This window comes from Odontesthes bonariensis, chromosome 18 (genome assembly GCF_027942865.1).
Source record: "Odontesthes bonariensis isolate fOdoBon6 chromosome 18, fOdoBon6.hap1, whole genome shotgun sequence".
Taxonomy (NCBI): Eukaryota; Metazoa; Chordata; class Actinopteri; order Atheriniformes; family Atherinopsidae; genus Odontesthes; species Odontesthes bonariensis.
In genome coordinates this window covers 25664449-26223481 of record NC_134523.1, presented here as the reverse complement: position 1 = coordinate 26223481, position 559033 = coordinate 25664449, and the positions used below count along the sequence as shown (strand labels likewise).

The window sequence follows — 559033 nt, the reverse complement described above, 5'->3', positions numbered from 1 at the left end:
GACTGCCTGATCAAGTAACCAGTGTGTTCTGGATTTTGTTTTTCTCACATTCGTTTCCTCTGATGATGGTTAAAGAAACTTTGATGGACTGACAGATTCAGGAAGTTTGTTTTCAGCTGCAGGACAGAAGGTGCCTCCTGGGGTCCGTTTCACAAAGCAGGTTCAACAAACTCTGAGTCTATTCCTGAACTCTGAGTTCATCTACTCTGAGATAGAAAACTCTGAGTTTTCGGTTCCAGAAACGACGCTGATTTGAGTGAGTTTAATCAACTCTGAATAGTTTCACCTTGAGTTTTGCGTGTGCGCCACAACTTTAAAAAGCCAGCATCAATGGAGCCCCGATTCAACGAGTCACCATGGCAACGGGAAGAGGAGGGGCTACGTTTTTCACCAACCTCGAATTGGAAATCTTAAAGGAGAATTCCGGCCATTTTACAAACATATCCCATCTGTTGGAGACCCAGGGAAGTTGGCCAAAGGGAAAACTGCGAGAAATGTTCATGCCCGCTGCGCAAAGTTGTCCAATTGCGCTGATTTCCATGAAAGCGGGCTCTATCGGGCAAGCGTTTAACCTTTTCTGAGGCTCTTAACGTGTATCAAAATACTTTTGACCGAATTGGCCGTGGTGTCAGCAGCAATACAATTCAACCCAGGGGCTAACCATACCATTAGCTAGCACAGACATTATACATGATGCATCTTGTGCCAACAACTCTTCATCTTTATATTCTGGTTCAAAAAGATAACCCCGACCATCAAACTCGTCAAACTCTTCCATTCCAACATCAGAATCTGACGAACCCATCTCAAAATTGCAAACAATAAAATCCCGAAGGTTCTTATCTCCCGCAGCTGAATAATGGGCGAAGGTGCGCTCCTTCCAGCAGTCATGTGACACGTCATGACATCAAGGCGAAAATGTGTGTTGAAACGAGTCAGCTGTTCGATAGGAAACAAAAACAAACATGGCAATGTGTAGTTCGGTTCCCAAGGGTCGTTTTTGGTGGACAAAAAGACAATTTTGGAAAACTATAGTTTATGACTTCGGCGATCAATTTGTGCGCACGCCTGTGGAACACGTAAGCTGAGAGAGGTATGTGCGCTGTTTTTGAAATCTCCAAATGTATCATGTCTGTGCTAGCTAATGGTATGGTTAGCCCCTGGGTTGAATTGTATTGCTACTGACACCACGGCCAATTCGGTCAAAAGTATTTTGATACACGTTAAGAGCCTCAGGAAAGGTTAAACGCTTGCCCGAAAGAGCCCGCTTTCATGGAAATCAGCGCAATTGGACAACTTTGCGCAGCGGGCATGAAAATTCCTCGCGGTTTTCCCTTTGGCCAACTTCCCTGGGTCTCCAACAGATGGGATATGTTTGTAAAATGGCCGGAATTCTCCTTTAATGCGCTCATACGCGAGTTTCAACACGTTTTTAGAAATAAGTGCACCGCTGCAGCAGCAAAAGCGTGAGTTTAAATGTAGTCCTTTGCAATCACAATAATATTACAGGGGAAAAATGCTTGAATGGTAGCCCATTCATTTATTTAATTTAAGTGCAATCCCGCGGGGAGAAGCGCATTTGGCAGCAGTTTAAGATGAAATATAAAAACATTGGGCCTCATGCAAGAACCGTTCGTACGCACAGATTTGTTCTTAAATCGTCCGTACGAGTGATTTAAGAGAATTTGCGCATTCACCAATCTTTTCGTATTTTACGTTTTCTTTCAGGTATGAACAGAATTTACGAGTGATCCAGACCTGTCGTTAGCCTGGGAATTCCCATGCTGCTTTGCGCGTGATTTCATTCACACTGCAAAGGCAGCCTGGAAACCACCGCCCTTATTTTTGTCTGAGTTAGGGAACCAATCACAGAAGGGGGGGGGGGGGGGGGCAGCAAGACGATGACGACGTCTATGCGTTACACCAAAGCTTGTAGAGTGTTAATCCAACATGGCAGCGGACACAACGTTACCGTTCGATGCAGCCTTAGAAAGTGTTTTAAGTAGCTTAGAACGCAAGTTTACTTTTATTTCACTTTTTTTTCTTCTTCTTCCTCATCGAATTTCTGTCACTCTACATACGTCATCTGGTATAAGTGATACAATTGGCTATGAATCGCGCGCAAAGCAGCATGGGAAGAACCAGACGCCATTTGATAGACATTCGTAGCGCCCAATAAACGGCTCTTGGCATTCGTAAACCACGCCTTAAATACGAGAAATTGCACACCTAGTTCTCAGACCACCATCTCATCAAGATGTGGACGCGTCAGTCAGGCTAACCTGTCGTAGGAGTTTCATAAAATAGTCCGCCGTTATTCCAATCAAGTTTGCTTGACTAATGGATTGTATATTTAATTACTTTGAAGAAAACATAAATAAATATACATTATACTCCATAATTATGCTGACATTATTCTGTTTGACTTAAATTGTGCACTAATTGAAGGTTCATTTGAATCTGTAACGGGAAGCGCAGCGGCTGTCTTGCTACTTTTGGACGCCTTAGTGCGTCAGGCTCTTGGAAGAGCCTGTTTGGAGACAGACGAATGGCTGACATCGCGATTAAGATTCCCAAGGACTGTGCTGCTGCAAATATGCAGCTTGCTAGAGCCACAACTCCAGAGAAAAACCCGCCGATCAAACCCAATTCCACCACACGCCCAGGTCCTCACCACCCTTGGATTTTTGGCCAGTGGAACCTTTCAGAGGGAGATTGGAGACAGATCGGGGGTGTCCCAGTCCTCTGTGAGTCGTGCGCTCCCCTTGGTCATCAAAACTCTCATCAGTTTATCACCCATGGTACATCAAATTCCCATACACCGCTGTCCAACAAGTACAAATTAAGAGGGACTGTCATGCCTTGGCTGGACTGCCAATCATAATTGGAGCACGAGACGCATCAAAGCACCCGTGCTGTCGTGGAGCGCACTGAGCTGAAGGCCAGGTGGGTGTGTCTCCATACCTCGTTCATGGCAATATTGCGCCATGAACGAGGGTCTCCACCTGAACCAGCCCAGGCAGACCAGAAGGTGTGGTGGCAGAAGACCCCCCTCATGGACCCCCCATCAGAGTACCATCATGATGAGGCAACAACTGATTGCACAGCTTTAGTTGCAGTCATCGAGCGCCTGCCCATGGCGAGACGTTTTTTTTTTAAGCTATTTTTATATCAAACCATTTATTTTTTTATTTCGGTGACATAGTATTAACAGCACTCCTAATTGCTTCCCATTTCTTCGCTTTAGCAGGTCCCGTAATTCCACTGCTGACACTGCTAAAAATGACAGATTTTACTTTTTTGGATCTCTGAAAGCAGAACTTCAATCTCAGAGCCCGTAAAGTTGCTCTTTTTGCGCCTTGATGCCATTCTCATGACTCAACACTCAACACTTCCTGGCACAGGAGCGAGGAAGCACAGCCTTATATGGTATAATTTTGGGCGTGGAGTATGCAAATCTACCATCCTCGTGCACGTGAACTTAGATACGCACAGGTGTGATTCATCATTTACGCAGGTCGTTTACACACTTTTTCCGAAGTTAAAGGAACAGTTCACTATTTAAGACCTTGAGTCCCAGTTCCAGCTTGTTTATCAAGAATAAGAAATGAGGAGACCATTTTCACAACAATAGCTCATTTCTATCCATTTTGGCTGTTTTCGCTGGTCCATCCTGCTACTACAGACATGGTTCCATTGGGCACTCTGTTCAATGTCCTTAAAACAATACTAATGTTAATTTTAAAGAAAAGGTCAACTCACCGGGTGGTTAGTGGTATTAAAAAAAAAAAATGTCGCCGCATTTTATGGTTTTCCATCCGTGTTCTTTGCTGTTCAGGAACTATTTTCCATGCTAAATCATGACGCACGTAAAAGTCCGCTCTATTGTCCCTTCCCAGTCACGTGACTTTCGTAAAGCAACCGCCATTTTGGACGTATAGAAGACAACGATTTGCGAGTAACGATAGTAACAGTAACGATACAGACAGACTGAAAATTGAATAAAAGAAGAAAGAACAAGATGCAGAAAAAAACTCCACTATCCAGCGAGGTCGGGCCTTTAGTGGGTCAGCAGAGGGAGAGGTATTTGGAGAAGCTGAAAATTGGAGGTTTAGAAAAAGATGTGTACTTGCTTCCACCAGGGCTGTTTACAGACGTCCGACAGCATGCCACCGCCTCGTCTTTACCCGACTTCGGCCCCCACGACCTTTATATTTATGTTGTAAAAAACCCATCGCCATACACGGGAAAGGATCTAAAGGCATACAAGAGTTTGGATGCCTACAAATATTTTGTGTCGGGCAATGTGACCTGCCTTTTACCAGTGGATCGTCCCTGGAGCCGGTGGGCGCCATATTTTTACAGCTAAGGTTTGTTTACATTTTTCATTTAACGTTGTTCACCAGGATAAACGACATGTAAACCCGTTGACACAGTGTTATAATCTTGCTATTACGAGATTTACAATGACCAAGTCGTAGTGCTTTACTAAAGGCGCTGTGTTATGTTTTATCTAGTAGAAAGGCAACCCTGAAATGGCACGGGGGAACACTAGTGTGCCGTGAGAGATCATCTGGTGTGCCGTGGAAAATCCCTCTCAGGCTTTATCTTTATTTTGCATGTATATGTATATGTTATATATCTTTATTCGACACTTACCTCCAACAAAGTGGTCACTACACAACCGCTGGTATACTGAAGGTTGCCAGTCTTTCCTATTGATCGCCGCGACTCATCTTCTCCGTCGCTCAAGGTCAGTGGGGATCCGGTAAAAAGACAAATCTTTCCTCGTCTGCTGACTGTTGGTACACCCAGGCGCGCAACAATATGCCGGCATGATGTAAACCTTACTGATCGAATCGATATTTTTCTTTGAATGTTCCTCACTCCTCCGTTGTTGGCTGTCGTAGACTACTTGTTTTCACGTCCAAAATGGCTGACGCTTTTGTTGTGACGTCACGTGGGATGGGTCAATATTTGAGTCTGAGGCTCTAGCCCTGGCGCAGTGATCTGACAGTGAAAGTGAAAGTGAAAAGGCTTCCAAACGGAATACAATTGGATTACAAAATGCTAAATAAAGCAAGAAATAACTTTTATTTCGCAACGCAATTTTTTTTGGGACACACAGGAACATCCACGAACCACCCGGTGAGTTGACCTTTTCTTTAAAATTAACATTAGTATTGTTTTAAGGACATTGAACAGAGTGCCCAATGGAACCCTGTCTGTAGCAGCAGGATGGACCAGCGAAAACAGCCAAAATGGATAGAAATGAGCTATTGTTGTGAAAATGGTCTCCTCATTTCTTATTCTTGATAAACAAGCTGGAACTGGGACTCAAGGTCTTAAATAGTGAACTGCTCCTTTAAGAGCGTTTGTTGAATCTGACGTGGCGTGTTCGTACGAGACCTTCTTACGAAAAAATTGAGAAATTTAGAATAAAAATACGAAAATGTTCTTGCATAAGGCCCATTGTTCAAACAGGTGAGACCTCGCCATGGAGGTACCTAATTTTTATCATGTTTTACATTGTAAGGTAAACATTAAGTTGCTATTTGACTGTGCAGTTATTTTATCCCCAACATAATGCTGTTTTCACACACATAAATGTCTTCTCATCTATATCATGTTCTGTTAAATAATTAAGCCTGTTTAAACTAACACAGACTTCTACTGAGCCAACAGAAAGAAGGCAGATGCCCGTAAAACGGGTGGTGGCCCAGCACCGCCACCTCTAACGGAAGGCCAGTGGCTGAGGGAATCCCTGGAGGGAGTCCACCCTCAAGACACAAGTCTCTTTATAAAATATAATAGGCCTATATATGTCTTTTTTAAGCCTATTCATAAAAATATTTATTTGTCTATTATGTCTTTTTTTTCTTTTGTCCCAACAAAATTCTGATGGTGCCGCTCAAAAAGATAATTGTCTGTAAATGCTAAAACATCTATGCGCAGTCTGATAACCATCTCCCGACGAATATTTAATTCTCTGTGCAGTAATGCTGCACCTTCATCCACGGGATCGGTGTCAAAAGGACGAACCATTTTTCATAAAAAAAGTCACCTCCTACTGTCTTCATCTCAGCAGAGCAAAGTCTCACAGACTCATTTCCATCAATCTTCCCTGTTCAGATTTTCCTGGAGGCCAGACTGAGAGACAAAATGGAAAAAGCTGAGGACAAGTTTTGGATCGGACTGACAGACTCAGAGGAAGAAGGCAGATGGTTGTGGGTGGACCACTCTCCTCTGGACAGGTGGTTCGATTGTTGTGAAAACATTTTAGTCCATTTCCAGAATCAAAGTCACCAGTTTTTATTGATCCTTTTCTTCTGTTCTTTATCTCTTAGTTGAGTTTTTGGAGCCCCAAGGAGCCGGACAACTGGAGAGGAAAGAATTCTGCAGGAGAGAACTGTGGGAGGATGGGGGAGAGAGGGGGAGCTGGTGATCTGAAGTGCTGGTTTGATACGTCCTGTGACAAACCTCACAAAAGTATTTGTGAGAAAACAGCACAAACTAGATTGGGTTCTGCTGTATGATGATGAATATATAAATAAAAATATGAATTTCCTAGAAAAGTTCAGAGTATTAAACAAACTCGGCACAGAATCCAGAAGGTGCAGCGATGTGATTTTTGGAAAAACATTTAAAGTTTCCTTCCAAACATGTTGAAAGAATCCTGAAACTTTCTGCTTTGATCATATTTTGTGTTTGATCTGTTTTTACTCATTCATCTCATTATTCTGTGCTACAACAGCAGGGTCACCTGTGAAATATATTAAACTGTTTTTGATCATAAACGCTTTTTGTTGTTCCTTCTTTTGAGTTTCAAACATTACAGTTGGGGGACAATTTCCTGGTTGTTTGAGAAGTTGCAGATTCCTGATGTAAAATAACACAAATTGTAGAGAATAAGTGGATAAAAAGAAGAAAAAAGATGTATTAAACTGATATTAAAGGGACACTGTGTAATTTCTTCCCCCATCTAGTGGTGCAATTTTATTTTGCAAAGTCAAATGAATTTGCTCTCTAGCGCCTCGCGTTTTCAAATGTGCGTTGCAACTTGTTGAACTACTTGTCAAGATTCTCTTTTTCGCTTTTTTGGCAACGAGGATCCCTTCTCCTGTGGCGTGGCATAACTATGGTCTTCCATTGCGAACAAAAGTGCAGGCCATTCAGGCTGGTGAATACCAGAGAATGTCTAATGACGTAGACTGGCGTAGGGTATTCACTGGGTCTGGTCCTTTATTTTATTTTTATTTTCTTTAGCACAAGTTTCTTGTGTTTATATTGAATAAATATATTATATAATATATTATCCAAATTCAATTCAAGGTAAACACAAGAAACTTGTGCTAAAGGAAAAAAAATGGACCAGACTCAGTGAATAATTCCCTATAATCCCTATAATATAGATCAGTGAGCAGTGCTGACCAACATGTCATCGGGGTCAACAGGTGGGAACCTCCTTTCATCAGTGTTTCATCTAGTTGGGCCCATGACACCTCCAGGAGGCTAGAGAGTGATCACTGGCGTCCCAGAGTCACCCCCTTAATGCCAGCCAACACTGCTCCTCACACCACAACAACCATCTTTTACAGCCACAAGCTACCTCAGCCTCTCACCAACTGTACACGTTTGCATGTCGGAATGCCGTTTGCCGCCCCTTTCGCACACCACCTGTGAAAGTGCATGTGGGTGACAGGAGAAGAGGCCGTGAAGATGTTAGCCAACTCGCCTGTAATATAATTTGGTGACCTGAACCACAAATAGTTTTTTTGCACAACTACAACTGACAGAAACCACAGCTCAACATGAACATTTTGTAAAGCAACGCAAACAGAGGCGGCTGGGACCACATCCAACTTTTACCGGCACTTAGAGAGGAAGCATAGAGAAAGGTAAGCCAAGTGTAAGTGAGATTTAGTGAATACTAGCTAAACACGTTTGCTAACTATGTGATGTATGGTTATAAGCATACATCACATACTTTAAGAGTGCTAATTTTGGTGTTAAATACACAAACAAATATATAACTTTATATAGTCAAACACTAAAGCTTATGTGTGTAAGTGTTGTAAGTCTCTGGCTCGCTCATATTTCAATGTGATGGTAAGAAAATTGACTGAATTTGGCCATATTGCACTATGTCAATCAAATCGTTGTGTAACTATTTGAAAGCAATTTGAAAAAGATTCAGTACAGTACAGAGCATGTGAACGGAGCGGACGGTGGAGCGGAGCGGTGACATATGGTGAGAGTGGAGAGCGGTTTTCAATTCAAAAGCCGGAGCGAGGATTTCGCTCCGCTCCAGTTCGCTCCGATGCGCTCACAACGTCAATTAAAAATGTCGGATTATAAAATTTGTAAAATAACATTTTTGATTTAATGTAATCTAGTGTAATAAATTAATAATTAAATAGGAAACATGGGGCAACATGAATGGAGCGAGATGTTACGTTCACAGCTGGGGTCAAGCAGCCATGCGGGCCTTGTCACCCGTAGTAAATGAGGAAGTGAGCAATTCAAGTCGAGGGCGCAACGGTGTGTTCTATGTGTGGCGGAGCTAGCATTAGTTGCAGAGAGAGTGCGGATAATAAACAGGGAAACGCCCGAACTGTAGGGCCTACAAATGCTATCGAGCGTGGATTGTGTATTTCGTCTGGAGTTTTGGGACACGGGAACGCTCGGAACAGGTCAGGTACCGTGAAGACATGTTCCCCTTTATGATTGTCTGAATTAAGCTGACTGCTAAGGTGCTAGTTCTAACCGTGACCCTCGTCTCCTCTGCTTTGCTTCCGTTTCTGCTGATGCTCTCGTGGCCACACACACACACACACACACACACACACACACACACACACACACACACACACACGCATGCCTCTCCCTCCTCCTGCCTAGCCCAGCCTGGGCTCTGTCTTTGCTGTGTCGTGTGATGCATATTTAAGCTGAGTAATCTGGTGGCCTTCGTCCTGACGTGGTAGTTTTCTACCTGGCGCCCAACATTTTCTAAACATTATATTTTGTACGTCAGAGTGGCGATAATTTAACAGCCAGTTAAATAAGACAATACACCAGTCACATCATTAAATCAAACGCCGTGTGTCCCAGGGCCCTGTCATAATTACATGAAGTAAAAATGTCAGAAAATTCCTTCTCCTGAAAATTTGAGCGAGCGTGGAGCGATTTCGCCTGAGCAGCAGGAAAATTAAGGTGAGCGTGGAGCAAGTTTTGAGCAGAGTGTCCTGGCGCAACTTTGAGCGGGGAGCGAATGAGCGAACATCCTCCTGAGCGGGGAGCGGGAATTGCGCTCCGCTCCGTTCACATGCTCTGGTACAGTACAGTGTTAAACAAAGAAGGTTAAGTTGATTTCAGCTCCTTAGTGTTTGCATTTGTTTGCTTGTTTCCTTCGGAGCTAATTGATAACGTGGACATGAAATTTCTTGCGTGTAAACGTTTCCGACTCCCCACTCTGACTGTATACGTGTCCCATACTTTGTGTTTTACAGAGTGAATTGAATGAAAGGGAATTAAATGCTATATCTTGTATATAACCTAACTGAAGAATGATGTATTTACAGTATGTGCAGGTGGGGCCTGACCAGGGGCGTCGAGAGACCTGGTCATTCGGGGCTTCAGCCCCGAATCTCTCTGGACTGACATAGAGACCAATAAAAGAAGCGGGAGAGTATTTATTTTATGTTTGCATCGGTAAAGTTTAATGTTCCTGTTGCATTTGAATGCACCACACAGTTTGTATGACCCCACGTGGAGTGCCTCAACAGCCAATCAGGGGCTACGCAGGCCACGTTCAGCCTCTCAGCTCGAAGGTGAACTGCAGGTGAACTGCAGACGGGCGATTTTTACGTTATTTTCTGACCTTAACCAGAGAAGTAAAGCGCAGCTACTTGTGAAAAGGACAGAAAAAGGAGAAAAATCCCGAGTTACACTGAAAGAAAGTCAGAGCACATATCGATTGGAAGTCCGGAGACAAGTACGTCGGTAAGACGAGTCAGTTATCAAAATAAAGGCTTGTTAACGCTTACCGTCGTCCATGCTAATGCTAGATCTGTGTCTAACAGGCTAACACTCACCTGCCACCTGTAGAGCCGCTGCAAGCTCTGTGGCTAACAGGCTAACCACTCACCTGTCATCTGTAGAGCCGCTGCAAGCTCCGATATCGGCGTACTTTGAAATACAGAGAGCAACGGTGAGAAACTTTTAGCTGCTCTGAGCAGGGCCGGTTCTTCCTACAGGCCACCAAGGCGGCTGCCTGGGGCGCCAAATTGGCAGGGGGCGCCCCCTTTTTTTAAAATTTATTTATTTTATTTTATTTTTTATTTTTTGGGGGGCTTTTTATGCCTTTCATACGGTGGCCGACACATGCAAACGAAAATGCCCCAACCCATATTTTGAATGAAAATGTAATATTATATTACCAGGGCTCTCAAGTCTCACGCAATGAGCGTGAGACACACGCATTTCAACAAGTTCACACGCTCACACGCCACACATGCCATTTCTCACGCTGAGAAATGATCAACTTCGTCGCACAGAAATTCTAATGGCCGATACTATAAACGAGTCAATGGCAGGTTACTGTGCGCTCGTACAGCTCAGAACTATAGTTCTGGTACAGCTGTCTTGATTTAGCAACCCATCGGAAAATCACAAAATAGAATTTCTCAGCCAATCAGAAAACAGAATTTCTTGTTGCCGGGTGAGGTGTGAAATAGCTTTCAGCTGCAAGCACGCGTCCCATGAATGCACAGCGGACATAGCTTATTATGCTCTGAATGCGTGCAGAAGTTGTAGACGAGCTGGAGGTGGAAGAGAACCGTCAGGATCATCAGCAGGTCATATCTTCATTATTTCAATCTTTTATTAGTTACTATAGTTTTCCTACTCTTTGTAAAAGACCAATACATGCCGATTAAAGTGTTCGTTGGAGTAGTAGGCCTAAATATTCAGCACACACCCTTTGACATGAGCAACTTAATGAAAAATGAAAAATATGTAGGAGTGTAATTAAGCTTCCGTGGTTAATTTTTTTCAAAGGTGACTGGTATGAGCAGAATCCCAATAAGACTATCTACAATTGCCAAACTGGTATTAGTTCTGCCGCACTGAAATGCTGATGCAGAGAGGGTTTTTTCCATGGTCGGGCTCAATAAAACCAAGACCAGGAACACTTTGTTTCTGAATGGAACTCTGTCATCCATCATGACTGTGAAAATGGCTGACATTGAGCCACAGTGCTTTAAATGGGAGCCCCCAGTATCAGTCATCAAGCATCAAAATCTGCCACAAACACTTACAACACTCATAAACAAACACACACAGAGAGGGACTGCTCAAGGGGCCCATTTGGGGTTATTTTTTATTCAAGACTTTGCATACCTAAAACAATTTATTTTAAAATATAGCAGAATTTAGTGTAAAAGTGAAGATTTGTGATTTTGGTATAAATAAAACAATTTCTTTGTTCTTTAAGTAGCTAGTTTATGGCGATGGGATACTGCAAGGGACCCCCCCCCAAAAAAAACCCCGAAAGAAACCCCCCCACGCACATGGCCCGGCCCCTGCCCCGCCCGAATCTCACTCCAAGCAAACTTGAAAACTTGAGAGCCCTGATATTACATAAAATATGTGCATGGGTGTCGTCATGACGATGCAGTTGCAAGTCACAGCCACACTGGAACTAGATCACGCTAACGGTCGTAGAAGGTCAACTAGCGACATGAAAAGGACCAAACTGTCTGGTGTGCACAGGGGCGAAAACAAAAAAAAGATGAGGAGGAGAAGAAAGCCCAGTATAGAGGTATGTATTTTCATCTCAGACATTACTTCTAAAATTTAATCAAAATTGTGTTTTCTGTCACTCTTCATGGTTGACGTTTCATTGTAGAAGCTAGCTATCACTGCATAACGTTACTCCGCTAGCATTAGCTATTTCTAGAAAGCTTGTGGGCTATCGATTAGCCTGCTAGCTTAATCCACAAGCTGTCTTTCACAGGCAACAAAATTGTATTTTAAAGGAAACTAAAAACCTAGAGTTAGTCTTGTAAGCCAAACTACTTTAAGAAATAGCCTAGCTAGTTTTCTTTTGTTTTATCATTTAACATTTGTCGAGCCTTCCAGCTAGGTAAACATTCAAAGTAATCAGGTGTGATATTTTGGAGCTTGTGTGTATTGAGTCTTTTATTTTATGCCGATACATATAGACATATATTTAAGGGGAAGTTGTTTTGTTTTCCTAATGCTAATTTAAAAGGAAAAAGAAAGCAATTTGATATGTCATGATGAATGTAAAAGAATATTTCGCTATAATCGTCCTGTTGATTAAAAGCCAAAAAGGCGAACCTTACTTCGCTACAAAACAAAGCTAATTCGCTTTAGAATCTGATGGATAAGGGATACAGCTAAAAGAAACTCGCCTAACACATCAGAAATGTCCAGCCTGACACTATCCAGTAGAGGATATGAATATGCACAGCGTTGTCTATGCACACCGCAAAGACATAGATAGTATAGCCTACTACTAAATTAAAGGCATAATATCAGTTTCTTAATTGTGTAGCAGCTGGTCTTGAAGTGTGTTAAATTTTCATTTTAACACCCCCTTTTTTAATTTTTTTTTCCCGTGGGACAAACCCCCGGACCCCCGTTAAAAATTATTTTCATGTCTGGGCTACAGCCCCGAATGTTTGCTCAAGCTACAGACGCCCCTGGGCCTGACACTTGTCATTACACCTCATTTGCCTTCAAACGTGATTAGAGGTGTTTTCACCCAGGACAGGTGAGGGCTCGATATCCCAAACTTTGTATTGTACATCGCTTCTTTCCTTCAGGGAACGGAGGTTATGAACATAGGATTTTGTCTATTGATACGAGACAAAATCTACTGCTCATTGTAAGTAAAACCGATTTGTTCATTTCTTTGATCATGTGATGAGTGTGTTCATGTAAAAGTACCCAGTCTCCACTCACAGTCCAGTTTATATCTGGTTTATTGATTCGCAGTAACAAGATTAAACAAACTTAACATCAGCAGTTTACTTTGATGCGAACAAGCTGCAGGAAACTGAAACTTCTTAAGCCAACATCTGAATGATCCTCAGATATTTAAACGTTTAAAAGCTGCAAAAGTAATGAGAAGGATAAGAAGATGTCATCATGTCTGCTACTGGCATGGCACAGCTGGAGGAGGGCTGAAAAAAGCTTTCAACCAGAAGGTTGGTAGTTGGATCCACATGGTAAAGTGACCCTAAAGCAGGACCTGAACCCCAGCTGCCCCTGATATGTTCATTGGTGTGTGAGTGTGGAGAAAAACAGAGCTGCATACTGTATGTAGAGCGCATATATATGATAAGAAGCACTAAATGAGCGTTTATGAATGATAAAACACATTTAAAGCTCTTTGTAGAACCTAGTCAAGGTTAGAAAGGTGACATATACTGAAAATACTTTTGAAACTGGCCTAACGATGGGTATCAATATGTGTTTTAACTTTAGTTTTTTAGCACAATGATTTATTTTATTCTTTTTATTCTGTACTATTTTGCAGCAGACATTCGATCCTGTTGTATTGTACTGATGCTTTCAGTGCTCTGAGAAAACAAATCTGAATCAAAACATTATTCCCAGCAGAGTATTTTGCTTTTTTTTAATATTTGGAACTTTAAATGTCTGTACTGAGATTATTTGAAAGACTTCACACACATGAATTCCTACCAGATCCTGCTTCTTTCTCACAAATACTTTTGTGAGGCACAGCGCAGAATTTATCAAACCAGCACTTCAGGTTATCAGCTCCTGCTCGGTTCCCCATCCTCACATAGTCCTGTCCATCAGGACTTTCTGCACGACTGTTGTCGGGCTGGCCAGGAGCCCAAAACGTTAACCTAACACATGAAGAACAAAGAGCAGGTTGAATAGAAACGGGTGACTTTGATTCTGGAAATGGACTAAAATGTTTTCACAACAATCGAACCTTGTGTCCAGAGGTGAGCGGTCCACCCACAACCATCTGCCTTCTTCCTCTGAGTCTGTCAGTCCGATCCAGAACATGTCCTCATTCTCCTCCATTTTGTCTCTTACTCTAATCTCCAGGAATCTCTGAACAGGGAAAGTTGATGAAAATGAGTCTGTGAGACTTTTCTCTGCTGAGATGAAGAAATGTGAGGATATGATAAAATGAGAGGGAACTTGAACCTGCAGCAGTGTTTCATACCTGCTCCTCCCTGCTGTTTATCTTCACCAGGTCTCCTCCTTTACGTCGACATTCATCTCTGCTCTTTGTCCAGGAATTTTTCATGGTGCTGAAATAATAGCACTTTCCTCCATGTCACTCCCAGACTGCTTCAGCAGTCAGAGTTGAAAATCATTGAAAGAAAGAAAAAGGTTAAATCCGAAGTTAGTTCAGGTTAATTTAAAAGAAATAAACAAAAAATAGACTTTGTAATTAAAAAAGAAAGATGCAGCAGCCTGATTTATAAATATAAACATTAAGCTTGAAAGAATGGCTCAACAATTATAACGTCTGTTTTTTCCTTTGTAAATTCTAACATTCTTTCATTTTACATGACATGTAGCTGTTTCAGGATGATGTTTACATGTAGTTACACTGTAGTATGGCTGGGCGGTAAAACTATAACGCTTTCTTGAGGAATAACTTTTCCTCAAAAGCGATATGAAACATGGCCGATGTTCTTTTTCATAGATTACATTCGTCCATTTTTCTTTATAATTTTTTTTTGGGGCTTTTGTGCCTTTAATGAATAAGATCGTTCAGAGAAACAGGAAGCAGGGGGCAGAGAGAGGGGGAACAACACGCAGCAAAGGGCTGTCCGATGTGGGACTCGAACCGGGGCCAGCTGCAGCGAGGACTATAGCCTCTTGTACATGGGGCGCCTGCTACCCACTACACCACGGACCACCCCACATTTGTCCACCTTTTGACAGACAACACGAACAGCCAATGACAACAAGAGTTGCGCGTGCTGAACCAATCACGTGGCTGGAATAGAGCCATGCCAGCAGCTAGTCGTGGCGTGTTTGTTTGTGCTGCTGTAGCAGTATAAAGAAAGAAAATGGCTGTGTTCGAAACCGCATACTTCTCCTGCTACTTCCACTACTCATACTAACTTTTTGAGTTAGTATGCGAGTTTTAGTATGCAAAATTCCCGGATGCACACTAGATTCGCCGAAATGTTGAGTATGCATCATGAGTTTACTACTCGTACTCAAACTACCCAAGATGCAACATAACGTGACGTCGCCAATCTTCATTTCCTGTCAAAACGGCAGTTTCAAGCTAGCTACAACGAGGGTAGGTTCACTTCCTGTTTTCAAAACAAAAGCACCAATCGTATCGTAATGGCTTTCCCGATGATAAAAGGCAACAGGTATTTTATTTTGTGAAAATAACCGGAAGTGCGTTGCTCACTGCGGCTAGCTTTAGTAGCTCCGAATTCGTGGAAACAAAATTGTAAATAGCCGATATTTTGTCAGATTTTCAACACGTTGGGGATCTAAACGACTACTTTCTCGCCTGAAAATGTTTCAAATGTTGCTAAAGTTTACAGAGTTTAGAGCTTAAGCGAAATCAGCTTCAGGCCGGCTGATTTCTGCTCGGGCAGGAGCAAAATGCATTGTGGGTAAACGCTCTGCATACTGTCTGATCGATGAGTATGCAGTATGGAAGTATGTAGTTTGCAAGTATGTAGTATGTAGTATGCAGTTTCGAACTATGAGTGCTCCCTCTGAAGAAACGACGGAAGACGCAGCCCAAGACGTAAGGGATGACATCGTTGATGACATTGTTGATAAGAAGGGCCCGAAAGGTTCGGTGGTGTGGAGGTATTTTGGTTTTTTTAAAGTCCGACACCAAACAGAGTAGCGTGCACTGCTAATTATGTCGAGCACATGTTCCAACAAAGACGGGGAATACCACTAATCTGTTCCATCACCTGAAGCAGCGCCACCCGTCTGAGCACGGAGAATGCTAACTGTTACCAACACAGCCCGGAACAGGTGCTAATCTTCCCCTGATAACAGCGCCTGTGCAGCAGCAGACCACAGAGTCTGCTTCATCCAGCGCCGTGTGACACAAAGTCTGAGAGATGTCTGTTACAGATGCAGCTTATTGTGCTGCTAAAGACATGCTGCCAATAAGCAGAGTGGAAAATAAGGGGTTCAAGTGGATGCTGAAAGTTATGGACCCGATATATATCAATATCGACTGATATAAAAAAAAAAAAAAAAAAAATCAACATTTGACTTTTGCCCATATCGCCCAGCCCTCGCTGTGGAAGTTGTGAGGCTGCACAGTTTTGTTTTACCGGAACCTTTCATCAATAAAAAAAGAAGTTTATATCAGTAGGTTCGGGTTACGTTAACCTGGGTGAGTGAATCTACATCAACACATTGAAAACAGATCAGCATCTGTCATCTGCTGAATTTAACTGAAGCAGGTTGTAAACAATCCAGATTTCACCCAAAAAGAGTCACAAGTTGACGTGACGGCACTGAATGAGACTTTTAGACTGAACCTTGTGGAAAGTCTCACCTGAGAAATTCTTCCTCAGAGCTTCATTTTCCTCTTTCAGGGTTTGAAAGGTGTGATGGCTCTCCGAGAAAACAAAAGCTGATAAAGAAAAGACAGCAGTTAGCTCAGGTCACAGACTGATGGTGTACACACAACTTTCATCACAGCGTGGGGCAACAAAAATGAAACATTTGGTCTTTATGCCAGATTTCAAGTGATTTATTATGTATCCGTCCATTCATCCATTCTCTGCCACTTATCTGGTTCCAGTTTTTGGGGGCAACAGTCTAAGCATAGATCTACTAGAGTTACTCAAGCCACCTTAACTGGTTCCTTTTGATGCAGAGGAACAGCAACTCTACTCTGAACCCCTCCCAGTGGACTGAGCTCCTCACCTTTTCCCTACGGCTACCTTTACACGGAAACGATCTGAAACCAAAACGCAAAAGTGGCGTTTCGTTTTCACTTTTAAATCTGCATTTAGACGACCATTTTAGGGTGAAAATCTGCGTGCATACGGAAACGCAAAAGTGTGTGACGTTTCATATTTATCGATGCAGTAAACCCGCCAGATGGCTAGGTGTGAGAAGAGAAGTCTTTCTACTTCTCTACTCATTTCTATGTGATGAGAAACGCAGTTTTGCGTTTTCATCCTTTACACGGTGGCGCGACAGTGGAGCGTTTTCAAGAATTCCACTCTGAAGGGCGGTTTCACTTTTTGCGTTTTCATGCCCCCAAAACGCCATTACCATCTAAACGATAAAGTGCATCCGCAAAAAGGTTTTGCGTTTTTAACCCGTTTTCGTTTCCGTGTAAACTACCCCTAAAACTGAGCCCATACAGCCTTGAGAGAGCTACTTGTTGCACAGGTGGCGTCCTATCATGATACCACGCTGGAATTCATATTCAATGAATAATATAGTGCAGCTCCTAGGATCTCTGAGGCACTCAAACCCTACCACCACAACACGATTGCAGTCCATAGAGAAGTTCTTAGGTGTTCACTGAAAAGAACACGAGTTGCTAAAAAGTTAAATTAAATCTAAAATCACAAGAAACGTTATGTTCTGTTGTGTTTATCATCAGATAAACGTGTTCACTTGTATGCTCTCCTCCTCTCTACATTTGTTTTTATTCCTAGAAACATTTTCCTGCTAATTTAATTCACAGTAAATCAGCCTCTTGTTCATTTGTAAAAATGAAGCAGTACGAACTCACAGAAACGGTAAATGACGAATAGAGCAGCTGCCAGCAGGAGACAGAGAACCAGCAGAGCCACTCTCTCTGATGCCAGCTTCAATCCTCTGTTTGGTTTTTCCTGTTGAGAGGCAGCCGCTTCACCTGAGAAGCGTTTAGAGGAGAATCACGCCAAAAATCAAGGGTTAATCTTTCTTAAAGGTCCTATGGTATGACATTTTCACTTTTTAAGGTTGTTTCACATTAATATGAGTTCCTCTAGCCTGCCTGCAGTCCCCCAGGGGCTAAAAATGGCGATAGACCTAAACCATGCACTGGAAATTATTCTCCGCCTTTGGTAATGTGACCATGCAGATGGCCTGATCGGGAAAGCCGCCGCTTATGACGTGGAGGTTCTTTCCACCCAGACCCCATATATGGCTATGCCAAAACTGCCTTTCCATTCGCCCCCTTACTTGGGGAAGGATCTCATTCCCGAGTAAGTAATTTAACGCTCTATTATTGTGTTGCTTTCCTGCATGTACAGTATAGTTACATAGCTTGTTACCACAGGAAAGGGTTTGTATCGTTAGCAGCTAACTTTAGCTAACGGTTAGCTATGCAACTAATAGCATCTGCAAGCTCTTATCTCTGTCAACTGGGCTGTTGGAGGTGTTTGCATGCCCATGAGATGGTTAGCTCGCTCATTTTAGACCAAAACCCCCTACTTCAAGCTTCCTGAAGAAGAATGAATCCGCAAATTCAGTGCATTTCATCAGGATAATGATTCATTCATGGTTCCAGAGTCAAAACGGTCAGTCTGTCTTTGTCGTTAGCTCTGCAGCTAATAGCTCGGTCACTGTCGCTAATGTAACGGTAAATAACATGAGGTATGCGAGTGGACACCTCATTTACTGTAACGCGAGTGTTGTGTACTTATTTGTTGTTTTGATAGCCGTCCTGCTGTTGGTGTTATGGCGAGCACAATATCTGCCTTTCCCCTGATTGAAATGACTCGCGCTACGTGCATCTTTGCAAACCAGAGCAATCAGCTGAGAAACTCAAAATCCTCACTCCTGCTTTCCCCTTCACGTACGCCTTTTTTGCTGTGTCTTGTGTAGCACTTGCTTGATGTTTGACTGTGTTAGGAGAGTTGTTCAGTAACTACTTCGTCATATTGTCAAAGTAAGCTCATTTCAACAGGTTTCGCTAGTTTTACGGCATAGGGCTGCCGTGCCATCTACGTGCCATAGCGATTCACAAAACATTTGCGCAAGGTACCATGGGTGTAAGTAAGGCCACACCCCCACTAAACAGCTCATTCTGAGGATCCAAAGGAAAGCTCATTTTTGGGGCTGGCTGTAATTCTGCACCAAGGCAGAATTTTGGGGAAAAAAACTCAGATACAGTATTAGAGGACCACTAAAGCCTATAAAAATACATAAAAGCCTCCATTTATTTTCATGCCATAGGACCTTTAAATCTAACGTTATGGTTAAAACTAGCAAAGAAACAGGGATGTTGTCACTGTGGGACTCAGTTTATTTTACAACCACCCACTTCCACCTGCAGAAATGTTAAAACCAGCTGCTCCCACAAGGCTTTGCACATATGTGAAGTTAAATATCCCACGAAGACAGGCTCTGACCCAATTTAACCCCTGATCACAATTAGATTAAATTAAACAATTACACAAAACACTGCATTTCTGTTCTGATGACCGAAACTTTTGAATTGAGTCATTCACAGCAAACTTTGAGATGTCTGTTAAACTTCAACGAACCACTCTGCAGTTCACCAGCCTATGTGTGTCACCATGGAAACCTCTTTGAAGCAGAGAACTCATTGCTCTCTGCATGCTTTTGGCTCCACTCCACCTTAAATCCTCCTGTTTCACATTTATAAGCAGGACACAACATCTTATGAACCACGACACACTGTCGTGCAGTTGTGTGCAGACAGAAGAACATCGAAGTGTTTATCACTGTGCAGAATCTGGTTCCACTTTTAACTGATATCATATCTTTTCATGCTGATAACTGTGAAACAGGATGTTTGTTTGGCACTATCTGCATGATATTGCATCAAAGTTTGTTGCTTCCTCATTTTACCTCTTTGCCTCTTTTTGAAAACAAACTTTACGTTTATTTTCCTTCATTCTTAATTTGCTAAAACATAATATGTTATTGTTCCATTTGCCAAACTTAAATCTAATAACGTAATGATGTATTATGACAGTAAATGGACTTAAATTTCAAACATTGTTTCTCAGGTCCTGTTTGCCCATTTAAGGTGTCATTTTCTGTCGTGTGTGGTTGTTGTTTGTGTGATGAAGACCACTCAGATCTGAGTGCAGGTTGCTCTTCATCTTCCTGCTGATTTCCCACCTCTGACAGAGTCTGATAATGTGGTTTCCTTTTATTTATTGTGAGCTTTGACGTTAGCTGTAATGTAATATCCTCATTTGTAAGTTGCTTTGGATAAAAGCGTCTGCTAAATCAAATCCAATCAAATCAAATTTATTTATATAGCACATTTCATGTACTAACAGTTCAACGTGCTTTACATAAAATAAAAGCATTGCAGCAGGGAGTGTAAGAAGCATTAAAAATACATAAAATAATATAAAGAGAAACAAATAAAATCATTTAGATGAATTTAAAAACAAGCAACAGTCCAGATAAGTTCAAAGATAGCGTGCAGATTTCATGCATAGACACATGAGAACAGAAATGTTTTTAACCTGGATTTAAAAATGTCTCCATTTGGTGAAAGTTTAATCTCCACTGGCAGTTTGTTCCACTTGTTTGCAGCATAACAGCTAAATGCTGCTTCTCCATGTTTAGTCTGGACTCTGGACTGGACCAGCTGACCTGAGTCCTTGGATCAAAGAGCTCTGCTGGGTTTATATTCTCTGAACATATCACATATGTATTTTGGGCCTAAACCGTTCTGGGATTTGTAAACCATCAGCAGGCTTTTAAAATCTATTCTGTGACTGACTGGAAGCCAGTGTAAAGATTTCAAAACTGGTGTGATGTGTTCAGATCTCTTAGTCCGGGTTAAATGCATAAACATTAACGTTCGTACCTTCGGTGTATCTCTGTGGACGGATCATCATGCAGACACCTCAGAGTTAGTCCAACTTGATCTGAAACACAAACATATTTAAACCTTGCGGTATCAACTGAACCCTTATCAAAAGCTTTTCAATTTTGTTTAAATTTCTGCTGAATAATGGTGAAAATTTATGACAGAAAAATGTCAAATACTACACACAGGGGGGGAAACTGGCAGACTTTTACTGAGGGAATATAAGGTTTAAAGATCCTCTGTTTGGCAAATTTATAGAGAAAACAAAGGCAACTTCTTTGCTGTTAAAAGCTACGTGTTCCTTATTTTTTTTTACCACTTCACTTCCTTTCTAACCTTTTTTGGGCAATATTCGAGCTGTGTCAGACAACACCGGAGGTGGATATTAATAGGCTCCCACAAAACACTCAAACTTAAGTCAAAACTAATGGAATACTTGCTGTTTTATACATTTTTAGATTAATAAAGTAGCCGAGAATGAAAACCTTGGATGTGCAATTTCTAAGGCTGAGATATGTTTTAACAGTCATCTTTCGTCTTAAATTAAACCCTTTGAAATGTGACATTTTTTGTTTCTAAGTGATCAATTAAAAAAGTTTAATGTGAGACGCGACAGATGAACAGGGCGGGAAACCAAACTGATAGATATCACCGTAAAACTTCCAGCCGATTACTCACATTTTAAAACATATTCTGTTGTTTTAAAGTGTTCCGAAAGTCTGTTTAAAATACAACTGAAGTATTTTCTGATTAAATGTGCACTAATTGGCATAAAGTGACAAAGTGTAGTAAAATAAACACCTACTGGTGAACTTTAGAGGTTTTGCATCAGACTGAAGACATGTTGTAGAATCAGAATAAAATACCAGAAACAAAATGCTTTTGTCTTTAGTGTCTAATTGAACTCTGCAGGAACTTATGATGATGTCTCAGATGTTCTTTGAGTATTTTGCAGACAGAAAAGCATCAAGACTCACCACGAACGTGTCCTCGCTGCTCTTCAGACGCGTCAGGAAGAAATTCTGTGCGACGCCTTCGTGTTTCACAGTTTTGTGTTGAATGAACTTCCTGAAAAACTGATTATTTATAATCTTTGTCAGTGAGGTCACAGTTTATATTTTTGAAAACGAAGGCATTTAAACTTAGGAGGGTCTAAGGTGAAGAAAGTTGCAATTCAGTTTGTTCAAGAGGGGGAGAAAGTTAATAAGACGATAAGGAGGCACGGCAGCTTGGAGGATGCTTGTGATTGGGAGATGCAGGTAGATTTAGGAAATAAACTTGTTGTTCCCCAGGAGATAGCCTCTACAAATCTAAGGCCTGATATAGTCTTGTGGTCCAGGAGTAGAATGAGAGTCTATTTCATAGAGCTGACTGTTCCCTGGTAGGAATTAGTAGCAGAAGCATATGAAAGGAAAAAGCTTAGGTATGTGGAGTTGGGGGCAGAAGCAGAGCAGCGAGGATGGAAGCTTAGAATCTGTCCAGTGGAAGTAGGATGTAGAGGATTTGTTGAAAAGCCTGTTGTCTCAGTGGAGGGTGCGGCCCATGTGAGCCTTTTGAAACCAGACGGCCATTTTAGGTGAGTTGGCTTTGAGTGAGTTGTATGGCTTTGTTTCTGCTGGCATTTTTAGTGATTATAGGACTGTTTAGATGAGTTTGTCTACTGAATCTGCTAGTGTGTCTTGTCCTGCCTCCACCTCTGGACCCTCTATATTTTCATTACCCCCTACCCGAACCAGGGTTTGAATCCCATTCCTACTTATCTTTACCTCTTTTATTTCTCTCCCTACCAGAACCAGGGTTTGCATCCCCACCCCGCTGTGACTGTTGTGCAGTTGGTGAGAGGCTGAGGTAGCTTATGGCTGTAAATATGGTTGTTGTGGTGTGAGGAGCAGTGATGGGTGGCATTAGGGGGGTGACTCTGGGACACCAGTTATCACCGTCTAGCCTCCTGGAGGTGGTGTGGGCCCAACTAGATGAAACACCGATGAAAGGAGGTTCCCATCTGATGACCCCAATGACATGTTGGTCAGCACTGCTCACTGATCTATATTATAGGGAGTATAGGGAATTATTCACTGAGTCTGGTCCATTTTTTTTCCTTTAGCACAAGTTTCTTGTGTTTACCTTGAATTGAATTTGGATAATATATAATATATTTATATGTATATTTGATACTTTTTTTCATTTACATCCTTCTTAATATCAGTTTAATACTTCCTTTTCCCTCTTTTTATCCAATTTTTCTCTACAATTTGTGTTATTTTACATCAGGAATCTGCAACTCCTCAAACTACCAGGAAATAGTCCCCCAACTGTAATGTTTGAAACTCAAAAGAAGGAACAACAAAAAGCGTTTATGATCAAAAACAGTTTAATATATTTCACAGGTGACCCTGCTGTTGTAGCACAGAATAATGAGATGAATGAGAAAACAGATCAAACACAAAATATGATCAAAGCAGAAAGTTTCAGGATTCTTTCTACATGTTTGGAAGGAAACTTTAAATGTTTTTCCAAAAATCGCATCGCTGCACCTTCTGGATTCTGTGCTGAGTTTGTTTAATACTCTGAACTTTTCTAGGAAATTCATATTTTTATTTATATATTCATCATCATACAGCAGAACCCAATCTAGTTTGTGCTGTTTTCTCACAAATACTTTTGTGAGGTTTGTCACAGGACGTATCAAACCAGCACTTCAGATCACCAGCTCCCCCTCTCTCCCCCATCCTCACACAGTTCTCTCCTGCAGAATTCTTTTCTCTCCAGTTGTCCGGCTCCTTGGGGCTCCAAAAAGTCAAACTAAGAGATAAAGAACAGAAGAAAAGGATCAATAAAAACTGGTGACTTTGATTCTGGAAATGGACTAAAATGTTTTCACAACAATTCGAACCATGTGTCCAGAGGTGAGCGGTCCACCCACAACCATCTGCCTTCTTCCTCTGAGTCTGTCAGTCCGATCCAAAACTTGTCCTCAGCTTCTTCCATTTTGTCTCTTAGTCTGGCCTCCAGGAAAATCTGAACAGGGAAGATTGATGGAAATGAGTCTGTGAGACTTTTCTCTGCTGAGATGGAGAAACATGAGGATGTGATAAAATGAGAGGGAACTTGAACCTGCAGCAGTGTTTCATACCTGCTCCTCCCTGCTTTTTATCTTCACCAGCTCTCCTCCTTTACGTCCACATTCATCTCTGCTCTTTGTCCAGGAATATTTCATGGTGCTGAAATAATAGCACTTTTCTACATAGTGCTCCCAGCCGACCTCACACTTCAGAACTGGCTCATCTTCGAACAGATAACAGCAAAGACTTCACTGAGTCAGGTGGAAGAAATCAGAGTTCATGTTTGTGTGATTCGGAGGCAGCAGGAGGCGCCTTCTGTCCTGCAGCTGAAAACAAACTTCCTGAATCTGTCAGTCCATCAAAGTTTCTTTAACCATCATCAGAGGAAACGAATGTGAGAAAAACAAAATCCAGAACTCACTGGTTACTTGATCAGGCAGTCGACACACAGGATGTGGATGAGTGGTCTTTTCTGTTTTGAGAGATGATGAAAAGTTCGGACTTCTGTCTTATTTTGCCTTTACTGGACATGTTATCATTACTGGACATTGGACAATGATAACAGCTGCACAACCTTCCACTGTTGTATAAAACCTGTTAAAACATCTGCTTGTCCTTTGGTTTTAAACCTTCACTGTGAACACTTCAGCTGCTCATTCTGTAAATGACCTTTAATATGATTATTGTTTCTAAGTACATAGTGTTTTCATTCAGTTTACTCATATTCTTTGAAGCCGGGTTATTATGTCATTATATGCATTCAACGCCAAAACGGACCTTTTATTTTGAAAGTGCCTCTGTTCGAAAACATACTGAGTCGGTGTGAATTGAGAAAGTGTGCCTGGGTGCCGTCTGGTAAAATACAAGATCAATATTGACACATTCGTTTCCTTTTGTGGCAATGTGGATGAAACAGAATGTCATTTATTTTGGGATTGCACCTACTCTCATGTCTTTTGGATTGACCAAAATAACTAAATTTACTTCTATTACAAACTGAATATTCAGCATGTTTTATTTGGTCTGACGCAAAATGAGGAAAGAAATCCAGGAAAATTTTATATTATCAACCTTCTATTGATACTTGCTGAATTTCACATTCATTTTACTAAATTTACAGAGTCCTGCCTCCAAACTTTATTGTATTTAAAGCACTCTTTTCATCCTTTTATGATCTTTGAAAAATTGTATAAATTCTAAAGCCAGCAAAACAAGAAGGTTATGTGAAGAATATAATTTAATTTGAATCCTATACCTCGAGCTCTTTTATTTCATTTATTTATTTTTCTTTTGCTTATTTTATTAATGGATCTCTAGTTTAAAGCAATACTATGTAACATTTCTACCTTAAAATAACAGCTTGAAAAAAATTGTGCGGCTAGAATGAGTTTTAATATTACGATTGGCCTGTCTCCTATGCCCTTCGGGGGTCTGAGTTGGAAAAAACTGCGCTATGTAACTTTGCTGGAGCGGCCCGGGAGCTGAGTGGAAGTACTTCAACTTGCTTTCTGGCACACCTACCGCAAAAACAAATAGACCCCTCTCACGCTCCCAGGTACATTTGATTACTCTTACCTTCTCGGTCGACATAGCTTGCACCTTCTGACTCCTCGCCGGTTCGTCAACAAACGTGAAACGTGAAAGCGAAAGGGTGTTGTATTTACGACAGTGTAACCGTACATTACCTCCAAGCCTGTAGGGGGAGCTCCAGAGTGGACTTTTTGAGAAGTTACATTGTATCGCTTTAAAATTGTGATCGCGAACTCTGAAAACAATAATAATGTCGCCTCTAAATGATCAAAGGGCTATGATTCAAAAAGCTTTGTCTAAAAAAGGATAGAAATGTTTTTTGTTTGTTCTCTGTTTTTTTTTAGCTCTTGTTCATGAGTGAATAAGGTTCACTAAAATAAAACTATGAACCATCAGTCAAGGCCTATGACCATCATTCAGCCGGGGATGCTATACATTCATCTTGCAGTAACTTTAAACACCAGGGAATGTTTAATTAGAAACTCTTTCCAGCAGTGTGGTTGCTGTCCGCTCTAAATTCTGTGACATCGACAGATCTTAATGAGCTGTGGAAGTTGTGCAGAGGCTGCACAGTTTTGTTTTAACAGAACCTTTCATCAATAAAATAATCTGGATCGACTTTTTGCGTCAGAACCTGAGCAGAAATAACATAAATCTCTTGCACTGTTTAAGATCCTTCACAGAAAGAGTGACATGAGATGTGTGTTTGAGTTAAACACCTGAAACAGTCCAAGTCTGTCTGAACTTCTCCGTCTTTTTCTGTACAGTTTGAGATCTTGAGAACATGCTTACCTTTTAAACCTTTCTTCAACGTTTCATGCTGAATTTCAACCTCTTTGAGCTTTTTCTTGGTTTCCATGTTGTGAAATACTGATTTTAAAGAAAAACAAAAGGGCAAATGGGTCATATTTTTCTTTTGAAATTAATTTCATTCTCAGTTCTGTTGTAACATCGATGATTTAAAAAAAGGATCTGCTCCATTTTGTTTTTTCTAATGTCTATTATTGAATTTATTAGAGTCAGAGTTGACTAACCCTAACCCAAAAAACTCACCGCTGAGTCCCAGAGCGATGACAGCAGCTACCAGGAGGACGCTCAGAACCAGCAGCGCCGCTCGCTCTGTGGTGATCTTCGACTTTCCGTTCGACCCGACTTGTTGTTTTCTCCCGTTAGCAGAGGCTGACGTGTGAAAAAGACGCAGAATTTAATTGATTACACTCTATTTATTCATATCGTTGCTTAATATATTTGCACATGTACCAAACACATTCTGCTGGTTGTAGGGAGCTCATTTTCTGCAAATAGCAACACATAAAGTTCAAATTAGGTGTTACTAATGCATCTACAAGAACAGGAAACCTGCAGCTTCTCATAGTGTTAAGGAGGATTATTATCTGTATGTATAAAACACTTCTGCAAAGTCTCTTATTTCCACATTTTCCCCTGCAACGCCCATCTTTTGCTCATCCCTGCCTCATTCTTGTCCTTATTTCTGTTTTTTTTCCTTTTTTGTGCAGTTAACTATTCAGAAAAAGAGACGTAGGAAAGAGGAAGCTGACAGTAAATTAACTGGTTAAGTCTATTTATCGTGTACATCAAGTTTCAACTTATTGTGATTGAGGAATATGAATAAAAACGGATTCTGCTGCTGGTTTTTAGTGACCACAGGTTTTTTTGGCTGGTTATTAACCTACTTGGCTGTTCTGAGTTCAAAATATTGACTTCGGAGTACGTGGCTGATGAGGACAACGTACCTGAAACCATAACACAAAGTGGTTAGTTTTAAAATGGGATTTTAAACCCAAACTAGATAGATAGATAGATCAGCTCACCGTTGGCCCTCGGTCTTGTGAACTTCACATCAGCGTACGTTACATCAGCTTCGGGCATTTTGCTGCCGTGTGACCATCTGTGAGTCCGAAGCAGAACAGCCTCTGCTTTAAAAGAAGAAGAAGAAAACTGAAGACAGGGAGGGGTTTATTCAGCCACTTGTTCAGCTTTTTTTTGGTAGTTAGTCATCTGAGTGAAGAGTTCTCTTCCTCTGGCTAAGATATGCAATAGATATTCTGTATGAGGGAAGTGACAATTCAAGAAGAAGCCGATCTTGTTTCTAATCTTAGGTTTGAGTATTTCAGAGGAAGTCTCTGAGTAATGATGAGATGCGTTTGTGTTGCGATGTTTGTCACATTTTTTATCTTCACGGACTGAATTTCTACCCACAATGACAGAAAAATACAAATTGAAAAGTACGTATAAATGAACTTAAATGTAAATGTTAGATGATACAGTTTGATACTCTAAAGCACAGCAGTGCAGTCATATGAAAGTGCCACCTTCATCATCTTATTATATTAGAAAGAATCCTGAACACGAGGACCAGTTTCATTCAGAAATGGTAAATAATTTTGACAGTTTTTTTTAACCCTGTATGTTTCTATTGATTTGGGGATATTTTTCTGTATTATTCAGTATAAATGTGTTGAACTTCATTTTGTCCCCTACTCAAGATGTAAAGGAAATGATCCAAAGAGGCTTCTTGTAGTTATTTTTTTCTATATATATATATATATATATATATATATATATATCAACAACATCTCAAGCAGCATCACACTGAACACAGGGGCCCCCCAAGGCTGTGTGCTCGGCCCCCTGCTCTTCACCCTGCTGACACACGACTGCTCAACATCCCTCAGCACCAATCACATAGTGAAGTTTGCGGACGATACAACTCTGGTGGGTCTCACCACCAAGGGCGACGAGACTCACTACAGGAAGGAGGTCGACCTTCTGACCACGTGGTGCAGAAACAGCAATCTCCTACTGAATGTCAGCAAGACCAAGGAGATTGTTGTCAACTTCAAGAGAGACCACACCCATCACCTGCCACTGACCATCGATGGTGCTGCTGTGGAGAGAGTGAGCAGCACCAGATTCCTGGGGGTGCACATCAGTGAGGACCTCTCCTGGAACACCAACACTGTTCGGGGGCTTCCCGCCCTCCAGGAGAAGGTTCAGGAGCCTCCGCTCCCGCACCACCAGGCTCACTAACAGCTTTTTCCACCAGGCTGTTAGAATGCTGAACTCTCTACCCCGCCCCCCCCCCCCCCCCCCCACCACACACACACACACACACACACACACTCACACACACACACACACATAGACACAAACACACTCACACTTTGGACTCCGGCCTCTATTTATGGCTGTCTGTCTTTGCACTTGGTCTTTGTCTTGTCATTTGCACTTTTATTGTCACCGTTACTTTCATTTTCTTTTATTTTAGTATGGCAAGTTTAAGCCTGTCCTCATTTGCCGTCTCCTGTGCACTTTAATGTTTACTGTTATGTGTTACTTGTTGGTAAATGTCTTGTCCTGTCTTCACCGTGGGATAGTTAGGAACGCAATTTCCATCTCTCTGTATGTCTTGTATATATGTAGAAATTGACAATAAACCTGACTTTGACTTTGACTTTGACTTTGACTTTGATATCACTATCAATCTTCTCCACAACGTTAAGAATAATCAATGTTATGATATAATCCCTAAAGGCAGCTGCAGCTCTGGACATGCTGTGTCTTTCTGTACGTCTTTTTGTCGATGAAAAGATGGATTTTAACAAAATTTCGGAAGCATTTCTGGTGCTGTGCTGCCGGAAACTCAGGCAATTTGTTACATCTGTTATGATGCGTAACCACAGCAACAGGAAAGTTTTTTGCACGTGGTTCTGAGAAAGTTCACCTGTGTGCTGACGCTGTGTGTGACATCATCAGCAAAGTTGTTGCCAAGCTACAAAACACCCAAACCCACTGATGGCGACCGCTGAAGATTTCTACCACACTTCTCTTTCTCTTACTCTTCAACTTTCTACATGCTTGTCGTCTAAATTAAAATTCGATTTTGTCATCTATCCATAACAATATCATATCTTTGATATAATTAATGCTGCAGTATATAATCTCCTCCAATGAATAATGTTCCTTCTTTGGTTTGGAACACTCCCAAAGTGTGAAAAAAAATATTATATTGATATATATTGAAAAAATATTATTATATAAAAACCTCTTAACCGATTAAGGAGGATTGAAATAAAAAAAGAAAGAATTAAAAATGTAATTTAAAAAAATTATTTAAAAAAAATAAATAAATAAATAATGTTCTGTAATGCTGCCACTTTCGGAAGTTATGAAACCTTTTCGCATGAAAAAAATTTCATCCAATCAACTACCATATTTTGGTGATTGATTAGATTAGTAACCAATAGGATGCTGTATTTGCTCTGACATGGGCGGGGCTTAAGTGTTATATCAAAAAGTAGGCGGTAACGCTTCCCTTCCTGACCAACTTGGCAGTTGTGTTAGCAGGACGATACCGAAAGACTTTTGTAAAGTTTCTCCTCTGGAGTCTCTCCCCGGTCCTCACATGGCCCCCAGCGCACAGCTAAAGGAGGCCATAGCCGATGTGCAAGAGGGCATCCGTGCCATCCTGCTCGGACCTCCTGGAGCCGGGAAGGGGACTCAGGTGAGACACAGGGACATGGGACGAGCTAACGGAGCTAGCCTAGCTGTTAGCCGTTAGCTTTCAGAAACAGATGTGTTCGACGCGTGGTCGGTATGAGTGAAAGCTAATACTAGAGTTAGCCAACCTGTCACTATCTAATCCCTGCTGATACAGTCTGCTTATGTCTTGTTTTACTGACTCAGCCGGGCTGCATTTTTTACTCTGTCAGTGCTACGGTGGAGTTACTTTAATAACCTTTAATAATAAGGGTAGTTTTATTTAACATGCAATACTAAAAATAAATTGGTAGTAATTCTGTAATTCTTAAAATTAGTTGGCACTTTATTCCGTGCACTTTAAAAAAAGCACTTTAGGATAAATGCGCTTTAATATAGTACCAGATGCACTTTAATAAATGTATATTTGTATAGGAGGGTAAAACATTATTTGCCAATCAGATGCATTTTAATGTCTGAAACTACTGTGCGACAAAATTGTGTTATGGTTTTTTTGGTATGGTGTTCGTACCATAACAGGTAATTTGTTGTATATCTTGTGATGTGGTTAAGTGATATGGAATGTTGTACGCTTTGTTTTCTTGTTTCCTGTTTTTGTCTTGTCTTGATTTTAGTGTGAACAGTAGGACTGCAGATGGAAATTAGCCTTGGAGCTAAATCTGGCATATTTACATTGTATGTTTATTAATATGCAGAGTCCTGTCACAAATAAACAAACAACTAACCTAAAAATGACCTAAACTGATTTAAAATATCACCATCAAGGTGACATTTGAACGCTTCTTAATAACTTTAGCAGTCATATTGTTTTTATTTTTATTTTTTACTATGCCAGTTGTATATAGTGAAACAACAGGTTGGTCCTATGGTTGTATTTTTTTCTGCTGTTGTACATTTTTATATATTAATAAAGATTAATTGTAATTGATTAGTTTTGTTTACATTGTGGTTCACAGGGTTCAGAGTACATTTCTAATCAGACAAATATGTTTTAAAGGCATAAAGTATAAGAGTTTCATGCATTTTTGTGTATTCTGTTTGTGCAACATTTCAAAATGAATTTGATTATGCTTATTCTACCAGAGGATATTATCCTTGTGCTCTGTTAAGGTGCGCCTCACCTTCCTTCATATGGTGGTGATGTTCTGGGTTGTTTTATTCACCTGTTACAGAGCAGTTTGAACAGTTAATGCATATATTAAAGGACTCCTGAATGAATGCAGTTAATTTCACATTATATTTATTTATTTAGGCAGAAATATGTTTTTTTTTTTTTTTGGATTTAGTAGTATTTATAATTATGTAAACATTTTTGTTTAGCCATTGATACATTTTTGTGTTTATTTTGTCTTATTGATTTTGCTCCGTTTTGAGTAGCTTGTAGCTTTTAGCTCGACACTCAAACTCAGAGCGCTCTGACCGCTCTTTCCTGCAGGTTAGATATTCAAAAGTGCTTTGTACAAAGGGAACAGTGAGTCCAAAGTTATCAACTTGTGTCCAGTTTCAGGGTTATCGTTCACATTTGTGTTGAAACATTGTTATAACTTTAGTGTGCTGAGGGTGAACTTCCACTTCTGGATTTGTGAAAGGACTTAATCACGTTTCAGTGGGTGTAACCGTGTTTAAAACACTGTTCAAACACGCTGCTTTTGACTCAGAAACAACACGTATGACAGCTGAGTCGGCACAGGGCTGCCTTAGCATGCACAACTCTGAATTTGCAGTTTAAGATTCAGTTCTTGCCAAATTTCTGCCACATAATTGAACTATTTTGCTGATGTCGTGATGTAACCGCAGGTGCAGCTGATTGTTTTAAGGTTTATTTACGAATATTTTTGAACATCTTCTTCTGGTGTCTCCCTGCAGGCCCCTCAGCTGGCAGAGAAGTACTGCGTTTGCCACCTGGCCACCGGAGACATGCTGAGGGCCATGGTGGCCTCGGGCTCCGAGCTCGGCAAGAAGCTGAAGGAGACGATGGACTCTGGCAAGCTGGTAACGATCCACTCAAGGGTGTAACTTTGGCTTTGACATTGGTGGGGACAGGGACCTAATCCCCCCACCCCCACCCCCCAAAACTGCCACAAATGATATACCTTCAGTCGGTGTACAACCGAATCAATCAATGACACACATTGATAGTTTACATGTCTGTTTACTTCTGCCATGAAACGGGTCTCCATGAAACAAAACATTACAATAACAGAAAAAATGTAGGCCTACTTTATTTTCAACTATACAGCATTAAGCAGTTAGTCTAAGTGATTTATATTTAAACAATGTTGGATCTGTCACCTGGACAATAAAATGGGCCATGAATGCCATTTCATTGAAAAATGTTAGCTAAGGATAGCTTTTTTTTGTTTGTCATTATGCTAAGGTGCCCGCCGACGTTTTACAAAGGCGCCCTCGTGATAAATCTGTCTCGTGTTATATTGACGAGGAGTTATTGTGTCACTGTCACAAACATTCTATCATTTGCAGGACATAATGCAACATTAACATATTGACAGCCATTGGATATTCAACTGCACAACAGTCTCTGCAGTTAGTTGTGCCATCGTAGACAACTTGATTCATAGATAACGAGTTTGCCCTGCTAACGGGCTGTGTTCCAAACGTCATTTCATTAGCGAGTGATAGTGTGACTTACAGATTTCTTTGAAAAGTAGCTCCGTATGTCCACTTTTTTTCTTTTGCCTGCCATCTCACTTGGCAGTCATGTGCCCGTGTCACCCACGTTGCACCAAAGATTCTGGAACGTTAGCCTGCCAGAGTAATTTAATAACGTACCGTGTGGTAACACCACTGATTAGCGCAGTGATAGAACCTACCGAAAAGACCTCAGCTTATTTTTTTTTTGGCGCTCCTGCCTCCTAGCAACCATACACAACCTAGAGTCTCACGTGAAAGAAGGGGAAGGCACAGCCAATCAGATTGGTCGTCAGCCTTTGGCAAAGGACTTTTGGTTAACCCTTTCTTCGCCGCAATGCGAATGAGACGGGAGACCGTTTTTTTCCCCCCAGCCCCAGTGATCAAATTGGTGCGGACAAAACGATAATCGCTGGATATTGGTGGGGACGCGTCCCTTATATCCATGCCGAAATTACGCCCATGGATCCACTTCCTTGTGATGTCTTTCTCTGTCTGTCCCATTTGAAATTCTGTTGACTTTACAGCCTCATGTTTTCGTCACTCCTTCGAGTTTCCTCTAGTTTGTCTTAGAAAACTTGGAGAGAACTGTGGAGCTGCTGATGTGTGGAGTGAACCAATGGGAGGAAACATGAAGGTTAAGGCTCAGATTGGGGTTCCTTTACCGTAATAAGGCTTCAGTCACACACTCTGACCGTACTCCCTCTGTTGGATTATGGTGATGTCGTCTATAAAATGGCTTCCAAAATGCCCTCCACCACTCCACCATCTGTTTGGCCTCTGGTGCACCTTTTTCCACCCATCATTGTGATCTGGATACTCTGATAGGCTGGCCCTCCCTCCACACCAGGCTGGTGATGATTGGTTCCTATTTATGTACAAGACTCTTCTAGGGAAAACACCTCAACACCTCTCCAACCTCTTGCACCTTTCCCGTAATAACTACCACCTGAGGTCCTTTAATGTCATTACTCTAATCTATTCCAAGATTGGAACTCCCTTCAAAATTCCCTTAAACCTGCAGCTTTCCCATCGCTCCACATGTTTAAATAGAAACTACAACATTCCCGAGTTGACTGTTGTACGTGTGGAGTCCCCTTCTGCTCTCTCTCCATTTATTCTAGTAGTTATTTTAATGCTGTTTTTAACTTCATTGATTCATGTGGACTGTTTCTTTTTATGTTTTTCTTTTTCTTTTTCTTTTTTTTTTTTTTTTTTTTTGGTCTGCTGGGGCCTCTTTGCCAGGTCATCTTTGTAAATGAGAAGCTGTTCTCATTTGATTTTACCTGGTAAAAAAAAGGGCAAAATTAATCAAATAAATCAGTTCTGTTTAGGAAGCTTTCTAACAGCTGTCTGAACTCTTCAAATGTTCAGGAAAGGAGCTCCAAAGCTTCTTTAAAGGGATAGTTCGCCTCCTGACATGAAGCTGTATGACATCCTATATTAGCAACATCATTTATGAACATTTTCTTACCCCCTGCTGCGTCCTGTGAGCAGAGTTCCAGCCTCGTTTTGGTGTTGACAAAGGTAGTCTGGCTACTTGGCTGGGGTTTAAAAAATAAAGCGTTTTGCTTCTTAAAACAAAATGCGTTCAAAAGAGTAATACATTTGCATCACAAAATCGTTCTCCAGGAAAAAGTCAGACCTCACAATCTCTTGGCACTATTTTCTCTCCCTTCGTATCACTGCGCGATGTCATACAGCTTTATGTCAAAAGAGGCAAACTATCCCTTTAATTATACACCGGACCGTCCTTTATGAGAGAAAGAACATGGATTTTTTTTTGTCTGTTTTCTGTATAAAATCTTAATTTACTAAAGGAAAGTCGGTGTGTATTAACACTTAAATCATTGTCATTGGCTGTGCTCTGGCAGGATGTTGTGGTGCAAGTAAATTCTTCTCATTTCTTCCTGTAGGTCAGTGATGAGATGGTTGTGGAGCTCATAGAGAAGAACTTGGACACGCCGTCCTGCAAGAACGGATTCCTGTTGGATGGATTCCCCCGAACAGTCAAACAAGCAGAGATGGTTCGGATTTAATTTTCTCATTCTTATTTCTCGATGTTGAAATGCACTTTGAAGGGAACGAGTTTAGCTGAAGAGTTTGACCTGTGTTCTATTAGTGAATCAAAGTGTTTTGGACGTTTCATTCACATCCAAATTGTGTTTTTAGTCAAACCTGCCTGAAAACTTTGAAAAAAGCTTTACAAAGTGAAGATTTTTAAAAACTCAGCTCAGTGTGTCCGTGTGCACACAACAAACACAAGTTTGGGCGTCTCTGCCTTCTTCGTGCATGCAAAATATAGCTCCATGTTATAAACGTATGTGAAACCATAACAACAAAGGCGCTTTCATCACCTTATGCTGTCACAATAAGTTGAGCAGCTGCTCTACTTTCTGTCCTAACAAAAATCATGTTTTTCATGTTTAAGCTCTGAAGTTAGGGCCTAAGTTTACATATTAACAGACGAACCGAATCAGCTTTTATAATAAATATAATATCTTGCCAAAGATATGAGCTACACAAACATGACCGGCATCTGAGCTTGGTATTTAAAGACTCGTTTATTCTACTTCAGTCACAATACATATAGGAGGTACGACAGCACCCCTAGTGGTGTGGTGGACACGACATGAAGTACCAATACATCACAACTCCTCCCCTCTTATTCACTTACCCAGATTCCCAAAAATGTATTTAAAGAAGTATTGGCTCAGGAACCTAATTCATAGACAGTAACATTAAACCTGTACTAACCGAACAGTTATTGAACATGACATCCTAACTCAAGGGTTAGGGTAGACTGCCTCAACCCTTTGAGTGTGTCGGGGGGATTATTGTGCCCCCTTCTTGAGACAACACTCAGTAACTAAACGTTTCAGAGACCATACCCAGTTGTTTAAAGGTTCAGTCTGTCGGGTGGTTTGCAAATCCGTCTTGGATATCGGTTCAGTGTCGGCTGGGGTGTTGCGGGGTTGGTATGCGTGTCTGACTGACCTGAAGGTGGTGAGCTTGTTACCGTCACAGGGCTCACCGTCTCCGACGTATCACCGGTGTCAGTCATGGCTGTTGGAACGACTGCAGTGGGTGTTGGTTGTTTCTCTGCGGCTGGCTGCACGATGCTGGGGTGACAGGCCACCATCTGGTCTGCATGTCGATTCCAGTGCTGATTTGATGCAACTTCAACCTGGTACGACCTTGGCCCTGCTTGTGATGCAACCGTACCAGTCATCCACTTTTCCTCCCCCTTCCAATAGTCCCTGACAAGCACTGGGTCTCCCACTTCAAAAGTTCTCGCTTTAGCGTGTGTGCCACGGTGTCACTGTTGGTCTTCTTGTGCTCGATCCACCACTGCTGACACGCTCGGTTTCAGCAGGTCTAGGCGGGTGCGCAGTCCGCGGCGGAGGAACAGCATAGCAGGTGACTCCTTTGTAGTGGCGTGGGGGGTGTTCCTGTAGTGTAGCAGGAAAGCATCGAGTCGCCGCTGGACTGAAGCTATACCCCTGGACGACTTCAGAGAATGTTTAAATGTCTGCATGAAACGCTCTCCCAGGCCGTTTGTTGCCAGGTGAAAAGGAGCGGAGCGTTTGTGCGTAATGCCATTGGATGATAGAAAGTGGGCAAACTCCTCAGAAGTGAATTGAGGCCCATTATTACTCACTAAGACCTCTGGTACTCCAGAGGCCTCTTAAAACTTCAATCGTTTTTGCAGATGAGGTTGAATTCATTAATCTGACTTGGGGCCACTTGGAATGAGCATCCACAATGACGAAGAACATGCGCCCCTCAAAGGGTCCGGCGAAATCGATGTGGTTGCTGCCACGGACCTGTTGGCCTGGATCCTTGGCTGATGGAAAACGACCGGTTGACGCCATCTCGATCACCTGTGAGAGTGTGGCGTCTGCTTTGGTTTCTCTTTTCACCTCACTGCAAAGGATTGGAAAACTCTCAATGTGTTTTATCAGAAATGCGTCAACTGTTCCTTGTTTTTCTTTGTATTGCACTGGCAAAGGCAGACGCGAGAGATGGTCAGCGGCACATCTATACCTTATTGTATAATCGTGCGCTGCCAATATGAGTGCCCAACGCTGTAGTCTTGCTGCCGCCATGGACGGTGTCGCTTTGCTAGGGCTCAAGATCGTTGTCAAAGGCCGGTGATCAGTTAGTAGGGTGAAATGACGGCCATATAGGTATGAATGAAAACGTCTGACCCCAAATATTATTCCTGATGCCTCTCGCTCAATTTGAGCATAATTCTGCTCTGCCTTGCTAAGCGTCCGTGAAGCAAAGGCTATGGGTCGTTCTTCCCCATTTGGTAGTCGATGCGAGATGACTGCCCCCACCCCATAGGGCGAGGCATCGCAGGCGAGTATAACTGGCAGTCTGGGATTGTAATGCGTCGGTACGCTTTTGCTGGAAAGCTGTTCCTTCGCTTTTTGGAAAGCTTCGTCACATTTCCCGGACCATTCCCACTTCACCCCCTTATGTAGCAACGCATTCAAAGGGTGTAACAGGGTCGACATGTTCGGGACGAAGCGTGCGTAATAGTTGATGAGCCCAAGGAAAGAGCGCAACTGGGTCGTATTGGTTGGCATGGGGGCCTCCACGATGGCTTAGATCTTGTCATCAGACTTGTGGAGCCCTACAGAATCACTCATGTGCCCCAAGTACTCCAGTGAGCTCCTGAAGAACTCACATTTCTCTTTTTGGACTTTGAGCCCATATTTGTCAAGACGTCTCAGTACGGCTTCGAGATTTCTCAGGTGGTGCGCATCATCTTGGCCTGTGATGAGGATGTCATCAAGAAAACAATGTACATTAGGCAGCCCTTGGAGCACTTGGTCCATAATTCTCTGGAATATGGAGGGTGCGGAGGTAATTCCAAATGGTAACCGATTGTAGCAGAACATGCCCTTGTGGGTGGTGATAGTAAGGTATTTCCTAGAATCTGTCTTAACCGGTAAATGAAGGTAGGCCTGTGAAAGGTCCAGTTTGCTGAAACGATGTCCTCCAGACAAAGACGCATACAAATCCTCAATATGAGGTATTGGGTAGTGTTCAGTGCACAGGGCTGGATTTACAGTCACCTTAAAATCTCCACATATCCTCACACTACTGTTTTTCTTCATGACAGGGACTATGGGGGTTGCCCATTCGCTGAACTGAACCGGGGAGATAACCCCTTGCTGGAGGAGGCACTCTATTTCAGCTTCGACTTTGGGTCTCAGCGCATACGGTACCACCCGAGCTTGGCAGAACTTTGGCTGCTGGTCTGGCCTCAGCGTCAGTGAAGTTTCAAATCCTTTCAGTGTCCCCAATTCCTCGCTAAACACTTCAGTGTGGCGGTTTAGGACACTCTCAAGAGTTTCACCACTTGCCCCATTTCCTGTTCGCACTGTCTTGATTTCACGCCAGTCTATATTAATGTTCCTTAGCCATTCACAGCCGAACAGTGGTGGGGCCTCTCCTTTTACCACATATAAAGGCACCCTAACCTTCTGCTTGTTCAACTTAACCCACACCTTCAGCCTTCCCTCGGGCTGTAGTAACTCCCCTGTGTATGTTTTCAGAACAAAATCTGTCTTGCGTAAGCGTAACTGTGCAAATTTGTCCTTGTACAGCTCACTGCAGATCAAGGATACAGCGGCCCCCGTATCTAGCTCCATATCCACTGACTGCCTTCAATTTTTGGCTTAATCATAATTACTGATGAAGCTGCATGTCCTGTCTTCACTGCCTTCACTTGTTGTTCTGTGTTCAATGCAGACACCTTGTGCAGAGTGAAATCAGAGTCTGAACCTGCTGATGACTCCTTCACATCTGATGAATTTGCAGCTGCCACTTTATAAATTTTGTATTTTTTTTGTTTGATTTGACTGTCTTGTTTCACTCCTTTTGCTTCTACACACACGAGCTATGTGGCCCTTTTTATTACAATTGTGGCATTGCTGCTCCCTGAAATAGCAGTCACATTCATGGTGATTCTTGCCACATCGAAAACATTTGTCGCCCCCCTGTGGTGAAGACGCGGACACATCATGCACTTTCAATGAGCTTTTCAAATGTAGTGATCCCCTTGCCACCGCTTCCATTGCCAATGCCATCTCGACTGCTTTCTTAAAATCAAGTTTTTTCTCCGTCAGGACATTCCTTTGAATAGCCTCATTATTGAGCCCACAAACGAGTCTATCGCGCAGGGCATCTTGCAAATGTGCTCCAAAATCACAATGCTCTGATAACTTTTTCAACATGGCCACATATTGTGCTATGGACTCACCCTTTTCCTGATTGCGTTTGTGAAATTGGGATCTCTCCGCAATTACAATGGGCTTGGGGGAGAAATGACCATCCAGGGTGTCCACTAAATCTTTGTACGTTTTACTGCCAGGTTTATCCGGGGCTAATAAGCTGCGCAGTAGACCATATGTAGATGCCCCCATGACACTTAAGAATACTGCCGCCTTCTTTGCAGCGGGAACATCATTGGCTTCAATAAAATGTTCAAACCTCTCGACATAAGTCGACCATTGTTCCGATGATTCGTCGTAAGCATCAATGTGTCCCAAAAGCGTGGTCATTCTCACTGGCACTGCCCGTGCCTGTGCTTCTCGAGGGGGTTCGGCTTGTTCCACGATCCGGTTCTCCTGGGATTCTCCTCCCTCCCTTGTTAATGTCGAGTCTTCTCCATCAGAAGATGACATCAGTGGGTTACTTTTCTCATCGCCAATTTATAATATCTTGCCAAAGATATGAGCTACACAAACATGACCGGCATCTGAGCTTGGTATTTAAACACTCGTTTATTCTACTTCAGTCACAATACATATAGGAGGTACAAGGGCACCCCTAGTGGTGTGGTGGACACGACATGAAGTACCAATACATCACAATAAACATTGTCAGAAATCCTAAAAACATCTTTTTAAAAAAGTATTAAAGTAGGGCTGGGCAACGATTAAAATTTTTAATCTAATTAATCACATGATTTCCCTGATTGATCGCATTTGTACGCAAAATCCAAAAATGAATTCAAAAGGAGCGTATAGCTTTTAGCATTTAGTTTTATTTTAAATGTGCTGCCATATGAATGAAAGTGCCATAACATTTGTTGTGCAAACACACTTTTAACATCAGCATCTTTCTGTAGTTTTTATGTAGAAGCCTCGCTCCACTGTCTGTTTCCTTGAATGACTTGCTGCTATCAGTTGTGTGTTTTGCCTTTAAGGGATATTTTAGACTGGAACTACTATGGCGAGAAGACGATTGAACTTGGCTGTAAATGCAGGAGTGTTTTTTTTTTTTTTGTTTGTTTTTTTATTTATTTTGAAATACGTGCTTTTATGTTGAAACAAGTAAAACAGGAAGTAGCGCCGGTTAGCTCCGTGACCTACACACACAGACCGAGGAGCACCTGTAGCAGTGATGTTACCTGCTAGTTTCTTTATTTTGTTAATCCATGCTTCGTGGTGTTTGCTGTAACTGTGTGAATGCGATGCATTCAACAGACTTTTACAATAATAAAACCTGCGTTAATGCGCGATAAAATATTTATCGGCATTAAATAATTATCAAGTAAACGCGAAAATAGTGAGTTAACTCGCCCAGCCCTATATAAAAGTAAAGTTCACTTCGAATTAATTCAACATTTCAAAACTAGTTGTAATCAAACCCACTTAAAGCCGTCTGTTATGATGGTCTTTAGTAAACGAAGCCTTTGTTTTGCGCTGGTCAAAAGGCGTGGATCATGTTTCATGTGCCGTCTCTCTGCGTCCTCCAGCTGGACGGCTTATTGGACAAGAGACAGGAGAAGCTGGACTCTGTGATCGAGTTCGCAGTCGCTGATTCTCTGCTCGTCCGCAGGATCTGTGGCAGGTAAGAGCTTCTTTTCCTTTAACTTGGAGGTTCCTCTTTCTGTCTGCATCTTAAATCCATGTAGGCAGGTAGATTGATTCATATTTATGTGGACGGAGAAGTCTGGAACAGGGAGATAATATTGGAGAGAAGTGGAGCGTGAGATTAACCGAGAGAAGGCGTCCTGGAGGGGTTTGAGCATCCTGCAGGAGCAGGAAGGTCATTAAGGATCGAATCCTTAAAGGGATACTTCGCCTCTTTTGACATGAAGCTGTATGACATCCCATATTAGCAACATCATTTATGAACATTAACAGTAACGGGCGCGGCAGGCGGCAGCAGGCAGTGATACGAACGGAGAGAAAATGGGGCAAAGAGATTGTGAGGTCTGACTTTTCCTGGAGAACGATTTTTGTGATGCAAATGTATTACTCTTTTGAACACATATTGTTTTGAGAAGCAAAATGCTTTAATTTTTAAACCCCAGCCAACTAGCCGGGCTACTTTCATCAACACCAAAACGAGGCTGGAACTCGGCTCACAGGACGCAGCAGGGGGTAAGAAAATGTTCATAAATGATGTTGCTAATATAGGATGTCATACAGCTTCATGTCAAAAGAGGCGAACTATCCCTTTAATGAAGACGCCATGTTCACCTCTGAGGCGTTCTGATTATCTTCTTCTGATTCTGGCATCAGAAGAAGAATTTCTGTGTGGAAGGCTGCATAGATGAGAGCTGCACAGCTAAATTATCTCCTTAAATCAAAGTTTTCTGGGCTTCTGCTCTCGGCCCACAGAAACCTGAATAGTTGATGCCCTATTCTGTCATTCAGCTTTCCGCTCAGGATCCGCTGAGACGTGCGTGATAAGATCAGCTCGTGCTGCAAAAAGAAAACTTCCGGGAACACAATTATCGTGGCTGCAGATATCTGCATTTTTATTCGCAGGCATGCATCTCCAGCCATTCTAATCACCGATAGGGCAGATGTTTAGGATTATTATATTTCAGCTACGCCTGCGTTGCATTCGATCAGATGCAAACTGGTTTCCTCTTGTTCTGACGTGTTTACTCAGTCTGCAGATGTTTTACAAGTTGTTTCTGTTTCTAGTTTCTTGATGCTTTTCTGCAGCAAAACGAATATTAAATCATTCGATATGACGAGAATGTGTTGAGTTCGGTTTGTAGGGTCATCTTTTTATCTGCGGGGGTCTTTCTCTGAGGAGTCTGCTGCCTTATAAGGCCAAAGTAGGCGAGTAGTCTGTGAGAAACGGCTGCTGTCAGACCCTCATCCGTCCTCCTCCTCTTCCACTCAGGCTGTTATTTCCTTCCCCTCCTCCTCCATCTCTCACCATGTTGCCTCTGTCTCCCCAGACTAATCCATCAGCCCAGTGGCCGCTCCTACCACGAGGAGTTCAACCCCCCGAAAGAGCCCATGAAGGATGACGTAAGCATATCTGGTCTACTTTGACTTCTTTTTTTTTTTTTTTTTTTCGGTCAAACCGCCACCCAACTGGAACCACTTCCATCCAGCTCACGACTGATGTGGTTTCATTGGAAAACCCACAGGCTGCTGGCCCAGTTTCAGTTTGACAACGCTGATGTCATGTGATGAGACGGGCGCAAATTACCGAAGTAGAATGGTGATAACTTTGTCGAGCTGCTTTTTCAACCACCGTCCGTTCCCCTCTGAAGCTGGATGACAGTCTCTGAGTTTTAGGTCGCAGACTAAAGACTCCAGATCTCGCAGGGTCGCTATTTAAAAGACCACAACCAGATTTATCTGAGATTATTTCCCATAATGCACCTGACTCTTAACGGCGGTGAAGTCGGCACAGCTGCATTTCAAAAGTGCAGAGTTCTGTACTTAAAAAGACAGCAAAAAAGAGAAAATGTCACCCCTTTTTTCCTTCTTTTCCATTCTGTTGTGGTACAGAATAAATTAAATTGGCAAAAAACGCTCGGCTCAGTCGCACCGAACAAAAGGACGAGCGACTAACTGCATCATGGAAATGGCACGAACGTCTCTGCGACGTTAAAAATGCAGCCGTGGCTAAAAGCTGCTTCCACCAGGTGCATGATGGGAAATAATCTAGTTGTAGTCTTACACAGTGGGGTCACATGGCACTGAAAGGATCAGATTAAAGGCTAAATTACTATCAGACGGAGTTATTTAATTGCATGTAGGCACCTTAATCTGACAAGAAATTGGATCGGATTAAAGGGGTAGTTCGCCATTTTGCACATTAAGTTAAGTTTAATGCCGTTTTATGATTGTTTGCTTGAGTGGTCATTGACAAAGGTGGGGGGGCTGCAGCAGTGAATACCTAAATGCTCCGTTCAGCACCAAATGTCCAAATTGTGATCAGGGTTGAAAGTCACTCTAAACCTGCTTGTAGACGCTGAAGCACGTGGTGAATTGGACTTTGCGTTCTGCGCATGCTCCAGATTTTTTTTCCCGGGGTCGTGACCCGGAAGTCAAAGGAGACGATATTACTGTTGTTAAAGGGGAACTCCGGGGCATTTGAAGCACAATCCCATTGCTAGAGGTTGTCAAGTACTGATAGTAGGACACAGACTGGTGCAAATCAGCGCTCCCTGTGCGGCGTTTGCGCAGCCTGTCATGCTAGCCAAATACGTGGTGGCCAATGTTGGGCAAGAGCTAAACCTTCCACGTAAAACAACAACTTGCACACAGCAGAAACGTCACACCACTTTATAAACCATCCGACAATAAAGTCACAAGCCTTACCATCAAAACCATATGCATGGTTCTCACATTACTGGCATGGGGACGTTACAAAACAACTTTATAAACAGCATGTAACTCACCGGTGCTGGGGGTAGAGAGTTCAGCATTCTAACAGCCTGGTGGAAAAAGCTGTTAGTGAGCCTGGTGGTGCGGGAGCGGAGGCTCCCGAACCTTCTTAAATTTCCATGGGAAGTTAAAGGCCTACAGAAAGCTGACACTACACCCAATACATAATGATAATAGATGCACAGAGGAACAATAATGATCATTGGACTACACCAAAACATTTCATAAACGCATGAAATTTGCGATTTTGAATTTGCCGCTTGGAAATCCTTCCTGGAATTCCAGACTGGGGGCGGGGCTTCCGTGTGACGTCACAGGTGCCATGGGTTTTCCTGGCTGCCGCTATTAGTATGCTTGTTGAGTGGTGAAGGCAATAAAACGTTGGGTTCAGTGCAGTTTTTATTGCGAGTAGATGTACGAAGTGCTGTGGATGCGTGTGTTGCCCTCAGCAACAGCAGCTCACACCACCGGTTGCCCTGAAATCAGCGATCATCAAGAGCCCCGACGTGTGTCCACGTCCGGGCTCTTGATGATCGCTCTGCCGAGATTTCCACTCTCCACCTGGCGGAGAGTGTGTCCGCTCTCCGCCAGGTGGATTCCCCCTGAGCGTCCGCATCGCAGGGAGCTGAACACGGCGGGATGGCTCCGGCTGATTTCACCAGAGAGGAGGCAGGCGGACAGGGAGACACAGACACAAGACCGCAGGTCTCTCTGCTTCCTCTGTCCCCGGTGGCGTGAGCTGCTGCTACTCGCAATAAAAATTGCACTGAACCCAACGTTTTATATTTCCAAGCGACGTCCCGCGGCACACATCAAAATTTGCCGTGAAGAAGCTGTCCAGGTCTGGCAAACTGCTGGCTTCGCTACTAGAACTACTGGGGGTTGTTCCAGCAGCTGGCACTCGCGACGTCACGCACCTGTCGTTCCAGTTTGCCAAATTCGAGTCAAATGTGGTGATAGTTTATTGGGCCTAATCAGGACTATCCAGGGGCCTAAAATTATTTTAAAATCATAAAAAAAATTCCATGGTATATAAGGAATCGATCTGCTATTTCAGTTTTGTGCAAAAAATCACCTTTCTGTAGGCCTTTAAGCTTGGGAATTTTTGGATATATTCTAAATTGGAAACTTTCCATGGGAATTATGGGAACTAATGGGAATTTAGGAGAACTAACTGGGAATATATTATATCCAAGCATGAATATAAGCAGAAGTCATAAGAAAACATCCATACAAAATGTTTTCAACAGATATTTCAACAGATTTATTTGTAAGTAGAGTAGAACACGTTCTAATTACTTGTTTCATGGATGAACAAAAACAGGAGTTTAGGGCAAGGCAGGAATTTCACGCCCACTTTGGCCTTGTGCCCTTGAAAATTATATCTGCCATAAGGCCACAGTGGCCTTGATGCCCTCTCTGACTAAGTTTTGCGGTTTAGCAGTCTGCCTCTTTTCTGACACGGCTTCAATGATCAATGAGCAAATGGTGGAGAAAAAAAAAAGAAAATCAGCGGTGCGCTTGATTCGAGCCTGGATTTACACCGCTCGGACGGTCTATGATGACAGTTGACATCAGTCTATCTCCGCCCACCCCCTCACGCGTCCGTGTGCGTAGCCAGCTGATTCTCCGCTCAAGAAAAGGCTGAGGTGAGGTAAGGTTTTGTGATGATCCTGTTTGCCTTAAGTTTTTCATTTGTCCAGCTTTAAGTGTAATTTTATGGATAACATTACTATTTCTTGCTCGGATGGTAATACATAATTATAATATTTTGAAGTGTTTTTGTTACTACTTGGATAAGTTACATTGCAGTTGTGTTCTTTTATTTTTTATGGTGCTAGGCAGTTAGCTAACAACTAGGCAGTTAGCGCTGTGTTGTTAGCTGTCAAAGACCTCTGTGCAGACTAGGTTCGTTTGCTGCTCGTTTATATCCAGGGCTCTAAAGTAACACCCGCCAACCCGCCAAATGCGGGTGAAAGTTACTTTTGGCGTGTATTAAAAAAAAACTCACTAGCCGGCTTTGCCGATGATAAATGAGGAACTTTACCATCTATTTCGCGGGACGCGCGAGCGCAGTTTCTATGGGAACGCATCCGCCGAGGCTGCCGTACTAGGGGAGTGGGTCACTCTTGGTTTGGAAGTACGATAGACGCCGATATTCAGCCGATTTCTCCTACTTGTCGAGAATTACTACTTTGTGCATGCGCCGAGCCGATTTTCTAAGTTTCGTTTTCACGCCCATAATGTTTTGCTACCCTGCGTCTGATTATTTTCTCTTTTGGAAGAAATGCAAAGTAATAAAACACTTATCAGTTGCAGTTAGCTTACCATGCACAAATGGGGTGTCATTCACCATTTGATTTTTGTATTTGGGACACTTCTGTCTTTATTTAGGTGACTCTGCTCCATCATTGTGAATGAATGCATTGCGTTATTGGTACAAATACAGACGCAAACACTAACAAAATGTGGCGATGGTTGGGACAGCCGGCCGTGAAGAGAAAAGATATGCCTGCCAAAGGAGGGGAGGGGGATGATATTTTGAATATATTGAATCTGGCATGGTGACAGTTTGCGCACACGCCGGCCACACTTTGTGAGAGAAGGGAAAAATGGAACTGATTTAGATGGATCCGAAGACAGTTCAGAGAGCTCGGACGATGTTTAAGCATTTCACAGTATCCATAATTCCATAATTAGTCTCTGCACATAGTTTTGTGTTTAATTTTGTGCATTATCTGCACTAAAACATGGTTAGAAAGTTGTTAAATATTTCCATTTTTGTAGATTCAGGGTTCACATGAATATAGGTCAGTTTTAAAGTTATTTTTTTTATGTACAAAAAATGTGACCCTGAATAGTCAATAATGTGTGAGGGTTGAGGAGTAATGAAATGTTAGAATAAGTTTTGTATGTACATAAGTTTAATTATTGTAATTATTTTAATTGGATATACATTCCCAATTTCACTGTAAAATGAATTTAAAGCTTTAGTTAATAAATTGATCAAATGAATTCAGTGGGTCTCATCTGTCTGTGGCTAGTGGATATAAATTATATCGCCCCATTTTCAAAACGCAATCAAAATACCCATTCACATGTCTTGTGGCATGCCTAAACTGTCCACAAAAAAAATACATTACACCCACTGGCCAGAACTAGCTTAGTTAGCTTAGCATAGCAACTGCCATTCACTCACATTGTAAGTGACGTCCTTTCAACATAGGCCCACTACCACAGTCTCACAGTGAGCCAAACATGTCTGTGCTATAAGAATCCTGTGTAGTTTTAATAAAAAAATTGTTTAATTGCAATTTGGTGTCCATTAAATGCTTAATAAGTATATATAAAAGTATTGTAAATGCATATACAATCGTAGTCACTTCATATCATATGTTAAATCATTGTTTTAATTTATGGCCTTGGTGCCCTGGCTTTTGGCCTTTGTGCCCTTAAAAAATTGACAACTCAAAAGGCCAAGTGGCCTTGCCCCTAAAATGACGAAATTCCAGGCCTGGTGTTGGGTTCAATATTACCCATCCCCTAACCCCACTCATTCAAAAATATTCCTGTTGTTGTCGCCGTCAGAAAGAAACAAACAACGCGATGGAGAATGCTCCGTTGGGCATTGAGTTGTGCAACAAGCAGCTCATCACAGACAAAATGTAGAGGGACGTAGCTTCATCTGGCTCTGCGTTCTCCATCTTTCTCCAATGCCTGAGTTTGTTGTTGTTGTTGGTGGTGAAGAGGTCAACAGGAAGTGGCTCTATTAGCAACAGTTGGAATGGGTACAGCACAACCTATCATACCGGGGTATGACACGCTTTGTGCCTCTGATCCCATTCATTCATCGCCACATATCCAAGGAGAATTACCCTTGCTCAACTCTTATTGTAATTTAGCCAATTATCTGATCCTTTCAGAGCCATGTGACCCCACTGAGTGTCAGTATGTCTGACTTAAGCCTCAACACAGCAAAATTGCTTTCTGCGCCCTCTAGTGGTGAAAAAACTTGTCAAGCTGGGACTACCTCTGATTTTAGCTTCTTTTTTTTTTTTAGTTTTTACCAAGCAAAGGAAAATCTATTGTTTAATTTTCTCAATTTCAGCTCCTTTTATTATTTAATATTTTGTTTTACATTAGATTTTGAATCCCTAATTGCAAAGAAACAACTGGAAACAAACATCTTCTCACAGCGACACACAAAGACCGTTTAGATAAAACCGTGAGCATCCAGCAGAGGTGACATCACCTGCTCCTGTTGTGTTTTCTCACCTGTTTTCTCTCCGGTTTCTCTCAGGTTACAGGTGAGCCGCTGATCCGCCGCAGTGACGACAACGAGACGACGCTACGCTCCCGCCTGGACGCCTACCACCGGCAGACGGTCCCTCTGGTGCAGTACTACAGCGCCAGGGGCCTGCACACGGCCATCGATGCTGCCCAGAGCCCCAATGTCGTCTTCGCCTCCATTGTGGCCGCCTTCTCCGTCGCCACGGACGTCCCCGCTCGCGCCACCGCCTGTAAAGACTCTTTCTTCCTTCTTGTTTCTCCTTCGGTGGTAGAGATTATGCAAGAGACGGCGTGTCGGTGGCAACAAAATGCAACGCTGAAACCTTAGTGAGGCATCAGCTGTTAGAGCAGCGCGGCGTCTGGATATAAACGGGCCTTTTTTTTGCTTTAATTTGACTAAATTGAGTGTCGGAGACCCGATCGATCAGAACCGAGCTTCAGCTTCTGCTGAGTTATGCTCAACAGAAGCTGCTAAAAACGTTCCGACTCTTGTTGCATATTGTTGGCCTCAGCTGGAAACGTTTGCTCTTGTTTAATCGATGATTTTTCCTCTTTTGTCTTCGTCCGTGTCAATTCTTTCACATGCACTGGAAAAAATGTCCCTCCAAAAATAAGTAAGAAAAACAACAAATACAAGACGTTTTTGCTTGAAATAAGCAAAAAAAGCTGCCAATGGAACTAGTGAAAATTGGCTTGTCAAGATTTCTTGAAATAAGATGTGATATTTAGGACTTTGGAGATAAAAGTGATCTTGAAATTAGCTTAAAAACCTCTTCAAATGTAAAAAGAAAAAAAAAAGCTTGTTTCATATGATATGTGACTCAAAACAATTTGTTTTCAAGACTTTTTCATTTAACAAGATATTCCAGATGTATTGTATTAAAACAAGTCCCTATATCTGGCTGAAATAGTACTTGTTAGGCAGTTGTGTCTTATATTAAGTGGAATGAGATATTTTGACTAGAAATGAGACAAATATACTTGGTAAGATTTTGATTTTTTTTCCCAGTTTGCTTTGGACCTCCTTTGTCCAATCCAGCTTCTTCTCCCTCCTCCCCCCGAGCGTGGAGTGCATCAGAAGCATCTGGTGGCACTTTGAGCCCATTTAAACCCGGTATTACCAGATAAGATAAACTTTTATTGTTAATTTTAGACAGAACCGACAGGATTAAATGTCTGTTCACCCCAGAACGGACCTGTCGGGAGCTTCAAATGAGGCGTCGGATGCTGCGTCTCACTAGAACTCTCTGTCTCTGTTTGGTTGAAAAAATGAAGAAGCACCTCCCTGTGGTGTAAACCATAAAAGGGAACGGGAGGGAAACAAAGAAGAACAGGCTTTAAACGGCTGTAGTTTGTGATGTGTTATTACCGCGTTATTTATGATATTAATCATCATTAATGGTGTTGATTTTATCTGCAGCACGAGTTGTTTTCACACAAATCGACCAGAGAATATCTGCTGAGTAGGATATGAATTACATGAAGTCACAGTTGTTTGGGTTTAAAAAGTAAAAATGTCACCAGGAAAAGAAAACTGGTGATAAAGTTGCAGTTTTCCCCTCTTTTTTTCCCCCGTTAGGATTCCAATAAGGAAGTTTGAAGTTATTTAAAACAGGGATGATGTTTATCAGTGATGGTTGTAGCTAAAGGCTAATTCTCATCTTTAGGTGAACAGATCATGATGAATGGCAGCTTTGTTTCTGAGCGTTTGGCATCATGTTCCTGGTTTGAGATGCTCGTCCAAAGTCATTTTCACCTGCTCTGGTTGACCCGTTTCAGTTATTTTTCATACATTCCAGCAGTGGATGTGGGGCTGGACCATGAAAAGTGTCCTCAACCTAAACAGAGTCGATGTATTTAAGTGTTTACCCCAGTTCAGCAGGTTGTGTTTCCACAAGAAATGACAGTGATGGCACCTTTTGGGTTTCTGTCTGATGCTCTTTGAGCTGAATTTAGAATTTATTGGAGCTTTACATGCTCTGCTGTCGGGGAAAGTGGAAACAAATTTAACAGTTTGATGCAGAAGTGATGCGGTGTAAAAAATCCACAGTCTAGTTCTCCTTTGAACCACTGTGATGAATGAGTTTTTCTTGTGGGCACTTGAGTAGCTTTAGTTCTCCTTTCAGGAAACCCTCTGATTTCTTTATTTAAGCTCTCTGACCGCTGTCTAATGCAGTTTAGACACTAAATATTCCTTTGATATCAGAGAGCTGGCTGACTGAAGTCCAAACAAAGTCCCGCTTGTTGGATTTCGACATTTTTCCTCTCGCATATACCCCATAATTTCAGGGCCGATAGTGTGAGCGTTCAGCAGCTAAAGAGACAGATGGAGATAAAAAAAAAAAAAAAGGTAAATGATTGATTGTTGGTCCTGAAATTGTCAGGCAGCCTCCAAATGGCATCAGTGTTGCTCTCTAACTGTTGGTTGTATCAGTAGTTGCACAAAAAATGGGAAACAAACGTTTTTGACGCTGTCTGCCAGCATTTTGTCGGCTTGTTTCTGCTGCCCCCCGGTGGTGAAAACGTATATTAACGTTATTGCATGTTCAAATTCCAGCAGTTACGTTTGTTCTTTAACATCCAGCCTCTGTTCAGCAGTTACCACAAGAATTAATGTATTTTAGAGCCCTTTATTCCTTAGTGAAGAGTTTGTTTCTTAAATTCAGGCTGAACGTGTGGCAATCGTATTTAACAGAGCGAAATCTTTAAGTTTCGATATGGTTTCTGTTCAGTTCTCTCAGCAAAAGAAACTTGCATCGGAGTCTGTGTGACGTCAGACGGCTCAAAGAGACGAGCTGAAGGACGTCGGCCCCTCAGATCCTCTGAGAAAAGGCTTAATTCACCTTATCAGGAGCATTGTCTGAAACACAATGCCTGCACTTTGAATAGATGTTTCCAAACGAGGCGGTTCATCAAACCCTCGGCTCTCACGGTGTTTTTGTTCCAAACGGATCGCTGATTGATTTTTGGCCCTCGCAGTGGGAGTGGTGAGAAAAGCCAACGCTTCCTGTCTGTTGGTCTTGTGTGTTATCGGGCTTTGGGGATTCGTCTGCTCCTCTTTGACCCGTCGGGCTCCTCCTGCTCTGTTTGTGTTGCATATCGACTGTAACTCGCTCTGTAAAGACTGTTAAGATATTTATTTTCTCAGGCTGATTCTAATCTTCAGCACAATGTGACAGTTTCACTTGACTTACCCGGTTTGAGAGCTGTGGAAGTAAACATTTGGTTTAACCTGTCTGAGGGCCTTTCAGTCAGTGCTGTTTGCTTTAAAGGATAAGACCGTTTTTTTGACATTGGGCCCTTGATTTCACATTATTACATGATGTTCTACTCACCCCTGCTTGTTGTTGAACATTTGGAGCTGTTCCGAAGATATTCGAGAGGCGTCTGGCTGCTCTCTTGAGATATTCGGCCATGAAACGGTTTCCTATGGGCAAGCTTATACAGGCACAAACTATGCTGTTTATAATTTATTAATTACTGTACACTAGCACTGATAACGTGGAGGTGCGTCGCTTACTTAAAAAAATCCAGGTTACTAATTTTGAATTTTAGCCGAATGAATAAATAGGCAGCAGGTCTGTGGGCTGTCTGTGGTAGTAGCAGGAGGAGGACGTCAGTAACACCCACTTTACGACAAAAAAAAATCAAAATTACAGTAACCCGGATTTAAGTAAGCGACGCACCTCCACGTTATCAGTGCTAATGTACAGTAATTAATAAATTATAAACAGCATAGTTTGTGCCTGTATAAGCTTGCCCATAGGAAACCGTTTCATGGCCAAATATCTCAAGAGAGCAGCCAGACGCCTCTCGAATATCTTCGGAACAGCTCCAAATGTTCAACAACAAGCAGGGGTGAGTAGAACATCATGCTATAATGTGAAATCAAGGGCCCAATGTCAAAAAAACGGTCTTATCCTTTAAGTCCGCCTGACACCTGGATGCACTTTAAACTGGACACTGATGGAACTTTCTGTATGCTGCACATGACAGTTGCAGCATTTTAATGACCTGAAATGTATTTCTTCCCCTTGTCTTGCAGCTGGTTGAGTCCTGAGCTGCTCCGCTCCCACTGAGACGAAGGACCGGAGCTGGCAGAGCGCTCAGGTGGGCGGACGGACGGAGGGACGGGAGGGGGCAGACAGCAGGGGAATTCCTTAGACTTCATAAGTTATAGTTGTGGCGCTGTTGGACTCCGTCTTGTCAGCACATTTTTATTCCCAGTAGAGTCGATCAGGAATAACTGAAGCCATCTGATTGTTGTATTCCTCATGTTTCCCCTTCAATAAACCTCTAGCTTTTCTACAATCATCACATTTTTGGCTTCTTTTCTTCACCCGACTGTGAAATCCACACGTTTCAGTCGGAATATGTCGATGAATATCAGCCGAAGGCGTGATTTCATGTAGACGTTGGTTTATATTCGACAGGATATTACAAAACCCTCCACTGAGGCAGCTTTAGAGACGACAGCCAATGATGCAAAACAACTTGTTACTGACTGAATCCAGAATATAAATGCAAACCACCAGCTGCCCCCCCCCCCCCCCCCCCCCCCAGAACAAACGGGCAGCTTTTTTTTTATCCGTTGCTACTGACCACTTTCTCCTGAAGGGTTTTTCCACTTCTCATAATACTCTTAGACTTGACAATTTTTGTGTTTTGTGTAAATAAAACTATTTACAACCCATCTAATTATAAAAAAAGAGAAAAAAACAACTGACGTATGGTTTATTTTACACTTCGGAGTACAAATCGGGTCATATTTATGGAGACATTTCAACCTCTCAGAACACCTGAAATGCAGAAATACTTGTTTTAATCAACGGATGTTTGCTCTGGGTGGAATGCTCTCTTCGGGTCGGGAATGAGATCCTTCCCCAAGTGGAGGAGTTCAAGTATCTCAGGGTCTTGTTCACGAGTGAGGGACGAATGGAACAGGAGATTGACAGACGGATTGGTGCGGCGTCTGCAGTGATGCGGGCTCTGCACCAGCCCGTCGTGGTGAAGAAGGAGCTGAGCCAGAAGGCGAAGCTCTCGATTTACCGGTCAATCTATGTTCCTACCCTCACCTATGGTCACGAGCTGTGGGTAGTGACCGAAAGAACGAGATCGCAAATACAAGCGGCCGAAATGAGTTTCCTCCGCAGGGTGTCTGGGCTCTCCCTTAGAGATAGGGTGAGAAGCTCGGTCATCCGGGAGGGGCTCCTCCGCATCGAGAGGAGTTAGATGAGGTGGCTCGGGCATCTGGTTAGGATGCCTCCTGGACGCCTCCCCGGTTAGGTGTTCCGGGCCCGTCCCACTGGGAGGAGGCCCCGGGGAAGACCCAGGACACGTTGGAGAGACTATGTCTCTCGGCTGGCCTGGGAACGCCTCGGGGTCCCCCCAGAAGAGCTGGAGGAAGTGGCCGGGGACAGGGACGTCTGGGTCTCTTTGCTCAAGCTGCTGCCCCCGCGACCCGATCCCCGGACCAGCGGAAGATAATGGATGGATGGATGGATGGATGTTTGCTTTTGGTATGAATCCAAACAGTGTTTCCCACCCTTTTTATTTCCTGGAAGCTTTTTCACTCTGACCTGGAAAAATAAAAAAGAAGCTCCACCTACCTTGAGCTTGCACACCTCTGTCCAAAGAAGAAGCTTTTTGTTTTATTGTTACTGAACTGGATAATAACCCGAAACCTGTGTTCTGTCAGTCAGTGTCCAGCAGAAACGTCTCTGACACCGAATCACAAAGTGACTCTTCACCGCAGGAGGATTCAGAATCCTCAGGGCTTGGAATAGAAGTCGAACTCTGCAGATTAATTTGAGAAGTCGGAATAATGTGCAAAAAGCTGTGGTTTACCCCAATCTATCCTAACCAACTCTAACCTACCTTAACCTTAACCAACTCCAACCTACCCTAACTCTAACCAACTCCAACCTACCCTAACTTTAACCAAATCTAACCTATCCTAACTTTAACCTACCCTAACTTTAACCAAATCTAACCTACCCAAACCAACTCTAACCTACCCTAACTTTAACCTACCCAAACCAACTCTAACCAACCCTAACCAACTCTAACCTACCCTAACTTTAACCAACTCTAACATACCCTAACTTTCACCTACCCTAACCAACTTTAACCTACCCTAACTCTAACCTACCCTAACTTACCCTAACTTTAACCAACTCTAACATACCCTCTTTAAAGGGGAAGTGCTGTATTTTCAACATTAAGCCTCTTTTCTGAGTCGTCTGCAATGCTTTAGAATCCCCCTCACCGCTTTTTTGATGTTTACTGCAGTCTCCGGTATTTGCCCAATTTTGATTCTTCTCAACCTGCTTCAGAATGGCAAGTCATGCGCATGTCTAGAAAGGTCCGTAAAAGTACAATAAACGTCCGTTTTCAAAATAATCAACTCACCGGAGTGGTTACTGGTGTCCACTGGTAATCCATATCAAATTTCGTGGCGAAAAGTTGCTTCTTTCGTGTTTTATTTGGCAGCTCGTTCATGCTCGCACTATTTTCTTAGCGGTGGCAGAGTAATATCAACGAACATCCAGCACAAAATGTCAAAACATGACAGAAGCAACTTTTCGCCACGAAATTTGATATGGATTACCAGTGCACACCAGTAACCACTCCGGTGAGTTGATTATATTGAGAACGGACGTTTATGGTGCTTTTACGGACCTTTCTAGACATGCGCATGACTTGCCATTCTGAAGCAGGTTGAGAAGAATCAAAATTAGGCAAATACCAGAGACAGCAGTAAACATCAAAAAAGCGGTGAGGAGGGTTCTAAAACATTGCAGACGACTCAGAAAAGAGGCTTAATGTTGAAAATACCGCAGTTCTCCTTTAACCCATCCTAACTTTAACCTACCCTAACCAACTAACCTACCCTAATCCTAACCAACTTTAACCTACCCTAACCAACTCTAAACTACCCTAACCAACTCTAACATACCCTAACCCTAACCTACCCTAACTTTAACCTACCCTAACCAACTCTAACCTACCCTAACTTTAACCAAATCTAACCTATCCTAACTTTAACCTACCCTAACCCTAACTTACCCTAACTTTAACCAACTTTAACCTACCCTAACTCTAACCAACTCTAACCTACCTTAACTTTAACCAACTCTAACCTATCCTAACTTTAACCAACCCTAACCTACCCTAACCCTAACTTTAACCAACTCTAACCTACCCTAACTTTAACCAACTCTTAACATACCCTCTTTAAACTACCCTAACCCTAACCAACTTTAACCTACCTTGACCCTAACCAACTCTAACCTATCCTAACCCTAACCAACTCTAACCTACCCTAACTTTAACCAAATCTAACCTACCCTAACTCTAACCTACCCCAACTTTAACCTATCCTAACTCTACCCTAACCTTAACTTAACCCAACCCTAACTTTAACCTATCCAAACTTTAACCTACCCTAACTCTACCCTAGCCCTAACTTTAACCAATCCTAACTTTGACCTACCCTAACTTTAACCAACCATAACTTTAACCTACCCTAACTTTAACCAACCCTAACTCTAACCTACCCTAACTTTAACCAACCCTAACTTTAACCAACCCTAACTTTAACCTACCCTAACTCTACCCCAGCTCTAACTTTAACCAACCCTAACGTTAACCTACCCTAACTTTAACCTACCCTAACTCTACCCCAGCTCTAACTTTAACATACCCTCTTTAAACTACCCTAACCCTAACAAACTTTAACCTACCCTGACCCTAACCAACTCTAACCTATCCTAACCCTAACCAACTCTAACCTACCCTAACTTTAACCAACTTCAACCTACCCTAACTCTAACCTACCCTAACTTTAACCTATCCTAACTCTACCCTAACCTTAACTTAACCCAACCCTATCTTTAACCTATCCTAACTTTAACCTATCCTAACTTTAACCTACCCTAACTCTACCCTAGCCCTAACTTTAACCAACCCTAACTTTAACCTACCCTAACTTTAACCAACCATAACTTTAACCTACCCTAACTTTAACCAACCCTAACTTTAACCTACCCTAACTTTAACCTACCCTAACTTTAACCAACCCTAACTTTAACCTACCCTAACTTTAACCAACCCTAACTCTAACCAACCCTAACTTTAACCAACCCTAACTTTAACCTACCCTAACTCTACCCCAGCTCTAACTTTAACCAACCCTAACTTGAACCTACCCTAACTCTAACCTACCCTAACTCTAACCTACCCTAACTTTAACCTACCCTAACTTTAACCTACCCTAACTTTAACCTACCCTACCCTAACTCTAACCTACCCTAACTTTAACCTACCCTAACTTTAACCAACCCTAACGTTAACCTACTCTAACTCTAACCTACCCTAACTTTAACCAAATCTAACCTATCCTAACTTTAACCAACTTTAACCTACCCTAACTCTACCCTAGCCCTAACTTTAACCAACCCTAACTTTAACCAACTCTTAACATACCCTCTTTAACCTACCCTAACCCTAACTAACTTTAACCTATCCTAACCCTAACCAACTCTAACCTACCCTAACTTTAACCAAATCTAACCTACCCTAACTCTAACCTAACCTTAACTTTAACCAACCCTAACTTTAACCTACACTAACTCTAACCTAGCCCTAACTTTAACCAACCCTAACTTTAACCTACCCTAACTCTACGCTAACCTTAACTTTTACCAACCCTAACTTTAACCTACCCTAACTTAACCAACCCTAACTTTAACCTACCCTAACCAACTCTAACCTACCCTAACTTTAACCTACCCTAACCAACTCTAACCTACCCTAACTTTAACCAAATCTAACCTATCCTAACTTTAACCTACTTTAACCTACCCTAACTAACTTTAACCTACCCTAACTTTAACCAACTATAACCTACCCTAACTTTAACCAACTCTTAACATACCCTCTTTAAACTACCCTAACCCTAACCAACTTTAACCTAACCTGACCCTAACCAACTCTAACCTATCCTAACCCTAACCAACTCTAACCTACCCTAACTTTAAACAAATCTAACCTACCCTAACTCTAACCTACCCTAACTTTAACCTATCCTAACTCTACCCTAACCTTAACTTAACCCAACCCTAACTTTAACCTATCCTAACTTTAACCTACCCTAACTCTACCCTAGCCCTAACTTTAACCAACCCTAACTTTAACCTACCCTAACTTTAACCAACCATAACTTTAACCAACCCTAACTTTAACCAACCCTAACTTTAACCTACCCTAACTTTAACCTACCCTAACTTTAACCAACCATAACTTTAACCTACCCTAACTTTAACCAACCCTAACTTTAACCTACCCTAACTTTAACCAACCCTAACTTTAACCTACCCTAACTTTAACCAACCCTAACTTTAACCTACCCTAACTTTAACCAAGCCTAACTCTAACCTACCCTAACTCTAACCTACCCTAACTTTAACCTACCCTAACTCTACCCCAGCTCTAACTTAACCCAACCCTAACTTTAACCTACCCTAACTTTAACCTACCCTAACTCTACCCTAGCCCTAACTTTAACCAACCCTAACTTTAACCTACCCTAACTCTACCCCAGCTCTAACTTTAACCTACCCTAACTCTACCCTAAACCTAACTTTAACCAACCCTAACTTGAACCTACCCTAACTTGAACCTACCCTAACTTGAACCTACCCTAACTTGAACCTACCCTAACTTTAACCTACCCTAACTCTAACCTACCCTAACTTTAACCAACCCTAACTTTAACCAACCCTAACTTTAACCTACCCTAACCAACTCTAACCTACCCTAACTTTCACCTACCCTAACCAACTTTAACCTACCCTAACTTTAACCAAATCTAACCTACCCTAACTTTAACCAACTCTAACCTACCCTAACTTTCACCCACCCTAACCAACTTTAACCTACCCTAACTCTAACCAACTCTAACCTACCCTAACTTACCCTAACTTTAACCAACTCTAACCTATCCTAACTTTAACCTACCCTAACCAACTCTAACCTACCCTAACTTCAACCAACTCTAACATACCTTCTTTAACCCACCCTAACTTTAACCTACCCTAACCAACTCTAACCTACCCTAATCCTAACCAACTTTAACCTACCGTAACCAACTCTAACCTACCCTAACTTTAACCAACTCTAACCTACCCTGACCCTAACCAACTAACCTATCCTAACCCAAACCAACTCTAACCTACCCTAACTTTAACCAAATCTAACCTATCCTAACTTTAACCTACTTTAACCTACCCTAACCCTAACTTACCCTAACTTTAACCAACTCTAACGTACCCTAACTTTCACCTACCCTAACCAACTTTAACCTACCCTAACTCTAACCAACTCTAACCTACCCTAACCCTAACTTACCCTAACTTTAACCAATTCTAACCTACCCTAACCCTAACTTACCCTAACTTTAACCAACTCTCACCTATCCTAACTTTAACCTACCCTAATCCTAACCAACTTTAACCTACCCTAACCTACCCTGACCCTAACCAACTCTAACCTATCCTAACCCTAACCAACTCTAACCTATCCTAACTTTAACCTACCCTAACCCTAACCAACTTTAACCTACCCTAACCTACCCTGACCCTAACCAACTCTAACCTATCCTAACCCTAACCAACTCTAACGTACCCTAACTTTAACCTACCCTAACCCTAACTTTAACCAACCCTAACTTTAACCTACCCTAACTTTAACATACCCTAACTTTAACCAACCCTAACTTTAACCTACCCTAACTCTAACCAACCCCAACTTTAAACTACCCTAACTTTAACCAACCCTAACTTTAACCTACCCTAACTCTAACCTAGCCTAACTTTAACCAACTATAACCTATCCTAACTTTAACCAACTCTAACCAACCCTCACATTTACCAACTCTAACCTACCCTAACTTTAACCAACTATAACCTATCCTAACTTTAACCAACTCTAACCAACCCTCACTTTAACCAACTCTAACCTACCCTAACTTTAACCTACCCAAACCAACTCTAACCTACCCTAACCAACTCTAACCTACCCTAACTTTAACCAACTCTAACATACCCTAACTTTCACCTACCCTAACCAACTTTAACCTACCCTAACTCTAACCTACCCTAACTTACCCTAACTTTAACCAACTCTAACATACCCTCTTTAAAGGGGAAGTGCTGTATTTTCAACATTAAGCCTCTTTTCTGAGTCGTCTGCAATGCTTTAGAATCCCCCTCACCGCTTTTTTGATGTTTACTGCAGTCTCCGGTATTTGCCCAATTTTGATTCTTCTCAACCTGCTTCAGAATGGCAAGTCATGCGCATGTCTAGAAAGGTCCGTAAAAGTACAATAAACGTCCGTTTTCAAAATAATCAACTCACCGGAGTGGTTACTGGTGTCCACTGGTAATCCATATCAAATTTCGTGGCGAAAAGTTGCTTCTGTCGTGTTTTATTTGGCAGCTTGTTCATGCTCGCACTATTTTCTTAGCGGTGGCGGAGTAATATCAACGAACATCCAGTACAAAATGTCAAATAAAACACGACAGAAGCAACTTTTCGCCACGAAATTTGATATGGATTACCAGTGCACACCAGTAACCACTCCGGTGAGTTGATTATATTGAAAACGGACGTTTATGGTGCTTTTACGGACCTTTCTAGACATGCGCATGACTTGCCATTCTGAAGCAGGTTGAGAAGAATCAAAATTAGGCAAATACCAGAGACAGCAGTAAACATAAAAAAAGCGGTGAGGAGGGTTCTAAAACATTGCAGACGACTCAGAAAAGAGGCTTAATGTTGAAAATACCGCAGTTCTCCTTTAACCCACCCTAATTTTAACCTACCCTAACCAACTAACCTACCCTAATCCTAACCAACTTTAACCTACCCTAACCAACTCTAACCTACCCTAACCAACTCTAACATACCCTAACCCTAACCTACCCTAACCCTAACCAACTCTAACCTACCCTAACTTTAACCAAATCTAACCTATCCTAGCTTTAACCTACTTTAACCTACCCTAACCCTAACTTACCCTAACTTAAACAACTCTAACCTATCCTAACTTTAACCAACCCTAACCTACCCTAACCCTAACTTTAACCAACTCTAACCTACCCTAACTTTAACCAACTCTTAACAAACCCTCTTTAACCTACCCTAACCAACTTTAACCTACCCTGACCCTAACCAACTCTAACCTATCCTAACCCTAACCAACTCTAACCTACCCTAACTTTAACCAAATCTAACCTACCCTAACTCTAACCTAACCTTAACTTTAACCAACCCTAACTTTAACCTACACTAACTCTAACCTAGCCCTAACTTTAACCAACCCTAACTTTAACCTACCCTAACTCTACCCTAACTTAACCAACCCTAACTTTAACCTACCCTAACCAACTCTAACCTACCCTAACTTCAACCAACTCTAACATACCCTCTTTAACCCACCCTAACTTTAACCTACCCTAACCAACTCTAACCTACCCTAACTTTAACCAACTCTAACCTACCCTGACCCTAACCAACTAACCTATCCTAACCCAAACCAACTCTAACCTGCCCTAACCAACTCTAACCTACCCTAACTTTAACCAAATCTAACCTATCCTAACTTTAACCTACTTTAACCTACCCTAACCCTAACTTACCCTAACTTTAACCAACTTTAACCTACCCCAACTCTAACCAACTCTAACCTACCCTAACTTACCCTAACTTTAACCAACTCTAACCTATCCTAACTTTAACCTACCCTAACCAACTCTAACCTACCCTAACTTCAACCAACTCTAACATACCCTCTTTAACCCACCCTAACTTTAACCTACCCTAACCAACTCTAACCTACCCTAATCCTAACCAACTTTAACCTACCCTAACCAACTCTAACCTACCCTAACTTTAACCAACTCTAACCTACCCTGACCCTAACCAACTAACCTATCCTAACCCAAACCAACTCTAACCTACCCTAACTTTAACCAAATCTAACCTATCCTAACTTTAACCTACTTTAACCTACCCTAACCCTAACTTACCCTAACTTTAACCAACTCTAACGTACCCTAACTTTAACCTACCCTAACCCTAACTTACCCTAACTTTAACCAAATCTAACCTATCCTAACTTTAACCTACTTTAACCTACCCTAACTTACCCTAACTTTAACCAACTCTAACGTACCCTAACTTTCACCTACCCTAACCAACTTTAACCTACCCTAACTCTAACCAACTCTAACCTACCCTAACCCTAACTTACCCTAACTTTAACCAATTCTAACCTACCTTAACCCTAACTTACCCTAACTTTAACCAACTCTAACCTATCCTAACTTTAACCTACCCTAACCCTAACCAACTTTAACCTACCCTAACCTACCCTGACCCTAACCAACTCTAACCTATCCTAACCCTAACCAACTCTAACCTATCCTAACTTTAACCTACCCTAACCCTAACCAACTTTAACCTACCCTAACCTACCCTGACCCTAACCAACTCTAACCTATCCTAACCCTAACCAACTCTAACCTACCCTAACTTTAACCTACCCTAACCCTAACTTTAACCAACCCTAACTTTAACCTACCCTAACTTTAACATACCCTAACTCTAACCAACCCCAACTTTAACCTACCCTAACTTTAACCTACCCTAACTTTAACCTACCCTAACTCTAACCTAGCCTAACTTTAACCAACCCTAACTCTAACCTAGCCTAACTTTAACCAACCCTAACTTTAACCTACCTTAACTTTAACCAACCCTAACTTTAACCTACCCTAACTCTAACCAACCCCAACTTTAACCTACCCTAACTTTAACCTACCCTAACTTTAACCTACCCTAACTCTAACCTAGCCTAACTTTAACCAACCCTAACTCTAACCTAGCCTAACTTTAACCAACCCTAACTTTAACCTACCTTAACTTTAACCAACCCTAACTTTAACCTACCCTAACTTTAACCTACCCTAACCCTAACTCTCCACTCTCACCTGTTCTTTGTCAGTCTGTCTCAGCTGCAGTCACTCACTCATCATGAGTTCATGTGCATCCGTGTTTGTATCAGTCAGATCCTCACCGTGACCTTCTCAGTGACTCAGTTCCTCTCTCGTCCGGTAATCTCACCGTCTATTTGTTCTTTTGGTTCATGGTTTCCCGGCTCAGCCGCGCTTTTGGTTTCTTTGAGATAAAGATTATAGTCGATCATTCGTCAGCCTCTAAGCTGCTGTTTCCCTCACGTGGGTCCTTCATAACCTTGCACCACCGACATGGTGAGAAATTCGGTGTATTTTTACCCATTTTGGAGCATCTTTTCCTGACAAAAATCGAGGTTAAATGTTCCAAACTGATCAGACCCTGCAGACCAAGAACAGATCTATCCAGGAGCGACGTTCTAGTCCTAATTCTTCTCTTTGTTTCTGTAAACCTGCTCGATAATTCAACTGTAAATCTGACGTGACTTCCTCAGAAAGTTGAAGTGAGCAGCACGTCCTTCATTTTCAGCCACAGATAAAGAAAACTCGCTTCTTTTATGAAGGCTGAGATGAGGTTTGATCCTTTCTTTGAGCATTTGACATCTTTTTTTGGCGCGTCTCCTCTCTTATCATGTGTGAAATGGGTGCGCTGACGCAGTTAGAACATGTTTGGACACGCACAGCGTCATAGATAACCGACTGATGCTATCAGGCCTCTAACTGGTTGCTCCTCTGTGGATGTATCTGTTAAACAAAGCAGCTGATGGGTTCAGTGAAAATCAAACCAACTGATGATTCACTGATTCACAGTCGGCACACAGAATGAGTTACTTCCTGTTGAGGTCACATGGTCACTGAGATTTTACTGTGTAATTGTGTTTTCATAAGTTTTATCTTCATAGCTGGAATGGATTAGATCAGGGGTCTTCAACGTTTTACAGGCCAGGGACCCCCAAACTGATGGAGAGTTGGAGCAGGGACCCCCTACTATTTATATGGCATACAATTGTGTTTTATATTTAACGGGGCCTAGTGCCGTGTATAAACATAGGTCCTCTGTTATTGTACATTCAATACTAAGCTATTCAAATAATACACAGGTTAATATATTCATGTTTCATTTTAAACATGTGCAAGGTACAGGGTGGCCGTGCCACTGCCTTTTATAAACAAACATCTTGCATACAACACTGAGCTATTCAAATACTCCAGGGGGTTAACCCCCTGGAGTCTAAGGCCTTTTCAGAGACTTTGAGGCAGTTGTCACCACCTTGACATTTTCAAGTATTTCAACTAACTGTAAACATCTATGCAAAAGTGACACATATGGTTGTATTCTGAAAAGCCTAACAAAAAACAATATGAGAGTGAAGTGAATGTAATACAAACAAGTTTTATTTAAATTGAGGGGAAACACACACTGTACAAAAAAACAAGTTTTAGAGGTCTTCAAACAGTGCAAGAAAACACACTATAAATATATCTAGCCAAGACTTTTGAAGGTTGAACCTTGTAAACAAAAGTGTTGGCTGCATAAAAGTAAAAAGTGCAGTCAGAAATGTTTTTTTGTTTTCACACAAACTGTAAAAAAGTAATTCTGACTCCAGGCATTGTCTCTGAGAGTTGAATACAAATTAGATGGGTGTGTAACACCCCTGATTCCCCCCCACCCCCCACTCTCCATGTGATAATTGTCTGTCACTGGCAGGACATTGCTGCCTCCCCCCACATGCTGGCTGAATGGGGCGTGTTCTCACCTGTGAATAGCCACTCAATCACCTGCTACTTTACATGTGAATAGCGATAGGTGTGGCCTAGGAAGCTGCTGCAGTCAGAGAGTACAGAAAATCCAAAGATTTCTGTTCACTCTCTTTAAAAAGGGCCACCTATATAATTTATTTTAATATATAAAACTAGAAGTTTCAAGGTTTTTAATGGTGTCACTTATATGTTTCAATGACAAAAACTCACAGAGTTACAGATGTGTTTTTGGAGATGTGTAAAAAAATCCCGCCGGCGGGATTTAGACTCCAGAGTGTTTGCATGTAGATGGGACAATGAATCCTCAAACCATCTGTGGATGGCACATGTTTGCACACAATTTGTGAGAAAAAACTGTTTGGAAAAAAAAATAAATAAAAAATAAATAAATTTTTTTAAATGTTTATTTTTTAAAAAAAAAATCGTCTAATCAACCAAAGATTTCGCGACCCCCCTGCAGTACCTCCGCGGACCCCCTGTTGAAGACCTCTGTAATGATTAGATAATGAGGGGAAGCTGTGAGATGTTTTGGGAAGACCAGTTGTTGCTGCGACTTCTCAGGAAACTCGTTCTGAGAAGCGTTTCCTGCTTTTCACCGTGGGAAAAAGCTCGAGTGAGCGGCCTGACGGCACTTCCTCGTAGCTTTTAGGTTGTAAAAATCTGTGTGTTTAGGCTTCGTTCGGCCTGCGTGATGTTTGCACAGCAGAAGGTTTTCAGGGCTGTTTCAAACCTTCAGCTCGACCTGCTCGATGTGACGTTTTATTTCTCTTTTCTGACCAAAACCACTGATCAGTCGCCACTGAGTTTTTAACCAAACTGACAATTAAAAATAAATTCATACTACATGCTTTAATGAATAAAATATTCCAAAAAGTAAAAGATTCAAGCTCTAATTACCGTGTAAAATGTGACAAATGAATATTTCTGCTTTGTCTATTTAACTGTTTTAATCCCCTGATTTATTTAAGCTTAATTTGACTTTAAAAATGTATTTTTAATTTATTGAATTTCTCTGATTAAATTTTTTTGTATTAACATATTTCACTGAACTAATTTAACTGAATTATTATGTTATTTTATCATATCTGGATGTATTTATTTAGCTGTTATTCCTCTGTTCCTCCTGATTTATTTTTCTGGAGGCTTTTATCCTTCAGTTTGATCATCAGGCTGCTGAGATCCTGTGTTAAAGGTGAAAAATAATGACCTGATATCGTCTCTTTCGAAGTTCTTCTTCTACACTTTGTTGGAATTTATCACGATGAGAAAAAAACCTGTTCAGATAAACTTAAAACTGATGATGATACTAAAGTATTTACATTAGCTGAGTTGTTAAACGTGATAATTAAAGTTATAAGTACTTTTAAATGATTAACTTTCAGTAAAATGATCTGATTTTTAGCAAAATGTTTGTTGAAAATGTAAAAAAAAAAATAGTAATGAAATTTCAGATTTCTCCCTAAAAGAGAAGAAGTTGCATATTTTGATCAATAATATAAACCTCAAATCGGTTTTTGTTTAGCTGGAAAATCTTCTTTAGTATTTTAAATCGACTTTCTTTTTAGTTTGTCTCGATTAAACTTGTGTGAAAGTCTAAATCTCCATAATACTCTAAATTCAACTCCTTCAGAGATAAAAAAAAAAATCAAGCACTTGGTTTGGCCATTAAGGCAATTTACAAGGGAAAAGATCAATTAAGTGAATTTCTTTGTGTTTTTAAAGTGGTTCTGTTTATGTTAAATATTTAGAAACATAAAAAGAAAATTGAGAAATCAACTCAAAACCAAACTTTTTGGACATTTTTATTATTAATTTCACGGATTATTTCTTCAACCGAAGTCAGAGGATGAATAATTTATGTAAACATACATATAGATTTATAATTCTTGGTAGTTATATCTTTGGTAGGTTTCAGATGGATGGATCTTTATCATAAAAATGCCTTTAATGACGTTTTTTCATTATTTAATATTTAATTCAAATCCAGAACAATCAGCTGTCGGATAAAATAGTTCCTATAAATAAAATAATCGCTGCCATAATTACACATTTACCGTACACGAGCCCCTGCAGGGGGGTGACGCCACGGGGTGGGGTTTCCGTAAGGGTTACGGCGTTACGTCACCAGTTAGGGCTTTCCTCTTTGACGTCAGAGGGCGTCGGAGCGGCAGCCAGAGCGCCAGAGGAGACGCGGAGCGAGCTGCGAAGATTATCGCAGAGTTTAATCGGTGCGCTCCCGGAGCGCAGGAAGACCAGAAGGCCAGGAAACCCCCCCGAGCCCGAGAGGACAGAGCCGGCCACCGAGGACCGCCAGCTTCCAGGCAGGAGAGGCGGAGCTGGAAGGGAGCCGCGGCATCTCTCCCAGCCTCTGCGGTGGAACAGATCCGGTCCTGAGCGGGTAAGTGGCCGGGCTGAACCCAGTGGTGCATGAGCGGTTCGGATTAAAACGCTCCTCTCCGTGTCAGAATTACCTGGGTAAACGAGGCAAGGCCTTTGGGAGCGGAGCTGGTATGTTTTCAGGATAATTAGATGCATGACAGTCACAAGTCAGCTGAAATGAAACCACCCAGATATCATTAGAGAGAAGAGCAGGCTGCTCCCAACAGGCAGGATTCATTGTGCATCTGAGAACAATCCTAAACTGTAAAAAACCAGAATGTCCTCAGTTCCATCCAGGAGGTGTGAGAGTTAAAATCCAGCCCCAGCTTTCCCTCTTAAACACTTTCCACTCAGTACACGGTGTCTTCTCCAAGACAGATTACACATGGATCCGAAAAGACAGCTGGCAACCGATCAGATATCAGTTAAAAGATCAGTGAAAAAAGGCTCTGAAACCCTCCTCACAGGGAGATTTTAGGGGTGTCATGTGGGGTGTGGTGACATTATGCCATCATCACGTAACCTGTTGGCTTCCATCATGTAAATGTGCCTGCTGTAAAGATCATTTAGATGTGCAACACTAAAACTGTCCAAATAACAGCAGCTTCAACAGATTTATGTGAGCCAGCGCTGGTTTAGGAACAGGTTGTAGCTCCGTAGATATGATATCAGACGAGTTAAAAAGTGGGTTTTTTAGTGGATTGTTTTGGGTGCTGCAGATGTGACGAACCATCACCTGTCATATAGTTGTGCAGATATGATGAGTTGTTCTTCTAAAGTTTTCTGACTCTTTCTGTAAAACTTCAAATGAGCCTCTGAAACATTTTATTTCTTCGTCTTTTATCTAAAAAGAAACCCTGAAAACCATTTTGAGAGTTTAAACTTTCATGTAAAGCATCGACTTTGTGCGTCCCATCGGGCCTGAGAGGTGAAAGCAACTCGTGTGCTGCATCAGGTCGTTATGGGTTAACGTGATTAGAGCCAGTTGGATGGGAGAGAACATCATGAGCTGACAGAAAAACTGTTTTGATTCCTTGGAAATGAGCTGTGTTTTGATGCAGGCTGAAGTTCACTGACGCCGTAAGAACCAATGAGTTGGCTCCTTTTCTCAAAACAAACAGAAATGAACTGAGTCTTCTTTTCTTTATCGCGATTTGATGCCAACTGTAGTACCTGATCGACAATATATGCTTGGTTGGTGCTTTTGTTTTTTTTTAGTCCAGAGCCTTATAGTTTTATTCCTTCTGATTTTATGTCAGCATATTAGAAGAAGAGCAAACCAAACTAAGTAGCCAAAAGTCCTCAGCCTAAACCTAAACCTCAGCTGTTTAGGTTGTTTGTCCATCCACTGAAATACAAAAAACAACCTGGAAAAACCCCACGAAACCTGCCGCTGTGTCAGAAATGTGGCGTCGGATAACTTCCAGATCTACAGCAGCGTCTTACCTCTAGTTTTTCCTTTTTATTTTCACTCCTTGGTTAGGTTTAGGAAAGAGGATAGTGGACCTGAGCGCTCGTCTCAGTTTGTATGTTCTCCCCGTGTATGCGTCGGTTCTCGCCCAATGACAGCTGGGAAAGGCTCCAGCCCCCCCCGCGACCCTAAAATTGGGTTAAGTGCGTATAGAAAATGGATGGATGGATGTTTAGGTTTGGGAACAGGAGCAACTTGGTAAGGTTTAGGAATTAAAACCACTCGGTTAGTATTTGGAAAAGATCCGGACATCCCTGTGTGATGACATGTAATGGAGCAGACAGCTCCTAGAAGTCGTATATATTTTAAAACGGGTTTCTTGCTGACAACGTTACTCGATGCACCCAAAACCACGGCTAGCAGTCATAAGATTGTTATAAACTTCTTCAAAAAAACCTGCTTGTTGGCTTAATGATGAAATAACTTCATCATAAAACATAATTCAATATACTAGAAATTCCAGATAGACGATGGAAAATGTCTGATGATATTTCTGAATGATCTCACCTGGTTTTTAACATCGTTGGCCTGTCTCTGATCTTCTTATTTTAGGACATTACTTGTAGTTTTACTGGACTTTGTGCGTAAAAATGGTCACGAAAAGGCTGCTTTGCGATCAACAGAAATGGCTCCTACTTTAAACGCTCTGTTCACTGTCGGGAACAGAACCCGGATCAATTTATCCGAATGTTTGAGAACAGATTTACTGACATATTTGGCACCGTCCAAGCCAACTGTGTCAATTAGCTGCTGTCGCATTTCTACGTGAGTAATTCCACAGCCTGACGCACACTGTGGTTATAATACTGATGGTTATATTTATGTTCTGTGTGTAGATTTAAGAAATAAACCCATAGATTCAGAGCTTTGCATTTGGATACATGAGACTTTGCTGCCTTTTGGACTTGTGGAACCTCCTGAATCCATTGTCTTCTTCTGCTGTTGGCTGTTAACCGCTCCGAATACTTGATAACTTCCATCTTTTTCGGGGATTGGTCCTTGACTGCCTTATCATCTATGTTTAGGAGCTTGGTTCTGTCAAAGGAAACTGACCCATGTTGCTGCTGATGTTTTTGCTCCTTGCTCGGTTAGGTTTAGGCAGGAAGTCCGTTTTGGGTCAGGAAAATAAGAAAAAAAAAACAGCTAATTCCTTACAAAGCGTCACATTGACTTGTTTCCATGGTTTCTGGAAACACGGAACATTACATTCTTGACATTGTCCTGTTGTGTTTCCCCTGAATACGACGTTTTGTCCACTAGAGGTTTAAAAAAAGACGTATTTACACACCAACTGAAGTTTTTGGAACAGGTTCAATGTTCTCTCGTGCTTTTTTAAGACATGTTTGACCACTCTGAGCCACCATACACACAAACATCATCATCCAAACTGGCATCTGATGAATTGTTTCAGAAAAAAAGCACGAGTTATTATGGTTTCACCTCATTTTCCCGCCATGGTTCATCCCTCAGACCATAAGACTGTTTAACTCCTTTGGCCTTAGATGGGCTCGAATTAAATTTACTGCTGGGAGAACAACTTATATTTCATGTGCAGTAGCCTTGGTGCAATATTTTAATCAATTAACCAATCAAACTTGATTTGTATAGAACTTTTCATACAAAATATGAAGCACAAAGTGCTCACCCACCCAAGTCCCCAAACCCAGCATACATGTCGACATATAAACACTAATAGTAACTTCAGAACTGAATAAAAGACCATAAAGTGCCTTAAAAACCAGTAAAAGAATCTTAAAATCATTCCGGAAACACATGTAACACACAGTAACATGAGCTCTCTTTCTGGTCTTCGTCAGCAGACGAGCAGCTGAGTTCTGCAGCAGCTGTAATGGATCGATGTTTCTTTTTTTGGAGGCCCAGAAAGAAGATCATTACAGTTATCAATTCAGGAAGAAATTGGAGCATGAATCAGTGTCTCTGCATCGGCCGGAGAGACGAACGGTCGCACTCCGGCGCCATTCTTCAGGCTAGAGAATGTTTCTGATGTAGGATGTAAAACCTAAACCGGAATCAAATATAACTCCGAGGTTCCTCTTTTGATGGGTTTATCGATAGCGACTTCAGTTTTGAATAGAGTTCCTCGCTGTACCTCGAGAAACTCGTTCATGAAGTAACCAGAACATCATGAATGGGGAGAAACCCGGACTGATTACAGCTGTTTTAATCCGTCCAAGAAGGTGAAAGATGTTTGATCCGTCCTTTGCACTGGAAAAAACAAAAGTCTTACCAAGTATATTTGTCTCATTTCTAGTCAAAATATCTCATTACACTTGATATAAGACACAATTGCCTAACAAGTACCATTTCAGCCAGATATAAGGACTTGTTTGAAGACAATACATCTGGAATATCTTGTTAAGTGAAAAAGTCTTGAAAACAAATTGTTTTGAGTCGGATTTCACATGAAACAAGCTTTTTTTTTTTTACATTTGAAGAGGTTTTTAAGCTAATTTCAAGATCACTTTTATCTCAAAAGTCCCAAATATCACATCTTATTTCAAGAAATCTTGACAAGCCGATTTTCACTAGTTCCATTGGCAGATTTTTTTTTTGCTTATTTCAAGCAAAAACGTCTTGTATTTGTTGTTTTTCTTACTTATTTTTGGAGGGGCATTTTTTCCAGTGTGTTGAAGCTTAGGACCAGGACCAGGTAGCTCAGATGCCTTTTTATATTCCATCCCCACTCACATAGCAAGCATCTCAACAAAAGTTGCTTCAGGACAGTAAAGGCTCTGTGGTCCTGGTGGCTCCTCATAACTGTTAATAACAGTTTAATCTATTTAAGATGACAAAGCAGTCTCTCTGACTTGTTTCTCATTTTCTTAAAAGGCCAACTCAGCCAGATTACAGATCCAGTTCCATTTTATAAGGGATATGTGGCAGAGCGGTCAGATTTCTGTCCTCTCGGTCTGTTCGAGCTGTTTCAGAGCCACCATGACCTCATCCAGAGCAGGTTTTAGGTTCCCTTGTCATTACGAGGCTCGGGTTACAGTTGTGTCGCTGCATTGTGCCGCTGTTTCCCCTCTGCAACCTGAATCCTCGCCGTCAGTTCACTACGGTTCCCGCTTACCTCACATGTCCCCGCACAGGCCTCGGCTTGTGTGTGAAGAGGAGGTTCGCTCTGAGCCACTGTAGCGCCCGCAGGCACGACATTAAACATTCAACAACTCAGCAGTACTGCTTCTGAACGCTCCTCTAATTATAGAAGCTCCCAGCTAGAATCTCTCTGCCTCCACCTTGCAGTGCATCGCTCTGGACTCTGAATCTTTCTGTGTGTGGGAGAGGGTGTTAATGAGAAACAGTGGGAGACTGAGAGAAAACTCAAACCTCCATTTGTGTACCCATCTGCCTCCCACTGCACATCACCCTGGAGGCTCTCGTGTTTAATTCTCTTTATAGATATAGATGGATATGTGCTTTATTCTCACTGCACATAAAACATATATTCAACCAAACTTTGTTTGTCATTCCCATTATAAAGAGAAATGGATCCATTAGTCATGGAGAAACGGGGTTTGTGGCTTTACTGAAGGTGAGCCCTCACTCGTGAGTCATTTCTTAGAAATTACAGCGTTCACTCCTCATTGGAGCTGATAATTAGCCTTCCCGAGTGTCAGCTCACATGAAGATGATATCTACAAATGTCAGTTGGAGGTGAACTAATCTGCTGCCTTCAGATATTTTACAAAATACAAAAATACTCTAAAATGTGCATTATTTTCTGCTTTTTTTGTCTTTATTGCGGTAAATGTGATATTCCGGTGTTTAGTAATGTTGTTTGTACAAACCCTAACCATCGATATGTGGCTGCTGAAGTGAACATTAACTCACTCTGATCGAATAGTTCCTTCATTTCCTTTATTTAATTCATTTTGGCAGATTTCTTGTGTTGTAGCTCATCTTAGAGACAATATTCAAACATGAGAAACTTCTATAAAAAGCATCAAAGTTAATGGTGATATGTTCCAATTTTCTAGTAATTCTTCTGGTTTTTGCTGTGTTTTGGTGTCCACCAACTCCTGATCAAGTTATTTAGCTATCACATCATAGCTTAGCGCATCGCATCGCATCGCATTGCATCGTAGCGTAGCGTAGCGCAGCGCATCGTATTGCATTGTATCGCATTGTATCGCATCGCATCGCATGGTAGCGCATCGCATCGCATCATATCGTAGCGTAGCGTAGCGCATCGTATTGCATTGTATCGCAACGCATCTCATCGTAGCGTAGTGTAGCGCAGTGCAATGCATTGCATCGCATCACTTCACATCGTAGCATAGCGTAGTGCAGCGCATCGAATCATATCGCATCGCATCGTACCGTATCACATCATATCGGATCGCGTCATATCGGATCGCGTCATATCGTATCGTATTGCATCGCATCGTATTGCATCGCATCACATCATAGCACATCGTAGCACATCGTAGCGCATCGTAGCGCATCGCATCATATCATAGCGCATCATATCGTAGCGCATCATATCGTAGCGCATCATATCGTAGCGCATCGTATCATAGCGTATCGTATCGTATCGTAGCACATCGTATCGTAGCGCATCGTATCGTAGCGCATCGTATCATAGCGCATCGTATCATAGCGTATCGTAGCGCATCGTAGCGCATCGTATCGTAGCGCATCGTTTCGTAGCGCATCGTACCATAGCACATCATATCGTAGCGCATCATATTGCATCGTATCATAGCGCATCATATCGTAGCGCATCGTACCATATCGTATCGTAGTGCATCGTACCACATCGTAGTGCATCGTACCACATCGTAGCGCATCGTATCGCATCGTATCGTATCCCAGCGCATCGTATCGCATCGTATCGCATCGTATCGCATCGTATTCCAGCGCATCGTAGCACATCATATCGTAGCGCATCATATTGCATTATACTCGGGTCAGGTTACTTTATTTGTACTGGTAGGTAGATTAGTTTTGCTGCCAAACAGATAACATCCACACAACAACAGAGAATCTACTGGAACTTCTGATGAAACTACCCAATGAATGATGAAAAGGTTAAAACTATAAAAACAGTAAAAGGATTAAAGTGCTCTGGTTCCACAAATCAGGACATCGGCCAATAACATAAAATACATAATCTCTTAAATTACGAACCGAATTAAACCCGATTACAGACATAAAAAATAAATAGATGAATAAAATGTGTGTGTGAGCTACAGCTTGTTCGGTTCAGTGAAAGCAGCAGGACTAAAGCCATTTTTGTTGTGCTTTGGTTCAATTTTAAACATCATTAATGCTTAAAATTACTGAACAAAGGAGGAGAGTCATCATCGTACTGCACCCAATCATCTCGTACCATCTGATACTGTATCATCATCTCATTTTCTGTATCATATCGTGTCGTGTAGTAGGCTCACAAGCTACCTAATAATAACATTTTGGTGCTACACAGATCACATAATGTGAGAATTTGCAGCATTCTGTTTGACATGTTACTGCTCAATGAAATCAATCAAGTAAAAAAATGCTAAAACATCCTTTTATGTGAAGGGAGTCACTGAACTGGAAGATATTTAAAAAAAAACCCCAACATTTTTCACATGAAAGTTGATCGTGGTAGCTTTAAATAATCTTTTTAACAGCTTCCTGTAATGACTGAAAATGATGTTTGCAGCACGGGAACTTTACTTGTTGCTATTGGTAACCAAAGCAAAATACAAACTAGGCTAATGCCAAAACTAAACTGACAATAGCAGTTTATTTCAACTCTCCTTATGACATATCAGGGAAATATTCACAAATATTTAGTTTTTTGTCACATTTAATCAGCAGCAGAATGAATGAACGGGTGGATGGAAATGTGAAGCAGCTGATGGAACATTAGGAAAGTGGAGATATGGAAATTGGCCGGCGGCATCGACTCTTTCCAGAGAAAAGTGAGGTGTAAACGCCAAGAACTTCACCCACTTGCTTTGAATATTTAATTCCTGTCAAACACTCTTTGCTTGCCCTTCAGGTTGTTCAAGGAAGTTTTGCTGAATGCTTGGATAATTTTCAGCGAATAGGTTTGTCGGTATTTGCTCAGGCTGTGTAACGCATGCAAATCATATTAGGCTCGTCCTTCCACAGAAAAGCCAGCATCATATCTGGTAATGAGGAGGAGTTTCCATGGAATCTCTCTTCCATTACCGCTGATGGCCCTTATTGCCTCAGCCCCTACGTGTTTGTGCCAAACCACACAAAACAGTGCACACTGCCCTCGATAACTCCCTCCCCCCTCGCTGCTTCTTTCCACATTTTCAGTTTTGAAACGTTTTCCAGTTACTTTTTTGATCACTGTTTTGATTTTCTACCGAACAAAAAAAAAAAAACAAACCCCAGAAATTAAAGTTTTTTTCCAGACAAACTTGTAGCTCAGAAGAAGCCAACTTTGTGTGTCACGATGACAGAAATATGTAAAAGTGGTAATTATCCTGTCATCTGTTGGCTATAAAGTGAATGATCCTGTTAATCTCTGAGGAAAAAGGGAAACGATTTAGTGAAGGAGTTTAGTGAAAAGTAGAAATATTGTTCTGATGATATAAGAGCCTTAAAAACCAGTAAAAGAATCTTAAAATCCATCCAGAAACACACACAAAGCCAGAGCAGAGATTAAAAACCTATATGGTAATATGAGCTCTCTTTCTGGACGGCTGAGTTTTGTAACAGCTGCAGTGGAAGAGCAGAAAGAAGGTTTACAATAATCAATTCTGCTTGTGATAAAAGCACCGATCAGCTGCTGTTTGCTGATACAAGTTAAGTTAAGATTTTATTCAGGTAGTTTTTAGGCTGGGATGTTTCAGAGTTGGGGTTCTGCTTCGGGTCTGATGCTGAAACAGGGCGCGGCCTGTCTGAATTAGTAATTAGAATAACCTTTGCATGACTGTGCGTTGATGGGAGGCTGCGGTGAAGAACACCGTGAATCAACGCTCGTGTGTCGCTGTAACTCAGTAAATCAGCTGTGACATGTGTAACTCAGGCTGTCGCTCCCTGTTCTCTGGAATAAGTTTTTTCTTCCAGTTTTTCCCTCTGTGGGAACCAGATGTTTTCATAAAGAAACTTCCTCGAAGGTGAGGATGTTTTGCTTGGCTCAGCTTCTGTGTGTGCTTTAGATTTGTGTCGTCCCGTAAAACAATGATTACCTCAGAGCTGGATGGGGCCGGACAACAGAACAATGGCTGCTTGAGCTCCATTTGGAAAGTGCATCTGAGACAATAAATCCCCATAATAATGCTTCAGTAGTTATTAGCCACACCGGTCGTGCACATATGGATGGCGTCAGAAGCTCCTTCTTCTGTGTTATTCTGCTTAAGTAGCATGCTCAGACACATTTGTGGGAAACTGCAGTTTGAATTCTGCGGCAGGAGTAGATTTATGAGTCTCTATAGGATGTTTTAGGCTTGCTTTAATCCTGACAACTGCTGTTTGTGGCAGAGTTTAATTCAATCTCAAGTGTTGCTGTGGTTCTTCGTAAATGAACCCACAACATGAGTACACAGTTTTGTACTTTTAAAACATACACATGAGACAGTTTATGTAGGCCTTTTAACTTCAATAAACGCATTAAGCTATTTACAAGCCGGGTGTTGCTGTAATTGTCCCTGCAGGGTGGGAGGGGGCTTTGGAGGCAGAACTGAAGCACAGCAGAGAGGGACCTGCCAGTTCTGCCTTAATGATCATTATGATCGTTTTCTTCCCCTGTGTGGCCTGTTGCCCTGTGAATGATTTATCTAAATACAACAAACAAACACGACTGAATCGTTTCCATCAGTTGTTGCATCTTGCTGCACTTTGCTGCTCCTCGTGTGTCCGGCTGTGGGCTGCATCTTCCTGCAGTGACAATGAGGGCAGGCTGACTTAAAGGGACTGTTCGCCTCTTTTGACAGGAATCGCTTGGCCCTATTTTCTCGGGACTGCTCGGCCTGCACTTCAGTCTGCACGGTCTACACAGCATGCAGTGATACGAAGGGAGAGAAAATAGGGCCAAGCGATTGTGAGGTCTGACTTTTTCCTGGAGAACGATTTTGTGATGCAAATGTATTACACTTTTGAACGCATATTGCTTTGAGAAGCAAAACGCTTTATTTTTTAAACCCCAGCCAACTAGCCGGACTACCTTCATCAACGCCAAAACTCACCTGGAACTCTGCTCACAGGACGCAGCAGGGGGTAAGAAAATGTTCATAAATGATGTTGCTAATATGGGATGTCATACAGCTTCATGTCAAAAGAGGCGAACTATCCCTTTAAGGAGGAAATGCAAACGATATTTAACCCTGATGATATTTTGGACCGGTTAGATTTTTCCCCACCTTTCTTTTCAGAAGGAAACAGAGCTGAGAGAAAGCTCCTCCCCTCGGCCCCCTTTTCTTTTTCTGGTCAGTGAGTAGGAGTCACGTAGCCTTCTAAATAACCTCAAATCCCCCAGTTGAAGCTCTAAATGACTTTTGCTCCTTTATCCCCCAAAGAAAAGGAACGCTTTAAGTGTGAAAACACGCAGTGCAGAGATTTACCTCCGACCAGAACCGTTCGGCTGGAAGTCTCACAGCAGGGTTGTGTTGTCACAGTGATCTCCACAAAGTGCCGGGTTAAGCCACGGTCTATTTCCTAAAGTGAGTGGATGAACAGAGAGGAGGAAAGCTGAAGGACAAACACATGCAGCAGCCCATTATCACCTAAGAGGTTATCCTGCTGCTCGGCCTTCCTTCCAATCACCCAACTGTATCCCCCCAAAATCTCAGCCGTGACCCGGTTTTAATTACATTTGTTAACTCAAAGCATTGAATGTTTAGTTTTTTGTTATTTTATGCTCTGACTTTTCTCTTTTAGGCTATTTTGTGCCGACTTTTTCTCTTGATTTGAGGATATCCTGCTGACCTCAGTTATAATCACGGATGGATCCGCTTAAAGAGGCACCGTTAACCTCATCCTGCTCACCTTTTCCCCACATTTCTGGTGGCCCTTTGGCCCACCATGCTGCTGACCCATCTGTCTAACCAAGACAGAAAGATGCCTGAGTTTCTGAGCATTAAATATCTGCAAAATGTGTTTCCTTTAGGTGTTTAACTTCGAGATCAAATGAGTTACATTTGTAAATCAGTTTAAAGTTTAAAAATCTGCTCTTTGTTTCACAGGTTCTTTCATTTTAACATCACCCCAGAACATATTGTGCATTTCATCCAGTTATTTTATGAAAGTAAATGTTTCAGTTGGGCCACTTCTGCTCCGTAGAAACACAAGTATCTTCACAACGGGGTCAGCGAGTCTGTTAGCTAATTGACTCTCATTAGTCCTTCCCTCAGACATCCACATAATACATTATTATCAGCTTGTGGAGCAGAGGACCACCTGTTCTGTCCTGAGACGGCCGGCCCCCCAGCTCTCAGAGCTAGCTGGGAGTTTAGTCGATATCTCTGCAAAGAGGATGAAAGTCTGAGCCGAGCCGCCTGCTGGACTCCATGTCGACACAATATCATCAGTCAGTTTAGATGGCAGGCTTTTAGCTGAGGCTCTTATCCACAGTGATGATATGTGACTGCATTAGCAGAGTTCACAGCGAAAATGAGGCAGCAAGTACAGATTTATGGAAGCCGCTTATTTATTGTATGTGCATGTTTACAGTCTGTACGGATGTGTGGACCTGCAGCCGTATTCTGGGTGTATACATTGTGTTTTACATCTGGGTTTTTCTGTAGTTGCAGCATTGGGGTTGGACAGGAAATGTAGGAGAGAGAACAGTGGAACTATTTGCATTCGGTGGTCGCGTTGCAGCCATGATGTCACCCGACGGGACTTTTTCTATGCAAACTGAGCAACTGAAACTGATTTTCAATTACATCTGAGGCACGCAGCACGGAGAAAAACAGAGTTTTGAGCCAGAGTGGGCTGCCAGGTTTCGTAGGAATCGGCAAAGGAAATAAACATCAGTGAAGTTCTTTGGAAAAACACATCTGACAAACAAATGTTGTGCTTTAGCTCCACATCTGTTGGTTCATGCTGATACTACAGATTCATGTTTTACATATAAAACATATTATCTAATTAACTGAAATCCTAATTATAGCTTTAATTAGCTCCATATTAATCAGCTGCACAATTAAAATGCCGCTTTAATTGTTTTTTAAATGAGTACATTCATCGGATTCCTCTTTTACCTTTTTGTGCACCTCTCCGGCAGGTTTAATCAAACTCAACTTTGGTGGTTTTTGTTTAAACTTGCTCGCTTGTTCTGGAGAAATGAACATGACAGATGAGAAGAGATCGTGACTGGCGTGTTTCGCTACGCTGAACAGCCAATCACAGCGAGATCTCTCACCGACAGACGCTATGCCAATTTTTCAAGTTGAATCAGTTAGAAAATAGTAGAGAAACAGATGTTCACTGGCTCCAGATGTGTGTGATGTCAGCTGATGTATAATTGGCCCCACCATTAGCCCCTCAGGTTAGTACAGTGATGGTGCATCTTTTCGGTTAGCCGGTGCTTCAGAGGCCATTTTTGTCCTTAAAGTGCCTTGAGTTGATTTGTTGCGAACTGCTGCTATATAGATAAAGTGGATTGAATTGAATCTGGATGGTTAAACTGTCACCACACCTTGGCTGTGTTCGAAACCGCATAAGACATACTACATACTGCATACTTCCACACTGCATACTCATCGATCAGACAGTATGCAGAGCGTTTACCCACAATGCATTTCGCTCCTGCCCGAGCCGAAATCAGCCGGCCTGAAGCTGATTTCGCTTAAGCTCTAAACTCTGTAAACTTTAGCAACATTTGAAACATTTTCAGGTGAGAAAGTAGTCGTTTAGATCCCCAACGTGTTGAAAACCTGACAAAATACCGGCTATTTACAATTTGGTTCCCACGAATTCGGCGCTACTAAAGCTAGCCGCAGTGAGCAACGCACTTCCGGTTATTTTCACAAAATAAAATACCCGTTGCCTTTTATCACAGGGAAAGCCATTACAATACAATTGGTGCTTTTGTTTTGAAAACAGGAAGTGAACCTACCCCTCGTTGTAGTTAGCTTGAAACTGCCGTTTTGACAGGAAATGACGATCGGCGACGTCACGTTACTTTGCATCTTGGGTAGTTTGAGTATGAGTAGTAACCTCATGATGCATACCCTACATTTTGGAGAATCTAGTATGCATCCGGGAACTTCTCGCTTACTCAAACTTGCATACTAACTCAAAAAGTTAGAATGAGTAGTAGGAGAAGTAGGAGAAGTATACTGTTTCAAACACAGCGAGTCGGTGTCATGGGGGGCTCCGAGCCTCATTGATAAGGCGAGTGGCGGATGGGAAGAAACTGTTCTTGTGGCGTGAGGTTTTGGTCCTGATGGACCGCAGCCTCCTGCCAGAGGGGAGTGTCTCAAAGAGTTTGTGACCGGGGTGCGAGGGATCAGCCACAATCTTCCCTCAGAGTCCTGGAGGCGTGCAGCTTCTGGAGAGATGGAAGCTCTGCAGTCTGCCCTCGTCCTTGGCAGCTGATGGAAGAGGTGAGGATGGACTCAGTGATGGGGGAGTAGAAGTGCACCATCATTGTCCTTGGCAGGTTGAAGAGAAGTGACACCTTACCTTTGGAAAATGAGGGCTTCGGGCTAAGTTGTTTGGATGTGGGAGGGATTGGGACTGGGCTTTTATTTGGCCTCTCACCTGAGTCCACTGGGCTGTTAAACCGCCGCTATCTTTGACTTCAGTCTTTGTCCATTCGCTCAATCATCTCTGAGTTAAACTAAGTTTTCCTACAAAACTACAACAATCTGCTCGATATAGTTGGAAATGGGGCAGAATGAATTTAATTATCACCAGGATTTGGGAGGTTTTTCCTCCCTTGCTTTGTTAAAAGTTGTGGGAATCGTGTGTTTCTCCAGCAGTTGTATTGGTGTGTGCATTGCAGTGTGAGTTCAGAGCGGACGTGTCGGAGCTGGCAGTGAATAATCTTGTTGCGTAACAGCAAGCGGCTCAGCTCACCTGTAGCACACAGCTGATTATTCTGTTCATTATGGGCTCTAATGTGGAGGAAGCTGACAGACGAGCCCACTGAAAATGAATCATTTCAGTCTCATAAACTCTCATTACGCGTTCATTTATCCTGTTTATGTCGTTTTACAGTTTGAGTGGTTTCTTTCATTCCTGGAGTTCACTGTGGAGGATCTTTAGTAAACTTTTATTGTAACTTTTTAGCTGAGGAAAAACAGCAATTCTTCACATTTTATTATTCCGCTCCGTTTCCTTGTGCTGTGTTTATGAGTGAGTGTAGCCGTAAGATGGATGTGGAGCGTGTGTGGCCAGCTGCAGCATGTGGGTTGGCTGTGCCCTGCAGCAAAGAGAGTGGAGGATCCCAAAGTGCTGAGGCTTAGATTCATGGTCTAAAACAGAACAGCCTGTCTGAGGAAAGCTGAGGACAGATTACCTGCAGAATACGCCCGTCTCTCTGAGTCGGGAAACCTGAAGACGCGGGATTAAAAGCCTCTCTATTGTGTTGAATTAAATCAAGCAAAAACAAGCGATAAAATGGTCTGAAATCTACAGGAAATATCATAAAAGGAAAGCCTTTGAGGTAAATCAAGGGGTCCTAAACAACTCCATCCTCTCCTTAACTCTGGTGTTTCCTTTGGAGATTAACTTCAAAGTAAACCTGCCTGTTTGGAGGAGGTGTCGATAAGAAGAATTAAAGAAGCGTCGGTTTGTGAAAATATTGGACGGTGCTCGTGGAGATTTAACAGAAACGCCCACATGGTCTTAAAAATATCTCAAATATCTTGAACAACCGTCTTTAAAAAATCTGGAACATGAGTTTGTATATACGGCACGAAATGCTTTCCTTAAACATTCAGATGAAATGTGATTTATTCCAACATTCACAGTTTTATTCAGCGTCCAAAACAATTTCTGCAGCCGGAATTTCAGCAAGAAGGAACAAGTAGCAACAAGGAGACGTGCCATTAATTTTCTGTAATTTATTCAGTCCTCCAGATGTGTGACGCCACTTCATGTGGCTGAAATGCAGCATTACTGTCTCAGGCTCGTTGAATTGTAAAGATTCTGCATCCAGTGTCCAGCGTTCTGAGAACTGAGCATCTCAGTTTGGCTGCTGCAAAAAGAGTTAAGATCCAGGAGAAAATTCTGATGTTGTTGTTGTAGCAGTCTAATCAATAAAGAATCGATTTTTAGATTCAAATCAATCTTTATCGTATCAATAAAGAATCGATTTTTAGATTCAAATCAATCTTTATCAAATCAAGAAAGAATCGTTTTTTAGATTTTAATCAATCTTTATCTAATCAATTCAATATAAACACAAGACACTTGTGCTAAAGAAAAATAAAAAATAAAGGACCAGACTCAGTGAATAATTACCTATACTCCCTATGATATAGATCAGTGAGCAGTGCTGACCAACATGTCATTGGGGTCATCAGGTGGGAACCTCCTTTCATCAGGGTTTCGTCTAGTTGGGCCCACGACACCTCCAGAAGGCTAGACAATGACCACTGGCGTCCCAGGTTCGGGTAGGGGGAGAAATAAAAGAATCAATAAAGAATCGATTTTTAGATTCGAATCAATCTTTATGGAATCAATAAAGAATCGATTTTTAGATTCTAATCAATCTTTATCGAATCAATAATCGATTTTAGAATTGAATCAATCTTTTTATCGAATCAATAAAGAATTGATTTTAGATTTGAATCAATCTTTATCGAATCAATAAAGAATAGATTTTAGATTCGAATCAATCCTTATCGAATAGATTTTTAGATTTGAATCAATCTTTATTGAATCAATAAAGAATAGATTTTTAGATTTGAATCAATCTTTATCGAATCAATAAAGAATAGATTTTTAGATTTGAATCAATCTTTATCGAATTAATCTTTATCGAATCAATAAAGAATAGATTTTTAGATTTGAATCAATCTTTATCGAATTAATCTTTATCGAATCAATAAAGAATCGATTTTTAGATTTGAATCAATCTTTATCGAATCTATAAAGAATCGGTTCTCAGAGCACCAGTCGGATCCGCTCTGTGTTAGTCCAGACTGACGAGTGTAAGTGGATGTTTTTTGGGGCAACTTGACCGCATGTGTTTGAAGCTTTGATGTAGAAAACAAGTCAGAGATTATAACAGGTGTGGAGGACTGAGTCTGCAGGGCTGCGCATGAAAGCAGCATGTTAAGTGTGTGCTGACTCGAGCAGCATTAGAGTAGGAGGATAAGTGTCGAACAAAGTCTGTGTGTGAGTGTGTTGACAACAAATCGTGTTCTCAGGCTGCTCAGGTCCATCTGCCAAACAAGGAAATGTAGCACAGTCTGCATGCTCCAGAGCACACTCATTTATTCATCCGGTTTATCAGTTATCAAACAACACGTCGCAGCAAACCGGTCAAATCACTAGAAATTCTTCACCTGAAACGGATCACTTAAGACTTAGTAAAGCTATGATAAAATATGAGAAATAAATGTGCAGTAGCAGACCATAAACGGTCCTGACTGACTGACCTGATGAATCTACAACCACAGGCCCAGCCAGGTTATTTCAGTGATGACCAGAGCGGTCGACCCGGAGCTGCAGGGATCAGCGCCGCAGATCAGTAGTCTGAAATGTACCGATGACTCAGATGCAGATAGTTAACTTTCTGCTGACTAAACTGTTGTTGTGAAATGCTCCTTTAACGCAGCTGCAGTCACCTGCAGTCTGAGCGTTGGAAGGCGCCCCTACTGATGGCTCCGTCCCAACTCAACAGAAGGTAACGGTTTTGTGTAGCTGCCGTTTCGTTCACGTATTATGAAATATCTGCTTGTTGAGGCTGAAATATGTGACAAATAACCCCAGCACCAGAAACATGCTTTATATGTGCGTCAAACGACAGATTCTGGTAAAAAAAATAACTCCAAGGTTCCTCACTGTAGCACTCGAAGCAAAGGAAATACCATCTGGAGTAATTGTATAGCTAGACTGCTTCTCCCTGAAGCAGACAGTTCTGAGTCATCCAGGTGTTTATGTCTTTAAGACATGCTTGTAGTCTGACCAACCTATTGGGTTCACCTGGTTTTATAGATAAGTACAACTGGGTATCATCAGCATAGCAATGGACATTTATGCCATGCTGTCTAATAACGTTACCTAATGGAAGCATGTTTAAAGTAAAAATTATCGGTCTAAGCACAGAACCCTGAGGAACTCCATGACTTACTTACGCTGGTATGTGAGGAAGATTCTTCATTTATAAGAACAAACTGGAATATTTCACATAAATATGACTTAAACCAGCCTAACACAGTTCCTATAATCCCAATAACATGTTCAAGTCTTTTTAATAAGATACTGTGATTGACCGTATCAAATGTTGCACTGATATCCAACAGAACGAGCACAGACACAAGTCCGCTATCAGAGGCTCAGAGGAGATCATTGGTAACTTTCAGCAATGCTGTTTCTGTGCTATGATGCACTCTGAATCATGACTGAAACTCTTCAAACAGATTATTTCTGTGGAAATGATCACAAAGTTGAGCTGCAACTATTTTCTCAGGAACTTTAGACATAAAAAAAGGGAGATTGGAGACATGTCGATAATTAGCTAACACTTCTGAATCAAGAGTAGGTTTTTTTTAAGTAAAGGTTTAATTACAGCTGAGGTACAACGGAGACAGATTGATCAAATCTAATCCAAACTTGGATTGGGATTGGGTCTAAAATACTAAAAGATGATGGTTTAGAAGAGACTGTTGCTGTTAGCTCAGAGAGATCAACTGGGCAGAGACAGTCTAAATCTAAAGCTGCTGTACGTGATGCTACATAAGTGATAATCGTGGGAAGGATTCCATGAATCTTCTCTCTGATATTAATCAACTTTCAAAGAAATTGAAACCAAGGCTCGGCTTGTTCTCGTTTTTCTTTCAATGCCAGAAAACGTCTTGTTGCTTGTCCTTGATTATGGAGACACTGTTTCCACGAATGCTTCTGCCAGCTGTTGGATGCTTTTCATCACCGGGCTTTAAGATTCATAACAGGATATAAATCAATCCTGCTCTTAGCGCCGTACCTGTCAACTTTCAAACAGCTTTTTAAGACACTCGGAAACTCTTGTCGTTTGTCGTTGCTTTCAGTGCTTTGGTGTTTTGTTCCAGTTGTGTTTTAGGTCCTTTAAAAAAAAAAAAAAAAACGAGTCTCAGTGAGGCTAACCTGTATAAATAATAGATAATAACCTGAAACTGTTGTGATGTTCAGCTGAAATATTTAAGATGTGCTCTTTGAAAGAATCAGGAGAACAGTGAATGTTTTTATTAATGGTTTCACGCGTTAGTTGCTGTTCAAATAAAATCAAAAAGTAAACTAAATAAACTTCATCTTTTGCCAGTGACTATGCTGCTATGTGCTTTCTTTTTCCCATGACGGCAAGATCTAAGCGACGTCTCCTATCACTGACAGACGTTTGGCGCTCTGCCCTCAGTCTGACTGATAAGAGGCGTTTAAGATTTTAAAGACCTGATCAGGTCAAAGATTGACTCTGAAGTGTGACATTACACCCGTTTTTATTGTTTCTCATGAGTCGCTAAAAGCAAACAAAAGCAGGCTGTCAGCATGTGTGCTGACATCTTAAGATGTTTCTTAGGGTTTTATCACAGAGCTGACACATGATGAAAGCCTTAATGAAAACTGGGAATAGGTGCAAACATGAGAAGTAAATTTAAATACAGTAAATAAGGCAGAAACAGAGCTTTAAAGTGAACATCTGCTCTGAGCTCCTTTGTCCTCCAACTCAGCCTGAACCCGCTCAGACGAGCTTTCTGTCCTTTCTTTAAGGAGTCTTCAGGAATAGTTCTCCAGGCTTCTTGAAGGACATCCCAAAGCTCTTCTTTGGATGTGGGCTGCCTTTTGTTCCGTTCTCTGCCAACATGATCCCACCCTGCTTCAGTAATGTTGAGCTCCGGGCTCTGGGGAGGATTCATCCCTCCATCAGACCTGCTGCCACTGATTTTCAGCCCACTTCTTGTGTCCTTTGGCACAGCTCAGCCTTTTCTCCCTGTTTCCCTTCCTTAAGAACGGCTTCTTGACAGCCACCCTTCCATGGAGCCCATTTCTGATGAGGCTTGGGCCAACAGCAGATGGATCAGCTGAAGGTCCAGATGCATCTCTCAGCTCCTGTGTCAGGTCTTTGCTGGATTTTTTCCTCTTTCTTAAGGACATCACTTTCAGATCCTGTTCATCTGCTGTAGATAGTTCTTTAGGCCTGACACTTCTTCTTCTGTCCTCCACTTGTCCAGTTTCCTCAAATGTTTTAAGGACGCACTGCACACCATGCTGAGATATGCCAAGTTTTCAGCTAACAGCTCTTTGGGAATCACCTTGTTGCTGCAGAAATCCTGTTTTCTGTCTGTCAGACTGTGTTATCTTTGCTGTTTTTCACAGATGCAACTAAAGAAATGGGAACAAATGATGTGTCTCTGTGACAGGCTGCTGGGAACAAAGTGCCTAAAGATCCAGTTTAAAATGGCTTCTTTGCTGAGTTGTCTGTTCTGTGTGGACACAACACTGGTTGATCCCTTGAGTTAGGAGCCTTTTTCCTGCTTGAATGGTTCATAGGTCAGAGTTAAGTGGTTTAACAAAGAAAAAAGGACTGAAAATGAGTGAAAAAGTGTTCAAAGAAAGACTTTGAAAGACCTTCAGAAAGCTGGAGAACTGTTGATCAGGACTATTTAAAAGGATTATAAAGAACAACTCTTTTGTACATTACTTCCTGTGAGTAAGAACATGTGTAACGTTTTGATGAGTCCTCTCATCTTGGTTGTATTTGTGTGTATTCCTCCACTTTCTGCACTCTTTTTGGCTGTCTGGTAGGGTTTTATCTCCAGCTCATATCTGAGAGCTGGTTATACTGAACAAGCTGGCATAGAGTTTCTTTTTTACTTCCTTGTGTCCTTTTCCATGTTAAGCATCACGATGACTGGCAGTAGATGGACTTTAAAGAAACAGTCCGCTCATTGTAATCCAATCATAACCACATCAAATAGCTTAAAATCAGATTAGACCAGTTCATACATTATATATACTGTATACTTTGATAAAATTCTTCGCCCTGAGCGTGCAGTAGGCGATGGTGGAGAGAAATAACTCCCTTTTAACAGGTAAAAACCTCCCGCAGAAGCAGAACCAGGAAGAGCGGCCGTCTGCTTTGATCAGTTGAGGGTTGCACTGGAAAAAATCTAAATCTTACCAAGTATATTTGTCTCAATGAGTATCTCATTACACTTGATATAAGACACAACTGCCTAACAAGTACTATTTCAGCCAGATATAGGGACTTGTTTTAATACAATACATCTTGAATATCTTTTTAAGTGAAAAAGTCTTGAAAACAAATAGTTTTGAGTCATATTTCACATGAAACAAGCTTTTTTTTTTTCATTTGAAGAGGTTTTTAAGCTAATTTCAAGATCACTTTTATCTCAAAAGTCCCAAATATCACATTTTATTTCAAGAAATCTTGACAAGCCGATTTTCACAAGTTCCATTGGCAGATTTTTTTTCTTATTTCAAGCAAAAACGTCTTGTATTTGTTGTTTTTCTTACTTATTTTTGGAGGGGCATTTTTTCCAGTGTGAGAGGACGGGAAAGAGAGAATAACAAGTAAAACAAGTGTTTCATCATAAGAACGAGGCTGCAAAGTTGACATTTAGGGTCAGAGATATTCGCTCGACTGTCAAACCAAACAAAATGAGTTCAACTTGCATCCCAACCACTAAACTTTTAAAGTAACTTTACTTAAAACCTCTTGGTTAAGGCTACACATTATGATGTGTAACGGTTAGTCATCACAAGCCATGTGATTATGGTTATTATTGTGGTTAGAGAGCAAAGTTCCAGCTTCACGTTTTCAGTTCCCACAAAGAGTAGAAAACCATCCGAGTCTGTTTTAACTGTGAAAAGCTGTAGCTTTGCTTAGTTTCAGCGGATTGTTTCAGTCGGAGGTCGTATGTTATCGTTCTTCTAATATTATAATCTGTGAAGACATTTGCTATTTTCATGATTGCGCCCACTTTTTCTACTTTGAGGGGTATTTCTTTGGATTTCTGTGAACACTTTATTTCCCACGTGTACGCAATTAATTTTGACCTGAATATTTGGTGTATGAGTTAATCCACCAGCAGCATTGGACTGATGAATGCACTGTAGCTCAGAGATGCAGAGTGGCCATCCGGGATTGATTTATTCTTGTGTTTTTGAATATTGCAAAACTAAAATAAAGTATCGACACTGAGGCTCAGCTTAAGTCTTAATGCTAGATACTGTAAAATCCTATTGGATTAAAGATAAATGCAGCAGAAATAGAAATATCATCCTCGTTATTCCAAATATTCTTCTTTCTTGTCATCTTTTAACTAACACAACGACAGTTGAATCAGAAATTTGAGTGTTTTATGATAAAAGCTACCAAGCCACACCAAGATATTCTCATATTTGTGTTCTTGAACCAATTAATCAAACCACAAAAGACCTCCAAAATCAATAGAGTTCACATCTGGTTCATGTGTTCCTCCAGTGAGGTCACTATCAGTCAGTAAACAATAAAAACATCTCATGTGCTTCCAATCTGCCTCATGCGTTCCTGTTTAAGTTCATAATGTGACCACTAGAGGGCGCAGAGGTGTCCACATGTCATGTAAAGTTGGTTCAGAGCTGAATGAAAATAGCAAAAGATGATTGAAATTACAATGAGAACCACTAAAACTGGATCTCCAGCTTTCCTGGTCCCGTCTGAAAGCTTCCCAAACGCCTCTGTGTGTGATTTACAGGCCTGTAATCTGTGGCTGGGTCTTTATGACCTGGAAAGTGTGGACTCAGACTTTCAGCTCAGACGTGAGGAAACGCTCGTCAGAGGCTACTTATCCTGTCTGCTTCTCCCTGATTGGTCGGCTTATCTTTTTCCTTGTGTGTGCGTCACAAGCACAAACCCCCCCCACCTCACGCTCCTCACAGAGAGGCTCAGATCTCAATCACATGAATGGGCTGACGCTCGCCGTGTGCGTGTTTGTGTGTGTGTTTGTGTGTGTTTGGTAATAATCAGATTTGTGAACCTTAAGTCAATCAGAGCGGCCGGCCAGTCGTCTGCTGCTCAAACACAGAAAACATCTGCAGTGAATCCATTTATTTCATTATGGAATGATGCTAATATAAATGTAAGAAATTGTAGAACATTTTTGGTTTTCAAAAGGATGGTTTCTAATGCAATTTTTGAGGGCTCCAAGTATTTATAATTTGTGAAGGATTTTGTGTTTATTTATATTTATTTTTTTTTTTTTTTATTGATGTTTGTTTCAGACAGATGCAAAAAACTAACTGTTACATTATTACAGTTACATGGTAAGAATAGCAAACAATGTATTCTTTTTCAGTTTCTGCCCAGTCTTTTTTTTTTCTTTACAAACAAACATAAATAAAACAAAAAACCAAAACTACAGTCCAGCAACAACATACACATCAAGCCAGACTTACAACACAAAACCTAGATCAACAAAACAAAAACACAACACCCTAGGAAGTCTACATAGCATACATGTCCTGTACCTGAAAAGAAAAAAATATATATATATACTGTATATATATATATATATATATATATATATATATACATATATATGCAGAGGTAGGTAGTGTCATCCTTACATATCCAGTGGTTGGGCAGGAATGGGCCCCGTACTTCATTAAATAGAGCTTCCCTCCCCAGCCACTCTATAGGTGACACGCTCATAGCTTGCCATTGAGCTTAGAACCTCTATCCACTCCTTAAAAGTGGACAAGATGGGAGATTTCCAGTGGCGTAAAGTTATCCTGCACCCTGTTATCATAGCTAAACGACACCATGATTTTCGGCGTTTTGACATTTGAATATTATTTGGAAGCAGTCCCAAAAGACACAACGAAGGGTTTTTGGTCAAGTGCGTACCAAACATCTTATTCAAGAACAAAATGATGGCATTCCACATGTCACTAGTTTTGTCACACTTATATAACATGTGCACCAGAGTTCCCACCTTTCTATTACATCTCCAACATATATCACTATTTCTAAGTTTCAGTCTTGCCAATTTGGAGGGAGTCCAGTAGGATCTATTTAATATCTTATAATAGCTGTGATTGTGTTTCACGTGAGTAACAGTACCATGATGCACATAGATTTTTTTCACAGTCATTTTCTGGAATCTCCTGAGCCAGGTCCCCATCCCAACATAGTTTTAAACCATACAGTTTTGGCACTTGTGTACTTCTGATGAATTCATAGAATTTTGATGCTCCTCTGTTTTTATCTCCTATTTTATGTGAAATTTCCTGAATTCCAGTTATACCGTGCTGAATATGTGGATTTTGTGTTTATTATTCTTCTATTTTTTTACTTTATTGGATGCAATTCTGTTTTTTTGTCTTTTCTCTTTTTACTATTATTTTTCTTCTTACTTTAGTATTTGTAAAAATATAGGTTGATGGGTAGCTTCATTTTGTTCAACAGGACAGGCCTTATTAAATATAAGCATTACGCTTCAGCCTGTAGGCCTTTTCAGTCACTTAAAAAAAATGCTATGATTGTACTGAACACATTTGTTGTTTACTGTGTGACTGAATAAAACAAACAAACAAAAAGTGAGTGAGCGTGACGACTCACGGCTCCGGCTCTGAGCTGACAGAAACGTGGTCAAACCTGCTGTTTCTGGAGTTTTATGGATTCTTAGCTGCAATTCGCCTTTAAAACAAAAACACAACCTGGCAACTTAAGCGTCTCCCACGCTGCTCACACACTCTGTAATTGTTGTGAGGTTGTAATTAGCATGTGTGTACGTAATTATTACTTTTCACTCGTGTGTGTGTGTGTGTGTGTGTGTGTGTGTGTGTGTGTGTGTTCATTCAGAGATGCTCAGAGAGGGTCGGTTACATGTTTGCATGTCAGTGTGTGTTTTTTAGCATGTTTGTGCGTGTTTTTATTGTATTTCTGCGGCGTATATTTCTGTGTTTGTAAGAATGATTTAATTATATGTGTGTTTGTGTGTTTTAATGTGTGTAATTACATGTGTATCAACGGGTCTGTGAATGTGTAATTACTGAGTTTTACGTGTGTGTGTTTATTCAAGGATGTGTGTGTGTTTATTTGTGTGTGACGGTATGTAATCACCTGTGTGTGTGTGTGTGTGTGTGTGTGTGTGTGTGTGTGTGTGTGTGTGTGTGTGTGTGCTTCAATGTAATTATCACTTCTAACGTGTGTGAGCAGCTAAACTGTGTGTTCATGTGCAGCTTTTAAGGCCTTTTTGTGTTTTTGTGTATTTTTATCCAGATGCTTGTTTTTGTTTGTGTAACAAGTGTTCAGGTGTCTCTTTGTGCCAATTTTATCCTTCTCTGTGTGTGTGTGTGTGTGTGTGTGTTTTCATATTTGGGTTTAAACCTTTTTGTGTGTGACTCTGTTTTTTATTAATTTTTATTTTATTTTGTGAGTATTTTTTGCATCATTTACGTTAGTCTGATTTTTTTCAGTTTAAGCTCGACTGTGTGTGTGTGCATGTGCATCGGTACCAGAGTCACAGAGTGGGTCGCTGTTTTCCTCGCTCATAGTGAGCATCGCCATGGTAACGGCACTAGCAGCGCAGTGTGAAGTGGAGGACGAGCTTGTGGTGCTCAGTGTGATGGAGAAACAGACAGAGACTGGTTTCACAATAGGACGCGATTGGTCAGACTCGGCGATGATGTCATGTGTTTAACCGGGCGGTTTTTAACGCGTCCCGTCACGCCGCGTTTTGTTCCGTTTGACCCTGTAATTACGGCCGGTTAACACGTGTGAGTCTTGTGTTTGGATGTCGTCGGCGCAGAAAGATTATCAGTTCAGATCCAAGCCCAGGAGGAGCCAAGCAGAGGCGGGGGGGGGGGAGGAGGAGGGGTGTGTCATGCCGAGCATGCTCTTTGTGTTAACTTCCTGCTCTCTGCTTCCCGACAGAGACGAGCGTTCAGAGGAGCCGGCGTTCAGCGGCGAGGAAGAGAAGCAGCTCTGAGCACAGATGAGGACAGCTGGATCCAAACCTGAGGACAGCTGGATCCAAACCTGAGGACAGCTGGATCCAAACCTGAGGATCAGACATTCAGACTGAGCACAACTCTGTAGATTTCCTTTTTTTTCTCACCCAACTCTCTGTTTTTTTTAGGGGAGGGATTCATTGATACAGACTTTAAGGTTTCTGTCTAACAGTGTTTGAACTCGACGTTTGCCTCAGAGATGAAAGCTTCGTACTTTTCTTCTGCTCTGTGGACATTTTGAGAGAAACTCTGTGAGCCGAAGGGGATTTTTCTCCCCCACGCGTCACCGCTTTCATTTTCAGTTTGTCTTATCTCTCTCTGCCTTTTTCCTGATAGTGTTTGTGTTCTCATAAAAGGAAGAGAAGGAAGGAACTGTTTCTCAAGCGTCTCTAAAGAATTTGCATTCTCGTTTCACAAGGGGGACAACGCCTCCCTTGTGAGTCTTGCAGATTGTTGCTTTACTGGGAGACGATCAGCTGCCTCTGTGGGCGTTTTTCTGGGGAAATGGGATCAGAAAAGGACTCGGAGTCGCCTCACTCATCAGTGAGTGGCGTCCCCAACCCTAAGTGCCGTGCGGCGGGCAAACGCCAGGGCCGCATCTCCTTCCACAGCCTCTTCCACAGTAAACGGGGCTCTCAGGGTACCAGGGGCCCCAAAGGAGGAGCCACCACCCCTGTAACGCATCATCACGCCACACAGCAGCTTCTCCCTTCTGCCTTGAGTTCAGCGCCCACCGCAGCCTCCGGTACGCCCACAACCGCCGCCGCCACCTGCCAGGATGCAGCCTCCGGCACCCCGTCGAAGCCCCTGTCCTCCAGCCAGCCGTCCCTCGGAGGGGCCACAGCCTCTGGGGAGCCCGGCCTCCTGGAGTGCCCCCTGTGCCTGGTGCGCCAGCCCGCCAACCAGCTCCCCGAGCTGCTGGGCTGCAGCCACCGCTCCTGCCTCTGCTGCCTGCGCCAGTACCTCCGCATCGAGATCACCGAGAGCCGAGTCCAGCTGAGCTGCCCCGAGTGCGCCGAGAGGCTGGCCCCGCGACAGGTGGCCGACATCTTGGATGACGCGGCCCTGCTGGAGAAGTACGAGGAGTTCCTGCTGAGGAGGTGCCTCGCCTCCGACCCGGACTGCAGATGGTGCCCGGCCCCAGACTGCGGGTAAGAGTCAAATGTTTTAGCTCCGCCGTGTCCTTCTGCAAAGGCCGAACTGTTTGGTTTAGTCACCAGGGTGCTGTTATCAGGGGTTATTCCATCGAAGAAGCTAAAACCAATTTGATTCTTTCCAGTGTATTTTCACAGTCGTGACGAGGAGAGGAGACGAAGCACCTTTAACAAAAGATGGTCAGCTTATTGTGTCTGTCGAGTTGGAGTCATGGTTCATAAAAGTCATATTCATTATGACTTCACTGGAAAAAATCTAAGTCTTACCAAGTATATTTGTCTCATTTCTAGTCAAAATATCTCATTACACTTAATATCAGACACAACTGCCTAACAAGTACCATTTCAGCCAGATATAGGGACTTGTTTGAAGACCATACATCTGGAATATCTTGTTTAATGAAAAAGTCTTGAAAACAAATTGTTTTGAGTCACATATCATATGAAACAAGCTTTTTTTGACATTTGAAGAGGTTTTTAAGCTAATTTCAAGATCACTTTTATCTCAAAACTCCCAAATATCACATTTTATTCCAAGAAATCTTGACAAGCCGATTTTCACTAGTTCCATTGGCAGATTGTTTTTGCTTATTTCAAGCAAAAACATATTGTATTTGTTGTTTTTCTTACTTATTTTTGGAGGGGCATTATTTCCAGTGCATTATGAAGAATTAACAGGAAGCTGCTGATCTATCAGCCTCGTTTGAGACTCAGTTCACAAATATCAAACAGCTTTGAAGCTCTTATCTCGCTTGCCTTAGAGGAAACTCACCCTGCACTGCTAAAAGCAAAAAAAAAAAAAGCTGTGAGAACAGAAAGTTTAACAACTGTGAAAGAGCCACAAAGTGAAAATGCAGCAGGGCCCCGAGGCTTCTCGGTGACGGATGTGTGAGAGATTTCAGACGGTGTTAACCATGAGACTCTGTGGCCTGATCAGATAACAGAGACAGACTGAGAGTAAGGAAGACGAACCGAAGAGCTGTAACTGGGTTAGAGGGCTGTGTGTGTCGGGCCTGTGGTCGGAGAGAGGCTGAGCAGTTTCAGGAACACATGAGAGGCGTTTGCTTCACGGCGGAAATCAGGAGTGATTCATTCTGTTTGTGTTCCTGCGTGTGTTTTTTTGGGAAAGAGGACTGCAGATGTTCAGTAAATATCACCCTGCTCTGGTTTTTGGAGAGTAAGGCCGGAACAGTCGCAGGGGAAAGCCACAGCATCTGTGTTGGAGCGTGAATCTGACTCCTCTGCAGCCTGAGAAGACCAACTGGCCCAATTGAAAGCTTTTAAAGGGAGGCAAGCAGGTTTGCAAACACAAACGTTGATTTAGAAGCATTTAAACTGAACCATTTGAGCTCCTTAAAGGGATAGTTCGCCTATTTTGACATGAAGCTGTATGACACACTAGAAAAAATGCCCCTCCAAATAGAAGTAAAAAAAACAACAAATACGAGACGTTTTTGCTTGAAATAAGCAAAATAATCTGCCAATGGAACTAGTGAAAATCGGCTTGTCAAGATTTCTTGAAATAAGATGTGATATTTAGGACTTCTGAGTTAAAAGTGATCTTGAAATTAGCTTAAAAACCTCTTCAAATGTCAAAAAAAGCTTGTTTCATATGAAATCCGACTCAAATCAATTTGTTTTCAAGACTTTTTCACTTAACAAGATATTCCAGATGTATTGTATTAAAACAAGTCCCTATATCTGGCTGAAATAGTACTTGTTAGGCAGTTGTGTCTGATATCAAGTGTAATGAGATACTCAATGAGACAAATATACTTGGTAAGATTTATATTTTTTTCCAGTGCATCCCATGTTAGCATTTTCTTACCCCCTGCTGCGTCCTGTGAGCCGAGTTCCAGCCTCGTTTTGGCGTTGATGAAGGTAGTCCGGGTAGTTGGCTGGGGGTTAAAAAATAAAGCGTTTTGCTTCTCAAAACAATATGCGTTCAAAAGAGTAATACAATTGCATCACAAAATCGTTCTCCAGGAAAAAGTCAGACCTCACAATCGCTTGGGACTATTTTCTCTCCCTTCGTATCACTGCCTGCTGCCGACAGCCGCGCCTGTTACGGTGTTTGGTGTTTGCTGCTCGGTCTGCACTTCGGTCTGCACGGTCTACACAGCAGGCAGTGATACGAAGGGAGAGAAAATGGGGCCAAGCGATTGTGAGGTCTGACTTTTTCCTGGAGAACGGTTTTGTGATGCAAATGTATTACTCTTTTGAACGCATATTGTTTTGAGAAGCAAAACGCTTTATTTTTTAAACCCCAGCCAACTAGCCGGAACTATTTTCGTTAACACCAAAACGAGGCTGGAACTCGGCTCACAGGACGCAGCAGGGGGTAAGAAAATGTTCATAAATGATGCTAATATGGGATGTCATACAGCTTCCTGTCAAAAGAGGCGAACTATCCCTTTAAACACAGGTGGGACTGTTGGAAAGAGGTCAGATCGGGAATAATAAGATTTCATCTTCTGGGGAGCCTGAACCCTGTCAGCTGGCTGTCAGCTGGCTGTCAGCTGGCTGTCAGCTGGCTCTCAGCTGCTTCCTACATGAGGCCTGTGTTAGTGGTTACAGCTGAGATTACTGTGATTGGACTGCTGCCAAGCATTTTATGATATGGGGACCACAAAGGGCACAACCAGCAGCCACAGAAATCTACACTGGAAAATATCAAAGTCTTACCAAGTATATTTGTCTCATTATACTTAATATCAGACACAACTGCCTAACATGTACCATTTCAGCCAGACATAGGGACCTTCTTTGAAGACAATACATCTGGAATATCTTGTTTAATAAAAAAGTCTTGAAAACAAATTGTTTTGAGTCACATATCATATGAAACAAGCTTTTTTTTGACATTTGAAGAGGTTTTTAAGCTAATTTCAAGATCACTTTTATCTCAAAACTCCCAAATATCACATTTTATTCCAAGAAATCTTGACAAGCCGATTTTCACTAGTTCCATTGGCAGATTTTTTTGCTTATTTCAAGCAAAAACGTCTCGTATTTGTTGTTTTTATTACTTATTTTTGGAATTTTTTCCCAGTGTAAAGCACAACCTTTAAAGCCTCAACTGATCATTATATTCCAAAGAAAAATGTATTTCTTAATCAGTAAAACTCTCAGCCTCAACAATAGTTTCCTCACCACATTCCTGCTGATAGCATCACGTCAAAGGAGCCAGCAGTCGTGTCTAATCTTTCGAGTCCAGTTGGCATGTAAACATCCTGGATATGGTGATTCCAAACCATAGCTTTGCACTATAGGAGCTTCCATGTTGTGTCAACAGGTCTCTGCTGCCAAACAGAGCTCTGCAGGGAAGTGCATGCAGCTGTTTAACTGTGTGTACACCCAGCCAGCTGTAAAGGAGCATCAAACAGACGAGGAAAATAAGGATTTACTCTCTGAATGTGGAAAGTCCCGAGTGAACCTGCTGTGTTCATGTTAGAGGAGAAAACTGAGTTTCCTAAACCAAATCTGCACTTCAGGACGTAGAAATGTGAGCCGCAGACAGCGACTCAATAAGGCATCACGTTTTGGTCTGACTGTGTTTTCCAGCTAATCGCTCACAGGCCCCTGTTCGACATCATCTATTTTTGCCTTCAGCCTGCTCAGACATCTCTTGCTCGGTCCCTGAGCACCTTTTTGTGTTTTCTGAGCGTTTCATTCTCATTTTACACTGTACACAGAGCGGTAAAACGCAGTCTTTGAAGCATGATCAGACCTCCGCACTGGAAAAAAAACGCCGCTCCAAAAATAAGTAAAAAAACAACAAATACGAGACGTTTTTGCTTGAAATAAGCAAAAAAATCTGCCAATGGAACTAGTGAAAATCGGCTTTTCAAGATTTCTTGAAATAAGATGTGATATTTAGGACTTTTGAGATAAAAGTGATCTTGAAATTAGCTTAAAAACCTCTTCAAATGTAAAAATAAAAGCTTGTTTGTTTAATATGATATGTGACTCAAAACAAGATGTTTTCAAGACTTTTTCACTTAACAAGATATTCCAGATGTATTGTCTTCAAACAAGTCCCTATATCTGGCTGAAATGGTACTTGTTAGGCAGTTGTGTCTTATATTAAGTGTAATGAGATCCTCAATGAGAAAAATATACTTGGTAAGACTGATTTTTTTCCAGTGTGCTGTCACATTCATGGTTCCCTGTTTGTCTGGTGTGACTCATCCACAATTAGGGCTGAAAACAAACCTTTGATCAATACTGTAAATGTTATCTCAGGGGGAGCAAGTTAACGAGCCTCTTGGCTCCCTGCTTGCACAGAACACTCTGGTGTGATTTTAACCGGTATAAAAGTTGTTTTTCCTCATGCAAATGAACCGACTTGTGCTTGTTACGTGGGGAACATTTCAACCAGGCTTCATGGAAAACAGAACGACTTTCTCAAGAACTCGTTAGTAGAGATAAGGCAGATGAAAGATGTCAGTGCAACTTCCTGCTGAGAACAAAACAAAACCACAGAAGGAGAGGCCGACCGCTGCTGACCCTGATACGTAGCAGGACAATCCTCCGTCTGACGCCAGCGGTGACTCAGCCTCAGGTTGACTAAGTCCCGATTGTTATTCAGTGCAAACATCCGGTGCTGCATGCAGAGGAACACACAGACTCACAAACCTCTTGGGGTTAAAACAGTTTAAAAAGCTGTGAGCTTCTTCAGGGAAACTGAAAAAACGGAGAGTTTAGAGCAGAAAAAAGGACTCTTTGTGCACGTGGGAAAGTTATGTGAATGTGACCTGGTTTTTTGAGAGCTAACCAGTAAGCATGAGCAGACAGTGTGAATGTACAACTGGATCTATTTCATAATATGGCTCCAGGATACAGACACATAACCTTTTCCTATCATTTTCACTGTTTGACACTTGTGGGCTGTTTTTCAAGTACACTGGAAAAAATGCCCCTCCAAAAATAAGTAAAAAAACCAACAAATACAAGACGTTTTTGCTTGAAATAAGCAAAATAATCTGCCAATGGAACTAGTGAAAATCGGCTTGTCAAGATTTCTTGGAATAAAATGTGATATTTGGGACTTTTGAGATGAAAGTGATCTTGAAATTAGTTTAAAAACCTCTTCAAATGTAAAAAAAAAGCTAGTTTCATATGATATGTGACTCAAAACAATTTGTTTTCAAGACTTTTTCATTTAACAAGATATTCCAGATGTGTTGTCTTCAAACAAGTCCCTATATCTGGCTGAAATGGTACTTGTTAGGCAGTTGTCTTATATTACGTATAATGAGATATTTTAACTAGAAATGAGACAAATATACTTGGTAAGACTTTGATTTTTTCCAGTGTAAGTCAATGTTCTCATTGTTCACTGAAAACTGGGATCAGAAGAGGCTGCATTCTGTTGGCTGTGATCGTGTGTATCCGTGGTTACCAAAGAGTCACTCCCAAAACTCCTACCATTCATTTCCATGACTTGTCCCAGCAAGTCTGTCTCAGCTGGATTCCAGGTGTAATATGGTCATGCATTCATCAACGTGACTCTTCAAAGAAGCAATGAAATTTAATTAAATCCATGAAGCGCGGCCCCAGAACAGCTGGTTCTAAGAGCATCTGCAAACAAAAGTTCTGCTCCAAAAATAAGTAAGAAAAACAACAAATACAAGATGTTTTTGCTTGAAATAAGCAAAACAAATCTGCCAATGGAACTAGTGAAAATCGGCTTGTCAAGATTTCTTGAAATAAGATGTGATATTTAGGACTTTTGAGTTAAAAGTGATCTTGAAATTAGCTTAAAAACGTTTTCAAATGAAAAAAAAAAGCTTGTTTCATATGAAATCCGGCTCAAAACAATTTGTTTTCAAGACTTTTTCACTTAACAAGATATTCAAGATGTATTGTATTAAAACAAGTCCCTATATCTGGCTGAAATACTCAATGAGACAAATATACTTGGTAAGATTTAGATTTTTTCCAGTGTGATTATAGGAGGCAGCGTGTTAGTGCTGTGTTTGCAGCTTGTTGATGACAGCGAAGGTAACGGAAGAAAATGCCTCATCTAAATGCTTTTTTAAGATGAACAAACAATCCTTGGCTCTGCTCACAAACACGTCGTCACCTTGAGGTGGAAACCGAAAACCTCACAATATGATAAGCATCAGAGACGCGCCAACAACGTGAACGCACTTTAAAGCTTTTGTTTGGGTGTCACATCTTGTTATGGATCTAAAACAGAGATGGTTACTTCTGCTGTTTTTCAGTTTCTGACCTTTTTTTAGAATGAATTTATCATTTCATGAAAGATCCCAGCTGAAGGGATTCACCTCTGACCTGCTCCGCTCATCCAGCCGATGAGGTTCTGACCCGTGTGGTTGTCAGACGTGAGGATTCAGCGAGAACAAAGACTGACCCTCAGCCGTCTGCTCTGGTTGTCAGTTGCCAAGGCAACTATCAATAGCACAAAGGGAGCGTTGCCAGGGTAACAGGAGTTGGGACTTAATTACACTGATCAATACGTACTTGCTGGACTCGGCGTGCATGTGTGCGCCGTCGTTGTGAATTTTGAGCGGTTGTGGTCGGCAGAGGCAGGATGTACATTTGTGTTTCTCACGTTTCTGAGCGAGTCGGACGGATGTGTGTTGAGTTTATCCTGGTGTTAAACACAGCCTGCTGTTAGTGCGCATCTGTGTGTGCAGCGTTGCATTTAAAGGCTCAGCAGGGCTCCCAGGTGGCTCTTGGTGGAGATGAGCGCTAACAGGACTGTCTGTGCACGCTTCCTCTCAAAACACAGCACGTCGGCACTCATAAAACTCCCCCGCCTCTCCTTCCTCTTCTTCTCTTTCTCTGTTTTGTTGTCTTTTACAGTTATTCATCAGCTCTTGATCTTAAACACCCCTTAAGCTTCTCTTGGTCTTTTTTTCCTGTCCCTTCTTGTAAAAATCTGTTTAAATTTCACTCTACACTGGAAAAAATGCCCCTCCAAAAATACGTAAAAAAACAACAAATACCAGACGTTTTTGCTTGAAAAAAGCAAAATAAATCTGCCAATGGAACTAGTGAAAATCGGCTTGTCAAGATTGCTTGAAATAAGATGTGATATTTAGGACTTTTGAGATAAAAGTGATCTTGAAATTAGCTTAAAAACCTCTTCAAATGTCAAAAAAAGCTTGTTTCATATGAAATCCGACTCAAAACAATTTGTTTTCAAGACTTTTTCATTAAACAAGATATTCCAGATGTGTTGTATTAAAACAAGTCCCTATATGTGGCTGAAATGGTACTTGTTAGGCAGTTGTGTCTTATATTAAGTGTAATGAGATATATACTTGAAAAATATACTTGGTAAGATTTTGATTTTTTTTCCAGTGTAAGCTTTGATATCCATCAGCCGTGACACAGTGTTGACATGAAGAGCCTGTTGTAGCAGCCTGTGCTTTATACTGCGAGCAGTCCTGAGGAAATGAAGCAGTTTATTGTGGAGGAGTCCATCAATTTTACTTTAATCCAAACTGAATTGTCTTAACAGCTACTAGATTATTGGTGCTGTTACTTTAGTGTAGCCATTAATCATGCGAAAAGATTCGATTCGAATGGCTTTAGTGATCTTTTTCTGTAAAGTGCCATGAAAACTATTTGTCAGTCTGCCACAAGAGGATGGATTTTAATCACCTTCCTTATCCTTCTGTTTTTTGTTTCATGGCGCTGATGTAAAAGTTTTAGGTAGGTGGACTTCACCTTTACAGCAGTTATTTATTTAAAAAGGAATAGAAATAGTTAACAAGTTGTCTCTCTTGTGAAGAGTCATTGGACACTGATGTTGCAGATAAAAGTGCAAAAATGTTATCTCTGTGGGTTTTATTATCTCGCTTACAGTAAATCGAAAGCTTGCGCACTTATTCAAGCATTGAGTGAGATTTGAAACCTGGAAAATATGGCAGATGGCCGGTACGTTTTAGCCTGGCGACGCCATCCTACGTACATCCGCCCAAAGATTTTGGCTCCGCACATAGTCTGGCCCAATCCCCCTGCCTCGGTTCGCTCAGTGTTTTGCCAATCAGCAAACAGTTGAGAGTGGTGACGCAGAACTCATGCGCGGAGTCCATTGTAGTCCATGTAATTGTAGTTCAACCGCAGCGGAAATAAACATGGCGACGGAAGAAGAGACGCTAGAAGCTATCCATGAAGTTGTCTCAACTCTGGAGAGCATTACACAATTAAAACGAGAGCAAGAGGAGAATGCCTCGTCAATTTTGTTAGTGGCAAGGATGTCGTAGCTCTCCTTCCAACTGGCTTTGGGAAAAGTTTGATTTAGTGTTGCAACCCGGTATAATGAAAGCGGATGTGGGAACAGTGATTCACGAGCAAGCATGAACCTCGGCGCATAACCTACGTCATTTCTAAACATTACTGATTGGTTAAGGGAACTCCAACAAATTTAAGTTGCTGAGTAAGGTCCCACCCTCCATGGGAACGGATTCCTCTTGGGTTTTTCCAGACTGTTTGACGGAGTCAACAGTCGGCTTTCGCCCAGGCTAGGTATGTTTTGAGCTGGAGAGGAATGTCACATCTTGTCTCATCTTGTTCCTCTCATTGTGAAAGCCAACTAGGTCAACGCGCATTAAAGTGCACTTTACTCAAACAAATAGTTTTAATTAATAAAAGGCTTTAAAGTTATCCAAAATTAATCATTTTGATGCAGCAGTAAGTAATTATATTAATCCATAAGTAGGCTATACAGAAAGATTTATTAGACCCCTAAAAAGAGACACAGGAAGCTTAAAGTGCATTGAAATTACACATAAAAAGATATCTAGTACTATTTTTTCCACATTGCTATGAGATTGTTTATGTCGGAGAGACATTTTTACCAGATTTATGATGTGTATCTCATGTCCTAAATAGCCTGAAAGACAGCTGAAGTCAAACAAATATGAGGCCTCCTCTTGATTTAGCTGTGTGCTAATGTTAGCCGTGTTCAGCTAAATACTAACGTTAGCTCTGCGCTTTTGTTAGCTGTGTGCTAATGTTACCCGTGTTCAGCTAAATGCTAATGTTAGATGAATGTTTCTCAGCCCTGAAAAGTAAGATCCAGTCTTCAGGTTGATGGGATTGTGTAATAAGGTTTGTTACGTTTGAAACTGACCATTTGAATTTGTTAAAACTACCTTTGGTGACCTTCAGTACTTCCACCGTTATTACTTTGGTCTTTCGTGACACCACAAATTAAGCAGCAATTAATTTAATGATAAGCATCAATATATCCAGTTGAGGCTTTTTTGTGCAGACACTTTGTGCATTTCTATCAGAGCCAACGCTCTTATTAGGGCTCAGGGTTAGGATTTTGTCATCCAGGAGGACACCCGCCGCACGTTAGCTTCACAACCCTGAACAACTGAGCTGTGAACATTAAGGAGTAGAGCCTGAGAGAAGATGCTTGATATTTTATCATGAGCTTTGTTAGTGCAAACTTGTAACTTCCCCTCCACACTTTCTCATTACACAAGTGATAATAGACAAGTTCAGACAAAACTCCATCTTCCTCGTTGATCATACCAATTATTTCTTCACCCTTAACAGTCACATTAAGCTGACAGGATGCCTTTCTTTTACCTTCTTTACTTCCAGTTAGTGGTGTATATCTCTCCCATATAAGACGATTCAGTACGCCCCAGGTCAATGTTTTCCTAAATAGAATAACTTAGTGCAGTTTGATACAGTTTTTGGTGTTTCTTTAATGTAGATATTCAAATTCCACTGTGAATTAAATCAAATATTCTCTACGTATGTGGCATTGGCTCGCTGCCTTCAAATAGGTTTATTTGTTAAGAGACTAACAAGTATTTTTGATGCTTAATAGCACAAGAAAAATGCATTTGATGTTGATTGATTTTGTTCCTTACTTTGACAAGTCTGGCGACTTTATTCTAATTTGGTGAATTTGTTCCATGTGATGTGACAGTGTCGTATGAAAGCAATAACCATTTTAACTCAAAATAGGAAGAGTGTGTCATATAAACTAAAAGATTTAAGTTAGCAGTGTGTTATTTTTATTAGGTTTACTGTAACTAAGCTATTTTCTTCGAGCTTGTGGCTTTACACTGTGTCTCTGCTCTCATATTTGCTAAATCGTGGTCCGGGGAAGACGCCTGTCAGTGTGTGTTTGAGGAGGTGTTAACGAGGAAAACAATTACAAGTTTGTCATGTTATCACTTTCTCCACGCTGCTTTTACTTGAATAGGATGACTTAAAAACACAACTAAAGTTCAGAAAAGTGGCAGCAGCTTTGTTTTGCCAGAGTAGAAAAAAGCTGAAGTCCCTGACTGCTTTTATTTGGCTGCTTTCCACTCCTACGGCATGTTTTCACCCACTTAGCTGTGTCACAGTTTTTCCTGATGCCTTCCTTTGTGAAAGCTCCTGTGATTGACACTCTGCTCTCTCGGTCTCTCATCCACTTGTTCATTTCCTTATTTGTCCTCATCATTCCAACCACCGTGTTCTGGTGCATATAACGTTTTCATTAAATCAAGTTAAGTGTCGAAACGTATGTAAACATATTCTTAAAGAGAACTGATGACTCACCCAGCTCTCTGGGGCTTTTTTAACCAATGAAATGTTGGATTAAATGTTGAATTTCAGTAGAGCTGACCTGAAACATCGGGCTTTTCCACAGAGGGGCTGTCCAAAGAGTTTCATTGGAAACACTTTGCTGAGGGGGGAATACAACTTGAAATGGAATTTAATATCCAGAATTACTATAAAGAAGTCTTATAAAAAGTCGAGACAACTTTAAATAGGTTAAAAGATTTCCTGAAACGTGTAAATGTGAATAGTTGAAGAGTTTGTACAGTTCCAAGCAGCTTTAAAGTGAATATCTGCTCTGAGCTCCTTTATCCTCCAACACAGCCTGAACCCTCTCAGACGAGCTTTCTGTCATTTGTGAGATAAGACGTATTCCGTTTGACTCATGCCACTAATCCTACAATCCGGTCTCTTTCTCCTCAGCGTTTAATTGATTCCACGATTGATCTGATCTCCTCTCCTCATAGTCTGCGGCTGAGGTGTTTGGCTGCCATTAGCAGATGTCGGCGCAGATTCTCAGTCATCCAAGTCATTGTAATCCTAAGAGCTTGAATAAGGTCAACTGGAAGAAAGAGGGGAAATATCTTTAAGAACCAAGAAGAAGTCCAGTTGTCCTTATTCACACTGGAAAAAAGTATATTTGTCTCATTGAGTATCTCATTACACTTAATATAAGACACAACTGCCTAACAAGTACCATTTCAGCCAGATATAGGGACTTGTTGGAAGACAATACATCTTGAATATCTTGTTAAGTGAAAAAGTCTTGAAAACATCTTGTTTTGAGTCATATTTCACATGAAACAAGCTTTTTTTTTTTTACATTTGAAGAGGTTTTTAAGCTAATTTCAAGATCACTTTTATCTCAAAAGTCCTAAATATCACATCTTATTTCAAGAAATCTTGACAAGATGATTTTCACTAGTTCCATTGGCAGATTTTTTTGCTTATTTCAAGCAAAAATGTCTTGTATTTGTTGTTTTTTTACTTATTTTTGGAGGGGCATTTTTTCCAGTGCAAGTTCTTAGGATTGACATATTAGGCTGAAAACGTCTTTTTTTTTAAGAAGAAATGCTTTGTGTGATGCTATATTCTCAGGTTTTCTGTTCCCTCAAAGATCTGAAATCTGTGGATTTATACTGTGGAACAAAGTTGGAAGCATGGATGTGAAGACTCTTGAGTTCTTCTGATTCTCAGATTGTGTAGAATCAGGTTAATGCTGCGATGTTGTGGGGGAGAGCTCACAGCAATCGATCTGGTTTGCTCAGGCGTCTCTCTGTTGGTGTAACTGTGACTGTCTGCCCGTCGCTGCTTTGAAAATGTTTGGTGTTTTTCCTCCCAGGTTTGCCGTCATCGCCTCAGGCTGTGCCAGCTGTCCCCGGCTGGTCTGCCGCAGAGAAGGCTGCGGAGCTGAGTTTTGCTACCACTGTAAACAAGCATGGCACCCCAACCAGACCTGCGACTCGGCGCGCCAGCAGAGGGCGCAGTCCCTGCACACCCACAGCAACCACTCGCCCAGCTACACACAGGAGCAAGGCCCCGGTGAGTGGCCCCTCGGCCTCGCTGCTGGGAGGGATTTATCGAAAGTAACCACAGTCTGTCACTGACGTCTCGCTATGCTTATGAGTGCGCTCAGAAACAAACATAAAGCAGCATATCCGGCATGAAAGTGTTTCACACCTCTCAGAGCGTGTGTCAGAAACCCGTCAAGCGTCTGATGCAGCAGCAGCTCCTCGGCGTTCCCAGCACCGAGGGAAGTGCTCTGCTTCAGTCAAGCACGAGGAGCTATTTATATCGCAGTCTGTCCTCTCCATAGCTTCAAGACTGCAGCATCCTGTCAGCTTTTTCAGTGTCAACAAAACATGAAGTTCACGAAGTGGCTTCTTTCAATTCAATTCAGTTTTATTTATATAGCGCCAAACACAACAAATGTCATCTCAAGGCACTTAAATAATAAAGTCCAATTCAAGCCAATTGGAATTCAATTCATCGTTGTCATAAATAATCCAATTCATTCAAATAGAGCCAATTCAAAAACAATTTCCTAGCTAAAGAAACCAACAGATTGCACCGAAACTTGTCTTCAGTCCAATCTCCCGTCCTGAAGTCGCCTGAGGCGACAGTGGAGAGAAACTTAAAGCCACTTCTTAAAGTGGCTTCTTTCCTCTTTTTTATTCCCCATTCGAAGGTATTGTGTTATTACAACACTTTTTTAGTACTTTTTAGTTTCATTTTACGTATTGTGAGGAAATGACGTCCTGCCCTGGTGTGAAAGGAGACTCATACTTTTTTCTTAACGCTAACTATTTGATGCTATTTATACGCACTGCCATGAGGACACGGTGCAACATAACCTACAAAAATGATGGTATGGATGCGTTTGAGTTGTTTGTAACATGAAAGCACGCTCTTTTTTTGCATTATTTGACTTTGGAAATGTTGCATATCAGTTTCACAGATTCAGGCCTGCAACAAATTTGGGTAATTTTGGCTCACATTGAGGTAGAAAAGTAACGATGGAATGTGTAACAGGTGATGGATGAGTCTCTGAGGAGCAAAGATGTTCAGAGGATCTCCAGTTTGTCCACAAATGTGTTTAAAACAATGTTCCTCAGAGAAAGATTGGAAGGGATTTGCATATTTCTTCCTCTACAGAGCAGAATATCATTAAAGCATTCAGGGAATCTGGAGGAGTTTCAGTGTAAAGGACGAGAGAAGGAAACGTTACAGAGTGGGAGAAGGAAACGTCACAGAGTGGGAGAAGGAAACGTCACAGAGTGGGAGAAGGAAACGTCACAGAGTGGGAGAAGGAAACGTCACAGCGGGAGAAGGAAACGTCACAGAGTGGGAGAAGGAAACGTCACAGAGTGGGAGAAGGAAACGTTACAGAAACGTCACAGAGTGGGAGAAGGAAACGTCACAGAGTGGGAGAAGGAAACGTTACAGAAACGTCACAGAGTGGGAGAAGGAAACGTCACAGAGTGGGAGAAGGAAACGTTACAGAAACGTCACAGAGTGGGAGAAGGAAACGTCACAGAGGGAGAAGGAAACGTTACAGAAACGTCACAGAGTGGGAGAAGGAAACGTTACAGAAACGTCACAGAGCGGGAGAAGGAAACGTCACAGAGTGGTAGAAGGAAACGTCACAGAGTGGGAGAAGGAAACGTCACAGAGTGGGAGAAGGACACGTCACAGAGTGGGAGAAGGAAACGTCACAGAGTGGGAGAAGGAAACGTCACAGAGTGGGAGAAGGAAACATTACAGTGGGAGAAGGAAACGTTACAGAGTGGGAGAAGGAAACGTCACAGAGTGGGAGAAGGAAACGTCACAGAGTGGGAGAAGGAAACGTCACAGAGTGGGAGAAGGAAACGTCACAGAGTGGGAGAAGGAAACGTCACAGAGTGGGAGAAGGAAACGTCACAGAGTGGGAGAAGGAAACGTCACAGAGTGGGAGAAGGAAACGTCACAGAGTGGGAGAAGGAAACGTTACAGAGTGGGAGAAGGAAACATTACAGAGTGGGAGAAGGAACGTGTTGCAGGTCTGAGATAAAAAAAAAAAACGGATGTTTATTAACTAATCAGATTGAGTTGACGGGAAAAACCTTAAAATATCTTTAGTTTATTTTGTCTGCAATTAAATAAAAGTCAAAGTAAATTACTACATTTTTCAGATTTTAGGGCTTAGATCATCTTCAGTCCAAAGTACACTTTTGTGTTCCTAAAATATTGGATCAGCTGGTGAGAAAGTATCTTATCTGAGCTTATCTGGATGCCTGTTTTTAATCCTGATTTGATTAAAAATCCATCAAGTAAACCCCCCCCCAGATGCCCTCGTTTCTTCACTTCCAGTCTGCCTCTCTGTGCCAAGACAGCGATCTGTATGTCTGTCACTGCCGCTCAGCCAACAGCATCCAAACAGAGAAGAAGAAGAAGAAGAAGAAGAAGAAGAAGAATATGAGGGACGGAGGTCTGTAGAGATAGGGGGAGGAATGGAAAACAAATCAAGAGCGAGGGTGAAATCACGTCAGCAGACTACAGAGCAAAGAGGTAAAATGCCAAAATGGCCTTTGAAGAGCAGAGAGTGTTCCCAGTGAGCAGAGTTCAAACACACTGAATTTACTTAAAATGCATTAGAGGACAAAGTGCTGCGATTGTCCAATCCATTACTCTAATGAGCTTTGATCTCTCTGCCAACGGGAGAGAAGAACAGCCCAACAGGACGATTATCGGGTTGTGCTTTCAAGTCATAAGTTGTTCTTCTGAATGTTGGAAAAACCCTAAGAAATAAGTTTAAATTGTTTGGTTGTTTCCAGCAGAAACAGACCAAGCAGAGAGCTCAGAGTTTCATGTTATTTAAGGTGAATGAGATGCAAAGGTTTGGGTTTGGGTGACAAAAAGGCCTAAAACACACGACTTTAATCAGGATTACTTCTTATTTCTGATTTTTTTTTTTTTTTGTGTTTCAAACGAACAAGAAAGGAATAAGGGAACCCAGTAGGGTCATTTTTAATCACCAAGTTTTCACAGAAGCCAAAAAACTCTCAGTTCTTGTCTTTTATTCGTGCTCTTTAGAGTTTTTTTTGGTTAATTTTGTGGTGTTTTCTGTAGCGTAATCCTGTTGTAGAAGCCGTGATCTTTATCTTTTTTACACATGATCTTTGCTTCTAGTATTTGCTCTATATTTGAATCCTTATTTCCCTTGAAAGGTGAAATACGCCCCATGTCACAGGCTGCAACACAACCCCAAAGTATGATAGCTCCACCTCCGTGCTGGACAGTTACAGACTTGTTTCTGAGCTGCGTCGGGTTTGTTTAGGTGTTCATTTGCAAACTTCCTTTGCTGTTTTTTTTTTTGTGGTGAAGATGCAGAAAAGGTTCTTGTGATGATTTCTTTCCATGAAGGTTGCATTTGTGCACAGTGGAACAGAAAACTACCAACCCCCACTCAGCCATCGTGCAGGTCTTTTACAGTAAAACAGGGTTTTCTTGGTCTTTTCTAAACCAGGGTTCAGTTATGGGGCAGCTTTTATTCCACATTCACATGCTTCCACAGGCCCGGATCATAAAAAGCAATAAAATGTGCTGCCACAGTTATGTGTTATGACTCAGATCTGCGTCACCAGATCGCCTGGAGATTTTAATTATTTGCGAACAATCATTAAGTAGCTGAAGCAAAAAGAAACGAATAAAAGAAACTGGAAGATCCTGAATTTGCTTTAGTGAAACAAAGACGGAGCAAAGGTCATTGTCAGTTAAACTGTTAAAAATCTGAGCTCAACTTCACTCTGATGTTAAAAACTACGAACCGAGTAGAAGAAGTCAGGCTTTCGTTTGGATCCTTTTTTTAATGTTTAATGTCAGATAGCTTCTGTCTGAGATGGCAGCCTGTCCACAAGGCGAGCTGATCTATTATTATATTATATTATATATTATTACGGTCTGACACCTCGTATATCTCGTCTTTTCTTGCACCCGTATGTCTTGGTTCTGTTTAAGTGTCTAAATTATTTTCACCTTTTGTCACTTTTGATGTTAGAAATTGACACGAAACACTTTTAGTTTTGAGTATTTTACTCTAGAATAATCCAAACATAACCACTGCTAACAGACACAACATCACCTGTTTAGAGTCATTCATTCATGGACACCAACCCCAAGTGCTGCGACTACTTTTATATTCTTTATGTAAACACACCAGAACTACAGTCTCACCATTTATCACCTTTTAAAACAACTCCAATACAACCTCCGACACTTTTTAGAGCTGCTGCTGCTTTGTGTATATATATATTTATATTAGGGCTGGGCAACGATTAAAATCTTTAATCTAATTAATCACATGATTTCCCTGATTAATCACATTTGTACGCAAAATCCAAAAATGAATCCAAAAGTAGTGTACAGCTTTTAGCATTTAGTTTTATTTTAAATGTGCTGCCATATGAATGAAAGTGCCATAACATTTGTTGTGCAAACACACTTTTAACATCAGCATCTTTCTGTAGTTTTTATGTAGAAGCCTCGCTCCACTGTCTGTTTCCTTGAATGACTTGCTGCTATCAGTTGTGTGTTTTGCCTTTAAGTGATATTTTAGACTGGAACTACTACGCTGAGAAGACAATTCAACTTGGCAGTGTTTACAGATGACTTTGGTTCTGTCGACTCCGCCGTCTGGAAGAACTTTGAAATGAAAATGGCCGATTAAAAGTTCCGTACCCTTCTCCGTGTTTGGTGGATCCGCCGATTACTTTCCTTTCCGGTTCCACAGCAGACAGCAACAGACTTTTACAAAATAAAAGCCTGTGAGCATCAGACTTTTACAAAATAAAAGCCTGTGAGCATCAGACTTTTACAAAATAAAAGCCTGTGAGCAACAGACTTTTTTTTACACAATAATAAAATAAATAATAAAACAGGGGTGGTCTGTGGCGTAGTGGGCTGAGCAGGCGCCCCATGTACAGAGGCTATAGTCCTCGCTGCAGCTGGCCCCGGTTCGAGTCCCACATCGGACGGCCCTGTGCTGCGTGTCGTTCCCCCTCTCTCTGCCCCCTGCTTCCTGTCTCTGAACTTTCCTATCCATTAAAGGCACAAAAGCCCCAAAAAATAATAATAATAAAAAAAACACTGCGTTAATGTGCGATAAAGTATTTATCGGCGTTAAATAATTAACGAGTTAACTCATTCAGCCCTAATTTATATATATATATATATATATATATATATATATATATTTATGTGTGTGTATATCTATCTATTTGAATGAGACGCTTGCTGTCCTGATAAAAGACTCGACAAACATTTAAAGAAATCTATCAACCTCTTTATTTCCCTAAAATGCTGAATGTTCCTCTACCAATTTATTGATAATCGCTACATAATCTGTTTTCTTTCTGTCTCCAGCTGATGACATCAAGCCCTGCCCTCGCTGCGGCGCCTACATCATCAAGATGAACGACGGGAGCTGTAATCACATGACCTGCGCCGTCTGCGGCTGCGAGTTCTGCTGGCTCTGCATGAAGGAGATCTCCGACCTGCACTACCTCAGGTATTCCCCTCCTCCAGCAGCGGATCCTTCAGATGTGCAACTTTAAAGGTTTTTCTTCCCTCATTGTCCGACCGTGTTTCCGTCCATCAGTCCGTCCGGCTGCACCTTCTGGGGGAAGAAGCCTTGGAGCAGGAAGAAGAAGATCTTATGGCAGCTGGGAACTCTGATAGGAGCTCCGGTCGGCATCACCCTCATCGCAGGCATCGCCGTTCCCGCCATGGTCATCGGCATACCGGTTTACGTCGGTCGCAAGGTCAGAATCAGAATCAGAATCAAGTTCATTGCCAACTAGGCTTGCACTGACAAGGAATTTGACAACTTTTAAACCTTTTAGACATTTTAAAGCTTCACGGTAAAACATGTGAGCATATCACAGCCAAAGCGGAGCTTGGCTTTAACTAAGGTTTGTTTTGGTAACATTTGCACAGATGCATCAGAGTACACAATGCAGACACTGACACGTGGGGGGTTGCAAGGATTATCTTCTCGGGTCTTAATCCGACTGAAGTGACACATTCGGGGAACCAAAGACGTTCATTTTAACATGTAAACGAGAGATCGTTGGCATTAAAATTAGCTTAAAACAAAAAGAAAGTAAGAGAAATACGTCTGAGGAGGTATAATAAGTGTATTTACCCACTTTCACCTCTGATATAACTGGAGAAAAACTGATTAATGGACATGGGAGGCAAGTTCGTGTTTAAAGGAAATAACTTTAGCAGTTTGATTTTTCTTGGTCCAGTAAGTAGAAAACGTATAAAACACATCGTGAAACAGTGAAGCTTCATGATGTGTTTTATAACAAGCGTGACACACCATTGTGCAACACTTTTTTCATCTTTAATGTCAGTTGGCGACACATTTAGCAGAAAGCAGAAGCAGAAAACCACAGAGCTGAGCTAACGCCGTCATGCTGTTTCAATCCTCCTCTTACGATCATCTGGAACTCACAACACTGTTTTTTTTAGTTTCAAGTTGCCTTTTTTTTAACTTATTGCTGAAAATTTTCAGGAATTGACAAGTTCTCTTAGTTCCTCTGAGTTTCCACTGACACTGACGTAAAGATGGAAGTCTGTGATGCTTAATTTAAAGTTTTATTAGTTAGTTTAATAGTTTTGTTTAATATTATTGGATTTAGATCAAATTTAGTTCCCTTTGCTGTTTGTTTCTCAACTTTTTGTGCCATAATTTGGTCTAAAATCTACTTGGTGCCAAAAACTCGCGGCCGCGATTTGCCTTTAAAAAGCTGTAAACTTTATAAACGTGATAACGTCGCTGTTGTGTCATGTTTCTGCCGTGGTTTTACCGTCAGAGGAAGATAGAAGTGCTGCTTGTGGAAGGGAAAGTGTTTGGCTGGAGCTTTGTGGTGCATCTGTGGTCCTACAGATATACATACATAATGTCTTGTTTTTGTCTCTGCTTTCTGTTTGTTCCTTATGTAAAGCGTCTTTAAGCATTTGGAAAAGCGCTATATAAAACTTATGTATTATTATTATTATTATTATTATTACAGCACCCTCTGGTGGATAAGAGTCAAACTGCATGTGTTCAGTGGAGATGTGCTTTTTTTTTTTATCTCTATTGTTCCTCCAAGCCGACAGACTTCACTGTAGTCTTGAGTAATAGTTTTCAGGTCATTAGAACTGTCCAGCCACTGTTTTGGACTGGATTGCCACTTATTTTTGCACATTTTTCGATAAATCGCTGCCCCGTTTCCCATTTTACGAACAAATGTGGAGAAATGTGAAATCAAGACTTTTACACAGAACTGTAAGTGTGAGCCGGCGAAGGAGTTTAACCATTCTTTCCTAAGCTGGAGGGGAGTTAGTTAGACCTGAGGATCCTGTGAGATCTTCCCTGTTCCCATCACACCTGTTGGTGCGTGGATGCTCACACTGGAAAAAATGCCCCTCCAAAAATAAGTAAAAAAAACAACAAATACAAGACGTTTTTGCTTGAAATAAGCAAAAAAATCTGCCAATAGAACTACTGAAAATCGGCTTGTCAAGATTTCTTGAAATAAAATGTGATATTTGGGACTTTTGAGTTAAAAACCTCTTCAAATGAAAAAAAAAAGCTTGTTTCATGTGAAATATGACTCAAAACTATTTGTTTTCAAGACTTTTTCATTTAACAAGATATTCCAGATGTATTGTATTAAAACAAGTCCCTATATCTGGCTTAAATGGTACTTGTTAGGCAGTCTTATATCAAGTGTAATGAGATACTCAATGAGACAATATATACTTGGTAAGAGTTAGATTTTTTCCAGTGCATATCTCTGTGGTCACGTCGGGCTCATATTTGGTCCAGGAAGTCTTTCTGAGCAGTTTTGTTCCTCTATGACAAGCAAAACGACAGGTTTTTGCATATCTTTCTGTTAATATTTGTTTCCAGAGGAACCTGGAAACCTAAGAAACTGATGGTTTTAACAACACCAGCAGTCATTATCCAGCAGGAACACTGTTTCCATTTAAACTGTTTTACATAAAACTGTTTTTCTTGGCTTAATCCGGCATTTTATTTGCTTTAATTTTACTGGAAATACAAAGAGACTTTTCCTCAGAGGAATTACTGCCCTGAAGCAGCATGAATATTGAAAATGTGAATAAATTTAGGAGATCGGGACGTTTCTAAAAGAGTCTGGAAGAAATAAGAAATGCAGGATCAAGAACTCTCTTTACATTATTTAACATATTTTTTTTCAATATTTTACACATTCCTTTAGAAATCATCTGTTTGTTCCTACAATAAAGAAGCTTTATTTTATTTATTTATTATTTACATGCAAGTCAGCCATGTTTAATAGAATAGATTAGAAAAATACTTTATTCATCCCCCAATGGGGGAAATTCAAATTGGTCAAGTACCTCAAATTTTTTTTACAAGGATTGTATATTAACAACAACAATAATAATACCAATTCTAATAAAAATACTACTACTAACAAATAATAATAATAATAATAAATGACAAAAAAAAAAAAAAGTATGATTATTCTGCTTTCATAGACCACAAAGAAACCAGAATCTTTTGAAAATGAGTTTGTTTTAGATTCACTGAGGGTCTTTTAACCTGCGTTATCCTTCCGGCTGCAGATCCACGCCCACTACGAGCTGAAGAAGACGTCCCGCCACAGAAGGAATTTGGCCATCACAGGGGGCGTGGCCCTGTCGATCATCACCGCCCCCGTCATCGCAGCCGTCAGCGTGGGTAAGAAACCGGCTGTGTGACTCTGTAACTTGATGGAAAGACCTCTAAAAGAACAAAGTTTTACATCGATCCGCCGTGGTTTTCTCGTCCTTTCCAGGCATTGGCGTTCCCATCATGTTGGCCTACGTGTACGGCGTGGTGCCCATCTCGCTGTGCAGGGGAGGGGGCTGCGGCGTGAGCAGGGGGAAGGGGCGGGGCGTGCGGATCGACTTCGACGAGGACAATGGACCGATCACAGGTGAAGACGCAGAACCGGTCGCAGCCGCCTGAATGAATGAGTTTAACGTTCTCACACGTTAAAAGATGAAATCTTCTGGTTCTAGTGGCGGACGCGTGGCGAGCCTTTAAGTCTCCGAGTCTCGGAGAGAGCAGCCTGGACGGAGCGGTCAGCGGCCTGAGCACCACTTCTCCCAGCGAGGGGCTCTCCGTGGCCCCCGGGGCTCTGGGCGACACCCCCCACTTCAACACCCTGGCCGGTGGCGCTCTGGGAACACGCACCAGCAAGTACAGCAGGTTAGCAGTCAGATGATGGAGAAGTTTAGTTCAATTTAGTTAAATAAATCACCTATTTCTGCCCTCTTGCATTGATTTGACTTTTAGGATTTGGTTTGATAAAGGCATAACTAAATTTAGGGACCTGTACAAACAAGGGACTTTTATTTCCTTTTCTGAGCTTTCAACAAAATTGGACCTGCCCAAATCTCACTTATTTCACGCATTTTATTCAGAATCAGAACCCCAAATTCCCTAGTCGTCCCCCTGAAACTCTTTTATTGGCTCTTGATCCTAAACTAAAGCGGCTAATTTCTAGCATTTACAGCCTTATTAATTCTGCTATAGACACACCAACATCCGGTCCCAAGGATTCTTGGGAGCAAGAGCTTGGAACCACACTGCCCGATCATTATTGGCAACGAGTTTTACGGCTGGTTCACTCCTCTTCAATCTGTGCGAGGCACGGCCTTCTACAGTGTAAAGTTGTACACAAAGTTCATTACACTAATTTGAGGCTATCTCGGATTTACTCCAATATAACCGATTCCTGTAATAGGTGCAAACAATCCCCAGCCGACCATTCTCATATGTTTTGGTTTTGTCCCAGACTTGCCACATTTTGGTCTGAAATCTTTAAAACTCTTAGCACAGCTTACAACACTACTGTTTGTCTGGATCCCCTCTTGGCCCTATTTGGTTCCCCCCTGCAGCCTCTTGCATCTAAAGTTATGAAAATTGTTCTTGCATTTGCCACTTTGCTGGCCAGGCGACTCATACTTCTCAATTGGAAACACCCTCAACCTCAACCCGAAAGAGGTGCTACTGTCCATTAAACTTGAAAAGCTCAGATTTTCCCTCTATGGTTCCTCAGGTCCTTTTGAAAAGACTTGGGGACCTGTCTTAAACTATATTGAATCTTTGACATCTCTGCCTGACTGCGACGACTGAGCCCCCCATATATTTATTATTTTCTTTTTTCATTGTTGTGTTTTTGTTTTTATTTAAATTTACTAGTTTACTTTGTCATTTTCCGTATTCATGTGTTTGTTGTATGTGTTTTGTACTTTTTATATGTTGACATTGAATTTTTAGAACTGTTCTCCGTTGTGTGGGGTGAGATTGTGGGAGGGATACATTGCTACCTGTGAAATTGCTTCCAATACAGAAAGATTTAGTTGAATAAACTCGGTTTATTCCTCTGACGAAGGCGTCTTTGTTGCTTCAGGCTGGAGGTTCAACCAGGGGAGCTCGCTAAAGAATCAGCCCAGAGAGAGACGGGCAGCCTGGGGGCAGGAAGTGACTGCGCCAGCACCCGGGGAATGGCCGGGTCCATCATCTCCTCCTACACCCTCCCTGACAGGTGAACGCGGATTCTTCTCCTCTCTCCTCAGGCTTATTTGGACTTAACTGACAGAACAGAATCAGATTGAATCTGATCCTAAGTGGCACAAAGTGAAACCTTCCGGTGGTCCAACACAGCTGTGAGGTCTAAAAGCATAAAGATGCTCTCCTGAGTCTGTGCTTACTAAAGGATCAGTGAAAAACTATTAAAAGAGCAAATTTAGTTCTTTAAAACCAGACGATAACACCTTAAAATAGGTCTAAAAAGGATTGCAGCTCCCTTTTCAGTATTTTTAAGAGAAATTAAAGTCTTAAATTTGAGAGTTGTTACTGTTGACCATCTGCTGTGATAGTTCTCCGATGGGGAAATTCAAATTAGGGGGAAATTGGGGGAAATTCAAATTAGTCAAGTAGCAGGAACCAAATGGACAGAAAGGCACTTCAGCTTTCTACATGTTTGTCAGCTGATTTAATAGAATAGAAAAATAGCTCCCTTTTCAGTATTTTTAAGAGAAATTAAAGTCTTAAATTTGAGAGTTTTTACTGTTGACCACCTGCTGTGATAGTTCAGGAGATACTGTGTCTTTCTCTACATCTTCTTTGGATTTTTTCGGTGAAAACACGTTTTTTTAGAGAGTTTTTGTAGACCGGTTTGAAGGACTTCTGCTGGCACTTCTTTACATCTGTTATGATACGTTACCATGCCAACGGGAAAGTTGTTTTGTACGTTAGAGGTGTTGGTTGAGCTCTCCAAAACCAATTAATACCTGGAATAAGATCCCAAACGCAGACGAGTCGGAGAAGAATGAAGAACGATGCAGAGCAGGAACCAAATGGACAGAAAGGCACTTCAGCTTTCTACATGTTTGTCAGCTGGTTTAATGTTTTATTTTATTTATATTTCCCATGAAAATAGCATTTCTTTGAGAACAGTTTATACTCTATAATTTCCCTTAAGTGCTATTGAACCGAATTGAACTGAATTGAATTGAATTAAACTGACCTGACTGAATTGAATTGAATTGAAATGAAATGAATTGCATTTTTTTCTCACAGGGAGTGCACCAACCTGGAGATCCAGGTGGACATCGAGACCAAACCCAGCCATCTCTGCCTGACCAGTGAAGAGGACCTAACCCCACACCCGGGCTCCGCTGCCATGGCGACCGCCTCCGGAGGGGAGGAGCCTCAGGACTGCAGCTCCAGAAGGGGCGGGGCTTTGTCGGGCTCGGCGTTGGGGCTGTCGCTGGGAGCGTCGATCAGGGAGGGGCTCAGAGACGTCACCCTGGCCCAGCCGGAGAGCATCCGCAGCGACCTGGAAATGTCGGACACTCAGTCGGACGACATCGCCGAGCTGACGTCGGACGACTGCGACTCGCCTCATCCGAAAAGCTGCCACCCGGCGGCAGGTCGGCCCGCCTCCTGCCGAGCCCTGAACCCCGCCACCGACGGCCTTCGCTGTCCCGCGGACGGCAACGTCATCCTCTACGTCTGAGAGAGCCGCGGCTCCGAGGATCGCACAAAACCTTACGAACACGGACAGCTAAACCTTCTCTTACTCAAAGCTTTTTTCTCTCATCTCCCGTCTGCTGCTTTCTGCGACTCACAGACACCGTCTTAAACCCAGACAGCGTTCGTTTCCTGTCTGTCCGTCTGATCTATCTACCTGCCAAGCTCCTCTCCTGAGTAAATGGTCAGGGTTCTACCTCTGAGATTTGTAAGATGATGACTTATGTTTACTCCTTGGTGCAAAATGCCTTGGCTACTTAAGCAAAAAAAAAAAAGAATATAGGTACAAATTTATAGGAAAATACTGCAAAGCTAAAAGGATAAAAGGAGGCGAGACGTCACCGAGCACAGCAGAGAGGAATGAATCGTGGGGACGTTTGAGATGTGAATGAATGAGGCGGCTTTACTTTCCTTTTTTTCCTCTATTTATATTCAGACTATCGTGGAATTGTATTTTATTTGCTGCGTGCATGAGTCTGCATGAAATGTTTGTTGTGTGGAAGGTTTGAATGAGCAGAGTTTCTGCCACGTGGGGGGAAGTTTACTCCTGAGGAGGAGGATGAAGACGATCCACACCACAGAAATGAATGAAGGGGGGAGTTCTCACGATGACGCGACAAAGCCTGAAGCAGCTGTGCTGACTGATTTTTGACCTGCTTCAAAATAAATCAGAGAAATATCTGAAAGTTTAGCTTTTATTATCAGAATAATTAGTGTTTTCTGTAATTACGTATTAATGCAGGAAGTGTGCTTCCACTGCTTTTCCAGAGCTGTCAGTCTTCCTCGGTGGGTTGAGTAAATAAAAACGATCTGAAGTGGATTAAAGCTGTGGGGGGAAAAAGCTTGTAAATGGACTTAAACTTTAAAAGTTAAATGTAACAACTCCTGATGTTGTCAGTGTTTGAACGGGTTCAGCTCAGGATCCTTTTCAGATCCGATTGATCTATGGATTATTTTCTTAGTTAAATAATTGGCTGTTTTTTAAAGTAATTTAACAGGAAATAATGAGAAAAAAAGAATGTTTTCGTTTCCAAACACCGAACCGAGTCCCGTTTGGATTTTAAGAAACTTGATTAAAAGATGCTCCTTGAAGCTCTGAGGGAGCATTTTGCTGCTTGGCCTCCACCTCAGACGCTGGACGCTGCATCGTGTCGTCCGGTCGCCGTCAGAACTCTCCCGCCGTTTGTTTCTGCCGTGTGTCATGTGACCAGGTTTGATGGCCGGCTGCCTTATCGACACTCGCTGACCAGCACAACTGGTTTTTGGTGGTTTTGGTTCCCGACGCGTTGGCCGTCTGACGCACTTGAACGTTTCGTGTGTGTGTGTGAATGAACACCTGATGAATGTATTTGTGTCCCACTTTTTTATTTGACTGAGCACATGTGCACTTTACATGAATTGATCTAATTTATCCTCTTTTTTTTTTTTTTTTTTTTTTTGCTAGTCATCATCAGTTTACTTGAGTTGCAAACTAAAGTCTGTGGTACAACCAAAATAAATCACCTACCAGAGGGCCTTTTATGTTGGATGGAACTGAAGAAGTATTTGGCTCCAAAACATTTCTTTCATGTTTATCCGTCAGTATTTATGACTTTAAATAACTGAAAGGTGTTTTTAAATCGATGCTGTGATGCAAGGACTATCCATAACTTATTGTGTTTTATATTTTTTTTTATAAATTTGTGTTGTGCTAGTTTCTACAAGCCGGTGTCACTTTTGGACGTCTTGATTTTTGGAGCCAAACATTTCAAATACTTATCCGCTGATAAGCTTTCCAATCACAGCCTGACTTGTTTCTTAGCTTTGTATCACCTCCGTGCTTCTGTTTCAAAAAGCTTCCCCCGACGGGTTTTCCTTTATCCTGGAAAGGGATCAAACTCGGGAGCCTTTTTCATCTCGGAGTAGCTTTATGGATTTCGCTGCTTATGTGACTTGGCGGTGCTTCGTTTGGTCTACGCTTGTCACTAGTTTCAGTCCGTCTGTTAAAAAAAAAAACACACGAATGTACCACAGTAGGGGAAACCCCGGACTTCCTTTAAGAGTCTAAAAGAGTGTTTTGTCTTGTTAGGATCACGGCTGGTTCTGTTTTTATTTTGAGAAGGTTTATAGATAGCAATATTTAAGTGTTATTGTACAGCTTGTGTATTTCCTGTCGCTGTGAAGCCCCGATCTGATGAAGGGTTGTACACGCAGGACTTTGAAAGACGAATTGTGGACCTTTTGAGGAAAAATGAATAAAACACAATCTAATGTTGCACCAAAGCAGTGATTTGTAGTTCATTTTATTGATTTTGTTCAACAGAAAGCTATTGAACTCTCACAGAGGATCACCGTCTTTATATCGTTGTATGCAACAGTTTGGCCACCACGTTACTGGAATACTTAAGCAAGTAGAATAAAGACAAAGTTCCACCTGAAACAGTCTTCTGATCATTTCCACTGAAGAATTGACACGAGTTTGCAGGTGAACAACTAAACAAGCCAGATGCATCTTTGAACCTAATCCTGGCCTGTAAAAACTTAACTTTAAGTAAGATTAAATATCTTAAAGCAACAGATTTTTCTTCTCAGGACATTTTTAGGTAGCATGGAGCTCTATGATTCATTATTACCTGATAAGACATTCTGATTCATTACTGACAGTTTATAACTGGTTCTGAGTAAGAAGTATGAGACTGAAAATAATTCTTAAATACTTTTTTCTTTCGTCTGGTCGCTTTGGTTTCAACATATCTGTTGATCTCTGAAGGTGGAAAATTGAACTTGATTTAAAAATCTTGATTGAGTCAAATCTTCTTGTTCCGTTTGCAGATAATTTAGCTTATTTTAAGCAACATGTACCCGATTTGATTACTTTTTGTAATTTTTGAAAACCGAGAGGGCGCCATGTGTAGACTGATGAAGTTAGAATAAAACGTTTAGCTGTAATGAACAAAGTTATGTTTAAAGGAAGCCGTTGCAGAATCTCTCAACTGTATAAAAAAAAAAAAAAAAAAAAAAACCCGGGTGGATACATCACATGTTGAGTTGTGTTGCTCTTACAGGGAATATTTCACTCGTAAAGGGGAGAATCAGTTTTAACTGCTAGTCTTGGATGCAAACAGCATACAGAAAAAGGGTTTCGACCACAGGATGATAACCTTAAACACATTTTAAGATTAATTTAAATAGGACACACTTCAGAAGAGCAAAACCAGAAGCATTTTGCAGGAAAACGGTTAAAATCCCTCAAACAAGAACTGAAACCAAAGCTGTGATGCCCAAGTAGGATAATACCCCTGTAGGTCCAGACCAAACATATGGTTTCATTGTTTTGAAACTGACAAAGATGAGAAAAAAGTAATCTTGCTTATGTTGCGGGCAGAGACCAACGGTTGCAGCAAGGTGAATTACTGTTAAGACCGACAACGCCACCCTGGGAGGGAAAAATAGCGCCAAGCGAAGTGAGGTCTGACTTTTTCATGCAAAACAATTTTGTGATGCAAATGTATTACTCTTTTGAACGCATATTTTTTTGAGAAGCAAGACGCTTTATTTTTCAAGCCCCAGCCAACTAGCCGGACTACTTTCGTGGACACCAAAACTCAGCTGGAACTCCGCTCAGAGGACGCAGCAGGGGGTAAGTCAATGTTCATAAATGATAATGCTCGTATGGGATGTCATACAGCGTCATGTCAAAAGAGGCGAACTATCCCTTTAAGGTTTCGATTTTCTGTCTGAGCACATGCTTTGGCATGCAGTCCAGTGAGTGGCGCTGCGGAGCCTTTGAGCTGCTTTATGAACCGCCAGCAAACCCAGAAAAAACAGAAGAAGAAGACGTTGCGTCTGTTCACGTTGGATTCGATCACTTTACGGCAGTGTTTTGGCCAGCCGTAAACCGTAGATCCAGAGGAAGGTTAAAGTGACTGCGAGAAATCAACAAAACACGGTAAATACACACGTTTTAACGTATAACTTTGACATTTTGAGAGAGTAGGACCTAAAAACCTGCATTTTAGACTTTATTTACGGTTAAAGAGTTGTGTTGTTGTGTAGCTATTATGTGATGAGAGCAGCCCGAGGTTAGCCTGAACAGGCTGTCATTGAAGGAGACTCTTACAAAGATATGAGCTGAGTTTACACTTTCTATGAACAACTGGAGTTGTTTGACTAATATTTATCAATTTATATCAGAGATACGAAGCTGAGTTTGAAATTATTTGTTTCGGAAATGCCAGCGAGCTGCCGTTAGCTTCTCGGCTAACTGCGGTGAGCTAACGCCAGCTGGAAATCCTGCAGTCTTTTATTAAAATTATGTAAATAACTTGGATTTAAGTCCCTGAAACGTGTTTTTCCTCTGGGTATCATTTTGGTTTGTGTGGAAGAAGATTTTGAGCTTTTCCGGTCAAAGCAGAACAGCAAAGATAACACAGTCTGACCGACAGAAAACAGGATTTCTGCAGCAACAAGGTGATTCCCAAAGAGCTGTTAGCTGAAAACTTGGCATATCTCAGCATGGTGTGCAGTGTGTCCTTAAAACATTTGAGGAAACTGGACAGGTGGAGGACAAAAGAAGAAGTGTCAGGCCTAAAGAACTATCTACAGCAGATGAACAGGATCTGAAAGTGATGTCCTTAAGAAAGAGGAAAACATCCAGCAAAGACCTGACACAGGAGCTGAGAGATGCATCTGGACCTTCAGCTGATCCATCTGCTGTTGGCCCAAGCCTCATCAGAAATGGGCTCCATGGAAGGGTGGCTGTCAAGAAGCCGTTCTTAAGGAAGGGAAACAGGGAGAAAAGGCTGAGCTGTGCCAAAGGACACAAGAAGTGGGCTGAAAATCAGTGGCAGCAGGTCTGATGGAGGGATGAATCCTCCCCAGAGCCCGGAGCTCAACATTACTGAAGCAGGGTGGGATCATGTTGGCAGAGAACGGAACAAAAGGCAGCCCACATCCAAAGAAGAGCTTTGGGATGTCCTTCAAGAAGCCTGGAGAACTATTCCTGAAGACTCATTAAAGGACAGAAAGCTCGTCTGAGAGGGTTCAGGCTGTGTTGGAGAATAAAAGGAGCTCAGAGCAGATATTTCTGCCTCATTTACTGTATTTATATTTCCTGTTTTCCTGGAGCAATATAAAGCAATGTGGGACTCTTTTCATGCTCTTGTGTCTTTTTCTACGAGCTTTGTTTTAAATATCATATTTGATTGGCTGTCTATACCTGGTATTAACAAACATTTTGGGTCCCAGCTCTAAATGTGTCACTTTAATCCTGATACTACAGTTCGACTCTCTTTTTATCGGATGTCTGTACCTCGTTAAAATATGAACACAGGCTGTATCACACACATTCAGCTGTGGGCGACAGCAAGACATTATTAATAAGTCTGCAAAATCTAGATGACCTAGCACACCTCTGCTGAGTAAAGACACAAAAGGAGAAGCGTTTAAACCTTTTGAAGCCTCCTGTTGTAGTTGTTATAACTCACCTTACTCTGTCCCCGCTCTTCACCAGAATCATGCCGTTTGTGGACCTGCAGTCGCGGCTCGGGATCAACCTGGACCGCTGGCTGCTGCTGCAGAGCGGAGAGCAGCCGAACAAGCGGGCGGCGCGCTGCCACGCCTTCGAGAAGGAGTGGGTCCAGTGCGCTCATGGTATCGGGCAGACCCGCGCCAAGAAGGAGTGCCAGCTGGAGTTTGACGATTTCTACGAGTGCATGCACAGGCAGAAAACGGTGAGCCATGTCCAGCTTTAAGTTGGTGCAGAATTTAAAGCGTCGTTCCTGTTCCTCCACAAACAGTTCGTTAGCTTTTTAGAATGTAAACAAAAACGGAATACAATCCTTTAGAAATTTTTATAAACTAAGATCATCTTTACAACATCACACAGAAAACATGTCAAAGATTGAAACTCAAATATTTTTTACTATTTCGTGAAAAATAGGAGCTCATCTTGAATTTGATGGTAGCAGAACAGTTGATACAGGGACAACAAAAGGCTGGAAAAGTAAGTGGTACCTTAAAAGAAACAGCTGGAGGAAGATGTTGGAACTAATTAGGTTAATTAGCTACAGGTCAGAGGTGGGTAGAGTAGCCAAAAATGGTACTATGACTCTTGGTGGAAAAACTACTCAAGTACTGAGTAACTGTTGAATAACGTCTGATTTATTTGTTAACACAAGCATTCAATCAGACAGACAAAAATACTAAATAATCATCTTTAGGCAAATTAGGGTTCATCCAAACAATAAAATTAATGAATTAATTACAAAATAGCTTAAATTAAAATAATCCAGGTAAATTCAAGTACTTCAATAAAAAATAAAAGAGACTTAGGAAATGTTTAAAACATATGTAACCCATATGTAACCTAAAAAACAAACATTCATCTATCCATGGGGGGAAACTCATTTAGGAAACTTACCGCTACATGTTTCCTCAAGTTAGATGTTGAGTTTCTGCTGAAATGTGCGTTTGTTTTGGTTGACACAGAAGACACATAATGTAGCTGCTGTTTCTCACTCTTTGTAAGGTAAACATGCTTTCAGTATGAGGCCTCGTCTGCGTCTTCATTTCCCACCGTTGATTCTGACATTTTTCATCTGTTTCTTTGTTTGCTACGACTGCTAATGCTAAAGCTAACCCGTCCCACCGCTGAGATTGAGTACGGTCACGTGACCAGACTGCACGGCTACGTCTGATTGGTGAAACACAGTCAGGTGGTAGAGCCTTTGACGGAAGTCTCTCTCTCTGTCAGAATAAAACATTAAAATGAGGCGTACGCGGGGGGATAAAAATAATGAGGCGTAGAATACCAAAGAGGTAAGAAGAAAAGTAACCAGCTCATTGTAGCCTGTAATTTTTTCAAAAACTTACTCAAGTAAATGTAACTCGTTACTACCCACCTCTGGCTACAGGTCAGTGGTGTAAAAGGTGTCACAAAAGTAAAGATGGACCGAGGTTCAACAATCAGCAACATGTGGAACAATTCTAGGATGATGTTCCTCAATATAAAGCTGTGAAGACTTTGAATATTCCTTCATCTGTAGAGCAGAAGATTCAGAGATATCTGCGACCTTCAGGCAGCTCTGCATTAAAAAAACAGACCTGATTCTGTCCTGGAAATTACTGCATGGGCTCAGGAACACTTCCAGGAAGAATCATCGTCTGTGAACACAAAAGCAGGTTAAAGCTCCACCATGCAGAGAAGAAGCCAAATGTGAACATGATCCAGAAACATGTCTGAACCAAAGCTCATTTAAAATGGACTGAGGGAGAGTGGGAAACCAGAGTCTGGGTCCAATTGGCTTCACAATTGAATAGAAACTCTTCTAATGAATGGTTGAACAGCAAAGATCAATCAAGTTCAATCAAGTTTCTTCTTGTAGCACATTCATAAGCCAAGTAGTTTAAACTAACGTTAATGTTGGTGAGTTGGTATTCGAATAACTCCATGTAAACGCTCAACTTGAGTTCCATCTTTTAGTAAAAACAGTGTTAATTAATCCAGCTGAATTCCCCATAAAGCAGCTTTCATTCACATATTTTTCTGTTTCTTTTGTCAGAAACTGGAACTGAAAATCAGCCGTTTAAGACTACGAGTCGGCTCACTTAAAGCGTTTCCAGACGGTCGCTCTGCTCTAATAAAATCCTGATTTTTATAACCACAGAATCACTGTTAAAGTAGCTTAAAGGGATACGCCACCCCCAGGCCAAATTAAGTGTATCCCCGCATTCCCGAGACATAAATAAGTGTGTGGGAGCGTTTTCCTGGCGACCCAGGCATTGTCCGAATCTCACAGCACTGACCACTGCTTGGTTTCGCGTAATACCTCCATGCTAGCGTCGCCAATCGAAATATTTCGCCCAACATGAATTAATTTACTTGATTTACCTTCTAATTACTGTGTGAGTGGTGTACTTTCACATCAAGTGCAAATGACTGTCTAAATCTACACAGAAGGCTTGTTTTGCTCATGTCGGTTTGGGAACTAGTTTCCGGTGCGGCAAACACAGCCGAAGCACACTCCCCGCTACGTCTTTGGGAATCCCCACCCCCACTGTCCCATTTGTGTTCGAAACAGAGGTTGAGTGGAGTAATATTTCGATTGGCGACGCTAGCATGGAGATATTACGCGAAACCAAGCAGTGGTCAGTTCTGTGAGATTCGGACAATGCCTGGGTCGCCAGGAAAACGCTCCCACACACTTATTTATGTCTCGGGAATGCGGGGATACACTTAATTTGCCCTGGGGGTGGCGTATGCCTTTAAAGACGGCGTCTGTTCGGTGAATTCAACTGAACTTACAGGCATCAGGTCCTTCCAAAGAGGAAGTTAGAAGCAGCAGGATGTCTGGAAGGTTTTCATTCTGTTCCTGGAAGAAGGACGGTGGTCCAGTTAAACATCCCAGTGGAGCTGCAGCTGTACTTCGGCTCAGCTGTTTATGTAACTTCGCACCTGAGCTGCTGTGCAGGTTTGGGATTCAGTGTCTTTCCGAAGGACTCTCTAAAACTCCAGCAATCAAACTGGACCCATTCTGTGCCTTTTACCACTCATAGTTATATAACGCTGCATCATTTTCACCACTAAGAAACGGATGAAATGTTGTATTTTTTTCCACTTTTTTAACGGTTTCGAGTGTCTGATGATGCTTTGGGTCACACGGCACTTTGAAGGACCAGTGCACGTCTGCTCAGTTGGATGATGTCACGGTTAAAGGGAGGTCAGGCCTGCTGACAGAGTGCACAGATTGACAGATGTGCTGCTCTTTGTCTTGCTCGTTAGTGGCGTCTCGGCCTCTTAAAAACACGACGAAGCAGAATAAAATGCTGAGATGAGATGCGTCTACCCCGAGCTCTGACAGGAAGCTGACGGTGCAGCTGTGTTTGGAAGTATGACATCAGACTTGCTTTCCAGCTGTGGTCTGAGTGGACTTCTCTGACAGAAATCTGCTGCTTAAACTCATGAATGAGCCCATATTTAACGCTGACTCGTGGTGCGAGGGCCCAGAACATCCTCCTCACCTGCTCCGCCTCCAACTTTACCCCCTCTTCTCCTCCTCCCTGCAGCACCAGCGGCTGTACACCATCCGTCAGCAACGCGAAAAGATGATAAAGGAGGGCACGTACACGGCGCCGCCCGCCCACACGGGCGAGGGCAACCAGGCGCCATGAGGCAACGGTTCTTATGTATAGTAAATCAAATATCACTATTTCCTGTTCAAGTTTGCAAATAAATGTTATCATCTACTCTCCTTCTTCGTCCGTCCTTCCTGTCTCCTTCTTTTCTCACAAATATTGATGAATTGATCTTGTTTTTCCTTTATAGCAGAGATACTCATTGTGCGGCTCCTCAAGCTTTAATTGGAGGCTCGCACTCGCATAGCAGCTTATAACAATATGGCAACAATAACAATACATTTTTTCAAATAAAACACAGCGAATACTGCACAGTATTAAGTATTTTTATTAAGTATTAATTCAGGCTTAATGGTGTTTCCTAAAGGGGGCTCTGTTAAACCTGGCAACACAGCCCGCTTAAACCACCGTCACACTTGACCGCAGAGCACGCTAGCTCCTTTAGCCAGCGCGAGATGCAGGCACAATGGATCGGTTTTTAATTTACAAAAAAGGGCAAAAACCAGCACAAAAACCATGCTCATCCTGAATGTCTCACTATGATTACAACAACAAACTACAAAAACAACATGAAGAAAGTTGAGGACATGCACGCCAGCTTCTGCTCATCCCAGGATTGAGGTAAATGTGGTCTTAATTGAAAATGTATTGGCTGTGTTGTTTCTTTTTTAGTGGGATGTTTTATATGTAGAAATGCATATTTGCAAAAGGGGACTTTCTTTCGCTTCGAGGCTCAACAGATGTCGGACATTTTGACCCAGGCTTTCTGTCCTCTTGTGTTCATGTTAATGTTGTCAACTGACAGGTTTTTGGATCCCTCGGCTGACGCTGAACGCCGAAAGGCAGTTTCACCAACGTCCTTCCTTTCAGCAGAGGTTACTGTGATTGACAGGAAATGTAAATGACTTTCTCTGAACTATGAGGAATGCTTCTGTTTCTGGTGCTGATGACGGAGTCAGTAAACTGTACGTGGAGTCTGTCGCAGCATCATTCAGCTGACAGATCAAAGTATTGTAAGCCACTCAGTCGGGTTGTCAGAGGCAGAAGAAGAACTCTGAAGCTTTACTGAGGCACAACTACTAAAATAACTATAAATTCTTCCTCAAACTGAACAAAAACAATTTAAAAAAGGGCAGAAAATTCCCACACTGTATTTAATTTAGGTCTGGGCAACAATTAAAATTTTTAATCTCATTAATCGCATGATTTCCCTGATTAATCGCATTTGTATGCAAAATTCAAAAGTAGTGTATAGCTTTTAGCATTTAGCTTTATTTTAAATGTGCTGCCATATGAATGAAAGTGCCATAACATTTGTTGTGCAAACACACTTTTAACATCAGCATCTTTCTGTAGTTTTTATGTAGAAGCCTCGCTCCACTGTCTGTTTCCTTGAATGACTTGCTGCTATCAGTTGTGTGTTTTGCCTTTAAGTGATATTTCAGACTGGAACTACTACGCTGAGAAGACAATTCAACTTGGCAGTGTTGATGACTTTGGTTCTGTCGACTCCGCCGTCTGGAAGAACTTCAAAATGAAAATGGCTGAGTAAAAGTTCCGTACCCTTCTCCATGTTTGGTGGATCCGCCGATTACTTTCTTTTCCGGTTCTGCAGCAGACAGCAACAGACTTTTACAAAATAAAAGCCTGTGAGCAACAGACTTTTACAATAATAAAAGCCTGTGAGCAACAGACTTTTACAAAATAAAAGCCTGTGAGCGGGGCGGTTGGTGGCGTAGTGGGTTAAGCAGCCGCCCCATGTACAGAGGCTTAGTCCTCGATGCAGCGGGCCCTGGTTCGACTTTTACAAAATAAAAACTTGTGAGCAACAGCCTTTTACAATAATAAAAGCATGTGAGCAGCAGACTTTTACAATAACAAAAATAAGTAATAAAACCTGCGCTAATGCGCGATAAAATATTTGTCGGCGTTAAATGATAAACGAGTTAAAGGTAGGGTAGGAGATCCTGAATTTTGAGTCCAGCGAAGCTGCATTTTGAAAATACACAGGTCAAAAGTTCCAACCCTTTTCTTCAGACTTCCCCCCGAAGCCACGCCTCTCTGGAGTACATGAACTCGCAATGCTTGTTCACGAGCACGAAGGTGCACGAGCGCTGTTCTGACAGCAAGCATCGACTGGTTTGGCCAACTTTTGCTAACTTTTTCTCATGGCGGATTCACAGATAAGAAAATACCTTTCAACATCATAATGAACCCTTTAATAATGCTAGGTGCTAGCCAAGCTGGCTCTAGTTTAGCTTCCTGCCAAGCTTCTGGACACGCGTAATTCGTTCACGAAGAAGGGTACGCGCACAGTGGGAAGGAGGGAGAGGGAGGAGCAGATTACAGTTTGATAGACGGCATCAGAATCCAATCATCGTTAACGGTCCGTTCAGTATGATTGGATAGTGTTTTTCCTGGATTGTTCGTTCCAGAGGCCACTAAAACTTTTCATATTTGTTTCAAAACTTTTAATTGTTTGCAATGGGGGTGTGAAGAGTATTTCAAGCAATATGTAAAAAAATGTTCCAGAAAAAGATCCCCTACCCCACCTTTAACTCGCCCAGCCCTAATTTATACATAAAAGTAAAGGAAGATTAGCATTTAATTTTTTCTTCCACATAATCCGTATGAGCCATTCTTATTATGAGTAACTCGAGATGAAGTAAAGAGTATATTTTCCTCCAAAAAACAGTGGATTAGAAGGAAAGTAATGGCGAAGTAATAACTTTCATAACAATAAAACTCACCAGAAATCACATTTAAGGTTTTTTTTTTTTTTTTTTTGATGGTCACAACCTGCCTCCACCCATCAACTCATCTGAGGTCGGGTCGGCCCCAGCGACGCTCTCCAGCTCTTCCTGGGGGATCCAGAGGCGTTCCCGGGTCAGACGGGACACATAACAAGAGGCCTCCAAACCAACTCGATTGACTCCTTTCGACCACTTACTGCATGTTTACTTCAGTAACATTTTACAGCACATTCCTCCGACTTTTACAGCTTCCTCCTTAGATGAAACACCTGTGGGTGTGAAACACGGACAGAAAACAGCTTGTTGACGCCTGTTTTTAATTGTCCAAAGTGCTCAAAATGAAGATTCAGCTGCTAGTAACTCTGTTAAGCAGTTAAGTCAAAGTTGATTAGAAGATTAATGTTGGCATTCAGCTAAAAAAAAGGATTGTTAACAGACGCCAGCTGGCCTCAGATCTTACACAGCTGGTTAAAAAGATTTAATGTCCGTCTTCCACATGTGATCTGCTGAGCTGTAAATGGATGTTGAGCTTTTTTTCTTCTTAACGTATCGACTGCTCAATGGATTAGTAAGTAAACGCTCCGCAGGGACGGCTCGACCGCCCCGACGAGAGATGGATGTGAATAACTGCTCTTTGACAGCCATTCAATTAGCAGCCTTTAAAGCAGGCTGATGGGATTAGGAGGCTTCATGAGGCGCCACCAGATGGAGCCGAGAGCACAGATGATGCCTCAAGGAGCTACAACGAAACCTGCTCCACTGTGAACATGAAATATCTGCTTCTGTTTCGTGGGTTCTTTAGTTTTCTGGCTGAATTTATCTGCATTTCTCCGAAAAAGGTTCATTTAGTGTAAACAGGAAGTGGAGTCTGAGCTCAGATAATTGGCCTGCAGCTACATGTGGAGACACAGATGTTAAATACTAATGCTGAATCTTCTTGAACTCTGTTTACATTCAGTGATGCACACATTTATTACAGCGCCTGTAATTATTAGATCTTTTAAATCAGAGTTTATGAACAGTTCTATCCAGATGTGAATGAACACATTAAGTCGTAAACCTGATCAAATTCAAACTGTATACGACTCTAATTTATGTCAGTAATGTGATATTTTATCAGTAGCTAGTTGTTCTTTATGTGTTGATGAAGAAAAATTCATATTTAAGTTCACATGTTTTTAAATTCCTGATTACAGGGTGTTTAAATACAGTTAAAGTTGTAATCTGTGTGAATATTACCCAACTTGGTGAAGTAATTCCGACCTTAAACAGAAGTTTCAGTCCAACAATCTTTATTTATAAAGCCACTTTTTTCCAAGGAAATGTCGCAAAGAGGGACTTTACAAAGCAAAAAGAAGAATCTAACAAAATATTTAATAAAAATGTAAAGATTGACCAAAACCTAAAAGGCAAGAAAAGAAAAATATGAAAGATCAAAAAAGAAGTTTTTGGGACTTTTAAGACCTTTAATGTTCAATGAAGTAACTTCACAAGGTGAAGAAATGCCACCTGTCAGTACTGTCACTGCAGTGTTTGGGATCAGTTGAAGCTAAAATTCTGTGGTCCAGCCAAGATGAGATGAATGCCCGGACTGGTTTGAAATGGGATGCTTCTGATTTTAATGTTAAAGTTGGACAAATTAAAGAAATCCACAGTGGAGACGTGTTTAATATGTGCGCTGAAAGAAAAATCCAGACTCCAAGGTTCCTCACAGTAGAACTGGACTGGAAACCACTCAGAGTAACAATTCAATTCAATTCAGTTTTATTGATATAGCGCAAAATACAACAAATGTCATCTCAAGGCACTTATATAGTATAGTCCAATTCAATCTCTGAGGGTTTTAGGTCCAAGAACGATGACTTGGGGTTTTTTCTGGGTCCAGAGGGATGAAATTAGACAACGTCAGTGCTTTTTGTAAACACGTTGTCTGAGTAACTGCTTATTTTTACAGGGATACCCACGTTTCTCTGCTTCTACACACCTGATTCAGATCAGTGCATCAGTGCATCATCAGCAGGCTTGTGCAGAATTTAACAATCTTTTGAAGAGCTCCATTTGATCTGAAGCAGGGAAACGTCTAAAACCTGCAGGACAGCGGCCCTCTGGGACCGGATGTGGGCGTCTCTGGCCTAGATGAATAGGGCTGGGTGTTGTCAGCATTGAATTGGAAATGTACGCCATGTTTTCCTGATGATTGTCCCCAAAGGAAGCTCCTATCGAGAGAAGAGAAGTGGTTCCCGCCCGGAACCCTGTGGGACACCATAATTAGCTCCGGCAGGTGAGATTATGCCTGTGGATCGACGTGTTTTTCCTGTGTGACCCACTTATGATAACTCTTGTTATCAAACAGTAATTTTACTCTTATATTTTAAAAATGATGATGCAACATTAGTGTTACATCAGGCATAAAAGATAAAAACACCAGATATCCTGCATCAGTACCTCATGATTTGGTGCTCCCGTTATCACAAAGATTAAATTGTGGAAGTTAAATGTTCGACTTAATAGTCAGTCCACATTATGAGCTTCAGTTTCTATCTTTGCATTATATCCTTCTTTTTACCGGGGCGGTCAGTTCAGCGTTGTTCAATAATTAACTGAAAAGAAAGTAGGGCAACGATCCAGGTGAACTTTGCTCTTTGTTTGTGTTTGTTTGTGGTTTGTGGTCAGCGTGGCCACTCGGACCGTCAGCTGCTGTTTGATTAAAGTGCATAAACCTTTAAATAAAGAAGATAATCCCAACTCATCCACCCATCGTACCTGCAGCCCGACTCAGTACAGATCAGCCAAGGCTCCAGACAGTGACACCAAAACAACCATTTTACAACAGAAAAAGTATTAAATTAATCAAACCCACACTAAAAAGTTTAAAAAGATGTCACGTTAGGACTCTACATATTGATGAGTGACCAATCTTTTACCCCCTGGCCTACAGCATCGGCGGAGTTTGCGGGTGGGCATTATAAGCACATATTCATAGTCTTAACATAAATAATGCCTTCATTTTGTGTTTATAGCATTTAACTCACATATTCTTGCTGTTTTGGTCTCATTTATTGCATTAATATGCTTTTATTCAGTATTATATTAACAGGCAAGACATTATGGCTGTGAAGAAATGTAGATTCTGTACAAATGGGAAGTGCCACATGAACTCAAATTGCTGAATCTCCTGTGTGCAACCAGTTTAAGGCCCCTTATCTCCTGAAAATAAATCCAAATTTTATCACACAGAAGAAGGAAAAATCATTCAAGTTTCATTGTCTTGGCTGTTATCAGTCAGAGATAATTCAGGGAAACAGTCACTCAGTGGGGTTACATGGCCCTGAAAGGATCGGATTATTGGCTAAATTACAATGAGACTGAGTTATTAAGTGCATGTAGACACCTTAATCAGACTAAGAATTGGATCGGATCGGATTAAGACCCCGAGATAACTGGGTTGAAAGTCACTCTAAACCTGCTTGTAGACGCTGAAGCACGTGGTGAATTGGACTTTGCGTTCTGCGCATGCTCCAGATGTTTTCCCGGGGTCGTGACCCGGAAGTCAAAGGAGACGATATTACTGTTGTTGTCGCCGTCAGAAAGAAACAAACAACGCGATGGAGAATGCTCCGTTGGGCATCGAGTTTGTGCAACAAGCAGCTCATCACAGACCAAATGTAGAGGGACGTAGCTTCATCTGGCTCTGCGTTCTCCATCTTTCTCCAATGCCTGAGTTTGTTGTTGTTGTTGGTGGTGAAGAGGTCAACAGGAAGTGGCTCTATTAGCAACAGCTGGAATGGGTACAGCGCCACCTATCATACCGGGGTATGACACGCTTTGTGCCTCTGATCCCATTCATTCACCGCCATATATCCAAGGAGAATTACCCTTTGCTCAACTCAATCTTATTGTGATTTATCCAATAATCTGATCCTTTCAGAGCCATGTGACCCCACTGACTTTCTCATCAGCTTTTCTCATTGAGGCACCTTTAAACAAAAAGATGGTTGGAGTTGAAACCACTCAAACGCAACCATTTTATGTTGTTTACCACCGTCACTTTATTGCTTTGAAGTTCAAACTGAGCATCAGAATGGGGAAGAAATGGGATTTAAGTGACCTTGACCGTGGCATGGTTGTTGGTGCCAGACGGGCTGAATACCACATCTGAACGCACAGCACGTGGAACCTTGAAGAAGATATATATATATATACACACACACACACACAATTAATAATTCATTTTGACAGCCCTTGTATATACATATATGTCCATCCCTTTATGACCCATCTTCTGGTGGCTACAGCAGGATAATGCACCATGTCACAAAGCTCATATCATCTCAAACTGGTTTCTGGAACATAATGAGTTCCCTGGACTCCAATGGCCTCCACAGTCCAACAGAGCACCTTTGGGATGTGGTGGAAGGGGAGATTCTCATCACAGATGTGCAGCAGCCGACACATCTGCAGCAGCTGTGATGCTGTCATGTCAATATGGAGCAAAACCTCTGAGGAATGTTTCCAACACCTTGTTGAAAGGATGCCACGAAGAATTAAGGCGGTTCTGAAGGTAAAAGGGGGTCCAAACTTTTACTACCAAGCTGTACCTGATAAAGTGGCCGGTGAGTTTAACTGTCAAAGTTATTTCTACTTTAGTTTTCTATTAAAACAGGTTCATTTAAGGGTTTAACCAGATATTTAGCATAACAGCTAAATGCTGCTTCTCCATGTTTAGTCTGGACTCTGGACTGGACCAGCTGACCTGAGTCCTTGGATCTAAGAGCTCTGCTGGCTTTATATTCTCTGAACAGATCACATATGTAAACCATCAGCAGGCTTTTAAAATCTATTCTGTGACTGACTGGAAGCCAGAGTAAAGATTTTAAAGCTGCTGTGATGTGTTCAGATCTCTTAGTCCGGGTTAAAACTCCAGCAGCAGCGTTCTGGATGAGCTGCAGATGTTTAATGCTCTTTTTGGGAAGTCCAGTTAAAAGAGCGTTACAGTGATGGAGTCTACTGGAGATGAATGCATGGATGAGTTTCTCCTGGTCTGTTTGGGAGAGGAAACCAGACAAATCCAAGGGCAGCCCAGTCTGTGAGGGCCTTGTCTCTGCTGAATGGGAGCGGCAGCCCAAACACAAGCCTCCACCTTTTCCTCCAGCTGTAATCGATTGCTTTCTGAGCTACTCTCCCTGCCTTGCTCCAGATGTTTGGAGCAGAGCGGGATGGGATTATAAAAACCCAGATAACTCAAATCATGGGATGTAAAGAGCACGGCTTAGAACCGGTGCTGCTTCTTCTATGCAACTCTGGATGTATGTGAATGAGTAGCTGCTGCAAATATGCCAGCGTGAACGCCCTTTCTCCCCCCAAACCGAGCCACAGAGTGTGCGCGCGTCACGGTCTGGGTTTGGCGGTGCTGCTCGGATGACGCAGGGGAACACCCGAACTCTCCATTTCCGCGACACTCACCAGACTCCGTGGACATGGGTTAAGTGTTGCAGCCGTGAAAACAGCCTATTGAAGAGACGGGGAGAGTGAGAGTGTGTGTGAGAGCGGCCCAGGAGAGGAGGGCCGGTGGGGGGTTGCTGAAGCCGAGAGGAGGAGAGAGGCAGCGCGGGGGAAAGCAGGAGGACAGCCATTACCACTCAGGATCACACCGCTTGCTTTTCGCTCCCCACCCTCACCCACCGGCTCCGTGTCGGCTCGGTTATTTCTGGAGGAAGATTGGCAACAGTAGCCCCATCGGTGGAGGGGAAAACATCCACCCACCCATCTATCCTTCCATCCATCCGGAGGAGAGGCAGCAGAGGCGGCCGCGTCCCCGGCCTCCCTCGCGCGGTGCTCGGACTCTTGGAGCGCCGCTGCTCGGTGAAGGTAAGCAGCTCCGGTTCCGGTTCCGTCTCACAAACCAAATCATCGCGACGGATTTTCCAGACCTGTCATAGCCAGAGATGATAGGAATTGCTTAAGATCCGGTCGGAACAGGATGGCCACTGACAGCTTAGGAGATATCATCTGAAATGAATTTAAAGGGATAATTGATTACGGTTTAAACCCAATCGTGGTCCGTGAATATGAACTGGGCTACACAGTGTGTATTCATGAGTTTCAACGTGTTGATCATTGACTCTGCGTTCAGTGACATTTATTTCAGGAGGTATGTTTCAACAGAATTAAACTCAGATAGTCTAGCTGTGTGGAAACGTCCCGTTTGAAGGCAGGCTGCTCGTGATTTGTGCGCCGGAGCTGGAAACCAGCAGCGGACATTCAGCCAGAGAAGGTTTGTGGGTCGTGAGAAGGCTGCCGGGCTTCTTCCCCCGATGAGAGACTCCGCAGCGGCAGCACAGACACAGCAGTCTGCCAGCAGCGCCAGCCACAAATGGATAAATGTAATTAGTTTATTTGATCTATTCAAGCAGCGGCTGCGTTTTTTGGACAAAGAGCCCCCCTGCTCGTGCGTGCGGTCCGTGCGTGCACGGAGCGGGCTGGCTCCATGTCCGCTGACCATTCATGCAGAAATATTTCGAATCAAAGAAAGAAACAGAGAGAAAGGAATGCGTGCAAAGCAGGCATGAAGCACCAGCTGCGGTGTGTCTGTGTTTATGAGCTTTTATTGATCTGTGCAACCCCGAACAGCCAATTATACCCACAGACTCCCCATCATCACCTCCTCCTGCACGCATCCCAGTGGACTCCCAACCTCAGTGATATCATGCGAGGTGCAGCCAGAGGAAATAAAGAGCGAGATTCAGACAGGATCCCCTCCTGCCGCTTTGTACCAGATGGTCTTCTCCCTCCAGCCTTATGTCTGACTTCCAGCTAGATCTGAAGAGCTATTCCGAGTCCATTCAATACTACAGATATGGTGCTTTTCCAGCATTTTTTCCCCATCTGCACACCTAGTATTCTGCACGTATGAAAACCTGGATGTGCTGAGCACTGTTGGTTGTATTTCAGTTCAAATTCCTGTTTTTTCGGGGATCACATCAGCCATTACCACATTAGCACACACAGATGAGCCAAATCCGAGCTACTTTAGGCACTGACGGCTCAGTTGTGACACTGATGAGTTCTGTGGGCCAGATGTGGACCAGAGGTCATGAGCTGGGCCTCACTTGGGTTAGGATATGTGTTGTATGGGCCAGAAGTGGTCTTTGTTATTGGTTAGGGCAAGTGTTGTGTGGGTCAAGCATGGCCCGAATGCCCGAAGAAAATGGGATTTGGGCCGTGCCAGCACAGTCAATCAAGGCCAGATGAGAGGAAACTCCATTTAAAGGACTAGTTTGACACTTTGAGGAAAACGGGTCATTAGTTTTCTTGTAAATTACAAATGTTCAAGCATTTTCCGAAGGTGGTTACCTCGTTTCCTGCCTGATAACCACTCCAGGTTGCAGTGCGTTACCTCTTTTTGCCAGCTTACTTATTTAAAATAGGCCCTTTTCAGTGAATCAGCTGTATAAGTAATACTTTTGTTGTATGGGCCGGAGGTGGTCATAATGTTTAAGCCTGCTTTCATATTGGTTGTGTGGGTCAAGCATGGCCCGAATGCCCGAAGAAAATGGGATTTGTGCCGTGTCAGCACAGTCAATCAGGCCAGATGTTTCTGAAGAAGACTTGAAATGGGTCAAACGTTCTCTGCACCTTGGTGAACAACAAAAAAAATGACGGCACATCTGTTTCCTTTTTAATTTAGTCTCTGCTCACTGCTATTGCTTTATATAATACATATATTATATAAATATATATGTATTTATATATATAAATAGAGTATATATGTAAATACTCGCTCCATATTTTGTGCAAAATATGGAAATTGCTGTGAATAATCTAAAGTTTGCTTGATTTGTTCGATCAGAATGAGCACAATGAACTCAAATATAGAAAAGCAGCAATAAATTTCTTCTTTACATTCTCCATTTTTTGCTTAAAATCAATAAAAGATCAGAAGCTTTTTTTTTTTTGTTGTTGGATTCTTACAGTGAAATGAATGTGTTTATATCAACAGGAATAAAAGAAACGGATGAAAAAAACACAGTTTGCTGTGTGTAAACTCTAAATTACACCGTCTCAATTTGAAGGATTTTTTGCTTCCAAACAGTATTCCTGTTGTCATATTTGACTTGGAGCAGGTTGGTGCTATTCAAAGCAGCGGCAGATATTTCACTCGGCTCGTGTTCGAGCTAAATTCTTGTCAATGAATTTTTTAGTTCTTAAAAGCCTAGTGAGGTTACAACATCGATATCTTTCAAAACAGAAAAAAATGATGCAAGCGTAACACCGTGGGACAGAAATATTGGGAGTGGGACATCATGGCCTTTGTTTGGAAACAGCTGGAACTCGGCTCTTTCTTTCAGGACCCCTTTTCTTTTTGTGAATCACTTGACTGGGACCTCAGACTTGCTGTCTGTCCTTATTACAGGTCAAAAGTTTCTGTTTTTTTTCGCCTCTTTACACCTAATTTGTGCACAGCAGCAAAAAAAACGAGGGAGCAAACTGAGACGGAAAGAAATAGAAAGAGTCTCTTATATCCTCAGTTGTTTTATGACGTTAATAATGACGTCCCAGAGCTGTGAGTGTTAATTAGTGTGTGTAAGACGACCATATGACGACACATGATTGTGTTATTCCAGCATGTTCTTATCCAGAGGTGGGTAGAGCAGCCAAAAATTGTCCTCAAGTAAAAGTACTGTTACTTCAGAATAATATGACTCAAGTAAAAGTAAAAAGTAGTCATCCAAATAATTACTTGAGTAAGAGTAAAAAAGTGCTTGGTGAAAAAACTACTCAAGTACTGAGTAACTGTTGAGTAACGTCTGATTTATTTGTTAACACAAGCATTCAATCAGACAGACAAAAATACTAAATAATCATCTTTAGGCCAATTAGAGTTCATCCAGTTGATAAAATAAATTAAAATGACTTAATTAATTACAAAATAGCTTAAATTAAAATAATCCAGGTAAATTCAAGTACTTCAATAAAAAATAAAAGAGACTTAGGAAATGTTTAAAACATATGTAACCCATATGTAACCTAAAAAACAAACATTCATCTATCCATGGGGGGAAACTCATTTAGGAAACTTACCGCTACATGTTTCCTCAAGTTAGATGTTGAGTTTCTGCTGAAATGTGCGTTTGTTTTGGTTGACACAGAAGACACATAATGTAGCTGCTGTTTCTCACTCTTTGTAAGGTAAACATGCTTTCAGTATGAGGCCTCGTCTGCGTCTTCATTTCCCACCGTTGATTCTGACATTTTTCATCTGTTTCTTTGTTTGTTTGCTACGACTGCTAATGCTAAAGCTAACCCGTCACGCCGCTGAGATTGAGTACGGTCACGTGACCAGACTGCACGGCTATGTTTGATTGGTGAAACACAGTCAGGTGGTAGAGCCTTTGGCGGAATTCTCTCTCTCTGTCAGAATAAAACATTAAAATGAGGCGTACGCGGGGGGATAAAAATAATGAGGCGTAGAATACCAAAGAGGTGAGAAGAAAAGTAACCAGCTCATTGTAGCCTAATGTAGCGGAGTAAGAGGACAGTTTCTGCTGCACAAATCTACTCAAGTAACAGTGAAAAGTATAGTGATTTAAAAATACTCCTACAAGTATGATTTTTTTCAAAATCTTACTCAAGTAAATGTAACTCGTTACTACCCACCTCTGCTCTTATCTCACCCTTCATTTCCTGCACGCTCACTTTCCTTTTTGTTTCCCTTCTTTTACTCTCACTTTAATTAACTCTGCTGAGTCGTAAAATAAGAGGATTGTCGGCTTGATGGTCCAGTTTGTACAAATACATATATTGTGTGTATTTGTGTGTGTTGCTCAGTCCAGTCAGTCAATGTGTTACTCATCTTGCCGGCGGCTGTGATTTAAGGGGAGGTGTTGCTCATTCATCCTCAAATTCCACTTGCCATTTAGTACACTTTTAACAACTAATGGAACAAATGTGCTTGAAATGTATTTGTCATTCATGCATGAGAGGAAAGATGAGAGGAAACTCCATTTAAAGGACTAGTTCGACATTTTGATGAAAACAGTCATTTGTTTTTCTTGTAAATTTCAAATGGTCAAGCATTTTCCGAAGATGGTTATCCCGTTTCCTGCCTGATATCTATCTCTTATCTCTTTTTGCCCGCTTACTTATTTAAAATAGGCCCTTTTCAGTGAATCAGCTGTATAAGTAATACTTTGGGGTTTTATTTAGATGTAATTGTCAGCAAGTGCACAACATCCAAGAGATATCTTCACTCAGAGAGTTACAACTTACAAACTGAAGTGAATGTTATTCAGCTATATATACTTATTTAAATACATACAGCCTATGTGTAATTCTATGAGAGCCTACACAGGGATTATGCTTAATTTCATTACTTAGCATAAAGACAGCAAAGAGCTACATCTGTCTGCATTCTGTTCAAAATAAAACCTGGAGTAGCTGCAGCCATGTCTTTAGCTCATGATTTATCATTTTGTCTCAAAAAATGGCAACACAAAAAAAATCCTGTTTCTCTGGATGGATAGCTAGCTGTTTCCCTGTGTTGTTTTCCCACCGCTAATCGCTTCTTCTTGCTCCATGTCTACTTGACCTACAGATAAGACAGACGGCAATCTTTTAAGCTAACATGAAACATGAAATGTAATTGTCGTTTTACAGGACATGATGCTGTCTACCATCTGATGTGGAGATGAAAATGCAATGGAATTATGGTTCAAACTAATATAAAACTAACTTAGATCAAGTTTAACATGTCAATCGAGTCAAATGCTTCAGAAATGGAGTTACTGGCACTTTGCTAAGCTAGGCTAGTTAGCTTTTAGCAAAAAAAAAAAAAAAGGGGTTTTAGCTAGCATTATATTTCTAGCTAGCTGTATAGCCAGAGTTCACACCTCCTGTTTAGGTTTTACTTGCCATATTTTACAATTTATCTGTATGTAATTTTTCTCCATTATTATTACAGGATGATCACAAGATGTTGGTAGTGATCGAGTTGGTACACTCAATCAGAATATTTTTTTCAAATTCAAGAAACAGGGAAAAGTGGGTATATTAGCTCTGGCTAAGTCTATCTAGCTTTAATTAGCAAGAGAACCATCTGCTTTTAGTTTCACTTTTAGGTTTTTATCTTGTCTTATTGAGTTTCAAGACGTCAGATGATGTAAAGCTGACATGCAACACATGCACAGTTTAGTAAAATAGTCACAACAGTGTTTTGTGTTCTGCTGGGACTTTCTGTATTTTAAATGAATGTGGATACAAAATATCTGAAGCACAGTTCTGCTTTTCGTGAGGCTGCAACAAAAAAGCGATCATCAGTTTTTAAAGCCAAACTGTGCTTTTAGACTGGAAGGGTTTAGTCATGGAGTTAAAAAGAGACTATCGTCCTCTTGTCCGACCGTCTTCTACACATTAACCCGGCGCATCCGAATCACATGACTGATTTAAGGTGATGTAGCAGCTCTGTTTCAACTTGTGTTGAAGGTGTGGACTTCAAACTATATACCAGCTTTTAAGTTTGTGATGATAGGTCAAGTAGAAGGAAGAAACTGTAAAAACTGGCTAATCTAAGGAAAGTCCTCGCTGTGGTTCTCACAGTAAAAAGAAAAATCTGAGGTTTTTCCTCCTCAGATCTGATATTGTTTTTGTGTGATTTTAGGTCTAAGGTTTGAATACAGTATGTCAAAATGGAAAAAATAACCATAAAGTCACACATCAAACACAGCAAACGAGGCAAGGAAACAGTTTTTAGGCAAATTAAACCCTGTACGCCAGAGGTTTTTAAAGTTTTAAAGTAAACTTTAGCGTTCAGTTGTTGCTCCGACATGATTCACTTGTTGTTTGATTACGGCTTGGAAAAGACCCTCTCACAACATCTGTCGCATTTTACAAATTAGCTTTGCCTAGTTACTGGGTGAATTTGTAAAATACCCAAATGTGTTGAGCCACAACGCATTTCTTTATATTTTACCTCCAAGGAGCCAAGCCTTCTTGTAATCTTTTAAAGTAGTTTCGAGTAATAGTTTTAGGGGTTTTCTTTGGCCATTGGTTGCTTTTCCATTTATTTTCAGTCCAGTCCTCGTAACTAACCATCTTTAGAGGAATGTCTTTTCTTTAACACTGACCAATGACACATGAAAGCATAATTGCACTAAACTCAAGGGATGAACCAGCGTTATGACCACATAAAACCCAACTTAGCTAAAAAAAAAAAACACATTTTCCAGGGGTGGTCTGTGGCGTAGTGGGTTGAGCAGATGCCCCATGTACAAGAGACTATAGTCCTTGCTGCAGCTGGTCCAAGTCCCACATCAGATGACCCTTTGCTGCATGTTGTTCCCCCTCTCTCTGCCCCCTGCTTCCTGTCTCTCCTCAAACAAATACTTAAAAAAAAAACAAAAAAAAAACGTTTTCCTGGCAATATAAAATGACTTGAAGTGACCTCCCAAAAACCCTCCCCAACAGTCCTGATGAGGGTCATGAAGAAAATGTAAGTTAATCAGCACGTAGGCTAAACAACGGCTCTCAGGCTAATTTGCTTCTCTCTGTGAGCCTGGATTGTATCATGGAAAGGTCGACTGCCAACAGGTCAGATTTAGGTTGCAACTCAGTTTTGAGCAGATGTGTTTATAAAAAGGATTTATTAACCAGCTTTTAACCCATATAATGTTTAGTTATTGGGCATAAAATTGGGTCAAGGATTCATTAGATGCACACCGTGGATCACATGTGTGAATCAGATGCGTTTCCTGCTCAGGAGGCTCTGTGATAGGGTTTTAGAGTTTGGCAGATCAGAGTGTAATGTTTGTCTGGTGAGCATGAATGTCAGTGAGAACCTCATCAACGGCCGTTAAAGCGCTGGAATGCTGCTCTGGCAGTTATGACCGTTGGTTTTCTTTCCCCATCCCTCTCCCCGACTCTCTTTTCCTGTCTTCCCCGTTCTTTCTCTCATCACTTTGCTGCTATACCTCCCCATCTCTGCCACAGTGTCCCTCTGTTTTACGTTACTTTTGTTTCCTGCTGCAGACATACTCATTCAAGCAAATACACTCTGCCGGGCCTGAGCTGTGGGAACAGACCCAGTCTGTGTAAATCCTGGCTGTGAGTTATAAATCAGGCCGGTAGAGCATCGAGCTCAATATCTGTCACGGGAAGAGCCAAGAGCCAAAGCCCTTGAATGGATATATTGCTTATATAGGTCAGCTTTACTCTGTAGTAGTTAGAATATGAGCTGGCAGGCACACCATTGAAACAGCAATAATGTTGATTAATTATTTACGTTGTTTGTCAAGCAAAAACAAAGACTGTCAGTGAAGAATCAGCTGATTCTTTCCATTTTTAACGAGTGTAAATCAAATATTTTGGAAATTGCTGGAACTTCAGAGGATCTTTTAACAGATACTTAGATACTTGGATGCAACACTTTCAGGTTATTGAAATGCAATAGATGTGCAAACTGAAAAAATAAAGGTTATGTTTTCATGCAAATAGTCTGAAAATGTTCTACTTAAAGAATAAAACACCAGTTTTGATGGTAAGAATGAAAGATTAGTATGTTTTCAAGCAAAAATGGCAACATTTCACACATTTCAAGTTATTTTATATAACTAGTTGCTACTTTTCTTTCTTTTTAATCATAATAAACTGAAAAAATCAGGCTTAGAAAAGTTTTTGGATAGAAAACATTACATTTGAAGCGTGGGAACTGAGATTAAATCGCTTTACACGAACTTATGATGGTAATTTTTCCCCTTATTGACTGTGTTGATAGATCGACGGATGAATAGAAATCCAAAGATGCTTTTATGATCTGATGAGGGAAACTGTTCAAAATGTGTTTGTAGTAATGAAGAAATCTATGAGCATGAGATGGAAAGGCCTCTGTGAGGGTGTAATCGGACAGGAAGTGATGTCGCTGGCGCTAACACTGCTTCTGCTGGTGGTTTCTTTTTCTTCAAAGGTCTTGTTTTTTCCCTTAATGTTGCTGTAATGACACGGTGCAGCCTTGAAGCTTCCATTCTGGCTCTATTTATAAAACCTCTCGTTGCGGAGCCACTGACTCACTGACACACAGTTACAAACCATAGAGCCTCCCGCAGGGGATTCTGGGAGGGCTTTAACCTCTTCCTCGCGCGGTGTTGCCGGGGAGACGGAGGGATTCAGGAAGTGGGGCTTTGCCAGCGGTCAAGCCAGGGGCCAGCAGCAGGAGGGGGGGGGTGCAGGGGGAGGGTTTTTGGCAGCAGACGTGCAGATGGAAATCCCAGCCGCTGTGTTGGACTCGCAGATAAAACACTGACACATTCCCACTGCGTGACCACCACTCAGGCCGGTCCACAGCTTAGTCTGCTGCAGGCACCAGGGGAACAAAGACAGATCTGCTGAGTGGATGTTTTAGCTGTCAGAAGGAGTACTCAGTCTTCGTTAGAGTTTAGCCGATTGTTTGCCGAGTTTCTCAAAAGTCAGAAAGTCTGTTTTATGTTCAAACTGTCAATGGATGAAGAGTCAAACAAACTTGAGTCGCTATAAAAACAGAATGTGTTTATAATAAAAGAAAATACTCATCTACAGATATTTAAAGATGATAAATATATTTAAAAAACACTTTATAAAGGAACACCTGTTACCCCCAAAACTGGACTGACAGGAAAACAGAACTCAGTGTTTGGCTGGTCCTACATTAAGTTTGATATTTAATAAAAAATAGTATAAATACAGCCTGTAACATATAATGAAGGTGGGACAGGAGCAAGTTGAACTCTTTTAGCAGCACTTTGTGAACTGAAGGGAGGCCAACTGCTGCAGCTTTAAAAGCTAAACATTTTCCGTTCTTAAAGGGATAGTTCGGCTCTTTTGACATGAAGCTGTATGACATCCCATATTAGCAACATCATTTATGAACATTTTCTTACCCCCTGCTGCGTCCTGTGAGCCGAGTTCCAGCCTCGTTTTGGTGTTGATGAAGGTAGTCCGGCTAGTTGGCTGGGGTTTAAAAAATAAAGCGTTTTGCTTCTCAAAACAATATGCGTTCAACAGAGTAATACATTTGCATCACAAAATCGTTCTCCAGGAAAAAGTCAGACCTCACAATCACTTGGTCCTATTTTCTCTCCCTTCGTATCACTGCGTGCTGCCGCCTGCCGCCTGCCGCCTGCCGCCTGCCGCCTGCCGCGCCTGTTACGGTGTTTGCTGCTCGGTCTGCACTTCGGTCTGCACGGTCTACACAGCAGGCAGTGATGTGAAGGGAGAGAAAATAGGGCCAAGCGATTGTGAGGTCTGACTTTTTCCTGTAAAACGATTTTGTGATGCAAATGTATTACTCTTTTCAACGCATTTTGTTTTGAGAAGCAAAACGCTTTATTTTTTAAACCCCAGCAAACAAGCCGGACTACTTTCGTCAACACATAAAGGAGGCTGGAACTCGGCTCACAGGACGCAGCAGGGGGTAAGAAAATGTTCATAAATGATGTTGCTAATATGGGATGTCATACAGCTTCATGTCAAAAGAGGCGAACTATCCCTTTAATGTAGGATTTCAGCTGCTCAGCAGTTCAATTCCTCCTTTGTTGTGTTTCATATGGACCGCCCTGCAGGCAGCTCAGTGTAGCAGCTGGACTCGATAGATGGCCCTCTATAGAAGCTCGTGCACGTCCATCTAGAAGGTGATAATATAGATAATACGGATTTAGAGACGACCACTGGTGAAAATCAAGCTTCAACACGTTCACCTGGTGTTAGGAGGGATTATGAGTGAAAGAAGAAGTTAAAATCATGAAAAAACTTGTGTCATCACGCGGCTTTAAGTTGAAAACAACATCTAATTTAATCCTTCATTTACTGCCCTGCAGGATGCTGAACATGAAACTGAAACTGATGGAGGGATGTGATAAGTCAGAATGATGGGACGCCTCATCTGTTTCAGACGAGATGTCTTTGAAAACATTTTTGCTGTTTCATTCTGTGGTGTGCTGAGGTCAGAGGTATTGATCTATTGGTTCTGTGATGGACAGATCGGATCATCAGGTCCCCGGAGTCCACACGAACTCTCCCTCCTTGTGTTTGAACTGCTTTTTCCTCAACTTGGCGCCTGTGATTGATTTCAGAGAGACGTTTCAAAGTGTAGAGATGCATGGTTCAGCAGCAGATAGTAGAAGAAGAGAGTGAAGCTTTAGAGAAATCTCAGAGTCAGCTCCTTCTGCTTCTTTTCTCCATCGTCTCGGCTCAGGCTGCCGTTCTCTGCCATCACGCCTCATGCACCAGCCTTCCTGGCTTGCTGCTCTGCCACATCTGGCTGCTTCCACCTAACCGTCAGCCTCCTGTGTAGCTGCTGCCATGGCGGGCACAGCGTCTTACAAAGGGGTTACTTTGGTGGTTTTCCACTCCTAAACAAAGCTAAGGTGCAAACACGTCTTATGCATTTGCTTTTTAAATGTGATAGAAGGCAGCACATGTTGCTGTAAAACCTCAGTGAGCTTTTCTGCATCAATGCTGCCGTCACAGAAGTGGAAATGAGCTTTGCTCATTGGGGCCCTGATCCAAGCCCATCCCATCCCAGAGCCTGGCTGCAGGGACTGGCTGCTGACAGCAGGCTGGATGCTCCTTAGGGCTCTTTGCTCCATTTCTTCCAACAAAGATCTGGAACACTGACGGCTCTGACCACAGCACAGGTTTCCACCGTGTGACGCTCCATCCCAGACGCCTCCGAGCCCAGCTTAGGCTTGCTCACTTGTCCTTTTAAACACTGAAATTCCTCCAGATTCCTAGAATGCTTGAATGAATTCTGCTCTGTAGAAGGAGAAATATGCAAATCCCTTCCAATCCTTCTTGACAAACTGAAGATCCTCTGAACATCTTTGCTCCTCTCAGACTCAGCCTATCACGGATGCTGCCTTTGATTACAGTAACCTGTTAATATCACCTTTTTTTAAATGACTGCATCTATTTTTTAACTCATTACCAGTGCTAAATTGCCCTCGTCCCAAACTTTTCATAAGGATTGAAAGTTTATCTTATAGAGTCTCTGCTGCATGCGAATCCATCAGGGACTGCATGAGAAGATGGGAATTCATGCTGAGCGTAGACATTCCCACATCTTTAGCTTTGGTTTGTCTCTGCTGCTCTTTGCATGAAGACATTTTATTTGTGTTTTTATAGTTCTTTCCTCCCCAGAACAGTTTTTCCTCCTCCTCCTGCAGGCAGCTGCACGTGCAGCTCTGCAGCCTCTTGAACTTTTTAACTCTTGTCTAGACGTGATGATTAGTTTAACCCAGTTGTTCAACCTCCTTCTTCCTTTTCCTCACAGCTGCGTTATTACTGCTGTTACATCTAAACGTTTGCATCATTAATGACATCAGCAATGAATTATACAGCGTTTCCACTTTGTTTAAAGCTGCTTCTTCTCTTCTTTCTGACCTCTTTTCCTCCCATATCCCCTCTCCTTCCCCCCTCCTCCTCCCTGCAGCCCTAAAGTGGAAAGATGGAGTCATCAGACGATGACACTCTGAGCGAGCGCTCCTGCGTTAGCGAGCGTTCCTGCATGAGCGAGCCCACCTTCCGCAGCGAACGTTCGGGGGGGTCTTTGTCCCCGTGCACATCGGGACTCGTGGGCCCACCTGGAGACACGTTGCCGTGGAACCTGTCCAAACACGAGAGGAGGAAGAGGAAGAGCCAGGACTCGGTGCTGGACCCAGCGGAGAGGGCGGTGGTTCGTGTCGCAGGTAAGGAAATCAATCCCACACTTTGGTGCTGCCAGTGTGCCTTTGAGCTCTGTGACTGTTCGGTGGAGCCACTGTTCTGAGAAGCTTCCAGCTAATCGGGGTTAAGGAAAACATTTCAACCGTATCCTAAACACGAAGGTCCAGCAGCAGAGGGGTTGCATTCAGACTCCCTGTGATTTACAGTTGGCCTGCTGTATTGTCACATGGTGAAGAGTGTCCCTTTTGTGATCTAACATTCACCTCTAACAGGTGTTTGACTCCCTGTTTGAGACATAGATCCATTCAGAAGGACAGAATATAAGTAGAACAGGTCTTTATCATTGAAATTAAAGCATTTGTTAGCTCTGTCCACTGTTCTCCACTGAGTATGATCCTGTGTGATTGAGCTTAAACAGCTGCTGCAGACCCAGAAGTCACTCTGTAGGCATCATTAGGGTCTTTAGTTTGATTCAGGCAGCCATGGGCAGCCGTTGGAGTTCCTTGAGAAGTGTTTCCTCACAGCTTTGGTTGGGGATAGATGAGGAGGTGATTTTTTTTATCGTTGGCTGGGATGATTTACGGTTCAGTCATAGAGAGGTTTAGTTGAAGGTGGCGTTGCTTCATCCGTGTGGATATCACTGAGAGACGGGCTGAGATTCATGCTGAGACAAGGGGGTCATGTGGCGACAATGACGGGTGCAGTTGGCTTCTCAGGATACGAGGTAACTGGACCCAAGGAACTGGTGGATATTGCAAAGAGAAGCAAATCTTAACCCCTTGTAACTGTTTGGAATGGACTTATCTTTTCTTTTCTCCAGAAAAGAGGGGACAACAAGCACCGTAACACCATTCAAAGGATACCTGTTGGAACAGGGAAACACGAGTTAATGACCCAGCAGTCTGAGCCTATAGCAGCTTAACTATGGGATGTTTCAGGATCACCTGAGCCATCCCTAACTATAAGCTTTCAGATCAGACTGAGACACATAAACAATTCTAAAATGGATGCTATCGCAGCAAATTTGTGGATTACATTTAACTCTAGAGGAAGGCAAACATTTGTGCAGCTACACAGGAAAAGATTGAGAAGGAGAGGCCACAAGGCTCGCTGTTACTGCTTTAACATAAAGCTGCATTTAATGTTGAAATGTGAGCGTAGCATCGGGGCGTTTAGTCCGAGGGGGCATTTAATGCAGATGATGGTTCTTCATGACACACTGAAAGAACACCGAGTGAGGCAGTTTGTTTTGGAAAATAACAGGATGTAGGATGCTGTGTTTCACTGTGATTTAAGCACATTAATCAGGCGACAACTTAATGTGTTGGTGCCAGGTCTGAATGACGCCCTGGTGTTTTTTGTGTAACATGTTGAGACGGCGATCTGATTCGGTCACACTTAGTAACATTAACAAACGCACACAGCCTATGGGAGTTAATTTGGGTTCTGATCAGCTGTTCAGAAGAAGCTGACAGATTGTATTGTTACTATCCAAACTACGTTACTCTATGGTTTTAACTTTTTTTTTCACAGCCGAGCTAAACGAATGAAGAGAAACTTGTGTGTAATTCCGTGCGTTTGTTGGCTTCATTTCATTTTCTATATTCTTCTGCAGTTATGAGAAAACTGTGTCTGACAAACCACGGCAGAGATGTTGGAGACAGTCAGCATGTTTCCACGACAACGGAGAAAAATCTCACCAAAACCACACTTCTAAAATACATATAAACAACTCAACTCAACTTAATTCAACTTTATTTATAAAGCCCTTTAAAACAGCCGTGGCTGAAACAAAGTGCTGTACATGAATAACAACACGAAATATAAGGCATAAAACATAAGAACGATGTAAAAACAATAATAAACAATCTCAATATTAAAACAATAAAAACAATAAAACCATAACAGAAACAGAGTCTCATGCTGGGTTAAAAGCCAGGGAATAAAAATGGGTTTTAAGACGAGTTTTAAAAATGGACAGTGAAGGGGCTTGTAAAGTGAGGAAAGCATAAACATGTTGATGCTGTCGAGGATCAAATCCCTCTTGCATTTATACGCCCAACTCGACTCAGATCGACTTCGAGGTGCTCTGTGCGGGTGCTAAAGTTGCATCTTTTAGCATCATTTCCAGCCGAATAATGGCCAAGTAAAGCTGCTCTCATTCACATATTTTTCTGTTTCTTTTGTCAGAAACGGGGACTGAAAATCAGCCCATTAAGACTTTGTGTCAGCTCCCTCAAAGCGTTTCCAGACTGTCGCTCTGCTCTAATAAAATCCTGATTTTATAACAACAACCTAGTCTGACAGAATCACCGTTAAAGTAGCTTAAAGGCGTCGTCCGTGCAGTGAATTCAGCTACTTACATGCACCGTGACCTCCCACAGAGGAAGTTAGAGGCAGTTAGAAGTCTGGAACATTTTTTCACACAGTCCATCCTTCAGGCAATAACCCGATTCTCCTCCTGTGCATGTATACTGGGACAAGGATGGTGGTCCAGTTAAGTTGTAGCTGCGCTAACTTTAAGTGTCATGCAATTAAACCCTGACAATCAGCTCAACGAGCTTAAACGTGTAGAAAATTGATATTTTCTGCTGCTTCCATTCACTGCTGCTGTTTTAAATAGAATAGAATAGAATAGAAGTACTTTATTCATCCCAGCTGGGAAATTACTTCACAGTTGCAGCATACAGACAAGTAAAAATAAAAAATAAAAATAAGAATAGAAAATAAAATATATGTACAGCAAAAAGTGCAACAATGCAGTTGTGCGAGATTGAGATGACCATGATGACCATAATTAGTGCAGAACCATGATTAACTGTTATTATACAGAGTGATGGCATGTGGCAGGAAAGATTTCCTGTATCTGTCCCTTCGACAGCGGAGCTGAAACAACCACTGCTCACTCTTACTGTACTTTAATCTGAGTTATTATGGTGATATGACACGCTTTTGTGCTAAAACTGTGACTCTATGTGGACTTAACCTCTCCCGAAGTGCGATCTGATCTCAAGGAAATGGAAAATATCTTCTCAGTCGTGTCTGAATGAACATTATAATATCATATATTATTAAAAACCTACTTATTTAGGATTGCTTTTAATACCCAGTAGTATGATGGCACTTTTGTCTTATTTTATCTTAATCAATTTTGTTGTATTTTATTGCTTTCACTGTTCTTTTATTGTTTTTATTTGTTTTTACTTATTCTTCTCTATATTTATTACCTTCTGTAAAGCACTTTGGTACACCCTAAGGATTGTCTGTAAAGGGCTGTATAAATAAAGTACATTTACTTTTACATTATAGGAAAAGTGACCAATGTGCTGTCGCTCTAACAGAGGATTAATACATTAATGCAATGTAGCTCAAGATTTCTGCAGGAATAAAACGCTGGAAGAGATGAGTGAGCAGGTCGAATACAGATGACGCATCCCTCACATTTCCGTTGGACTCATTGAATGTCACAGTAAAAAGGTTTTCGTCTCTGAGTGAATACGACTTCAGGCGTCCACGCTGACATTTTGCCTCCTTCTGGGTCACTTCCTGAGAAGTAAATATCACAGAAATGAGAAGTAATATGTGTTAAACGGGATCCTGTGTTCACGCCGAGTGTAAAACATCCACTCTGTGTCATCAAACTGCTAATTTTCTCTAACTCTCACATGTATTAATTGCTGGTTGTGAGGAAATGCCAGAGCAGAATGAGAGGTTTGCATTCAGGGTTCGCATTCTGAGTCGTCGTGTAAAGATGCTGCAGAGGGGAGAATCCTGATTTAGGCCTCTGAAGTCAGCGGCTTGTCTTTAAGATCCGACAACCTTCCTGACTCCTCATGCTCTGCTTTGTGGACGCTCCTCCTTTTTTCTCATCTGCTTCTCGGTGGCTGATGATGTGGAAATGTAGGTTACTCGTCTCTCCGGAGAAGCTGGGCCTCCCCTGCTCCAGGCTCTGTTAGCTTTTCCTCTTTTAGTGGAGATGAGGGCTCAGCGCTGCGGCGCTGCAGCTTTTTCCTCTCACGTTATCTCGTAATTGTGCTGATTATTTACTGTTTAAGGCGTCGGTGGATGGCCAGCGTGGCTTAGGGATGGGAATTGTTGCAATTCCGGTTCCATTATCGATGTCGATTCAGTTCATTATATTACATTACGGTCATTCTGCAGACGCTTTTATCCAAAGCGACTTACAATAAGTGTGTTCCACATCGGTAGGCAAAAGAACTTCATGTCACAAGAAATCTGTGACTTGGACTCAAGTCGACTCGAGTTGCTGTTTTGATGACTTGTGACTTGACTTGACAAAAAATAAAAGACTTGAGACTCGAGTCGGACTTGGAAGTTAAAGACTCGGCACTTGACTTGACTTGAGACACGATGACTTGAATGACTTGAGTGTTAAGCATCTAGCATAACTTCGAACTTTGTTCGTCATTTGAAGATCCATTCTGACCAGTAAGTGCTCGTCAAATTAGCTAATATTATCCTGTTAGCCTAGTCTGTAGTTAGCTAACATTAGCTTGATATGATATGGGGTGGACAGGTTGGACACATTGGCCAATGATGTTTACTGACAGTTACTTATATCTTGTCTTTTCACTTTATTAAGATCAGATTCTGCAGGTAAAATTGCAATAATAAGGTGACTTGACTTTGACTTGACCAAGAAAAAATTACTTGGGACTTGAAAGCTATAAGAGTCACCTTATTATTGCAATTTTACCTGCAGAATCTGATCTTAAGAAAGTGAAAAGACAAGATATAAGTAACTGTCCCCCACCCCGTATCATATCAAGCTAACGTTAGCTAACTACAGACTAGGCTAACAGGATGATATTAGCTAATTTGACAAGCACTTAGTGGTCAGAATGGATCTTTAAATGACGAGATGTCGTCTGGCTGTCCGAGATGTTGATGCTGCATGTCTTGCACTGTGCTGTTCGTCTTTTGCCGTCAAAATGGTAATTACGGAAGCCGAAGACAAAGCCGAAGACTCTCGGTGCCCCTCCCGCTGACATGTTGATCCTGCGCTCTTACCGGGTAATCCATATTATTTTTTTAATCATTAATTTTATATTCAAACTGAAAACATGAACTGAATAACACTCAAGTCATTCAAGTCTGTGTCTCAAGTCAAGTGCCGAGTCTTTAACTTCCAAGTCTGAGTCGAGTCTCAAGTCTTTTATTTTTTGTCAAGTCAAGTCACAAGTCATCAAAACAGCGACTCGAGTCCCCATCTCTGGAAATAAAACAGGCAGAATGGGGAAATGATCGAGTTTGAAGTATGTGGGCGATGACAAGACACTGAAAGTCTCGATTAGAGACATGGAAACAGCATGTAGGTCATGACAGGGTGAGCGGGTTCTTGTAAGAGAGACGCATCACTGTGCACGTGTTTGAATCTTCGTAAATGCTCTGCCGGCGTGTGTAGAAAGATAGCGATATTCAGACACGTTTCCAGATCTGCAGAGTTTATGTTTTAGAGTCTCGAAACTTCTGTGTCGGCTCTCCAGAGAGAATAAATCTGCGTTTTCAATCAGCCGTATTTCGAGCCGGTTAAAGTCAAGTTGATGCTGACTGAAAGCGTTTGGAGGGAAGATTTAGATTTTTTTTAATGATCTTCTTACTGCACATTTAGCTCAGTTCAGTCTCAGGTGAGAACTCCATCATGAAGAAATGGTTTGTGCGAAATTACTGTCGTGTTGGCATGAAGTTTATCTCTCCACAAGTCAGGCTGAGTCCTGCCAAGTGAAGGCAAACTCATAAAATTAGATGGATGTGTGTGTGTGTGTGTGTGTGTGTGTGTGTGTGTGTGTGTGTGTGTGTGTGTGGACAGAGATTTACACAACAGGGAGTTTTCCACATGTGGACAAAGAAGAGATAAATGAAAGCTTGAGGTGATAAAAGAGTGAAAGTTCTACATGCTTTCAGATACAGGGAAGAACAAATTAAAAAGTAATTGTTTAATGAGTTACGCTATGGAACTGCTTAGGGGCCATAGAGGGACATTAATAGGATTTCAAGCCCTCCTCATATTACATTTAGTTGGCTGTTTTGTGTCTATTTGTGTGCACGAAATATGAAAAAAGGACGCCGTGTAACACCCAGCGGGTCAGCAGGAGAGAACACTTAACGCTCATCAGATAAACCGGGCCTGTGAGGATATTTTAGGATGATTATCGGGGCCAAAAGCATTTATAATGAAATATTAAGCTAACTCACTTATGACCGTTTGATATTTGATAAACCCTCAAAGTAGGAGGTAGGAAACCGTAAAGAAATCTACCAAAAAACCCAAACTTCTGATCATTTATTTGTCCAGTGATGAGGTCAGAGAAGATGTTTGAGGGTCGTCAGTTGATCCGGGGACGGAGTAAGAAAATATAGAATAAAGGAGGTGTGTGGAGAGCCCAACGTGAGTTTGGACACATGCAAACTGCTTATGTCCACTGAACATATAACAAAGCATTTCTGTCCATTTTTAAAGTAACTTTGGTAAAACTTTGGTAAAACAACGTCTGTGTAAATAACTAACCTGACAAAACACCTTTAGTCTCCACTTCTGTCGTCGTCATAGACTCTCTGCTGACTTACGAATGTCATCCTGTTTCATGATGAGCAGGACCAAGACTGACGAATGTCATGCTTTGCATTTTTCGGTCATGTCTTATGTCTTAGTCTTTCCATTTACTAACGTTCCTCAGTCTCTCTTCTGTCCAGCCGTCAGCTCCACTCCCTTCATCTGAGTTTCTTCCCTCACGAATCACCCTTTGTTCATGTTCATTGTCGGGTTTAGTCAGGTTTAGTCATAGTTTTTGTTTGTTCCTTAAGTTTTGTTTAGTCAGTTTAGGTTTTTTGTGACAGTACTTTGGAATAAATCAAGTTTTCATTTACATATCTGCATTCGGCTCCTCTCTCATCACCGAAATACTAAATACAAACTTACAGAAATGGCTCAATAGATAAATGAATATGCTCATAAATAACATAAGAAATTTTACATAGGCAACAGTAAATAGATTAAATGTAAAATCAGTGAATATTTTTTAACTTGTATTTATCCTTTTAACGCTGACATCACTTGTTTCTCCTAAATTGCTTCTGTCCCAACATTTTTGGAACCTTTTCAGCATGAAATGCTCAAAAAATTGACGAGGAAAAACTCTAAATATCTTTACTGAGTTAATTCAAACTGGTAAAGTTAAAAAAAAAAAAGCAGGAATCAGTTTGTTTCTTTTTGTTTTAATCTTCCGTAAACGTCACAACTGTTTCTGATTGGCAGCTGTGAAAGAGCGAGCTCGGGAGGTTTCCTGGCAGCACCTGCAGGGCTGACTCAGCTGGTCGGAGCTGTTTGTGCCGAGATCATTCAGCTCCGACCGGATTGATGCTGGCGCTGCCACAGAACACCCAGAGACACCAGTCTGCTGAGTGAAACCGCCTCCACGCCTGCTTTATAAACACCAGGAGAGCTGCGGCCTCCTCCGACAGGTGCTGCTAAATCTGGGAGTCATCGGGAAGCACGGCTGTCTGAAATAAGGAATAAACAGAAGAAAAAACATGTGCTGCAAAGATCATCCGTGCAGTTTCCACACAGCTGCCGTAACACTGCGAGTTTATTCTCGTATGTCGTCTCCTTCTAGTAAATAAAATAAATAGATTTATTGAGGAATAAGCACCATGTGATATTGTTATAAATCAAGTGCATTATAAATGGACTTCATTAGATTTATAAAGTGATCGCATCGTGCTTCCTGTTAACTTTACATCAATAACTGTGAAGAGATGAAATAGATACAGATACAGATGGTATGTAGCAAAATTAGATTTATTCAAGTCATCCAGATGAAGACAAAATTATCTACTTAAAGGAGACATTTTCTGCCCCTTTTTAAAAAGCAATTTTCTGAGCTCTTATTGGGACGTATGAGACAGGTTTTGGTCAAAATACCTGATGGCTTAAGCACAGTGGCTCTCTGTCTTGGTCTGTTTTCACAGCTGTCTGTTTACAGTCTGTTTACAGGGCTCAACTCCACCAACTCCACCCTTTTGATGAGGTCAGCAGCTACTCATTCCTCCCCAGTGTAACCAAGCTAGCAGCAGATGCTAGCAAACGATGCTTCCTCATCAACAGTGATGGACCAAGCCTGAGATGTACACAGCGTAACTCGTAGTAATGCATGTGTACCGTTAATTACTGCGTTTTGGATATATTAACCTCATTAAACAGTTGTACTCGGAGACCTCCATCTTTATCAGAAACATGCCGATAATGTAACGCTAACACACCGAGAGTGAGGAGAGGACCGGTGTTGTGTTGGAAACACACCTTATCCACACAGCTGCAGGTTGATGACTTACAGAACGGCTTAGCAGAGGAGGCGGGGCCAACTTAAGGAGTGACGGCTCTTTAAATGTGGAACTTTCAAACTAAGGGGAATGAAATAGATACCAGGGTTGTGTTTTTGGTGACTTCAGACACTCTGATATCTGCTCCCAGGAACAGGAAGAAGGGATTTGTACTGACTATGTCCCCTTTTATAAATGCTAATGTAATATTCTTAATTTTGATTGACCTAAACTTATTACAGTTAAATCTCTTTTTCATTTTGATTTGATCTAGAGAAGATTTGCCCGGTTAATCAGAGTCACCGTGTGAGTGGGTTTGACCTCGTGTTTCTGGAAACATCCTGCACCTCCACTGCTTGTTCTGAGCTCACTCGGGCGTGAAGACTGTTGTGATAACATTGCATTTTACATAATATGTGTTCACACTGACCCCAATATCCATTCAGACATCAGCTGGAATGTGAAAACTGAATATATTACTTGCACCAACAGGCTTTACAGTCACATCACAGTTTACAGAAGGCGTTTAAATCAGGAAAGTGTGTCACATGCGCTCTTTTTTGGCCCGAAATGCTCGTTTTTCTTGGAAGAGAGCGACATTAGTGCTTGGAAAAGAGGGAGAAAAGGGGGAAACACTAGCCGCTCTGTGAACAGATGAGTTTTGGATTCACACTGTGGAGGATAAAGAGAGACGCTGGTGTCCTGACTGGACTCTGTTATTCAGCCTCTCTGTGCAGCTCCGCCTGAGACTGAATATCAATGAAATGGACCAACAGCTGCTGGTTCTTCTGTTTGATTGAGCTCGATAGCTGTATTTACATACTGAGATACAGTTGGAAGTCAGAAACCTTTACGTAATTTGGCTAGATGTGAAGTTGCTGTGTTGCCTCCATGGGGAGAAACCCTTCCTCGGTTACTGAGACATCAGAAAGCTGCTTCAGACCAGACGGCACGACATTAATTACATGTAGGAAACGCACATGAAACTTGAATTAGAGGCCTCTGTGCTCACATTTAAACGAGCCGGCAGATTCGTTTGAGTTTCAGCTGGTTTGAGTTTATCCCAAAACAAAGTTCTGGTCTTTAATGTGTGATTAAAGTCACCGAATCTGCTGAATAAGATGCATCCCAGGCTGTGCACCAACCAGGAAATGCTACACCAAAGTCCTGATCCAGCCCTCATTTCTTTAGATTTTCCTTGTGATCTTTTAAACTGATCTTGAGCAATAGTTCTCCGGACTTTCTTCGTTTTTCTTTGGAAATTTTCTGCTTTTTCACTCGTTTTCAGTCCTTGTGAAGCCACTTAATGCTGACCTATGAATCATTCAAGCTAGAAAAAACCTAACTCAATTATTTCCAAGCAAAACCACTGAATGCGTTTCATATCTGTGTATCTGCGCATTTCTCTGTGTGTACCGAGTGCGTTTCATCCTGAAAGGTTAAAAAAAAAAGGATATTTTTAGGTATCATTTGCACATCAAAACGAAACCTGAGGATTCAGACCAGATTGTGTGTGTGTGTGCAGCGGAGATAATTCATGCACGTGACTCTCAGGACCCCAAAACGTCTGTGCCTGCATGGAACTTAGGCGCCCGCCGTCCCGCCTGCTGCTTCTACTTCCACATTTCTTTCTCCGCAGGCAGCGTGAAAGGAAGCCTGGGCCCAAAGCTCATGCTGTTCCCCCCCCGTTGCCATGGTGACGCGGTCTCCTCTGTTTCTATGGTTATAAAAGGCGAGGACAAACAATGGCGGCTGGGGTGAGGGAAGCTGACACTGCATATAAAAGGAGGGGAGGGAACAAATAGTGAAAGCGAGAGTGTTCGAATTTTAATTTGGAGCAGAAGAAAAGCGGAGGGAGTTTGTACATTAAAGGAAAGAGGAGTGAATGATCGAGTGAGTGTGGAGAGTAATGAGAGGAGAGAAATGGAGTCGGACAAAGAGAGGGGGAGGAGGGCAAGGTTCAGAGAGGAGGAGGAGAAAAGGATGACTTTTAGATATGACTGAGAGGGAAGTCGTACAAGAGAAAGAGAAAGAGAGGGTTGACAGAAAGAGAAATGAAGACTCCAGAAGAGAAACGGCCTGAAAAACAGAAAGAAACCAAATTAACTTAACGGCAGTCTGTGGAGAAAGAAAAACTGTGGAGACAAAAGGAGAAAAGGGGGAAAAGAGGAGGGAGCTGGACGAATGGACCGACCCGAAAAAATACAAACTTCCATCCGAGTTAAAGACGAAAAGCTTCGAAAGGAGCGTCAAAGTGAACGATCTGCCCCCAAAACAGTGTTTCCTCCTTCAGAAGTGACATCATCAGCGTTTTTCTTTGCTGTTCGCAACACTTTCACAGCCGTTTGGTTCCCGGAACTAAAAAAAAAAGATCCAAAAGCACTTTGCCTTCATGTTTTATTCCATCAAGAATTAAAACAAGAGGAAGTTTTGGGACTTTACTGTGTCAGATGAGCTTAGATCTGAGTTTCTGACCTGCAAATCCTCACCTTTTACACATCGGGATGGTCAGAAAGGAGTTTCTGAGTGTTGTTTCTTTGCATGCTGAAGTTTTTAACTCCCATCAGTGCATGAAGGGATGAAAAGTGTTCCCTTTATAGAAGTGTTTCTGAGTGCAGGGTGTGACTTCCATCTTTACTTCTGACAGAATTTTATCCTTTTATCCAATAACATCACTGACTTTTTACCAATAAACCTGATTAGTTTTAAATGTTCCACACCAGGGGTGTCCACATCCGATCCTGGAGGGCCGCTGTCCTGCAGGTTTTAGATGTTTCCCTGTTTCAACACACCTGATTCAGATGAAAAGATTGAACAAGCCTGCTGACGATGCATTGATCTGAATCAGGTGTGCAGCAGGGAAACATCTAAAACCTGCAGGACCGGATGTGGACATCCCTGTTCCACACGGTCAAAGTGAACTTGTATTTGCACTATTTTCATGTAAATATATAATTAAGATGATTAGATTATTATTGAACTGAACATGCTGACTTTTTTAAAACCAGCTGTTTGTGTTTTTTGTCTTAACTTAAAGGTAAATGCAAACAGCATCAAGCTAAAGGAGAACCAAACACCAAAGAATAAAGAAACTGGAGCCTCTTTTATTCTTTAATTTAAAAGTATTTGAATCGAATTCAGCCCCCTGATCCACTGCTGAGCCAAATTAGATGCAGTAAAATGGTTCACATGACATCTGCTCGTCCTCTTTTTCTGTTTTTAAAAGAGTTTGACTTTGTTATTTGTTGCTTTTCAGACGTCCCGCTGATTATGTGCATTCACACGCTTACTTCACGCATGTTTTAACCACGACGCAGTCGGTTTTCCTTCATCTGTGCTCGACTCTGTCGCCGTTTGAGAAAGTCAAAGCTTTGGGAGCGAAGGTCTGAGCTGAAGTTCATGTGGCAAAGCAACGCACTAATCCAAGTCACACACCGACTCACAAAAGATTGGATTCATTCTCCTGCGTGTTACGTGGGACGCCGAGCTTTATTGGACTGTAATTCAAACAAAAATGCAGGCGTGGATAATCTGTTTGATGGTGGAGATATGGTTGGTTTTATTTCTTTTCTACGTGCTGCGGTTGGGCAGAGCTTCCAGTGACTGCATGCAGTGTGTTGAAGCTGAAGTCAGAGCAGCGTCTCTGCTGAGATGTCGTCATGCTGATGTGTTCAGGACTGGATGTGCTTTTGGCTTGTGAAGCACATTCATTGTGCAGCTGGACCCAGACACACATCTACTCTCACAGACGTATCAATACACCAGCATGAGTAACACACAGTGCGTCTGTTTCTATCAGCACAACTTTGTCCTTTTTACTACTTTCACATTGTTGTATTTTCTATGAATTCACACTGTGAGCTGATTGAGAACCAGACAACTCTGATGTTTACTCAGATTTTTATGCCTCTCTGTGTGTCTGGAAGTAAAGATGGATGAACGCATCTGTTGGCCTGTTATTTTTCTGATTATGAACATTTTGATTCCCCTCTTTGAATTGAAATGATTCAGTACTGTTCAAAAGGTCCAGCCAGCGAAGCCCAGGAAAGCTGGAAAACTGGAGATATAAGCAGAAACATGTTCAAACATGAATATAAATACAGTAAATAAGGTAAAAACAGAGCTTTAAAGTGAATATCTGCTCTGAGCTCCTTTCTCCTCCAACTCAGCCTGAACCCTCTCAGACGAGCTTTCTGTCCTTTCTTTAAGGAGTCTTCAGGAATAGTTCTCCAGGCTTCTTGAAGGACATCCCAAAGCTCTTCTTTGGATGTGGGCTGCCTTTTGTTCCGTTCTCTGCCAACATGATCCCACCCTGCTTCAGTAATGTTGAGCTCCGGGCTCTGGGGAGGATTCATCCCTCCATCAGACCTGCTGCCACTGATTTTCAGCCCACTTCTTGTGTCCTTTGGCACAGCTCAGCCTTTTCTCCCTGTTTCCCTTCCTTAAGAACGGCTTCTTGACAGCCACCCTTCCATGGAGCCCATTTCTGATGAGGCTTGGGCCAACAGCAGATGGATCAGCTGAAGGTCCAGATGCATCTCTCAGCTCCTGTGTCAGGTCTTTGCTGGATGTTTTCCTCTTTCTTAAGGACATCACTTTCAGATCCTGTTCATCTGCTGTAGATAGTTCTTTAGGCCTGACACTTCTTCTTCTGTCCTCCACTTGTCCAGTTTCCTCAAATGTTTTAAGGACACACTGCACACCATGCTGAGATATGCCAAGTTTTCAGCTAACAGCTCTTTGGGAATCACCTTGTTGCTGCAGAAATCCTGTTTTCTGTCTGTCAGACTGTGTTATCTTTGCTGTTTTTCACAGATGCAGCTAAAGAAATGGGAACAAATGATGTGTCTCTGTGACAGGCTGCTGGGAACAAAGTGCCTAAAGATCCAGTTTAAAACGGCTTCTTTGCTAAGTTGTCTGTTCTGTGTGGACACAACACTGGTTCATCCCTTGAGTTAGGAGCCTTTTTCCTGCCTGAATGATTCATAGGTCAGAGTTAAGTGGCTTACACTGGAAAAAATCAAAGTCTTACGAAGTATATTTGTCTCATTTCTAGTCAAAATATCTCATTACACTTAATATAAAACACAACTGCCTAACAAGTACCATTTCAGCCAGATATAGGGACTTGTTTTAATACAATACATCTGGAATATCTTGTTAAATGAAAAAGTCTTGAAAACAAATTGTTTTGAGTCACATATCATATGAAACAAGCTTTTTTTGACATTTGAAGAGGTTTTTAAGCTAATTTCAAGATCACTTTTATCTCAAAAGTCCCAAATATCACATCTTATTTTAAGAAATCTTGAAAAGCCGATTTTCACTCGTTCCATTGGCAGATTTTTTTTGCTTATTTCAAGCAAAAACGTCTTTTATTTGGAGTTTTTCTTACTTATTTTTGGAGGGGCATTTTTTCCAGTGTAACAAAGATGAAACTGAGTGAAAATGAGTGAAAAAGCAGATAATGTCCACAGAAAAACTTTGAAAGACCTTCAGAAAGCTGGAGAACTGTTGCTCAGGCTCACTTTAAAACATCAGGACTTTGAGTACTGCACTTGGAGTATGACTCAGCATGATTTATATCCCCAAGGTTTTTGTTTGCCCTTCCATTGGAGTGTGTTTAATGTGCTGTGTTGTGATCCTCTAATAAAGGGAGTCGGCAGAGTGAGAATGCACAAACAAACATAATTAAGACTGGATGAGTTATTCCTAATTATCTACAGTAAGATCATTAATGATAATATCTTTGTGTAATCATCAAAAGCAAAAGAGATGTGTTTAAACACTAAGAACAAGACCTTTACCATTTTAATATAAAATATGATTTCCTTTATCAAACATGATTTTCTATCAAACTGGTGGAGCCTTCCGCTGCCTTGGGAAACTTTCTGTTTATATTTCTGCAGTGTGGAGGCCGCCACTGCAGCTCGTTGCTGATGGGAGATTAGGATGAAGGTTTTAAAGGGACAGAGGTGTGAGATGAAACACGTTGAAATGATAAAATGTGCGGTCCGGATAGGTTTCACTTTGTGTCTCTTTCATCGTTCTGCTTCGTGCGTCTGCGTGTTAAAAGTGATAACGCACAGATAGCGTACAGATGCACTTTAAGGGTTTCCTTCTTGTTTGTTTCCACAGAAAAGTCTGGGAGGCTGGTTAAGAGGCAGTGTTCATACATACATTAAGACATTTTGATGAAAAGAAAGTTGAATTTTCTCACTTGATTTCAAACAGACTGGAGCAAACCTTGTAGAGTTTCCTCTCAAACCAAAACCCTTCCTCTAACTACAAGGTTGAGGTTTGATTTTATTGAAAATAAAATAAAAAAGTCAGATCCCCGACAGACCTGACCTCCAAGTTGATGCACTGATTTGACAGTTTTCTGCCTTTTGAAGGCATCCGTGCGTCTTTTATTTGTATTTCCATCCAGTATTGACGTCGACCTTCCACATCTGCCTTGACATTTCCTGCACTTTCCTCTCTGTGGACAGATGAATGCACGTTTCATCCAGAAGCTGCACGGACATGACATTGAGCTTCATTTTAAAGTTATCTTTACGTGTCTATATGGGATTAAAAGACATAATCTCCGAACCGTCTCTCTGAGGCTGCTTTATGGGTGCTGACCTCAGGATGGTCACATGCTGAGATTATCCACCGATGGCTGTGGTTTCACCCAGCAGGACAACGCAGACTTATTGGCAGAATGTACCTAACATCATATATATCACTGGAGCTCAGCACAGAGCAGGAGGCGTGCAGGTTTTTTGATTTAAATGAAAGTGCAGCCTGCTTTGTAGCAGCGTTCCCTTATGTGTGTTGAGGACAAGAAGAGGTTCAATTTGGCTCTGAGAACTAAACCCCTCTGTGGGTTTATAGACCTGCTAACAAAGGTTTTACTTGGATTTGAAAAGCTGCCATGGCTCTCTGTAATGTGGTTCAAATTAGCCATTAGATGGCAGTGTGCTCCATTAATCTGGCTCATCCTCCTCCAAAACTTCCCTCCATACTGACTCAAAGTTGAGCAAACTGTTAAGAATAGCTGGAGCATTACAGGAAAATAGATAGTTTTGCTGTACATGAAAAGCGAGTTTATGTCTATCAAGTTAATTGTGGAGCTAACCAATGGCCAACAGGTGTCCATTGGTTAATATTATTTTCTTGGAAACGAGGACACAAACGTCTACAAGTAGACAACTAATGCCACAAAGATGCCCTAAATTGTCTAAAAAGAGATGCAAATTACTATAAGAGCGACACAAAGACTTAAAAAGAGATGAAAAAACAACAGACAGAGATACAGAACTATCAAAAATGAGATACAAACCATTTCCAAGAAAGACAGATCAACCACAGAGACACAAAGGCCTAAACTGAGACCGAAAAAAACACACTTACAAACATAAGAGAGAGGCAAATTGATACTGAGAAATTCAAAATGCCCACAAAGAGATAAAAAATGACCAAGTGAAAATGCAAAACTATCAAAAAGAGATACAAAACAACCCGAATTAAATACAAACCACTACAAAGAAACACAAACCAACCATAAACACATGTAAAAAACCAGAAAGAGATCCATATGATCACAGGACACAACATGAGTTCAAAGAAGCAAAACCATCAAAAAGAGAAGTAAACGAAGACTAGGAAAAGCAAAATGACCTAAAAGGGGAACAAAATAATCATATTACGATGAATAATTACATATGAAATACCGAAATTATCTAAAATAAGAAAAGGTTGTTAAACAACAAAAATGAAATGCAAGTGACATCAGAGCCACAAAGAAACCAAAACGGCCACAAAGAGATAAAACCTTTTTTTTAGGAACACTCCAAACATCAAAAAGTGATTCAAACTCATACAGAGATGTAAAAAAGACCACAGAAATACTAAATAACGGGTGGAGATTCAGAATGTTCACAAAGAGTTCATAAATGTTCAGAAAGAGTTCATCAAAGAGACATAAAGACGATAAAAAACACCCAAAATGAAGCATTTGAGCTCATTTCTCTCCTATTTAAAGTAAAATATAAACCTGCTGATGAGCATTTGTTGTTAAGGGAAAAGCAGCAAAGCAAACCTGGAGGCAGCCTTGTTCAGGTAATTCCTCATCTGTCTGATGCAAAAAGAAAATCCAAATGTTGCTTTTAAATTAGTTCATGTTGTTGCTATATTTTCACATTCACCATATTTTCTGTATGCTTTAAAAATCAGTGAATGTCCGTTTGAGGTTGACCTTTTTTAAATTTTTTTAATTATTTTTTTGATAAACTTTATTTATCTTCACAATATCACAGTAAGCGTAGTCATGAAAGAAATAGTGTACAGTAATGAACAAAGGACATAAAATGAAAGAAGAACATAGTTAAATAAAAAATACAACGATAGAAAACTGTTAGAACAGAAGAGAGAAAAAAAAGGGAAAGGGAAAAAAAATAAATTAAAATTACACAAGTAAATGCGAGTTACAAAAATAAGTTATAGTCTTTCCAAATACTTATTGTTTTTATTGCCTTTTTGTTAATCGAATTCGAGATTGAGTCAAGATACAATTTTACATCTATTACGAAGAGGTCAAAAAGTTCGAGGTTGACGTGGGTTCCAACCGCCATTTTGGATGACGTGAGCAACCGGTAAAAAGTAACCGTTGGTGATGGTCTGAGCATTTTTAATAAGTGAGGTTTTTGTTGAAATAGTTTATTGTATGGCGCAGATTCACAGTGGGAAAAATAACTTTAATGTCCTGTGTGGGTTTGAACGGTTATCCGTCACCGAGCTTCGTTCTCCATGAGGGGTCGCTGAAGCTCCATTTACCGCCGGCTGCTATGGAAATGCTCGCCGACAAGTAGCTCTTCCCCACCGGCTCTGAAATTCCTGTGGCGGAGCTTTCCTGGTGTGGCCGGTAGAGAGGGATGGAAGACGGCCCCTGCAGGAGGAACCGAGAAAGCTGAGCGGCAGCAGAGGGAGGAAGAGAGAGACGAGAGAAATACACACGTACACATTCACATAAGAGCCAGTGAGACAGACCGCAAAGCCTCGGATAGAAGCGGCCATTACGGCTGGCAAGCATGTTGGGAGGTCAGGCGGCTCGCTGTGGATCCTCGGGACGCCGACACAGCCTGGGATAGGAAGCCGGATACCGTCGTCGCCGATTTGGGGGACGGAAACAAACGCACTGACCCCCCCTTATTAGACACTCATCTGTGTGTAGGACAGACTCCCTCCCTCACACAACCACAGGAGGTACAAAAAGCAGCACCGGCCGACTGGAAGCTGATTTTACTGGAGGGACACCGAGCGATGCGGCGGTGCACACAAACGCCGATTATGGATAGATAACGTTTATGTAACCTTCACTCGCATCTTCGGCGTCTTATTTTTTTGACAAATTACAAGGGTTTTTTGGTTTATTTATTTTTTATTCTCTGAAGTATCCTTAAGGATTATCCGACCCCGCTTTGAAGTGAGCTTTCGTGTGCGCCAATGCACCAGAGCCGGTAGTCCCGCACCGGGCTGCTGTTGGATCGGACGCCGGGGCGAGGAGCAGCCGCAGCGGACCGGGTCACTGCGGTAATCTGCGGGCCGACCCTCCGTACTTTCCCACCAGGCTGCACAGCCACCATGGCTGGGTTCATACCGGGTCTGCTACCGACAAACCACTCCCAGGAGAAGGAGTTCGCCCAGGCTTATGAGGATGTACTGGAGCGATATAAAGGTAAGGTTTTAGTCTGCAAAACTATCCTGCAAGAGGATGCATATGAAGGCAAGGCAAGGCATCTTTGTTTATATAGCGCATTTCATACCACAGGCAACTCAATGTGCTTTACATAAAGACAAGGCATTTAAAAGAACAGCATAAAGCAGCATAAAAACAAGCAATTTAAAGAGAAAAAAATAGAATAAAAATGAAAAGCAATCAAAGAAGAGGGGGAAAAAAATATAAACTCAACCATAAGCACACCGAAAGAGAAATGTTTTTAACCTGGATTTAAAAGTGCTTACAGTTGTGGCTGATTTCAGTTCTGCTGGTAGTTTGTTGCAGAGTTAATGCAGTTAATGTTGACATCATGTGGCCACCCGTTAATGGTTTCTGACACCTTCATGCCTCCCTTTGGGGATATTTAAGGGAATGTTGTCAGGAGGTGAAAGCGAAATGATGAGCTGGACTCAAACTTGTGGCACAGAAAGTGTAAGATGATCTTGGGGCTGGCAGCCAGCTGGTTTGTTTCATTGTTTGATATTTATATCTCTGCCACATAACGGGCCTCCCAGCAGCAGATACCCCCCCCACACACACACATACAAGGCCTCAGCTCGTGTTTGTCCTGTAAACATCACAGCTGAGGTTCACTTGGTGTCTGACAGGGCTTAAAACTCTTAAAGATGAGAAGGAGAAGTGGAGCGAAGTAATTGGGCTGCTTCAGATCTGTCTGTGTGTTTGTGGCCGGCATTGTTCCCACCAGCCTTGAGACTTGCTGTTTTATAATCCCAGTGACAGGGTGCTTTAAAGATGAATGCCTCCACTGGCTGGCATTGACAGTGGGGAGGGGAGAGTGAGGGGGAGGATGGGGGTGCTGACAGCCACTAGGCTTGGGTCACATCTGTGATGCTGGCTCTGATGAAAAGGAGGTGGGTATTTAATTATTGATCACAATAATGAAACTTTACTCCTTTGGGTTTGGGTGTTAGGTTGCTGTCAGATGTGTTTGTGGGAATATCTTCAGTTTCAGCAACTTTCTGTGGAAAGGTTTTGCTTAACTCTTGTGATTTGGAGACTTGGGAGTAGCCTGTCTGAGAGAAAATCCCAAAAAAACCCAATCTGGAGCTGATCAAGCCTTAATTTGGTTGCTTTTTGCAGCGGCAGGCTCTAAATTCTGGGCTGTAACCAACAGGAAAGCGTGTGAAATACCTACATTTGACATTTTTCACCTTGACATTCTGATAGAAGCCCCTCTTAGCACGAGGTCTGCATTTTATCTCAAGAAATCTGTGCATATGACAGGTATTTAATGGCCGGTTTAATTCCCAAAATGAATCTAAACGGGTTGAAGTTGTTAATACCTCCAATAAATCTGTCTTCCTCTGGAGCTTCAGGATGGATTCACTCCATCTCTCTCCATTAAAGTGCCTGTTGTCGATCACGGTTAGCCCTCAGTTTTTATCTCCGAGCCCACTGGCTTTGCTTTGATAAATAAACGAGGCATTAGAGCTGCTGTTTCCCATATGAGAGACGTGATTAAGGAGCACAACTTAAGCACACTGATATAAGTGGAGCCTTTTGACCATTCTCGTGTTTCTGAGTATCCTGAAGCAAATCTTTTTTATATTGTGTCGGATTAGACGATTTAAGGCTCCTGTGAGTGTTGTTTAGTCTCTTTTTTCTTTAAACTTTGGTTCCCGCTCCCTGTTTATTTTGGTGTAAGCACCAGATTTACCTCATTGTTTGGTTTGAAGCTTCGACGGATCCGTGACAAAGTGAGACCTTTGGAGGTGCTTTCAGGGCTGCTTTGGAGCCGATGGCAAACATTAAACTTTGAGGATCTTACGGTGGGATTAAGCTGACCAATCAGACCAACTTTAACTTTTGTAACTGACATGTTCACAAGATGAACTGTTGGAGGAAAACTGTATTTCTGCACTTTGGTCCAGTATAAAAAGTCATTATGCAGCAGATGGAGGTTGTTGGATCCAGGCCCGTCATCATGAACAACCATTAAATCCATCGTGGTTTAATGGTTGTCCTCATTCAGATGAGAGAAAACAGCTGGATGAGACGGAAGAAAATAATATCTCCACATTTCCTCCGGACTTTGGCTCTAATTGAAGGAGTTGGCGCCCATTTAATGACGTCTGCTTGTTAAATGGCTGCCGACTTGTCGTATCCCCAATGTGGAATTTAAACTTGACAAAATTAAAAAGGGAGTTATTTATCTTCCTGTTTATTTTAGAAAAAAATGTCCGTTATTTAGCACAAGAGTTATGTGAATTGTTAGATTATTTGCAGGCTTATAGTCTTGACCATTTAATGGCTGTCCCAGTTATTTGTGCGATTCGATAATCGGCTGCTGGACATGATGTTTACAGACAGAACGATGGAGCTCTTTGTCCTCAGAAAAACTCAGGATTTTAAAACGGCTTCCTTTTTGTTTCGTCAATTCTAACATTTTATTCTTAAATATTTGACCCAAAATGTGTGTTTTTTGACTATTTATTTAGTTGAAATAAGCCAACGAGCTTGAAATGACTTCAGCTTTATGTTCATATCTGAAAAGACTTCCTTTTCTGATCACTTATTGATTAGATGCTTCCCAGCTGTTAGCTCCACTTAACATCTGTGACATAAAGTAGAAGTCGTAATAGGCCTGTATGAAACTTTTTCTGTGGTTTGACTGCTTTGACAGCAGATAAAACTGGTTAGTTGATTGTTAGTTTTCACACCGGCAGGTTTCTCACTCGTGGTCGTTGTCGGAGGGAACGTGCAGAGAAATGGGAACTTGGCATCCTGCTTGAGGGATTTGATTCTCTGAAACTGGAGGTGGACATTGGATACAGTTTAAATCATTCACAAGGCCGTCGGGGAGGTTGTGTTTGTGTAACAATGGCAGGATATTAAAGCTGCAGCGATGGGGTCATATATGGAAAAACCCCGGGACCCGGGAGTCAGAAAGCACCCGCTGGGAGTCGGTGGAAGTCTGATTCTGCTGTTTTCTTTAATATTCCTCATTAGACCAACATTTCCAGCCGCTTAAAAGCACAAAGTTCGTTAAAACACGACGGCCGCTGTGGCATGAAAATGTGTTCAGAGCCAAACACGGACCAGGAAACCCGAGAGGAAACAGAACAATTGGACGAGACGGCCAGGAACCTGGCATCCATAAATATAGCTATGTGTGTGCGCTCTGTGAGATCCAAACGTAGAGATAAGACGTTTCTTCTCCGCCTGAGGACGTTAAACAAGCCTCAGACCTGATGTGCAGATGTTCGGCCGAGCCTCACATTCAATTCAGTTAAATTTTATTAACAGGACATCTGTAACATGCCAGAGTTAGCCAAAGGCTAGTTTTCATCTGTTGTCCTGGTGGCCAGTTGTACAATGGCACCCTAAAAAAACATGGAACGTTAAACAATAAAATCATCAACAATTAAGAACGACATATTAAAACGGTGTTGGATCATAATAGAGAGAGCAACAATGATGGTAGGAAACGGTAAGATACAAGTAGAAGTAGTTCTGAGGATCACGTAGCAGCAGCAAAGCGTTTAATAAAAACATCAAATCATCACTGAGTATCAAGCATTGATAAAACCGATTAAAGCATTTGGTAGATGCGTGATAATTTAACAAACAGTGCTGATAAAATCATAAAAACAAGAGGTTTACACTAGGTCAAAAGAGAATCATACATTCACAAGTGAAACACGTTATGTCAGCAGCAGCAGGGTTTAATGTTGACCAGTCTGACTACTGATCAGCCATTGGTTAAAATGAGCACCAAATAATTTATACGTGTTGATGTCTCTAATTGTTGTGGGAATGGTATTTCATTCGTGAGAAGCTTTAACAGAAAAAGCTGACTCACTAAAGGCACTTTTTCTTAATGGAATAATACAGTCACCCTGACATCCACTCCAGCTTCTGTTTACGCTTTCTGTTGCGCATTTAAGAGAAATTAAACCGATTAAAGACGTTTCCAGTCAAACATGAAACTCACACGACTGAGTCCTCCCAGCTGTGATGTAACGAGTTTATTCGCTTTAAACCCGTCAGACGTGGAAACGTTTCCGTTTCTTTTTCAAGGCTTATCAGCAGATCTCTTTAGGGTTTTCCTCTGCAGGGAGTGCAAACCCGGCTTATGTGACGACTGAATAAGTTCGATTGTGCTGATCAAGCAAAACATCCTCTTTTCTGCCCATAAAAAAGTGATATTTTCCTTTTTAAATAGTTTTTCTACACGTTTCACAACAGATCCATCAGCCCACATCTCCCCCGGATGCCTTTATCACTTGTAATTCACTATAACGTGTACAACGTATATTTACTGTGACTCATGCACACACCCATCAGTCTGACAGGTGTCATCTTCAAATAAAATCCAGACTGAAGCAGATTCCAATCCAATTTTATTTATAAAGCACCTTACAAACACCTCAGTTGACCAAAGTGCCGTACAGAAAAATAAAAACAAAAAATTAAAAGGATAAAATACAAGAATAAATCAAAGGACATACAACAGCTATATTATTTAAAACAATAATAATACTAAAATAAATAAATAAAAATAAAAATAATTTCTCCCCCATCTTTCATTTCTTCTGAATTGAAAGCTCAGCTTCAGGAAGCTGAGAAGAGACACAGGAAGTGCTCCAGGAAAGGTTCGAGGCCGAGTGTTTGCCGACGTCTCCACGGAGTACAGGAAGTGGCGGTCCCGCTCTTCCCGGCTCCCCGGGCCCTCAGGCGTTTGTACCTCGCATGCTGCGAGCAGACGGAGGAATCTTTTTTTCGAAGCGCCGCTTTGAATCTAATCTCGAACTTTCTTTGTAGCTCTGCCTGGAAAATGAAGAGCATCTGGACTCCTGTGACCCGATTAGAGCGCAAACAAAGGTCGCTCCGGTTCACATTCGGGCATTAGAGACGCGATCTGCTGCGGAGGAAGAAACCAGCTCGGGTGAATAGATGGAAAAGAAGAGATGGAGACGAACGGAGGAGAGGGAAGAAGACTCTTTAACGATGGAGTGATGGGGAGTAAAGAAGCAGATATGGGAGCCGCTGGCCGCCCCAGAGTTGGATCATTACAGCTGGATTTTTCCATGTGGCCTAGTTTTCCCTCCCTAACTCCTCTCACGGTAGATTTCTGCCCACAAGAACACAGCATCCCCTCCTCTTCCTGCATCTCTTTTCCTCCCTCAGTCATCAAACACAGCCTGTATGTGTGTCTCGGATCACGCTGCGGTCACAGTATTTTCCACTTAGTTGACTGGATTCTGTTTTCAGATCCCATCTTAGTTGTCATTCGCTTTGCTGCGGTCGACACCACCTTCAGTAATCGGTGAAAAGCAGTTTCAGTTCCCACCTTCTTGCCTTTATTCAGGGCCCTCCACCTTCTCGCTTATTATTTCGGCCTACATCCGTCCCTCCCCCCCCTTCCCGCTCCACCATGTTACTTCCTGTTTGGTCACAGATCTCCAGCACGCTCCTGCCGTCGCAGTCGGGCAGGAAAAGCAAGTGCAGTCAGATCTGCGGCAGGGATAACCAGCCGCTGGTCGAGCTGCATCTCCTGCACTGCAGACCGGGGTGGGAGGCCTCTCCTTCTGCGGGGGCAGCGCAGCTCAACAGATGGTGTCTAAAACTGGACGTTTAGCAGAGCGCTTTCCCCCCCAAACAATCACTCCTTTTGTTCGTTTTAAAGGGACAGTTTGCCTCTTTTGACATGAAGCTGTATGACATCCTATATTAGCAACATCATTTATGAACATTTTCTTACCCCCTGCTGCGTCCTGTGAGCCGAGTTCCAGCCTCGTTTTGGCGTTGACGAAAGTAGTCCGGCTAGTTGGCTGGGGTTTAAAAAATAAAACGTTTTGCTTCTCAAAACAATATGCGTTCAAAAGAGTAATACATTTGCATCACAAAATCGTTCAACAAAAAACGTCGGACCTCACAATCGCCTGGCCCTATTTTCTCTCCCTTCGTATCACTGCCTGCTGTGTAGACCGAAGTGCAGACCGAGCAGCAAACACCGTAACAGGTGCGGCTGTCGGCAGGTGGCGGAACGCATTGATATGAAGGGAGAGAAAATAGGGCCAAGCGATTATGAGGTCTGACTTTTTCCTGGAGAACGATTTTGTGATGCAAATGTATTACTCTTTTGAACGCATATTGTTTTGAAAAGCAAAGTCAATGTTCACAAATGATATTGCTAATATGGGATGTCATACAGCTTCATGTCAAAAGAGGCGTACTATCCCTTTAAGGTGTTGGACATATTTACAGTGCAGAACACAAACACAGCTGAAATACTGCCGTGTCAAAATGAGATTCCTCTGCTGCATTCACCACATTTTATCTTTGCATCCAGTAAATCTGTCCCCGTTCCCCCTTTTCTCCCCCTCCACACCCCCCACCCTCCCCCCCGGGTTCTTACATAACCAGCACCCAGCTGATTTTGAGTAAAATAATCAATGAGCTTCATTGTGTTTCTGCCTGTGTGAGTGTGTCAGCGGAGGAAATTGGATGGTCGTGCTGGCTGCAGCCATTGAGTGTGAAATATTTGCTCCGGCGTGGAAGTGTTTGTGCATATCTGCAGCAACACTGAGGCTCTTTTCCCTCTGTGGCGAACAGGCTCTGAATTCATGGCCGACTGTAACAGCGAGGCCTGTGTGGCGCGCATCCTTTAAGCGTTTTGTGCCGTCTCCGCGGGCGCTTCCCCGAAGACTCGCTGTAAAACTCTGACCGCCGTCCCACAGTGTGAGCATTCAGCTCAAGGAAAAGAAATTAGGTCAAGATATCAGATGATGTCGCCGTGAGCTTCATGAGGAAGCAGGAAGAGGAGCGCTCTGTTGTTGTTGTTTTCACCTCGGCGACACACTGACGGCTGGTTTGAGTTAGGATCTTTTCCTCAACGTTTAGCCAACATTTTTAAAAATCCTGAGAAGACTGGGTTCTTTTTCTTATTGCTCTGTTTCTTTATGATAAAGAGCAGAAGGAAAGGAACAATGTCTGCCTCACCTTTCACCAGATGTTACCTGATATTTGAAGGGTTTTTCTGTTTTCTCCATCTTTTTGTGAACAGTTACAACTAAAATGGCTCAATTTAAACACAAATCAGACATAAAGATGTACATCTGTATGTTTTAAGACGGAATGGTGATGTACGACAAACATCTGCGTAATTCTACACCTAAAACTATTACTATATCATCATTTTTTGTGTGCTTTACTGGCTCTGTTGTCACATAAATGTAATTTTAATAAGTATAATTGAGTGTGACATCTGTAAAGTGAGGGAAAAGCATAGAAATGTGAGATGTTTTTATTCTAACCAAATTAAAGAAAGGTTTTTATGTGTTAAACAACAGTGATGATCATTAAAGTGTAGATTAACTCAGTTTGTAATGTGTACCTTAAACGCAGCGGGAAGTTTTCAGTTTTCAAAGTGATCTGGATTCACGATCAGTCCTTAAGATTTAACCGTGTTTCCTGATGATTACAGATGCATTTCCATGTGAAATGTCTGAGATTTTAAAGCAAATGCAGCTGCTTTGTCAGGGAGAAAAGGTTGGAGCTCGCCTTCTTCCTCTTATCTTTCATCCAGAGTGGCTCATTTTAGCTGCCTCAGTGTTCTGGCTCAACTTAAACGGAGCATAAAGAGGGGAAAAAGGTCCTTACAGAGGTTAAAAGTCATTGTTTGACCAACATGTTTCAGCTCGCGGCCTTGAAGAGTGTGACTGAAGAATGCAGACGTCTGTTTTTCCACGGCCGCCTGATAACACGCGCAGATAGTTGAACAGAAACACATCGCCTGGTGCTCGTCGCTGCTTTGTGAAGGTTGGAAGTGTCAGAGGTGTGAAACGCAGCAGAGCTGTCGGGATGCAGGAAGATGGTGGAGAGGGACGGAAACCGGTGGATGAATTAATCATGAAGGCTGCTCTAAGAGCAACATATGTGTGAGGCGAGCATGGATTGTGCACCGCTGCACATCTCCGATCCTCCTCTTTTAATCCTTCATTCTTCATCTTTCCTCGTCCACAGTGAGATTTAGTAAAGCTAAAATATTCTCTTCATGCTAATTCCCAGATTAGCTCGTGTTCTGGTGTTAAGCTGCTCATACCTGTTCTGTCCTCTTTATGAGCTCATCCTCCTCTTTTCTTTTCTTTCTCTCTTTCACACTGTTTTCATGTCTCGGCCTGTTCACATCCACTGGGATCCATCGTATCTTGACAAATTTCTGCCTTTCTGCTGAAGGCAGGGTGCTGCTGGCAGCTGTGGAAGGTTATTCTACACCTCCTTCTGTCTCTCCATCACCCCTTTGTGCAGGGAAATGTTATTCAATCAGTCCTGGTCAGGCGGATTCAGAGAGGATGCCTACAGGAATGAGAGTGATGTGTGGAACAGGAGCTGTATATTTTTAAGGTGAGCGTAGGTTTGAAGTGATACAACCTGCACTTTCACTACTATGCTCATAGACTTCTGGATGTGCCACACAGCTGGAATCCCCTTTCTTATCTTGCATCCATGATTAAAGCGCACAGAAGTCCTGATGGAAGATGATAGAATACACAAACGAGCAACAAGATAATAAAGAAGATAAAGATGTGTTTTAAGCCCCGACACCGCGTGGCTAAGTGATTCAGGTTGTTTGTTTCGGCTCTTCTAAATCCATCAGAGTCACAAGAAAGGCCCCAGGGCCCGAGGCTGCAGCTGATGCTGGAGTCGGACTTATTATTTTGAGTCACGCAACTCTTTTTGTTCGACTTTTTGAAACATTTAAAAGCTTTTAAACAAACAGAACTATCAGAGAGCTGACGGCGACTGTTACAGAAGAATTCAGTGACATATATTGTGTTTAAAAAAAGCAGCCAGAGACTGACGTGCTTGGTCTAAATTCCTTAAAGCAGAACATTAAAGCCACCTGCCTAACGGTTTGTTGCCTAAACAGCTATGATCCATCGGGGCCTGAAGGCAGGACCTGTTGTGTCTGACTCTGAGCACGTTCTTCAGGGTTTATTTACCTGGTGACGCAGTTAAGGTGGATGGATTCTGTTAAAGTAACATAAAAAAGCAGCAGACGGGGCTTCCCTGCAGATATCACTTCCCCGTCTGTGTTTGTGCTGGTCAGTGCGTAAACCTGAAACACACACTTTTTATCCAGGCCTCCTAATGACTGTGCGAACTGTCAGATCTGATTGGCCGTCTTTTTTTTTTTTTGCCTCTAAATCTCGTGAGATCAGAGTTGGCTGTGAGAGTTGAATCAGGCTGACTTTTAATCTGCTCCAATTCCTGCGGCCGGTGACTCTCAGCTGACTCTACACACCAGCGTGGCCATGAACCGACACACAAACACACACAGGAGACTCAACAAGGAGGGTGGATGCTGTGACATCATCACTGCGTCACCGTGGAAACCTTTGCTTCTCCTTTTTATGTTTTAGATTAAGTTTTTAGAATAGAATAGAAAAATACTTTATTTATCCCCCAATGGGGGAAATTCAAATTCGTCAAGTAGCTCAAAATTTTTTTTTTAAATATTTACAATGATTGAATTAACAACAATAAAACAACAATAATAATAATACTACTACTAACTAAATAATAATAAATGACTAGATGGAAGAATTCAGCAGTCACTGTTATAAAGCCTTATGGCTGTGGGAACAAAGGACCTTCTGAACCTCTCAGTCCTGCAGCGCAGAGAGATGAGCCTCACTGCAGCTGCTCCTCTGTCCTGTCAGGATGCTGTGGAGAGGATGTTTATTATTCTCCATCACAGAATCTAACTTCTTCCTCATCCGTTGCTCCATCACAGCACCGAGAGGGTCCAGCCTTCTGCCTACAACAGAACCAGCCTTTTTCACAAGTTTGTCCTGGCGCCTACAGTTTTTGTCTGTAGTGCAACTCCCCCAGCAGACAACAGCATAGAACAGTGCACTCTCAATGATAGTGTGATAAAACATGCACATCATATCACTGCAGACATTGAAGGACCTGAGCCGTCTCAGGAAGAAGAGACGGCTCTGGGCCCTTCTGTACACTGCGTCAATAGCCGCTTTCGGACAGACCGTTCTAAGAAAGTAATTATCAGAACTACCCTCCTCGAATTTCGTTCTGATAACTATCCTTCCCAAGCGGAACTGTTTCAGTCTGCATTCGCACATGAGTCGGGACTGATAGGGACTGATGCGCCGCGCGCAGCCGTCTGCTTCAGTGACGTGTTAGCCGTTAGCCGTTTAGCGCTACATTCAAACACAAAACAAAACGGTAAAAGTAAGTAGAGTAGAAAAAACACCACCAAGAAGCTAATATGGAGAGCGGGGAGGCCACGTGATATTAATCATGGACAATCACATCAGGCGTCTAATATCGAGGCTGGAAAAGCTCACAGAGAGAGTCAGGAGACGATACTTTTTCATTTCATGAAGGAAGAAAGGAGAGCAGAGCGCTGCAGACAAATGAGACCAGTGTAAGTTTAACTTATTAAACACCCGCCGGTTCTGTCTGTGTGGTATGATGAAACATTTCAGCCGTGATAGCATGACATGGGGCGTAGCTACCGACCACCACACACCTCCGTTAGATTCGTTCTATAAGAACTATGAAAAGACCCGACCTCGGAGAAGGAGCTAAATAGTTACAGGAACTGAGGGAGAAAGCCCCGAGTTCCTGTATGTCCGAACACAGGAGAAAACGGCCCCGTGGATTAAAAGGTTATTAGAACTGTCAAAGGTTCCTACAGTCCGGAAGCGGCTTATGTTGGCAGACCACTCCAGTTTATTATCCAGCACCACCCCCAGGTATTTGCAGGTCTGAACAGTCTCTATCTCCCCTCCATCAATGCAGACTGACTGGTATGGGGCTCCACCGGTTGCCCTAATTTGGGCACCGGTATGAGACAAGAAGTTTTCCACAGTACTGGGACTTTTTCCATCTGAATGCTCATATTGAAGAGCCTCTGAAGAGGGACTGCTAGTTGACCAGCACAGTCCCTCAGAAGCCTTGGACAGACTCCATCTGGGTCTCCTGAGCTCAGCTCCAACCTCCTCTATAGTTAGACACAGAGGTTGTAGCGGAGGGATGGCGACAGGAGTGATGTTGCTATCAACAATAGAGATGGGGGTGGGGGTGCAGCTGGACAGAGGAGGGCTAGTGGTGGGAGTTGCTGCAGAGGTGGAGGAGCAGATGGACCGAGGAGGCCAGGCGGTGGAAGCTGCCGCAGATGTGAAGGTGCAGCTGGGCTCTGGATGCCTGGTGGTGGTGATTGTCTGACTATTATCACAGTACAACAGCTCTTTATCCACCATGAATCTGCACCTCTGTTCAAGCTGACCCGTTTTTTTGGCCTGAAGCGACCCCTTATACGCATCTCTTCCTCAGGTCCTGCCTCCTCTGAGATTGGTCGTTTAGTTTAGGTAGAACACGGCGCCCCGTCTGGTTTTTGATCCAATATATCACTGAGCTACCTGTGGCTGCTAATGCTAATGCTAATGCTAGCCCACAAAGAGATTTCTGGGTCTGCTCTCATGCAGACCCGTGTTCCCCCTCGGCTCCTTCGTTCCTCCAAGGAACATCGTCTGGGTGCCGCCTAGGGTTGAACAATTAATATACTGCGATACATATCGATATTTCGTTTCCCAATAAAGTATAATTTATACGTCATATGTCAAGTCATACGTTACAATTAGTGAAAACACAGAACATTATGGTAATAAAATACAATGCCACGGGGTCACATTATACAAAACAATGATAAATTACTTCCTAAAAATGTTGTATAAAGTGCACAGCTCTCACGTTTGTGACATGTTCGTTTGTTTCTGTTTGTCTGGCGGTGTTGTCCTTCATGTTCAAAGGTCGGACCACCGGTCCAATCAGCGACGATTCATGTCAAATCACACTGTCCCTTTTTTTTCCCCCCAGAAAATGATGTAAGTGTATCGTATCATGAGATTAGTGTATCTCTACAGCCCTAGTGCTGCCCCCCACGAGCGCGGTGGTCCCGACTGTTCTCATCCACGCTCCCTGTTTTGTGAAATGACCTTCCAAGAGCTACCAGAGCAGGAGCAACCCTCTACCTTCGAGAACTTCTGGAAGGCCCTGTTTTTCCGAGAAAACCTCCACTCATGACAAACTAACCTCTAACTACACTAATCATTCATCTCTTGAACAGCACTGAACTTAACTTAACTTAACTTAACTACCCTAAACACAGGTTTAGGTGGCCTAGCTGCCTGTTGACGTTGGAATTGTTTATTGTAAATAGTTCTAAGTTGGTCTCTATGGATAAAAGTACTCTGAATCAAGCTATAGGTGATGCTACGATGTCTCTGCTTCGGCAGATCGTCGCCACCTTCTAATCATTCGTGATCTGAAATCGTGAGAGCCCCCACTACCTCACATCAAACTGAAAGACGTGTTGTTAAAACACTGCATCACAGAACGTAACGTTTTTAGTTGCTAACCTTAAGAACTGTTTAAGAACCTCCAAAATGGAGGCTAAATTGACTGCATGTATACAGATGTTTTCTAGTCTCATGGATCCCTGAATTTGAAGTCTGATGTCCTCGCAGGGATATAAAACACTAGAAAACAGACTTGTTAGAGCATCATTATCTCTGCTTTCTGCAGATATTAACAGCTTAGTGAGGGAGATATTTTCAAACCTACCTGATCCAGACACCGTGACAGAGTTGTGTTTGAGTTTAAGTATCATCAGGACCCAAATCTGTGCTCTGGATGTTTCTCCTTTAATGACTTCCTGTTTGAGCTCTTTCAGCTTTTTATGTAAACATTCAAACATTTAACCTTTTTATTTGTTTTGAGCTTTGGACTATTCCTTGGCCACTTATTTTTTTATTTTTCAGTATTCAAAGCCTAAAACTTATTTAAATGAAGCAGAAGTTACAGGAGCAGCTGTCAGTCGCATCCTTGGGCGAACATTTCCTTCTGGTTCCCGTAGCGGTGCCTCTCCGTCGGTGTGTTGCTTACACGCCACTCTCCATTGCTTTGTGTCTTAATGTGTGTGTGCTCGTGCGTGCGAGGTGCTGTGAGGATTTGCCATTCAAATCAGCCTGTGAGGGTAATCTGGTCCATCCTGGCTGGATGTCAAACAGACAGCCCCCCCCAGCAGGGGCCGAGCCCTAATCCCATTCATCTACTTTACTACGCCAACGCCATGGCGAGGAACCAGGACACCCCCATCACCGTGGACCGCTCCACTCCCTGTCGTCTCTGTGCTGGCTGGGCTGTACCACTGAGGCTGCTGCTGCGGGGGGGTGGGTTGCTGCTGCTCTAATGCAGGGCAGTGTGGTGGATTTTTGGATGAATGTAGGACTGATTGTGGCTTTTTAACTCGAGGGTTTTAACAAAATTCTGAGTCTTTACACTCTTCTTCGGTGACTTTCTGACGGGCAGAGTTCAGATTCATCCCGCATCTGCAGCCTTTCAACTTTTCTCCACACAGACGCTGCGATCGGGCTGAAGTAATTTAAATGTCTTTCTTTTAAGTGCCGAGCCCTTCAGACCCCAACAATCCCCCCGTAAGCTTCTTGTCTGTTTGTGTCAGCAGTAACGTCCTCCCGCTTTCCCTCATCCCGCCTCCTCTGAGAACATCCGTCATTTTTATGGCCGTGTGAATAAAACCTCGATGGTAAAGACTCGATGTTCTCAGTGTTTCCAGTAGTGTTCTCTTTTAAGTCATTGCTCTTTGGAGGAGGAAACTCTTCCTCTTCATCTTTGGTTATTACCTCACTTGGCAGCTGTGGTCACAATCATAATAAGAATCCATCCTGTTAGCTGAATTTACAGTTTCTGCGTTGACTCATCTGCGCGGCCTGTTTGTTGCAGATTGCTCTACATCTGGATGAAGTGCAAAACTTATGTTTGAACAGGCTGGAGCAGATGTCGGCAGCAACACTAAGCGAAGCGGCGCGGTATTTCCCTCACAGTGGACCACTATGTAGGAAGCTAGCTTACCGCGGTTGTACCAGCGCGATAAGGACTCACTCAAAATGTTGTCAGAAGACCGGACAGAAGGAGTGCCGGGAGAGTCTCTAAAGCAGCGATACTCACTATTTTTTTCACAAGAGCCACATTAGCATGCTCTGCTAATCAAGGGAAGAGCCACTTTTACGACAACATACTAAAGTAATTTCTACATATAAAACATCCCTCAAAAAAAGAAACGACACAGCCAATACATTTTCAATTGAGACCACATTTACCTCAATACTGGGATGAGCGGAAGCTGGCAGGCATGTCCTTGACTTTCTTCATGTTGTATTTGTAGTTTGTTGTTGTAATCATAGCGAGACATTCAAGATGAGCATGGTTTTTGTGCTGGTTTTTGCCCTTTTTTAATTAAAAACCGATCCATTGGGGGCGGTCGGTGGCGTAGTGGGTTAAGCAGCCGCCCCATGTACAGAGGCTTAGTCCTCACTGCAGCTGGCCCCGGTTCGAGTCCCGCACCGAGTGGCCCTTTGCTGTATGTCTCCCCCCTCTCTCTGCTCCCTGCTTCCTGTCTCTCTCCAACTGTCCTATAATTAAAGGCATAAAAAGCCCAGAAAAATATATTTTTTTAAAAACAAAAAAACGATCCATTGTGCCTGCATCTCGCGCTGGCTAAAGGAGCTAGCGTGCACTGCGGTCAAGTGTGAGGTGGTTTAAGCGGGCTGCGTTGCCAGGTTTAACAGAGCCCCCTTTAGGAAAAACCATTAAGCCTTAATTAATACTTAATAAAAAATACTTAATACTACAAAAACGAAAACTTAATGAAAATACTTAATACTGTGCAGTATTCGCTGTGTGTTATTTGAAAAAATGTGTTGTTATTGTTTCCATATTGTTATAAGCTACTATGCGAGTATGAACCGCCAATTAAAGCTTGAGGAGCCGCACAATGAGTATCTCTGATCTAAAGGATTAAGAAAGCTGAGCTTTCAGCCAGGTCTTTATGTCATTTAGACTTGTAAACTTATAAGGAAAGCTTTGTTGCAGCTCGGCCAGATTTTAGTAAAAAAAGATGGACTGATCTCGATTGGTTGGTTCTTACGGATGCAGCGAGCACATTGTTCATCACGCCTGCGTTGGTGCTAGCACAGGTTTGCAAATTTATGTCTGAGAAATACGTGGGACAGTTTCCTACCAGGTGCTTGTGTCAGAGCTCGTTAAAACTGGTTAAAGTTGAGCCTTCTGACACAGCCAGAGAGTGAGCAGGGAGACGGTTTATCTCAGTGTTACTACAGTGTTTCTCCCTGCAAACCAGTGTTTTATATCAGCATTGGCTGTGGTCTGTCTGTGGACTGAAAGGCGCTGCATACAGAATAAAAACAGACTGTTTTGAGCTTGATCTGATCCAGCTGGTGATATAAAATCACCTGACAGTGTTTAAAAATGCGGCTGTGAACGACGTGTTTTAAAGAGTCAGTTGAAAACAGTTGTGAATGGTGCTCGATGCTGCACACTGAGCAGCGTTCACAGTCCCCATCTTTTAACTTTAAGCAGCAGAAACTCTGAGTCCATGTTCCTCCGCAGCTGCTTTGACTTCACGTCCACGTTGAAGCTCAGATGTTTATTGATCTGTCCTGAATTAGGCAGACTGCTCAGATCAGTGTTTTTTTTGGGGGGGGTTTGGTCGGTCTTCTAAAGCCCAAACTAACCAAATCTGTCCTCGAACCCGTCAAGGATTTGGTGCTTCTGTGGCAGCAGGATCCAGAGCTTTGGCAGTTCACATGGAAAGACCTGGTTCTGATTCAGGGAGCCACATTGGTGGAAAACTGCCTGAGGCGTCGGCTGCTCCTGCTTGTGTTGGCGCTGCCGTTGGTCCTTTGGCTTTACCCTGCTGCATGAAACGGGCTTTCTCTCACCTCTGACGGTTTCAGTCGTTTCGCTTCAGCCAAAAATCTAAAAAAATGATAAATTTATCCGGCTGAGTTGCAGGTTTTTGATTAAACTGCTTTTAGTCTCCATCAAATGTTGCTTCAAACAGATGGAATCCCGATCAGTCTCACTGCTGCAGAATCAACATCTGGTTTAACTGTCAGACACGTGAGAAGCTGGCGGTGCTGAGCCTCCATCTTACTGTGATGAAACCCCCATCGTGCCATTCTCATGACTCCTGCTTCTTATCTCCGCTGTCCACTCCCCTGGTTTGATCCTTCTCTGATATTCCCAGAGAAACGACTCTCTATCACACGTTTCCATCTCCTGTCCTTTCTCCTTCCCCTTCCTCTGGGACAGTTTTCTGCCCCTCCTCATCTCGCCTCCTCTCTACCTTTCACCAGGAGTCGGTAGTCGGAGCTGCTGGTAATCTCTTACGGTTGAAACTACTTCCCTTTAACAGGCTTTGCTCCTGATTGAGAAACTCTAAAATGACCGACCTGCAGGCATGGATGTCTGTGTTAGCATGAATATCGCTCGGTGTGTTTTATTCCCCCTCACTTCCTCAGAGTGTGGGGGGGGGGGTCTCATTAGGCTTGAGCTCATCAGGGGCTATTTCGCAGATTGACCATCCTCGTTTAGGCGACGGACGATCAATAAGAAGCACAGTGATTGATGATTTCATCATATAGCGAACATTCCCACCTTCCTACTTATGTTTTGATGGAATTCTTATTTACTCCCGTTTGCATCGACCATGAGAAGACGATCCATCGTCGACCTGATTGAAGACGTCCTGTTTTCTATTCATATGCAGTCTTAGTTGGGTCACATCACCAGCATTGATTATGCTGAGTTAGTGCGTGTGTCAGGAGGTTTTGTCTTCCACCGTTTGAAGGCCTCAGAGTCCGATCAATTGGAAAAGTAATGATATGCCGGGCCCGTGTGCTGTCGGCTTTAACAGGCTAATGGATCGTTCCTGGAAATGGATAGAAACTGTGGAAATACAGATGCGAACGGAGTCTGTTTCATACGTTTGGTTTTTGCTCTGGTGTTGAACCTCTGTGAGAGAATAAAGGTCGGAGGTTTGGGTTACAAGCTCAGATATGTCACCTGGATTCACGGCCATGATTCTGAGGAGCTTTTGTTGCTACAGATCAGAAGCTTTCAATGCACCAGGTGAACATTTATGTGTGCCAGCTACATTCTTTTTCTAAATGTATCCAGGAAATTGTGCCATGTAAGAAGAAGTGGAACAACTGGTCTGGAGCTCAGATCACATGATCTGCTCCCTTCCTCTGCAGCTTTTATGAGTAAATGCTCCAAAATGATGTCTACTGTACTGTCGGTGAATTGGTGCACAGACACCAAAATAAAAGCTTTTTCAGACGCAGCAGGCCTTTTTAAAACATGCCTGGTGGTTCCAATGGGTTGCTTTGCACCATTTTGTCCCGTTTTAACAAAAATCAGTCGGTATAAAGTGAGAGATTAGCTGTTTAAGGCTAAATACACACAAACATGGGTGTTTTTAACCATGATTTCCCCCTTGCATCAACAGCTAGCCTCATATACACAGTGTAAGTTTGGTGATATCTGCCTCACTGTGTTCCAAAGCACTTCATGACGATCCAAAATGTCTGCTGTCATACGTTATCTCCACTGACAATGACAGGTGATCTCATCATAGTCGTCTTCCTCTCAGTGTTGAGGAAGACGTGCGTTGTGACGTCTCTGCTCTTCGGTACATTCATGAGAAAACATGGAAAAAGCGCTGTGAACGACGTCGGCGAAGGCAATGACTGTGTTCGAAACCGCATACTTCTCCTTCTACTCCTACTTCTCCTACTAACTTTTTCTGCATACTAGATTCTCCGAAATGTTGGGTATGCATCATGAGGTTACTACTCATACTCAAACTACCCAAGATGCAACGTAACGTGACGTCGCTGATCGTCATTTCCTGTGAAAACGGCAGTTTCAAGATCGTCATTTCCTGTGAAAACGGCAGTTTCAAGCTAGCTACAACGAGGGTAGGTTCACTTCCTGTTTTCAAAACAAAAGCACCAATTGTATCGTAATGGCTTTCCCAATGATAAAAGGCAACGGGTATTTTATTTTGTGAAAATAACCGGAAGTGCGTTGCTCACTGCGGCTAGCTTTAGTAGCGCCGAATTCGTGGGAACAAAATTGTAAATAGCCGGTATTTTGTCAGGTTTTCAACACGTTGGGGATCTAAACGACTACTTTCTCGCCTGAAAATGTTTCAAATGTTGCTAAAGTTTACAGAGTTTAGAGCTTAAGAGAAATCAGCTTCAGGCCGGCTGATTTCGGCTCGGGCAGGAGCGAAATGCATTGTGGGTAAACGCTCTGCATACTGTCAGATCGATCAGTATGGAAGTATGTAGTATGTGGTTTCGAACACAGCCAATGTCTTCTTGGAGTGTCCCGTTGCCATGTCAACAAAGAGGAATTTGGCACATATTCTGATGTCGGACCAATCCTGAAACGCCAGTTGGAGTCGGAGATTCCTGGAGGATGTTTTGGTGCCCAAAGCTGTGTTTGTGTAACCGTTGTCGGCGTTGTGTTATGTTTTTATAAGAAGGACCGACACCCTTTCAGCTTCAGGACTTTTATTGCCTGAATAACGATATGGAAACCGACCGGTCGGCTCACGGTCACAGCACGGCACCCGTTCGGCATAGCTTCATTAGAGAAAGCTAGCAAGTTTAGCTTAGCCTTCGAGCCAAGATGGCTAACCAACATTATATTAACATTATAAAATAAAACCTTTCCAACACATTTCGTCAAATGCAATGCTGTCGCCATCTTACTGAGAATAATATAAAATAACTAGAAATGCACTCAGAGAGTGCAGACCTCCGCCAACCGCTAACCTACCTGTGGATAGCGAGCCATGTATGGACATACGTTCCTGATGTGGGCTACTTGTTCTTTGGCGCTGTCAGCAGAAGAGGCATTCCCTTCTCCCTATTCATTATTGAACAGCAGTGTTCACCGTTATTAATTATTATTAATATTATTATTATTATAATGTTCTGTCGGGAAGCAGTGTTCGCTGTTATTATTACGCTATATGCAGTTATGCACACTGGCTTGCCGTGCAAGTAAATCCGCGCACTATGGATTCTGTCTGGCTTTGGGCACGCTATATGCAGTTATGCACACTGGCTTGCCGTTGCAATCTTTTGTTGTGCTAATTACAGCAAATCCGCGCACTATGCATTCTGTCTGGCTTTGGCTCTGTTTGGCTTTGGCACCTTGAGGTCGCGCCACCTTGTGGAGGTCGCGCCACCTTGTGGAGGTCGCGCCACCTTGTGGAGGTTGCGCCACCTTGTGGAGGTCGCGCCACCTTGTGGAGGTCGCACCACCTTGTGGCAGGTCGCAAGATTGCAGCACGAAAAGACGAACGAACATCCAGACAATGCAACAGACAAACTCGGGCGATCACATAACCTCCTTGGCGGAGGTAATGATCCTGCTAACTGTATTATTACATCACATACAGTTTCAGTAGAACGCTGTGCTTTGTGTAACAAACCTACCACGGACTGCGCCTACATCTCAGCCCATATTTCTGTGCACGAATAAAGGCGAATATGATTGGCAGTCACTGTGGAAGTGGAATCAACAGCCAACCCGTTACATCAGCATGTGGATGATGGTGCGTAACGGGGCCTGAATCGTGTTCTGTTGGTTTCACTGTGGGACACTGAGCTGCTGATGATATTCAGTCTGTTTACATGTGCGTCTGACAGCTGTGAGTGTTCAGAAGCTGCTGGCGTGTGTTGGTATTTAAACCCACCGCCATCCTTCGCGGGGCCATAAGCATTATATGTGTGTGTGTCAGCTCACATGCCAAACTGAGGGGATGTGTATTATTCCTCTGAGTGTTAAGTATGCCAGAGTGTGTGATAATAAGATGGGCTGCGTCCCGCTCTCTGTGATCTGCTCCATCTGTCGGAGGGTCTTTGTAGCCTTTAATCACCTCCTACATCCTGCAGGGCTGCAGACCTCTGCTGCGTTTGACAGCCAGTGTCGACATCTTTTTCCAGCAGTTTCCAACAAAGTTTCCTTTCTTTTCCCCCCCGTCTGTTTTACTTCAGGTTTAATCTGGACCGGTCTTAATGTTTCAGGCTTAATCTGCACGTTTATGTGTTATTTAAATTGTCCGTCTGATTCAGAGAAGTTTAAGATCTTTCTGAGAACGACTGAAAGCTTGAAGACAAAGCTGGAAGATATATTTGGGTTAAAAACAAGGTCCTTCAACTCAGCATTACTGCGCACGCCACCATCCAGAGAAGGAGGGATAATAAAAGGGGGCCAAAGAGGGGGGAGGGTCCTGCTCTCTTCTGCGTTAGCAGGTTCCGGATTTCCCGTCTGTCGCCCCTCTTTAGCTAATCCTCACCCACCCGCCGTCCCCTCACTCTGCCTCCAGTCCTCTTTTTAATATGAGCGTTTATTCAGATCACAACATTCCTGCAGGGATGGAGGCAGGGAGAAGTGATGGCGACCGGCTCTGTAACCTGATTTAAAGCAGGAATGACCGTGAGCCAGACACCAACATGTTCATCAGAAGCAGCCACACGCCTCCTGCAGGTTATTTAGCACAGATGGCAACAGATAAAACCAAAAATGTGTTATTTTTTTGTTGCTTAAATAGGTAAATTGGACTTTTTAGGAATGCGAAATGTCAAATTGTCATTATTTCAGTTTCCTGGTCACATGGTGCACAGTTTGGGAACCACCAATTTCAGTGGATATCCGGGCCAAGACTGCGTATGAATTCCCAGATCATTGTCAGCTAACAGCTGGAAATCTTCAGGTTTTCCTCGTGATTGGTTGGTGGTGTTTGGACAGCAAACATTTAAATATTCTGCATGTTCATGTAGTTTTTAGGGATCACGTTGTGCATGATGTCAGCCACCTTCTGACCCACAGGTGTGGACACAGGACGTGAGTGTTTACAGAAGGAGAGTTGGGTGTGTCCCGTGTGGCTTTATCCCCGTGCAGAATACAGTCCTGTTTTTAAAGTGTTAATGATGCCATCTGGCGTGTCCTGTGTGTGCTGTGAGTGTTGGTCATGCACGTCCTCAGAAATTAACGCTACGCTAATGTGAGATGCTATAAAGAAGTGACCTGGAGAGTCGGCGTTGGGCCAAAAGTGACCAGACGCTCAACAACTCTGACTTAGAGACTTCAGATGCATCTACAGTGCTGCAGCTGACGCATATTTCAGGCCTCAGAGATGTGAAAGGAGGTTCTTCCTTATGCGTGTTGTAGAAGGTTAGCTCATGCTGGTCATTACACCACCTGGAAATAACTTTTCCAACACCTGTTGTTTGTAGTTTGGAGCTCCCTCTGTATTTTGAGCCGCTGCTCCTACTCCCTGAAATGAGCCAGGTGAGGTGGTTTGGGCGTCTGTTCAGGATGTTTCCCAGACGGCTCTCAGATGAGGTATTTAGGGCATTTCCTGCCAGGTAGATAACCCCCCGAGGCAGACCCGGGACAAGCTGGAGAGATGGTATCTGTTGGTTCAGAGAAGCTTCAGGACAAAGCTGTAGAGAGCGAGCTCTGCTTGGCCTGCTTGGCTCTGCTTGGCTCTGCTTGGCCTGCTTGGCCCTGCTTGGCCCTGCTTGGCCCTGCTTGGCCCTGCTTGGCCCTGCTTGGCCCTGCTTGGCCCTGCTTGGCCCTGCGACCCCGGATGGTTGGATGGAACCTATCCACACTGCTGGTTGGTTCAAGTTGACGCATTGTTGGCAGGAGGAGATGGAGACCTCTCAGACATTAAATGAGAAATGGAAAACAAGCCATTAGTGGCTGCGACTTGGCAAAGAAAACGGCAGAAATATTTCTGTGGGTGAACACAAACGGATGCTTCACCGGGTTAAGTCTCCTTGGATTAGCTGAGGGAACGCCACATTAATATGAACAAAGCTCTCCTGACCTGGTTTGGTTTTATTCAGGAAATCTTTGGGAGCTGAAATGTTACCTTCAGGTCCTACGAGTGAAACGGGATTAGGGGGAGGAGGTGCTTTGTCTGTGTGAACGATGCCCTGAGGGGAGAGCTGTTATCACCACCCTGCTTTACATTCCAGCTGAAGGCAGCTCTGTGGCCCTCATTCCTCTGAGCACTGCCCATAATTACGTCACGGTTTCAGACTTCGTCAAAGCAGGTGAAACCTTCCCGACAGTGTGTTTGGAGCAGTGATCTGTGTGTTTTCATGTCCCAGCCAGCAGTGACACAGCAGAAAAGAGTGAGAGCGAGGCCGGAGAACATTCCTGAAATAACCAACAAGATGCAGGGAGGAGAGAGGAAGTTGTGACTGTTTTCTTCTGTTCTTAAAGAGGCAGCGCGAAGCCTGGGCTGGGAACAAGGAAGCAGCCTCATGTTTCCCTTCCCTTAAGAACGGAAGATGCAATTTCACAGATGCAGCTAAAGAAATGGGAACAAATGATGTGTCTCTGTGACAGGCTGCTGGGAACAAAGTGCCTAAAGATCCAGTTTAAAATGGCTTCTTTGCTAAGTTGTCTGTTCTGTGTGGACACAACACTGGTTCATCCCTTGAGTTAGGAGCCTTTTTCCTGCCTGAATGATTCATAGGTCAGAGTTAAGTGGCTTAAACAAACTAGAGTGGACTTAAAATTAGTGAAAAAGCAGAAAATATCCAAAGAAACCTTTGGAAAGCTGGATAACTGTTGCTCAGGAACACATTAAAAGATTATACGAAAACCTGAATGTTTGGAAGGAAAATATAAAGAAATGAGGGCTGAATCAGCAGTTTATCAGGAGATGTTCATGTTATTTATGCTGCCGCTCTCGTGTTTTTATCAGCTGAAAATTTTTTTTTCTTTACTGTTAAAGAAGAAATGTCAGAACAACGGAGCTCACAGAATAATAACTGATCATCTGAAGCATGTGGATCAAATCTTTCTGAGTGAGAGACGGAGGAAAGAAAACTCTCTGTTGGACACATTCAAAGAAAACTGGACTCGTTTCTCTGTGATGAAGCTGTTTTATTGAAGGAAGTCAAAAGGACAAATATTTCCTGCTCTGAACATGAACTCTGGACTTTGTGCTGTTACAGGAAAACTGCCTCAGTTAGACCCTCATATCAGTTTGACATTTTCTCCATCAGATTCCACAGAAACTCTGAAATGAAGACAAAAGAAAACACTTTGTTCCTTCCTTCAGAGTCGTGTTTGCTGTGGAAATCTTCACTGGTTCTCACATTAAAGCTGATGAAGGATCTCCTGATTCCTTCTGATCCTGGAAATGACAGCTTCTGAACACCTTAGAACAGACTTCCTCATCTGTTGGTCGGTTCAGAAAACAGCAACAACATTTAATCTCTGAAACAAACTAAAGTCAGTGTAAGTCCAGGATTATTTTCCCATTTCCAAAGTGATGAGATCTGAAAAGAGTCTGTGATAAAGGAAGGTCTGCTGATTCCTCTGTTGGGCTCCATGAAGTGGAAGAGAAACAACAACATACAGACACACCAACACCAGGATCCGACTGATATTTAGAGCTCAGAGAAGTTTAGATTTTCATGTGGAGACATATTTCTGTGAATCAAACTCCTCATCAGCAGTGATATCCTCCATGGCTGCACAGACACAGGAAACAGCAGCAAATAAACAGCAGAACAGCAGAACAGCAGAGACATCACAGCAACCAGCTGTCAGCAACAAGCTGACCAAACACCTTTATTCCACTTTACACAACTCTGCTGAGGATCTAGAATAATAAATCCCAATCCCAGCACAGAGCGGCTGAGTGAATGTGGTCTGGACTCTGTGGAGGAGAGTCATGGTTCCAGAGACGCTGTAGAAGGACAGAATACCTGCTCTGTGATCCAGGTACACTCCGACTCTGGAGGACAGAGGACCTGAGATGGAGATTTCCATGTTGTTGTACCTAAATGTAGAACTGTTTGGTTCACAATCTAATGACCAAGATTTGTCATTATATCCAAATAAACATTCACGTTCTTGTATGATGTCCTTGTATGCGACTGCTACACCAACTCCTCCCCCTCCCATCTCCACCTCCCAGTAACAACGTCCAGTCAGACTCTCTGCTCAGGACCTGAGACCACTCAGTGAATCTGTCTGGATGATGAGAATAAGACTGAGGATGATTCATATATCTCACTTTTCTGTTCCCCTCTGACAGTAACAGCTCTCTGTGTGCTGTGTTTGGATCCAGTGTGATTTCACATGAATATCTTAAGAATCCAGCTCTGCTCGTTGGTTCTGGTTCTGGTTGTGGCAGTAAAACATCCACTTCAGCGACTCTCAGTGAGATGTTGGTCCATTCCTCTCTCAGGATGTCCTGTAGTTTATCTCTGAGCTCTGACACAGCTGCTGTCATATCCTCAAAGTGCCTCAGAAGACGGATCTTGATGCTGGATGAGTGTGGAGACTCACTGAGTGCTGACACTGAGGGGCAGCTGTGCAGAAACTGGCTGTGATCCTCTGTGTGTGAGAGCTGCTTCAGCTCAGCATCTTTCCTCTTCAGCTCAGTGATCTCCTGCTCCAGCTTCTCCTGAAGCTCTTTGACTCGACTCCCTTCAGCTTCCTGCTGGGATCTGATCTGCTGCTTCACATCAGAGCTTCTTTTCTGGAGGAGACGGATCAGCTCGGTGAAGATCTTCTGGCTGTGCTCCACTGTTTTATCAGCAGACCGATGGATGGCCTCCAGCTGCTGCTGAAGCAGCTTCACATCTTTCTCTGCGTCCTGGATTCTCTGCTGGATCTGCTGCCGACTCCCCTCCAGCTCTCTCTGCCTCTCAGTCCTTTCTGCTGCAGCTGACACTGTGTCGTGGCCTTTATGTTCCTCCACAGAGCAGAGATAACAGATGGACTTCTGATCAGTACGGCAGAACATCTTCATCACCTCACCATGAACAGAGCAGATGTTCTCCTGGAGCTTCTTGGAGGGCTCCACCAGCTTGTGTTTCCTGAATGGAGCTGAATCATAATGAGGCTGAAGGTGCTTCTCACAGAAAGAGGCCAGACAGATTAAACAGGACTTGGTGGCTTTCAGTTTTCTCCCAGAGCAGACATCACAGGCCACATCTTCAGGTCCAGCATAGCAGTGATCAGCAGGAGGTCCAGTCTTCTTCAGCTGCTCCACTAAATCAGCTAACATGGTGCTTTTCCCCAGGACAGGCCTCGGTTTGAAAGTTTTCCTGCACTGAGGGCAGCTGTGGATTCCCCTCTGCTCCTCTCCATCCCAGTGGGCTTTAATACAGCTCCTGCAGTAGCTGTGTCCACAGGGAATAGTCACCGGATCCTTCAGCAGATCCAGGCACATTGAACAGGAGAAGCTTTTTCGGTCCAGCTGAACTCCTTTTTGCACCATTTCTCCTCTAAGATCAGCAACTGAGTGAGTTTCACGTCCTAAAAGCACCTCGTGTTATTTATACTCACCACGAGCTGCAGATTTGAAGGGGAGGGAACAAAGGAAACACGTGAGCAGGGCGGAGCTGCTGTGTGTTAGGGCAGGAAGTGCGTTGAAGCGCGGCATGGGCCGGTTTCCGGTTTCAAGGTATAGCGCGTATGAAAAAGTCAAGTTACAAAACCACTAAAATTTCCTGTCATACTGTCCCTGTGGTATGAGCGTTATTTATTTATTATTATAATTTTTTTTTTATTTGGCGTCTCGTTGGAGAGAAAGTGGAGGTCCCTCCCCCCGCGTGCGGCTGCAGCGTGGTGCCCCTCCTCCCCTTGCGCTCCTCCGCTTGCTGTGAGTGACGAGCAGGCCAACTCACAGAAAAATGTGTAACAGCTCAGTTGGTCCACAAGAGAAAACGTGGTATTGTCACAATTTGGCCCCTAAAATTGTGACGATACTACCTTTTATTCGGCCTATTCATTTACAGTGCTTCTAACCCGGTCACGTGATTATCAAGTTTTTTTTTTAATTTATTTATTTATTTTTTTAAATACAACTTTATTTTGCTTTACAAGATACAAAAACAGTGCAAAAACATGACAAGTATCATTAATGATAAATGAGGAACAAATAAGCATACCAAAATAAATACATACAAAAGTAGTTTAAATCATAAATGAAGACAGAGAGAGAGATGGAGAGAGAGAGAGAATATACCAGAGGACATGAACAATAAGGATTACACTGAGTTAAAGATTTCAAAGTGGGAGACTAGATTTATAGTTTTGATAGCTTTCGTGTTATTAGAGGAGGAAATTGACTTGAAATACATCTGGAGTTCTATCATGAAAGCACAAAAATTGGGTTTCACTTTGGCAAATTTACATTTGTGGATGTAATACTTAGCAAGAATTAAAATGAGATAAATTAAAAAATATTCTTTTTCAGTGGGAGCATCACTCTTTATAAAACCAAAAATGACATTTTGCAGAAGGAGCTCAAAATCCACAGCATACATTATCTAAAATAAATCTACAAATATCTTGCCACAGCCTACGGGTATATTCACATTTCCAAAACAGATGAATAATGGTCTCAGTATGAGGCTACGGCTACACGAAAACGAAACGAGGGTTTTTTTGAAAACGGGTACGAAAATTACTGCGACCACACCGGGAAGCTTCTGTGTCCTCATGGAAACGAGGAAAATGATGCAGTACACATGAAACACCTCTAGGTGCGCTGTAAGCCACCCCCACCGGTTACACCAGAACAATAGAAGAAGCAATGCGCATGCGTATGCGTGTACGCCCCTACTTCTACCAGCGTGAAGCTCACGTTGTTCCTTCAACAACGCCGCTGTAGTTAGCAGTGTCTGCAGCAGTGCTGCTATCAATGTTGTGGGGTCCATGATGATCGCTGTCTGTCCTTGTTGTGTTGTCTTCTTCTTCCGGATTTTGAATGGAAGCCGCTTTTTGTTCTGGTCACTGACGTATGTGTATACGTCACTAGCGTTGGCAATGTTGCTGTGACGCAGATGTAAACGAATCCGTTTTCGCTGTAACAATGGAAACGAAACGAGGCTGTTCTCAGATCTTCCCACTCTGGAACCCGTTCTCAAAAACTATCGTTTGGGGTAGTGGGAACGCCGGCTCCGTGTGGCCGCGACAGCCAAACGATAAGAAAAAGTATCGTTTACAGTGAAAAACGTTTTCGTGTAGCCGTAGCCTGAGTGTCACAAAAGACACACTTCAGATAAAGATCAACAAAATTGAATTTGATAAAGAATGATTTAACCGGGTAACATCTATGAATAATTTTGAATATTATCAAGTTTTCCCTCAGCTAAAAAAGAAAATGGCCGACTGTCGACCTTTTTCTGTGAAAAACACAACATTTTAAGAAAGCATTTGCATTTATATTAGGGCTGTGACTCGATTAAAATTTTTAATCGCGTTAACTACAGGCTTTGAAATTAATTAATCAAAATTAATCGCATTTTAATCGCATATACTTTATCCTTTAGAAAATTAACATTTTCAACAATATTTCAACAAACACAGAACATATCCCAATTTCGTTCTGATAACTGTCCTTCTGTTTTAGTCTGTATTCGCACATGAGTCGGGACTGATGCGGCGCGCGCAGCCGTCTGCGTCAGTGACGTGTTAGCCGTTTAGCGCTACATTAAAAAACAAAACAAAACAGAAAGTAAGGAGAGAAGAAAAAACACCACAAAGAAGCTAATATGGAGAGCGGGGAGGCCACCGTGTTCATGGTCTGCATGATGGTGATATTAATCATGGACGATCACATCAGGCGTCTAATATCGAGGCTGGAAAAGCTCACAGAGAGAGTCAGGAGACGATACTTTTTCATTTCATGAAGGAAGAAAGGAGAGCAGAGCGCTGCAGACAAAGGAGACAAAGTGTAAGTTTAACTTATTAAACACTCGCAGGTTGTGTCTGTGTCCTATGAGAAAACATTTCAGCCGTGATAGCATGACAAGGGGCGTAGCTACCGACCACCACACACCTCCGTCAGATTCGTTCTATAGAACCATGAAAAGACCCGACCTCGGAGAAGGAGCTAAATAGTTATAGGAACTGAGGGAGAAAGCTCCGAGTTCCTGTATGTCCGAACACGGGAGAAAACGGCCCCGCGGATTAAAAGGTTATTAGAACTGCCAAAGGTTCCTACAGTCCGAAAGCGGCTATAGCCTACTCAAGCCAATCTACTCGCATCACATTATGGCAGAGGAAGTACGCTGGCAACCTAACATAAAGTAAAAAGTATGTCCGTTATTTTGAAAAGATGGTGCTAACTGCACTGACACTAGGCTACTTAGCAAGTAGCTCTAGATAGACTGCAAGCACCTAGAGTCGACTAACAAACCAAGTCACAAGAAGACTATTTGATAATAGTGTTTCGGCGAGCATATGAAAAACAACTGGGATTTACTACCTTATTTGTGTTACTTGAAGAAGGACATTCTCAAAATCGCCATATTCCAGTTAGAATCGCCAAATATCCATTTAGAATTACAGTTTAGCTATGTTATGAGTTAATGGGTGCTAAAATGAGGAAAACTGTAACATATGACTATTCAAAAACGAATTAAACTGAGAATACAATTAAATAGGGTTTCCATTTATCTCATAAATCTGCTTTATGGAAATATTATTTTAGACCTCCGATTTCCCCGGGTGATTTAGAACAGACGTGATTGGCTGACTGTAGAATGACATCACCACAGCTACTGTAGATCTAGGAACAATGTGGATAGCCGTTTCACCAGTAAAGCTGGTGTTTTATACCTTTCGATATGTATATTTATCAGCTAAAGAACGAAAAACGGGGATAGGCTACCACGCAGCAACATACGTGATTCTTTACTTCTTAATATTGTTGTCGTTGTTGCACTGCACTTCTGTTCTTTCTGAGCAGTAAACCTGCCTCTAGCCCCAAAGTTGGGGTAGCTATGGGGTTGCTGAGCACATTCTTGGGGTTGCTATAGCAACTGCAAGCAACCCCTTTGCGCTGCCTCTGGACTTGATACGCTGCGGTGATACGCGAATTCCTTGTTGCATAATCTGCACACAACCCCGCTCTTGTCGACGCTTCCATCCGTCTGTATTTAAAAAAAATAAAATAAAAAATTATAGTGTGCGATTAAAATGCGTTATTTTTTTTAACGCGCTAATATGTGTGTAGTTAATTAATCGAAATTAACGCGCTAAAGTCCCAGCCCTAATTTATATGCATTTCGATGGAATTTCCAGCGAGAACTATGCATAATATTTTCATAATCTTCGTTCAGAGAATGTAGACGATCTTTCGTTTATAAGTTTTCAACGAAGATTTTAGTATCTCTGAAAAAACGTTTTGTACCGTTGTTAAGGTGGTTGCTATGGACGCTGCTATCTCTACGTCACCGACCTGCGCCGACATTCCCCATACTTTCTGTTTATGTAAATGTATTTTATTTATACAGCCCTTTACAAACAATCCTTGCTATGTACCAAAGTGCTTTACAGCAGGTAATAAATAAAGAGAAGAATAAGTAAAAACAATAAAAGAACAGTGAAAGCAATACAACAAAATCAAATAAGATGTGTCATCATACTACTGGGTATTAAAAGTATAATTATAGATAATTATAAATAATAAATAAAATAATAATAAAAAACATATATGTATATATAGCCACATAACAATAGTGACCTTATCATAGAAATGGTTGATAATACATTATCAACCATTTCTATCTATCAGGCATGATGGTGTTGAACGCCGAGCTGAAGTCCACAAACAGGATCCTGGCGTACGTCCCTGGGGAGTCGAGATGTTGCAGGATGAATTGCAGTCCCATGTTGACGGAATCATCCGCCGACCTGTTTGCCCTGTAGGCAAACTGCTGGGGGTCCAGCATGGGTCCTGTTATGTCCTTCAGATGGCGACCTGTTGCAGACCTTTCCAAACTGATGTAGGATCATTTGAAGCTAAATTTTTTAGCTTCTCACTGTAGGATCTTTTGGCTACATTTATTTCCTTAGACAGTTTGTTCCTGGCCTGCTTATACAGATCCCGGTCAGATTTCAAATATGCAATTGTGAAATGGGTGAAAATGATTTTTTTTACCATATTTGATAGCGCCCCCACTTGGTGGACATACCCATATGGGTATAGTCACATAGCTGAAGTCAGGAGCTCTCTATAACAGTTGGTCCCATAGCTGTAGCCTCTTCTGTTACTGATTAACAAGCCTTCTGGTTAGGCATGCCCATGCCTTTTTCTGTCCTGCAGGTTTTAGATGTTTCCCTGCTCCAACACACCTGATTCAGATTAAAAGGATCTCTTCAAAAGATTCTTAAGTTCTGTAGCAGCCTGCTGATGATGCATTGATCTGAATCGGGTGTGTTGGAGCAGGGAAACATCTGAAACCTGCAGGACAGCGGCCCTGAAGATCCCAAACAGAAGCCTCTGGATTTAATTCCCTGTCTGGTTGGAGTTGCTCTCAGAGATCCGACCCAGCGGAGCCATGTTGGGTTAGTTTGGGGACCTAAAAAGGATGCCGCCTTCGGTTATAGCCTGGGAGCGGCTGGGATACCCAAGAAGGGAAGTTTCTGAAGGCCGAAGCCTCTTTGCTCAACTGCAACCCTGAAATACTGAACAGTTTAGAAGATGAATGACTGAGATGGAGGCAGATGGATGCATCTTCCTGCCAGTGGGCTCTGCATTTAGACAACAGGATTGTTAAAACCATGAGATGGAATCAGTATTGTCCCCATGCAGCTCTGTTATTGCCAAAACAGGCACGATAGAATACCTATGCTGTGAATTTCTACACAAACATGTCTAAACTCTAGACTCCTGGTCAGCTCTGTGTAACAAACCTGAGGTCCACCGCCTCCACAATGTTGGCTTTAATGCACGTTTTCATGCAGCGGGACTGACATTACCTTAAACTTTCTTTTTCTCGGTCAGCGTTGTATCTGCTTTCGGTTTCTCTGGACCAGATCAGCCACAGCATCCTGTTCCAGCAGTTTGATAAGAAGAGTTTCCATCAGATCTTTAGGGTCTTTGAGTCTTTTTTTCTTTTTTTTTTAAATCCTCTTTTTAACCTTTATACCTGATTTAAAACACCACTTAATGACCTAAAAACATATGTTAATATTTTTTTCCGCTTTTTTTTTCACGTAGATCTTTTATTCCACTTCAGTTCTGATCATAACTACCAAGTTTTCAATTATTTTAAAAAATTTAACCCTTTAAATACTGGTTTATATGATGTAAACGCCAATTTCTGTAAAAAAACAAAACAAAACACAAAAACTGCTACATTTTCAATATATAGAATGCAAAGTGGAATTGTTGAGCCGGGATAATTATTGTCTGGGATATGTCAATGATCAGCAACAACATTGATTTTAAGGGATTTTTAATTTTTTTGCTGTCTCATTTAAAAAAAAAGGAAAAAAAACAAAAAACCTTCATTTCTAAAAAGGGACATTTTAAAACAACCTAAAAACATAATATATTAATATTTTTTCCCACTTTGTTTTTCATAGATCTTTTCTTCCACTTCAGTTCTGATCATAACTACCAAGTTTTCAATTATGTTCATAATTAGAAATTAGAGGAGAAAGTACACCCCAAGTGGACAAAAATGTCCACGTATCCCTTTAAAACGGAGGGCCGAGGAAGGCCAGACTCAGAGCTGCTGGTGAGGATGAGGAGTGAAGCACGGAAACATAAACTCGGTTGCCACACAGCATCTCTCCCGCCGTCCCTTAACAACGTTAGCTGTCACAAATCTTCAGAATTGAATTTTGGTCCCAAATCCGATTTTGATCTTTTTCTGTCGGCTCCGTGTAAACGGACATCAGGACACTTGATCTGCTTGTTGGAAACCAGGTGGCAAATGGCCTCTTCCTCCCGTGTTCTCAAAAGTGTGGATATTTTTAAATAAAGTTATGAATATTGAATTAGTGCGGCAGCGAGCACAGACTGTCCCTTTTTCTTTTAGTGTCTGCACATCTGAAAATCAGGTCACTCGGTGGGTGAGTGGGTTGCTTCCAGGCTGCAGACGCCGTTCGTTCCTGTTAAAGCGGCATCGATGGGCTCTGAGCAGAGGTGGGTAGAGAAGCCAAAAATTGTACTCAAGTAAAAGTACTGTTACTTCAGAATAATATGACTCAAGTAAAAGTAAAAAGTAGTCATCCAATTAATTACTTGAGTTAGAGTAAAAAAGTGCTCAAGTACTGAGTAACTGTTGAATAACGTCTGATTTATTTGTTAACACAAGCATTCAATCAGACAGACAAAAATACTAAATAATCATCTTTAGGCAAATTAGAGTTCATCCAATTGATAAAATAATCTATAATTAATTAATTAATTACAAAATAGCTTAAATTAAAATAATCCAGGTAAATTCAAGAACTTCAATAAAAAATAAAAGAGACTTAGGAAATGTTTAAAACATATGTAACCCATATGTAACCTAAAAAACAAACATTCATCTATCCATGGGGGAAACGAGTTTAGGAAACTTACCGCTACATGTTTCCTCAAGTTAGATGTTGAGTTTCTGCTGAAATGTGCGTTTGTTTTGGTTGACACAGAAGACACATAATGTAGCTGCTGTTTCTCACTCTTTGTAAGGTAAACATGCTTTCAGTATGAGGCCTCGTCTGCGTCTTCATTTCCCACGGTTGATTCTGACATTTTTCATCTGTTTCTTTGTTTGTTTGCTACGACTGCTAATGCTAAAGCTAACCCGTCCCGCCGCTGAGATTGAGTATGGTCACGTGACCAGACTGCACGGCTACGTCTGATTGGTGAAACACAGTCAGGTGGTAGAGCCTTTGGCGGAAGTCTCTCTCTGTCAGAATAAAACATTAAAATGAGGCGTACGCGGGGGGATAAAAATAATGAGGCGTAGAATACCAAAGAGGTAAGAAGAAAAGTAACCAGCTCATTGTAGCTTAATGTAGCGGAGTAAGAGGACAGTTTATGCTGCACAAATCTACTCAAGTAACAGTGAAAAGTATAGTGATTTAAAACTACTCCTAGAAGTATGATTCTTTTAAAAACTTACTCGAGTAAATGTAACTCGTTATTACCCACCTCTGACTCTGAGTGATAAAACTGACTCTGTTTGAGCTGCAGAATCAGATTTATCTTAAGATCTATAAGCTTTCGGTGTCTTTTGACTCTGAGGACATTTAGTTTTTTCACCTCTATAAGGAGTTGTTGTTTTAGACAGCCGGGGATGATTATGGGCTGTGCAGTGCACCAACCCTCTACCTGCAGCAGCAGGAGCCCAGGTCTAGTTGTGGCATGTACGTTTAATGTTTTAGTGACTTCAAATGAGGCGTGCCAGCTTTCTGGAGCTCATCCCATGATTTATTTGACGAAATGAAGGCAGCGCACCTGAGGCAGTCGGCACATCAGCCCACCTGTCTGTCCACAGCGCTGCTGAACACTGAAGCTCAGGACTAAGAACGGTTATTGTTCCCACAGAAGGTCACTTTGAAGCTCAGAAATAGATTTTTATCTGAAGAAGAACAGAATGAGGCTCTTCCACAGTGTTGTTGTTCCACTGGCTGTGAACTCGTGTTACTACCTGTCAGTGAAAGCTTCTTTTTTAAAAATTTTTTTATTTAATTTTGTTTTTATCAGAGAGATACATAGAAAGTAATTTCAGCACTGTTACACACATACAGATCTATACAAAAACATGTACTGTATTTGGATAACTGCGCTAACATACCCTCCAAACTGTTACTCTCCCTTTCATTTTACAGCGTATAAAATAGTAACAATTGAACAAAGAGAGTCGCATTCACTCATTTTTCCATCAAGATTAGTAAACTGGTACTTCAAGCCATGTAATAGAGATACTTAATGTAGTTCAAGTCTCCGTGATCTTATATATCTGATCCATTTTAACCACCGACTCTAAAATTTCTCCGACTGTAATTTCAGAGCGAATGTCAGTCTCTCCATGATGTAGATTTTGTGAACAGTCCCTTGCCAGTCTTCCAGCGTCTGTGTGTTGGGTTGTAGCCATTTCCTCGTTATCGCTTTCTTTGCTCCAATCAATAATATCTTCATTAGATATTTGTCTGCTGTTGATTGCAAATGTAATACATTGAGCTGACATCAAATTGTATAGTCATTTGAAATATATATTCCAGACAATCAAGGATGTTGTGCCAGAAAGAGGAGAGTTTTGGACAATCCCAAAATAGATGATAATGATTGGCCTCATCTGCACCACACACCCTGCAACAACTTGATCCATTACCTTGGTGTGAAAGCTTGTGTTTCACCTTGATTTTCACGCTGATTACTAAGAAAACAGGACAAGGAAGAAGAACTATATGTTGGAAATGAAGCAGCTGTAACCATGTAGTTTAACGGCTCTTTTCACTCCTAACTCTGACTATGCAACGGTTCTGTTAAAACGTAAGAAAGGGAAGTAAAAAGAGGTAAAAAAGTACAAACATTGTGGAGGATGGAATCGACCCGCCGGCCTGTTTCATGCTAACCCACAAAGGTCTGTGACCTACTCCTTCTGTGCTCCTCACGGGCTTTTGAGGTCAGGTGAAGCCTCACAAGACGAGGAAGTGGAGCTCAGCCAATAGGAGCTCGTGTGACGCCGTTGGACGTCGATGTTCCGATGAATGAAAAACTGTAATTGTACTAGGGCTGAGCAATTTTATCGATACTGCGATTTATATCGATATTTTGTTTCCCGATAAAGTATCCATTTTTCGGCCACAAGTATCTTTTTTTTTTTTTTTTTTTTTTTTTTTTTTTTTTTTTAATGTTTTTTTTAATCTTTAATATCAAACCTTTTTTTCTTCTTTTTTTTTTTCTTTATTTATTTTAAAGCAAACTTTATTGAAAAGTCAGACGTTCCAATAAGTGAAAACAAAGAACATTAATATGATGCAATACAACATCAGGGGTCACATTCTACAAAACAGTGATAAATGAGTTCATAAAAATGTTATAAAGTGCATATTTCTTACGTTTGGGACATGTTCGTTTGTTTCTGTTTGTCTGGCGGTGTTGTCCTTCCGGTTCAGAGGACGGACCACCAGTCCATCGAATCGTTGGCTGAATATCGTATCGTATTGTGAGATTCGTGTATCGCTACAGCCCTAAATTGTACCACGTTTAATTTTGCCGTTCTGAGCTGTGGACAAACGAGCTCTGGCTGTTATTTGGACTCAGATTTACACTCTGACCCGGCGGGTCCTTGTTGCTGTGCAAAAGGAAGCTGTGCTTGAATTCCAGCTGGTTTCAGCTCAAGTTAAAGTTGTGTTAAAGTGACGTTTTCATTAGAGGTGCACCGAATATTCGGCAACCGAAAATATTCGGCCGAAAACGCAAAAAAAAAACACATTCGGCTTTCGGCCGAAAGCCAAATGAGTGGCCGAATCGGAGGCCGAATAGTGGTGACGCAAAATTATCCACAGACGGTGGAGTCGACAGAACCAAACTCATCTGTAAACTCGGCCAATATGCCGCTCATTGATTGGATGCGAGACTCCGGTTCTTCTCACTGATGTTTATTAACGCCACATCAACACCGTAGAACTAAATGTTCGAGTAAACAAAATAAAAGACAACATTAGTTGTTGTAATCATTAAAGAAATAGCATTCTTAGCAGGTCGCTGGTACCAATAAATAATCAAAGTAATACTGGCCACTTTAGCCTTTAGCTTCTCAACCAGCGGCAGAGTCATTCCCCAGAGGCAATCTGCAGGGTCAGAACTAGGATTCTTTAAAGGATAAGACCGGTTTTTTGACATTGGGCCCTTGATTTCACATTATAACATGATGTTCTACTCACCCCTGCTTGTTGTTTGTCATTTGGAGCTGTTCCGAAGATATTCGCGAGGCGTCTGGCTGCTCTCTTGAGATATTCGGCCATGAAACGGTTTCCTATGGGCAAGCTCATACAGGCACAAACTATGCTGTTTATAATTTATTAATTACTCTACACTAGAACTGATAACGTGGAGGTGCGTCGCTTACTTAAAAAAATCCGGGTTATTGTAATTTTGATTTTTTTGTCGTAAAGTGGGTGTTACTGACGTCATCGTCGTGCTACTGCCACAGATAGCCCACAGACCTGCTGCCTATTTATTCATTCGGCTAAAATTCAAAATTACAGTAACCCGGATTTTTTTAAGTAAGCGACGCACCTCCACGTTATCAGTGCTGGTATAGAGTAATTAATAAATTATAAACAGCATAGTTTGTGCCTGTATGAGCTTGCCCATAGGAAACCGTTTCATGGCCGAATATCTCAAGAGAGCAGCCAGACGCCTCGCGAATATCTTCGGAACAGCTCCAAATGACAAACAACAAGCAGGGGTGAGTAGAACATCATGTTATAATGTGAAATCAAGGGCCCAATGTCAAAAAACCGGTCTTATCCTTTAACTTACACTTCTCCTATGCATCACATTCACCCAGTTACAGCAAACACCACGAAGCATGGAGTGATGAAATAAAAATAAACTAGCAGGTAACATCACGCTACAGGTGCTCCTCGGTCTCTGTGTGAAGCTAACGGAGCTAACCGGCGCTACTTCCTGTTTTACTTGTTTCAACATAAAAGCACGTATTTCAAAATACATTTTTAAAAAACTCCTGCATTTACAGCCAAGTTGAATTGTCTTCTCACCGTAGTAGTTTCAGTCTAAAATATCACTAAAAGGCAAAACACACAAACTACAAAAAATGCTGCCACTGTTCCTGAAGGAGCAGGCTACCTAGACTCTATGCCAAAAAGGACACTCAGATAATTTGTTATATTGCATGTTTTTACATTTTTGTGTTGGAACGCGTTTATAATATGTTGTATTTTTTGTTGTTGTATGAAATGAATGAAAAAAACCCCAGAATGAATTGAAAATGGGAATTAATTAAACTTATCTCTAGTTATTAGTAATAACTTTTGAAGATTTCAAATAAACATTTATTTTCTTTGAAAAACATGTCTAAACATTTATTGTAAGGCGTAGATTTTAGCAATATTTAAAAATGGTGAAAAATCTAACTTTTGTTAACTTAACTGAACTGTAATATTCGGTTTCGGTATTCGGCCAAGTGATTAATTATTATTCGGTTTCGGTTTCGGCCACAAATTTTCATTTCGGTGCACCTCTAGTTTTCATGCATGTGAACAGAAGTGTGGCAGATAGATGCTCTCAGCACCGCCGGTCAGGCTGAGGCTGCGTATCGATGATGTTTGTCCTCCTCAGTCATCAAACAGCTCGGGTCACACTGCATCTGGCTGTGTGTGCGTGTAACTGAGGGCCTCCACATCTGTCTGTGTGTGTGTGTGTAACTGAGGGCCTCCACATCTGTCTGTGTGTGTGTGTAACTGGGGGCCTCCACATCTGTCTGTGCGTGTAACTGAGGGCCTCCACATCTGTCTGTGCGTGTAACTGGGGGCCTCCACATCTGGCTGTGTGCGTGTAACTGAGGGCCTCCACATCTGTCTGTGCGTGTAACTGAGGGCCTCCACATCTGTCTGTGCGTGTAACTGAGTGCCTCCACATCTGTGTGTGCGTGTAACTGGGGGCCTCCACATCTGGCTGTGTGTGTAACTGGGGGCCTCCACATTTGTCTGTGCGTGTAACTGGGGGCCTCCACATCTGGCTGTGTGTGTGTGTAACTGAGGGCCTCCACATCTGTGTGTGCGTGTAACTGAGGGCCTCCACATCTGTGTGTGCGTGTAACTGAGGGCCTCCACATCTGGCTGTGTGTGTAACTGAGGGCCTCCACATCTGTCTGTGTGTGTAACTGAGGGCCTCCACATCTGTCTGTGCGTGTAACTGAGGGCCTCCACATCTGTGTGTGCGTGTAACTGAGTGCCTCCACATCTGTGTGTGCGTGTAACTGAGGGCCTCCACATCTGTGTGTGCGTGTAACTGAGTGCCTCCACATCTGTGTGTGCGTGTAACTGAGGGTCTCCACATCTGTGTGTGCGTGTAACTGAGGGCTTCCACATCTGTGTGTGCGTGTAACTGAGGGCCTCCACATCTGTGTGTGCATGTAACTGAGTGCCTCCACATCTGTGTGTGCGTGTAACTGAGGGCGTCCACATCTGTGTGTGCGTGTAACTGAGGGCCTCCACATCTGTCTGTGCGTGTAACTGAGGGCGTCCACATCTGTGTGTGCGTGTAACTGAGGGCCTCCACATCTGTGTGTGCGTGTAACTGAGGGCCTCCACATCTGGCTGTGTGTGTAACTGAGGGCCTCCACATCTGTCTGTGTGTGTAACTGAGGGCCTCCACATCTGTCTGTGCGTGTAACTGAGGGCCTCCACATCTGTGTGTGCGTGTAACTGAGTGCCTCCACATCTGTGTGTGCGTGTAACTGAGGGCCTCCACATCTGTGTGTGCGTGTAACTGAGTGCCTCCACATCTGTGTGTGCGTGTAACTGAGGGCCTCCACATCTGTGTGTGCGTGTAACTGAGGGCTTCCACATCTGTGTGTGCGTGTAACTGAGGGCCTCCACATCTGTGTGTGCATGTAACTGAGTGCCTCCACATCTGTGTGTGCGTGTAACTGAGGGCGTCCACATCTGTGTGTGCGTGTAACTGAGGGCCTCCACATCTGTCTGTGCGTGTAACTGAGGGCGTCCACATCTGTGTGTGCGTGTAACTGAGGGCCTCCACATCTGTGTGTGCATGTAACTGAGGGCCTCCACATCTGTGAGAGTGTGCTTGGTGGTTGTGTGTAACGGTTTGGTTTTGATGATTCAGGTCCCGGGTGTCGGCTGATCTGCTGCAGGGTCGATTCAGAAGTTGCATTCGACAGTTTCCCGATGAGCCGTCGGCTCCTCTGTGTGTGTGTTTTATTTGCTCTGCTTCTGTCTATCTTTGCTGCTTTGCATGCTTCCTTTTTTAATTTCTTTATCTCACCACAGAGACGGCGCTTTAACCCTCAGCAGCCGCTGTGGGCGTCGCACCTTTTATTGATTTTTCAGCAGTCGAATCGCACAAAAAAGTCATTTTTACATCGTTTTTATGTGTAAAAGACATCTGTCGTGTATGTGGTGGGTTTTGATATTGATAAAGGCAGCACGCATCGCCCCCTCTGGTGGTTAGAAATGGGGAGAATTCTTTATCCGCTTCTTTTAATTTACCCAAATTTAACTTCCTGAATGCCTTCAGGAAAAATGTATTTCAAACATCAGCAGTTCAGCCCTCAGTCAAATACGGAGGTGAGAGCGTGCCGAATAAACAAATGAATGAATAGATGATCGGGTTTGAGAGAAATGTCCTAGGTCATAATATCCCAGCAGTCCTGTGTCACTCCGGCGTCTTTTTCTCCCCGAATGAAAGTAATTTTTGTCCCAAACTGAGTCATCAGATAGATAGATGGATAGATAGATAGATAGATAGATAGATACTCTATTCATCCCAATTTGGGAAATTATTGTTGCAGCAGCGTACAGTATAAAAGATATGTAAACAATTAAAGGAAAAACAAGCAAATAGAATAAAAATAGAATAGAATGAAAATAGAGAATAAACATCAGCTATAATGTATATTATTATAATGTATATTACTATAATTATACATTATTATACATACATTATAGCTATAATGTATATTACTGTAATATATATTACTATAATTCGATGTAAACGTTACTTCAGGAAGATGATTAAAGAAGCTTCCTCTCCTCTCTCCTGGTTTGGGTTTCCCTGCAGAAAATCACCTTTTTTCGATAGATTTTAGCCCTTTTAGATCTGTTTCACGCTGCTGTTCAGCAGCTGGACTGTTGCTGAATGTGAGCTTTTTAATTCTTCCCTTTTTGGGAACATTGAGCACTGATGGAGTCTCAGAGTTTGACTGCAGCAGAGTTTAACTTTCCGGCCTCGTGGGGGAATTTTAAACAAAAAAAGAAGGATGCTGCTGCTTTAATGTCTGCTTACATGTGGGGTTATTCATGCTTTCCCCTGCAGAGGATCCCCACTCAGACGTCAGAGGAAATTAAACCTCAGATCTCCACCTTGAGTTCAAAGGTAGACCTTCTTCCTGCCTTGTGTTGGTTTGTTTTCAGAGGAATTTGTTGTCCTTGTTGATGGCGCAACCAGCTGATTATAAAGGTTCATTTGACCAGCAGTTGCATCATCTCTTTCCTGAAGGAGTGACTTCACATCATTGCGCTCCGGACTCTGAATAGAGTAAAACTGAATTGTGCATACAAAGGACTTTTCCTCCACACAAAGCTGCAGGCTGCTCTCCTTTTCGCCTCCATCTTTGCTCTGCATCCCGTGGGGAGCACGGAGGTGAGACTCAGCTGCAGAACAGCTTGCAGAGAACCGATGATTCAGAGGTTTGAGACTGAGGCTCGACACCGCATACTTCTCCTACGTCTCCTACTAACTTTTTGAGTTAGTAAGCGAGTTTGAGTAAGCGATACTAGGATACTAGATTCTCCGAAATGTTGGGTATGCATCATGAGTTTACTACTCATACTCAAACTACCCAAGATGCAATGTAACGTGACGTCGCCGATCGTCATTTCCTGTCAAAACGGCAGTTTCAAGCTAGCTACAACGAGGGTAGGTTCACTTCATGTTTTCAAAACAAAAGCACCAATTGTATCGTAATGGCTTTCCCTATGATAAAAGGCAACGGGTATTTTAATTTGTGAAAATAACCGGAAGTGCGTTGCTCACTGCGGCTAGCTTTAGTAGCGCCGAATTCGTCAGAACATAATTGTAAATAGCTGGTATTTTGGCAGGTTTTCAACACGTTGGGGATCTAAACGACTACTTTCTCGCCTGAAAAGGTTTAAATGTTGCTAAAGTTTACAGAGTTTAGACCTTAAGGGAAATCAGCTTCAGGCCGGCTGATTTCAGCTCGGGCAGGAGCGAAATGCATTGTGGGTAAACGCTCTGCATACTGTCTGATCGAACAGTATGCAGAATGTAGTATGCAGTATGGAAGTATGTAGTATGTAGCTTTTCAGCGTCACAGCTGCAGTTTACTCTTCTCTGTTTTCTAATGAGAAGCAGGTCAGTCTGAGTGATCAGAACCTGTTTTTCTGTCTGGTCTGAGCTGGTCAGCATCCTGACTCCAGTGCTGGCTTCAGCTGTGTGGTGGGAGGGTGTGAGCAGAGCCACATCACAGCCCTGCACCATGCGCACATCAGAGGGGAAGGAGAAGCAGGGCGAAGGGGGGAGGAGGGGGCAACAAAGGCCAAGAGAGGAGAGGAGGCAGGGTAAGGAGGATGCAGAGTGGCGGCGTTTGTACGCAGCGAATGAATCAAATCTTTATCTCAGATGGAGAGGAGGCGAGGTTGCTCTCACATTTCATCCTCTCGTTCCTTTCTGCTCTCACTTTCTCCCCGAGTTGGACTGGTCTTGCAGTTCCTCTGCCTCTCGTCTCTTTATCTCTCGTTTCTGTATCTCTGTGTCGTCGCTCCTCCCTGTTTGTTATCGCTCATCTTCTCTGAACTCAGCCCCCTGGTGGAGCAGCGACGGCTCTTTCCTTCTATCTGCCTGCTCTCACTTTTCCTGCTTCCTTACCAAACAAATACCCCCCCCTCACCTCCTGTTTTTATAAATGAGCCGATGCCCCTGCAGGTTCGGTTATTGGACCACCAGCACGCTGAAGCGGTTTATTTTGCTTCCGAAAATTGAATCGACTCTAAAATCACGTCTGTTGTGGCCATTTATGTTTTGTAAATCATAAGTTCTATCAATTTAGTTTTCTTTGGGCAGTTAGAATATACTTTAGTTAGTTTGGAATCAAAATCTGAATCTGTAATCTATTTGAAATTGTTTAGATTAATTAGTTAGATTAAGAACACACCGGGGGCGTGTTGGAGGAGTTTTTTTTGTTTGTCAAATGTCCGGTGTGAAGTAGGGAGGTGGTGGTTACATGATTTTTTGACTTAATGTCGCGGCCTTTTGAGTTTCCAAAGTACATTTCCTAACAAAGGCCGTGGGCGGCCAAACTCAAAAGGCCGCGACAACGTCTGAAATGCAACAAAACGACTCGTTTTCCTCCCAGAAAAAGGCCCGATCTTTAAGAAAAGCACATTTCTGTGCAGTTCTGAAAGGGCTCCAGTTCAGTCAACAGCTCCTGAATACATTTAGCATCTTTTGCCACCTTCAGCCTGACAGGAAAATGACTTCTCACCCTGCTGGAACCCCTGCAGTCCCACTTGAACTCATGCCTGAGGGAGTCTTGGCATTAAGAGTCTGCTGTAAAGTAAGAACCTGTTCACGAGGGTTGCATAATGCACACTTAGCCGTGTCTGAACCTGGGAAACGAACATTTCTGTCGCGCTGTGAGCGTTTGTGCCAAAAACCTCCATGCCGGCTTGAATATCAAACATAAAAAGCTAAAGAAGAAGAAGAAAGCAACATGATTTCTGTTGTTTGTTAAGTTATTCCTTCTTTTTCCAGCTTCTTTTCGTGCCTCTGAAGCTGCTGAAGCAGCCAGACGATAAGAAAGTTGTGCGCTGGCGTTATTGCAGGAATGCAGAGCGAGGTGTCGGGAGTGAAACGCTTGTGTGGTGAGAGCTGCTGACAGAAGGAGAAAGTAATGAAGAGGAATGCAGCCTGGCTGCTGAGGTGCTGGTTAATGGCTTTAACCTGTTGTGTGTGTGCATAAAGTCTGAGTTCTGCACAGAAACGGGGGAGAGGTGCTGGTTCTGTGGGAGGAGCAGAAAAGGGAGGTGGAGGGCAGGAAGGACAGGGGAACCAGCGCCGAGTCGAACAAAGGCCTATTTTTATCAGATCCGCTCTGCAGCCTTTGTTGTGTCTCAGGGTAAAAATCCACTCTCACTCTTCATGTTTCTGCTGCTCGCCGAATAAGAGGCCGATTCACCGTCTGAGCTTCACTTACACGCTGGAATGTAGACGTAGCTTCAGGGCCGACTTTCTCTCCTTTCGTCTCCGTGTGGCCTTCAGACGCGTTCCACTCACAAGCTGGAGCTGCTGGTTTCTTCCCGCGGCGCCTATAAGAAGTAGAAAAATACTTTATTCATCCCCCAATGGGGGAAATTCAAATTAGTCAAGTAGCTCAAAAAGTTATTAATATTTACAATGATTGTATATTAACAACAACAATAAAAATACAAGTAATAATAATAATAAAGTAATAATAATAATACAAATGACTAAATAATAAAAATACTACTACTAACTAATAATAATAATAAATGACTAAATAAATAATAATGATAATAAAAAAATAAAAGAGCGCCACAGAGTTTATTAATAAAAATGGCCTCTTTTCTGCCTCTAAGAGCACACGGTTCCGTCTCTTCTACATGAAACAGTTCCCACAGCAGTATCTCCAAAAGGAGCAACATCACCGACTCTCCTGATTCTCCAGCCTAAAACACGTCTTTTTTACTCTGATTTATTTATTTCTAACCTTCATTTAACCAGGGAACAAGAGGTCGGAGATCTCTAAGTTTGCATGTGTTTAAACACAATGTGAGACTGCTCTGATATCAAGCAATTTTAAAGCTAATTCCCTGTAATGTAGCAGAGTATACGGATAAATGAGGCATCTGTCTGACAGAGATGTGCACGTCGGCTGAACTTTTAGGTGGTTTTGCTCCAGAAAACAGAGGTTTACTCTATTTAAGGCATCTATTCCTTGTCATCCACGCCACATTTCATTTGAACAGGTGTTTTAAAGGCGAGAACATGTCTGAGAAAGAGAAATGTGATTCTGAAATTGGACTCGACGCTGATGAATGACTGATTCAAGGTTTAAAGCCGGCTGATGTGCCAATGAAAAGCTTCCCTCTGTTGTAATAAGCTGTGACCAGAGGAGGTGAAATGAGAGACGTTTCAGCAGGTGTGCGTCGCTCCCAGATTCCTCCTCACTCCTGGAGAGGAGCCGGCGCAGCAGCTGACCAACGCCTCGCCCCTCCTGGAAGCGTCCTCGCTCGCACGGCGTGAGGAATGATGAGGGTCGTCCAAAGGGAGACGCGACAAGGAGGCGTGTGCTGAATGTGATCCGTGCGTCATGTGTTTTCCCAGTTGTTACGGTCTCATGTTGTCCACCTGTCTCTGTTGGCACGCTGGCGCCTGCTGGGAGTTTCCAGCACGACGTGCACTCTCAGCTCACCGTGTATGGAAGTTTTTCTGTGCCATCACTTTGAATATGAATTTCTAATATTGAATTTTTACAGCATCAAAATCAGACTTTGAATTTGAAAAACCAACAGTGTAAAAAAAAAATATAAATTTCTAAAAACAAAAATCAGTGTAAAAAAAATTCAAATTCAAAAAATTCTGTGGAAAAAAATGAATGGAAAAAAATTCACAGATCAGCTCAATAGATATTAGTAATATCTATTACTCAATTTTACTAACACAAATGGCAAATAAAGTAAACTCACTCACCAAAGCACCATCACCTGTTGGTGGACATGGCTGATCTGTCCAATGGAGTGTAAAGGCGCTAGCATGGTTGCCGCGTCTATCACGGCGGTGGCGGACCGTGACGTCAAAATGACGTTTCAGACATGGCGCTTCCCTTGAAAAGACGGCGCTGCGCGTTGTCGTGCACCAGTCGATTTTTGTAACTTGGCGGCGCCGAGCACAACGAACCAGATGGACCGATGTGAGACCAGGCTCAGTGAGGAGGTGCGTCTGTACAGGCAGCTGTACGAAACTGCAGGGAAACAGCACAGGGAGGACGTAAACTCCCAAAACTGGTGCACAGAGATTGGCAGAACTTTGGGGAAAGAGGGAGAGTTCTGTAAGAATGTGTGGAAGAAGCTACGGGACAGATACGTGAAGGCAAAGAAGAGGGCAGAGACTCTGTTGATGCCGGGGGCTTCAGACCTTTACCTCTATTGACTGAATTAAAAAATTAAAATGATCCGAAAACTGCAGCAGCATCATTAATTACAGTATTCTTGCTCTTGACAGCGGCATTGTTTTCTTCTCCACTTTCGTGGTTGTAGAGTAGAGGTAACCTTCACGTAGCAGCGCCACCTCTGTGACGGAGAAAATTGCAACTACTGGCGCGCAACGACTTGCGCCACTATATAGGGTCCTATGGCGGGCACGAACTCGTGACGTCATCAACACTGCTCGCGCGAGCAGACGCTGCAACCATGCTAGAGCCTTAACTTGGCTGCCGTTGGATTCATTTTAATTTTTCTGATTTTGATGCTGTAAAAATTCAATTTTAGAAATTCGTATTCAAACTCTGATGGCACAGAAAAACTTCCATAACCGTGCACTCTCAGCTCAACATGCACTCTCAGCTCGCCGTGCACTCTCAGCTCGCCGTGCACTCTTAGCTCACCGTGCACTCTCAGCTCACCGTGCACCGTTAGCTCACCGTGCACTGTTAGCTCACCGTGCACTCTCAGCTCACCGTGCACCGTTAGCTCACCGTGCACTGTTAGCTCACCGTGCACTCTCAGCTCGCAGAATTAAAAAAGACGTCGACTCGAGCTCCACTCGGCTTAAACCGGGAAGACTTGGACTGCGTCTAAGAGGCTGTTTAAGCACAGAGGTCGTCCTCTTTTCATGAACACACACTCCGATGCACACGGATGACCCCCGCGGCCCCTGGGCTCACCAGCTGTTTGTGGTTACAGGGTGTGTCCGGGGCCTGCCGGCTGCTATCGGATCACTATTTGCATGTTCTGACTCACTGCTGTCACATTGCAAGGTGTGGACGTCCTCTGATAGTCCGTTAGCTTCAGTGCAGCACGGGACGAATATCTTCTGCTGTTAATTTGCGTATCGGGTCTGACTTAATAAACCATTTCCTGTTTTACTTTTAGATATTTGGGATATCTGATGAATGCTTAAACACGGCTGCCACTGACCGTCTTTTTCTTTACTGTTTTTCTGAGAATTTAATAGAAAAGAGTCCAAAAACCCAAGCAGACATCCTTAAATATTTTGTTTAAAGTTGTTATTTACATCAAAATAAAGACAATTTTTTTTTTTTTACATTTAAGAGGCTGAAAGAGGATATTTGACTGTTTTCTTCTTGTTTAAAACATAAACCAAGTCTCTGGGTGTTTTTGGGAAAATTAAACTCAAACAATGACTTAAATGTATGAGAAGCCGGCTTCTTTCAACCAGTTAAAGAAGTTTGATATTTCAGATCCAGCTCACAGTAAACGTGCACATCATCGTGTTGCTGGCTGGCAACTGAAGCGGTGTAATGAGTGAACGCGCTCTCAGACGGGGGGGGTGATGCTTAAAGCTGAGGCGGCGTCAGCTCCGTGGAAGCTGAGAGTTCTTTCTGAGGGTGACGGAGTGCCGGAGCTTCCCGCTGCCTCCCAGCAGCTGCTTCTTAAGGGCGTCCGGTTGGAGAGATGACTCTTAAAGAGGAGAGGGGACTTCCAGCTCTCTTTCTAACTGTATCCTCCTCTGTGGGGTGTGACGTGGGAGGCCACCACCTCCAGATATGGACAGATATCTCTGTCAGCTGGTCACTGTACCCACTCCGCCAGCCTCTGTCATCTTTAGCACGATAAGGGGAAAATGGCTGAAATGTTTGCCAGAGGAAGACGAATGTTAGCTTTCCATCCCGGCTGTGATCGATCCAGTTCCCACCGCAGTCGTACGCCGGCTCCCCGAGTGAAGGTCCTGACAGATTAGGATGCAGAAAATGAGATGGGTTTCATTTTCCTGCCGTCCCCGACTCTCTCTCATAGCCAGCCTGTCCATTTCTTTCTGTCCTTGCGCCTCTCCTTCCTCTGTTCTTTCTCTCCTGCCACTCTGCCAGGCATTTTAATGACTGGTTATTAATTACACCGTAATGTAATGAGGTCAGTTGCCCACCAGCTGACCTTCCGTGCTGTAGAAATCCTTTTAAACATGACCGGAGTTCACAGCCAGCTGTTTTAATGCCTGGATGGATGAATGAATGAGGACACGTTCACTCAAAATGCTTCATGATGTAGTTGCTTCATGCTAAAGAAGGAGCTTTACCCTCTGAAGTCATGCAGGAGGACTTCCGAGACGATGTGGAGACATTACAGGCCTATTTTTAAATTCTAAATGTACCTGTTTGTAACACAGCGTGACTTTTAACGCCGTCATTTCCTCTGACTGCTGCAGTCATGGAAGCAGAGTCTGTTTGTCGTGAGTCAGAGACATCAAAGGTTGACTGGAGTCGTGTCTCCATTGCCGCTCGTTAAAGTCGATTAACAGAAAATACGTAGGGCTGGGCAGCGATTAAAATGTTTAATCTAATAAATCGCATGATTTCCCCGATTAATCGCATTTGTACGCAAAATTAAAAAATGAATCCAAAAGTAGTGTATAGCTTTTAGCATTTAGTTTTATTTTAAATGTGCTGCCATATGAATGAAAGTGCCATAACATTTGTTGTGCAAACACACTTTAACATCAGCATCTTTCTGTAGTTTTTATGTAGAAGCCTCGCTCCACTGTCTGTTTCCTTGAATGACTTGCTGCTATCAGTTGTGTGTTTTGCCTTTAAGTGATATTTTAGACTGGAACTACTACGGTGAGAAGACAATTCAACTTGGCAGTGTTTACAGATGACTTTGGTTCTGTCGACTCCGCCGTCTGGAAGAACTTTAAAATGAAAATGGCCGAGTAAAAGTTCCGTACCCTTCTCCAGGTTTGGTGGATCCGCCGATTACTTTCTTTTCCTGTTCCACAGCAGACAGCAACAGACTTTTACAAAATAAAAGCCTGTGAGCAACAGACTTTTACAATAATAAAAGAAATAATAAAACCTGCGTTAATGCCCGATAAAAGTAAAAAACGCGATAATAACGAGTTAACTCGCCCAGCCCTAAAAATACGTGAAGGTTACTGACATGACATGACCGAAACTCGCTGATGTGAGAGAATAATCATTTTTGTTTTCTTCCACATGGCGGACACGTCTGGTGTTGTTTTTTCTTCTTCTAAGGTTTTTGTTTCAGGTTAGCAGCTACTCAGAACGCCACCTAACGACCTCTCTACACAACCTGGCTCTAAGCAACGTTTAACTTCACATTTTCCTCTGTCGGATGGAAACGGCTCACGATAGGCTGACGCTTAGCTGTCCATCAAACACGCCTCACTTTAATCGCTCCCTCCTAAAGCCTCGATCTTCTCAAAGAAGCATTTTCAGCATCCTGCTTTTGTTTTCAGGATAAAGACGTTTGAACGCTGACCTGCATCATTGGTGATGGATGTTTGCTCAGGCGGCAGCGGGGGAGCATTTAAAGCGAAGCTGTGATATTAATAAAGACGTGATGTCTTGATTTTTTTTTCCGAGTGAAAAAGCAGCTGATGTTCGTATGCATATATATTTTCCTTCTTCTGAAGAGCGGCCTCACACGGGAACGATTCCCCTTGATATTCATTTTCTGCTGACCACGTTTCTCTTACAGATGAACGTGTGAATATTTAATAAAGCTGCTCTCAGCTCTCGGCCACATACGCTGGACTTTAGCTTCCAGCTCTCTCTGACCGTCGGCCCATCGCTGCCGTTTCCTCTGGATTGATGCCTGCTTGTACTTTGATGTTTTTCCTGGGATCAGGCTGGCGTTCATGATGAATTCACATCGGATTGGATCTTAAGAATCAAATCTAATCAAATTTATTTGTGTAGCACATTTCATGTACAAAACAATTGATAGTGCTTTACATAAAATAAAAGCATTGCAGCAGGGAGTGTAAGAAGCATTAAAGATACATAAAAGAATATAAAGAGAAACAAATAAAATCATTTAAATGAATTTAAAAACAAGCAACAGTCCAGATAAATTAAAAGATATCAGAAAGGAGCACCAGAGTGATGATGATTGTGCATCTGGTGACCTGCAGTTTGTCACTTAGCTCTTATCGGATCAGAGGAGCTGATGATGTTAGGTGTCATGAGTTCTGTCACTATCCAGATGTGGCTTAATGCGAGTGTGAAGGCCGACTTTGTTCTGTCTCAAAGTCTCTTGAACGTCTACACGTTTTCTTTTATCCTCTTTCTGTCCGTCGTTGCTTGCTCTCCGTCTTTGTTTATCCTCCCACTCGTTCGGTCTCTGGAACGCATTATAAACTCCATTTTGACTTCCCGCCCACCTGCTCTCTCCAGCTCCCGTTTGATATTCAGACCAGCATTTGTGTTTATTGTGGTTTTATTTTAGAGCCACCTCCTCAGATTTCTCCCCCACCTCTGGTCTGCACAGCTGCTTCTCCCTCTGCACTCTTATTACTACTCTGTTTGTAGGAACTGAAAGGAAGCCGTCAGTCTGCCAGCTGAAGCTATGCAGTTTATTTTTGCTGCTCATTCCTGCGGTTTCTCCTTTTCTTTCCTTTTTTCTATTTTTGGAATTTTGACTCTTTATCTTAAGTAGCCGCTGTGACTTGCTACCAAAGCAAAGAACTAGAAATATAAGAGATTTTATGGATAACCTTCAGTCAAAGCTCCAAAATTAAGATTTAAGAAGTTAAATCTGTCTGGTATTTAACAATATCAGATATAAGTGCGGAAGAAATGGTGAAACTGAGGTGAGAATGAATATTTATGAGAATATCTTGGATAATAGCTTCGCCCAACCTGCAGCGGCTCTTATAAGGGCTTCTGGACTTGTTAAGACTTGTTTGGTGGCAACAGTGCTTTATTGTTCCAGTCCCTCCCTGATTCTGTGTGTGTGTGTGTGTGTGTGTGTGTGTGTGTGTGTTGGTATTTTTAAGTTGTTTGCACGTATGTACACCCACATGCACATAACGTTGCATTCTGCATAGTTATATTTAAGTTTTCTGTGACCTAATCCATTGAGCTGCTGCACATACTCAGGATGGTTACACCCACATTGGAGTCGAGTCAGTAAACTGGACCACCGTCATTGTTATTGACCAAAGTATGTGGAAACCATCCTGCCGCAAGTTTCTCTGTGAGAGATTATTGTGCGATATGACACGACATGATGCAACGCGACACGAAGCAACGCGATACGATACGTCAGGTATCGATAAGACACGATACAACACGATGTGACACGATACGATATGACACGACACGATATGACACGCTACGAAACGACACGATACGATACGTCAGGTCAGGATGTGACACGGCACGACACGATGGGACACAATGTGACACAATGTAACACGATACGACACGATACGACACGATATGACACGCTACGACACGATACGCTACGTCAGGTCAGGATGTGACACGATCCGACACGACACGATCCGACACGACACGATGTGACACGACACGATGTGACACGACACGATGTGACACGGCACGATGTGACACGACGTGACACGACACGATGTGACACGATACGACATGATACGATACATCAGGTCACGATGTGACACGATATGATATGACACGATATGATACGACACGACACAACCTGACACGATGTGACACGATGCGACACGATACCATACGTCAGGTCACGATACGACACGATGCGACACGACACAATGCGACACGACACGATGTGACACGACACGATGTGACACGGCACGATGTGACACGGCACGATGTGACACGGCACGATGTGACACGGCACGATGTGACACGACGTGACACGACACGATGTGACACGATACGACATGATACGATACATCAGGTCACGATGTGACACGATATGATATGACACGATATGATACGACACGACACAACCTGACACGATGTGACACGATGCGACACGACACGATACCATACGTCAGGTCACGATACGACACGATGCGACACGACACGATGTGACACGACACGATGTGACACGACACGATGTGACACGACACGATGTGACACGGCACGATGTGACACGGCACGATGTGACACGATACGACATGATACGATACATCAGGTCACGATGTGACACGATATGATACGACACGACACAACCTGACACGATGTGACACGATGCGACACGATACCATACGTCAGGTCACAATACGATACGTCAGGTCACGATACGACACGATACGATACGTCAGGTCACGATACGACACGATATGATACGACACGATACGATACGTCAGGTCACGACACGATATGACACGATACGATACGTCAGGTCACGATACGACACGATATGACACGACACGATGTGACACGACACGATGTGACACAAAGCAACGCGATACGATATGTCAGATCACAATGTGACACGATCATTACGACAGGATGCGACACTACACGATGCAACGTGATACGATGTGACACTATACAATGGAAACCCCCCCCCCCACCCCCCCCCACACACACACACACACTTTGACTCCAAAGGCCTTCGTAGTTATGAGAAAATAAACGCCCCCACACCCCACATCCACACAAACATTACACCCAGTGCTGCCTTGAATGACCTTTTGATGTAACCAAGTCTTAAAACTCATGAAACATTGCTCAGTCCTCGTCTGTCCCAGTTGAACGTTTCATAGGAACAAAGGAGTTTTTACGGTGGGGATCATCTACCATTAGCTGATACTCTGAGGATATGAGATGTTCAGCTGATATCCTCTGAGCCTGTCCGCCAACAGGCTGCTCAGAAATCAACTGGAGGGGGTCGGTCATCAGTTTACCTGCCGAGTGTTTACCTGTCCACCTCCACACCAAACCGTGCTGACATCACACACCTGACTGAGCTTTCTGCTGCTGCCTGACTGGTTAGAAATGCTCTGATTTCATAACATTTCTGTTGGATTAACACGTTTCTGTGCGCTCTGAAAGTCTAGTTTTGGGTCGGACTGACACGATTAGAAAATAGCTTTGAAGAAAAAGTTAAATTTAGCATCTTTTAAAGAACATAAGAAATATTTTTTTGTCCAGTTTGAACAGGACACCCATAAGATCTGCTCTGTTTGGAGCCATTATCACCTCCTATTTCCCTCATTTTCTCCTGACTGTGTGTGTCGGGACGCCTTCTTCTTTGTTTCCCATCTCCTAATCATGTTTTCTGTGCTCTGCATCACCTGGATTCTGTCTTCCAGTCTCTGTCTGGACCTGTCCTCCACTTTCTGTCAGCCCTCCCACCGTTTACGGGATGATCAAAGTGTACAAAGCTCCATTCTGTGCCCAGAGGCTGAATATCCCACACTTTATGCACACATTTATATCCAGTCAGTCAAAATTAGATAATAAAGCATTCAACTGTGAGCCAGAACTGTGTTTAAAAAAACCAAAACATGGGTATTTAAACTGATTTAAAGGAATATTACAACCTGGAATAAAGTGTCTTAATCTGTGAGAAAAGGGAGGTAAAGAAAGAAGAAACCTTTTTATTTTAAAATACAGTTTTTTCCAGTTTTAACTATTTATTCATATATTATCTTGTAAATAAGCAAATAAATACAGAAATTATTCATTTAAAAAGTCCTAAATGAATAAATGAAGTGAGCATACTTATTATTTCATTAGATTTTATATTTTTATTTCTCTCTAAACTGTATTTTGATTTGATTCGATTCCAGTTTGAAGCCTAAAGCTCTTTTTCTGCAGCAGAGAGAAGATTCGTTCACCATTAAAAGACTTTCAATGGTTAGGACTTCCTCCGGTCAGGACAGTTTGGACCCAAAAGACGTTCAGATTTGATGGATTTTTAAGCGATGAAGCGGTCGGGATGTAAACCGTAAAAGGTTGAAATGTGAGCGTAACGGCGTGAACACGGAGGCATTTAATCTGCTTCTACAGGCCGGACTCCACATTGTTTTTCTCTTCTTTATTTCTGACCCCGTTTACCCTCCTCACACTGATACTGAGTCCTGTATCTGTGCTCCAGCTGACCTACATGAGATATAAACAGCTTCATCAGCTACTGACGCTGCTGTTTTGTTCCTCACCCCTCCGTCTCTCCGATTCTTCGTCTTCTTTCTCGTGACGGCCGGCTCGCCTCTCTGATGAATGCTCCTTTGTTTCACCAACACTCCCAGCTGCCGGGGACCCGGCGTTGTTCCACCTCTCTAACCTCCAACACATCACACTATCTGCTCATCCTCTCCTCCTCCCTGCTTCAGGGTCACGGTCGTCTTCATCAAACAAGACAAACAAAGCTGGATTTAGACTTTTCTGCCCTCAGAGAGGCCTGAACTCTATCAGAGATTAATTAAACATGTTTACCTCATATTCAGCAGCTGGAACTGATATTTGTAGGAATTCTGAATGCAGGTCAACTAAAAAAAAAAAGGTGTTATAGCCCTTTAGATTCTGCTTTTAAACAGAAACCTTTCTCCCCCTCACACTCATAGTTACAGAGATTATCTCGTTTCCTCTGAAGTGGAATTAAAATACAGTTTTTTTTTTTTCTGCTCGTGTTGCAGACATTAGAAGAAAAATGCTGAAAATGATGTCATACGTAGACGTTGATAAGGATGTGTTGGAAAAATGACCTCCGTCTGAGGCCGGCGTGGCGAGGCTCGGCGTGGCCCAAAAATCTACAGAATCCAGAGTCTTCCACGACTGAAAAGAACCGCTCGCTCCATCGGTTGCTGAGTGATGACCTTTGCCTCAGGCGTCATGTCGCGGCTGTATTTCCTGGCTTTATCCCAGCCTGCTGGTGAGGTTTTCTTGAGGTGGTTGCTTAAGTTTTGGCTCCTCCTCGCCGAGCGGTGACTGCTGACGTCATAACACCGCCCTGCAGGCATCATCCTCACGGGTCCATCACAAAAACAGCGGTTAATTATATCGGTTGATGTCTGATAGTTTATTTTTATATATTTTTTTTTTATTTACTATTTATTCGTTTTTACTTGGTAACATGCACATGACATGACATGACGAAGGGAGGAAGGATGCTGCTCGAAAATAGGGAAAAAAATTAAAATAAAATCTTAATGGAGGGTTTGAGCCAGATCTATATCGATCTATATGAACCGATAGTTCCTTTTAAAGCCAATATTGTCCGATACCGATAATATGGTGCATCTCTACTTTCATACCTTCTAAATACGTTGTTTTATCGCAGCTTTTCGAGCTTCAGGCACGTTTGTTTCCTCCCTTTTCCTGTGTGCGTTGATGGCGCCCCATCAGTCCTGACGTAGCTGACTGATCGGTGCTCCACCCTCCTGAACTTCAACAGAACTGATCTGTTGCTCGTGCACGCTCAAATCCACCATCAGAGACGCGTGTGCATGTCGATGAAGGCGCACAAAAACTATCTGAAATGGTCCTTCAATTCCGGCTCGAAACGAGGCGGGTTGAAGTAAAACCTTTTTGTCTTTACAGGAGCAGAAATATCAATCAAAGGGTCAGAATACGGATGTTGACAGATTTTCACATTTAACGGGTTCCTTAAGCACTTCTCGGTTAAAATGAAACCTCATTAACGTGTGTTTAATCAGCATTTAGTCCTTTATCGCCTGCTTTTATCGGCTCTGATCAGTTTTTACGTCTGAAACGCAGCTCCGCCCCGCGGCGTCTGAATGAGAAACTGTTCTGTTTATCTCGGGGAATGTTTCCCTTCATGCTGTCGCAGCTTACTTAAGCTTTTCCCTGATGGACGGGTGTGGCTGCTGCATGTAACTCCAGTTATGTGTGTTTTTGAGCTCCCAGAGCACTAAGAGCAAAGCACTGGCTGTTAGACGGGATTTAATCTGCTTGTTTTAGCCTTAAAGAATCAGTTTTAATCCCACCACTCGTATAAAAAAGGGATTTTCCTCCTGTCATATTAAAGCAGGAATCTGTTGAGTTTTGGTCACTTTGCTGGTCGATTATTGAATGAATGAACTCCCCAATGAACACAGCTGAGGAAGTGTTTGATCCCAAAATGATCCTAATAGAATTGCTAATATTTGAATTAATGAATGGAGCTTATTTCTGATGTCGGGGGTCATAACTGTGACCGAATGCTGTGATTTATCGGCTCGTTTTTAGAGCTTTCTGCTGCACCTCGCTGCCGTCAGCCATGACTAGACTCTGATCAGAGGCCTAAAGGTGAAACATGAGGCCGTCTGAGCTGGCTTTACTGACCAGTGAAGGCTTCGGACTGATGGATCAGTCGCACAGACTATCTTAATATTTGTCTTTTATCCCACTGTAGCACTTTGAGATTTTGTTGTAAATGTAAAGTGCGTTATAAATAAAATGTATTATTATTATTATTATTATCTTCAGCTTTAACTGAAAAGCTCTTAAATCTAACCAGAGTTTCTGTCTGTGCTTTCTCTTCCATGTCTCTGCTGCTGCTCCCGCTGTCTTCCTCCAATAAAGGTAAACACATCAGTTCCTTCCACCTCTTTCCCCGCCGTCTTTACCACTGTAAAGTTTTTATTTTATTTTGCGGCTTGTATCCACCGTTGGTGGTGGCATTGTTTCAGGGGCCCTGGCCTCCATCTCTGGGCTGCTGTTTCTGCTTTAAAGGCAACTTTTAACACCTCGGGATCGGTTTGCAGTGACCAGAGAATCAGGTGGGAAGGTGGGAAAACATGCTGAGAGCGAGCCCCTGTCCCGTTGCTATAGTTACCAGTCACACCACCTCCTCCTCCGGTGTGTGAGGACGAGAGTTTTTCTGTGGCGTGTCCAGGCTGGCCTTTGATGAAGCGGCTCGCTGTTGACGGGGTCATGTGAAAGAGGAGACTCCCAGGGGGAGCGTTCGGGATCGCTGAGCAGTTTTTCAACATTTCTGCGTCGGGCTTTCCTAACTTGAATGGAGCGCGTTGGCTCCGAGCTGCGCGGCAGGAGTCTGGAGCTGAAGTTTTCATTCAGCTTCCAGACGAACTAAGTTCATATAAAGAGTTTTTTATGCCTGAAGAGCAGCGCAGGACGCATTCAGTGGGGAAACGCACAATACCGTCTTTTATGCTGCGTTTGAGTCGATTAAAAAGCACTCGGGTGCTGAGGAAGCTTGTTGTATGCAGGTACAGAGAACCGTGTTCAGGTTGTTCTCGGGTGGAAACGTCCTCTAAACGACCTCTAAACGTCCTGCAGGGAGTTCAACCTTCACTAAAGAACACTCCTGGTATTCATGCATCTATTTTAATCACAAACGGAGATAATTTCAAATAAATCAACGTGTTGTTGGGTTGGCTGCTAAATACAAACCTGTCTGACTGAGAGCTGAAAACTGTAAACGGTTTCATTACGTATTCACTGAGCTTTAAACAGAAAGGAACCACAGGGATTCGTTCACAGAATGATAGAAAGACAGAAGAAGAAGAAATGACCCGAAGAAGAAAGCTATCAGGACACGTTGTTGGCTTTAAGGCCGGTCTTTCTGTGCAGCTTCTCCCCCCTAAAGAACACTTAACCCATAAGAACCTGGACCCCGTTCTACTTAAATGAAAATTATGGGGGTCATCATAACACAGACTAAATAGACCACATTGAACATATTTCTGACATTTTTCTCAAAATAACACTCCCTAGTGTCAAAGATGTGTCAATGGGTGTTAAATGGTTTAAATGGTTTGAATCTTTCCTTTAGCAACCAAAAACAAGCCATTTAAATTTAGCTAGCTCTGCCCGTAGTGGTAACCTGGCACACAGACATCTTGGAAATGTTATTATGGGAAGACTAAATCACATGACCTGTCACATGACCCACCAGGATGTTAAGTATGGGTCACTCTGCCAATTCATGAGTTGAAATCAAGGATAAAGTTTTTCATGGAATTTTCCAGAACATTTATAGGGCGTGTGCCACCTGTGTCTTGGTGGGTTCATATGGGTTAAAAATATTCTTAAATTTGAAATTAATTTAAAATAGCTACCAAGTCGTTCCTGACTAATGACTGTGTCACAGTGGCTGTGTTTTCCTGTAATGTTAGGAGGCGATAATGAAGGTTCTGAGGCTCTGATCAGTCACTTGGATTGATTGGGATTCAGTCGTCTCTCTGAGCTGAATTTGATATCAAATCTTTTGCTCTTCTGAGGTCTTTCATGTCTGTATCTGGTGGGAAGTCGAGCTTTAGCTTAGCCACTCTCCTTCCTCCTTCCTCAGCTACATCACCTGATGTAGGTGCATATCTCCGTGTTTACGCCTCTGAGGTGAAGGAAGCCATTATTTGGAGTCAACCTGCTGGTTACCATGACACCGGGCTTCATCCTTCCCGCTGCTGCTGGTGTGTGTTTGTCTTTGTTCCAGGTAATTATTTACCATGCCGTGTTTACCTTTTCCTGAGAGAATAAAGGAGGCAGCAGAGCTGATAAGACACCCGGAGACAGAGGGAGTTTCCCAACGTAAATACGAACGGCCACTCGTGGTCGTCTGAGGCAAACATCTGGAAAGTTCTTCATGGAAAATGATGAAGCATCTGGTCGGGAACCAGCCCAATCAGCACGGATAACCGGCTATGTTGAGTTAAAGCAGCGACATGTCCACAGCTTCAGGGTGTTTTAATAACTCTGGGACACGGAGTGGAGCTGTAACTGTAACCCAGCTTCACCCTGATTTGTCCCTTATAGAGACTCCTGTTTCAGATGTTTCAGCGTCTCACTCTGACTGATAAAAGCCTTTAAAAAGCAAAGGTTTGAGTAAGACTTGTGGGGCTTTTCCGTGACACAGCCCGCACTGTGGTGTGGGATGACCCACTTTTTGCTGCTTTTCTGTGCAGAAAGCGCTCCATAACTGGCACCTTTTCCAGTTCTAACTCGGCCCAGGATCCAAGACTCTTTCTGAAAGAGTTTTAGAGTCGGCTTGTAGCATAAAAGTCTGGTGTGATTCGTGATTAATGATGCAGTCATTAATGTGTTATTAAGTATGGATTTACAGTCTTCACTCCTGAAAATTACAGCTAAATGATGCTTTAATGGAATAAACACCACGACAGGCAGTCGATCCCCCCTACAGCGGGAGGAAAACACAGTATGGATGACTAGAAGCAAACAGCTGTGGAAATGTTTTAAATGTTTTGAGCCAAAGCTGATTAAAGGACTCCAACTGAAGACAAAGCGCGTGGTGTTATGACCCGGCTTCGAGGCCGAGGTGATCCAAGCTACTCGTTTGTTGCTTTTCCGCCTCTGAGATGAAGTTTGTACTTTCAGTGTGAACTGGACACTGAACACAGCAGCTGTTTTTACACAAGTACAAATCAGTTGTTTCTTATCTGCGCCTCTGCGGTGATGTCACCGTGACTTCACCCCCCGTATTTACAGCAGGCAGGCGTGCCGTCAGCTGTTTATTATGAATATCAGCATTATTAGAGGAGCGTTTGGCTGAGATGACAGAGAGAGAGAGAGAGAGAGAGAGAGAGGGAGAGAGAAAGCCTGGCCGGGTGTTTAAGGGACGAACCGGGAGAAAAGTGTGTGTTTTTCAGCCTTTTATCACGTCTGCCGCTCTGTGATCAGCTTTAGCTCAGCAGACACGAAGAAGCCGATGTGGGCCGGGCCGAGCGACAAATGTGTGGCAGGCCAACACACACACACACATATACAGCAGCACACACACACACACACACACACACACACCAACCTTTTCACACACTGATTATTTTGTTTCCTTTCCCATGATAATCCACCACTCATCATATAGAGATTTTTCTTTATCTGTATTATTTATATTTTATTCATTTCAACTTCACAACGTGCAATATTATTTATACTAGGTCACTTTACTTTTTGGTCACTTTACTTTTTAGTACTTGCTTTTTTTCTTTTTAAATTTCTTGTTCATGTCTGTTGTTGCTGCTGTGACAAGTGAATTTCCCTGTTGTGGGATAAATAAAGTACAATCTAATCTAAACACACACACACACACACACACACACACACACACACACACACACACAAACACACACGCACACACACACTGCCATAAAGAAAGAAGAAGAAAAAAAAAAGCACAGCTGAGCAGAGACTATTGAAAACACGCCTCCTTTTTTGTAGTTTCCTTCTCTCTCTCACACACACACACACATATACATGCACTCACTATAGCTGGCAGTGAAGCACATGCTTTGGGCTGCCGCAGTGACATCACCCGGCTTGCGGTCAAAGTCCAGTTCCTCTATCCGGCTTAGAGCTGCGAACACACGACCACATTCACAGCTACTTTAACCGCTACTCACACACACTCACACACACACGCGCGCACAAGAAAAGAGCGGCAGAAGAAGAAAAGCAGCGGCGAGTGAGAGATGAGGGATTATCTGCGTGATTAAGGATGGCTCTTTGACAACCGGGATCCCGGAGGCCGCGTAGCTCAACCCGACTCCCTCCGATTCCCTCCGATTCTCACCAGCTGATCTTTAACCCTTTAACTTTTTGGACTCCTTTTCCCGGATCAGTTTCCCGTTCTTCCTTCCAACTTGTCGTAATCATTTCTCCCTTTTGCCGTCTTTGGACCTCTTGGCCTCTCCTCTCCGCTCCCGGGGAGGGGGCGGGATGAGCTCCACGGCCGCCTACAGGCAGTTCCTCCAGGACCTGGAGGAGAAAAGAGGTCGGTGCCCCTTCAGCTTTTGTTTGTCTGTCATCATGATTCAAAAACAGCAGCAGAGCTCTTGCATGAATCTTTACGGTCGCCATAAAGGTGTCACGGTGTTGTAATAAGAGCAGGATGTTATCTGGTGTGTGTTGGGAGGTTTAACTGGGATATCAGCAGCGTGACATGTTGCACGTGGGGAGGACTCGCTGCTGTGAGTCAGCACAGGCGGATCTGTGGGCTGGGTCCTGGGTAGGTGTCATACCTGCCCTGCACACTGGAAAAAATGCCCCTCCAAAAATAAGGAAAAAAAACAACAAATACGAAACGTTTTTGCTTGAAATAAGCAGAAAAATCTGCCAATGGAACTAGTGAAAATCGGCTTGTCAAGATTTCTTGAAATAAGATGTGATATTTGGGACTTTTGAGATAAAAGTGATCTTGAAATTAGCTTAAAAACCTCTTCAAATGTCAAAAAAAGCTTGCTTCATATGATATATGACTCAAAACAATTTGTTTTCAAGACTTTTTTCATTTAACAAGATATTCCAGATGCATTGTCTTCAAACAAGTCCCTATATCTGGCTGAAATAGTACTTGTTAGGCAGTTGTGTCTTAAATTAGGTGTTATATTTTTTTTCATTTGAAGAGGTTTTTAAGCTAATTTCAAGATCACTTTTATCTCAAAAGTCCCAAATATCACATTTTATTTCAAGAAATCTTGACAAGCCGATTTTCACTAGTTCCATTGGCAGATTTGTTTTGCTTATTTCAAGCAAAAGACTCTTGTATTTGTTGTTTTTCTTACTTATTTTTGGAGGGGCATTTTTTCCAGTGAAGTCAGTTCTGCAGATTTAAGTGCTTTTTGCGTCTTCTTGTTGTTTCCTGACTTACTTTCTGCACTTTTCTCCGTCACCCTCATTAAATCTGTCAGATTTTGTGTTTACCTGCTCAGCCATGACCCGGATAAGATGTTGGTCAGGAGCAGATTCCCCCTGAAAACACCAACTTTACTCCCTTTTGGCTCTAAGAGCTTCGTCAGCTGTTTCCGTTCTTATCGGTGCGTCCTCCCATGTCTCTGACACTTGATTCTCGGGGTAGCTGGAACATGCAGAGGAAAGGCAGCGGGCTGATGGTTTGTTGAAGTGTCAGGTGACATGCAGGAGCAGGCAGGGATGCTTCGCTTCAGCAGCTGTTCTCACTACAGTTAGCCGAGCCCTGCGAAAGCAGGCTGCCATAGAGCAGAATAGAGTTCCTGCTAAAATATTTATCCACTTCATTTGGTGTGTTCTTTATGTTTGAATGTGCTACAAAAAGCAGCATATGTTCGAGGGGTTGAGTTCAACTGAAACATTTACTGTAGTTATATTCATGTTTGACCATAAGGCAGAAACATCTGCTCTGAGCTCCTTTGTCCTCCAACTCAGCCTGAACCCTCTCAGACGAGCTTTCTGTCCTTTCTTTAAGGAGTCTTCAGGAATAGTTCTCCAGGCTTCTTGAAGGACATCCCAAAGCTCTTCTTTGGATGTGGGCTGCCTTTTGTTCCGTTCTCTGCCAACATGATCCCACCCTGCTTCAGTAATGTTGAGCTCCGGGCTCTGGGGAGGATTCATCCCTCCATCAGACCTGCTGCCACTGATTTTCAGCCCACTTCTTGTGTCCTTTGGCACAGCTCAGCCTTTTCTCCCTGTTTCCCTTCCTTAAGAACGGCTTCTTGACAGCCACCCTTCCATGGAGCCCATTTCTGATGAGGCTTGGGCCAACAGCAGATGGATCAGCTGAAGGTCCAGATGCATCTCTCAGCTCCTGTGTCAGGTCTTTGCTGGAATTTTTCCTCTTTCTTAAGGACATCACTTTCAGATCCTGTTCATCTGCTGTAGATAGTTCTTTAGGCCTGACACTTCTTCTTCTGTCCTCCACAGTTTCCTCAAATGTTTTTTCAACATGCACTCGTAAAAATTAAGTGGAATTCAGACTCTTCAGCATCTGACCAACATTCATCTAAAGATTATTGTTTTCTTATGAAGAAACTTGGTCAAGAATCAATCAAAAATGCATCAATTCCCATCCCTAATCTTATTGAGAACATCGAGACTGTGCAGTTGTTGACGCCTAAAGAGGTAAACACAACCAGAAGTAACTTCTTACACATCAAAAACACTGAATTTAGGAAGTAAACACGAACCAAAGAGGCTGCTGTTGTTCTGTTCTTCTTGTTCAAGAACCCAAACCACCTGGTTAGGTTTAGGCATTAAAAGTACTTGTTGAGGGTGAGGGAAAGATCACGGTTAGCCCCTTTCACAGTATCCACCGGATGTTTGGAATATATTTCTTCCATCGTGACCTCATCACCTTGTTGCTGCAGAAATCCTGTTTTCTGTCTGTCAGACTGTGTTATCTTTGCTGTTTTTCACACATGCAGCTAAAGAAATGGAAACAAATGATGTGTCTCTGTGACAGGCTGCTGGGAACAAAGTGCCTAAAGATCCAGTTTAAAATGACTTCTTTGCTAAGTTGTCTGTTCTGTGTGGACACAACACTGGTTCATCCCTTGAGTTAGGAGCCTTTTTCCTGCTGAATGGTTCATAGGTCAGAGTTAAGTGGTTTAACCAAGAAAAAAGGGACTGAAACTGAGTGAAAAGGAGTGAAAACGTCCAAAGAAAAACTTTCAGAAAGCTGGAGAACTGTTGTTTAGGACACTTTAAAAGATTAAAGAAAGTCTGGCTGCTTGGAAGGAAAATCTAAAGAAATGAGTTCTGAATCAGGAGTCCAACAGGGAAACAGATCAGTGACTGTATGTGAAAGATTCACCATCAGTTTAGTGATTCTTTGATTGATTAACCAGTGTATCGTTAAAGAAATGAGTCCAGCCTTTCCCTGGAGTCGAAGCCCCTTTTCCAGCCTTCTTTGTGTTCTGTGGCTGTCTGCTGGCTGCTTTACATTCCTCACACATTTTTCCAAACACCTGTTTCCCCAACAGCCTGCTCGTGTTTTGGTTCTTTTTAAACTTCCGTAAGCTTTCTCTCACCTTCTTTTAACTTGCAAATGTGGATGAGAGAAGAGCAGCCGGCCCGATGGCGCCGGGTGCGTCTCCAGCTCTCTGAAAGCGGAGCGCGAACACTTCTCTTTCACGCTCAGACGCTGAGAAGCCTCTCCACAGTTGTCCCCATTTCAAGCCTGCACCCACATTTTAAAGCTGACCCCCTCTTGTCTTTTGTCTGGTGGCTTTGCCACAGCCCCGGCCACACCTGCTGCTACTTGTGGTTTGGTGATATTAAGCGGCACAGTAGCCCCCCCACCACCACCCCACCCACTAACAGCTGCTCCGTCTGAGGATGTCAGGTTGGGTTAGAGCCACCTACAATCTCCTTTAACCCCTTAAATTACACATGAGCTTAAACTCCTTAACCGCTCTAAAAGCCAAAGGACACACGTAATCATCATGAATGTAACTAGAAAGAGCTGTTCCTGCGAAACAGCAGTGAGAATGCTTATTAGCTGAATGGGGATAGCTGACCATGCTAAAAAAGCTGAAAATAGTTCAATTTTAGCAGTAAAAACTGTTGCTATGGTATTGGCTGAAGGAATTTTGTGATTTTTGTGTACTACCAAACTTAACATTGGAGTTAGTCAGAGAATTTGAGAGGTTGATCTCGGTTCAAGGCTCATAGCTGAAACTCTGTAAATGTGAGCTCTTTAGTCGTTACATTGGCTGAAAGAGGACAATTTTCCCACATTTTAAGGTATAAATTGTTTCTCTAAGTTAAACTGTATGAAAGTTAGAGGAATTTGTTTGAAAAATTAAAAACTTATCAGCACGCACTCAACTGTGTGCTCATTCATAAAAATCAAGAAGGAGCAAAATGTTCATGTTTTTGAAACTGTCATATTTCAAAATTGGCTGAAGATCTGAAAAAGCTGAAACAATTGGTAATAGCTGAATGTCTTGTGACCCATTTAAAGTTTGAATGGTGTCTCTAGCTGAAAGCATGCAGAAATAGTTGGAAAGAGGAAGATGATTTGGAAGAGCTGAAAGCGGTTTCCATTCATTTGAATGATGGGAAAATTTGAATAAAAGTTGAATATCTTAAAAAGTGTAAAAGTTAAAAACACCAAACATGATAGCAGGAATCTGCTGAAAGAGCTGAATGTTTTTGATACCAAAATTGTAGAAATAGCTGAAAGTATGCAGGAGTAGTTGGGTGTAGAAAACTGGCGGAATAATAATAATAAAGAGAAACAGGAACTTAATAGTGAGAATGCCTTAAAGCAGAGGTCTTCAACAGGGGGTCCGCGGAGGTACAGCAGGGGGGTCGCGAAATCTTTGGTTGATTAGACGATTTTTAAGTTATTTTTTTTATTTTTTTGTTTTTTTTAAAGTTTTTTTCTCACAAATTGTGTGCAAACGTGTGCCATCCACAGATGGTTTGAGGATTCATTGTCCCATCTACATGCATGTTTAAAGTTAAAATCTGTGGATTATCTGAATAGCTCAGTGTTGTATGCAAGATGTTTGTTTATAAATGGCAGTGGCACGGCCACCCTGTACCTTGCACATGTTTAAAATAAAAACATTAACATGTGTATTATTTGAATAGCTTAGTATTGAATGTACAATAACAGAGTAGCTATGTTTATACATGGCACTAGGCCCCGTTAAATATAAAACACAATTGTATGCCATATAAATAGTAGGGGGGTCCCTGCTCCAACTCTCCATCAGTTTGGGGGTCCCTGGCCTGAAAAACGTTGAAGACCCCTGCCTTAAAGCATTCTCACTATTAAATTATCCGCCATCGGGGATCATGAGCTGCAGCTCGTGAACACATGAAGTCCTGAGGATGCTGCTGAGGCTAAAACTCAGTTTTTTCCTTCATTCTGAGGGCTTTTACAGTGTTTTCTTGCTGTGGAGTTGCTCTCCTCCTCTGTTTACCAGGAGTTAGTCCTCCTGTCGCACCACCCATGGGGGCTGCATCCCCTCCTCCATCTGTACCCACTCTCATGTCTCCCTAAAACGCACTTGACCTCGGTGAGGGCGGGTTACCCCACTCCAGCGGAGGTGTACTCCCCTTTGTTTCGCTCTGCTGAAGGAGAGCGGTGCTCCAACAGATGTTTCTGACGGGTGGAGAAGGCGTGGGAGTGTGGTTTGAGGTGTTTAGGCCCAGTTTGTTCAAGGCGGAGCAGCTGACGGTGTCTACCTGCTCTACGTGTCATGGCCGAGGTCATGTTGGGAAAGCTTTTTGTGTGATCTTTGTGTTTCTGTGTCAATGCCCCCGGTGCTGACGGCAGGGTCACGTTGTCACTAACCAAAGTTCTGCACTCTGGATCGCTGCTGTTCCTCTTAAATTCTGCTGTCAGGACAGAACTTTAGTCTTTCTCTGGGACAAACAAAAACAGGCTAATTCCTCATCGTAAAACGCACCGCTGTTGAGCGTTTTTATCTGTTAAACAGCAGCAAAAGTTGCTTAAATTTGAGCGTTTTTATCTGTTAAACAGCAGCAAAAATTGCTTAAATGAGTCATTAAGAGTTTCTGATTGGATCTCTGTTGTGGAAACTTGTTTCTTTTATTTTTTGACCTTTTTAGATGAAGGATGATGATGTGTGTGAGTGTGACAGTGAGTCACACGTTACGTTGGTGTTTATTTGTGGTTATTTCCTATGAAACAGAACCCAGCGTTGAATCACTCTTCCTCTTCATTCTTTAGAAGTAAAAACCTTTTCTGTTGCTCCTTCCTTGTTGTTTTGGTCCAATCGAAGCGTTTAAGATGACTGAAAGTTCAGATTTAGCTGAAGTCGGTTGGACCGAAGCCTTTCAGGGTCACACTGAGGCTCTTTGTTAGCGGGGCTCAGGCCTCCGTCTGCCAGGCTGTGAAACTGCTGGAACACTAAGCCTCCATGTGGGGCTCAGGTTGTAATAATCCAGTCATATGATCAGTTTCTGACTTGGTTATAAACTCAACAGCAGCTCCTTTGTTGTCTCAGCTGCTGTGGGGGGGGTGGTGGTTGTTTTTTAAATGGATTAACTTATATCGGAGGGATGAAGGTGAGGATTAGAAATACCTTTATTTACTTATGTCTTTGACTCGATGCAGAACACTTTGAGGTCTGAAATCACGTTGAAATGAGAATGTTTGATGCGATTATGTTGATGGCGGCCGGCGTGTGATCACACTTAAATCAGAGGGCGGTTCTTTCTGGGGATCCGGTTTATGGGACCGCTGCCGTTAGGATGGAGGCTCCGCCCGTGATGCCGGCAGGACGGCGGCCTCGTGAGCAAATGTGACGACGAACAAAGATAAAGTCCTTTTGAGAGCGTTCGTGTCCGTTTTTAATGCCAATTCGGTTAACTTCTTCTTCAGCTCCGACATTTTGATCCACTTTTTAATCCAGACGGTGGATACTGATCAGCCAAACAGCAACAAACTCAAACTGTTCCACAGAAAGTCCTGCACAGGGCTGTGGGGCTGTTACCCTGCTTTAATGCCCCCCCACGCACACACAGAACACACACGTGCACACACAGAACACACACGTGCACACACATGCACACGCACACATGCACACACACTTGCACACACACAAGTGCACACACATACACACACGTGCACACACACATGCACACACAGAGCACACACGTGCACACACAGAACACACACGTGCACACGCACACGTACACGCACACGTGCACACAAGTGCACACAAGCGCACACACACACACACATGCACACACACACAAGTGCACACACAGAACACACACTTGCACACACAAGTGCACACACATACACACACGTGCACACACACATGCACACACAGAACACACATGCACACACAGAACACACACGTGCACACACACATGCACACACACATACACACACACATGGACACACACACGTGCACATGCACACATGCACCTAGCACATGCACACACATATATGCACACACACGTTCACACACACACACACACACACATGCACACACACATGCACACACACATGCACACGCACACGTGCACACACACATGCACACTTACATGCACACTTACACATGCACACACACACATTCACACACACACACACACGTGCCAACACACGTGCACCTAGCACACACATATATGCACACACACATGCACACATTAACACATACATGCACACACACACACACACACACACACACATACATGCACACACACACATGCACACACACACACACGTGCCAACACACGTGCACCTAGCACACACATATATGCACACACATGCACACATTAACACATACATGCACACACACACACACACACACACATACATGCATGCGTGCACACATACCTGCACACATACCTGTTCACACGTACATGCACACACATACGTGCACACACAGAACACACATGCGCACACATGCACACATACCTGTTCACGCACACATGTACACACGCACACGTGCACACACACACACACACACATGCACACACAGAACACACGTGCACACCCCCGGTTCTGTTAACCATCCAACAGATGGGCATATGAGGATATTTGTCCAACACTGTTCGTCCAGCCTCCGTCTCTCAGCTCCTTTAACCCCTTACTGCGCGCCCCCCATTTTCACGTTTTTTGCCAAAACGACATGCCCAAGTTGTAAACAGCACAGATCCCACATTTTTTGAGACTCAGAGATGTGTCTGGTATCATTGGAAAGGTAACACTCTCAGGAATATTATAAAATGTCTGTGTGATGCTGTGTCTTACTGACCCAGAGTGGGAGGGGTTAGAATGATGGGGTTGTTTCCCCGTCCATATGTTTGCCTATACCTTAAATTGGGTAAAGCCATTCAGGGACCTCTAGGCCTCTATAGACATAGCTAGGTCAGAGCCACATGTCTTGACTTCATGCAGTCCAAATTTGGAGTCAAAAGACCAAAAAATGAATTGTTCAGAGGTATTTTTCAACAGGTATGTCTATGCGTTTTCCTTAGTTCCTTTTTGGAGTCTCCAAAAGGACACTTGGTTACCAAAGCTGTATAACCAGAATCAAACAATAATATAATATAATATCTATCTATCTATCTATAACAGTATCAATTACAATATCAAACCAATATCAAAATCACAAATCTCTTTGTGTGTTATGATTCAATGCAACAATCTGTACGCATTTACATTATGCACGTTACGCACCACACGGGGCATTTCCCCTATGATCGATAACGCATGGATTTGTTTTGGCACATACAAGCTTGATAGTATAGTCCCATACACCGTTGGAAACCTTAGACTATTGGCTAAAAGGTTATAAACATAATTTACATGGAAATCGCCATTGGCTGGAACTACTGTCATTCTAAGTAGTATTGTGGGAAGTGAAGACGCGTGTCCTCATTGGCTTTCAAGACGTGTACTGCCCACTAACCATGCTCCGATTGGCTTGTGTCTGGTGTCAATCGAAGCTACAGTACCTGACACACCTCCACATTGAGAAATTTGTAAGCAATGGACTGGCATGTGACTCGGAGCCAGCTAGATAAGTTACTTTTGCGTCTTTAGTCGCCCAAAGTACGTTTTGCAGTTGGACAATACATCAACATTGTGAGGAGAGGATTAAGTTTATAAGAAAAAGGACTTCATATTTCATAACCATGGATACTTGCGTGCCATGGTACAGCGTGCAGTAACAGGTTAAAGCTTTTCCACCGTGTGGATATTCAGCTTCAGACCACATGTTGTGCCCCTAAAACTTATATCAATAAGAAACTGCTCAACATTTAGACTCTATTCGATTAAAAGCAAATTATTTCCACGTTTTTTCATGGAACTCACGATTCTTTGGGCCCGTTCGGACACCATGACGCCTTCTCCAGAACGATCACACTCTTCCTTTTTAAACCGCTTTGAGCCTTCTGTCTGATGTTTGCGGCAGCATTTAACACATTTTTACTTTCATTTCTGCTCATGTTTCCTTTGATAAGTTCAGCTGAAGCTTGCTCGTGCACGGAGTAAATCACTGCACAAAGTTCATGTTCAGTCTGTTCTGATTCAGAACCTCGCTGGTCTCCTTTTAGACTGTAAAAGTGAGATTCCGTTCCTCCTGCTCACCTCTGCGTGCAGCTGCAGCCTTTTGGTCCTCAGACTTTTGATAATCTTGTAAATATTTCAGGATTGTTTCCGGTCCACCCAGTGATCCAGGAGCCCAGATTTGGAACCCACTGTGTTGGACATTGTTTCATGAGTTTGAATAAAAGACTGCGTCCCACATCCTCTCTGGAGGCTGCGCAGCAGAACCATAACGGATGTTGCACTGAAATGAGAAAAATCATTGTCGCCTGAAGCCGTTTTAGATTTTTCCAGAAAGGAAAAGCAAAGTGATGGAAGTTCAATGTGTCAAACCGGATCCTCTCCAACTCTAAAAGCCTAAAAACTCATTAGAAACTAAGCTAAAAGGGCCAAAAGTAGCCTTTTGTTGTTTTGTGTCACGGACAGACGAGTTGGCCGTCTGAGCCCGATGATCAGGTTACATAAACGTCTGGAGGCTGCTTGTTTTCCATGTTGATACGAGACCAGCTGAGAGTTACTGTATGGAAGTTTTTCTGTGCCATCAGTTTGAATACGAATTTCTAATATTGAATTTTTACAGCATCAAAATCAGACTTTGAATTTGAAAAACTAACAGTGTAAAGAAAAAAAGAATTTTGAATTTTTTTTTCATTGAATTTTTTTCCAGGGTTTTTTTTTTTTTTTTTTTTTTTTTTTTTTGATGTTGAATTTTTTTCCATTTAATTTTTTTAAGGTGATTTTTTTTTTTCCATTGAATTTTATGAAATTGAATTTTTTTGAAGTTGATTTTTTTTTTTCCACTGAATTTTTTTTGTAGATGTTGAATTTTTTCCACTGATTTTTGTTTTTAGAAATGGACTTTTTTCTTTTTTACACTGTTGGTTTTTTCAAATTCAAAGTCTGATTTTGATGCTGTAAAAATTCAATATTAGAAATTCGTATTCAAACTCTGATGGCACAGAAAAACTTCCGTATTACTGTAGTAGCCGGGTTTATCCTGAAAGGCCGACACACAGGTGGAGGAAAAGAAAATCCTGCTCTTGGATAGCTTTCCCTCTCAGGTAGAGGGCAACACTGACACACTTCAGCGGGACCAACCCGCAGAGAAAAGGCCTCGTCTCTTACATAACGTCTGACGCACCCGTCAAACACCAGACTGAGCACCAGGAGAGATCCCACGACCTGAGTGACACCTGAACACACCTGCTCAGGCCTGCAGTGTCTGTCACATAGAAGCATGTTGGAGCTGCCACTTTTTAAAGAGATTTTCAGTCGATGTGACCTGAATGTGAAACAGCTGAATAAATCTGAAGTGGAGCTGCCGGTGCTAATAATAGCTGGAAGTTATTGGAGAGGTAAATGGTGTGTGATGAAGAGGGTTTGAGGGTTTTAGGGCTCCTCGCAGCTCTTAATTCTGGCCGTGTTTCACCTGCACTCACGATGCTCTCAGAGGCGTTTGTTTACGTGGAGCATCAAGCTAACCTCGGAGTGGAGATTACTCCGCCTGATGCGTGTGGTGTGGTTACCTTTGCTGTAAATAACTGCACTCTTTGCTAAAAGTGACTGTTTTACTGACGGATTGAATTGGCTTCATTTAGCGTCTGCAACACAAACAAAAGACGCTGGTTGTTCATGTGAAATCTTCTAAAATCAGCCGCTGAGGACGCCGCCACCGCCGAATTCGGGTCACCCCGCTGCACAGCGCCAGATGTGCTGGGTGTGATAAGCCCTCTCCTCTGTTTATCAGCATCGGCCCAGTTGGGTGCGGCCTCACCGTTGCCTGAGCTAAAACGTTTGTGTAAACCGTTTTAAGATTGAGTTGCCACCCTTATCTGCCCCTCTGAGCCCACAGAATGTGGCTGGTGGGGCTGCAGCGCCCCCCGTTGGTCGGTGATCGGCGTTCAGGTCAAAACCAGCGATGTTGGAGGAGGTTTTGCTGCGTCCACGTGTGGCGTCGGAACAGTTTGTGAACACTTTATCTCCACCTCCCTCCGTGCTTTGCACGCCGTGTCCTCGCAGGTTTGACTTTGTAGCCGCAGCTCTGACAGGGCTGTAATCACACACTCTGTGCATGTTATTACTGTGTGGGATGATGTGTGCTGTGGGACGCTGATTGTAGGCGAGGAGAAGTGGAGCAAAGCAAAGAGATGGTTGGTGGGAGGACCAGTGAATCTGATTCAGTAGGCCTCCATCAACACCTTCTATTTAAAAAAGCTCCAGGATCCTCTCTGAGCCATGATGGAGAACGATAAGGTGAAGGCCCAGCAGCAAGCGGCACCTCGGTGCAGTTCATCTGTGAGTTTCAGCTCGTTCTCAGCATCTAAACGCCTCATTCTGCAGCTCCGTCCTGTTCCGCTGAAGGAAGGAAGACGATGTCATCACCAGTCCAGCCGGGGGATTTTATGAGCTCGCTGACCTGGAGTTAATTAGATGTTCAAGCTGCTAAATTGTTTTCTGGTGATGCTCATTAAACTCCTCTTCCTTCCATTGTTGCTCTCAGAAAACTCGGACAGCAGGTTGCTTATTTTTTTGTTTTGTTGGTAGCTGATTTGTTTACGTTCAGTTATTCAGCTGAAAGAACGAGTTTGTTTGCTCGACTCGGAACGCTCCCTGCAGAGCTAACGGCCATGAATGCCTTTCACATTGGAGGCAACAATCCATTCATTTTCTCTGAGAGGCGAGCTGGTGGTCCTACGATGGCAGCGCGCACTCCTGCGTGTACAAGTTTATTAAAAGGATTCGATGCGTTAACATTCGACATGTTGCTTCTCAGATGAGAAAATATTCTAGTGGCTGTTCCATGGATTATTTTCAACTTAAAGCAACACCAGAGAAGTTTGTGAACCCTAAGATTAAAGGCCTCAGTATGCTTCTCCGTAATCACGGAGAGGCTCTCCGTCTTTTCGAAGTTCTCTGTCAGGAGGTCGGATACGCAAGGCAGTTCACCTCCCGATCAGTAGGCGGCGCTACGTTAAACGACCCAATCTCGCGACGTCTATTGTGAAAGTCGTTGATTGATTTTTCACCTTCCGGCTCCGTTCCACTCCTCACAGTGAACGATGGCGAGCGAGAGAGAAAGACTGTTGTTGGAGTTGGAGCTTGTTGATTTTGAAATGCAAATAATTTTGACTAAATGTTGACCGGCACACAGTAAACTCTTTCAAAAATGGCGGTGTTGTTGTTCTGAGAGGAAGGAGCTAAACCGGAAAAGTGATTCCGGAAATGATGCTGTTAGCCGACCAATCACAACCATTGTGGTCTCCGTGAGTCTCCGTTCGACGGATAGATAGATAGACAGGAATGTTGGCCGATGCACGCAAGCGGCGGAGAGCGTCTCCGGAAGGGTCTCCGTATCAAATCAAATTTATTTGTAGCACATTTCGTGTACAAAACGAAAAAAAGTGCTTCACATAAAATAAAAGCATTGTAGCAGGGAGTGGAAGAAGCATTAAAAATACATAAAAGATTAATTAATTAATTAATTTAAAAACAAGCAACAGTCCAGATAAATTAAAAGATATCGTGCAGATTTCATGCATAGACGCATGAGAAAAGAAATGTTTTTAACTTGGATTTAAAAACTCCTTAAAGGTAGGGTAGGAGATCCTGGATGTTGAGTCCAGCGAAGCTGCATTTTGAAAATACACAGGTAAAAAGTCCCAACCCTTTTCTTCAGATTCCCCCCGAAGCCACGCCTCTAGAGTACATGAACGCTCACGAGCACGAAGGTGCACGAGCGCTGTTCTGACAGCAAGCATCGATCGTTGCCGTATTTAGTATTTAGTATATGCTAACTATACGTTTAATAATGCTAGGTGCTAGCCAAGCTGGCTCTAGTTTAGCTTCCTGCCAAGCTTCTGGACACGTAATTCGTTCACGGAGCAGGGTACGCGCACAGGGGGGGGGAGGAGGGGGAGGGAGGAGCAGATTGCAGTTTGATAGACGGCATCAGAATCCAATCATTGTTAACGGTCCGTTCAGTATGATTGGATAGTGTTTTTCCTAGATTGTGCGTTCTAGAGGCCACTAAAACTTTTCATATTTGTGTCAAAACTTTTAATTAATTGGTTGCAATGGGGGTGTGAAGAGTATTTCAAGCAATATGTAAAAAAATGCTCCAGAAAAAGATCCCCTACCCCACCTTTAAGTGCTGCCGACTCATTTTTTTTAATGCACATTCCCGTCTGAAACCATCCTCGAGCCCCCGGGGGGCTGAGATACCGCAGTTCACGCCCTGCACCGCATCGTTCGGGGCCGCTTTAACATGACAACAGATCAATTTGTGTGGCTGTGCATGTGCAGCGCTCGCACTCGTTCATCTTTATGACTGTGGTGTGGCATCCCACACCTGTAGGGGGAGCCAAAGAGCAGCAAACACGTGTTGAAGACGTGCTGCACGAGAGCGTTGCTGTGCGAGCTGTCAGATCTGCCAGTGAAGCTGAAAAATCATCAGATTTAGGTTGAAACCCCTTTAAAACTGATTTACCACCCTCGGGTGGCTGCGTCCTCTGGTGGTGGAGCGACTCTGGTCCTCAGATAAACAGACTCTCAGGGAGCGAACGGTGTAAAACGACTTGTCTGAACGGTTTGTCTCGTTAATGATTTATGATTTCTGGAATGATAAATACGAGGCAGGATGTGGTCGTTTATTTTTAGCCTCAGCCTTGAATCAGATTCAGATTTTCTCCATTCAACAGATGGCGTACGTCTGTAATGTGATAATTACAACATGCTATCCTTTCATTGTTTTTCTTCTTCTACTAAATTAAGTTTTCAGGTCACATTTGAAGAATTTTCTTTCCGTTACTGAATTATTTCTTCTCTTTGTGGTTAAAAGGATCATTTCTGAAGTTCAGGGAGCTAAACTGAGGCCCTTTCTTACATCGATCACGTAAATATCTTCCTGAACTGTGATAATTAGAGTTATTCAGGGAGGTTTTATCTCATTTCTCGTTAACACGTTAATTTTACTGAATCGTAACAGAAAAAGAAAGCTGAGAAATAATTTCTTTATTGAAATGATTTGTCAGAGGAGAAAAATGGGGTTTTTTGTCCTGTAATTTCTGTCATTTATATTATTCAATTTTCAAGGGATTCAATTTAGTGATCGTTAGAGTCTTCAAATATCAACCAGTGGATAATGTTGCTCCACTTTTTATATAAAGTCTATGGCTGTGTTCGAAACCGCATACTACATACTACATACTACATACTGCATACTCATCGATCAGACAGTATGCAGAGCATTTACCCACAATGCATTTCGTTCCTGCCCGAGCCAAAATCAGCCGGCCTGAAGCTGATTTCTCTTAAGCTCTAAACTCTCTAAACTTTAGCAACATTTGAAACATTTTCAGGCGAGAAAGTAGTCGTTTAGATCCCCAACGTGTTGAAAACCTGCCAAAATACCGGCTATTTACAATTTTGTTCCCACGAATTCGGCGCTACTAAAGCTAGCCGCAGTCAGCAACGCACTTCCGGTTATTTTCACAAAATAAAATACCCGTTGCCTTTTATCATAGGGAAAGCCATTACGATACAATTGGTGCTTTTGTTTTGAAAACAGGAAGTGAACCTACCCTTGAAACTGCCGTTTTGACAGGAAATGACGATCGGCGACGTCACGTTACGTTGCATTTTGGGTAGTTTGAGTATGAGTAGTAACCTCATGATGCATACCCAACATTTCAGAGAATCTAGTATGCATCCGGGAACTTCTCGCTTACTAAAACTCGCATACTCACTCAAAAAGTTAGTATGAGTAATAGGAGAAGTATGCGGTTTCGAACACAGCCTTTGAGAGCCGTGATATTTTGGAGCCTTCTGGTTAGGATTTAGGATACTTTTAGATGGAAACTCCAAAGATGGATAAATAAATTGATAAATAGATGATGGCTTCAGAGGAGTTTAACTCAAAAACAGTTTTGGGACTGATATTTCATTCATTGAGCTGTTCGGATGTGTATAAGATGTTTACTTTACGCTCCCTGCTCGGAGTAAAAATATCCAGACTCCTCATCTTTACATCCATCCAACTAAGCAGAAAGCAGAAAGTCGTGCTCTGATAGATTGATTTTTTTTTTAAATTTTTTTTTTTAAATTTTTTTAAATTTTTTTATTTATTTTTTTATTATTATAGATTTATTTATATTATTTATTATTATTAGTAGTATTAGTTAGTAGTAGTATTTTTATTAGAATTGGTATTATCATTGTTGTCGTTAATATACAATCATTGTAAATATTAATAATTTTTTTGAGCTACTTGACTAATTTGAATTTCCCCATTGGGGGATGAATAAAGTATTTTTCTATTCTATGAGAATCGGGGTCACTGATCGGTTTGTAGCTGTTGTCAACATGTAAACATGCTGCTGGGATCGAGGTAAAACAGCTCCGAGGTCTGTTAGCAGCCACAGTTTAGCACTACCCAGCTGTTTTCTTTCTGTGTTACTGCAAGTTTGGAACAAAAACCGCAGCAAATAGCTGAATTCTCTGTAGAAAAAACACTACCCGACATCATCTGGATGTGAAGAAGTTGAGAATCTTTCGTCTCCCAGCCTGAATTCTTCTGATATTTCACATATTTGTGGCTCTGTTGACATAATCTGAGCCTTCTGGATGCAGATTCTCGTCTCCTGTTACCTCCTTGTGTTTGTCTCTGCTCTGCTCTCCTGCCGTCCTTCAGGGAAAGTGTCATGTGCTTCCTGTTTACTTCCTGCTGTCCCCGGGCTCCTTCGGGGCCTGCAGGCTCCACCTCGAGGCGCTCGCCTGGCTCCACTTCCTGGAGACGGCGTGGGAAACGCAGCGTTGTCTCAGCTTGAAACTGAGTCGGCTGCTTTTAGCTGGAAGCTAACACAGAGGCTGTGTTTCTGTCATGGCTCGCCTTATTTATAAGATCCTGCATGTGTTTGGGAAACCCAGAAAGCAGATGTAGCATCCCTCAGCTCATCAATAAACACTCCTGTTAGTACATAATATATTTAAGTAAATTTTTTACCCACAAGGTGAGTTATTTGTTTGGTAGTTTGACTGCGAGCTGACAGGTTATTTACCGGTTATTTCCTTAAATGATTATGGAAACGGCTGCTTTTCTTTCCAGAAGTGGAATAGATCCTATAAATTCCTGTTTATATCCTGGTTTTTGTACCAGTAACCAACAGGAGATACAGCTTTTGAATCGTAGTACGACATCTAACATGTAGTTTCATCACATTTTAAGGCTTTGCTCTCCTCTCAACCGCACAACGAGGTATTTTTCACTTATTGATCTAAATATCCAAACCCTGAAAATGTTTCTTTTTACTCACGAGAAGCTGAAATCTGTGATCACGGATCAGATTAGTGATGATCTGATGATGAAAACTTGAGTGTTTACGACACATCTGCAGTAATAAGCTCCTCTTTCTCCACCAGCAGCTGCAGTTAAATAACTGTGAACCAAAAGCCAGTTTTCCACACATTTTATCCTTGAACTCGTCTCTCTGTGAGCTCGTTAAACAAGGATTACTGTCTGTCCTCGTAACGGGACTGAGTGCTAATTTACCTGCCTCGTGATGAACATGTGGAATGTGGAACAATAAACACTCTACACGCCTCCATGCTGACCATCGTACAGATATTTGGGTATCCAAGTATATTTGAGGCTTTTTTTAATTCATTCTTTGGGTTTTTAAGGTCACGTTTAAGACCTGCAAGGCCCAAACCTTCAGCCTCCACCTCTCATTGTAGCTCAGGATGGATTTACAGGTGTGTTTGGGATCATTCGGTTCATTCTTTCTGTTTTTAAGGTCATGTTTAAGACCTGCGAGGCCCAAACCTTCAGCCTCCACCTCTCATTGTAGCTCAGGATGGATTTACAGGTGTGTTTGGGATCATTCGGTTGCTGTGTTTGCATTTTTCTCTGCTCATTTTATAACACCTGAAGCTGAATTTTGTGTGGAGGAAACAGAAAAGGTTTAATTCTCCTGTCGGTGAGTGAGTGTGGTTGCTCTTTTAGACCTCAACTTCTTGTCCGAGTTTCTTCTTTTCCCTATGCCACGACAGAGAGAGTTAAACTCTACCTGAAAACACTCGTTCACATTTGCATCACTAGACGTTTCCTAGAAGACAGAACCCTAGCGAGCTAATTAAGGTGCCTCACCTTTGTGTGTTGATCTCTCTGGGAGCCCACGTTTTTTGCATCCAATTTGATCTAAGTGGGACCGAAACGTGTGATCGTGAATGAAAGATCTTTCTAGAAGGAACTAAAAACAACACAAAGTCAGTGGTGAGAGTAAAACCGGAGCTTCTGTGTTCCTGATCTACAACTTTATCCAACTCTGACAGCTTTAGTGGGTGTGAAACAGCCTGAACTACACACACAAGCTTTTAGACCCGTAAAACAAAAGAGGAAGTCCAGCATGAGCGAGAGGGAGATTTTTATAGTTTTCCAGGCTATTCGAGTCCTTTAACGAGCTGCGTTCAGCTCAGTTTAACCAGCAAAACTATTAAGAAATCAACCGCAGTCAAAGGCAGACGGGCTGATACGAACGTGGTCGTTATTAGAGGGGAGGATGAAGATGTCAGACGGAAAGCGGGCGGACGTTATTTCTGTCTGAGGAGGGTAAAGCTGGGGGTCGCCCCCGGCTTCCACTGCTGCCATTTAAAGGAAAAGGGGGTGAAAAGGCCCTCAGATTCAGAGGGTCTAAAAACGAGTAACACAAGAACAAACATATCCTTAAAGACCGACGCCATGCTGCTGAACATCTGCTGCATCCTCACACGTCGGATTAAAACTCTCCGTCTCTTTACCGGGCTGAAAGTGGACGTCATGGTGGCGGCGGCGTGGACGCCTCTGACATCCCGATAATTACGGCTATTTCAGGAGGTAGTGTCAAGTGCCTCAGCGAGGAGCCGGAGGACGGGATGGTGCGCAGGGGCGGAGGCTGGGCCCTAATTGAGAGGTGTCCATGGCAACGACAACAGCTGGGGTTAAAATGAAGCCCCCGGTTGCCGTGGCAGCACGGGCCGTGTTTGTGGACACTCTTCTCATTCTTTGCCCCTCGCCCCTTTTTATTTCCTCACTTTTTGTCCTCGTCTTTTCCCATCCTCTGACCTCATCGTCCGACTGTTTGCCTCCTTCATCTTCGTCTCCCTCTCATGGCCCCGTGGATGTCTTCCTCCTCACAAACACACCTCCTCCTTGGAGTTTGGGGCTGTTTTTTATTTTTTTTATTTTGCGGCGCCGTGAGATCTGCCAAACTGTTATTTCTTAAAGCCACGGCGCAGATACACAGATGTTGGTGGTATCGTTCAGACTTTGACCTTCAGTGTCGCACCCTCAGATCAGATCTTGATTGGACATTTCCTGCTCTGGCCACTTTTTATTCATTTATCTTTTTACTTCCTGACAGAAACTAAACACGATGACCAGAATTTCCCAGATTTCCTGGAATTGCCACAGTTTCATACCCTCTCATCTGTTGGGTTTTACCCTCCCGCTCTTTTATTCTATGAGCGTCCTCCATCTTCTTTCCCTCGGCCCCTCCATCCCTCTCTCTGCTCTGCCCTGAAACTGAAAGAAGTTTGGATGAAGCCTCTCTTTTCTCAGCAGCTCATAAATCTATCGCTCTTTCTAAAGTCTGCCTCCTCCTTCCTTTCCCACCGTCCATCTGTGGGCCATCCCACGGCGACAGCTCTTTCCCTCCGCTCCCTTTCCTGGTCGTTTTCTTCACGTTTAACGGAACAAACTCATTGAAAACCACGGCTGGTCGACGGTAGAAAGCAGCACGGAGGCCGTTAACCTCGCTTATCTTTTCATGTCTCTTTGGACACTCGGCTCCAGGTGACACTGCTGCAGAAGTTACTCACAGAGCAGACAGTTTATGATATAGTGCTGAAAAAGTGCAGAAACGAACATTTCCTGTACCGCTGATTGTGCTCTTCCCCAGTTTGAGACAGAATCCAGATGTTTGTGGGTGTTACAGGGTTGTTTGTTCAGTTTTCCTCTCCATCTTTACAGACGTCTACAGGCTGTGAGATGAGATCAGCCCGGACGACTTGCTTTCACACGGCCGTGATCTTTTGGCTTCGACCGGGCAGTTAAATCTCTAAAGGTCAACATTTCCATTTTCCTGCTCCAGAACCTGACGGCGCGACGCAGTCGGGTCACAGAAGTCAGGAACCAAACCTCCGAACAGGCCGAACAGCATCCAGCCAACAGCTGTTTGAGCCTCACATGCTGAACTTTCTCTGCTGAGCTAAGCTCGAACTAAATATTTAACATTTAGACATTTACAGCCATGTGTTGTGTGGAGGATTTAATGCTAAACGGGTCTGTCTGGTGAGCTGCTAGCTGCTCCGGTCTTTGTTCTGTTTGGGTTTTACTTCCTGAAAGCAGGAGTAATTTTACATGTGGACGTATCAGCCGACTGAGTTTCTGTTTCCTCACAGCTCCAGTGTTTTTCCTCATCTCTCCTCATGGAAACCCCCCTTTTTCTTGTCATTTCCTGGAACACGGTTCACTAAATGGCTGAATTGTCCACTTTGAGCAACTTGAGCTCTGACCTCCTCTCTGTCTACAGGTGGGTCACCTTCCCACCCGTCATCACTGGATCTGTCATCTTCCACAGTTGTGTGTGTGTGTGTGTGTGTGTGTGTGTGAGTGCTCAGGTCAGATCCCGTTAATCTCTCCTTGTTAGTTTATCCGGGGGCCAAACTCGTCCTCTCTCCCGTCCCGCCCTCTAATCTCTTAATGGCATCTCGGGGTATCACGTCTGCCTGTCTGATGACTCCTGGTTCTGCCTCCGTGTCACAGCTTAGCGTTCACGTTAAAGCATACCTCACTTAGCTGGCAGCGGCTAACAGAGTCGGCACATTTCTCACTGCCAAACTTGGGATTTGGCTCTTTGTTGCCGTCGTGCTTTGGAATTTAAGCACAAAACATGGAGGAGAAATGCAAAATGTCCATTAAAACCTTTTTAAAAATCATTTTTTGGTCTGATAAACTAACGTTTCTGTAACTTCTTGATATATTTGTGTTGTTTGCAGTTGAAAAGCCTTAAAGATGCAGATGATGTAATGACTTCTGCACAGTCCGAGGCTGATGTTCATGCCTGAAGACGGTCTGATGGAGCTAAAATTTCCTCTCTCTTCTTGTATTTAACATCAAACAACATTTTGGGGTTTTGTTTTTCTTCATATCTTGCTGTTCTGGATGTTTTTTCAGTCATTTTTTGGCTCTGTCGTGTCCCTCCTGCGGATCTGCTGACTCTTTATATTCGTTGGATTGCAGCTTGCTGAAAAGTTTGGACGACACACAGAAAATTAGACACAAAAAAGGGGAAAAGTTTTGCTGTTTTTGCATCCAAGTATGGGAGTAAAAGTCTTTTTTTATTTTCTTTCTGCTGAGTAAGGTGTAATGCTGCAACAATGGGAGCAAGTGGAGTCCTGCAGCTCTGTAACTGGTCCCAGTCTGCCCCCCACCTGTGGAGGCTGGTACTGCAGGGGGGGCAGCATGCTGCTCAAAGTGGCTTCAACTTTCTCTGCAGAATCACAGAACTGTCAGCGTAAGAGTCTGCTGCCAATGGAACAGTTCATCCCAACATCTGCATCCACCTGCAGATCTCTGACACCTCCCGGTACTTTTATCTCCAGGGTTCGGCCTGAGAACGCTGGGTCAGGACTCTGGCGGCCGGCTGGATTTCCACACAGGAAGTTTTCCTGCTGCATTTCACCAGTGGAGTTATCGGAGGTCACGCAGCTGCTCGGGAAACAGTCCCGTCACAAGACCTGCGGCTGCGCGGCCTTTTATCTGCGAATAAAAGAGCTCCTTTTTATCCACAAAACTGTAATATCCTTACATAACGCCGAAAAGCAATCATTATTGAGGCATTGGTTGCATTAGGGAGGACATCTTACCGGATTCTAGTTGATAATATTCCCGACTCTCAACCCCAAACTGTCACAAGTTGTCTGTTTGTCGGAGTTTAGGACTCATTTTAAAAAGATTTTAGAGGCTGGTGTCAAGTTTAGAAAACTCTGAAGTCACATTTATGGGCTCATTTATTCTTGATGCTCGTTGTTTTTAAGTGAGGCAGCTCAAAGAACCCAGAGTCGACCCTGTTTTATGACTTTTTTTTATGACTGACCCCACTGGGGTTAAAAATGACATCATTTCGAGTTTTCCTTTGAAAGCCGCGTTAATCAGAGCGACTGAGGCCAGCAGAAGAGGCCATGAAAGTCCAAGGTCAGAGGATGCATGGCTGTGATGTTTCCATCCTCATCCTGCTCATCCTCCTCTCTGCCCTCCATCAACATGTTTTTCTCCCGTTTCCTCCTGCTGCTGGCGTCGGGCCGCACAGCTGCGGCGCTGCGTGACGGCGTGTAAAACACAACTCTGAGCGACAGTATTTTGCTAATAAAAGTCCAACTTTTCAGGCTTCGGCTTCGGCTTTACGACCTCTGAGTAGCGTTTGTCTCTCGCCTGCTCGGCCTGCGGAGCATTTCCATATGCAGATGTGGCCCGGACAGCATCTCTTTGTGAGTTGGGAGATAAATGTGGTTGCCGTGGCGTTATCATGGGAACGCACGGGGCTCAGACGGTCTGCGTTTCTGCAGGAGACGCACGCCTGCGTGCATCACTCCCGTGTCAGGGTGACCTTGTTCTGTGGGAGGATGCTGACTGGATGAACCGAGCCGCTCTGCGGGGGGAGGGGCCCACACGGGGGGGCGGCGAACACACGGCTGATTTGATCGTCTGTGTTTTGATGAGAGGTTTCTGGGTTTTATTCCGACTGTACGGGCACAGAGGCTGTGTGTGTGTGTGTGTGTTTGTGTGTGACGCAGCGAGCGTGAGATCCTCGGTCTGATATCAGAATGAAAAGGCTCATTCACGGATCTCTGCGAAAAACGTCTTCCCACACTCCTCCGTCTCCATCCCGCCATCTTTCACCCTGACGCTGAAGCCTTCGGACGGGAGGCGGCGTGGAGCTGACCTTTGACCTTTTATCCAGAGAGCTGACACACACACACAAACAGACAGACACAACAGCTTTGATTTTAGAGCCTTTTTTACGTTTATTTCTGTTGTTTTGGGGGTAAAATAAAGAATATCCAGGTCAAAGTGTTTGATAATTACGAACGTTTAAAGGATAAACTGTGACGTGATTAAACTGACGTGGTCGCTGTCTGAGACGGTTGGTTTTAACACTGGTGAGGCGTGTTGTGGTTGCACACGCATGTGAGTGAGTCTCTTCTGCCCCACAGTGGCGACAACACTGTGGTAACCACATTTCCTCCTTTCACACTCTCTGTTTTTTTTACTATTTTGTTGTTTTAGTCACAGTTTCCTCTTTTGAAATGTGAGTCCCAGCTTCTTATTATTCATACTTTTACATTTATTGGACATTATTCCCGTGAAAAGGACCCTGGGAGTTGTAGTTATCCTCTGATCATCGTCCTAATCTAAGCGTGTTTGATCTCATATTTGGCATTTTGTTGAAAATGTCTTCGAAATGACTGAAATAAACGAGTCATTTAAACATTTTTATCCAAACCCACAGAAGTGTGGAACATTCCAGCTTGAGTTCAGGAAGAAAAGTTTAATGTCTTTATCTGATAAATACAGCAATTCTTTTATATTTCCTGGAAATTTTAACAGACATGTTCAAACATGAATATAAATCCAATAAATAAGGCAAACACAGAGCTTTATAGTGAATATCTGCTCTGAGCTCCTTTGTCCTCCAACTCAGCCTGAACCCTCTCAGACGAGCTTTCTGTCCTTTCTTTAAGGAGTCTTCAGGAATAGTTCTCCAGGCTTCTTGAAGGACATCCCAAAGCTCTTTGGATGTGGGCTGCCTTTTGTTCCGTTCTCTGCCAACATGATCCCACACTGCTTCAGTAATGTTGAGCTCCGGGCTCTGGGGAGGATTCATCCCTCCATCAGACCTGCTGCCACTGATTTTCAGCCCACTTCTTGTGTCCTTTGGCCCAGCTCAGCCTTTTCTCCCTGTTTCCCTTCCTTAAGAATGGCTTCTTGACAGCCACCCTTCCATGGAGCCCATTTCTGATGAGGCTTGGGCCAACAGCAGATGGATCAGCTGAAGGTCCAGATGCATCTCTCAGCTCCTGTGTCAGGTCTTTGCTGGATGTTTTCCTCTTTCTTAAGGACATCACTTTCAGATCCTGTTCATCTGCTGTAGATAGTTCTTTAGGCCTGACACTTCTTCTTCTGTCCTCCAGTTTCCTCAAATGTTTTAAGGACACACTGCACACCATGCTGAGATATGCCAAGTTTTCAGCTAACAGCTCTTTGGGAATCACCTTGTTGCTGCAGAAATCCTGTTTTCGGTCTGTCAGACTGTGTTATCTTTGCTGTTTTTCACAGATGCAGCTAAAGAAATGGGAACAAATGATGTGTCTCTGGATCTGGCACTTTGTTCCCAGCAGCCTGTCACAGTTTAAAATGGCGTCTTTGCTAAGTTGTCTGTTCTGTGTGGACACAACACTGGTTCATCCCTTGAGTTAGGAGCCTTTTTCCTGCTGAATGATTCATAGGTCAGAGTTAAGTGGTTTAACCAAGAGGAAACTGAGTGAAAATGAGTGAAAAAGCAGAAAATATCCAAAAAAAACTTTGAAAGCTGGAGAACTGTTGCTCAGCCAGATATTCAAGAATGCAAAGGATTCTGGGTTGTGTAGTTCTGTTGTAACTGGTGGAAAACAGAGCAAACATCGGGCATCATCTGGTCCATTACCTCATCTCATCTAATCATGACTAATAGGAAGGAAACTCATCTCTGCTCTCAGCCCCAAAATATTTTATTCTTATCTCAAAGTAAAATGTTCAAAAACTTCAAACTGTCGGTGTGATTATTAAAGAGATTAATCTGAGTTTTAATCTGCTGCGGAAAAGCTTCGGGATCAAAGCAGGAACTGAAGTTTTTCAGCCGGCCGTGATGAAATGTCAGCCGCTCTGTTGTGTCGCGGTTGTGTATTGTTTGGTCTGGCGGTTGCTAGGACAACCTGAGTGGCTGTCAGGGTTGTCTCGATAACTTGACCGCACACACACACACGCACACACACACATGCACACACAATTCCCTGCGAGGTGAGAGTCACTGTGAGACCCCCCCGCCCTCCCATGTGCAGCCTGAGTCATGCTGAATCTCACACACACATACACACACACACTATTCAAAGATAGCCGTTAATAAATACCACAGACAGCATTGCTCACGCGTAGCAACAACAGCGGTAAACACACACACACACACACTGCCGCTAGCGTTTAGCCACTTTAGCTCGTTTCTGTGCATGTGCTGCAGGAAACATGTGGAAGTTAAACAGAAAAGCTTCAACCAGCTGAAAATGAAACACACACACACACACACACACACACACACACACACACAGGAAAGAGTGTGTGAGTGTGTGTTTCCTTCAGAGCGTGAGGCAACCACACACACACGTTTCCGTGGGTTTAGCCCTGTTACTTTTCTTTAAGCGGCGGCTTCAGTGCGGCCGCTTGTTTCAGGGGAAAGGAATTCACTGGAGGGAGAGCGAGTCCGACGGAGAGTGGAAAAAAGAGAGAGGGAGCGAGGGAGGGAGGGCGTCTGAGTGGGGAGACGGACTCTGTTGGTAGCTGTTGGGGTTTGGAGGTGGAGAGATGCTGGAGGACAGAGCAGCTTTCAGTCGGAGGAGCAGCTTTTAACTTTGGACGGGATGGATTACCTCTCAGACCCCGCCGTCGTAACGCCCGTCCTGGTGGTGGCGTTTCACTTGGTGACCGCAGCTGGATTTTGGTTTTACCGCCGCAGGACGCGCCGCACCGAACCGGGTAAACCCTTAACTTCCAGCTTCAGCCCCGTGGGCTTCCTGCTCAGGCTCCGCCCCCTCTAACGGGCATCTCCACCCGTCCCTCAGCCTGCACATCGCTGCTCCTGTGCTGCCGCTCGCCACCTGACGTCTTCTATTTTAGCGTTGGTGGAATGTAAAGCAGCTCGAGCCGTCAGGAGCAGAAAGGTTTGGTCTCCCGTTACAGTCGGATGTTTGAGCAGGAGTTCGTCCTCCTGATGGAGCAGATGAGCGGCGGCCTGTCCTGTCGGACGGCCTCCTCGCCGTTATTAATGCGTCTTTGGCTGCTGTCAACGCGCTCCACACCACACAATGAGGCGCTGTGTCGGCGGCCAGTAAGCGGCTCAGTTTGGTCATGAGCCGGCGCTAAACGCTGATCTGACTCCACATTTCTCCTTTCTGATTTAGTCTTTTAAACCTTTTGCTAATGTTCCAGCAGTCATGATGTAACTTTGGCAGCTAATTCTCATCAGCAGCCGTCAGAGAGTCCGGATCCTGAGACCCGGCGTCAAACTGACCCTCAGTAGCTGGTGGTGCTGCAGTTAAACTGACCCTCAGTTAAACTGACCCTCAGTTAAACTGACCCTCAGTAGCTGGTGGTGCTGCAGTTAAACTGACCCTCAGTTAAACTGACCCTCAGTAGCTGGTGGTGCTGCATGTTGTTCCACCAAACAAATGGAAAAGTTTGATGTTATAAGAGTTCCATGAGACATTTGATTCGAGGCTGCGATTAATTTCATCTGACCGCAACAGCTGGCTCCGACTCAGACTCAGACATCAGGAGCTGAGGGTGGTGCTCAGGGCTGGAGGGCTGGAGGAGGTGGTTCAGAAGAGATCATTTCTGGCGCTTACAGAGGAACATGCGTGTTTTATTTCACATGTTCTGATAATTACACAGAAAGTGTCCTTTTCTCATGTTAAGGTAAGGAGGCGGGAAAAGACCTGGATAAATCTTAAACTCAGCCGTGAGGATCTGTTGCTCTGAAACTCCAAATGTTCAATCGATCTTCGACATAAAGTGCTTCAGAAACTTGGTTTATTGCAGTTTTATCATGTTGTTAGATTAGATTGTGTAAGTTTATCATTTTAGAGCTGATATAGAATCTTACTATAGTGCTGTCACCTTCGTATTTATGACTTAATGAAAATAGCTCTAAAAGCTGCAGAATGATCGCTTTCCTCTCCTAAAAGATGTTTCCAACACTGAAGGAGATGATTGAGGAAGCTTTGGGACTCGTTTCCTTCGTATTCAGAGAATTTTAACAGCTCTCATCATGGCTGCTGCTCAGTTACTTCTGGCTCTATTCCTTTTTTTTTTAATGTCTTTATCCTTTTGGGTTTTGTTGGCGGTTACCAACCAGCTGAGAGGCGCATTATCACGGTCCAACTGTGGGTCCGTTCTATCCTCTGGTCCTCGTCCTGTCAGAGGTTCCAGCTTTCTTTCCACCTTAAAAAGATGGAGGCTGCAGATTCTTTAAAACTATCTGAACGACTATAGCCCTTTTTCCATCAACGACATGATTCGCTTTAATTTGATGCGCATCAAGAAGTTAGTGCGATACATGTGATGGAAAAACGGTTAAATCGCTAGAACGCCTGTTTTGTCGCATTAAATCAATTCGCTCGAAATAGGTGGTTCAGGGCTAAGTTGTATCGCTACAGAAGTGATGGAAAATGTTAATGCGATTCAGACTAGCCACGCATGCGCAGATGGTATTGGTAAAGCGCGAGGATTCGAATGTTGTTGTTGAGCCGCTCAGCCGCCCCATTTCACCTATCCTGTCAGTATCAAAACAGCAGCAACAACTAGTAACAACAATGTCCGATGATAAAAGAAACAATTGGTCGAGAGCAGAGACTCTGCTTTTTATAAACACAATTCGGGAGGTCGACGTTGTTGCGGCCCTGGATGGGAAGAAGCAGAGAAACACAGATGTCTTCAAAAAACTGTCCACCGTTTTGCACAAGAGAGGCGTTGAGAGGAATTGGGAGGCTGACAATAACAGCGCGAGCAATTAAATTCCCGCTACCGAGCATTCTAATTCGCTACAATTCGCCACTTTTGTAATGGAAAATCATCTGGTCGAGTCAGAATAATGCGCATCAGCACGTTCATGTGATGTCATTTTATTTAGCTAGAATCGTCCTGTTTGATGGAAAACCAACCGAACGCATCTTATATCGCAACAAAGTAATGCGATGTAACTTTTAATTCGCTACAGAATCTGATGGGAAAAGGGCTATAGAGTCGATTTAATTTCATGTTCTCAGAATGTTTTCACACATCAGAACATTTTCATCCAAATAAGGTGATGCTGACAGTCAGAAGGATCCTGAACAGCTGCTTTTTTTCTGCCTCTTCTGGTCGCTCTCCCACAATCCTTTGCACAGATTTGAGATGTTTGTGTTCATTTAAAGGGAAACAAAGCAGGAATTTACTCTTTCCAAGGGTTCATCAGCTCGTGTTTTTACACGCTTAAACGTGATGATCCGCAGCGACGGAAAGACGAGATTTGGATGTTTGGTCATCATCAGTGTGTGTGTGTGTGTGTGTGTGTGTGTGTGTGTGTGTGTGTGTGTGTGTGTGTTATAACGGTATGTAACTCCTGAAAGCTGCATGGTTTCAGTGGTGTGTCTATGTTGGTCGCAGGACTTCACTCAAGCATCACAGTTGACTTCTGTGTTCATTTGTTTGTTTGATTTTGCCTCTCAGTAGCCCAGCTGCTGTGTGTGTGTGTGTGTGTGTGTGTGTGTGTGTGTGTGTGTGTGTGTGTGTGTGTTGTGGTCCCGACCTCATTTTTCTCATCACAGGAAGCCGAGCTCGTCTCCCTGGTAGGCCGAGCGTGTTGGGGTGGGGAGGCTTGTGTTCAGGGCGTGCACGGTGTGGTTGAAGCTGACTCAACGACGGTTTCACCTTTTGTTTGAGATGACTGAAGCTGCTCCTCTCTGGGTTAATGTCGAAGAACAGTCTGTCATTCCTTTGCTAAGTTGCAACAGAAAATCCTTGAAGTGCCAAAATATCCATAAGAAAGAAGTGAAAGCAGGTTGAGGTCGGGTCTGCAGGGGACAGATGTGGGTCGGCCTCTGGGTTCACTTTAGCCCTGTTTCTACTATGCAGTCCGGTACGGGTCAGTTCAGAACGGTTCGCTTACTTCAGTGTTTCCACTACCACCAAAGCTTACCGGTCCCATGGAACCCGTTACCATGGAACCCGTCACCATGTCTGTAACCCTTCTGCTGGGGGTACCCAGCACACAGGCCCGGTTCCAGGCTCTGCTCTCCGGTGTTGGTGAGGAGGCTGTGCAGCGGGAGCTCGATGGCGCTGTGCCAAAAACCAAAAAGTTTTCCAGCTAATTGCCGCAAAAATGGCAGAGAGTGGTTTCAACCGGACCGCGAGCCGGTGTGGCATTAAGCTGAAGAAGCTTGGAGGCGGTTCCAAATTATGGATGTTATTTGTTATTTTCTGTTATTTGCTATTTATGCTTCGGCACGCACTCTGCCCACCCCTGAGGGTCCCCTTTGTACAGTGGGAACGCAAGCTGACCGGACTGCATAGTGGAGTGATACTCACTATTGTTTTCACAAGTGCCACATTGGCAGAGCAAAATCAAGGGAAGAGCCACTTTTACCACAACATACTAAAGTCCCCTTTTGCAAATATGCATTTCTACATATTAAACATCCCACAAAAAAAGAAACAACACAGCCAATACATTTTCAATTCAGACCACATTTACCTTAATACTGGGATGAGCGGAAGCTGGCGTGCATGTTCTTGACTTCCTTCATGTTGTATTTGTAGTTTGTTGTAATCATAGTGAGACATTCAGGATGAGCATGGTTTTTGTGCTGGTTTTTGCCCTTTTTTAATTAAAAACTGATCCATTGTGCCTGCATCTCGCGCTGGCTAAAGGAGCTAGCGTGCTCTGTGGTCAAGTGTGACGGTGGTTTAAGCGGGCTGCGTTGCCAGGTTTAACAGAGCCCCCTTTTGGAAACACTATTAAGCCTTAATTAATACTTAATAAAAATACTTAATACTGTGAAGTATTTGCTGTATGTTATTTGAAAAAAATGTATTGTTATTGTTACCATATTGTTATAAGCTACTATGCGAGTGTGAGCCACCAATTAAAGCTGGAGGAGCCGCATGTGGCTCGCGAGCCGCGCAATGAGTATCTCTGGCATAGTGACGAGGCTATAGTCAGGAGTCTGGTGGGGTTAGCTCGATGCTGGCTGTTCCTTTATAACAAAGAGGCTGTAGAGATGCAGAGGCCTCTGGTGCTTGTGGCCACAGGAGGGCAGATTCTGATCTCCTTAGCGACTGGACATCTGGTTCCTGTGTAATCAGAACGTCTTAGCAGCTCAGCCGGGAGGGGAAAAAGTTTCCAAACTGTGCGACAGTTTAAATCTCCCAAGAAAACAGTTTCAGTTTCAGTGTGATGTTTTCCTGCTGAATGTTTAGCTCTGTGACAGTCAGGGAAGGATGGATGGAGGCTGGTCGCCCGCCACCAGAGAGACGGATCGATGAACTCTGGGCACCAGCGTTAACGATGCACATCTCCTCTTTCACTCTCCCTTTCTGTTTTTTATCGGACTGTCAGATGAAAAGGGACTCTTGGAAACGTCCCTCCTGCTCATAATATTAATCTAATCGGAAGAAGAGAAAGGCAGAAGACCGGAAGACGGGGCAGAGGAGAGGATGGAAAGAGATTAGAGATGAAAATGGGAGCGAAGGATAAGCATTAGAGGCGTAAGCTCCGTCTGGTGTTTTCAGTTTGGATGGTTCCTTTGGAGAGAAGAAGAGGAGAGCTTCAGGGAAGACATGAAGAAGAATGTGGTGGCAAGCAGGAGCAAAGATGTGAAAGGAGGGGTGGCGCTGATGGTGCAGGGAAAAGGAGGGGGAGGCGGAGCTTGTGTTGATCTGGCTGAGCTTATTTTGACTGTGTGTGAGTCACGGTGTGGCCGGGTCAGGTGTGTGCACCTGGAGGAGTCGCTCTGCTCTCACATGGCAGAAATGATCCAAAAAGTGCGTCAGCACAGCTCAGCGACTTCAGAAACAGCAGAACGGGTGCAGCAGCACGGAGGCTGGGAGAAATGAGCTGAGATGAGCTGCACGGCAGATATTTCTGTGTTTTTTTTTCTGGAAAGCATAAATGTGGATCAAGCCAGACGTATCACCCTCATCATCTGCCACGCCACTAATGAGATGAACGGCTCTGCCTGGGCTGGGTTAGCTCTAACTATGAAATTAAATAACGTCACGCAGCCTCCCTCAATCTGAGCTCACTCTTGATCTCCTCCTCAGTTTTCTTCACAAAGCTCCTGAAAGCTGAAGGGTTTGGACTCCTTTAGGAGAGAACTTTACCTCTTAAGGAAAGCAAACTGCTGCCACGTCTGGCTTGTCTCAGCTGGAACGTATGCAGGGAGAACGTGTCCGACTCGTGTTTGTCTGAATGCATTTGTGTGGATTACATCATCTTAAATGGACTTGGCTGGAACTCAGTGCACATTCTTGTCTTCAAATATGTGCAAAGAAAGATTAAACGGCGACCCGAAGATGTGGATTTACTGGAGGGAAAGGCATGGTAGGAAGCTGTAGACGGTCGGGACCCTGCAGCTCTGCAGCACAGAGCCACCGCTGTGGCCTGGAAACAGCCCACAGAGGGAAGTAGAGCTGAGCTGAGCTGAGCTGAGCCGGGGGAGGCCGTCCCTTTTTGATCTGAGGGGAGGAGCTGCTGCTGACTTTGACACACACGTGGGACAGCAACTGCTGCTGGAAAGAGAGCCGGGAACAGGCAGGCCGTCACAGGGACAGGGCCCGAAGCCAGAGAGGCCGACATGACAGCAGACACAGGGATCCAGCTCTGGGGGAACCGAGGAGGAATAAACTGAGAGCAGCAGAAGCAGAAGACTCTCCGGCGCTGTCCTGGTGGCTCACGCTGCAGCTTTGGCTGCATGGAGGCAGATTGCTGCCTGTGACGTCCGGCTGCTATAATTATCCGACTGCTGCTGTGGACTCTGCCGCCGGAGCATCGAGTGAAGGCACGATGTGGTCCGACTACAGGAGTGAAAGCCACCTGAACGCCCACCTGTGCTCGCTCATGTGCTGCGCAGGTCAGTGTCGCCCCGACCTGTGTGTGCACGTCCGTGCGTGCACGTGTGTGCTGTGTTTGTTTACACGCCGCCGGTGTCAGAGCGGCGCCCGTCACCACGTGCCTCACCGAGCGTTTGCACAGCTCCGGCCTCAGTGTGGTCTCTGCATCATCGTGGGTCTGAGGAACAAGCGAGCGTGTTGTTGTTGTGGTCAGACGTTACTAAGGGGGGGGGGGGGGGGGTGTCCCACCACAATGCTCCACTCTGTGGATGAATGAGCTCCTGCCTCTGACTGTCACTCTGGCATCTCCTTCGTCCTCGTTCCTTTTACTTTTGGTCGTGTAAAAGCTTTGATGGCTGGATTTACAGCCTTCATTACCACACCTGGAATGCTAAGAGTTCCCCGCGGTGTGGCTGGCTGTTACGTGTGTGTGTGTGTGTGTGTGACGGGTAAAAACTGGCTCAGCTACTCCGGCAGGTTTGGGTTCCAAGGCGTGTTGTAGTGGTGAAACTATTTAGCAAGAGTGTGTTGAAATGTTTGCTCTGGGCTCAGGGGGGTTTCCCCCTCTAAGTAAACTCCTCTGTGCCGTGTTTGTGGATGTCGAGCCTGACCTGAAATGCATCCAGATAAGATGTTTGACTTTAGTTAAGCTTCCTTCTCGAGCTGCACAGATGAAGGTGTCGGAGGTGGCTTTGTGGGGCAGATTGATAGAAACCGAGATGTTTTAAGGAGGAAGTGATACTCTCTCCACATGGTTGCTCCTTCTCATCGCTTCACCAGCAAACAGCTGGAGGGAGGGGCCTGCAGCAGGCTGCTTTGTGATTGGCTGGACCAGTGGTCCGTCGTTCAGCTTTTATATTAATAAAGCTTTTGTTTTTGTCTTTGTTTTTACAGAACTGTGCCAAAGTTCTCGTTTAGTTTATACGTTCCCTCCAAGCAGCCAAGCATTTCCTGTAATCCTTAAAAGTGGTCTTTAGCAAACAGCTCTCCAGGCTTTCTGAAGGTCTCTGGCTGCTTTTATCACTCGCTTTCAGTCCAGTTCTTTCTCCTTTGACCCTCTTAACTCTGACCTGTGAATCCCAGACTCACTGATCCAAAACGGAGAGAAGCTGGAGAGGAAGGCGGGCTCAGTTAGCGTGGAGGATGAGGGGGAAGGAAAGCACAGTTGTGGCTCAGCATCAGGCTCTATTCCTGGCCCGGCTGCCTCACTCCTCTGGCCTGTCAGCAGATCACACCTCAGTCAGAGACTAACCGGTCTGAGAGGTGGGCTGAACCCTGGAGTCTGTAGAAAGTTTACCAAAGAGGGGAAGAAGGGAGCCGTTTTTAGGGTGAAGGTCACTTTCTGATCTTCATCATTCCAACACGACTGTGATTAAGTTGGAGAAGTCCTGATATGTCACGATAAAGAGCTTCTGATGTTAAAGTTAACAACGTTTTGATTGACTGTGGGACAAGAAACCAGTGCATTTCATCAGTGTAATCTTAAGAAAACAGACCAATAAACAGCTTACCCTGAAAGAAAGGCAAGGCAAGTTTATCTGTACAGCACAATTCAACAACAAGGTGATTCAAAGTGCTTTACAGAGACATTAAAACAGTAGAAATAAAAAGCATGATTTAAATCTTAAACAAAAAAGAAAGAAATAAGAACAACAGATACAATCAGGAGTTAAAATGTGATTAAGTTTTGAAACTCAAGCTTCAGATTTGGAGCTTTATTCAGATGCTATCAGTCTTTAGGCCAGTTCAAATCCAGACTGAAAACACATCTCTTTTCCCTGACCTTCCACTAGCTGAAATGGAGTTTACCTTGGCTTGCTACTTTTATTGTTACTGTTATTGTTATTTTATTGCTAATTTTATCTTAAATGTTATTTTTATCTGTGATGAAGTCATTCTTATTGCTTTTATTGATGACTCTTGTGATGCAGTTGCTTTTGTGAAGCACTTTGGTCAGCTGAGATTGTTTTAATGTGCTATATAGATACATTTTGAATTTAATTGAATTGAAATGCAGCTGAAAATAGGTGTCTCTTCAGCCTGGACTTAAACACACTGAGTGTTTCAGCTGATCTGAGGCTTTCTGGGAGTTTGTTCCAGACATGTGGAGCACAGAAGCTGAATGCAGCTTCTCCATGTCTGGTTCTGACTCTGGGAACTGATAGAAGACCGGATCCAGATGACCCGAAGGGTCTGGAAGGTTCATACTGGGTCAGGAGGTCACTGATGCATTCTGGTCCTGGACCATTCAGAGCTTTATAGAGCAGCATCAGAACTTTAAAGTCTATCCTCTGATGGACAGCCAGCCGGTGTAAAGACCTCAGAGCTGGACTGATGTGCTCCACTTCTTTGGTCTCAGTGAGGACTCGAGCAGCAGAGTTCTGAATGAGCTGCAGTTTTTAGGTCGACCTGTAAAGATGCTGTTACAGTAATCAAGCCGACTGAAGATGAATACATGGACTAGAAAGGCAACAGCATCACAACACAACAGAAATATGACGTACAAAGCTCTGCTGCTCTTTCTGAGAGCATAAATGATCCAGTCAAACATGAAAGCAAAGATTGGCAGAAGTTAGTTTCCATTTCCAACAGCCAGCAAGTGTGAAAACGACAGCTTAAACGGGCCGCGCTGATAAAGCTTTTAGTTCCAAACCCTGGTAAAGATGTTTAAAACCACTACAGATAAAAAGGGGGACGGATCGTGTGAGACGGCAACATTTTTATCCCATTCATGTGAAAGGAAACGGGCCCAAAGTGTTGGGAAGGTTCGCAGCTGAAGCAGCATGTCTCCTGCACTTTAGCACACTTTGCAGCCGCAGAGGTCTTTTGCTCTGATGAGATCACGTGGTGAAGTGTGCCAGCCTGGCGACATATCTGTTGAAAGGGGAAAATGCTGCAAGCGGTGCTTCTTAGAGGGTCAGATCATCTTCCTCTGTGGTTCCCACAGAGAGCTGGAGTCTGCTGGCTCTAATTCTGCTTTCCGTACTGCACCTCCAGAGTTATCCCCTCAGCCGTGTTGTTCTGACTGTGAGTGGGAGGCGATCATGTGTGAACAGGAGAATTATTAGCGGGATTTATCCTGAACCACCAAAGCGTGCGTGTGAGCGACAGCAACCCTGTGAAACTAAAAGTCCGATTCACGTATTTTCTGAATGAAACGGCACGCTCGGGCTCCATCGGTGGGTGTTTGATAACTGACCGGAGTAATCCGTCAGGCTGCCGCGCCGGGTCGGGTCATGTGACTAACCTCCCTCCTCTTCCTCTGCTCTCTCCTCAGATGAGCGGGACCGGGTGCAGAAGAAAACCTTCACAAAGTGGGTCAACAAGCATCTCATCAAGGTTAGTGTCGCTGCCGCTTGTTTGGGTGTCAGACCGCACCAAACGGCGTCCCCTTTTCCACACTAAACTTTATATAAAGTCCGTCATCGACACTCTGACATCCTCAGATGACATTTATTTGAAAATAAACGAGTCGGGCTGTGTGTTAAACTGTTCCGCCCGACTTCCTCCTCCTGCTGCTGGACTGTAAATAACTGGAAAACTGCGGCTTCATCAAACCGCTGTGGATTATTTGGTGGTGCAGACCCTGTGATTCGTCTCCACTAATCTGAGCCGTCAGTCCTCTGCGGGACCATCGATGTTCGGAGCACTCTGTCGCATCGATGGACGAGCTTCTGTCACATCGCTCGCCCCGTTTGCTTTATCGCTTTTGGTAATGGCTCCGAGGTCGCGGCTTGTTCCATCTCTGCCCTCCGTCGGGCTCCAGCTCCGCTTCTGTCCTGTTTAGCAGAGAAAAGTGGCGCTGGGAACCAACTCCGAATGTTTGTTCACACCTGATTTGATCCTGTTATCAGAATGATTGTGGAGTCTGCTTCTAGATAAAAAAAAAACGACTCATTCTCCTGAGCTGTGAGACAACAGTGTGAATTGCATCAATGATTGATCAGAGCACAGCTGAAGTTGTGTTGTTATGCACACAGTGCAGCACTGTTTGCTGCTCAGCTGCGTTTAAAAGTCTGTTTCTCACTAAAAAGGATAAAGAGATCAACACAGCAAAAACAGCAAACTAATAAGAGACTGAAACTGCACGGCGGGACCCAGAGTTCAGGTTCTTATCATTTCCATAACGCTGAGTAGCTAAAGAGTCGTTTTCTTTGTTTAAATAATTCATGCCAACAGAATAACGCCTCGTCTGCTCGAGTGTTTTTCCTCTTTTTTTCTGAGAAAAAGCAGATCCTGTTCTCCTAATATTACTCAAAGGAATGTGTGTGCACACAGAAAGACGCCCGCAGGATCCCACCTCACCAACTTCACAAAGGTCTGAGTGGGTCTCGTCCAGGGCCGCTGACCTTAAAGGCCGGTTCTGTGTCGGGTTCCGTCTCTGTTACCGATGGCGTTCTCACAGCCTCAGCTGACAGCGCCTCATATCACGCCCGTCCTTCATGGCTCTGCAGCGCAGTCAAAGTTCTGTATGTTTTTAAAGAATGACTTTAAAAATGTGTTTGAATCACTGAGATTAACTAAGTTAGTTAGTGGGATTTCACCTCCAGTTTTAAAACAAATCGTATGTAAAATATTTCCTAAACTAAGACGATTTAACTTTGATTTCTCACTGTTGTTTCCTGACCTTGTTCTGGGTTAAAAAGCTTAGAAAACTTAACAAATAATCCTTTAAATAGACGACATAGATTTAGAAAACATGGGAAAACTGCGTCTAATGAAGCACCATAGAAGAAGAAAACTACATCTAATAAAGCACCATAGAAGAAGAAAACTGCATCTAATAAAGCACCATAGAAGAAGAGCAGCTGCAGGTGAAAACATGAACTCTCCAGTCCACTCCTGGCAGTAATGAGCCTCCAACCTGGCTGCTCAATGCAAAGAAAACCCAAAAGATTAAAGGGAAATGAATAAATTCAGGGACCTGCCGGCGAACTGAGGAAGGGATTCAGTAAAAATGATGGAGAACTTGGTCGTTGGTCGGTGAAAGTCACCTGAGAAGGTGTGGTTACCCGAGCAGGAAGCGTGAAAATGAGGGCCGACGCATCATGTCACCGACCGCGGCCGCCGCCCCTTTTAAAGCAAAGAGAGTCCAACAGTGGTTTCATTGGGATTCAAAGATTCTGGTTTCTGTTTGCTCAGGTGAATGTTTACATGGCGCTACGTATCTTTAGTTATCAGCTTTAACAAACTCAGCCACAGTCAGTGTTGGAGCTTATGGTAGAAATCAGCAGGAACGCACCATCGTGCGCTCGAGTCTGTGACCTTCAGACGGTTTCCAAACGTCTTCCTCCTGGACGAAGCTGTGCTGAGGTGTGAATGATGGGCGCCACACATGGACCGAGCACGTTGCTGCTGTTGGAAAACCTTCGCCGTTCATTTCAGCTCCATAAATAAACCACAACATCATAAATGATGAACAACACACTCGTGCTCTTACAGAGATGCAAATATTAAACATCTATTTTCCCTCCGAAGCCGTTCGGTTCGTAGCGTCGGTTAAGTCGAGCGAGAGATGAACGAAGATAACGAAGCTGGAAGGGGAAGCGCTGCTTTATAGCCGTCACTCGGCTGCTTTATCTGCACACGCAGCTTCTCCGTCACCTCCGTGAAGCGCAGCACGAGCACCCACAGCCGGGACTCTGAGGGGAGGAGAGCGCCGGGTATTTCTGGCAGCAAAGCGTCCGTCTGACCTCATCGCTGAGGAACAGCTGTCGTCAGAGCGGCCCGGTCTGAAAATGTGACTCGGTATCAGCTGCCGGACCAACCGCTGGCTGGAAAAGTAGGTCAGAGATGCAGAGTGAGAGCAGCAGGCGGAGACGGCCAGCCATTCCTCAGCGCCGCGAGGTCGCAGGTTAACTGCATTTCCTGTGATCTTTGAGCAGAAACAGCTGCTGAAAGATCGCTGAAGCAGCGATTAGTTGCTCAGTTAATGAGTCTCTGTGCAGGAGAACAAACTGGCAGCAAATTTAATGATGAACCATCCAGCAAAAATGGCTAAAAATGGTCTTTTTGGTGAATTTTGTCTGAGTTTTCTTGTTATGGTTCTGGATGATGTTCTCAGACCTAGAGCCAAACTGATAAATAAAACCGTATCAGGGTTTGCTGTTGGCTGCTGATTCTGACCTTTACTGCTGCGGTGAGAACCAGAGAGGCGATGCAGGTGTGTCGATGCTGGGAAGCTGCAGCTGTCAGCTGGGATCTAAAGGCAAACGAGACTGAACCAGAGAGACTATGAAGAGGAGAAGTTTGATAGAAAGGGGCTTCCTGCCCTCCTGGTGACATCATCACTGCTGTTTCCTGTTTGCTCTGCGTCTCAGGTGCACGGGGTGTGAACAGGTGTGTGTGTGTGTACAGTGCACACACGGGCCAATATAAACACAGCCCTCTGAGCTACCTGCTGGCACTCAGCGACGCTGTCACTCAGCCGGTTGTTGACTCAGTGAAGACATAAATGTCAGCTGAGGATTCAGAAGCAGGAAGCAGGCGTGACAACAAGATGGATCACCGACTTATTTTATTAACTAGCGAAAACTACACGAGCTCCATCAACATGTTTCAGTCTTATGTTCATAAGTCGTGTCTAACATGATGGCGTTCTGGTAGATTTATGAAAGTTGTTGGACGTAGTCACAAAGTGTTAAAGGGATAGTTCGCCTCTTTTGACATGAAGCTATATGACATCCCATATCAGCAATATCATTTATGAACATTTTCTTACCCCCTGCTGCGTCCTGTGAGCCGAGTTCCAGCCTCGTTTTGGTGTTGATGAAGGTAGTCCGGCTAGTTGGCTGGGGTTTAAAAAATAAAGCGTTTTGCTTGGCCCCAGCCAACTAGCCGGACTACCTTCATCAACACCAAAACGAGGCTGGAACTCGGCTCACAGGACGCAGCAGGGGGTAAGAAAATGTTCATAAATGATGTTGCTAATATGGGATGTCATACAGCTTCATGTCAAAAGAGGCGAACTATCCCTTTAAGAAATTAGTTCATGTGCAGTACCACATGTGACCACTAAAAAATGTCTAAAAGATCACCAACTAATCTCATCAGCTCACATGTCAGAGGATGGTGCCTTTTTAGATGAATAAATTCCTGACCCTGATTCAGTACATGATCGGCCTTAAAATGCAGATAATTTCTGATAGTTTCTATAAGTTCTGGCTCAATAACAGACCAACATGCTGACAGCCAGCGGTTGGGGTTCGTCACTCCTTCATTCTCTCCAGTTAAAAGACGGTACATACAAGCTTGTTTCTACTGTTGGTTCATTTAGTTTTTTTTAAAGCTAACTTTAAAATCAACTGTTGCTCTTATTGGTCACATTGGAACCAGCCGACACAAAGTTTGGACCGCTGTGCATAAACATCGCAGACAGTTCCCCACATGCTGACAGACGGGAGCTCCTAATGTTCGGTTATTACTGCAGAAATATAGGAAAAGTTCCCGTGGACCAAAAGCCAATTATTCATGTGGATTATAGCGTTTTTCCTCCAGCTTTTATCAGCTCTGCGATCGCTGTAAATGTCAGAAATCCCAACAAATGAACGACATCAGAGTTCCTCTGAGATCCGTCTGACCCAGATTTCTGTTCACCGTGCCAGAAGCCTTCAGTCTGTTACCCAGCCCGCCGTCCTGGGCATCATCTCCGTCTCACAGAGAGCTACAGAACATCTGCCGCCAGAGCTGGCTGTGTGGGGCTTCCCCTAAAACAGAGAAAGAAACGGTCGTGAGTATTAGTGACACAGTTCCAGTTAGCATGAGGAGCTTCCAGAAAAACAAACCGGTTTTAAAAAGAGAGGACCCCCCCCTCCTCATCCTCATTAGACCGACTGGAATCCAAACACAAGCTCCGACACAAAAAGATTCAATTAGACAAAAACAACCGCCTCATTTCCAGTCAGGGCGAATACACGATTCTTCCCGTCATCTAATTAACACTCGTTCCATCGTCTCCCTCTGGCTCAGAGACGAGGATAACCCAGATAACGCAGACTGCAACCTTAAGGAAAGATGCTGCTGTTATTCTACCTCAGCTCAGCTTCTCAGGGAGGCTTTAGGCTCCATTTCTGTCAGAGGTGGAGTTCATATGGAGCATCTTTGCATGAGGACATGTTGGTGGGGACAGAAAATACATTAGAGACTGAATAGATGTTCATTTAATATACTTTTTATGCCGCTCCTGCCCTCTGCTGGTTGTACGCAGTAGTGCAGCTTCTTGTCTTGAGGCCAAGACTGCAGCTAAACTTCAGGCTGAGGATCAGCAGGTGGACACGTGTCCTTTGTTGCTTCCTCCTTCCGTCCTTTGTTGCAGACGTTATGTGATGAACTCTCAGAGAGTTTGAAAGTAATCTTCTAATTACGTTTATCTTCAGGCACAACACATCATTTGTTCCCATTTCTTTTGCTGTATCTGTAAAAAACAGCAAAGATAACACAGTCTGACAGACAGAAAACAGGATTTCTGCAGCAACAAGGTGATTCCCAAAGAGCTGTTAGCTGAAAACTTGGCATATCTCAGCATGGTGTGCAGTGCGTCCTTAAAACATTTGAGGAAACTGGACAAGTGGAGGACAAAAGAAGAAGTGTCAGGCCTAAAGAACTATCTACAGCAGATGAACAGGATCTGAAAGTGATGTCCTTAAGAAAGAGGAAAAAATCCAGCAAAGACCTGACACAGAAGCTGAGAGATGCATCTGGACCTTCAGCTGATCCATCTGCTGTTGGCCCAAGCCTCATCAGAAATGGGCTCCATGGAAGGGTGGCTGTCAAGAAGCCGTTCTTAAGGAAGGGAAACAGGGAGAAAAGGCTGAGCTGTGCCAAAGGACACAAGAAGTGGGCTGAAAATCAGTGGCAGCAGGTCTGATGGAGGGATGAATCCTCCCCAGAGCCCGGAGCTCAACATTACTGAAGCAGTGTGGGATCATGTTGGCAGAGAACGGAACAAAAGGCAGCCCACATCCAAAGAAGAGCTTTGGGATGTCCTTCAAGAAGCCTGGAGAACTATTCCTGAAGACTCCTTAAAGAAATCTTCTCACTTCTTCCACATTTGGAGTCGCAGCCGGTTACATCTAACCCCACCCCAACTCGTTGTGGTTGCATTGTTATGGCAACACAGACAAGAGGCCACAGCTGGTGCTTCATCTCTGTTGGCATGGCAACAGCTACCACCAGCCATGTCAGCTGTGGAGCAGATGTAGCAGATGTGATCAGTGTTGAGTAATCAGAGAGGAATGAACTTATTTCTCTTTTTTTCCCTCCCTCCATCTTTCTCCTCTCTCCTTCCCTTCTTCTGCTCCTTTCCTTCTTCTGCTCCTTTCCTTTCATCCCTCCCTCCTTCTTGCCCAGGTGAGGAAGCACATCACAGACCTGTACGAGGACCTACGAGATGGACACAACCTGATTTCCCTGCTGGAGGTCCTCTCAGGAGTCACCCTGGTATGGACACACTCAGCTTTTCACTGCATTCAGGTTACTGTGAGCTGTGAAAGCCCTTCACAGCTCACAGCGGTCTGATGATTTAAGAGTCTGACGAGCCGATGTGAGGAACCGGCTGCTGTGGTGCGCTCACACAGGGGGTCGCGGTTGTTCGTATTTACACATATTTTCATCCACATCAGCTGCTGGCAGCACGGTGGACACCATGAGACCTGCTGAGGTTTCTGTAATAGGTGTCATTTACTCCTGAATCACTCCAACATGAGGTCAGGCTTTCTGCTATAAGAAATGGGAGTGAAATAATGTGTGGTGTTTGGCTTTTAAACGCAGCTGAAGTCCCTTCAGGGTGGGTTCAGCCTGCAGACTCATGTCTTAAAGGGATAGTTCGCCTCTTTTGACATGAAGCTGTATGACATCCCATATTAGCAACATCATTTATGAACATTTTCTTACCCCCTGCTGCGTCCTGTGAGCCGAGTTCCAGCCTCGTTTTGGCGTTGACGAAGGTAGTCTGGCTAGTTGGCTGGGGCCACAAAAATTAAGCGTTTTGCTTCTCAAAACAATATCCGTTCAAAAGAGTAATACATTTGCAAAATGCTTTATTTTTTAAACCCCAGCCAACTAGCCGGACTCAAAAGAGGCGAACTATCCCTTTAACTCTGGGATGTTTCGGGGTCAGCTGAGCCTCTCACGGCTTCAGTTAACGCGGCGCCCACCTCAGCAGGCGGCGCCGTCGGGGAGTTTTTCCTTCATTTGTTCCGACTCTCTTTATCTCACATAGTGTCTGACATCACAACCCTTTCTTTCTCCTCCCTGTTCCTGTGCGTTTCCATCCTCACGTTACCATAGCAACAGAAGAGCGGCCCCGCATCCAAAAGGGCGTACGCCTCGCGGGCCCCCCCCCTCATCTTGCTCAGAGGGGAGGAGGATGAGGCGGAGGAGGAGGAGGAAGGAGCTCAGGGAGTATGTTCGAATCCGACCCTCCACCCGCTCACTCCGTCACCTCTGACCCCCTCAGCTTCACCCCGTGAGGCTGCATGAGCGTGCTGTGCCACTGATCAACAGAACTGAGCTGCGTTGGACGCGGCGTGGAGCGCCGTCTCTGCTGGGCGACCACATCGCACGGATGTTTTCACCCAGCAGAGCTCCGCTGGTCTGCATGAACTCACACCAAACTGCAGCTCGAGTGTTTCTGATGTAGAACAGAGCGAACGGGTTGCTTTTTAGCAGTTTTTTAGCAGCTTTTTAGCTGGTTTTTGGTCTTTTTTTTTTTTTTTAGACAAAACCATTCGAAATAATCCTCAAAATGACGCCTTGATCCGAATAACTGTCGAAGTGTGCGAGGTTTGACCTTAGCTTCACTCTGACAGAATGCTTGACAGAGATTAACACATGCGTGAGCTCAGAGGTGTGGACGAACACTGACGGCTCACACCTCCTCCGTGATGACTAATCCCGAGTGTGCACGGCGTGAACACACATCTGCATCCTGCACTTCCCTCCAGTTTCTTCCCTCAAACTGCATCTTTCCATCATGCGAACGTGACTCTGGGTGTTTGTGAAAACCTGCTGATTAAAGGCAGAAAGAGTCTGAGGCGAAGTTTGCATCTCTCATGCTCAGCCGGCACAGTTTCGGCATGCCTTTAACAGCAGTGTTGAAGACAGCGCCCCCCCAAAGGACTTTTGACTCCACTGCTCTGTTGACTGAAATCAGCTTCCTCTGCACTCACTGCTGCCCCCTGCACTAAGATGAGATGTCATCTCGGTTCCCTTTTCTGTAGTTTCCTCATCTTGTTTTTTCTCTCTCGTTTTTTTCCAGCCCAGAGAAAAGGGGAGAATGAGATTCCATCGCCTGCAGAATGTCCAAATAGCGCTGGACTTCCTCAAACAGAGACAGGTACACGAGCACTTTTTTACCTCATCAATGTTCCCACAGTGTCTGCTTCCCTCCAGAATCCTTCGTGTGAGCATCACCGCCTCTCTAAGAGCAGCTGCACATCAGCTGATCGAGACATTTGGGGTGAAAAACAAGCATCTGCATCAATTAACTTGGAAAAACACGTAATTTCTCAGTTTAACCCATTTAGGCCTAAAACGCCTGGAAAAGAATGCCTGTAAAACCTATGGGCGATTTTAGAAAGACCCCCTAAAACCTGAAGTTTTTCTGGAAATTCAGCAATTGTGTCAACGCCTACTAAATGATTGATTTCTCAGCCTCTGTAGCAGATAGAAACAAAATTCAAAAAGTATTTGACAGCTACACCTGTGGCTTTCTTTGGAAATTGAGTTTATTTACATACACCTTCACGAAAATAGAAAATGTAAAAAGTCAAGTGCATTAACAGCACTATTGTCTATAAAAAACAGTAATAAAATAAAATAAAAAGTAAAGTGCAGGAACAGCACTATTTTCTATAAAAAAAAAACAGTAATAAAATAAAATGTAATTTTATATTTAAATGATTTATTTATATATTTATTTTATCCCCAGTAATCTCTTCGTACTGGCAGCACAAGGAGCCCATACACATTCCAATAAACGTTTTCATCTCCGGCACAGTTACGTGTCACCACCTTGCCATCTTTGCTCGAGCAGGAGTCTGAAGTACCTGGTCACTGTATCTATTCGTCTCGGAAACGAGATGCGCCCAAAGCTCCTCAGTAAATATATGATTAAATGCCTGCAACGGTGTGGCATCTGCAGGTAAATCCACTTTCACCCCTGGTGTGCGGTTGAAATCTCTCCGTCGATTACGGTGGTAATTGTCAGTCTTCCACTCACATTCAAACCCTTCAAAATCATCCTCGTCGTTATCGTCATCTTCAAACATATGTGCTGCCATAAATCTCCATCAATTGGGTCAGCACGTTCTTCAGCATCATCAAAGCCAAGAAACTCCTCACAATCGCTCCCGTCTGAAATGTCTTCCCACTGAAAGTCCTCCATGCTTGTTCGATGTAACTTAACTTCAAAACAATGACACGAGGAACATGACGACACTCTCACGTGTCTATTATAATGCATTTAATTGGCGCAGAGGTCAATAATTGGTGTAGAACCATATGTCTATGTGCAAAACAACCTTATACATGAAAAAAGACGTGTACGCTTTCCCGGCCTTAAAGGTAGAATAACGCAACAGCGCCCCCGGCTTTAAAGGTAGAAATGCGGAAATGCTTTCCCGGCCTCAATGGGTAAAAGCAAAGCCTCCGAAGTTTTTAATTTCATGCAAACATGAGGAAGAAAAAGGAAAAAGGGGATAATTTAAGTCCTGGCTGTGGTTTAATTAAGGTAAAGACTTTAAAAAGACCGACACCTGAAACCCTCTCACGTCCAAAGACGACAGCAGCGAGTTTTAAATCCGTTTGGAAGTGATGACATCACGTGTCGGTTAAAAACGCATAAAATAAGACTGAAGATGTGAGAAAGACCGCCTTAAAACAGCCTGGATCGAGTCTTACGAGTCTTACGATCGAGTCTCTTATGTTTATAGATAGATAGATTTTTATTTTCGAACGTGTATAAAAAAAGAAAATGCATGTAAGTTTTTGTACATACAAAAGAAAGAAAAAGAGAAATTAAAAAAATAACTAAATAAAATTCAAGCACATAAAGTGCTAATACATAACAAAACACAGCACATTGTTGGAAAAAGGAATGGGAAGAAGTACAATACTTTTTTTTAGTTTCCCACCCCTTTTTAACTACTCTTCAGTTTGTAAATATCCTCACTACAATACACCTATATAAATATATGCCATATATATACTTCCTAAATATCTAAACAAAAATATAAACACAAAAATAAATATATACTACACACATATCCATGTAAATATGAATGTAAATATGAATACATATATAAAAATAACTATCCCATAAACAATATATATCATATACTAATTAAATTACAATATAACAATTAACCCTATTCTATTCATATATGTGTTTTGTATGTTCCCAACAGGAATATTTGAGTGCTTTTAGAAGGTTTTTGCCTTCTTGTGTTTCCACTTTTAGCTTTAAACTCTGCTCCGCATGCTTAGCCGCATTTTCTTCATGACTTCAGCAAACGATGAATGCTTTGTAGTTTGCGTTAGTTTTGCCTGCATGTACGGAGGCTCCGAGCGGTCAAACAACTAGAAAAGCATTGATGCAAAACCACAGAAAATCCACTTTCCGGACGGAGAAAAGCTCCAGATTCAGAGAGCAGATACGATTGACGATGAGTGACGTGTTGGTTTCAGTCGTACAAAGCTCAGAGGATGAAGTCAAGCTTTCAGATGGACTCAAAGTATGATGTGTAAAATGTAGGGCTGGACGAGTTAACTCGTTATTATTGCGTTAACTTGCTAATTATTTAACGCCGATAAATATTTTATCGCGCATTAACGCAGGTTTTTTTATTTTAAAAATAAATAAATAAAAGGGGGCTTTTGTGCCTTTAATGGATAGGACAGTTCAGAGAGACAGGAAGCAGGGGGCAGAGAGAGGGGGAACAACACGCAGCACAGGGCCAATGTGGGACTCGAACCGGGGCCAGCAGCAGCGAGGACTGTAGCCTCTGTACATGGGGCGCCTGCTCAGCCCTGACATTTTGTACTGGATGTTCGTTGATATTACTCCGCCACCGCTAAGAAAATAGTGCGAGCATGAACGAGCTGCCAAATAAAACACGACAGAAGCAACTTTTCGCAACGAAATTTGATATGGATTACCAGTGCACACCAGTAACCACTCCGGTGAGTTGATGATTTTGAAAACAGACGTTTATGGTGCTTTTACGGACCTTTTAAGACATGCACATGACTTGCCGTTCTGAAGCAGGTTGAGATGAATCAAAATTAGGCAAACACCGGAGACAGTAGTAAACATCAAAAAAGCGGTGAGGGGGGTTCTAAAACATTGCAGACGACTCAGTAAAGAGGCTTAATGTTGAAAATACCACAGTTCTCCTTTAAAAAATTATTGGCCTACTCAAAACATGCATTATTTTACTCCAGTATTTTAATTTAATTTAATTTGCAAAAACAACAGCTGTTAGTTTAGTTTGCATTACAAATTCATTTTGAAACAATAAATCTCTGTAAATACACCTTAATGTATGATGGCATAATGCTTCTGCGCTCCACCCTATTCTTTCCACCATTATTTATCGTTGAAAATGTAACCTCCAGCACTGTTGGACGCATTTACATATTGATTTACTCAATTCTTTTATATAGGCATATCTGTGTGTTTACAAGTCTAATATTATATTATATATTCTAATAACATTCTATTAATATTGTGAAGTGTAATAAGTGAATTACTGAATACCTAGTTACATGACCCAGATAGCCAATAACCTCTGTTACAGGAGAAATTAGTAGACTCAAAACAAACTTTCAAATGTCTTTTTATTTTTTGTAAGTTGCACAAGAACCTTTCTCCACAATTGATGCACCGCTCGGACCACCGCACTGGTCTAAAAGAAAAAAATGTCAGCTTTTTTGTCAGAGCATGAAAAGTCATCAAACACACAGACAAATACATTATGCTTACCTTTAAATAAAATGCCACCTTTCCTATGTGCCTCTAAGTGGCTCTGCTACCAATTTTGTTGGTTTAAATGTTAGGCAAAGAGGGCAGGGAAACGGGTTGCAACTAGACGTGCAGCGTTCAATTTTTGGCGTAGTGTGTCAGTGAGCCGGTGTTATGCCAGGGGGTAATATTGAAATATGCATCTGTAAGAGACATATAATGTCGTAATAAGTAAAACAAAATTATATAAAAATTATATGATATAACTCAGTTTTTTTGGTCTTGGAAAATGGCACATTTAAGTGAGCACTATCGATACGATAACAACGCTAAAGACTACCCAAAAGTAAAACACCTGATTCTTTCAAATTAATGTAACTTTACAGTATATAGTGTGCAACATAACATTCTAGTGAATAAAGACTGTTTTTGTTTCTTCATATGACGAAAAGTTGTTGTCACTCGACTTTTACTCACCTCGTCGTCTCCACATTTCAAATGGGGAACGAAAAATACGTGCTTCCGGTCCTGACAGTGCAGGTCTGCAGCCAGACCTCTCTCAAAATATCACTTAAAGGCAAAACACACAACTGATAGCAGCAAGTAGTTCAAGGAAACAGACAGTGGAGCAAGGCTTCTACATAAAAACTACAGAAAGATGCTGATGTTAAAAGTGTGTTTGCACAACAAATGTTATGGCACTTTCATTCATATGGCAGCACATTTAAAATAAAGCTAAAGGCTAAAAGCTATACACTACTTTTGGATTCATTTTTGGATTTTGCATACAAATGCGATTAATCGTGATTAATCAGGGAAATCATGTGATTAATTAGATAAAAAATTTTAATCGTTGCCCAGCCCTAGTACAATGTAAACATGGCTGCTTTGTCCAGTCAGGTGTTCCAGAAAGACTTCTTTCCCCATCAGATCTCACACGGAGTCTCGTCTTTGTTTTCAGGTTAAACTGGTGAACATCAGGAACGATGACATCACCGATGGGAACCCCAAACTGACGTTAGGACTCATCTGGACCATCATCCTGCACTTCCAGGTCTGTGCCCCCCCCCCTCTGAATATGACTGAATCGTTGCTGATGATTCAGTCTGGATTTTAAACAGATTAAAGTGAAGTCAAATCTGTCCAGCTGTCAGGATTAGAGGCTGAAACGGTGCCAGGACGAGGCGTGGGCACGTTTTTCTGTGGCGTCTCAGAGCGAGTTGTGTTGTGGGTGGAAGTGCTTCCCGCCTGAATCAGGGTTCGTTTTCAGCCGGCCTCTGGCTGTGAACCGACGGATCGATTTCAGAGCCTAAAAAGACGGCATTCAGAAATAAGAAGTGATGTGATGATTGTCTGTGTTGTAAAGGAGTAGATGTTTGGCACGTTAAAGCTCTGATCTGAGCTCCTTATCCAGGAGGCACAGAGACGCACAGACTGGCTGTTTGAGAATCATTTTTAAGAATATTTAAAGGTTTTAAAGTCTGCAACACACAGAAAAAACATGGGTGAACGATCTAAATCAAGAGATCAGGTTTCATGACAGTTTCTCAAGCTGAGCACATCTTAAATGCTCAGAAATTAAAGGGGGAGTTCGGCTTTTTTAAACCTGGACCTTATTTCTGGCATGAAATACGTTCATCTACTCACCGATAACAGTTTGGTGAAAGTCTGAAGATATTTAGATCACTCAGATGCACGTATATCCATATAACGGGAGAGAACAGGGGTACGATACAGCCGCTAAATAAGGCATTATCTGTCTTTATTTCACCAATACTTTAAGACCAATGAATGAATGAACGCGTATTGTTGCACTGTTAGCTCAGAGCTGGAAGAGAAACAACAACATACAGACACACCAACACCAGGATCCGACTGATATTTAGAGCTCAGAGAAGTTTAGATTTTCATGTGGAGAAATATTTCTGTGAATCAAACTCCTCATCAGCAGTGATATCCTCCATGGCTGCACAGACACAGGAAACAGCAGCAAATAAACAGCAGAACAGCAGAGACATCACAGCAACCAGCTGTCAGCAACAAGCTGACCAAACACCTTTATTTCACTTTACACAACTCTGCTGAGGATCTAGAATAATAAAGCTTGATCCCAGCACAGAGCGGCTGAGTGAATGTGGTCTGGACTCTGTGGAGGAGAGTCATGGTTCCAGAGACGCTGTAGAAGGACAGAATACCTGCTCTGTGATCCAGGTACACTCCGACTCTGGAGGCCCCACGACCTGAGATGGAGGTTGAGATGCTGTTGTACATAAATGTAGAACTGTTTGAGGAACAATTTAATGACCAAGATTTGTCATTACATCCAAATAAACATTCACTCCCACCTCCTGCTCTGATGATGTTCTTGTATGCGACTGCTACACCAACTCCTCCACCTCCCAGTAACAACGTCCAGTCAGACTCTCTCTGCTCAGGACCTGCTGACATCCAGTGAATCTGTCTGGATGATCAGAATAAGACTGAGGTTGATCCATAAATGTCACTTTTCTGTTCCCCTCTGACAGTAACAGCTCTCTGTGTGCTGTGTTTGGATCCAGTGTGATTTCACATGAATATCTTAAGAATCCGGCTCTGCTCGTTGGTTCTGGTTCTGGTTGTGGCAGTAAAACATCCACTTCAGTGACTCTCAGTGAGATGTTGGTCCATTCCTCTGTCAGGATGTCCTGTAGTTTATCTCTGAGCTCTGACACAGCTGCTGTCACATCCTCAAAGTGCCTCAGAAGACGGATCTTGATGCTGGATGAGTGTGGAGACTCACTGAGTGCTGACACTGAGGGGCAGCTGTGCAGAAACTGGCTGTGATCCTCTGTGTGTGAGAGCTGCTTCAGCTCAGCATCTTTCCTCTTCAGCTCAGTGATCTCCTGCTCCAGCTTCTCCTGAAGCTCTTTGACTCGACTCCCTTCAGCTTCCTGCTGGGATCTGATCTGCTGCTTCACATCAGAGCTTCTTTTCTGGAGGAGACGGATCAGCTCATTGAAGATCTTCTGGCTGTGCTCCACTGTTTTATCAGCAGACCGATGGATGGCCTCCAGCTGCTGCTGCTGAAGCAGCTTCACATCTTTCTCTGCGTCCTGGATTCTCTGCTGGATCTGCTGCCGACTCCCCTCCAGCTCTCTCTGTCTCTCAGTCCTTTCTGCTGCAGCTGACACTGTGTCGTGGCCTTTATGTTCCTCCACAGAGCAGAGATAACAGATGGACTTCTGATCAGTACGGCAGAACATCTTCATCACCTCACCATGAACAGAGCAGATGTTCTCCTGGAGCTTCTTGGAGGGCTCCACCAGCTTGTGTTTCCTGAATGGAGCTGAATCATAATGAGGCTGAAGGTGTTTCTCACAGAAAGAGGCCAGACAGATTAAACAGGACTTGGTGGCTTTCAGTTTTCTCCCAGAGCAGACATCACAGGCCACATCTTCAGGTCCAGCATAGCAGTGATCAGCAGGAGGTCCAGTCTTCTTCAGCTGGTCCACTAAATCAGCTAATATGGTGCTTTTCCCCAGGACAGGCCTCGGTTTGAATGTCTGCCTGCACTGAGGGCAGCTGTGGATTCCCCTCTGCTCCTCTCCATCCCAGTGGGCTTTAATACAGCTCCTGCAGTAGCTGTGTCCACAGGGAATAGTCACCGGATCCTTCAGCAGATCCAGGCAGATCGAACAGGAGAAGCTTTCTCTGTCCAGCTGAGCTCCTTTCTGCTCTATTTTTCCTCTAAGATCAGCGACTCAGTGAGTTTCACTTCCTGAAAGCTGAAACCAGTCTGAGCTCTGATGTGTCGGTGCAGAGAACATAACCAGTCGGTTCACCTGTGTTGGTTACACCCATCATAGCCCGCATCACTGCAGACGCCGCACCGATCCGTCTGTCAATCTCCTGCTCCATTCGTCCCTCACTCGTGAACAAGACCCCGAGATACTTGAACTCCTCCACTTGGGGTAGGATCTCATTCCCGACCCGAAGAGAGCATTCCACCCTTTTCCGGTCGAAGACCATGGTCTCAGATTTGGAGGTGCTGATTCTTATCCCAGCCGCTTCACACTCGGCTGCGAACCGCTCCAGTGAGAGCTGAAGGTCACGGCCCGACGACGCCAACAGAACCACATCATCTGCAAAAAGCAGAGACCCGATTCTGAGGTCGCCAAACCGGACCCCCTCAACGCCCTGGCTGCACCTAGAAATTCTGTCCATAAAAATTATGAACAGAATCGGTGACAAAGGGCAGCCCTGACGGAGTCCAACCCTCACAGGAAACGTGTCCGACTTACTGCCGGCAATGCGGACCAAACTCTGAAACCGGTCATACAGAGACCGAATAGCCTATATCAAGGAGTCCGGCACTCCATACTCCCTCCACAAGAGTCCCCGAGGGACACGGTCGAACGCCTTCTCCAAGTCCACAAAACACATGTAGACCGGTTGTGCGAACTCCCATGCACCCTCCAGGATCCTGCGGAGGGTATAGAGCTGGTCCACTGTTCCACGGCCAGGACGAAAACCTCCTGAATCCGAGATTCAACTATCCGGCGGATCCTCCTCTCCAGTACCCCCGAAAAGACCTTACCAGGGAGGCTGAGGAGTGTGATCCCCCTATAGTTGGAACACACCCTCCAGCCCCCCATTTTAAAGAGGGGGACCACCACCCCGATCTGCCAGTCCAGAGGCACTGCCCCCGATGTCCACGCGATGCTGCAGAGGCGTGTCAACCAAGACAGCCCTACCACATCCAGAGCTTTGAGGAACTCAGGACGGACCTCATCCACCCCCGGGGCCTTGCCACCGAGGAGTTTTTTAACCACCTCGCCAACCTCAGCCCCAGAAATGGGAGGCCCCACGTCCGAGCTCCCCAACTCTGCTTCCTCATCGGAAGGCGTGTCGGTAGGATTGAGGAGGCCCTCGAAGTATTCCCCCCACCGACTCATGACGTCCCTAGTAGAAGTCAGCTGAGCCCCGCCCTCACCATACACGTTGTTGACGGTGCACCGCTTCCCCCCCCCCCAGAGCCGCCGGATGGTGGACCAGAAACTCCTCGAGGCCGTCCGGAAATCATTCTCCATGGCCTCCCCGAACTCCTCCCAAGCCCGAGTTTTTGCCTCAGCAACCGCCGAGGCCGCGCTCCGCTTGGCCTGTTGGTACCCATCAGCTGCTTCCAGAGTCCCACTGGCCAAAAAGGCCCGATAGGACTCCTTCTTCAGCTTGACGGCTTCCCTCACCACTGGCGTCCACCAGCGGGTTCGAGGGTTGCCGCCACGACAGGCACCGACCACCTTACGGCCACAGCTCCGGTCGGCCGCCTCAACAATGGAGGCACGGAACATGGCCCATTCGGGCTCAATGTCCCCCACCTCCCCCGGGACATGGTTGAAGCTCTGCTGGAGGTGGGATTTGAAACTCCTCCTTACTGGGGATTCCACCAGCCGTTCCCAACAGACCCTCACAATACGTTTGGGCCTGCCAGGTCTGACCGGCGGAGCCAACTCACCATCAGGTGGTGATCAGTTGACAGCTCCGCCCCTCTCTTCACCCGAGTGTCCAGGACATACGGCCGCAAGTCCGACGATACAACCACAAGGTCAATCATCGAGCTGCGGCCTAGGGTGTCCTGGTGCCAAGTGCACATATGGACACCCTTATGCCCGAACATGGTGTTCGTTATGGACAGTCCATGACGAGCACAGAAGTCCAATAACAAAACACCACTCTGATTCAGATCGGGGGGGCCGTTCCTCCCAATCACGCCCTTCCAGGTCTCACTGTCATTGCCCACGTGAGCATTGAAGTCCCCCAGCAGGACGAGGGAGTCTCCTGGAGGAGCAGCCTTCATGGTTAAATACGGGTCGATTTGGAAAGAAACTCATTTTCACAGTGAATCATGATGTTAAAGCTCCAGTTCCTCGTCAGCTTCTTTCTTCACAGAACTTTAAATAAAGCAGACGAGCTTCTCCTGAAACGATGGAATCGGCTGCTGCACATGAATCCAACATGTTGCTGCTTTGGATCCTAAACTGCACTCGTTGGCTGTTTTTTCACAACAAAATCAAAGAGTGAAGTCAGAAAAAATTAGTGAAACTTTTTTCCTTCAGTCGTCTCTCAAGCTTTCAGCTTTATTTCATGGCCTGCTAGAGGGGCCCAACCAAGAGGCTGAGGGCCACTAAGCTGGGCCCATTTACCTGAAGAACGATCACTTCTACGGGCTCTGGGGAGGATTCATCCCTCCATCAGACCTGCTGCCACTGATTTTCAGCCCACTTCTTGTGACCTTTGGCACAGCTCAGCCTTTTCTCCCTGTTTCCCTTCCTTAAGAACGGCTTCTTGACAGCCACCCTTCCATGGAGCCCATTTCTGATGAGGCTTGGGCCAACAGCAGATGGATCAGCTGAAGGTCCAGATGCATCTCTCAGCTCCTGTGTCAGGTCTTTGCTGGATTTTTTCCTCTTTCTTAAGGACATCACTTTCAGATCCTGTTCATCTGCTGTAGATAGTTCTTTAGGCCTGACACTTCTTCTTCTGTCCTCCACAGTTTCCTCAAATGTTTTTTCAACATGCACTCGTAAAAATTAAGTGGAATTCAGACTCTTCAGCATCTGACCAACATTCATCTAAAGATTATTGTTTTCTTATGAAGAAACTTGGTCAAGAATCAATAAAAAATGCATCAATTCCCATCCCTAATCTTATTGAGAACATCGAGACTGTGCAGTGGTTGACGCCTAAAGAGGTAAACACAACCAGAAGTAACTTCTTCTTACACATCAAAAACACTGAATTTAGGAAGTAAACACGAACCAAAGAGGCTGCTGTTGTTCTGTTCTTCTTGTTCAAGAACCCAAACCACCTGGTTAGGTTTAGGCATTAAAAGTACTTGTTGAGGGTGAGGGAAAGATCACGGTTAGCCCCTTTCACAGTATCCACCGGATGTTTGGAATATATTTCTTCCATCGTGACCTCATCACCTTGTTGCTGCAGAAATCCTGTTTTCTGTCTGTCAGACTGTGTTATCTTTGCTGTTTTTCACACATGCAGCTAAAGAAATGGGAACAAATGATGTGTCTCTGTGACAGGCTGCTGGGAACAAAGTGCCTAAAGATCCAGTTTAAAATGGCTTCTTTGCTAAGTTGTCTGTTCTGTGTGGACACAACACTGGTTCATCCCTTGAGTTAGGAGCCTTTTTCCTGCCTGAATGGTTCATAGATTCTGTTTCGCTACTCTTCACAGTTCAGGATCATGTGTCACAGCCTGCCTCTCCATCATGGACGCCTTAAAGAACGCACCTGTACCTCTTAGTATCTGAGATATTCTCCATGATGCTGAGATGTGTTTCCACAGAACCTATAAATGAGCTCCGGTGTGGGACCAGTTGAATTGAATGATCTGGTTCTCCTCTCGGCCTGTAAACAGCTCGTTAGTTGAAGGTTTTAGTGCATAAAGATACTTTTGTTTTGGGGGATTTTTGAGTCACAAGATTTTCACAGCGAGGGGGAATTTTAGGACTTATTTAGAAGATTATTAAAGCACAAACGTCCCTTCTGCCACACAAGTCGACCGGTTTGTGTGACAGCTTCTGGGTCGGTTCTGTCTAATCGTTCCTGCGAGACTCCAATTACCATCGGGCCCGAGTCATGCCTCCCTGCTGCGCTGGAGGCATAAACAAATTAATCCCGACCTTTTGGCATCGGACTTGAAGCGCAGAGTCGTGGTTTCTTCCTTCTTTTTCATCCCAGGGACACACGGCTGCGTTGGTCACGAAAAAAAGGTCATGAACTCGCGTGCTGTGATGTCACGTGACCGGCGCAGAGATGAATCTGCCATGACGGTTTCCGTGGAAACGGCAGTGCAACTGTTTCAGCTGGCGTGACTCAGCAGAGCGTTGTGCCTCAGGATGGGGGAGGATGGGGGGGGGGTCGAGGGATTATAGGACTCAGCGGAGACGGGGAGTTGAGTCTGAGGAGTTTAGAAAGCGATGGAGCTCCAAATCTCTGCAACACGTGATTCTTATTCTTCTTCTTTTTATTATTATTACTTACAGCCGGGGACAGACTCACCGCTGTGAGTCCTTTAGTTTGTTGTTTGTGGTATTTATTCACTGAACATTGACTGAAAAGGACATTTAGGTTATTTTATGTGAAAATCTAACCGCTCCACTGCAGCGTTTGATGACATTTTGAAGCGGCTCATGATTTAAAAAGCTCAAAATAGTGAAATGTTCGTAGTGGCACAGCGAACTTTACGGGATAAAGTCCCTCATTTCCACATTATTTTCACAGGCAGCAGCTTTACGCTACAGACGATGATGATGATGACCCGTGACTCGGCTGATTATAGGAACTCACACCGTTTGTCATTATTTTACCGGCACATTCTGCTCCAGATGAACTCTGTAAGCATCACAGCTGATGTCATGATATCACCCTTTGGTGTCAGTTTCACCGATCAGACCCAGACCCAGGCTGTGTTCGAAACCGCATACTACATACTACGTACTTGCATACGGCATACTGATCGATCAGACAGTATGCAGAGCGTTTACCCACAATGCATTTCGCTCCTATCCGAGCCAAAATCAGCCGGCCTGAAGCTGATTTTGCTTAAGCTCTAAACTCTGTAAACTTTAGCAACATTTGAAACATTTTCAGGCGAGAAAGTAATCGTTTAGATCCCCAACGTGTTGAAAATCTGACAAAATACCGGCTATTTACAATTTTGTTCCCACGAATTCGGCGCTACTAAAGCTAGCCACAGTGAGCAACGCACTTCCGGTTATTTTCACAAAATAAAATACCCGTTACCTTTTATCATAGGGAAAGCCATTACGATACAATTGGTGCTTTTGTTTTGAAATCAGGAAGTGAACCTACCTTCGTTGTAGCTAGCTTGAAACTGCCGTTTTGACAGGAAATGACGATCGGCGACGTTACGTTGCATCTTGGGTAGTTTGAGTACGAGTAGCAACCTCATGATGCATACCCAACATTTCGGAGAATCTAGTATGCATCCGGGAACTTCTCGCTTACTAAAACTTGCATACTAACATTAAAAAGTCAGTAGGAGTAGTAGGAGAAGTATGCAGTTTCTAACACAGACAGACCCAGAGGTGACCTCCATGGCTGCAGTTGCAGCCCGTCACCACTAGCCGTCAGTGTTCAGCTGAGGATCGGATATGACCCAACTTGTTGGAAGTCTCCGTTCCCGGTTTGGATCCTCCTCCAGCAGCGCTGTGTCTGCCTCTGATTGGCCGAGTCTCTTTATTTTTTTTTCCTTATGTCACTGTCAACTTGCAGTGAGTTAATTTCCAAGTCGGTGAAGAAATTCTTCCCCGTGTCACAGAGCTTCTTCCAGGCATATCAGCAGGTGGAGCCGGTTTATTTGAGTAGCTCATAGGTGCTAATAGAGCCGCCTGTTTTATGGATGGATCACCATCTATGTCAGTGAGCAACGTCTCCACTTTAAGCTGCCGGGGTCACGTGAATTTCAGGGTTCGGACGGCTCCTGAATCCTCCTCTGTCACACTTTTAAAGCACAGCAGCTGATTAACTGGAGCTTTAATATCACAGAGGAGTCGATATTTTAACAAAAAAATAAAAAAAACACAGTGGCACAAAAGCTAATTATCAGCATGAATTTGTGACACATAGTTGTGAGAACATGTAAAATTGAATTTGTGTGATAATTTGCACAGTCTAAAGTATTATAAGGAGGTTCCATTTACTTCTGTTCGCTGCTCGGCACATTAAAGCTGCTCTGTGGATCAGCCTGATGTGGAAAAATTAAAACCTCGTTGGACATTATCAGCAGAAGAGCTGCTGAATTTGTTATCTGAAGAGCCTCTGGCCTCCTCCTCTGTGCAGCAGTCGTGTCGGGCTGGATTCAGACGCTGGGTTGGGCTCGATAACCACGGCTCATGCTGGCCTGCAGCCACACCAAGGGCATGAAAGCTTCTGGGCTTTGATTAGTGCTGCTCTCCTATTGGTGCAGGCCTTTGTCATGTATGTCTTTGTGTGCTGTTCTCTCGTGCATTCGATGCTTTTGGCCAAGGAGAGATGACAGATTACAAAGGCTTTTTCTGATCCAAGCTCACATTCAGTTACCACTTTTGTACCTCTGCAGTGTGTGTGCTGCTCTCTGCAGGATCACAGATATGAGCTGGAACCGTCGATTTATGTGCACTGATGGTGGGAGGAAACCTTTGTGGGGGAGGAGTAATGCTGCGTAACTATTCATTTGTCTTTCCGTGGTTCAGTTAATCAGAAACACAACAAAATGACTTCTGATACACAGTCCAAAACCCCTAAATACACTTAATACGTCTTTTTTGAGTTGCCGGAACCAGTTATCAGTGCTGACTCTCAGTTTAAGGTGGTCTGGAACAAAAGTTCTCTGAAGGTCTTCCTCAAAAGACTTAAAACATTTGAGGAAACTGGACAAGTGGAGGACAAAAGAAGAAGTGTCAGGCCTAAAGAACTATCTACAGCAGATGAACAGGATCTGAAAGTGATGTCCTTAAGAAAGAGGAAAACATCCAGCAAAGACCTGACACAGGGGCTGAGAGATGCATCTGGAGCTTCAGCTGATCCATCTGCTGTTGGCCCAAGCCTCATCAGAAATGGGCTCCATGGAAGGGTGGCTGTCAAGAAGCCGTTCTTAAGGAAGGGAAACAGGGAGAAAAGGCAGCCCACATCCAAAGAAGAGCTTTGGGATGTCCTTCAAGAAGCCTGGAGAACTATTCCTGAAGACTCCTGAAGGACAGAAAGCTGAGAGGGTTCAGGCTGAGTTGGAGGAGAAAGGAGCTCAGAGCAGATATTTCTGCCTTATTTACTGTATTTATATTAATGTTTGAACATGTTTCAGTAAATCACTGCATCTGTTTCCCTGGAAGTATATAAAGAAACGGGGGATGGATCAGAACTTCCACTCAGTTAGTAGTTAGTAGTTTACAGCTTTTGAAAAAAATTAACTCTACATATTTTTAAAAAAGCAGATTGAATGCCTTTTTATATTCAGGTATTTAATCTTGTTGACGTAAACTCCATATTACCATAATTGCACAGCCAATGACTGTCTGCAGTAACATGATGCAACTGGTGTTGTTTAAGGTTCAGTCGCCCTGGAGGGATTTCTAACCTGTCGACTCGTGCACAGGTGGAGGTCGAAGGGAAGCAGATTTAAAAACAGACTCTTCATTTATCCTCAGATAAATAAATAAATTCAATCTGATTTAGATGTTCTTGCTCCTGGCTGCTTCCTTCCCTCCTCTCCTGTTGCAGCCTGTATTTCAGCGAGGCTTTTGGGTCAAGTGAGTGTTTGTGGCACAGAAAGCTGCTCACTAGCAGCCAAGAGAGAGAGAGAGAGAGGGAGAGACGGGAGCAAAAGGAGGAAGCTGATTGGCCGAGGAGGAGAGCTGAGGAGGGAGGGCCGGACTGTGAGAGTGAGACATCGCGCAGAAGAGAGTGTGAAGCTGCAGCAGCGGGGAGATAAAAGCTTTCCTCTGCGAGCGAGGGATAGAGCCGAGCACCGGGCGAAGGAGCCGTGGATCCAGGCTGCTCGCTGCCACCGCAGCTCCCGGCTTCCCCCCGTCAGCAGGCCTCACAGCTGGGTGTGAGCGGCTCTCAGCTGACCAGGGGGGCCGCCCCGCCTCGCAGACACGAACGCACACTCATGCTCCCCCAGCCTCCACCGTGCCCGTCGGATCAGCCCGGTCGCGCCTGTCTGAAGGAGCCTCGGCTCGGCTTGAGCTGGAGACGCCCTGCGGTCCCGCTTTGTCTTTGTCTCTAACGGGGACGCCTCGTCTCAACCTGCTGCGTGATGCACGGGACTGCCCTCCACCGGACTCTTACGTCCCTTTGGCTCTGCTCCAGATAGACTCAACATCTGTGCATCTGAAGCCGATCTGAAAGTCCTCAGCAGAGCGAGCGGAGGTCCGGCTCCTGCTTCCTAATTAGATCTGCTGGACAGGGGGAGTTATTAAGAGCCCAGAGAGCTCCTGAGAACAGAAACAGAAGCTCCTTTCCCAGCCCGTCTCATCTGTGTTTGCCTCACGTAAGACCAGGTCCAAATACCCCCCCCCACTTTTTGATGCACTGCACCACCTGATGGAGCTCAGGGCTGTCTGAGGATCCTGCAGGTTTGTGACTGGACGATTCAACTTTGATCCTCAGGGAGTCTGACGCGGAGGTTGGGGAGTCTGTCAGGAGGCAGGCATGTGATGCTAAGCTTTGTGGGGGAGCTTAAGGTGGAGTCTGCCTCTTTACACGGGCAGACCCCGTGTCTCCGGGTTCCACTCGGAGGCACATACGGTGGAGGAGCAGGAGAAGCCGTGGGAGGATGACGAGGAGCAGCATGGAGGTGGGAAGCCGATGCTCCCATTGAGGATTTAACAAGCTGTCAGAGTACTGGCCGGATCTCCCTGCAATCTGCAGCAGCATTGGACGACTCCTCACTCTGTCACCCACAGCTGCCTCGGCAGAACGGGACGCCGAGCTTTCTGTTACTACGAGGGGAAATCGACATGATCACCATTAATACGGGGGGGGGGGGCCTGACAGATCAGATTCCTGCAGATCTCTGAGTTACAAATCTGCGCTGCAATAACATTACCACAGTACGTTAGAGGCATCTTTAATTCATGAGCTCAAATCGCTGCTCGCTGTGAGAGCAGATAGAGCTGCTGGATCACACCGGCAGCCGGCCACGGATCTTTCATCTGTTCGTTCGTTTGTGGTTCCTTTAGGATGAAAGAATCGGATGTTTTGTTGTTCTGACTGCCGCCCGTTTAAGGATTAAAACTTTAAAAGGAAATCTGCAGTAAAACAGAGTTTCTCGTGTCGTGTGTGGAGCAGCTGGAGGATCCCGACCAGGTAACACTCACCTGACCCTCACTGGGGTTATTTATTTTTTTACCCTCCCTGTGTTGGGGTCCTGAGAGGCAGCTTGGCTGGCCGCTGCACTGCCAGAGTCCTCAGCAGGTCGGGTGAAAGGAAGAGGAAGCTTTAAAAACCGACTCCCTGCCTTCCCCATTAAACTCTGGGCTCATCAGGACATATTTAAACTAAAACTGATCTTCCTGGGATGGATTTTACTCCCATCCAACCGTAAAGTGGAATAAATAAATCAGCATTCAGTCCTTTTACCACTTGGGTTCCCCGCTTTGCTGCCTTTCTTAAACATGGGGAACTCCATGGGTTGCGTCCGGCCTCCCCGTGAGTGCGAACAGGTCGGAGCCCCGCCGCTGTCGCCAAAGAAACGCCTGCGTTTTAGACGCAAGCACAAGGGCAATAAGGGCAGGAAAGGGGAGGCGGAGCAAGAGGGCGGCGAGCGGCGGCGGGACCGCGACGCCGAAGAGGAGGACGAGGACAAAGCTGCGGCCGGAGAAACGGACTCGGAGGTCAGCAACAGAACCATGACTCTCATAACGGTGCCTGATTCCCAGCTAACTCGCTCCAGAACGGCTCCGCACAGCGGCGCCTTGTCCCCCGGCTCGGCGAGCGTCGGGGCGCTTCTGGGCAACCGGATGCTTGAAGTGTCCCCAAAGCCGAGCCCCGCCTGGAGGGGGGTCTTCTGCCTCCCGGGGGAGGAAGACACCGTCAGCGCTATCGTGGACGTGTCCAGCATCCCGAGCCAGGCCAGCAACACCCCGGTCAACACCGCCTCCAACCTGGGCAGCACCACCCCCGGTGGGGGGAGGGTCTGCCGCGTCCGGGAGAAAGTTCAGGGGGTGATAGAGAAACCCTGGATCCTCCGGCAGCGGCGGGAGAAGAGAGACCCGGGGAGGGCAGAAAAAGATGGCAGGGGGGGGCAAGAGGGCACCAAACAGGGGGTGGAGGCGCCATCAGAGAGGAAAGGTGTGGTTCACATCAGAGAGGTGGACGGGAAACTCTGCGTGGTGAGGACGGTCTACCCCAGCGACAGCGGCTCTCCTGTGTGGGGACGGGACAGTGAAGAGCCCCCCGCAGCGTCCCCCGTCACAGGAAACGTCCTCAACATCCAGCTGCCGGCCGCCGGCTCCCCCTCGTCCTCCCGCCGCTCGCAGGTCCAGGACGCCGGGACGGTGAGGGGCTTCCGGCTGGACTCCCCGGCCTGCGCTCAGGACCGCTCGTCTCTCTTGGAGTCGGGCTACGCCAGCGATCTGCCCCTCACGTCCCCTGAGACCGCCGGCACCACTCCCAGCCAGACGGACTGGGGGGGGCTGACGAGCAGCTCTTCGGAGCGGCTGGACTCCATGATGGAGAGTCCTCTGTCGCTGCAGCAGCAGGCGGCCGTTAGATACCTGCCGCAGGTTTGTGTCCACAACACCAGCTGGTTATACGGTGGTTCCATCTTCTGTCATTTTGGATCGAGTGTTAGTCCAAACCAGCCAATTCAGAGACATGGGCTGTGTTCCAAACCGCATACTACATACTACATACTGCATACTGCATACTACATACTGCATACTGCATACTACATACTACATACTACATGCTACATACTGCATACTACACACTGCATACTGCATACTACATACTACATACTGCATACTTCCATACTACATACTGCATACTTCCATACTGCATACTACATACTGCATACTACATACTGCATACTGCATACTACATACTACATGCTACATACTGCATACTAAATACTACATACTGCATACTTCCATACTACATACTGCATACTTCCATACTGCATACTACATACTGCATACTGCATACTACATACTGCATACTGCATACTACATACTACATACTGCATACTACATACTACATGCTACATGCTACATACTATATACTATATACTGCATACTGCATACTTCCATACTACATACTGTATACTGCATACTTCCATACTACATACTGCATACTCATCGATCAGACAGTATCCAGAGCGTTTACCCACAATGCATCTCGCTCCTGCCCGAGCTGAAATCAGCCAGCCTGAAGCTGATTTCGCTTAAGCTCTAAACAGGAAGTGAACCTACCCTCGTTGTAGCTAGCTTGAAACTGTCGTTTTGACAGGAAATGACGATCGGCGATGCCACGTTACGTTGTATCTTGGGTAGTTTGAGTATGAGTAGTAACCTCATGATGCATACCCAACATTTTGGTGAATCTAGTATGCATCCGGGAACTTCTCGCTTACTCAAACTCGCATACTAACTCAAAAAGTTAGTAGGAGTAGTAGGAGAAGTATGCGGTTTCAAACACAGCCTTTGTCTCATATTCTGAAACATTGTGATGGGAATTGCTCACAGCTTTCAGTGCTTTAGGCTCAGAATACTTAGCTTTAAAGCAACTCGTGCTTCTCCTGCTCCGATTCTCCGACAGATATCTGAAAGCTTCTCTTTTGGACTCCAGATGTGGTCACTGACCACAGAGTTTTGTTGCCTGGAAATGGGGGATGTTTTTGTCTCTCGACCCCATTTTCCAAACCGCTGGTATTCGGTTCTGTGAGTGTCATTAACAGCTTGTTACCGTCGCAGCCATGAAGGCTTTTATGCCGTTATCTGCTCTGGAAAGGCATTAATTGTCTTTCCAGTCCTGCCGTCAGTGTTCCTGTGGTCTAATCAAGGCCAAACAGCCGGTTTCCTTCTTCGCCCTCCTTTGCTTATTGTTTCTCTCTCACATGCACGCACACACACATATACACACACACACACACACACACACACACACAGACGCAGTCAGGCTGGTGTAAACTAAAGGGTCAAATGACAGGGTTCCTTTCTGCTGCAAACTGAAACTTGTCATTTACTACAAATTCAAACAGCACACTGTGTAACTGCGTTTTTCTCGGTCCGTCGAACTCGGAGGTTATTTTAGGGTAAACTGAAGGTTGAGTTCAGTCAGTTTGAATGTGATCTTTGACAGATTCTGGGAAAGATCAGCAGATTTGACTTGCACACGAACATTTTAAGGTTAAAACTGATCGTGATGTGACACAATGTGAGGTCTTATTAAGCCGTATTTGAACAAAACACCTGTTCTCTTACCCCTACTGGAGGGCCAGAGAGTGAGCAAACCCTCCAGCTCTACATACAGATACAGATAGTTCCTCTATTGATCCCAGAGGGAAACGGTTTAGCAGTGTAGCTGTAAGCTAGCAGCAGATGCTAGCAAACGATGCTTCCTCATCAACAGTGATGGACCAAGCCGGAGATGTACGCAGCGTAACTCGTAGTAATGCATGTGTACCGTTAATTCCTGCATTTAAACACTTTGGATATATTAACCTCATTAAACAATTGAACTGGGAGACCTACATCTTTATCAGAAACATGCTGATAATGTAACGCTAACACACTGAGAGTGAGGAGAGGACCGGTGTTGTGTTGGAAACACACCTTATCCACACAGCTGCAGGTTGGTGAGTTACAGAACGGAACTGTTCAGCTAGAAAGCTTCAGCTAACAAAGTAATGGTGGAACAATAATGTTCATCTTTCAGAAAGGAACAGCAATAACTCCTTAGAAGCTGGTGTACGTCACCTTCATTAGCTAAGCTGTTAGCGTTAGCTGCTGCTAAAGGAGAAAATAATCAGTAAATAAACCATGAGGAGTTATTTCTCAGATGCTTCCATTTCCCTGCTCTGAAGTTCAGGCTCTGAGAGTTGGAACTGATCCCTCTTTGTGGCTCAGTTTCTTCAGTCCAGCGTTGAACTGGACCAAGTTGTTGAAACAGTGGGATGAAAAGTGGCTGCTGCACATCCACAGTCTTTAGCTAACTCTGCTGGAACATTAGCCTCAGATAGAGTTCATCCACAGTCTTTAGCTAACTCTGCTGGAACATTAGCCTCAGATAGAGTTCATCCACAGTCTTTAGCTAACTCTGCTGGAACATTAGCCTCAGATAGAGTTTATCCTCTGGGCCTGCTGCTGGATGGAAGATGCATGCTCCTCAGTGCAGCTGACAGCAGAACAGTTCCACCAGAAGCTGGCTTCATCCGCCCAGCAGGGGGGATGTGAGGGGGCGGGGCTTAGCAGAGGAGGTGGGGTCAACTTAAGGAGTGACGGCTCGGTAAATGAGTCAAGGCAAGTCAAGGCAAGGCAAGTTTATTTGTGCAGCACAATTCAACTACAGGGCGATTCAAAGTGCTTTACAGATACTTTAAAACAGTAGAAATAAAAAGCATGATTTAAATTTTAAACAAAAAAGAAAGAAATAAGAACAATAGATAGAATCAGATAAAATCAGTAGTTAATTGATTAATACCAGGGTTGTGTTTTGGTGACTTCAGACGCCCTTATATCTGCTCTCAGGAACAGGAAGAAGAGATTCTTCTGTAATTTGTCACCTTTAAAAAACAAACTTTTTCATGAATTTTTCAACCAGACGATGTAAAAGCACATTCTGCACACATTCCAGAGGCAAGGCTGAGGAAGAAGAGGGTATTGGTGGTGCTGGTCCTGACCCGTCACCAGTAAAGAATGTTTGAAACCAAAAAAATGTGAAAACAAACTGGTTTTTACATCTGTGTTTGTGTGACTGAACCAGACAGGAATCCATGAGAGAGATCGGCGGTCTCAGGCTTCAGAAGTCGGTCATACAGTCTCTCAGTTGATCAGAACGGGAAGATCTGTTGCCGTTTCTTGCTACATTGTGTGTTTATATTAAAGTAAAGGTCTCCCTCTGAGGAAGCCTTCCTGTTGGAGCTCTCAGCTGTTCGGCTCTGCTTCACCTTGAAAAAGAAAAGCCTGCTGCAGTGATGCAGTGATGCTCCTCCTCGAGCTCTCCTCTCCCTCACATGATGTGTGAAGCGGTTCATATCCCTCTGATGCTCGGTTCCTGCTGAGTCATGACACGCACACACACACCAGCTCTCCGGTTAGAAGTGTTTCAGCTCTCCGCGTGGATCGATGCCCCTGCATCGTGGTGCGTTTGTGTGTTTCTGCGTTGAGCTTAAAGGGCAGCTGTTCTCCGTATGTTCGCCCTTCTTTGCATAAAAAGGGATTTGAAATGCGCATTCATCAGCGAGGCGGCTGCTTCGTTGAGCCTCGAGGGGATGCCTGCCACATGCTGGAAACACCACTCACACTTCTGCATCCACCCATCACACCATATCTGCACCCATCCATCCATCATCCGCCTTCCCGTGCTTCATCCGCCCGCCCCTCCTGACACCCAGTGTCTTTAAAGTCAGGCTTTCACAGAACTACCCTTTTAAGTGTCAATATCACAATTGATCCATCTCCTCCATCCTCCCCTCATTGTTGCCTCCGCCCGCCACCCACTCTCCCTCCCTCCACCCACTCTCCCTCCCCTTCCCACTAACTTCAAAGAGGCCATGTTTCTAAAAGAGGGCTGGTCCTGAGCCTCGGGGGGCGGCTGCCAGTGGATCATAGATGTTTGTGGATCAGAGCTGCTGCCACCTGATCTAATCTGACTGAGTTGGATGCATTTCCTCCATGAATATCTCAGTCTGACTGAGAATGAGTCTGTTTCCCGTTCACACATGCAGATTAGCTGTGTTATTCTCGTCTTTACTTACTTTGGTGACTGTATCCGTCTCATTTGTTCAGTTATTGACGCGTTAATTGACTGAGGCAGGAAGTCTTAAAGTGTGACGGAGGGCTTGTGTTTGGTTTCTGTTTGTTTGCTGAACACCCAGCAGGTTCATTTAGGATCCAACCTAATGATCCCGGTCATTTTAATAACAGCAGAGAGTGTTAGCTTGTTTTCAGTTCTTGTTTTCAGTTCTGCTGTGATGAGAGATGCTCTGTAGAGCTTCAGTCCTCACTTCTGAAGCAGGTAGATGTCGTACAGCAGGGGTGGCCAACCAGTCAGAGACTATGAGCCGCATTATTCTGAAAAATGACCGAATTCTCTCGGTTACATCCGTCTGTTCTCGACTTGTTCTCGGTCACATTAACGCTGATATTAAACCCATGAACCGAGCAAAATGAGTCAAAAACAGACGTGTTTGGAAAGCTTCTTCCCGGCGAGGAGACAGAAGAAGAGGCTGCGACGACAGCGTTACCGTAGCGACCAGAGAGCGTTAGGAGGCAGAGAGGATGTTATATCAGGAGGACGCTGCTAATAAAGTTACATACAAGTACACAGTGAATTCAAGTTTCTTATTATATTTACTAAACGCCACAGTGTCTGTGTTGGTCGTATCGTTTTATTTTGTAGCATTTATCCGCCACACCTGAAAGGCCGGTCTGGGAAAATATTGTCTGACATTAAACCGATCCATGGAGCAAAAAAAGGTTGGAGGCCGCTGCCGTGTTGAACTCAAACGAAGCGAACACGCACATTAAAAAAACAGAAATGTTGATATGAACGTAAGAGCCGCGGGTTGGCCGCCCCTTTCGTACGGTCATACAGAACCAAAACTTTCATCACTTTACTGCTGCTGAAGTTGGTTCTGGAAGCTGTTGCATCATGGGTAGACCTTTTGTCTTCATTTATGAGTCATCCGAGGTTATCTGTCCCTCATTTTAAGACCCGGTGTTATTCTTCTTTATACTTCCTGATATTCCAAACTTCAGGTTGACTCACACCTTCAGAAGCTTTCAGCAGCATCTCTTCGGCTGAAACAAACTCATGGGCTGTGTTCCAAACCGCACACTTCTCCTACTTCTCCTACTACTCATAGTAACTTTTTGAGTTAGTATGCGAGTTTGAGTAAGCGAGAAGTTCCCGGATGCATACTAGATTCTCCGAAATGTTGGGTATGCATCATGAGGTTACTACTTATACTCAAACTACCCAAGATGCAACGTAACGTGATGTCACCGATCGTCATTTCCTGTCAAAACGACAGTTTCAAGCTAGCTACAACGAGGGTAGGTTCACTTCCTGTTTTCAAAACAAAAGCACCAATTGTATCGTAATGGCTTTCCCTATGATAAAAGGCAACGGGTATTTTATTTTGTGAAAATAACAGGAAGTGCGTTGCTCACTGCGGCTAGCTTTAGTAGCACCGAATTCGTGGGAACAAAATTGTAAATAGCCGGTATTTTGTCAGGTTTTCAACACGTTGGGGATCTAAACGACTACTTTCTCGCCTGAAAATGTTTCAAATGTTGTTAAAGTTTACAAAGTTTAGAGCTTCAGGCCGGCTGATTTCGGCTCGGGCAGGAGCGAGATGCATTGTGGGTAAACGCTCTGCATACTGTCTGATCGATCAGTATGTAGTATGTGTAGTATGTAGAATGTAGTATGAGGTTTGGAACACAGCCTCGGCCTGTTACCTGAAAGCACGTTTGTCCACCTGATGAAGCAGCGGTCTGTGAAGGATGAGTCCTGCCTCTCTCTCTGCAGGAAAACTCTTTCCTTTGCTGGTTTTAGTTTGTTCGGTCGGTGAGAAACTGGAACCCTTCACAGAGTTCTGCAGCTTTTTGCTGCACACTCCTTCGTCACTTTTCGACTCCCCTCCCTCCCCCTCTGTTTTTTTTGGCCGTTGCTGCAGTCTCCTGGCACGCGCCGGACTTTCATTCCGCTCCATATCAGCAGCAGAGACAGAAAGGCAGCGAGAGACGAAAGCATACGTCACTCTGCACTCACAGACCTGAAGAGAGCAGATTTAGAGGAGGGAAAAGGAGCTCAGTGGGCAGAACTCATTGATCAAGATGCTGTCAGTCGCCATGGAAACTCTGATTCTCCTCACGCCCGATCCGAGTAAACATCTCTGCGATTGTGTGTCAGAGCAACCCCCAGAATGGATCTGTTTAGTTTCTCCAAATAGCAAATACTTACGTTGCATAACAGAAGCCAGAGAGTTTCAGTGTGTTTTCAAGCGTCTGCAGGCAGAATCAGAACAGGCTGATGATCAAATCAAATTTATTTGTATAGCACATTTCATGTACAAAACCATTCAAAGTGCCTCACATAAAATAAAAGCATTGCAGCAGGGAGTGTAAGAAGCATTAAAAATACATAAAAGAATATAAAGAGAAACAAATTAAATCATTTAAATGATTAAAAACAAGCAACAGTCCAGATAAATTCAAAGATATCGTGCAGATTTCATGCATAGACACATGAGAAAAGAAATGTTTTTAACCTAGATTTAAAAATGTCTCCATTTGGTGAAAGTTAAATCTCCACTGGCAGTTTGTTCCACTTGTTTGCAGCATAATGCAGCACAATGATGTGAAATCAATGCAGATCCTGTGTCTCTGCCCTGGAGAAAAAAAGGGGGGGGGTCATGTGAAGGAGCAGATTGATCAGCATCTGAAGCTGAACAGATGAAAGAAAGTGAAAATCCGAGGCGACAGATCGAGGTTGGGCGGGTGGAGGAGGAGGCGGGAGACAGACGGAGGTGAAGGAGGGCGGGTGGGGGTGTTAATGAGCAGGCTGGGCTGTGGCTGCTGGAGTGAAGAAATAAAAACTCATTAGTGAAGCTGCCTACGTGTCTCTGAAGCAGACTCGTTGTTGTTAATGATCAGAAGGTAAACGACGGGGTCTGAGGTCGTTGCAGTTTCTGCCGACTCATCGTGGCTGCGGATGGAAACACGGCGTCTGTCACAAACGTAGTAGCCTCCAGAGATGGGGACTCAAGTCACTGTGACTTGGACTTGAGTCGCTGTTTTGATGACTTGTGACTTGACTTGACAAAAAATAAAAGACTTGAGACTCGACTCGGACTTGGAAGTTAAAGACTTGGCACTTGACTTGAGACACGATGACTTGAATGACTTGAGAGTTATTCAGTTCATGTTTTCAGTTTGAATATAAAATAACTAATAAAAAAAATAACATGGATTACCAGGTAGGAGCGCAGGCTGAGAATGGCGTCATGATTGGATCCCTACCCTGTCAGTCAGCCATGCCCTCTCTACATACCTTAGTGTTTATTGGAGAGAATAAACTCATGTCAGATATGCATCAACATGTCAGCGGGAGGGGGACCGAGTGTCGTTGTCTTCGGCTTCCGTAATTACCATTTTGACGGCAAAAGACGAACAGCACAGTGCAATACATGCGGCATCAACATCTCAGACAGCCAGACGACAACTTCCAACTTTGTTCGTCATTTGAAGCTCCATTCTGACCACTAAGTGCTCGTCAAATTAGCTAATATTATCCTGTTAGCCTAGTCGGTAGTTAGCTAACGTTAGCTTGATATGATACGGGGTGGACAGGTTGGACACATTGGCCAATGATGTTTACTGACAGTTACTTATATCTTGTCTTTTCACTTTATTAAGATCAGATTCTGCAACTAAAATTGCAATAATAAGGTGACTTGACTTGACTTGCCCAAGAAAAAATTACTTGAGACTTGCACATGTGTGACTTGGTCCCATCTCTGGTAACCTCCATCTTTTTCCCTCTGCTCCTTCCAGATCTCGGAGATCTACGTGAGCGGCGAGTCGGGCGACCTCACGGCCAAAGAGAAGCTGCTGTTATGGAGCCAGCAGGCGATAGAAGGCTACCCCGGCATCCGCTGCGTCAACTTCACGTCGTGCTGGAGCGACGGGCGCATGTTCAACGCCCTGCTGCACAGATACAGGTGAGGGGAGCAGCCGTGGTATCAGCCGGGCTGGAGATCCTACCCGCAGACTCAAACACGTGGCCTCCGCTTGTTTTCAGGCCCGACCTGATCGACATGGAGGCGGTGTCCCGACAGAGTAACCGTGACAACCTGGAGCAGGCCTTCGAGATCGCCGAGTCGTTAGGGGTGACCAGGCTGCTGGACGCTGAGGGTGAGACTGTGAATCTGAATGCTTTAGATCACATGTTACCAACCGAGCCGGAGACGTCGTCCAGTTCAGACTGACGTTATTTATCTGTTTGGTTTTGTTTCCAGCTTTTTTTGTTGGAATTTCCCCAAAGTTTCAGCCAGCCAACTTCACTATTTACTCTGGCTGTTAAAGCCGGTGAGTTAGCGCGATGATAACACTCTAACCGCCTTAAAAGATGTTCAGAAAGCAGGTACTGCCAGTTAGATTTAACAAGCATCGCACGAATCAGGGAGAAGAAACCGTTCCAGCCTCTGAATCAGTGACTTTAGCTCGACTTTGAGTTGGAACAGAGACAGAAAGCTGTATCCAAGCTCCTTAGTTCCACTTCTGAGACATTTAACACTTTTTCTTTCTCTTTCTGGACACTTGATGGCTGGTTCAGAGTAAGCTCCTCCCACTTTAACCGCCCACGTAAAGGCACACTAAACACTGGAAAAAATCAAAGTCTTACCAAGTATATTCGTCTCATTTCTAGTATGTCATTACACTTAATATCAGACACAACTGCCTAACAAGTACCATTTCAGCCAGATATAGGGACTTGTTTGAAGACAATACATCTGGAATATCTTGTTAAATGAAAAAGTCTTGAAAACAAATTGTTTTGAGTCGGATTTCATATGAAACAAGCTTTTTTTTTTACATTTGAAGAGGTTTTTAAGCTAATTTCAAGATCACTTTTATCTCAAAAGTCCCAAATATCACATCTTATTTCAAGAAATCTTGACAAGCCGATTTTCACTAGTTCCGTTGGCAGATTTTTTTGCTTATTTCAAGCAAAAACGTCTTGTATTTGTTGTTTTTTTAAATTATTTTTGGAGGGGCATTTTTTCCAGTGAAGTTTTTAATCACGGAATAATGAAGGAGTCTTAATTCATCACGGATGAAACATTGTTTCCTGTCTCAAACAAACTTTAATGAGTTTGTAAAGTTACTTTACAGCTTAAAACATTTTCCAGGTGTTAATAGCTCCAGTTTCAGCTCAAACGGATGTGAAAACGGCAGTTTTTCACTCGTCGTCTCTCATCTTCTCCCCAGATGTCGATGTTCCGTCTCCAGACGAGAAGTCCGTCATCACCTACGTCTCCTCCATCTACGATGCTTTCCCTAAGATCCCAGAGGGCGGCGAGGGCGTCGCAGCGCACGTACGACTCTTTCCTTCCTTTCTCTCCACAGAATTGAGTTTGAACTTTGGGTGTTAGGTTCTTAGCTCCATCCTCAGCAGTTTGTTAGTCAGCTGTGCAGCTTTGGGGGAAATTAAACGGAACAGTTATTTCCATTCATTATGAGTTACGTGTTACCGTTTCGAGGCTGTTTATGACTCATCACTTTTCCCTCCTCCATCATCAGGAAGTGGACCAGCGCTGGTCAGAGTACCAGTCCAGGTTCTTGTCTCTGCTCCAGTGGAGCCGCCAACATACGGCCATCATGGCCAACAAGAACTTCCCACAGAACCCCGCTGAACTCAAGGTGAATGCCGCACATCTGCTGGTGGAGAAATAACGTCAACTTCTGTGACAAACAGATGCATGTTTGACACCTCGGGTGTTTACACTGGAAAAAATCAAAGTCTTACCAAGTATATTTGTCTCATTTCTAGTCAAAATATCTCATTACACTTAATATAAGACACAACTGCCTAACAAGTACCATTTCAGCCAGATATAGGGACTTGTTTGAAGACAATACATCTGGAATATCTTGTTTAATGAAAAAGTCTTGAAAACAAATTGTTTTGAGTCACATATCATATGAAACTAGCTTTTTTTTTACATTTGAAGAGGTTTTTAAGCTAATTTTAAGATCACTTTTAACTCAAAAGTCCCAAATATCACATTTTATTTCAAGAAATGTTGACAAGCCGATTTTCACTAGTTCCATTGGCAGATTTATTTGCTTATTTCAAGCAAAAACGTCTCGTATTCGTTGTTTTTCTTACTTATTTTTTCCAGTGTAAATGCTCATTTCCTTTCAGCTTCACCTCAGTCCCACAAAAAATGTAACCAGACAAATAAAGAGAGAGAAAGTGGGAGGTTTGTTCAGGCGAAGGAGAAGGAGCATTAATGAGGATGATTTACTGACTTCTGTTTCTCTGCTCCTGCAGGCACTTTACAACGAGTACGTCCATTTCAAAGAGACAGAGATCCCTGCCAGGGAGACGGAGAAGGCTCACATTGAGCACCTCTACAAACTTCTGGAGGTGAGAGCGAGCAGAGAGACGGCTGGAAAGGTGACCGCGGGCAGGACTCGCTGTGCATCATGAGATGAGGCTCAGGGGGGATGTTCTGTTCTGTTCTGCCTCCTGAAGCGAAGTCCTGTCCCACTGTGGGGCCATTATTAAAGCAGCAGACTGTTCAGCTGAACACAAACACATGATAACTGATGAGAGTTCCTCCTGTTTGTTCTCTCAGCTGACGTTATCCGAGTGTGTGGTGCGGTGGGACTTATGCATGATCACTCAGTGGGGTTACATGGTCCTGAAAGGATCGGATTATTGGCTAAATTACAATCAGACTGAGTTATTAAGTGCATGTAGACACCTTAATCTGACTAAGAATTGGATCGGATTGGATTCAGACCCCGAGATAACTGGGTTGAAAGTCACTCTAAACCTGCTTGTAGACGCTGAAGCACGTGGTGAATTGGACTTTGCGTTCTGCGCATGCTCCAGATGTTTTCCCGGGGTCGTGACCCGAAAGTCAAAGGAGACGATATTACTGTTGTTGTCGCCGTCAGAAAGAAACAAACAACGCGATGGAGAATGCTCCGTTGGGCATCGCGTTTGTGCAACAAGCAGCTCATCACAGACCAAATGTAGAGGGACGTAGCTTCATCTTGCTCTGCGTTCTCCATCTTTCTCCAATGCCTGAGTTTGTTGTTGTTGGTGGTAGTGAAGAGGTCAACAGGAAGTGGCTCTATTAGCAACAGTTGGAATGGGTACAGCACCACCTATCATACCGGGGTATGACACGCTTTGTGCCTCTGATCCCATTCATTCACCGCCATATATCCAAGGAGAATTACCCTTTGCTCAACTCATTCTTATTGTGATTTAGCCAATAATTTGATCCTTTCAGAGCCATGTGACCCCACTGACAGACCCTTTAATGCAGCTCGTACGTGCACTGAAGCACCAGGAGATGTTGCTGCCTGTTTAGTCACCAACTTTGATGGATAAAACAATGTTTTATTTTGAAAAATGACCAAATTCTCTCCGTTACATCCGTCTATGACTCACTCTTGACACGTGTCAAGATGCTCGTCTCGGTCACGTGACACATTACCGCTAATATTAAACCCACAAGCTAGCAGAATGGGTAAAAAACAGACGTCTTTGCAAAGGGGTAAAGGCCCAGTGAGGAGACAGAAGAAGCCTCTGACCACTAAGAAAAAGAAAGCTGCATTTAACAGACAACACCAGGAGACCTACTTAGAATATGGATTTATGGCGGCAGGTGATTCCCACGCACCAAGCCTATAATATGCAGCGACCGGCTCTCACCTTAAAGGCCGGTCCGTGAAAATACTGTCTGACATTAAACTGGTCGGTGGCGCAAAAACGGTTGAGGACCGCTGTCTTATTGTTCAGAAAGTATAAAGAATGTTAAAGTGTAATTTCAGCAGAAGTCGACCTTTCTGTGAGCCGTTTAAACTCTGAATGATGCTTCTGTTGTCAAGCATGTCTGAGCTACAGGTCTGCAAAGATGAGTGAGCTCAGTGATTAATAACCTGATGTGTGTGTGTGTGTGTCCAGATGTGGATAGAGTTTGGTCGTATTAAGCTTCCTCAGGGCCTCCATCCGAATGACCTGGAGGAGGAATGGGGCAAACTAATCCTGGAGATGCTGGACAGAGAGAAGGCCCTGCGACCGGCCGTGGAAAGGTACCAAAAACACACACTTCCACACACTTAAAGCCATTCAAATGCTGCACGAGATTTAAATCAAAGCTGCTCAGTTTCCCATCGAGTTGGACGTCTGTGCTTCCAGGTTGGAGCTGCTGCTTCAGAGAGCCAATAAGATCCAGAACATGGCTCTGGACTGCGAGGAGAAACTCACCCTCGCTAAGAACACACTCCAGGCTGTGAGTCCCGAGCATTTCTCTCCTTACTTAATCACATTTTAACTCCTGATTTTATCGGATTCTATCTGTTGTTCTTATTTCTTTCTTTTTTGTTTAAAATTTAAATCATGCTTTTTACTTCTACTGTTTTAATGTATCTGTAAAGCACTTTGAATCGCCTTGTAGTTGAATTGTGCTGTACAGATAAACCTGCCTTGCCTTATGTCCTGCATGGCTTCACAGACACAGACCGGGGGTCCGGGGGGTTGATGTTGGCTAAATGTTCGATCATTTACAAACTGTTAAGGGCGAGGAAACATTTGCCCTTCTGTTTCAGTCGGGACTAGAAATACACATTCAAACAAACCCCCCCCCCCCCTCTTGTTTTGGTATCCAGGACATGTCGCGGGCAGAGAGCGGCGAGGCCGTGCACTGTGAGCGGGAGCTGGCCTGCTACCTGCAGGACTGCGAGTCTCTGATCAGGCAACTCAACCAGGAGCTCAAAGTCCTCCGAGATGAGAAATACTACCAGGTGGAGCAGCTGGCCTTCAGGTGAGTCCAAAAGTCTCGGTCACAGTTCCAGCGTTTCTCTCCTTCGGTTTTCAGCTGCTTTTATGAGAAAACGAAAGCGGTTTGATGCCCTTCGGTGCTTTAAAAGTCACGTTGGACGATAAGTTTGAGTAAGGATGGGCGAGGAAGTCGCCCTAAACCCATCTTCTCTTCATCCTGCTTCAGTGTGCTCGACACTGAGGAGCACGTTGTTGTTAGCAGGATTGGTTTTTGCTATGTGCATTGTCCAGTCACCTTGCTGCTGAGAGTCCTACAGGTTGTGTGTGTCAGAACAGACAATCTGCTTCCAATCCAAATAAACTGTATTTCATTCCTAAAATTAAGAAAAATCTGTGAATCAGTCATCTACATGAATGTGTTTACGTCATGTGACTCCGGTTGATTGACGGGTGAACGGACGGTGTTAATGGGAAAAGCAAAGGTAATAATGTGGAGTCATCATGGATCATCATCATGGTGAAAGACCAAAGAAGCCATCAGGTGCCCAGATTAGAAAGAGAAGAAGAGGAGAAACGGGCAAAAGATAAAGGGATGCAGATTTCTCTGAGTGACGTAGGCTATAGGCTAGCTGTTAGCCTCTTCATAACATGTTGCTATTAGTCACGACTGTGTTTGATTTTTAGTTTTGCTGAACTAGAATTAGAATTGAGGCATTGTGTCATGCAGCTAATTTCATCCAAAGGCAACCTGGTCTAGTTTGTGTTTGCAACACAACAAGTGCAAATTCAGACAGAAGTCCCCACTGTGGATTTTTTTTTTTTATTATTGTTATGAGCTATTTGCGAAATTCAATAACTTCTAATATACATTGACATGGCATTTTGTAAGCTACATGTGGTATCTTTTTGTTCCTTTTTGTATTTAAGATTATATATGATAAAATAATACAAATAATATAATATGTTGATGGTGGGGAAGTCTTTTTTTTTGGAGGGGGGCGGGGGGGCGGGGTGGCGGCAAGGGATGGTTCGCCCACGGCGTAAATCTAACCAGGTCCCCTGCTGGTTGTTAGTGCACGCTACGTGCACATTTTCCATCCAGCGTGACTTAGTTCTGGAAGTTTTTTCCCTTTAACTTTAGTGTTTAAGTGTTTGCACTGAACACACATTTGTTGACACAGTCGACCTGTGGAATTCCTCCGTTTCTATGAGTAAAAGATTCAGCTCTTCTCTGATGCACCTGAGTTGAATAAGAGAAGGAAGTTAAAGGAAATATTCTGTGGTGCAGAACGGAGGATGTGCTGAAATTCTTTTCGTGTTGGAGGTTAAAGCTCTGCCCAGGAATTTAGAGCGGTACTCATTTATTTATCGTTTCCAGTGATGGAGAGAGAGAGAGGGTCCTGTCACCTGAAACGGTTCCCTGAGCAGGATGAGGCGGCTGTAGAAGATGGATTATAACAGCTGAATATTCAACTCACACAAAAATGAATTTATATCCGGCGTTTATGAAAGATTAAAAGGGACATTGGCTGGTCGGGCCTTTTTAAAAAGCTAGAATCAGCCAGGAAAACTGCAATCGGTGCATCTCTGGGTCACAGTCACAGCTTCTTTTCTTGGTTCTTGAAGATGGTTTTTGTTGGATCTAAACCAGCCGTGGCGGGTTAAGGATGAGAGGCGATAGTCTTTATTTTCCTTTGGCTCTAATTAAACACCTTTCAGACTAAATTCAAGCCAAGCCGCCTGCAGAGCTGCTGCAGAAAGACTGTCGGCACCCGCTCGGGCCGGAACCTTCGTGGCTTCTGTTTGTGAGCACTGGAAAAAATGCCCCTCCAAAAATAAGTTAAAAAAAAAACAAATACAAGACGTTTTTGCTTGAAATAAGCAAAAAAATCTGATAATGGAACTAGTGAAAATCGGCTTGTGAAGATTTCTTGAAATAAAATGTGATATTTAGGACTTTTGAGTTAAAAGTGATCTTGAAATTAGCTTTAAAACCTCTTCAAATGGAAAAAAAAAAAAGCTTGTTTCATGTGAAATATGACTCAAAACAAGATGTTTTCAAGACTTTATTTATTTCAACAAGATATTCAAGATGTGTTATATTAAAACAAGTCCCTATATCTGGCTGAAATGGTACTTGTTAGGCAATTGTGTCTTATATCAAGTGTAATGAGATACTCAATGAGACAAATATACTTGGTAAGACTTAGATTTTTTCCAGTGAGGGAGCAGCTCTGGGGAAGGGATGCGCCGGCGTCCCCTCTGCAGTGACCGTGTTTCTGTCTCCTCGCAGAGTGTCCTGCCTTCAGGAGGAGCTGGTCTCCCTCAGACTGCAGTGCTCCAGCGTTTACAGGAAAGGCCACTTCTCCCCGGCTCTGGGCGGCACCGGGACGGAGCTCACCAGCCAGAGGAGCACCGACGGCGGCCTCTCGCTGGGACAGACGCTGCTGGGGGCCGTGGGGGCGGTGGGAGCCGCGCTGCTGCGGCGGCCCATGGCGCGCTCCCAGCTGGTGGCCATGTCTGCGTCAGAGGACGAAGGCAGTCTGAGGTTCATCTACGAGCTGCTGGGATGGGTGGAGGAGACGCAGGTCAGGCCCTGTCGGATGCATTCCTGTTCAACTTTTTACTATAAGTTATTCAACATACATATTTTTCTTATTTTCTTCCCCCCACCCCACCATGCTGTCTATACAAAAAAAAAAAAAGCTGAATAATAAAAATAAACATAGTGAGTGAAAAGTACACCCCAAGTGTTACACTAGGAGAAGGCTTTGGGTGGATGTGCTGATTTCCACTCCAGTAGGATTCTTCTCCGGGCAAGGACATTTTTAATTTTATTTCTCATTGGTACACCCTCCCCTGGGACTCCTAATGTAGCCACTTCAGCACTGGGTTGGATATCTCTGTTAAAAGCTTCAGATAACGTTTGAAATATCGTAGTCCAAAAATTATACAGTTTATTACCGGACCAGAACGTATGGGCCAAGTCGGCCTTTGCTATATGACAACGCTCACATGTTTCACTCCTGTTGCATTTCTAAGTGTTCACCTGCACCGATGAACATGTTTTAAGTTAGAAACCCAGAAATATTCAGATATAATGTGGATGCAAAGTCCCAAACAAGACGAGAAGCTGGATAAAACAACCTTTCAGAGCTGCCTTCGTGTCCTGTGTGTGTTTTAGGAGCTGCTGGAGGGCGCTGAGTGGGGTGCAGACCTCCCCTCTGTGGAAAACAACCTCCAGAAACAAAACTCCGTCCACTCCGCCGTGGAGGAGCTCATGGGCAGCCTGCAGGAGGCGCGCAGCTACGAGGTACGGACCCTCAGCACGGGCATGTGAACGCGGGGGGCTTGGTGGGTCACATCCAGACATTTAATCCAGTTTCACCTTCCTCCAACAGGATAAAGTCTCTCCAAACTTCAAGGGCAGTTACTCTGAAACCCTGGCCAAACTGGAGCACCAGTACTGCAAACTGCTGGTCAGTTTATGTGTCTTCAGCTCATCAACGTCTGCATCTGCTCTCCTTTTTCTACTTTTATCACAATCACACGTTGGTCCTCGGTCAGTTAAGCTGCTTTCTCTGCCGCTTCTGGACCTTCTGGAAGTTATTTTAATGGTAATAATGTCCAGGAGAGCCTCTTAAGGGACAAAGTTAGATGATCTAATATATGTCAAAGGGTAAACATTTGACTAATGTATGAATCTGTAGGCACAAAAAGACATGAAAGACAAATAAAAGCAGCTTTCTTTGGTTAGTTTTAAGAAATACAGACAACAGACTGCACTTTGTTGTCTTTTAGAATATATTTTATGATGCTTATGTTACTAAATGTCTGTAATTGACATTATAAGGACGTTTTTTGTTCTTTTATCTTCATTTTCATCAGAACTGCTCTGAAAATCCCTGAAAAAGTATTCCTTTATGTCTTCCTCTGAACTGCTGATCAGCATGACGACGGTCTTTGTTTGTGTGGTTGCCGTAGGAACATTCGTCATGGCGCCTGCAGAGCTTGGAGAGCCTGCACGCGTTTGTGTCGCACTGCACTGAGGAGCTGATCTGGCTCAACGAGAGGGAGGAGGAGGAGCTCGCCTTCGACTGGAGTGACAACAACAGCAACATGAACGCCAAGAGGGAAATATACAGCGTGAGTGGAGGAGGGGGGGGGGCAAACGCACGCGCCGATGGCCCCCAACCTCGAGCATTTTATCACATATGCAGCACATAAAAACAAGCTCGCTGCTCAGTGTCTGCAGAACGAACAAAAAGCATGTGCAGCCGAACGCCGTTCTGTAAACGCCCTCTGTGTCCGGTTCTGTTTGCAGGAAGTGAGGTTGGAGCTGGCCGAAAAACAAGACGTGATGCAGTCCCTCCAGGAAACGGCCAGCCGCCTGTGTCAGGAGAACCATCCGGCCAAGCAGACGGTGGAGGTGAGCCACCTCGGACTGCGGCCAGTTAAAGCCGCTGCTCCAACCAATCGGAATATCTTTGTGAACATTTAGTTGAACAGCACACATTTGAAAAGTTTTTAAGGTCTGAATAAGTGAAAAAATAAAGAAAAATGGAAAACAGACAACATGAAAGATGGACACAGCCGCTGTGATGTCATGTCTGTTTTACACTGGAAAAAAATGCCCCTCCAAAAATAAGTAAATAAGACAACAAATACGAGAAGTTTTTGCTTGAAATAAGCAAAAATAAATCTGCCAATGGAACTAGTGAGAATCGGCTTGTCAAGATTTCTTGAAATAAAATGTGATATTTAGGAGTTTCATATGATATGCGACTCAAAACAATTTGTTTTCAAGACTTTTTCATTTAACAAGATATTCAAGATGTATTGTCTTCAAACAAGTCCCTATATCTGGCTGAAATAGTACTTGTTAGGCAGTTGTGCCTTTATATTAAATGTAATGAGATATTTTGATGAGAAATGAGACAAATTTACTTGGTAAGACTTTGATTTTTTTCCATTGTAGCTTCTGTTCTCATGTGTTGAGTTTAGCTTTTCAGTCGCATGCTGTTTCTGAGTTGCACGCCGTGCCTATATGGATGAGTGTTCCTCAGAGGGAGGAGCAGATGGATTGGTTATTTTATTGAAATGACGCCCTCTCTGACTGCATCACCAGGCTTACAGCGCAGCGCTGCAGACTCAGTGGCAGTGGGTGGACCAGCTGTGTGTGTGCGTGGAGCAGCATCTTAAAGACAACACGGCGTACTTCCAGGTGAGACCAGCGGCCTTCAGGATCAGAGCAAACATCGTGTTTTCCAAATGTTTTCACATCATCGATGTGTTTTATTTCTTTGTCTTCGGTCAGTTTATGAGCGACGCTCGGGACTGTGAGTCGTACCTCCGCCAGCTCCAGGAAACCATCAAGAGACAGTACACCTGTGACAAGAACAGCCGACTCAGCAAGCTGGAGGACCTGCTGCAGGACTCCATGGTAACAGAATCTGTAACGAGTTTACTTTAAAGGGACAGTTCGCCTCTTTTGACATGAAGCTGTATGACATCCCATATTAGCAACATCATTTTTGAACATTTTCTTACCCCCTGCTGCGTCCTGTGAGCAGAGTTCCAGCCTCGTTTTGGTGTTGATGAAGGTAGTCCGGCTAGTTGGCTGGGGTTTAAAAAATAAAGTGTTTTGCTTCTCAAAACAATATGCGTTCAAAAGAGTAATACATTTGCATCACAAAATCGTTCTCCAGGAAAAAGTCAGACCTCACAATCTCTTGGCCCTATTTTCTCTCCCTTCGTACAACTGCCTGCTGCCGCCTGCCGACAGCCGCGCCTGTTACGGTGTTTGCTGCTCAGTCTGCACAGCTGAAAGGTCATTTCACTGCATGTTGTACCGTGTATAACAATGCATGTGACAAATAAAACTTTGAATCTCTTTGAATCTTGAATCAAACAGCTTCAATGGGAGGTTTGTGAGCCTCTCAAATCTTTCTTCCATTGGAGCAACAGATGCTGAGCTGTTCGCACACATCCTCCTGATGGCTGCGCTCGGCATCGGGCAGCTGCAGCATGACAGGGTGAGGTAATCTGTTAGAAAGCCCCTCGCTGATCATCCCCCCCATGGCACATTCACATGCCTGCCGTCTCCACACCCTCTTCACACATGCTCACACTCACCTCCAACTTCAAGCAGATGGCAGAGTTAATGCGGGCATGGCTCCACAGGCTGGATTATCTCTGCAAAGGTGAACTGAACGTCCCGTGTCACAAACGGACGCTCCGTGGACGCAGCATTGATACGTGCACATGCCGTCTGTGGTCTCTAAATGTTAGAGATGTTAGTTTCTGTCAGTGAGGAGGGAATTAAAGGACCTTTACACCCTCGTTCAGGCAGAGATCGGAACCGTTTGATCACCTTTTTGTTGCACTTCTGTTGTGTTTGCACCGCCTCTTTTCTCTGTGTGCGGATGTTAAACCACTTTCTCATGCGTGGTTACGTTTCATCAGCTAGAAGATGGATGAAATTCAGCCTTTTTTTTAAAAAAAATGGGGTCCTCACAGCAAAAGAAAGAGATTTCCACACATTTTCGTTGCATTTCCTTTTGGTATCGTGGTCTTAACCCATAAGAACCCGGACCCAGTTCTACTTAAATGAAAATGAAGGGGGTCATAACACAGACTAAATAGACCACATAGAACACATTTCTGACATTTTTTTCAAAATACCACCCCCCACTGTCACATTGGGCGTTAAGAACCTGGATAATTTCTCCATCAAGGAAAATTATGGGGGACATAAAACAGACTAAACAGACTATATAGAACACATTTCTGACATTTTTCTCAAAATAACACTCCCTAGTGTCAAAGATGTGTCAATGGGTGTTAAATGGTTTAAATGGTTTGAATCTTTCCTTTAGCAACCAAAAACAAGCCATTTAAATTTAGCTAGCTCTGCCCGTAGCGGTAACCTGGCACACAGACATCTTGGAAATGTTATTATGGGAAGACTAAATCACATGACCTGTCACATGACCCACCAGGTCACTCTGCCAATTCATGAATTGAAATCAAGGATAAAGTTTTTCATGGAATTTTCCAGAACATTTAAAGGGCGTGTGCCACCTGTGGGTTCTTATGGGTTAATTAATTTGAAGTCCTCGTGTTTTAATTTACGGCTTCATGAATCATGGTGGTCAGATGACTTTCTGCTGACTGCCATCTCCGTGTGACATTCATTCCTGGGGTGTAACGTATAGACATTCAGGCATCTCTCTGTACTTCTCACCCCACCTGTCGGCCTGTTGTTGCTCCATCATGAATCCTTTATGACCCTGTTGGCTTGGGGCAGGATGGAGATGAAATGTAATTGTACCTGTCAGGGCAAAGAGCTCGGGTAAATGTTTAATGGTTAGTGGCCCACGCTCACGCAAGCAGCTGAGTCAGGAAGCACCGAGTCCGCCCGTGTCGTGTCAGCAGCTGCAGGCCGATGCAGGAGCTGTAAGCTCATTAGAGACCGCATGACTTCAGTTAAAAGATGAAAGGTGAATCTATATCAGGAAATACCAAATATTCGATTTTTCAGGTTTCTAATGTTCACCTGAATTATTGAGCGAGTTAAGAGGTTCAAAAAGGCGCCTTATTAATGTTGAATACCTCTGATTTAGCTTATGGGGACAGATGAGACAAAAACGTTATAGTATGTAATAACACACTTTTATTGAATAGTTTTCCCTCCATATTTATTTAAATTGTTCTTATCTTACCTGTTGGGTCACCATTCAACATCCAGCCTTTAAAAGAAGCTCCTTTATCCGTATTGCGAACAATTTCTCCACTAAATCTTTAATTCTACACACTATATTTTGTTCTATAAGGGAATTTCTCTATAAATTATCTTCCTTCTGTAGCATCATTACAGGCTAATTTCTGGCAGGTTAAACCACTTTGAAGCTTCAGATAACCGCAAAGATTTGTTTAAATTAGAAATTAACAATATCGTCTGGATCTTGTCAAGGGACAAGTTCAGTTGCAATCCAGCTTTTAACATGTTTAAATGGTGTTTTTTATACACAACAACACATATCATGAGTGGTATTCAACTTTCAGAGCTTTAAAAGTAACCAACTTTTAAAAAAGTTCAAAATAATCACATCATCCTGCAGAGTGAGGCTCACTTTTTTTTTTAATGCAGGTGATGGAAGATTGTCTAATTTAACCATTTAGCAGCTTATTTTTAAGCTATGTTTAGTCTGAGAGTCTCTTCTACTGCTTTGCTGCTCTCTTTTTGACCCGTTTGCTGTGTATCTGTATGCTGATAAACTGTAGGTTTATAAAACGTTTAGAAACTTTGTGTTTACCTGATTCTATGTGTTTCTATGTGTCCACAAAGCCTGGAAAATGGATGTGTTCTCAGACGACTTGACACTTAATAAAGTTTGAAGTTACGTTCAAACAACTTTAAGTAAAGAAGGGATCATTTTCATGTGAAAACAAGATGTAAGATATCATTTATATGAAAAGAAACGAGTTATGTTAATGCCTGGAGAAATTCCTGTCAAACCCAACTCTACATGTGACTCAATAAGCTAAATCAGAGTTATGCCACATTAATAAATAACTTTTTTTATCCTTTGAACCTCAGACCATAAATAATTTAGGTGGGTTTTCAATTTTACCCGCTCACTATAGAAGCAGCTGTAACTTTAGGCACTATTTCGTCAGATAGATTCTTCATTTACCAGAAAAATACGAACAAAATGAAAAGTTTTAAATGATTGTTTTATAAGATAATGTTTTCAGAAGAAGAGACCTGCGGTAAAGGTCAAAAGGTTGTGATTTCCTGTTACGTCAGCTTCTGATTCAAACTATTTTAATCTGTTACAGACATTTAGACGCCCTTAATGTTGAATTATAGTGACTTTGGTGCTTATGTGTTGATCACAAGATGCAGATGCAGTGCCACCTTGTGGCCAACATTTTCCATCAAAGCCCGAGTTTATGACAGAATGGCTGTGTTCGAAACCGCATACCACATACTACATACTTGCAAACTGCATACTTCCATTCTGCATACAGCATACTGATTGATCAGAATGCAGAGCGTTTACCCACAATGCATTTCGCTCCTGCCCGAGCCGAAATCAGCTGGCCTGAAGCTGATTTCGCTTAAGCTCTAAACTCTGTAAACTTTAGCAACATTTGAAACATTATCAGGCGAGAAAGTAGTCGTTTAGATCCCCAACGTGTTGAAAACCTGACAAAATACCGGCTATTTACAATTTTGTTCCCACAACTTCGGCGCTACTAAAGCTAGCCGCAGTGAGCAACGCACTTCCGGTTATTTTCACAAAATAAAATACCCGTTGCCTTTTATCATAGGGAAAGCCATTACGATACAATTGGTGCTTTTGTTTTGAAAGCAGGACGTGAACCTACCCTCGTTGTAGCTAGCTTGAAACTGCCATTTTGACAGGAAATGACGATCGGCGACGTCACGTTACGTTGCATCTTGGGTAGTTTGAGTATGAGTAGTGACCTCATGATGCATACCCAACATTTCGGAGAATCTAGTATGCATCCGGGAACTTCTCGCTTACTCAAACTGGCTTACTAACTCAAAAAGTTAGTATGAGTAGTAGGAGAAGTATGCGGTTTCGAACATAGCCAATATATAAAACTGCAGACTTCCCATCAGCCTCAGCGGTGCTGTAGACTTCCCATGAGCCTCAGCGGTGTTGGCGCCTGAGCAGCTCATCGGAAACCCGTCGGTTCTGTGATTGTCAGTGTGACCGATCGTGTCGTCCCTGCAGGAGGAGAAGGAGCAGCTGATTGAGTACCGGAGCACGGTGGCAAGCCTCGTGGGCCGGGCCAAAACGGTGGTGCAGCTCCGCCCCCGCAGCGCAGAGAGCCCGCTGGGAGCAACGACGCCCATCAGAGCCATCTGTGACTACAGGCAGATCGAGGTAGGGCAGCCACCGCAGATCGCACGCATGTGGGGAAGCAGAACGTGTAAATGCTGTGTACTCGGTCCCAGCTCGCCACTGACCTCCCCCTCCTTTTGTTGTCACCAACGACGTCTCCTCTCGGCCTTGCTCTTGCTCACCAAGCTCCTCCACCACCACTCGAGCTGCTTCCTCCATGCTGTGACATGTATTCAGGTTTTGTTTTTGTCCGGCGTGAGACCCAGGGACGCACAGTGACCCAAAGCGTGAGATAATTCTGCTAAAAATATAGCCAAAGATATGTAAAAGTAAAGATTTATGGCTCTCACACTCGGCTGCAGTGTCCTCTGAGGACTTAAAAGCCAATCAATTATACATCTGTCCCATCCTCTGAGCCTGTTGACGTGGACACTCGGCTGCCCCTGGCACGGCTATATTTAGCCGGGTCGTCCTTCCACTGAAGCAGGCTGCGTGTGAGGAGTTGTGCTTTGGTTTGCCCACAGAACTGAAGGTTTTCCTGAAACAAAGAGCTCATTTTCACCAAACGTGTGGACAGTCGTGCACATGACCGACAGTAATCTTTCTCTCCTTCACTCTCCTGTGTCTCCTGTCTCTCCATCCCCCTCTCACTCCCTCCTCTCCTCCTCCTCTTCCTCCCTGTCGTCTGTCGACTGGGCTGGCAAGACAAACGTTCAGGTATAGCTGCCTATATTCTCCCTCTCACCTCAGATCCTCACACTGCACACACTGCCCTGGCTGCTGCTTTCTTATCAGCTGACTTCAGGCTTCGTTTTGTCTCAACTAATCTGATGCTGATTCTGAGTTGCTGGGGCCAAAAAAATGGGAGCAGCAAGTTTTTATTTTTTAAGAAAATGACTTTTAAAATCCTTATCTAGTCTTTGTGTTTCTAAAGGATACATGAGGAAACCCTGCAGTTTGATTTAATCTCTTTAAAAATGAAGAAAGAAAAACTTCCTCCTCTCATTTTACTTCTTTAATCCGACCCTAATGCTCCGAATATTCATTTTCTTTGGTCGGCAAATTGATTTTCAGCGGAAAAATTCAATCAAATCAGCAGAAATCTGTCTTTTGATCATTCTTTGTGTGTCCAAAGTGTCTTAAAGTACTCATGAAATCAAATTAAATGCATGTTTTTAGATCTTCTTTTACTGCACAGAAGCACCAGTATCCTTACAGATAGTTTGGCACATGACATCATGTTGATGGATCATCCTGCATCACGACTCATTTTACATCCAAAGAAACGCTTTATTGGAAGCGAATCCCACCCAATCAGCTGTTCGGAGCAGTAATCTGGTGACATCACAAACTCAGTGGCTTTAAACTCTTTGAATTTAACACATTAATCTCAGATTAGTCAATATTAAATAAATAATATTTACTTAATATGTATTTATTAGGGCTGGGCGAGTTAACTCGATAATTAACTCGTTAATTATTTAACGGCGATGAATATTTTGTCGTGCATTAACGCAGGTTTTATTATCTATTTTATTTTGTAAAAGTCTGTTGCTGTCTGCTGTGGAACAGGAACTGAAAGTAATCGGCAGATCCACAAAACATGGAGAAGGGTACGGAACTTTTACTCGGCCATTTTCATTTTAAAGTTCTTCCAGACGGCGGAGTTGACAGAACCAAAGTCTTCTGTAAACACAGCCAAGTTGAATTGTCTTCTCAGCGTAGTAGTTCCAGGCTAAAATATCACTTAAAGGCAAAACACACAACTGATAGCAGCAAGTCATTCAAGGAAACAGACAGTGGAGCGAGGCTTCTACATAAAAACTACAGAAAGATGCTGATGTTAAAAGTGTGTTTGCACAACAAATGTTATGGCACTTTCATTCATATGGCAGCACATTTAAAATAAAACTAAATGCTAACAGCTATACACTACTTTTGGATTTTGCGTACAAATGCGATTAATCAGGGAAATGATGTGATTAATTAGATTAAACATTTTAATCGTTACCCAGCCCTAGTTTTTATACATTATCTAAGTATTATAAAGTCGTATAGAGTTGGAGTCAGAGATGGACGGATGGACCGGGGCTCCTGGTTAGGACACCTCTGTCCTGGTCACGTCACAGACATTTATTGATATAAACCTGATTAAAATGGCGCTCCACACATGCCGGCCACACAAAGGCTGAGATCAGACAGATTCGGCGGGTTCAGTAACAGCATCGCTGCGGCTGGTTGGCTGAGATCAGCTGATGAGTGGCGACTGGCGCTCACTGACCTGAACTGAATTTATCTCGCCGCCTCTCAGGCGTGCGTCCTTCAGTCCGTCCGACTGACGAGCTTTAAGATTCAGTTTCCTGTATTCACTGAATGTGCACAGCTTTGCCTTTCTGATGTGTCTGTGTGTGCAGGGAGGGGGTGAGAGGGGGCGGTGGGTGGAGCCGCAGAACGGCTCTAAAACCTGTAGATTTCAAAGCCAAACTCTTAGTTTTCATCCTGTCCTGGGGGTCCGGGGCCCGCCGTGTCGGGAACGCTGGTTTCCCTGTTGGTGGACGGATGAGACTCGGCTCAGTTTGTGCTAAAACTGACTCTTGAGTTTGGGGACTTTACGCTGCTTTCACAGCCACAGATTTAGGGATGAAAGCAGCTGTCAGACCCCGCGGCTTCCTTCTCTAAAATCATTTTAACGTTTTCATTTCCTGTTACATTTTGAGTTTGTTGCTCTTAGCTTTTTTACGTCTTTTCCTTTTGCTTTCTCCTGATCATCCATCCTTTCTCCTAATCCCTTTCAACTATTATAACCCCCTCACTTTGCAAATGCCTCTATTAATTTGATGTTGTCTCGTACTTTCCATCCTCTTGTCCACGTGTTCCACGTCCTCCCAACGTCCATCTTTCTGTAACTTCCTTGCCCACCTGCATCCCCCCGTTTTCCCCCATCTCTCTCCTCATCTCATCTTGGTGCATCCTCCCAGATCACGATAAGCCGAGGAGAGGAGTGCGTTCTGGAGGACAACTCTCAGAGGACCAAGTGGAAGGTGATCAGCCCGACGGGGAACGAGGCCATGGTCCCCTCGGTGTGTTTCACTGTCCCTCCTCCCAACCAGGAGGCCTCCGACACAGCCGGCAGGTGAGACGCTTAAAGATTTACAGGATCCATCTTTGGGCTTTCGGTAAACAAAAGGTTTGTGGTTCTGAACCTTTAAATATTCACACAGCAGCAGCTTTCATCTTTATTGTAGTCAAACCTCCATATTAACTCTGAATAAATCCTGTTTAACAGCCTTGAATCTCTTTGATAACAGTGATTACTGCCATCTAGTGGTTAAATGTGAGTTAGCAGCCATCTCTGAAAGCCATCCAGCTGCAAACTGCATCTTTATCTGAAGTCTAAAGAACCTGTAGAAGAGAAAACAAGGAACTTTTCTTCTTTATCAGTGAAGTTTGCTTCACTTTTTTATATTTTCTTCTTCTTTAACGAGGTCGATTCATGCAACGTTGTCACATAATAAGCGTGATCCTCCTTTTCTCAAATGAGTTCCATCCACAGCCACCGATCCCTTCACTTTCCTCTTCTTTGTCGCCCTCTGAGCAGTTCTCTTCTTCTGTGAAACTGAGTCAGATGGCGCCACTAAAAAAATCAATGATTTTCATTCTAACGCAGTAAAAACAGAATTCATTATCATACTATAATAATAATAATAATAAGTATTATTGTACTTCAAATGATACTTACAGGAAGATAGTTTTTAGCTTTGGAATCGGAGGAAGAATCCGAAGTGTTGCTGTCGTTCCAGAAGCCGAATTTAACTCTCAAAACAGCTGCTTTAGCTGCGGAAATGACGTAATGACGACATCATAATATAAGCTTCTGACGACAGTTTGATACCAGATCAGGATTATGGATCACTCTTTGACACGAGGAGGTCCAGTAGTTTAGATTTACTGTTATAGAATGTAAAATAAAATACAGTAAACTGTATAAAATTGGTTAAATTAGTGCTTTTTTTAAAAAATGTATTTATTTTTAAATTTTAAATTTTTATTTTTTTCAATTTCTTAAAATTAAATGACTATTCTGTTTTTTTTAATTATTTTTTTTACCCCTTGTCCTGTCCAGCAGTATGGCAGCAGAATTGTAATCTGAATACCGTTTATGCCAAACACATTTGCTATGCCAGGGGAAGCTTTATGAATGTAAAGCTCCCCTTGATTAGTGCGTTTCTGTGAGAAACCCAGGAAGCATCGACGTATGCTCCCACATTCTCAGATTGGAGGGATTTGGTCTGTAAACCTGGAGCTGCTGGAGCTTACTGAGCCTTTTCTTAAATATCTCCGCTGCAGATCCTCCAAAAACGCTGCAAAAGAAACGAAGCATCAGTAATTCTGCTTCTGCTTTTAACAGGAGTGATAACAGTCGGCCTCTTCGATGCGTGTGAGAATGTTTGGTAAGAGGTAACTGGTTTAAATACGTCTTGTTTGTGTGTGAACAGGGCCGAGCAGCTGTACCAGAAGGTCATGTCTCTGTGGCACCAGCTGCATGTGAACATGAAGAGCGTGGTGTCCTGGCACTACCTGCTCAAAGACGTGCGGGCCGTCTCAGAGTGGACTCTGGACTCGGTGAGATCACAGGAAACCCATCTGCTGAATGTTTTGAGGCTACTCTCGGCTCTCCTTTGCCGGTCTCACCTTCTCCCGGCGCGTTTCTCCCCGTCTCCAGGTTCGCTGTCAGTCTCCGTCGGAGCGGCAGCACGTGCTGGAGCACATGGACTCCCAGCTGTCCGACTTCCTGGAAGACAGCAAAGAGAGCTCGCTGTTCACGCCGGCCGAAAGACGAGAGCTGGAGAAGGACGTTCAGGAGGCCCAGCAGCACTGCCGGGACCTGCTGCTCAACATGGAGACCGGTGAGATGCATTAGGAAAACACGATAAAACGATGGTGTCACACACCTTATTTCAGAGTAAAACAAGTTAACCGCATCACTGGATCAAATCAAATCGAATTTATTTGTAGCACATTTCATGTACAAACAATTCAAAGTGCTTCACATGAAATAAAAGCACTACAGCAGGGAGTGGAAGAAGCATTAAAATACATAAAAGAATATAAAGAGAAACAAATTAAATCATTTAAATGAATTTAAAAACAAACAACATTCCAGATAAGTTCAAAGAAAGCGTGCAGATTTCATGCATAGACACATGAGAACAGAAATATTTTTAACCTGGATTTAAAAATGTCTCCATTTGGTGAAAGTTTAATCTCCACTGGCAGTTTGTTCCACTGAGATGAGAGAGAATTTTCTACAATTAAATGAAGACCAAACTGAGATCATTCTGCTTGGTAGCAAAGAGAAGAGGGTCAGCGTTGGTAAATATCTTGAGACTCGGGGCCTTACAATCACTGACCGAGTCCGTAACCTCGGAGTGTTGATAGACTCAGATCTGACTTTCAGCAGCCACATCAAAGCTGTCACCAAGGCAGCTTTTTACCATCTCAGAAACATCAACAGAATTAAAGGTTTCCTCTCCCAAACAGACCAGGAGAAACTCATCCATGCATTCATCTCCAGTAGACTCCATCACTGTAAAGAGCATTAAACATCTGCAGCTCATCCAGAACGCTGCTGCTGGAGTTTTAACCCGGACTAAGAGATCTGAACACATCACAGCAGCTTTAAAATCTTTACTCTGGCTTCCAGTCAGTCACAGAATAGATTTTAAAAGCCTGCTGATGGTTTACATATGTGATCTGTTCAGAGAATATAAAGCCAGCAGAGCTCTTAGATCCAAGGACTCAGGTCAGCTGGTCCAGTCCAGAGTCCAGACTAAACATGGAGAAGCAGCATTTAGCTGTTATGCTGCAAACAAGTGGAACAAACTGCCAGTGGAGATTAAACTTTCACCAAATGTAGACATTTTTAAATCCAGGTTAAAAACATTTCTGTTCTCATGTGTCTATGCATGAAATCTGCACGCTATCTTTTAATTTATCTGGACTGTTGCTGGTTTTAATCATTTGAATTATTTTATTTGTTTCTCTTTATATTCTTTTATGTATTTTTAATGCTTCCGCTGCAATCCTTTTATTTTATGTAAAGCATTTTGAACTGTTTTGGACATGAAATCTGCTACAAATAAATATGATTTGATCACTGGACATGCCCTAAAATAATCTCTGGTCCTTTTTCTGCTCTGTTGCAGCGGAGAAGGACGAATCGGTGTCTCGGTCGTACCTGTCGGAGCTGCAGAACATCACGCTTCGCTTAAACGAGGCCGAGAAGAGACTAATGAGGGGCATTGAGACTCCGCCCCCCAGCCGGCTGTCGGCCAGCGGACTCGACGCCACGACCGTCCAGATCGCAGAGCAAGAGGTCCGTTTGATCCCCGTCGGGTTGATTCCATCATTCATCTGTGATTTTAGGACATTCTCGTGTTTCTTCTTCTTTAATTCTGTCGTTGCAAACGTAGCTTTCTGCTTTATTTGAATTCCTTTTGGTCCAGAAGCTGCAGTCTGAGCTGGAGGCCCTGCGCTCCGGTTTGGGCGACGTGTCTCGCCGCTGCGTCGCTTTCTTTGAGGAGAAGCCGACGTCCTCCAGCGTCCCCGTCCTCCGGTCCGAACTCAGTCGGGCGGTGGAGAGGACGGACAAACTGCACAACCTCTCATCCGTCTACTTTGAGAAGTAAGTGTGTGTTTTCTCCATCTGATGACCCCAACGCCCAAGACAATGCTTTACTTACACTATAAATCAGGCCTATTCAATTACAAATTCAGTTGGGTCAGATTTTAAAACCCAGACCTCAAGCTGAAGGACGTAATGACAAATTTCAAACCAACACAAATATAATGAAATAACGTGTGATGTTTATTCATCATTTCCCCTCTTCGTATTTTTGTAAAACACATTTTAAACCTTTTAAATGAACTGAGGTAGTCGCAGTACTCTGACTCCTGAAATAACCCGGGCATTAAAACAAAAAGTGCACATCAGTGGTGATGAAATAGTTTTCCCTTTTGAAATGAAATAAACACATCTGACATAAGAACATCAAAAAGTGCATTAAAAACATCTCTAAATAAATAGAACCTGGGGTAACAGCGATGCTGTTTTTCCCTTTAAAATACTAAAAAGAATGTTTTGGTCACAAAATGTTGTCTCCCTTTCAAAATGAAATCAAAGTCGGTGGTGTCTCCGGACATTATACTCCTTAAGTAACAGAGTCATTGCAAAGTAAACACTTAGGTTTGGCGTGTGGAGTTGGTGGTAAAATAAACGGTATCTATCCGCCCAGGCAGGGTTAAAACGACGGTTTTCATCCTCAATTTTCCGTTTGAGGGTTGAGAGAGATGCACGTCCTTAAGTTCATACATCTTAACTCCCTCCATTGGCTTCCTGTCCTTCATAGAACTGATTTTAAACTTTTAATGTTGGTTTTTAAAGCTCTTAACGGCCTCGCCCCATCGTATTTATCTGAGCTTTTAACAGTCCTGGTAGAGCTCTGAGGTCAACAGATCAGTTTCTGCTGGAAGTGCCCAGGTCAGAATACAAACCCTGGGGTGAGCGAGCCTTTTCCCAAAGCTGCCCCCAGGCTCTGGAATAAGCCCCCCGTCCAGCTGCGTCTTATTTCTGACCTGGGCCTCTTCACATCTAGGCTAAAAACCTGCTTATTTAGGATGGCTTTAATACCCAGTAGCATGATGACACTTTTATCTTATTTGATTTTGTTGTATTTTATTGCTTTCACTGTTCTTTTATTGTTTTTATTTGTTTTTACTTACTCTTCTCTTTATTTATTACCTGCTGTAAATCACTTTGGTACATCGTAAGGATTGTTTGTAAAGGGCTGTATAAATAAAATACATTTACATTTACGTACTTTTCCAGTTGGAGTTGAGCTGCTAACTTGGTTCGATCAGTAACTTTCAAAACAACAAAACAAAACAACTTGCATTCACTTTCTGATCTACTGTTAGCCTGGCTGACGCGTCCACATCTCGATGAGATGGTGGTCTGGGAACTAGGTGTGCATTTTCTCGTATGTAAGGCGTGGTTTACGAATGCCTAGAGCCGTTTATTGGGCGCTACGAATGTCTATCAAATGGCGTCTGGTTCTTCCCATGCTGCTTTGCGCGCGATTCATAGCCAATTGTATCACTTATACCAGATGACGACAGAAATTCGACGAGGAAGAAGGCAATGAAATCTTTCAACGCCAAACGTAGCTCTTTTTTTAAAGGTAAACTTGCGTTCTAAGCTACTTAAAACACTTTCTAAGGCTGTATCGAACGGTAACGTTGTGTCCGCTGCCATGTTGGATTAACACTCTACAAGCTTTGGTGTAACGCATAGACGTCGTCATCGTCTTGCTGCCCCCCCGTTCTGTGATTGGTTCCCTAACTCAGGCAAAAATAAGGGCGGTGGTTTCCAGGCTGCCTTTGCAGTGTGAATGAAATCGCGCGCAAAGCAGCATGGGAATTCCCAGGCTAAACTACTGTAGGAATTTTGAGCAAACTGTGTTTTTCATGTTTTTTCTCGGCTTTAAGTTGGGCCTCTCGGGTTATTGCTTCTGGGCCACATGCTGCCCCGCTCTAAATTATGCATCTTACCTCTTTAGGTTAAAAACCGTCGACCTCCTGCTGCGGAGCCTGGACGATGCTGAGAGCCAGGTCAGGAAGTATGAGAACACACTGAGTGAAGAAGACATCGTCCCTGCAGACACGACGGCCATTCACAACCTCAGAGATCAGTTCGGGGTAAAAAAGAAAAACAATCATCTCCTCAAAATCTGACCCCGCCCTTCATTCTGCGTCTTGTTGTGACTCACTGTGACCTCTTTGCCTCTTTCCGTCCAGCGGTGGCAGGCTGAGCTCTCCGATCAGGAGGGCGTCTTCCAGGCTCTGCAGGCGCAGATGGGTCGGGCCAAAGAGGCGGGATCTCAGCTCAGCAGGTTCCACCCAGACCGCAGCCCCGAGTTGGAGCGCTACCAGGAGAAAGCCAATCAGATGGCGGAGAGGTGGAGCGGCATCAAAAGACAGACAGAGACACGGTGAGCAGGACACAGAGAGAGGAAAGGTGTTAGATCTGAAGCCTGCACTCTGGCTGCTCAGCTTTGGCTGCATGTAGGGCCGGTTTTTGCTATGGGCAATGTGGGCACCGCCCAGGGCGTAAATCTAGCCAGGACCGCCTGTGGCTACATGGAATGAATACATCCGTGTGGTCAATGATCCGGGTCTCCTCTGTGTTTGACTGCAGGCGGGCCGATCTGGAAGCTCTGGGCTCGGCGCTGCAGCAGTACAGAAACGGTCACTCGGCTCTGATCAAGTGGATCGAAGAAACAACCGAGAGACAAGAAAACACCCAACCTGGACAGACTGACAGCAAAGCCCTGTCAGAGCAGCTGGCCCAGCAGACGGTCAGTCACTACATCTGAGTCGGGGGGGGGGGGGGATTCACTCAAATGGAAAACCAGGAAATCTAAATGCTTTGTTTTTCCTTTCAGGCGTTGGTGGTTGAGATTGAACAGAACCAGACCAAACTAGACGAGTGCCAGACTCACTCCAAACAATACTGCGCCTCAGTGAAGGTAGAAAACCACTCCAGGAAACTATAAACTGAACGTTATTGTGTTTAAAAACACTCACGATGGTCTCATTGTGCAGGATTACGAACTCCAGCTGATGACCTACAGAGCCTTCGTGGAGTCCATGCACAAGTCTCCCGTGAAGAGGAGGAGGATGCACTCTTCCTCCGACGCCATCACTCAGGAGGTGAGGACACATCAGAGAAATATATCCACCGTGGCAGTTTGTACATGTTTTCTTGAACTGTTGTGACCTTTGTTTGTTGGATATCATTCCAGTTTATGGACTTACGCACACGCTACACAGCCTTGGTCACCTTGACGACGCAGCATGTGAAATACATCAGCGATGCGCTGAGGCGACTGGAGGAGGAGGAGGTGATGCATTGCTCGACTTCATGACTTTTTCTTATTTAACGATCACAAATGGGACTGACATGCCAACTGTTTCTGCTCTCATGTGCAGAAAGAGGTGGAGGAGGAGAGGCAGGCCAGGGTGGGCCAGGTTTCAGACCTGCTGGGCTGGGTCAAAGGCCTCCAGGGACGGACCGGTGGGCCCAACGCCGAGTCTTCGCTTGCTGCTCAACAGGTAGCGTGTACTTGTTTTTAAAAGTGCGATACTGACACAGTGGCTGAAGAGAGTTACTAAGCAGATTATTCATGCGTCTTCTCTCAAGGCCATCAGCGAGCAGCTGGTAGCCAAGAAGGACCAGGTGGCTGAAGCCATAAGGAGCACACAGGTCTTTCTACTGTCCAAACAAGCCAGCAAGTAAGTAGAGCAGGTTAGGGCTGAGCAATTTTATCGATACTGCGATATGAATCTGAATTCCCCCATTGGGCGATAAATAAAGTATTTTTTTTATTCTAGTCTATTCTTTTCTATATATACTGATATTTTGTTTCCCGATAAAGTATCAATTTTTCAGCCGCCCAAATCAATTTATTTATCTTTTTAAAGCAAACTTTATTGAAAAGTCAGACATTACAATTAGTGAAAACACAGAACATTAATATAATACAATACATATTGAATCGTATCGAATCGTTGGCTGAATATCGTGTATCATAATGTAAGTGTATCGAATCGTATTGAATCGTTGGCTGAATATCATGTATCATAATGTAAGTGTATCGAATCGTTGGCTGAATATCGTGTATCATGATGTAAGTGTATCGTATCGAATCGTTGGCTGAATATCGTGTATCATGATGTAAGTGTATCGAATCGTATCGAATCGTTGGCTGAATATCATGTATCATAATGTAAGTGTATCAAATCGTATGGAATCGTTGGCTGAATATCATGTATCATAATGTAAGTGTATCGAATCGTTGGCTGAATATCGTGTATCATGATGTAAGTGTATCGAATCGTATCGAATCGTTGGCTGAATATCATGTATCATAATGTAAGTGTATCAAATCGTATGGAATCGTTGGCTGAATATCATGTATCATAATGTAAGTGTATCGAATCGTTGGCTGAATATCGTGTATCATGATGTAAGTGTATCGAATCGTTGGCTGAATATCGTGTATCATAATGTAATCGTATTGAATCGTATGGAATCGTTGGCTGAATATCGTGTATCATAATGTAAGTGTTTCGAATCGTATCGAATCGTTGGCTGAATATCGTGTATCATAATGTAAGTGTATCGAATCGTTGGCTGAATATCGTATCGTATATGAATCATATCGTGAGATTAGTGTATCGCTACAGCCCCAGAACACGTACACATTTAACTTCCTGCGTGTCAGAGAAACCACCTGAACCGACGCTCGCCCTTATCTGTCCTTTCCTTCATTTTATCAAATCAAGTTTTTTGTGTTCATGTGTGAAAAATGGACCTTTAAGCGATTTAACCCCGAACAAAAGGAGCGTTTAGCAGTGAGAGGTTATGCCTGCTATAACGCTCTCCCTGCTCTCCCTAGGTTGTCCTCAGAGGAGCGCGCTCACGTGGAGGCTCAGCTGGGCGAGCTGACGGCCACCTACAACCAGCTCCTGGACAGCTCCACCCAGCAGCTGCAGCAGCTGGAGCAGCAGCTGGCCAAAGAGGAGGAGAGAAAGGTAGATGGGTTGAATTGCCGTGCCGAGGTGGACGGCAGCAGGTTTATGAGTGAAATGTGCTCAGGTGCGGCACCTTTGAGGGTAGCTCTGTAAAACCAATGCTTTGAGTCTCAAGACGCTTGCAAGCTCAACGTGAGTTCCTGTGTGGCCCAGCGAGAGGTTGTGTGTGTGTTGTGCAGCATGTTGTGTGTTCACAGACTGCATTTTCAAACAATCATCATCACTGACATGTTTTGGTTTAACAAGCATCACAAACCCCGTTCAGACGTGTTTTCAGATCATCTAAAGTCATGTTTTCCGTTGTTATCATCTCTCTCTGACTTCTTTTGTTATTATTCTGGGAGAAATGATGAAAACTAGAATAAGTTAATGGTGTAAAAATAGTATTTTCTTTGTTTTAAGATAAGAAAAAAATAGGATTTTACTGGATGACACAGTCTGAACTGGGCCTCAGCATGGAGTAATCCACCCTCACATTGTTTCCTAAAAGCCTGCAGTCATGTCCTTAACTGTCATGTTGGTTTTTGTCATCTTCACTGTCTTCGTCATCATCAGAAAGTCATGCTGAGCTGCTAACATAGTTGATACTTGGCCTTAGTGGTGCTGCAGTAGAGCAGTTTCTGCTGATGGATGCATCATTAGAAACATTCCCAAAGATGCACCTTCACTGTCATCTCTGTAGCTACAAAAAGCTCAATTTTCTTTATATGGTGGTGGAACGCCGCTGCATAAAGCCAACACATTGCATTTTACCATTTGTAGGATTCTGTTGAAGTCACCCCAGGTATACAGTCCTGTGTGAAAGTGCTGATCCAACCCTCATTTCTTATATATTTCAGGGAAAAAAGTGATGAGTTGTAGAGATTTACTGAAACATGGTCGAACATAAATGAGCCTTTAAGTGAATATCTGCTCTGAGCTCCTTTCTCCTCCAACTCAGCCTGAACCCTCTCAGACGAGCTTTCTGTCCTTTCTTTAAGGAGTCTTCAGGAATAGTTCTCCAGGCTTCTTGAAGGACATCCCAAAGCTCTTCTTTGGATGTGGGCTGCCTTTTGTTCCGTTCTCTGCCAACATGATCCCACCCTGCTTCAGTAATGTTGAGCTCTGGGGAGGATTCATCCCTCCATCAGACCTGCTGCCACTGATTTTCAGCCCACTTCTTGTGTCCTTTGGCACAGCTCAGCCTTTTCTCCCTGTTTCCCTTCCTTAAGAACGGCTTCTTGACAGCCACCCTTCCATGGAGCCCATTTCTGATGAGGCTTGGGCCAACAGCAGATGGATCAGCTGAAGCTCCAGATGCATCTCTCAGCTCCTGTGTCAGGTCTTTGCTGGATTTTTTCCTCTTTCTTAAGGACATCACTTTCAGATCCTGTTCATCTGCTGTAGATAGTTCTTTAGGCCTGACACTTCTTCTTCTGTCCTCCACTTGTCCAGTTTCCTCAAATGTTTTAAGGACACACTGCACACCATGCTGAGATATGCCAAGTTTTCAGCTAACAGCTCTTTGGGAATCACCTTGTTGCTGCAGAAATCCTGTTTTCTGTCGGTCAGACTGTGTTATCTTTGCTGTTTTTCACACTGGAAAAAATCTAAATCTTAACAAGTATATTTTTCTCATTGAGTATCTCATTACACTTAATATCAGACACAATTGCCTAACAAGTACTATTTCAGCCAGATATAGGGACTTGTTTTAATACAATACATCTTGAATATCTTAAGTGACAAAGTCTTGAAAACATTTTTTTTTTATTCATATTTCACATGAAATAAGCTTTTTTTTTTCATTTGAAGAGGTTTTTAAGATAATTTCAAGATCACTTTTAACTCAAAAGTCCCAAATATCACATATTATTTCAAGAAATCTTGACAAGCCGATTTTCACTTGTTCCATTGGCAATTTTTTTTGCTTATTTCAAGCAAAAACGTCTTGTATTTGCTGTTGTTTTTAAACTTATTTTTGGAGGGGCATTTTTTCCAGTGCAGAGATGCAGCTAAAGAAATGGGAACAAATGATGTGTCTCTGTGACAGGCTGCTGGGAACAAAGTGCCTAAAGATCCAGTTTAAAACGGCTTCTTTGCTAAGTTGTCTGTTCTGTGTGGACACAACACTGGTTCATCCCTTGAGTTAGGAGCCTTTTTCCTGCCTGAATGATTCATAGGTCAGAGTTAAGGCTTAACACAGAGGAAACTGAGTGAAAATGAGTGAAAAAGCAGAAAATGTCCAAAGAAAAACTCTGAAAGACCTTCAGAAAGCTGGAGAACTGTTGCTCAGGACCAGTTTAAAAGATTAAAGAAAGTCTGGCTGCTTGGAAGCGTTTTATATAAAGAAATGAGGTCTGGATCAGGAGTTTATCACAGTGTTGTCAGCCTGAGGGAATCACACATTCACTGCTGTCTTTTCATGAAACTGTTCCTCTCCTGGTTAGTTCGGTACATCAGTTAAAAATGGATGGAATGTGGGTCAGAATTTCCAGTTTGAATTGTTCCTTGATGATAATTCAGCCAAACCCGAAGACCTGTGGATGTAAGAGACTTTTAATGTGACTGTAAATACTCAGGGAAGTTGTAACAGAGTGTAAGTGCACCGGAGGCCAGCTGTGCAAGAAAAAAAGCCAACACTCACCTCACCATTTGAGCATGTTGTGTCCAGATCACAAGTGTGTGTGTGTGAATGGGGATTTTTGTGTTTGTTCTAATGCATTCTATTAATGTGTGAAACTTTAAACCCGCGTTGTGCTTCAAACTCACTAACAGCTGCCAAAGGAGAAATGTGGACATCCACGCCGAGGATCTGAGAGACGGAAAACAAAGCAGGACTAAATCAGACTTTCTGAGTCTTAGATCCGTTATCTGCTCGGTTAGTTGTGCTCGGAGCCGTTTGCCGTCTTAGTGCGCTGAAAGTTCGAATAAGAGCCTTTTTTCTCTGTTAATAAACACAGGGTAAGGTAATCAAATGGCTCTTAAAAAGTTGGGACAGTTCTCGCCACATTATCTGATTCCAGTTGTCGTTTTCAGTAGATTTTTAGCAGTTTTTCCTGAGCCCTCTCGGGGTTTAGAGTCAGATTGAAGAGTGGCATGCAGAATGCTAACAACCAGCTTCTCACCTGTCGCGCCTCGCTCTGCCGAGCCAAACGCTGGCCCCTTAGTGTGCGCCCGCCACGGGACCAGCCCGTACGGTAAGTAGCGCTCGCTTTCTCTCTAACTGTTGCTGTGTAGTTTGACTCTCGTGCACATTTTACTCTCTTCTTCTGAACTCTTTCCTTCTTCAGAAGGTCTCCGCTCGCCTTTATCTCCAGCTGTCTCTGCACTTCCTGGTACTTTTGCTTTGTTGCATGCTTACTGCTTGTTTAGGAATAGTGACGGTGAGTATTGAAAGGAGAATATCCTAGAATATGGAACATAATGGAGCTTTAAAGGGATAGTTCGCTTTTTTTGACATGAAGCTGTATGACATCCCATATTAGCAACATCATTTATGAACATTTTCTTACCCCCTGCTGCGTCCTGTGAGCCGAGTTCCAGCCTCGTTTTGGGGTTGATGAAAGTAGCCCGGCTAGTTGGCTGGGGTTTAAAAAATAAAGCGTTTTGCTTCTCAAAACAACATGTGTTCAAAAGAGTAATACATTTGCATCACAGAATCGTTCTCCAGGAAAAAGTCAGACCTCACAATCTCTTCGGTCTGCACGGTCTACACAGCAAGCAGTGAAATGAAGGAAGAGAAAATAGTACCAAGCGATTGTGAGGTCTGACTTTTCCTGGAGAACGATTTTGTGATGCAAATGTATTACTCTTTTGAACACATATTGTTTTGAGAAGCAAGACGCTTTATTTTTTAAACCCCAGCCAACTAGCTGGACTACCTTCGTCAACCCCAAAACGAGGCTGGAACTCTGCTCACAGGACGCAGCAGGGGGTAAGAACATGTTCATAAATGATGTTGCTAATATGGGATGTCATACAGCTTCATGTCAAAAGAGGCGAACTATCCCTTTAAGTCTGTGCTGATAGCTAACATGCTAATACAAATGATATTTAAACAGCATTGTTGGCAGGTGATTTTGGGTTTTCCTCTTTTTTCTGGTTCTCAGATCTGCTCATGTGACGCTACAATAATTATAACATAGTAACGTAATAAAATGACCCAGTGAGGGAAGGATGGATTTAAACTGGACGTCCGTTTTGTTTCTTTCCGCAGAACCAAGCTGCCGTCGCCGGAGTGATCGACCTCGGAACCGTGGAGACGTTCTCGGTGTTCCAGGCGGCGCGGCGCGGCCTCATTGACCAGGACACCTGCCGGGCGCTGCTGGAGGCTCAGCTCATTCTGGGCGGACTCCTCCAGCCCGACTCCCCCGTCAGGCTCTCCCTGGAACAGGGTCTCAGCCGAGGCCTCGTCGACGCTCGCACCCGCCGGTCTCTGTCGGAACTGGAGGGCGCCTTGGAGCTGGTGGAGAGCGCCGCGCCGCAGAAAGGCGCGTTGCCCGTGGCTGCAGCCGTGGACTCTGGGCGGATCCGAGAGGAGGTGGGGCTGCGGATCCTGGAGTGCCAGATGAACACTGGTGGCCTGAGGGATGCATCTGGGAACATTCTGAGTTTGGAGAGAGCGGAGGACTTGAGGCTTCTGTCTCCCAGGATCTTAAGCAGGCTGCAGTCCAGGCTTCAGCACAAAGAGCTGATCGACCCAAACACGGCTGAACGGGTCGATCTCCCCGAGCTGCAGCTGCGCTGCATTCTGGACGATGACTCGGGGCTCCTCCTGCTCCCCGTCAGGCAGCAGGTCGGAGGAAGCGTTTGCCTCCGTTCTGGGAGAAAAGTCGGCATCTTCCGCGCCGTCCAGGAGGGACTCATCGAGCGGAAAGTTACGGTCCGGCTTCTGGAAGCTCAGCTCTTTGCTGGTGGTGTGGCCGACCCGCGATCCGGACACCGGCTGACCATCAATGAGGCTGTTCGTCACGGCCTTATGGATCAGGAATTAGCCTGCGCCATGCTGGCGCGACAGCTGCAAAATGGGGGAATAATCGACCCTCTGAGTGGAGAACGGCTGGATTTAGAGGAGAGTATCCAAAGGGACCTTCTCTCCACTCCTCTGGCTCTGTCGGTCCTCGAGTCTCTCTGGGCTTTCATGGGACTCCTTTGGCCCGAATCTGGGGAACTTCTACCCATTGCTGAGGCCCTTCAACAAGGAGTGATCTCAGGAGATCTCGCACAGGGCATCCTGAGGCAGCGCCGCACCGTCGGGGCTCTGTACGACCCGGAGACCCTCCAGGTCCTGCCCCTAAATCAGGCTGCTGAGGAGGCCGTTGGGCCAAGTGTTATCCGCTGTCTCCGAGACATCCGCATTCCAGATGTTCTCCCCAACATGAACCAGTCGGGCACCCCGTCTCTAAACCGCCTGAGCTGGGGTTCCAGCAGCTCCTCTCCGCCTCCGTCCTCTCCATCATCTTCCCCAGGCTTCACGTGGGAAACTCCACCGGCGGATGGAGCCGACCCTGAAGAACAAGCCAGACACAAGCTGCTGTTTCACCTCATGACCCACAGCTACGTGGATGCTCATGATGGAAAACGGTTGGTGCTGCTCGACCCAGAGCTGGTAACGATGGTGGAAGGCACAGCTGCTGGAGAATCGAGCAGTTTGGCTGCAGATCAGCGGGTGAGGCTTCAAATGGGAGGAGACTTTAATATGACAGAAAGAGCAGCGAGTGAAGAAGAAAAGGAAGTTAGAGTGGAGGTTATCGGGGAAAGATTGGAGCAGAAGTCACGTGTTGGGAGTGATTCAGCCTTTGTAGCTGAAGAAGAAATCAGTGTAAGTGGAAAAGTAAGAGAACAAAAGGAAGAAATGGTAGAGATGGTAACGAGTGAATCCAAACCCGGGGATGGTGCCATCATAACGGCACCCCCCAAACCAGAGGAAGATGTTGAAAGTGAGGAACTGAAAGGAGTTAAAGCAAGTAAAGATGTGACAGTGGTACAGTCCAAAGAGAGCAAAGGTGTGACTGTGGCACAGTCTAAAGAGAGCAAAGATGTGACTGTGGGACAGTCCAAAGAGAGCAAAGATGTGACTGTGGGACAGTCCAAAGAGAGCAAAGATGTGACTGTGGCACAGTCCAAAGAGAGCAAAGATGTGACTGTGGGACAGTCCAAAGAGAGCAAAGGTGTGACTGTGGTACAGTCCAAAGAGAGCAAAGGTGTGACTGTGGGACAGTCCAAAGAGAGCAAAGATGTGACTGTGGCACAGTCCAAAGAGAGCAAAGGTGTGACTGTGGTACAGTCCAAAGAGAGCAAAGGTGTGACTGTGGGACAGTCCAAAGAGAGCAAAGATGTGACTGTGGCACAGTCCAAAGAGAGCAAAGATGTGACTGTGGCACAGTCTAAAGAGAGCAAAGATGTGACTGTGGGACAGTCCAAAGAGAGCAAAGATGTGACTGTGGGACAGTCTAAAGAGAGCAAAGATGTGACTGTGGGACAGTCTAAAGAGAGCAAAGGTGTGACTGTGGGACAGTCCAAAGAGAGCAAAGGTGTGACTGTGGCACAGTCTAAAGAGAGCAAAGATGTGACTGTGGGACAGTCCAAAGAGAGCAAAGATGTGACTGTGGGACAGTCTAAAGAGAGCAAAGATGTGACTGTGGGACAGTCCAAAGAGAGCAAAGATGTGACTGTGGGACAGTCCAAAGAGAGCAAAGATGTGACTGTGGGACAGTCTAAAGAGAGCAAAGGTGTGACTGTGGGACAGTCCAAAGAGAGCAAAGATGTGACTGTGGCACAGTCCAAAGAGAGCAAAGATGTGACTGTGGCACAGTCTAAAGAGAGCAAAGATGTGACTGTGGCACAGTCTAAAGAGAGCAAAGATGTGACTGTGGGACAGTCCAAAGAGAGCAAAGATGTGACTGTGGCACAGTCTAAAGAGAGCAAAGATGTGACTGTGGGACAGTCCAAAGAGAGCAAAGATGTGACTGTGGGACAGTCTAAAGAGAGCAAAGGTGTGACTGTGGGACAGTCCAAAGAGAGCAAAGATGTGACTGTGGGACAGTCTAAAGAGAGCAAAGATGTGACTGTGGCACAGTCTAAAGAGAGCAAAGATGTGACTGTGGGACAGTCCAAAGAGAGCAAAGATGTGACTGTGGGACAGTCTAAAGAGAGCAAAGATGTGACTGTGGGACAGTCCAAAGAGAGCAAAGATGTGACTGTGGGACAGTCCAAAGAGAGCAAAGATGTGACTGTGGGACAGTCCAAAGAGAGCAAAGATGCTCACCAAACGCAGGCTGAACTGGAAGTAATCAAACCGAATGTGGCTGGAACAGAGACTGCCGTAAAGCGCGCTGAATCTCAGGCGGATCGCTTTGAATCGGGCTCGGAGAAGCAAAGGGAGGACGCTGAGATGGAGAGGTTAGTCCTGGAGCTGAAACACGGAGGTCTGATGACGGAGGATGGAGAAAAGCTGCTGCCGGACGAGGCCGTAGCGCAGGGCGTGCTTCCTGGTCACACGGCGGTTAAACTGATGGCGCAGGCAGGTCTGTTCGGGGGATTCCTCGATGCCAGCAGCGGCGAGTCTCTCAGCATGGAGGAGGTCATGCAGGAGGGTTTATTGGATGAAGATCTAATGTGGAGTGTGCTGAAGTCGGATAAAACGCTCGCAGGTTTTGTGGACGTGGAGAAAAGACAGATCTGCGGCGTGAAGGATGCAGCTCAGGCCGGGCTGATCGACTCCAACACCGCCGATCGACTTCTGGAAGCTCAGGTGGCGTCGGGCGGGATCGTTGATCTGCGCAGAGATAAGAAAGTCTCCGTCACTTTAGCAGCAAACCTGGGGCTGATTGACGAGGACCAAAGAGAAGATCTGGTGGCGTTAGAGAAGGCGTGCAAAGGAAAAGATGCAAACTCAGCAACAGCCCTCAGGAAAGCCAGTTTACAGTTACAGATGGAGGGCGTGGTGGACCCGGAGTCCAAGACCCCGGTTCCTTTGGAGCAAGCAGTTCAGAAGGGCTTTATCACCCCAGGGGAGGCTTATCAGGTGCTGGCGAGGCAGGTGGCTGAAGGCGGGATCATACACCACGCTTCAGGCATGAGGCTCTCAGTCACCGATGCTGTCGACAGAGGACTGGTGGACCGGTCCGTCGCTCCCGGGCTGGAAGAACTGGAGTGGGTCTATGAAGGAAAGGTCAGCGCCTCGGCTCACCCAGAAGCCGTAGTTTTTCAGGCATCCAGCGGGGCTGTTTTGGACCCCGACACCGGGTTCAAGCTGACCCTGACGGAGGCTGTTTCTAAGGGTCTTCTGGACGAGAGCGCAGCCGGTGACATCATGGCGTCCCCCGCAGTGAAGCACGGCGCCGTCGACCCCCAGACTGCACGCATCGTGCCCTACTCAGAGCTGGTGAACCAGGGAAAGATAGACATCGAAACGGGGAAACGCTTCCTGGAGGTGAAGCCGTTCCGAGGTGTTCAGGACGAGCGAAGCATGCGGAGCCTGACTCTTCCTGAGGCGGTTGCCTTACAGCGGGTGGACCCGGTTCCAGCTCTGAGGTTGCTCCAAAGCCAGGCAGACAGCGGCGGCATCATTGACATCCGCTCCGGAGAAAGACTCCCGCTGCCTGAGGCCTCCAGGAGAGGTTTAGTTGGAGATGACATGCTCAAGGAAATCGCCAGCAGCCAGGTGTTGAAGGGAGGTTTAGTCGATCCTGCGACCGGACGGCGAGTCTCGAGTCTCAGCGACGCCGTCGCATCAGGACTGATCTCTGAAGACGTGGCTTTAGAGATCCAGAGCTCAGGAGACGGCTCCACCCCGGTCGCCTCATCCAATGGAACATGCAGCTCTGCTGTTTTATCCTCAGGGACGAGCCCAGACAGCCCCGAATACTGGTCTGATGTTTCCTCCAGATCTTCACCTCCCAAGAGAGGCGTCCAAGTCACACGGGGGGGCGGCGAGACACCGACGAGCGTGGCTTCAAGTCGGTCGGTGTTCTATGACTCAGCTGCAGAACGACCAGGCTCAGGGGGAGAGCCGGATCAGTCCATGGACGTCTTATCTGTGTTTGCAACCAATGTCGAGAAGAGAGTTCAGCGAGCCATAGATGAGATGGCGTCACAGAAAGACGCCGCTGAACCAGAGAGACTTCCCAAGCAGGATGAGGGTGAGAAACTGCAGCGAGGTGAGAGGAAAACTGAGGCTGAAGGAGGAGAAATGATCATCCGAGAGTCCACGCAGGAAGAGGTCAGAGCCGGGGTCCGAGTAGGGGTCCGTGAGGAGCTGGTGAGGGTTGAGCGTGGACCCAGCGCCGAGAGCACGATGGCGATCGGTCATGTTTCTGAAGAAGAAAAGCCGGCCGTGGCAGCAGAAACCAAAGTGCTGTCCAACAAGAGTGGAGATGGTTATAGAAGGGAGGATGTAGCAGCACAGAAAGAAGTGGAGGAACCGGTGGAACTCAAAGGCTTGGAGGTCAAAACTCGCACTGATGTGGAGCAGGCCGGACGGTTAGTGGCCTCTCAAAGCAATGAGCCGGAAAATAAAGGCAAAAAGAAGAAGAAGAATAAAAAGAAGGCCAAGAGTAAAGACGTAGAAACGGAAACACGCCTTCCAGAGACGAAGCTTCCAGCTGATGCAGAAACCAAAGAGGCTGTAAATGTCGTAGCTTTCGCTGGTCCTCCAAGTGGAGAAGGTGTAGCAAGGATCCATCAGACATCCGACACTGAAAAGGCTTCAGAAGAGAAGGAAAAGGACGAGGTTTCTGTTCGTCTCGGGTTTTCAACGCCGACTGAGCCGCAGAAAGGTGCAAATGAAGCAGTTTTAGCAAAGAGTGTAGAAAAAGGTGAAGAGGAAGAGAAACGAGATGAGAAAGAGGAAGAATCTAAGGACAAGACTTGGTCAGAGAGCAACAAGGAGCTGAAGAGAAGGAAGGAGCCTCTGAAAGCCACTCTGCCCGAGGATGAGAAGGCAGCTCTGATACTGAAGGCCAAAGAGAGTATTCTGAAGAAGGTGTTTGAGAAAGGAGTGAGCGAGAAACAGGCTGCTGAGGAGCTGGAGGCGCTGCGCAAGGAGGTGGGGAAGAAGGATGTGAAAGCACAAAGCCTGCAAGATGGCAGCGAAGTGGAGGGTCGGGATGGTGTGAGGAGGACCGGCGAGTCACCAGAGCTCAGCAAAGAGCAAAACGCTGTCAACAAGGACGGCACGAAGCTGGAAAAGCCTGCAGAGGAGGCGCCTGTGGTCAAAGAGAGCGTGGAGGGCAAACGTTTAGAGGCTTCTGCAAATGAGCGGGAGAAAGGCCGAAGTTTGGGAAGCGATGCTGAGACGGTTTCTGCTTTGGTCCAGCCAAAAGAAACCAGTAAAAGAAGCAAGAAGAGCAAGAAGTTCAAGAGTTCAAAAGGGACGGACAAAGCTGAGCTGGACACAGAGAAGTTCACCACAAAGCCCGATTCAGACGGCTCTGCTGTGGCTGCAGATCAGAGGAAGGACAGAGCTGCTGGTGATCCACACATACGAGTGTCAGAGGGATCCCAGTCAGACACCGGAGCTGACAGCCAATCCTCTGGCTTCTCTCACCATGTTCCTCCTGAACTGGAGATCCAGAGCAGAGCTCAGTCTGTGGCTCCCGCTCCACAAACGGGAAGAAGTAAGAAGAAGAAAAGACGCCAGGCGTCCGAGTCCGACGGTAAAAATGCTCCCGAGTCTTTAGAGAAACAGCAGCAGCAGGTCGGCTCTGCAGGAACGAAACCTTCCCCTGCAGGAGATGCCTCAGCGGAGTCTGAGTCCCCCAGAGCTACCGAATCTGATGCAGAAGAAGAAGAAGAAGTCAGCACAACTGTGTCGAACAAGGAGGAGGCCACATCCACGGTTAAGAAGGTCAGATTCTGGGTGTTTACACGTTTTCAGGTGAAAGTTTCCAGCGTGATTCGACATGTTTTTCCTTCTTCTTCTCCCTCAGTCATCGCTGATGCGTCAGGAGTGCTTGGAGCGCGACCAGCGACTCGTGGCTCTGGTCTCCATGATCAGACACGTGGAGGTGCGGCTGAAGCAGCAGCAGCAGCAGGCGGTGGGCCGCAGCCTCATCGCGCTGGACGACATCATTCACCAGACTCAGGTGAGCGTTGGACCAACGGCAAACGGTTAAAAGAGTCGGACGAACAACGTGATTTAAAGATTAGTTCATTACAAAAACGCTTTTGTTTCCTTTGCTGATCCGTCTGCCAGACTCTGGACTTTGAGCTGCGCGACTTGGAGCCTGAGATCAGCAAAGAGGTGGAGGCTGCTGAGCAGCTGCTGAAGCCCTGCCCCAAAGACGTTCCCCCTCAGCTCCTATTGGCTCTGGAAAAGGACGGGCGGAGCTTGGCTCGAGGGTACGAGGCTGCCAGAGCGCTCTCTGAGGGCATTGTGACGGATCTGCGACGCCACAGGGAGGCGTGTAAGGTAACGGAGGCGGCGACCCTCACAGACGGGTAGAATCGGTTGTTTTTCGTCTCCGTGGTCACCGCTGTGACGCCTCTTTCAGGACGCGGTGACAGCCGAGCAGCAGTCGCTGGGGCAGCGGGTGGAGGGGCTGCTGTCGTGGCTGGGGCAGACGGAGGCTCAGATGGATGGAGAGAAGGCGGAGGAAACGGATGGAGCCGACACCCAGGATCAGCTGAATGTCTGCAAGGCAAGTTGTGTGAGCTGAGGCCACGTTTACGGCCTCCGCTACGGTCCAGCGTCATTTCAACCAGCTCCTGTCTGCTAAACCTCCCGGGTCTGGGAGACACTCATACGCTGGAAAAAATCCAAGTCTTACCAAGTATATTTGTCTCATTTCTAGTCAAAATATCTCATTACACTTACTGCAACTTACACACAACTGCCTAACAAGTACTATTTCAGCCAGATATAGGGACTTGTTTGAAGACAATACATCTGGAATATCTTGTTAAGTGAAAAAGTCTTGAAAACAAATTGTTTTGAGTCAAATTTCGTTTTAATTTTTTTTGACATTTGAAGAGGTTTTTAAGCTAATTTCAAGATCATTTTTATCTCAAAAGTCCCAAATATCACATCTTATTTCAAGAAATCTTGAAATCATTTTACAAGCCGATTTTCACTAGTTCCATTGGCAGATTCTTTTGCTTATTTCAAGCAAAAACGTCTCGTATTTGTTGTTTTTCTTACTTATTTTTGGAGGGTTTGGATGTTTTAATCAGAGAACTTCAGCTTGTACCTCTTCAGATGGTCCATGGTGGGTTTTTAAGGTCCGTTTAGCATCTTCATCCTGTTGCAGCCTTCTTCTCTTCATCTTCACCTTTCTTTTATTACAGCAGGATGTTTTCTTCCAACAGTGATCTCTGGCTGCAGTTTAACTTCCTTCGGTCCAGAACTTGGTTCTAAAATGCAGCAGTTTTGATCGCAGTCGTCAGTAAAATTGTAGAATAATTTAGCTTGAGCTAGCTTATGTGTGCAATAGAACCGAGCAGAACCAATCCGGGGGGGATTCTGCGGTCAAACTGGGTTTTGTTTGCCTCTCTATCCATTTTATGAGCAGATCTCTGAAATAAAGCTTCTTTCTCATGAACTTAATGACAGAACAGACCCGAAAACACTGAGAGGAGCACAGAGCTGCTAACTGCTGGTTGGAGCAGTCTGAGTAGTCATAAGTCTGTGACCTTTGCTTTACTTTCTGAACACTTCCTGAACTTATTAAAAACAAAATTATTTAAGTTTGTGTGCCTTTTAAATATGTTTTGCTCATTAACTTTTCACACCAGACTCACCATGCTATACATCATATATTATATCACAGTAATATTCTGTTTGTTAAGGTACAACTCTACGCTTTCAGTTTAGAGTTTGAACTCTTTGCACTGGAAAAAATGCCCCTCCAAATATAAGTAAAAAAACAACAAATACAAGACGTTTTTGCTTGAAATAAGCAAAAAAATCTGCCAATGGAACTAGTGAAAATCGGCTTGTAAAATGTGATATTTGGGACTTTTGAGATAAAAGTGATCTTGAAATTAGCTTAAAAACCTCTTCAAATGTGAAAAAAAGCTTGTTTCATATGGTATGGGACTCAAAACAATTCGTTTTCAAGACTTTTTGATTTAACAAGATATTCCAGATGTATTGTTTTCAAACAAGTCCCTATATCTGGCTGAAATAGGACTTGTTAGGCAGTTGTGTCTTATATTAAGTGTAATGAGATATTTTGACTAGAAATTAAACAAATATACTTGGTAAGACTTTGATTTTTTTTTTTCCAGTGTGAGCTGTTCAGTCGCGTTTGGTTTGCGTCTAAAAGTGCAAAAAGTTGTTGATGTCTTTGGATAACTTTCCTTTTACGGCATCGGACTCTTGCTTAAATTCCTCTTCCTCTTTTTGCCTCCTCTCAGGAGCTCCAGTCCTCCCTGACGGCTCGCTCCGGCGAGGTCAACAGCCTGGTCTTCGACATCCAGGTGTTCATCTCAGAGCGGGCGCAGGATCTGGCCCCGGAGCAGAGCAGGCAGCTCCTGGGGCAGCTCCAGCAGCTGCAGGGGGCCTTCCACAGGGCGTGCGGCCGAGCGCAGGCCTGGGCCGACGCTCTGTCCGCCCAGAGGGAGCGGGAGGAGGAGCGGCAGCGGCGCCAGAGGGCTGAGGAGGAGGAGGCGTGCCGAGAGAGGAAGATGGCGAGGGACAGAGAGGTTTGGAACGAGATGCTTTCAGACGCTCCGCGGCCATGTTGGCCTCCTGACGTTGAGCTTTGTCCTTCTGTCGCTGTGCTTTCCTCCGTATAACAACCTGGAGAAGCCCAGCCTGTGTTGGAGCTAACCTCCACCACAGTTGGAACACTCCACAGACTCCTGTGCTTGTGTGTCGGCTCCTCTGCACGTCCCTGTAACATGTGGATCATTAACCTGTCTGCCTTGCTGTTCCAGATTGCCACTGAAGAAACTGGCTACAGAAGCGTCCGCAGGGCGCTTTAACCGTTTTTCCTCTTGTCCCGCCTGAAAGCTCAGGAGGAGGAGGAAAAACAACAAATAAACAGATATTTGTTTGGTTTCTCTTTGTGTTGTGTGCCTGACCGACCTTCAGATCGAAAGGTTTCTGTGTGTGTGTGTGTGTGTGTGTGTGTGTGTGTGTGTGTGTGAACTCTGGACACAATCTGCTCAAAGCTTGGCAAACTGAATTTTGTTGAGGTGCAGTTTAGCTGTAACTGCTGAAGAAATGCTGACGTGTGTCTAATGCACTGTTCATGATGCACTAATCCTATCAGGGTTGCTCACATCTCCTCTTCCTGTGGGTCTTTGTTGCCTTCCCTCCTTCCTCTCTCAGGTGGCGCAACAACAGAAAGTTGAATGTTCCCAGAAACTCGAAGGCCTCAACATGTGGTTGGCTGGAGCTGCCAGCTTGCTGGCCAATCAGACGGCCGGAGCAGAGTCAGATGACGTGAACGTACTGCAAGAGAAGCAGAAAAAGCTAAAGGTATGAAACCGCCTTCCAAATCTGAAGCTTGGGTTTCAACACTTAATCACATTTTAACTCCTGATTTTATATGATTTTATCTATTGTTCTTATTTCTTTCTTTTTTGTTTAAAACTTAAATCGTGCTTTTTATTTCTACTGTTTTAATGTATCTGTAAAGCACTTTGAATCACCTTGTCGTTTAATTGCACTGGAAAAAATCAAAGTCTTACCAAGTATATTTGTCTAATTTCTAGTCCAAATATCTCATTATACTTAATATAAGACACAACTGCCTAACAAGTACTATTTCAGCCAGATATAGGGACTTGTTTGAAGACAATACATCTGGAATATCTTGTTAAATGAAAAAGTCTTGAAAACAAATTGTTTTGAGTCACATATCATATGAAACAAGTTTTTTTTTTACATTTGAAGAGGTTTTTAAGCTAATTTCAAGATCACTTTTATCTCAAAAGTCCCAAATATCACATTTTATTTCAAGAAATCTTGACAAGCTGATATTCACTAGTTCCATTGGCAGATTTTTTTTTGCTTATTTCAAGCAAAAACGTCTGGTATTTGTTGTTTTTCTACTTATTTTTGGAGGGGCATTTTTTCCAGTGTGTGCTATACAAATACACTTGCCTTAAACTTGCCTTGCCTTCAGTTTCAGTCTCTTAGACTCTGGGTTTTATTTAGTCCGCTGAACGTGTCCTTTCAGGAAGTGCAGAAGGACCTCCAGACCAAAGGTGAGGGCATAGCCGAGGCCATTCGGTCAGTGGAGGAGTTTCTGGCAGAGCGAGGAGAAAGCCTGAGCCCAGAGGAGAAGGAGAACCTCCAGAGGACGCTAACAGGACTGAAGGAGCAGTACGGTGGCCTCAGAGATTCAGCCAACAAGTCGCTGTCAGAGGTCAACGTAGCCATCAGCACAACCGTCCAGCAGAACACGCAACGGGTGAGAGGTTCAGTCCACAGATGCAGAACATCTGCAGCTCTTCCAGGCTAATATTCAGAGAATATAAAGCCAGCAGAGCTCTTAGGTCCAAGGACTCAGGTCAGCTGGTCCAGTCCAGACTCCAGACTAAACATGGAGAAGCAGCATTTAGCTGTTATGCTGCCAACAAGTGGAACAAACTGCCAGTGGAGATTAAACTTTCACCAAATGGAGATATTTTTAAATCCAGGTTAAAAACATTTCTTTTCTCATGTGTCTATGCATGAAATCTGCACGATATCTTTGAACTTATCTGGACTGTTGCTGGTTTTAAATCATTTTAATTATTTTATTTGTTTCTCTTTATATTCTTTTATGTATTTTTAATGCTTCTTCCACTCCCTGCTACAATGCTTTTATTTTATGTGAAGCACTTTGAATTGTTCTGTACATGAAATGTGCTACAAATAAATTTGATTTGATTTGATTTGCTAACACCGCTCCACCTCTGCAGGCGAAGGCGGTGGAGGATCTGCAGGAGACCCAGAGCCAGATAGACTCCCTCCTGAACGAGCTGACCTCCCTTAACCAACCAGCCAGCAGAGGAGCTGCAGCCAGTCAGAGTGTCACTGACGCTCCGCTCTCACAGCCAGAGGGCGCCGTGAGGTCGCACACCGAGATGCTGCAGGTGAAAGCCTCTCAGTGACGCCGGCTCTAACCTTTTAAGATAAACGCCTCATCGTGTCACCGAGCTCTGACCTCTCGTCTCTGATTCGTCCCGCAGGCGGAGCTTCAGCAGCTGCAGGCTCAGCAGGCGCAGCTGCTGCAGATCAGCCAATCCACTCGCTCCCTTCTGGAGCAGCCCGACTCCACGGTTCCCCCCGAAGAGAAACAGCGGCTCCGTGCTGCGCTGGACCAGCTGCAGGCCCAGCACCAAGACCGGCTGCAGAGCTGCCAGGTGCTGCCAGTGTGAATCTGTGTCCGAATGCACAGCTTTCCTGCACGTAATCCCTGTTCTACGGGTGTTTCTGCTGTTAAATAACGGTTTGATTCTGCCGTAACTGTGTGTCTCAGGACCGGCTGAGGAAGTCCGAGGCTCTGAAAGACGAGCTGACCAAGTTCCTCCAGGAACACGGAGGTTTGGGCTCCTGGCTGGAGCAAAGTGAACAGGAGCTCCGCTCTCTGGGGGAAGGAGAAACCGATGCCCAGGGGCTGAAGGACAGGCTGGAGGAGCACAGAAAGGTGCAGCAAATACACCCCAATCCCCCCATTACACATCCTCACTGAGAATCTCCAGCCATTTGTATATGCATCACCCCGAGCTGCTGAAAGGGGAGCAAAGGCTGTCCCCGACCTGCAGACAGATCCTCCAACGCTCTGCAGAGCAACCCTGAGAACAGCGCTGGAAACCTCCTAAAGTTTAGGCTCAGTGTGAGAGCTTGCCTGAGGCTGCTGGCAGTTTAAGTGGCTCGGTGTGGTTTCAGCTGCTTTGAAGTGAATTAAATGGCCTGAGAAATATCTTCATCTAAACACAGATTTAAAACACACACAGCTTAAGTGAACTTTTGTTTTTCCCGCTCTCTAATTATCCGTGGAAGTGGAGTTTTCCTGCTCAGGCTGCATATCCACGCCTCTGCGGTGCCTTCACACAGTCACACTTTTTCATCTGAGAAACTCCTGAACTTTACTTGTCATCTCTTCACTTTTTCCCCACACATCGAGCTGAAGCTGCCGTGTTTCTGTAAAGAGGAAAAGTGGTTGCAGCTGAACTTTACCTGCTGCTAACCTGTGAATGCTTCCCTCTCTCCAGCTCGCCGAGGACGTCATCTGCCACAAGGCGGACCTGCGCTTTGTCTCCATCTCTGGACAAAAGGTTCTGGACTCTGTTCAGGGAGCTTTGGAGCAGGTCCGTGGATCAGACCCAGCTCTGGACGGCACCAAGCAGCTGGTCGGTGACAAGCTGCACGAGGCTAACCACAGATACACCGCCCTGCACACTAAGGTGAGACATCACAGACTTTCTGTCTTTTTCCGTTTTTTTCTCTGTGCACACCATTAAAACTAAAAATGGCTTCTGTGCAGTCGACAGAGTTGGGCGGGCGTTTGTCCGGCCTGCTGGAGAGATACCAGCAGTACCAGGATGAGGTGGTCTCCCTCCACTCCTGGCTCAGCACGCAGGAACAGAACCAAAGCGTAGCCAAGTCCAGCGGAGACACGGACCCACAGAACCTGCAGAACACTTTACGGCAGGTCCAGGTGAATCCAGGACGACGGTTTACTTCCACACGACATGAGGGAGAGCACCGCAACAGAGCGCTGATCAGCTGTTTCCTGTGTTTTTAGCTGCTTCAGGACGAGCTGGCGGAGCGCTCGGTGCAGCTGGAGAGGGTGAAGAGAGCCGGAAGAGACCTGGTCAGCACGGACGAAGCTCCTTCTCTGAAAGCCGTCGACATCCTCTGCGCAGCAGGTCGAGTCCCAGATCCTGTTTCCTCCAATCTGAAGTTTCAATTCAATTCAGTTTTATTTATATAGTGCCAAATACAACAAATGTCATCTCAAGGCACTAAAATAATAAAGTCCAATTCAAGCCAATTGGAATTCAATTCATTGTAATTATAAGTATTTACAAAATAATCCAATTAATTCATCCAAACATAAGTAAAAAAAACAGCAAATACAAGACGTTTTTGCTTGAAAAAAGCAAAAAAATCTGCCAATGGAACTAATGAAAATCGGCTTGTCAAGATTTCTTGAAATAAGATGTGATATTTGGGACTTTTGAGTTAAAAGTGATCTTGAAATTAGCTTAAAAACCTCTTCAAATGAAAACAAAGCTTGTTTCATGTGAAATATGACTCAAAACAAGATGTTTTCAAGACTTTTTCACTTAACAAGATATTCAAGATGTGTTGTATTAAAACAAGTCCCTATATCTGGCTGAAATGGTACTTGTTAGGCAGTTGTGTCTTATATTAAGTGTAATGAGATACTCAATGAGACAAATATACTTGGCAAGATTTAGATTCTTTCCAGTGTAGAGCCAATTCAAAAACAGTTTCCTAGCTAAGGAAACCGACAGATTGCACTGAAACTTCTCTTCAGTCCAATCTCCCGGCCTGAGCGGGCCTGAGGCGACTGTGGAGAGGAACGACTCCCTTTGAACAGGAAGAAACCTCTGGCAGAACCAGAACCAGGAAGGGTGGCCATCCGCCTCCACCAGCTGGGGTTTGAGAAGACAGAAAAGAGGGGGAAAAACCACTGTAACAGCATTCAAAGGATACCTGTTGGAACAGGGAAACACCAGTTAATGATCACAATAATGTCACATGTACATAATATCATCTGAGAAATTAAACGGGGGAAAAAGAGAGTAAAGTGAGGAAAGGTGGTTTCTGGTTTGTGTTGTTCTCACTGACGGCTTTAAACGTTTTTATCCAGACGGTTTGGAGAAGAGATTCGGCAGCCTCTCTGCGTCCGTCTGCGAGCGGGCCGAGCAGCTGCAGACAGCTGTGGCGCAGTCCGTCAGCGTCCAGGAGGGCCTGAGGGCTCTGCTGAGCTGGCTCGACAAACTGGCAGCGGCCCCTGGACCAGTGGAGCCCACTGCACAGGCTGTCCAGGACGCTCTGACCCAGAACCAGGTGGGACCGTAAACAGGCGTCTTTGAATGTCTTCCGGACGCTTTAAAAGAACGTGACGGTCCAACCTTCTTCTTCCTGCTGCAGAAACTTCGCCAGGAGCTACTGTCCAGGCAGGGCAGCGTGGAGGCAACACGGGAGTCCGTCTCCAGACTCCTGCAGAGCTCCGATGCCTCCACGGCCTCGGGCCTGCAGGGCGGTTTGGACCAGCTGACTCAGCGCTATGCCGCTGCTCAGGCCGGGCAGGCTGAGAGGGAGGCGGAGCTCAAGGGGCTGCTGCCCAAACTGGAGAGCTACGAGCGGCTGGGGGCCGACCTGCAGGTCTTTACCCACAGCCGGCTGAAGGCTCTGAGCCCCGCGGGCCAGCCGGACCGCGGCTTGGACGACTACAGGCAGACCATCGAGGTTTGAGCTGCTTTCCAACCTGCGTCGAGCCTTTTCTTCGAGCCTGTGAAGTCTGAAGTGGTGCTTTTCTCTTTTGCAACGTTTTTCAGGAGGTCCGGTCTGAGTTGGAGCAGGAAGCCGGCCAGCTGAAGTCCTTCTGCAGCCTCGGCACCGAGCTCAGCCAATCGAAAGCCTTCAGCGGTACTCAGAGCTTATTGGACCATGTGAAAGATGTGACAGTGGAGTTCAACAAACTGGAAGAAAATGTCAATGAAAGGTAAACAGCTCAAAAAAGATGGCAGCTGATTGGTCGCCTTAAGGAACACCAGGGGGCGCTACACACGAATCAGTCAGTTAATTTTAAATATTCAGTTCAACGGGAGTCTGATCCGAACTTCTTCAAAGCATCAAACTACAGAGATGAGAAAGAATTAGATTAAAATAATGGCTCTGTGAGACAGACTGAACTAAACTACCTCTTCTTTATTTATAAAGAACTTTAAAACAACAGCAGCTGCGACAAAGTGCTGCACAGACAAAAACCAATAAACATGCAAAATATGGAAAAGACAGAAACAATAAAACACAATAACAGAAGTAAGAGCAAAAGTCTCAACATGTGTTAAAAGCCAAAGAATAAAAATGTGCCTTAAAGGGATAGTTCGCCTCTTTTGACATGAAGCTGTATGACATCCCATATTAGAAGCATCATTTATGAACATTTCCTACCCCCTGCTGCGTCCTGTGAGCAGAGTTCCAGCCGAGTTTTGGTGTTGACGAAGGTAGTCCGGCTAGTTGGCTGGGGCTTAAAAAATAAAGCGTCTTGCTTCTCAAAACAATATGCGTTCAAAGAGTAATACATTTGCATCACAAAACCATTCAACAGGAAAAAGCTTGGTCTGCACGGTCTACACAGCAGGCAGTGATATGAAGGGAGAGAAAATTGGGCCAAGCGATTGTGAGGTCTGACTTTTTCCTGGAGAACGATTTTGTGATGCAAATGTATTACTCTTTTGAACGCATATTGTTTTTTAAGCCCCAGCCAACTAGCCGGACTACTTTCGTCAACGCCTTCAGCTTCATGTCAAAAGAGGTGAACTATCCCCTTAAGATGAGTTTTAAAAGTGGACAATAAAGGGAAACTTCTAATATGTAACGTATGTATCGTTCCCTAATTTGGGAGCGGCAACACTGAAAGCTCTGTCTCCTCTAAGCCTTAGTTTAGGCCTCAGTACCTCCAGGAGCAGCTGAATTACTGTTTCCAAATCTTGTCTTAAAAGAATTTGCTTAATCTTTACTAAAACTAAATCTGTAGAGTTCACGAAACAGTCGTTCCTTATGCCGGTCCAGTTTGATGTCGAATCAGTTAAGAACACAGCAGGGCGGCCGGGAATTTATGTCCACTCTATGTGCATACAGATATATATGTGTGTGTGTGTATGTGCAGGGTGAACACGGCTCATTGTCCGGCCTATAAACTGCCGTCTCGGATAACTCGCAGCCTCGAATCCCTAAGGAGAGAAAATAGCAGCGCGGTAATGATACAGCTCGCTGCCAGGCGGCTTCTCGGCCTGTTTGGTCTGCAGGAACTCAGCACTTTTCCAGCCACAGATCATACATGCGTACATCCACAAAGAGACGGAGGTCAAGGTCGTGTTAATGTTGCCTCGAGGCCTCGAATGCTTCATGTCTTTATCTAGAGAATGTGGTGCAGGAACCGTCTCACTTCCCTCTGCCTGCAGCTTCTTCGCTCCTCCTTTGCAGAACTCTTCACCCTCCTCGTACCTGTTCCCATCCTCTGCCTCCCCTCCCGTCTCTCCACTCTCAGGTTCGCCGCCGTTCAGGCCTGCGAGCAGCGGCTGCTGCGGTTCCGAGGCCTCTCGGGCTCCCTCGCCCGGTGGCTCCAGACGGCGCAGGACCAGCTTCCCTCCAAAGAGGCCAACCTCAACACCGAGAGCCTGCAGAGAAGAGTCCAGCAGCTCACGGTGCGTGTGATGGCTGATTAAATCTTTCCTACGGTGTGAATGAGAATATGTTTCAAGCTGAAATGTCCTACGACTTCAGGACTTGTTGAATGACTGGGAGTCGCAGGGATCCAGAATTCAGGACCTGAACAAGACGGGCTCAGAGCTGGAGACCCTCATCATCGATATCACCGCTCCTCAGACCAAAGCCGGTAAGGACACTAGCACTGTTTCACGCTCCCTCCCTGTTCTATTACTTTGTTTTCACACCAGAAACCGTCAGGGTGAGATTTACAAACGAAGCAGGAGGAAGAAAAACCACCAGGAGGGTTTCCAAATGATTCGCTCTTATGGATACTCAATCACGAGAAAAGAGACAACAAAAACAGCTGGATTCTTTTACGTTGATGATTGATTCTCTCTGACTTCCTCTGATACGGAGCACGAACAGCTGCTACTGATCACTGTTATGCTTTGAGACTGTAGGAATAAAAAGTTTGGAGTTTAATGATGTTCACGTTTCCTGAAATGAAACAAAAAACAGAATCTGTAAATTGTTCATTTGTTTGAACCTTTGTTAAACAGTCACAGACTTTATTACAGGTAGGGAACAGAAACAACCCGAGAATTAGGTGCGACCTACTTAAAAACAGCTGTTAGAGGGGCTAAAAGGAAGAGAAACCTTTACAGAATCTACAGTAACCCTTAAAAACAGCTGTTTGAGGGGCTAAAAGGAAGAGAAACCTTTACAGAATCTACAGTAACCCTTAAAAACAGCTGTTTGAAGGGCTAAAAGGAAGAGAAACCTTTACAGAATCTACAGTAACCCTTAAAAACAGCTGTTTGAGGGGCTAAAAGGAAGAGAAACCTTTACAGAATCTACAGTAACGGCGTTCTGGAAGCGTCCAGGCAGCAGATTACCTGCAGACGGGTGAGGGTGTAAAAGCAGCCTCCACCAAAGTTTCAGGGTCATGGCTCCAGAAACCACAGCTAGATGAGCTCGGCCCAGTTCTTTGTTAAATTACATGCCTGGTTCTGTTTTCTTAGAACCAAACTTTAACACAAAGTGATGTTTTTCTGCTGTGTGTGTTAGCATCCATGAGGTTCCTCTGTCCTTCTCACTGATGTCTGTTTCATGGCTTCTGTCCAACTCGCTCAGAGCTGTCAGCATGTCTGCAGCTGCTTCCGCCCGGTTGGTGTGACGGTGTTTGCATGAGTGTTGTTGTTCTCAGCCGGTTGTGTGTCTCTCTCCCAGGTGCCCCTCAAATCAATGGCTCAGCAGGTCCCAGCAGTGTGAACGGCATTCACACCTGTAAAGGTGAGCTCCTCCTCCAGCTGTGTCTTCTCCTTTCTGCCCCGTAACCTCACCTCATCACACACACTCAGAAAGCCCAGATATCAGGTCCATAAGAACTTTGATAGAGTGAGTAAACGGATGGGATTAATTTAATAAACGGCCGTATTAATAATGCTGACAGCTGTGTGCTCGGTTTTACTGTTTCCTGTCCTGTCCCGTCAGCTTTCTGTCCATTAAAAACATCTGTCAGACTGGCTCAGCATCGCTCTGATATCTGCGCTGCCTCCTGTAAAAAAGCGTCTTCCGTGCATGAGCTTTCTGCGTCCGTTCTGCCCTCAGACCTGACGGAGCTCCAGCTGGCGGTTTCCGACGCGAACGGCCGATACGACGGCCTGGGCCGGGAGCTAAAGGAGCGTCTGAGTCGCCAGCAGGCGTCGCTGGAGCTGCGGCAGGAGGCCAGGCGGGGCGCCGAGGAGCTGAAGAAGTGGCTGAGCGACCGGGAGAACAGCCTGAAGCTGGGGCAGACCGCCTCCCCCTCCAAGCCCGAGCTGGTGCGAGCTCAGGCCCAGGAGAACAAGGTCAAAGCATCTTCTAACCCCAGAAAGTTGGAGTTTTCCAAAAACTCCAAAAACTTAAGAATGTTTCATCATCCTCGTCCTCCAGGCGCTGATTTCAGAGCTGGCAGAGCACACCGGGAAGGTGGAGGAGCTGAAGAGCGCTCTGAGAAAACTCATCGCAGACAACCCCGACTCTCCCGAGGCCGACACCTGGAGACAGCAGCTGCAGGAGATAGGTACGTGCTGCGGGAGATAGGTATGTGCTGCGGGAGATAGGTATGTGCTGCGGGAGATAGGTACGTGCTGCGGGAGATCGGTACGTGCTGCGGGAGATAGGTACGTGCTGCGGGAGATCGGTACGTGCTGCGGGAGATAGGTACGTGCTGCGGGAGATAGGTACGTGCTGCGGGAGATAGGTACGTGCTGCGGGAGATAGGTACGTGCTGCGGGAGATAGGTACGTGCTGCGGGAGATGGGTACGTGCTGCGGGAGATAGGTAGGTGCTGCGGGAGATGGGTACGTGCTGCGGGAGATAGGTACGTCCTGCGGGAGATAGGCATGTGCTGCGGGAGATAGGTAGGTGCTGCGGGAGATAGGTACGTGCTGCGGGAGATAGGTACGTGCTGCGGGAGATAGGTAGGTGCTGCGGGAGATAGGTACGTGCTGCGGGAGATAGGTAGGTGCTGCGGGAGATAGGTAGGTGCTGCGGGAGATAGGTAGGTGCTGCGGGAGATAGGTACGTGCTGCGGGAGATAGGTACGTGCTGCGGGAGATAGGTACGTGCTGCGGGAGATAGGTACGTGCTGCGGGAGATAGGTACGTGCTGCGGGAGATAGGTAGGTGCTGCGGGAGATAGGTAGGTGCTGCGGGAGATAGGTAGGTGCTGCGGGAGATAGGTAGGTGCTGCGGGAGATAGGTACGTGCTGCGGGAGATAGGTAGGTGCTGCGGGAGATAGGTAGGTGCTGCGGGAGATAGGTAGGTGCTGCGGGAGATAGGTACGTGCTGCGGGAGATAGGTAGGTGCTGCGGGAGATAGGTACGTGCTGCGGGAGATAGGTACGTGCTGCCGGTTCCAAAACAGTCAAATGCCGACACTTAGAAAGAGGCTGAGAGGCTGAAAACAGAGAAACGTGAGTCTGTTCGGATCATTTGAGAAGCTTAGACAAGAAGAAAGGGATGAAGATTTAGAGTTTCTGTGAAATAAAATGTTTTTAGAGAGATTTAAGGCCGGGATATTAAAGAAAAATGAAGAGGGAGGCAGAGTCTTTAAGGGAGATCGATACTGTTCAGGGAGAGTGGGAAGTGTTCCTGTCGGGGCTGTTTGTTCACTCACATGCCGGATATTTTTACCAGGGCCTCCTCTGAGCTGACAGAAATATGGAGGCTGAAATCCAAGGAGGACGCCTTTATATTTCATATTTCATAAAGCCTTTTCATAGCTGCTGGATGCCCAGAACATGAGTCAGAGAAGGAGTCAGAGAAGGAGTCAGAGAAGGAGTCAGAGAAGGAGTCAGAGAAGGAGTCAGAGAAGGAGTCAGAGAAGGAGTCAGAGGAGGAGTCAGAGGAGGAGTCAGAAAAGAAAAATGTGCTGAGCAGGAGGAGTCAGAGGAGGAGTCAGAGGAGGAGTCAGAGGAGGAGTCAGAGGAGGAGGCAGAAAAGAAAAATGTGCTGAGCAGGAGGAGTCAGAGGAGGAGGCAGAAAAGAAAAATGTGCTGAGCAGGAGGAGTCAGAGGAGGAGTCAGAGGAGGAGTCAGAGGAGGAGTCAGAAAAGAAAAATGTGCTGAGCAGGAGGAGTCAGAGGAGGAGTCAGAAAAGAAAAATGTGCTGAGCAGGAGGAGTCAGAGGAGGAGTCATAGGAGGAGTCATAGGAGGAGTCAGAGGAGGAGACAGAGGAGGAGACAGAGGAGGAGTCATAGAAGGAGTCATAGAAGGAGACAGAGGAGGAGTCAGAGAAGGAGTCAGAGGAGGAGTCAGGAGGAGACAGAGAAGGAGTCAGAGGAGGAGTCAGGAGGAGACAGAGAAGGAGTCAGAGGAGGAGACAGAGGAGGAGTCATAGAAGGAGACAGAGGAGGAGTCATAGAAGGAGACAGAGGAGGAGTCAGAGGAGGAGTCAGAGAAGGAGTCAGAGAAGGAGTCAGAGGAGTAGACAGAGGAGGAGTCAGAGGAGGAGTCATAGAAGGAGGCAGAGGAGGAGTCAGAAAAGGAGTCAGAGAAGGAGTCAGAGGAGTAGACAGAGGAGGAGTCATAGGAGTCAGAGGAGGAGTCAGAGAAGGAGTCAGAGAAGGAGTCAGAGGAGTAGACAGAGGAGGAGTCATAGGAGACAGAGGAGGAGTCATAGGAGACAGAGGAGGAGTCATAGGAGACAGAGGAGGAGTCATAGAAGGAGACAGAGGAGGAGTCATAGAAGGAGACAGAGGAGGAGTCAGAGAAGGAGTCAGAGGAGGAGTCAGAGGAGTAGACAGAGGAGGAGTCATAGAAGGAGGCAGAGGAGGAGTCATAGAAGGAGGCAGAGGAGGAGTCAGAAAAGAAAAATGTGCTGAGCAGGAGGAGTCAGAGGAGGAGAGGATGTAGTGGCAGAATGAGGCTTTTTTTTCAGTGTCTTTACCGTTAATTATTTTTTAAATCAATCTAATATTCTAAATTTAAAGAAAAAGACACAAAATACCCTTTTAATTCAGTTTCGTTCATAAAGCATCAAAGTGCATCAAACATCAGTTCAGGTCCAATTCAAGCCAATTAGTTCCCATCAGAACTCTGGCTGCAGCATGTTGGATCAGCTGGAGGCTTTTCAGAGAATCTGTGGGACAGCCCGATAATAAAGAATTACAGCAGTCCGGTCCTGAAGTAACACATGCATGGAGCAGTTTTTCTGCTTCAGACAGGAAGTTCCTGATTTTAACAACATTACGAAAGGGGAAAGAAGGCAGAAGCTGTTTTATATGTGCGTCAGAGGACAGATCCTGGTCAGAAATAACTCCAAGGTCCCTCACTGTAGGACCAGAAGCCAAGGAAATGACATCCAGAGTAAATATATAACCAGACAGTTTCTTTCTGAAGCGCTCGGGTCCAAAGGCAACGACTTCACTTTGAATTTAGAAGCAGAAAGTTCTGAGTCATCCAGCTCTTTATGTCTTTGAGGCATGCTTGTAGATGAGTGCAGCTGAGAATCATCAGCACAACAATGGAAACATTTGTCTGATAGTGTTACCCGATGGAAGGATGTGAAAACTAAACAGAAAACAAGTTTCGTCTGTTTCTCATTGAAGGAACAAACTTTTAAATTCTGGTGTCGGTTCTGTGTCCCTGGACTGGTTTGTTTATCTCTCAGGTCATTCTCAGCTATGATTGGAGGGTTCTCTCCTTTATGTTTAGACCTTGTGAACTGATTTTGTTTCCTTCTTCTATGTTGATGACACACAGTTATATGTTCCGTTAAATCCTGCTACAACCAGTGCGTCCTGCATCTTATCCTGAGTGAGATATAAGATCTGTTGTCAGTCATGCTTTTGTCTTGCTCAGACTGGACCACAGCTCACACTGGAAAAAATCAAAGTCTTACCAAGTATATTTGTCTCATTTCTAGTCCAAATATCTCATTACATTTAATATCAGACACAACTGCCTAACAAGTACCATTTCAGCCAGATATAGGGACTTGTTTGAAGAAAATACATCTGGAATATCTTGTTAAATGAAGTCTTGAAAAAAAATTGTTTTGAGTCGGATTTCATATGAAACAAGCTTTTTTTGACATTTGAAGAGGTTTTAAGCTAATTTCAAGATCACTTTTATGTCAAAAGTCCCAAATATCACATCTTATTTCAAGAAATCTTGACAAGCCAATTTTTACTAGTTCCATTGGCAGATTTTCTTTGCTTATTTCAAGCAAAAACGTCTTGTAATTGTTGTTTTTCTTACTTATTTTTGGAGGGGCATTTTTTCCAGTGTGCGGTTTATCCTGGTATCAGACTACATCTGATAGAGGATAATGTAAATGTATTTTATTTATACAGCCCTTTACAAACAATCCTTACGATGTACCAAAGTGCTTTACAGCAGGTAATAAATAAAGATGAAGAATAAGTAAAAACAAATAAAAACAATAAAAGAACAGTGAAAGCAATAAAATACAACAAAATCGAATTAGATAAAATAAGATAAAAGTGTCATCATATTACTAGATATTAGGATATTAGGATAATGCTGCCAGGTTTTTAACAGATACAAAGAGGTGTGAGCATGTGAACCCACACCTTGCTGCCCTCCATTTTTCTCTTTTATTGGTTGTTTTTAATTCTTGAAATGGTCAGTTTGAGCTTCTGAATCACGTCTCACATGTTCCTGATTTCATCATCTGTGCTGTTTCTATAAAAGTATTATCATTTCCTCAGACTCTCGCTGGCAAACGGCCAATCAGAGCGCAGCCCAGAGACAGACTGAGCTGGAGACGTGCGCCGACAGGCTGGGCAGCTTCGCCTCGGCGGCCAATCAGCTGGGTCCGTGGCTGAGGGAGAAGGAGCTGATGATGAGCGTGCTGGGACCCCTGAGCATCGACCCCAACATGCTCAACACACAGAAACAACAAGTGCAGGTGTGTGTACAGGCTTTAGTTTCTTTATTTCTAACACGCTCCCGATCATTTCACTGAAGCTTCGCCCGTGTCCTCCGACCGCTCTGCTTTCAGTTCATGCTGCGCGAGTTTGAGACGCGGCGGCCGCAGTTCGACCAGCTGACCCAGTCGGCCGAGGGCATCCTCTCCCAAACCGGTGACTCTGCTCAGGACCCGAAGGACCTGGAAGAGGTCCGGACCGAGCTGGGCTCCGTCTCCCAGCAGTGGGAGGACCTCACCAGCAGGCTGAGTCGGAGGTCAAACCACATCGATCAGGCCCAAGTAACCAGCGAGCGGTACCAGGTGAGACTCCTGCAGGTTGAGTGGAGCTGCTGCAACGGTAACATTACATTACATTAAATTACATTAAATTAAATTACATTACAATACATTATATTACATTACAATACATTACATTACAATACATTATATTACATTACAATACATTACATTACATTACAATACATTATATTACATTACAATACATTACATTACATTAAATTACATTAAATTAAATTACATTACAATACATTACGTTACATTACATTACAGTACATCACATTACATTATATTACAATACATTACATTACGATACATTATATTACATTACAATACATTACATTACATTACAATACATTACATTACAATACATAACAGTACATTACATTACAATACATTGCATTACAGTACATCACATTATATTACAATACATTACATTACAATACATTATATTACATTACAATACATTACATTACAGTACATCACATTACATTATATTACAATACATTACATTACAATACATTATATTACATTACAATACATTACATTACATTAAATTACATTAAATTAAATTACATTACAATACATTACGTTACATTACATTACAGTACATCACATTACATTATATTACAATACATTACATTACGATACATTATATTACATTACAATACATTACATTACATTACAATACATTACAATACATAACAGTACATTACATTACAATACATTGCATTACAGTACATCACATTACATTATATTACAATACATTACATTACAATACATTATATTACATTACAATACATTACATTACAGTACATCACATTACATTATATTACAATACATTACATTACAATACATTATATTACATTACAATACATTACATTACATTAAATTACATTAAATTAAATTACATTACAATACATTACGTTACATTACATTACAGTACATCACATTACATTATATTACAATACATTACATTACGATACATTATATTACATTACAATACATTACATTACATTACAATACATTACATTACAATACATAACAGTACATTACATTACAATACATTGCATTACAGTACATCACATTACATTATATTACAATACATTACATTACAATACATTACATTACAGTACATCACATTACATTATATTACAATACATTACATTACAATACATTACAGTACATCACATTACATCACATTACATTATATTACAATACATTACATTACGGTCATCCTGCAGACCCTTTTATCCAAAGCGACTTACAATAAGTGTGTTACACATGGTACGAGGTCGACAGGGTGGACGTGTGTGCCAAGTTTCATGACTTTGTGATGATGATAAGGCTTTCAAATGACAAACGCCATCACATGATTTTCACCGCCTGGCCACGCCCACACCGTTCAGAGTTTAGAAAAGTTTCTCCATGAATTTTTCGCCCCATGTCTTAAGAGTAACCTGGCCAAGTTTGAAGTCTGTAGCATTAAATTTGTAGGACGAGTTCGATCATATGCAAGGCGTGGAATCGGGCAAAAATGGCACAAAAAAAAAAAAGACGTGGGACCATGGCGACAAGAGACTTTTTTTGTGCGTCTGGGCATGATGAATGAGTGTACCGAATTTTGTCGTCCCACGCGAATCTAACCCCAATGCGAGGACCATTTTTAAGCATCGTAGGGGGCGCTACAGAGTTAATGAGCGACTCCCAAAAATATAAAGTTTAGATTCTTTCATGTCGTCGACTGGCAGGTGGTGCTCGCAAAATTTCAAGAGTTTTCGAGCACCTTTTGCAAAGAATAAAACAGAAGACGGAATAATAAGAAACCTTACAGATACAATAGGGTCCTTACGGTTTCACTGCTCGGTCCCTAATTAGGAAACAAATAAGTGCGTAACATCCCTGAAACCTCCGGCTCTCCTCCCCAGGCCCTGCTCAGAGAGCTCTCCTCCAGCGTGTCCGCTCTGAGCGAGCGGTTAGACGCCCAGGCCTCTCTGAGCGCTCAGCCCGAGGCGCTGAAACGCCGGCTGCAGGAAACCGGAGAGATCCGCTCGGAACTGGAGAGAAGGCGGGCCGAGCTGGCTGAGGCCGGGAGGCTCTGCCAGGAACTGAGCGCCATCGTGGCCGAACCTTACCTGAAGGAAGAGCTCAGCAAGCGACTGGAGAGCGTCAGCGGGCCGCTCAAGAGTCTGGAGGAGCGAGCAGGTCGGTGGAGTTATTGCCCAGATTTACTCAGTATTTGCTTCTGTTTTGTTCACCAATGATGCTTTAGTGTTTGTTTTTATCAGTAAAGGTTTAAAGCCGCTCGATCCTTTTAAATCTCTGATGGGAAAAGTGTTTTAGTCCAAGAAAATAGGAACAAATCATTTTAAATAAACACAGTCGACTTCTCTGTTTGTGATACTTTGTCAGTGTTTATGATTCTAAGCTCCTGCTTTTCTCCCCTCAGCTGACGGGCTGTCTCAGCTCCAGATTTATTCAGTATTTGCTTCTGTTTTGTTCACTAGTGATGCTTTAGTCTTTGTTTTTATCGTTAAAGGTTTAAAGCTTGATTGATTGATTGATTGCTAGATTTTTATTTTCAAACATGTATAAATAAGAAAATGTATGTAACTATTTGTACATACAAAAGAAAGAAAAAGAGAAATTTAAAAAAAAAAAATTTCAGTGGGGGGAATACTTCGAGGGCCTCCTCAATCCTACCGACACGCCTTCCGATGAGGAAGCAGAGTTGGGGAGCTCGGACGTGGGGCCTCCCATTTCTGGGGCTGAGGTTGCCGAGGTGGTTAAAAAACTCCTCGGTGGCAAGGCCCCGGGGGTGGATGAGGTCCGTCCTGAGTTCCTCAAAGCTCTGGATGTGGTAGGGCTGTCTTGGTTGACACGCCTCTGCAGCATCGCGTGGACATCGGGGGCAGTGCCTCTGGACTGGCAGATCGGGGTGGTGGTCCCCCTCTTTAAAAAGGGGGACCGGAGGGTGTGTTCCAACTATAGGGGATCACACTCCTCAGCCTCCCTGGCAAGGTCTATTCGGGGGTACTGGAGAGGAGGATCCGCCGGATAGTCGAATCTCGGATTCAGGAGGTACAGTGTGGTTTTCGTCCTGGCCGTGGAACAGTGGACCAGCTCTATACCCTCGGCAGGATCCTGGAGGGAGCATGGGAGTTTGCCCAACCGGTCTACATGTGTTTTGTGGACTTGGAGAAGGCGTTCGACCGTGTCTCTCGGGGACTCTTGTGGGGGGTGCTCCGGGAGTATGGAGTGCCGGACTTCTTGATATGGGCTGTTCGGTCTCTGTATGACCGGTGTCAGAGTTTGGTCCGCATTGCCGGCAGTAAGTCGGACACGTTTCCTGTGAGGGTTGGACTCCGTCAGGGCTGCCCTTTGTCACCGATTCTGTTCATAATTTTTATGGACAGAATTTCTAGGCGCAGCCAGGGCGTTGAGGGGGTCCGGTTTGGCGACCTCAGAATCGGGTCTCTGCTTTTTGCGGATGATGTGGTTCTGTTGGCGTCGTCGGGCCGTGACCTTCAGCTCTCACTGGAGCGGTTCGCAGCCGAGTGTGAAGCGGCTGGGATGAGAATCAGCACCTCCAAATCTGAGACCATGGTCCTCAGCCGGAAAAGGGTGGAATGCTCTCTTCGGGTCGGGAATGAGATCCTTCCCCAAGTGGAGGAGTTCAAGTATCTCGGGGTCTTGTTCACGAGTGAGGGACGAATGGAGCAGGAGATTGACAGACGGATCGGTGCGGCGTCTGCAGTGATGCGGGCTCTGCACCGGCCCGTCGTGGTGAAGAAGGAGCTGAGCCAGAAGGCGAAGCTCTCGATTTACCGGTCAATCTATGTTCCTATCCTCACCTATGGTCACGAGCTGTGGGTAGTGACCAAAAGAACGAGATCGCGAATACAAGCGGCCGAAATGAGTTTCCTCCGCAGGGTGTCTGGGCTCTCCCTTAGAGATAGGGTGAGAAGCTCGGTCATCCGGGAGGGGCTCGGAGTAGAACCGCTGCTCCTCCGCATCGAGAGGAGTCAGATGAGGTGGCTCGGGCATCTGGTGAGAATGCCTCCTGGACGCCTCCCCGGTGAGGTGTTCCGGGCCCGTCCCACTGGGAGGAGGCCCCGGGGAAGACCCAGGACACGTTGGAGAGACTATGTTTCTCGGCTGGCCTGGGAACGCCTCGGGGTCCCCCCAGAAGAGCTGGAGGAGGTGGCCGGGGACAGGGACGTCTGGGTTTCTCTGCTTAGGCTGCTGCCCCCGCGACCCGATCCCCGGAAAAGCGGAAGATAATGGATGGATAAAAAAAAAATAATAATAATTCAATCAAAGTGCTAATACAAAGAGATGGGGACTCGTGTCACTGTGACTTGGACTCAAGTCGCTGTTTTGATGACTTGTGACTTGACTTGACAAAAAATAAAAGACTTGAGACTCGACTCAGACTTGGAAGTTAAAGATTCGGCACTTGACTTGACTTGAGACACGATGACTTGAATGACTTGAGTGTTAAGCATCTAGCATAACTTCGAACTTTGTTCGTCATTTGAAGATCCATTCTGACCAGTAAGTGCTTGTAGCCTGACTACGTCATACTCACGATTCTAGTCAGATTGTGAGTCTGATACCGCTCAATAGAGATTTGAGTATGGGGCGTGTTTCAACCGAACCAGGAGAAAAAATGCCTCTTCGCTCAATTGGATAGACCTACAACCAATCAGAGCAACGTAGTATGTGACGTAGATTAAGCAACACACACTTGTTGTAGGAAGGACGCCAAAAACATATTTACTATCGATAAAAGCCTTTATCGCGTTCCTCTGTTCGTCTTTCAAAATGAATGCAATGTGGAGATCCTGTAGAACAGACTCGATGGCGGAATCTACACACCATAGCTCTCCAGCAGCAGCCATGTTTGTTTCAAACGAAGTCAAACCAAGCGCTCTTTAGTGACGTAGTCGATAATGTCTCTGTTGATCATCTGTCCATCATCGTATAAAGCCCGCCCTGGCAATCTGATTGGGTCGACCGATTCTTGGTCGGGCATAATGATTTCCCAACTGAGCAGAGCCAGACCGAACTTCCTGACCAAAACTTTTATGGTGCGGTGCTAAGTTCGGCTGGCACCCAAGCTAAAGTGCTTATCAAATTAGCTAATATTATCCTGTTAGCCTAGTCGGTAGTTAGCTAATGTTAGCTTGATACGATACGGGGTGGACAGGTTGGACACATTGGCCAATGATGTTTACTGACAGTTACTAATATCTTGTCTTTTCACTTTATTAAGATCAGATTCTGCAGGTAAAATTGCAATAATAAGGTGACTTGACTTTGACTTGACTTGCCCAAGAAAAAATTACTTGAGACTTACTTGAGACTTGCACATGTGTGACTTGGTCCCATCTCTGCTAATACATAACAAAACACCACACATTGTTCGAAAAAGGAATGAAAAGAAGTACAATACTTTTTTAGTTTCCCACCTCTTTTTAAGCTGCTCGATCCTTTTAAATCTCTGATGGGAAAAGTGTTTTAGTCCAAGAAAATAGGAGCAAAGAGTGGACTTCTCTTTCCTCTCTGTTTGTGATAATTTGTCAGAGTTTATGATTCTAATCTCCTGCTTTTCTCCCCTCAGCTGACGGTCTGTCTCAGCTGCAGGCCGCCCTGTCGTCCACGCAGCAGTTCCAGCAGATGTTTGAGGAGCTGCGCTCCTGGCTCACCAAGCAGGCCGACCCCAGAGAATCCTCCGCCGTCTCCCTGCCCTGTCAACCCGAGGCCATCCGGGCCCTGCTGGCGCAGACCGATGAGCTCCAGCGTGGCATCGCCAGCCAGCGAGGCTCCTACGAGCTGCTTCAGGCCGAGGGCGTGTCGCTGCTCGCCACTCTCCCGGCGGACGAGCGCTCCGCTCTGCAGTCCCGCCTGGCATCCCTGCGGCAGGACTGGGAGGAGCTGAACCACAGGGTCACAGAGCGTGAGGGCAGACTGAAGAACACACTGAGCAAAGCAGAAGCTTACCACCAGCACAAGGCCGAGCTGACGCCGTGGATAGCAGAGTGCGAAGAGAAAGATGGCGAGCTCCTCCCGTCGCTGGACTCGTCTGCTCTGGACGAGGCCCTGCAGAAAGCCCGAGGTCTGTCTCTGGACCTGGAGCGACGACAACCGCTTCTGGAAGCTTTTAACACGGCGGCCGATCAGCTGCTGGAGCAGTGCTGCATCGGGGAGGAAGAGGTAGGAAGGATGTCTGTTTGAATCAGTTTTGACTCCAAAATTAAAGGGACAGTTCGCCTCTTTTGACATTAAGCTGTATGACATCCCATATTAGCAACATCATTTATGAACATTTTCTTACCCCCTGCTGCGTCCTGTGAGCAGAGTTCCAGCCTCGTTTTGGTGTTGATGAAGGTAGTCCGGCTAGTTGGCTGGGGTTTAAAAAATAAAGCGTTTGGCCGTATTTTCTCTCCCTTCGTATCACTGCCTGCTGTGTAAACTGTGCAGACCGAGCAGTAAACACCGTAACAGGCGCGGCTGTCGGCATGCGGCAGCAGGCAGTGATACGAAGGGAGAGAAAATGGGGCCAAGCGATTGTGAGGTCTGACTTTTTCCTGGAGAACGATTTTGTGATGCAAATGTATTACTCTTTTGACCGCATATTGTTTTGAGAAGCAAGACGCTTTATTTTTTAAACCCCAGCCAATTAGCCGGACTACCTTCATCAACACCAAAACGAGGCTGGAACTCGGCTCACAGGACGCAGCAGGGGGTAAGAAGATGTTCATAAATGATGTTAATAATATGGGATGTCATACAGCTTCATGTCAAAAGAGGCGAACTATCCCTTTAAGATCAGTCAGCAGCATCTTCGTTATAAATGTCTTACGTGTGTTTTGTTACTCAAAAGTAAAAGAATGAAGCTGAAGGAAACCCATTTTTTGAAGGTACGAGATGAGAAGGCGCAGCTGAACCGGCGGGTGGACGGACTGAGCGAGAGGCTGCTGAACCGCACCTCCCAGCTGGAGGAGCTCGCCAGCCGCCTGAAGGAGTTTGAGGAGGGCAGGCAGGCTGTGGAGAGGAGACTGGAGGCCGCCAAGCACCAGATTGAAGTTCAGGAGGCATTAGGACCTCAGGTGCTGGAATGAACTGGTCCTTTACCTTTACATGCACATCTCTGGAGTTTCTGTTTTGGCCATAAAAGGCAGCGACTGTAGAGGAATCTTTGGCAACGTGTGCTTTTCTGTCCTATTCAGGCATGCAGCGCTAAAAGCCTGGAGAGGCTGAGAGGTCAGCAGGAGAGTCTGAGGTCGCTGCAGCCTCAGGTGGTCTACCTCAGAGACCTGGCTCAGGGCCTGGTGCAGGACGCACCCCAAACACCAGGGGGCAGCACAGAGGGAGCACGGAAACTTCAGGAGCAGGCCCGAGACACAGAGAGAGAATACGAGGATGTCACTGACAAGGTGAGGAGCCAGTCCAACAAAGATGGCCTGATGTGGGTCTTCTTAAACACTTTGGGACAGAACGTTGGACTGAAGACAAGTTTCGGAGCAATCTGTCGGTTTCCTCAGCTAGGAAATTGTTTTTGAATTGCCTCTATATGAATGAATTGGATTATTTTATACATAATTATAATTACAATGAATTGAATTCCAATTGGCTTAAATTGGACTTCATTATTTAAGTGCCATGAGATGACATTTGTTGTATTTGCGCTATATAAATAAAAATGAATTGAATTGAACATTGATCAGGGCTTAGGAGGAGATAAACCAGCCAGTCTGACACAGCTGGGATGCTGCAGAGCTGCAGAGGTCAGACCGTGACGAAATAAACCCGCTGAGCAGCTTCCTTTCTGCACGTTGTCCTGCACCTCTCAGGTGTTTGCGTGTGAAAACGTGTCGATGATGCAGGAAGCTTCACAGCCCCCGGCTGCCTCTGAGCCCCTGCAGGTCGTTCATGATGGTTCCTGTTTCAGATTTGCTCTGCAAACAGGGTGCTTGTTCACGCTTTGGATGCACAGTTAGTGTCGTTTCTGAAATTCTGCCCAGTGCTGTTATGAAAAGAGGAACGGTTTGCAGCTTTGTGTCGTCTGTGATTTATTTAGGCCGCGCTTTAAAGTAGAGTGGACTGTGTCACGAGGGAACCCGCCGTGGAAGTCAGCAGAACACAAACAGAGAAGAGTGATGAGAGGAGCCACCGCGGTTATGAATTAATGCAACCTCAGCAGTTAATTCACCCCGGAGCGGAGAGACGTTATTCAGCCGGGGGAGCTATTTATACCGCGGGTCATTGTGTGTGAGAGCGTGTCGGCAAACTGAGGCAGAGCAGAGCAACGCCTGGTGGTCATATATGGTCAGGGTGGACCTTCAACACTCAATCACTGTGTGAGATGTAAACCTGCAGCGGCGCATCTATAGTCTACGCTTCAGCCTCCAGATATTCCATTTAAGGTTCCAGTTGTTATTTACACTGGAAAAAATGCCCCTCCAAAAATGAGTAAGAAAAACAACAAATAAAGACGTTTTTGCTTGAAATAGCAAAAACAATCTGCCAATGGAACTAGTGAAAATCGGCTTGTCAAGATTTCTTGAAATAAAATGTGATATTTGGGACTTTTGAGTTAAAAGTGATCTTGAAATTTGCTTAAAAACCTCTTCAAATGAAAAAAAAAAAGCTTGTTTCATATGATATGTGACTCAAAACGATTTGTTTTCAAGACTTTTTCACTTAACAAGATATTCCAGATGTATTGTATTAAAACAAGTCCCTATATCTGGCTGAAATGGTACTTGTTAGGCAGTTGTGTCTTATTTTAAGTGTAATGAGATACTCAATGAGACAAACATACTTGGTAAGATTTAGATTTTTTCCAGTGTACTCAGATGTTTATTTATCTTTTTTCAGATATCAATCTGTATTGAGCTCCTGCCTTGTAGAAAGTAAAGCAGATCGGGCTTAGATAATACCTCGGCTGTCTCTTCCTCGCACCTACACGGACATATTCTATTTTTACTGGCTGTTGTGTTGCATCACGTCTGGTTTGGCCGCAGCAGGCTGTTCAGTTCTGACAGAGAAAAGCCTGACAAGCGGGCCTCCTCGTCAGATTCTCTTCTGATTTGAGGAATTCAATTCAATTCATTTTTATTTTATATAGCGCCAAATACAACAAATGTCATCTCAAGGCACTTAAATAATAAAGTCCAATTCAAGCCAATTGGAATTCAATTCATTGTAATCATAATTATTTATAGAATAATCCAGGAAGCGCTCTTTCTGTCGCCTCCATGTGCAAACAGGCAGTTCATGGCCACGTCTTCACTTGTTTCACGCTGGGTTTTTCTCAGAGAAAGGATTTCATGGCAGAAATGTATCAGCTGAACAAATGTCCTCCTCCTCCATCAGATCGAGCAGTGCTGCTCCACCCTGGAGTCCCGCCTGCAGGGCGTGGGCGAGGTCCAGGGTCACGTTCGGGACGTCTTCTCCCGCCTGGCCGACCTGGACGACGAGCTGGACTCCCTCAGTCCCGTTGGACGGGACGCAGACTCCCTGGCTTCTCAGGCCGACGCCGTGAGGGGCTTCCTGTCCCGTCTGTCCAACCTGAGGAGCGAGCTGGAGGGGCACGGGTCAGAGTGCACCAGCATGCTGCGGCGGGAAGGCTCCTCGCCTGACCTGCTGGCTCTCAGGAGGGAGACAGAGGCTTTGAGCCGCCAGGCCGGCAAGGTGAGTGGAGAGGGTCGTCATCCCTTTAAAACAGTGATACTCACTATTTTTTTCACCAGAGCCACATTGGCAGAGCAAAATCAAGGGAAGAGCCACTTTTACCACAACATACTAAAGTCCCCTTTTGCAAATATGCATTTCTACATATAAAACATCCCACAAAAAAAGAAACAACACAGCCAATACATTTTAAATTAAGACCACATTTACCTTTAATACTGGGATGAGCGGAAGCTGGCAGGCATGTCCTTGACTTTCTTCATGTTGTATTTGTAGTTTGTTGTTGTAATCATAGTGAGACATTCAGGATGAGCATGGTTTTTGTGCTGGTTTTTGCCCTTTTTTAATTAAAAACCGATCCATTGTGCCTGCATCTCGCGCTGGCTAAAGGAGCTAGCGTGTTCTCCGGTCAAGTGTGACGGTGGTTTAAGCGGGCTGCGTTGCCAGGTTTAACAGAGCCCCCTTTAGGAAACACCATTAAGCCTTAATTAATACTTAATAAAAATACATAATACTACAAAAACGAAAACTTAATGAAAATACTTAATACTGTGCAGTATTCGCTGTGTGTTATTTGAAAAAAATGTATTGTTATTGTTGCCATATTGTTTTAAGCTACTATGGGAGTGCGAGCCGCCTATTAAAGCTGGAGTATCTCTGTTTTATGGCTTGGTGCTGACGCTGCGTCTCTGTCTCCAGCTGAGTGAGCGCGGCCAGGCCAGGCTGGATCAGATCGGGGATGCTGCTGAAAGAGTCGGGGACTTCTACAGGCTGGTGGCAGAGCTGCAAGGCCTGCTGGGAAGAGCCGAAGAGGGGCTGAAGGCACAGGGCTTGGTGGGCTCAGAGGTGGAGATGATCAAACAGCAGCTGCAGGAGTTCAAGGTAGGAGCTGCTGGTCATTCACGGCGTGTGAAAGCTGCAGATTCCCATGTGTGTTTGTGTTGAGGCTGTTCAGAGAGCCCGATTCTCAGCAGTTATCTCATTCCATCCCCATTTTCCACACATTCTGCTGGATTCTGTCTGTGTGTGTGTGTGTTGAGTCTCATCCTTTCCCATCATGCCCCTGAAATTAATTTGCACACATAAACAGAAAAGGTTCGGTGTAACATGAGCTCTGCTTCACAGAGCAGCTCTTTGTGGGACATGAATAGTGACATTCAATATTTGTGGAGGTCTGAATCTGAGCCCATGAGGTGAGGGGATGTGTGAGTGTTCATGTGTTCACACTGTTGTGTGTGATCGGATGAGTCGGACCTCGCTTTAAAAAGCTCGACGAGCTGCTGAATCACTCTGCTTTTTTTCCCTCCGAAGCATCCTTACGTTGCCGTCATTGTTTCTCTAAAACAAACACGTATTTCACCCCCCCTTTTTTCCACCACAGACTACACCCTTTCAGCGTTTTGATCTTGTAACCGTTGTGATGGACAACAGTCTAAATTTGATACCGGAGCAAAACCTCTTTCTCTCTGCTCCCTTTTCTTGTGGTTAAAACCATCTTGGTATTATAAAATCATGGCGAACAGCTGCTGCTGCTTTCACCTCAAGCGTTTTACCATTTTTTTTTGTAAAGAACACGAAGCCCTTTGAGGACACAGTAATCGGGTGGGGGGTTGGATTTTTTTGCACAATTTAAACCAACTAAACAGTTTAAATGCAGTTCTTAGCCTTAAATACGCAGCACAGTAACCAAATGACACGTTTATGATAGAAAATTGTGTCATCCTGCTTTGGAAATGTGCAGTTTGTTGCATAAACAACTCCCAGATGAAAGATTCTTGTATTTACAAGATTATGAACGCGTAGATGTTTAATCAACTGCATTTAATGGTATTTCCATTATTTTCGTGGCATTTCTCAGAGCAAAATCAAAGTCTTACCAAGTATATTTGTCTCATTTCTAGTCAAAATATCTCATTACACTTAATATAAGACACAACTGCCTAACAAGTACCATTTCAGCCACATATAGGGACTTGTTTGAAGACAATACATCTTAAATATCTTGTTAAATGAAAAAGTCTTGAAAACAAATTGTTTTGAGTCACATATCACATGAAACAAGCTTTTTTTTTTTACATTTGAAGAGGTTTTTAAGCTAATTTCAAGATCACTTTTATCTCAAAAGTCCTAAATATCACATCTTATTTCAAGAAATCTTGACAAGCCGATTATCACTAGTTCCATTGGCAGATTTTTTTGCTTATTTTAAGCAAAAACATCTTTTATTTGTTGTTTTTCTTACTTATTTTTGGAGGGGCTTTTTTTCAGTGAAGAAGTGCCATCTGCTAAAAGTTAGTTTTGTTATCAGTTTGAAAGGAAACAAAGGGAGACTTTAAGCATTAGAAGTGTTGCGTTCATGCTTCACAGCTTAAATTAGCAGCTAATTGTTGAAAAGGTTTCAGTGAAAGCCAAACTTTGCAGGGCAACACAAAAATCTGAGCAGTCAGCTCGAGTGTTGGCTGCTCCCGAGGCCTCAGGACGGCGTTCCGGTCGCCCCTCCCCCGCCGTATGTACGTATATGTCGGCGCACAGACTCCTCTCTCAGTCCGACTGCTATCATTAAAGAGCACATTTTCCTGCCATGATGTAACATCCTGTCCACTTTTGCACAGCTCTGCGAGCGCTCAGGGGAAGTATGCAGGAATCCCACGCACAAACACTTATCCTCGGCAGCCCAGAAGGTCGCGCTTTTTAAAAAAAAAAAAAGGGCCAGATGAGTCATGTGATCTCGGCGCTAATCATTTTCATGCTTTTGGAAAATTAAGGACACGTTTCCTGCCGAGTGATCGCCTCCCCTCATGTTAAGATGTGTGGGTGGATCAAAGAACATTTCGTGTGACACTTCCGTCTTCATCTCTGCCGCCACTCCGTCCTCCTCTTCCTCCGTTTATCCATCTTAACTTGATTATTTGAGTGTTTTCTGCCCTCCTGCCCTGCTAACCTTTCCCTGTGCCAGTTTCCCTCGTCCCTCCGCCTGTTTCTGGCTCTTTCTTTCTTTCTTCTGCCTCTTCTCGCCCCTCACTGGGCTCCTAATGAGAGCAAACCAGGGAAATGTGTGTGGCGGAGAACAAACGGTTTGAGGAGATAAAGAGCTGTTGAAAGAAGAAGAGGGATTCACAGAGAGGATGAATAGGCTACACTTGAAAAACAAACCCAGATCAGATGGCCTGAGAAGCTGTGATGGGAGTTTTGTGGTTATATTGATCATGCCAGTGAGCAGATGAATGGGTGTGCTTCAATAATAACTGCTTAAAACTGCAGATATTCACAATTACCTGCAACTTAATTACACCAAAGGTTGCTGTTTTTACACCAGAACATGTTTTAATCGACATTTCTCCACTGGAAAAAATCAAAGTCTTACCAAGTATATTTGTCTCATTTCTAGTCAAAATATCTCATTACACTTAATATAAGACGCAACTACCTAACAAGTACCATTTCAGCCAGATATAGGGACTTGTTTTAATACAATACATCTGGAATATCTTGTTAAATGAAAAAGTCTTGAAAAAAAATTGTTTTGAGTCGGATTTCATATGAAACAAGCTTTTTTTTTCATTTGAAGAGGTTTTTAAGCTAATTTCAAGATCACTTTTAACTCAAAAGTCCCAAATATCACATCTTATTTTAAGAAATCTTGACAAGCCGATTTTCACTAGTTCCATTGGCAGATTTGTTTTGCTTATTTCAAGCAAAAACGTCTTTTATTTGTTGTTTTTTTACTTATTTTTGGAGGGGCATTTTTTCCAGTGTCTCAACAACACTGACTGCAGCTGTAACTGTCGTCTTAAACATGCTAATGATGAATAAAATGCACCCACAAAAGCATCCAGGTACGCCTGCTTTAGAGCCACAGTGGGCCAACTGTATGGCTCATATTTCACTCGTAGTTTCTCAGGTTTTGTGTCTCTGGCAGAAAAGGAGGATAGACACTTGGCCACTTCACTGCTGAGATATCTGAGGAGTTTTTGAGCTCAGGCATTCTCAGAAAATCCCACGAAAGAGCTGTGGATGTTGGGGTTGGCCGGCTCCGTCGGCTCCTTCGCTGTGGCCACAATACACAAGCTAAGCGCTAATTAGGGGGATGCTAACACTACCAACAAAGCAGAAGATTAGCTCATACTTGTGAGCATCCTTGCAACAGTAATTATCTTTGAAAGAGTCACTGGCTCGGCTTTAACCTCGTTAGCCGCTGCATGTGCAGCACTTTGTGTTCCAGAGTGAAGGTGCAGCATCACAGCTGCCAGGTGGCTTGTTAATCATTAAAGTGAAAACAAACACCACATTCAGCCGTCCGTTTGTGCATTGCTTTCTGTTATTTCACTGTCTTCCCATGCCTCCTTTTTTTTAATAACGAGAAAGCTAAAGATTAACTCGCTAACTGTTGATGACATAAGCTCGAAAGTAGATGCTAATTGTGTCATTTGATAATGAATCCTGATTATCGTCCGAGCTGAGCACAAAACCTCTGCTGCAGAATGAAGGATAGCTCCTGTCTGCAGGCTTTGTAGAGCGTGGAGGAATGGTCTGTCACTCCGTCTGGGGGGCAGAGGGGTATTTATAGGAGGGCAAATAAGGCAGGATAGCAGGGGGGATATTAAGATATTGTGAAGAATGGAGAAAAGGACCTCAATGGACAGAGAGTAGAGCGTGGCCAGCAAAAAGAAGAGGAAATAAGATGTGTATATTCTGCGTTTTCTGTGTTTTCTGCTCCTGCAGCACGTCTTTCCCCCTCTTCTCGTGCTCTTAAGGAGGGATAAAAGGATGTGAAAGTGTCTCTCCTCTTTGTCTGCCTCTGGCTTCTCCCTGTCTGGTTCTCTGTAACTGATCCAGCTCGGCTCATTTCAAACCTAAACATGTCTGTCTGGCTCCAGAACAGACCAGGCCACCCCTCTCCTTCTCCTGCGTCCCCCTCCCCCACCAGACCCCGTTTCAAATCCAGAGGGATGATGTCATGCCGATGCTTAAAAAGACGAGGGGGCTCAGGACGAGGTGGGTGTGGGTGGAGGCCAGTCGGGGGAGGACGGGTCATGGGAGTGGGTGGTAATGTCATCAGATTGGGGTTCAAACTTCCCAACGGGGATCTCACACGGACCCTCAGGGGTCAATGAGGTAGAGGGAGCAGCCTCCTTATAAATTAAAAACAGCGTCAGCCTCACAGGCTTCAGTCCGTCTGCTAACCAGCCAAGAAGCTCCGTCCCTCCATTGTTTTAGCAGAAAGTTGATCTTAGAATTAATATTTCTTATTGGAAGTAAAGCTACAGGCTATTAGCAAGGTAGCATGGAGCTAAAATGTGTTGGTTGTGTTTCCACACGGTCATTTAAGCGCCCGAGTTTGTGGCCATGTGTGCACAGCTGTGTCTGATGTTCTTACCATCCAAACCTGTTATCTTTACACCATCTCCTGGTTTCTATGGCAGCACATCCAAGCTTCTCAAAACTTTATGGAGTTGCCTGACGGCAGATTACAGGCAGGATGTCGTCCAGGTGAACTCAGTCTATGCTTAAACGCTGCTGTTTGCCATCTAAGTTCTGCATGTTTAGGTTTTTATTTTTATTATTTTTTATTTTTTTATTTATTTTTTTATTTAATCATTTATTATTATCATTATTATTATTATTAGTTAGTAGTAGTATTTTTATTAGAATTGGTATTATTATTGTTGTTGTTAATATAAAATCATTGTAAATATTAATAATTTTTTGAGCTACTTGACTAATTTGAATTTACCCCATTGGGGGATGAATAAAGTATTGTTCTATTCTATTCAATTAACCGAGCAGTTCTGAACATTCGTTAAGTTGGGATCGTTCTGATGTTGGGTTAGGGATTTCTTTTGGCTTGTTTTGGACTGAACAGAAAGTTGAGTTTTATCGAATGAAACCGTCTCAACTTCCCTGATCTGCTTGGTCGAAGCAGGTTTGTGGATCTGGGTGATGGGCGTGTAAAACACTACGTTGTGATGATGGTTCCAGACTCGAGTTAAGATTCTTTTTGATGCAACACGACTGTCTGGAGCAGACTCCCCGACCATCCGAGCGTAGACACAGCCGGGGTCAAAGTGCCGTGTTTTCATCTGTTTGTGAAAAACGGAGCAGAAATGTTGCTGTCGCCTTTGTTTCCCGTTCGCCGTTTGGCGTGTGCGTGTTTATACTCGGTGGCTCCGTCTGCACATATGTGTCACTGTGGAATCCGTGTTTGTATTTAGGGTCGCTCTGCGCGCCGCTGAGAGCTGTGTGTGTGTGTGTGTGTGCGCTCTCCATCGGAGGATGCTTCTAATTCCAGTCTTTTTTGGGTCGCAGCCGGAATCTCAGCTGTCTCCTCGCCCCACCCTCACGCACACACATCAGGGTGTGGCATCAACATCCCCCCGCGTGCCCCTGGCTCCCTGCCTCCTGAAGCAGCTGAGCGTCTCCGGGTGGGATGAGACGCGCATGTTCGTGCTGGTGTTTCAGCGGCGGCGGCGGCGGGGGGCGTTGGGGGCTTTAAAGCAGTCGCTGCAGACGCACATTCCTGCGCAGGGCTGGTTAGTGTGAGTGACAGCAGTGTGAGGAGAGTTTGTGGAGATATGCGTCCTAAATCATGCCTGCACGCCTCCCCTGTCCGCACCCCCTCAGTCTCCTCCTACGTCACACCTTCCACATCCTCCACACTCGATCGTGGGCCCTGCCGCCCGTCTCTCCTCTCCAGCTCGCCATCCTGTAGCGCTCGGCCCTCTGACTCACCGGCTGTGTCAGCAGCTACTGGATGATGGAAGCCAAACTGGGCCAGCAGCTCTCTGGAGCTGGAAGGTGTCCCATTTTCACCTGAAAGTTTGTGTTTTACTCGACCACGGTACACTGACAGGGGCAACAAGAAGGCGGACATTCCCAGCCATAGCGTCTATTTATTGCAAATGTACATACTGCGTACTCATCGATCAGACAGTATGCAGAGCGTTTACCCACAATGCATTTCGCTCCTGCCCGAGCCGAAATCAGCCGGCCTGAAGCTGATTTAACTTAAGCTCTAAACTCTGTAAACTTTAGCAACATTTGAAACATTTTCAGGCGAGAAAGTAGTCGTTTAGATCCCCAACGTGTTGAAAACCTGACAAAATACCGGCTATTTACAATTTTGTTCCGATGAATTCGGCGCTACTAAAGCTAGCCGCAGTGAGCAACGCACTTCCTGTTATTTTCACAAAATAAAATACCCGCTACCTTTTATCATAGGGAAAGCCATTACGATACAATTGGTGCTTTTGTTTTGAAAACAGGAAGTGAACCTACCCTCGTTGTAGCTAGCTTGAAACTGTCGTTTTGACAGGAAATGACGATCGGCGACGTCACGTTACGTTGCATCTTGGGTAGTTTGAGTATGAGTAGTAACCTCATGATGCATACCCAACATTTCAGAGAATCTAGTATGCATCCGGGAACTTAAAAAAAGTTAAAGTTAGTATGAGTAGTAGGGGAAGTTTGTGGTTTCGAACACAGCCATACACATCTCTATTTACCACCCATACTCAATTCCATTCTTACTGTTCTTTATTTCTAATTTTTATTCTTTTATGTTATTGTTGAGTATTGGGGAGTCAAATTCCTTGTTTGTTTAGTCAAACCTGGCCAATAAAGGTGATTCTGATGAACAGTTAGTAGGTGTGTCCCTGTAAAACACAGTGCTCTGGGGTTCAGGTTTCGTAACTCCTTGAAACCACATTAGACCGACGATGATTGCAGCTGATAAAAAGTCTGTGCGGGACCTCGTGCTCGGAGTTAACCTGTTTTCAGCTGTGAAATAAAAGAGTCTGAAGAGTTCAGTGTGTCAGAACCCAGTAACCCGCCCACGACTCCCCAGCTAATCCAAGTCATCCGTCATCTGGGCCAAAGCCGTGTTTACAGACTCTGAATTTTCCTGGAAGCTTTCGCTGTTTCTGCTGGCTTTCAGAGTCGGTCTGTGCGTGTGCGTGACTCTCGGCTTGTATTCGCGTGTCATGACTCTGGATCTCTCTCTTCAGGCCTGATTGGATCATGCTAACATCATTTTGCTAATCATATAACCTGATCAGCTCTGCTGAACCCCTCACACACGCTTATATTTGTTTAAACGCACACATTTCGCTTCAGAAAGCATCTGTAACTGATCGGGAAGCTAACTTTACTGTGTCTGTGGCTGTGTGAGTGCACGCCGGCCTCTCTGGGTCGGCATTGTTTCAGCTGTTGTGAATTAGAAAGGCATGCCACGGCTCAGCCCAGCATTCTCACTTTCCCTCTCAGTAAAATACTGCTCCGACACGAACTGGGACACGTTTCTGAATATGTCCAACACGACTGAAATACAGTGGGCCGCCTCTTTGATCTCCTGAAGAAGAGAAACTCCCCCGCTTCTGAGACTGAAATATTGGCCAAATGGACTTAAAGTTAATACTTTACACACATTTTTATGGATGTGACTTCTGCACAAGGCTTTTGTGGCCTAAAAAATATTTCTTTGAAGGTAAAAATGATGGTTGAAGGTTGATCTTTGTCCGTCTGGGGCCGTTTGGTGTACAGGGGCAGTAACAAACAGCCGTTTTAATCCATACGTCAGATAAAATGTGCATTAAAAAAAGAAAGCAAGAAGGGCAAACACTCTTCTTCTTCTTCTGATAGAGGCAGTAAAAGCGTGCAGGTAAACTGTGAATCCACACAGTCTATCCAGAAAGGTCGCCTGGTGTTGGAAGAGAAGGTTTGTTTGCTCACTTCAGGTGGCGAACGGCTTGTTCAGCATGAGCGGAAATGAGTGCTAACGCTTTTAACCCGACGCAGTCTGAAATAATGGCTGTTCGAAACCACATACTACATACTGCATACTGATCGATCAGACAGAATGCAGAGAGTTTACCCACAATGCATTTCCCTCCTGCCCAAGCCGAAATCAGCCGGCCTGAAGCTGATTTAACTTAAGCTCTAAACTCTGTAAACCTTAGCAACATTTGAAACATTTTCAGGCGACTGAGCCAACGATCCGGAAAGTCACAAGACTGACCGGCGACTTCCCAGACTTGTTCTAATATCCCACATATTCCCAAAGACTGAAGTAATTCCTAAAGTGGAGCTACTGTTGTTGTTGTTGTTGTTGTTGTTTCCTCCTTCGGGATAATTTCCTGTTAGGACGGCTGCTTATTTGACCAAAATACCACCCGTAGCTGCAGAGCCTCGTTGATCTGCTTCGAACCAGTGAAAGGTAAATGTGTCCAACTCACATTTCTTTTTTTGGGGCTTTTCTAAAGATCGCTTCAGATTTGTTTCACTAGTGAACAAAAACTCTGCTAAAGTCGATATAATTTGTGGTGACCGATGAGCTGTTCTCCTTCTCTGATGTTCAGTGACGCCTGTTGGAACTTTACAAGATGAGAACGTATGACTGTACAGATATACGGCCTTCAGGGTCAGCTGGGGATACCTCTGATTCTCCTCTGAAACACACTGATCCGGCGGACTCGGAGTGCTCGGCTGAATATCTTCATGCACAGCTGGCCGCAGATGGACAGATGTTTCAGTTTAGCTTTGGATAAAATTGGATAAAAATGCAAACCGTAGATCACAGGTTTCAACTTTTCTGTCTCTTACGCTGTCCCTGAAACTTAAAACTAAAGGTTATTACGCCAACTTTGCTTTGTAATCCCGCACATCAGAGCAGATAACATGCATGTGATCAAAGATTCCTGCTGGTATATAATGGTCTAATGGGAGAGGAAGGCTCACAGGTGCTGTTTGTGTGGGGAACTCATCAAACCGTGTGAAGCAGCGCAGAAACTGTGCCTCCAAAGTGTTTCTAAGGTGAAAACACACCGAGCTCGGCCGGGCCAAGTGTGAAGCTTTTATGTGCCTTCAAGAATGTGTGCGTGTGCAGACTAATTTACCGTTAAACTGGGAATCACAGGAAAAGTTGGCCACCTGCACAGGTCTGAAGCCGGCTTGGTGGTGACTGACGGGTGTTTATCTAAGATCTGAGCATGATGCTGGAGCTACGTGCTCTCTGTCTCTATCTGAGAACAATAAATGCTTTCACACACACTCCAGCAGGTGAAATGCTCTGCTGGTTAATGTGTAACCACCCCCCCCGAGGGTTAGGGAGGGGGCGTTAGGGCACAGCGAGGTGGCAACTGCCTTGTTTCCTGCTGCCAGGTAACCATGGAGGGGGAGGGAGGGGGAGGGAGATGTTGAAAAACAAGATGTTGAGGAAGAAAATGGCTTTGAATGCTCTGAAGAGCCGAATCATAGATGGACTCTGCGGGGGGAGGGAGCAGGAAGTGAGCGGGGTGGTTTCCCCCCGTCGACAGGTATTTCACAACGAGCAAATAAATGCCCCAGAAAAGTCGATAAGGCATCATTCCTGCCCTCCACCTGTGAGACGGAGGCAGTCTGAGCACCATCTATAAAAGCGAGCCCTAATCTTTGCATCCCTCTATCAGACTCCTGCCCGTCCTGACCAACGAGCTGCGGCCGCAGAGGTGAATGAATGAAACGATCACAAAGGGCCAAAGGCTGCATCCACAAAGGAGCCGACTAATCTAAGTTAATCTCAAACGGATGATCGTGGGCTGGTGGGCGGAGGAGCCGGCTCTGCTTCTGTCTGTGAGGCAGCAGGGGCCGGTTTCTGAGTCTGACCCTCCACGTTTGCTTGTGACCGGCCCACATCTGTGAACACTTGGGTTTGGGTGTTGTTGTGGTCTGTGAGCGGAGGATTGTGAGCGATCACATGTGCATGTGTGCGTGTGTGTGTGTGTGCGTGTGTTTGGCGAGCCGGCCACAAACCCCTTTTGTTTCTATGAAGACGTTTGACTTGGACGCGGCAGTGACAGCTGCAGCCCAACTGACAGAGAGGGGGTGGGTGTGCGCCGGGCTAAAAAGAAAGAGTGGAGTATTTAACATATTTGACATGCAGGCCACGGGTTGCTCTGTGCAACAGTTGATAAAGAGAGAGGTGGAAATGTGCTGCGGGGCAAAAGGAGACGTCTTTAAACCACCAGGGCAGGGCAGAGGATAAGGAGGAACACCGCTGACCCTGGGAAGCCTGCGACTCTGGATAAGAAGAGAAAAACAAAGTGGTTTAAAGTTCCCTGCTGCTGCCCAGGTTGCCATGTTGGCTGGTATCCCCCTGAAGATGCAGACGGCACCTCCTCCTCTGCCGCTTTTTGTGCTTGGCCCCTTTTCCTCCCAGCCCCTCCGTGCCTCCCTCTGACACACACATGCACGCGCTCGTGCACGTGCTCGTGCACGCGCTCGTGCACGCACTCCTCAGACGGATTGGGTTTCAGTGAAGGCGCAGACGGGAATGCACAAGTGGAGCCCGTGAATATCTCCCGACTTCTTTTTCTTTTCCATATTTCTTTGGCGCTCCGGCAGCTTTTCTGTCGGACAGAAACGCGCCGGCTCGGCTGAAATCTGTGAAAACTGGAAATAACGGAGCGAGGCTGAACTCGTGCCGGACTCCACTTCCTCGTCTGCCTCTGCCTGGACTTTTGCTTCGGGGGGAAAACAGCCAGCTCATTACTGATAAGCCTCTTTCTCTGCCGTCGCGGACGGTCCCACCCCCTCCCTCCCCACCTCCACGCCTCTCTTTTTCCTGGACTCTGGATCGCTTCCCTCTTTGCAGACATCCTTCTTGTGCTTCGGAGGGGAGGAGGTGCTTTTCCTCCAGAGTTCCAGGAGTGGATTACAAAGCTGTGATGATTGTTGCCATCTCACATCGCTAGCTCGCTTCTCTTTTCCTCTCCCGGTGCCAAACCTGGCATCTGTGGCACGCAGTGGTAAAGAGCTGCTCTGTTATCTGCCGCCTGCCTGAAGCAGCCTCTCATCTGGGGGAAATTATCAGATATTAAAGCTTTTTTACCTCCTTTATTCACTGGGAGACAGTTTTTTATGGCAGATTGTCGCTTGCTGCCCAGCGTGGAATAATTGGCTGCACATTTTTTTTGCTAATGTGTAAAAATCCTCCCTCTTCGCACCTTGCCTCTTTTTCTCTCTCCTCTGTCTCGCCCTCCCGTCATTTTTTTCCTTTTTTTTTTTTTCCCGGCAGAGAGGAAACCGGCATGATTGGAGCACTTCCTGTGTTTTAATACCAGTTGCAGGAAACAGAACAAACGGAGCTGAATTCAAACACAAACAGCGAGCCAGCGAGCGAGCAGGGGGAGGGAGCTCCAGAGAGAGAGAGAGAGAGGGGATGTGAGGGGGGAGCAGCGAGAGTGAGAGGAAAAGAGGGAGATTTTTTTAGCAGCTGCAAACCATTTCAGCTGTGAACCGGTGCAGAGCAGCGACGGGGAGAGAAAGCAAAGACTTTTCACGGAGAGGAGCAGCGCTGGGATTGCGTGGCACTTTGTTTGAGTCGGGAGGAGAAAGGGCTGCAAAGACAGAGCGAGTCCTGGATCGTCTGCTGGTCACACGGGGGAAGAAGACCCTTGCCTGGACTGGAGCTGCAGGGGCCGTCTGGGACTTTGCCCTCTGGATACAGTCCCACCACTCGCTGCTCGCCTGGCCGGCCCGGGACCCCCAGCCCTCCCCCCCTTTTCTTCTGTCTACCCCCCCGATGCCCTCTTTTACTCCTGCCTCAGCCCCTCCAAGAGCCAACCTGCTTTCAACCCACTGTACCACCTCTCCCCTGGAGCTGTGGATGAGAGAAAGAGAGCAGGATAAAAGGAAGGAACTGGGGCATTGATGGGGATTGTTTGTCTCTTTGTTCTGATTCAACCTTTTTCTTAAAAAGCTGGACCATGTTTGAACATCTTTTGTGATGGAAGTGTCGGATTGAAAGAGAGAAACAGCTGAAAACTTCATCACCAGCATCTCTTCAGTTTGTTTTTCCCTCTTTGTCTCTGAGGAAAAGACATTTTCTGTGTTTTTATTTTTCATTTATCGTCACGTTTTCTGCAAGAACCAGAAGAAGGAAAAAGTACCTTTTCCGCTCGTTCGTTTCACCCCACGCAGCCTTTCTTTTATATAAGCCGGAGTGGGTTTTCTCACCTTAAAAGGAGACTTTTACACTTCCCCGCCTGCCTCCAACTGCAACGGCTGAAGCTGTCCAAGCACTCGCTGGCTTTTCCTGTCGCGCCACACTGAAGAAAGGAGGCCTGAGAGGACGGAAGGATGCAGGAGAGGAGGAGAACGGGAGCCTGAGACATGAGTTACTGTTGTTGTTGTGAAATATGACGGAGAGGGAAGTGAAACAAAGGGATGTTACCTGCACGGCTCCACTTCTCCTGGACTCTGGACTCCTCAGGCGTGGGGGGGTGTGACTCGTCCTTTCCCCGTGCTCATGCCTCCACGTCTCTCCTTTAAAATAAACAGCGCTGGTGATTAATATGGTGCCGAAGGGGGGGGCTGTTCCACTCACTCCCTCGCTGATGCCACACAGCATCTCAGAAAGACCGAGGAAATGCTCCACTGTTGAAGTGACATAGCAGAGTGGAAGTGATCCTGTGGATGATGATGTTTTCTAGAATGTGAACCCTGGAGGATTTGCTGAATGCAGCCACGTGGACTGTCTCATTCTGTGGATTATCCGACCGGAGACTGTTAAAGATAAAGGACGTCATTCTCCACAAAGACAAAGACTGTTTTTCGTCTCGTTTCTTTTGGACGGGATGGGGAAGCCCCTGAGCCGCCCCGACTGCCTGAGGCAGAGCCCTCGCTGCCTCGGGAAAGGGGACGAGGACGAGGCGTACATAGAGGACTGCTACGTCCCCCAGAGATCCATCTATGACACCATGCGCATCAACGAGCAGATCGACCAAGGGAGCAAACTGTGCCAACCTTCCAGGAGCACGCTGGGCTCCGGCGGGGAGGTGAGGGGAGAGGGAAGCACTATATCCAGCAACGGCACCATCGGCGCCGACTTAGGTGGCGTGTTTGTCTCCAGAGGTCCAGACACCGCCGGAGGAGTTAAGAAACTGGACGAGAGGGTGATCTTCGACGCCTTAAAGCTAACCGGGGATCCCCAGATCATGTCGCCGCCGCTCGGTGTCATCGGCTCAGGTTTGTCCATCGCTCCGTCCTCATCTGGAGTCGGTGGGGTGGCCGCAGTCGTCAAGAGGCGGCATCAGGGGGGCGATAAGAAGGATAATCCAAACCGGCGATCGTGGAAAGCTTTCATGCCTCCGAGTTTTCCCGAGTTTGCAGAAAGACTTGAGTTCTCGTGTATGGAAGGAGCAGAGAAGCGTTTGTCCGGAGCAGGGATCCCTCTGTCTCTCCTCCAGCAGCTCCCTCCACCCACCCCGACCTCCCCCACGCCCTCCTTACCTCCTTATACCCCCTCCCCCTTATCGTCTGCACCCCACACTCCCACCGTCTGCGCCTCGCCTGCGTTGACGCCCACTTTGAGCCCGGCGCCGCCTCTGCAGCAGCATCCTCTCAGCCGGCACAAGCAGGTTCACCCTCTGCTGCAGAAGCAGCAGAAGCAGACTCGTGTGCCGTCTCCTTCACGGGAACACTTACCCGCCTTTGGCCAGGCTCACGCCCCCCAGGTGTGTGGCAGCACGCCGCAGCAAAGTGCCGCTGCGTCTCGACAAGCAGACAGAAAAAGAGAGGAGCACCGACGGACCGCCAGCTCCTCCAAAGCCTCCATCAGGCTCATCCCCGAGGAGACGTTTGAGGCCGTTAAAAGCTCCGATTCTGAGAGGGATTCGCCTCTTTTTGAGCAGGACCAGGGAGACAGCGCCCCTCTCATTCCACCAAAGCCTGTATTCTGCCCCCCCACCAAAGCCCGCACCTGGCCCCGCAGCATAACCACAGGGAAAAGGACCCCGGTGGGCCTGAGACACAACTTTCCTGTGCTGCCCCCTCTGCCTCCCCTTTTGGGCGAGGACAACAACACAGATGAGGAGTCGATGTATCTGTTGGACCCCCCATCTCCCTTCCTGAAGGAGGAAGAGGGGTTGGTGTACGGAGGTCTGCCCCTCTCCCCCTGCGTCAGCCACGAGGGGGACGAAGAGGGGCTTCTTGGATGGGGCGCTCAGGGCGGCGAGCTCAGGGAACGCACAGCATCTGAGCTCAAATTTGAGGAGGACGAGCGCAGGATACTGGAGGAGCTGGAGGAGGACGAGCAGGGAGATTGTTCGAAAATAAGTGAGGAGGAGGAGGCCTGGAAAACAGAACGGGATTTAGCAGAGGAGGAGAGAGCTCTGCGAGAGGAAAGGGAGTGGGAGGCTGTTCTTAAATTAGAGAACAGGGAGATAAGCAACCAAACATGGGACAAGGAGACACTGGAGTCAGAAAAATGGTATTTATCGGGGTCTTCTGGCCACTGGCCGGTGTTGACTCCCCCTACAGGGTTCGGAGGCCCCGGGGCCCCCAGCGCCTCACCCTGCCCCAGCTCATGTGCCGAGTCAGACGACCTCTTCTTAGAGCTGGAGAGGCAGTGCGAAGAGGGCGAGGAGATGAGCGCAGACCCCGAGCCAGTCTGCGACCCCTACTCGCTTCCCTGTCTGCAGGAGGAGGAGGAAGGAGAGGAGGAAGCAAAGACCGGCTGGGGGACTCTTCCTCTGGATGCAGTTAACTCTGCAGAGCCCAACGGCGTCGCACCTGACTCGGAGCAAACTTCAGAAAACTCCAGTCCAACTCTCTCCGACGGCATAGAAAAGATCAGAGAATCCGACTTGATGAAAGTTCGAGACCATAAAAAGGAGCACGGTTTCATCGATGAAGAATGTGACTTTGACTTTAACGAGGACGAGGCGAAGGTGGAGGAGGAGGACACGAGTTGCCCGACGGACTCTGCTCTGGGCCAGCAGCTGGAGTCGGACTCCAGCGGGGTCCACGTGTCCCAACCGGACGGAGCTGGACTCGGTAACCGTGAACACGGGAGACCCCCGCAGGCTGAAGCGGACCTGGACAGCGGCGCAGCCTCCTCGCCGTCTCATAGCCCCCTGAACCCGTACGCTGAGGAGGCGGAGCAGAGGGGGGGGGATGCTGAGCGGGACGAGGGAGCCCTGAGAGAGGAGTTGGGAACAGAGTGGGATGTGTATGACCAATCTGAGCCGAGCTTGGACTGCAGCGAGGACGCTCTGGTGGACGACTCCCCTGAGCCTCGGCACATGGCTGAAACAGAACTGGACCGTGAATGTACGCCGGATGTTGATGCTCAGACTTCCTGTCCAGAAGAGCCCGCCTGCTCCGACTCCAGCGAGCCTTCTGTAGGAGGAACCTCCTTTGGGTCCGAGGCTCAGAACGTAGGTGTGGACTCGCCTGAACGAGCCCCAAATCCAGAAACTATAGCAGAAGAGATGCTCGGCCCCCCCACACCAGACTCAGCTTCTAAATCGGACTCCTGTGGGGCCGGTTTGGACTCCAAAGACTCGGAGGCCTTTGTGATTTCAGATAGCTTTGTTTACCTGGCCGTGTCGGCCCCTCCCCAGCACCCCAATGACTGCCCCCCCTCTCCATTGGGGGACTCCATTCCTCCCAGTCCTGTCCCCAAACCCCCCGGCTGCCAGGACCCAGAGGAGGAGGAGGGATGCTTCATTTCTGCTGACAGCTTTGTTTACATGGCAGCACCTGAGCGGCCCCAGCCCGGCCCCTCGGACGTGGGCTCAGCCTGCGAGGACACCCAGGAGCTGGACTTGGACTCGTACTCCGAAGGGACCCAATCTGGGGTGGATGGGGTGGAGTTCGTCCTGGGCTCCATGACGGGCGACAGTGACTGGGAGTCCGACGGCTCCACCCTGGATTTTCCTCCAGTCGGGTCCAGAGACCAGGACTGGGACCAGCTGGAGCCGGGCCTGCTGCAGAGCCTGTTCACAGAGCCAGAGACCAGCCTGGTGCCCCAACCAGGGGCCACGGAACCAGGGGCCACGGAACCAGGGGCCACGGAACCAGGGGCCACGGCTTGTCCCACAGACGCCCTCTTAGAGTCAGATCGGAGCTCTAAGGCGGAGAACGAACCGACTGAATTACAGCGTTTAGAGGTACGCTTATATTCTATCCAGATGTTTGAATAACTAATTATTCTATATTATGAATGAATGAATGAATGAATGAATGAGTTTATTTATAGGACAGCATGCAATACCATAAATCATTGCCATTTCATAAACAACAACAAGATGGTTACATTGGATTTAGCAGGAGTGCTATTTTCCATCCGTACTCCTTAAAGGGGGATGGGGTAAGGAGCACAATTATTATAATTTTTTTCCTTTCTTTATTTAAAAAAACAACCTAATTACCAGTGGGTCTATTTTATTTTAATCATTTTAATTTGTTCATTTCCGAATTATACATTTTTGATTCATATTTTATTTAATATTTTATTTAAAAAAGTCTTTAAGAAGCTTGATTTAAAAAAAAAAAAAAACAATTATCAGTGGGAGCACGTCTGTTTTAATAGTAGGTGCATTTTAATTTGTTTGGTGAAATCTTTGATTTGTATGCAGGACTTTATGTGTTGGGGGAGTTCATTCCATTCTTTTATAGCTATATATGAGAAGCAGTATATAGCTATAAAACATCACATAATGATCCATATGTGATGTTTTAGAATAGACTGATTAAATGCAACTGTTGCGTTCACTGAAATGAACCCGCAGTCATGCTGGTTCATTCAGGGGAGGATTGGAAGCCGAAGAACAAAAAAAAGTCTGTTTTTAGCAACAAATATGTTCAGTGTGCACATGTGAGCGCATGGAGGCAAAGAAGTGGGTCAGGTAGCAGAGAGTTGAGAATAACTGCTGTTGACATCGCATGGAAAATGTATGGGGGGGTTTAAGTTATGCAGACGCCATAATTAGCTAGTTGTCTTTCAGTAGTGGGGCTTTAGATTATTGCAATATGATGCTGAGAGGAGGGGCAGCTACTTATGGGAAGCTGCCCTCAGGGCGGCTGTTTGGACGGGGGTCGGGGCTGATGTGCACGCACATATTTGGAACTGGTCTCGTGTTCTTTTGTGTGAAAAAAAAAGGCCAAACGGTGTGCGCCTGCAGCCTGATTAGAGTTTCAAACTTAGCTGGAGTGCTTCCATTGTTGGAGTTGAGAGTGTTTCCACATGAAGTCGTGTGCTGGGCCCGGTTCTGTTTGGGCAGATAGGAGAATGTAATCAGTGTTGCTGTGTACACAAGGTTACTGCCGTGCAATGGGGGGGCGGACGCTCTATAAACACTTCAAGGATAGCTTGTAACAGAGGAATCTCAACGACTTTCAGCATTCAGCTCGAGTCTTTCCCTGAAATGTGTGAGCTGCATCTAAGTGGACCAAAGCTGCGTTCTTATTGGTCTCAGGCTCTTAATTCAGTTCTGATGAGCTGTAACGACGACATGTTTGCTGCTGGAAAAATTAAAAGAATAAATTAAAAGACATACAACAGCTATATAATTTAAAACACTAATAATACTAAAATAAATGAATGAAAGATGTAAACATCAGGGATGAGCAGCGTGCGGTTTGCGTGGCCGCTGAGCTCATGCTGATGATCTGATCTGTTTGCATCTTTTATTACGTTATGGTTTCCATCGGGAGGCGTCAGTCACGGCTCGTTCTCGCTGCCCGGCGTCGGTTTACGCGTGTGTCTGTGGAGTGTGTCGTCGTGCGTTTGTTGAGGAGAGGAACCGATTATAGTTTCTGCCTCTGTTATCAGTCAACGTCTGCTCTCTCTGGCTTCAGCTTAATGCAATCAGGTGTCGTGTGGAGAGTTCCAGCTGGACGGTGCTGATGAGATGAGGTGAAACATGGAGGGGAAAAGAAGGAGGATATGCAAAGGAAAGAGGGTTTAAAGCCACTCGAACCTCTGTGTTCAAACACGTCTTTTAAGGCGGAAATTAACCCAAACGAATGGCTTCTTCCTTTGCCATTGCTCTTACTTCTTCTTTCTCATAAACCAGTTGTTTTTTACCTAGAATCCTCAGTGTGAGTGTTTGATTGAAGACAGAGTAAAACCAGTGAAGAGAGTTTCACTGTCCAGGATTCACTCTTTTTAGGCCTGTTGTATCAGCAGTGTTTCTTCTACTTCTTTTTCTTCTTCTTCTTCCTAAATTAATTCCTTATTTTTGGGGGCTGGAACATGCTCAAAAGCTCCGCCCCCAAAGGAATGACATAATTCACCTTGTTTTGCATCTGTGCCTCGTCAGAGTCTTTGCTCCTCAAAGCAACAAAAGGTTTTTTCGTTGACGCACAGAACTGCACGGTGACATCGAGGCTTTCAGGAAAGCAGTGACACGTCTGTATTCCAAAGCCATCAGATCACGACGAGTTAAAACAAAAAAAACTTGATTTCTTCTCTTTTTCTTGCACAGATGAACGACTTCTTTGGCTTTTAGTTTTTGCAATCCGACTCTGAGATCTGAGCGACGCAGTGAGAATCTCTGTCAGTGTGCACATCACGGACGCCGTGCACTGCCGGGGGAACACTGGCTCCTTTGTTTTCTTTAAAGTAGCCAATCGGGGATGACGATTAGGGAATTTTGACTCTGGTTTTGTTGTGTGTTGAAATCTCCTGTATTCACGCGTCGCCTCCCACTCTCCTTCTGTCCTCCCCCTCCTCCCCCCTCCGCTCCTCCATGCTCGGGTGGTTTTGTTGCTCAGATAAGGAGGTGAGAGGTAAACACTGTGGCTCCCTGCGACTGGAGAGGGGCCGCCTCTGCCAGCGTGATTACACCAGCGTGTGAAGTCGTCTGGGGAATATAAACTTAGATATCAGATAAGAATGTGCCGCGGCTAACGCTCTGTTAGCCCAGGGCTGGACTTCTCTGTGCAGCTTTTCATTTGGAGGGATTTGTTTTAAAGCAGAGATACTCATTGCGCGGCTCCTCAAGATTTAATTGGTGGCTCGCACTCGCATAGTAGCTTATAACAATATGGTAACAATAACAATACATTTTTTCAAATAACACACAGCAAATACTGCACAGTATTAAGTATTTGCGTTTTTGTAGTATTAAGTATTTTATTAAGTATTAAATAAGGCTTAATGGTGTTTCCTAAAGGGGGCTCTGTTAAACCTGGCAACGCAGCCCGCTTAAACCACCTCACAGTTGACCGCAGTGCACGCTAGCTCCTTTAGCCGGTTTTTAATTACAAAAGAACAAAAAACAGCACAAAAACCAAACGAAAATCAGCATGAAGAGAGAGGCAAACGTCGGGTGTACCGCGAGATGCAGGCACCATGGATCAGTTTTTAATTAAAAAAGGGCAAAAACCAGCACAAAAACCATGCTCATCTTGAATGTCTCACTATGATTACAACAACAAACTACAAATACAACATGAAGAAAGTCAAGGACATGCACGCCAGCTTCCGCTCATCCCAGTATTAAAGGTAAATGTGGTCTGAATTGAAAATGTATTGGGTGTGTTGTTTGTTTTTTTGTGGGATGTTTTATATGTAGAAATGCATATTTGCAAAAGGGGACTTTAGTATGTTGTGGTAAAAGTGGCTCTTCCCTTGATTTTGCTCTGCCAATGTGGCTCTGGTGAAAACAATAGTGAGTATCACTGATTTAAAGGGATGCTGTGGCAAACGTGGGGAAGACAGAACAGTTGGGACGAGCTGACAGAGTTTAGAAAAACAAAGAAGCAGACAGAAAAAGGCTTTTTTTTCCTCGGCTAATCAGAGGAAGCGGTTGTTTTCACCAGGAAGCACCTTGTAGTTCCACACGAGGCCTCGGTGAGACCGTAACAGACGGACACCAGCAGAAGGCCGCTGGATTAGCATGGAGCTCATTGTAAAGCACAGTGTGTACGAGTGTCCCACAATCAGACAGACAGACAGACAGATGGACTGACTCTGCAGGCTGTTTGATGAGCTGAGGCGAGGAGACCTAAAGCACAGACTGATGCTCTGAAAACGGTCTTAAATCATCGAAATCTTACGTTTCGGGACACATCCTGTGACTTGAGACTTAAATCTGCACAAACTGTCCTCCATTTTAAGCAGGAACAGAGACAATTTGGTGGCTTCTTACATTTGATTTGATTGATGCTATGATGCTGAACATCCGCCTCCGGGATGAACCGGCCAAAAGATGGCGGTGAGAGGGAGACGGGGCGTTGCTCTGTGTACGCAGAGCAGCATGAAAGGAAGAAAACACTGTTTTACAGCTGGAGCTGGATGTAGGCGTGTTTAACATGTGAAAAGTGCATCAAATGTTTTCTCAGCGGTCATGTTTTTGGCCCACACCCGTCAACAGGACAGCGGAGCTCTGAAATCCTGTGAGAATCGGCCGTTTCTCTCTCCCTCTCTGCATCAAAAGGAATTGATTTGCAAAAGATGAACTAAGTGCTTTAATCAGGCGAATGAAGGCAGAGGAGAAATGAAAGCAGGCGGCACAACAAAGAGCAGGACAGGTGGACGGGACGCTTCCAGCCGACATCTTTTAAACGCACCGACATTTGCATCCGATTTGAATCTGGTGGTGGCACTGAAACTATGAACCCCTCCTCATCCAGACGTTTACTCAGAAACAAAGCTTGCACAGTTTTCTCCACTTAGTTTGGAAGACTTCTTCTTCTCCTTCCTTCCTCCCCCGTTCCTTGTTCCACTAAAAGGGAAAGCAGCGACTGAGGAAGGACGAGGGTTGAAAGGCAGGAAGAGAGGAGGAGCTGTGGGGTAAAACTGAAAGGGTCGGGCCGATAAGCTTTAAGAGTTTGATGAGAAGTTGGAGAACGCTCCTGTTTTCTTGGTTTTTGAGCAGCAGTGTTCCTTCATCCACATTAGTTCTGCTCTGTGTGCACATAAAGAGCCAACGTGCTCCTCATCTGTCCTGATTAAGGAATTGATTGTCCTTGAGTGATGTTTTGGGCCCGCGCCACCAGCACAGTTCAGCCTTATTAGCTTAGCCTGTGGCGGCTAAATATAGAGTGCGGTGAAGAAAAACCAGCGTTTATCTTCCGTTGATGGACCCACAGAGAGTGCTTATTTCTCTCAACTCCAGGCAGTGTGGCTGACCTTAGAGGTGCACGCTTTGTGTGCACGTTGCTCAACACCAGCATGATGGATGCTGCTTTAATTTAAGGCCCTGAACTCTCATCAGGCCTTAAATAAACTCATTTTAATATGAGATTCTTTGCTGTTTCACTGATTTTTAAGTGCTTGTGGCCTAGTTTGACAGAGTTAATGTCACTCATTGACATTTGAGCCCAAACCTGATCAAGCTACTCCTGCGTTGTTCTGATTAATTAAATGAGCGGATTTTTTTTAAAAGTGACACGGGTGTTCTTTTTAAAACACATCAGGCGTTGATGAATAAAAACGTGTGATGCTTTCCCTTTATCTGGTGGCAGCTCAACACGCTGGTGCGTTAGTTTATTAAAGCCTCCCAACATTAAACCCGGCGGAAGCAGAATAATCTGACAGATTGTGTTATTAGACAGATGAATAACAGCGCTGTGTTTGACCTGTGATAACCACTGCACTCGTTTTTCTCAGCTTCTGTTTAAAAGCGTTTGAGCTGCAGCTTCTGGCTGCCACCATTTTATTTGACACTATGCTGCATGTTTGTTCGCTTGGTGTGAATCTTTGTGTCAAAACGTGCCGATGTGAGGAAAGTGTGACTCTGGAAGCACTTTGTGGAGCTGCAGCTTCTCTTCTTACAAGCGAAACGTCCCCTTTTTCCCAACGAGGCGACAGCTACGCCGTTGCTTCACGATAAAATCCTGACCATTCAGCAAGCTTTTCAGCTCCATCCCTCACTGGTGTTGTTATTGCAACTGGACTCATTGTTGTAAGAAAACTGAGACTCGTTGGATTTACTGTCCAATCTAAGATGGCAGACATCGTGCATGCCCTGTGGGTCACCTTATCCAAGCTCTGCCCCAGGACGACACTTCAGCTCATTTTCATCTCTTTCTTCCATGTTTTTAAATGGTTTTCCCGTCCCAGAACTTACAGAAATGACTGACATTTCGTCTGACAGACATCACACCAGCCGGTTATTCAGGCCGACCTGTCTCCTCCCGAGCTCTGCTTCCATCCGGTGTTTTTACCGGCGAGGAAGCCGGTGTGGGTGTGCGGTCCAGATGGAGAGGTTGAGTAGGAAGACGGAAAGGATTGAAGGAAAGAGGGAGGACGTGAGGAAGAGGAGGACAGGGTGGTGGTGATAGCTGAGTGTGTGCGTGTTTTGCTGCTTGCTGGCTGAGGTGGAGAAGAATGACAAGTATGTGGGACTTTTTCCAGAACTCTGGTTTACTGGTTTACACTCTGAGCTGCAGAGGGTGGCTGAAAGAGACACGGAGGGACAAAGAAAAGACAGAAAAACCAGAGAGAACGCAGCCTGCAGCACGTTTCTATACATCCCAGAGCATTTGTACTCTGTTTGTTTTCCTTCTCCGTTCCACCATATCTGAAACACACACACACACCAGGATGAGGTGCAGGGTGGAGTGGGTCATGGCTGTAGTCATTGTTGTTCTGGACGGCAGACTTCCTGTTCCTCGCAGCTATGACGCCCTGCAACACAGCTGCGTCCAAACAGGACAGAGCGCACACACACGAGCCGATCATTCATGTTTAATTCACTCGGTTCGGCACACAAAGGTTCACCTCTGTGGCAGAGCGTGGAGAAACTGGAGTTTGATGCCATATTTAAACCAGATGAGCAGAAACCTGTAAAATAACATAATGAAAGGCTTTCAAAGCAGTAAAAAGCAGCTGAATATGTTGGGAGCAGTAAAAAGAAAGGCGCTCAGATCTGAAATAGCTTTGTTGGTGTTCTGATGAGTTCGTTATTCCGTTTCACGTTTGGTTTGGTTCTGTTATTGTGGTGAAAATAAAGGTTTAACTTTAAGTTTAACTTTCTGAAATGTTGAGACGGTCTGCTCTGCTGAGCTCTGACTCATGGACTCGAGTGTTGGTTCCTCTGCTGATCTGTTAGAGGACTGTTTATTAAAGACAGAAAATGATGTCACATACTGACAAAGGCCTCGATTCATCCCTCATTTACCTGGAATATTACCTGGAAAACAGGAAATAACTGCAGTGATTTACTGAAACATGTTCAAACATTAACATAAATACAGTAAATGAGGCAGAAACAGAGCTTTAAAGTGAATATCTGCTCTGAGCTCCTTTCTCCTCCAACACAGCCTGAACCCTCTCAGACGAGCTTTCTGTCCTTTCTTTAAGGAGTCTTCAGGAATAGTTCTCCAGGCTTCTTGAAGGACATCCCAAAGCTCTTCTTTGGATGTGGGCTGCCTTTTGTTCCGTTCTCTGCCAACATGATCCCACCCTGCTTCAGTAATGTTGAGCTCCGGGCTCTGGGGAGGATTCATCCCTCCATCAGACCTGCTGCCACTGATTTTCAGCCCGCTTCTTGTGTCCTTTGGCACAGCTCAGCCTTTTCTCCCTGTTTCCCTTCCTTAAGAACGGCTTCTTGACAGCCACCCTTCCATGGAGCCCATTTCTGATGAGGCTTGGGCCAACAGCAGATGGATCAGCTGAAGGTCCAGATGCATCTCTCAGCTCCTGTGTCAGGTCTTTGCTGGATTTTTTCCTCTTTCTTAAGGACATCACTTTCAGATCCTGTTCATCTGCTGTAGATAGTTCTTTAGGCCTGACACTTCTTCTTCTGTCCTCCACTTGTCCAGTTTCCTCAAATGTTTTAAGGACACACTGCACACCATGCTGAGATATGCCAAGTTTTCAGCTAACAGCTCTTTGGGAATCACCTTGTTGCTGCAGAAATCCTGTTTTCTGTCTGTCAGACTGTGTTATCTTTGCTGTTTTTCACACATGCAGCTAAAGAAATGGGAACAAATGATGTGTCTCTGTGACAGGCTGCTGGGAACAAAGTGCCTGAAGATCCAGTTTAAAATGGCTTCTTTGCTAAGTTGTCTGTTCTGTGTGGACACAACACTGGTTCATCCCTTGAGTTAGGAGCCTTTTTCCTGCCTGAATGGTTCATAGGTCAGAGTTAAGTGGCTTAACAAAGAAAAAAGGACTGAAACTGAGGGGGAAATGTCCAAAGAAAAACTGAAAGGCCATCAGAAAGCTGGAGAACTGTTGCTCAGACTCCTCAGAAGGGAAACATAAAGTGAGTTGGATCAGGATCTCTGAACAGATCTGTACATTTTTAACATTTTGTTAAGAAAATTAAAAAAAACCACAATACTTCTCAGAGTTTTTCTCTTGTGTGTGATTGTGTGCAGGATTTTTCCTCCATTACACCCCGTTCCAAACCTCCCCCCCCCCCCTTTGTGTTATTTTCCCAAAAGCCTGGACTTTACCACAATCCAATGTGTGTGTGACTCATTGTGTGGCCGTTTGGCTGCCGCAGCATCACAAACCACCAGCAGCCCTGATTCTTCCCTCTCTGGACTCCTCAGTGTTTTCAGACCCCCCCACTCTGCTGCAGACCCCAAACTCAATAGGATTTCATACATTTTCTTTGTGGTCCTGCAGCGTTCCGTCAGCCAGGCTGTTGGTGGACTGGCGTGAAATTGTGAAACATGTTCTGTGAATTTAGTAAATTATGGGATAGAGTTTCAGTGCATTAGCTGTTGGTTCAGGGGTGTTTTTCTCTCAGTGAGACCAGCTGAAAGGAACCGTTAAACCAAACCAGGATGAGATTTTCACTTCAGAGTTGGAGATTGGACCGTGTGGTTAATCTTTCGTGTGTAAAATGGATGAACGTAGCTCTATAATTACCTTTAGCCCAGATTATATGACAGTGAATAACTTCTGTTGAGAAAACTGGATTCTTTGGATCCGTGGGTCAGTTTTAGATCCAGTTGGGCGCTCTTAAACGCTCCAGACCTGTTCCGCCTCCCCCGGTGAAGCGCAGATGGTGCCGTGGACCGGACTTACTGTGTGTGGCTACAGTTGTGCTCTGAGACGGGAGCGGCGTTGGCCGCCGCTCGCTGTTTCTCAGCCAGCGGAGCTGAGTCTGGTTGTCTTTAGCGCCGGACAGCTGCCTCTGTTGTCACAAGATGGCTCCGGCGCCGCGCTGCGACGTGCATGCGTGAGTAATGTGTCCAGACAGGCGAAGTTGTGTGTGCATACTCCATAAACGTGTGTTTAAGTGGAGGTTGGACTCGTCCGTGTGTGTCGACTCAGCCTTTTCCAAACAGCCCCTCACTCGCCTAAACGTCTAATCCCCATAATCCCCCGTCTCCCCCTCCTCCACCCTCGTTTTCCCAGTTCCCTTCCTGTCTCCCACTCCTCTGTAATCTTTGCACATCCCTCTGTCTGTCTTCCATTCTCCGGGGTCCAGCTGCCTCTCAGTGTAGGTACATAAAGTGACGCAGTCCACCTCCACGTTTGTTACACTGACTCCTTTCTTCTCTCAACCCCGACACAAGAAGCCATTCACAGCCTCTCTTTGTCTTTCTTCTTCTTCTTCTTCTTCTCCTCTCAGGCGGTGGAGCGAGAGCAGGTGGAGCGCATTCAGCCGAAGCTGCAGCACGTCAACGCGGTGGGTCAGGGTCTGATCCAGAGCGCCGCCAAGCACACTGACACCCAGGCGCTGGAGCACGACCTGGAGACCACCAACCTGAGATGGAACTCGCTCAACAAGCGGGTACGACTCCAACCCTGCAGGAGCCTCAGAGTGACACGTTTTACAGTTTTCTGAATGCTTTAAGTAACTAAAACATCGAGTTTAGACTGTAAAAGGTGTCCGAATCCACATAAATGTGTGCGACACCCAGAAGTCTTCTGTATTAGAGACGATAAGGAGCTCAAACGCCACTGAAGGTCACCTGGTCACCTGACCTGGTGCTGGCTCCTCGGCCCCAGGCGGCAGATTCGGTTCTATCCTTCCTTGTTAGAACAAATCGGGCCACAGAGATAAACATTTGTCTACGAAGGTTTCAGGCTCTCCTTCGCATCTCTCCTGACCTTTTCCCTCGAGGTCACGGAAGTGTGTTCACCAGAAGTCACTGGACGCATGTCCGACCGTGTAGCTGCACGCTGTGGACACGCAGATGGTTACTGAACCACGTCAGCTGACCGCTCAAATGATGCAACTCACCAGCTCCTGATTAAGTTTTATGGTTGCACCAACAGCTTAAAACTTGGCCAATGCCTGTAAACACAGCCAAGTTGAATTGTCTTCTCGCCGTAGTAGTTCCAGTCTAAAATATCACTTAAAGGCAAAACACACAACTGATAGCAGCAAGTCATTCAAGGAAACAGACAGTGGAGCGAGGCTTCTACATAAAAACTACAGAAAGATGCTGATGTTAAAAGTGTGTTTGCACAACAAATGTTATGGCACTTTCATTCATATGGCAGCACATTTAAAATAAAACTAAATGCTAAAAGCTATACACTACTTTTGGATTCATTTTTGGATTTTGCGTACAAATGCGATTAATCGTGATTAATCATGGAAATAATGCGATTAATTAGATTAAACATTTTAATCGTTGCCCAGCCCTAATATATATATGTAGTGAAAACCTTGAAGGGTGTCTTTATGTTGGTCTTTGTTGAGGTTGTCGCTGATATTTTGACTTTTTTCCTCTTTAAATGAGTTATTTATGGTGTGTCACTGTAAGATATTACAGATTACCTTTATATTTATGTGTGTTTGTGTCTTCCGTCCTCAGGTGGCAGAGCGGATCGCCCAGCTGCAGGAGGCCCTGTTGCATTGTGGGAAGTTCCAGGATGCTCTGGAGCCTCTGCTTAGCTGGCTGAGCGACACGGAGGAACTGGTGGCCAATCAGAAGCCTCCATCCGCCGAATACCGCGTGGTCAAGGCCCAAATCCAAGAGCAGAAGGTAGGAGGACAACAGAAACTGGATGAAACCTCTTTAATCTTCCAGCTCGGAAGGAGTTCCAACATCTTTACGGCCCAATAAGTGACCGATGTTTTCCCTTTGAACACGGCTCCATTAAACACACTTATGTCTTAACTTCTCTTTTTGAGATAACAGCAGATATGGTTTGTTATTCCGCTCGGGGGAAACTCATTTACCACCAGTTCAGCTCGGCACAGACACAACAAAAGATTCCAGGGAATATTCAGCCGGAAAGTTCCATAAGAAGTCCCAAATCTTTGACTTCTGCTGCCAGCTTTTCTCCATAAAATACATTTTGGACTGTATTGTGGAAAGCAATGTTTGTGTGTATCAGGCAGGTTTGATTAAAACACACACACACACACAGTCAATGAGCCGTCTGCCTGGCGTCCGACCCCATCAGCCGACCGTCTGCCAGTCAAACTGGCATAAAAACAGACACACACATGTACGGCCGACTTGTATTGTTTTCAAACACACACACACACACACACACACACACACACGTTTCCTTGTTTATCCAACATGCATTTCCTGTGTTTGTGCACATGTGAGCGCTGCACACACACGTTTCCATCCGTCATCCGTCCTTCGGTTCAGAAAGAAAAGTAAACATTAAAAAAGAATAATATATATATATATATATATATATATATATTTAAATATATTTATATATATGAAATATTTATGTTATATTTATATTTTATTATTTAAAAACCAAGTTATTTGGAGAGAGGAAGCACTGACAGAGAAACTCCTGCTGTTTTAAAGCAAATTATTCGTTTCTGTTAGTTTTTTATCACTGATTTGGTTTTATCAGGATTGTAAACGTGTCATTTTGCAGACATGAAGGATGAGCTTGCAGGTTTGGATCAGACGGAAACATCTAGATAAATGCTTGTAGGAGGCTGTTTGTGAGCAGGATTACTCCAGAACTACCAGGCTGAGTTTCATGAAGCCTGGAGGAGACTTTAAGCACCGGTTGGTTTAGCTCCTCCGCTGGTATTAGAAAGATCTAAGAAGGAATCCGGTGAAGATCTTCCTCCTCAGCCTGAGGCGCAGCCATCAAAATGTCTCTTTTTTTCTGTCCTTCAGCTGCTGCAGAGGTTGTTAGATGACCGCAGGCCGACTGTGGAGATGATCCGTGCCGAAGGAGAGAGGATCGCAGCCACAGCGGACACCCAGGACCGGGAAAAGATCCAGACTCAGCTCCAGAGTCTGTCAGAGAGATGGTCTGAGCTGCTGGACAAGGCCAGCGGCAGGTAAGATCCGCCTACCACACGGTTGAATTCGGATGTTTGGCCAATCTTTTATCTGATCGGAGAACTTTGCACGAGCTGCAGAAACGTGATCCTAACCCCACGGTGGAGTTTTGTTCTGTGGAGTCTGATTTCATCCTGTTCAGAAAGCCTGAACAGGTCTGATCTGTGGTGAACCGCAGCCTCGTGTCATCTGCCGGTTGTTTCCTGTTCTCTCTCGTTTCATTTTCGAGCTGCACTGTTAAACACGTCTGTTTTTACAGAAGTATGCAGTCATTACTGCTGGTTTCTGTGGTCTGCGAGTAATTCCAGAGGCAAGGCAAGTTTATCTGTGCAGCACAATCCAACAACAAGGTGATTTAAAGTGCTTTACAACATTAAAACAGTAGAAATAAACAGCATGATTTAAATCTTAAACAAAAAAGAAAGAAATAAGAACAACAGATACAATCAGGAGTTAAAATGTGATTAAGTTTTGAAACTCAAGCTTCAGATTTGGAGCTTTATTCAGATGCTATCAGTCTTTAGGCCAGTTCAAATCCAGACTGAAAACACATCTCTTTTCCCTGACCTTCCACTAGCTGAAATGGAGTTTACCTTGGCTTGCTACTTTTATCGTTACTGTTATTGTTATTTTATTGCTAATTTTATCTTAAATTTGATTTTTTTATCTGTGTTGAAGTCATTCTTATTGCTTTTATTGATGACTGTCTTGTGATGCAGATGCTGTTGTGAAGCACTTTGGTCAGCTGAGATTGTTTTAATGTGCTATGTAAATAAATTTTGAATTGAATTGAATTGAAACGCAGCTGAAAATAGGTGTGTCTTCAGCCTGGACTTAAACACACTGAGTGTTCCAGCTGATCTGAGGCTTTCTGGAGTTTGTTCCAGACATGTGGAGCATAGAAGCTGAATGCAGCTTCTCCATGTCTGGTTCTGACTCTGGGAACTGATAGAAGACCGGATCCAGATGACCCGAGGGGTCTGGAAGGTTCATACTGGGTCAGGAGGTCACTGATGCATTCTGGTCCTGGACCATTCAGAGCTTTATAGAGCAGCATCAGAACTTTAAAGTCTATCCTCTGATGGACAGCCAGCTGGTGTAAAGACCTCACAGCTGGACTGATGTGCTCCACTTCTTTGGTCTCAGTGAGGACTCGAGCAGCAGAGTTCTGAATAAGCTGCAGTTTTTAGGTCGACCTGTAAAGATGCTGTTACAGTAATCAAGCCGACTGAAGATGAATGCATGGACTAGTTTTTCCAGGTCCTGCTGACATATCAGATCCTTTAACCTTTATATATTCTTAAGGTGATAGTAGGCTGACTTTGTTACTGCCTTACTGTGCTCCTCTGTGCACCACAGGAAAAACGCACATTCAAGACACACGATGTGTCTGCGTCATGATATTCACTGAAGCCTGATAACATGCATGTCAGTCATGTCTCTGGAATGTATTACTCTGTCCTCCATGACTGCAGAATCCACACACTCTGTGCACAATAAGCTTTTCTTGGCATTGAAACGAGAATACTTTGTTTTTTAAGAGCTCTGCAGGACGCTTTTAAGCTCAGTTATCTGGGATTAAACGCACGTTTGATACAAAAGAGCTCGATGATACAACACAGGGATGCAAACAAAAACAAAGGCGGTAAAAGCGCCAAAGCAGCAATGGCGGTGCTCCTTCTGCTCCTCATCTGTCTTTGTCACCCCTCCCCCCACAGGCAGAGGCAGTTGGAGGAGCTGCAGGTTCTGGCTCTTCAGTTCCACGAAGCCTTGGAGCCGCTGGGGGAGTGGTTGAGCGCCACCGAGAGACGGCTGAGCTCTGCCGAGCCGATGGGAACTCAGGCGGCTAAAATCACCCAGCAGATCATCAAGCACAAGGTACCGTCCGACCGGGCCCGGGCGGGGAACTGTCAGAGGTTTTATTAAGCGTTCATCCTGATGGAGCCGCAGCCTTTGATGACCTTTACTTCTTCACGTTTTAAACTGGAAACGAGCCAAACGATGACCCCACAGCACACGTCTGCCACCCAAACATACATCAGCCTTTTATTATTTATTCATGTTTCCTTTTTTAAGTTCTTTAAGTTTCATTCAGTCATCTCTTAATGTTTGTTCTTCATTTTTATCCCAGATTTATCACCTGCATGCTTTTGAGTTTTTATCCATCTGCTTTCTGTTGTTTTGCTCTCCTTTCTCACTTCTCTCCACATCACACACACACACACACACACACACACACACATGCACGCTTCCCAGGCATTCCAAGAGGACGTGTCCTCCCGGGAAGCCGAGGTTGACCACCTCGAGTCCCTCAGCCAATCGCTGACCCCGCTCAGCTGCGAAGCCGATCGGGATTGGCTACGCGAGCGCGTGGGGACGGTGAGGTCGGGTCACTCTGAGCTCGCCGACTGGAGCTCCCGACGGGCCGGCCTGCTGGAGCAGGCGCTGGCCAACGCCCAGCTGTTTGGGGAGGATGAGGTGGAGGTGCTGAACTGGCTGGCTGAGGTGGCTCAGAGGCTGGCTCAGGTCTCCGTACAGAGCTACCAGCCCCAGCTGCTGGGCGAGCAGCACAAACACACTCTGGTACGAACACGGCTGAGCTAATTGCCCCCGAGAGACAGAGCGGCAAAGATGCTACTACTGTGGCAGAAACCCTAACATCGCCAACTGGTTGGACTCCTCCCGCCTAGCACTAAACGTTGGAAAAACAGTCTCCTTTTTCTTTTCCAAAACGAGGCTAAGCCACCACCCGGTAGTCACAGTACGGGGGGAGACCATCAATGTGACATAAGAGACTAAATACCTCGGTGTTATCCTAGATTCCAACCTAAACTTTCGTAAACACATTAAGAAAATGACAAATGGTATCAAATACAGCCTGGTCACTTTTAAACATATCAGAAACTCACTCTCCCGAGAAGCAGCAATAACATTCTATGATGCAATGATTCTATCCCGCTTCATTTACTGTACAACGAGTTGGTTCCAAGCTAGCATAACAACTATTAAACTCCTAAAATCAGTTTACAAGCAAGCAATAAAAATACTGGCAAAGAAGCCCAAATCATATCACATCTGTGCCCGTCCTAAAACAGTGCGAGATTAGACATTAGCCATCTATCAAAGCTATCAAACCTGACCCTCATATTCAAAATACTACACGGAGATGCACCACCTCCACTCAAGCAGTTCATCCAGCCTGCCTCAGAACGTACAGTAAGAACAACCAGAATAGTTCTTCAGGGAAATTGCACCATCCCAAAAAGAAAAAGCGCTTTTGCACAAAACTGCTTCTTATATAAAGCTGTAAAAGAATGACCTCCCCCCACACATAAACTCCTGCATAAACATCAAAGATTTCACCAAACAAATTAAAATGCACCTACTATTAAAACAGACGTGCTCCCACTGATAATTTCTTTTTCTTATTTCCTATTTATTTATTTTATATATATTTTAATCAGGCTTCTTAAAGACTTTTTTTTAAATAAAATATTGATCAAAATGTATAATTCGGAAATGAACTAATTAAAATGATTAAAATAGACCCACTGGTAATTAGGTTGTTTTTTTTTAAATAAAGAAAGGAAAAAAATGATAATAATTGTACTCCTTACCCCATCCCGCTCCTGCTAAATCTTATTGTTGTTGTTGTTCATGAAATAGCAATGATTTATGGTATTGCATGCTGTCCTTTAAATAAACTCATTCATTCATTCATTCAACTAGACAGAAGAAGAGAAACAGCAGGAATAACCTGTTAAATCTGATTGACTTTATGAGATGATTCAGGTTTTTTAAGTGTAAACGCTGACTGTTTCTCATCCCTCAGTCTTTGAATGAAGAGATCCTGAGCAGGAAGAAAACTGTGGACCAGGCCATCAAGAACGGACAAGCTTTACTCAAACAGACCACAGGTGATGAACACTTTCAGCTCTTTCAGTTTCTGCTCCAACGTAGGCGCGGCTCCTGATCTGACCCGCGTCTCCTCCTGCAGGCGAGGAGGTTCTGCTGATCCAGGAGAAGCTGGACGGGATCAAGTCTCGCTACGCCGAGATGACGGCGGGCAGCAGCAAGGCGCTCCGCACGCTGGAGCAGGCGCTGCAGCTGGCCACGAGGTTCGCCAGCGCCCACGACGACATCAACCGGTGGCTGGACGGCGTGGAGGCGGAGCTTAACAACATGGAGCCCGACGCCACGCCTGCCTACCAGGAGAGACAGAAGGTGGGAGGAATCTGAGGAGGTTATGGTTGTTAGTAGTTTTTCACCCGCTCCCTGAGCTGAAGGTTTATTTCTGCTCTCTGTGATGAGACTGAATGAATCCTCCACGTAAAATTTACTCTGTAGATGTGAACGTAACTCATATTACAGGAGAGTTTTCTTTTAAATGTGCAAGAAAAGACGAGGAAGAAGCCGACTCATTTAGTGACGTTGGAATTTTGTTGTTTCCTTAAACTCAGCATCAAATTGCTCCATTTTCTCCTGGCTGCCAAATAAAGGACGCGTCTACGAGCTCAATATTTAAAGTCTGTGCATGCAGTGTGCATGGAAAGCAAGGAAAACCGTGCCTTTTACAGTCAAATCAAATCAAATGTATTTGTATAGCACATTTCATGTACAAAACAATTCAAAGTGCTTCACATAAAATAAAAGCATTGCAGCAGGGAGTGGAAGAAGCATTAAAATACATAAAAGAATATAAAGAGAAACAAATAGAATAATTTAAATTAATTTAAAAACAAGCAACAGTCCAGATAAGTTAAAAGATATCATGCAGATTTCATGCATAGACACATGAGAAAAGAAAAAAAAGAAATGGATTTAAAAATGTCTCCATTTGGTGAACAGTTTGATACAATCATTAACTTCAATGCACCGTAGCGCACGTGAGCAGGTTAAAAAGTGTAAAAGTCTTTTACTCGTGATATAAAAGGCTACAAAGAGTTTTTGCTGTTTAAAAGGCTTTTTTTAATGACACTTCTGGTCTCTTAATGACATTTTCAGCATTCCAGTATCAACCCCCACATGGAGTTGCCATGGAAACCCAGATTTCTTGTGGAAACGGCTATTGAAAATGTTGTTTTGTCGGCGTTCAGCTTTTAACATTCAGATCCCTGATCAGAGAAACTGAGGGACGTAAAAAGAGGTTTTCTGAAGACATCGGTCTCACCTAACTTACCGCACTTACTCTAGCACTAGTTATGCTCTTAGCTGTTTGGTTTTGGAAGGACATGCACTTAGGATTTTTTGTGACCTGAAGTTCTTTTGCCTACCGATGTGGAACACACTTATTGTAAGTGGCTTTGGATGAAAGCGTCTGCAGAATGACCGTAATGTGATGTGATGTGATGTTGCAGGAGCTGAAGAAGGTGTCCGCAGAGAAGCGCCTGGTGTTGGACACGGTGAACGAGGTGGGAAACGCCCTGCTGGATCTGGTGCCGTGGCGAGCCCGAGAAGGCCTGGACCGCCTCGTCGCCGACGCCAACCAGCGCTACCGACATGCCGACGAGACCATCACTCAGAGGGTGCAGCTGGTGCAAGCTGCCATCCAGAGGTCGCAGCAGGTACTGCGGGCAGCAGAGCCGGTTGAACAGTTCAGGTTTCCGTTGTATTTGTGGCTCGGTTTGTTGACCATGAACTCGTCCCTTCAGTATGAGGAGGCGGTGGAGGCGGAGCTCGCCTGGGTCGGGGAGACGGAGCGTAAGTTGGCCTCTCTGGGCCCCCTGAGCCTGGAGCCCGATGTGACCGTGGCTCAGCTGCAGGTGCAGAGGGCCTTCAACATCGACATCATCCGGCACAAAGACGCCGTGGATCAGCTCCTCAGCACCAGAGACGACATCCTGGAGGCCTGCAGCGACACCCAGAAGGACGCTCTGATGGCGAGTCCCCCGCCGCCTATTTCGATGATGAGTCGAGAGTTGTGCAGTTTCTGAATGTCCTCCGTTCCCTCCTCAGGTGAAGACCGACTCCCTGAGTACTCGTTATGATGTGGTGAGTCAGAGCCACACTGAGCGGTTCTCGGCTCTGGAGCAGGCTCAGGTTCTGGTGGCTCGGTTCTGGGAGACCTACGAGGAACTGGAGCCGTGGTTGGGTGAGACTGAAACCCTCATCACCCAGCTTCCACCTCCCGCTATCGACACAGATGCTCTCCGCCTGCAGCAGGACCAGATGAGGGTACGGTTCTACCAGATGAGACCCGGTTCTACCTCTTTAAGCGTCTTTCCTCTCGTTGCAGCTACGAACTAAACTGTAAACTCATGTTTAGTGATTTTATTTTCCCCTCCAGCTCCTCAGAGAGTCTATTGCAGAGCACAAGCCCCACATCGACAAGCTGATGAAGATTGGACCCCAGATGGCCAAGCTCAGCCTACAGGAGGGGGCGACAGTGATCCAGCGCTACACCGACTCCGAGAGGCGCTACCTGGCTATAAAGGAGGAGGTGAAAGGTCGCGCTACGGCGCTGGACGAGGCAGTGTCCCAGTCAGCACAGGTACGTCACAGGTGAACCTGGGTCTGAGATGCCGAGGTTTACAAACACAGTTTAGTTACTCTGCAGCTCTCATAAACGAAGAATCTGATACGATTACTGAACTGCACGAGGTTTCTGTTTGTGGTTTTGTTTTTATGTTGCTAACTGTAATCTAACAAGAATTTATGTAGTTTATTAAGTCTGTTAAAGTTTTCTTACTCTGTGTTTTTACTTGGTAACACGTTTATATCCTGTTACATGTGTTCGGTAACATGTTTATATCCTGTTACGTGTGATTTTACTCGGTAACACGTTTATATCCTGTTACATGTGTTCGGTAACATGTTTATATCCTGTTACGTGTGATTTTACTCGGTAACACGTTTATATCCTGTTACATGTGTTCGGTAACATGTTTATATCCTGTTACGTGTGATTTTACTCGGTAACACGTTTATATCCTGTTACATGTGTTCGGTAACATGTTTATATCCTGTTACGTGTGATTTTACTCGGTAACACGTTTATATCCTGTTACATGTGTTCGGTAACATGTTTATATCCTGTTACGTGTGATTTTACTCGGTAACACGTTTATATCCTGTTACATGTGTTCGGTAACATGTTTATATCCTGTTACGTGTGATTTTACTCGGTAACACGTTTATATCCCGTTACATGTGTTCGGTAACATGTTTATATCCTGTTACATGTGATTTTACTCGGTAACACGTTTATATCCTGTTACATGTGTTCGGTAACATGTTAATACACGTTATTGTAACTTTTTCTTTGCTCTTCATCTCATGAGACATCATGAAGTCATGTTGCTGCTGACACTGTACTGTACTGTATGCATGACTGACTCAACTCACTGTATTGTTTCTCCACCCCCTTCAAACCACTCCATGTCTCACTTCTTCTCTTCCTCCACCTGCACGGTGTCCACTATCTTTACCCCCCAACTCCATCCTCAAAACCACCTCCTTGTCTCCCCCCCCCATCATCCTTTTACTTAACCTCCACCCCATCCCTCGTTCATTGTGGATGTGCTGTGTGTGTTGCTCCTCACCACCATTTTCTCCATGGTCACTGCTCACTGCAATCACCCAGCTGGTAGAGGTAAGACCGCAGACTGACACATCAAACTGGCACTCAGGATGAGGAGGCAGCACATGATTTAAAACACTAACTCGTTAATAATTACAGCCACGTTATGCCGGATGTTTGGGTTACTTCTTTCACTTCAGTCTTAGCTGCAGATTTTTTTATTCAAACCCTCACACGAATCATGTGTTTGTGAACCCTGAGTGACCACGAGAGCTGTCAGAAACTGTCCTTTCTGTGTGTGACACTTGAATTAAACCACTCCAAGATGTTTCCTATCACACAATGTTCCCTTTGTAGTTCGATTAGATTTGTTTTGTAGTCAATGATGCATCAGGAAGCCCACAAACTCAGGGATTGCATCATTAAATCCCTCTTCTGAGTCTTTTTGGCTGAATAGCTCCCTCTTCTGTGGTAGATTGAGTCCAGATTATTAGTAGTTACACAACCTGGATGACATGCTGAAAGTACATCCCTGAGATATTTAACACTTCAGAGCTTAAGAAATAAGCTCCTGAAATAAGATTAATAATAATAACCCTAATGTTAATATCACCGTCATGATATCTCAGTGTTTTCCCAACTTTCAAAATGTCACCCAGTGAACAGACTAAGGAGCTTCGTCCCACTGTCTCCTGCTCATAACTTCTCCTTATGCCCTCAGTTTCACGACAAGATGGACCCGCTGTTGGAGACCCTGGAGGGGGCGGTGCAGCGGCTGCGGCAGCCTCCTCCCGTGGCCGCAGAGGTGGAGAAGATCCGGGAGCAGCTGGCGGAGCACCGCAGTCAGGGGCTGGAGCTGGACAAACTGCTCCCAAGCTTCTCTGCCCTCTGTGCCCGCGGAGAGGAGCTCATCAGCAGAGCAGCTCACGACGATCCTGCTGCTCAGGGTGAGTGTTTAACAGCAGGGCCTCCAAGTCCGAGTGTTTAGAGCAGTGATACTCACTATTTTTAGCAAAATCAAGGGAAGAGCCACTTTTCCGACAACATACTTTGTCCCCTTAGTCCCCTACATATAAAACATCCCACAAAAAAAGGAACAACACAGCCAATACATTTTTAAGTCAGACCACATTTACCTTAATACTGGGATGAGCGGAAGCTGGCGTGCATGTCCTTGACTTTCTTCATGTTGTATTTGCAGTTTGTTGTTGTAATCATAGTGAGACATTCAGGATGAGCATGGTTTTTGTGCTGGTTTTTGCCCTTTTTTAATTAAAAACCGATCCATTGTGCCTGCATCTCGCGCTGGCTAAAGGAGCTAGCGTGCACTGCGGTCAAGTGTGACGGTGGTTTAAGCGGGCTGCGTTGCCAGGTTTAACAGAGCCCCCTTTAGGAAACACCATTAAGCCTGAATTAATACTTATTGAAAATACTTGATACTACAAAAACGCAAACTTAATAAAAATACTTAATACTGTGCAGTATTCGCTGTGTGTTATTTGAAAAGATGTATTGTTATTGTTACCATATTGTTATAAGCTGCTATGCGAGTGCGAGCCTCCAATTAAAGCTTGAGGAGCCACATGCAGAATGAGTATCTCTGGGTTAGAAAGATGAAGAAGATGAAAACATGAGCAGCGCAGTTTGACACGATCATTTCTGCTTTTATTTATCTTAAACTTCACTTTGTGGCTGCGACTGTAAGTGGGACAAAGTTTCTTTGGGACATCACAACAGAGATTGAAACAAAAGGAGCTTCTGCAAAAATGCTGCAAACTATTGGGCTCTTATTTTGGGCTCTTGTTCAACATTTTCACTCGGCCAGAGTAAATATCTCAGTGGCACGGGGCCAGAGGGCAGAACTGGAACAGAATAAGCAGCGAGGTTCTGCCTATTTCTTCCAATGACTTCTCTCAGAGACAGAAAACACTCGTGTCTTTGTTTTATTGCCCTCTGAAGAACTTTGTTCTTCTATGCCCTCTGGCTCTTGTGGAAATGAAAGGCTCTTTCTGTCCGCTGATAGTGGGAGTGGACTCACGCAGGGCTGAGTAGACCAGTACTGTACACAAGATGGCAAAATTCAAGCTAATAAAGCCTTAAACAGAGACCACACAATGTGTCAGAGGTCCGGCCTCTCGGCTCGTTTTAAACGCCTGTTTTTTCCCCCCTGCAGCCGTTCGTTCCCGCCTCCTGCGCCTGCGCTCCCTCTGGGATGAGATCCGGCAGCGAGCGGAGGAGAGGGAGGGCAGGCTGAACGACGTGTACGACCTGGCCGGGAAGTTCTGGGCCGACGTGGCGGCGCTGCTGAGCACGCTCCGAGACTCCCAGGATATCGTGAAGGAGCTGGAGGACCCCGGAGTGGACCCGTCGCTCATCAAACAGCAGATCGAGGCCGCTGAGGTACGGAGGAGCTCATAGACGGGCCGGTCGGTCTGCAGTCCAGCTGCATTTAAAGCTGAGTGACTCAAAATGATGCCCTCTGTTTACCAGGCTATCAAGGCGGAGACGGACGGCCTGAGAGAGGAGCTGGAGTTTGTTCGGACCCTCGGAGCTGACCTCATCTTTGCCTGCGGGGAAACTGAGAAACCTGAAGTCAAGAAGACCATCGACGAGGTCAGATTTCCCAACCTTACGGTGACAATCCTGAAAAGCTACGTGCTGACCTGCTAACACTGCCTGACGCCTTACAGATGAATGCTGCCTGGGAGGGTCTGAACCGAACGTGGAGGGAGAGGATGGAGAGGCTGGAGGAGGCCATGACTGCTTCTGTTCAGTATCAGGATGCTCTGCAGGTTGGTTACTAAGCTTTTATTTGAGATCTGAACACATCACAGCAGCTTTAAAATCTTTACTCTGGCTTCCAGTCAGTCACAGAATAGATTTTAAAAGCCTGCTGATGGTTTACATCTGTGATATGTTCAGAGAATATAAAGCCAGCAGAGCTCTTAGATCCAAGGACTCAGGTCAGCTGGTCCAGTCCAGAGTCCAGACTAAACATGGAGAAGCAGCATTTAGCTGTTATGCTGCAAACAAGTGGAACAAACTGCCAGTGGAGATTAAACTTTCATCAAATGGAGACATTTTTAAATCCAGCTTAAAAACATTTCTGTTCTCTTGTGTCTATGCATGAAATCTGCACGATATCTTTGAACTTATCTAGACTGTTGCTTGTTTTTAAATTCATTTAAATTATTTTATTTGTTTCTCTTTATATTCTTTTATGTATTTTTAATGCTTCTTACACTCCCTGCTGCAATGCTTTTATTTTATGTGAGGCACTTTGAATTGTTTTGTACATGAAATGTGCTACAAATAAGTTTGCTTTGATTTGATTTATTCTTTGCACGGCTTTAACTTGATAATCCTGCCAGTGTTGTGAGCTAACCTCTCTTTTTCATTTGCAGTCTATGTTTGACTACCTGGACAACGCAGTCATCAAGCTGTGTGACATGTCCACCGTGGGAACCGACCTGGGAACCGTCAAACAGCAGATCGAAGAGCTCAAGGTTGGCATCCACGACCCCGTTTGTATCACAGAACTCTCTGTTCTGATCCTCTTTGTTGTTGTCACGTGCGTGAAGAAGTGACAACATTTTCCCTCCACCCTGAGCAGCAGTACAAGGTGGAGGTGTACCAGCAGCAGATCGACATGGAGAAGCTGTGCCACCAGGGGGAGCTGCTGTTAAAGAAAGTGTCGGATCAGACGGACAGAGACATGATCCAGGAGCCGCTGACTGAGCTCCGACACCTCTGGGAAAACCTGGGGGATAAAATCACCCAAAGACAGGTGACGAAACCTGTTGAGCTTTCTCTGTGTTCTCCAGAACACCGTGTTCCGTAACAGTTGGGATATTCTGAGCATTTCTGAGTATTTCTGAGCATTTCTCTGTCTTCCACCGCAGCACAAACTGGAGGCCGCCCTGCTGGCCCTGGGTCAGTTCCAGCATGCCCTCTCTGAGCTGCAGTCCTGGCTGAACCACACACACACCACCCTGGACACGCAGCGACCCGTCAACTCTGACCCCAAGGCCATCGAGATCGAGCTGGCGAAACACCACGTATGTCTGCTTCCATTCAAACCCGGGACTCGTTCCTCTGGTTTGGGTTAAAACTGCAGATTATTCTGCATTATCGTCCACTGGGGGTGGGACGAAATGCTTTGGTCACGATTCGATTTGTATCACGATTCTTGATAATTGCGATTCAATATAATCAGTAATTGCAATTTTCTTCCTCCTTAAAAAAACAAACAAGTTGAATCATACACTTCTAGAATGAATGTCGTTCCCATAAACGATGCACATCAGTCTGTGTCAGTCAGTCCAGCAGCTGACATTTATTTCAACTGAGACAAAAAGAGGCATTTTTTAAAGTTTTCAGTCAATCATTTCACTATTCAGGTTCCTCCAGCAGCTGGAGGAATTGTGGTTCTCAGGATGCTAATCACTTTCATGTGTTTTGGGACTGTCCAAAGGTACACTCTTTCTGGCGTAAGATTCATTCCGAATTAGAAATCATATTGGGGACAAAAATAACTTTCAACTGGGACGACCTTTTTTTTGGACTCCAAATTTCAACAAACACAAACATTACAACGAAGAAACTGTTTGGAATGCAGCTGCTAGGAAAGCAATTACAAGAGAATGGCTTAAACCAGATACCCCATCTATTAGGGAATGGTATGATATTGTATATGAAATCTATCGAATGGAGAGAATTACTTTCTCTGTGAGGCTCCAGGACTGTAAATTTGAGGAAATTTGGAAGAAATGGAAAATATATATTCTCCCGAGACGCCCAACCTATGTTTAACAAGAAAGAAGCATATTAACATCTTGCTTGTATGTTTTAGTGTTTGTTTTTTTCCCTTTGTGGTTTTATTTTTATATATCACCTCATGTTCTGTTCTAATTATAAAAAAAAAGTAAAAGGATCAGACTTTAAAGGGATGTAACCTGTGATAATAGTATGATTGACATGTAACTATCCTAAATAAAGACCAAATAAAAAAAAAAAAAACAGTTACAAAATTAATTGAAATGTCTACACAGCACAAATGTGGGCTAGTCTTAACATAACTTAATGTAATGAATTGATGATTTTTTTCTGGATACGGATATGACATAATAAAATCGATTCAGGGGAGAATTTTTTTTTTTCTATTTTTAAAATCATCCCATAAAAAAAATCGCGATATGTACATGAATCGATTTTTTTCGCCCACGCCTATCGTCCACTTACAAAAACAACATGGTTTCTTTTTTCATGGAAAATCAGATAATATGTGATCTTAACCCTCAGATCTCTGTAATTCACGTCTTTGTCGTGCCTCATTCTCGCAGGTTTTGCGTAACGACGTGCTCTCCCATCACGCCACAGTGGACACGGTTAACAACGCTGCCGGTGAGCTGCTGGAGTCCTCTCCGGGGGACGAGGCCAGCCACTTGCGGGACCAGCTGGATCATCTGAACCAGGGCTGGGAGAACCTCCTGCTGAAGACGCAGGAGCGGCAGAAGCTGCTGGAGGCCGCGCTGCAGCAGGTAGAGCAAAGCTCCCGCTCAGCTTGTGCTTTCAGTGGGTCTCTCTGCTCCCATCTGGAGCTGTGGTGATGAATAATTCACTCATACCTGCTCCTCTTGCCTCACCCGTCTCTTTGCAGGCTGAAGGTTTCCATGGCGAATTGGAGGAGTTCCTCCAGTGGCTGAGGAGGACGGAGAGCCAGCTGTCTGCCGCCAAACCAACAGGCGGTCTCCCTGAAACAGCCCGGGAGCAGCTCCAGCAACACACGGTGACTGAGAAGCTCTTTGCTCCCAGATGTATCATCAACAATACGCATTAAGCATTAAAAGCTTAGCACAAATCCATTTGGATTATTTTAGCCTTTATTGTGTTGAATGGTGTTTATTTGCCATAAAAAGCAGAAGATGAAGCATACAGTATTCAATTCAATTCATTTTTATTTATATAGCGCCAAATACAACAAATGTCATCTCAAGGCACTTAAATAATAAAATCCAATTCAAGCCAATTGGAATTCAATTCATTGTTATCATAATTATTTACAAAATAATTATGGAAGTTTTTCTGTGCCTTTAGAGTTTGAGTACGAATTTCTAATATTGAATTTTTTACAGCATCAAAATCAGACTTTGAATTTGAAAAACCAACAGTGGAAAAAAAAAAATCAATTTCTAAAAGTGGAAAAAAATTCAACTTCAAAAAATTCAGTGGAAACAGAACCAGACTCAACATCCGGGTAAACAGGGAGAAGCAATCGATCCCTGTTCTCAGTTCATCCAACGGCAGCCAATCAAGTTGCGCTCCATTGGACAGATCAGCTCAATAGATATTAGTAATATCTATTACTCAATTTTACAACACAAATGGCAAATAAAGTAAACTCACTCACTGAAGCACCATCACCTGTTGGTGGACATGGCTGATCTGTCCAATGGAGCGTAACTTGGCTGCCGTTGGATGAATTGAGAACAGGGATTGATTGCTTCTCCCTGTTTACCCGGATGTTGAGTCTGCTTCTATTTCCACTGAATTTTTAGATGTTGAATATTTTTCCACTGAATTTTTTTTTTTAGAAATAGATATATTTTTTTTCTTTTACACTGTTGGTTTTTCAAATTCAAAGTCTGATTTTGATGCTGTAAAAATTCAATATTAGAAATTCATATTCAAAGTGATGGCACAGAAAAACTTCCATAAATAATTCAATTCATTCATATAGAGCCAATTCAAAAACAATTTCCAAGCTAAGGAAACCGACAGATTGCACTGAAACTTGTCTTCAGTCCAATCTCCCGGCCTGAGCGTGCCTGAGGCGACTGTGGAGAGGAACGACTCCCTTTGAACAGGAAGAAACCTCTGGCAGAACCAGAACCAGGAAGGGTGGCCATCCGCCTCCACCAGCTGGGGTTTGAGAAGACCGAAAAGGGGGGAAAAACCACTGTAGCACCATTCAAAGGATACCTGTTGGAACAGGGAAACACCAGTTAATGACCACAATAATGTCACATGTATATAATATCATTAGAGAAATTAAACAGTGGAAAAAGAGAGTAAAGTGAGGAAAGGTGTGACAGATAAGGCCCCCCAGCAGCTTAACTATGGGATGTTTCAGGATCACCTGAGCCATCCCTAACTATAAGCTTTATCAGAAAGCAAAGTTTTAAGCCTGGTCTTAAAAGTGGAAAGGGTGTCTGCTTCCCGGACATTAACTGGCTGTAGTGTCTCTCTGAGACGCTTTCAAACTTTCATGGGCTCACTGTTTGTGTCGTCTGCCTCTGCAGGAGCTTCAGGCCCAGCTGACTCAGAGAGCCGAGCAGTACCACCGCCTGCTGGATCAGGGAGAGTCCATGCTGTTGGCCCGGGGGGGAGAGGAGGCAGGACCCGGTACCACCCAGACTCAACAGAACCTGGCCATGCTGCAGAACAAGTGGGCCAGCCTCAACACCAAGATGGACGACCGCAGGGTGAGACTTTGGACCAACACGTCCACCTGGTGATTCTTTTAAGGTTCATCATTAACTGAAAAAACCCTTAAAACTTTCAAGGCCAAGCTGGAGGAGGCCGTTTCCTTGGCAACAGGTTTTCAGACCTCGCTGCAGGACACCATCAACTGGCTGACCCAGACTGAGCAAACCCTGAACATGGCTCAGCCCCCCAGCCTCATCCTGGACACGGTTCTCTTCCAGATCGATGAGCACAAGGTAAAAATGAGCTCATTTTTCATGTTCAGAGCAGTTTTATTGTGTTTAACGGGTCAGAACGTTGGATCCGAACAGAACCACATCCTCTCTGCGTGTGTGTGTGCAGGTGTTTGTGAATGAGGTGAACACCCACAGGGAGCAGGTTCTGGCTCTGGAGAAGGCCGGCTCTCAGCTTCGCTTCGCCAGCCTGAAGCAGGACGTGGTTCTGATCAAAAATCTGCTGCTCAGCGTCCAGGCCCGCTGGGACAAGCTGGTGCAGAGGTCCTTGGACCGCGGCCGACATCTGGACGAGGCCCGCAAACGAGCCAAACAGGTCAGTTACAGACATTGTGATCTCGTTTTTGGACTGGAGCTCAGAACCGGCGCCCTTGCTTCTCGATCTTATAAAGATATACGGAACGATTCTTATGTTAAATTGTGTTTGGTGAACACTTCTTCCGACTCCAGTTGTTCAGTAAAGAGCAGAATCCAGATCAAACCCTTTCAGCTCAGGGTTGAAACATAAAACGATTCTTTCCTCAGTTCCACGAGGCCTGGAGGAAGCTGACCGACTGGCTCGAGGAGGCCGAGAACAGACTGGACTCAGAGCTGGAGATTTCCAACGAGCCAGACAAGATCAAAGTGCAGCTGGCCAAACACAAGGTAACACAGAGATGAACACGTCGCCTGTTCATAAATAAAAAGGCTGCATTTCAGCTTCTATAGGCAAGGTGAGTTTATCTGTGCAGCACAATCCAACTACAAGGCGATTCAAAGTGCTTTACAGAGACATTAAAACAGTAGAAAAAAAAAAGCATGATTTAAATCTTAAACAAAAAAGAAAGAAATAAAAACAACAGATACAATCAGGAGTTAAAATGTGATTTAGTTTTGAAACTCAAGCTTCAGATTTGGAGCTTTATTCAGATGCAGCTGAAAATAGGTGTGTCTTCAGCCTGGACTTAAATACACTGAGTGTTTCAGCTGATCTGAGGCTTTCTGGGAGTTTGTTCCAGACATGTGGAGCATAGAAGCTGAATGCAGCTTCTCCATGTCTGGTTCTGACTCTGGGAACTGATAGAAGACCGGATCCAGATGACCTCCAGGCTGAAGACACACCTATTTTCAGCTGCGTTTGAATAAAGCTCCAAATCTGAAGCTTGAGTTTCAAAACTTAAACACATTTTAACTCCTGATTTTATCAGATTTGATCTATTGTTCTTATTTCTTTCTTTTTTGTTTAAAATTTAAATCGTGCTTTTTATTTCTACTGTTTTAATGCATCTGTAAAGCACTTTGAATCACCTTGTAGTTGAATTGTGCTGTACAGATAAACCTGCCTTAGCTGAGGGTCATCCTTCTGAAATCTTTCTGGCCTGTGCAGGAGTTTCAGAAGGCGCTGGGATCGAAGCAGCCCGTTTACGACACCACTGTGAGGTCAGGCAAGGCCATGAGGGACAAAGCCCAGCTGCCTGCAGACCAGCAGAAACTGGATCACCTGGTGGGAGAAGTTCGGGACAAGTGGGACACCGTCTGTGGCAAGAGCGTAGAGAGGTACGGAAGCTGAAGCTGCTTCGATGGTCTGCCCCGCCGGGAGGGATCCAACATGGCAGCTGACGGCTGTTTCTTCTCCTTCCAGGCAGCACAAGCTGGAGGAGGCGCTGCTGTTCTCGGGCCAGTTTGCAGAAGCTCTCCAGGTGTTGGTGGACTGGCTGTACAGAGTGGAGCCTCAGCTGGCTGAGGACCAGCCCGTCCACGGAGACCTGGATTTGGTGTCCAACCTCATGGACGCCCATAAGGTGCGCACACTGCGGCGAGCAGAGCCGCGTCGCTGTGTTAAATGTTGGTGAGAGGCTGGAATGAAGCGCTGAACTAAAGATTTATTTTAATTTATTTTTTTATTATTATTATCATTATTATTTTTTTTTTTTTTTCTTCCAGTTATTAATTTTATTTTAAGAATTATTATTGCTATTATAGTTAGATACATTGATAAATACTTTATTCATCCTAATTTGGGAAATTCTTGTGTTGCAACAGCGTACAGTATATAATTTGCAAACAATTAAAGGAAAAACAAGCAAATAGAATAGAATAAAAATAGAGAATAAACATCAGCTATAAACAAATCTACAGTATTATTATCATTGCTTTTTTTTCTTGTATGTACCTTTTTGTTCTATGTTGTTCACCGTTTGTAAATTAACAAAATGAGCAATAAACATATGTTAAAAAAATTAAAAATGTTGGTGAGAGAGGTCGCTCATAACGCTGGTGTCCCCGTGCAGGTCTTCCAAAAAGAACTGGGGAAAAGAACCAGCAGCGTTCAGGCTCTGAAGCGCTCGGCCCGCGACCTGATGGACACCGGCCGCGACGACACGGCGTGGGTCAAAGTTCAGCTCCAGGAGCTCAGCAACCGCTGGGACACAGTGTGCGCCCTGTCGGTCACCAAGCAGACCCGCCTCCAGCAGGCGCTCAAACAGGTCGGCGCCACGGGCTGCACGGCTCACCTAGGCCCAGATCTGATCCCGTCCACATCTCACCGTTACCATCCTCTGCTTTTCTTCTTCTCCGTCAGGCGGAGGAGTTTCGCACAGCGGTGCAGATGCTGCTGGAGTGGCTGTCGGAGGCGGAGCAGACGCTGCGTTTCCGCGGCGTCCTCCCTGAGGAGGCGGAGACTCTGCAGGCGCTGCTGCACACCCATCGAGACTTCATGGGCACCGTGGAGGAGAAGAGGACCGACGTGAACAAGGCTGCTGGAATGGGTGAGGGCATCCTGACCACCTGCCACCCCGACTCCATCACCACCATCAAACATTGGATCACCATCATCCGGGCGCGCTTTGAGGAGGTCAGTGTTTATTTATTTATTTTATTTATTTTATTTATTTTATTTATTTTATTTATATATTTTATTAATATAGCACCTTTCATACATAAAATGTAACACAAAGTGCTGTACGATAGCAGGATAAAAACAAGGCAGGATAAAATCGGTATTCAAAGTAGTGATAATAATAAATAAAGAATAATAATAATAATAATAATAATAATAAAATGAATGAATGAATTAAAATAAATAAAATAAATAAATAGAAATGATAAAAATAATGATAATAATGATAATACAATAAATACATTTAAAAGGCATAAGATATTATTCCTAAAACGTTATCCTAGAAAACAGCTGGGATCTAAGTTAAACACCATAAATAAGTAGTTAAAAGGGATATAAGAAGGAAATCAATTAAAAGCCAAGTTAAATTCCCCTAAATTAATCTGTAAATTCATTCTTTGTGCAACAGAAAAACAGATTAAACTCTGTAAACAAATCCCATTTTTCACAGGTGTGTTCCAGCATTCTGATCTGAATAAAAATGTCTTTGCTGTACAGGTGCTGACGTGGGCCAAGCAGCACGAGCAGCGGCTGGAGACGGCTCTGTCAGAGGTGCTCAACAACGCCAACCTGCTGGAGGAGCTGTTGTCATGGCTACAGTGGGCCGAGACGACGCTGGTGCAGAGAGACACGGAGCCGCTTCCTCAGGACATCCCACAACTGAAGACGCTCATCACAGAGCACCAGGTGGGCTTTCCTCGGTCTCAGGGACGGGGGAACAGTCCCAGCGCGTCCTCGGTTGATTTACTCACTGTTGCTGTCTGCGGTTTTTAGATGTTTATGGAGGAGATGACGAGGAAGCAGCCAGATGTGGACAAGGTGACGAAGACCTACAAAAGGAAGCCAGCCGAGCCTCCCAGCAGCCTGGCTGAGAGGAGAGGAGCTCGTACGTCCCCCGGGTTCACTTTTCCATCAGCAGATATTCCCTCTGTTTACTGAGAGTTATCCTTCTAACTCTCTCTGTCTTCTGCAGGCAAACACCAGCAGCAGCAGCAGCAGGCGGCCATGCAGGTTCCCGGGGGAAACCCCCGACTCAACCAGCTCTGTGCCAGGTGGCAGCAGGTGTGGCTGCTGGCTCTGGACCGCCAGCGTAAACTCAACGATGCTCTGGACCGGCTGGAAGAGGTAGCTCATCCTGAGCAGCTCCTGTATTTATTTTACTCGTTCATAAAGTTCTGTTCCTGCTTCCGTCTCTCTCACCATAACCAGAGTTACGGCTTGTGTTCTGTGACATGATGAGTCCAATGTGTGATCCATTCGCAGCTCAAAGAGTTTGCCAACTTTGACTTTGACGTGTGGAGGAAGAAGTATATGCGCTGGATGAACCACAAGAAGTCTCGCGTCATGGACTTCTTCAGACGCATCGACAAGGACCAAGACGGAAAGATCACACGCCAGGAGTTCATCGACGGCATCTTAGCCTCCAGTACGACCCACATCCCGATTTTCTTTATTCCAAGAAGTCTTTAAATAGCCATTAAATTCCCTTTGCCCCCCCTGTGCAGAGTTTCCAACAAGTCGGCTGGAGATGACGGCGGTGGCGGACATCTTCGACAGAGACGGAGACGGTTACATCGACTACTACGAGTTTGTCGCTGCTCTGCACCCCAACAAGGACGCCTACAGGCCGACCACTGACGCCGATAAGATAGAGGACGAGGTAAGGTGTCGCTGCCGTCTGAGAAACGTCGGCACGAACGGGGAAAAGGTGGCATTACTGACGAGTCGTGTGGCTGTGCAGGTGACCCGGCAGGTGGCCCAGTGTAAGTGTGCCAAGAGGTTCCAGGTGGAGCAGATCGGAGAGAACAAATACCGGGTGAGTCTCTCTGCCTCAGTGTGGGCACATTTTCAAGATTATGTGGGGAAACTAAAAGAATAAAAGTAGTTTAAAACTGTTTAAAGACGTGGGTCGATCAGGATTCACTGGAAGACGTGAATGAGCCGGTTTACTTTGGCTTAAATACCGGAAGTACGAGCAGCTCCAAGTTACACAAAAGACTCGGACTGTGTTCGAAACCACATACTACATACTGCATACTACATACTGCATTCTGCATACTACATACTGCATACTACATACTACATACTGCATACTACATACTACATACTACATACTGCATACTACATACTGCATTCTGCATACTGCATACTACATACTGCATACAACATACTGCATACTACATACTGCATACTGCATACTGCATACTACATACTGCATACTGCATACAACATACTGCATACTACATACTACATACTGCATACTACACACTACATACTGCATACTGCATACTGCATACTACATACTGCATACTGCATACAACATACTGCATACTACATACTGCATACTACATACTGCATACTGCATACTGCATACTACATACTCTAATAGCTCTAAACTCTGTAAACTTTAGCAACATTTGAAACATTTTCAGGCGAGAAAGTAGTTGTTTAGATCCCCAACGTGTTGAAAACCTGACAAAATACCGGCTATTTACACGTTTGTTTCCGACGAATTCGGCGTTACTAAAGCTAGCCGCAGTGAGCAACGCACTTCCGGTTATTTTCACAAAATAAAATACCCGTTGCCTTTTATCATAGGGAAAGCCGTTACGATACAATTGGTGCTTTTGTTTTGAAAACAGGAAGTGAACCTACCCTCGTTGTAGCTAGCTTGAAACTGCCGTTTTGACAGGAAATGACGATCAGCGACGTCACGTTACGTTGCATCTTGGGTAGTTTGAGTATGAGTCGTAACCTCATGATGCATACCCAACATTTCGGAGAATCTAGTATGCATCCGGGAACTTCTCGCTTACTCAAACTCGCATACTAACTCAAAAAGTTAGTATGAGTAGTAGGAGAAGTATGCGGTTTCAAACACAGCCTCAGACTCGTCTGACTGGACTGAGAAAGTTCTGAGAGACGATCAGTTACTTGAACTGAGGAAGAATGAGTCCATTTTTACCTCCAGTGATGCTTGTGTGAATCCTGTTCGACCCACTTCTGATTGATAGAAAATGTAACTGGCTGCATCTGCACTTCAGGCTTCGAGTAACTTCTCATCATAACTTTTTATCTGTGTGTTCATCTCACATCATGACCTCATGGTGTATTTCTGAGTGTTTCATTTGTCTGTGTGGTCATATCACAACATGTCACGATAGCATCGATTCAACATGTTTCTAACATCTCACAGCACTCCAGGACTGTTTTCTGTGTCATGGCCGAAGCATTCATATAACCGTGAGGAAATGAGAGCACAGACACAGGCAGCAGGAAGCGCTTCAGCTGATTTTTCCACGTATTATTACATTTATACTTACCTCTTATGTCTTTAAACTGAAAGAGCAGTGTAGACTTGAATAATATTTAGCAGAAAAGACAAATAAGAACCAAGTTTGCGAGTGAAATGTGATTAATTTTCATTGAAATCTCGTTTCTGAGAAGATGTTTTGTTAAAACCATCCAAAAAAAAGCAAAATATTTGGTTATTAAGCATCTGATCAAGAAAAGATACATTTAGAGTCTAAAATCTTAAATGTGAGTTAGTCACAGCACAGAAAAATATCTCACAAACCACTCGGCTGATGATTAATGATCAGCAAGTGAATTAAATTAGGTTAAAAAGTCATAAGAAAAGAGCAGTGAGACCCTGGGGGGCTATAAAACACCCTGACCACAGCTTACGGTTATCCTGAGAGCTTTAATAAGAGTAACCGGACTTCGTCTTCTTGGCTTTTAGAGACGTTTCACGTCTGATCTGAAAGGATTCTTCAGTGGAGAAGAACTCTTAGGAGCTGAAACATCTTCTGGAACCACATAGAAGAGGTCCGGTTGCTCTGATTCAAGCTCTTCAAACAGTTTAGAGCTTATTTAAAAGAACCAAACTGCTTAGATGTTTGTGTACCTTCCAGAAGTTCTCAGGGTTTGGGGTTGTAGAGCTCAGCGTCTGTGTGTGTCTGTGCAGCATTTACTGGACCCACCATCACTACCTGCTACAGCCTCATCATTATCCTCTGGGTAATGAGCTCCAGTGTTGGACTGCAGGACACTAGAGATACTAATGTTCCCGTTTGTTGTGTTTGCATCTGGCTGCACTTCTCCTCTCTGCCTTCACCTCCAGCTCATCCTCATCCTCACCAGCAGAGTTTTCCCACATTTTCACATCACTGACATCACTGTAACAACCACACATTCGTGTCCACATTAGCACTCTGCTCACACCACTAATTGCCGGCTTAAATAAAAGTTTATGAGAAGATGTTGCCTTTGATACATTACAGACCTCAGTTTTCAGTACATGTTGTTTCATTCTGGCTCTGTTTCTTTCTCCTTGTGTTCCTCTGCTCCGTGTCTGCCGGATTTATTGTAGTTCTTCCTCGGAAACCAGGTAAAGTGACTTCCACTGCTGTGACTTGATGTGTGAAAGCTGCTTCCACGTTCTGTAGCGGCGGAGCGCCTTCTGTTTCGATAAAGGCAAAAAAACAGGGCTGTAGCGATATACGAATCTCACGATACGATTCACGGTATTCAGCCAACGATTTGATTTGATTTGATACACTCACGATTCACGATATTCAGCCAAGGATTAAATTCGATTCGATTTGATACATTCACGATTCATGATATTCAGCCTTCGATTCAATTTGATACACTCACGATTCACGATATTCAGCCAACGATTGGATTAAAATTGATACACTCACGATTCACGATATTCAGCCAACAATTTGATTCGATACACTCACGATTAACGAAATTCCGTCAAACAATTCGATTCGATACACTCACGATTCCCAATATTCAGCCAACGATTCAATTTGATTTGATACACTCACGATACACGATATTCAGCCAACGATTCAATTTGATTTGATACACTCACGATACACGATATTCAGCCAACGATTCGATACGATTCGATTTGATACACTCACGATTCACGATATTCAGCCAACGATTCGATTTGATACACTCACGATTCACGATATTCAGCCAACGATTCGATTTGATACACTCACGATTCACAATATTCAGCCAACGATTCAATTCGATTTGATACACTCACGATTCACGATATTCAGCCAACGATACGATACACTTACATCATTTTCTGGGGGGAAAAAAAGGGACAGTGTGATTTGACATGAATCATCTGTGATTGGACTGGTGGTCCGACCTTTGATCCGGAAGAACAGCACCAGCAGACAAACAGAAACAAACGAACATGTCACAAACGTGAGAGCTATGCACTTTATATAACATTTTTATGAACTAATTTATCACCGTTTGGTATAATGTGACCCCTTCTGTGTTTTCATTAATTGTAACGTCTGACTTTTCAATAAAGTTTGCTTAAAAAAAAAAAAAAAAAATCGATACGCACGGCTGAAAAATCAATACTTTATCTGGAAATAAAATATCGATAAAATTGCTCAGCCCTGGTAATAAATGATGATTTTTTTAAAAAGGGGGGGGGGCTCCGCTGTGGCTCTGCAACGTGTAAGCAGGTCTCACCGTCCTCTTGTGTTTATGCTGTGATTTGTTTGGAGTTGAGTGACAAACTGCTCATTGTGAGGCGACAGCGACATGGCTGAGGTGCTAATTAGCGGTTGGGTGATATACGGCGTGCTGAAGCTGGCGGGCCATTCGAGATCCAGAAGAAAAGAGAAAAGTGCTGGTGTGGCTCAGAGTTGTGCTTTGCTGGGTGAAAAACTGAAAAGGATGAATTTTAAGATGAAAGAAAGATGGTAATGCTTTGATCTGAGCGGCTGGGTGAATCGGGATGAATCGTAGTCTCTTCAGTTCTGTCAGTGCATGTTCTTCCTCTCATTGCATGAAGTAGAGATTCAGATTCTTCTTGGTGTGAGGTTGTGAATCATACGAGTTTTACTCATTTACCCTCCTTTCCTCTCGCCATCTTTCCTCGTTTGCTTTTCCTCGTCCCCCTGTGACTCTCCTCAGTTCGGCGACTCTCAGCAGCTGCGTCTAGTCAGGATTCTGCGCAGCACGGTGATGGTGAGAGTCGGAGGTGGTTGGATGGCTCTGGACGAGTTTCTGGTGAAGAACGATCCATGCAGAGGTGAGCAACACAAACATCTGTCTCAACACCTTTCACGCCGTGAGAGACCGGAGACGAGAGACGTATAAAATCACATAACCATTAACTTTCTGCGTTTCTACAAAGGAAGCTAAGATTGATCATGCTGTGTTGCATTCTGGGATATTTCCTCTTCGTTATCTGGTCTCTTTTTGTCTCTTTTAACTAAAAATCGGTTAAAAAACAAAACTGTCAAATTTGATCGAAGACGGGAAAGGAGAAAGAGATTGAATCACAATGATCCACAACATCTGTATTGTTGTGGTGAGGTAAGCTTCAGGTGTTACACTGGAAAAGATGCCCCTGCAAAAATAAGACGTTTTTGCTTGAAATAAGCAAAAAAAAAATATGCCAATGGAACTAGTGAAAATCGGCTTGTCCAGATTTCTTGAAATAAGATGTGATATTTGGGACTTTTGAGATAAGTGACCTTGACATTAGCTTAAAAACCTCTTCAAATGTAAAAAAAAAGCTTGCTTCATTTGAAATCCCACTCAAAACAATTTGTTTTCAAGACTTTTTCATTTAACAAGATATTCCAGATGTATTGTCTTCCAACAAGTCCCTATATCTGGCTGAAATAGTACTTGTTAGGCAGTTGTGTGTTATATTAAGTGTAATGAGATATTTTGACTAGAAATGAGACAAATATACTTGGTAAGACTTTGATTTTTCCCAGTGTAATCAGCAACAATATCACACACTCTGAATATATAGATATATAAAGGTTAACCTGTGGCTTTAACAGTAAACCTACAAGAGTTGGAGCAGAAACCAGATGTTTTCATCAATAACTCGTTAACGTTATTGATTAATAACTTGTTAAAGGTAATTGATTAAGGTTGTGTAGGTGATGGATCTGCTTCTGTCCGAGCTGCTGTCGTGTTGGAGGACTTTATCAGTCGTGTTGCTTTGGAAGAAGCACCCTGCATACCCGAGTAACTTCAGCAATAAAGACGTGATTTCAGATGTTCGGATCAGAGACGGCAGGATCATCACAACTAAGCAAAACAAAGACTCCCCCTCCCCCATTACCCAGAATGCAACACAGCATGGCAAACAGACACTGAACTGAGTCGTTGTGTGAGGAACTAACAGGAAGTGAACCCTGAAGACGCCTTTGGACGCACATTCACCTCCAAGCATGAGTGAAATGACTGGTTGTCTGTCAGCAGGTGCCCCCCCCCCCCCCCCCCCGATGTGGGTGTATCTGGTGTGGTGGTGTCTCCGTCCTCCGTCCACCCTGAACCCTCTAATCTTGTTTAATCTTGTTTTATCTTGTTTTATCTCTGTGCACACTCGGCCTTTTCTCCCCTCGGCTCATTCTCTCTTAAATAAAGTAGTGCTGCATGGTGCATGGTCTTCAGTTCTCTCCCTCTTCCTCCCCCTTCTCCCTCCCTTGTTTCTCTTTCCTCAGTGCAACATCCAGGACTAAAGATTCTCCGCTCCGACTCCAGTAGCTCCATCTCATCTCGTATAGGTTGGACCTCTCTATCTCTCACCTTTTCTCCTGACTGCCTGTCTTTTCTCCATCCTTTTTTCTTTTCTCCTGGACTTCTTCTTCTTCTTTGTTTTCCTGCCCCCCCTCATTATCTTTATTGCTCCTGCACTTCTCCTCTTCCTCTTTGGTTTTGTGGGTTTTGGTCTTGCTGCTGTGCCTCGCTGACTGTGATCACCTGACTAAAGGTCACACCCCCTGACCTCCCCGGCTGTCCTGTTTCTAACACCTTTCAGGGGCGACCACCCCCGTGCGGACCCCTGTGATCAGCTGTGTGTGTGTTTATGGGATGTTTTCTGTGTGAGAGATGTTCTTCATCCCACCGTGAGGGTCATGCAGTTGTTTCATAATGTCTCTTGTGTCTCTCAGTGACAGTCACTCCTGGCTATTTCTGCTGCCGAGGTATCTACTCTCCCTCTCTGTCCTTCACTCCATCCGTCTGTCTCCATCTTTAATCACAGCTAATCTCTGCGTGTCCATATATATGTGTGTGAACTCTAACCGTGGTCTGGTTGCTGTGTAAAAGGCGTGTCTGTGTGCCATATGTGTGCCTCATGCTTCCTCCACTCACGGTAAAAGCAGGACGTGGCCACATCCCTGGTCTTTGCAGGCTGTGTCAGACACAAACTGTCACAAAGCCCCACCGAACACGGCTCATATCATTTGGTTTAATCCTGCACATGACAAAAAGTTGAACCTATTCTCGGAGGAAAGAGGGCGGAGTCTAAGACCTGGGCGTGGCCAGCCTGGGTTTCTAACAGCGCTGGCTTCCAGTGTGCTGGCTGGTTGGTGGGGGACACAATTACAGGGTGCACCTGGCTGGCTTACAGTGGGGACTGATTACAGGCTGCACCCGTTTAATTGGCCGGCCTCGCCGTCCTGTTGCTCAGGGCGACGGCCGAGAAGGCTGCAGCCCTCCCTCTCTTTCACTTCCTCCATCACTTCTTTCTTTCTTTCTTTCACTTCCTCCATCAATTCTTTCTTTCTTCTCTTTCACTTCCTCCATCACTCTTTCTTTCTTCTCTTTCACTTCCTCCATCACTCTTTCTTTCTTCTTTCACTTCTTCCATCACTTCTTTCTTTTTCTTTCTCTCTTTCACTTCTTCCATCACTTCTTTCTCTTTCTCTTCTTCCATCACTTCTCTCTCTTTCACTTCTTCCATCACTTCTCTCTCCTTCTCTTCTCTTCCATCACTTCTCTCTCCTTCTCTTCTCTTCCATCAATTCTCTCTCCTTCTCTTCTCTTCCATCAATTCTCTCTCCTTCTCTTCTCTTCCATCAATTCTCTCTCCTTCTCTTCTCTTCCATCAATTCTCTCTCCTTCTCTTCTCTTCCATCACTTCTCTCTCTTCCCTCTCTCTTCCATCAGTTCTCTGTTCTGTCTTCCCTCTCTCTCTCCTCTTCCCTCTTCTCTTCCATCACTTCTCTCTCCTTCTCTTCTCTTCCATCACTTCTCTCATCTTCCCTCTCTCTCTCTTCTTCCATCACTTCTCTCTTTCACTTCTTCCATCACTTCTCTCTCCTTCTCTTCTCTTCCATCACTTCTCTCTCCTTCTCTTCTCTTCCATCAATTCTCTCTCCTTCTCTTCTCCATCACTTCCCTCTCTTCCCTCTCTCTTCCATCAGTTCTCTGTTCTGTCTTCCCTCTCTCTCTCCTCTTCCCTCTTCTCTTCCATCACTTCTCTCTCCTTCTCTTCTCTTCCATCACTTCTCTCTCCTCTCTCTCCTCCTCTTCCCTCTTTTTTCCATCACTTCTCTCTCTTCCTTCTTTCCTTGTGGCTTGCTTCTCAGGCTTGTTGTTGTCTTCTGGGGCTGCTGCACAACTTTCTGTCCGAGAATGCTGCTCGATGTCTTTTGAAAGAAGGGAGAAACCCGACTTGGGGCTCTCTGCAAATGAGCATAAGCCAGGCATGACCCCCCCCACCCACATGTATTTATACGCTGCGTATACTCAGCCGTGCTGAGAGGCTCCCTGCGGCAGGAAGTAAAAGCTTGAATAGAAACGGAGGTGCTTGTTGAAGATGAGGAGAAGGGAGCCTCTGCTTTGCTTCCAGCTCTCTGACGCTTTTACATGAACACGCAATGAAAGTGAGGCGATGGTGTTCAGAAACGTTGCGTATCGGACGTTTAAAGGACCGGTTTGAAAGTTTGGGACGTGCTTATGTTATCAGTTTGATTCCTTTCTGTTCCGTCTGCAGGCAGAACATTTAACCGGATCCTGGACTTTATGTTTTTAACATTTAGTCATTTTAAAAAGAAAATGAACAAAAAGTGAGACAGAACACGGAAGCAGCGTGTAAAAAACTAAGTGAACCCTCAGAGGGAAAGTATCACTGCACTGATTAACTGATCATCTGTGAGTTTGAGCACCTCTATAACAGCAGAAGAAGAGACCACCCGTCCGATGATGATCAGATCTGATGATCAGTTAATCCGTGCATTGATCAGCAGCACCTGGCTGTGGAAGCAGGAAGGATTCATCGTGCTGTTCTTACCGTTTAATACTGAAGGGACCACGGTGGTCAAGTGCTCGTTGCGTATCAAACGTCCTCACACACCCTCACTTCCCTCCTCCCTTAAAAGTGACTCAACCAAAGTCCGTTTAGCGTTTTCCGGTTCCCTAAACTCAGACCCCACAGACGCCGCTCTGCTCACGTGCACTCACACATGAAACACGCACTCACACATGAAACACGCACTCACACATGAAACGTGCACTCACACATGAAACAGTGCACTCACACATGAAACGTGCACTCACACATGAAACACGCACTCACACATGAAACATGCACTCACACATGAAACATGCACTCACACATGAAATGTGCACTCACACATGAAACACGCACTCACACATGAAATGTGCACTCACACATGAAACGTGCACTCACACATGAAACGTGCACTCACACATGAAACGTGCACTCACACATGAAACGTGCACTCAAACATGAAACACGCACTCACACATGAAACGTGCACTCACACATGAAATGTGCACTCACACATGAAACGTGCACTCACACATGAAATGTGCACTCACGCATGAAACACGCACCGGCTCTGATGTCTGCAGCCACGGACGCACCGCGCCTGCCCCTCACTCTGCTCGCTGCCTCTGCCGCCCCCTGCTGGAGAAGAACTGATTAAAACACGGGAAGTCCGTATAACTTTCTGCCATCTTTGTCTCTGTCTGCAGCTCGTGGTCGCACCAACCTGGAGCTGAGGGAGAAGTTCATCCTCCCAGAAGGAGCATCCCAGGGTCTGGCTGCCTTCCGCTCCCGGGGCCGGCGCTCCAAGCCAGGCTCCCGCAACGCCTCCCCCACCCGCTCCTCCTCCTCCGCCTCCCACAGCGGCGCCTCCCTCCCCTCGGCTCCCTCCGCCCCCGCCACGCCGACGGCCTCGGCATCATCCAGGGTAAGCTTTCACTTTGTGTCCACTCATTACACCTCCGCATTAATGACAGACTCGCAGCAGTTTCCACAGAACGCAGCTAGTTTAAACACGGGCTTCTTCTGCAGAAACGATCCCACTTAATGCTTTCTTTATTCTGGAAGCTCCTCTAACTTAACACTTTAGAGTTTATGCACAGCTTTGCTGCTCCCGTCTGATAAGTGATGGCGTGCACAAAGGCTTTCAAAGTGCAGATAAAAGCATTAAAGAAGATTAAAAAAAATATACAAGAGTGGGTTTTAAAGTCGTGAAAGAATGAAAGCAGACAGCCCAAACTAGATTTCACAGATCTCAGATTTAATGGTCGTGCGTTCCAGAGTTTAGGAGTCAAAAGCTCGAACACACGGACCGACTTTAGTTTTTAATCTGGAACGAGGAACCAGCTGCAGGTTGGTGGTTTCCAGCAGACCGAGTAAGGTGCCGCACACCCGCACTTTGGGGCATTTGTAAGTGATCCAACGATTAAACAAAGGCACAAATAATCGTTCCTAAACCTGATTAAAATTAATGGAACACCCAGATTTCTGGCTTTTAACTGAACCGGTGATGATAAAGAGCCCCCATCGTTCATCACAGATACTGCTGGTCACCTTCCAGCTGCAGACTCGTTGCTGTTTTCTTACACATAGATTTAAAATAAGGAGTTTTTTGGGCCAAAGACCAGTTTGAAATCTGAGTTGTAGATGAATTCTTCATCCAGGAAACGTCTGCTGCTCAGAGATGAACTCCGGTAGCTGTATTCACTGAGGAAGCGCTCGTTAAACTTGGTTTATTAAAGGTGTATGTTGGAGCGGCAGCATCACAGACTCTCAGCATCTTATCTTTGTGTTGCTGTTGTCGGCGTCTCAGATGTTCCTCATTTGTTTGTCGTGTGGATTAATGTCTGTGTGTCTGTGGCAGGCGACTTTTTGACGGGTTTTTGTTTCATATTGTTCATTTACTGTCATCCTCCTGTTGTCACCGCATCCTTAACTGTGAATTTTTATTTTTTGTCCTTTGTTTCTTCTGTCATCTTTTTGCCTCCTCCCCTGGTTCCCGCCCTGCTCACCTGCCTTCTAAACGTTCCTCCTGCTCTATCGGGCTCGCTGTTAAAATGACATCATCCGCTGCGCTGCACCTCCTCGCTGTCCCAACCTCCTCCTCCATAACTCGCTCCCTGTGCTGCTTTTCCTGCACCCTTCCATCCATCCTTCCTTCCTTCCTTCCTTCCCTCCCTTCAGTCCTCCCTCACTCACTCTCGTGACTATGCCAAGCCCTGGCTGGCACACAGTAAAACTCCAACGCCAGCCAAGTGCCACTGCTGCCCAGATCACGGTCACAGCCACATCACTCCTGGGCACGAGGTAACACACTCACCCCGACCACCTCCCCACTCCCCTCCCCTCCACTCTCCGCCCCGCCCGACCCCCACCCGACTGAGCGCTCTGATGCACTAACGCCCGCAGAGAAAGTTTGGCTGCTTTGTAAGATTTTAGCTGCTTTTCTGTTGAAAATATGATAATATCATCAGCGTAGACATGTTTTAACTGGACAGAAAGTTTAAACTCATAAAGTCCTGAAATGTTTGCAACACTTTTACATTTGAATTAGTTTTGTTTTCAGTCAGTTGTTGGAATATTTGCCAAAAAGTGGAGTTAATAATGATTTCAGATGCCTGTGGTTGGTTAGATAGAATCAGTAGAACATCAAAGTTAAAGGTACCACAGGTGTGAAACCAGCATTTTTAAACATTTAAACCATGATGGAAGTCAGTGCTGTATTCATCTATGTGTTGAAGCATTCCTCTACCTTCCACCAATAGCTCGTAGCCTTCAGATTTTGTGGTTTATCGTGTGTTAAAATGTTGTGTTTCGTGTTCATTTGTCCTAATAATTTGTTTGTGTCCGTGTGTTAACGTGACGTGTTGTTCGTTGAGGAGAAAAGGATTAAAGCTGCTGTCGTCAGTGTCCTCAGCTCATGTTCCACCTGTTCTCCTGCAGGGGGCGCCGTCCGGGTCCAAACTGAAGAGGCCGACCTTCCACTCGAGTCGAGGCTCGCTGACGGGAGAGAACGGAGGATCGGCGCACACCAGTAAACGAACCGGTGAGGACGAGTCCCGTTTCTTACAGCTGAAGTCGGTATGAGTCAGAAAGGATGGAGAAGAGACGCTGCCGGCTCCTGTGAGGATGGAGTAACATGTCGGAAACGAAGCCCTGAATTCAGCATTTTGCCTTCATGGTGGTGGATTTGTTGGAGTGACCATATTTGGGTGGAGCAGGGCAGGGATCCAACGTCTACTGAATTCTGAATGACACCGTAGTTACTGAGCGTTTCAGAGTTTCCTGAATGGAACGAGTCCGATTTAAATGTAAATGTATTTTATTTATAAAGCCCTTTACAAACAATCATTACGATGTACCAAAGTGCTTTACAGCAGGTAATAAATAAAGAGAAGAATAAGTAAAAACAAAAGAACAGTGAAAGCAATAAAATACAACAAAATCAATAAGATAAAATAAGATAAAAGTGTCATCATACTACTGGGTATTAAAGCAATCCTAAATAAGTAGGTTTTTAGCCTAGATTTGAAGAGGCCCAGCTCAGAAATAAGACGCAGCTGGACGGGGGGCTTATTCCAGAGCCTGGGGGCAGCTTTGGGAAAAGGCTCGCTCACCCCAGGGTTTGTATTCTGACCTGGGCACTTCCAGCAGAAACTGATCTGTTGACCTCAGAGCTCTACCAGGACTGTTAAAAGCTCAGATAAATACGATGGGGCGAGGCCGTTAAGAGCTTTAAAAACCAACATTAAAAGTTTAAAATCAGTTCTATAAAGGACAGGAAGCCAATGGAGGGAGTTAAGAACAGGAGTGATGTGCACACGTCTGTTGGTGTTGGTTAAAAGACGGGCAGCAGCGTTCTGCACCAGCTGAAGACTGGGAGACGCCGACATAAAGAGCATTGCAATAGTCTGACCTTGAACTTATTAGGGCATGGATGGCTTTCTCAAGGTCATGACGACTTAAAAACATTTTAACTTTGGCCAGGAGACGCAGCTGGAAGAAACTAGTCCTGACGACATTGTTCATTGGTTTGTCCAACCTCAGATCAAAGGTCAAAGGTCACTCCAGGGTTTCTGACAGTTGAACTGAGCCCATTTAAACCCAGTTCTCTGGCTGCAGGTGCTTCACTCACATCGAGGTCATGTGGTTAGCTGTGGGCGGGGCTTAGTCTGCTTCATTCAAGAGAGAGCAGCGAGAAGAACTGAACACAAGCGCAGCGTTTCTCTCATTTTCCTGCTTTTTATTGTTTTTGTTCATTCTGAGCCGTCAGTGTTTGGAAACGCTGGTCGGCTTCATGCTGTTTAAAGCGGCGTTCCTAACGCAGAGCGGCAGGGCGTTCCTAACGCAGAGCGGCGGCGTTCCTAACGCAGAGCGGCAGGGCGTTCCTAACGCAGAGCGGCGGCGTTCCTAACGCAGAGCGGCGGCGTTCCTAACGCAGAGCGGCGGCGTTCTTAACGCAGAGCGGCGGCGTTCGCAGAGCGGCGGCGTTCGCAGAGCGGCGGCGTTCGCAGAGCGGCGGCGTTCGCAGAGCGGCGGCGTTCCTAACGCAGAGCGGCGGCGTTCCTATCGCAGAGCGGCGGCGTTCCTATCGCAGAGCGGCGGCGTTCCTATCGCAGAGCGGCGGCGCGTTCCTATCGCAGAGCGGCGGCGCGTTCCTATCGCAGAGCGGCGGCGCGTTCCTATCGCAGAGCGGCAGGGCGTTCCTATCGCAGAGCGTCGGCGTTCCTATCGCAGAGCGTCGGCGTTCCTATCGCAGAGCGGCGGCGTTCCTATCGCAGAGCGGCGGCGTTCCTATCGCAGAGCGGCGGCATTGAGACTCCAGCTCACAGGAAACAAGACAAACTCAGAAGCTGTTGTTGTTTTTGTGTCTCTGTGGCCCGACAGTGGGGTTAGAAACATGTTGTGACATTATGACTTAGCTCTGCGGTGGTGAGAAAACCAAACCGTTCGGTGGCTGAAACCAAGTTTAACTTGTTCAGAAAGAGGAACAAAATGAGGCTTTTTCAGGGTTTAAGAAGCAGGAAATTATAAAGAAGGATTTATGATACAAAAGAAACGAAACGGCAAGTAAAAGTGAGGATTATTAGTTCATAAACTGTGTTTTTAAAATGATCTGTTATGGCAGTTAAACACCTTTTCTGGTGCAGTATTTAAACCTTTTAAGAATAATAAAGAAGAAACAGAAACAATTTAGTTTTCTTTGGGCAGTTAGAATATACTTTAGTTAGTTTGGAATCATAATCTGTTATTCAAATTTTTATATTTGAAATTGAACTGAACTTTTAGACCCTCCCATTAATCAGAGAGATTAAGATTAGAGGGGGGCGTGTTGGAGGAGCTTTTTGTTTGTCCGCTGTGAAGACGGGAGGTTTTGGTAAATGATTTTTTAACCACTTTTTGAGCTTGTAAAATCAGATTAAGTTAACTTTCGTTTTTCATCTAAGTTGTAAGAGATTTTTAGTTATTGTTTTGTTCATATTTTTTGTCAGAAATAAACTACATATACATATATAAGTGCAAGATTCAAACCACCTGTTGCCACCCACGGACTTTCTTAGAAAATATAGTTTGGCCGCAACAAAGCCATAAAGAAGGACGTGAAATCCTTCATTCATTCATAAATATGCTGCACAGCTCAGGTCTTTAACGGTGTAACAGGATCCAAAGACATCCCAGCAGTCTTTTATTTAAATACACCTCCATTAAAACTGGGTTCTGTTCATTAGAAATCGATGTTCTGCTGCTTAGAAGTTTTCCGTTCAGTTTTCTAACCGTCTCTCACTTCCTGTTTCCCCGTCAGACCCTAAACGCGGGGCGTCCACGGCCAGCGGCCCGACCAGCCGAGCCGGCAGCCGAGCGGGCAGCCGGGCCAGCAGTCGCCGCGGCAGCGACGCCTCGGATGCGTCGGAGCTCCAGGACGCTCGCTCCGTCTGCTCGGACGCTTCGGACACCCCGAGACGGCCCGGGGGCGGAGCCAAACCCTCCAAGATCCCCACCATCTCCAAGAAGACCTCCAGCCCAAAAACGCCAGGGTCTGCGAAGAAGTAAGCCCAGCCGCGGCGAACCTGGAGCAGCAGCGTTTGGACCGCCATCATCAGCCGTCATGGACGTGCCGGCGTTGATCTGGGCTCGTCCAGAAAAGATGCACTATGACTAACATTTTCCAGGGGAAAGAACGAGAGGGACACTCTGAGCGGATCTCCCTCTCGCTCTTTCCTCTGTCTCTGCGACCGACTGCGAACATGCACAAGAGGAGAAGAGATCTGGTCCTGTGGTCCCAGACCGGAGTCGGTGGGGTCGGCACCAACCTTTCCCCTTTAAGATCCCAGTTTGCCTTCCAGTCTTCTTCTTCTCCTCCAACGTTCCCCAGCGGCGTGGAACCAGACCGATGTGACGCTGCCTTACTTTACGTCTCACACTTTGCCCTGAACAGACTTCAGACTGCTGCACCACACATTTCGACAGGAGGGCGGGGCCAGGACGGGGGCCACGCCGCCACCACAGCTGCAGAACCGAAAAAAGCCGAAATGACTTTCAGGAAAAAGCAAAAAAGAATTTTGGCTTGTGGCTCAGATGCCTCAGCGATGCGTCTTAAAAAGAAAATATGCAACAACTGCCATGTCGCTTCCCCCTGGACCCGGTTGGCAGGAAAAAGCCGCCTCAGCAGCGCGGCGCGGAGCGGAGGAGGCGGCGAGCGCTGTCTGACACACAGAGGGCAGCTGACCTCAGACGGCGAGGATCAGCTGTGGTGCTGCAGCTGCACCGCAGAGCAGACTCCTCCCAGCCGCCGGAACGCCAGGATCAGCCTGGCTGCGGCGCGGTTTTCCCACAACAATCCGACACACAAACATCACAAACTAGCAATAGAAAGGACTATTTTTATGGCGACTAACAGCACATTACTGACAGTGTCCGACATGTGTAACCTAACGCCGTGTTAACAGCCAGCATGCACTAATGGTCTCCCCCTCTGCTGTTCCACCGTGTTGCCCCCCGGGCTGACGCCGGCGCCGTGTGTGCGTCTGTTACAGGAAGCAGCAGAGCTTCAGACTGGAGTCACTGTATGCAACGTTTTTGATTTGCGAATGTTTTCTGGTTAATTTATAATCCAGTTTTTTTTTTTTTTTTTTTTTGTTATTCAGCTTGAAAGAAAGATCTATTTATTTTTCCGTTTTATGTCATATCACCATTTGCAGAGAGTGATTTAGTATTATGGTTAAAGAAGTTGTGATTTTTGTACCGAGACGATGTCCACGCCGCTCTCTCTTGATATGGTTTGTGTGTAAAAGCTGTAACATGACATCATTGGGGCGCCGAGTCTGGCGGCAGCCATGTTTGTTTCGTTTTCTTTACTGCTAATGACTACAGTTTCTTGACCAAAGGGGTTTGCCCTTCATGTGTAGAGAGAACTACAAATATGAACGACAGGGGACCTGGGCGGTGCGTCCCCCCAGCGTCTCTTCTTCTAGGCTTTTTTTCAAATGTCCTGTCATGGGCGGGGCGGGGCCGAGTCGGCACCGCGTTATCTCCGTGTAAGAGATGAAGTTTATGAAATTACAATAAGAAAGAAGACATCTTAAGGTGATTTTTATTTATTTATTGTCTCTCTGAGGGGGGGGGTTCAGGAGCTCGCCACTTTTTGATGAGGCGCTCCTCGCCGTTGCGATGACGACACCGTGGAGGGAGGAGCGTTTCCTGAAGTCACTTGTGTAAAATTAAAAAACTAAAATTATAAACAAATTTTTTGTTCTGTTTTTGTATTAAAATATGCTTGCAATAAAACACCTTCTGTTCCCATTTATTCACCCGCCGAGTGTGTCCTGTGGAGGTTTTCTGTTCGATAAGCGAGAGTTTAGGTCATCGATGACTCATCACGAGCGACCGACTGGTGTGGGCGGAGCTCGGCCTCCTCGCAGCAAAGGTTCCTGGTTCCAATCCCGAGCAAAGTCGGGCCAAAAATGGTAAATTAGTGATTCTGAATTGACCCTGAGAGCGAGTCTGTCTGGGATGGACCCGTCCAGGATGCGCCCCACCATCCCCCGTTGCTTGGGTAGCTCCTGTGTGACCCTGAACCGGATCAAGCAGGTTTCATTATGAACGTGGGTGGAAATCTCTCTTTATTTCCCTTCCTGCGATAACGAGTTCTCAGCCTCAACCTAAGAGCGACTGGACTTCTTCTTCTTGGTTCTTAAAGACCTAAAGAAGGCTTCTTCAGTTCCAACCTTGATTGTGGGGTCATGGAGGTCAAACCGGTCCAGATGTGTGTTGTTTACCTGCCTGAAAGCATGAAGGATGCTGCAGTGTTGGTGCTGGGAACCTGAGACCACTTCCTCTGTTCCCCCAGTTTAAAGGGATAGTTCGCCTCTTTTGACATGCTGTATGACATCCCATATTAGCAACATCATTTATGAACATTTTCTTACCCCCTGCTGCGTCCTGTGAGCCGAGTTCCAGCCTCGTTTTGGTGTTGACAAAGAGAAATAGGGCCAAGAGATTGTGAGGTCTGACTTTTTTTCCTGGGGAATGATTTTGTGATGCAAATGTATTACTCTTTTGAACGCATATTGTTTTGAGAAGCAAGACGCTTTATTTTTTAAACCCCAGCCAACTAGCCGGACTACCTTCATCAACACCAAAACGAGGCTGGAACTCGGCTCACAGGACGCAGCAGGGGGTAAGAAAATGTTCATAAATGATGTTGCTAATATGGGATGTCATACAGCTTCATGTCAAAAGAGTCGAAGGTGGACATAACTGTCCTCAAAGGAGTCCTTTCTCCTCAAGATGTGGGTGAGCTGCTGAGTCTTAACCTGAAGCTTTCCTTTGTTGTACCATGAACACCAGGAGGAAGCCTTTCAGATGAGAGGTGAAACATCTTGGAAGCAGCCCAGTTGCCCTTATTCAGGTCACTGTGACCTTAATGACTGAGAATCTACGCCCTCAACACTTCATTTTTTATTCCTAAACATTAGTGTGAGTTTCAGAATAAAAACTATCTGTGCTAACTGCACACAGAGCAGAGTTTCATGATGTTATGACAACGTTTGACCCCCTGTTATGACTCATGTTTAGGCCCAGATGCAGCTCCTCACCGGCTGTATTTAATGCTCTGAAGCTCGGTTACGGGGCTCCACCGGGGCTGCTGTAGTCGGGTGGAGGAGGGCGAACCTCAGGGTTGCGTCTCTGCTTTATGCAGATGATGTGGTTCTGTTGGCTTCTTAAAGCTGTGACCTTCAGCTGCTCTGAGATGAGTTTCTGCTTCAGCTTCAAGTATCTCTGGATCTTGTGATGAGTAAGTAAGTAAGTAAACTTTATTTATATAGCACCTTTCACAGATAAAGATCACAAAGTGCTTTACAATCAAATACATAAAAACAATAAGAAAACGTCACCAATAAAACGAATGAATAATTATAAAGTCATAAAAGACGAAAGAGACCATACAAAGATAAAATATATATATATATATATATAAGTGGAGACACAGGTAAGTTCACTACTGTCTAACTAAAAGCTTGCTTAAATAAAAAAAGGTTTCAGCTGCTTTTTAAAAGTCGAGAGATTCAGAGCACCTTAGTGAAACCTTGGAGCAAAAGATGGACAGATTGAGGCTTCATCAGCTTTGTTCCAACCCTCACCTGTGCTCACAGATCTGGGTAGAGACCCAAAGAACGAGGTCGTGGATACAATCGGCTGAAATGAGTTTCCTCCAGAGGGGGGCGGGGCTCAGCCTCAGAGATAGGGGGAGGAGCTCGGAACAGAGCAGCTGCTCCTCCACATAGAAAGGAGTCAGCTGAGGTGGTTCCTCTGGTTAGGATGCCTCCTGGTCGCCTCCCTTTGGAGGTTTTTAAGGAATGTCAAACTGGGAGGAGGCAGAGCCAGAACTCTCTGGAGGGATTATATATCCCATCTGGCCTGGAAACGCCTCGGGATCCCCCAGGAGGAGCTGCAGAGTCTCTGGGGAGACGGATGTCTGGGTGTCCCTGCTGTACCTCCATGACCCAACCTGGGATAAGGAGAAGATGATAGACCACAGTGTTTGGTTGTGTCACATCTGGTAAGCTGTAGAAATTTCAGCCCTTTTTATCCACAGTCCCCCTCAGTTCAGGGCTCCATCATTAGTCATGTTTAGTACTTTGTTGCATATCCTTTACTCTCAATGACTCTACTTTATTTATAAAAACAACCGTGACTGAAACAAAGTGCTGAACATGAATAACAACACGAGTTATAAGACATAAAACATAAGAACAATAGAAAAAGAACAATAAACAACAACAATATAAAAACAATAAAGCAGAAACAGAAACAGAGTCGTGCTGGGTTAAAAGCCAGGGAATAAAAATGGGTTTTAAGACGAGTTTTAAAAATGGACAGTGAAGGGGCTTTTGTCTAATGTGCAATGGGAAGTTGTTCCACAGTTCACTCCGGTAAGGACGTCCATCGTACTCATAGTCGTCGTCAAAATCTGATAAATATTCTGCCATGTTGCACAAAACTATTACTAACAAACTCTGTGTGAAGTTAGCAGACTGTCACAGAGCACAGAGTTGTTGTTTTTTTCAAATACTTTATTTAAACAGAAATAAGTATACAACAAACAAATAAATGAAGTGTACAATATAACATGACAGTTATGTAAACAAACAAACAACCAGGGGCCCGTTGCACAAAAGTAGGATTTAGACATCCAGGATAAGTTACTTAGCCAGGTTCAAGGAATCCAAAACATGGGCGCCCAGGCTTAGTTGGTTGCACAAAGGCCAAGCCAGGATGAGCAGACACGGATTCATTAAGCCAGGTGAAAGCGATCCTGGATAAGTGCTGCACACGGCTTTCTTAAATAGACCCCACGATCGATCATAGATTCATTGATTCACCATGGCAACAAGGGCGGCGTATTTCTCCCCAGCGGAGCAAGAATTATTAATGGAAGCATTTCTCCCTGAAGGAGAAAATAAAACAAAAAGGAAATACTGCCACAGTCAAAAAACAAAGGGAGCAAGCGTGGCAAACCATTGCTGACCGCCTGAATGCGTAAGTAGTGCACAAATACACACTCACCACTCCACTGAAACTATCACAATTAGGCTACAATCCAAATAAAATGTTAATTAACATATCGTCACCTTCCTAAAATAATCGCCCAAGTCATTTTTTGGCATCAAAGGTGTGGTCCAATAAATGCCTAAGTCATTTATTTAATCTTAGTTTTTATGAAAAACAATAAGTGTTCTTATGTCAAGCATCCTTTGATACACACTTACTGACTGAAATTATTATTTTATGCTATAATTTAACTTTTGGGGGGAGTTTTTTGTGTTTCCTGAAAAACCTGAAAAAATGACTTATGCGATTATTTTAGGAAGGTGACGATATTTGAAAAGATATTTGTAGCCTACTTTGATTATGAATAAGTTGAAATTGACTGCATGTGAGTGAAACTATATAAATGTAACTCCATGCTCCTCCACTGTGTCATTGTGTGTGTGCGTGTGTTTTTGTGCGTGTAGATTTAACATGACTGGGCCAAAACGGACATGGCAGCAAGTCAAAGTACAATATAAGAACATCCTGCAGAATGGTAAGTCCCCTGACAAATACTTAACAAGTGTACTTTTTATTAAGAATCTGCCTGCTCACACATTGCCTGTACTGTGCATTAATTGGTTTAACATCTTATCATTTCAGATGGTCTGCAATGCTGACTATTTGATCAGTAATGTTGTGGCAAAGTGGCCCGGCTCGGTCCACGACTCCCGAGTGTTTCGGAACTCAGAGATCTATCGGCGCCAATCACAAGGTGAGCCACAGAACCTCTATTGATAACCACTTTTAACATCATGGCTGTGTTAAGACTGTCACTACTTATGAGGTTGTGATGGTAACATTTTGTATTCACAGGTGAATTCCTGGGTGTATTGCTGGGTGACAGAGGGTATGCCTGCCAGCCTTTTCTGCTCACTCCATTTGCATACAACCATGCCCATGCTAGAACAAGGGCCCGGATCGAAATGACATTTGGCCTACTGAAGGCACGCTTTCAATGTCTGAACCACCTGAGAGTCAGCCCAGACAGGGCATGTGATATCATTGTGGCCTGTGCTGTCCTCCACAATGTGGCCTGCCTGAGAAAGGAGAGGGCCCCCAGAGTGCCAGCTCTCATAGACTGGGACATTCCTGCCATCTTCCCGGATGGCGACTGTGGTCGGCTGGTCAGAGACCAATATGTGTTAAATTATTTTAATTAATATGCATGTTGATTTAAGTTGGGCCTGCAATGGCAGAGGAATTTTTGTTAGGTTTTTGTGCTGTATAGGCAAGACAATTTTATTTGTATAGCCCATTTTTACAAACAGTTTGTCTCAAACTGCATGCTTTGATTCTGTGCTTTTTGTCTTGTAGAGCACTGTGTGACTTCAGTTTTGAAAGGAGCTGATGGTTTACTTGCTTTCATTCATCCTTGTTCAATAAGGAACATCATGGTACTCTCTAATGTGTATTTATATTTATATGGTGATGTACTTTATGTGTAGTCTGTGGGAAACTAAATTATCTAATGATTGCAAGTTCATCTAAAATCATCAGTTATCTAAAATGATTGCAATTAATGATCACAAATGTTTCAATAATGATAATGGGTATAGTTAAATGTTTTAACAATATGTTCTAGGCAGTGGAATAAATATTGGTTTCCATTTGTGGCGACTGCTGACTGAGATAAGGAATGAGATTAAATAGATCCTGGAACTTAACCTGGTCTGGAGCAGGCTAGCTTCACAGAATAAATCTCCATGGTAACTTAGGTCTGAACATATCCCACTTCCCTTATCCTACTTTTGTGCAACTGGATCACAGATAAGTTGAGCCAGGATAGCCAACATATCCCGGCTTAATCCCTTATCTTAGTTTTGTGCAACGGGCCCCAGGGGTGTTAGATGAACATGCAAAGATGTACATATAGAAATTGTCCTTAGAGTCTGTTATTGATTTAAAATATAGTTCAATATCTTTAATAAAATGGGGAAAACATGGCGTTTTATTAGCAAATTTCCATTTATGAATAGAAAATTTAGCTAAAAGAATAAGCAGGTTTATTATTAAAAAAAAACTCACAGAGCACAGAGTGAATGAGCTGTGCTGCAGCGGCGCGCGTTGATGACGTCATCCCAGGAGACGCGAGTGTAGAAAGCATAGACATAGAACACAAGCCCCGGATAGCAACAACACGGCAGCTCTGAGCTAACAGTGCAATAGTACGCGTTTATTCATTCATTGGACTTAAAGTATTGGTGAAATAAAGACAGATAATGATTATTTAGAGGCTGTATTGTCCCTGTTCTCTCCCGTTATATGGATATACTCCGATCTCCAGTGATCTAAATATCTTCCGAAGGACGCCGACTTTCACCAAACTGTTATCAGTGAGTAGATGAACATATTTTATGCCAGAAAGAAGGTCCAGGTTTAAACAAACAAAAACGAATTCCCCTTTGAGGTCTGCCCCATGTGTCTGATGGTTTTATTTAGTTTTTTTAAGCCTCATAACAGCTTCTCTCCTCATGTTGAACAACTAGAAGCGAGCCGAGGTGTCTTTACATTCCATCAAACATAATGAAATGTGTGTAAAAAGTGTTGTAATTTCTACATGGTGGAACTGAACTGTGTGAAAATAACTTGACAGGTTGTTTGTGGTGTTTAGAAGAAGTAAAAATGTCCTTTTTTATTGTGATTGTGCTCAGTTTTCAGGACGTTCTTGCTCACACAGTCCCTGCTGGTGACTTTTTGATTTATTCTTGATTTTCTTTTGTTGATGAAATTAACGAGATGAGATTTGTTCGGCCCTTTTCTCTGGTGTTGGGATCTGTGTGCCTTCCCAGCAGACCACAGACTCACAGGCAGCATCCGGACATTTCTGGGTAATTGTCTGAGATGAACGAAGACGCAGATAAAGACACGCCCGGCTGGATCGTGGAGAGGAGGTAAACACAGACGGAGGTTAAACTCTCTAATGTCAACGCTCTGTCCAAACATTTAAAGTTCTCGGTCACGGCTCCAGATTTTCAACCTTTTTCTGTTTATTCTGTGGATCCGCTGGAGGTGATGAGGTCTGAGTCCAGACTACGCAGCTGTGTGTACACTCATTTTCTGTCCTCTGTCCATCCATCTTCACCCGTCCTCCCTGACGGTCCTCACTCTATTCCACCACTTCTGTCTCCTGGGAAGGTCACTTTCCATTTTTCCACATTTTTCCTTCCTCCTGCACCCACTCCCTGCCTCTCCTTTCACCTCCTCCTCACCTTCTCTCCTTTATCTCTCCACACAAATCCCCCCCAAAAAGTTGCAAACGTGCAGAGAAAAGGAAACCAGAATGAGCAGAGCGTTAATTCCTGCCGTTTTTGGGACTCGCCCTTTGGGCCAGGACAGAATGAACGGTGGTCACTTTGGTTTGGTCAGCGTTATTCATGCCTTTCAAAGTGACCACAAGAACCAGGCTGCTTTGAAGGAAAGAGTACACAAACATGAGCGGGCACAGGGCTGAACCTCTCTCCTATATTTGAGTCATTTCTTCCCTCCCAGTCCTCCTGCTTTAGACGCACACATGAATTAATGTGTTTGCATTAGGCCTTCTGCAGGGCAACCTCGGTCGGCTGATTTATAACTCGACATCTCCTGCCAGAAAGAGGAAAGTCGGATTTCAGCTGCGTGCATCTATTTGTAAATAAATAAAAAGCCTCAAACTAAATTCGCCATTAAAGCCGATGAGCAGCGATGAAAGGAAGCAGTCATGAGCAGATGAAAAGATAGATGGGTGGAGGTGGGCAAGAGAGAGAGATGAGGTCTCCCAAAGAGACCGCTGGGAGGGGTGATGATGAGATGAAGGCAGGAGGTTTAAAGGCTGGGAGGAGGAGGAGGGCTGAGAGGGAAACTCCCTCCTGCTCAGGATTCGCACACAGGACTCAGTCAGAGCTGCACAGCTCACAGAGCGGCACCGGAGGAGAGGAGCAAACATCTCCCAAGGATTTACAATCAGGAAACTATTTCTGTGTTTTTTGAAATTGGATTAAAAGAGACATCTGGACCCTCGGAGGCGTGTGGGTGGGGAGCGGATGAGTGGATAAAAGCTTCCAGCTGTGACTCTCCTGAGGTGCGAACTTCGGAGGAAACCTGATGAAACGGCTCTCACATTCCACTCCGGCTCCTGCAGCACCTGCTCATCACTGAAATTGCCCTCCATCCTCCACGTTTACGACTTCAAAGAGCCCGAGCCAATCTTCCAGAGGGACGCTGTTTGTCTGTGCTCAAAACACAGCGCCGGGAACTTGTAATTATGCTCTCACTCTCATCATCTCTGCTTCTGCTGCGGCGGGACTGAGAGCGGAGGAAGAGGTGGATGAGAGGGGCTTTTCTTCAGGATTAGAGAAGGTGGAAGAAACGAAGGCTGTAAACACATAAATCAACTCTGCGGTGACCAAACCGGAGCAGCAACTCTGGAGGAGAGGGAACCCAGAGAAGAAGAAGAACCAGTGGAGAACACGGCCATGACCTCGGACGTGTCGTTCCAGATGCTGCAGATGTTCCAGGGAAGGAGCCGGTGCTCCTCCACCTTGCTGCTGCTGCTGCTGCTGCTCTCCCTCTCGCTGTGGAGCCACCAGGCCGAGGCCGTGGTCCAGTCCAGCTTCCGCCGGCTCAGCGGCCGCGAGAAGAAGGAGATGCAGAAGGAGATCCTGAGCATCCTGGGCCTGCCGGGGCGGCCCCGGCCCCACCCGCCGCTGCGCCCGCCGTCCTCCGCCCCGCTCTTCATGCTCGATCTGTACCACGCCATGTCGGCCGACGGCGAGGACGAGGGCAACGAGATCATTGTGAACGGAGGCGGCGGGGGGCGGTTCGGGGGGCCGGTGCAGGTCAGCCACGTGGCGCTGCCGACCCTCAGCACCCACACGCCGCCGCTGGGGACGGTGGTCAGCGAGGCCGACACCGTGATGAGCTTCGTCAATCTGGGTGAGCAGGAAGTGGGGCTGGGTTTGGGATCCGTGGGAAGAAAGGGAAGATTTTAACTACATGTTACAGATGATTTTCCTCCTGAGAAATGTGCTGTTGTCTGATGTTTTCTATTCACAGTTTTGTGACTTTCTTGATGCATAAAGAAATATTTGAAACGAATGACTTTCTCTCTAAGCTGGAGTAAATATTCCTCCTTAAATGTCAGACTGTTCCTTTAATCTCAAGCTTTTTTTCGTCAGTTTTTGGAGAAAAAGACAGTTTTTGACTTTGCGGTTTGGCTTCAAAATGTGAACCGAGAAGGTTGAAATTAGACTGAGAGTGAACTTGGTGACACCATCAATGTCAGCGCTACCAGCACGAGTTTACTGAAGTACAGAGCTCCACAAACGCATCACCCAGCAGAGGATTAAACCCGCCGTCAGTGGGGATGAGATCCAGTAACTCCAGTAACTCTGAGCTCTGCTGCCTCTGCAGCCCGGACTGTGCAGCTCCGATGTGTTGATATCAGGAGTGAAAGGATGAGGAGAAAAGTTTGGCTCGTGTTAGTTTGAAGCATGTCCAGAGATCTTTACAGCATCTTTACTGGTAAATAAGAGTCTGGATCACTCACTTCTGTTAATAGTCCAACTGTAATGTGTCGATAAATTAAATTAAAAAGTTGGGCCGCTGAGGATCATCTCTGGAATTCTAAAACTTTATGAAGAATTTTCAAGTTATAAATACAGAGAAATGGTTTCACACTGAGACAAGGTTCTTATCCCCCAAAAAGTGAGCCCATAGGGTCCAAATCCAGGGTGTTACGGGTTAGTAGGTCATGTTAATCCAAGGTAAATTAAACTTCAGATGAACAACAACACAAAACACAGAAGCAGTTTGTTAAAAACTAAGTGAACCCCTGATCCAGCAGCTTGTAGAAGCAGCTTCAATGGCTGCAAGGTGCCCAGGTCCTGTGGCTGCAGAACCAGCCCAGATCATCAGCCCTCCACCACCGTGCTTGACAGCTGGTGTGAGGTGTTTGTGCTGATATGCTGTGTTTGGTTTCCTCCAAACGTGCTGCTGTGCATTATGAGCAAACATCTCCGCTTTGGTCTGGTCTGTCCAAAGGACATTGTTCCAGAAGTCTTGTGGTTTGTTCAGATGCAGCTTTGCAAACCTAAGCTGTGCTGCCATGTTCTTTTTAGAGAGAAGAGGCTTTCTCCTGCAGCCCTTCCACACAAGCCATACCTGTTCAGTCTGTTTCTAACTGTGCTGTCATGACCTTTAACATGCTAACTGAGGCCACCACATAAAGGGCAAAATTCAAGACATGATTTGGTATAAAGGCAGTTAATTTGTGCTGCTCAAATATTAGGATATCACTCTCTGTGAATAATTCGAATACTCCAGGATCCACAGCGTTTAGGTGCTGAACTACTGAACTTTTTAACACCAAAGCAGGGTTTGCGCCACACACAAAGTGTTAGTAAATCTGGGCCGAGCCTTCATTTTTTCAGAACAGCACCTTTTTAAACTGAAAATGAAACTATACAAATGTTAAAGTATTTCCAACAAAGATTGAAGTTTTATTTTTAAGTATGTTTAAGTTTTTTAACGTCTTTAATACAGTAAAACGGATCAGATGTTTTCAACAACTTAATAAGGGGTCAGCAGGGTCACTCTGTCTGGTTTATGCTTTATTATCTCAGAGGAGGAAACGAGTGCCACTTGTTTTGTTCGTGATTTTCCCGCCTGATTATCAGCAGGCCTGCTTGTTTGCTCTTCATCCTGATTTTTGCGTTGATTCTTGAATTCTTTGGTCATGAACGAAAGGAGGGAGCTGCAGATCGTCTGGAGAACTGGACATCGAACAGTCTAAATAATCTGAAGTTTGAAACATGCAGCTGTGTGTTACCTCTCAGACCCGGCTGGAGAGTCCATCAGAACCACAGATCAGCCTGGCTGATGCCTATCTGTTTGAGCATGAAAATTAAACATCCTCCTCTCAATGGCTTCCTTCCTCCTGCTCCTCTGGATTCTGTTCTGGACGGTGAGGAATCCGTGGGAACCGTCCCCCTCGGCTCAGAGCTTCTAATGACCTCCCATCAAATGAAGGGTTTCCTCTTTCAAAGTTCTGCTTCGCCGTGGAGTGGAAAATGCACCCTGAAATTTATCAGTCAACACTACGAAATCACAGCACCTCATCCTGCAGGGATGTTATAAACAAAGGTGACTTGTGGCTTCGGCAGCGACCCACAAAGCAAAGATGTTTTCCCCCTGAAATAATCCCTGAAATGTCAGAGAAACTGCACAGAAGTGCTGCTGAACACATCTGCAGAAACTGTCTGAGTGTGTGTGTTCATGCGTTTGTCACGGGAAGACACAGCTGGACAGAATTAAAGGCCCCACTGACACAACGGGCCGAAGCGAGATGAAAATACTGCTGTGGAGGAGCGTCTCTAAAAATACCGGCAGGGCTGCAATTAGTGGTGTGTGTGCTGAGCAGCTGCTGCGGTTCAGAGCACTAAGTGTCTCTAATTACTGCTCTGTGTGTGTGTGTGTGTGTGTGTGTGTGTGTGTGTGTGTGTGTGTGCTGATATGAGCACGCCCAACCTACCAGGGGTACCCTGCCCTGGGCATCTCTATCTGCCCTGCATTTAATGAGTGTGTGCTGCAGATCGCAGCGTTTGAAGTCCCTGGATACGCAGTTTGTGCAGGAAGGTGCGTGTTCGCCCGCTCACTTGTGGCGTTCCCTGTCGTTCCGTAAAAGTTCCTCCAGCCCGAGTTGCGTTTGCATTCAGCTCCCCTCGGTTGTGATAAAAAAAGGCTGAACAAGCTGCCTTTTTAACGACGCATTCACGTTGTGAACGCAGTGGTGCGATAAAACGGAGCGCTCGTAAATAAAAAGCAGATTTGAATCAAGGGTTTCATCTTTTTTTTATGAGATGTAAAAACATTCCCGCTCCGTTCTGACTCAAACTCTGGAGGAAAGTAACCAAACTGTTCATTTAAATTCAAACAGTTTGCTCTTTGTTTAGAACATCTGAGAGTTAAATGAGAAGTAAAGAACTGAACTTTAACATTGAAAAGATAATCTGCTCTTCGACAGGTCATGAAAGGAGGTAAATACACCTGAAATATTCTAAAAATGCAAAGGTTTGCAACGTATTCGGGACTTTTTGTGGACATTTTCCACCCGGATCCCAGATAAAATGGCAGTCAGTGGGTGAAACACTGTGGGACAGCGATTTCCACAACATTTCTTTTTTTTTTTTTTTTCAAACTTTTTATTTTCCATTAACCATTTTATACAAACATATACACAATTCACTCTTTATCCCGTTTCACAATTTACATCTTATTACTATCATATTTACACAGACCATTTTAAACATTTTAACCTACCGTAAATATACCGGCTGTCTATTCCGACTAACACAAGTCCTCGATATAGGCCAAAGTAAAAAAAAAAATACGTTTCTCACAAATATCCATTAACCTCACTCAGAGATTATGGTTATCTTTAACAACATCTGTTGTAAGGAATAACAGTGAACATCGGAAAACTAAAAACTAAGGTAATAAAGATACACAACTAAACTAAAAAAAAACAATTAAAAAAAACAAAAAACATAAAGATGTGAAAATGCAAAGGTTTGTAACATATTCGGGACTTTTTGTGGACATTTTCCACCCGGATCCCAGATAAAATGACTGGAACGTCAGTGGGAGAGTTTGTCCTTCCTGCTGCTTTCTGCTATTTTCAACAGCAAATTCCACAACATTTCTATTCCAACACATTCCTTCCCCTGAATGTTCAGTGCCCAGGTCCTGTGGCTGCAGAACCAGCCCAGATCATCAGCCCTCCACCACCGTGCTTGACAGCTGGTGTGAGGTGTTTGTGCTGATATGCTGTGTTTGGTTTCCTCCAAATGTGCTGCTGTGCATTATGAGCAAACATCTCCACTTTGGTCTGGTCTGTCCAAAGGACATTGGGCCTCATGCAAGAACCGTTCGTACGCACAGATTTGTTGTTAAACCGTGCGTACGAGTGATTTAAGAGAATTTGCGCATTCACCAATCTTTTCGTATTTTACGTTTTCTTTCAGGTACGAACAGAATTTACGAGTGATCCAGAGCTGTCGTAGGAGTTTCGTAAAATAGTCCGCTGTTATTCACATCACGTTTGCTTGACTAATGGATTGTATATTTAATTACTTTGAAGAAAACATAAATAAATATACATTATACCCCATAATTATGCTGACATTATTCTGTTTGACTTAAATTATGCACTAATTGAAAGTTAATTTGACTGTATATAACAAGGTCAATGGGAAGCGTAACCAGCGGCTGTCTTGCTACTTTTGGATGCCTTAGTGCGTCAGGCTCTTGGAAGAGCCTGTTTGGAGACAGACGAATGGCTGACATCGCGATTAAGATTCCCAAGGACTGTGCTGCTACAAATATGCAGCTTGCTAGAGCCACAACTCCAGAGAAAAACACGCCGATCAAACCCAATTCCACCACACGTCCAGGTCCTCAGCACCCTTGGATTTTTGGCCACTGGAACCTTTCAGAGGGAGATTGGAGACAGATCGGGGGTGTCCCAGTCCTCTGTGAGTCGTGCGCTCCCCTTGGTCATCAAAACTCTCATCAGTTTATCACCCATGGTACATCAAATTCCCATACACCGCTGTCCAACAAGTACAAATTAAGAGGGACTTTCATGCCGTGGCTGGACTGCCAATCATAATTGGAGCATGAGACACATATACGCATCAAAACACCCGTGCTGTCGTGGAGCGCACTGAGCTGAAGGCCAGGTGGGTGTGTCTCGATACCTCGTTCATGGCAATATTGCCATGAACCAGGGTCTCCACCTGAACCAGCCCAGGCCGACCAGAAGGTGTGGTGGCAGAAGACCCCCCTCATGGACCCCCCATCAGAGTACCATCATGATGAGGCAACAACTGATTGCACAGCTTTAGTTGCAGTCATCGAGCGCCTGCCCATGGCGGGACTTTTTTTTTAAGCCATTTTCATATCAAACCATTTATTTTTTTTATTTCGGTGACATGGTATTAACAGCACTCCTAATTGCTTCCCATTTCTTCGCTTTAGCAGGTCCCGTAATTCCACTGCTGACACTGCTAAAAATGACAGATTTTCCTTTTTGGATCTCTGAAAGCAGAACTTCAGTCTCAGAGCCCGTAACGTTGCTCTTTTAGTGCCTTGATGCCGTTTTCATGACTCAACACTTCCTGGCACAGGAGAGGAAGCACAGCCTTATATGGTATAATTTTGGGCGTGGAGTATGCAAATCTACTATCCTCATGCACGTGAACTTAGATACGCACAGGTGTGATTCATCATTAACGCAGGTCGTTTACACACTTTTCCCGAAGTTAAGAGCGTTTGTTGAATCTGACGTGGCGTGTTCATACGAGACCTTACGAAAAAAGTAAGAGAAATTTAGAATAAAAATACGAAAATGTTCTTGCATGAGGCCCATTGTTCCAGAAGTCTTGTGGTTTGTTCAGATGCAGCTTTGCAAACCTAAGCTGTGCTGCCATGTTCTTTTTAGAGAGAAGAGGCTTTCTCCTGCAGCCCTTCCACACAAGCCATACCTGTTCAGCCTGTTTCTAACTGTGCTGCCATGAACTTTAACCTTTAACATGCTAACTGAGGCCTGCAGAGTCTGAGATGTAGCTCTTGGGTTTCTGACCTTGGGGTGACCTTTAACCTTTAACATGCTAACTGAGGCCTGCAGAGTCTGAGATGTAGCTCTTGGGTTTCTGACCTTGGGGTGACCTTGCTGGGACGTCCACTCCTGGGAAGATTGACAGCTGTCCTGAATGTTTTCCACTTGTGAATAATCTGATGGACTCCAGATAGTTTGGAAATGTTCTTATAACTCTTCCCAGATTGATGCTTCTCTGAGATCGTTGCTGATGTCTTTCCTCCTTGGCATCGTGTTAACACACACCTGAATGCTGCAGCTTTTATAGAGCTGCTCACACTGACTGACGATCTGTTTTGTCTCAGTTTTTGTTGTGTAAATAATGACGCAGTGTAATTTGTCGCATGTTATTGATCTGAGGTTGTAATCACGCAGCTGTAAGTTGTTCTGATGCATGAAACCTCAGACTGAAAGGTGTACTTCCAGTCACAGACTGTATATCTGAGATGTAAACACTAATTACACAGAGGGATGAGTGGGACGCTTGTTGGCGCCAAAGGTTTCAAACCTCCACTTCACATAAAGTTTGGTAAACGTCGGCATGTAAACAGCAGGTGTTTCCTCTTTAACAGGTTTACAGAGAGGCTTCAGATGTTGGGAAATGTCTCTATTTCAGCATAGATGGGACTTTAAACGTTATCAGCCCTGCACATCGAGGACGTTTAGCTCAGTTCTCTCCACAGAGCAGTTTCATCCTAACATGAACTCCCTGCATCTTGTCCTTTCGTATCGGTTCTGGTTGACCTTTGACCTCTGAGGCGTTAACTTCCCTGGATGGCAGAACTGGTTTGTGTGCTTCCAGCTGTTGTTGTCTTGCTCCATGATTCACTTTCTCTTTCACCATCCAAGCGTCTTCTGTGAAAGTTTACAGTTATAATGCTGGAAGCCGTCCAGGCCCAAACCATGACACCGCCACCACCATGTTTCACAGACTGTTTCACAGACTGTACTGGCTCATTGTGCTCGGATGCAGACATGTTTAAGCATCTTTAAACTTCTCATTCAAACTAAAAACCTCCTGTTTTGTCTCCTCGGTCAACAGAACATCTTCTTTCTGGTTCATTCGCCTTTAATTCTCCGTGTTTAGTTGTTTCTGAAGCAGTTATTTCTCATTGATGCCAGGATTCGGTGTTCTCCTGATGGTGGATTCATGGACATCAAACGTTTTTGGCTCATTTTGAATTTGATTGCAGCAACATGTCTCATAAATACTGGGACAGGACCATGTTTCCCACTGAGTAGCATCCCCTCTCTGCTTTTAACAACATCTGTAAACATCTGGAACTGAGGAGACCAGCTGCTGGACCTTTGGGAGAGGAATGTACCTTTCAGCATTGATGGAGCCTTTCCAGATGATCCTCTCCTCTTTAGTCTGGTTTCCCACTCTGCCTCAGTCCATCTTAAATGAGCTTTGGTCCAGAGAAGACGGCAGTGTTTCTGGATCATGTCCACATTTGGCTTCTTCTCTGCATGACTGAGCTTTAACCTGCTTTTGTGTTCACAAACAAGGATTTGTGGAAATGTTCCTGAACCCATGCAGTGACAGAATCAGGTCTGTTTGTAACGCAGAGCTGTCTGAGGGCCTGAAGGTCGCAGAGATGTCTCCAGATTCTGAGTCTTTTGGTGATATTATGTCCTGCAGATGGAGTAGTGTTCAGTCTTTACAGTTTGAATTAATCTAATTAGTTGCATCATGTTCCTCCATCATGTTTCTTAATCTGTCTAACTGTAGATTATTGCATTTTAAAGTCTTTATTGGTGGGGTTTTGTACCTTTTCTCAGTGGATGAGCATCAGCAATTCTTTTTCAGAGGTCTTTTTAGCTCTGATAACCTCTAACAAACATGTTGTGAAGACATCTTTGTTACATCCTTGTTTCTTTAATCAAACAGGTCACCTAATCATCTCTTTCCACCATCAAATTAGCTGCTAAACCTTCAGTCCTTTGACATATCTGTGATAATGGACACAAACACCAGGGAATGACAGTTAATTTATAAAAAAAAATGAGTAAAAGTTCCCGATCTTATCTTTTATCTGAGCTGAAATAATTGTCCTTCCTCCCATTTCTCGACGCTGTGCCTCTTTAATTCTTATTTTGTGAGTTTAATGTTGAATTTGATGCGCTTCCATGACGATTTTCATGCATCTATGTTGTGTTGGAGATTCTTTTTAAATCACAATTGCTTATTTAAAGGCTGCTCGGAAGGTTTTCTGTGCATTATCCAATAGATTTTTAAACTTTTTCCTTTTTCACATGTAAACTTGTTTCTATCGCCATCAGATGTTACTATGATGTAGATATTGTTCCATATTTCTTTGACTTATAGACTCAGATTTTCATCTAAATGTACGCTGTACTTAATCTCTGTCTGTACTCAAAGTTTCTTTCTTGTGGGCATCTTAAATAGTCTTAATTGTTCAATGTTTACTCCTCTTTCAGAATCTAAAAACTGGGTTACAATCCCTTATTTTACCACCATCTAATGTAGAGTCTCTGACTCATCTGAGCAGCTGGAGCTGCTTTTTTCAAGCAAATGAAACCTCAGTTTTAATGTAACCTGATGGAACAGAAGCAGTTCCTTGTACATATTATTATATTATCTCACTGGCTAATAATTAATCGTTACTTATCTCACTTTATCTTTGTAAAGCAGAACTTTTCTTGGATTGTTTTCTCAGTTCAGGATGGGAACTCGTCCTTTTCCAGTGTTCTTCTTCTTCTTCTTCTGTGGTCTTCCACTGACTCATCTCCCACTGCTCTCATCACTTCCACACCTTCACACTGATGCGCACCAAACTTGTTCTCTGGAAGTGTTTATCTCTGAAGGTTTTTGGTGTTTATTTGTTTGAAGTTAAGGGCTCATTTCTGTCTGTGTTTTTAATAAAATCCCCCAGCTGTGAGTCGGCTGTTTCTCTGCAGCTTTCCCTTCAGTTTCACATGAGATGTTAGTTATTAATGTTGCACGTTAAAAACTCAGACATATACATGTGTGTGTGTGTGTGTGTGTGCAGTGGAGCAGGAGCGCGACCTCCTCCAGCCCCGTCCGTACTGGAAGGAGTTTCGTTTCGACCTCACCCCCCTCCCTCAGGGCGAGACGGTGACGGCAGCAGAGTTTCGCATCTATAAGACGCTGACGGTGGGTCAGAGGGCGAACCGAACTCTGCACATCTCCGTCTATGAGATCCAGCGGGAGAACAGGCACAGGTGACCTCACTTCAGTTTAATCTCTTCATGCGTTGACCTGTAATTAGTTTAATCATCAGTAATGTGAATGTACGACCAGAGAATCCTTCAGATTCTCGTGTGAGTCGACTGTCGTCTCCACATGAGCTTAATTATCTCTCTAAGAGGTGTGTCTCTGTGTCATTGGCTTTCGTGCGTCACCATCATTCCTGGTAGAAATAGTTTAGCATCTGCATCAGATCAGCAGAGTTCCTGCTTCTGGTTCTGTGGACTTCTCCTGTAGCGCCTCCCTGAGGGGAAGACTGGTGGTGCTGGTGGAAAGGAGCATTTGTTGGTGTTATGTGTGGCTTCAACCTATCTCAGTAACTAACTTTTGGGAATAAAAAAAGCTTTCTTTTGGAGTAAAGATCTGTCTGGATCCCACTTCCTGCTTCTGAAGCAGACTTTTCAGTGTCATCGTGAGAGAATTGAACTGTGAAACATTTCCTTTTGCTGCAGAGAACCAGAGCTGGTGCTGCTGGACATGCAGTCGGTGCCTGCAGGACAGGAGGGCTGGCTGGCCTTTGATGTCACCTCCGCCTGCAACCACTGGCTCCTCCACCCTCGCAGCAACCTGGGCATTCGTCTCTACGTGGAGACGGAAGAAGGTGGGTGTGCTGCCGAGTTTCCTGCCGGGTTGTTTTGAAAGCTCACCGCTTATCGGACACGCTTCCCTTCCAGATCGCTCCTTGTCTGCGGGCTGGATCGGGTTGGTGGGCCGCAGGGGCCCTCGCTCCAAGCAGCCCTTCATGGTGACCTTCTTCAGGGAGAGCCAGGTCCCGTGTCGGCCGCCTCGAGCCATCAAACCGCATCCCAGGAAGAGGAAACCAAAATATGACCTTCCGGTCCCCAGCATCCAGAGTTAGGTTCCACAGAGACACACACACACACACACACACACACACACACATGTGTATGTTTGTATCAGGTTTTATACATTTGTATGTATGTTTGTGTGAGTGTTTTTTTTATACTTTGGTATCAGTGTTTTATATGACTTTTTTTCATACTTATGTATGTCTGTTTCTATGAGTGTTTTTTTCATACTTTTGCATACAAACATACATACAAATGTATGAAAAAACACTCATACAAACATACATACAAAAGTATGAAAAAAACACTCACACAAACATACATACAAAAGTATAAAAAAACACGCATACAAACATACATACAAAAGTATAAAAAAACACGCAAACATACACACAAAAGTATAAAAAAACATGCAAACATACATACAAAAGTATAAAAAAACACGCATACAAACATACATACAAAAGTATAAAAAACCACTCACACAAACATACATACAAAAGTATAAAAAAACACTCACACAAACATACATACAAAAGTATAAAAAAACACTCACACAAACATACATACAAAAGTATAAAAAAACACGCAAACATACATACAAAAGTATAAAAAAAACACGCAAACATACATACATACAAAAGTATAAAAAAACACTCACACAAACATACATACAAGAGTATAAAAAAACACGCAAACATACATACAAATGTATGAAAAAACACTCATACAAACATAGATACAAAAGTATAAAAAAACACGCAAACATACATACAAAAGTATAAAAAAACACTCACACAAACATACATACAAAAGTATAAAAAAACACGCAAACATACATACAAAAGCATAAAAAAACACTCACACAAACATACATACAAAAGTATAAAAAAACACGCAAACATACATACAAAAGTATAAAAAAACACACACAAACATACATACAAAAGTATAAAAAAACACGCAAACATACATACAAAAGTATAAAAAAACACTCACACAAACATACATACAAATGTATGAAAAAACACGCAAACATACATACAAAAGTATAAAAAAACACTCACACAAACATACATACAAAAGTATAAAAAAACACGCAAACATACATACAAAAGTATAAAAAAACACACACAAACATACATACAAAAGTATAAAAAAACACTCACACAAACATACATACAAAAGTATAAAAAAACACACACAAACATACATACAAAAGTATAAAAAAACACACACACAAACATACATACAAAAGTATAAAAAAACACACACACAAACATACATACAAAAGTATAAAAACACACACAAACATACATACAAAAGTATAAAAAAACACACACAAACATACATACAAAAGTATAAAAAAACACACACAAACATACATACAAAAGTATAAAAACACACACAAACATACATACAAAAGTATAAAAAAACACTCACACAAACATACATACAAAAGTATAAAAAAACACACACAAACATACATACAAAAGTATAAAAAAACACTCACACAAACATACATACAAAAGTATAAAAAAACACACACAAACATACATACAAAAGTATGAAAAAACACTCATACAAACATACATACAAAAGTATGAAAAAAACACTCACACAAACATACATACAAAAGTATAAAAAAACACGCATACAAACATACATACAAAAGTATAAAAAAACACGCAAACATACACACAAAAGTATAAAAAAACATGCAAACATACATACAAAAGTATAAAAAACACTCATACAAACATACATACAAAAGTATAAAAAAACACTCACACAAACATACATACAAAAGTATAAAAAAACACGCAAACATACATACAAAAGTATAAAAAAACACGCAAACATACATACAAAAGTATAAAAAAACACGCATACAAACATACATACAAAAGTATAAAAAAACACTCACACAAACATACATACAAAAGTATAAAAAAACACGCAAACATACATACAAAAGTATAAAAAAACACGCAAACATACATACAAATGTATGAAAAAACACGCAAACATACATACAAAAGTATAAAAAAACACTCACACAAACATACATACAAAAGTATAAAAAAACACGCAAACATACATACAAAAGTATAAAAACACACACAAACATACATACAAAAGTATAAAAAAACACACACAAACATACATACAAAAGTATAAAAAAACACACACACAAACATACATACAAAAGTATAAAAAAACACGCAAACATACATACAAATGTATGAAAAAACACGCAAACATACATACAAAAGTATAAAAAAACACTCACACAAACATACATACAAAAGTATAAAAAAACACGCAAACATACATACAAAAGTATAAAAACACACACAAACATACATACAAAAGTATAAAAAAACACACACAAACATACATACAAAAGTATAAAAAAACACACACAAACATACATACAAAAGTATAAAAACACACACAAACATACATACAAAAGTATAAAAAAACACTCACACAAACATACATACAAAAGTATAAAAAAACACACACAAACATACATACAAAAGTATAAAAAAACACTCACACAAACATACATACAAAAGTATAAAAAAACACACACAAACATACATACAAAAGTATGAAAAAACACTCATACAAACATACATACAAAAGTATGAAAAAAACACACAAACATACATACAAAAGTATAAAAAAACACGCATACAAACATACATACAAAAGTATAAAAAAACACGCAAACATACACACAAAAGTATAAAAAAACATGCAAACATACATACAAAAGTATAAAAAAACACGCATACAAACATACATACAAAAGTATAAAAAACACTCACACAAACATACATACAAAAGTATAAAAAAACACGCAAACATACATACAAAAGTATAAAAAAACACGCAAACATACATACAAAAGTATAAAAAAACACGCATACAAACATACATACAAAAGTATAAAAAAACACGCAAACATACATACAAAAGTATAAAAAAACACGCAAACATACATACATACAAAAGTATAAAAAAACACTCACACAAACATACATACAAGAGTATAAAAAAACACGCAAACATACATACAAATGTATGAAAAAACACGCAAACATACATACAAAAGTATAAAAAAACACTCACACAAACATACATACAAAAGTATAAAAAAACACTCACACAAACATACATACAAATGTATGAAAAAACACGCAAACATACATACAAAAGTATAAAAAAACACTCACACAAACATACATACAAAAGTATAAAAAAACACACAAACATACATACAAAAGTATAAAAAAACACACACAAACATACATACAAAAGTATAAAAAAACACTCACACAAACATACATACAAAAGTATAAAAAAACACACAAACATACATACAAAAGTATAAAAAAACACACACAAACATACATACAAAAGTATAAAAAAACACTCACAAACATACATACAAAAGTATAAAAAAACACTCACAAACATACATACAAAAGTATAAAAAAACACTCACAAACATACATACAAAAGTATAAAAAAACACGCACAAACATACATACAAAAGTATAAAAAAACACACACAAACATACATACAAAAGTATAAAAAAACACACACAAACATACATACAAAAGTATAAAAAAACACGCATACAAACATACACACAAAAGTATAAAAAACACTCACACAAACATACATACAAAAGTATAAAAAAACACACAAACATACATACAAAAGTATAAAAAACACTCACACAAACATACATACAAAAGTATAAAAAAACACACAAACATACACACAAAAGTATAAAAAACACTCACACAAACATACATACAAAAGTATAAAAAAACACGCATACAAACATACACACAAAAGTATAAAAAACACACACAAACATACATACAAAAGTATAAAAAAACACGCATACAAACATACACACAAAAGTATAAAAAACACTCACACAAACATACATACAAAAGTATAAAAAAACATGCATACAAACATACACACAAAAGTATAAAAAACACTCACAAACATACATACAAAAGTATAAAAAAACACTCACAAACATACATACAAAAGTATAAAAAAACACACACAAACATACATACAAAAGTATAAAAAAACACTCACACAAACATACATACAAAAGTATAAAAAAACACTCACAAACATACATACAAAAGTATAAAAAAACACACACAAACATACATACAAAAGTATGAAAAAAACACTCACACAAACATACATACAAAAGTATAAAAAAACACGCATACAAACATACATACAAAAGTATAAAAAAACACGCAAACATACACACAAAAGTATAAAAAAACATGCAAACATACATACAAAAGTATAAAAAAACACGCATACAAACATACATACAAAAGTATAAAAAACACTCACACAAACATACATACAAAAGTATAAAAAAACACTCACACAAACATACATACAAAAGTATAAAAAAACACGCATACAAACATACATACAAAAGTATAAAAAAACACTCACACAAACATACATACAAAAGTATAAAAAAACACGCAAACATACATACAAAAGTATAAAAAAAACACGCAAACATACATACATACAAAAGTATAAAAAAACACTCACACAAACATACATACAAGAGTATAAAAAAACACGCAAACATACATACAAATGTATGAAAAAACACTCATACAAACATAGATACAAAAGTATAAAAAAACACGCAAACATACATACAAATGTATGAAAAAACACGCAAACATACATACAAAAGTATAAAAAAACACTCACACAAACATACATACAAAAGTATAAAAAAACACGCAAACATACATACAAAAGTATAAAAACACACACAAACATACATACAAAAGTATAAAAAAACACACACAAACATACATACAAAAGTATAAAAAAACACACACAAACATACATACAAAAGTATAAAAAAACACTCACACAAACATACATACAAAAGTATAAAAAAACACGCATACAAACATACACACAAAAGTATAAAAAAACACACACAAACATACATACAAAAGTATAAAAAAACACACACAAACATACATACAAAAGTATAAAAAACACGCATACAAACATACATACAAAAGTATAAAAAACACGCATACAAACATACATACAAAAGTATAAAAAAACACGCATACAAACATACATACAAAAGTATAAAAAAACGACAATTTATTTCTTATAACACTTCAGCACAAAAAGTGCGATTGGCCAGACAGACTGAACTCTCAGCGCTTATCTCAGGTGTGGACAAATTATATGCTACTGCCCCAACCCCAGAGCTGTTCAAACAGCGAACAATATATCAGGCTGAATTTGACATGCTCTCAACTGGTCAGGCAGAGCGAGCCCTATTGAGAAATAGGCATAGGTCATATGAACATGGAGAGAAACCTGGTAGAGCCCTTGCCTACAGTCTAAGACAGATATCTACAAACCATGTAATTGATCAAATTGAATCTGAAACAGGGTTTGTGTCAGATCCTTCAGATGTCAATAGAGAGTTCAGTGAATTTTATAGCAAATTATATTCATCTGAAGAGTCCTCTGATCTGAATGTGATGAAGTCATTTTTTGCAGAGTTAGACCTACCTACTGTAGACGTGACCATTAAAGAGTCACTAGATGCCCCTTTTTCTTTTGACGAAATTAACGATGCCATCAGATGCATGCAGAGTGGAAAATGCCCAGGTCCAGATGGCTTTCCTACAGAATTTTATAAAAAGTTTTCAGCAAAGCTTAGCCCCTTGCTAATGGAAGTATTTGATGACAGCTCTTATTCCCAGAGCCTTCCTCCAACTTTACGCCAAGCGTCAATATCTTTGCTACTGAAAAAGGGCAAGGATCCTCTTAAATGTTCTTCGTATCGTCCCATAAGCCTCCTCAATGTTGATGTCAAAATTCTAGCGAAGGTGTTGGCTCTCCGTCTTGAAACTGTCCTGCCCTCACTTGTGTCTTGCGACCAAACTGGTTTCATCAAAAATAGACAATTGTCTTTCAACATTAGGCGTGTATTTAATATTCTTTACACACCGTCGTCAACTCAGGTGCCTGAGGCACTTTTGTCTCTGGACGCGGCTTCTGCTTTTGATTGTGTGAATTGGGAATATTTGTTTTATATTCTTCAACAGTTTGGTTTTGGGTCCACTTTTATTTCTTGGGTGAAATTGCTGTACACCTCACCTATGGCTTCAGTTAGGACTAATGACACTTACTCCACTTACTTTCCCCTACAGCGTGGGACTAGACAGGGGTGCCCCCTGTCCCCATTACTTTTTGCACTGGTGATGGAACCTCTTGCAGCTACCATTAGACGGCAAACAAATATTAAGGGAATTTCAAGGGCGCACAGGGAACACAAAATCTCCCTGTATGCTGATGATGTCCTCCTTTTTATATCTGACCCTGCAACCTCCATTCCACATATCCTTAACACTTTAAGTGTTTTTGGTAGCTTCTCTGGTTATAAGCTAAATCTTGACAAAAGTGAGCTCCTCCCTATTAACACAGCTGCTAGAAAACTCTCATTTCGTTCATTACCTTTTAAAGTCTCCTACGAAGGTTTAAAATACCTGGGTGTGTATGTTGCTAAGTCTCACTCTCAGCTTATTAAGGCCAATTTCAACCCACTTTCAACCCAGCGTACTCAACAGGATCTCAACCGCTGGTCTACATTGCCTTTATCCTTAGCTGGGCGCATCAGTATAATTAAGATGAACATCCTCCCCAAATTTTTATTTCTCTTTCAATGTATCCCATGTTTCCTCACAAAAACATTTTTTGCTAAAATTGATAGTGTTGTTTCTTCTTTTATTTGGAATAACAAAAGGCCAAGGATTAGAAAGTTGTTTTTACAACGCCCCAAAATGACTGGCGGGATGGCACTACCAAATTTCCAAATGTACTATTGGGCAGCCAATATCAGAAGTCTTTTGCATTGGTTTTGGGACCCATCCCAAAATAACGCTCCAGGCTGGCTACATATGGAATCTAACTCTTGCAGCCCAGTTTCACTGTCTGCTCTTTTATGTTCATCGATTCCCTTACATTCACCTCGGGCTTGTCAGAACCCAGTTGTGCTTCATTCCTTGAAGATTTGGTCTCAGTTCCGTAAACATTATGGTCTAGTATCCATGTCAGTGCATGCTCCAGTTACGGCCAACCACCTATTCCCAGCTTCACTTTTGGACCATACATTCTGTCAATGGTTTCAAAGTGGGGTATTGAATATTAAAACATTATATAAGGATGGCATATTTATGTCTTTTGATCAAGTTAGGGAAACATTTGATTTGTCATCAAATAATTTTTTCAGATATCTGCAGGTCAGACATTTTGTAAAGAGTCACTTTACTGAATTCCCCTCAATACCACAGACAACATCTTTGGATGCAATCTTAGCCTGGAATTAGAGGAGCCATAACAAGGTTGTATGCAAGGATATTTGATTTGGAGACCTGTTCATTGATGATAATAAAGGAAAACTGGGAGAAGGATATGGGTGTTAATATTACAGATGAACAATGGTCTGATATACTTCAAAGAATTCACTCCACGTCTATTTGTGCTAGACATAGCTTAATTCAATTTAAGATTGTGCATAGGCTTCACATGTCTAAGGTTAAGTTATCCAAAATCTATCCAGAGGTAAGTCCTATTTGTGACAAATGCAAACAGGCACCAGCTACTCTCTTCCATACATTTTGGTCTTGCTCCAGTCTAACTTCTTTCTGGGCCTCTATATTTGAAGCATATTCAAAAATTACAGGTGTGAATATTGATCCTTGCCCTTTTATTGGACTTTTTGGTGTACCCGCAGAAATTCTTCCCATACAAAAGCCTGAGTTAAATTGCATTGCCTACTCTTTACTTCTAGCACGACGCCTCATTCTTTTGAATTGGAAAAGTGACAAGCCTCCATCTTTTGGTAGATGGATTTGTGATGTCATGTTTTTCCTGAAGGTTGAAAAAATTAGATATTTATTAAACGGGTCAACAGACAAATTTCAGGTTATATGGCACTCATTCATTGCGTATGTGGAACAGCTTACAATGCACTCAGAATGTCTTGTATAATATGGCAGCCCCCCCCCCCAATTCTTTTTCTTTCTTAACCTTTCTTTCTTGAGGAACAATGGACAATACATCTGGACTCTTTGGACTCTTCTACTTTTATGGGCTTTCCTTTTGTTGAGGTTTTTGTTTTTTTTGTCTTTTTTTTTTTCTTGTCTGTTTTGCATTTAATCCTTTATGTTGATTGCCTTGTGTGTACACTTTTTAAAAAAAAAGTTCAATAAAGATACATTGACAAAAAAAAAGTATAAAAAAACACACAAACATACATACAAAAGTATAAAAAAAACACACAAACATACATACAAAAGTATAAAAAACACTCACACAAACATACATACAAAAGTATAAAAAACACTCACACAAACATACATACAAAAGTATAAAAAAACACTCATACAAACATACATACAAAAGTATAAAAAAACACTCATACAAACATACATACAAAAGTATAAAAAGACCACACAAACATACATACAAAAGTATAAAAACACACACAAACATACATACAAAAGTATAAAAAAACACTCACACAAACATACATACAAAAGTATAAAAACACACACAAACATACATACAAAAGTATAAAAAAACACACACAAACATACATACAAAAGTATAAAAAAACACACACAAACATACATACAAAAGTATAAAAAAACACTCATACAAACATACATACAAAAGTATAAAAAGACCACACAAACATACATACAAAAGTATAAAAACACACACAAACATACATACAAAAGTATAAAAAAACACTCACACAAACATACATACAAAAGTATAAAAACACACACAAACATACATACAAAAGTATAAAAAAAACACTCACAAACATACATACAAAAGTATAAAAAGACCACACAAACATACATACAAAAGTATAAAAACACACACAAACATACATACAAAAGTATAAAAAAACACTCACACAAACATACATACAAAAGTATAAAAACACACACAAACATACATACAAAAGTATAAAAAAAACACTCACAAACATACATACAAAAGTATAAAAAAACACTCACACAAACATACATACAAAAGTATAAAAAAACACACACAAACATACATACAAAAGTATAAAAAAACACACACAAACATACATACAAAAGTATAAAAAAAACACTCACAAACATACATACAAAAGTATAAAAAAACACACACAAACATACATACAAAAGTATAAAAAAACACTCACACAAACATACATACAAAAGTATAAAAAAACACTCACACAAACATACATACAAAAGTATAAAAACACACACAAACATACATACAAAAGTATAAAAAACTCACACAAACATACATACAAAAGTATAAAAAAACACACACAAACATACATACAAAAGTATAAAAACACACACAAACATACATACAAAAGTATAAAAACACACACAAACATACATACAAAAGTATAAAAAACACTCACACAAACATACATACAAAAGTATAAAAAACACTCACACAAACATACATACAAAAGTATAAAAAAACACACAAACATACATACAAAAGTATAAAAAAACACTCACACAAACATACATACAAAAGTATAAAAAAACACACAAACATACATACAAAAGTATAAAAAAACACTCACACAAACATACATACAAAAGTATAAAAAACACTCACACAAACATACATACAAAAGTATAAAAAAACACACAAACATACATACAAAAGTATAAAAAAACACTCACACAAACATACATACAAAAGTATAAAAAAACACTCACACAAACATACATACAAAAGTATAAAAAAACACGCATACAAACATACATACAAAAGTATAAAAAAACACTCATACAAATATACATACAAAAGTATAAAAACACACACAAACATACATACAAAAGTATAAAAAAACACACAAACATACATACAAAAGTATAAAAACACACACAAACATACATACAAAAGTATAAAAAAACACTCACACAAACATACATACAAAAGTATAAAAAAAACACTCACACAAACATACATACAAAAGTATAAAAACACACACAAACATACATACAAAAGTATAAAAACACACACAAACATACATACAAAAGTATAAAAAACTCACACAAACATACGTACAAAAGTATAAAAAAACACACAAAAACATACATACAAAAGTATAAAAACACACACAAACATACATACAAAAGTATAAAAAAACACTCACACAAATATACATACAAAAGTATAAAAAAACACACAAACATACATACAAAAGTATAAAAACACACACAAACATACATACAAAAGTATAAAAAAACACTCACACAAACATACATACAAAAGTATAAAAAAACACACAAATATACATACAAAAGTATAAAAACACACACAAACATACATACAAAAGTATAAAAAACACTCACACAAACATACATACAAAAGTATAAAAAAACACTCACACAAACATACATACAAAAGTATAAAAAAACACTCATACATACAAAAGTATAAAAAACACTCACACAAACATACATACAAAAGTATAAAAAAACACACAAATATACATACAAAAGTATAAAAAAACACTCACAAACATACATACAAAAGTATAAAAACACACACAAACATACATACAAAAGTATAAAAAAACACTCACACAAACATACATACAAAAGTATAAAAAAACACTCACAAACATACATACAAAAGTATAAAAAAACACTCACACAAACATACATACAAAAGTATAAAAAAACACACACAAACATACATACAAAAGTATAAAAACACACACAAACATACATACAAAAGTATAAAAAAACACTCACACAAACATACATACAAAAGTATAAAAAAACACTCACACAAACATACATACAAAAGTATAAAAACACACACACACAAACTACATACAAAAGTATAAAAACACACACAAACATACATACAAAAGTATAAAAAAACACTCACAAACATACATACAAAAGTATAAAAAAACACACACACAAACTACATACAAAAGTATAAAAACACACACAAACATACATACAAAAGTATAAAAAAACACTCACAAACATACATACAAAAGTATAAAAAAACACACACACAAACTACATACAAAAGTATAAAAACACACACAAACATACATACAAAAGTATAAAAAAACACTCACACAAACATACATACAAAAGTATAAAAAAACACTCACACAAACATACATACAAAAGTAAGAAAAAACACTCACACAAACATACATACAAAAGTATAAAAAAACACACAAATATACATACAAAAGTATAAAAAAACACTCACAAACATACATACAAAAGTATAAAAACACACACAAACATACATACAAAAGTATAAAAACACACACAAACATACATACAAAAGTATAAAAAAACACTCACACAAATATACATACAAAAGTATAAAAAAACACACAAACATACATACAAAAGTATAAAAACACACACAAACATACATACAAAAGTATAAAAAAACACTCACACAAACATACATACAAAAGTATAAAAAAACACACAAATATACATACAAAAGTATAAAAACACACACAAACATACATACAAAAGTATAAAAAACACTCACACAAACATACATACAAAAGTATAAAAAAACACTCATACATACAAAAGTATAAAAAACACTCACACAAACATACATACAAAAGTATAAAAAAACACACAAATATACATACAAAAGTATAAAAAAACACTCACAAACATACATACAAAAGTATAAAAACACACACAAACATACATACAAAAGTATAAAAAAACACTCACACAAACATACATACAAAAGTATAAAAAAACACTCACAAACATACATACAAAAGTATAAAAAAACACTCACACAAACATACATACAAAAGTATAAAAAAACACACACAAACATACATACAAAAGTATAAAAAAACACTCACACAAACATACATACAAAAGTATAAAAAAACACTCACACAAACATACATACAAAAGTATAAAAACACACACACACAAACTACATACAAAAGTATAAAAACACACACAAACATACATACAAAAGTATAAAAAAACACTCACAAACATACATACAAAAGTATAAAAAAACACACACACAAACTACATACAAAAGTATAAAAACACACACAAACATACATACAAAAGTATAAAAAAACACTCACAAACATACATACAAAAGTATAAAAAAACACACACACAAACTACATACAAAAGTATAAAAACACACACAAACATACATACAAAAGTATAAAAAAACACTCACACAAACATACATACAAAAGTATAAAAAAACACTCACACAAACATACATACAAAAGTAAGAAAAAACACTCACACAAACATACATACAAAAGTATAAAAAAACACACAAATATACATACAAAAGTATAAAAAAACACTCACAAACATACATACAAAAGTATAAAAACACACACAAACATACATACAAAAGTATAAAAAAACACTCACACAAACATACATACAAAAGTATAAAAAAACACTCACAAACATACATACAAAAGTATAAAAAAACACTCACAAACATACATACAAAAGTATAAAAAAACACTCACACAAACATACATACAAAAGTATAAAAAAACACACACAAACATACATACAAAAGTATAAAAACACACACAAACATACATACAAAAGTATAAAAAAACACTCACACAAACATACATACAAAAGTATAAAAAAACACTCACACAAACATACATACAAAAGTATAAAAACACACTCACACAAACATACATACAAAAGTATAAAAACACACACACAAACATACATACAAAAGTATAAAAACACACACACAAACATACATACAAAAGTATAAAAAAACACACACACAAACTACATACAAAAGTATAAAAACACACACAAACATACATACAAAAGTATAAAAAAACACTCACAAACATACATACAAAAGTATAAAAAAACACACACACAAACTACATACAAAAGTATAAAAACACACACAAACATACATACAAAAGTATAAAAAAACACTCACACAAACATACATACAAAAGTATAAAAAAAACACACACACAAACTACATACAAAAGTATAAAAAAACACACACACAAACTACATACAAAAGTATAAAAACACACACAAACATACATACAAAAGTATAAAAAAACACACACAAACATACATACAAAAGTATAAAAAAAACACACACACAAACTACATACAAAAGTATAAAAACACACACAAACATACATACAAAAGTATAAAAAAACACTCACAAACATACATACAAAAGTATAAAAAAACACACACACAAACTACATACAAAAGTATAAAAACACACACAAACATACATACAAAAGTATAAAAAAACACACACACAAACTACATACAAAAGTATAAAAACACACACAAACATACATACAAAAGTATAAAAAAACACTCACACAAACATACATACAAAAGTATAAAAAAACACACACACAAACTACATACAAAAGTATAAAAACACACACAAACATACATACAAAAGTATAAAAAAACACTCACAAACATACATACAAAAGTATAAAAAAACACACACACAAACTACATACAAAAGTATAAAAACACACACAAACATACATACAAAAGTATAAAAAAACACTCACACAAACATACATACAAAAGTATAAAAAAACACTCACAAACATACAAAAGTATAAAAAAACACGCAAACATACATACAAAAGTATAAAAAAAACACGCATACAAACATACATACAAAAGTATAAAAAAACACACAAACATACACAGAGGTCATCTTACTGAGACTGTTGTCATGGAGATGCCTGTTAATGGTTGTCAGACAATTTCAGGCTTTGGAAGTTAATCAGTTTGGAATGAAGAACCAGATGTTTCTGTCTCCAGATGCCTTTCAGTGGCTCAACAGAGCAGAAAGTTGTTAAATAAAGTTGAGATTTTTCAATTGAAAGTTAAAATGTACTTAAATCCAGCTGTGTGGCTGTAGAATAGGCTGGAAATGTAGAGTTAATCTGGTGAAGATGGGTTGTTTTGTGAGCTCTTGGTGGCATTTTGCTTTAAATCCTCGACTTCTGTCCAAATGTTGGATTTTACAAAGTGTTTTTCTTTTCTGTTCAGATCGGAGAGTTGGAAACAGTGAAGGCCAGCAGCCGTGTAAGAAGCATGAGCTTTACGTCAGCTTCAGCGACCTGGGATGGAAGGTGAGCTCTGAAGGTCTGCGGGTTCACATGTGTAATGGTTTCACGGTCCAGTCGGAAAGCTGCTCGTTTTAAACAGAAAGAAGTGGTTTGTTTCTAAATGTTTCAGGATCAAACTCTGCTCATATTAAAGGTGGTGGAATCAGAGGAAGAGCAGAAATAATGTAGAGTTTGTTTTTAATTCACCGGTGGATCGGAACACATGAATTAGGCCCTGCAGGATGTTTTAGATGTGCTGGAGAAGACTTTATGTACAGGTCTGACTCAGATGTCATCAACATGAGATGTGATGTGGGGTCCAAGGTGAATGTGTGCTGTAATGAGTCAGTGAAGGAGAGCAAACCCATTTCAGTTTGGCTGTAAATGAAATGTTAATTTAATAAGTGGAACATTCATCAGTCAGTTTACTCAATGATTATTTCACGTCCTGTTGGGAATATTGATGTTAAACAAGCAGCTGTGGCTCTGCATCATGAGCAGTAACCGTGTGGTTCCGCTCAGGACTGGGTTCTGGCCCCCCCCGGATACTCGGCCTACTACTGTGATGGAGAGTGTGTTTACCCTCTGGGCTCCTGCATGAACGCGACCAACCACGCCCTCATCCAACAAGTGGTGAGTACAGCAAAAACTACACAACAAGGTGTGTATAAAGAGATGCTGAGTGACAGTCCAGTGTGTCTGCAGTGGTCAGCTGATCATCAGTGTTCTGATTGGACGAATAGGCTGACACAACAGGAAGTGTGTGCTTTGTTTAGCTAAGCTAAGCTAACTGTACCAACTTCTGTTTGAGGTGAAATCTTCTGAAATGTTTCACTAGCCCAGAATGTGTGGAAATTAGTTTATATGAACAGTTTCATTAGAGTCTTTTCACAGCTGTTTGACTTTGTATGTGAGCTAAAGCTGAATAATGTCCTTTGTGACTTCCTGTAGGCTCCCCTGTGCTGTTGTCAGGTTAGGGTTAGGGCTGAGGAGGGAGCCCCCTAACCCAAGCCTGGCTGCGCAGCCCAGGGGAGCCTACAGGAACCCTAATCCTGGTAATTAACAGTGAATAAACACATACTTACTGCTTGACTTTGCTATAAATGCTCCATAACTTTATCACCACATAGTGACACCCAGGGAACCACAGAGTGAAACTTTAATTACAAGCAGATGTGGACATATTTCTTTATCCACTAACAGCTCATCTAAACTATAAATCATTTCTCCTAAAAAATAAAAAGTGACTCTTTCCTTAAAAGCTGCTGGCTGTGACCCAATAAAGCTGCAAACATAGAAAAGATTTGTTGTTTATTTCACAAAGACATGCAACAACAGTACAAACACACTATTAATCCTTCCATTACAGTCATATCCCAACAACATTAGCATCACAGGTGCACTCAGCCTTTCTTCTTAAAGGCTGCTGTGGAGTTTGGGATCACTGTGTGCAGCACAGCTGCTCCACATGTACAACACAACATTAAATATTCAGCTTGGACAGAAACACATACCTTCCTGCTGTCTGTCACACATGGAGCATCCAGCACAGGAAACCACGCAGCCCAGCACCAGAGAATAATTGATGATTTCTGCTAAATGTGCAATAAACAATGATGGAAGACACTAAACCCGTCAGTTTGTAGTTGTTTCAGCGATAGCTGTGTTTCTTGGTTCATGCTGGAAGGAAAACATCACATCAAGATATAAAACCAGTGAAACTCAGCTTTAAATGTTGTCCACACTCTGAGTAACTGAGGTCTTCTTGTGTAATAACACGTGTGTAACAACACGTAATAAATGTGCTAACACTGTGTGCAGGTCCACCTCCTGAAGCCTGACGAGGTCCCCAAGGCCTGCTGCGCCCCCACCAAGCTCAGCCCCATCTCCGTCCTGTTCTACGACGACAACAACAACGTCATCCTGAAGAAGCACCGCAACATGGTGGTGAAGACCTGCGGTTGTCTATGAGAGGCTCCCAGCTCCCCAGAGTCCACCTTAAACTGCGGATGATTCACTCTGAAAACATTCACAAACATCACAAATCTGAGGCCAGTTTGTGCACCTACGGGTCAGATTTAGGATCGACCTGGAAACTCATCACTACCCAAAACAAAGAGCTGGTTAAGAGTTTTAAACAGGGCGTACATTCATCCACAGTTTAGAGATTCAGCTTCAGAACCAGCTCACTTTTTCAAGCTAACTTCCCACCATAAGCTACACTCACATCACCCCTTCACAGTGCCTGAGCAGCAGAACCGCTGACCTCCCAAAGTGCTGTTTATTCTCCACATTTACACACAAACAATGATCCAACAGGCCGCTCAGTGCTGACTGACATTAACGGGACTTAGATTGGACTTTGAAACCACATGGAGTGAACCAGTGAACACCAGCTGTGACCAAAGCTGAGAAACCATCATTAAACAAAAAGAAAAGGAATAAAGAGTTCTGCTGCCTCAGCTTCACAGACAGGTTTCACTCTGGTTTAGAACCTGCAGAGTTCACACACATCAGGGTGTCCAAACACAGCTGAAACTAAAAGGAGGATTTATGCTCATCATCGCTGGTTACCAAACACCACCCGGCTCTGATAAAGGCTCCAGGTGCTCAGAAATGACAATAACATGCATGTGCTTCACTTATATTTTGTACATATATATTTTTCTTTAAAGTTCTGAATCCAAATATTAAATCGACAGACATTTACACCAGAGAGACTAACATCTCGTCCCACCCTGTAAATAAGCAACTCTTAGATAATCTGCAAAAAAATAATAAAAACCTAAGAAAAACGGTGACTTCAGACCATTTTTTTTATCCTTCCAGGTGTGCAACACAGACCTCCAACACCACTGATTATTAACGCTTCTTTTGACACCCACATTAACACCACAGAAGAAGAAGAAGAAGAAGAGCGTGGACGAGGAAAGGTAAGGCTGTGTTCGAAACCGCATACTACATACTGATCGATCAGACAGTATGCAGAGCGTTTACCCAAAATGCATTTCGCTCCTGCCCGAGCCGAAATCAGCCGGCCTGAAGCTGATTTCGCTTAAGCTCTAAACTCTGTCAACTTTAGCAACATTTGAAACATTTTCAGGCGAGAAAGAAGTCGTTTAGATCCCCAACGTGTTGAAAACCTGACAAAATACCGGCTATTTACAATTTTGTTCCCACGAATTCGGCGCTACTAAAGCTAGCTGCAGTGAGCAACGCACTTCCGGTTATTTTCACAAAATAAAATACCCGTTGCCTTTTATCATAGGGAAAGCCGTTACGATACAATTGGTGCTTTGTTTTGAAAACAGGAAGTGAACCTACCCTCGTTGTAGCTAGCTTGAAATTGCCGTTTTGACAGGAAATGACGATCGGCGACGTCACGTTACGTTGCATCTTGGGTAGTTTGAGTATGAGTAGTAACCTCATGATGCATACCCAACATTTCAGAGAATCTAGTATGCATCCGGGAACTTCTCGCTTACTCAAACTCGCATACTAATTTAAAAAGTTAGTAGGAGTAGTGGGAGAAGTAGAAGTATGCGGTTTCGAACACAGCCTATGTCTGAGGTTTAATGAACAGCCGGCAGCGAGTAAATCAGCCCAAAATAAACTAGAACAGGAGGAACAGAAAAAGTTATTCTTCTTTTCTCTCCTGAACACACTCAGTCATCGCCACATGCAACATGGATGCTGATGGAGACGGTTGGCATCTGTAGCAACACCAAACGTTGCTCATCCTTTTTGCAGCTCTATACAGAATCACAGACGCTTTTAGCACAATAAAAGCATTCACTTCCCGCCACTGTTTACCAGCCGCCTCCACGCCTGCTTTCACACCTGAAACACAACAAAGATGGCCGACAACACCAGTCACATTAAATACATTGTTCAATTTATTGAAAAGGGTACAAAAACAAAGTACAGACAAAGCAAATGTGGTTAATTTCTTGCCAGATTGTACAGATTAAATCATTTTAACAATACCAAACGATTTAACTCTCAGTCCTGGGGGGCTGATGTCTCTTCAAACTACAACTGAAGGTGTCGATGAGCTTAGAGCCACGTGTTCTTACACCAAAGGAAAAATATCTCGTCCCAGTTCCACTGAAATAGGAGATAAATTGGGGAAAAAAAAGCCCAGGAAGGACGACACAGAAATTAGACAAACTGAGGAGTGAAAAGTTGCTGTGGTGAAACGTGAGGTACTGTTGTGAGGTGTTACTGAGCGTGCACGCCCGTGAAGAAGAAGCAGCAGCAGCAGCACAGAGGAGGCAAAGCTGTGGAATCTGGTTCCAGGAACTGACGACCGGAGCTCAGGAATGATTCTCTATTTTCTGAGGAGGGGTTTGGAGCTTCAGCCAAACAGCTGGGCCACATCTGTGTGCGAATGAGGAAATCAGCGGTGCCCGAGTCGTCTCTTCTGTACGAGAGAGATCAACTCGCCCCACCTTATATACATCTAACATTTTAGCGTCGTGACTCACAGGATCGTTTAAGTCGGTGTCAGCAGACGACCTCACCGGTTCTGCTTTCTGGAAAACTCCCCCCTCCATCCCTCCTTCCTCCCATCTGGAATAGCCAGGTAGTTGTACACAATAAATATAAAAAGAGGGCTGCTGGTGTGCGTCGGCCCCATCTTTACAGTTTTCTCTTACACAAACACACACCTATGTACACAGCACGGAGACACACCCACCCCCGGCCCCGCCCACAGCGCGTGAATACTGACGGGTCCCAGTGTTCGCCAACATCCTCCAGGTGCCGTGATGCGGCGATTAGTCCGTGGTCAAAGGGTATCTGAAAGCAACAGATGGTGGTTTTACATTACTATTATCATTATTATGAACAGTTAGCACGACTGTTAAAGGAGCCCATTTCAGGTCCATCATTAAAGGCCGGGTCGGTGCTACCAAGCAGAGTCTCAGGTTACAATCTGTTACTGACTGGAGTTTATCGCCATGGTTACTTATGAAGATACGAAACGAACGTGTAATCGATTCCAATCAAAGTGCAGAGCGTGACGGTCTTCTTTTCTCCGACAACGTGACACCACCTAAAACACACAAACTCAGCGTTCTCAACCTCAAACGCATTGGAGCACGTGAAGTTTGGAGCCACTACGCGGAGCGCTTTGGCGCCAGTTCAGACGGTTCTGATTTTAGTAAACGGAGGAAGAGCCGCACAGAAAAGTGTAAAAAAAGGTCTGTCTTCAGACATCTGTGAAACTCATCGCATTTAAGGTGGCGTAATAATCACAAATGCCCCAAAAACATCACATCCCGCCAGGAAGTAAAGCAGGTAAAGCCTCCCAAACATCAGAAGACTGAGAAATAAAGCCGGAAAAGACTCCCGACACCCTGAAACAACTCACTTAGTCACTGACTACAGATGTGGCAAAGGCCCCAGATTTTGCAGGGTCACCATTTTCAAGACCACACCTATATTCTTCTGATGTTACTTCCCATCATGCACCTGGTGGAAATGAAGCTGTATCATTAAAGGGATAGTTTGCCTCTTTTGACATGAAGCTGTATGAGAGAGTGTTCAAAAGAGTAATACATTTGCATCACAAAATGGTTCTCCAGGAAAAGTCAGACCTCACAATCGCTTGGCCCTATTTTCATATGTTTTAAGAAGCGAAACGCTTTATTTTTTAAACCCCAGCCAACTAGCCGGACTACCTTCATCAACACCAAAACGAGGAGATGAAACATCGTGCCGTTAGCTGTGCGTTTTTATGTCTCATTGCCATGGTTACTCTCAGCCTCAACAGCGCACGTATTGGTTGAAAACGCAGAATGAGTCGCTGAACACGTAAAACTATACTCCAGATCATATTAAACATGTTTGATTTTGTCGTAAAGCCAAAATGTGAGAAAGAGCTGGATCAAGTTTTATGACCACGATGTCACGTGAGCACGACGCAACTCTTCATTCAGACAAAATCCCTTTAAAAATCAGGCAGTTTATGGCGAGCTGAAGTCCAGAGCGTGCAGCTGCGTTTGTATCTGAGCGTCTCATTCCAGTCAGCGTGCGGATATTCCCTCAGTAGCGACACCTGCTGTTTAAGATTAACACTGCAGCTTCTCCTGCTGGCGGCGTGCTTTTTAAAGCCTTTTCCTGAAATTTAACATATTTCTATCTGAGATGAAGAAAGACTAAAACTACAGTCACGAGAACTTAAATTTCCATCTTTAACGACCTCATAAAACCGCCCATGTGTTCAGTTATGGACGGAAAAGCATCTTTTCAAGACATTTCTACACTGAGCTGTTTAGAGTTTCTCTTTTGGACCTAAAGAAGAAGAAGCTGCACTGATACAAGTATCTTCAGTTATGCTGACAGTGCGTTTTTCCAGCAGAAACTGCAATTAGTTTATTTTTTTACGGCTTTATTATTTTTGGTCACTGGTGCCGACACGTGCGCACATCACTAATGCCCCTTTTCCACCGAACATTTTTGTACCGGTACAGCTCTACACTGATTGGGAGCTTTTCCACCGCGGGTTGAAGGTGGGACCCGTTACGATTTTTAGCCCCGGCTAGTACCTGCTTCAGAGGTGGGTCTAGTCGGTACTAGCCGACATCAAAACGTCACGTGATCAGTGCTGTCCACTGATTGGTCAGGTGAAATTACGTCATACTTCGTCGCAAAGCTCGGGGAAGCTTTAAATAATCACCCGCCATGTATGAAAACACACCTGTGAGAGCAACACAACTACGAATATGGAAGACCAGAGAAGGAAAGCCAACCCATGGACAGTAAGCGAGGTGCAGACTTTTCTGTGTGTGGTGGCCGAGGACCGCATACAGAAGGAACTGGACGGAGCGACACGAAATGAGAAGGTGTTCCAGGAGATAGCCAAGTTGATGGCTAACCACGGTTATCAATGTAATTCTCAATAGTGCCGAGACAAGCTGAAGAGTGATTACCGGCAGGTAAAGGACCACAACAGCTGGAGTGGGTCAAACCGAAAGACATGGAAGTGGTTCGACCAAATGGACGGCATTTACGGTCACAGCCCGGCGAACCGGGGCAGGGAAGGTGGCGTGGATACGGCGACGTCTCTGTTGGAGGCAATGGAAAATGGTAAGTGTTGTTCTTATCCCCTTGGTGCAACGCTTATATCTTAACAAATGCATGTTTTATATCGTAACAAATACATGTTCAGTCTTTAACTTGTGTAAAACGTTACACAGGTGTCTCACCAACCCTGCAGGCTTCAGAACCGACACTTGCATCGCAATCTGCAGCTGAGGCAACAGCTGCTATCTGCATTCCACCGGCAGCAACACTGGCGTCACCGCCTGTATCTGAGACAACTCCTGCTGTTTCCTTTTGTACTGTCTTTTTTAATAAAGAGCTTGGTTTAACTAAACAATATGGATTGTCAACTGCATTACACATTACACTCCATCGTTGTGTTTACTTTTGACTAACTGCGGCGTGACACTTTGTAGTCACCTGAAACCGACGTCACGTTAGTGGTGAACGGGCCGACTCCGCCCACTTCCAGGTCGCGGTTTGGGTGGAAAAGGAAATGGTACTGGTGCCGTGTAGTGTCGCGCTATATCGAACCGAGTAGAGTAGGGCTAGCTCGGCGGTGGAAAAGGGGCATAAACCTAAATCAGAGTCACTAAACCTAAACCAGAGTCACTAAACCTGGGCCGACCGAGGCGGCGCCCTGCAGCGTTTAAGATAAACTCAGTATGTGAAATCTGCTTGGTAGCACAGGCCCCAGGACTAAAACCCGACCAGATTAGAGGCCATCGGTACCACACACTACTCACCCAGGTTCTGGTCCAGTAAGCGATCCTTTATGCCTGAACGTCGGCCAGCTCAGGAGGCATGGGGGACTTGGGGTGTTTGCTTTCAAAGTGCTGCTTGAAGGTTTTTGGGTCGGGCATCTGTGTCTGAAAGAATCAGAACCATTAAAGAATCAGGACGGCATTCAGCTACAGTTTAAGACGGCAGACACTTCTATTCTGAGTTATTTTCACCCTACAGACATTAGCATGTTCGACAGGCGTGCTGACGAACGCTCTGCAGAACCAGAGCTCACTGATGGAGGAACATCAGGAGCACATCTCAGTCAGACTCCCTGTTGGATGCTTCGTACTGACCCGGCAGACAGGGCAGGTGTGGACCAGTGCCGCCTTGGCAGCAGTCTTCTGGTCAGCGCCATGAGATTTCTTCTTCTCTGCTGCCTTCTTGGCGTTCTTCTGCTGGGACTGAATCTTCTGCTGCCCTCGAGCCATGGCCCTCAGCTTCGACCTGCAGGGGCAGAACCACAGGTGGTTGATGGTAATGCGCCGTGAAGATGTCACAGTTTACACACAATAACATAAAACTACACCTAGGGCTGGGCGATATGGACCTAAAGTCATATCTCGATATATTTAGGTTGAATATCGATATACGATATATATCCCGATATTTTTTCCGCAAAGTGAGAGCTGTGATATGAAATGCTCAGTCAAAGTCAAAGCCAAATACGAGTAGTTTTATTGAAAACTCACTATAAAATGTAAACATAACTGTATAACACACTGTATAACAAAGCTCCGTAAGGTGCACATCTAAATAAAAAAAATATCTTAAATAAAATTACCCTATATAATAAAATAGGTAAATCTTTTTCTGAGGGCAGCATTTATATATAAAGAGAAAACAAAATAAAGTGCTCAGTTTAAAGTGATACTCCGGAGTAGATTCAACCTGGGGTCATTTGAACCGTGACATCCAGCCAAGTAGCCCACCCGAAGTTTTTTCGATATTGGCTGAACATCAGCTGAGTTACTGAGTTATCCCGAATAGCTTCGTACAAGGGTTAATGGATCCTGGCACTATCTCCAAAATTACCACACTAAAATCACATGCCATGACACCAAACTTCTACAGTAGTACAAATATAGTCTGTACTCACAAAACGATGCATTTGGAAGTTTGAAAATAGTCCAGGAGTTTATTATTATCAACACAAGCCTGATAGCTTTTCTGCTGCTAAAGCTGCGTCGACGTCACTTCTGGGAGCTGGAGCTTCAGTAGCCCCTTTCACACTGAGACCCGCTACCTTAGCGGGTCCAAATTGCACCTTCGACCCGCGTCGAGCAATGTGAACGCTTGGCGTGTCAGGGTGACCCGTGTCGCCTGAAGCCGAGTTCAGGGGGCGTTGCCTAGTGGCAGAGCGTCACACGAAACACATAAATGCTGGGCGTGTACAATGACGTAGGCACAAGCCATGCGTCGGAGGTAGGGTTAAATACACTTTGAGGACTCGTTTTTGCAATTGTATATGCAGTTCATGGAGATGTTATTTTACGGGGTGTGGATGGTTACAACGTGGGATGCCGCCGAAGAACATATGCAGAGAATACAAGAGCACTACAGTCCCCGAAATGTGGCGGTAAATAACGTCCTCTGCTCGGAAACTGAGGAGCTCGCGGACCTCCTTGTCTCCCCAGTTGGCCATATTAAAAAATGTCTCGAACTTGATGTAGGCTAAAACAGAGTAAAACTTGTCCTCACCTGTCACTGTTGTTCTGAATCAGCTGTCCATTCTGTCTTTTAAACTCCTCACGTCACGCCACGCCCACGTCCGACCCGCGTCGATTGCGTTCACACCAAACTAGGCTCGGCAAAAAGACTAGGGTCCGACGCGGGTCGAAAGGCGAGTCGAGTTGACGCGGCAGCCCGGGTCGTCAGTGTGAACACAACAGCGGACACGCAAAATTTGCGGATTCAACGCGGGTTATTCGGCAGTGTGAAAGGGGCTAGTGTAAGATGAGGGTTGATCTACTACTGTAGACAACAAAGCAAGGCTGCTCAATTTCTCCATTGATAAAATAATTTCACAACTCTACAACATAAAAATTCATAAAAAAAAAACATGTAGAATATAGCATATACTTTGTTGTCTACAGTAGTAGATCAACCCTCATCTTATTTTGAAGCTCCCAGCTCCCAGAAGTGACGTCGACGCAGCTTTAGCTGCAGAGAAGCTATCAGGATTGTGTTGATAATAATAAACTCCTGGACTATTTTCAAACTTCCAAATGCATCGTTTGGTGAGTACAGACCATATTTGTACTACTGTAGAAGTTTGGTGTCATGGCATGTGATTTTAGTGTGGTAATTTTGGAGATACTGCCAGGATCCATTAACCCTTGTACGAAGCTATTCGGGATAACTCAGTAACTCAGCTGATGTTCAGCCAATATCGAAAAAACTTCGGGTGGGCTACTTGGCTGGATGTCACAGTTCAAATGACCCCAGGTTGAATCTACTCCGGAGTATCACTTTAAGAAAAAGGTTTTTAAACATCAGCTTGAGATTACCTGTTTCTTTTTGTTAACTTAATAGCTTATCTGAACAGTCTCAACCAGTTGCACAAAGTAACTTGTTTGGAGACTGTTTTCAAGCTGTTTTCAATCTCCCAGTCTTGCATGAAGTGAACCGTCACACTCATTTAAGGTTCGCACGTCCTGCTTGACCACATATCGCTGGTCAACGCAAAATGGGTGACGTTAGCGAGTCGGTCCGCAACGTTCTGTCTGACTTCACTATACATTTGCGGCAGTGCTTCTCGTGCAAAATAGTTGCGACTGGGAAGCTCGTATCTCGGGTCCAGCTTTTTAATTAGCTCTTTGAACCCAACCTGTTCCACTGTTGCAACAGGGACCATGTCTTTGGCAATGTGAAAGGACACCGCCTTTGTTATTGCACGCCACTTGTCGCTTTTCTTCTCATACGGCACACAACGGGAAAATGAAGCTTGCAGTGAGCTTTGTTTTGGGACTGGAGCTTTGTCAGGTTGGGGACGGCTTGTGCCTGTGGCTGCTGCAGCACGCAGTTTCACATACTCTTCATATTGCACTTTGTGCCACGTTTTTAAGTGATAAAAAAGATTCGTAGTGCTTCCACCACTGGCTGCAATGTGCTTAAGGCACTCCCTACATATAGCTTGGTTTTGTTGCTCGTCTGACAATTTGTATCCGAACCATCTCCAAATGATTGAGCCACTGCTTTTTCTTTTACCAACCAAGGGGCCCTCCTCCGTACGCTCCGCAGACGTTGTTGCCTTCTCCATGTTTGTTTAAGAGTGCCGGAGTGTCCCTCCCTCTGTGCATGAGAGAGGAGGGGCGGAGCCGGAGTGAGGGAAGCAGTGCAGAGAGCTCCGATCAACGGCTTGCCTGAAGCAAGTATTACAGCGCAAATTTGAACTATATCGATATATGCGATATAGTCTAATTCCATATCTTATTTAAAAATATATAGATATATCTTAAATATCGATATATCGCCCAGCACTAACTACACCAAGGGTTTTGGGATGATAGTTTATTCTTTGCTCTGCATCAAGCACTAAAATTAACAGAACTTTGTTGCCATTTCTTTGTTTTTAGATTAAAGAATTAAAATCTCACTCAGACATAATCTAATAACAATTATTGGCTCTTTCCTGCCGTGTCAAACTGATTCAACACCCGAAACTTCAATTTATAACATGATAACCGAGAAATTACATCTAACCTACGCAGTGTTTCCTTTTGTCTTAACGAAACATCAGAAAACAAGAAGATGACGGGCCTCCACAACACAGTTCCACAAACATTAATAAAATAACATCCAGTTAAATATAATGAGACTGTTCATACAACCCGAAGCTTTTAGAACACACTGAGCTAAAACTATCTCTACCATCAATCCTTCAGTGTAACAGCGTTCTAACTTGGCTGTGAGGTGACGAATGAACAATAAATGAGTCTGAATGAAGCAGAAATATCGACTCATTCCACAACATCATTTAGCAGCTGTAATCTGAGGGACACCAAACAACTGCTCATCTATAAAGAAAACTTTATACTAACTGACCTTTCCTTTAAAAGGGCCTTATTTTATCTGACCGAGTCATATTCATGAGCAGCAAATCCACAAAAGTTCACAACGTGTCAACTTCTTCTTTATAAATGACAATGATGAACCAATCTAACAACATTTCTATTAATTAAAGGCGGAAACTGAGAAACTGTGACCATGAATTTACCAGACAGCCCCAGTGTTGTTGGTCACATGAAATCTTGATGATCACAGTACTTATAATAACAATCTAAAACAGACCTGAGACTGATTTCTAATCAACATCTAAAACAGTTTCACTTTCACGTTCATTGTTGTCATTCGAGTTCCTGAAGCAGAACTTTCTCTGACAGAAGTGAACACATTTCAGTTCATTTTGCCAACGTGTGGGCTTTGATTATTTAAACCCAATTAGTGTAAAGACCCTAAAGTCTGTCTGTGACACACACATGACCTTAAGGTCCTTTCAGATAGCCAATACTCCCCACCAATAACTTTAGAGCTGCGGAAATCTTTTGGATGAGACGTGAGATGTCCTGAAAAACCAAGAAAAAGAAATCCAATTGCTCCTGGTTGTTAGTTTCTGCCTTAATTTTACTAAATTCGTGGATGTCTATAAATAAAGGAAGTAATAACACATATACTGCTTGGAATTAATTCATTTCTGTTATTTCTTTGGATAACTGATGTAACTCTGGCCTCCCCTGAAACTCTTTGGAGCCATTCTGGAGAGGCTGTCACAGCTTAATGTCACTTATTTCCACTTAAATCAACTACTTATTCAAATCAACGAATTGGGGGATCGTTACAGAGGATAAAACAGACGGTACAAGGCAGGAGAATAAAAGCACCACAAAATTCAACCTAAAAAACGAGCAAACAAGAGTCAGAACCTAAAAATGCCAATTAAATAAACCAATTATACTGTTGATAAATGCCGCTGCGAAATGTACCCATGAACAAACTAGGTGTAGTTGAAAGTAATGACATTAAAGCTTAAAGTGAATAAATGTGCTTAAAATGCAGAATTACATATAAGCAAATCAGACTTTAGGGTTTATTTCACTGGATCAATGATGCTAATCTGTTAACACACGACTGGTGGTTTGTGTATCTCCTCATCAGAACCTGGAAGAAAATTTGTTCTCTTGTTCATACTTGAAATCTCCCCCAATGTCTTCCGGTACAGTTTTAGGTTAATCTGACACGGTTGTTGCCACATACACAACGATACTTCTCACACATTTAACGCTTTACATAACACCAAACCCAGAGATCAGCTAGCTAAAGTTAGCCACCACCGGTCAAACCGGTGCAGCGGTGTGCTGTCTCCTACTACGTAGCTATAAAACATTAACAAATTATATACACTATTCCAAAGCCACACGCTTGGTTCTGACTGTAGGGAAAAGTTTAATGAAACAATCACTTTGATTAAAACTAGAAGCACCGAATAAAAAGGCCTTTCTTCACCCGGCGCCGCCTTGCTAACGCTGCTAGCTGCTTAAGCTGAAGCTACACGTGAGTTAGTGGGTAAGGCAACGTTGTTACAGTGGAGAAAAAAAAACAAGTTTATTTAATAAATCAGTGTTAGACAACAGAACAAAGCCGCAGCTATTCCAATGAGAGAAATACTTCGTTCTGAGGGAGGTTTACCTTCGAGATCGGCCTCTGTCTTCGCTCTTTTGTCGTTGTCTTTTTTAGAATGTTGGAAGAAGCGAAGGTTTGAAATGAGTTAAAACCCGCAGAGGCGAGCAGCGCCCCCAGACGGTCTGGAGGGGAACTGCAGGCTTAGTGAAAAGTAGAAATTTCAAAATGAACATTTTTGTACTCCCTAGAAATTCGTCTATTCAAACATGTCTTCATGCAAAGGCTTTCATGCAGCTTGTATGAGCAACACTGTGCACCTGGTCCAGTTCCACAGACCAAAAAACAAAAACAGGCTTCTAATGAGAGAAATAGGACGTAAAATCTCTTCTGTTGAACTCTAAACTTAAAAAAAAACAAGTTTAGTTAATGGATTTCTCTCTTTTTGTATTGTTTTACTTCTCATTTATATTAGTCTTAAACTCCACACATGAAGGCTTGAACCAGGAACCTTTCTGCTGTCAGTGTTAAACATTTCAAATATTCCTAAACAGTTAAAAATTAGTTAAACAAAATTCAACACCCAAGATTTACATGTGCAAAAATCCACAGAATCATTTACATTTTTGAATGGATGTTCCACTTCAGGAGTTTATTACAGCTGCACAGAAGCAGATTAATTCATTAACCAAATAATGCAGCCGTCACCAATCTGGACATCTGCACCATGGAGCAGTATTAGCGGCTTATTGAGGCGACTTCAGGTTCATCTCTGGATTTCCAGCATCATGGAGCTGGGTCACTTCCTTCCTGGTTGTATCACCCTCTGGAAAGGTTAGCCGATCCAGGACCTGAACTGGAACATTTAACAGCAGAGGCTCTGAACTGCTACTCCGAGTTAAACAAATACACTTAAATCTAATTATCAAAGAGCACAACAGAGTTTAAAAGGATGCAGACGCACGCTTTAAGCACAGTTTCATCACTTTATTACAGTAAATGAGTCCATATCATACACACACAGAACAGAGACGGACTGGTTTGTGTTTCTTTCTCTCTCCTTCCCCTTTGATCCCGTCAGTCCTCCGGGCCCAAACGCTTTAGATAGGAAAACAGAATGAGAGACGCGTCTGTGAGTGAGGAGACGAGCAGTTAAATAACAGAGTTTAATATCTAAAAACACAGCTGTGAGCACACAGAAACACGGTCGACGGGCCTCTTTAGCAGCATTTCTGAACGCCATACAGCACGTAATACAAAATGCCCACGATGAGAACCGGCTGGACATCATTTCTAGTCCTTCTAAACCCTCCTGAACCGACTCGAGTTATTGCACTCTCTCTGAAAATGGCAGTGACCTGGAGCGAGGACCTTCGTCTTAATACTGCACAGTGATCACAGACCGCTGTCATAGAGTTCTGATCCAATCTGAGAGGTAAACGAGGAGCTCACAGTACGATCTGAGGTTAGCGGCTGGCCGGCGCCGCCGTTTCAAGAACGACACACGTGCAGAGGACTGAATGAAACTTTCCGAGGGGTCAGAACTCTGAATCTGGTGCCGCAATGTCAGCAGCCCGACATCACGGCACCGAACTGGATCTCTGGAGTCTGTGGAAGAGGATCTTTAATCGCCGAGTCGAGTTAAAACTAGCATCTCAGAATTTTTGAGATTCAGAAATCAATATTGTGATAAAAAGTTAGAAATATGACATATTTAGCCTGAATTTGGAGATATTTTACCAGAATTATAGATATGTCAGATTTTGGAGATATTTAGTCTGAATTTGGAGATATCTAGTCTGAATTTGGAGATATCTAGTCTGAATTTGGAGATATCTAGTCTGAATTTGGAGATATCTAGTCTGAATTTGAAGATATTTAGCCTAAATTTGAAGATATCTAGTCTGAATTTGAAGATATTTGGTCTGAATTTGGAGATATCTGGTCTGAATTTGGAGATATCTGGTCTGAATTTGGAGATATCTGGTCTGAATTTGAAGATATTTATCTGAATTTGAAGATATCTAGTCTGAATTTGGAGATATCTAGTCTGAATTTGGAGATATCTAGTCTGAATTTGGAGATATCTAGTCTGAATTTGGAGATATCTAGTCTGAATTTGGAGATATCTAGTCTGAATTTGAAGATATTTAGCCTAAATTTGAAGATATCTAGTCTGAATTTGAAGATATTTGGTCTGAATTTGGAGATATCTGGTCTGAATTTGGAGATATCTGGTCTGAATTTGGAGATATTTAGCCTGAATTTGAAGATATCTAGTATGAATTTGGAGATATCTAGTATGAATTTGAAGATATTTAGCCTGAATTTGAGATATCTAGTCTGAATTTGAAGAGATCTAGTCTGAATTTCGAGATATCTAGTCTGAATTTGGAGATATTTAGCCTAAATTTGGAAATATCTAGTCTGAATTTGGAGATATTTAGCCTGAATTTTCAGCGATACATTCTCAATTCTGGGAAAATAATTCAGATGTTTAACAAACCAAGTCAGAATTATTAAGTATTTTATACAAATAAAATCTCAAAATAAAGTATTTTGAGACATCAAGTCAAAATTTTGAGATACAAAAATCAAAATTATGATAAAGTCAGATAAAGAGGATATTAATGAAGAATTATGACACTTTATCCACACTCTTTTCCTTCTGCAGACATGAAACCAAATCTTGTCAGTACAAATAAAAACAGTTTGATAACGATATATATATAAAAAAAAAAACACATTTTGTTTTGAACACAACAAGAAAACATAAAATCCTTTTTGGCTTCAGACGTGGCAACGAAACGAACAAACGGGTCGGACAAAGCGTCGGCGTGGGCGCTCCGGTCACGTAGAGTTTAACAGCTGCTGGTTGTATTTACACCCAAAGTGGAAGACGGCAGTTCAGAACAGAACCCTTAAAACACTCGTTCCTCAGTCAGATGGAGGCGAGTCCACAGAGATACTTCACAGTTTTACTGGACCGCCAGGAGGAGGAGGAGAGAGAGAGAAAGCTCGCCAACGAACATGAGGAGTGGCTGTTTCTTCTTCTCTTTTGCATTATTTACATTTTGGATTGTGGAAAAAAAAAAAAAGAAAAAAAAAAGAAAGAACTTATTTACAAAAATGCACAAACTCAGACTGCTTCATTGACCGAATGAGGGAAGTAAGATATAAACAACTCTGTAATAAAAAGTATAAAGGAGGAAAATAAAAATCAGTGATATTTACATGTGCGATAAAGAGACGGAGAGCGAGGAAATTAACGGCTTCTGAAACTCAGAGGAGAGAAAAATCAGCCTTGATTGATTCCTCTCTTTGGGCTTTTTTTTTTTTCATTTTATTTTTATTTCCCCACAGCTTTCCTTTGCCTTCGGAGGTCTGACGGCTCTGAGCGTGAACACGCAGAGATAATCAAACAGAGAGCAGGAAGTGGGGCGGCAGTGACCCATCGGACTGGGAGGTTCAGAGCTGGAAACCATGGCAACCAGGAGGCAGCTGCAGTGGAAGAGGGTGGAAGAAACGCTCCCTGCTCGCCTCTTTCTGAGCGCCGTGCGCCGGGACCCAACGAGCATCTGAGCTCGCTGCTTATTGTAAAAAAAAAAAAAAAGGTCAAATATGGCCGCAGGTAAAAACAGCAGGTGGAGGCGTGGAACTAGAGTATCAAAGATGCTTCGCTACAAACTTTCATGTGGTCTGTCGCCTAATCCCTAAAACACCACAGGAGCTGTTCAGACTGTTGGTTGGACGGTTGGACTATGATCTCACACGCACACGTGCACGCTCACACCGTGATACATTCTCTGAGCTCCTAAAATGATCTCCAAACTTTTCCCTAAAAGCTCCAGCTGTACAATATGCCTTGCCTCCTCTTTAGGGCAGAAGCACACAAACACGCCGCCCCTTTTACACCCAAATATTTCTGGTGCTGGTTCGGTGAAGGACTGGTTTCCTTCTTTTCCACGACCAGAGCGCCACCGCAGTCCTTCCATCCCCGACAGTCCGACCCTGCTTCCGGTGGCTCATCCGCACGGATCAGCGTTCGTTTAGACGTCTTCCCGTCACCGGATTGGTTTATAAATGCTGCTTTGGAACACTTTTAACGGGATTCGTGGACGGGATTTACAGACGCCGTCTTCTACAAACGGCAGCTGGTGACACAAAGACGTCCTGGTTTACGGATTCTGTTGAAAACTGGGATTGTGAGGCTGAAAACTTTCTGAGATTCAAGCATCAAGCAGCAGGAAAATGCTTGGTGTTTTTACTGGATGGGACATCTGGGCTGGAGCTCTGGCGGTCGAACACAAAGACCTGGTTTTAGGCTCAGAACCAGCACTGAAACCTCTTTGACCCACAGCGGCCTGCAGGGAATTACACGGCTCGGTGCCCAAGTTCAGCTGCAGCTCACATTAAACCTTCTGCGTGCCTCTCAGGTGCATAAATACGCCGTCCCCACTGCGATTTAAAGGGTTTTAAACTTTACATCAGTGACTCCAGCTCACATTCAAAGACAAATAATAAATAAATAAACAGGTCTTAGCATTCATCAGTTCCTCTGCTGCATTTAACCAAAACTTTGAGAGATTCGTTGTTCTCTCGTTTCCAAAAATCGACACTTTTAAATCAGAAAAGGAGCTTTTTTTTTTTTTTTTTAGGGGTTTGTTTCGGTTTGTATATTGTTCCATAACTAAAGCAGGAATAAAAGCATTAAAAAAAAAAATCAGCCTCTGGAGTTATAAGAGAACTGTGAAGGTGTCCCATTAAGTCGTTATATTTACCACGTCTCAATACGCTTAAAAACAAATCATCTCAGAAACTAAAACTTTCCAACTTCTCTTCAATCATCTGAATTCTACTGACAGAGAGCTTAAAAAGTCGAGTGAAAGCAGCTTTCCTCCCCAGTGAGCGGCTGCTTGGATCTGCAGATGAACACTTGTTTTTAGGAGGGTTTGCACATCGTGTCTCTAAGGATTACCGTTTTCTAACGTAAGCAGCGCGACTTCCTTTAGGAACGAAGGAAAACTTCGGTTTCTGTTGCCGTAATGATGAAAGAGCAAGTGGTCGTCTGCCAGATTTCCTCTGCTTTTATTTGCTTTGTCCAGTGAACACAACTACGCAGCATGTACAATGGAGGACAGACAGCGCCGCTCGAGTCCGGTCACCTAGAAGCACTAATCACTTGTTTGCTCGATTACAAAAAGGCTAATTCCTCTATCCTGACACAAATTATGTTCATAGTTGTAAAAACGAGAGGAACGGAGCGGTATTCCTCTGGATGTTTCACGTGCCCCACTGATCTGTGAATGAGCTAAAACATAAAATCTCAATTAAAAGCTGAGAAACAGCCCCCAAAACAGCTTCGAATGAACGATTATTTAGAAGGAGAAGGAAGTGGAAATGGAGATTTCATCCTTAAAGGGTACATATGGGCGGGCTGCTTCTCAGACGCACGCTTTAGTCTTCCAGCTGACAGTTTGTAGGGCAGGAAACAGCAGACCGAGTGGGTGGTGGACCGATTACTTCCATCCGAGTCCATGAAAAGAAACGGATCAGCAGCTGAGCGCTGATAAACTGCGACCTGGTGCTGATGAGGTCTCAGGAGCTGGAGGCTGAAGTTTAACCAAAACACCGGCAATGCCTCCGTTCCCCCATCCTGAGTGAAATTGAAGCTCATGATTCTGATCAACTACATTGGCCCAGTTCTGGTACTGGTCAGGCAGTGTGCAGTCCACTTCTAACAAACTGGGATTTAAAAAAACAAACAAAAAAAAAACGTTGCGTGATCACATGATTATTTCAATTAGTCAAATAAATAAACACAAAATAGTGATTTTAAAAAAAAAAAAGTATATTTTAGAGGACCAGCCCCCACTATCGGACCATCTCTTACCACCCGACTCTGTAACAATCTCCTGCTGGAGCAGCTAAACTGTTTGTTCGATGCGTTACTGGACAGGAAAGATGACGAGGAGGACGACGAGTGCAGCGAGGAATGTTGAAAAGTGTGTGTGTGTGTGTGTGTGTGTGTGAGTGAGAGAGGAAAGGGTGGAGCCTGCAGGCGGGAAGGTGAGAAGCTGCTTCAGATGCTGTTAAGAGAACCTGGTACTGAACTGTGTTGAGATGAATCTGAGCCGGTACCATCTGGGGGAGTGGGACAGAAGGAAAGAGTGAGAATTAAACTTCCAGAACAGATACATGTGACAGTTTCAAATCTGTTATTTCTGATCAGAGAGTCCAGATCGGTCTATGATAAACGCTATCATGTTCAGTGCTGCCACCTGGTGTCGAGAAGCAGCCATTACATGCCTGCGAGCTGCAAAAAACAGCCACAACATTGAACTTAAGTCTCATTCATGGGTGTTTCTGTGGCTCATATCCTCTATCTGACTGAGATCTGACAAATTTAGAGGCCAAGTTCAGATAATGAAACCTTTGTTCATCCAATCACTGCTGATTGGATTCTGCGCAGCTACGAGGTCCACGATGCTGTAACCTTTTTTGGTTAAAAGCCTAGTTAACATCCAGGTGAATGTCAGGAACCAGGGTTTCCCAGCAGAGTCCGAAGTAACATTCACTTGTGCCTTCGTTTATTATTTCAGTTTTCCATAAAACCTAAATCCGTCTATCATATAATGAGTCGCAGGGGGGCAAAGATCCCCCCGCTCCCCATCTTCAGCCACTTCCTCCAGCTCTTTCAGGGGGGGCAACAAGCTGTTCCCGAGCCAGATGACAGTTAAACTCTTGAGCAGGTTCTGGGTTCGTCCCGAGGCTTCCTATTGGTCCGACACACCTCGTCTGAAACCGCCTGAACTGGCTCCCTATGAGCCCGTTCGCTCTTTAGAGGAAGCTCATTTTGGAGCGTAGACGCTCACGTGCCCTCTGTAGTTGTATTTAACTCTGAAAGAGGTCGGCATGGCCACTCTGAAAGATGTACGATGTGTTCGGACACCTTTCTAACAAAAAAAAACAACAACATCCAGGTTTTCAGCATTTAGTCCCACGGTACACTGGAAAAAATGCCCCTCCAAAAATAAGTAAAAAAAAAAACAGCAAATACAAGACGTTTTTGCTTGAAATAAGAAAAAAAAAAATCTGCCAATGGAACTAGTGAAAATCGGCTTGTCAAGATTTCTTGAAATAAGATGTGATATTTAGGACTTTTGAGATAAACGTGATCTTGAAATTAGCTTAAAAACCTCTTCAAATGTAAAAAAAAAGCTTGTTTCATATGAAATGTGACTCAAAACAATTTGTTTTCAAGACTTTTTCATTTAACAAGATATTCCAGATGTATTGTCTTCAAACAAGTCCCTATATCTGGCTGAAATAGAACTTGTTAGGCAGTTGTGTCTTATATTGAGTGTAATGAGATATTTTGACTAGAAATGAGACTAATATACTTGGTAAGACTTTGGTTTTTTCCAGTGTAGGTGGGATCAGAGCACCATGCTGACCATTTCTGATGCTTCAAAAACCTCAAATTCAGAGACCAACTCCCCACTTGTGCCTTATACTTCACCCGTTAGTGGTTTTAATGTTGTGGCTGATCAGTGTGACAACAACTGGGTTGAATTTAGTTGCCTTTTGAGATGTTGTAACATCAAAGTTTTGAGGGATCCTAAAGGCATTCAGCCGTCTATCACTTCCGATCCAGAACTAAACAAACCCTTAATGATCGTAAATATCCCAAAGTAGGATTTTAAATGCTGAGATTAGCATCTTTAAACACCAAATATCAGAATTAAAAGCTGTAGCACTTAATTCCATGTTTGGATCTGTGATAACTTTAGTAATTAGAAAAAGGAAACATGACGAGACAATGACGATAAAAGCATGCTAAATCATAAATGAGAGTTTCCCACCGTGGACGGAAGCAGCCGTGTGTGAACGAGCGTGAGGAGGGATGAGGATCGAGTTCAGCTGAGGCTGGATTGACAGTTCTGCAGAGAAAAAGAGAAAATGATTTATTTGTCTTAATCATGTGAAAACACTTCCTCTGAGGTCTGAAATATCACACCTGCAGCTAAACAGACGGCATGATCATGGAGTGAAACTTGAATTCAGTAAATGGTTCCACTGGGATGAATTACAAATTAAAAACATGGAAAGACAACAGATTTAAGTGGTTTACCCTCAGCTATAAAAGGATTGTTGGAACGTACCTGTGGTGCTGAAGTTGAAGAGCATCGGCAGCTCTCTTCCGCTCGGCAGCCGGGTGTTCGGCTGGCGGAGCTCGTCAAAGAAGGCGTGCGAACAGGCCTCTAGCGGGGAGAAGCGCGAGGCCGGCGTGTACTCCAGCAACCGAGAGCAGAGAGCGATGGCCTCTGGGGGGGTGCGAGGTTTAAACACCTGAGGAGCAAAAACAGCTTCAATCAGGTGTTCATTTAAAAGGATTAACTGACCCGGAGTTACATCCAGTTACTGTAGCAGCAGTTCTGCACCGACCAGCAGTTTCTACTTTTAAGTAAATGTTGAAGAGAGACACTGAATGCTGCTTTTGTTCTCTCCAAAAGTCAGGTTAATAAACACAGATGGGAACCACAGTCCAAAAGTCAACATCATTTTAAAGTAGGGCTGGGCGAGTTAAATCGTTATTATTTAATGCAGATTAAAATATTTTATCGCGCATTAACGCAGGTTTTATTATTTATTTTATTATTGTAAAAGTCTGTTGTTCACAGGCTTTTATTAATGTAAAAGTCTGTTGCTCACAGGCTTTTATTATGGTAAAAGTCTGTTGCTCACAGGCTTTTATTACTGTAAATGTCTGTTGCTTCACATGCTTTTATTTTGTAAAAGTCTGTTGCTTCAAAGGCTTTTATTTTGTAAAAGTCTGTTGCTCACAGGCTTTTATTTTGTAAAAGTCTGTTGCTCACAGGCTTTTATTTTGTAAAAGTCTGTTGCTCACAGGCTTTTATTGTTGTAAAAGTCTGTTGCTCACAGGCTTTTATTTTGTAAAAGTCTGTTGCTCACAGGCTTTTATTTTGTAAAAGTGTGTTGCTCACAGGCTTTTATTTTGTAAAAGTCTGTTGCTCACAGGCTTTTATTTTGTAAAAGTCTGTTGCTCACAGGCTTTTATTTTGTAAAAGTCTGCTGCGGAACCGGAAAAGAAAGTAATCGGCGGATCCACCAAACCTGGAGAAGGGTACGGAACTTTTACTCGGCCATTTTCATTTTAAAGTTCTTCCAGACGGCGGAGTCGACAGAACCAAAGTCATCTGTAAACACAGCCAAGTTGAATTGTCTTCTCACCGTAGTAGTTCCAGTCTAAGGCTCTGTTTACATTCATTCATTTCACCATTTCTTCGTGTCGGCGTCTTGCAAACTATTTACATTTACACTGAAACGGGGATCGGCTGATTCGCTAGTCACATGACTAATCAGCCATCACATCACATGATCGCCCTTGCATCTGGAGCATGAGCAACTGCTTTATATTAACCATTCTTCGGCGACAACAACTTGGTCCACAAAATTGTCCCACCATGCGCTGCTTCTTCCCGGTCTAACCCAAAAGCGGCGCTCCATGTACGGCTTGCGTTGCTGCTGTGGCTGGGTTCTCATTATAAAAGCCGATTAGCTAGAGCTCAGCACTGCGGATCCCCGTTTACAACTGCTAAAATCAGCATCGTATGTGAATGCTTACGTGGGCTCCGGCGTCTTTGAATCCTTCCACCTATGAAGTCGTAGTATTTTAATGTAAATGGACAGTGCATCCGCGATAGAAACGATATAGAAACAGATTAGTATAAACGGACCCTAAAATATCACTTAAAGGCAAAACACACAACTGATAGCAGCAAGTCATTCAAGGAAACAGACAGTGGAGCGAGGCTTCTACATAAAAACTACAGAAAGATGCTGATGTTAAAAGTGTGTTTGCACAACAAATGTTATGGCACTTTCATTCATATGGCAGCACATTTAAAATAAAACTAAATGCTAAAAGCTATACACCACTTTTGAATAGATTTTGCGTACAAATGCGGTTAATCGTGATTAATCAGGGAAATCATGTGATTAATTAGATTAAAAAATTTTAATTGTTGCCCAGCCCTATTTTAAAAATACAACCAATCCAACTGTTAGCATCCTAAATATCTCTGGCATCACTTTAAGCATCATCTTAGAAATGGAAAACATCACAAATTAACAGTGTTGAGCTTTAACTCGAGTGTAAAATCCTAAAATTAACAGATACTGTGGAGTAAAAAGAACCAAACAGCAGCAACCTGCTCCAGTTTTATTCGCTAATGTCACTGAAAATGAGAAAACTGAGGCATCGCTTCTGAGCCCGACATTTGATTAAGATAATAACCCCAGAGTTGAACAAATGAGGGTAAAACAGCATGTTTTCAGGTTCTCTCTCTCGGTTCCAGGACTCTGAATCTATCTTCCTCTACGGGCCTCTTCAGACAGAACAAACCCAGAGAAAACCGATGTGCTGGTTTCTGTCCTCGGGTGTTTTGTTACCTTGGTCCACGGATGAGCTTTGATCTGCGGGAATTTGAATTCTGTGTAGTTTGGATTCATCTCTCGAATCTGTTCCCTCGTTGGTGTACCCAACACCTGGAAATAAGACATTGGAGACACAGAAAAAAAACACAAAGTTTGATGATATGCTCAGGAAACGGGAAATAATAAGCCCCCCCAGGATCGATAAGGCAAAGAGACACCTGATGAGCACACTCACCTTGATAATCTCTACGAGTTGGTCGACCCCGCTGTCTCCGGGGAAAATGGGCTGACCGAGCAGCAGCTCTGCCAGAACGCAGCCAGCTGACCAGATGTCAATGTTTGCCGTGTAGTCTGTGGCACCAAAAATGAGCTCAGGGGCACGATAATATCGTGAGCAGATATAGGACACGTTGGGTTCACCGCGGACCAGCTGCTTGGCGCTGAGGGGAACATAAACGGCGTTAAACCAAGCAGAAAGACTGCAGCAAAGAATGTCTGGAATAAAAAATGATGGCCGGGACATGAAAAGTATGAACGATCACAAGCTGAAAGTCTTAAGATGATCCTTTGACCTCACAGAGCTAATTCAAACTGAGATGTGTTCATATCTGTTTGTGCAGCTCACCTGCCGAAGTCGCACAGCTTCAGCACTGCAGTTTCTGGGTCAACGAGGAGGTTTTGAGGCTTGATATCTCTGTGACACACACCCTGGGAATGGATGTAAGCCAGACTGCGAAACAGCTGGTACATGTACACCTGAGGAGGTCACGACACAAGGACAACAGGGCGTTAGCATGACTTTGGGATGGTTTAAAACCAGTTAACTTTTAGATGTTGGGGAGGAAAGACGTACAAAAATTAGGGCTGGGCGAGTTAACTCATTATTATACATTACGTTAACACATTGATTATTTAACGCCGATACTTATTTTATCACGCATTAAGTTTTTTTTTTTTTTTTAATTTATTTAAAAAAAATCGGCTTGTCAAGATTTCTTGAAATAAGATGTGATATTTATAGGGTGACCAACCGTCCCGCGTAGCGCGTGCGCGTACAGCGTTCGAGGCCAAAATAGTCCGTCCCGCAAATTCAGAGCTTGTCCCGCATAATTGATTCTTGCTGGGGTTGTCACTTTCCCCGCGCCACCCAGATAGCCAAACGAGCGTTACTTGACATTTCAGAACAGCACAGTCGCCGCAGACTGTAGAGCTACAACAGATCCACACACGCGCGCACACACACACACCCCTTGCAGTCGCATCTGACAGGCTGGCTGTTATCAAATATTTGTTGTTGCCATGACAATTGACTCAACGTTCGCAGTGATGATGAACGTCAATTCACGCGCCTCATCACTAGGCACTTCAGTCAGTCAGTTGGCGCGGCATACTTGGCTAGAACTAGTTGTGGATTGTGGTTTGTGGATAAAAAAAAACACAGGGGAAAATGGCAGGTGAGGCACCTCCAATTAAAAAGCGAAAATGTATGTACCGGAAAGAATGGGAAAATCTGTATGAATGGGTGAAATTCGTTGAGGGGTGCGCCGAGAGGGCATTTTGTGACTTGTGTAAATCATCCTTCTCAATCGGACATGGGGGTGAATACGACGTCAAACGCCATATGATGACGGACACACATAAGAAGAGGCTTCTTCAAAAAGAAACGTCCAAATCCATTGACAGTTTCTTCCGGCCGAAAATCGACTCGATGGCAGACAAAATTACCGCGGCTGAGGTTACAAATGTGTACCACACAGTACAGCACGGGCCATCATATCGAGCTGGTGAGTGTAGCTCAAAGCTAGCTGCAACAATGTATCATGACTCTGACATCGCGAAGAGGATGTCTTGTGGTCGCACCAAGGCAGAAGCCATCGTCACGGAGGTGCTTGCCCCTGCCTCGGTCGAAGACTGCTTGAAGGTCCTCAAAAGACCATTGTGTGAGCAACAAGAGACGACAGCCAAAGGTAAAGATACAAGTTGTATTCATATGGCAAGGATGTCACAGTGTTGTGTTAGATATCTAGTTAACAATCTATATATATATATATATATATATATATATATATAAAAATTGATATACCATGTAAGGTAGTATGTGCTAGAAATGGGTAAACCACTAAGAGTCTGGCGGCGGGGCGGGGTCCCCCCTTGTCCCCCATAAACATACCCCTTGTCCCCCCTTGGGCTTATGAGCAGGTGGTCACCCTAGATATTTAAGACTTTTGAGATAAAAGTGATCTTGAAATTAGCTTAAAAACCTCTTCAAATGTCAATTTTTTCCAGTGAAAACCTTAAAGCTGCAGTCCGCAACTCTTTTTCAAGCATAATGCCTGGAACTGTCCGGGGATTCTGAAAGTAGTACATTAAATACCCCAATACAAAAAAAAAAAAGAGTTCTCTAGGTCCCCTATATGTCCCGCTAGGTCCCTCCAAAGCCAGCAGGTTTGTTTACAAAATTGCAGACCGGACCGGTAAAAGGTAACCAATCAGGTTTACGAGCTTGGCTCTGTTGCCTGTCAATCACCGATTGTGCACGCGCGATACAAGGTAGGCTCGTCCCCACGCTTATTTATCTGGACTATTGAACTTCATTACGGGCTAGTCTACTTACTGTGTCTTCCATGATCGCAAATGACAGGTGAGTTGATGAATGAGGAGTCGTGTAGGCGCACCTGGCGTGCACGTAGACGTGCACGAGTTCTCATGTGTTTTGAAGGGGCGGGACAGGAAGTTGAAAAACTTTTCATTTTTCGGTTAAAAAATAAGCATTTCTTGCATTTTGCGACTACGGAGGTCACCGTTTTCAACTTCAAGCGTTCTGATAGATCATGTAAACTCTTAAAATGCCAAAAAGTAGGACTTTACGTATGACAACAATAAATCTTGCAGACTGCAGCTTTAAATTTCACCCGAAAGCCGACGGGGAGCCAGTGAAGGCGTACACTGGAAAATATCTAAATCTTACCAAGTACATTTGTCTAATTTCTAGTCAAAATATCTCATTACACTTAATAAAAAGTACTATTTCAGCCAGATATAGGGACTTGTTTGAAGACAATACATCTGGAATATCTTGTTAAATGAAAAAGTCTTGAAAACAAATTGTTTTGAGTCGGATGTCATATGAAACAAGCTTTTTTTGACATTTGAAGAGGTTTTTAAGCTAATTTCAAGATCACTCTTATCTAGAAAGTTCCAAATATCATATCTTATTTCAAGAAATCTTTACAAGCCAATTTTCACTAGTTCCATTGGCAGATTTTCTTGCCTTTTTCAAGCAAAAACGTCTCGTATTTGTTGTTTTTTTAACTTATTTTTGGTGGGGCATTTTTTCCAGTGTATCAGTCCCAGCTTGAGAGGCGTGCATAGAATTTGGAAAGTTACCTTCACATATATGATAGGAATGATGCTCTTGGCCTTGTTAAAATGTCGGGCGACCCTGTAGACCGTCTCAGGGACAAAGTCCAGCACCAGGTTGAGGTACACCTCATCTTTCTGTTTGGGGATGGAGAGAGAAAGAAAACTGTGATTCTGCTTATAATGAGCGTTAATTTAAATCTATAAAGAAGTACTTTGTTTCCAGTTAGTGCGATTAAAAAAAAGAAACAGGCTGCTTCCCTTTTTAAGGGTCGGGGTATTTCTGTTGTATTAGTGATGAAACTGTGAAGTAAAACTGTGGAAATGTGCTGATGGTGCCTGTTCGGTGGAGTTATTTTTAAATAAACAAAATAATCCGCGTTTGCTTCATTACGATAAGCTTCCTCCCTCAGCTCTGTGTATGTTTAGCAGCATCTCAGCAGCCGTGGTACCTTCTCGCCACTGGAGTAGAAGAAATAACGCAGACGGACAATGTTGCAGTGGTCGAGCTTTCTCATAATCTGTAGCTCCCGGTTCTGTAAAGACAAGAAAAAAAACACGGTCTGTTGTAAACAAGCATTTAAACAGACAAAGAGGTGTTGAAAAATAAGAAATAAAGTACAATCACAGCTTTACCTTGAACCTTTTGTCCTGCAGAACTTTCTTGATGGCCACCATCTCTTGGCTGTCGATGAGCCGAGCTTGGTACACCACACCGAACGACCCGTTCCCAATGACCTGCGATGATTTTACACGAGTTTATATGGAGCACATTTCATGTGAAAAACAATTCAAAGTGCTTTACATAAATAAAAGCATTGCAGCGGGGAGCGGAAGAAACATTAAGACTATATAAAAGAACATAAAGAGAAACAAATAAAATAATTAAAATAAATTTAATTAATTTGACCTGGGCCTCTTCAAATCTAGGTTAAAAACCTAATTATTTAGGAATGCTTTTAATACCCAGTAGTATGATGGCATTTTTATCTTATTGGATTTTGTTGTATTTTATTGCTTTCACTGTTCTTTTATTGTTTTTATTTGTTTTTACTTATTCTTCTCTTTATTTATTACCTACTGTAAAGCACTTTGGTACATCGTAAGGATTGTTTTTAAAGGGCTGTATAAATAAAATACATTTAAATTTAAAAACAAGCAACAGTCCAAATAAGTTCAAAGATATTGTGCAGATTTCATGCATAGACACATGAGAACAGAAATGTTTTTAACCTGGATTTAAAAATGTCTACATTTGGTGAAAGTTTAATCTCCACTGGCAGTTTGTTCCTCTTGTTTGCAGCATAACGGCTAAATGCTGCTTCTCCATGTTTAGTCTGGACTCTGGACTGGACCAGCTGACCTGAGTCCTTGGATCTAAGAGCTCTGCTGGCTTTATATTCTCTGAACAGATCACAGATGTAAACCATCAGCAGGCTTTTAACATCTATTTTGTGACTGACTGGAAGCCAGAGTAAAGATTTTAAAGCTGCTGTGATGTGTTCAGATCTCTTAGTCCGGGTTAAAACTCCAGCAGCAGCGTTCTGGATGAGCTGCAGATGTTTAATGCTCTTTTTGGGAAGTCCAGTTAAAAGACCATTACAGTGATGGAGTCTACTGGAGATGAATGCATGGATGAGTTTCTCCTGGTCTTTTTGGGAGAGGAAACCTTTAATTCTGTTGATGTTTCTGAGATGGTGAAAGTCGGACTCTGAACCAAAGAAAACAATCTCATCCAATCAGATGAGGTCAATGAATTCAACAAAATTCCTTTAAAACTGCAGTTTCAACCAAAGAGCTCAATGCAGCTAAAATAACAGCTTAATAAAGAGTGCAAAAACTTTTCTGGCTCATAAGTGGTAATAATCAGTGTGTAAAATGTGTCTTTAAAGCTGTTTCAGCAGTGAATTTATATGTATATTACTGGTTTGAAGCAAGTATTTGCAAAAGTTATGCATAAATATCTTTAATACTTTATTAGATATATTTTAAGTGAAGGTCAGGGTGGACTATGAACCATTTATTTCTTCTTTATATCACTGATTATATCAGCTGGCTAATGAAGGGTTAGTCGACTGTGATAAAGAAACTCAACCCAGACTTTCTGCTACGATACCAGCGGGCAAAACAGCTGAATTTCACCAGTGAAATGATTAACTCATTTGTGGCACATTAACTTTTATATTCCTTCGGTTTTAGAACCATAAATCGACGAATAAAAGAACCTCGTAAATTATTCGTTTGCACGTCTGTATCAGGGGTCTGACGTCAACAGCCTGCAACGACTGCAGGACCCCCCGTTGTGTCTCCACATGTACAACCTACGCCTGCACAGGAGGACACCTCTTTGAGTGGCAGAACTGAGTCTGCACATTACTCAGGAAGATTAAAGAACAAAAACATCCGTGTCAGGTCAGGCCGTTATTCATCCAGCTTTCACAATCCAACATAGTTCTGGCTCAGTTTGGGTTGTTTGGATGCGTTTGAGATCTGCTTTTTCAGTTTTAAACCAACATAGGGATTGTTTTGTGCCTGTATGCTTTCATTAGGCATAAAATAAGAGTTTAGGTCACACTGACACACTGCAGAGTTCATTAAACAGCCAATCCCAATGTTCCCTCTCACTAACAGACTCAATACTGACTCAAAGGCTGTGTTCGAAACCGCACACTTCTCCTACTACTCATACTAACTTTTTGAGTTAGTATGCGAGTTTGAGTAAGCGAGAAGTTCCCGGATGCATACTAGATTCTCCGAAATGTTGGGTATGCATCATGAGGTTACTACTCATACTCAAACTACCCAAGATGCAACGTAACGTGACGTCGCCGATCGTCATTTCCTGTCAAAACGGCAGTTTCAAGCTAGCTACAACTAGGGTAGGTTCACTTCCTGTTTTCAAAACAAAAGCACCAATTGTATCGTAATGGCTTTCCCTATGATAAAAGGCAACGGGTATTTTATTTTGTGAAAATAACCGGAAGTGCGTTGCTCACTGCGGCTAGCTTTAGTACCGCGGAACAAAATTGTAAATAGCCGGTATTTTGTCAGGTTTTCAACACGTTGGGGATCTAAACGACTACTTTCTCGCCTGAAAATGTTTCAAATGTTGCTAAAGTTTACAGAGTTTAGAGCTTAAGCGAAATCAGCTTCAGGCCGGCTGATTTCGGCTCGGGCAGGAGCAAAATGCATTGTGGGTAAACGCTCTGCATACTGTCTGATCGATCAGTATGCCAGGCAAGGCAAGGCAAGGCATCTTTATTTATATAGCGCATTTCATACCACAGGCAACTCAATGTGCTTTACATAAAGACAAGGCATTTAAAAGAACAGCATAAAGCAGCATAAAAACAAGTAATTTAAAGAGAAAAAAAAATAGAATAAAAATTAAAGCAATCAAAGAAGAGGGGAAAAAGAAATATATAAACTCAACCATAAGCACACCGAAAGAGAAATGTTTTTAACCTGGATTTAAAAGTGCTTACAGTTGTGGCTGATTTCAGTTCTGCTGGTAGTTTGTTCCAGTTGTGTGCAGCATAACAGCTAAAAACTGCTTCACCGTGTCTAGTTTGAACTCTGGGCTCCACTATCTGACCTGAGTCAGTAGATCTCAGAGCTCTACTGGGTTTATACTCTACTAGCATGTCATTCATGTATTCTGGACCTAAACCATTCCGTGATTTGTAGACGAGCAGCAGAACTTTAAAATCTATTCTGTATCTGACCGGGAGCCAATGTAAAGACTTGAGAACTGTGGTGATGTGATGTGATCTCTTTGTTCTGGTTAAAACTCGGGCTGCAGCGTTCTGAATGAGCTGCAGCTGTTTGAGACTCTTTTGGGGGAGTCCAGTCAGAAGACCGTTACAGTAGTCAAGTCTGTTGGAGATGAAAGCATGAATCAGCTTCTCCTGATCTGTTTGGGACATGAAACCCTTAATTCTGGATATGCTCTTAAGTTGATAAAAGGCTGATTTGGTGACTGATTTGATATGATTGTTGAAGGTCAGGTCTGAGTCTATCAGCACGCCGAGGTTCCGGACTTGGTGTTTAGTTTCTAGTGACAGTGACTCAAGATGTTTACTGACAGCAAACCTCTTCTCTTTGTTGCCAAACACAATGACCTCAGTTTTTTCTTGATTTAACTGAAGGAAATTTTGGTTCATCCACTTTTTGACTTGCTCTAAGCAGTCGCACAATGACTCTATAGGACTGCAGTCATCTGGAGACAGTGCGAGATATATCTGTGTGTCATCTGCATAGCTGTGGTAGTTGACTTTAGAGTTCTTCAGAATTTGACCCAGAGGCAACATGTATAGAGTGAACAGAAGGGGTCCAAGAACTGACCCCTGAGGAACTCCACATGTCATAGCCACTCGATCAGATTGATTACTTCCAATGGTCACAAAATAACTCCGCTCCTCCAAGTAGGACCTGAACCATTCTAGGACTGTCCCGCTGAGTCCTGCCCAGGTTTCCAACCTGTTCAGCAGTATACTGTGATCCACAGTGTCAAATGCAGCACTGAGATCCAACAATACCAGAACTGACACCTTGCCTGAGTCAGTGTTCAACCTTATGTCATTTAACACTTTAATAAGAGCCGTTTCTGTACTGTGGTGAGGTCGGAAGCCTGACTGAAATTTGTCAAGGAGTCCACTGGAGTTCAAGAAGTTACTGAGTTGATTAAAAACCACTTTCTCAACAATCTTGGCTATAAAAGGAAGATTTGAGATGAGTCTGTAGTTGGTTAAAATGGAAGCATCCAATGTTGTCTTTTTTAGGAGTGGCTTGATGGCAGCTAATTTTAAGGGTTTAGGAAACGTGCCTGATTGAAGTGAGCAGTTTATTATTTGCTGCAAATCTGTTTGGACAGAGCTTACAATAGTTTTAAAGAAGTCAGATGGCATTGTGTCAAGACAGGATGTCAATGGTTTAAGATGCTGGACTGTTTCTTCTATGGTTTTTTGGTCAACTGTATTGAATTCTGACATCATAGTTGATTGATTCCTAGATGGTTTTAAGGTTTGTGTCATTTTATTATTTTGCTGATTTATGTTGATATTTAGCCTTATAGATTTGATTTTTTCATAGAAAAAACAAGCAAATTCATTGCATTTTTCTGTGGAACAGAGTTCTGAAACTATCTGTTTTGGGGGGGTTGTCAGCTTATTAACCATAGCAAACAGAGCACGAGTGTTGTTGATGTTCTTATTAATCATTTCAGATAAGTGTTGCTGTCTAGCGCGGAGTAACCCGTGGTTAAAATTACAAAGACTTTGTTTGTAGAGGTCATGGTGAATTTGAAGTTTAGTTTTTCTCCATTTACGCTCTGCTTTCCTGCATTCTGTTTTCAAGGCCTTTATCATCATAGTGTTCCTCCATGGTGTTCGCTTTCTGCTCAAGATCATCTTATTTTTAACAGGTGCAACAATATCCATGACATTTGAGATTTTCAAGTTAAAGTTATCTAAGAGTTCATCAACTGTCTCTGCACTCGCAGTTGATGACATAGCTATAACTTCCATAAACTTAGCACTGGTATTCTCATTTATGTACCTTTTTCTAACAGGCACACGGGTTAACTGAATGTTTGGAGTTAACTGTAAGTCAGAGAACACACAGAAATGATCAGAGAGCGCCAAGTCCTTGATATCAACAGAAGAAATGTCAACACCTTTAGAGATAACCAGATCCAGTGTGTGGCCTCGAGTATGTGTGGGTCCATTCACATGTTGAAGGAGGCCAAAAGTGTCAAGTAGAGAGCAGAGTTCTTTGGCATTAGTGTCCATGTTATTGTCCATGTGAATGTTAAAATCCCCTGTTATGATAAAAAAGTTATAGTCAGTGCAAATAACTGACAGCAGTTCAGCAAACTCATCAAAGAAAGTTCCTGGGTATCTTGGTGGTCTATAAATGATTAGGAAGATAACTTTTGGATCCCCCTTTACTAAAAAACAGAGATATTCAAACGAGCTAAAATCACCAAGTAAAATTTCTTTGCACTGAAAGACTAATTTAAAAATGGCGGCAACTCCCCCGCCCTTCTTACCACTTCGACACTTATTGATAAAACTGAAATTTGTTGGTGCGGCCTCATTGAGAATGGTATCACAGCTACATTCAGTCAGCCATGTTTCACTAAGAAATAAAAAGTCTAGATTATAGGTCATGATCATGTCATTTACTAAGAGGGATTTGTTGGCTAGTGATCTGATATTGAGTAGGGCTAATCTCGTGGAGACAACAGGTGATACTGGTGTGTTTCGGGGTTGACACACTATATTCAATAGATTGGTAGATTTAACTGAACCTTTTTTATTTTTCACCAGTTTGAACACTTTTCTGTTACCTGTCATCACAGGGATTGAAAAGGCTGTCTGAACTCCAGGGCCCTGACTTTATCTGGGGAAGAGCATTCTTGATATCAGTATTACAGCCTGGACCCGGCACATATCAGTCAGACTCACAGATATGATGATTCAGAGGAGGTGGGGGGGCTTGGTCACTTCTGTTTGAGGGTTGTTTCCAACGTGATGGACGTGGTGGAATGGGAGGGGCTGGATGAGGTGGGATGTTAGGGGGGAAGAATATGGGATTTTGGCGTGGTGTCAATTGTATTCCAATATTGAGAAAGCTCTTCATCCTGTCCGGGAAATCCAGAAGTGAGGAGTCCAGACTGAGTGGAGACTGCTGGGGGCTGGGTGGGGTCCGGGGGGGCGAAAGCTGGAGGTTTCCCATTGGGGCTGGGGGAGACTCCGCCTGTTGGACTGCCGGGGCTGGTGAAGACTCCTTATCTTGGGGTGAGGATGATGACGTTGCAGGTTCTTTCTGGATCTGCTGTCCTCCATGGTCAGTCCTTGTCTCAGCGCCCTCACCAGAGCATTGTCCTATCTGTCGTTTTGGATCGTTTTGTCCTGTCTTGTCCTTGATAGGGGCTGCTGATGTGTGACGCAGAGAGTAAAAAATGTTGGAGCTTAGCAACTGTACTCCTGACTTGTTAAGGTGAAATCCATCTGCCTTAAAGAGGTGCCTGCGTCCCCAAAAGATGTTGAAATTGTCAATAAAATTCATTGAATGAGCAGCACACGTCTTTGAGCCATCTGTTTAGCATCATCAGTCTGCTGAATCTCTCATCTCCTTTCCAAACTGTTGGTAGAGGTCCACTGAAAAACACCTCTGTACTTGTGCATCGAACTTTGTTTACCAGGTCCATAAAGTCTTGCTTTAATACCTCCGATTGTTGCTTCACAACATCAAGGGCTCCTGTGTGTATGATGAGAGATTTCAGTGTCGGATGCTCAGCAACAATGTCCAGGATCTTCTTTGAGATATCAGACACCATGTCGTTACTAAAACAGAGTATTTTGGTCTTTTTCTTGCTGCAAAAACGTTTTATCTCATTCACAGCTCCGTCACCCACTATCAGAGTTTGAGGCCCAGTGGTTAGCTCTTTCTGTGGCCTTGTAGCATATAATTTAGCCTCATAACTTTCTCCGGTCTTGGGAGATGAGCGTTCTTTTGGAGAGTCAGGATTTTGAGAAAGTGGAGCAAATCTGTTCTCTAGCAGAATTCCTGTGTCTTGTGGCAATTTGCTCCTGGTTTTGGTGGTGGTCTCGGTCCATCGTTGCTTTTTCTTTGGTATCGGGGTAGAGACATTCCTGTGTGATAGTGCAGGCCACTCGGAGTCATTGTGGGTCTCCAGGTGTTGGGTTCTGCCTGATAACCGTCTTCCCACATCTGAGGGAGGCGATTTGTAGTGTTTTGGCTTGGCACCAAGGGAGTTCCAGGGAGGACTGGTTGAATATTTTCCATTTACACCAGACTCCTGCCGTGTCTGGGTGGTGCCAGTTAGCTTCCTGTTAGCCTGCTCCCTTTCAGTGTTTTGGGATACTGGCAGAGTAGTTTAATTTCCATATTGTCCATTTATCTCTATGTTCACTTCAAGCCGATACATTTTTGTTTCCAGTATTGCTATCTTCTGGAGTAGCTTGTGGTAATCGTCAGTGGAAAAGGGAGGCATCTTGCTGCTAATTAGCTTCAGTTAGCTAGTTGAGCTCCTCCAAAAGCAGGAAGCTGCAACGGAATTTCCACACGACAGTTTCCAGATGACTTTTTGATAAAAATTATTAAAAAAAGTCTTGGTTCACTTAAAAGAAAAAGAATAAAATTATATCCAAGACTTGTGGAAAGAAATAAAATGATTTAAAAGCAAATAAAGCAATAAGCAGCAGGAGGAAGCAGAGACACGTCTGCACTCTTCAGAAGCAGGAAGCAATCCTGCTTCCTATGCCGTATGCAGAATGGAAGTATGAAGTTTGCAAGTATGTAGAATGTAGTATGTAGTATGTAGCATGTAGTATGTAGAATGTAGAATGTAGAATGTAGTATGTAGTATGTAGTATGTAGCATGTAGTATGTAGTATGCGATTTCGAACACAGCCAATGAGTTGAATCGCCTGAAAAATGTGAGAGTTGCACACAAAAAAGACAGACATGTTCACAGATGTTCCAGATTTTTCTGATGTCCAGGGTTGGCTTGGTGTATGAAGCCCCTTGGAAACTAAGTGCAGCCTGCTTCATATTTTCCTTAAAAAAAAAAAAACCCTGCTTGCTCTGACTGATCATCTCCACTGGCTTCCGTTTCACATACATCAGCTTTGCGTGATCCACAGAGAGTGTTCGGCATCACTCTTCTGTTTAAGCCGGTTCGAATCAATAATAGATCCCGATAGAGGAGCTTCATCTGTCCCACGGTGGATGGTGTGAAGAGTGGGAAGCTTGAGTAACATCAGCGGGGATTTATTAACAGATCAGAGCACAGCGATGAGTAAGTTGGGCTCTATTGTTGGCTGCTGTGAAGCTCATCTGCCAGATGACATAACTCTATAAGTCTCGCTTATCTCTAAGGGTGCAAAGACAAACCTTCTTACCCTCCATGAATTAAATATTAACAGCTGTGATCTAACGTTAGTACAGTAGCACATATTTCAGGGCAGGACGATGGCAGCACGCCTGTGGGCACCTTTAACTAATAAAAACCTCCTGTGAGCTGCACCAGGCTGCAGGAGGCAGGTTGTGCTATGAGCTCATGATGGACATTTCATTGCTGCTACTCTAATCTTGTTAATGCCACTTAGATTATCCGAAAAAAAAAGGCAGAAACAGACCAAAGTTACTGGATCAGCTGCCACAGTCTGGGGTGCAAACATTTTAGATCAATTCAACCAAACAAATTAACCTTTGAATGGTGTTAAGGTGCTTGTTGTCCCCTGTTTTCTGTCCTCTCAGCCCCCAGCTGGTGGAGGCAGATGGCCGCCCTTCCTGGTTCTGGTTCTGATGGAGGTTTCTTCCTGTTAAAAGGGAGTTTTTTCTCCCCACAGTCGCCACGTGCACGCTCAGGACAGTGGATTGGACCGAAGAGAAGTTTCTATGAATTCTGTTGGTTTCTGTTGTTTTTGAAGTGGCTCTATAAGTATTAACTGGACTAATTTTGAATTGAATTAATTGGATTTGATTGGATTATGATTACAATGAATTGGACTCTAATTGGCTTGTATCACTGAAGTGCCTTGAGATGATATTTGTTGTGATTTGGCGTCTTTTATTCATCGATTTTTGGTTCTAAAACCGAAGGAATATAAAAGTTAATGTGCCACAAATGAGTTAATCATTTCACTGGTGAAATTCAGCTGTTTTGCCCGCTGGTATCGTAGCAGAAAGTCCGGGTCGAGTTTCTTTATCACAGTCGACTAACCCTTCATCAGCCAGCTGATATAATCAGTGATATAAAGAAGAAATAAATGGTTCATAGTCCACCCTGACCTTCACTTAAAAGATATCTAATAAAGTATTAAAGATATTTATGGAGAACTTTTGCAAATACTTGCTTCAAACCAGTAATATACATATAAATTCACCGCTTAAACAGCTTTAAAGACACGTTTTACACACTGATTATTACCACATATGAACCATTAGAGTTTTTACACTCTGAACTCTTTATTAAGCTGTTATTTACGCTGCATTGAGACCGGTGAGATCTCAGCTCTTTGGTTGAAACTGCACTTTTAAGGGAATTTTGTTTACCATATTTTCCGGACTATAAGGCGCACTTAAAAGCCTTTAATTTTCTCAAAAAACGACAGTGCCCCTTACAATCCGGATTGTATATATGGATTAATTTTGGTTGTGCTTATTGACCTCGAAGCGTTTTTGTGTGGAACACGGCGCTCTGTCAAAATGTCTTAGTTCGACTTTGGTAAACTACAAAGCTGCACCGCTGGCAACATTATGGCTACACCATAATATTACAGTGTGTGTGTATAAGGACCCCAAAATGGTCACCTGTCAAGAGACACGCTTACGACACGGACTTCAAACTCAAGGCTATCAGTCGCGCAGTAGAACATGGGAATAGAGCAGCTGGGAGAGAATTCAACATTAATGAATCAATGGTACAGAAGTGGAGGAAGCAAGAAGATGACCTGCGCCAAGTGAAGACGACCACACAGGTCTGCGTGTTACGACTGAACAAGGTCAAATACGCTCATTAACGTTTGAACAATGTTGGGAGTTATTGTGAACACGTTTAATAAAGTTTGACTGACCGACTTATCTGACCGTTTTGTTTCGCTTAATATATTAAAAAATATCGAAAATAGACCATTCATTGACAGTGCGCTTTATAATCCAGTGCACTCTATAGTGCGGAAAATACGGTAAATAAACTGAATTGAAAGGCAGCAGTCAGTCTAAATCAACACATGCACAACATAGCCACAGAAATAAACACTTTAAAAAGTTAATGGGAGGGTTACATTGGATTCAAAGTGATTATAAACCCGATACGGGACAGTTCATCCACATTTAAATTGATCTTCAGGCAACAACCAACTAAAACACCAAAAAAATGTAGGCCCGACCACAATATTTCCAATAAGCCAGCTTAATATTATCATTTACTTTGAGTTTACACATAATCTAAGAGCCTTTAAGTATTATTAGACATTACGGGGCTGAATATGATTTAATCAGCCTGCATATGACACGATAAAGTCACGTTAAGGGGGGAGTATAAAGCCAGAAATGGTGCTATTGAGCAACCCTCCAGTTAATTCAAATTTCAGGTACTTTGTGATGCAAGTGCCTGAGTTATAGTCTGAGATGAGAGTTACAGATATGTGGATATGTAACACGGTTAGGTTTAGATTTCGTATTTTCGCTCACCTTGATGTCAGTGTACGAGACTTCCTGTGGGCGGTCTGGTCCCTGACCTGGTGTGGCTACAACTGTTGTCACCTTTCCACTGTCTCCTGTGAAACAAACAGAAACAGCTTCAATAGAAAGTCTAAAAATGGCCCCGCACTGCTGTTGTGCTAAAACTCTCGAGGTTTTCAGTTCCACAAAACAACCAAACCAACACTCGTGACCTTCAACCGGGACCCTCGCAGCAACCAGCCCCAACATCTGGGCTGTTTGAATATTTAGGTTGAAGAAAGCCAAGCGAACGAATGTCAACTTAATTCAATCCTCCAAGGAAGAAGTAGGGAGTGTCAGAGTTCATATTCAAGACTCTGTGACTAATTAAACTGGGAAAGAGCTCAAAAATAGGCCAACCACTGCCTTTGTCCTGGTAATGTGTTTTAAGAGATAACAGCTAGTTATAAGAGGATTATTTTATTTAAAAACACAGATTAAATTGATTAATTTACCATTTTGGTACCACGTTGACGATTTGCAACAAAACATTTGATCGTGTCACTGGAAAATAACACATTTAGGGTGATGGCAGGTCAGCATTAACAGGAAAGCTTATTTGTGGGTGAGTCAGAATAGCCTCAGAGGTTTAAAAGTCATCTAACATCTCAATATGTCTTTAAACCTGACAGTTTATTCTCTGCATTTCAGATAAAAATGGCCAAAGAACAGTATTAGACATCATTTACACTTGATTTAAAGAGTTGTGATTAATGTCACCGATCCAGACGTGGATCAAAACTTCACAGTCCGATGTCACCTGGTGGAATTATTATTATCATTATCTAAAGTTTAAGCTCACAGCCAAAAATGTTGCTGCATTATTAGTTAAACATTAAAGTTTTCCACCCATTTGAAATTAGCAGCAGCCTGAGTCTGTCCTTCGTTTGGACGGATTCTGGCTTTCTAGCAGAGTGATGAACTTCAGCAGACAGCAACAAGGCTAAAGGAATTACAGAAAAGATGCTTTATTTCATTTCATCGAATGATAAACACCAAAAAAGTGAATAAAAGTAAAACTTTACTGTGGTCACAACTGTTACAATATTCAAGATGAATCTTATGGAATCCTATTCCAATCAAATCCCAGCTTCCCAAAATGGTAAATAAATGTAAAAAAAAAAGGGTCAAATAGAAAAATATATATTGTAAACAGTCAAAAAGTCAATGTTCGTATCAACAGAAAACCTTCTCAGATACATGATTGGACATTTATGTCAATGCACAGCGTAAACAGGAAGGCGGAGCCAACCAAATCACAATTTATTTTCAAAATGGCAGCTTTTCCAGCACTGATTAATAAGAAGAATTTAAACTCTTTGTCTTTTTTCTTTTGGACGCCCGGTACCAGAAGTGTCCCAAGCCCAAAATCAGCTGGTTCCAGCTCCAGGAGCTGTGCGGTTGCATAGATAGATCACTGCTCATGTCAAATTTTAACATGGTTCAGTCCCTGAAATACAAAACTAAAACCTAAATCCACTGAGCTCTGGATTCATTTCATCTTTGATGGTCGGTGGGTGTAAATTCGATGTCCCAACGCTCAGCAGTGTCTGAATAATGGAGCAACCCTCTGCCATCCGAGTTGTAATCGCATTGCGTCGCCTTCTCCCCGACCATGTCCACATACTTGATGCTTTGTTTACCAAACCAAACAATGCACTTATTGATACGGCTCCCTCATAAACAGAACTGCGCGTCCTGGTGTTGTTGTGCGATCCAGAGCAACGCACGTGCACAGCAACCTGTCAGCAGCTAAAGTGTGGTGGTTATCCAACAGGCACGCGGGCGATATCTGTTACAGCCGAAACTGTGAGGCTTGCAGAGTGACCGGGTCACTGGGTTCTCCACCTCAATGACCGGGTTCATGGACACACACACAGACGGGGCTCCAGGTAAAAAGTAGAACACTTACTCCACCTGTCTCTGCTGTGCTGCCTCTTACATTTTTCTTGTTAATGTGTCATCTGAGAGCTCTTTCTTTCAAACATTAAAAACTATTTCCACACGCTTGAATCTAAAAAAAATAAGCCGATAATCTATCATTATGAAAATTTGTGCTGATAAATGACTGCTCGGTGGCTCAGTGTTTCATATCAGCGCTGCCCTCTGACACACTCTGCTTCCTGTCATTCTCCTGACATTCACCAACGGAAACTCCCGTCTCCAGGAGGAAACAATCCTTAAACGCAAGACATTTTTCAAACCATATGCAATCTACTTCTATAGGTGCTTAACAGCAGACACCTTGTGATTGTGTGTGTGTCACAAAAACAAGAAGTACCCACTATCCCACAATCAGAATATAAAGTGCTTCTTAGACGACGACATGTGCTCACAACAAAGTGGCTGAAGGAGAATCAAGTTGACCTCATCACCCCATTAAGACAAGATGTACAACCACTTCATGCTGCTTCCTTCCAAGCTTGATGCAAAGCTCCGGTCATATCATTTTAAAGGCACAAGAGCATTTATTAGCATTTGTTAAACAAATAATCCAGGGAGAATTATTATGGAAAAATCACTTTTTAGGGTGTCTGAAGTCACCAGCAGGTGTAAAACTACCCAAAAACACAACCCTGGTATTTATTTAGTTCCTCATTTAAACGAGCCGTTCTGATTTTAATTTCTAAAGTTCGTCACTCTTAAAGTTCAGTCCGCCTCCTCTGTGAAGCCCCGCCCACTCACATCCCCCCTGCTGGACGGATGAAGCCAGCTTCTGGTGGAAATGTTCTGCTGTCAGTTCCTCTGAGGAGCATGCATCTTCCATCCAGTAGCAGCCTCAGAGGATATCAGAGCCCAGTCGATAAACTCCATCTGAGGCTAATGTTCCAGCAGAGTTAGCTAAAGACTTTAGCAGCAGCTAACGCTAACAGCTTAGCTAATGAAGGTGACGTACACCAACTTCTAAGGAGTTATTGCTGCTCCTTTCTGAAAAATTAACATTATTGTTCCACCATTACTTTGTTAGCTGAAGCTTTCTAGCTGAACGGTTCCGTTCTGTAAGTCATCAACCTGCAGCTATGTGGATAAGGTGTGTTTCCAACACAACACCGGTCCTCTCCTCACTCTCCTCACGGTGTGTTAGCGTTACATTATCGGCATGTTTCTGATAAAGATGTAGGTCTCCGAGAAAAATTGTTTAATGAGGTTAATATATCCAAAGTGTTTAAATCTCCAGCTTGGTCCATTAATGTTGATGAGGAAGCATTGTTTACTAGCATTTGCTGCTAACTTACAGCTACACTGCTAAACTATTTCCCTCTGGGATCAATAGAGGAACTATCTGTATCTATATAAAGAGCTGGAGTGTTTTTGGTACGACTGGAGGAATAACTTCATTATGTTTGCATTTAGTGAATTAAATTACACACAAGGTGCCCAGGTTTTGATGACAGGTTACTTACCGTGCGGCTGACCTCACCAGAAGAGTGGGTTAAGCTAACTCTCAACCCTCCAAAATAAACTGTTAACAGAGAGGTGTGGGAACAAAGCCAAAAACTGTCTCATATGTCTCAATAAGACCTCAGAAGGTCTGGAAAAGAAAGGTTTTTGAGGGCAGAATCTGTTCTAAAGAGGCTTTTTAAAAACAATGCTTGGGTTTTAGAATACTTGGTGAGGGGTGCCATAGGTCCTAATGGGTTAAAATGTGACATAATATGAGGCTTCATACAATCCTACAATTACAGACTTTATAAACTTGTGTTGGGCTTGTTTTGTTTTCCACTTTTAAATATTTCCACACAGCAGACATGCTGGTGACCTCACCGACATTAGTTACGGTGTATTCGTTGACCCAGACACAACCTTTGACTTCGGATGAGGACATTCTTTGCTTGTCGTTCGGTGAGAGCATTGTGAATGTAAATCAAATGACTTATCTTTATTTTTTTCTAATTACAAAATTTCCCCCTAAGCACAACTGTGAACAGAGACAGAGTGATGATGTAATCCAGGGACAAATCCTGGAGCTTGTCCAGTGAAAAATGGAACAACTGCTTGGACACTGTGACACCAGTCATGGGTATTATACAACAAGGTTAGCAGTAAGTCCCATTTCCTTTTTTCACATATAGAACCGTAATATTTGATAAAAGTCTGAGGTACTACTAATTCACAAGCGTCACGTGATCTGAACTCAAATGAAGAGCATATACCTCTAAGAGCAGAAAAAGATACGAGTGATAAAACAGTGCACAGTTGCCTCCTCAGCCCATATAGCTACCAACATACATTTCAGGACTTGTAAGTACATCCTGGGCACATTCCCACCAGCAACTGTAATGCACAAACTCAAAGAGTTTAGCATAGTTTACTAACCAAATACGATATATTTCAACAGGTTCTGTCCATCCCATTTGGTGCCTGATCAGTAATCAGCTCCTTATTAATAAAGCTAACACAGTTAGCTAATAAAAAAGTGGAAAGCAAATAGATTAACTGCTAATTTTTCAACAAGAACTGTCATCATACCCTGGGGAAAGAGACATTAGATTATGAAGATTGTATTACAACAACAGGAATAACTTGGAAACACGACTATTTCACTCTTCCACTGCTGACCATAAAGACAGATCCAATGTAATTACGGCAGCTTTATAACTTGAGTTCTCCATTTCTAAATTTATCTCAACCCGAAATGCTAAAATTACACCATTCTTTCTCACAGATTCTTTTCTCACAAAATACCCATCAATCATTTCAGAGAACATCTGTAACAGCCAAATACAACATTAAGATGTTAAAAAGGAAAAGGGACACCAATGGTCACACTGCTTTGAACTGGAGATGACCTCCCATTTAGGCTCAAATATCAAGAAACACAACTCTGTCTGCAAATGGATAAGGTTTCTTCTAACAGGCGGACACATACAGATACACACTTATATCTGCCTCTAGAGTGATAAAGGGGGATGATATACAGCCATCTCAGACAGAGACAACAAACTCAGAGACAGTCGAGCTCTGGTGCTGGATGTGCATCACTTGCATCCTCCTGGCGTCGGGCACCTGCTAACAAGCCTTCGCCCCACGGGTGACCTTGGTAAACAGGCACCCATACGCCCTAACCCTACCCCGGCGAGGCAGTCTGATAGCTGACGCCGCTCTCTCAACAGCACCAAAAAAAAAAAAAAAAAGAGCCCTCCATGAAGCACCCAGGTTGAGGTATTTGATTCTGTTTGCCACAAAGAACACTCAACCAGTTTATCTGATCATTCACATTGGCCACGTAAGAAATCGATCCATAAATTGTGACTAAATATTTGTAATTCAGCCAATAGTTAGATATCACATCGGTTTACAATGATGACCAGTGAGCTGGTGTGACACGAGGTGGGGTGATTTCATCCATCTGCCGGACAGGGACTAGTACATAACAAGTGGCTAACATTAGCAGGCTAGCTAGTTAGCACGTTAGCTAAGATCACTAGCAGCTAAACGGGAGAAATTGCGACTTTCCACTGGGTTGTGACACATAACACCGACGTTTTTTTAAAAGGTGAAAGCAGATTTAAAAATTTATCAGACATACACATTTCAATAAAGTGCTAGTTGCGACAAAAAAAACTTACTGGCAAGCTTGAGGTTCGAACATCCTGACGAGCTGCTGCCGGAGGCCTGCGGGACCCCGGACTTTCCTGTGCTGCTCCCCACGGCAGCGGCTGATCCGGTGGACGCTGCGACGGCTCCTGGAACACCTGGCGGCTCAGCAAACGAGCTGGTCCTGGGCCGCCCGCTGCCGCTCATATCTCTGAGCAGAGGTCAGGGTTATTTTTCACAGTTTTCAGCTAAGCGACTATCAACTATGAATATTCGGGAGCGAATAATCGTGGAAAGACACACCGAATAATACAGCTCCTGTTGCCGCCGGCTGTCTGGGCTGAAAGCTGTTGCTAGACACCTAGAAACAGACCGCTCGCAATGCCACCTGGGAGATGGAGTTTGAACCGGCTGTTGTTCAGGTTTGTCGCTCTGGCTTTGGCAAATCAAAACAACTACAACTTCGAAATGAATTAAGAGCCAAAATAGAAGCATCAGCCAAACTCTCTATGAACACATAAAATTAATTAAACAAAACCGTTGCAGTGGCCCTATAAAAATCCAACACTTAATGAACTATTTTAGATGCAAGTTGCTCATCTTCCTGCTATTTTAGTGCGGTTATAATTTTAACATTTAAAAATTGTGATTGCAAAACAACTTTTTCAACCTTAATTTACCCTAATATACTGCTCATATATAAATAAATTTAAAAAAAAGGATAACTGGGAGATTAGGCCATACGATAATTTAAAAGTTTAAAGAAAGATGTTTTTCCATGTGATATGATGTTGTCAGTAAGGCCTCCTTGGAGGAAAATAGAACATCTAAATGTCAGCTGATCACAGCTGTTGGACTTACATAGGATTCAGAAGTGGGTACAGGAGAAGTACTGTACAGGAGGCTCTTTGACCAGGTCTCCATACCTTATACCCAATATGACCTGAATCTGAAAGGCTGCTCTAATCCAATAAGCACTCTTAACACTGATATGCCAGATAAAGGACAGCTGGAGTAGCACAAGCTGTATGCTCCAGGGATTTAGGGGACTCGTGTGTTGGATCAAGGAGGCCAAATTTGTTCGAGTGAGGATGATTTTGCATCAGCTTGTTTTTCCTCAAATCTTTAATTATGATTTTAGTGATGATACAAACCGCCTGTGATAAGAGATCCAGTTCGGACACGCATTAAAACTCCAGACATTCAGAATGAATTCAAAGACATAAGACATTGTGTTAGATCTTTAATATTTTCAATATTTAGTTGTTTTTTTTGTCGTTGTTTAGAAATATTGCACATGGTCAACATGCCTGCTTATGAGATAACACTCACCTCGCTCATCCTAAAATTCCTTCTCCAAAGTAAGGACAGTTTATTTTTAAGCACAATCATACAGTGTACACGCATACATGTGTGTATGCACATATGTCCGTGCGGGTGTGTGCATGTGTGCATGTGATTGCACATGCGTGCAGGCAGACACTTTACAGCCCTAACTTACCCCAAAGAGATGTGATTGATAGTCTACTATTACCTGTGTGTGTGTGTTTATATATATATAAATATATATAAATATATATATTCATGTATTACATGGTACATCCTGAATAACTATTTCATATATATGAATATATAGATATATATAGATATATATCCTGAATCAGCTGGGTTTGATAACAGTCAAGATGGTTGACAAAATAGTCATGGTGACTATAAAAATACCGTCTCTCTTATGTAGAATATAGAATACAATGAAAAATATACTATTGATAATGTTGCTGCGTGGTGAAAGAAGAAGAGGTTGATTGTGTTAACGCTCTGCCTGCATGTGCCAAAACATACACACACACCCAAACACTGACCTAAATGCACAAATATGGAAATACTAGTATATATATATTTTTTTCACACATCCAACTGTATACAGAGAAAATAAAAGAGATAGCCATAATATCTACCCCCACTCTTCACCAGAGAAGCAAAGAGCCAAAAAAAGTGCTATTCAAAAATTGTCTTTGACTTTTAGTAAGTTATACTCTCTATCTCTTTCGACAATGACAATAATCGTGTGATTCTTTTTTTTTCTTTTTCTTTTTAAACCATAGTTACAGATAGTATCACAACAGCTCATTCCTCTCACTGACTGACTGCACTGGATTTAATATCTATGGCACAGAGCCTTGCCCCGCAAAACAAAACAAAACAAAACAAAAAAAAACCCCACCCGCTTCCAAAAAAAAAAAAAAAATTGTCCTATTGCACCATTTGATGGGAAAAGATAAAGTGTCGAGAAGAGAAGAGGGGGGAAAAGGGAGGGCTCCAGAGACTGCCCTCCAGGGCTGGTCTAGGATCTGCTTTCCCTGAACTAACCCTAACCAGAACCATCCTGAGCTACATAACGCTTGACCCGGGACCAGTGCTTAAGGGCACTTTCTAACAACACTTGAGGGTTTTTCAGAGAGTGGGGGGGACGATGAGGAGAATTGTGTCGAGAGGACAGAAAAAAAGGCCGAGAGGGCAAGCGGGAGAAAAGAGAAAGGTGGTAGATAACATACGGAACAAGGTTATTATTCAACTACTAAAACTATCTCTAAAAACAATACTTTCCTGATTTAACTTGTGGCGGTCCCCGACAAGAAGGGCCGCACAAATTGTGCAAACACCTGATTTCAACGTTTTTACAAAACGACAAACGCCCCCCCGCTCCCCCACGTCTGTGTCCGACGGGAAGTCGTAGGGAGGAGAGGAGAAGGGAGGGGCCCCCCTACGTGTGAGGGGAAGGGGACAGACTGATTTCATCCCCTTCTTTGTCCATAGTTTTGTTTGTTTTTTTTTGTTGTGATTTTTTTCTTTTTCTTTATGCTGGAGAAGAAACACAATAGAGCCACGAGAGAGAAAAAACAGGCCACGGTAAAGCTGGTTATTTCCACGGCAACAATAACGAGAGAAAGCAACATCATGTCCATTCGGAGAGGTTTGGTTGAAACTACTTTTTCCTCTCTCTTTCTCGGCGAGCTTTGCCACGTCGTCGTCGTCCTTGTTTTCGCCGCTCTTCCTCCTCCGCCTTTTTTCTCCGAGCTCTTGCTGGGAGACCCGGCCGGCGTCGAGTTTAACGTTGATTCTTCAAAGCCTCACAATCAAAAGTCTCTTTACATAATCTCTTTACGGTGCCTGTTCTCACAGGTTTTACATACAGACATGTATATAATCAGCTCCTGCCAGTTAGGTCTCAGTCTGTCAAAATGGCAAGAACCGAAGGTGCAAAGATTGGTCACACTGCATCCCGCCTCCCTTTTCTTTTTGTCTCTTACGTCTCTCACTACAATCACAAGAAACTGTGCAGGCCAATGGCTTTAGTCAGGCCAGGGATGAATATTTTCGTGTATGAGTGCTTGCACTTGCACGTGCACGTCCCTGTGTGCGTGTGCTGTAAAATGTGTGTGTGCTGTCTGTCTTGCAGCATCGAGGGGCTGTGGAACATCAGTGGAGGTCGTTGGGGTTGTGTTTGCGTCCCGACCACTGTGCTGAGGAGTGGAAGGGCCAGAAGGAGGTCAAGTCAATGGCATCTGAGGGCTGGCTGGCTGGCTGGCTGGCTGGCAACAGCAAACTGCATCTGCACGATAAGTGACAAAGTGCCTTTGTGTGTCATGGTCCTCGGTAGCGGCTCCTGGGGAAGGCCGACCAAGAGTAACAGTCTAATTTGGTACGTGTGTGTGTGTGTGTGTGTGTGTGTGTGTGTGTGTGTGTGTGTGTGTGTGTGTGTGTGTGTGTGTGTGTGTGTGTGCATGCTGGAGATAACATATGCACCAAGGTGGGTTTGTGAGTGTGTGCCAGAGAGATAGAGTGTGTACCACAGAGTTTGTGTGTCCAACGACAAACTACTGTACAAATGTGCTGAGAGCAGACCTGGGCAAAAGTGTTCACTAAAAACATTCAGGATACTTGGAAAACAAAAGGGAAAAAGAGCACTAAAAAAAAAAAGCACTTGACTCATCATGACTTGCATGTGATTCGACCATTTTGAGGCTTTTTTTTTTTTTTTTAAAGTTCTGATTAGACAATCAAAGCGCGTCTTGAGTAATTTGAATATCTGAGACCATATTCCGTATTTCTGCCCAGGTCTGGTGGCCATTAGTGCCAGCGGAGCGTCCTTCGTACTGGTTCACACTCTCCTCTTTTTCCCTGTCCTACTTTCAGTGATTTTTCTGCTTCGTCATCCTCTCCAGTTTACGATCCTTCGCTTTTCGGCTCCTCTGGGCTCTGGCCTTTGTCTCCTTGCTGCTCCGCCCCTCCATCCTCCCGTGCTGATTGATTGAAAGAGGAGATGTGGGAGGGGGCGGGGATGGCTTCGGCCGACCCTCCGGGCTCGAGCGTCCCAGGCGTGGCCGTCTGCATGATCTTCTGACGGACTTCCCGGATCTTCAGCTGCAGACACAACTTGGTGGGGAAAGTGTCCGAGTAGCGTGCCTGGAAGGCAGCTGTGGCCTGAGCTGCAGAGGAGAAGAGAAACGAGGATGAAGGCGACAAGTGGATGGAAAGTAGCATTACAGTATGTCCTGTATAGTAACATTTAAGGGGGATCAACAAACCACATCTGCAATTATAATCATGTGCAAAACAAAGTGCTTAATTTATATAAATTTTCTTATAATATTTCTTTTCTCATGTGTCTATGCATGAAATCTGCACGATATCTTTTAATTTATCTGGACTGTTGCTTGTTTTTAAATTCATTTAAATTATTTTATTTGTTTCTCTTTATATTCTTTTATGTATTTTTACTGCTTCTTCCGTTCTCTGCTGCAATGCTTTTATTTTCTGTGAAGCACTTTGAATTGTTTTGTACATGAAATGTGCTACAAATAAATTTGATTTGATTTGATAAATACAACATCAGTTAAACAACAACGCTTATGACACTGTGTTATTATTCATTGAGCTGAAACTGAGACAAAACACAGAAGCAGTGAGTGAAAAACTAAGTGAACCCCTGATCCAGCAGCTGGTTTCCTGTGGGACGTTATCAATCTCTTCTCTCCAGCGCTGCTTCATCTCATTGAGGTTTGCAGCTTTGGTTTCTGCACAGCTCTCTGAAGGTCCCACCACAGCATCTCAGTCAGGCTGAGGTCTGGACTCTGACTGGACCGTTGCAACACCTTGATTCTTCTCTTCTTCACACATTCTGCTGTAGATCTGCTGCTGTGTTTGGGATCTTTGTCCTGTTGATGAGCCAGTTTCAGCCCAGCTTTAGCTGTCGGACAGACGGCCTCACATCTGACTCTAGAACACTTTGGTATCCAAAGGAGTTCATGGTGGACTCAATAGCTGCAAGGTGCCCAGGTCCTGTGGCTGCAGAACCAGCCCAGATCATCAGCCCTCCACCACCGTGCTTGACAGCTGGTGTGAGGTGTTTGTGCTGATATGCTGTGTTTGGTTTCCTCCAAACGTGCTGCTGTGCATTATGAGCAAACATCTCCGCTTTGGTCTGGTCTGTCCAAAGGACATTGTTCCAGAAGTCTTGTGGTTTGTTCAGATGCAGCTTTGCAAACCTAAGCTGTGCTGCCATGTTCTTTTTAGAGAGAAGAGGCTTTCTCCTGCAGCCCTTCCACACAAGCCATACCTGTTCAGTCTGTTTCTAACTGTGCTGTCATGAACTTTAACCTTTAACATGCTGACTGAGGCCTGCAGAGTCTGAGATGTAGCTCTTGGGTTTCTGACCTTGGGGTGACCTTTAAACTTTAACATGCTAACTGAGGCCTGCAGAGTCTGAGATGTAGCTCTTGGGTTTCTGACCTTGGGGTGACCTTTAAACTTTAACATGCTAACTGAGGCCTGCAGAGTCTGAGATGTAGCTCTTGGGTTTCTGACCTTGGGGTGACCTTTAACCTTTAACATGCTAACTGAGGCCTGTAGAGTCTGAGATGTAGCTCTTTGGGTTTCTGACCTTGCTGGGACGTCCACTCCTGGGAAGGTTAACAGCTGTCCTGAATGTTTTCCACTTGTGAATAATCTGATGGACTCCAGATAGTTTGGAAATGGCCTTATAACCCTTCCCAGATTGATGAGCAGCAACAGTTGCTTCTCTGAGATCGTTGCTGATGTCTTTCCTCCTTGGCATCGTGTTAACACACACCTGAATGCTGCAGCTTTTATAGAGCTGCTCACACTGACTGATGATCTGTTTATCAGAGCATCGATCAGCAGCTCCTGGCTGCTTCTTACTCTCTTAGTTCTTGTGGAAGCAGTAGGGGTTCACTTAGTTTTGGTGAAATGAGGACACAGTGTAACATGTCAGCTGTTGTTGTTCATCTGAGGTTGTATTTAATTAGTTTTAGATCGAGTTAGGACCAGATATTTCTTTCTACTGAGTCCTGATACATGAAACCTGAGAATAGATGGAAATTATACTTTTTCCCCACTCGACTGTAGTTAGATGCTTCCCATTAGTCAAAGCTCTGCTTCCCTTTATATCCTTCATTCATATTTTAGATACTGTGGAAGACTGGAGTGTAGAGGATGTAAAATATAGAGTCTCTACACTCCCCACTTCAACTTGAGCTATCCAACGTCCGTCTACCTGAGGGAAAGAAGCCATGTTCCTGAAACAGCTGCATGACCAGGGCCCGGCGCTGGTCCAGTGTTCTACGCAAAGACGAGTAAGGAACCCTGTCCAAGTCTCCAGGGGGGACCTCGCCTTCTGGACCTGGGAGGACAGAGCGTCAGAGCACTGGCGACATGTCTTTTACGACGTGGGCGTTGCACCTGTCATACCTGCTCTGTCAAAGGTGAAGATGTCCCCCTCACACTTGGCAGCACTTTTGGGGGTGTTGGGCTCTGAGCTGCAGCTGGACAGACGGCGAGTCTTTCTCCGTGGCGAGCTGGGGTCTTCCGCTGTCACCTCCAGATCTGAAGGGGCGTGTGAGGGAGGAAAAATGGGAATAAGAGAGGCAGAAAGTCAGGTGTTAAAGAGGATGAAGAGGAAAAACACAATTCTAAGGGTTTTCTATCCTTTACCTATAACAGACTCATGAGTCTTACAGAAAGTAAAGTCCTTAATGCAAAGGTTAAATGGGGAATGGACATCGGCTATGCTTTCGAGGATTCTGAATGGAAGCTGATTTGTGATAGCTCTCAGTCTTTCTCCTATAATAGCCGGCACAAAGTTTTACAGTTTAAAGGGATAGTTCGCCTCTTTTGACATAAAGCTGTATGACATCCCATATTAGCAACATCATTTATGAACATTTTCTTACCCCCTGCTGCGTCCTGTGAGCCGAGTTCCAGCCTCGTTTTGGTGTTGATGAAGGTAGTCCGGCTAGTTTGCTAGGGTCCCGAAAATAAAGCGTCTTGCTTCTCAAAACAATATGCGTTCAAAAGAGGAATACATTTGCGTCACAAAATCGTCCCTCCAGAAAAAGTCAGACCTCACATCGCTTGGCGCTATTTTTGCCTCCCTTAATCTCAATGCGGGCTATGTAAACTGTGCAGACCGAGCAGTAAACATGGTAACAGGTGCAGCTATCGCTAGGTGGCTGAACGCATTGATATGAAGGGAGGCAAAAATAGCACCAAGCGATGTGAGGTCTGACTTTTTCTGGAGGGACGATTTTGTGATGCAAATGTATTATTCTTTTGAACGCATATTGGGCCTCATGCAAGAACATTTTCGTATTTTTATTCTAAATTTCTCTCACTTTTTTCGTAAGAAGGTCTCGTACGAACACGCCACGTCAGATTCAACAAGCGCTCTTATCTTCGGAAAAAGTGTGTAAACGACCTGCGTAAATGATGAATCACACTCGTGCGTATCTTAAATTCACGTGCACGAGGATAGTAGATTTGCATACTCCACGCCCAAAATGATACCATATAAGGCTGTGCTTCCTCTCTCCTGTGCCAGGAAGTGTTGAGTGCTGAATCATGAAAATGGCATCAAGGCACAAGGCGCAAAAAGAACAACTTTACGGGCTCTGAGATTAAAGTTCTGCTTTCAGAGGAAAATCTGTCATTTTAGCAGTAGAAGCAGTGGACGGGAACTGCTAAAGCGAAGAAATGGGAAGCAATTACGAGTGCTGTTAATACCATGTCAGCAAAATAATAAAAAAAAAATGGTTTCATATGGTTTCATATGAAAATGGCCAGGCGATCGATGACTGCAACTTAAGCCGTGCAATCAGTTGTTGCCTCATCATGATGGCACTTTGATGGAGTGGTCCATGAGGGGGGTCTTCTGGCACCACACCTTCTGGTCTGCCTGGGCTGGTTCAGGTGGAGACCCTCGTTCATGGCAATATTGCGCCATGAACGAGGTATCGAGACACACCCACCCTCGCCAGCTGCTCAGTGCGCTCCACCACAGCACGGGGGCTTTGATGCGTATATGTGTCTTGTGCTCCAATTATGATTGGCAGTCCAGCCACGGGATGAAAGTCCCTCTTAATTTGTACTTGTTGGACAGCGGTGTATGGGAATCTGACGTACCACGGGTGATAAACTGATGAGAGTTTTGATGACCAAGGGGAGCGCACGACTCACGGAGGACTGGGACACTCCGATCTGTCTCCAATCTCCCTCTGAAAGGTTCCAGTGGCCAAAAATCCAAAGATGGTGAGGACCTGGGCGTGTGGTGGAATTGGGTTTGATCGGCGTGTTTCTCTCTGGAGTTGTGGCTCCAGCAAGCTGCATATTTGTAACAGCACAATCCTTAGCAATCTAAATCGCGATCTCAGCCATTCGTCTGTCTCCACGCGCTCTCTTCCAAGAGCCTGACGCGCTAAAGGCATCCAAAAGTAGCAAGTCAGCCGCTGGTTACGCTTCCCGTTGTATACAGATTCAAATTAACCTTCGATTAGTGCATATTTTAAGTCAAACAGAATAATGTCAGCATCATTGTTGGGTATAATGTATATATTTATTTATGTTTGCTTCAAAGTAATTAAATATACAATCCATTAGTCAAGCAAACGTGATTTGAATAACAGCGGACTATTTTACGAAACTCCTACGACAGCTCTGGATCACTCGTAAATTCTGTTCGTACCTGAAAGAAAACGTAAAATACGAAAAGATTGGTGAATGCGCAAATTCTCTTAAATCACTCGTACGGACGATTTAAGAACAAATCTGTGCGTACGAACGCTTCTTGCATGAGACCCATTGTTTTGAGAAGCAAGACGCTTTATTTTCGGGACCCTAGCAAACTAGCCGGACTACCTTCATCAACGCAAAAACGAGGCTGGAACTCGACTCACAGGACGCAGCAGGGGGTAAGAAAATGTTCATAAATGATGTTGCTAATATGGGATGTCATACAGCTTCATGTCAAAAGAGGCGAACTATCCCTTTAACCTTATACATAGGGTTTACCTGACACCTCGCCTTCACAAAATAAATAGTCGCTATTCAGAATATTGTCCTAGATGTAAGACGGAAAAGGGGACTCTTCTACATGTGTTCTGGATGTGTAGTTGTCTGGAACAATACTGGAGGTCCATCTTAAACAATATTAAAGGAATTGTGGGGGTGGACATCCCAACCAACCCGAGACTGACGTTACTGGGGGACGTCTCAGTTTTGCCAATCAACGTGAGGGACAAAGTTCGCTTTATCAGACCGGCTCTAATTGCAGCTAATAAATGTACAGCCATTCGCTGGAAAAGTGGGGAGCCCCCTGGTTCCTTGTGGTTTAAAGAGCCAGAAAAGATTATGTTTAATCTCAGGAAAAAAACTCTGCTTTTTGATAAATGCTGGGGAAGCTTTGTGGCCTTTTTGCAAAATAGCACTTCTTTTAATTGTGATGGCCATGATTAGACCGAGCCACTCAAAGTCTTTCATTATGTACAGGCTACTGCATAACTTATCCTGCAAGTATATCTATGTTGTGTACCTTTTTCTTTTTTTTCCTTTTCCTTTTTAAACCTTAAATTTGATTTATTTATCATTTAGCTTATGCATTTTTCTTGTTGTGACTATTATGGATGTGAATGCTGTTGTGTTGGAGTATTGTTTATACCGATTGTATGTGGAGGGGGGTGTAAAATTTAAAATATAAATAAACATATTGAAAAAAAAAAGAGGATGAGGATGAAGAGGAAGAGAAGCAAAGGTTTCAAACATTAGAGCAGGGGTGGCCAACCGGTCAGAGACTAAGAGCCACATTTTTTACTGTGTTACCACAAAGAGCCACATTATTTTTGAAAAATGACCGAATTCTCTCCGTTCCATCCGTCTGTTCTTGACTCGCTCTCGTCTCGGTCACGTGACGCATCAATGCTGATATTAAACCGACGAACCGAGCAAAATGAATCAAAAACAGCCGTGTTTGGAAAGCTTCTTCCCAGTGAGGAGACGGACGAAGAGGCTGTGACCCACCAAGAAAAAGAAAGCTGCATTTTGAAGGCATGGTTAAGCGTTACCATAGCGACCAGAGAGCGTTAGGAGGCAGAGAGGATGTTACGTCAGGAGGACACTGCTAATAAAGTTACATACAAGTACACAGTGGATTCAAGTTTATTATTATATTTACTAAATACCACAGAGTCTGTGTTAGTTGTATTATTTTATTTTGTAGTATTTATCCGCCACACCTGAAAGGCCGGTCTGTGAAAACATTGTCTGACATTAAACCGGTCCATGGAGCAAAAAAGGTTGGAGACCGCTGCCGTATTGAACTCAAACGAAGCGGAAAAAAATAAAAAAAAAATGTTGATATGAACGTAAGAGCCGTATGAAACCAGACAAAGAGCCGCGGGTTGGCCACCCCTGCATTAGAGTAACCAGTTGTCGGGCTGGGTGGGTTGGTAGGACACGGATGCGGACTCAGAGATATAAAAAAGTAAACTGGGTTTATTAGTTCACAAAAACAAAGTTAAACAAAAGGTGAGGCAGATGACAAAAAACTTAACTGTGGGACAAAAAACATAAACATGACTAACGAAAACAAAAGACTTGGCATGATACATGAAAAAACCCTTAACTTGAATATGTGGCTTCGTGGCATGAGGGGTGAAAATCAGGTAAAGATCTGACAAAAAGACAGGGGAGCCTGGAAACTAAATAGGGAACTGGGTGATTGTGAATGAGCGCAGCTGGGGACAATGAACAGGTGATGAGCTGGTATGTGAAGTGAAGGGAAAAGCATGACACCAGACTTTTTATTCTATCTGGCATAATTTCAGAGCTTACACTGGAAAAAATGCCCCTCTAAAAATAAGTAAGAAAAACAACAAATACAAGACGTTTTTGCTTGAAATAAGCAAAAAAATCTGCCAATGGAACTAGTGAAAATCGGCTTGTAAAGATTTCTTGAAATAAGATGTGATATTTGCTTTATAAATAAAGTTGGTATGGTATGGTATGGTATTTGGGACTTTTGAGATAAAAGTGATCTTAAAATTAGCTTAAAAACCTCTTCAAATGTAAAAAAAAAAAGCTTGTTTCATATGAAAGCCGGCTCAAAACAATTTGTTTTCAAGACTTTTTCATTTAACAAGATATTCCAGATGTATTGTCTTCAAACAAGTCCCTATATCTGGCTGAAATGGTACTTGTTAGGCAGTTGTGTCTGATATTAAGTGTAATGAGATATTTTGACTAGAAATGAGACAAATATACTTGGTAAGACTTTGATTTTTTCCAGTGTAGTCAGAAGAAAAGAGCATTCAGAGCTTTTCGTCTCACCCGTGGAGTTGCGTCTCTTCTTGCGGTAACTTCCCAGGATGGCTCTCGGTGAAGTGGCCAGGCTCTGCAGCGTGGGCGAGGGAAGGACCTCTTCTGGGTTAAACTCTGGAAGCTCCGCAAAACGCTCCTCAAAGTACGTCTCCGACAAGACCCTGCACGCACAAACACAGCAGCCGCATCAGTCCCCGCTCACATGAATAACCTCAGGGGGGGTGTTTTCCTCATTCCTGCCAGAGCTTTGCTCTCTCTGTGGCTTCCACGCCACTTTCCAACGGTCTAAATAAAGGACTGAGCCCACTCACGCTCAGTAAACAGAGTTGCCACAATAATTTTACTGGGGTTGGAACTTCTGCCGCGGACTGAAAAGACAAGCAGATGACAAAGAGCTTGCTGATAAAAAAAACAACAGATGGGGTCCCGTCCAGGGTGCTGCGTCTCATCCGCGAGCCGAGTTTACTTCAGATGAGCTACCGTTGCAGAAGCTCTGTGAAGGCGAAGGGAACTTTTTTTTTTTGTTGTTGTACACTCTAACTAGAAGGACTGGCAGAACAAAACCACATAAACAAGACTCGCGTAAATAGAAGCAGGGCATAAATCATGACAAATTCCTTCTTCGTGGAATCTTCATCCATTTCAAATATACAATTTTTTTTTTTTTTTAATGATTTTTTTGGGCTTTTTATGCCTTTATTAAATAGGACAGTGTAGAGAAACAGGAAGAAGGGGGCAGATAGAGGGGGGAACAACATGCAGCACAGGGCCGTCCGATGCGGGACTTGAACCGGGGCCAGCTGCAGTGAGGACTGTAGCCTCTGTACATGGGGCGCCTGCTCAGCCCACTACGCCACAGACTGCCCCAAATATACATTTTATTTAATTGTGAAACACTTTGAGTCCTCAGCTACTTACATAGTAGGATGAAAAACTCCTGATCCAGCCTTCATTTCTTTATATTTCGCTTCCAAGCAGCCAAACTTTCCTGTATTCCTTTTAAAGTGTCTTTATCAACAGTTCTCCAGCTTTCTGAAGGTCTTTCAAGGTTTTTCTTTGTACATTTTCTGCCTTTTCACTCATTTTCACTCAGTTTTTTCTTTGTTAAGCCACTTAACTCTGACCTATGAATCATTAAAGCAGAAATCACATGTTTCCTTGTTCCCTCCCCTTCAGACCTCCAGCTGATGATGGGTGTAACCAACCCGAGGTGAACCCACATGCTCTGTTCTCTGCACCGACACATCAGAGCTCAGACCGGTTTCAGCTTTCAGGAAAGTTAACTTTGACAGCTGAACAAAATGTGTTTCTAAAGTTTTTTTTGTTCTAAAGATCGTTTTCTGTGACTCAAACAAAAGTACAAAAAAATTCATCCTTGAAGTGTAAAACGTGGAGGAAACCAAACAGACAATAAACATGCAGCAGAAAACTTTAATGTCTGTTAATCATCTGAGAAAGGTTTATCAGTTCATTCTCTGAAATCAGATCCAAATGACACATTAAGTTGGACTTTGTGCTGTTTTTTATGTCTTTATGATGAATAAAACCACCCAGTTTTTATTACTTACTGGATGTTATTTCAAGTTTCTCCTCCTCCTGGAAAGATTAGAGCCTGATGACACACGTTAAAGTCCAAAGTTTTCAAAGTACCAGCTGTGAGGAGTTCTTTATAGCAGGAACACAGACGACTCAGTCGCTGATCTGAGAGGAGAAATGGCGCAGAAAGGAGATCAGCTGGACCGAGAAAGCTTCTCCTTTTCGATCTGCCTGGATCTGCTGAAGGATCCGGTGACTATTCCCTGTGGACACAGCTACTGCAGGAGCTGTATTAAAGCCCACTGGGATGGAGAGGAGCAGAGGGGAATCCACAGCTGCCCTCAGTGCAGGCAGACATTCAAACCGAGGCCTGTCCTGGGGAAAAGCACCATATTAGCTGATTTAGTGGAGCAGCTGAAGAAGACTGGACCTCCTGCTGATCACTGCTATGCTGGACCTGAAGATGTGGCCTGTGATGTCTGCTCTGGGAGAAAACTGAAAGCCACCAAGTCCTGTTTAATCTGTCTGGCCTCTTTCTGTGAGAAACACCTTCAGCCTCATTATGATTCAGCTCCACTAAGGAAACACAAGCTGGTGGAGCCCTCCAAGAAGCTCCAGGAGAACATCTGCTCTGTTCACGGTGAGGTGATGAAGATGTTCTGCCTTACTGATCAGAAGTCCATCTGTTATCTCTGCTCTGTGGAGGAACATAAAGGCCACGACACAGTGTCAGCTGCAGCAGAAAGAACTGAGAGGCAGAGAGAGCTGGAGGGGAGTCGGCAGCAGATCCAGCAGAGAATCCAGGACGCAGAGAAAGATGTGAAGTTGCTTCAGCAGCAGCAGCTGGAGGCCATCCATCGGTCTGCTGATAAAACAGTGGAGCACAGCCAGAAGATCTTCAATGAGCTGATCCGTCTCCTCCAGAAAAGAAGCTCTGATGTGAAGCAGCAGATCAGATCCCAGCAGGAAGCTGAAGGGAGTCGAGTCAAAGAGCTTCAGGAGAAGCTGGAGCAGGAGATCACTGAGCTGAAGAGGAAAGATGCTGAGCTGAAGCAGATCTCACACACAGAGGATCACAGCCAGTTTCTGCACAGCTGCCCCTCAGTGGCAGCACTCAGTGAGTCTCCACACTCATCCAGCATCAAGATCCGTCTTCTGAGGCACTTTGAGGATGTGACAGCAGCTGTGTCAGAGCTCAGAGATAAACTACAGGACATCCTGACAGAGGAATGGACCAACATCTCACTGAGAGTCACTGAAGTGGATGTTTTACTGCCACAACCAGAACCAGAACCAACGAGCAGAGCTGGATTCTTAAGATATTCATGTGAAATGACACTGGATCCAAACACAGCACACAGAGAGCTGTTACTGTCAGAGGGGAACAGAAAAGTGACATTTATGGATCAACCTCAGTCTTATTCTCATCATCCAGACAGATTCACTGGATGTTCTCAGGTCCTGAGCAGAGAGAGTCTGACTGGACGTTGTTACTGGGAGGTGGAGATGGGAGGGGGAGGAGTTGGTGTAGCAGTCGCATACAAGAACATCAGCAGAGGAGGTGGGAGTGAATGTGGATTTGGATGTAATGACAAATCTTGGTCATTACATTGTTACTTAGATTGTTATACATTTTGGTACAACAACATTTCAACCTCCATCTCAGGTCCTCTGTCCTCCAGAGTGGGAGTGTACCTGGATCACAGAGCAGGTATTCTGTCCTTCTACAGCGTCTCTGGAACCATGACTCTCCTCCACAGAGTCCAGACCACATTCACTCAGCCGCTCTGTGCTGGGATCAAGCTTTATTATTCTAGATCCTCAGCAGAGTTGTGTAAAATGGAATAAAGGTGTTTGGTCAGCTTGTTGCTGACAGCTGGTTGCTGTGATGTCTCTGCTGTTCTGCTGTTTATTTGCTGCCGTTTCCTGTGTCTGTGCAGCCATGGAGGATATCACTGCTGATGAGGAGTTTGAGTCACAGAAATATTTCTCCACATGAAAATCTAAACTTCTCTGAGCTCTAAATATCAGTCGGATCCAGGTGTTGGTGTGTCTGTATGTTGTTGTTTCTCTTCCACTTCATGGAGCCCAACAGAGGAATCAGCAGACCTTCCTTTATCACAGACTCTTTTCAGATCTCATCACTTTGGAAATGGGAAAATAATCCTGGACTTACACTGACTTTAGTTTGTTTCAGAGATCAAATGTTGTTGCTGTTTTCTGAACCGACCAACAGATGAGGAAGTCTGTTCTGAGGTGTTCAGAAACTGTCATTTCCAGGAGCAGAAGGAATCAGAGATCCTTCATCAGCTTTAATGTGAGAACCAGTGAAGATTTCCACAGCAAACACGACTCTGAAGGAAGGAACAAAGTGTTTTCTTTTGTCTTCATTTCAGAGTTTCTGTGGAATCTGATGGAGAAAATGTCAAACTGATATGAGGGTCTAACTGAGGCAGTTTTCCTGTAACAGCACAAAGTCCAGAGTTCATGTTCAGAGCAGGAAATATTTGTCCTTTTGACTTCCTTCAATAAAACAGCTTCATCACAGAGAAACGAGTCCAGTTTTCTTTGAATGTGTCCAACAGAGAGTTTTCTTTCCTCCGTCTCTCACTCAGAAAGATGATCCACATGCTTCAGATGATCAGTTATTATTCTGTGAGCTCCGTTGTTCTGATATTTCTTCTTTAACAGCGAAGAAACGTTTTCTTCAGCTGATAAAAACAACACGAGAACCGATGAGAACAAACAGCAGGGACGCCAGAAGCTAACAGGCTTTAACATGAAGACGATGCAGCAGCGGCATATATAACATGAACACCTCCTGATAAACTGCTGATTCAGCCCTCATTTTTTTATTTTCCTTCCAAACATTCAGGATTTCCTGTAATCTTTTAAAGTGTTCCTGAGCAATGGTGCTCCAGCTTTCTGAAGGTCTTTCAAAGAATTTTGCAGAATTTTTCACTCATTTCAGTCCAGTCCTTGTTCCTGACCATTTACAGAGGAATTTATTTGTTTATTAACGCTTTTACCTCTGATCTATGAACCATTCAGGCAGGAAAAAGGCTCCTAACTCAAGGGATGAACCAGTGTTGTGTCCACACAGAACAGACAACTTAGCAAAGAAGCCATTTTAAACTGGATCTTTAGGCACTTTGTTCCCAGCAGCCTGTCACAGAGACACATCATTTGTTCCCATTTCTTTAGTTGCATCTCTGAAAAATAGCTTCACAGTTTCAACTTTTTTGTACATTTACGTTAAAACTGCTTTCAGTTACCAAAAGAGTCAAATTAATATAAGAAATTCAGTTTTAAAAAAAATCCTAATTCCAAAAAATGAATGTTATCACGTCTAAAAGTAGAACAGTTAAAGAAAAACCAGACAATAATAAGAAGTATATGTTATTAAACATGAAGAAAAAGTAAATAATTATTTTTTTTAAAAGCTTAAAAAAGGAATATAAGATATAATCTAATGACTAATTATGGAACAATTAATATAAATTAAATGATTAAACTGTTTTATGCCACCAGAAATGAATAATCTAGAAGCTCTTTGTGGGTTTTAGACTGGAATTAAGATTTGTTCCCATTTCTTTAGCTGCATGTGTGAAAAACAGCAAAGATAACACAGTCTGACAAACAGAAAACAGGATTTCTGCAGCAACAAGGTGATGAGGTCACGATGGAATAAATATATTCCAAACATCCGGTGGATACTGTGAAAGGGGCTAACCGTGATCTTTCCCTCACCCTCAACAAGTACTTTTAATGCCTAAACCTAACCAGGTGGTTTGGGTTCTTGAACAAGAAGAACAGAACAACAGCAGCCTCTTTGGTTCGTGTTTACTTCCTAAATTCAGTGTTTTTGATGTGTAAGAAGTTACTTCTGGTTGTGTTTACCTCTTTAGGCGTCAACCACTGCACAGTCTCGATGTTCTCAATAAGATTAGGGATGGGAATTGATGCATTTTTTATTGATTCTTGACCAAGTTTCTTCATAAGAAAACAATAATCTTTAGATGAATGTTAGTCAGATGCTGAAGAGTCTGAATTCCACTTAATTTTTACGAGTGCATGTTGAAAAAACTGTGGAGGACAGAAGAAGAAGTGTCAGGCCTAAAGAACTATCTACAGCAGATGAACAGGATCTGAAAGTGATGTCCTTAAGAAAGAGGAAAAAATCCAGCAAAGACCTGACACAGGAGCTGAGAGATGCATCTGGACCTTCAGCTGATCCATCTGCTGTTGGCCCAAGCCTCATCAGAAATGGGCTCCATGGAAGGGTGGCTGTCAAGAAGCCGTTCTTAACCCATTGAGGCCGGGAAAGCATTGCCGCATTTCTACCTTTAAAGCCGGGGGCGCTGTTGCGTTATTCTACCATTAAGGCCAGGAAAGCGTACACGTCTTTTTTCCTGTAAGGGTTGTTTTGCACCAATTTTCTTCAGATACTTTTATTTTCTTACATTTCTCCATATATAATTTATTTTAATATTTCAAGATCACAATAATCTTCCAATTTAGAACTACAATAAAAAAACACAAATAAAATACAGTTCAATTGGATACTTTTCAAATTTATTTTCCCAAGCCACGCGGACCTGCAGCATAATACTGCGTGTACACCAAGAGCGACCTACGCTACCTGGTAGCGGAGGTAGCTGGAGAAGCTTCACTTGAGAATTTGCTTTGGTAGCTTTGGTAGCTCGTGACGTCACATTTAGAATGTTCAATTTTTAAAGGCCCCGCGAAAAAAAACATGAGGAAAGAGAAGGCAGGGACACGAATAAACGTGTTGTTATTTACAATTTGTTATACAAGATATACATCACGTTACAAATGATGTAAAACTAAATTAGGTACACCTGAGAAGAGCAGGAATAGCAGAGGCAGCTGTGAAAAATAAACTAAATTCGAAATAAAATCCGAAATAAATCCGAAATAAAACTTAATTGCAATGAGAAAGGTATGCGTGAGGTTACTACACTATTGTATTGAAGCACTCGACACGGCAATTGCAACAGTCTCAGGATTAAACGACTATTGTTTGGATAGGAACCAAAGTTTACATGTCTGTTTCCGCGAACTCCGCGGATTGTCGGACCCCTACAATCTGTGGATTGTCATTGGTTTTCGCCGAAACGCGTCATAGCTCATTACCATAATGTTAGCTTGAGTTTAATCGCTGGAATCCGCTCTGGTCGCTCAGTTTTCTTTTCGCCACTGGCGAATCCGCTCTGGTAGCCCGGGTAGCTCACCCTCCATAGAGAAATAATGATTTCCGGCGCTCAGGTAGCGTAGGTCGCTCTTGGTCTACACGCAGCATGAGGATGAAAGAGCCGCATGCGGCTCCGAAGCTGCGGCTTGCCGACCCCTTATGTAGCAGAAAGGTGTGATTCTAACAAACTCAGTGTATCGAGTATAAAACGTAAACTCCAATTTCTTTTTCCACCAGATTTTCAGGTAACAGAAGTGCTGGGATGAGGTTAACCAGCACCTTCTTGAACTCCACATCGATATCCGAGACAACGCACATATCAGAAAATGTCACCGCTTAAAGTGATAGTTCGGAGTAGATTCACCCTAGGGTCATTTGAACCGTGACATCCAGCCAAGTAGCCCACCCGAAGTTTTTTCGATCTTGGTTGAACATCAGCTGAGTTACTGAGTTATCCCGAATAGCTTAGTACAAGCGCTAACGAATCCTGGCAGTATCTCCAAAATTACCACACTAAAATCACATGCCATGACACCAAACTTCTACAGTAGTACAAATATGGTCTGTACTCACAAAACGATGCATTTGGAAGTTTGAAAATAGTCCAGGAGTTTATTATTATCAACACAAGCCTGATAGCTTCTCTGCTGCTAAAGCTGCGTCGACGTCACTTCCTTGATCTGGGAGCTTCAAAGTAAGAGGAGGGTTGATCTACTACTGTAGACAACAAAGTATATGCTATATTCTACATGATTTTTTATGAATTTTTATGTTGTAGAGTTGTGAATTTATTTTATCAATGGACAAATTGAGCAGCCTTGGTTTTTAATGCTTCAACAAATGCTGCTGGAAGCCTGTTTGAAATCAGCATTAGGCTGCTATGCCAGGTTTCTTAGTGACAGCAGTCTGCAAGTGTTTTGGGCAGATTATGTGGAAAAACAGCCATGTTTTCTACATACAGGAAAAAAGACGTGTATGCTTTCCCGGCCTTAATGGTAGAATAACGCAACAGCGCCCCCGGCTTTAAAGTTAGAAATGCGGCAATGCTTTCCTGGCCTAAATGGGTTAAAGCTGCCATCGGCAGGTTTTCAAAATTCCGAGTCTAAAGTCGGAAAATTCGAACTGATACAACTTTCAGGTTCCTCCCCCTCTGTGGACGAGGTTGTGCACGTGAGTTCACACCAGTGTGCGCGCACACAAGCTGGGGGCAGACTCACGCTCAGCATGGAAGACGTGGTTGGTGACTGTTCTGCTCAGATAATAGATAAATAATAAACCTAACGTGATTGGTTAAAAACAGCCGGGAGCGCTCGATTTTTGCAAGCACGATTACAGGCTTCAGAGGGAGCTACAGAATTCGGGATTTTTCCTAAACAGCCTATTTAATATTCTACTTACAGAATCCCATGACAGTTCAAGCTAATATGACTAAAAAAAAAGTTGCCGACGGCAGCTTTAAGGAAGGGAAACAGAGAGAAAAGGCTGAGCTGTGCCAAAGGACACAAGAAGTGGGCTGAAAATCAGTGGCAGCAGGTCTGATGGAGGGATGAATCCTCCCCAGAGCCCTTAAAGAAAGGACAGAAAGCTCGTCTGAGAGGGTTCAGGCTGAGTTGGAGAATAAAGGAGCTCAGAGCAGATATTTCTGCCTTATTTACTGTAGTTATATTCATGTTTGACCATGTTTGAGTAAATCCCTGCACCTATAATCGATGAAGAAATGAGGGCTGGATTAAGGCTTCTTCGCAGAACTGTGCTCGCTGCTGTCGTTCCTTTTTTTATCCCACTTACTTGTCATGAGGGTCGGGTGTCTTCTTGAGCGGAGGGGGTCGAAACTTGATCTTCTTTGAGGAAGAGGGGGCTTCTCTTTCTGCTGGTGGAGGGGGAGGTGGGTCCAAACCTGAGGCGGGTGGAGGTGGGGAATGAGGTCCAGCCTGGGGAGAGAGTGGGAGCTTTTAAAGGGAACATATTATGGGAAAAAACTCGAGACTCTAAGCTCAGGTCCAGCTTCCTGGTCTTCATCTTCGGAACACGTGTTACCTCTAAAGCTCTCTCCTTCGTCGCCTTCTCTCGCTCCTCATCCGTCTCACTTCGCTTCTCTCTTCCTGTTCCGTCGTTCATGTTTTCTTCTTTGATGTTCACAATGATGTCTTCCTCCTTTTTTACTGAAACACAAAATATTTTTTGCTTTAATTACAAAAAGATGTGTTTTAAATGATGTCCCGGATATCATCGTGTCAGGACTGAAAATTCGATTGTCCCGATGCTTAAATGAGGAGTTATCCTGTTTTCTTTGAAGAATTATTCATATTTATTCAGCAAACTGACCCGACAGGTCACATTATGATTAAAATATATGGGTCGGATTATATCGTTGACTATAATTAATGATTTTACAGATGTTATTTTAGGCCATGTGTGTATATAATTGTGCTTTTTTAAACTAGGTGACGTGTATGTCAGCCGGCTGTGAATCACCTGTGAGACTGCACTGGAAAAAAACATGTATATTTGTCTCATTTCTAGTCAAAATATCTCATTACACTTGATATAAGACACAACTGCCTAACAAGTACTATTTCAGCCAGATATAGGGACTTGTTTTAATACAATACATCTGGAATATCTTGTTAAGTGAAAAAGTCTTGAAAACAAATTGTTTTGAGTCATATTTCACATGAAACAAGCTTTTTTTTACATTTGAAGACGTTTTTAAGCTAATTTCAAGATCACGTTTATCTCAAAAGTCCTAAATATCACATCTTATTTCAAGAAATCTTGACAAGCCGATTTTCACTATTTTCATTGGCAGATTTTTTTGCTTATTTCAAGCAAAAACGTCTTGTATTTGTTGTTTTTTCTTACTTATTTTTGGAGGGGCATTTTTTTCAGTGTGCTTTAAAGGTTCACACCTATGGTTGAAGGCTGAGGTGCTAATTAAAGTTAAGTTTGACATTTTTTCAGTTGCTGTATTGATCTCTTTTCAGGTTAGCTCCGTTTTCTTTTTATCCCAGAAAGCTTCCCTGCGAGTCTGAATGATTGAAATCACTTAAAATTCACAAGGGGATCGACTGTAGCTCAAATTTAGTCTGTGCGGGTTTGTAGGTCTATTTTTCCTCATGAACAACAATCACAGGACGTCATTTTCCTTCCTGATGCACTCGTGAAATGTGCCAATATCAATTGTACCTAGTCTGTAAAGTCACAATCAGTCTGCACTTATGGAAACTATAAACTGGCATTTAATCAATTTCCACCAGGTGCATGATGGGAAATAATCTCAGAAAGATCTGGTTGTGATTTTAAAATAGTGACCCTGCAAGATCTTTAATCTGTGACCTAAAGCTCAGTGATGTTATCTTTAGATGTGAGAGGGAGTTAGTGTTTTAAAAATGTCTAAAGTTGCCTGAGAGCCTTTAAAGGCCTGCAGCTGACGACCTTAGAGGCCTGATCGGGTTTTAAACAGCACTTTATGTGCCTCAAATGGATAGACAGATTTATATTTATAGCAGGACATTCAGGAAATATCTGCAGTGCTCTTAAAAAATCCAAAAGGGAAAACCAATAACAGCAAAGAAAGTGCTCTTTTCCTCAGTAATCTGCATTTAGGGCCTGAACGTAACAGTTATCTGTCAGATCTGCTGCACGTCACTCGTTCGGGTCACTGGAGCTTTACATTTTAAATGTCTTAAAGATTTACGTTTCTGTGATTCTAATATTTCAGATGATGAAGTTTTGGTGAATTCAAAATCTAGTTTGGATGTCACAATGGAAAAAATGCCCCTCCAAAAATAAGTAAAAAAACCAACAAATACAAGATGTTTTTGCTTGAACAAAGCAAAAAAATCTGCCAATGGAACTAGTGAAAATCTGCTTTATAAAGATTTCACTATTCAATATTTAAGATATATTGTCTTCAAACAAGTCCCTATATCTGGCTGAAATGGTACTTGTTAGGCAGTTGTGTCTTATATTAAGTGTAATGAGATATTTTGACTATAAATGAGACAAATATACTTGATAAGATTTAGATTTTTTTCAGTGCAGGGCACAATGTTTTTTTTTTGCATCCAGTCGTTTACACTGGAAAAAATGCCTCTCCATAAATAAGTAAAAAAAACAACAAATACAAGACGTTTTTGCTTGAAATAAGCAAAACAAATCTGCCAATGGAACTAGTGAAAATCGGCTTGTCAAGATTTCTTGAAATAAGATGTGATATTTGGGAGTTTTGAGATAAAAATTATCTTGAAATTAGCTTAAAAACCTCTTCAAATGTCAAAAAAAGCTTGTTTCATGTGAAATCCGACTCAAAACAATTTGTTTCCAAGACTTTTTCATTTAACAAGATATTCCAGATGTATGGTCTTCAAACAAGTCCCTATATCTGGCTGAAATAGTACTTGTTAGGCAGTTGTGTCTTATATTAAGTGTAATGAGATATTTTGACTAGAAATGAGACAAATATACTTGGTATGACTTTGATTTTTTCCAGTGTAAGAACTAAGATTTTAAGACCAAACCAGTTCAAACCAGCTGACATTACCTGCCGCGCCACCGATTGCACAGATGTCCAATGAGAAAGCGCAGCCCGCCGACCCCTGAGCTCCGTCGTGAGCCTGGAACTCCAGCTGGCTCTCCTGCTTCACCTGCACCTCCATGCCAGGCTGCGAGGTCGCCGCCGCTGCCCCCTGTGCTCCTTTGACCTGCGAGGAGGAAGGGTTCATCCCGTCCTGGGCTTGAGCCGCCACCGTGGGCGGCATGGCCGTCACCGAGACCATGCCGGTCGCCAGGGCAACAGTTGGAGCGGGGTAGATGGCAGTTAGTACCTGAGGAGGAAAGATTTGAGGTTGCTGAAACGTGCCCCGGTTGGTTTTTAAAAGAAAGGGAAAAAAGAACATTTAGAGGTGAAAATGGCCCGAGATGATAAATATTCACACCTAAACTGGAAAAAATGCCCCTCCAAAAATAAGTAAAAAAAACAATTAATACAAGACGTTTTTGCTTGAAATAAGCAAAAAAATCTGCCAATGGAATAATTTTTGTGGGCCTCGGTGAGAATTATCCACCAATATGTGAAGCTTCGTCCAGCCTGGGATGATATTAAGTGTAATGAGATACTCAATGAGACAAATATACTTGGTAAGATTTAGATTTTTTCCAGTGTATGAAGAAGAAAAACGGTCGTCTTTACCTGGCGACCGTTGGTGGCCGCTGTCTGGCCCGGAGGAGTCTGTGATTGACAGCTGAGGGGCGGAGCTGGCGCCAGCAGTGGCTGCTGACCAACGATTGGCTGAACCAGCGTCTGTCCAGCCGGGGCGATGGCGGCGAAGCCCAGAGCTGCCAAAGGTGATGGGAGATACGCGGCGCCTGGCGGCTGCGTGCCGAGCTGGGGCGTTGCCGCGGTAACTCCTGGGCTTGACTGGACATAAGTGATCCTGAACGAAGAGAAACGTGATGAGCATCTGTGGATCTTTGGGGATGTTTGTTTGAAAATGACTCAGACGTGGGTGTCGGCTAGTTTTCTGTCCATAAACTACTCAGTGAGTCAACTCATCATCTCACCTGTAAAGAAAATTACCTCATTTCTACATTCAAAAAGCATCTCTGTCAAGACTGGAAATCATCAGTTATTGTTCCAGGATACAACGGAGAGTCTAAATGTGTTAACATTTACGTTTTCCGACCTCTCCTGGAACCTAAAAAACATCCTTAAAAGTGTCTAAACTGAAGCCTTTGTTTGCTGTCCCTCAGGTGTCGGGCCTGAGTTAGTGACCTGGTGGGCTGGGAGGTCAGAATGACGGTCTGTGGGGGCGCAGTGCCGGGAGCCATCACGGTTGCCACGGAAACAGGAAAGGGGCTCCCAGGATGTACAGCCGCTGCGGCGCTCGGGTGAACGTTGGTCTGCACCATGGGCATGGGAGCGATCTGGATGATCTGAGGAGGGAGGCGCAAAGTTAGGTCCTCATCTCAGTTACACTGGAAAAAATGCCCCTCCAAAAATAAGTAAGAAAAACAACAAATACAAGACGTTTCTGCTTGAAATAAGAAAAAAAAATCTGCAATCTGCATTTCATTTCAAGATTTCTTGAAATAAGATGTGATATTTAGGACTTTTGAGATAAAAGTGATCTTGAAATTAGCTTAAAAACCTCTTCAAATGTAAAAAAAAAAGCTTGTTTCATGTGAAATATGACTCAAACCAAGATGTTTTCAAGACTTTTTCCCTTAACAAGATATTCCAGATGTGTTGTATTAAAACAAGTCCCTATATCTGGCTGAAATAGTACTTGTTAGGCAATTGTGTCTTATATTAAGTGTAATGAGATATTTTGACTAGAAATGAGACAAATATACTTGGCATATTTTTCCAGTGCATTCACACATTTCTCTGTTTCTGCAGTCAGATTGCAGAACAAGCTTGATATTGTGACCGAAACGCGGCTCATTAAGTTGGCGAGTCAGCCCACGGTCACCGTCAAAGCATTTTTATCCGTTTTCATTTAGCATCACAAAATCCCCATCCAAATCCTTTTAAGACAACGCCTGTGCTGCGATTCGGCTGCAACGGTCAACCCGAAGAGAAAGTTAGACACGACAGAATGTTTCAAATGATTTCCGAGACGCTGCACATGTGCAGGCAGCTCACAGGTGCTGCTGCCTTTGATGAAGCAGATTAGAGGCAGGGAGAGAGGCTTTGCTCTTACAAGGAAATGCTTGGGATGTTTGTCCTAAAAGTTGCCAGATTTGCTGCTCCTCTGTAAAAAAAAAAAACATTCCTGAGGGGATCTGAACGGTAACTGAATCTGGTGAATGAGAGAAAATGGACGCGTAGCGTGATCAAAGAGAAGGAAAAATAAGCGTCCAACTCTTTTCTTCTTCTGCGGGTCGTTTGAGACGCTGAGGGAACCAACAGCTTCTGATTCTGAACACCTGCCAAACTAACCCTCCAGCAGATGGCATCCCAGGCCACCACCTATAACTCGGATAGGAGACTACTGGAAAAAATCAAAGTCTTACCAAGTATATTTGGTATTTGCTTTGATATGCAGCAGAGAAGCAAAAAAAAAAGCAGAGACGATGACTACAGAATGTCACTCATGTTTGGGATTTGGGGGTAATGGAGGCGTAAACAATACCTGAAGCTTTTAAATGCTGAATTGGATATAATAACCATGGCAACAGTCCTCCAAAAACACACTGAAATAATTCGGGGTATGCATCTACACTGGAAAAAATCTAAATCTTACCAAGTATATTTGTCTCATTGAGTATCTCATTATACTTAATATAAGACACAACTGCCTAACAAGTACTATTTCAGCCAGATATAGGGACTTGTTTGAAGACAATACATCTGGAATATCTTGTTAAATGAAAAAGTCTTGAAAACAGATTGTTTTGAGTCACATATCATATGAAACAAGCTTTCTTTGACATTTGAAGAGGTTTTTAAGCTAATTTCAAGATCACTTTTATCTCAAAAGTCCCAAATATCACATCTTATTTCAAGAAATCTTGACAAGCCGATTTTCACTAGTTCCATTGGCAGATTTTTTGCTTATTTCAAGCAAAAACGTCTTGTATTTGTTGTTTTTTTACTTAATTTTGGAGGGGCATTTTTTCCAGTGCTCCTACACACCTGTCTCTAGTCATTCGGCCTCAGCTGCTGTCACTTGTCTCAGTCTTTGTCAGATCCATTGCTACTCTGTTAAGTTCTGCTCAGGTTCAGCCCGGCTGTGGCTTTTTGTTTGCTTAAATAAAGTCTCACAATCAATCCGTAACAAAATGTTTCATTTGGAGCGATATAAAAGAGAAAATGAGCAACCTTTTTCCTTTGTAAATGATTTGTATGAGTTTATCGTTGTTTATTAGAGGTTTCAGCATTTTCACCGGCTCAGTCTGCTCGTAACGCTGCCGTTTAAGTCAGAAAACGGCGTCTCTGCTATTCTCACCTTGTTTCCTGTGGCGGGGCCGTTCTGCACAGGAAGAGGCGGAGCCACCAGGGAAATGGAAGGCTGAGGAGGAGTAGACCCTGTTCTCACTGTTGCCATGGGAACCACCATCTTGCTCTGCAAGACTGGCGACTGGGTTTGGACTAATGAGCGAGAGGGAAAGAAACAGAAGCAGAGGGACGGAGAGTTAGATCGTCTGGGCGTGAAGAGCAGACAAATGGAGTCAGAGGAGGAGCGACGGCGGGCGAAGACACACTGATTCAGTCTCTGGAAGAGGGAGCCATTAAAGCATGGGTGGGCGGCGGCACTCATGCCTCCAGTGTTTCTCCCGTCAATCATTAATCTCCAGCTTATATAAGCCAATCAAATCTATTTATAAAAGAGATCTACAGCAAGAAGTAGAAATCATTCTACTCGTGACATCACCAAGAAAAACACTGATCCGTCTCTCTCTGCCAGCCAATCGTTGCTCTCTATCTCACCTCTAGTCCCGGGGCTGAGTCTGATCGCCGCCCCTGACTGCACGCCGTTAGCCAGGGCAGCATTGGCGGGGAGGGAGAGGACGTGCTGGGCGAGCTGAGGGGAGGACGGGCTCTCGGCGGGCAGGACGTACTGCACCTGTGCTAGCGGCTTGGGGCCGGCTGGAAGAGTGAGGGAGGCAGCAGTGGGGGGCAGGTGGGGCTGGAGGACAGGTGGGTGAGAGTGGGTGAGTGGCTGCAGGGGTGGAGGGGTGATGAGCTGCAGCGGCGGGGCGGCGGGGAAGGACCCTCCCAGGACTAGACTAGTGACCAGACTGCTGCCGCCCATGGGGGTGACACTGAGGGGACCGGGGGAGGACGACAGGTACCCACCCCCTGTGATTGGCAGCTGCTGAGCTCCGCCTCCTCCAATCAGAAGAGTGGCTTTGCTATCTGGCGTGAGAGCGGTGGGTCCTTCCGACGACTTGCTGACGACTGGTCGCACCGCGTTGGTCACCACGCTGGGAGCCGTGCGGACACCACCGAGGACCTGGGCCACGGATGCCGAGCCTCCTCCACCTCCTTCCCCTCCACCTGCTGCCGATTCCTCTCTTTTGGGCCCTCCCTCGCTCCCCTCCTCTCCTCCATCCAGACCCATCTTTCTCTTCTTCTCAGCGCCGTCTTCACCTCTTCCTTCTCCTCCTCCTCCTCCTCCTTCTCCGTTCCCTTTAAGTGAGGTGGAGTCAGAGTGAGGGATGGAGGGAGAGGTGGAGGAGGGGAAAGAGGAGCGAGCCACCGGCTGGAAGCCATGCTGGAGGGAAAAACAGAGGCAGAGAGATAAAGCAGGAAGGTTTTTCAACTTGGAGTGAAAAAAAGTTGGGTTTGTTTGGATTAAATGTGTAATTAAAGTGCTAATGAAGGAACCCTCGAAGCCTGTTCACTGTCAAACTGAGCCAAAGGTGTAAAAAAACAGCCAAATCTTATGTATCAGAGGATCAAATCAAATCAAATCAAATTTATTCCCTGGAAAAAATGCCCCTCCATAAGTAAGAAAAACAGCAAATACAAGACGTTTTTGCTTGAAATAAGCAAAAAATATCTGCCAATGGAACCAGTGAAAATCGGCTTGTCAAGATTTCTTGAAATAAGATGTAACATTTGGGACGTGTAATGAGATATTTTGACTAGAAATGAAACAAATATACTTGGTAAGACTTTGATTTTTTCCAGTGTGGATGAGTTTCTCCTGGTCTTTTTGGGAGAGGAAACCTTTCATTGAAACACCTACCTGCCCGTCTGTTTCGTCCTCATCGCTGTCTGTAACTCTCTCTTTGCACTTGAGGTCGATGGAGCCCTCTGGGCACGAGTCCTCTGAGGGTGAGATTTCAAAAGTTTGAGTTTTAATCACGTCGAGGCAAAGGGGCCTTCACACAGAATACACCTGCAAGTGTTCCCCGGAGGCGGTGCGAGACCAGATCAAACCAAACAACTCTGATGTTCGCGATTGGGAAAGGCAGCCTTCAAATTTCCCCCGTCATCGGCTCGCTGCTGCGTTTCAGCACAAAGTGAGGCCTTACGAGATGACACATCTGCTGTTTTTTAGGCGCTTTGACCACCAGCTACTTCAGTGACTCACCCATGACATCATCGTCCCCCTCTTCCTCGCAGATGACCATACGCTCTTCGTCACTTGTCACATCCTCATTGGCGCCGCCTTGGTACAGCGACTGATGCCGGCTGCGAAACAAACCTGCTCCGTCGTCCTGGCAGAGAAAAGAAAAGAGGAGCAAAAGGTTTCAGACATTTTGGGAAATATCCGGGGAAACATGATATATTCTGTTGGATTATAAAGGTTAAACTAAAAGCCCATTTTTAACCCAATAAGATCAAAGTCACCCTTTTACAAAAGCATTCCTGCATCAGTGTTTGCATTTTTTTTTTTAAATATAAGTTAAAACATAGTCAAGTGCCTTTATGAAGGCTTCTTTTCTTTGTTAAGCCACTTAACTCTGACCTGTGAATCATTCAGGCAGGAAAAAGGCTCCTAACTCAAGGGATGAACCAGTGTTGTGTCCAAACAGAACAGACAACTTAGCAAAGAAGCCGTTTTAAACTGGATCTTTAGGCACTTTGTTCCCAGCAGCCTGTCACAGAGACACATCATTTGTTCCCATTTCTTTAGCTGCATCTGTGAAAAACAGCTTCATAGTTTCAACTTTTTTGTACATTTACGTTTAAAACTGCTTTCAGTTACCAAAAGAGTCAAATTAATATAAGAAATTCAGTTTAAAAAAAATCCTAATCCCAAAAAATGAATGTTATCAAGTCTTAAAAGTAGAAAAGTAGGAAAAAAACAGACAATAATAAGAATTATATGTTATTCAACATCAAGAAAAAGTAAATAACATTCAATTTAAAGCTTAAAAAAGGAATATAAGATATAATCTAATGACTAATTATAGAACAATTAATATAAATTAAATGATTAAACTGTTTTATGCCGCGGCCTGGTCGCTCCACGGCACGGCCTGCAGTGTTGTGGAGTAAAAGTGGTAGTAATCGTTGTACTACGAGGGCTTGACCACGGTACTATGCAGCTAAACCAGAGGTGACGACATCACCGCTTGTTGTTTGCATGCTCTGGGCCTTGTCTGGATGAAGTCAACAGCTGTTATCTGTGGATCATGATGATGTATACATTTATTCGCCCCAACGTGCTGTGCACAGCTCTGTGGTAATCCTGTTATAAACTTTAAAGAGGTGCTCGGCACATAAGAAAACAGCTTTAGAAACTATTTGTTCTGGAGGTCATACAGTTTTGAATGCATAAAGCATATAAAGTACAGCACATAAGATGGATTTCTTCTAATCTTATAAAAGTGATCTTGAGCAATAGTTCTCCAGCTTTCTGAAGGTCTTTCAGAGTTTTTCTTTGGACATTTTCTGCTTTTTCACTCATTTTCAGTCCAGTCCTTGTTCCTGACCGTTTTCAGAGGAACTTATTTGTTTATTAACCCTTTTACCTCTGACCTATGAATCATTCAGGCAGGAAAAAGGCTCCTAACTCAAGGGATGAACCAGTGTTGTGTCCACACAGAACAGACAACTCAGCAAAGAAGCCATTTTAAACTGGATCTTCAGGCACTTTGTTCCCAGCAGCCTGTCACAGAGACACATCATTTGTTCCCATTTCTTTAGCTGCATCTGTGAAAAACAGCAAAGATAACACAGTCTGACAGACAGAAAACAGGATTTCTGCAGCAACAAGGTGATTCCCAAAGAGCTGTTAGCTGAAAACTTGGCATATCTCAGCATGGTGTGCAGTGTGTCCTTAAAACATTTGAGGAAACTGCACAAGTGGAGGACAGAAGAAGAAGTGTCAGGCCTAAAGAACTATCTACAGCAGATGAACAGGATCTGAAAGTGATGTCTTTAAGAAAGAGGAAAAAATCCAGCAAAGACCTGACACAGGAGCTGAGAGATGCATCTGGACCTTCAGCTGATCCATCTGCTGTTGGCCCAAGCCTCATCAGAAATGGGCTCCATGGAAGGGTGGCTGTCAAGAAGCCGTTCTTAAGGAAGGGAAACAGGGAGAAAAGGCTGAGCTGTGCCAAAGGACACAAGAAGTGGGCTGAAAATCAGTGGCAGCAGGTCTGATGGAGGGATGAATCCTCCCCAGAGCCCGGAGCTCAACATTACTGAAGCAGTGTGGGATCATGTTGGCAGAGAACGGAACAAAAGGCAGCCCACATCCAAAGAAGAGCTTTGGGATGTCCTTCAAGAAGCCTGGAGAACTATTCCTGAAGACTCCTTAAAGAAAGGACAGAAAGCTCGTCTGAGAGGGTTCAGGCTGTGTTGGAGAAGAAAGGAGCTCAGAGCAGATATTCACTTTAAAGCTCTGTTTCTGCCTCATTTACTGTATTTCTGTAAATAAACAAAGAAATTTGGTTGTTTTTTTTCACAGAACTGTAATAACATGTTTATCAGCAGCACTAAATGAGACACATGCACCTCTCTGGTTCGGAGAAAGGTAGCAACACCACTGTCTCAAAGCAGCAAAGAAGTCGAAAGTGAAACCTTTGAAGATGGAGCCCCCACCACCCACAAACCCTCGATGGTTTTTTTTTTAGCTGCAACAACTCACACAAAGAACCGAGTGAGTCCATTTGATCTGTTTCTGAACAGAGGGCTTTCAGTTGTAGAGTTCAATCAAACGATTGTGAAGTTCACACATCTGCTGTCTGTGGACACATGCACACTCACGCTGGTGCAGGGACGCTTTCATGCATGAGAGGATTCCGGGTACAGGCAGCAATGCTTGTGTGGACACATTTAGCATGATCAAAAGTCTTCTTGAAGGTGTTTGTGATCAAAGCGTTTAGACTAAACTGATGTTTTTCCCTCCTTTAAAGAGCTTGTACTGTGGAGTAAGTGATAACTTGGTGGTAGCTGTTTGCTCTGGAAGGGTTTTAAATCTCTGGAGCCTTTTTTCTGCCTCGGAGCCACAGATTAACAACCTCGTACCTTCTCCAGATCGCTCTCCCGCTCCCTTTTTTCCAGGGTGTGCACGGCGCTTTGGGAAAACGCTCGAGGTCGGGGGTGAGGCCCCCCGACCAGCCCGCCTCGACGCTCCGATCCCCCCGGCCAGGCTGGGCCTCCTACCTTCCCTTCCTGCACCTGGGACTCCGACAGGGCATCTGTGGAGGGCATAACAGAAGAGACTCGCAATGATCGATAAAACTACAGATCAATAAGTTCTTTGTGATGCTTAAACAGGAGAGGGGGGGGGCTTCAGCTGACTAAGGCTGTGTTCGAAACCGCATACTTCACCTACTACTCATACTAACTTTTTGAGTTAGTAAGCGAGAAGTTCCCGGATGCATACTAGATTGGCCGAAATGTTGGGTATGCATCATGAGGTTACTACTTATACTCAAACTACCCAAGATGCAACGTAACGTGATGTCACCGATCGTCATTTCCTGTCAAAACGGCAGTTTCAAGCTAGCTACAACGAGGGTAGGTTCACTTCCTGTTTTCAAAACAAAAGCACCAATTGTATCGTAATGGCTTTCCCTATGATTAAAGGCAACGGGTATTTTATTTTGTGAAAATAACCGGAAGTGCGTTGCTCACTGCGGCTAGCTTTAGTAGCGCCGAATTCGTGGGAACAAAATTGTAAATAGCCGGTATTTTGTCAGATTTTTAGCACGTTGGGGATCTAAACGACTACTTTCTCGCCTGAAAATGTTTCAAATGTTTGTTGCTAAAGTTTACAGAGTTTAGAGCTTAAAGGGGAACTCCGGGGTATTTGAAGCGCATTTCCATTGCTAGAGGTTGTCAAATACTGATAGTAGGACACAGACAGGTGCAAATCTGCGCTCCCTGTGTGGAGATAGCGCTGTTCGCTCAGCCTGTCATGCGAGGCTAATACGTGGTGGCTAAGGGGCAAGTGCTAACCCTTCCACGTAAAACAACAACTTGCAAACTGCAGAAACGTCACACCACTTTATAAACCATCCGACAATAAAGTCACAAGCCTTACCATCAAAACCATATGCATGGTTCTCACATTACTGATATTGGGACGTTACAAAACAACTTTATTAACAGCATGTAACTCACCGGTTAGTTGTACGCTCGCGCATGTGAAAGCCCAAAAGAGTCAATGGACGATAATCACATATACAAAACAATTATCTTCTCTAGAAAAACTGCGTTCAAGTATTTAAAACATTAAAACAATATTACTGGGCATGTATTGTTGTAATGTTTTAAATACTTGAACGCAGTTTTTCTAGAGAAGATAATTGTTTTGTATATGTGATTATCGTCCATCGACTCTTTTGGGCTTTCACATGCGCGAGCGTACAACTAACCGGTGAGTTACATGCTGTTTATAAAGTTGTTTGGTAACGTCCCCATGCCAGTAATGTGAGAACCATGCATATGGTTTTGATGGTAAGGCTTGTGACTTTATTGTCGGATGGTTTATAAAGTGGTGTGACGTTTCTGCTGTGTGCAAGTTGTTGTTTTACGTGGAAGGGTTAGCAGTTGCCCCTTAGCCACCACGTATTAGCCTCGCATGACACGCTGTGCGAACAGCGCGATCTCCACACAGGGAGCGCAGATTTGCACCTGTCTGTGTCCTACTATCAGTATTTGACAACCTCTAGCAATGGAAATGCGCTTCAAATGCCCCGGAGTTCCCCTTTAAGGGAAATCAGCTTCAGGCCGGCTGATTTCGGCTTGGGCAGGAGCATTGCGGGTAAACGCTCTGCATACTGTCTGATCGATGAGTATGCAGAATGGAAGTATGCACTGGAAAAAATAAAAGTCTTACCAAGTATATTTGTCTCATTTCTAGTCAAAATATCTCATTACACTTAATATCAGACACAACTGCCTAACAAGTACTATTTCAGCCAGATATAGGGACTTGTTTGAAGACAATACATCTGGAATATCTTTTTAAATGAAAAAGTCTTGAAAACATCTTGTTTTGAGTCACATATCACATGAAACAAGCTTTCTTTGACATTTGAAGAGGTTTTTAAGCTAATTTCAAGATCACTTTTAACTCAAAAGTTCCAAATATCACATCTTATTTCAAGAAATCTTGACAAGCCGATTTTCACTAGTTCCATTGGCAGATTTTTTTGCTTATTTCAAGCAAAAACGTCTTGTATTTGTTGTTTTTTTACTTATTTTTGGAGGGGCATTTTTTCCAGTGTGCACTTTGCAAGTATGTAGTATGTAGTTTGCGGTTTCGAACACAGCCTCAGTTTCTTCAGTCTTATGAGCAAAATGTTTCGATTGGTTTATTTTCATACCTAATTTCTGCTTAACTTGCTGATTATTCCAGTCGTCACACGCACCTATGCTCTCCGACATGCTCCTCTCCCGCGGCTCCTTCGGGGTCCCGCGGCCCTCGGACAGAGACTTCCTGCGGTCCTTGTTGCACCACTTCCAGTCTGGGTGGGCTCTGAAGTGGGCCTCTTTCACCTGGAGGAGGAGGAGGAGAGGAGAGGTCTGAGATCCTGAGATGCTCAGGAAAGCTACAAACAAGCCCGTGAATCTGCATCTCAAGAGTCACGCCGACTGAAAAATGGTGCAAAACACTCACCTGGAAGGCCAGATCGTGGTACTGCTGCTTCTCATTGGGCCCCAAAGCGTACCACCACTCCCCCAGGATCTTGCTGACTGTCCGGTTGTCCTGGTTGGGATGTCGCTGGTGCACCAGGGCCCGGTGGCGTTTACTGAAGATCATGAATGCATTCATGGGACGGCGGATGTGGTCCTTTTCCCTCTGGTTGGATTTTGGGAGTAAACATTTTGTGGAAAGCTCAAACTCAGCAACCTTTTGTTTGTTCTATCAAATCAAATCAAATTTATTTGTATAGCACATTTCATGTAAAAAACAATTCAAAGTGCTTCACATAAAATAAAAGCATTGCAGCAGGGAGTGGAAGAAGCATTAAAAATACATAAAAGAATATAAAGAGAAACAAATAGAATAATTTAAATGAATTTAAAAACAAGCAACAGTCCAGATAAATTCAAAGATATCGTGCAGATTTCATGCATAGACACGAAAAAGAAAATAAATGTTTTTAACCTTCTCTATCTTTTCCACTAATCTACTGATGACTGTCTGAACTCTGGACTGACCTTCCTTTCTCCGTCCTTGGGCAGGGCACTGAGGGACTGCGTGCGTCTCTTGATGGGTCCGCTGGAAGGCGACGGATCGTTGCCCAAACCGGGGGAAAACCTGCATTCACACACAGAGGAAAGTGAAACTCAGAGTGAGGCTGGGATGGAAAACCAAGGGAGATTCCTGAGTCTGAGGAAAGGAAAGCAGTGGAATTTATGCTCCAGAGCAGCACACAACCAGAACACTGGAAAAAATGAAAATCCAAAAATAAGTAGAAAAACAACAAATACAAGACGTTTTTGCTTGAAATAAGCAAAAACAATCTGCCAATGGAACTAGTGAAAATCGGCTTGTCAAGATTTCTTGAAATAAGATGTGATATTTGGGACTTCTGAGATAAAAGTGATCTTGAAATTAGCTTAAAAACCTCTTCAAATGTAAAAAAAAAGCTTGTTTCATATGATATGTGACTCAAAACAATTTGTTTTCAAGACTTTTTCATTTAACAAGATATTCCAGATGTATTGTCTAAAAACAAGTCCCTATATCTGGCTGAAATAGTACTTGTTAGGCAGTTGTGTCTTATATTAAGTGTAATGAGATATTTTGACTAGAAATGAGACAAATATACTTGGTAAGACTTGGATTTTTTCCAGTGAATAAGACGCTAAGCTACAAAAACTTTGTGTTGTACTGACGACGCGATGACATATTGGACCCTGCAGAAGCACAAATACACCTGAAACTGTCCAAACTTTACAGCGCAGCTTTGGTTTAAGTCAACTCTAATGAAATACAGTCGTGGGAAGCAATAATAATAAAACACCGGCTCTGAACATAATATTTAAAAAGCAACATCAGGAACACATCTGTGGTTCCGTGGAACAAAGTTTGACTTCTGAAGCAGGTTTTCAAACATTCTTTCATAAAAAATTAAGAAACTTTTCAAGAAATAAGAATGAAAAACACTCCCTGCAGGTCCGGAGGAACTTCTGTGTAACATTTACCCGCCTCTTAACTGTCAGCTCAACTTAATATTAAAGCTCAACTGCAGTGCGGCTGCAGCAGGAAGCAGACTCAGGTCTATATTGGACTCAAACGGAGAGATATTTGGTTAATAACGTCTTTAAATTGATCAGAGTTGGTGATCCTGAATGTGACATCACTCCATCTTGCATCATGAAGCTGAATTAGTGAAGTTTTTAAGTTATTTTGATGAATCAAAGCAACGTTTCTTTCATCAGAATTTGTATTTTTGCATTTCCCGAGAAGTCAATAAACTTTACTAAAACCAAAGATAGTGTTATATGTAAGTCATACGTTTAAAGGATGCTGAGATCACTTTCTGTTTCTGTTTCCATTTTCCTTTCATTTACTCTTAAGTTGATGCAGCCACAGTAGAGATGGAGCATGTAATCTACTTAAATGAGTTAATTCCAACGACTAAACCGCCTTCAAATTGTTCCGAGGAAGATTCAACCAGATCTAGAGTAAATGAAAAGGAAAGCCGCCATAAACTGAGTTACGTTTGACATGCTGTTGTGTTACAGGCGTCGATTTTTTTTAGGGCTGGGCGAGTTAACTCGTTATTATCGCGTTAACTCGTTAATTATTTAACGCCGATAAATATTTTATCGCGCATTAACGCAGGTTTTGTTTATTTATTTAAAAAAAATATTTAAAAAATTTTTTGGGGGGCTTTTGTGTCTTTAATGGATGGGAAAGTTCAGAGAGACAGGAAGCAGGGGGCAGAGAGAGGGGGAACGACACGCAGCACAGGGCCGTCAGATGCGGGATTCGAAAAGAAAGTAATCGGCAGATCCACCAAACATGGAGAAGGGTACGGAACTTTTACTCGGCCATTTTCATTTTAAAGTTCTTCCAGACGGCGGAGTCGACAGAACCAAAGTCATCTGTAAACACTGCCAAGTTGAATTGTCTTCTCACCGTAGTAGTTCCAGTCTAAAAATATCACTTAAAGGCAAAACACACAACTGATAGCTGCAAGTCATTCAAGGAAACAGACAGTGGAGCGAGGCTTCTACATAAAAACTACAGAAAGATGCTGATGTTAAAAGTGTGTTTGCACAACAAATGTTATGGCACTTTCATTCATATGGCAGCACATTTAAAATAAAACTAAATGCTAAAAGATATACATTTTGCGTACAAATGCGATTAATCGTGATTAATCATGGAAATCATGTGATTAATTAGATTCAAATTTTTAATCGTTGCCCAGCCCTATCTATATATGTTCATGAGACTTTCTGGGGATCCTAAGTCGCGAAACATTCCATTTTTTGTGGGAAAATTGCTGTCTGTAGAGGCCTGGTAAATGTTTCGCAATGAAGGATGAAATTATTGTAACTCACAAACACAACATCAAACCCTCCACAGATATAAGAACCACCAACAGGAAATCTACCAAATGATCAGTGAATTAACATCTCACAGGATGTAGAAATGAGACGCCACAGAGCAGACACGCAAAGATGTTTGTTAACACGCGTGTTTGTGTCAACATCTCTGGTTGCAGCTTTAAAGGAACATTTGCTCTTTGGCTCCCCCTACATTAAAAACAAACCTCCATCTGAGCCCTGCACACGCACAGCTCTGCTTCTGACTGTCATCCTGAAGAGGCCGACTCAGGTGTGAAAATAGCAAATAGCAACCGAACATTTTTTACACGAGTAGAACTAATTTCCACGTTAGTCTACAACACAACGGAGGAGCTCAGTGAGGTTTTATCTGTGAGACGAAGATAACACTGCTGTTGTAATGTCGTCTTTCCTGTTAGTCGTGATACAGATCTCTGAAGTAAATGTCTGGAGTGTATAAACATGTGTCATTAGTTTTATTACAGGAATCAACCACAGCTTTAATCTCCTCTGATTTACAGCCCACACAGAGCAGAGGGAGATACGATCACGATGGTAATATGTTTACGAATGAAGAGAAAACGTGACAGGACAGGAGAGCTAATCAGATATCACTCACTGATAGCAGCAGAGAAGCTAACTCTGCATCTGTCTGTCATCCAGCAGTAAAATCCAACCTGATGTTTATTCTCGTCCCGTGTCTTCCTCGCACACTTTATCTCTTCTTCCTCACTTCCTCAGATAGCGTTGTCTTGGCTGCATCTGTCACGATATTTTGTTGTGTGCGTCCCCCCCCCCCCCCCCCCCCAGACATCAGTCATGGCAAACATGTGGTGCACTGGAAAAAATGCCCCTCCAAAAATAAGTTAAAAAAACAACAAATAAAGACGTTTTTGCTTGAAATAAGCAAAAAAAATCTGTCAATGGAACTAGTGAAAATCGGCTTGTCAAGATTTCTTGAAATAAGATGTGATATTTAGGACTTTTGAGTTAAAAGTGATCTTGGAATTAGCTTAAAAACCTCTTCAAATGAAAAAAAAAGCTTGTTTCATGTGAAATATGACTCAAAACAATTTGTTTTCAAGACTTTTTCACTTAACAAGATATTCAAGATGAATTGTATTAAAACAAGTCCCTATATCTGGCTGAAATAGTACTTGTGTCTTATATTAAGTGTAATGAGATACTCAATGAGACAAATATACTTGGTAAGATTTAGATTTTTTTCCAGTGTGTTATCTAGTTGTTGCCTTGTACCGTTCAGCAAAACAGTGCGGTCCAAACTGAGGGCACTCCAGGGCAGTTTTAGGCCCGGGGAGGGTGCATAATGAATGTCAGTGTAACAAGTCAGGGATGCACAGATGTTTTGGCCAAAAATTAGCATCGTTTGACATTTAGCTTGTTGACTTGTCTCATCAGCAAATAGAATAACATCAACCAGTGTCTCTAATATTAGTCAGGTGTTTTCCTGGTGGTGTTGCACCAACTTTACCCCAAAACTGACAAGTTTTATTTACATTTATTCACAAAACAATCTTAAAACGAGCATCATTGAGGTTTAACAGGCTAAAAAACAGCTTTTTTTCTTCACACAAATGATTTTTCTTGCATTTTACACACTCGCGCGAAAGAAGCGTTCTGAAAGGCTGAAACACGTCTGTTCAGTCATTTCTCACGATGCATATTTGATTGTTTCGCTGGCGTTAAAAGGAAAATAAATGACAAAGACTATCTGTGTCACCCATCTGCAATCTTTAGAAAAGGAAACGTTTTCTCAGCCTGCGAGCAGCCGACCCGAAAGTCTGAAATGAGTGAACTGTGACTACAAGAATATGGTGGGTTTTTTTTAATGCTTTCACACTGGAAAAAATCAAAATCTTACCAAGTATATTTGTCTCATTGAGTATCTCATTACACTTAATATAAGACACAACTGCCTAACAAGTACTATTTCAGCCAGATATAGGGACTTGTTTTAATACAATACATCTGGAATATCTTGTTAAGTGAAAAGGTCTTGAAAACATCTTGTTTTGAGTCATATTTCACATGAAACAAGCTTTTTTTTTTCATTTGAAGAGGTTTTTAAGCTAATTTCAAGATCACTTTTAACTCAAAAGTCCTAAATATCACATCTTATTTCAAGAAATCTTGACAAGTCGATTTTCACTGGTTCCATTGGCAGATTTTCTTGCTTATTTCAAGCAAAAACGTCTCGTATTTGTTGTTTTTCTTACTTAGTTATGGAGGGACCTTTTTTCCAGTGAATGTCAGCTTTTGTTTAAGCTTTAAGTTAAATAGACTAAAGAAGGAAAAAGGAAAACAGTGACTAATTAAGCCTTAGGAAGCAAGGAAAGGACTAAATCTGGTGGTTTGATTACCAGGGTGTTGGAGAGTCTGTCTGAGGTGAAGTCAGATGGGCTGAATGTTTGAGTCTGTCAACTTTGTATAAACTTTGTTTTTATTAATGCCGCCGGCCGCTTCACAAGGATGCAGAGAGAAAATAGGTGTAACCTCCAACCCATTGTGTTATTGCTTAAACATTTTTTGCTGGCGACGGCAGGCTCTGAGAGCCCAGTGACCCTGAAACATTCGTAACCACACGACCATCCAGACAGCCCGTCTGAGTCACTCTGAAAGAGCAACAACGCTGCCAGATGCAGAGAGGTAACCTGGGTGTGAGAGGAATGAACACGTACAGCACAGCTGCTGCCAGACGCCGATGCAGCTGATAGAAAGCTTTTTTTTTGTTTCTTCTGCTGGAAAAAGGTGGATTTCACCCGTTCAGAGCGCAGAGTCCTGGAGTTTTAAAGCTTTAAACGACACGACAAACGCATCTAATCACAGTTACGAGGTACTTTATACTGAGTCATACCCAGAGAGGAAGCATAACAGATGAGATGTTCGCTCAAAATGAGTTGACACGGTTTAAATGAGGTACGGAAATATGCGGTTTTGCTTTTGTTTTGTTGGGTTTTTTGTACTTTGAAACACTAGAAAGAGCCAAGTTATTCTCAAACAATATGCATTCAGTAAAGATCAATCAGAAAAAAAGGATCATATCATTAAAAACTATGTTTCTATTTGTATCTAACCTCATTCACTGGAAAAAATGCCCCTCCAAAAATAAGTAAAAAAAACAACAAATACAAGACGTTTTTGCTTGAAATAAGCAAAATAAATCTGCCAATGGAACTAGTGAAAATCGGCTTGTCAAGATTTCTTGAAATAGGATGTGATATTTGGGACTTTTGAGATAAAAGTGATCTTGAAATTAGCTTAAAAACCTTTTCAAATGTCATAAAAAGCTTGTTTCATATGATATGGGACTCAAAACTATTTGTTTTCAAGACTTTTTCACTTAACAAGATATTCCAGATGTATTGTCTTCAAACAAGTCCCTATATCTGGCTGAAATAGTACTTGTTAGGCAGTTGTGTCTTATATTAAGTGTAATGAGATATTTTGACTAGAAATGAGACAAATATATTTGGTAAGACTTAGATTTTTTACAGTGTTGTTAAATGAATAGTTAGATTCTTACTACCTTAGAAAGAGCAGCTTATATTTGTGCTTCCAAACCTGCCATAAAAGGAAGGTAGAAGAAGAGTAATGTTCAAGAGGGCATCAGAGAAGAAGAAAGTGGAGGAATTACAGGTTGTGGATGATGTCTTGTGAGAAGTTGGGCTGTAAATGGATGATACTTATCATTTAAATCCAAAACAAGAAGAAACTTTGTGAAAGACGAAAACTCAAAGAGATTCAAAGCGATTTCTAGACGGGCGACGGCAGAAACCGAGAATAAACACGGGTGGAGGTAGAGTAATGCTAACGTTTAGCTGCTGATAGTTGTAGCATGCGATAGTTGTATGAGTTATCAGATATTTTAGAGTTCAGGATGCGAAAGAAAGGCGGAGCGCCGACGCTTTGCCCGACCCGTTTGTTCGTTTTGTTACCACATCTGAAGCCAAAAGGATTTGATGTTTTCTTGTTGTATTCAAAAGAAAATGTGTTTTTCTTATATCGTTATCAAACTGTTAGTTTTTATTTGTACTGAAAAGATTTGGCTTCATGTCTCCAGAAGGAAAAGAGTGTGGATAAAGTGTCATAATTCTTCATTAATATCCTGTAATTATGACTTTTTTAATCACAATTTAGATTTTTGTATCTCAAAATTCTGACTTGATGTCTCAAAATACTTTATTTTGATACTTTATTTATATAAAATACTTAATAATTCTGGTCTAGTTTGTTAAACATCTGAATTATTTTCCAAGAATTGAAAATGTATAGCTCAAAATTCAGACTAAATATCTTAAATTCTGACAAAATATCTCCAAATTCAAACTAAATATCTTAAAATACAAACTAAATATCTCAAAATCTGACTTAACATCTCCAAATTCAGACTAGATATCTCCAAATTCAGACTTAATATCTACAAATTCAGGCTAAATATCTTCAAATTCAGACTAATTATCTCTAATTCAGGCTAAATATCTTCAATTGAGGCTAAATATCTCAAATTCAGACTGAATATCTCAAATTCAGACTAAATATCTTAAATTCTGACAAAACATCTCCAAATTCAGACTTAATATCTACAAATTCAGACTAAATATCTCAAATTCAGGCTCCGGAGTTATAACAGTGTTATAAGGGTTGTTTTAAACTTTAATAAATCAGCAAGTCCAAATGTAAACAGCAGGTGGCTATAAATCAGGTGCCTGACTGAAGCCACCACAGCACGACTTTTACTCTTGAATTTAAATCGAATCTCTTGTTCTCGTGCCTCTTCCTACTCTATCTGCCATCTTTTGGCACTCCTGCCTGTTCTTCTTCTATCCTTCAACATGCATCAAAGACCCGTAATGAACTCTGTTTGAATTCAAAGAGCATCCGGTGTACTTACGGATCATCTATATCACTTTCCGTCTCACTGTCCGCCCCGCCCCTGTCTGAAGGAGGATTGTCATTGGTCGGGGGAGGGCGTGACGGCGAGCCCCTCTCGTGATCCGGAGGGCCCGTCCGCCCGTCGCTCAGCAGGGCCACGCCACAGCGAGGTTCTGAAAGACAAAAGCCCATCTGTTAGGATGTGAAGCTGAAGGTGAGCTCTAAAGGTCACGGCGGTCCTGTCACTACAGGAGTCAGGAACACAGATTAAATATGTGCTGCTTCTCAAAGTCAAGGAGGGATCACTGAAAGCTATGTCTCCAGGACGTCCCAACCAAGGACTGCATCGACTGTATAAATGGATCAGCTCATAAAGCTCTGCAGAAGGCTGATGAGGATCCATTCATTTGAACATTTCCCCCTCCATTTTGCTGCGGCATGGTGTCCGTTTTCCTGTGGAGACGCAGGAATAATGGTCACCTCGCCATTCAAACTCCCCCCGACACCACAGCTAAAGAACTACGGTGACCTCTTCTCCTTCATATCCAAAGGAAAAAGGGCACCTTACCTTTGCAGAATGGACGGGTGAGGCCGCGGGGAGTAACTAGGATTAAACCATAATGATCTTTTCTGTGAAATTTCAAGGCCAGAGTCTCATTCCCACACTTCGCCTGACCACTTGGCCCCGCCAGCTGCTGCCTTTCTTCTATTGAACAAGCAGTCGTGGTCTTCCAGCCCTTCATCCAAGTGTTGGGGCCCCCTGAAGGGCTGATTGTGGTGTTTGAATGCAAAAGGAATCTTTCCTCGCCTAAGAAAGACGGACGCGCTCTTTACTTTGAGAAGCACCAATGGTCTACATATAATGGTGGTTAAACCAACTGTTGATCTCATCTTAAATGCCCAAATATCATTAAATAGGTAACAAAATGGTTCACGATGCCATGAATTCTGTGGTTTGGATTCCTGGTGAGACAAAGAAGGTGAAACAGAGATAAAGGAATCTGATCGCTTCTGTTTCTTTGTCCTTTTGTGTAGATTACACAGAAACACCAAGCTGAATGTCACGAAGCCACCAGAAAAGTTTTGTGATATTCTGGAGCACGGCCAAGAAGAACCTGGACCAATACAGCGGTTTGTTTACATTTTAGAGATTTAACAACTGTTACAGGTCTTAAATAACTAGGAAATAACATCTAAGTATCTAAAATAAGGTTTTAAATGACTGACTGTCTCACACAAACCCAAATGAATCTATGATAACAGTGTTATCAACAATGTGTCTGCGAGTGTGAACACCAACTGTGCTGATCTGGGAAACACTGACTCGGCTGCTGGTTTGTACTCGACTGTTTTGGCGAAACAAGCTGTTTCCTGTCATTATTGTGGGATATACAGCACGTCTTTATAAAACAGATATACTGGGGCGTCGATCGGCTTTCTGGGCCCTAAATATCTTCAAATTCAGGCTAAATATTTTCAAATTCAGGCTACATATCTTCAAATTCAAGCTAAATATCTTCAAATTCAGGCTAAATATCTTCCAATTTAGACTAAATATCTTCCAATTTAGACTAAATATCTCAAATTCAGGCTAAATATCTCAAATTCAGATTAAATATCTCAAATTCAGACTAAATATCTCAAATTCAGACTAAATATCTACAAATTCAGACTATCTTCAAATTCAGGCTATTAATCTACAAATTCAGACTAAATATCTTCAAATTCAGGCTAAATATCCCCAAATTCAGACTAAATATCTACAAATTCAGGCTAAATATCTACAAATTCAGACTAAATATCTTCAAATTTAGGCTAAATATTTTCAAATTCAGATTAAATATCTACAAATTCAGACTATCTTCAAATTCAGGCTATTAATCTACAAATTCAGACTAAATATCTTCAAATTCAGGCTAAATATCCCCAAATTCAGACTAAATATCTACAAATTCAGGCTAAATATCTACAAATTCAGACTAAATATCTTCAAATTTAGGCTAAATATTTTCAAATTCAGATTAAATATCTACAAATTCAGGCTAAATATCTTCAAATTTAGGCTAAATATTTTCAAATTCAGATTAAATATCTACAAATTCAGGCTAAATATCTACAAATTCAGACTAAATATCTTCAAATTCAGGCTAAATATTTTCAAATTCAGGCTAAATATCTTCAAATTCAAGCTAAATATCTTCAAATTCAGGCTAAATATCTTCCAATTTAGACTAAATATCTTCAAATTCAAGCTAAATATCTTCAAATTCAGGCTAAATATCTTCCAATTTAGACTAAATATCTTCAAATTCAGGCTAAATATCTACAAATTCAGACTAAATATCTACAAATTCAGGCTAAATATCTACAAATTCAGACTAAATATCTTCAAATTCAGGCTAAATATCTACAAATTCAGACTAAATATCTACAAATTCAGGCTAAATATCTTCAAATTCAGGCTAAATATCTTCAAATTCAGACTAAATATCTACAAATTCAGGCTAAATATCTTCAAATTCAGGCTAAATATTTCAAATTCAGACTAAATATCTACAAATTCAGGCTAAATATCTTCAAATTCAGGCTAAATATTTCAAATTCAGACTAAATATCTACAAATTCAGGCTAAATATCTACAAATTCAGGCTAAATATCTTCAAATTCAGGCTGAATACCTCCAAATTCAGGCTAAATATCTTCAAATTCAGACTAAATATCTTCATTTTCAGGCTGAATATCTCCAAATTCAGGCTGAATATCTCCAAATTCTGGGTAAACTACAGACACTACTCGTGTGATGTCTGGAGAAGAGGTGGAGGGTCACGGCGCTACCTTTGCCCTGATTGACGAGCTGCTGGCCATCGGCAGGCTGGGCGGACGCTCCTGGTTGGCTGGGCTCCAGGAAAGGGACGAGCGAGTGCCAAGGGAACACGGGCACCGACCGAGGCTCCACGTTGGTCCAAACTGTGGGAAGAGAGCAGAATCAGAGATGAGAAGTGAAACGTCATCACGTTCATGAGGCAGAGCTCCGCCCTCTGCCCTCTGGAAGGCGGGGCTCTGCCCTGTGGAAGGCGGAGCTCTGCCCTGTGGAAGGCGGAGCTCTGCCCTGTGGAAGGCGGAGCTTTGCCCTGTGGAAGGCGGAGCTCTGCCCTCTGGAAGGCGGGGCTCTGCCTTCTGGAAGGCGGAGCCATTACAGCGAGTCTGAAGACCAGGAATGGAGCGGCGTATTTAGCCACCGCTGTGCAGCACACGCACATATAGACCAGGCCTCAGGATAATGAGGGTCAGCTGGTGTGATGAGGGAACCTGTTATTTTATCCACAGAGACTCCAGACTACTCGCCGTCTAGACTGCTGCTGTCGCCGAGCTTCAGACTCTGAACTCATCCGTTTCTGCTGTGGGAACTATTTCATAAAAAATCTTGTGTGTTATGCGATTAATTTGGGCACAAATCAACACAAAACTACTGCTGTGCTTGGTCAAAACTGAGAAGATTCAGTTCTGCTCAGTAATTTTCTCACAGTGGAGATAAATGTTACGGAAATATCGGTTATCTATTCTGTTTCATCACACTTTCATATGAAAATATGCCCAGAAATCTACATATCTCGGTTTGATGACAATCTTTTGATGTTTCCATGGATGTGCTTTAAGTTTTAAAGAGACCCAGTGGATCAACCCTGACTTTAAAGATCCTCTGACTGGGGAAATAAAAGAATAAACATTTTGTTCTAAAGAATGCTCACATACTCAATCCTCTCTAGCTTTATACCATTTCACACGATGCACAGTGACATAAAAGGTTCTTTCAACAGTTTATAAATGTCTTAATGGTCTTGGGCTTTCTTATTTATCTGATCTGCTTTTAAATTACGAGCCCTCGAGGACCCTGAGGTCCCTTTTTGATAGCGGCCTTTTAGTTGTTCTCCTGGTCAGACCTCGTTCCACCTCTTCTGTGGAACAGCCTGCCAGAGAACCTTTTTAAAAAGAGGCTCAAGGCCTCTTTTATTTGAAATAAATAAAATGAAAGTGAAAAGCAGTCAGCCCGATGATGAGTTAAAGTTTCTGTAAGAAGGAATTCAATGGTTCCCAGATCCTCCAAAACTTGTCTGATTTATGGTTAAAGTCAACTTCTCAAGAGGAATAAGAGCAGAAATCTGTGTTAACCACATGTCAACGGTAGGGACAAATATTTATCTTTCAATTATTTTATTATATACTTATTATGTACTTTTTTATCCAGTGTTTTTCCACACCAGGGACTGTGCCTACTCGATCCCCAAGATACCGTCAAACCAGATGTTGATGTTTATTGTTGTTGATATTGATGTTGCTCATGTTGGGTTGGGTTGGGGGGGGGGGGGGGGTGTATGTATGCAGAGTGGTTGTCGGCGTGATGTTGTCTGTGAGTTTATGCATGAATTGATTTCATTATTGATTTTATTATGTAAAGCACTTTGTGCTGCTTTTGTGCATGAAGAACGCTACAAAAACAAAGTTTGATTTGATTTGATTTAAAAACACATATAAACGACACGTACAAAACATTTGCTTTTAATCTGCAAAAGCAACGAGATCCAATTGGTTTGAAATCTCACAAGTCTAAGCATCATAAACGTCTTTTACCCCCGAAATAGAACATTTAATGTCCAAAAAAGCAACTTTTTAGGCTCCTAAATACATTTTTTCTCAACGAATAACTGCTGTGTTGTCAACGTTTTCCCTTTGTCTCGGATCGGAACCATAATATCAGTCAAATGTTACCATAATCAATCTAAAAAGGAGGTTTTTGACAAGCCGATGTTGGACATAAAAGCTTTTAAGAATGTACACGAGCCATCAGCTGTTAAGTTATGGTGTTTAGTGAGCTCACTTTTGTCCTGCATTCAGTAAAGTTGTTGACAATATCTTATTATGAAAGATGAAAATGAGCCAGGCAACGTAATAGCTTGCTCCATCGGTTCGTTCAAAGAATACAAGTTACTCATACTCTGAGAATGTGTCAAACTGTTTAATCCAGAGCAGTTCTGTCTGTTTTTCCCATGTGAAACCGTCCACCCCAGCTTTACACCCCTCTGACTCACAGGCCAAACGCTGGTGGAAATACAGCAGCTCGAACTCCACGCATCAGCGCTGAAATGTCCTGTTTCCCATAATAATTTGCCAATAAAGTATTAAAATGTTTCTAAGTATAGCAAACCATTTGCCAGCTGTGGCTGATCTAAAATGGAGACCCGGCTCAGCCAGAACACGAGGAAAATGCAAATGAACGTGAGGTGTTTGCTGCCGGTTGCACACACACATCTCCAGAACTCTTTGAAATGCTGATTCTGATGTCACATGGTGATTATCTCTGCAGCAGGACCTTTGCACTGCGCACTACCTCCTGACAGTTTTATACTGCTGTTTGCACGAGGAACCTTAGCTGAGGAAGTGAGGCCGAGTCGGGCGCTTCACACACCAGAAGCTGAGCGGTGAAGGCGGGCAGGAGCGCAGTCATGCTGACGCGCACTTTTTACCATGGATACAGTTATACACGTCGGAGTTTCCTGCTTATGTGAGCGTGTCAGAGGTCAAACCCAACTACACCGCAGCAGCTCTTAAACTGGTCAAGGACACATCAGCTGAGCTGATACCCAACTTCTGCAGCAGAGTTTGAACATTTGAAACTTTCTACGCAGCGTAAACAAACCTGCTCAGATGACACATCTGAAGAGATGCACCGACTGCACCTTTGCACCAGACTAAATATCTTCAAATTCATGCTAAATATCTTCAAATTCAGACTAAATATCTTCAAATTCATGCTAAATATCTTCAAATTCAGACTAAATATCTTCAAATTCAAGCTGAATATCTACAAATTCAGACTAAATATCTCCAAATTCAGGCTGAATATCTCCAAATTCAGACTAAATATCTTCAAACTCAGACTAAATATCTCCAAATTCAGACTAAATATCTCCAAATTCAGACTAAATATCTTCAAACTCAGACTAAATATCTCCAAATTCAGGCTGAATATTTCCAAATTCAGACTAAATATCTCCAAATTCAGACTAAATATCTTCAAACTCAGACTAAATATCTCCAAATTCAGACTAAATATCTTCAAACTCAGACTAAATATCTCCAAATTCAGGCTGAATATCTCCAAATTCAGACTAAATATCTCCAGATTATTAAGTATGAAAATTATTAAAACATTCTGGGAAGAGGTAAGAGCTATAGTCGACAAGGTTATTTCAAAACAAATCGTATTGGACCCTAAACTTTTTTTGTTGAGCATATATCCAGAGAAACATAACTATAGTAGGAATGAGCGTGCATTCATAGACCTCAGCTTGCTTTATGCCAAGAAATGTGTTGCATTATTGTGGAAAAAGATCTGTAGACCGAGTACTACTCAATGCATAAGACAGATGTTAGCAAGCCTTCCATTAGAGAGAATAACTTACATATTAAAGGCCAAAAAGCAATTATTTGAAGACAGGTGGAGCCCTTTCATCAGCTACATTAAGGACTTGGATTTAATAGATGAAGAAGTGGATGACTAATCTTTGTGGGCAATGCAGATCGTGACCTTGTAAGATTTGTATGTTTTCTCTATATTTATGTCTTATTTTGCATTTATTAATAATACTTGTTTGTATATAGATTATCACCTTGGTTAACAGGAGGAGCATCCTTGTTTTGAGTGTTATGTTTTGTTTTGTTTTACTTTTACTCGTCTTTAAACAAATGCAGCAACTTTTTGTATGGAAGTTGAATGAAGATATACAAATGTAAAGGCTGTATGTAAAAATGTAAAAATAACGTGGCAAAAAAAAAAAAAAAAAAAAAATTACACTTAATCCTATGTTATCTGACATAAATGAGGCCCAGCTCAGATTTTGGCTTGTGCTGGTTCATCCTATTCAGCTGCAGTTTGCCTACGTTCCTCCATCAGGTGAGAGGTGTTGTTATTCATGCGTTTCCTGTTAAACTGAAGAGAAAAAGACAACAAAGTACTGTAGACAACAAAGTATATGCTATATTCTACATGTTTTTTTATGAATTTTTATGTTGTAGAGTTGTGAAATTATTTTATCAATGGAGAAATTGAGCAGCCTTGCTTTGTTGTCTACAGTAGTAGATCAACCCTCATCTTACATTGAAGCTCCCAGATCAAGGAAGTGACGTCGACGCAGCTTTAGCTGCAGAGAAGCTATCAGGCTTGTGTTGATAATAATAAACTCCTGGACTATGTACAAACTTCCAAATGCATCGTTTTGTGAGTACAGACCATATTTGTACTACTGTAGAAGTTTGGTGTCATGGCACGTGATTTTAGTGTGATAATTTTGGAGATACTGCCAGGGTCCGTTAGCGCTTGTACGAAGCTATTCGGGATAACTCAGTAACTCAGCTGATGTTCAGCCAATATCAGAAAAACTTGGCTGGATGTCACGGTTCAAATGACCCTAGGGTGAATCTACTCCGAACCATCATTTTAAGTAGCTTAGAGCGCAAGTTTACTTTTATTTAACTTTTATTTAACTTTTTTTTCTTCTTCTTCCTCGTCGAATTTCTGTCGTCATCTGGTATAAGTGATACAATTGGCTATGAATCGCGCGCAAAGCAGCATGGGAAGAACCAGACGCCATTTGATAGACATTCGTAGCGCCCAATAAACGGCTCTAGGCATTCGTAAACCACGCCTCAAATATGAGAAAATGCACACCTAGTTCCCAGACCACCATCTCATCGAGATTGTGGACGCGTCAGCCAGGCTAGCAAACAAGTGGAACAAACTGCCAGTGGAGATTAAACTTTCACTAAATGGAGACATTTTTAAATCCAGGTTAAAAACATTTCTTTTCTCATGTGTCTATGCATGAAATCTGCACGATATCGTTGAACTTATCTGGACTGTTATTCATTTAAATGATTTTATTTGTTTCTCTTTATATTCTTTTATGTATTTTAATGCTTCTTCCACTCCCTGCTGCAATGCTTTTATTTTATGTAAAGCACTTTGAATTGTTTGTACATGAAATGTGCTACAAATAAATTTGATTTGATTTTTGATTTGATAAATGTCCACCTGTCTCACGACGACACATTCCTAATATTTCAGAAGCTAACGGGGCTATTCGTCACCTGCAGATGTACACAAAAAAAGCAGTAGTGAAACCTGCGACGCAAATGCAGCTGCACTTGAGCCGGGGTTATATTTAGGAGCGACCTCAGCCGTGGGGCCTGCGTGTGTTTCGGGGCGGCGGCCTGGGGGAAACGTCAGGCTGCAGAAGGCAGGTGGCCGACGGCAGAGAGAGAAAAGCGCACACCGGCAATCAGCTCAAGCCTGAACGCTTTCCTGCACTAATTCTTCTGGTGGAAGAGCGTATCCATGACAACACGCCAGCAACAGGATTACTCCTCTTTCTGCTGAGAGCCATGAAACACATTCACATCACGCCGGAGCTGCCCCGAACGCCCCGTCTGAGGCCGTCGATTGTCTGGAGCTCTGAGCGAGCGTGCGGAGGAGGAGGCGTGAGCGTCCTCGCCGCTCTCAGTCTGGCTCGTCTAGACTCGTCAACACTCGCAGCTTTTTGAGTTTCAGTGATACAGTTATCTCCCACAAACACACTCTCACACAGGAAACAAGGCGACACCCCCACCGGCACTACACACCGTGAGTCACAGATTACACACGGCGAGCGGCAGGTCGGGGTGGTTGCCCCAGCAACTCGCATGCAAACCCCCCCCCGCTGATGTTCACACGTCAGGAAAAAAGGTTTCACTTTAAAGTCACCGAATAAGAATCTATTTTTACTCGCTCGAAAAAGTGAAAGATCATCAAACGGTGTGAACACCCCCCCCCCCCAGCTTTCAGATTTGGACACCTCTGCACAAAACTGCACAAACTGTGAAATCATTAATGTTAGATGCAGTCCATCTTCTTCATTCATATATTCAAAGTAACATTTCAGAGCTCGCTCCTTCTGCTATATCACAAAGTTGGCATGGAAACAAGCGCCGAGCACACGACGAACCCAACGACCTCCATTTCTCGTAGCCAGTTTTCTTACATTCCACCATCTGATTGCTGTCGGGACCATCGATATATACACCGGGGGGGGGGGTTCATCAATCAGATGGATTTCCTACAAAACTTCTGCACTAAAAAATTGGCTTTAGGGACATTTCTAAGCAGCTTTAAAGTGAATATCTGCTCTGAGTTCCTTTGTCCTCCAACTCAGCCTGAACCCTCTCAGACGAGCTTTCTGTCCTTTCTTTAAGGAGTCTTCAGGAATAGTTCTCCAGGCTTCTTGAAGGACATCCCAAAGCTCTTCTTTGGATGTGGGCTGCCTTTTGTTCCGTTCTCTGCCAACATGATCCCACACTGCTTCAGTAATGTTGAGCTCCGGGCTCTGGGGAGGATTCATCCCTCCATCAGACCTGCTGCCACTGATTTTCAGTCCACTTCTTGTGTCCTTTGGCACAGCTCAGCCTTTTCTCCCTGTTTCCCTTCCTTAAGAACGGCTTCTTGACAGCCACCCTTCCATGGAGCCCATTTCTGATGAGGCTTGGGCCAACAGCAGATGGATCAGCTGAAGGTCCAGATGCATCTCTCAGCTCCTGTGTCAGGTCTTTGCTGGATTTTTTCCTCTTTCTTAAGGACATCACTTTCAGATCCTGTTCATCTGCTGTAGATAGTTCTTTAGGCCTGACACTTCTTCTTTTGTCCTCCACTTGTCCAGTTTCCTCAAATGCTTTAAAGCTGCAGTCTGCAGGATTTGTTATTGTCATACGTAAAGTCCTACTTTTTGGCATTTTAAGAGTTTACATGATCAATCAGAACGCTTGAAGTTGAAAACGGTGACCTCCGTAGTCGCAAAATGCAAGAAATGCTTATTTTTTAACCGAAAACTAAAGAGTTATTCAACTTCCTGTCCCGCCCCATCAAAACACATGAGAACTCGTGCACGTAGACGTGCACGCCAGATGCGCTTACACGACTCCTCATTCATCAACTCACCTGTCATTTGCGATCATGGAAGACACAGTAAGTAGACAAGCCCGTAATGAAGTTCAATAGTCTAGATAAATAAGCGTGGGGACGAGCCTACCTTGTATCGCGCGTGCACAATCGGTGATTGACAGGCAGCAGAGCCCAGCTCGTAAACCTGATTGGTTACCTTTTACCGGTCCGGTCTGCAATTTTGTAAACAAACCTGCTGGCTTTGGAGGGACCTAGCAGGACATATAGGGGACCTAGAGAACTCATTTTTTTTTGTATTGGGGTATTTAATGTACTACTTTCAGAATCCCCGGACAGTTCCAGGCATTATGCTTGAAAAAGAGTTGCAGACTGCAGCTTTAAGGACACACTGCACACCATGCTGAGATATGCCAAGTTTTCAGCTAACAGCTCTTTGGGAATCACCTTGTTGCTGCAGAAATCCTGTTTTCTGTCTGTCAGACTGTGTTATCTTTGCTGTTTTTCACACATGCAGCTAAAGAAATGGGAACAAATCTTAATTCCAGTCTAAAACCCACAAAGAGCTTCTAGATTATTCATTTCTGGTGGCATAAAACAGTTAAATCATTTAATTTATATTAATTGTTCCATAATTAGTCATTAGATTATATCTTATATTCATTTTTTAAGCTTTAAATTGAATCTTATTTACTTTTTCTTGATGTTGAATAACATATAATTCTTATTATTGTCTGTTTTTTTCCTACTTTTCTACTTTTAGACGTGAACATTAATTTTTTTGGGATTAGGATTTTTTTTTTAAACTGAATTTCTTATATTAATTTGACTCTTTTGGTAACTGAAAGCAGTTTTAACGTAAATGTACAAAAAAGTTGAAACTATGAAGCTGTTTTTCACAGATGCAGCTAAAGAAATGGGAACAAATGATGTGTCTCTGTGACAGGCTGCTGGGAACAAAGTGCCTAAAGATCCAGTTTAAAATCGCTTCTTTGCTAAGTTGTCTGTTCTGTGTGGACACAACACTGGTTCATCCCTTGAGTTAGGAGCCTTTTTCCTGCCTGAATGATTCATAGGTCAGAGTTAAGAAAAAAGGACTGAAAATGAGTAAAAAAGCAGCAAATATCCAAAGAAAAACTTAGAAAGACCTTCAGAAAGCTGGAGAACTGTTGCTCAGGAACACTTTAAAAACTTCACAAAGAAGTCTGGATGCTTGGAAATATAAAGAAATGAAGGCTGGATCAGGACTTTTGTAAAATATAAAATAAAATGTATATATTCCTAGTTTTGCACAAGAATGCACTGGTTTATAAAGATGATATAAGACTAAGCAGACATCGTCGAATTGACCCGTCTGGCACAATTGCTTTAAAATATTCAGAAAATATTAATACTTTCTGCGCCTCCTTCAGATAACAAGTATGATTCTTCTCCACTGTACCCACTGCGGCTCGTTTCATAGAAGCAACAGACAAAACAGCGTTTTTCTGTAAAACTGAGCATTTCTTGGAAAACAACCGAGTTCCGTCTGCAGCTCAAAGCAGAGTATAATGTCTCCTCTTTACTCTTAAAAACACAGGGGCCATCTGAATCTTTCTTTCACTACAAGCAGGCAATAGTGAAATATAAATGAGTCATAGCCAAAGCACTCTGAAGACGCTGCTGTAACCCTGGAGAGATAATGAAAGTGAAGCGTACAGGACTGGAGGGCAGGAGATACGGTCTTCCCACTTTACAGTGCAGCAGAAGCGTGGCTCAGCAGACTTTTTATTCGACACAAACAAAAGGCCAAAACCACCGGGCCGTCTCCCCCCTTCTTCCTTACCGGTGCCTGGGCGTCCCATGATGATTTGCTTGCGTGGCGCGGGGTGAGGCGACTCGGCTGGCAGTATAAGCGGCAGCAGGGCTGTTGGCGTGGGATGACAGGCCACCGGCTGAGGCAGCGCCCCTCCCGAGGCGTCCTGGTGCCCCTCCGGTTTCCTCTCCCTGCCTCCTGAGGAGGACATGACCGAGCCAGGCGGAGCGGACATCGACCCGGGAGCGTTGGGGCTGGAGAGGGCGGTGTGGCCCCCCGTGGCCGGGGTCAAAGACTGAGAAGAGACACCCGAGAGTTATTCATAGCTTTTTAAAGAACTTTTATGACTTTATCGCAGGAATTTAAACATTAATTTAAGCTCTGGGCCCTATAGCTATGTTTATGTTTATGTATTTGGCAGACGCTTCTATCCAAAGCCACTTACAGGTAGGGTAAGGGGGCATGGCCTTAGGACCTAAGGTCTTACTGGAGGTACCCCAGGTCACCTACATGAAAGGTGGCAATCTTACCCCTACACTATCCAGTCCCTAACCTTGCTCTTTCATTTTGTTGGGTGACATGTTAATTTTATATTATTGAGATGTTTCTGCTGCCAAAAAACGAGCCCAGTCGGAGTCATTAAAAAGTATCTTTGTTCCTACAGAGCTCTGAAAGATTAATACCTGGGAGAATTGGTGCCGTGTTATAAGAAAAGGAATTTCCACATCAAATATCACTTTGATTTACTCCAGGTTATTTAACAAATAAAGACTATATTGCACGATAAGATGTCATTTTGGAAAGTTTCCTCGCTTTTACGCATCTAATACTGGAACTAAAAAGGCTCTCTGGCCGTGCTCTGATCTTATATCACAAGCAGAATATTGAATTACTTCCAACACAAAAAAGGTGCCGATCACGTCATCAGACAAACAAAAAAACAGGCCAACTTCCTTACCGAACTGGAGGTAACCAGGACCAGCGTGGATGTGGGGTTGCGCAGGAGAACCGCCCCGTTGGTGGTGGCCCCGTTGATGGGGACGGGGGCCTGCAGGCCAGGGGGAGCTGTGTGTTGAGGCTGGCTGTGCTCCCTTGACCTGCTTCTTTCTCTTCTTCCTAACGGACCGTCAGAGAATTTGGCCAGCGGGACGTCGGGGTTTCGGACGATGACTGGGGAATCGCGGAGGGGCACAATGCGGCGTGGGGAAGGTTCTTGGGGCAACGGGGAAGGCGGGGTGGGGGAGACCAGCATGGGTGGAGGCGTGGAGGCGGCAGAGGACGGTGGTCTGCTGGTGGCACTGCGAGGACGGGGGAAGGAGAGGGAGGAAGGCGTTGTGGGCTGACTCTGGGGGGAGAGGACTCTGAAGGAAGCAGGACTGTGGCCCAAAGCTGGGTCTCCCACCATCCCGCCCCCTACACCCATCAGCTGGTGATGCTCCGGTTTGGTCTGGTAGTCCTGGACTGCGGGTAGAGGAGGCAGCGGGTGGGTGTCGAGCTTCCTCTTGCTGGGACTCATGGGGACCGTAAAGGTGAGGTTGGTCTGGAAAGAGGGCACGATCCCTGACAGGTGGCGCTCTCTCTCGGCGCCTGGCGTGCCCATCTTAGTCCCGCTGAGCTGCCGATTGCGGCGTGGAGTAAGTGAGGCCGGGGCAGTGATGGGGCTGAAATTGGCAGGGCGGAAGCCAAAGAGCGGAGAGGGTGAGGGTGACGGGGTCGGGGAAAAGGGAGACTGGTTTGAAATGGGGGAGAACGAGGGTGTGACAGACCGGGGCCCCCCCAGCGAGACCAGCATGGTCGCCGCCTCACACTCGTCAAAGTCGAAACGAGAGAGGTCCTGGGGGAGCAGGGAGGGCAGGACCAGGCGGGGGCGAGAGTCTCCTCCCCGGCTGCTGGCCTCGCTGCTTTCCCGTGACGTCTCATCCCAGTCGAACTCTGAGCTGGCTCTGCCGCCGGTCAGTCGCAGGTCAGACGGCGTCAGGGTGCCCGTGCTGCTCGCTCCGCTCCGTTCCCGCCCGCCGCCACTCGCCTCCATCTCCTTGGTCCTCATCGAAAGGTGCCTGGAGCAGTATCCCCGCCGCTGGGACTCTTTGGAGCAGCCCTCTCGGGAGCACAGCCGGCGCCACTGCTTCCCGTTGAACTTCTTCCGGATGCCCGTTGGCGTGCACACCACGTCTCCCTTCTTGTACTTCTGCTGCGCCGCTGTAAGTGGCGTGCGGGAACGCGACGAAGAGGAGGACGTGGATCCGGATCCGGATCCTCCACCACTGGCAGAACCTCCCCCAGAGGCCTTCTCTACTCTGGTGGAGGAAGTGGTGGAGGAGGACATGGGAGGGAGAGGGGGGAGCTGGGGGGTGCTAATGACGGCACCGCCGGCGGCTGCTGGGTCCAGGCCTAACAGGACAGGTGACGGAGGAGGGTGGGGGTTCAGGGCCAGGTGTGCGGGGGGAATCCCGATGCCCCGCATCACAGACAGGTGGGAGTTGAGGTAGCCAGACGGGGGCTTAGAGACGATGTGGCGGTGTTGGGGAACTGCCATGGGTTTGGCCCCAGGAATGAGCGCCCCAATGGGGATCATGTTGAAGTGGGACACCTCCATGTCGTCTTCGGGCGTGAGCGGCATGTACGGGTGGTGCTGCTGCTGCTGCGACTGCTGCATCTGCTGCTGCTTCAAGCTGTTCTCCCGGTCCCTGCCCTGTTTTCTCAGGTCTCTTTCCCTCTCCAGGTCTTTCTCAATGTCCCATTCCCGACCTGGAGCCAGGCTGAGGACAGACACCGGGGTAACGGGGGAGGTAATGTGTCCCGCTGCCGAGGACACGGCGACGATGCCCGGGTAGGACATCCCCCTCCCCAACACTGACCCCATGCCGGGCGTCATTCCCCGGCTCAGACGACACACCTCCTGCTCCACGTCGATCTCTTCCCTTTCTTCCCGCTTTTCTTCCTTATCTCTGACACCTTCCTCTTCTTCACGCCCCCCGCCCGAGGGCAAATCCAGGTCCCACGGGGGCAGCAGAAGCCTGAGCGTTTGCCGGGAGACCCATATGGCCTGGGTGGCACCTCGGCCATCTTCCTCGTCCACAGAGTGGGACCTCTCCTCGGACAGCAGGACGCGGTAGCGGTTGGCCACAGCGGGGTGTGTGTCCACCTGGGTCACCACACCCTCCCGGTACCACTGCCACTGGCCCTCGTTACCTTCTTCATTGCCGAATGGCACACAAACCCGGGTGCCAATTGGTATTGTGTGGATCCCGGGTGGTGGGGCATCTAGGATGATGTCCACCACCCCTGGCGGACTGTCGTGTCTGTAAGGATACCGGCACAGCGTCTTCTCCCCGTTCAGTTGCACCTCCAGACTTCCAGATTCCCCACTGACCTTGCGGACCACCCCGGCCCGAAACACCAAATCTGAACCCCCGCCGTCGTTCCTCATTTTGCCTCCTCCTTCCTCGTCACCTCTTCTCCTGAACTGGCGGGCGAGTACACGCTGATTCTTTAAGCCTTTGGCGAGGGCGTCCGACAGCGCGTCGGGGAGGCTGGGAGCGGTGTGCGAGGACATCTGTGCCACGCAGTGCGTGTCAACGACTTCCAGGTCGGCCGAGTGCTCGCTGGCGGTGTCTGTTGAAGAGCAGCGGGGCAGGGGGCTGGGGGACACTCGATCTGCATCCGTCACCCCTTCCACGCCCCCGGGCCTCTCCCTCTCCCCTCCGGGGAGCAGGGTGGGGGGTCCCGGGGAGTCCCGGGGCTCGCCCCTGCCGGTGGTCCTGCTGTGGAAGTCATCCATCAGGCTCCGACTCTGACTGCTGCCGTCAGAATGCGAGACGCTGATGTTGACTCCTACACCCGTTGACCCCTGTTTGAGGACCCCGGTGCTCAGGGGAGGCGGTGTGCAGGAGGCGGGGTTGCCATGGCTGCCGACAGGAGTTGATGAGCAATGTTCGGAGGTGTACTTCTTTTTGGGAACGCGGGCTTTGAAGGTGACCGTTTTCCGGCTGGCGGCGGGGTTGGGGCTGTTGTTGGCACTCGGTGTGCTGCTGCTGCTGCAGCTGCTGCCGCCGCTGTCACAGTTACTGCCGCCGCTCAGAGTCGACCTGCCGGATCTCTCATCGGACGACAGCTTCCCAGAATCCATCACAACGGACCCCGACGACTCTGCCAGCCCCTCCCCCTCCGAGGCGAGCCGTCCTCTCGCCGGATCCGAGCGCAAACTGGAGGGAGTCCGATTCTGAGGAGATCTGCTTCTGTCTCTGTTCTCGTCCGAATCTCTTTTCTCTCCTCCGTCGGAGGCGTCCCCGGCTCCACGACGCTTCCCCCCTTTGGCCCGGGTGGAGGGAGGAGAGCCCCGGCCCTGCTTTTTTATCGGCTTCATCTTCTCATCTAGTTTGCCTTTTTTCTCCAAACAACTCCTTTTATTTATTTATATATCCCAGAAATTCTCTTCGGCGTTCCTCTCTCTGCCTTTTTTTTTCTTCCTTTATTTTTCTCCTCTGCCGGGGCCTCTCTTTCTCATCCTGTCTCGTCTTTTGTTGCGCGACTTCAGCACTTTGCCCACCTTATTCCAGAGGCTCTGAAAGAAAGACAACAAGCAGAGTTACAGGTCACACATGTGGCATTCAGTCGTGCACAAAAAAAAGCCTCATTGCTGCACTCGATGTGGATGCCTTTTCACCCCAAAGCCTACACTGGAAAAAATGCCCCTCCAAAAATAAGTAAGAAAAACAACAAATACAAGACGTTTTTGCTTGAAATAAGCAAAAAAATCTGCCAATGGAACTAGTGGAAATCGGCTTGTCAAGATTTCTTGAAATAAAATGTGATATATAGGACTTTTGAGATTAGCTTAAAAACCTCTTCAAATGGAAAAAAAAAGCTTGTTTCACGTGAAATATGACTCAAAACAAGATGTTTTCAAGACTTTTTCACTTAACAAGATATTCAAGATGTATTGTATTAAAACAAGTCCCTATATCTGGCTGAAATGGTACTTGTTAGGCAATTAACAATAAAAGCTGCAATGCTTTTATTTTATGTAAAGCACTTTGAATTGTTTGTACATGAAATGTGCTATATAAATACATTTTATTTGATTTGAATTGTGTCTGATATTTAAGTGTAATGAGATACTCAATGAGACAAATATACTTGGTAAGACGTTTTTTTCCAGTGTATGATTAGTTTTAAAACATCCAAACGATCTAAATAGTCATTACGCTTTAATTCATTACATAACAGGCTGTACTCACATTACACAAGGCCTGCATCAACAGCAGGTACACATAGAAAACAGGAGGCCATACTGTCGGGTAAACATGATAAAGGCTTACAACACAGCATGGAAATAGTGAGGAGTGCTTTGCAATTTGCCCAGACAAGCCTCTCTGCAAGCACTCCTTACTCACACACTCTCACGCACACACACTACTTCTTGGCCGAGGCAGTAGAGGCGGGGGAATTCCTTCTTCTTCGCTCGCATACTGAAACCCTCCCTTTCTCTCTCTCCACCGACCTTTATCTATGTATTTCAAAGCAGAGTCAATCCGCCCCTACAAACTCCATTTCCTGTGGAAGACCATTACCTAACTTCCCGTTACTTTATTCCTCCCTCTCTCTTCGCTATACGCTTACACTTTCCTTCTAATCCCCCCTCTTCGAATATCGATTTTTTTTTTTGATCTCGAGCCTCATTTTCTGCTGCGATCATCCAGAAAAGCAACAATAATTGTCCTTCCGATGCCAGTCATTCAGAATATCTCTTGTTCTACGCTGTGGAGCCATTCACAGCTCTCGCCTCCATTTAGAGTAAAACAGATTGATTTTTGCTGACTTGTTGAACTGTTGTTTTTTAGCTCGCTGCGTGGCTGATGCGCGCAGGACTCGCCTCGGGTCACAGCCGCTGGGGGCTCGGCCTCATTTTGTTCGAATGCAAGAAAGAGGTAAACACGCACAGAGGAGGCAGACTCAAAGCAGCCCTGCGTGCCTTGTCATCTTTCTGCAGCTCCTGTGATATCCAAAATGTCAAAATGTTCAGTCTTGACGTCCATCAGCCACCAACAGGCACGTCTACTTGTCAGTGGCTGTTTGTTAACTTTGGTGTCTGCCCCTGCTTCTCGTCTCTCTTCCCCTTCGCCGCCTTCCTGTTTGTCTCTGAAGGCTTCCATTCATTCAGCTCCTTTTAATATCTGCCACATCATATCGGCGAGAGAGAAATCCACTTTCAGAGATGAGTGCTGCCTGTCTCAAGGCCGTACACTCAGCAGCAGACATTTATGCGATGATTGCTGATAGTGCTCACGCCATCCCTTTCGCTCCATGCAAATCCCAAATTTAGGACCGACAGCCGTACGGCAGTCACCATAAAATAATTTGGCAGCTGGCCTTACTTGGTCACGATAGAGGCATGCTACATGTGTTTACTCAGTAGAACAGCTGGTGTCAGAGCCGTGAGCCTTATGATAACAGCTTAAAGGCGCACTGATGCAACGTACCCTCCTTCGGGTGAAATGATGTGGAGCAGGACTCTCTTTGGTGCGTTCGGCTGTTAAAGAGCAGCATTACAAGTTCAATCATATTTTATTTGTGGAAAATGAGCTGGAGTGAAAACATAGTAAACACGAGTGCCGGCAGCTGATATAGAACACATGAGGTGAGGAAAACACCGGCAGAGGCCGACTTTTCACTTTTTAAGTGTTACATAAATGATTATTATCGAGTAAGAACTCAAAATGTTTATGTGATTAATGTCACAAGCTGTGAGACGCCCTTTTATTTATTCTAATACTGGAGAATTTCTACTCCAACACAGCCTGAACCCTCTCAGACGAGCGTTCTGTCCTTTCTTTAAGGAGTCTTCAGGAATAGTTCTCCAGGCTTCTTGAAGGACATCCCAAAGCTCTTCTTTGGATGTGGGCTGCCTTTTGTTCCGTTCTCTGCCAACATGATCCCACCCTGCTTCAGTAATGTTGAGCTCCGGGCTCTGGGGAGGATTCATCCCTCCATCAGACCTGCTGCCACTGATTTTCAGCCCACTTCTTGTGTCCTTTGGCACAGCTCAGCCTTTTCTCCCTGTTTCCCTTCCTTAAGAACGCCTTCTTGACAGCCACCCTTCCATGGAGCCCATTTCTGATGAGGCTTGGGCCAACAGCAGATGGATCAGCTGAAGGTCCAGATGCATCTCTCAGCTCCTGTGTCAGGTCTTTGCTGGATGTTTTCCTCTTTCTTAAGGACATCACTTTCAGATCCTGTTCATCTGCTGTAGACAGTTCTTTAGGCCTGACACTTCTTCTTCTGTCCTCCACTTGTCCAGTTTCCTCAAATGTTTTAAGGACACACTGCACACCATGCTGAGATATGCCAAGTTTTCAGCTAACAGCTCTTTGGGAATCACCTTGTTGCTGCAGAAATCCTGTTTTCTGTCGGTCAGACTGTGTTATCTTTGCTGTTTTTCACAGATGCAGCTAAAGAAATGGGAACAAATGATGTGTCTCTGTGACAGGCTGCTGGGAACAAAGTAACTAAAGATCCAGTTTAAAATGGCTTCTTTGCTAAGTTGTCTGTTCTGTGTGGACACAACACTGGTTCATCCCTTGAGTTAGGAGCCTTTTTCCTGCCTGAATGATTCATAGGTCAGAGGTAAAAGGGTTAATAAACAAATAAGTTCCTCTGAAAACGGTCAGGAACAAGGACTGGACTGAAATGAGTGAAAAAGCAGAAAATGTCCAAAGAAAAACTCTGAAAGACCTTCAGAAAGCTGGAGAACTATTGCTCAAGATCACTTTTATAAGATTAGAAGAAATCCATCTTATGTGCTGTACTTTATATGCTTTATGCATTCAAAACTGTATGACCTCCAGAACAAATAGTTTCTAAAGCTGTTTTCTTATGTGCCGAGCGCCTCTTTAAAGTTTATAACAGGATTACCACAGAGCTGTGCACAGCACGCTGGGGCGAATAAATGTATACATCATCATGATCCACAGATAACAGCTGTTGACTTCATCCAGACAAGGCCCAGAGCATGCAAACAACAAGCGGTGATGTCGTCACCTCTGGTTTAGCTGCATAGTACCGTGTCAAGCCCTCGTAGTACAACGATTACTACCACTTTTACTCCACAACACTGCAGGCCGTGCCGTGGAGCGACCAGGCCGCGGCCACACGCGTAAAGGCCGCTCGGAAATCCTCTGCCGAGGTGTAACCGGGAAATAACCGGTTTAACGGGCATACTGACCCTTAATGCCCTCCTGCACGGCCCATATTCCCTGCACTGCATGACGGTGTTAAATGTCCCATGGAGATAAATCCGTTCAGGGGCCACATAGAGAAGAAACAGCGCGCAAAGTCGCTGATTGAGCCGATTCCAAAGTGACAGTCGTCGGAAAATGTAGCCGAAGCTGTCCGGATAACTTTGCATTGACCCAGGCCGGTTTGCATTACTGCAAACAAGAGGGAGAAAGTGTCAATAAGCTGCCACAAACTAGTCCAAGAGGAAGGCCCGCAAACGAGCCTCACATCAATTCTAACAGCCGCGTAAATTCACCGAAAAAAAAGAGGAAGAAAATGTGCCAGCGTGAGGATGAATAGGGGGAATGACACATGACGAGTTTTCACGGTTTTACGCAGCGAAAAAAAGCAAAATAAATTCAGGGAAGTCCGGCGGCAGTTATGGCGTTGAATTTATTTCTAGTGGAAAAGTTTCAGGCTCTCCACGTCCGACCGCACCGCTCCCTTTTTTTCTCGCATTCCGCCCCTCTCCGTCGGCCACACAGACGTCGGAAACTACGCTGATCCCACCAGCTGCTAACGCTGTTTACAGCCACGGTAAACACGAACAGCGTTAGCACCGCGGAAAACGCACAACAAGCCCCACCGCAGTGCTGCAGGAGAAGATTTGTAGGCAAGCCTGTACTCACCGGGGCTGAAGCGGAGCCCCCGGCCCGTCGCTCTGATCAGTCCGCCGGGTAAAGTAGGGCACGGTGGCCAGTCGTCCGCAGCTGCCAGTTAGCGGCCGGTCATGTTTCTCCGGCAAAGCAACTTAAAAGGAGGAAAAACTACTGCCCTGTACATTCTACACTACAGTCGCAAAATGGTGAATGAAGCCCCAAAGCCTTGACAACCAGCCCGGGCGGCCAATGGCGGAGCACGAACGCGTACAGTAGCCAATAGGAAAGCGCATAAAGGTGGTGGGGGCGGGGCTACGTGTCAAAGTAAATTTGACGGACGGGGCGGCGCGGCCAATCACAGTGTGGGAAAACACAGAACAGCTGTTGGAAGAGCGACGCCGCGGTGGCCAATGGGAGGCCTGTATGGGTATGTCTGCTACTTTATTCAGGCACGTAGGGCAGGAATGAAACCTTCCTGTTATCTGTCTGTCTTTCTGCCCTCTTTTGATCCCTTCTTCATCCGTCTACAAACGTTT

At 43.5% G+C, this 559033-nt stretch overlaps 11 protein-coding genes, 2 long non-coding RNA genes and 1 pseudogene across 41 annotated transcripts; 7 read left to right on the top strand and 7 right to left on the bottom strand.

The window, feature by feature from the left end:
* Window positions 1-17732: 17732 nt before the first annotated feature.
* On the bottom strand, window positions 17733-21863 carry LOC142367775 (uncharacterized). Its single transcript, XR_012767173.1, has 3 exons — window positions 21796-21863; window positions 20816-20876; window positions 17733-17890 (listed from the first exon to the last, which is right to left on the bottom strand). It is a non-coding gene; the product is annotated as an uncharacterized LOC142367775 (long non-coding RNA).
* Window positions 21864-23215: 1352 nt separating this feature from the next.
* Window positions 23216-27337, bottom strand: LOC142367689 (C-type lectin domain family 4 member C-like). 2 transcript variants are annotated; one of them, XM_075449710.1, is made up of 8 exons: window positions 27243-27337; window positions 27105-27164; window positions 26464-26589; window positions 26203-26280; window positions 24302-24352; window positions 23952-24103; window positions 23712-23836; window positions 23216-23620 (listed from the first exon to the last, which is right to left on the bottom strand). In XM_075449710.1, exons 1-8 carry the CDS (start codon window positions 27298-27300, stop codon window positions 23431-23433), a joined length of 840 nt encoding a protein of 279 aa, XP_075305825.1. In that variant the 5' UTR covers window positions 27301-27337; the 3' UTR covers window positions 23216-23430. The 2 variants fall into 2 exon arrangements, with proteins under 2 accessions (XP_075305825.1, XP_075305826.1); XM_075449711.1 differs by lacking the exon at window positions 27105-27164.
* A 2408-nt stretch (window positions 27338-29745) lies between these two features.
* On the top strand, window positions 29746-51851 carry ak2 (adenylate kinase 2). Its single transcript, XM_075449237.1, has 7 exons — window positions 29746-29935; window positions 31798-31923; window positions 34497-34607; window positions 40358-40452; window positions 41804-41876; window positions 47548-47767; window positions 51583-51851. The coding sequence occupies exons 1-7, from the start codon at window positions 29837-29839 to the stop codon at window positions 51588-51590; spliced, it is 732 nt and encodes a 243-aa protein (XP_075305352.1). The 5' UTR covers window positions 29746-29836; the 3' UTR covers window positions 51591-51851.
* Window positions 51852-65480: 13629 nt separating this feature from the next.
* On the top strand, window positions 65481-117851 carry rnf19b (ring finger protein 19B). Its single transcript, XM_075449180.1, has 10 exons — window positions 65481-65732; window positions 90208-91435; window positions 103329-103528; window positions 108887-109031; window positions 109122-109284; window positions 112130-112244; window positions 112342-112482; window positions 112568-112757; window positions 113965-114099; window positions 115137-117851. The coding sequence occupies exons 2-10, from the start codon at window positions 90789-90791 to the stop codon at window positions 115573-115575; spliced, it is 2175 nt and encodes a 724-aa protein (XP_075305295.1). The 5' UTR covers window positions 65481-65732; window positions 90208-90788; the 3' UTR covers window positions 115576-117851.
* A 1556-nt stretch (window positions 117852-119407) lies between these two features.
* On the top strand, window positions 119408-124819 carry ndufs5 (NADH:ubiquinone oxidoreductase subunit S5). The gene is made up of 3 exons (XM_075450077.1): window positions 119408-119517; window positions 121081-121300; window positions 124635-124819. Exons 2-3 carry the CDS (start codon window positions 121085-121087, stop codon window positions 124737-124739), a joined length of 321 nt encoding a protein of 106 aa, XP_075306192.1. The 5' UTR covers window positions 119408-119517; window positions 121081-121084; the 3' UTR covers window positions 124740-124819.
* Window positions 124820-132887: 8068 nt separating this feature from the next.
* On the top strand, window positions 132888-419750 carry macf1a (microtubule actin crosslinking factor 1a). 21 transcript variants are annotated; one of them, XM_075449479.1, is made up of 108 exons: window positions 132888-133324; window positions 144912-145167; window positions 256586-256647; window positions 262657-262746; window positions 263596-263709; window positions 264566-264643; window positions 269232-269324; window positions 290550-290716; window positions 290797-290909; window positions 291987-292093; window positions 292299-292418; window positions 293053-293148; window positions 294703-294830; window positions 294937-295030; window positions 295407-295561; window positions 297812-298106; window positions 298703-298831; window positions 298920-298997; window positions 299503-299664; window positions 299843-299947; window positions 300647-300742; window positions 300836-300961; window positions 305289-305441; window positions 308378-308532; window positions 309896-310022; window positions 310123-310306; window positions 311606-311775; window positions 311906-312084; window positions 314018-314156; window positions 314256-314449; window positions 314656-314815; window positions 314903-314986; window positions 315063-315170; window positions 315263-315361; window positions 315450-315572; window positions 315661-315752; window positions 316919-317054; window positions 321253-327885; window positions 327968-328123; window positions 328234-328449; window positions 328532-328678; window positions 330396-330683; window positions 331315-331464; window positions 332168-332401; window positions 332895-333068; window positions 333165-333338; window positions 333455-333622; window positions 334191-334382; window positions 334463-334636; window positions 334724-334847; window positions 335819-336018; window positions 336103-336420; window positions 336510-336676; window positions 338228-338384; window positions 338464-338575; window positions 339619-339681; window positions 340000-340238; window positions 340324-340453; window positions 344609-344808; window positions 344902-345129; window positions 347034-347310; window positions 350732-351324; window positions 352032-352220; window positions 352341-352547; window positions 354490-354807; window positions 355507-355689; window positions 381111-381272; window positions 382306-382476; window positions 383593-383759; window positions 385479-385638; window positions 386017-386343; window positions 387593-387677; window positions 387758-387984; window positions 389118-389324; window positions 389412-389639; window positions 389716-389934; window positions 390047-390250; window positions 392001-392226; window positions 393453-393679; window positions 393770-393892; window positions 393970-394071; window positions 394684-394785; window positions 394893-395066; window positions 395182-395337; window positions 396622-396819; window positions 396939-397067; window positions 398581-398763; window positions 398845-399000; window positions 399107-399313; window positions 399523-399642; window positions 400364-400533; window positions 400619-400778; window positions 401268-401462; window positions 401558-401830; window positions 402374-402562; window positions 402650-402761; window positions 402849-403000; window positions 403139-403301; window positions 403381-403535; window positions 403617-403691; window positions 406248-406265; window positions 407840-407957; window positions 409393-409455; window positions 409843-409875; window positions 412676-412893; window positions 414150-414272; window positions 414909-415011; window positions 417769-419750. In XM_075449479.1, exons 2-108 carry the CDS (start codon window positions 144927-144929, stop codon window positions 418014-418016), a joined length of 23991 nt encoding a protein of 7996 aa, XP_075305594.1. In that variant the 5' UTR covers window positions 132888-133324; window positions 144912-144926; the 3' UTR covers window positions 418017-419750. The 21 variants fall into 21 exon arrangements, with proteins under 21 accessions (XP_075305594.1, XP_075305595.1, XP_075305601.1 ...); XM_075449480.1 differs by lacking the exon at window positions 263596-263709; XM_075449486.1 differs by lacking the exon at window positions 409843-409875.
* On the bottom strand, window positions 165940-188463 carry LOC142368185 (E3 ubiquitin/ISG15 ligase TRIM25-like). Its single transcript, XM_075450323.1, has 2 exons — window positions 187146-188463; window positions 165940-166019 (listed from the first exon to the last, which is right to left on the bottom strand). The coding sequence occupies exons 1-2, from the start codon at window positions 188461-188463 to the stop codon at window positions 165940-165942; spliced, it is 1398 nt and encodes a 465-aa protein (XP_075306438.1).
* On the bottom strand, window positions 270075-275998 carry LOC142368184 (E3 ubiquitin/ISG15 ligase TRIM25-like; annotated as a pseudogene).
* Window positions 419751-422918: 3168 nt separating the features above from the next.
* Window positions 422919-424738, top strand: LOC142367910 (uncharacterized). The gene is made up of 4 exons (XR_012767205.1): window positions 422919-423005; window positions 423482-423552; window positions 423660-423771; window positions 423873-424738. It is a non-coding gene; the product is annotated as an uncharacterized LOC142367910 (long non-coding RNA).
* Window positions 424739-426890: 2152 nt separating this feature from the next.
* On the top strand, window positions 426891-454824 carry bmp8a (bone morphogenetic protein 8a). The gene is made up of 7 exons (XM_075450186.1): window positions 426891-427970; window positions 436707-436899; window positions 437377-437525; window positions 437599-437778; window positions 451960-452042; window positions 452541-452651; window positions 453840-454824. Exons 1-7 carry the CDS (start codon window positions 427511-427513, stop codon window positions 453987-453989), a joined length of 1326 nt encoding a protein of 441 aa, XP_075306301.1. The 5' UTR covers window positions 426891-427510; the 3' UTR covers window positions 453990-454824.
* A 1067-nt stretch (window positions 454825-455891) lies between these two features.
* Window positions 455892-465605, bottom strand: LOC142368125 (zinc finger protein 706). 2 transcript variants are annotated; one of them, XM_075450187.1, is made up of 4 exons: window positions 465537-465605; window positions 460145-460295; window positions 459812-459934; window positions 455892-456818 (listed from the first exon to the last, which is right to left on the bottom strand). In XM_075450187.1, the coding sequence occupies exons 2-3, from the start codon at window positions 460277-460279 to the stop codon at window positions 459839-459841; spliced, it is 231 nt and encodes a 76-aa protein (XP_075306302.1). In that variant the 5' UTR covers window positions 460280-460295; window positions 465537-465605; the 3' UTR covers window positions 455892-456818; window positions 459812-459838. The 2 variants fall into 2 exon arrangements, with proteins under 2 accessions (XP_075306302.1, XP_075306303.1); XM_075450188.1 differs by lacking the exon at window positions 455892-456818 and adding an exon at window positions 456839-459088.
* Window positions 465606-466439: 834 nt separating this feature from the next.
* On the bottom strand, window positions 466440-496445 carry gsk3aa (glycogen synthase kinase 3 alpha a). Of its 2 annotated transcripts, XR_012767049.1 has the most exons (12): window positions 496115-496445; window positions 490515-490600; window positions 479925-480026; window positions 479741-479824; window positions 479316-479426; window positions 476554-476684; window positions 476164-476368; window positions 475944-476039; window positions 473633-473819; window positions 473333-473410; window positions 467916-471611; window positions 466440-467873 (listed from the first exon to the last, which is right to left on the bottom strand). XR_012767049.1 is itself a non-coding variant. In XM_075449235.1 (11 exons), exons 1-11 carry the CDS (start codon window positions 496287-496289, stop codon window positions 471550-471552), a joined length of 1317 nt encoding a protein of 438 aa, XP_075305350.1. In that variant the 5' UTR covers window positions 496290-496445; the 3' UTR covers window positions 466440-471549. The 2 variants fall into 2 exon arrangements, 1 of the variants encoding a protein (XP_075305350.1); XM_075449235.1 differs by having other exon boundaries at window positions 466440-471611.
* Window positions 496446-497310: 865 nt separating this feature from the next.
* cica (capicua transcriptional repressor a) lies at window positions 497311-558711 on the bottom strand. 6 transcript variants are annotated; one of them, XM_075449437.1, is made up of 22 exons: window positions 558528-558711; window positions 550580-554185; window positions 549652-549916; window positions 540677-540808; window positions 537861-538014; window positions 530585-530684; window positions 530040-530222; window positions 529747-529918; window positions 527438-527610; window positions 524550-524676; window positions 524202-524284; window positions 522938-523724; window positions 522456-522598; window positions 520277-520437; window positions 519695-519938; window positions 519047-519329; window positions 516541-516665; window positions 516292-516434; window positions 507762-507913; window positions 502854-502988; window positions 502660-502785; window positions 497311-500572 (listed from the first exon to the last, which is right to left on the bottom strand). In XM_075449437.1, exons 2-22 carry the CDS (start codon window positions 553985-553987, stop codon window positions 500310-500312), a joined length of 7359 nt encoding a protein of 2452 aa, XP_075305552.1. In that variant the 5' UTR covers window positions 553988-554185; window positions 558528-558711; the 3' UTR covers window positions 497311-500309. The 6 variants fall into 6 exon arrangements, with proteins under 6 accessions (XP_075305552.1, XP_075305556.1, XP_075305555.1 ...); XM_075449441.1 differs by having other exon boundaries at window positions 523307-523724; XM_075449440.1 differs by having other exon boundaries at window positions 529792-529918.
* On the top strand, window positions 508903-511136 carry LOC142368183 (tripartite motif-containing protein 16-like). The gene is made up of 2 exons (XM_075450322.1): window positions 508903-508962; window positions 510126-511136. The coding sequence occupies exons 1-2, from the start codon at window positions 508903-508905 to the stop codon at window positions 511134-511136; spliced, it is 1071 nt and encodes a 356-aa protein (XP_075306437.1).
* Window positions 558712-559033: the final 322 nt, after the last annotated feature.

Coding starts and splice junctions, on each gene's coding strand:
- LOC142367689 (XM_075449710.1), bottom strand. CDS start 27,300: ATGCCCGAAGCTGATGTAACGTACGCTGATGTGAAGTTCACAAGACCG. Junction 24,104..24,301: donor ACTGCCTGATCAAGTAACCA/GTGAGTTCTGGA, acceptor ATCTGTTCGAAG/ATGAGCCAGTTCTGAAGTGT. Junction 23,621..23,711: donor CGCTCACCTCTGGACACATG/GTTCGAATTGTT, acceptor TTTATCTCTTAG/TTTGACTTTTTGGAGCCCCA.
- ak2 (XM_075449237.1), top strand. CDS start 29,837: ATGGCCCCCAGCGCACAGCTAAAGGAGGCCATAGCCGATGTGCAAGAG. Junction 29,936..31,797: donor GAGCCGGGAAGGGGACTCAG/GTGAGACACAGG, acceptor GTCTCCCTGCAG/GCCCCTCAGCTGGCAGAGAA. Junction 34,608..40,357: donor CAGTCAAACAAGCAGAGATG/GTTCGGATTTAA, acceptor TGCGTCCTCCAG/CTGGACGGCTTATTGGACAA.
- rnf19b (XM_075449180.1), top strand. CDS start 90,789: ATGGGATCAGAAAAGGACTCGGAGTCGCCTCACTCATCAGTGAGTGGC. Junction 91,436..103,328: donor TGCCCGGCCCCAGACTGCGG/GTAAGAGTCAAA, acceptor TTTTCCTCCCAG/GTTTGCCGTCATCGCCTCAG. Junction 103,529..108,886: donor CACACAGGAGCAAGGCCCCG/GTGAGTGGCCCC, acceptor TTCTGTCTCCAG/CTGATGACATCAAGCCCTGC.
- ndufs5 (XM_075450077.1), top strand. CDS start 121,085: ATGCCGTTTGTGGACCTGCAGTCGCGGCTCGGGATCAACCTGGACCGC. Junction 121,301..124,634: donor GCATGCACAGGCAGAAAACG/GTGAGCCATGTC, acceptor TCCTCCCTGCAG/CACCAGCGGCTGTACACCAT.
- LOC142368185 (XM_075450323.1), bottom strand. CDS start 188,463: ATGGTGCAAAAAGGAGTTCAGCTGGACCGAAAAAGCTTCTCCTGTTCA. Junction 166,020..187,145: donor CTGGACGTTGTTACTGGGAG/GTGGAGATGGGA, acceptor GTCCACCTCCAG/TTTCAGAGAATCAAATCCCT.
- macf1a (XM_075449470.1), top strand. CDS start 281,442: ATGGGGAACTCCATGGGTTGCGTCCGGCCTCCCCGTGAGTGCGAACAG. Junction 315,573..315,660: donor CTTCGCTTGCTGCTCAACAG/GTAGCGTGTACT, acceptor TCTTCTCTCAAG/GCCATCAGCGAGCAGCTGGT. Junction 382,477..383,592: donor CCCAAATCCAAGAGCAGAAG/GTAGGAGGACAA, acceptor TCTGTCCTTCAG/CTGCTGCAGAGGTTGTTAGA.
- bmp8a (XM_075450186.1), top strand. CDS start 427,511: ATGACCTCGGACGTGTCGTTCCAGATGCTGCAGATGTTCCAGGGAAGG. Junction 427,971..436,706: donor GATGAGCTTCGTCAATCTGG/GTGAGCAGGAAG, acceptor GTGTGTGTGCAG/TGGAGCAGGAGCGCGACCTC. Junction 452,043..452,540: donor TCAGCGACCTGGGATGGAAG/GTGAGCTCTGAA, acceptor GGTTCCGCTCAG/GACTGGGTTCTGGCCCCCCC.
- LOC142368125 (XM_075450187.1), bottom strand. CDS start 460,279: ATGGCTCGAGGGCAGCAGAAGATTCAGTCCCAGCAGAAGAACGCCAAG. Junction 459,935..460,144: donor ACACCTGCCCTGTCTGCCGG/GTCAGTACGAAG, acceptor TGATTCTTTCAG/ACACAGATGCCCGACCCAAA.
- gsk3aa (XM_075449235.1), bottom strand. CDS start 496,289: ATGAGCGGCAGCGGGCGGCCCAGGACCAGCTCGTTTGCTGAGCCGCCA. Junction 476,040..476,163: donor AACTCGTAGAGATTATCAAG/GTGAGTGTGCTC, acceptor TCTTATTTCCAG/GTGTTGGGTACACCAACGAG. Junction 473,411..473,632: donor CTTCAACTTCAGCACCACAG/GTACGTTCCAAC, acceptor TTTTCTCTGCAG/AACTGTCAATCCAGCCTCAG.
- LOC142368183 (XM_075450322.1), top strand. CDS start 508,903: ATGTTTCCTTGTTCCCTCCCCTTCAGACCTCCAGCTGATGATGGGTGT. Junction 508,963..510,125: donor ATGGGTGTAACCAACCCGAG/GTGAACCCACAT, acceptor TTGCTTCAGCAG/CAGCAGCTGGAGGCCATCCA.
- cica (XM_075449437.1), bottom strand. CDS start 553,987: ATGAAGCCGATAAAAAAGCAGGGCCGGGGCTCTCCTCCCTCCACCCGG. Junction 540,809..549,651: donor CATGGGACGCCCAGGCACCG/GTAAGGAAGAAG, acceptor CTCTTCCCACAG/TTTGGACCAACGTGGAGCCT. Junction 538,015..540,676: donor GCTCGTCAATCAGGGCAAAG/GTAGCGCCGTGA, acceptor TTTGTCTTTCAG/AACCTCGCTGTGGCGTGGCC.